Source organism: Phyllostomus hastatus, unplaced genomic scaffold (assembly GCF_019186645.2).
Source record: "Phyllostomus hastatus isolate PE091 unplaced genomic scaffold, TTU_PhHast_1.1 phas_scaffold_21, whole genome shotgun sequence".
Classification (NCBI taxonomy): Eukaryota; Metazoa; Chordata; class Mammalia; order Chiroptera; family Phyllostomidae; genus Phyllostomus; species Phyllostomus hastatus.
In genome coordinates, this window is record NW_025334017.1 from 39,439,366 (window position 1) to 40,012,494 (window position 573,129).

Sequence of the window (573,129 nt, forward strand, 5' to 3'; positions counted from 1 at the left end):
ATGAAAAGCAGAGACCTATAGCCAAGATTGCTCTACCTAGCATAGATATCATTTAGAATCAAAGAGCAGATAAAGAGCTTCCCAGACAAGAAAAAACTAAAGGAGTTCATCATCACCAAACCATTATTATATGAAATGTTAAAGGGACTTATTCAAGAAAAAGAACAAGATACAAACTATGAAAAATAAAATGGCAATTAAATACATATCAACAACTGAATCTACAAAACAAACTAAGCAAACAAGAAGAACAGAGACAGGATCATGGATACAGGGAGCTTTTTGATGGTTGCCAGATGGGAGGGGGGAGTAGAGGAATGGGTAAAGAGGTGAAGGGATTAATAAGTACAAATAGGTAGTTATAGAACAGCCACGGGGATGTAAAGTACAGTGTAGGGAATGAAGTAGCTAAAGAATTTATGCCCAGGACCCATGGACATGAAGAATGGTGCAGAGGTTGCCTGAGGAGGTGGGGCATGCTGGGTAGAGGGGCAAAGGAGAAAAAAATTAGGACAACTGTAACAGCAAAATCAATAAAATACAATTTTAAAAAGGGGAAAAGTACAGGAAGAAGATCAAGAGCTCCAGGAATTGTCAGGAGGTTGAAATGACCAGATTTGGAAAATGGGCAGAATGAAGGGAGCCACAGATAAAGAATAAAAAATCCAGCCGAGATCACACAAAAGAAATAGGCGTGTTTGGCCTTGTTGCTGCTGGTAATATCCTTTGTTAGTTGTCAAGGTCCAGGACAGAATGTATGACAAGCTGAGCAAAGAAAGCCATGTGATCAGTCACTGGCCGAGTGAGGGTGAGGGGTACAAAGATCTAGCACATTTGACTTCTTTGTCAGGAGCTGGTCATTCCTTTCCCTTAAAAAGATACTAGTTATTGTACTAGGAAAAAGTCGATTTATTTAGGAATAGCAAAGAGTTGCAATTCAGGACAAGCAAGTTATGACAAGACCATAGGCGAGTTTGGAGAACAAGGAGAATGTTTTTTATAGAGGGAAGGGGGAAGTTAGGAGGGGTTGATATAAATGAAGAGCCTATTGGAAGAAACTGGAAGTTTGAAGTGCAGTGGCTTTTCACTGGCTGAGTTGTGGCAGTCTCTCATTGGCTGAACTGTTGCCAGGTGAGGAGAAAATCTTCCATTCTCCTGCCGTGGTGGTAACGTAGAAAACATCTTCCTATTAGAGATTCAAGGCACCTCTCTTCCTGTTTGGGGTAATTGATGATAAGTAGTAGAGTGTGAGAGTTCCCCTACAAACCCTCTTGAGTCCAATGTTAGCTGAGAGTTCCTTTATTAATTTGCACACCATCAAGACTGTAGACACGGTGAATTCCCTTAGGAGATCAGCATTCTAATACAAAGGAAATGACGTTGGGTATTGGACAGCAAATGGAACCCAAATACTTATCCTCTGTGATAAGTATTGTAGAATTCCAATAGTAGGCAGCAAGGAAGGAAAGGCATGCTAGGAACAGAACAGATTCTGCAGAGGTAAGGGAGGAAAAAAGTTCAGGGCTGTGGAGGGAATGGAAGACAGGTTAGTGCCATCAGACCGTGGTGCACAACAGAGAGAGTTCTATTGAAAGACAAAATCACGGGTCTTAAACATGCCACGATTAAAAGCCTAGACCTTATGCTGCAGCCTAGAGCAGCCACAGAAGTCTTTGGAGAAACTAAGTAGTCATGCCTGAGGGAGAAGATTAGGTTGAGGTTGTGTTTCTAACCTGTTTTCTCCGAATGCTTGCGTGGGTGCTGGCTGCGCTGTCACAACACCAGTGAAAACCAAGGGAGCACTTCGAAGAAAATGAGGGAGCACAGCCCGTGGAAGGAAGGCAGGACTTCGTCCCTGTGGGATCAGATTCAGGAGCACAGCCTGGGGCTGATGGCCCTACAGGAACCCAATGGCTGAGGCCAGAACTCGGAGCAGGAGTTAAGGAATGCAATCGGCTTCATGGGGAAGAAAAGCTTTTAAGTTTCTTCATTTGCCGCTGGATTTGCTCTCCCATATTAGCCAAATTCAAGGCAACTAGGTGACTGTCCAGGCCTCCCTGGAAATCTGGGGTAGTATTTTACCTGCCCACTATCCATTTCTACTATCTATAGTAACAGTTCCTCGTTTTCTTTTTTAACTTTCTAGGCGCCCCCTCCCCCACCAATAGACGCACCAGACTTGAAGTCCAAGAGTTTTTAGAAGGAGTTGACCCTACATCCTGCCTTCTGGAGAAGGAGGGTGGTGACCTGTAACCCAGATTTAGCCAATAAGAGTCTGCCACCCACCCCCCACCATCCCCACCATGGGGATTGGTTTAGGAGTAAACCCATGACCCAAGTACAGAATATCTGCTCTGGCAATTTTGTTGGGGGCACTGGGAAAGAGGGATCCTCTTTCCGCAGAGTTGCTAAGTGGGTGCAAGCTACGCCAGAACTGTTGCTGGCCCCCTTGGCCATCTCACTGGGAGACCTTGACAGATAACAAAGCCAAGCCAGGGAAACATGGAGCTGGGAGACAGAGAGACGGTGTTCAAGTTCTGGATCCAGCCGTAGTCTGACCCACATTCCCCAAAGATCAGTTTCCAGTTTCTGGAACCAATTCGTTATATCTCTTCCTTGTTTAGGCCACTTTGAGGTCTTTTTGTCATTTGCAACAACAACAACAACAAAAAAAAACTACTAAAATCATCTTTCACACACCAACAGCAGTCGAGTCAGGGGGACCAAAGGAGGAAGCCTAAGGACTAGACGGCCCAGGAGCGGTCTCTGCCCAAGGGACTCGGCAGCCCCACTGCCAGAGGCAGAAGCTTGTTCTGTTGGGCCCTTCAGTCCAGCCCATGCAGGTAGTTTTTCAAAGGAACTATGTCTCCTTCTAGCAAGAGGGTGTGAAGTATCTGATTGCTTTTTTTCTTAGTATCGTGGTTGGTTTTAGCGGGTTAGATTTCTCCACCATATTTTTTTAAGTGAAGGTGGAGAACTCAGTTTTAACTTGGAGGGTAAATGGGTAATAGTGGAAGTTCAGGTCACACTCGGGAAGATAGTGTCTTTAGGGAAATGGGGTCACTTTCCCAATGCTACTCAGATCACAGCACTTGGGAGACCTCCCTCTTGATTTTCACTCAAGTCACAAGTCACAAAATGGTGGCCCATGAACCATAGCTGGCCTCTAGGTGGATTCTGTACAGCTTGCAAAATATTGCCATTTATAAAAATTTCTAATGCATGGAGCCAGTTGCGCCGCCACGCGCTGCCACCACGCGCTGCCACCACGCGCTGCCACCGCGCCGCCTCAGCCCGGCCTGGCCCACAGGTGGGGCGGCGAGCGTGAAAGGCTCGTTGGTGCTGAGCTGCCCACGTTGGGAGCAGGAGCAGGAAGCACAGGTCACACAGGGACCCCGCTGACACCAAACGCTGGCTGCAGAAAAGGGGGAAGCACTAAGATGGCAGAGGCTATCTGAAACTTCACGAATACTTTCATTCCGTCTAAGAAGCTATTATTGTAGCAGTAAATGGCCCAGCCATTGGACTGGGAACGTCCATGGTTGTTGTCTCTTTGTTTGGGCCAATGAAAAGGCTTGGTTTCAAACACCCTATACTACCTTCGGACAGAGTCCAGTTGCTAGTCCACCTTTGCGTTCCCCAAGATTACGGGAGGAGCATCTGCAAATGAGATGATGCTCAGCGGCCTGACAGCGCAGGAGGTGTGTGGCAAAGGCCTGGTCTCGCAGGTGTTTTAATCTGGGACCTTCATCCGAGAAGTCATGGTTCACACTGAGGCGCGTGCCTCGCGCAGTCCAGTTGTGTCTGAGGAGTCCAAAGCTCTTGTGCACTGTCACACGAAGATAGAGTTGGAGTGGGCCAATTAGAGGAGTGTGAAGTGCTCAAGAAAATCTGGTGCTCTGTCCAAGGATGGACCCCATGTTGAAATACTGGAGAAGAAAGACTGATGAGTTTTGATTGTCAGGATGCCTTCTAATGACACTGGACTTGTGAGCTGGACATCTGCGTCTCCAAGTGCCCTAATCTACCCTGACAGCCTGAGACAAGTTCACCCTCAGTTCATGCTTGGAAGCAGCGCTTGAAACATCCACGGTGTTTATTATCAAGGAGATTTTAAGTACTGTAACTTTAAAATAAACAAAAACAGCCCTGGCTGGTGTGGTTAAATGGATTGAGTGCCGGACTGCAAACCAAAGGCTCTCCAGTTCAATTCCCAGTCAGGGCACATGCCTGGGTTGCAGGCCAGGTCCCCAGTAGGGGGCGCGTGAGAGGAAACCACACATTGATGTTTCTCTCCCTCTCTTTCTTCCCCCTTCCCTTCTCTAAAAATAAATAAAATCTTAAAATAAAATAAAATACTACAAAACTCCTTTGTCCAAACATCATTATTCTGTACTTAATATACATGAAAGTATGAAAATATGATGGTGAGCTTTGGACTGCTCTTGGAAGCTTTAATTTTTGTCATCTTTGGCTTGTACTGTATAGAAAAGAGAAGTGTGTTTTGCTGGTTTGGGGTGGGAGAAAAGTCTGGAATGTTTGTTTTCCTTACTTTTTTCTTCTAGAACAGACTCTAAAAAGGTACTAGACAGCCTCAGGCCCCTGCCCCAGACAGAGATATAGAAAGAGCTGAGATGTGCTATTGTCTCAAAGAAGGCACAGATACTTCAGTCGAAAAGTCTGAATCAAAAGGAAGACTCATCTTTTAGATCTTCCTGATGAAAAACCCACTGATGAACACACCCCAAATTAAAGTACACTTAGGGTTTATGCTGAAAAAAAAAAAGCAATTTCTTTTTCCTTAAAAAAAAATGTCCAGTTCTTAAACAGTTAACATGAAGAAGCCACTGTCTCTCCAGAAGAAGCTTTTTTTGCTGTGTTAGTGAATCACTGAAGTGCCTAAGTATGAATATCGAAGTTATAAGTTAGTCTTAGCTGAGTTTAAATAGTTTCTCTGATCCTTTTGAAACAATAACTACAATGCTTCTTGTTGCTGGGTGTGAAATACTACTTTACATATAATTTTGGATTTTCTACTTGCAGATATGATTGATGTATTACACCAAAAATAGTACTTTTATGCTTATAAAGTTACTGTTAGGTTCATTTAATAAGCTAACATTCTTTCGACACACTATTAAATGCAGAAACACCTGCTTTAGATGAAAGAACCACCTTATGTTTGATGTGTAATGTTCTTGGTCTCTGCCCTCAGGTCCACACAGTATTCTGAGCGCAGTGTGGCGCCCTGTATACACGGGCAGTCTCATTCCTTTCAGGAGTGGGGACTGATCGTGACTACAGGTGCCTATGACTAGTTAGGTTCCTGAGCTTGCAATCATATTGAATGTGTGAAGAGTGAAATAAAATCAAAACCTTATTTTTGTGCAGTTTTGAAGTTTATACTTAGAACCGACCACCTCCCAGCTAAATGGAGAGCTGTGCAGTGTAGAAATCGGCCTTTACCTTGGACTGGCTGGCTCAGTATTTTTCCGTCTGTGGGACCTACTTTTTTGTTCAGTAGTTTGACATATATATAAACTGTACAGTCTGTAAAGTGTTTTTATAGGATATTCAGCTGTGAAAACTGATTAAATAAAACTAATATTTCTTAGCAAAAAAATCACTAATGTTTAAAAGTCGAGAGAGTTTATCTACATTTCTGGATTCTCTCGGGGGTGGGGGGTGGGGAATGGGAAGGCTGCCTCCACCGGGTCGTCCTGCTCCTGGAGCTGAGCAGCTGCCCCTTTTGGACAGGTGTGAGCGCCCCATTTGCCACAGTCTCCGCCCAGCTGTTCCGTTCACTTGGGTCACCTGCCTGGCACCTGCAGGCATCTGATTCACTGGAAATATCTGAAATTCCCCCAGACACAGACTTGACTGAACACTTGCTTGTGGACTTGTCTTACTATTGTTGATAGAATAATTCCCTAGGGCTATGAATAGACAAGTTCAAAATCTCTGGGGGGTACACACACACACACACACACACACACACACACACAAACACAAATAATCCCCAATGGGCTGGAAGGAAATGTTAAGGATGAGGATGGCCCTGGCTGGTGTGGCTCAGTAGATTGAGTACCAGCCTGTGAACCAAGGGGTCCGGTTCAATTCCCAGTCAGGGCACATGCCTGGGTTGAGGGCCAGGTGCCCAGTGCGGGGGCACATGAGAGGCAACCACACATTGATATTTCTCTCCTTCTCTCTCTCTTCCTTTCTTTCTCTCTAAAAATAAATTAAAAAAAAAAGGATGAGGACGTAAGGAGAAAACCAAGTAGGAGGATCATGCCCTTCCTCCTCTGGTTGGGTCACGTCACACCGAGCGTAGGGCCTCCTGGAGCCAGAGGGCCCGAGTGTGAAGCCCAGTTGCCCCGCGCATTGCCCATAGGCTCGTGGTTCGCTGACTTTGCTGTGCCTGTTTTCTCAGGTGTGCAAAGCACTCTAGCCCCCTCGTCTATAAAATGTAATTACATTCTCACCTCATGGGGTTGTTGTGAGGATTAAATGAGTTCACACACTTTAGAACAGTGCCTTGCACACTGTAAGCTCTCAGTAAATGTCACAGGACATGCATATTATATAATGTTTATATGTTTATATGTGAGTTACGTAGAAATATAAGGCCATATCTTTAGAAATATGTATCATGTAAAATTTACATGTCCCACATATATGTGTTGAAAGTACATTTCTATAAAACAAAATCAGTGGTAACTTGCACTCTGTGTCCAACAGTCCTTGAAATAATGGAATGCTTTTCCCTGGGGCAGGATTACCTGAGTTAACGACCATGGGTCTCTCCAGGAAAGGACTGGAGAAATCACTGTCATTCACATCGGCCGGAGAGTTACAGAGTTTTCTTCCTGAGGATGCAGCATCTCCCTCAGGCGAGGTGCTCTGAGCTTGCAAATGGGCTCAGGACTGGAAACCAAGCGAGGAGTTTTCATTTTCTTTGGAACAGCTGCCCTCAGCCTCCTGATGGCCCCCTCTTGATGTCTTCTCTTTGTAGGCCAAACAGCACCCTCCGTGGCTGTCCCAACAAAAGGAGGAAAAGAATGAAAGCCTGAACGTGGATTCCTCATTGCCGTTGAGGAAAACCCAATTATTGGCTTAGATTTTCTATTTGAATGTTCATCATTGATTCGGTGTGGATTCTCCCTAGATCCATTTCAGGTTGCTTCCTATCATTTTACTCAAAGCTGAAAAACTCCCCTGGACTAGTGGGCGAAGGGGGCTCAGTCTCTTGTCAAGAGTTTCAGTTTGTTTCATTCTGAGGACTCAGGTGGGGAAGTACAATCCTTACAGGGAGAGGTGTAGAGAAGTCACCTCTGGTGAGGAGAATTGGCCAGAAGCTTCTGTTTCCCCCCTTGCTGTGTGCTCATGCCCAGAGCAGGCCTGTTCCTGGTCATCTTGGCCGTCATCTTGGGCAGGTGAGATCACTGAACAGTGGGGGTGTGGGAGAGTTAGGTTCTGTGGGCAGTAACAGCTTTGGAGAATATTCTGGACTGAGATAGTGGGGTCAGGAAAACACCCAGGGGCAAACGCTCTTTCCTGCATGTGCCAGCAACATCTCCAATCGCCCGCGGGCCGGATGGAGCGTTGGAAGGCCTCGGCCAGAAAAGCAGGAGGCGTTGGGGTGACGTGATGCTGGTCCCACCAACCTCTGCTGAGTTGTGCTTGGGGGTAAATCATCTCAATGGCTGGAACCAGCAACTAAGGCCAAGTTCATCAGCTAAGTGCTCAGGCCTCAGCTGCACTTTGCCAGCATGGACAAGCCTTGCTTCTCGTCCAAGAGATTGGAGCTCCTGCCATAATCAGTCAACAGGTCTGAAACCCCAGTGAGTGTCCCTTTCTTCCAGCTGTTGATTTCTTCCGTCCCACCCTGCCTTTGCCACCTCAGATCCCTTCTCCATGGGTCTCACCAGCATTTAAATAGAACGATAAGACTCTAAGAGCAAACACTTGACTTTCTGCTTATTATTTTTTTATGGTCCCAAGCCTATATATAATATAGATTATGTATAGATTTACTCTCAATTTATATAAGGCATTATATATTTATATTTATTATATAACATTAGATCATAATTATATATAAATTGCATTTTACAAATTACAGTCCAAATGTATTACATATAAGTAGTATATTATAAATATGTATTTATGTGTAGAATACATATTGTAAATTTGGGGGCACCCAGTGCCAGCACTCAGCCAAACTCAGCCAGTAAGTGCTACCTAACACATCACTTGCTCCTCTGAGAATATGTTTCCCCAGACCAAGGTGTCCTCCCTCTGTGCACTCCCTGCACGTGCACGAGCCTTTATTAAACCCTTACCAAAGCGTTTGACTTGTTTCTCTGTTTTTTAAATCTTTTTCATTGGACTGAGCTCTCTCCGATTACAGTCGGATCAGAATTTCATCAGTACCTTCTGAGCGTCCGATCCTCGGCACTCAAACGCTTGTTGAATGACTGAAATTAGTACAATGTCTGGCTCATGGAAAATGTTAAGCAAGTGTGCGTTGAATGAATGAAGAAGGAGCAGATGCACACAGTCCGGGGCCCCCGGCGGATCGGCCCCTCGTGAACGTTGCGGGGCCTGAGCGAGGGAACACGTGGAGACCCGCTTACCAGGTGTCCACATGACTTACGGTGCAAAACCAGCCGACGCCCTGTCAGATGCCATGCTGTCCTCCCCTCGCACCCGCACAAATACGTCTTTACAACGCAAAGGCAAGAGATGCATGAAAATTATATATTTTGTGTGATGGCATTTAAGGATGGCAAAATATCAAAGATGTCCACATCTAATTAATAATAGTGCCAATATTTAGGTGTTCTGTTCTGTTGAGAGGCTGATGGTGTTGGGGTAAATAATAAAACAAAGACATACATAATTTATAAATGATTATGTAGCTAATCTACAGCATTTGTTTGTTTTTCTCGCCTTTACTTTAGCAAAAGCACTGGCGGGTTTTTGTTGTTACAACTGAGGCACATCATTTATGTTCTGTTGCCAGTGATGCCAGCTTGTGTAACCTTTCTTCAATAACAAACGTGCTTGGCTCTCTTTACACAGAAATACGTTTCAGCTTGGGAAAGAACAAATATGTGAGCTCATACGTACGAGAATACTAAAGGCAGCAGTTTATTTTAGTTATGTTTACAGGAACTAAAATAGAAACAACTGTGGCTACCGCGATGGGAATGGTTGAGTGAGTCGTGGCACGGTCCGCCATGCAATGCAGATGCTTTAAGAATTAGGAGCCGTATCAGTGGACTTGGAGGGGTGTCCTTGAGATACTGCTGGGAAAAGCCTTATGTAAAGAAATGTGTATAATTCAGCTCATGTCTGCAAAAGGACAGTAACAGAAACCTCTGTGTGTGTACTTTTTTACATAGTTATGTATGATTTATTTGAAACTGGAGGAAAGTGTGGAAGGAATTGCAATGATGGTAAACCTGGATTTCTGTAGGTATGTGTGTGTTTGGGTGGGGGCGGGGTGATGTAGGTATAACAGGGAGGTGGATATGGGGCAAAGTTTGTGTTCATATTTACTGATGTGCAGGTAGGACGATAGATATGTAATTGTTCAGACAAATATTGTGATGGCATTCTGTTTCATTCCCAGTGAACAAACCAACCAAACACCCTGTCTGCAGGTGTCTGTGCTTTCAGATGGGAGGGGAAAATCCTGCAAAGACCTGTATCAGGCATTAATGTTAGTACCCTCAGGAGACTGGAAAAAACATAAAGTAGAAAAAAGATAGTGTCTTTTCTTTATGCAGCTCTGTTTTGTTTTCCTGGTTATAAAAAGCATGCAAACTTTTACATATTGCTTTTACAATGAGAAATAACTGATGAGGACTTTTCTAAAAAAAAAACAAAACCAAAAGTCCTTGGAGACCAGCTTTCGTAAGGTGTGAGCCCGAAGTGGCAAGGCCACCGACTTGAACACACATCAGAGTTGCCGTAGTGGGCCTTTGCCCAGTGGTCAAGTCTTGAATGCGGAGGACTCTGAACTCACCCACCAATGTCTGTAAGAGGTTTGGGCTGAAATTCAGAAGAGTCTGGGGTTCAAATTCTTGCTCTACAACTTAAAAGCTAGGTGAGTTTGGGCAAGCCATTTAATTTTTCCATGGCTTAGTTCCATCACCTATAAGGGCATAACAATACCTAATTCACAGGGTGGGTGGAGGAAGAAATGAAAGGAAATGCATGCAGACTGCCTAATACAGACCAGCATAGCTACCACCTTGAACACCAGTTTCTGTGAGTGGGTAGGCACTGAGAAATCCATCTGAGCACCGCTGCTGTGGTTTGGAATGTTTCTTGATGCTTAAGTCTACCTGGTATGGATGGGATTGCTGAACTCAGCAGCCTCAGCTTGGGGAGCTGTGGCTCTGTTCGCAGGGGCTCTGTTGAAGGTTTTGCAGATTCTCAGGCACTGTTCCCAAGATGCCCCCCCTTGAGGAAGGGCCTCTTTGTTGACAGTCCCTGACATTCAGCGTGGGGGTTGCTGGCCTGGAATAAGCCCGACGCTAGGCCTGTCTTCCTCAGTCTGTCTAGTTCGCCTCACCAGCTCACTGGACAGGTGTTGGCCCCGGAAAACGCAGACTATGTCTGGCTGCAACATAGGTAGTTCCTATTCTTGGTGGCACTTAATTGGAGAGACCACCATTTCAAAATTAGTTTCCGTGGTGGGGTTTTTCTTGGCTGTGTGATAATGGGGTAAGTAATGGTTGAAATATGAGTGGTCTTATTTATTTCCCACCCTCTGCTCATTAAAGAGGATTCTGACTTGGACAGCTTAGGTTCTCATCCTCCTCCACCCTCCAAGGAGGACCTTGTCTTGCTGGACCAGTTAACAAACTAGGGACATCTGCAAAATCCCTTCACCTTTGCTGCATACTGTAACCCAATCACAGGAGTGAAACCCATCCTATTCTCAAGTCCCGCCCACCCCCCAGGGGAAGGGACTCCGCCTTGTACAGGGAATCTTGGGGACCATCTTAGAATTCTGCCTACCACCGTATCTAAAAATCTAGGGAACAGGGCAGTGTTAGGGGAAAAAATTATTGTGATTCCCAGTTTCTTTTCGTGTCTTCCTGTTCCACTTCAGGGTTGTGCCGAAAGTGACTGTCTAGTAGGAAACTTATTTTTCACTCTTTTTGAAGCCTTTCCCCAGGTCTCTCATGTTACCAGGTGGTCCGGTGTGGCAAATAAACTCCAGCTTGCTCACCAACCTGCTGGGAGAGATGGCCGCTGCCTATTGTTACCCGCTGAGAAGGACTGTCCGATTGCCTTCAGGGGTTCCGTGGAGAACCAAGCCCCAGTGCCCTAAGGCAGTGATGATTTCAGATTAACTTCTCTTTTGTGCCTCCAGGGTGGGACTAGTTAGGTGACATTCTTAGGGGAATTGAGAGAAGGTCATGTCTCTGATCCTGATGAGGAATGCTGGTTGAGATCAGACAGTCTGATCAGCTGCTGCTGTCTGCCCTGGGCGCTGTGAATTTGGCCAGCCCTGATCCCCTGCCTTTGAGATTTGGTGCATCACCATGGCAGGCCAGTCCCTCTCCTTGAATGTCTCCTGCGTAAGCGACCCCAAAGCCTCCACTGTAACATGCACCGAACCCATGGCAGAGAGAGTCCTTCTGACAGCTGGTGAGCTAAGTTTCTTCCCTTGCACTCACTAACTCTACTCTGATTTTTACTCCTCTCCCTTCTTCCTAGTGTTAGTAAAATGAGTCACATCCCCAGAGGTAATGCTGAAGGCACTGTTCATCTTCGGGCAAATCGTGATTGTGCATCAAAAGCCTTGCTTTGCCTGTGGGGAGTCCTTAATACTGTTGATAAGGAACAACAATGGGCCCAAAATGGAGTAACTCTGTGCTAAGTCCCCCCAAGACTTACTCATCAACCTGATTGCAGTATCAGCCCCTCTCAGGAGTGGGATTTTAACCCAATCAGCCTGGCATTTCCTGATCAGCATCATTAGGTAAGTGCCCTGCTGCCCTTGGTAAAAAAAAAAAAGTGACCCTTCCTGAAAAAATCTTTTTTTTCTTTTGCTAATAACTTTTCTTGTCCCACCCAGTTTCTGCCTATAGAAACCTTTTCTTCTGTACAGCTTCTCAGAGCAACTCTCCACTTACTAGATGGGACGCTGCTCAGTTCATGAACTGTTCAATATAGTCAATTAGATCTTGAAGTTTGTTCGGTTGACTTTTTGTTCTTTAACAATACATCACTGGTGGGATGAGAGGCCCTGCCTTCCTCGGCTGGAGGGATTCCCCCGTGAGGCCTGCCCCGATGTTCCGGAGCAACGACGGGGCAGCTACGGGCAGCAGGGATGGAGTGCTTCTCTTCCAGGGGAGACCTGGCCCTCAGAGATGCCAGCCTTTGGTCCCAGGAGGAGCCTACACTTCGTCATCAGCCTTCCGAGTCTGTGCCACCCATGAGAATCCAGGACAGTGCGGAGCTCAACAAGTCCTGCTGTCTGGACGGGGGAGGCTGCACGCTGGCGTCCTTCTGGGCCTGCCCCACTCCTTCTATGGACGGAACTGTGAGCGTGACAGGCACAGAGACCCATGGGTCCGTGCTGCGTGACACCAGGCTGCCCCAGGAGAGTTCCCTGTGTAAATAACGGCACGGCCGGCAGCGCTGCTCCCCTCAGACTTTTCTACCGGGTGACTACAGCCACACGACCGATGAGCGCCTCACGCGGCACTCCAGAATTCAGGCCACCTGCGCGTACCACTCTTACGCTGGCTGGCCTCCGCCTAGCTACACAAAGGTAGCATCACTCGACATCTGCATGCAGCGAGTGTCATGCAAATTTCATGACCTCTAAGGCCGGTCACTCCAGCATCCGGAGGGAGGATCATTTGTTAGTTGCCTGGAAGTAGGGAACACATTTCCACGATGGTCCCTGACGTTCCTTACCCTGCAGGCCCACCTCAGAGATGTTGCGGGTGTGTTTCCAGCCCACTGCATTAAGGCGAGTATCACAATAAAGTGAGTCACACACGTTGTTTTGGTTTCCCTGTGCATACAAAAGTTACATTTACACCAGACTGTCATCTGTTGTTACACATGTGCAATAATAGCATTATGTCTAAAACAATGTATATCCCTTAATCAAAAATGTTTTGCTTCTAAAAATGTTAACCATGATATAAGCCTTTGGTGAGTCATAATCTTTCTGCGGGGGAAGGGGCCTACCCTCAATTTGTAAAATAGCGCAATATCTGTGAAGCACAACAAAGCAAAGTGCAATAAATGAGGTGTGTCTGAGCCAACTACTCACCGCTGCCCTGCCCTCTCCAAAAGCTACTTAAAAAGCAAAACAACTCAGCCATATCTACATTGTGCCTAAGTCCTGTTTCCTGATACATGCAACTCTGCCAAGAGCTCCTTCTTCGTATTTTCCTTTAAACAATTGAATTCTATCTTCAGATGATTAAAAAGCTGATCTAATGTGGAACAGAGGATAAAGCTCTGAGTAGGTAGAGTCGATCGCAATCAATTAAGACAGCCCCTGGAAACGAAATGGAAGCCTCTGAACGGGGGCCGGGGTGGGGGTGGGGGGGGGCGATGAGAGGGCAGAGGGCAAATACTAGAGGTGAAGGACAGGGCGGATACTGTAGGAGCGAAGGGTTCCTGGGGCCAGGGAAACTGGGCAGAGAGAGGAAGCAGATGGGAGAGAGCAGAAATAATAAAGTGGATTGCTTGATTGGTGATCTGATGGCCAGAGAAGCAAGGTAAAAAGCTAAATCAAAGGGCAAGTTTCTATAGGAAACTATAGAAGACAAGGACACCCCTTTTTTTTCCTCAAGGCATTGTAAAGAGAATAAAGTCTCCTTGGAAAGAAACTGTATCTAAATTTCCCCAGAAGCTCTGACTGCTGCGGCTCAGTGGGCTGGGTGTCATTCTGCAAACAGAAAGGTCACCGGTTCAATTCCTGGTCAGGGCACATGCCTCCATTGCGAGCCAGGTCCCCAGTAGGGGGCACTCGAGAGGCAACTGACTGATGTTTCTCTTTGCACCTCGGTGCTTCTCTCCCTTTCTATCTCCCTCCCTTCCCCTCTCTCTAAAAATATATAAAATATTTTTAAATAAATAAATAAACAAATAAATAACCCCAACAAGAGTGCTGAAGCAGGCGTTTTTCTCCATACCAGGCAGTTAACTATTGTGAAAGAGAAAATGTTTCCAGTGTATTTAAGTCGTAAACCAGGTGATAAAACTATGTGTTGTAAAGCCCATCTTAAAATAGGTTGTATGTATGCATATACCCAGTAAATATTAGTGAAAATAAAAACCCATTATTGTTAGTAATGAGAATGCCTTGACAGTTTTAATCAGACCAAATCAACGGAAATCATTCTTTCCTCTTTCTTTAGCCTAAAAATGTACCTTTCAACAATAATAATTAAGCTTATTCACACTCCCCACACGCTCCCCCTACCTGGGGGTCGGGGGTGTTGCCTGCTAGACTTAGTTTCTTGAGGGAAAGAGACCACATCTTGTTCTTCATTTCCCTGCTGCTGCCTGCAGTTGGCCGATACACAGTAGCCTCTCAGGTATTCCGGTTGGGATGCACAAATTAATGAGTGCATTTACTACATGCCTTCCCTGTACTCAGGACCAAATAGCCTTGTTGTCGTTGTTGTTGTTTTTTGTCTGTTTTTAAATAAAGTCCAAAGGTGCAACCTCTCTCCTGCCTTCATCTCTGTAAGACAGCCTGGTTTGGCAGCAAGGAAAAAAAGCCGTGGGAAGAAGGTAAGCAAATTACGCCAGGATCTGAAAGGAAACAGATAATGCTAGTGATTGTTCTTGCCAGCTTGTAACAGGCAGGATATAAATATAAGTTAGAGAAGAGGAAATTCAAAAAAGGCACAAGGAAGCAGGTTGGGGATTGTGAAGAATAGCATGTTGGGAACCTACTTACTCAGAGGCGATTGAACTATGACCCCAGGCAAATTGCGTCTCACTTTGCTGTTATTGTTCAAATGAAATGAAATTTCATAAGCCTGAGAGCCCCACCCCTTCCTGTCTATTTCACTGGAGCGTAAATCACTTTTTAAGGGGAGGCGTTTGGGTGAAGGGTGAGTGCTTCCCCCTTCCCTGCAAGCTCAGGTTAACGGAGGGGAGTGCCGTCTTTCTGCTCCATGGTCTCGCCAGCCCCCCGCCCCAACAATCCCATCCTTTTTGCTAAACCTTAATTTCCAAGGCACTCATGGAACATAAAACCCTCGATTATAGCTCTTCACTAGACATAGCATGGACAACTTAAATTCATCTTGTTTTTTTTTAAAAAAAAATATATAGTTGCTTTCATCTAAAAATAGTGGTTACCAGCTGGCTATTTTGAGTTCAGGAACATGGCTTCCCTCGCCTGTGGCAACTTGCAGCCGAAGGAACTCTTTAAACCACCCAGTGCTGCTGCTCTAAATGACAAAGACGGGTCCACGGGTTGTGCTTCCACGCTCTGCAGGGATTTGGGAGCCAGCGCTTTGCAGTGGAAATTCTGGGTCCGAGGGCGTGTCTGGTGCAACTGCAGACCCGGCAGACAGGGTGCACAACGGGGAACCCAAGGGTGAAAATCAGGTGCTTGGCTGCCACAGAGCTAGCACGCTCGGCAAAGTGCCAGGAGAAGACACAGAGCAGTTCCTAACACCACCAGCTCCCTGGGGCTTTCCTCCTCAGCGTGTCCCGGTAGCCCACCTGCCAGGTCCCAGCTCTGACGTATGCACCTGCCTCCCACGCCAGGAGAACTCCAGGACAGGACTCAGCCCGCTCGGTCTTTCTGCACTTTCTCGGGGTGTGCGCACAAGGGCTCCTTCGCAGAGCAGGGTGCTTGCCTACACCCGTCACCTTCCCGTGGGAGAGAGATTTGTGTCGTACAGACGCCGGAGTCCAGTTATCGGAGATACTAGAGACACACTCAGGCCCCAAGTCTCTGACTGATGCCCAGAGTAACTGGACGAGGGGCTCGAGAAAGCGTCCTCGACTGACCCCCGGTGCCAAGGAAGGGCTTTTTGACGAGGGAGACCACGTGAACGCTTCAGGGCCTTCGGGGCCAGGCAGGGAACACATGAGAGAAGAAGCGGGGGGAGATTATGACAAATGACAAAATCCATTCTGTGTCTGCAGGCATTCAAATTCAGCTGTTTGTTTTTAAACCGCTGACCAGCCAAACCAAACACAGCTGTGGGCCGTCTTCCGTTTCTAAGCCGAGAGTGAGTTTGCAACGCCCGGCCCAGTGGCCCTCTGGACTGGCTGGATGCGCCGGGTCCCCCACCCCCATGGCCCTGGGAGGAGGTCAGACGAGCCCCAGGTACAACCCCTACCCCAGGCCAGCACTACCCACTTGGTGACTTTGGACAATGATCTTCCCCTCTGAGTCTCAGTCTTCTCATCTGTAAAATGGAGATAATGCCCACCTTATCAACTCAGTGAGTGAGGATTTGGTGGGATTCTCCTTGGAGAGCCCTTGCCACTGCCCCGGCACCATTTTGAAGTGATGGCAGCGACCCCCACACCACGCTCACACATCAAGCCCCCAGCACGAGGCAGCTCTGGGCATCCGCCCGGCCTCGTGTCTGAACCTGAGTCTCAGCTCGCGCGGCTCCCTGGCTCCTCACCTCCTGATCCGTGCCCGGGTCTCCCGCACTCTGACCCCCAGCTGCCTTTCCCTCCTGGACCCACACTCACTCCTGGGCCCTAGCTAGAGATTCCATGTCTCTGGCTTGACTCTGGGCCTCCTTCCTGGAAGAAGGGTCGCATCTGTCCCCCAGGCCTCTCGAGGAACCTGGGCCGTCTCTTCGAGAGGTACCTGGACTAAAAGCAGTTGTGCCCCCTGAAGTCTGCGTTCCCAGGTGCCAGGCTAGACCACTTATCAGCCAGGCGGAAGACTGTGAGGCCGAGAACTGACTGAGGGTTTGGTACAGAGGGGCTCCGTTCCCAGCCCTTCCTGGGCTCCCAGGTCTCTCTCTCTCTATGGTCTCAGCATCTTCACACACGCTCCTTCCTTGCTCCTCTTCCTGTCCCCTGGCCAAATCCCACACATGCATCAGTCTCAGCGTACGCATCCCCCTTTTCAGAGAAGCCGTTAGGAGTACATGTTTGTGTCCTCCACCCCTGCTCCCCAACACCCTTACCTCAAAGCCCAAAATCACGAAGGGATCATATTTGGAGGCGGGGCCTTTGGGAGGTAAGTCAGTTCCGATGAGGTCCTGAGGATGGGACTCACAGGATGAGACTGATGCCCTCACAGGAAGGGGGAAAGGCCGGAGCCCTCTCTCCCCCCACCATGTGGACAGCACAGCGGCACGGCAGCCCTCCGCAAGCCAGCGCCTTCATCCTGGACTTCCAGCCTCCAGAACCCCGAGAAATGCTTGTTGTTTAAGCTACGCAGGCTATGGCATTTGGTTAATACAGGAGCCTGAAGCGAACTAAGACAGTGATTTCCTTCATTAACAATCTGTGCCCTCCCAATTCTGTTCTCTCAGGGTAAATTCTACGTTTCTTTCGTTTTATTGATGATAATTTGCACTTACACAAATTATGGACTTGAGAGAGGATTTGTTCCATGTTTTCTCCTCCCGCATAAAATGTGGAGTCGGCAGGCTGGCTCTGTTCCAGAGGCACTTGTTCTGCCCTTCCTAGGATGTTGCTTCACTTACAGGGTCCAAAACAGCAACTCACCATATCCTCACGCCTGCCCATAGAAGTTGGCAGGGAGGGGGGTGGCCACACCCTTTCCCTTTAAGGGCTGGAGCTGGAAGTCGCCTGTGTCACTTTCACTCAAATCACCTTGGCCAGAACCTGGTGACATGACTGCCTGCAGCTACAAAGCAGGCTAGGAAACACTCTTTATCCTGAGCATCTATTCACCCAGCTAAACACCAGAGATTCTCCTGCTGCTTGCAGAAGAGCAAGGGGGTGGGGCGGGGTGGGGGCAGTTAGCAGGCTCTACCTACCATCTTCTCTGACGATAGGAAACATGACAGCAGGAACCAGCTTTCTTACTGTCAAAACCTTGTATTCAGGGTCAAGTCTAGTGCTTGGTCTAGGTGAGAGCTGGGTTAGATGACAGAGTGGGAACTGACCCCAGTGGGCAGGTTGGGCACACAGGACTTGCCCACAGCGATACGCACAGGTGTCTATGGGAAGGACACTTCCACCAAAATGTCAGTTTTCCTCTTGTATTATTTACCTTTTTAAGATTTTTTCCCTCTTAACTATCCAACTAAACTCTAAGCTGTTCAACATAGAAGTTCAGGGAGAATATAATTATGGGTTCAAATCTTCTTTCTGCCATTTAACTAGTTGCAGGAACTTTAGCCTCAGGAAAATTGAGGATTAAAATACCACGTAAAGGTAAATGCTTAGCACTGTGCCTGATGACAAATATAGATAGATAGGTAGGTAGATGGAGAGGTAGATAGATAATAGCCCAATAAATCAACTGTGGCTCTTATGCTGCTGTGTAGCCCCTTACCCATCCTTGAACCCGGAGCAGGGAGCATCTATCAACCAATATTTGTTGGAGGATAGGAATATAAATAATAGGGAAATCTCTATGCTTCGAAGACAACCACACATCTTCTGGGGGAGAGCTGGTGTCTGCTGGACGGCTGCCCGCCTTCCGGTTGCGAGTGGGGCCTTCTCTGGATGCTCCTGTTTCCCAGGCAACGGCCTCTTCTCCCTGGGGAGGGCAGGCTGAGTTCCGTGGCAATGACTGGCGGCTGGTTCAGAGGCTTGGCGCTCACACCCAGTTCAAATGTCACCTCTTCTGTGAAGCCCTCCCATTCCTCTTCCTCCCATTCACTTCCAGCCCAGGAAGGCCTGGTGGGATGAGTCACTTCCTCTGGAGCCTCGCTGCTTCCGGCCCGTTTGTCCGCCCTGGTAATGGGGGGAGATCTCAGGCTGGTTCCATCTGGCATCTATCACCCAAGCACAAGCCTATGAAACTTGTCCTTCTGCCCCTTAACGACTCAGAGCCTGAGGGCATTAAAAAGGTTGCCTGTGCAAGATGAGTCAGAATGGGATTGAGCAAAACCCAGAGTGCACACTCGGTGCCCCGTGTGCTGAATAACGTTGTAAAACCTGCTGGTTGCTGACGACAAGGTCAAATGCCAAAGACGAGCAGTTGGGTTCTCCTGCACAGGCCGTCTGTGCCGCTCAGAGGTATAGAAAGGAGACAGGCTGCAAGTAAACGCCAAGCTTGTAGGAAACCCCCAGGTTCTGATGCTGAGTGATGACGGCTGCAGTGAGACCAGGTGGTTCCGTGAACACTGATTCCGCAGGCTCCTCTCTGCCCACTTTCTCTAGGTTGGGGCCTTTCATCTTGGGCCCCGTTTGCATCTCCCCTTCAGGGTGCCCACAGAGCCTTGTTTCTAGCCTTGGAGGAGGGAGGAGGGAAGCTTCACTCTGCCTCCCTGTGTCATTTCAACACCTTTGGTCAGGCTTTTGACAAAACACTCAAAACCTTTTTCTCTAATTCCTCTGTATCATCCCTCGGCTGAGGCGCAGATGCAACACCCTCTAGTTATCTCGGGGCAGGGCAGGGGGAAAATGGGTCACAGCGCAGCTAGAAGCACGCATGGGTGATTGGAGGGAAGTAGCCGTTAAGATTTCAGAGATCTCCTACCACATCACAGACTAGCAAGGGAAGTGTTGATCCTCATCTCCCTGGTCAGACTGAAGGCTTCTTGCTGGCTATAACTGTGCATTATTGTTTTTGCATTCAGGACCTGCGCTGGGCCACATTTTGGGGACACAGTTATTAAATGAAAGGCCGAAAGTGTGCATGGGAATTTGTTGGAAAATGATCCTTACACTTGGGAGCACTTCACAGGTTTGTCTCCATTACTTTTTGTTTACTCCTCAAAACAATCTCATTACAAAAGGACAGGCGTTATTTTTTTTACTTCATGGAGATCAGAGAATCAGGATACCGGTCTGGGGTCCCTTCGCTGCTGAAAGCAACACTGAGCATGAGGCCAAGGTCTGCTGGCTCCGACAGACATCAGGAGGGAGAGCAGGACAGGGACAGGGACAGGGCCAGGGCGTGTGCCGTCACTGGACGGCGGGGTCGCCTGGCAGCGCGCTCGGCTGGCCTTTGAAGTCAAGTCCCTTATTTCAGGGACTCTCCTAACGCAGCCTGGAATTGGAGAATAATCTAGAAAGGGATGCTAATGCTGGGCCGTGTGTCACTTTGTCACAGTGGTCAACAGGACCCTTCCACCACTTGAGCACAAAGCAATAGTCCTCCAGCTATCGGGTCCCCTTTGCGTCCTCACAAATTATCGAGGACCTCAAAGAGCTTTTGTTTATGTGGGTCACCCCTATTGATTTTTGCCATAACCAGGCTTAGAACTGGGCATTTTAAATGCTTATTAATATAAAAGTATTTAGTGTAAAGATCATTTTACATGTTTACATCTTTACCGTAACAGACACTTGTTGGTGTTGCCAGTTTCATTTTGTTCTTACTTTGTCTCCAGTAAGCAACGGTGTCGGCCCATCCTCCGTGGGAAGCAGGCTCCATGTGAAAGGGCCCAGCACCCACCTGGGGAGATAAAGGGAGGGTACTGGGGGGGGGGGGTTGCTCAGGTTCAGACCCACCCTCACTTGGTGTGAGCTATGTTTGGGGAGCCCACACCCCCTGGGTAGGTTCGATTTCACCCATTCGGGCACAAGCCTCTGGGAGCAGTGGAGTGTGGGGGGAGGGGGGAGGGAAGGGGGGGAGCCCACCCAGTAAGAACCCAATAAGAATGTAAAAACTAGGGGAGGATGATTCTCGCCCCCAGGAGATGTTAGAGATGTCCAGGTCAGAAGGGCTGGCACCCTCCTTTGTGGAGGCAGTGGCTAAGAGAGTGAGGAAACTTTAAATGCCCCTGACGAGAGCTGTGAGTCAGAGCGGCCAGGGCTGGTTGGGGCTCAGGCGTCCACTGAGTGGTCTAGCTTCATGGAGGAAAGCCGGATTCTCCGATCCGTCTCTGCACTCAGTCTCCACCAGCTGTCTGCATTCCATGTAGCATGCCCGGCCTCTCGCGGCAAGGAGGTGTTGGGGAAAGGGAGAAGTACCTTAACAGCCCCTTTAGACAAGTGTGGGTATTCTTTTTGATGCTCCACAAAACCCGACAAGCGGGAAGTTTCAAGATTACTTGCAGTATGAAGTCTGAAAGCATAGCAATGAGGTGTTTATTCTCTGTCATAATGAAAACCATTTGATGAACCTTACACTTTGAATGGACCTTTGACCCGTGCTGACTTGTACCATCATGCACTGGTCACTTGCGAATTCCTCGTTTGCCGAGTCTGAGTTATGCGGCTCTTCTCAGTGTAAGCACTTTCCTTCGAGCAGTCTCGAACCAATCACATTTCTTCACATTGCCACTGGGATCACTGGAAGAGTCTTTTTTAAGTGTTAGAAAGCTGGGTAGCAGTCAAGTTCATCGTGGCGAATGAATTTTCCCCTCCAAATTCTAATTTTCACTTGAAAGCTCAAATTTTATCATTTGCAACAAATGTCAGTCGCTTTCTTTACTGGACAGGCTCACTTTGTTCATTTGTTAAAATATCTGCCAGGCACCCTGCTCTAAATGGTTACAGTTGGTCGGTCATTCTCTTGTACTCCATCGGTGGGGGGGGGGGGGGAGGGATAGTTTAGCTTGCAACACACATCATTGCAGAAGAAGCACTTTCCCTCAAGACAACTGTCCTATTCTGGAATACAGCAGAAAAGCCTTTCGTGTTAGCATTTAATCACGCACTAGTGTCAGATTAGCTCCTTTCCCCCCTGTGAGTAGTCAGGGGTACAGGGTCCAGTCCAGGCTGCTGCCACTGCCTTCATTCATGCTATCAGCGGTTTTACCCACCTTTGCTTTGACACAATTAGTTAGACTGTTAACACAGGAAAAAGGCAACTACTGTCTTAGTATTATTAGAGAAATAGCTTTGACCTTGAAGACCTTCTGAAAAGGCCTTGGGGATCCCTGGAGGTCAACAGACCATTCTTTAAGAACCACTGATCTCCTGCAATGACCAGTGGCAGAAATTCAAGTTCACCGGCAGAGGAGAACAATCATTGGTCTGGAAAGCAGGAGGTTTGTGTTTAGACCCAGTCCTTCTCTGTAAAGGGGGAGAAACAATTCTTTCCAGGTCTATGAGTCTTTATGAAGAAGGGGAGCTTGAGTTTCTGGTTATATTGCTGGGAGACCACTTGCTGGGCCCACGTAACTCAAGCCAGGAGGGGACGGAGCTCCTACCCCACAGTGTCCCTGCCAGAGCAGCATGGGAAGTGCCTGGAAGCCTCCTCCCTCTCCCGCCCCCTCGGCTCTGCCCAGCAGCCCCGCGTTTCTGTAGTCAGTTTACTCTTCCACTTTCTGAGACAACCACAGAGGAAGAGCTCCAGGCTCCAGGGTGTCCGACCAAAACCACAATCCACAAAAGAAAAAACTGATAAACTGTATGTTATCAAAATTAAAAGCCTTCTCTCTACGAAAGACCTGGTTGGAATAGAAAGACAAGCTGCACACCGAGTCTCACATCTGACAAAGGACTTGTGTCTAGAATAGGTGAAGACCCCTCCAAAGTGAACAAAAAAAAGTATCAGAAACAAAAACTATTAAATGAGCAAAAGACACCTGTAAACATTTCCCTGAAAAGGCTATATAGAGGGTAATGAAGAATATGACAGCCTCTCAACATTACTACAGCAAGGAAATGCAAGCTAAAACCACCATGAGATACCTCGCTTGTGATATTGTACTACAGTTTAGCAAGATGTTACAACGGGGGGAAAATGGGGAGAGGGTACACAGGATCTCTGTTATTACAGCTTATGTGAACCCGCAAGTATCTTGCGGGGGGCGGGGGGGTGGAAACATAGTTTAAAAATAGACGGTGTCACAGCCCTTCTCCAAACCTCCAAGGTTTCCCCATCACGCTTAGAATGAATCCAAACTACTGATCCCGCTTGACAAGGACTCAGGGTCTCACCGCTCCCTTCAGTTCCGTCTCCTACCACTCTCGTCCTCGCTGCCTCTCTTCTTGCAGCGCTGGCTACCTTGTGCTTCCTTGACTGTGCAAGCTTGCTCCTCCCTCAGGGCCTTAGCCCTTGCCGTTTCCCGGACCTCTGCATGATTTTCCCTCGTCGCTTGGTCTTGACTGATCCCTCTGTCCCAAACAGCACCCCCACTCTCACTCTTGCCCCCTCCCCCTTTACTCTAACAGGATATTGTATGTGTATCTGCTTATTTGTGTATCATCTGTCTCCCTAACTAGACTGCAGGCTCCATATGGATAAGATTCTCGCCTGTCTTGTTCACAGTTGCATCCCCACATGCATGGCACAGTGCAGGGGGGCTCAGCAAATCTCGTTGAATGAATGAATGAGTGAATGAAAGAAGGAAAGATGACAAGTTGACAGAGATAAATGTTTTCTTTGCCACACATGGCTCCATACTAAGCATGGGCATAGCAGAAGAATTCCATATGGAAAGGCCGAGGTGCGAGTCCCTCCTCTGACACTCCACTGGCCCAGCGAGTGTGAGCAGATCACACCGCCTTCTTGCCTCTATTTCATTGTCTGAAATAAGGACTGCCCTAAGGAGCCTGGGGATGATGAGATACCAATATCTCTCCCTCAGACCTGGTGTTCCCGATTCCCAGCTCAGTGCACGTGGTCACCGCACCCCACTCACCCCACCGGGAACCTGGGTCAGTCCGTCGGCCTGTGCCTTCCTTCTTCGCTGCCCCCACACCCAGGCGGGTGCCAAGTCCTAACCAGTCTACTCACAGCTCTCTCCCACGTATCTCTTCCACCTCTCCCTTCTCTGCTCATCCTCTCTGGCCTAAGCCATTGCAATGGCTTCCTTAATTGGCATTTCCCATTCATCTTCCACACCATGAACAGAAGATTTTTTTCTACTATGCAAATCTGGTTATATCCACACCTTACCAATAACCTTAAATTGCTTCCCATTGCTTTCTAGATAAAGACTACTCAGCACCAATGGCCAGGATCCCCTTGTGTGTCCCTCCCCGGCACATCGGGGAAGCCCAGCCACAGGCTGAAGACAGGAGGTTCTCCATTGCCTCTCCTTGGCTGCGCGTGCTCTTCCACCCGTCTGGGGGGCCTCGGTGCGGCCTGACGCCTGTGCCATCGCCAGGGTTCCGAGCTCAGCATCGCCTTCTGACGCCCCTGCTTCCCAGTGTGCTCTGGGCACCTCTCTGCTTCCGTGGTAACCCACGCCTAACTATCGCAGCACAGGGCTTTGCACAGAGTAGGAACGTAATGTTTACTGAGTGACTCATTTGTGCTGGGCATTAATAGGGGTGTTCAACTTGCAAATCCTTGTCCAAGCTGTAATGAGCTGCTGAAGGGTTTTTTTTTCCCCCTTTTCTCTAGCACTAATTTAAGATCGTATTGTTTGTAACCAAAAACACTGAAATAGAAGACAGACGGACAGTGACCAGAGGGGAGAGAAGAGGGAATTTCAGGGGACAATGGGAAGGGTTTACAGGAACAAGTTTAAAGGACACATGGACAAAAACTAGGGGGGGTTGGGTGGGTGGGCTGGAATGAGAGTAAAAGGGAGAAAAATGCACTTGAACAATGATTAAAATTTTTAAAAATCTAAAAAAAAAAAAGATCGTATTGTTTGTAATCTTCTCGAGGGAATCTGGCTTTGGACCTGCCCGGGGCAGAGGGGTGGCCAAGATGACCGCTGAAATCACCCATCTTTGGAATTCTTCCAGCTCAGTGTGTGATTTTGGCTAAAGAACGAAGTCTGGATTCAAAGAGACTTGGGTTTGAATCCCAGCTCTGCCACCTGGTCGCTGAATGACCTTGAGCCTTCACCTCCAAAAGGAAATGTAACAAACTGGGAAAAGGGTTGTCATGAGGAATCAATGAAATCTCGCAGAAAAGGCACATAGAACGGTGGGTGCTTGGCACGCAGCAGCCAGTAAATATTAATATATCTCCATCTAGTGGTGCGGACCCGAGAAGGCAAAGAGGAAGTGCTGAGGGGCGGGAGGCACCGGGGACTCAGCAGCGGGCAGGGACGAGGAGGAGCAGGCCTGTGAGCCTAGCCCAGGGACAGAGCGATAGTCCCTGCAGTGCAAAGCAAATGAAGCAACACAGAAAGACAGAAAGGGAAGGGAGCAGGAAGTAGTTGGGGGGAAAGGGGAGGACGTCACTGTTTTTTTAAACAATGACTAGGGCCTCCAAAGGTTTGGGGCCTGGGTGGATATTCCCAGCCTGATGGTGGAGCTGGCTGCACCAAGGTCTTCCCTAGAGTCAGAGAAACTGGAGATCTAGGCTCCCCACCACCCGGCCTGTGGCAATCCAGCCAAAAGGTCATTTCCCGGCCTGCTTCCCACTGACACCTGACGAGCACCAGGTTGATGCCAAGTACTGGCAGGGCTGAAGGGTGAGCCCCGGAGGGAGGGCTGAATAGGAAGACCCACACAGCCGGCCACAGGTGCCACTGAGGCTGTGGGGCTTTGGAATCCCAGCAGCCTCAGGTACACACTGGGTGAGCACCACCTGTGTGACAATAGCTGCACCGTTTCACTTTTCGGGATTTCAGTTTTGTCCTCTGTAAAGTGGGGATAAACAACCCACTTCAAAGGATTTGGGAACGTTAACTGAGATAAAGGTGAACGTGTTTAGTGCAGACTAGACCGTCTGAATGGCAATCCCCTCTTTGTTATCCAACTTGCCAGTTTCCTTTATCCTTCGCACTTGCGACCTAATATTTTGTAGAATTCACCTGAGATCAGGGACTTTGTGTAGTGTCTGGTTTGCCACCGTAACCTCAGCCCCCAGCAGTATCTGGTCGTATTGAATACATGAAGAAATAAATTCTATTCAGTCCGTCTCTTCCACCAGAATGTAAACTTTGTAAAAACGGAATTGAGTCAGTTACCTATTGCTTCACAGCAACTCCCCAAATGTAGCGGTTCGGAACGACGGGGCCCCCTCAGTGGTGCGGCTCTGGCTTGCGTGTTGTCCCTCAGACCTAAGGGCTGCCAGTTTGATTCCCAGTCAGGGTCTGGACTGTGGGCCAGGTTCCAGTCTGGGGATGCGGGAGAGGCAACCAATCAATGTTCCTCTCCCTCTCTTTCTAAACTCCCTTCCCCTCTCTCTAAAAATAAGTAAAATGTTTAAAACAGCAAGAATCGTGGCATCTGTGGGCCAGGGATTTGGGAGAAGCTCAGCAGGGCAGCTCTCGTCCAGGGGCTTTACACATGGCACCGCAGGTGCCGGGGGAGGGCTGTAGTCCTCAGAAAGCTTGACAGAGCCTGGCCGGTCCATTTCCGAGGGGGCTCACTCACAGGGCGGACAGGTGCTGCCGGGCTGGTTCCTCTCCTCGGGGACACCTTTGGGGCCCCAGGGACTGTCCCTGACACGGCAGCTTGCTTCTCCTAGAGCAACCTACCTGAAAAACATCGAAGAAAGGTAGAAGTGCTCTTGGGGCTTATGCTACAGGGCATTCGAATCATGTATCGTCACTTCTCCTGTGTACTCTCAGCCCTAATCCTGACTCACGTGGGGGGAAACCACGTAAGGCACGAACACTGGGAGCTGAGGCTCGCTGGGAGCCATCGTGGGGAATGGCCACCACAAGATAACTTGTTCATGTGGACACCAGGGCCTGGTGTGTGATCAGCATTCAGAAAGGGTTTGGTGAATCCATGGGTGAACACACAAGTAAGGCACCCAGACCTGGCCCTCAAGGAGCTATCATTCCAGTGGAAGAGACATAGACCTTTCCAAGTCCGTGTCTTATCGCAGAAAATGGCCTGAAAACTCTTGGGAGGTATGTCTGTGCTCAGCCTGCCAGAAGAGGACTGATTAGGAAAGATTTCCTTAAGTGGCTGACGTGTGGGCTGAGTTCTGAAGGGTGAAAAAGTAGCAACAGGAAGGGGAAAAAAATGAAGTTCCAAGTGTTAGAGAGTTCCAAGTGGTTGAGAGAGTGATCCCAAAATGGCATCACTTACGCTAAAGCCCATGACATGAAATCTAGGCTTAGTTTCTGATCTGATTGCCGTGTTCTAGAAATTGTATAAAATTCCTGGAAGTCCGACATGTCCCGGCATAAAAATGCTGTCTGTTGTCAACATTGGGGCTCACCCTAAACGACAGAACCTGAGGGTCAGGAAAATGCCCGAGCTGACTTGGAGGCAAAGGTAGCAGCAGCAGACTCTAGAAGGACTGTGGCACGTGTGGGTGAAGTTTGCTCCCGCAAAAATGGTCCCCACTTGCCGCATTTTTGCCCTCCTGAGGTCCTTGTAGCACGGCAACAGCCTGCTTCCAAACTAGAAAACTTGAGATGGGTGAACAATGGCTGTACATTAAAGGAGCAGTAGGGGCCTTGGGAAACCCAAGACGACCACTTGGTTCTAACGGGCTCCCCAGCAATCCCTATCCTCCAGCTTTTGCGTTCCTTCGCCCAGCACAATGCACAAAAGCTCTTTTTGTCCCCGGAGACCTCAGAACCCTTGGAGCACATGCCACTGGCCGTCATTCAATTTCCACTTAGTACGGATTACCAAAATGTTCTTCTTGTCCTGTGTGTGTGTCTTCCAGATGGATGGCAGCCTTCCCCTGCCACAAGGCTGGAGACTCCACAGTGGCAAAGAAACTGCTAGAAACTGCGTTTTTACTCCCCACGATCTCATCGCAGGAAGGCAAAGGCCTGTGGGTACATAACCTTCTGCTGCTCCCTTGTCGTCCCACGCTAGTATGACCAGCTACGGTAAGTCTTGAATGTCTTACACCCAAGCCTACCATCAACAGGTTAAGGAGGCCACCCAAGACCCCAAATCTAGGAATCCTGTTGGTTCTAGTATAGAGACTGCTAGCTGGGTGTTCTGGAAGTGTCGTCGAGGACGACAGCCCTCGGATCCTGCTGAAAGGGACTGTGTCAGATACTCCTGACCACTGGCACCACTGCAAACCTAGAAGGCACAGAGCTTTGGGTGCACATCTTACGGCTGAAGCCGGCTCCCCCTGTCCGGTCCCGCAGACATGCTGGAGACCCTCAAATCAAATTGACTAAGAAGAGAAGCCGCCGACTCTCGTGCGGACCGCTCCCGCCCACGCCAGCCCATCAAGGCTTCCTAACTTTATCTAAACTTAAAGAGCCTTCTTTCCTTTCCCATCTTCAAGGCCATGGCTGAGTGGGAGTAAACTCTGGAATGTAGTAAAAAAGGCAAAAGACTTCTCTGAAGAGAAACCAGAGTATTAAACTCTGGAATATAGAACAACTTTGTATCTCAGGCTGGGAGAAAAACCTAAGTGACCCCTGGCTTGCACAGCTATTGGTCTTTGCGGCGCTTCTTACGCTCCTATGACGGCTTAGATTGCTGGTGCCCAGCAGGTCAATGCCACTTGCATTATCTGTGTCCCTCACTCATCTGGAAATGACGTACCTGGAGGCATTTGTAGCTCAGGGATTGCTCCCGTGGGCAATGACATGTTTAAGTGGGAGGGAACGGGTGCCGGTGGGAATAAATACAATCAGGAACTTCTCCTTAACTCTTAAAGACATTGCACACTTTGTTGCTATAAGACATCAGCTGCCCAGAAAAAAAATCCCGACACTCTCCAGCCAAAACTGTCCTTGGTTATCCCTGGCTGAGCAAGGAGGCATCTACGCTGTGGCCAGCACCACCCGCTGTACCTGGCTCAATGCTTCTGTGGAAGTTGAAGGCCAATTATATACAATCAGTGAGCAAGAAGCTCAAATATATAAGATCGTTGAGCAAAGGAAGACCATAGGAGTCCTTCTTCAATTGCTTTGGGTCTTGGGGAATATGGCTCTGAAGTGCACTCCAAACACTGGGAATTATCCTGCTTCTGGTTATTGTAATAGTCTCCCCAGTGTGCTCGTGTCTCACGAGGGTTAAATGCGTGCTCGCAGCTGCTAAATGCCAAGCAGATGATCTCCCCAAGACCGGGATGTCGAAAAGGGGATGCAGAGAACGACCAACTTAGGGGTTAGGAACCTGAAACTGTGACCTGTGCATGTCAGGGAGATTAAATAAAAACGTCATGCCGTGCCAAGGAGCGACAGAGATGAAGTGTGGTTGGCAGCCCCAGAGGAACGTTAATGCCTTCATTTCTCATTACTCTCTTAAGCTGAGAGTCCCATCGAATGAAGGGACTGTTCAAAAAGAACACTGCAGTCCCGAAGTGGCGTTGCAGGTGCTAAAGCCCATGATACCAAACCTGGACTTGATGTCTGATCTATGGCAGTGTCCACCTTCCCCGGAAATGCAATCTGAATCCACCCATCTGGACGAAACCAGTGAGAGACTCTGCCCACCTGTGGAAAGGAGAGGCAATCTGCATGATAAAAACTCGGGCCATTCCCTCTCCCCACAGAAGATAAAAATAATCCTTCTCTTTTCCTAATAATTCCCATCACATCCTTCTCACTATAAAAACCTTCCATTCCGTCAACCCTTTGGAGCGCTGCCTGAATTCATGAATCGCTTAATAAATCCAAATAGATCTTCAGATCTCCTCAGTAGAGTTTTGCTCTTTAACACAAAGAAGGGGAAACTGATTATGCAAAGCAAAGGTCCAGAGAAAGAAAGAGGTCCATCAGCAAAGGGAAGGTGGAGGGAGAGATACGTATGATCCAAGTTTGTCCATTTGCCCTTTGTATGCATAAGACTTCCATTGGTGCCTTTGCCTAGAGTGGTATTATTACTAATCTTACATATTGGTAATAAAATACCATATATAGTACTAATGTAATAGTATAATGATATAAAATAAGGGGAGAATTGAAAACAAATGCCCAAGGATGCATCGAGTTTCCTTATCTCAGGGCTGTTTCTATTCAGCACAGGTGGAGCCCCTGCCGGGGGCCAGGCTGCGTGCGAAGTGCTGGAATATGGAGACTAATAACAGAGATGGCCTTTGTTCATGAGCAGCGGAGGATATGAGGGGGTGGGGCAAAGGCACTGCACCAATTATTATGAGGCTATCAGAGAGATGCGAGTTCCTTGGAGAGGCACATAGCAAGGGCCCGGAGGGCCATGAGAGGGCGCCATTGCAGCCACTTGGAGGAAGAACTAGGTATACAAAGAGGCCTAAAAAAATCTGGGAGACCAATCTGACCCATTGTCAACAAAGATACGGTTTTTTTGGTATAGACCTATAGTTCTTCTTTAGTACCCTTCCTGCCTGCCTTCAGGAACTGCCAAGTTCACCTGGGAGCTCCGGGGAGAGACCACTGGGGTCAGTGGCAAGGGGAGGGATGAGGGGGTCCGGACACTCCTCCAACCCACTGATGTCCTTCAGCTGTGGAAGTGTGGGCAGCCGCACTCTCCAAGCTCCAGCTCCTGACAGCTCAGGCTGAAATTATTACTTAATATTAGTTCTTCTCCACGGGGTTTCCTCCACATTCTTAGTCCTAAGGAAATGAAAGTACTCCTTACATGGTCTCCCTGGGCACCCATTGCCAAGTGCAGTGAGAGGAGAAGCAAGTAATTGCTCCATTTAACAAATAAAGGGCGTTGAAGCCGGGAGGCAGTAACAGACTTGCCCTAGTAGGGCTTCAGATCACCAAAGCTGGGGGTTGTGGGGAGGCAAGGTCTTCAGCGATGGCCTGGAAGAGAGTCCCGAAGGAAGAGCCTGAGAAAGGACTTGAGTGGCTCGTGCCCACAAGGACGGGGCTAGCCAAGGCCGCCGAGCATTAGAGGAGTCACGCCAGAGCTGATTCCCAGTCGGGTAGCCTCCACTGCTTCATGGGGCTGGCTCTAGTCTCACAAGACCCCTCAAGGAATTTGGGAAATTTAGGACCCAAACGACAGCAGCAGCTCTTCCCACCCTTCCCGCGCTGTCTGCTGTCCCAGGGAAGCCGCTCCCCAGGCTCCAAGGGCCTCCCTGCTCCCCGGGCCATGCCGCAGCCCAAGGCCAGCAGTCGGCCACCGATGCATTCTTCTGTACACTAAGGACGTGCACTCCACAGCAGGTCATTACTGCCCACACCGCTGAGACAGTGAGAAGCAGTGTCCCCATAGGCGTGAATTAGTCAGGCCACAGCACCTGTAGTTATAATATCCATACAGCACAACCACATGGAGAGGAAGCAGACTCCTGCCCTCACCCCTGGCGACCAACAAGATCACAACATGTAGGGCCAGCTACAGCAAAGCCCGAGGGAGGAAGAGGTCAGTTCTCCAAGGGCTTGGGGGGACAAAGTCGGGAAAGGCTTCGTGGAGGAGGCATCCTGCCACTTGAATCTTGGGAGATGTGTCTACTAGACAGACTGGAGGGGGAAGGCAACTTGGGAAAAGAAACAATTTGAACAAAGACTGGCATGATGTCGAGCACCTCTGGGCAGCTAGAGACAGTTCCCGAGGCTTGATCCTCAGGGGTCAGGGTAGGGCACGGTGAGGGATAAATCTGGATAGACGGGCAGGCCTGGCTCACGCTGGGAGCCAAGCGGAAAGTGTGCATTTTGCCCTGGAGATCAAGATTTGGGGAGTTATCAAAGGGACTAACCATTTGGAAGAGGCTTTCCCTTTTAATAGCTATGTGACCCCAGACAGGATACTTAACCTCTCTATGCCTCAGTTTCTACATCTGTGAAATGGGAATAATGAGAGTATATCTTTCCATAGGGGTTTTTTAGGGAAATTTGAAAGGAGATTCAAATGTAAAGAGCTCAGCACTGTGACTAACATATATAGTAAGTGCCCCGCAAGTTTACATTATCGTTGGCACATTCTAGAAAGATCATTCTAGTTTCCATGTAGCAAAAAAATCAGAGATGACCAAGAATGGACCAGGGGATGCAGTGATGGGGGCTTGAGCTAACAACACAGAGGCTTTGGGAAGGCCTGCACAGGAGTGAAATGGAAGATGTCAAGAACGGAGAACCTTCTAGAATGGGTTGCTCTTGGGAAGTAGGAGTGGGAAGGGAAAGAAGGAGTATGGATTTGCCTGCTGGTCACTGAGATTGAAAATACAGCTTGGGAGACCAAAAGAGGGATTTACGCAGTGGTGGCTGCCATGATGAGTTTGAGAATTCCAACTACGGTCATCCAGAGGCTAGAGCCGAGAGTGAGCAGGACAGAGCTGGCAGCTGGAGCCATCACAGAAGAGGGGATAGTTCGGGGCCAGGTGTAGCCCCAGGCAGCACCTTGCCAAACTACGCAAGGGGGTGAGCTGAGGCCTCCCCTCACCTACAACCAGTGCAGGGAATGCAGAGAGCCTTGAAGTTCTCGGTTAAATTGGCCAGTGTGAATTCTGGGTCTTCTGTAAATTAAACTTTATTTTCCATGTCCAAGTCATGGTTGAAAATCAAAGTGAATAATTAACTTTTGATCTGGCCTATGGTTTGAATACAGATCTTCATAATGTGGGACCACTGTAGGACCACTTTACCACTTGAACTCTGAAGGAGGGTATGACTGCCTTCCATGGTTTTAACCCCATGCCTTCTGTAGTCAAGGTCACCACAGCAGTGCTTCCCAACTCTGCTGAGCCCGAGCCCACCTGTCTTTCTGAGAAGCCACCCTGAGAAGCTAGACCTGAAACAAATACCGCTTCCTCTGCCTGCTCTTCCCCTCCCACCCAAGGCCGCCAGTGGGGAAATAGTCCCGAATTACCTTCTACAGCAATAGCAGCGAGACGTGATTTTTGGTTAAACACATTTCTCAGCTCTGCCTGAATATTAGAATTAACTGAGGGGTTTGTTTGTTTTTTTTTAAACTGCCTTACAGAAAACAGAGTGTGCCTTTAAAACCCAGCTTTTTAACTCAAGAGAAGAAAGCTCATGATAACTGGCTGAAAGCTCACGCTGCAGAAAGAGCTATGGCTGAGGAGACAAGGGGAACGGCCACCCTGAGAAAACTGCTGGAAGTGGACTGAAAGATAGCAACGCTGTAAAAACCTGCGATCGTAAAGCCAACACCAGGAAGACCCAATGTGCAAACCCTTCCATGAAGACCTCTTCCTGCCAAGTGGCTCCATCAAAGACATGCGCCCAGAAGTGAATCTGCTCCCGGATCCGGTGCGGCTCCAATGATGAGCAGCAGCCCAAGAAGGTCTTTCCCTTCTGAGGTAAGGTGATGGATGAGGGCAAGGTGCAGATGGCTGCAGAAGGGCCCCCTGCTTTTCCAGGACCCCCTATTCCACCACCCACTCAATGTGGACCTCAAGTCTGAGGCCCTTTGGGGCCTTGGCCATTTCCTCCACCATTTGGTCCTGGTTTGCGGCCACCTGTAGGCTTAAGAATATGTACCAGGCATTCCATCTGGAAAGTGGGATGCGCCTTTCTCCCTTCGAGAGTTTATACCAGGACATCACACACATTTTAGACCGTTGGGCTCTGGTGGCCCTCAAAATATCATGCTTTTAAATGTCTAACCCTGTTTTGAATGAACATAAACCTGGAATGCTTGCGTGGCAAACTGTCTTTTACACTAAAAACATGTTTTCTCATAACACGATGGCTTTTAACCTCCCTTTCATTTATTAAATTTGAAATGTTTTTAATCATAAAAAATACTCCCGCTGGGTCAGTAAGGAGCTAGATTAATAAGAAGCTAGGAAAATTCTTTGGCAAGTGGAATGGGAGAAGTGAGACTGCTCAACAAGTCTGAGCAATTTACAGCCAGCTAATAAATCACAAGATCTTATCTTCCCGAACCAAGGACACCGAGGAGTTAGTTTACACATTCCAGACCAGGCTAGGGCAGATCCACCTTGGTCCCTTTCCTGTGAAACTAACCAGAGAATGACCCTGATCCCTCTATACACTCATTTTCATGCATTAGCATGTCAAAGGACACACCTGGACAGCTGATGAATATTCTATTGCGATCCTCACGAGACTTCCCCTAAAATTCCCGTGCCTTCCCCTACCTACCCCTTCCTTCCTCAGAATTGTATCTTTGCTCTCTTTCTCCTAAGCTCCAAGGGTCCCAATGACACTTGCAACCAGGGAAGCAGTGGGCAGTGGCAGCTCATCTCAGGGTAACCCCTAAACCTTTCTCCAAGGGCCCTTCTTTTGCCTAACTTTTCAGTGAATCGAAAAGTAACTCCACTTAGACTCACTCCTGTTGCTGTGATCTTGCCTCTTCTATCCTAAGCCCTTCCTTTGTTTCATTGTCCCCAGCTTTAAATGTGTTAGAATGTACTGGGACACGGAGGGTCTAAGCCTCCACCTATGCTGGAACAAAGAAGGTGTGCGTCACCAGCTGAATACCTGACCACAAGGTTCCCTCTTGCTGGAAGCAACTGAGGCATAGCTGTCTGCAACCTGCTGGAAACTGGTTGAATCCTTATTTCCCCTCCCCTCTCCCTTGAGATTTCCCAGAAACAAAGCCCATAAATCTCCTGGACATTCTGTCCCCAAAGCAGCCACCCCTGACCAGAGGACATTGTCTTGCAAACACCTACACCCAGGACACCTGGGACAGATCAGTAGGGTGACCCACCCTCCACGGGGGTCTGCTACATGCCCTTAAAAACCCTTCCAGCCTTCCCCTTGTTGCTGCAGTCTGCCTGGACTCAGCCCGCCTGATCGCAGTGTCCCACCTCGAATAAAAGCCCTTCGTTGGATATTTTTGGCTCCTGGTCCTTTCTTAGCCACCTCAGCTACCTAACAAAACCTACTCTCAAAATCACCTGGACTTGCACCGTGAAGTCTTTCCCGCAAGAAGTCAAGAACCCACCCTACATTCCAGACCATGCTGGGCCACACTACCTAGGTCCTGGTCCCTTTCTGGTAAACTATCAGAATCCTTGGGGGATTTGCCCCAAGGCCAGGATTGAGAAACAACACACACCAGTAGTGTGGTCAGTGGTCACCGGAGGGATGACAGCAGCACAGACATGGGTGGAAAAGAGGGCAGCTGCCAGCTGCACACCCCCAGCTCCCATGGACAAGGCAGTTACCTGGCCGCGGACTGCAATGACCACAGCCTGTGCAAGTTCACTTTACCAGACCAGAGGGGGCTGGCTGTTGAGCTCTTTGTGTTTTTTTCTAGACAACTGATGTCTAAGACTGTGTGGACAGCACTATGAGTTAAAGTCTCAGTTCCTCCTTATCCCAGGTTATTATTCCTCTGTGATTTTAAAAAAGAAAACCCCCAGGAAAATTTTTATCTGTCTAGAAACTTTCCCCTTGAGTAATCTTTGTTGGATGAGCCTCTGGCACCATAGGCTCATCATTTTCTTCTGCCTTGCATGACAGCTCCTGCCCCATCCATGTCATGGTTGACATCATTGTGGGCGAACCCATTCTTTGCTATAAGGGGCTGTTCTATGAACTGTAGGGCATTTAGCAACACCTCTGGCCTCTACCCACTACATGCAAGTAGCATGACCCCATCCAGCTGTGGCAACTAAAAAATGTCTCCAGACGTTGCCGAATGTCCCTTGGGGGCCCCAATCACTGCTGTTTGAGAACCAGTGCTCTAGAAAAACTCTTTGAGGGTGAGGGTGATTCCTAGTTCGGGTGTTTTTCTTTCAGTGCCTAGCACTTGTAGGTGGCCACCTGGTGACTGTGAGATGCAGTCCCTTCTGTGTGATGGTCATGTCAGTACATGTGGCAGGCAGAGAGCTTTGTCAGAGGGTAAAGCGTGATGCTCCTCCCTTTCCTCTCCCCACTCAAGGCCCTCTGCTTCTCTGTCTCCTGTGGAGATACTTGTGCCAGACCCTTGTTTCCAAAAACCCATTGAGGTGAACAAGATGAGAGAACAAAAGGATTTTCCTGGGGATTAATAAGAAATTTCCATAGACTTGGGCAAGATGTAAGAGAAAGGTCCATAGATCCCAGGGGCCTTCTGAGGCTGTGGCTGGAAAGGACGCACCAGGAGATTATGCGAAGGTCTATAGCCTTGGCCAAGACCTTGAGTCCCAAGTGTGGCACAGGTCTGGCGGAGACCTCTGGGGCTAAGATTAGGGACATCTGAGCAGATAGGGGACCAATGACTAACAAGACTGTCCAGAAACCTGGTCATTATGTTGCATCTCAGATCTCTGGCACAAACTCCAGAAGAGCTGGGGAAAAGAAACTCTAAGAAAGACTGAGGGAGGGAGAAGCTGGAGACAAAACCAAGGTGGTATTTTGAAAATAAAGAGATGCCAGTGTTTCTGACATCCGCCTTTCTGCCTAGGATCTGTACATGGTGGATACAAAGTGCCAAGTTAATAATAGTTAATATTTATTGAGTGCTTATTGTGTAGCAAACACTGTCCTTCCAGCTTTTGGTGAATTGTCTTTTAATCTTTAAGCTCTTTCTGTTAGCAAGTTCCCCAAGTTAGAGACAAGGAATTGGAGACATTTTAGCTGGGGACTTGCGTAAAGTCTTGCATCATCTAAGTGGTAGATGCAGAATAATAATAATAACAAATACATAGAACACTGTGTCAGGCCACATTTCATGGGCCTTCTATGTGGTAATGCATTTAATCCTCTCGCAACAACCTGATGAAATAGGTATCATCATTCCCATTTTATAGACAAGCAAAGAAACAGATTAAATGATTTACTCAGTTTCTTCAGATCATAGTTGGCAGACCTGGAATTTGAACTTGGAAAGCCTAGCTGCAAAATCTATGCATCTGCCCTGGCTGGTGTAGCTCGGTGGCTGAGAGCTGGCCTGTGAATCAAAGGGTCACTGGTTCAGTTCCCCGTCAGGGCACATGCCTGGGTTGCGGGCCAGGTCCCCACTAGGGGGCGTGCAAGAGGTAACCACACATTAATGTTTCTCTCTCTTTCTCTCTCCCTTCCCCTCTCTTTCTCTCTCCCTTCCCCTCTCTCTAAAAATAAAATAAAGTCTTAAAAAAAATCTATGCATCTAATGACTGAGCCGTGCTTCTGTCACTCCAGGACCCACTCGCTAACCGTGCTCTGCTGGATGGGCCCCCGGGCACTTCCAAATGGCTGAGTGGTAAAATGGGCTTTTAGAAGGAACCAAGGTGGGATTTAAATCTAAATGGCTTTTCTGTGAAAGAAGCATCAGGCAAAACTGAATGGTTGGCTTAGATCTGGAATTTACAACTAATACTGAGCTCAAGACCCGGTCACGCACCCTCTAAGTGATGAGTTTCTTTATCATTAAAGTGGGGACATCAGTGCTGATCTGACGATTTATAATTCAGGACAGCAGCTCCTTACGTCTACTCCACCCATTAACCAACGGGGACATGCTACGAGGGAAAGAATGGGAAGGAAGGAAGAAACCATGTTATGGAGAAACCATGGTAGGAACTGAGAATGTTCAGCTTGAAGTCTGAGGGGAACACAGCCCTATAGATCTGGGGTCAGACCAACCAGGAGCTAATATCGTTGGATGCTTGAAACTTTTTCACCCACCCCAGAGTGTTTTGGGCTCAGTTGTTGTCAGTTTATGACCCATTGCAGGCTCCCCAAATAACAGTGAGTGAACTTTCCTTAGAGCCTAGTTTACTCTCACAGTAAAGACAATTGGGGTTTTTGTTTCAGATAATCAGAGAATTGTAAATTTGGACTCAATAGTGGCTGATATTAAGAAATCGGTATTTTCAATAGGTGTGACTCCCACATTGTAGTTATGTAAGGAAATGCTCTGCCCCTGTGCCTCACTACCTATTTTTTTCTCAGAAATGACTTTAAGAGTGAAATGACTTAAGTGGAGTCTGATTTGAAATACTTCAGAAAAAAATAGGTTAGGGGAGATGAAACAAGTGTGGCACCAGGCTGGTGGTTGTCGGAACTGGGTGATGATTAACTAGTCCCTTGCATTCTCTATTTTTGTTTATATCTGGAGATTTTTATAATAAAAATTGAATTTATTCACATGCAACTTTCGCCCATTGACATTTTGACAATTAAGGAATACAGAGGTAACGTGGCTAAATTTGATGCCAATTTCTTGAGGGCTCACTTAACAGAACCCAGTAGCTAAATAACACAAGTGCATGAAGACAGGGGTCCTGGGCTAGGTCACACCCCTCGTTTTTAACTCTTGCTTAGCATTTTTATGAACACATCTCAGGCAAGTCAGGAAACCTTGTCTGAGGGAACTTTGTCCCAAGCAAACCACCTCACTCCAGTCATTTCTTTAACCAAGAATGTCCTCATTCAAGGTCACGTGAAGGCTCCTCAGTCAGTACTCATCAATACTCAGTCAGTACAAAATTTCTTTGACAGTACTGCTCTTCTATATTATGTTTTACATGATTAAAAAACAAAATTAAACTAAAAAAATACCTGGAGGCAAATTTTTATTTCGGAATGATATAAATGTCTTACATACATTTTCAAGAACTAGGCACGTATAAAGCAACCTCTGCACCCTTTAAACCTCAGAAACAAGTGACCCTAAGTGTACATGCAGCTGGTGGCATCATCATATGGAGAGAACAACAGCTTCAAACAAATCTAAGTCCACTCACTATCTTGACTGCATATCCCTAAAGCAGCAGTCTTTAACGGGGGGCAGTCTTGCTCCCCAGTCCACACGTGGCAGTGTCATGGGGTCATTTTTGGTTGCCACAGCTGGAGTGTTGCTACTGGCATCTAAATGGGTGGAGGGCAGAGGTCACAATGCCCCGAGGTGCTCCCACAATGAAGAATCCACCAGCCCCAAATGTGAAGCCCTGCCCTAACAGAAGGTATTGTAAAGGCAAAAAGAACCGAAAGTTATCTTTTCAAGATCCTGATCTCAATCTTTTAACAAGGTTGGCATTGCCCTTACTGTTATTCGGAAGGTTTATGGGTATATTGTAAGATAAAGCGAATAACTGATCATGTGCATGTCCTTAGGAGTCAAGATTTTGAGCATTCAAGTGTAAAATCAGAGAAATTAAGTTAAATTTCTCTAATCTTAGATTTTCTGCATCAGGGGCTCCATGCTCCTTGTCCTTTGTCCCTGCTATGGGGTATTTTTACGCTCCGGGAGCTCGCCAAGTAGGCTTTCGAGCTGCTCGCAGCAGGGTGGTCTCAGTGCAGATGACATCCGCAGGTACCAGCTGGCTTCTCCGAGGCGGAGAGCAAAGCCCCGGGCCAGTCAAGGGCTGTCTGCGCCAGAGTGCAGAGCAGCACCCCCTCTTGTCTCCTGGTCAAAGCAGTCCCAGGGCCTCCTGGCTCCAAGGGGGCGGGGGAAGGAAACTCCGCCTCTTGATGAAGAGTGGCAAGGTCACATGCAGGCCCTGAAGGCCTCTGGAAATGAAAGGTCGCCAGTTCCTTCTGATCAGGGCACGTAGGTTGGGGCACATGGGAGAGGCTTCTCACATCTCTTTGCTCTCCCTCTCTTTTTTCCTTCCCTTCCCCCCTCTCTAAATATTTTAAAATTAAAAAATACAAGTATGCAAGATGAGGGATATTGTCTGGCCAACTTGGGAAAACACAACCACATGTAGCAGGGTCCCGCCTTCCCACCACTGGCTGCAAACGGGGCTTCTGACTGATTCAGCCAGGGTGGGATCAGCCAATCAGGAGCTTCCCTGAGACGTTATCTATGGATGCTGGGAGCAGTCCTTCTCGGAAACCAGGGCTCTGTGCACTTCGGTGGAACCTGCCTGAGTAACAATAAGCCCGAGGAAAGGACAGCACGACAGGAGATGCTGAGAAAGTGGGAGATCTGATGGCACCATTTGAGTCCTTAGAAGGGGCTTTAGGGACCTTTAGCAAAAACCCAGACTGTGTCCCCAGGCCTTTCTCAAGCACTGCCACCCAGAGTCCTCTGCCAGACGGCGCAGCGAAGACAGAACTCAGGAGGTCGCCTTCCCACTCGAGCCTGCTCTTTTCAGGCAGGCTCAGGCTCAGGACACCTGATCTCACACCGAGACCTGGGGGCTCGGCAGAGCACGGGGGTCAGGAAATAAAGTTTTTAGGCTAAGCCTATGTCAAACCAGATCTCGGCTCTCATTATTTGCACAGGAAATGGATTGGGAGCAAATAGATTCGGCTTACTCGGGTTTTCCTGGGGAATGTTACTGTCTGGGAAGCCCTCGACCCATTAGCGGGTTCTAGGCTGCGGCGTCCCATCTGCAGGGAGGGACTGTGTAAGCGCTGCAGCCCCCACTGGGGGCATAACCTTGACATGCTCCGTCAACTGAACAAGGCAGAACCACCCAAAGGGAAAAGTCAAAGGCCAATGAGCATGTCAGCTGAGGGACGTTGCCCTGGGTAAGGGAATGGGTGGGGGTGGGGGGTGGGGTGAGTTCCTGCATAGTGGGATTTGATCATTGCTATGGGCCAGTAACTTAGGTATGCTTGCTTTTGATTGTTATGAATGGAGTGTTTTATTGCAGTTTTCTTGGGAAGAGCTGTAGGTGGGGTGGGTGAGGGAATCACTTTAAGTTGCCACCACCCACATAACTTACAACTTATGCCCAGGCCTGATTGCTTATCACTCGGGTCTTTGAGCTGAATCAAAGCACCTGGCATTTGGAGCTGGTTTCCCTTGGAGAGCGGGTAGGAGTGCCTGTGTGTGAGGAGTGCCCACAGACACTGGGTGGCCAAAAGCACGGAAGTGACAGACACTGGTGGGTATCACCCAGTGCTGGTTCTTCCCTTCTTTTAGACTAATCGGACTGGATTTTTGTCTGGGCACCCCGCCAAGACAGTTCCAGCCTCTGTTTTGCTGGCCAAGTGCCCAAATGAAAACAGGAGAAGTGATATAAACAACCTCTGAGTCAGAGCCCTTACAAGGAAGGGGCATACCTTCCTTCCCTTTGCCCTGCTGGTGGCATTCAGATGTGCTGGGGAACCATCTGGGACCATGCGGCCGTGGGGGATCCTGGCGACGGCGGATTCCAGGTCAAAACTGCTGGACCTGTATACTCAGCTGGCTGGAAGGTGCTATCTTTTCCTTTTTTTCAGGATTTGATCAATTCAGCACCTCTGAGAAAGCATAGAAATCACACCCTATAAAATGACTAATACTGGAAAGCTTTAGAAGTAGTAACCTTGGGAAGCTATAAAATTAAAAGAGTCAAGATCAGAACGAAGACAACAAAGAAGTTCATGGCTGGTTTTTAGTTGTATGAGTGGATGCAGCTGTTCAGGTGGGCTACACTGTTAGTGAAGAGACTCTCCTCCTTACTCTTGCTCTCCCTGTCAAGTTCCTGATAGAATTAGCTGACGATGCAGGATGTTATCAGAAGTGTGGGACCTACAGAGCAGGAGTCACTAAACACATCCGTTGTGCAGAGCCCCTGGGGCCCCGACCTCCCCAAAGAAATATGCCCGTCTGCAAGCGCTGTCCTCGGGGTGGGGGACTGACAGAGAGGTAAGGAGCTCATTCCCAGTGCAATGCAACCCCCGCTGCAGTGAGTGCTACAGGACTAGATCATGATCTTAGGAAAAATTTGTGCCAGCAATGCATGCACTTAACAGAAAATATGCTCCTAGACCACCTCCTGGTTTTGGAGTCCTATGGGCGTCAGCACAAGAGGAGGAGAAAACAGCTCTGGCTGGTGTGGCTCAGTGAACTGAGTGCTGTTGAGCAAAGTAAAAGGTTGCCAGTCGATTCCCGGTCAGGGCACATGCCTGGGTTGCAGGCCAGGTCCCTCCCTGGTTGGGGACGTGTGAGAGGCAACCGATCCATGTTTCTCTCTCACATCAATGTTTCTCTTCCTCTCTTCCGCCCTCCCTTCCCCTCTCTCTCAAAATAAATAAACTTTTTAAAAAAAATAAAAGCAGAAAACAGACTGGCTTCTCCAGGCCTCCATGAGCAATGATATCTTCCCTCTGGCTTTCCAGCGTCTCGGAAACCATTTCCCCGTAGTATAATTATTTTGTAATCAAAGTGAGGTTCTGTTTATTCAGTGTACTTCTTAAAGTGTTTAGAGCATGCAGAAGAATCTGATTTATTAGACTTGCAGTTTTAATTATTTGTTTATGTAAGAGCTTGATTACAATTTCGTAATCAATGTTGAATTGTCCAGGGAAACTTAATGATAAGCTTTTATGCTTTGCTTGATTATGTGTAAATACTGAATAAATATTTAGAAATGTGAAGCTAAATATTGGAAAAGATGTTTCAGAGAATGAGTTAGCACATTCATTAAATCAAAGACAGGTGAGTTTTTCTCTCTGGATTAATAGCAACTCAGACATTAATGCTATCCCTACCCAAAAATGAGCAATATAAAAGCTAGTTCCTAGGACCTCAGTTTCCTTAAGTATACAGAGGAGGGATTAGACTCAATCATTCTAAGGTTTTATCCATCTCTAAGACATCAGATTATTATTAAAATTCAGGAACTCTTTTGCTCATGAATCTACCAGATTTTTACCATCTTCAAACAATCAAACACAGAGATAACTGGAAATCATTTCCCCCATAATAACTTAGACCTCCAGCATGCCTTTCATCCTTTTATAATATCACAGCTCCTTCTGTGTCAATAGATAGTCAGCGTCTCATCAAGGCGCATGTCTCGTTGATAGGTTTGCCTGGCACACAATCAAAGCTCAGCCTGTCTTGGAGATAATTTGCAGCTTCAGCACATCTCAGCTGCTGTCAGTAAACTTTCTTATTCGGTGCACCAGCTTCCTACAGCAATTGGGGGGAAAAAACAGAACTGCCCGCTGCTTATAACATTTTCCATCAAATTTTTACAAAAGCGGAACATTTCAATAGTTCTTCACCATTTACAATTTCCCTTTCTCCCAACCACCCTCGCTTTACAGATGAAGGAATTAAAAATCGAAGAGGCCAAATGCTTCGGAATCATAGCTGGCAAGAAGCAGGGCAGGACCCTAACCCAGATATGTTTCACTTCAGACCCAACGACTCTTCCACAAAAATACCCGCAGTGTGCATCAACACCTACGGACCACCAAGGTTTGCCGTGAAAGCTGCTTCTCAGCTTGCTAAAATGGTTATGTAGATCCCCAGTCTTACAGAGTAACATTAATTCCAATACCTTCTCTGCACTATTTAGCTCTGGCAGAGGTTGTCTCTAAAGTTTGGACAGAAAAAAATCTGTGGGTTCAATTTAAAATCAATCAATCAATCAAGAGAAAACTAAAAAGAGCTCCAAAATATTGATGCCTTTCTGCCCACTGCCTGCGCCTGGCGTTTAACTCTTATATAGCATGGTGGTAACTGCCATTTCCTCTCAACTGTTAACTGCCAACTAATAACTGTTAACTGCCCAAGGTTGCCTTGTGAGGTCATGCATGGTCACGTGACTTGCTTTGGCCAATGAAATGTAAATGGAAGTACCCTGTCCAATGTGCCTGCAGAAGCAGCTTTCAAAGCTGCTCAGCTACTCAGTATTTCCACCCTCTCTCTTTTCCCTCCGTCATGAGATCATCATATTCCGCATAGAGGCTCTTCCCACCAGTTTGGTCCCCTAATGTGAAGATGTATAGCAGAGCTTCAGCCAACCTATAAAAATCAAGTAATGTGAGGGTGGAGATAAATCTTTGTTGTTATAAGCTGCTCAGATTTTGGAGCTCACTTGCTACTGCAGCATAACTTATCCTAAGCCAGCAGATCCAAGCGATCATGCTATTGTATTGAAAATACTTGGCAACTCCATAGGACATGAAGCTCACACAAGCAGGTACCCTTCTTTGACTATCTTTTAATCCCAGAACTTCACAGAGTCCCTGGCATACAATAGGTAACAAATGAATCCTCAGTGGCCATCTGGATGGATGGAAGGAGGAAGAGAAGACCAATAGGATCTTAGAATGATACCAGGAGTTCAAAATGGAGCACAGATTTTTCAATTTAGAACCATGCACTAGTAAAGCTCACATGGATACCACTCTTGTACAAATGTTATCAATGTCACTGCTATCCAAATAATCATGTAGGATATGGCTGATTACCTCACATGCTAATAATCTATTGCCTATTATTGAAATCCACACTTCCTAAAACATCATGTCTGGGTCTTACTCTTTGTATGTCCACCAGTTAGCAACTTCTGTTGACTAACAGAGAAAACTCAACAGGAAAAACACAATAGCTCTCCGCCCTGTCCCCAGTCACATAAACATGGCCAACTCTCCCACCCACTATGCTCCTATGAGCAGAGAAAGGCAGGTTCACACAGCAGCTCCTGGTCCAAGCGTTTACCAAGGAGACGCTGTGATGGCTCCTCCTTCTTTGACCTCCTGCTATTTTCTGTATGGTTTTATTCTAGCACACATGACATAGTAGTTCAGAGCACACTCTCTAGAGTCAGAAAAACCTTGATCAAACCTTGATGACACTGCTCACATGGCATTGATGCCAGGAGGAACTCTAGAACTAGAATGGCCCTTCCCTATCATCCCAAATTGAGATGACCATGCCTTCCTATCCCCCACAACAGTCAGGCATTGGATGCAGGCGGGTGCAGAGAGATCCACTTCTTGAACCCTTTTCTCCTCTCTAAGCCCCTGGTCACATGTCCAGCTTTTCTGAAGCATGGCATGTTGGCTGTGACCCGGAGCTCAGGAAACTGGCCAGGCCATGGCCCCAGAGCTAGAGTTTGCAAATTCAAAGAACCTAGCATGAGCCTTCTCTTCTTGCCCCTCTTTCGGCTCTGACAATAGACTAATGCATTTTTCCAGAATCTGCCATGAAAAACCTGACCTGAAGCTGTCAGGACCTGTCATCGGTCACCTGCTATATCATAAAAGTCTTTCAGAGTCATCGGGAACTTTTCATCCCTGGCGCCCGCCACAACCTGTACAACTGTGTCTGCTGTTCCCAGGGAAGCAGAAGCCATCACTCACTTCATTCTTTTCCTCCTCGCCTCAGAATGGTCGAGTTCCAGCACCTTTTTCTCCTCTTGATCTTTGTTCTAAGTCATAGCCGTCTTTGGACTCAACCATTTCCTTCCTCTGAGGACTGTTATTGACATGACATAGACAAAATGACTCACCCAAACAGCACAATGTCGAGGTGTTCTCCATGGTTTGACGCCATGACCTAAAGTTGGCATTAAGATCCTCAGACTTGACCCCTTTCCTGAGGTGGCTCCACCAAGTTTCCAGCGTATGAGGAAGCTCTTCCTGCAAGGTCCCTCATAGGTTGCCCCCTGCTGGAACCTCATTCTCCAGCTCCGTCTTGACATCCTCTTGACACGGCCATATCCATGTGGGCACTCCCTCTGACTTCCAGCTGGGTAAGGGGCTCGCTGCCTTTTTAGTGAATACCTCCCCCGATTAAGAAGCTGTGAGGAGTCATGCCACAGACTGAGACATGGCAAGGCAGGGATGGGATGGAGAAGCCTAAAAGCACAAGAGGAATGGCTGATGGCCTAACACAAGTCTGTTCTTACAAAGCTTGCTCAACTTAAAATTTCCAGTGACTTCATTGGAAATGTTGATTCATGGCAGTGTTTTTTCTGAGAAAACGAAAACACAAATGCAAAAGGCAGTTCTAAGAAAGGGAACTCCATGACTTGTTTCTACTTGAACGTTTTCAAGTGGTTTAGTTCTTAGAAACATGGAGAAGTCCCAGCATGCATGCTGAGTGTGTCCAGCACTCTGTGCACAGGAAAAGAAGCCAACCTAACACATTTACTGTGTGCTAGGCCCTGTTCCCAGCACTTTCCGCATATTAACTCTTTTCATTCTCCAACAAGTCCATGAGATAAGTTTTATTATCATCATCTTCATTTTGCTGATGAGGAAACTGAAACACATAGGTGTCAAATTGTTTTCTCAAGTGGCAAGTTTGCCAGATGGTTGCCAAGTAGCACAGCTGAGTATCATTTGCTATATGGACAGTACTATTCATTGAGTACCTAGGTACTCACTCCTCTAATGGAACTCTCAGAAACCCTCAATGAGAGTATTATCACCTCCTATTTTACAGCCCAGAAAACTGGGACTCCAAAAAAAATTTTTAAGTGACTTACCAATGTTGCAGAGCTGGTAGGCCAGGATTTGAATGCTGACATGGAATTCCACCTTTGAAAGTGGCTAAACAAGAGGAAGAAGATAAGAAGCGTGGTTGTTTTCAGTACAGTGGAGCCAGCACGGGCTCGTGGCAGGAAGTGAAAGTAAACCTGTCGGGTGAGGCTGGGCACGGAGGCGTCCCTGCAGGTGGCCCCCTTCTGGCTCCAGCCTTGGCCCACAGCCTTTCTACGCTCGTGCCATGACCTATTTTTGCTCACCCAGTTAGCTCAATGGCCTATTTCTTTCCCGAAGAATTATTTCATAGCTGCGCCGAATAACTATCGCATGCTGAGCAAAGCATTCATGAACTTGGAGATGAAAAAAAAATGCCCCTTCCAATTGTGCAGAGCGGTGTTTGTGATCTGGGCAGAAAGACCAGAAAGAAAATTAAGCAGAGTCTCAGACCTGCCCTTTCCCTTGCCTTCCGGTTTCCTTTGTACAACAGCTGCTCTAAATCACCGGCAATTGGGGCCCAGATGGCTGGATCGACTTTCCAGCTGGTCTCTCTACATCCAGAAATTTCTACAACCGAATAGGGTAAAACTCTCCCTCCTGCTTTTCATCATCACATCGTAGGTACTTCGAGATGGTTCCCTGTTACCAAAACAAAACCCACTGCCCATGCAGGGTCTTGCTGCCGAAGTCAAGGACAGAGCGAGTTCCATGCCGGTAAGTGATGTAGGTGTTAATTAGGCAAAGTAATTAGATACTGTCAAAAGAACTGGCTATAACATTCTATGTGATAAAGGGGCTGCCTATGTAACTAAATAATATAATTAGGTGTGAGAGCTCCCTTTCTCACCCTCTTTCTATTCTCAAGTCCAAACCTGCTGGTTCCGGCGTTTCCATTTTTTGCAGCAGGCCCTGGGGACCTGGCTGGACTTCTTCCCCTCAGCCAGCTGCCTCCTCCTCCTCTACACCTGGGGGTTGCTTGTCCTCAGCCCCACCTGATCCGCGAGGCTTAAGGATTTTACAGAACAGAAGGTGACAAAAACAGCAAACAGAAGGAAGTTAAAAAGCCTACACATTTCTTACAGACATAGCTCCTTGTCTTTGACTCCTGCTCCCCCTGAAATGCTGCTCGGAGGCCCCACTGGGCACCAGGACGCAGCTCAGAAGGGGGAGCTAACCCATTCTCCACTCTCATTCCCGGCCTCCTGTCCTGGGTCGCTTTTCAACATACAAATCAGAGCACATCACTTCCCCCGCCAAAACCCCTCTCCTGGCTTCCCATAGTACTTAGAGGAGCCTCCAGGCTCCTTGCCTGGGCCTCTAGGTCCTCCACGATCGGACCTTTGCTTCTGCAGCCTTATCTCCCCCACTCTCCTCTTCATCCTGTGCTGCAGCCCCATCTGGTCCCCTTGCTCTGTTTTTCTCCAAGTGTCTGCCCTGCCTAGAAGGCTAGCTCCTTCTCAACTTGTGGGTCTCGGCTAAAATGTCACCTCCTCACAGAGGCCTTTTTTTATCACTTTATCTGAAGAGACCCTCACCCCAGCCATTCTCTGTCATATTTCCCTTATTTATTTTCTTTAAAGCACTTGGCCACTATCAGAAATTATCTTATTCCCATGTTTTGTCTCTTGTCTACATTTGTTACTAAACTGCAGGGTCCACATGAGGCCAAAGATTGTGTCTGTCTTTATAGCTATTTTTTCCCCCAGAAGCAAGCTTTCACACGGATGCCCTCAAATATTTCTAAAGCAAAGGAACATGTTTTGCTATTTCACCTGCCACTATGTGGTTAACTGGACTCATCCTTCATTTCAGGTCAATTGTATATTGCTCCAAGAAGCCGTTGTTGACCATGACCTTCACTCCTCCACTGTCTTCATTAGGAGGCCATGTATCAGATGCTGTGTTGGGCAGTGGTTTCACAGGTCAAAGGAGGCGTGGTTCCTGTCTTCAGAAAGTTACTGATCTAATGGGAGAACAGGCAGGTAAGTGCGTGAGGGCCACCCTGCCGAGATGCTATGATAGAGGAACACCCCAAGTGCCAGGGACAGATGAGAGGGGCATCTCAATCTGGCTAGGTTTCCAAGAAATGACTCATGAGCTAAGTTTCTGTAGGTAAGAATCAGGCAGAAAGGCAGTGTGAGGGGGGATGAAGAAGGTGGGGCCATTCCGTGCCTTGAACTAGCAAACTACGGTGAGGACACCACATGTGCTGTGCGGCTCTAAGCAGGCAGTGGGCTCTGGGGAAGGAGTGCAGGGCAGGGAGCTGGGGAACTGGTTCCTGCCTCGTCTCTCTCTGTGTGATCTTGATCGGGTCACCTCCACTCTGAGTTTCAGATTTTCTCTGGCTGCCGTTTGGTGAAATCTGAACTTCTCTTAATGTTTCAGACTTTCTACTTATTATGTAACTATTCAGTCTTTACACTCACTGTCCCCTAACACCAATTTACCGAGTGCTCACTTTATGCCTGGCATTGCACTAAGTGTCGTAAAAGACACAATTAGTGGAAAATGTGATCTTTGCTCTGGATACAATTATAATTTGGAAAGGGAGAGTATACGCTGCAATAAAATGAGGAGAACAAAGCAGTTAAACACAGGATCTTATTTTATTTGCTAAATGTTTCATATGTGTTGGTCTTGCCACAATACATGCCAAGCTCGAGGTTGAAGACCCTGTCTTCTATTTCTATTTAATCCAGTCTCCTACTTTCTAGCTGTAAAGCAGTGGTCTAGTTACTTCACTAAGTTTCTATTTTATCAGCTGTAAAATGAGGAAAGTGCCAAATGTATAGGAATTTTGTGAGCAGTAAATGAGCTATGACATCGGAAGCAATTAGCACACGGCCTGTTGCATAGTATGCCCTCCATGATAATTGCACCCCCCTCCTCCATGCTGCCAGACACAGAGAGACTGGACTGTGTAACAACGGATGTGAGACATTAACGCGGTGGAGGAGTGGTAAAGGAAGACAGTGTGCATACCTTCTGGAAGACCCTTGACAGAATTTTTTTTTAAGGAAGTAGACTCACTGAATTGCTGGTGAAGAATCAGCAGGGACAAAGTTGGGAGACTGCCGTAAGGGTCCAAGAAGAAAGTGGGGTCAGGACTGGGGTGGAGGTGAAGGTGGACGTATGTACGCTATGGACAGTCAAGGGGATGTTGACGATGCTCCCAGTCAAGGGCTTTGGTATCTTCTCCAAAGAGGTAGCCCACCAGCATTTTCTATTCCTCCAAGCTACCTGATGCAAAGGCTGAATTCCAGGTGAGTGCAATGGAGAGATCTGGAGCTCCCTGCTTCCACCTGGCTGCAGTCATAACCGAGGCTTTACCTCAGGTACAGCATGCTGAGGATACTGGGGGTACAGTCATCCTCCCCCTGGCTTGCTCACAGAACAGAGACTCTACTCCACCAGGTGAGCCAAGAAGAACAGAGGCGGCCACCTCCACCCAGTACCTGCTTAAAAACACGGGTGCCATTCAGAAAGAATAGCGCCATTGTTCCACCTCCAGTTCTGTGGCCATGGCACAGAGATTTTTCTCAGATGGGAAGGTAAGCCATCAGAGAGATCCAAAGCTAGTCTATAAGGAACTTGATGTAAAACAAGAGTGTGAGGAAGTTGAAGTCCAAGGGCATTCTCAAAAACAATGATGTTTTGGTGGAAAGCAATTAAGAGGAGGCCGGTAGCTTCCCGAGAGACACAAGCTAAACACAGCACAGGCCTGGTAGTTTATCAGAGAGGACCTGCGGAAGAGAAAGCTAAGAAAAGCCTACCTGGGATCAGAACAAATTCAACAATGACCTCAAAATACCACCCCCACAAAGGGAGCCCAAGTTGAACTGGGTAACTGGGTAATTGTGGAGCAATTTACACCCGAGGGCAGTGCCAAAAAAAATAGAGCATCCAACTGGCCGCTAGTGGAGCCTAAAAGCTGGGTGTGATCAGAGAAAGAGACAGTCAAAGAGTGCCCTGAAAAAAACTTAGTCACCCACAATGACAGCGCACACGCCCAAGGCTGAGTGCCTTGGAAAACCTCTCCACTATGGGGGAAACGGAATTCACTAAGACAGAGCAACCAGTCATTAAACAAACAAGCAAACAATAGACAGCTTAGGAGAGGGGCAAATTCAGAATTGCTACAGTACGTATTCTGCAATGTTCATTTATCAACAAAGAATTATGAGACATGTATGGAAATAAAGTGTGACCCATACACAGGGAAAAGGGCAAGCAGCAGAAATTGTCTGTGAGAGGGACCAGATGTTCGATTCAACAAAGACTTCAAAGTTGCCATTAAAAATACGTTCAAAGAACTAACTGAAACTTTGATTAAAGAAGTAAAGAAAGGTATGATGTCAACGTCACATCAGATAGAAGCTATTAATAGATAGACATTATTATAAAGAACCAAGAGGAAAATTTGGAGTTGAAAAATACAGCTGAACTGTAAAATTTATTGGAGGGATTTATTATCAACCACTGATTGAAATGGACAGAAAAACACAGGATATTTTTACCCGAGGTATCTAATCATAGAGAAATATATAAAATCCACAGCGGGGCATGCTATGTATGAACTGGCCTGTACTCTTCAAGGATGTCAAGGTCACACAAGTAAAAAAAAAAAGACTGAAGAATTGTGCCAAGCTAAGAAAGACTAAATTGACAACTAAATGCAATGTGTGATTCTGAACACATTCCAATATCACTGTTGGAATCACTGACAAAACTTGAATGAGTTCTGAGGATTAGATAGCAGTAATTGTCCATGTTAATTTTTTTTTTATTTTAAGGGCTAAATTTTGGTCATGTAGAAAAATTAGTGTAGAAAAAAGTCATATTGACACAGACAAGCAATCGTGGTAACCTGTCTCCACGATGGCGGGGCACCATGGGTTCCTTCTCCCCTACACACACACAAGCCAAAGTTGCAGTCCGTCCCACTGCTCCCTTGAGTGTGACCTGGCTTAGGATGGCTTTGATCAGCAGAATACTACCAGCGTCATGCTGGGTGACTTCTGAGGCTAGGTCCTAAGAAGACGTGCAGCTGACTATGTCTGTTAGAACACTTATCACAGAGGGAAGGCAACTGCCGTGCAAGAAGGCGCAGCAGCACCCTGAGGCCACCATGCTGTGAGGGAGCTCAAGCTGCCACTGGGAGAGGCTGATGCCTTTGGGCTGTCACCATCTACGGCTCCCCAAGTAAGAATTGCTCCACTGAGCCCATCAGACCCAGAATTCTGAAACAGAATAACAAATGGTTGGTTTAATGACTAGGTTTTGGGGTTCTTTGTTACACATTTATATATAGCGAGAACACTAGTTATATATGGATATACATAAGCTTCTTGGTTTTTTTTCATTAAGTATATGTTAAGTTTGTGATTAAAGTAATCATTTATTTTTCCCCAGCACTTTGGGTGAAGAGTACCATTGCCTAGAGTGTAGCTCCCAAGATACAGCTGTATTTTCTAGACAGAATAAATTATTTATTGTGCTATCTGTTGCATCCAACACAATGGCTGGATATTGTAGGTACTTAATATTTGCTGAATTATTAATGTATGGAAGAACATTGAATAAATTTTCCAAGGATGAAAGGCTATTTATTTATTAATTCATTTATTAGAGAGATTTATGTTGGTCTGGCATCATACTCTATTTCCAATGACTTATTATTGCCTTTGCCCCCATACATTTATCCCTCTGTGTGATTTTCTCCTCTGCTTCCTTCTGTGACTTCTCCACTTTAGCTATATAGACATTTTCCCACCTTTATCCTTTTTGTGCCTGCCTAGACAAAGGTAGCACAAAAAATAAATTTATAAACCAAGAGCTTTTGCAAATGAAACTTAGATGAAATATCAACAGCTCAAATTAATCAATGTGTATAAGAATAACACTCATAAAACAAAAGAATAACACTCATGATCAAGTAAGATTAATTTTAAGAATACAAGGATAAGATAATATTAGGAAATTGATTAATATTAATAAACTATGTTTCACAGATCAAAAGAAAAAATATTATCATTCTAGTTTTTTATTTTTTAAAAGACTTTATTTATTTATTTTTAGAGAGAAGAAGAGGGAGGAAGAGAGGGAGAGAAACATCGATGTGTGGTTGTCTCTCACACCCCCTGCTGGGGACCTGGCCCACAACCCAGGCATGTGCCCTGACTGGGAATCAAACTGGCGACCCTTTGGTTTGCAGGTGGGCACTCAGTCCACTGAGACACAACAGCCAGGACCATCCTAGTTTTAAAAAACATTTTAGTAAACTGGATCTGGAGAGATACTATATTAACATTAAGATTTATGTTAAGTGAACTCTTATTGAGATATAGCATATGCAAGGTACTATATCAAGTTTGAGGGCTTGGAACATTAAATAAGGTAAGTGCCTGCACTGAAGAACCTGAAACATATACACTATTACTCACAGAGCATTATCATTCGCCTTTTCTGCAGTGGACCTTTAACTTCACAATTGGGAATTAATCCAAAAGAAGTATTCCAGATTTTAAAATGTGCACCATGTTCACTGCAGTGTTATTTTCAATAGCAAAATCTCTTAACCTTAATGTCCAACAATTGGGGAATAGTGATGAGAATTTCTTTATCTTAACCCAATGGGACATTATGCATTCACTAATACATTTCATCAGGATCTACAAATGTTCCAACAACCTAACACATAGACTAAATTATAATTCAAAGACAATGCAATAATATTGAACACTGTAGATGAAGTAAAATTCATTCTAAAAAGTATGAAACGTTTCTCAGCTGCTGACATGTTGGATCAGATCATTCTGTGTCTGGGAGTAGGAGTTCATTCTGGGCATTGCGGGATGTTTGACAGCAACCTTGGCCTCCACCAGTTGGCCAGTAGCACAACCCCTGCAGATTTAACAACCAAAAATGTCCCCACACATTGCCAAACGTCCCCTGGGGGGTAAATTTGCCCTTTGGTCAAGGATAACACTTGTTTAACACGTAACACAATATTCCATACATAGTTTGACTACAACTATATAAAAAGCTGCATACAGACAGACAAAAATTAGAAAAGCACAATGAGGAAATAGCACTTGCTTTGATTACTGATGACATTTTGGTTGCAATTTCTTTTCTCAGATTTTCTAGTGGTTTTTGCAGTCAGTACAGCCCTTTTTAGAGATGTGCTTTCTAAAGAGTCAGATTTAGGAACAGCTCTCAGCCCAAGAATACCAGCAGTACTCTCTGGCAATGCCATTTCCCCCAGTGGGCTGATGCCAGGGGGCACTTTCCTTCATGTCTCCCCTGATACCTAGCACCCCACAAACAGGCCTCAGCTAGCTGCACATCTCCCTGCAGGTGTGTGTGTCAAAGTCACGGACTTCTTCCTGTAGCAGTTCCCAGATGCCTCTCTTTGCAATTTTGATACAACTTGGATACCAGCCATGGTGGTCAACTTTATGTGTCGACTTGACTGGGCCATGCAGTGCCCCGATATTTGGTCAGCGTTAGTCTGGGTGTTTCTGTGAGGGTGTTTTTGGGATGAGATGAATATTTGGAACTCACTACACTGAGAAGAGGAGATTGCTCTCCATAATGTGTGTGGGCCTCATCCAATCCACTGAAGGCTTGAATAGAACAGAACAGTTGACTGTCACCTGTGTAGAACAGAATTTTCCTGCCCCACAGCTCTGTCCTTGGACATTGGCATTTGCCTTGCCTTTGGACTAGAACTGAAACATGGGCTCTTACTGAGTCTTAGGCCTTCGGACTTTGGACTCAACCATTGGCTTGCCTGGGTGTGTCTGTCCTTCTTGCCAACTCATTCTGCAGATCTTTGAACTCGCCAGCCACCATAACTACAGGAACCAATTCCTTATAATAAATCTATTTATATATAGAAACAGAACCAGGAGGATATATACGTATATACACACATACACACATGTGTATATATACACAGGGTGGGACAAAAGTAGGTTTATAGTTGTATGTACAGAAAATAATAATCAATAAATAATAATACAACAAGCTCTACTTCATGTACTCACAACTGTGAACCTGCTTTAGCCTCACCGTGTAGTTGTAATACACACACACACACACACAAACACACACACACACACATCTCCTGTTGGTTCTGTTTCTCTGGAAAATATACCAGCAAAGGTTCACCTCCAGGCCCAAGGGCTGGACTTTTCCAGAGAAGCCCAGAGTAAGATGTCACGAGCCTTGTAAATTCAACAGAATCAAACACAAGGGCTGACCACTCTGGTTTCCACACCTAATTCTCAAATGGCTTTGACCTTGGGCTGACCCACCATGTTGGTTATCCTTACTCAGATATGACCTTTCTCAACAAGTAAACCCACAGTGACCTTTCCCTTAGCTTTTTCTTTTAATGTAAGGGCACAGTTTGAATATATATATTCATATATTCATATGTGTGTATATATATTCATATATATGTACATATATATGGCCTAGAAATGACTTGAACTTGCTTTTGTGTTGATTTCACTTCTCCACTTTCAGGCTGGGAGCTGACAGAGATCGGCAATGCCCCATTATGTGACTGAGAGAGGACAATTCTCACCTAGCCTATAGACTTATAAGTGTTTTTTTTTTTTTTGAAATGCAGCAGAAACGTTTTGTGACAGATTGCCTTCGGGTCCCTTGGTGCCTTTGCAAGCACAGCCACGCAGAGCGGGCTCCAGGAGGCTGTGCCTGTGCCGGGACCGACTCTCCAGCGCTGGTGATGGAGAGTGAGTCAGACAGGACCCCGCGCACACTGACACAGACAATGCCCCAGCCGCACTGCAGCCTGAGGATGTAAATGAGCTTTCAGGGGCATGCAGACTTGTTTCAAGATTACAAATATTCAAGGGTACCCAGAGTATCCGTTACCTGGAGCGAGTCTGGACAGACCTGCTGAAATTATGGGATGATAGTACTGAGGGTATTGTTCCTAGCAGATCCCCGAGAATTCCGACCAGGGCCATGCTGTTGAAACAGGCTGGGTAACGATGGGAACAAACCTAGCCAACCTGGAGTTCGTTTTCTTCTTTGCCATTTCTGTGTAACTTATTTTGTGGAGTTTTGTGAGAGTCACAGGAAATAATAACAACAATAACAGCAGAAAATACATTGCACTTAACTTTGTGCCAGGCACCGTTTTAAGTACTTTACATGTATGAACTTATAACAGTGCTGCAAACATTAAACATTATAAAAGCATTCTGCAAAGATTGTGTGGTAGTATTAGAAGTATAATTCTAATGATTGTTGTCATGCACTTCTGCCTGAGAGACCATATCTGGAAGCAGGTGTTTGCCAAAGTAGGTGTTGCAATCACCAGTGAGATATGAACAGTGACCAGTAAGTAAACGAGCTGGCTAGCCAGACGGGGCAGTCTGCACCCACTCCATGAATCCCCCGTGACCTTATCCATTCGGTAAGTTTGCCTTCTCCGGCAGAAGCTCACGGACACTGATAACAACACCCGCGCCGATCGCTGCCCAGCTGGCAGACCCGAAGCTGCCCAGGTTGTCCTTCTGACTGTTCTCGTCAGCCTCTTACTCAGCGTCCCGCAGAAACCACATCATCTTTCCTTCATTTATTCTTGAGGGCGTCTTCCCAGCCCTGGCCGTACGTCTGGAGCTTTGTGGTCCAAACTGGTCGGATACGGTGATGCAAAACAGAGAGAACTCGTTCTTCCCTGCTTGACCCAAATGAGTCTGTTTGTCAACCCCTATTCTCAGAACTCAACAGTCACTCACTTCTAAACAGATAAAACTATGTCTCCTGCCCAGGAAAAGAGAAGAGCAGGGCAGTGTGTAGGGGACCTGTCTCCTCTGCTTCTGCCCAGTGATGGAGGAGACCATTCATCCAGATACCCCTGAGCTAGTCCTGGTTTCCAGTTGTTGTCTCAGAATAATTATCCACAGAGCCTCTTTCGCTCTCCAAAGTGGGCGACCTGTCACATGGTCACAGCACTTACGAGCCATGGGGGAGTGCTGCACCCAGGGGTAGTAGACGGCACACTACTGCAGGGCTGGGAGGCCAGGGCTCTAGCCTGGTTCCTCCCCCAGCTCCATGGGCTTAGGCCCACTGCTTCCCTCGGATCCTCAGTTTCCCTATCTGCAAAATGGACATGTCCTCTTCACAGACTTATTCTGAGGAGCACATGGCAGACTGTGAAAGTACTCAACCACCCTTGCACTACTGAACAGATGAAAGTGTTTTTTTTGTGAATACAGCACAGATCAAGAGCCTATTGTTTTGCCCTATGACCAATAGCTTACAAGAAGGTTTCTCCTTTATGTAGTTGAAGAGAGTCCATTTTATAACAGGGACTGTCAAAGGGAACAAATGACTTGTTCTGCAAGTGAACCTGGCATTAAGCAGATGTCACACTGTAAGGTGCCACACCTGTTGTGGATTTCCCCTGCTTCCTTCCCTTTCCCACCCTGGTAATGAGTCACCGTGTAATTCACCCCAAAGGAACATGGTTGATCTTTCTGGATACTAACAAACAAAGAACCTGATGCTCCCCATCCTTTGTGAACATGCACATTCTTGATCCCCGGACCTGGTGTTTCCTAGGATGTTCATTCTTTTGCGGCAAGGAAAAGTCCCAATGCGGATCGCCAAAACTCGGTGATCTGAATGCACGAAATCCCCTGATAGAACTGTTTTCTAATGCTGAATCTTATCTCCACCTTTTCACACAGAGATGATGGGCCAGTCGGTGGGGCTTCCTTCAGTGACGTGACTTGCTTCTCTGGACAGCTCCACTGAGACCTAATACCCACGAGGTCCCGCTGCTGGGAGGGGGGTCACCATTCATGGAAAACATTATGAGGTTTACTTGCCAGAAGCAGGCAAGCACCCAGGTCATCCTATTTTCCCTGTGTACTTCCTGAACAATCAGTGGCTCCATGCCATTACAGAAGCCATTTGTCACACCATAAATTTTGCAAAGGAATACAAAGGAAGCCAACACGAAGTGCGGAACAATGGACACTAAGTCAGAGATGCGCCTATCCTTAGATCTTCCAGGATGCAGTTTTAGGAGGCCAGTTCTTCGGATTTCCTCTGTGAGTAGAGGAAATCCAGTGAATTACTTCAAAAGCTTGAGGATGGTTGGGAGGATGGGGTGAGAGGACAGATGTGACAGTGTCTGGGCCATTGAAGGCACCGACCAACGCTATTCTTCTCCACCTTCCTTCCCCCCGTCCACTCCTGGTCTGTGACTCCACACATACTGCCCACCCCAACCCTTCAGAATACCAGTACCTACAAGGAGGGGTTAAGAGACAAAGCACTGGGGGCGGGGGGAGGCAGGAGAGAGTAAAGTGGGGGATAAACGGTGATGGAAGGCAGCTTGACTTGGGGTGATGAACACACAATGGAATAAACAGATGATGTGTGGTGGGATTGTATATCCGAAACCTATATCATTTTATTAACCAATGTCACCCCCCCCCCGCCCCCGCAAAATTCAATAACACAAGAAGAGACAAAGGATGAAATGCAGGGGTGGGAAGAAGTAACCAGTGGTAGGGGCTCACTGATGACATATCAGTCTCAAATTGGAGGGCGGGGCAGGCGGCAGAGGGCGGGAATCCGAAAGAGGAAGTGGAGAAATGGTGCCGTTTTCAGCTTTGGCTGGCAAGCACCCGTGTTCCCAGCATCTGGCGGATTTACAAGTCAGGTGAGGGCCCTCTGCTCGCTTCGCAGCACGGCATGCTGTCATGCTTCCTGACACGTACTCAGACCTCACGTCTCCAAACGGTGTCCTCCTCTTCTAGGTTTCCACATAACTTCAGACCGGTCTGGTAGGTTTCTGCAGCTTGTGTCTCCAAGAACAGGAACCCTCCTACAGCATAGCTGGGAATGAAGCCTGCCTAACCTTCGCCTCTTGTCTTCTGGAGGAAGATTGGCTTGCAGCTGGGTGGGCACCAAAATGAGAACATCGGGAGACAACTAACCTTAGAGAAAATCTGGGGCAAGGCAGAAAACTGACTCCTAACATTCTGGAGGCTGGTGTGGCACCTGGGACAATAGCCCCCGTTTCTCTCTCTCTCTTTCTCCCAAATGGTTCAAGTTACAGAGAATTCATGCTCATAATCTTCTATTATACCCAGGTTTATTCTTGTCAAATCGAATGGGTACAATATCACTTTATGTTGGCTTCACGATTCGTTTGAATTAGTATACAAGGTTGGATTTCTCTGCAGCGTAATTTACATTTTGCTGCAATCTCACCAAATAGCTGCCTTTGGAGCCACCTGCTGACACAGTTTAGAATATTGAGCATTTAATATGAATCAGGAAAGTGCCATCCCGAGCTAACACCAGAGAAGCACAATCTAGACTGTGCTCTGTTGACCCCCTTGGCTTGCCATTAGCACCAGAAGCAAATCATCCTGGATGTTTCCTTACCTCCCACCCACCTTCAAAGAAAGATGTTGCAACGGCCTTTGGTATCTGTTTCAATTCAGGCATTCCTCTGCCTTGGGTATCTGTGGTTCTTGGGCTTCTAATACCTTTGGTGCTGTGTCAGCCTATACTTTCTCCCTAAGCCGAGCCTCCACTCTGTTTCACCACCCTGGAGATGTTGAGCAAGCGAAATGTACGTGCAGCAGAGATTGTTTCGGCAGCAATTCTCTGTGTAGGCTCCTAGGCCAAACAATGCAGGAAGCAGTGGGAGGGAGGGGGATGGAGAGAAGAAATGGAACCAGAGCTCTCTGAAGGCACCGGAAAGCGCACCACCAAAAAGGGATGGAAACAATCCTCGCAGCTCTGGAGCGTGGGTGTCACTGTGCCCAATTACTGAGGCTTAGGAAAGTTCAATTTCTTGGTAAAGGGGCACAAATCTTGTATGTATGCCAAAGAATTTGCTGGTTATGATATCACACTGCCCCTCCCCAGAGGGCTTTGCACCACCTGCCAGTTATCGAGTCTATCATTTTAACCACCTTCTCTCTTAAAATGCAAATGTCCCTGCAAACAAAAGTAAAAACAAACAAACAAACAAAAAAACCCCAACCTGACCATTGATAATTCCGTATGAGCTGTTCTGATCCTGTAATGAGATCAGTACTACAGTAGCCCGAGCTGCTGTAGTGAAATATCATCTACTGGATGGCTTAAACAACAGAAATGTATTTTTGCACAGTTCCGGAAGCTGGAAGTGTGAGCTCAGGAGGCCGGCATGTTTGGCTTTCTGGCTTGCAGGAGGCTGGCTGCCTTCTGACCGTGTCATCACATGTTGGAGAGCGAGCCAGATTTGGGGAATTTGACACCAAAAGCAAAAATGAACAAGTGAAATCGGATCAAACCGGAGAGTCTCTGAACAGCAAAGTAGAAAGGTGAGCGATGGAAAGGGAGAAAATAGTTGCAAACCACACATCTGATAAAGGGCAAAGAGATCCGAGCAGAGGTTTTCCTGAAGAAGACAAGCAAATGGCCAAGTACAGAAAAAGGAGATGGACATCATTGATCATCGGGGAAGGGCAAATCAAAACCACAATGAGGCTTTCCCTCACGACTTGTTATGATGTCTGCAATCAAAAGGCAAGAGACAGCGAACGCTGGGAAGACAGCACACGGTGCTGGTGGGCATGTAACCTGGCACAGCCACTGTAAAAAGTAGTGTGGAGGTTTCCTAAGTAATTAGAAATAGAACTACCACATGGTCTAGGCAAGTCCACTTCTGGGTGAATGTCCAAAAGAGATGAAATCACTGTCTTGAAGAGAGAGCCATACTTGCAAGTTCTTTGCAGCGTTATGCACAAGAGCCAAGGACTGGAAACAACCTAGGTATCTGTTATGGATGGGGTTGTGGGTGAAAGTATTGAAGTTATATTTGAAGGAGTTATCTTAGACCCATGCCCTTCAAAAAGCTTGTGGACACTGCTATCCAGAAGCTCTTCCTTGTTTCTGTTCATGTTCGTTGTGGCACACACTTTGTTACCAGCTGTCTTCCCCCTTTCGCTGACCTGGTTTGGGCAGCAGTGTGTTCAGTTCCAGAAGATGAATCATGTTGGCCTCAGCCAATCACAACAATCCCTTTCCTCCTTGGTAATAATTTCTCAAGTCAGAGAGCATGTGATCAATTTCTGGCCAATGGGACAGAAGGGAAAATCTGCGGGGCGGGGGGGGGGTTGTTAAAAATATGTATTTCCTTAGTAAAAGAGAGGCACATAAAAAAATAAGCCTTTTCTGTCTCCTTACCTTCTGTCTTGCTTTGGACACTATGGTGTTACAATGTGATGGGAGGAGTTGGTGCAGCCATCTTGTAGCCATGAAGTAAGAAGCCTGAAGGGGAGATGTCATCAAAATGCTGAGGATGTTGGAGAGGACAGAAGGGAATAGCTTGGGTCATTGAAAAAAACCCCTTGGACTGCTTAATCCATCCCAGGACTGCCTGCTTTAGACGTTTCTTAAGTGAGTAATAATATCCGTGTGGCCTAAACCACTGTAAGTCAGGTAGTCTGTAACTTGAAGCTGAAAACACTCCGAGAGGATCCACATGAAGGCAGCCAACTGTCCTGTCATTGACACTGATGCCCGAAAGCAGCCATGGCTGGGGAAAGGATGACATTCACTCTGCTAGTGCCTTGTATCAGTAAGCTAGGGGCAAGCAGAGTCTACACAAACTCCTGTTCAGGTTGACCATGTAGGAGTCAACAGCAGGTGACACTAAATATCTGTTGAAGAAATGAGCGAAAGAACAAGTAAAACAAGGAAAATGGAAGAAAACATAAAGGGACTTGAATTTTCCATGCTTCACAATAGGATATGACATCAATGCCTCTTCTCTTTTTTTTTAAAGATTTTATTTATTTATTTTTAGAGAGGGAAGGGAGGGAGAAAGAGAGAGAGAGAGAAACATCAATGTGCAGTTGCTGGGGGTCATGGCCTGCAACCCAGGCATGCACCCTGACTGGGAATCGAACCTATGACACTTTGGTTCACAGCCCACGCTCAATCCACTGAGCTACGCCAGCCAGGGCTCAATGCCTCTTCTGATCCCCACATTCCTGCAGCCTTATAAAGCAAGTACTGCCATTTTGTAGAAATAGTAGAAGGCACCTTCTGTCCTTCATTCCACTGCCTGAAACTTTACCCATCATTCATTTATGGGGTCAGAAACAGCAACTTATCTAATGGGTGCGATGGGACAAAAAAGACTGAATGTGTATGTGTGTGGTTCATCCTTCTTTGGGCTCTCTAAAATCTTCCTGTACATGGAACATTTATTAGCTGTTCTCTGCTTCTTGTGCATGTGGTCTATAACATTTCTGCGGCAGGACTTCTCTGTCCTACAACTGAGGGATTAAGCCACTCTAACACATGGGGAGGTGTAGAAGACCTTGGACCTAAAGCCAACTCTCCAATCCGGCTTTACCTGGCACAAAGCTCTTGATTTTGATCCTTATCGAATGAATGGATACCCCTGTCTATCTCTCAATTGGTTCAGAACCTATGGGGACATAGAACACAATCTGATAAACAGAATATAATCTGGGGAGAAAAGGGGTCCTAAGTCTTCCTGGGAGAGTGAAGGGAGACTAAATGAGGGAGATGGTACGTGAGCTGAAATGAGGAGCGCACACATGTTCTGCACAGCCGGAGTCAGGCAGAGGGGTAAGGGCAGGTGTGCTGGGAGCAGTGAGCGACATTGTCAGGGAGAGCGAGTCACAAAGGCATGCAAAACAGGCTGTGCTCTGGAAACCACAAGCACTTTGGCATCCACTGGGAGGAACAGGGTTGCTAGAAGGAGGCTCCATGGAAAGCGCCTGAAATTTAGATCTTATCTAGTGGAGAAGAAGAAAAAAAATCGTTTTCCTTCTACCTTCTAAATTCTCAACTTGGGTGTCTGTAACAAAAAACAGATTAACAAAAAAAAACAAACAGAAGTTTATTAACAGGTATATCTCATATTCAGGGTGGGGGAAACAGGTTTGCAGTACGTGAAACACAGAATTTATTCTTGTGTTATTATTGATTAATGATCGTATTATTTTTCCATACGAACAACTGTAAACCTACCTTTTCCCCAGCCTGTATACACGGGAGAGACTCAGGGCAAGAGTAACTCAAAGAGATGATTTAGACCTTTGGCTTATATAACACCTTTAACAATGAATAATACTAATTAATAATAATAATAGAGAAATGACAAGACAGAGTAAAGCAGTTTTAGGCTTCCAAGGGAGGCCCACTGTGGAAGGTAAGCACAGAGGGGCAAGCTAATGGATTATCGTTGTTTGCAGATTCCTCCGGTGCTGATAAGAGTTGAGTCATCTTCAGTGAAGGAGACTTTATGTCGTGCCTTTCGTCAGAAAAAGAAGAGGGGAGAGAGAGCTTTTCCTGCATTTGTTGCCTCTTAATTGCCCTCAGCTCAAAATAATTTTTAGGTCCAAGAGACATCTCTGGGGGATGTAATCTGGTTTCCTTCAACAGTAAATCCCTGTGTGTGGCTGAGTGGTTTCCATGGCCCTCTTCCTTCCAGTAAGCTCTGAGGGGCCCAAAGACCTCTTACCATACTGTGCTGTCTCTGTGCCCTTCAGTGACGGCTGACATAACACTTTCAAAAATCTCCAGGCTTTTGGCATGTCAATACATCATTCACTCTGTCGGACAAAAGCCACAACCACAAACCTTCATGAGATAAGCCCTTTGCTACCGTGGCCTCTTTGTGTTTCCTGTGGGACAAGACCCTTAAGACTCTTGGTTATCCAATTGTTCAGCAGAGAAGTTTTTCAAGACATACCGGTAGGACCTGTAAAAGGCTATGTGTGTTGAGCAATGCCTGATATTGAATCTTTTCCCAGAAGCCATTTCTTCATTTTAACATTGTTTACCATCTGGAGAGGCTTGGATGAGAAAAAACCATTTCTTTTTCAAATGCAGCGTGTTCTAACTCCTATGTATTCAGGGGGGCGGTTCTTCAGTTCATCTCCCGTTTCTTGCATTTTGTCAAAGGCAGTGAGAAGAAACCAGGTGGCCCTCCTAATACTCCACCTTGATCTCCTTAGCTAGAACAGGGGTCAGAAAAATACTGCCGATGGACAGGTTTCTCTTTTTTTTTAATAAACATTTTTATTGGAACATACCCTTACCTATATGCTAATTTTAGGCCATCACGGCAGAGGTGAGGAGTTACAGCTCAGAAGCATACAATATTTACTATTTGGCCCTTTGCAGAACAAGTTTGACAACTTCTGACCAAGATCACTTAGGCCACGTTAGCTCAGATAATAGTGTTGCCAAATTTCTGCCACCGCATAACAAGGACCCCTTACCTCCAACTTCCACTTTTTTTCCCTTTCCTTTAATCCCTCCCTGTCACCATTTTTAGGCTTTCACTAACACTCTACGTAGGGACCTTCCTTTTTCTGCCTGCCACCTGTTCCCACAGGCAAAGCCGCACATTTTCAGCTTTTGTTGGGTAGCACCCCACTTCAGTGTACTAAATATGTTCTGGCTGTCTGTGACTGCATAGCAAACTCATTCCAAAAGCTGGTAGCTTAGAAAAAAAAGAATCATTTTATTATTTCCTCTCAGCGTTATGAGAGTAGGCTGGGCTCTGCTAAGTGGTTCCCTCTTGGGACCTCATGTGTTTGCAGTACGACGTCAGTTGGAGCTAGTGTCATGTGAAGGCTATTTCACCTGAAGCCAGAATAATATCACATGGCTTCTCCCAGTGAGCTTGGCTGCCCTGCAGCATGGTGTTTGGGTTCCCACAGGAGACATCTCAGCAAGAGAATAAGAAAGAAGCGCATGTTATTTTCATGACCGACCCTCAGAAATCACATGTCATCCCTTGTTCCATACTCTCTTGTTTGAGGCAGTTACAAAGGGTCGCTCAGGTTCAGAGGAGACATAAAAGCCATTGCAGGATGGAAGGAGCGTCAACAGCACATTGGAAGCATAACATGTAGCATCACGGCAGAGGTGAGGAGTTACAGCTCAGAAGCATACAATATTTACTATTTGGCCCTTTGCAGAACAAGTTTGACAACTTCTGACCAAGATCACTTAGGCCACGTTAGCTCAGATAATAGTGTTGCCAAATTTCTGCCACCACATAACAAGGAGTTCTGTGGCGACGACTGTCTTGGGAGACACTGTGCCACATAACCTGCCATTCAGCTATGAGAAATGTCACATTTCTCTACTTTTCCAAATCAAAACAAGCGTGTCTTGGTTTGCTTTGATGTACCCCACCGATAAGAGTTGGAGGAAGGTTCAAATCTACTCGTATTCTTGCCCTCCCTTAGAGTTAAACTGGAACTCTGAGTCTTCACACACCAGAAATTTCTGGTAAAGGTCAGGGAAAGGGAGGTGACAAAAATGACTTCTGGGCTTCTGTATCACCAGATGGATGGTTGAGAGAGAGAATATTGGAAGACAAACAGGTTTGTTTTATTTCGTGTTTGTAAGTGTATGTGAGACGAGAAAGCAAAAAGATTTTGACTTTTGACATTTTGGTTTTGAGGCATTACTGAGACGTCTAACACAAGACGTCAGGCAGAACAATGGTGTAAGTGGAAAGCTCAAAAATGCAGCCTGGGCTGGAGATCTGCATCTGTAAGTTGTCTGTGTAGGTGGTATTAAAAATGTAGGAGTGGCCCTGGCTGTGGTGGCTCAGTGGCTAGAGTGCTAGCCTGCAAACAGAAAGGTTGCCAGTTTGATTCCCAGTCAGGGCACATGCCTGGGTTGTGGTCCAGGTCCCCAGTTGGGGGTGCACACTGATCTTTCTCTCCCTCTCTTTCTCCCTCCCTTCCCCTCTACCTGAAAATAAATAAATAATTTAAAGAAAAAATTCTCTTAAATGTGGTAGTGAAGGAAATTGCCAAATAGGAAACATTTGCAGATAAGAGGGGAGAAGGTCTAGGTGGCCTTGAGGATCCTCAACAATTAGTGAAGACCAGGCTTGCAGTAGCCTGCCTAGATGTGGAGAAAAAGGAGGACAGCGTACCATCACCTCAAAACAGTGTTTCTAGAAGGAGTTCTCAGCAGTGTCAAAACGGAAAAGAACAGAGAACTGAAAAATACCAATCAGCCAACAAACATGGAGGCCGTTGGTGATCTTAGTGATTTATTGTTTTTGCTGCAAGGGAAATGAGTTAAAAGGTGAGTGGGAAGTGATAAAGACAAAACATTGTACGAAACAAATTAAAGCTGAGGGGCTAATTTAGGGTGGAGTCGGGAGAACTGAGAGGTTAGTGGCCGGCATAAGGATGCCATGAAGGTGGGAAAGCAGCTGAGTTCCAGCGAAGGGCTTGTTTTCCATGCGAAGGCCCCGTCCTCTCTTGTAACAGGAGGGAAGAATGAGAGTGCCAGGGGCGCGGGCTTGAGTAGATCTGCATGTTTGCTATGGGGGATTAACTTCTATTTTCTCTGAACAAAACCAGAGTTTTGTGTTTTTTTCAAAGATTTATTTTTAGAGAGGTAAGAGAGAGAGAGAGAGAGAGAGAGAGAGAAACATCAATGTGCGGTTGCTGGGGGTCATGGCCTGCAACCCAGGCATGTACCCTGGCTGGGAATCGAACCTGCAGCACTTTGGTTTGCAGCCCGCGCTCAATCCACTGAGCTACGCCAGCCAGGGCTTAAAAGCAGAGTTTAACTGTATGTTAACTGAATGTTAGTAATAACGGTGCCTTGTAAACTACTTGTTTTATATGTGCAAGGTTGCCTTTGCTCTCCAACTGTTTCACAGACAGCTAAATGTACGTATCGTGTGCACATGTCCACATTGGGGAGAACAGAAACAATAGGTGCTTAATAAAGGCTCGACTGCTTTTGAGTCTAATGATGATGATAAATCTGATGGTGCCCTGGTGTCAAGAAAAGTATAAGCTCTAATCAGGCCCCTATGACAAGGCGCCTGAGGAGCGTGAGGAACGAGAATCACAATACTGGAATGACAGCCCAAGGAAACGAAATCCACTAGCTCGCTCCTTTTGGTCCAGAGCCCTAAGGGTTAAGATCAACGAGCGAGCGCTGGCTGTCCCGCTTTCCTAGACAAGCTCTAGCAAGCTGGCTGCGGAAGCTAGGGCAACTTCCGGTTCCTGTCTGGCAGTTTGAGAGTCTAGGACCCTGGGTTGTTTGGGTCTGAAGGAGTGGGGACTCTTTCCACCGGGACATCGTGCCCTCCTAGGGGTGCAGGGCGCCTTGTGTGTAGCCCCCAGAACAGTAAGTTCCTTCTTGGGGGGCGGGGAAGGGAGCCGAGGGCCGCGGGCAGGAAAGGAACCTGCACTGCCCAGGCTGTAACAGACGCCCCGGAGGGGGATCCCGCTGCTGGGAGGGGCGGGGGCCCAGCTTCTCCCACCGCCCCAGCCACTGCGCCTCCCTCGCCCCGCGGAGTCCCTTAATGGATCGCGTCAGCTGGTGACAGTCTGGTCTCGGGGAACTTCACCTCGCAGGGCACCCCAACCTGTGGTCGCCGCCAAGGGTTCTTAATTAGCTGAGCTTCACTCAGTGCATTCAGGCCCCATCCTGATCCCCTGGGTGGGCGCTGACAGTGAAAACTACTCTATAGAGTGACACCTTAAGGACAGCTTTTTTTTTTTTTTTAATTTTCCTGTTTGTTTGAGAGAGAGATTTGTTCACTTATTTATGTATTCATTGGTTGCTTCCCCCATGTGCCCTGGCAGAAGTGGAGCCTGCAACCTGGCCCATGGTGACGGTGGGAGGATGCTTTAACCCACTGAACAACCCAGCCAGGGCCCCAAAGACAGCCTTTCAGTAGGTGCGGACTCATCACCTTGAGTCTGCAGCCCTTTGACAGAAGCAGTGCACCCCAGGATGCCGCTACTGTCAAAATTAATGGTTTCTAAGCAGGGACGGTGCTGGCGCGGGGATCTGTTACCCCGCCTCCCGCTTCCTTTGTAAGGACTTGGATAGAAATATGTAACTCGGGAAGCAGAACACGTTACTCCATTTGAACAACTTTCTTCCCCTCCCTTAGGTGTCTTCCCCCTCTACCCCCACTCAAACACGGGATATTTATCATTGAGACTCGTTTCACCTTTTCTTAGAACAAATCCCTAATTGCTGAGGGTGTTTAGGGAGTGCCAGCTCCATTTGGTGTAAGATCTAGAGATGTAAATCTGTTCTCTAAGTATAATCTAATTAAAGGCCCTCTTTGACGATCATTTGCAGCTCGGGGTTAAGCTCAGCTCTCAGCTTCCTGGGCTAGCGTACTGAAATAGCTGAGGGTGTGAGTCACTGCCCAGAGAGACTTGGGCTGAATCCTGGTCCACCACTCTTGGGGTGTGTGGCCTTGGCAGTTTCAGAATGTCTTTTCATTATTTTATTTTATTTATTATTTTATTTTATTATTTTATTTTATTTTATTATTTATTTAATTTATTTAATTTATTTTATTTTATTTTATTGTTTTATTGTTTTATTTTATTTTTTAGGAAGGAAATTACTAATTTTATTTTTAAGTATATGTTATTGATTATACTATTACAGTTGTCCCAATTTTTTTCCCCTTTGCCCCCATGCACCCAGTACCCTCTTTCCCTCCAGCAATCTCCCCACTTAGTTCATGTCCATGGGCCATTCATATCAGTACTTGGGCTTCTCCATTTCCTATGCTATTCTAATCCTCCCCCTATCTGTTTTGTACCTACCAATTATGCTTCTTAATCCCTGTACTTTTTGCCCCATTCCCCCCTTGTGATCTCCATTTCTATGATTCTATTTCTGTTCTAGTTGTTAGCTTAGTTTTGCTTTTGTTTTTCTTTTTAGATTCAGTTGTTGATAGTTGTGAGTTTGTTGTCATTTTACCGTTCATAGTTTTGATCTTTTTCTTATGTAAGCCCCTTTAACATTTCATATAATAAGGGCTTGGTGATAATGAACTTCTTTAACTTATCTGGGGAGCATTTTATCTGCCCTTCCATTCTCAGTGATAGATTTGCTGAATAGAGTAATCTTGGTTGTATGTCCTTGCTTTTCACCACTTTGAATACTTCTTGCCAGTCCCTTCTTGCCTTCAAAGTTTCTTTTGAGAAATCAGCTGATAATCTTATGGAAATGCCTTTGTAGGTAACTCTTTTCTTTTCTCTTGCTACTTTTAAGATTCTCTCTTTATCTTTAACCTTGGCATTTTAATTATGATGTGTCTTAGAATGGACTTCTTCATATCCATCTTTTTTGGGACTTTCTGTGCTTCCTGGACTTGTATGTCTATTTCCTTCACCTAATCAGGGAAGTTTTATTATTTTTTCTAATAAGTTTTCAATTTCTTGCTTTTGCTCTTCTCCCTCTGGCATCCCTATGATTTGGATGTTGGCACATTTGGAGATGTCCCAGTCTTCTTATTCTCTCATTTTTTTTGAATTTTTTTCTTCATTCTATACTGGATGACTGTTTATTTCTTCCTTATGTTCTGAACCATTGATTTGAACCCCGACTTCCTTTCCTTCACTGTTGGTTCCCTGTGGATTTTTCTTTATTTCACTTAGTGTAGCCTTCATTTCTTCCCTTATGTGTTTGCCGTGCTTAGTGAGTTCTCTGAGCATCCTTATCCCCAGTGTTTTGAACTCTGTTGGCTAGCTCTATTTCACTTAATTCTTTTTCTGGAGTTTTGATCTGTTTTTCCATTTGGGCCATATTTTTTTGTCTCCTCAATTTCGCAGCCTCCCTCTGTTTGTTTCTGTGTATTAGGTAGAGCTACTTTGACTCAGTCTTGGTACTCCTGTTACATTGTAAGGGGCAGAGCATTAGGTATTCACAAGGGTGTGGCAACCCACTTCATCTGCTTTGTGGTGCTCTATGTGGGGGAAGGTTCAGAGAGGGAACAGTGCTGCTTGCTCTGGCCCTGTTTCCAGTCACTTCCCCCACTTCCTGACTCTGTCTGGCACCCTTCTAGCTGCTGCACTGGTGCTGAATCCCAGAGTGGATGGGTTTGTGTATGTTCTGGGGCTGTGCTGATCCTTTAAACAGATGCTCCTGAGAGACTGGCAGTTTCTTCCACCATTTCAACCTTCACTGGCTTTTACAGCCAGAATTTATGATGTTTCATTTCCTGGTGCTGGAACTCTGGGCTCTGCAGTCTGACCTGGGGCGGGGATGGTTCACTCCCCAGGTGTCCCTCCCAGTTTTTATCTACCACACGTGGATGCGGGACCATCCATTCCTCTGGCCACTGCTGCCACTGCCTCCCTGCCATCACCACCTCATTGCCTCCACACTGCATCCTCTCCGCCTGAGCTCCCCGTGTCCACCCCTCCTACCAGTCTGGATGTTTCTTCTTTAAATCCTTGCTTGTCAGACTTCCATACAGTCTGATTTTCTTGCAGTTCTGGTTGTATTTTGGTTTGAGATTTGTTGTGATCCTTCTTATGGTTGTGAGAGGAGGCATAGCATGTCTACCTATGCATGCCTCCATCTTGGCCGGAAGTTCAAAATGTCTTTTTTAACTCATCTATAAAATGCTGGTAATTGTTTAGACACCTAAGAGGGCTGTTGTGAGAATTAAATGAGAAATATTATGTGTAAATTATTCAGTTCACTTCCTGGCACAAAATAAATATTGATAGGGTCAAAATTATAGTATATCATTTTTTATTTGCCTCTGTATATCCTTTTAGACTTTCATTTTTCCCAAATTATATATTCTTTATAACTTGGCTTGGATGCCGAGTTCACATATAACTGCCTTCCAGTGATAGATCACATTTTCTAGTCCCTTCAGATAGGCCAGGGGTTGCATTTTGCTGAAAAAGATGACGTTTACGCTGAAATGGATATTGAGATTATAATAGAGAAAAGGAAGAAGTCCCTTGTCAGATTTCTTTTATATTTAGGGGTTATTGTTTATAATGATTCTAGCCCTGCTTTGTACTAATTTCTTGTTACTGGTTATAGAAATCCTAAGTTATTCTTTCTAAACTATGCAGTTTTTTTTTCCTCTTTTGCTGCTTTGTATACCTGCATATTGATTTCTTGAAGTCATATTATCGGTGTCTCCCCCCCCAACTCCTCAAAACCCCCTTTTCTTTTCAATTGAAGTGTTTTAAGATCTGAGTGGACAATTAGTATTGTATTAATTCTATTTTCTGAAGCTGGATCCTCAGACCTTAATGTGAAAATTTAATTTTTTAAATTATTTTCTTGGAAAAAGTAAATCGAGTTAATCCTTTATTTTAAACACGTGCATCTGAGAAAAGATTTTTCTAAAAGGGCTCCTAAAGACCATTTTATTTCCAGTATTATTAACAAAACATTCTGTACTTAAATTGTTACGTTGCAATGGTTGGGAAGGGAAGAGGAAGACTAAATAGTAGCAAATACCTCCAAACATGACCTGTTTCCTTCTACAGGATTTCTGCTTCCTAACCTGGCTGTGATCATTGCGATGGAGCAAGAGCAGAAACCGCTGGTCTCAGACTTGAATGGCTTCATGGAGAGGGGGAGTTTGAAAAACTCTTTTACAGGTGAGAGATCAAGAAGATGATCTGATTACTTTGGAAATCCATTATAAGATGCGCTATAAAGTATGTAGAAAGAACAAGGCATTAGAATGAGACCAGCTTTTAATTTCTTGTTCTGTAACTCAAATTGTGTTAAGTCTTACAGTCTTAGCTTTCTCTTTAAGAAAACGAAATAAGTGATAACATCTGTCTCACATGTATTTTTAGGACTAGTGAGACACTATATGTTCTTAATAAGTATAGGAATACTTCAGAGATATTGTAGGTTCAGTATCAGATCACAATAAAGCAAGTATCTCAATAAAGTGGGTCATAATCGTTTTTGCTGGTGCAGGTGCTTGCTGTCACTTTGTAAAAAATGCACCATCTGTGAAGCTAAATTCAATAAAGTGGGGTATGCCTGTAGTGGCTATTGTTGTTGTTTCTATATCTGCTCAGGCATGGTCTAGTTTTCACCTCAGGTGGTGTGCTATTCAGTTTGTCCCCTGCTCCAGTCCCCTCCCCCACTTTTTTAAGTCTTCTAGAATGAAGCTAGTGAATTTATTTTAAATAAATATCTCCCTTGGCAATTGCTGACAACTGTTCAAATACTTTATAGTGTTGTTACTAAATACAAAAAATTCACTTGCTTCTGATGTTAAAGAAGTAAAACTAGCTTTAAAAACATTTTAATATAAAATAATTTACAAGGTTTACTTGGTTATTTCCTCCCTTCCACTGCAATTCAGAATTCCCCTGGCAGAGATTAGGGACTATGTTTAGAATATTTGTTTATTTTTGCAGGAGATGAAAGTAAGAATAATTTAGAAACTGTTCAACACAACAACCTTAAGGCAGATAAAGAGAGAGGCTCAGAATGCTCTAAAAAAGACGGCCCACAAAACTTTAAGCAGGAGGATATGAAAGAAATACCATTGACACTGTCCCAAGGAGATAAGACTTGGTGTGATAGTTTCTATGAGAGTGACTGCAAGTCAGAGAATCGGGAAAATTCTACAGGAAAAGAGGAAGAAAAACCCAGTGACCCAGGAGAGCATGCCAATGCGTCTGACCAGCAGAATTCCTCCTTCAAAGACAAACGTCATAAATGCTTTGAATGTTGGAAAAGCTTCAATAATAGTTCTCATTTGCGTGCTCACCAGAGGACCCACTCAGGAGAAAAACCTTATAAATGCTTTGAGTGTGGGAAATGCTTCAGTAACAGCTCTCACCTGATCCAGCATCTGAGAACACACACAGGAGAGAAGCCCTACCAGTGCGGGGAATGTGGGAAAAACTTCAGTAATACCTCCCATCTTGTTATCCACGAGAGGACTCACACGGGAGAGAAGCCCTATAAGTGTCCCGAATGCGAGAAGAGTTTCAGCAGCAGCTCTCACCTTATTCAGCATTACAGGATACACACTGGGGAAAAACCGTATGAGTGTCCTGTTTGTGGGAAATGCTTCAGCCACAGTTACGTCCTAATAGAACATCAGAGGACTCACACTGGGGAAAAACCTTACAAGTGCTCAGATTGTGGGAAGGGTTTTAGTCAGAGTTCCAGTGTGATTCGCCACCAGCGGACACACACAGGTGAGAAACCCTACAGATGTAGCGAATGTGGCAAAAGCTTTGGTTGTAATTCTACTCTAATAAAGCATCAGAGAGTACACACAGAAGTCTGTTCAGAAAGTATCCAGCCATGTAATAGAGACATTTATTGAAGAAGATACAAGAAACTTTGTACATAGGACAGTGATGCCTCAGTTCCCTGCAAAGTAGGTATCTTGGGACCTCACACAGTTCTCCCAACCACCATTAGCTGCCCCATCATATTTTCCTGAATATCGACATTATCAAATTTCTTTCCTTTCTAAGGTGGTTTTAGTTTTGGGAAAAGCCAGAAGTCGCAGGGCACTAAATCTGGGCTATAGGGGGGCTGAGTCACCTGGGTGATTTGATGTGTTGCCAAAAACTCTGCATAAGACGTGATACATGAGCAGGCGTGGTGTTGTGATGAAGATGCCAATCACCAGTTGCCCATAGCTGTGGCCTTCTGAATCATCTGATTAGTTTCTGCAGAGGAATGTTCAAGCTTAATGCAAAATTTGATACAGATTCATTGCTTTACTTGCTCAGTCTATTGAATGTGACAGCCACACAATACACATGCTCACTCAAGTGTCTACCGAACCTGCTGACTAGTACAGTGAAGTTGTCATTGTTCACACATGCGCATTCCAGTCCACTCTCCTTGGCTGTCAGGTTACATGGATGTTGCACAAACTATTGTGATATTAACACTGGCTGGACATCTTCTGGACAGACCTCGTTTAATGTGGGAAGAGTTTCGGCCATTGCATTAGACATCAGAGGACATGTACAGGAGAGAAATCTTGCACTGGTTCTGAGTGCTGGAGAGCCTGTGGTCAGAGTTCCACCCTGGCGATTCACCAGAGGACTCACACAGTAGAGAGACCTTGTAAATGTCCTGATTGTGGTGAGTGCTTCAGTCAGAGCTTGAACCTCATCAGGCGCTGGAAGACCCACATAGCAGAAAAACCTTACCAAACGGACTGACTGTGAGAAACGCTCAGCACAAGTGCCTACCTGTCAGTCTCGGAAAATTCACAGAAGTTGAAGATTTTCCTCATGAGTGGACTTTGAAAAACTGTTTGGGGTAACTTGCCCTCGTCTGTTCATTTGCAGTCCCAAATTCATCTTCCTCTTAAGTTCCAGAACCCGTTTTTTTCATTTTTCTTTTGTTTTTCTTTTGGGACCATTACAATTAGGGTATTCTCTGATCATTATGCTACAGAGTATTTTTGGCTTGTTTGCCAAAGCATCTAGAAAAAGCCAACTTCTCAGTTTAAGGCTGGGAAGACCCGGATCACCAGATCAGGGAATCTGTTGTGAGAGATCCTGTCGAGAATGGACAAAAAGAAATTTGTTTTGATCTAAGGAGAGATAGGAAGAGCTTCCAAGGAAAATCTGAAGCATACCCTTAGAGCAGTGACACCTGAGAGCTGGGAGCTGAGATTGCTGTTGAATTGCCTTATTTTCTCTTCCCTGATTGGGTGGCAATAAATCATTACTGGTCTCAGGGATTTACCCAGAGAAAAATTTTTTTGAACAAATAACCTGATTTCCTGGCTGTTTTGCTGGGTCTTAAGGAAGAAAAGATTCCTTTTTTTTTAAATGCATGTTTGATCACTGAACGTGAACTTTTGTAGCTTTAGAACTGCACTAATACAGTCGCTAGCCACATTTGACTATGAAAATTTATATAATTAACATTAAAGGAAGTTTAAAATCCAGTTCCTTAGTTGTACTAGCCATTTGGATCATCTTTGAAGTTAGCCTCAGAGACCTGGGTGTCTTTTGAGCGGCCAGAGGGGAAATAAAGGCAGGGGCCTCGCCATTACAATCTAACAAAGAACTTAATACAGAAGGCTGGAAGCAAAAGGAAGACATGTCTCACCAGTTCACTCAGCAGTCCTGAGCCTGGTCCAGTAAGCTTGACAGGGTTACCGAACATCACAAGCGAAAACAGCACAGGAGGAGGGGAGTCCTTGAGACTGTGCTGGGAAAGGGGGCCTCGGTAACAATTTCACTAAGACAAAGAGGCTTTACTAACTGAGAAAAAAAGCCTTTGTAGCTGTACGTTATTCCCAAGATTTAGAGGGGGGGAAAGGAGGGAGAACCTAAAAGCTGACTAAGGTCAATAACCCCTGAACCCGAATAGTCGGCCTACTTAGATTAGCTAAGTACCCACTTGTAGCCTCGGCTCAAGTGTATAGAACAAACTCACTAACTCACTAACAAACTTACAACTTTGCTTTCCTGTGTATGTGGGGCATTTAGACTTAGCTGGGTGCCTGCTTGCAGCTTTGTGCTCACGTATGTTTCATAAATAAACTTGATATTTCATTTCCATTATATGTGTTTGTCTCTCGATTGAATTATTCTTTTACAAGCAAGACAAGAACCAAGGTAAGTGGTGGAGGGTGGGCGGGGGACCCCCTGACTTGGGTCTCTCTCTGGAACATACTTCGTTCGGTGCTGTGGTCTCAGATCATGACCTTTGACTCGAGCTGCAGACCACGGTGAGTAACCCTCTCACCAGCGATGTGTTATTGCCAGTTTCACCTTCAGGGTTAAAGGAGATGCAGCGGACACTATAGAGGAGGGGTATTCAGGTAGCGTTCTGTGTTCAGAGGCAGAAGCAAGGATGAGACCTGAGATGAGGTTCGCCTGTGCTCCCAAGACTGAAGAAGTACATCCTCCCTCTGGTCCGAGTTCTCAGGCATCCCTGCATGAGTAGGGGCCTCGTGGAGGTGTCTGGGGTTAATACTAAGATGTGCAGGGACCTCATCACTGTAAGGGGACATGCAAAATAAGGGTTGGTCACCCAGCACTCTGAGCTCCCCCCTCCCCAGCTGGTTTAGACTGCCAGGGGAGATACCAAGACACATGGAAGATCTCGGGATGACCAAAGGTGTAATGGCCTTTGGGAGCCCCTTTCATAAACTTTGACCCACTACTCAGAATCCCCTAGTCTTTTCTGCCTGTAAACCATGGCCTGGGAACAGTAAGTTTGAATCATTACCGTGTCGTAACCCTGCTGCATCTCTCCTATGGGTAGTGCATTTGCCAGGTGAATGTCTTGCTCTCTCTTCCTCTCGAGAAATAGTCATAAACCTTCTCGGGCATAAACCTTTTGTTTCCTCTAAATCCAAGTGTCCCACAGAGACTTGCTGCCAGGGGAGTGGAGGGGCTTACCCCCTGTTTGTGTCTCCAGCAGCCCCCACCCCCAACACCTGGCCCAGCCTTTCCACTGACTTCCAGGTGAATGAAGGCAGCTGGGGCTTGGCTCACTCCTTTCCTATCCATACATTTTCTAAGGAGCCAAAGCAGCCTGCCTGGGCTCTCTCCTGTTGCTAACCCCAAGTCTTTCCTTTGTTTCACTGTCTCCAGAAGCAGTAACTCCCCCTTCCCTCAATGCGCAAAGGAGGAAAAAACTGGTACTTTTAAAACTGAAATGGCTGAAGATCTCTCAGTACCCCCATCCCACTCCTCCAGCCTCCTTGCAGTTGTCAAGGTTACGAGCTAACAAAACAGCTCACTTTTGAGCACTATATCTGCCAGTGGGGAAAAAAACTTTTATTTCTGAACGAATTAAAAAGAAAACTAAAAGGGACTGCATATTATAGAAAGTCTGTACTAATTGAAGAAGGTTTGTAAAAAATCTTGAGAGGAAATTACATGAAGCTAATTATATAAGCTAATACAAAATTTGGTTGGTTCTTGTTACTATGTAAGTGGGGGGAAGTTTTTCCTATATCTGTCTATAAAGCAAAGTATTTAATTATATATCATGGTGTGTTAGTCAAATGCTTGATGAACTTTCAAAAAAATTCATGTCTCTTAATCCTGAGAACTGAAGATTTGTCAGCTTATATTGGTATTTCATGCCTTTTATTATCACCTTAAATAAATAGTCAAACACCATTTCATAATCTATTCCTTAGGTCAAATATGTTTGGCAAGCTTTCCAGGGTTTAAATTCTAAGTCTTTTCTTAACCTAGAGATGGTTTTGGGGTATTTCAAAGCACCCTTGAAATATCTCAAGGATTTATTCTTTCTTCCTACAAAAGAGAAATTTTAGACTAACCAGGCTTGTTTAATATACTTAAAATACACGGAAAGCTTTGTCAAAGGAATGATATAAAAATCTCCAAAGTCTGCAAATTTCTAATATATGTTCATTTATAATTCTAACAGTTATTGTATAATGTTGTGTCCTGCAGAAGGGACTGTGTGAGTTGCAGAAGGACTGCCTGTGTCACAGAGGCTCAGTGCACCTCGCAGAGGGTTCATGTGAGTCACAGACAGCCTGCAAGCTGAAAAAGGATTGTGTGGGGGGAGGAGTAAAAAAGTAATTGAGGTAGTGAAACGGGGACAGAAAGGAAAAAGGAAAGACATACAGGAAGAAAGGGCATCGGAGCAGGGAACTGAAGGAGAGAAATTGGAATGAGGGTAACTAGAAGTAAGAAAGAAAAGGAAAGGTACATGGATAAATAGCAAATGACAAGTGAAAGAGCCAAGAGCTCCCTTCACTTTCCCAAAGCCAATCATTATTTCTCAGTAGAAACCCCAGGTAAAATGGACAGGTGGGGATGAAGAAATTAATTTCTCAGCCTGATAACACTTTCATTTATAATTTTTAGTGGTATTTCAAAACCTTGTTACAAAAAGCAAAATCCTTTGTCAATTGTAATCACTGAATTATGACCTAATTTAGAGTAACTTACAGATTGTTCTCTCCCATTGCTGTAGATAAAGAGCAACACAAAGGGAATCTGCTAGGGCTGATGCTAAGAAAATTAGCTGGTCATTGTACTCAGCAGCACACACCAACCAGGTGTTAACACAATCCCAGATCAGGACCCTAACTAGATCTATTGAACTAGGACCAATGAAGGACAAGAGGGGAAGGGAAGAATACAAAAAAACGTGGTGGTATTCCCATCCGGGTCTTGGCTGACAGTGGAGACCTAGGAATAGTTAATGGCCTTTTGTCAGCCTGCCTTGAGGCCTACTTTCATGCAAATTAGAAGGTACTTTCTTTCCCATTTTGGGGAGAAGTCATAGCAGCCCCATTTAGGGTCTACAGGAGGAACTGCTGACTCTCCAGTGGGATATTTGCCATCAGATAGGTGTGAGTTGTTAGCAAAGTTTTCTGGCTGCCTTCATTACTTTTCCTCTCCAAGATCTGATAAGGTCTGCCCTAAGACAACCATAATGTCCTTCCAGCTTAACTCACAAGCTAAGGTAAGGTGTTGGAGTGCACCTATGTACTTATCCGTGTTGTCCCTTTCAGGGACAATTAACTAAGGCTTTACAAAAGTACACAAACATAAACCCCAAGTCTGCCAAGGGCTGAACACTTCCAGGAATACATCTGCCCAATGAGCAACTCATAGAAATAGCCATCAGTGTTTTTGACAATCAAGACAGGGCAAAGGAAGAGCAAGAGCTACCACCCAACAGAAACAGGGTCTTACTTGTCGGTCTCACCTTTAAGCCCCGTACCCTCTCAGGGTACCCAGCCTCCAGAAATCCAGAGAACGGGAGAGGAGCCTCACCACCGCCCATCCCTGCTGGACGGTCTTGCTCCTGTCTCACAGGGCAGCCTTACCACTGTTCATCCCTTGTGTTTTTTCCCTTCTCTGATTCCCACTGGTACCCCTAGAGAGGCAAAGCCAGATAACAGCTATGTTGAGGAACTCCTCCCATTGGCCGAAGGAAGATAGGGACAAACACTCTGGAAGGACCCATTCATAACAGAGATGTCCGTCCTGGATACTCAGGGTCTCGGATCCTAGGAACGCCGAGCCCCTCAGGCTATGACCAGAACACATTAAGCTCTCTAGCCTCTTGTGTGTCTTCCTTCCAGACATTTCTACAGCTGTCCATAATGGAGACATCCATCTTGGATAAAGCAGAGTCTCGGGTTCTGGAATACCCAGACTCTCAGGTTATGACCCCAGATGTAGGCTGTCTAGTCTCCTAGTGTTTCTTCCTTCCAGATGGGAAATCAGGAGTCTGTCCCAGGTGGAACCCCACTAAGCTATATCCTTTCCAACTGGTCACAGCTTGACCTCCAAACTCTAAAGAAGGAAAGACTAATATTTTTTTACTGCACTGCTTGGCCTTAATATCAGCTGATGGGGAATCCTAGCCAATATACGGAAGCTTAAATCACAATACCATATTCCAACTTAATGACTTTTGCAAACGCTTAGGCAGGTGGGCAGAAATCCCATCGTACAGGCATTCTATTTAAGGGGCAGGGGGGACCTGTGCTCCAAATACAAACAAACTCTTACCATAGTACCATCTGGTGGCCATTCCATAGGCACCTCCCCTTCACCCTCGCCCTAGGAAAAAACCCTCTAAGGGAAGTGCCCTTGGCATCTTCACCGCTGCTTCCATACCCTGGACAACCAACTCAACTAGCAACCCTCATGCCTTCTGGTCCCGGGCCCTCCTACCATTAATCAAGGCTGCAGGAGAACATGGCCTTCAGCTGGTATGTAAGCCCTTCTCTCTTGCAGAGCTTAAACAAATTAAGGCAGGCTTGGGAAGTACTCTGGCAACACAGGTAAGTAAGGTACATAGGGGAACTCCAATACCTTACCTTAGCTTGTGAGTTAAGCTGGAAGGACACTATGGTTGTCTTAGGGCAGACCTTATCAGATCTTGGAGAGGAAAAGTAATGAAGGCAGCCAGAAAACTTTGCTAACAACTCACACCTATCTGATGGCAAATATCCCACTGGAGAGTTAGCAGTTCCTCCTGTAGACCCTAAATGGGGCTGCCATGACTTCTCCCCAAAATGGGAAAGAAAGTACTTTCTAATTTGCATTAAAGTAGGCCTCAAGGCAGGCTGACAAAAGGCCATGAACTACTCCTAGGTCTCCACTGTCAGCCAAGGCCCGGATGGGAATCCCATCACGTTTTTAGAAAGGCTAAGATAGGCACTTATCAAACACACCAACCTAAATCTGGAATCATGAAGATCAGGTCATACTGAAAATTTTCTAGCACAATCTGCCTTTGATAGTAAGAGAAAACCCCAGAAGCTTATTCAGGCACCTGGAGTCTCCTTAAAGGAAATGTTAACCACAGCCAATAGTCTTCTACAGCCAGCATCAGGAGAGCAGCCGGGGCTCCAGAGAAGGGAAAGGGAAGAGGGTTACGCAGGCCCAAATTATAGCTGCCTTTGTGGGATGGCCACATCCCAATAGCCCTTCTGGGTCTACTACCATGGATGCAAAGTGTTTACTGTGTTAAAAGACAGGGCACTGGGCCAAGGAATGTCCAAACTGACAAGCTACCTCCGACTCCAAGCCGCAAGTGCAAGAAGGCGGCACTCTTGTCTCTGGGACAGCAGAGCTCCCAGGGCCTGAGGCCATGGCTGCCTTACAAATGTTAACTCAGGGCTGAAGCTGCCCGTCCCAGGCAGCCCCACCTCAGCAGGTCACCTTTCTGACCTGAAGTCTAGGGTACGCATGGATGTGGCAGGTGGGGCGGTAACTTTCTATTGGATACTGGGGCCACCTATTCTGTCCTTGCTTCCTTCTTTGGACCCTCTCCTCCCAGTCCTGCACCATCCTAGGAGTAGCAGGAAAGCCTACAACCAGGACTTTCTCCTTACTTTTAAACAGACAAATTCACAGGGACATAAGTAACCACGAAGCTGAGCTGCCCTCCCACAGGAATTTAGGGACAGCCCTCATTTATTTAGGCAAGCATTAGCAGAAGACTTAAGGGATCTGTGACCAGCGTGGGGCAGCCCAGTAATCCAAGATGTAAATACCCTATGCATCTATCCCCCCACAGAGGAATGGGCGGTAAACATATACTACAAACCCTGAATTGCCTTCCACCATCAATCTAGGACAGGTGCAAAAAGCATTATAGAAGCATAGAAATGAACTTAAGGCTGTTACCAAAAGGGACCCATTGGGAAGAGAGCCCAGATACCGTTACCGAATCAAGCCCCTCCTCTTGGGTCTTTCTGTCACTGGGGGTTCTTTGCCCGCCACTGTGTTGGGAACTGTGGCTCTCAATGCCCGAGTTTGGTAAAAATGAAAGGAACTATTTATTCAAAAGTTATACAGGTTTAAGAGTAATGACGGAATATCGCTGTTAAAATCCCAAAGTCTGTTTAGAACACACACACACACACACACACACACACACACACACACACACAGTCCTGCCTCCACTTACCCAGCCAGGTCAGTCAGGGGTACCGCATCTCAGGAAAAGAATTAGAAGTCCGTAGCTCGGCTAGACTCCTGGTTCCCCCCAATAATCTGTGTTTGGCTGGGCAGGTCTCCCGCCGTCCCCAGCACCATCAGCTGTGTTGCTGCAACCTCCAATCTTAATCCAAAACCACATGGCACCTCCTCATGGCTCACCAGCAAGAGTCCTTTCACCCTTTTGCTTCCCGCATGGTCTTCACATTGTCCTCCATCACTGTCTCCTGTCCCACATGGCAACCTGCCTTTAGTTTAAATCTCAGCCTGGAATCTTCTCTGTAACCCCATTTCCGACTCCTCCCACAATTGGCTACAGCTGCTAGCACTCCTGTATTTTCTGCCTTTCTGGGCTTCCATAGTTAGTCCAGCAGGTGTGGCCCTGTGGTGTGGAATGAACCATCTCCAAACTCTTGCACAGGTGCTGAAACCAGGGGGCGCTGCCTCCTAGCTGCATCACAGGCCAAAGTCACACCCGTCTCCCTAGCTAGCCTGCTGTTCTTGATATGCAAAACAACTCTGGAAGGCCCTGCTCCAAGTCTTCCATCTCCCAGCTAGACGGTGGGTGGGGGGTGGGGGTGGGGGTGGGGGGAGGTGGCTTACAAGGCTCCCAACACAAGTTAAGCCAAGGGACATAGTCTATTTAAAAGTTTAAGAGGACAGTTCCCAGTGCTCAACTACAACCCTTGTGGGAAGGACCCCTCCCTGTTCATACATCTTCCCCAATAGCCATCAAGGTCCCTGACATCACCAGCTGGGTACATCCCTCTCAAGCCAGACCACAGGAGGAGCCAACTCCTTCAGGACTGCCAAAACAGCAGGACAATACCACTTACTCCTGCGAGCCAGTAGAGGATCTCAGATCACTCTTCCAGAAACAAAAACGTGTTTACTTATCTCCAGATAAGTAAAATATGAACTAAAACCTTAGTATCATCATCTCCATCACATTCCTGTTCTATTGAACTTCAAAGATCCCAGGTCCCCGCTCCATTAACCAATAATGTTTATTTTCCTTATTTCCATAACCCTCCTGTGTTCAGGACCCCTACAGGGAGAGTGGGAGGCGAACATGCTAGTAAAGTTCCCCAATGTTATTACTACCAGTAACGGACTCCCCGATGACCGAATCCGCCATGAATGGTGAGTGCTATAGCACTGCTCCCACCTCAGTTCCAGCCCACCGCCCTTAGCGTTCTAACCGCCTGAGCTACCCGACTCGCTTTTGTACTTTTCAGATCAAGTTTGTGTGGGTGTCACAGAATGCCCAGGGAAGTATTTTAACACATAATTCTTTTACTAGCAGATAAAACATAATATTTGGGTTGAAAAATGGTAACCGTAATTTAACCTTTCAATGAAGCTACATTTTCACAAGGTTGCAGCCAGCCCTCTACTTTCTTGGAGTGTGTAAATAAAACCCCGTGTTTTCACCTCTTAGCTAGCCTTTTACAGCTTTGAGAAGTCTATTCTGGGGGAGAAAGGACTGCTGGGCACCAGCTGTGAACATCCCCAGGTGTCTGCAGTGAAGCTACAAATTCCCGTTTGAAGAGAGATCACAGGAGACAAGGGGAGGAAGTTCCCCCCTTGCTTGTGCTCCCCCTTCGCAGGAGAAGCAGCACTTTGCACTCACCTCCCCCGATCTCTTTGTTCTGCTTTCCCTCCACATCTTTATAAAAATCTCCACATGCACTGAAATTCTGAGATGGGCTTTAGCAAGACAAGAAAAGTCCCCCATCTCCCAAATTGCCAGCAATTGGACTAAATTTCTTTCCTCCACCTTAGCACCTGTCTCTCGGGTTTGGCTTTTGCAGCCACAGGCACCCTGGACCTGAGTACAGGTCATTTTCCCAGTTTCAGTATGCTGCCTGGTGCCATACTTCTTTATACTCAGCAAAGTGCCTGGCACACGATGGCAAGGAACTTTAGATTTTGTGGAGATATATGTCTCTCCCAGCAGAGGGTGACTGACTTTTGACTTGTCCAAAGTCATGGAGCTGGTTAGTGGCAGCCAGAATTTAGATCTCCTGATTTTAGTCACCTGTTTTCCTACTACACCGTCATTCATCATTCATTCATTCAGTCATTCATTCAGTACATTGTCATGGAGGATAAATTAAGTGCAAAGCATTTTGGTAGGTACTACGGGTGATTCTGATTTATCATATGCAGATCCCTCCCATGTGGAATGATAAGACCTAACTACAAGTGTACAGTCAGAGTGGGAACAATAAGGTGTGAATAAACTTAGGTGACTTGGTGAGGGTCCGTGGAGACTTGGTGGAAAAGGTGAAAATTCAGCCGTATTCCAAATGGCAGAAAGGATTTGTACATACTCATACGGTGTACAGTAGGCAGTCCAGGGTTGAATGATGGGTGAGTGAAGGCGCTTACCTGGGCCTCACTGAATTCTAGAAACATTTCATCATTTCATAACAAGGGCCATATCTCACACTGACTCTTGCACACTGTTGTTGTTCTTGTTGGAACACTCATCTTGAACAGAGTTCATGTTTAACTTCCTGTGGAGGCCAGTGAGGGGCTGCCTCCTGCTTCCATGGTTCCTCGTTCACTCTCTCAGGGCACTTATGACACACCTCTCTTTGTTTTACTTCTTTATCTCTGTTGTGTATTGGTTTGTTATAATCTCAAATGAACTCATTTATGACTTAAGTTGCTTTGACCCAAAGGTGAATTTTGTTTAAATTAAGGAATTTGTGCCAGAATGTCATGACACCGGTTGACTGGTACTGCCGGGGCCTTACCTATAAGAACATGTGGTGGGTACCCTGGCTGGTGTGGCCCAGTGGATTGAGTGCTGGCCTGTGAGCCAGGGAGTCACCAGTTCGATTCCCAGTTTAGGACACATGCTTGGGTTGTGGACTGAGTCCCCAGTAGGGGGGGTGCATGTGAGAGGCGACCGACCACATATTGGTGTTTTTCTCCCTCTTCTCCCTCTCTTCCCTTCTCTAAAAGTAAAAAAAAAAAAAAATAGAATCTTAAAAAAAAAGAGCATGTGGAGGAGAAACAATCATGTGATACTGCATATGGGTGTGTGGCTATTTTAAAAACAATATAAATTTATTAACTTACAATTCTAGAGCCTTAGAACTCCAAAGTGGGCCTCATCGGGATAAAATCAAGGTGTCTGGAGACTCTGGAGACTCTGAGGGAGCTTTTCCAACTTGTAGAGGCCTCTTACATTCCTCGCCTCCTGGCCCTCGTCCTGCAACATCAAAGACAGCGTTGTCAGGCTGAATTCATCTCCCTGGCTCTCACTCTTCTGACTCCTTCTTTCACTTGTAAGGACCCTTAAGATTACGCTGGGCCACTCAGATACTCCAAATGTGATAGATAGTTAAACCTCAAATACCAAGAATTTATGAAGACTTACTGAGAGTGTTTGGTCTGGGCAAAGCTACTCTTTGCTGATCTAACTAAGTAGCTCTCCAAAGATCTTGAGACACTTGCTCCAGGATGTGGTCGGGCTACCCTTGGTTGGCAGTGGCAGTGGGGTTACACCGTGCAGCAGTGTCAGGAAGAGAAGGGACATCTGTTCTTGTTTTTGTGAGCCTATTCCTTGAAGGCGATGGGGGAAAACCGTGTACAGGTCCCTAGAATAATAACATTAGGAGCAGCCTAGGTTGCCTTCCAACGCCGGTGCCATACCCTGCTAGCTATTTTCCAAAGCACCGAGAGGGACCTAAGCTGGCAGCTCATACCCAGCTTTTAGTTGGAAGAACTGATTCTGTGGAGAACAAACATGTAGAAAGCTATACTTCACTAAATTTGTACTTTTATCTCCCCGTTGCCTGGAATAACAGTGTAATTAATCTATCACTGGTTTGTAATGTTATTTACAACTAAGAGACATCCTACATGCTATTGGCTTGTGAAATTTTGGCTTGTGGGAAATTTTATAATCCCCATAGCGAACCTGTGTTAAATAAATGTCTGGAAAAGATAATCTGAGTCTCTGAACACAATTTGCCCAAGATGAAATTACCCCATGCCCTCCTCCCCACATTTTTGAGAGAATAGGGACTAAGTGCATCAGTGTATCCTCAGCCTGAACCCAGTGACAAGTCTTAGCTGATAGTTTTGGGCGAGAGGAACGCCTGGCATATCCTCACGTACTTGTTCTTCCACATTCTGGTCAAAATCACATCCTCCAGCCCCTCCTACCGCCTACACACACTAGGCACAGGACAGAAAGGTTGTTATCTGAATTGTCTCTATAATCCCTCAGCTGGCAGGTAGTTAGCACTCAACAAATGCTTGTGGAATGAATGGAAACATTCAGACTTTGAGCGGGAGATCCCCGGGGAACTTCCTCAGAATGGACTCCTCTTTTTCCAAATAAGACCCCTGCGGCTGGGGCTTGTGGAGAACAGGACCAATGAAATGGCATTGGTCCAGTCAAAATAGTATAAAGTATATAAAACAAAATGGAGTCACTCATGTCAACCAAAGTGGCTGTCAATCAGCCATGACACTTCAAGAGGGAAACTGCCTAAGTCAGAGCAGGCACATCTGGCAAGGAGACACACTTAAGATTATCTGCACATGTGGCAGGAACAGCCATGCCTGCAGAGCAGGACCACCCATAGGTTCCTGGGGAAATTCCCCACTTGCCGTCAGGGGTGCCAAGACATTTATCCAAAAAGACCCAGAAGGGTGGAGTACACCATTCTCAAGGTATAACTCAGGCAGGCTCCAGACCACTGCTGAGACAGCTGAGCTTCACACACCAGAGTACTGCTCCACGCCACGCTGATCTCCCTTGGCATCGGCTCCCGGAGGCTCTGCCCTGCCGGACTGAGGGCTTCGCCTGCCCTGCGTGCGGCCCACTTGGCTCTGGAGAGGCTTCCTTGCAAGCCGCCGCTGACAACTCCCTTGACCACGGTGCCTGTCCCCCAGACCCGCAGGCTGAGACCAGGGCTCCGGTTCGTTTTCCCCCCCTTAATTGCTGTGTGTATGTTGTATTTCTCGTACATTGTTAGAGAGTAGGATATGAATGCATGCTGATGTTCTACCTTGAGTAACTAACCCGCAGTCAAGAAAAGACGAGTGAATAGCATAGTTACTGTGTGCTGCTGATCTTAATCTATTCCTTGGTGCTGGGCTGCCCTGCTGGCAGTTAGCAGAGAGCTGCCCCACCGATTTACACGAGACTGTATCACGAACCTACCCTCACGACAGGGCTAACCTGAGTAAACTGACCTGGCACCCAGGGCAAGGCCCCTCTCTCTCCGGAGGCGTCAGTGCCTCCCCAGCCACCCACCAAGCAGCCCGCCGGTCCCCACGCCCCCACCCCACACCACGCAACATCGCCCTAGCGCCTCTCCGGACGTCACGGCGAGGGCCGCGCCCGCCGCGATTGGCCAAACGCGCCATAGCGCCACCTCGGCCTACCGCATGTCTGCACCCTCATTGGTCGCTGGTAAAGGTGGGCGGGGTCTTCTCTGACGGCACTCTGGGCGGGGCGGGCTCGCCCTCTGGAGTCCCGCCCCCTGGCCCTAGGCCTGTGGCCAGATCTCTGGCAGCTGAGGCGCGCGGGCCGAGTCAGAGGCGGAGGGCGTGGGACGGTTGCTCTGGTTACTGCCTGGGCGCCGCGGGAGGGATGCCGGTGAGGACGCCGCGGGGAGCCTCCGCCGCCGTCCTCTGAGGGAAGCTGGGCCGAGACCTGCATTCATCAGCGGGGAAACGAAGTCGCGCCCTGGGAAGTGAGGCGGCGGTTGCATCGGGAGCTGCTGCGGAGGAGAAAGTATCGAGGTATAGGGGCTGCCCTTCTCCGCCCGGAAGCCGCAGGTTCCCCTTGACCCTGGGCTGCGCGGGTGGCCGCCGGGTGGGGAGTGGAACCCGACTCCTCGCGTGCAGGCCGTCGCTGTCCCAAGAGGCGGCCGCGGTTTTTTTTTGCGGCGTTATAAGATACTCCTTTCATCTCCTCCCACCCCGTCTGTTTCTGAAAGGGCACCTGCTGCTGTTGAGAGAGAACAATTTTACAGCGCGATGAACCAACGTCAGAATTGAAAACCCCGGCAACCACCACCAGGGGAAAAAAAAAAAGCCATCTTACGAAGAAAGAAAGAGAGAAAGAAAAATAAACGGATTGCTCGAAAGAGGAGAGAGTCTGTATCGGGAGCTGTTGGAGCTTTTGAAATACTGCTTTCTAAGTCCTGACTCTCCGCCTTCAGACATTTTTATACCAACTGTATGATTTTATACACTAGCCTGCTTCGACTTGTGACCCGGTGACGGTGATAGCTGGAGGCGGGCGGGTTCCCGGCGCTCCTTTTGAAGACACATTTTGGGGACGATCTCCGACCATCACAACCCTCCAAGGGTGGGGGGGAAAAAAAAAGAGAAGGAACTCAGCGTCGACCGGTGCCACCAAAGGGGCCTTGGCACCATGTGGACCTTCCTCGGCCTTGCCACTTTCACGTACTTCTACAAGAAGTGCGGGGACTTCGTCACGCTGGCCAACAAGGAGCTGCTGCTGTGCGTGCTGCTGTTCCTGTCGCTGGGCCTGGTGCTGTCCTACCGCTGCCGCTCCCGGAGCGCGGCGGCGCCCAGCGGGCCCCAGCTCGCCGTGCTCTCCGGGGTCCTGTCGGCCCTGCCTTTCATCGGCTTCTTCTGGGCCAACCCCGCGCCCGGGGCCGACAATAAAGAGCAGCTCGGGTCCAGGAAGGTAGGTGGGATTCATGCTGGTCCGGGGAATGAGTGTCTTGTTTTAAAATGAGGACCGGGGCCACCCACATGCGAATGGCCCCCTTTAAGGGGAAAAGGGCTGCCGCTTAGATTCTCAGGTATGGATTCTCATGTACATTTTTTTCCCCCACTAAAAAAAGCTTTGGACTGTTCCTTGGCACTCTTGCTAGTGATTTGAAAACATTTGTGTCATTTAGCGTAGGTTGAGCCAAGGCTCAGTGAAATCGGTTTGATTCTGAAAGGTGGAATAAAATGTTAGAGGTTTCATTTTGATGGTGGGCAGAACCACTCTCGGTGATGGAAAAAAAATGTTTTATTTAAATCCTTGGGTAAGGCTGCTGTTTGTAGCTGGGAAGAAGGAAACCTGTGGCAGGTAAGCCCTCTACTGTGCGAACGTGACAGCAGTCTGGGGAAAGTGACAGAACAATCTGAAAAAGTGACAGCGTGAAAAGGCTCAGCATCTGCAGCCACAGACAGAACACCTCCTCTTCCCACACCAGTGGGGCCTCCAGTAAATCAGTGCCGGGATGTCCTCTATCTGCAATGTATCCATATTTGTGAATGCACATACCAAAAAGAAAGAAAAGAAAAATTTCTGATTACAACATTGAATTGTTCACTTAAAACCCCCCCAAACGAATCACTGTTATTCTCATAAATCTCTCCAAACAGGACTTTTCCATCTTCTTATGTTCAAAGTTAAAGTTTTTTTTTTACTGTCAACCCAACAAGTTGGCAGTAAATAAGTAAGCAGTTCCTTTCCCAAATCAAAGGCCAGGGCTTCCAATACCCGTGAGGTCATCGAGACCCTGGCCAGCAGAGGAGGTCAGTGTGGGAGATGAGCGGGGAGAGGTGGTTGAGGCCTGTGGGCCGTGGGTGTTTGGACTTTTTCCCAAGAGCACTGGAGGATTTTAAGCATGGGAGTAATCATATTTGATTTTTACTTAAAAAAAAAAACATTCCAATTGCTGTGTGAAGGGTAGATCGTAGGGAGACAAGAAAGGGAGCAAGGCTATCCTATCTATCAGGTGAGAGACTGCCGCTGTCGCCCAGTGAGGGTTGATGGTGACCTGGAGTCTGGGCCAGTGGCCTACACAGCCAGGGTTCTGGATCGGCAATACTTCACTATAGTCACAGCACAGGTGAGCAAGGCTTACCCAAGAGAGGGACTTGGTCTGGAAGTTATGTTCCGCCGATTCTGGCTGTGAGACCTTTGGCAAATTAATCAGTTATCTCCTCTGCTAGATGGGGACCACAGCAGCCTTCCCGATTTAATGCTTGCTCTATAATTGTCCAATATAAATAGCAGCTGTTAATGTTATTCTAAAGGTAGGACACATCTGTTGGAGCCTTTGGAGTGGTGCTAAGTTCAGTGTTACGGCAAGTGAGGGCTGGAGGAATGGGAGGGGAGGGAGGGTGAAAGTTTGATTCGCAGTTTGAAATGTTTGACACTGTTGACTTGAGATAACTTCCCTTGGGGTCAGTGAGCAAGCTCTTGTCCAGGTGGCAGGACGGACATGACATCAAGCTGTGCAGACCAGTCTTGGGGTGGGAGCGTTGGTGAGCAGCAGTCAATATTGGTTGCACTTGGTGAACGCGCCAGGCTTTCTGCTTTGTACTGAGCACTAAGTTCCCATTAGTACTTCTCCCGATCAGTTCTGACTTCCTCCACAGTTCCCACTCCAGGATTGCCTGCTTATGGTTAACAGGGAAACTCTCAGAAGAAAAACTAATAAATAATGGTTAAGAGACAAAAGGAGCTTATCTTTCTCTCACAACAATAATTTAAATACAATCTGTTATTCTGGCCATTAAGAAATGCTATACTGATGGGAAGAGTAGACTATTGTCTTCCCTTGGTAAAGGACAAAAAGGTAATTTCTCTAAGAAAAATGATGAAAAATGGAATAAACATGGCCCCACTCCATTATGGAAATATAAGAAGGCTAGATAGGTGAATGTTAGGATCACAGAGAATTAAAGTTCTAGAGGATTGTAGGGATGGTCTCCTTTCCGCCTGAAGTCTCTTTTATTAAAACCATGTCAAAGTGACATTTGGTTCTATCTTAATGCTTAAGGTCAGAGAGCTCAAGGAAGATGGTTCCTTGCAACCCTCTATCTGAACTGTATTCCTATTTGTGAATCCACATGCCTCCTCCCAAAAAGCAGAAGAAAAATTATTGATTACAACTTTGAATTGTTCATTAAAAAAACAAACAAACAAATCCAAACCATTTACTGTTATTCTCAGTGGGTATAAATCTCTCCAAACAGGACTTTTTCCATCTTATGTTCAAAGTTAAAGTTTTTACTGTCAACCCAATTAATGACAGGTTTAATGTTTTTCCTTGTTTGTAAACTGGAGGACCGACTTGGCCTCATTGACCAGGTTCCCTTAGATAAGCATCCAAATGGGGAATAAAGAAGGATTAAAGTAAATGTGCTCTTACATGTTACAGATTAAAATTGTGAGCAGGTCAAGTTCCAAGGGACAATGAGTTACTCTTTTTGGAATTTTGTAGAGTTAAGTAATTCTCTGTTAGGACATGAGTAGCCAGGATTTGACAGTTTGTGACATAAAAGTGATTTTAGGTGAAGGTAGACTTTTGAGATGACAATCCAGGAGAAAATAAAGATAAATAGTGAAAACATATAAAAGGTGCTGAATATGTGCAGCATGAAGTCAAACTGGAAGTTGTATGTGATTTGCATTTGGTAAATGCTCAGTGTATGTTTGAAGAATTGAATAATAATACAATTTTCCATATAAGAAGTCTGAAGCCACTTACAAACATTTTTTAAATATCTGGCTTGGTGTGAATTTCTAAATATGTCTGTATCACATCATTTTCTAAGTACTGCTTAGAAAGAAATATACACTTAATTTTGGAAAGAAATATACACTTAATTTTGTTGGGTTACTATAAATTTGGAAAGAAATATACACTTAATTTTGTTGGGTTACTATAAATTTTTATTTCTCCAACCTTTTGATATTACTGGTTTTTACATATGATCACGACTTAAAAACATAAGAGTTCATTTGGTTTGGTAATGTTTAGGGTGTAGCTCTTGCCCAAGATGCAGAAGTCCAGTGTGTCTATATAGTAGCACAATTTAAGGTTAATAAATGTGGATGCATCCTTTTCTTTTTTGAACAGTGCAGAAAACGAAGCAGCATTTCAGAAGGCATCTTACTAGGAGCAGCTGCCTCTACATCGATCTCTCCTCAAAATGACCCAGAAGTGATCATCGTGGGATCCGGGATACTTGGCTCTGCTTTGGCCGCAGTGCTCTCCAGAGACGGGAGAAAGGTGACAGTGATTGAGAGGGACTTACAAGAGCCTGACAGGATAGTTGGAGAGTATCTGCAGCCGGGTGGTTATCAAGTGCTCAAAGACCTTGGTCTTGGAGGTAGGTTCATCTTGGTTTTTAGGAGTTATGTGCTGTAAGCAAGCACTGTTCACTCTAGACTATCTTATCTATCACTGGTAAAAAGGTATTCCTTTTTATTTTCATTTATAAAAGCTGCTCTAGTTAGAAAGCATATCATAAAACTAACTTATTTTGATCTCAGCATAGATGTGTGATATGTTTTTCTTTCATTGGAAATGAATGAAATTATTTTTCGCCCTGGCTGGTGTGGCTCAGTGGATTGAATGCCAGCCTGCGAATCGAAAGGCTGCTGGTTGGATTCCTGGGCAGGGCACAAGCCTGGGTTTTGGAGCAGGTCCCCAGTTGGGGGTATGCAAGAGGCAACTTGATAGATATTTCTCTCACACATCGATACTTTTCTCCCTCTCTTTCTCCCTCCCTTATCCTCTCTCTAAACATAAATAAATAAAAATTAAATTAAAAAGATTCAACTATTTTAATGTGCTTATCTTAATATATTGTATTTTAATGTATTTGAACATATAGTATGTGATAATATTAATATACCTGTTAAAGTCAACTTTTTCACTTAACCTATGTGTATTTTTACTACTGTTAACCATTCTTTTTTAATTATAATTGTAAGCCTATGCGTAACATTTTCTCAATTGATACTTCATAATGTACCTTACCTTTCTAATTTTCATTAATATTTAGATTATTTTGTTCTTTATTAGAGATAACACTGTAGTGAACCTATTCTTGTATATAACTTTAAAAATTATTAAAAATTATATCTTTAGAGTTAATTTCTTAGATGAATTTTCAAAACTAAGATTATTACATCAATGGATGCTTCTTCATGGTTCTTGATAATTATTGCCTTAGCTACTTTCTAAAGTGTTATAGTTTATAGCATGACCAATAATATATAAATTTATCCATTTTATCTAATTTCACCAGCAATTTTGATAAATTTGGTATCTTGTTTTAATTTTATTTCATTCATGTTTTTTAAAAATCAAGGCTTGAACATTTTTCATGATTTGTTTAGTGTTCCTATATTGTTTAAAGCCCCATTATTATTGGGGTCTTAATATTTTTAATGTTTAAGTTTTAAATTTAAATATTAATCTTTTGTTGTAAGTGTGCTAAGATTATCATCTTCCAGAAGCATTAAAATTTCTGAAATAGTTAAAGCAATGTCCGGTTCTCCAGATGGTATCATCATACCTTTTTGAAGGCTGACTCATTCCCTGCCTCCATGTTTTCTTCATGCCTAATATAACTCTGGGCATATATATTAACAAAGTTGATTTTTTTGAACTGAATTGTTTTGTAGATACAGTGGAAGGTATTGACGCCCACGTTATAAACGGCTACATAGTTCATGATCGGGAAAGCGAGTCAAATGTTCAGATTCCCTACCCTCTGTTAGAAAACAATCAAGTGCAGAGCGGAAGAGCGTTCCATCACGGGAGATTCATCGTGAGTCTCCGGAAAGCAGCCATGGCAGAGCCCAAGTAAGAATATGGCTTCAAATATACAATGTTAAAGAACTGCTGTTTTTGTACATTTTTCTGTGTTTAGCTATGGGCCAGTCCATATGCCTTATGCTAAAAGAAACCATAACTTAGAAGAGTGTTAAATCTTTCCAGTGCCTTTATTAAGAATATTACATAGAGAATATTTTTGGAATGATGTGGAACTATTGAGAATTTCCCTTTGACTAAATACTGTGATTTTTATGAGGCTGGAATTGAGAGGATATAGTCGTTGTAACTAAGATGTAAGTCCACGTGTGCCTGTTTGAGAGTTTGGGTTTGGGGCTTTGGTACTTCCTCCAAAGTCAGGACAGAGGCCTTCAAGGGAAAATCCCTGTTCCATTCTTGGGAAGGACCTTAACTGACAAGACTGGCTGCTTCTCTTACTTATTAACTTGTATTTGCCTCTAGCCTTTCAACATTGTACTTGAGGAACTTTTAAATATGAGAACCTGCCCTGGCTGGTGTGGCTCAGTGGATTGAGTGCCAGCCTGTGAACCTGGGGGTCGCTGGTTTGATTCCCAGTCAGGGCACATGCCTGGGTTACGGGGCCAGGTCCCCAGTAGGGGGCACATGAGAGGCAACCACACAGTGATGTTTCTCTCCTTCTCTTTCTCCCTCCTTTCCCCTCTCTCTAAAAATAAAAAGATAAATTAAAAAAATAAATAAATATGAGAAATCTTGTGTCATTGGCATAGGCTTACATGTTGACAAAGTGAACTCATCCTTAGGACTAAAAGAATTTGCTATTTATGGAAGTAGAATATGTTTATTGTAGAAAATACCCCAAAATATAAAGATGATTTAAAAATTATTCATGATCCTTCTGATTAGAATTAAGAATTAACTGCTCTGAATAATTTGCTGGGTAAACTTCAGTTCTGTTTCCCCATCTGAGTATGAATTGGTTGGGGGTATGTTAACTTTTTCTGTATGTATTTTTTTAGTGAATTGAGGTAAAAATCTAATGTTATTTTTAAAAATACTTTTAAAATCATTACCTTTTAAATTAACGTATAATTAATTAAAATTAGGTGATAAAACACATACATAATTCTAAAAACCATAAATGATGTTTTTACTGCGTCATTCCAGACAGTTCTCTGTATACATGTGTATGCACCCACGTGCATGCTCGTTTATGTGTAAAAACTGGAGATTGAGGGGTAAGGAATTTATGATTCCTTATTTATATTGCTCAAGTGTGCTACTGTAGAATTTATTTCTGTTTACCTTTTAGTACAAAGTTTATTGAGGGCATTGTGCTGCAGTTGTTGGAAGAAGATGACGCTGTGGTTGGAGTTCAGTACAGGGACAAAGAGACCGGAGACATCAAGGTGAGATGGTATCTTATCTCCAGGGTCAGTTTCTCCAAAGAGCTTGTTCTCTTTTTCTCCTACTCCTTTAAAAAAGGAGGCTCACCAAGTTATTCTTCAGCAAGTGGACTGAGTTCTTTGTAAGCCCTGTGCAACAGGGTGGATTTCAGATTGTAAGACATTGTCTTTTGCTCGCCTCAGAATGCTATAGACATTACTCTGTAAACAAACACCACTGTATTAACCGTATTGAAAACAGATATACACTAGAGGAGAAGCAGAGGGGAACTGGAAGGCAAAAAAAAAAAAAAAAAAAGGATTTTTTCAAGATAAAGAAATGATTAAGATAAACAGTTGTTTAAATAAGAAAGGCAAAAGTAAGAGAACTCAGGAAATAGTCGAAGAAAAGAGCTTCCAGGATCTGCTCAGGTCGGCCTAGTCACAGAAGAGAAAGAGGCAAAGACTAATCTGTAGCTGCTTCTGAGGCTGCTCTACAGGGTCTCCGCCTGCTAGAACTTGTACTCTAATGAGGGTGATTGCAGGTAATATAATATAAATACGTAGGTGCACCCATGTGAACAAAATTTTTTCAAAGTCTTAGCCACTGGCTGAAGTACTATGTAAAGTTAGGAAATTCTAGAATAAAAGAATTTGGCTAATCCTTGGAATTTGTCATGAGATTTCACCTTCTGTGGACTATGCTAGCTTTGCAGGCTTCTCCATTGTTTATCAATGAGTAACTTAATCCGCGATGGGCTGGATCGTAGAGCTTCCGAGGAAGGTGATCCTCAGGGACGCAGAGGAAGTGTCTCTAAAAATTGGGCACGCAGTAACTGAAGCCCACCTAGCGGCTTCTTCAATACCATTATCTTCAAATACCGTCTGTAATGCTACTCGATAATATATTTAAATTTGTTCATGCACATTTTAAAAGAATGGTTCTTTTACTCTGTATTTTCTGTGCATTTGGCTGAGTATTCTTTATCTTTTGTTGTAGGAACTCCACGCTCCATTGACTGTTGTTGCAGATGGAATTTTTTCCAAGTTCAGGAAAAACCTGATCTCCAATAAAGTTTCTGTTTCGTCTCATTTTGTCGGCTTTCTGATGGAGGTACTGTAGGAGTGTAATTGTAGAAAAAATAAGAGCAACTTGAAACTTGAAAAATATTAAAATATTTTATTTTTTTTTCTAGAATGCACCACAATTTAAAGCAAATCATGCCGAACTTCTTTTAGTTAATCCAAGTCCAGTTCTCATCTATCAGATTTCATCAGATAAAACTCGAGTACTTGTTGATATTAGAGGAGATTTGCCAAGGAATTTAAGAGAATACATGGTTGAAAAAATTTACCCACAATTACCTGGTAAGAAAAAAGATTTCACTTCCATTGTAATCTAAGTTTGAAAGCAAATCTCACAAAAGGCTTTTCATCTCCATTTGTCATGAAAGCTTTGTCAAAATAGGCCAGAGATAAGATTGGTGGGTGGAAAATGAACCTAGCCAATCAGATACATTGAAGCTGGACTATTTATTTAACATAAGAAAAATCTCCAAATTAAAAAAAATAGTTTCAGTATGTTACGTAAAACATAGTTTTCAGAATAATTATCAAATACTGACAAATTCTGAATATTTTTAAAAGTAGTCTGGATAATAATCTAAGGGCTGAATACTTGAAATACCTTTTACACTAACTTAAATCTGGTTCTGTGGTAACAGTCGTGACTACTTATTGAATGTGTGCTGTGTAAGAGGTGTTTTACAGACATACTTTTATTGACTCTACACAACTGTCTTTGGCATTGGTATTATCATTTATCATCCCCACTTTATAGATGAGGGAACGACAATTCAGAGGTTGCTTAGGTTCTCCAAGCGTCACTGTTAATAGGTGGCAGAGCTCGGGTGGAAACCAGGCCTGTGGGGGTCATCATCCGTTCCTGCCCTCAGAATGTGGGAGCTATAAGCAACCTCAGAGATGCTTTTAAGTTGAGGACAGAAAGGCTTCATGAGATATTAGGTATCTTTGTATAATCATAAAAATGACTTTCTGGGTTTTTTAAATTTTTTGAAAGGGAAGGTAAGAAGTGTAAAAAAAAACTATTAAGAATATAAGGACAGTGGAAGGTAAACCCTGTTTGCCAATTAATGATTATAGTAATAGGGAACTATCTTTGTATGAATTCGTTTGGTTTAAATGCGTTTTTTTCCAAGTTATTTTTAAGATTATGTGAAAGCACTGTTTAAGAACAGAATAGCAACAGAAATGAAGTAAAGTATACATGGACCAACTTAGATTTTTAATGATGCTTTCAACATTTTACATTTTATTTGGTTAAGCCATTTTTAAAGCTTTCTAATGAAAAAACTGAGTTATGCATATTTAGGAAAAGGAGTGTCAATTACCTGGCATTTTTATCATTTTTTTCCTTTTACTATGGATTTTCTCCAGTTTAGAGGTTAATTGGAGCATTCTACCCTGAAATCATGGAGGGAAATGATTTATGGGTTTATATTAATGGTAGGTTACTGAAATTATTACACTCCTGGCAGAAATACAATGGTTTCAGCACAGGCAGTCTGCTCCTGTATTCCCAGAGTGCACTGGGAACTGTGTGAAAAGAGATTTCATTTCCTATACCAGTAGAAGCACAAAGTACCTAGAGATAAACTAATCCAACTGTTTCATTTTTTGATGGCGAAACTAAAACTCAGAAAGGTAGAGCTCTCTACATCTTATCCTCTATCTAGTGTGTATCTCCTTGTGCTGTTTGTGAAATGGTAGTACATTTCATCTGATACTACCAGAATGTGGTGGTGATAATAAATTGTTCAATATGACAGCTGCCAGTTAACATTTGGAAGAGAGGTGGGTGGTTTCTCCCTGTACCATGTCATCTGAATTTGCTTCACTCTTTATGTAGTTTTTAAATTTGTTTAGCTGCCCTTTTACTTTAATTTTCTCTTAGAATCCTTAGTCATTCCTCAGCACGAAAGACTAGGTGCTTAATAAACAATTTTATTGATAAAATAAGTAGCTCTTGATTTAATCACAAGGGGATATAACAGTCATAACACATGTATAGTAGATACTTGTTTATACTTGGTAAGAAAGTGTGATAATTAGAAATTGAAATGTTATAAACCATTTATATGGTGGGGTGGGATTTATTTGCAGATCACTTGAAAGAACCATTTCTAGAAGCGACTCAGAATTCTCGTTTTAAGTCTATGCCGGCAAGCTTCCTTCCTCCTTCACCAGTAAAGAAACGAGGTATGAATTTGTTGTACTTAACTTTATAAAGGGTACTTCAAATTCAAATTTAATATTGTAAGTGACATATACATGGTTAAATTTATGCTGCTGGGAGTAACATGTGGGACAGAGAATTGGTTGCTATACATTGAAACATAGCTAATACAAAAATTAGTTTTATGTTATCTTTAGTTATTTAATATTGAGAGTACATATAAGTCATTGTGCTAATAATCTCTGGCGATACAAGAGTTAAATACAGTTCTCAATCTAGAGGAGGCAGTTTTCTAGTTAGCGAATATAGACGGGTAATTCCAGACCACTGTCGACAACGGCTGTAAAACCCCACTTACGGTCCTGTGGACGCACCGGGGAGCGGTGTGCAGGCAGGGAGGGGAGCTTGTGAACTGGGAAGGGCCGTTAGGGAAGACACTGCTCAAGAAGTAAAGCTGGAGTTGGGGCTTGGAGAGGTAAGTGGAGTTCAGCAGGCGGACAGTGAGATGAGGGACTTCTCAGGAGATGAAATGACACCTGCAGGGGCCTGGGTGCCTGAGACATGGTTGCACTCTGAATGAACTCAGGTGGTTTCCTATGGCTGGAGCACTGGGTAGGTAGGTGTCAGAGTGGTGAAAAGGTAAGATATTTACTTAAAGTTTAGTTTTAATCCTACAGAGACAATGGAGGTCATTGAAAAGTGTCTTAATAGCTTTGTTGGCATAATTCACAAATCATAGAGTTCACCCATTTAAAGTACGCAGTTCATTAGTTTGTAGGATCATAAAGTACCAGATCCATAGATATATGCAACCATCGCCACCATCAATTTTAGAACGTTTTTATCACTCCCCAAAGGAACCCTGTACCCGTAGCAGTCAACCCTCATTTCTTCCTAACCCGCAGCCCAAGGCAGTGCTTTTTGTATCTGTAGATTTGCCTATTCTGAATATTGTCTATAAATGGAATCACATAATATTGACATGCGATCCTTGGTCACTGGCTTCCTTGAGGTTCTTCCCTGTGGAATCAGGTGTCAGTCCTTCTTTTGCTTCATTTGGTATTATGGCCCGATAGTAGTTCATGTGTGAACGTATTACGTTTTGATTACCCATCAGTTGATAGACATTGGAATGATTTCCACTTTTGGTTATTACGAACGATGCTGCTGTGAACATCGGTGTATGAATTTTTGTGAGACGTTTCCATTTTTCTTGGGTTGACGGGTAGCACTGCTCGGTCGTGTGGTAACTGTGTGCAGCTCTGAGCTGCCAGACCCCGCTTTACATTCCCGTGAGGAGCGTGTGAGTGTCCTAGTTTCTCCGTATCCTTGACTGCACTTGGTACTGTCTCTTTGCTGCTCACGGCCGTCCTCGCAGGTGCGAAGTGATGCCTCATTGTGGTTGTGATTTGTGTTTCTAGGGACAAATGTCTATCAGACTTTGTACGTTTTTTCATTGGGCAAATTAAAAAATTTTCTGAGTTCCTTTTACAGTCTATATATAAATCCCTTATCAGATACATGATTTGCAAAACTTTTCTTATTCTTTGGGTTGTCTTTTCTCTTCCTTGAGGGTATCCATTAAAGTTTTTAATTTTCATGTCGTCAGTTTATCTACTTTTTGTTTTGCTTGTGCTTTTGATGTCGGATCTCAAAGGCTTTGCCCAGCCCAGTGTCACAAAGATTTACTCCTATATTTTTTAAAAGTTTTATAGTTTTAGCTATTACACTTCAGTGTTTGATCTGTTTTGAGTTAAATTGTGGTGTGAGGAAGGGGTCCCGCTTCATTTGAAGGGGGCATTGGATGTCCCAGCAGCCTTTGTTGAAAAGACTGTTATTTCCCCGTTGAAGTGTCTTGGTACTGCTCTTGTCAAAATCCAATTGACTGTAAGAGTTTAGATGTTCAACAGGGTTTTGTAGTTTTCAGAGTTTGTTTTGTGTTCTAATTGTTCAATTTATTCCTAAGTATTTTATTCCTCTCGTGGCTATTGTAAATGGGATTGTTTTTTTTTCACTTCCAGATTCCTTATTGTTAGTTTTAGATATATATTTAAATTTTGCATATTTATCTTATATCCTGAAACCCTACTGAATTCATTTACTAGTTCTAATTGTAAAGTTTTAATCAAGATAGTGTGGTGATTAGATTTTTATTTTAGAGTAGTACTCTGATACGTTGTGGAGGGAGGGTGATTTGGAGGAAAGTGCAGACTGAAGTTGGTAGTAAGGCCATTTAATTAATTATTCCATGTGAGTGATGTTGAAAGGCCTGAACTAGGGTCGTGGCAATAAAAATGGAATTGGCTAATACTTAGGATGCAGAAGGCATGAAACCGAGGGAATTATTGGATATTGTAGCAAGGAAGGGTGAGGCAGCTTGATGGATTCTGGGTTTCAGGCTTAGAGAATTTTGCCAACTATTTGCTGACATTGGAAATACAGGGAAGAGACTCCCTAAATTTAGGGAGGTGTGGGGAGAGGCGGTGAGTTTACTTGTGGACACGTGGGTCTGAAGCGCGGACGGACACCTGAGCAGGGGTGTGTGGAGCAGCCCTGGGAGCAGGAGGGTGGAGCTCCGGCCAGAGGGCTGAACGGAAGCTGCTGATACACTCTGGTTCCAGAACAGGAAGAGGCTGTGGCTCACTGGGGAAAGGCAGGCGTAAAACTGCCAGTCATCTAAATAAACTATAATGTAGAGCAGAATGAAGTCGGTGCCCAACTGCTATGAACGGTGTGCTGCGGGAGCATAACGCCACGGGGACTGGAAATGTGGGGTGGGATTGGGAATCTTCCACGGAGCCGGAAGAATGAAAGCTGGTTGTCGTCTGTGGATTTTTAGTGATGGTATCTGAGTAACACATACAAGATTTCAGTGTTTAGGAGCTAACTATGCTATGTTATAGGTATATATATTCTATAGTTATAAATGTATATCAAGGCATTACAGGAAAACAGTCTTCCATAATTCTGCCACCTTAACACTTACTCTCCCAGACAAAATTACACAAAGTTTTTGTCTAAAAGTCACGGGTGCACCGGGCTGACAGTGGAGCTGGAATCTCGAGTCAGGCAGCACGGTCAGGAGGTGCACCTGGGGTCAAACTGCGGAGCTTCCTGCTTCTGCAGTTGTGAAACAAGGGGCCAATTTTCAGATAAGATTCAACCAAGGTTTATTCTCCTAAATTAACTTCCAATGGTTCTGAGAATGCCTACTCCATGCCTTTTGGTTGGAACTAGTGTGTCTGGGGAGAATCTTCCCAGACCCTACTGTGGTTCCGTAGAGCTGTACAGGCATTTCTCTGTAGAATGCTGGCAGCGAAGACTGCTGGGAAATGTCAAAGGCCTCTTTATTTTTTCCCCTTGTTAGAAGACTTGCTTTTAATGCCTAGATACCTGTGGGCTTTTATTTTTTTTTCTCATGAGAGAGGTGTCACAGATGTTTTGACAGTTTGATTCAACCTTGGATTTGCACATGGATTTCACGAGGGCAGGGACGACATTCTTTCTCTCACTGTATTCCCAGCATCCGGCACACGTTAGGTGCCCAAAAGCTATTGATTGAATCAACTCTTGAATTTTTGCCTCAACAAATTTTAGTCATGATCTGTTCCCTTATAGTTTCACAATATTATTTACTAATTCACAGTAATAGAATTTATAAATTAACTTAGTCTTTTTTTTTTGGTCTCAAGTGGTGCTCCAGAATGATGTCATAATCTAAATGATCTCTTTCTAGGTGTTCTTCTTTTGGGAGACGCATACAATATCAGGCATCCTCTTACTGGAGGAGGAATGACCGTTGCTTTTAAAGATGTAAAACTGTGGAGAAAATTGCTAAAGGGAATCCCTGACCTTTATGATGATGCAGCTATTTTCCAGGTAAAGTAGTACATTATTCTTTGATAAAAAATGTCTCAAAATAGATTTCTGAATGGGGCCTAAGAAGAATGGGGCCATGATGGGGAGATCTGTACTTGGGAGCCTGGTGCTTCATGGCTCTTAGGCAATCCCATGCACGCTTGAAGAACCTGAGTTGCAAGCTGTGACTCTTAAGAGAATTGTTCACTGCCTGTACTTGAGTATTTGGTAACCCTGGATGGCATCGGCCACTTGCTCACAGTGATTGTAAATTCAGCTTCAGAGTCACGTAACTCATTGCTCTGAAGATTTTTTTGTTTTGTTTTGTTTTTTGGTAAACCACAGGCATAATGACTTATAATGGATCTCAGGATAAATATCAGTTTGAGGGGATTATAAACATCAGTTGGTGCTTTCTTTTGTTCCTTCCTTACTGTATAGTAAGTGATCTTTTTCTCTTTTAGGCCAAAAAATCATTCTGTTGGTCAAGAAAAATGTCTCATTCCTTTGTTGTGAATGTCCTTGCTCAGGCTCTGTATGAATTATTTTCTGCAACAGATGGTAAGTGCAGACTTTAAAAAAATAAACCTTATTGAATCACAGATCTTTAGTGCAGGAACAGAACTTGGTTACCCCAAAAATTAGTGATTAGGACAGAACAGAAAAGTTTCCTGTGTTTGCGGACTCGAGCTGCCTGTCATTTTTAACTCCATGTGTGAGCCTCGCCCTAGCCCTGACCCTAGCCCTAACCCTGTCATTGGGTTAACTTGGCTGTCATTTTTAACTCCATGTGTGAGCCTCACCATGCACCTGTTAGACATGGACGCGGCCCTCCCTCAGACACCTTTACTAGCAGTACTGTAGTGACGTGTTATTTTTAATTCCCTTGGTCCAAACCGGATTCTGCATAACCTTAGATGCATAAAACTGTGATGGAGGATCTTTCCAGCCACGAATTGAAAGCAAAGTAGTTGCTCCTGTTTTTCTCCTGAACACTAGTTTCAGGTTTCCTCTCAGAGTGGTATTTTATGAAATGAATGTGAGCTTCAGGTCACGTTTAGATTTTGTCCCCCGCTGCAAGGCACAAGTAGCAGAATGCATCCCCCTTTGCACATTTGAAATCTTCCCATGCTTTTGTTTTGTTTCCATATTCATGGTAGAGAGGTGGAAAACACGACTTAGCAGAATCAGTGTTAGAAATGGAGGAACTGGCACTGTGCCACTTCCCAATGACAGCAGTGGACAAACCAGTTAGTGAAACTAGACCTTCAGGTTTTCAAGAATAAATATAACTCAAATCCCATTACTTCACATACTCACAAAACAACTATTTCTATGACCTACCTGAGGCTTTAGCGATCTGTGGTTTGGTGATCTGATTACAAAGTATGATACACCACAAACGCCTTCTGCAGCTTTTACAACCACCCTCCTTGTTAAAACAAACAAACACTCACTGATGGTGATTTGCCGAACATGTCTCTTGCTAACTGGCGAGGAAGTTAAACGGCCAACTGGGCAAGTAAAAACAAAGTAACTCAGTTACCAGTTTTTCTATACTCTTTAAAACTTTTTTAAGCTTTTGAGTTTCTTAACATTGTGAATTTGAATCTGTTAATAAAATAACAAAAGTTATGAAAGATTGGAGGAGGAAGGAGTGCTTTATTAGAGCACAAGTTTACCTATTGCATCCCATTTTACTGGTTGTAAAGAAAAATGCAGGCAGACCTGAAAAGAACATTGATTTTAAACTAATAAAATAGCCCTGGTTGGTGTGGCTCAGTGGATTGAGTGCTGGCCTGCGAACCAAAGGGTCTCTGGTTTGATTCCCAGTCAGGGCACATGCCTGGGTTGCTGGCCAGGTCCCCAGTAGGGGGCATGTGAGAGGCAACCACACATTGATGTTTCTCTCCCTCCCTTCCTCCTTTCTTTCCCCTCTAACTAATAAATAAAATCTAAAAAAAAAAGCCACTAAAAAACCCCCTAATAAAACAGGTTATGAATTGATTATACTATATTGTAAAGATTTAATGACTTTGAAAAGTGTAAAATACTCATATCTATGAGGCATTTTTTAATTATAACTTATTGGGCATCTCACACAAGGCATCTGGTTTCCAGAATTGTGATTTTATAACAAAAAGTGTTTACAGAATATTTTGCATTGTTTAAAGAATTTACAACATAATCAAGGAAAGAATTTAAACAACCCTGACTTCTGGGACCCACATTTTTGGTATAGTCATTATTTATTAACAGAAAAGTTAATTTGTACATATGCACTGTCCATATTGTTGACTGTGTAATGTAAAAGAAATCTTGGGTTGTTGAAATTCCAAGGCTAGATTTTTTAAAAAATTGTAGGTTTGATATTTGGTACATCTTCATTTTTTTCTGACATATCATTAGAACTCTAACATAAATGTGTAAATAATTCAATTGAGAGTCATTTTAAACTTTTATTTTAGATTCTCTGCATCAGCTGAGAAAAGCCTGTTTTTTATACTTCAAACTCGGCGGAGAGTGTGTGACTGGTCCCGTTGGGCTGCTGTCCGTGTAAGTTGATTTGGTGACACAACGGAAAAGGTCCTCCAGATTTTCTCAGGGCCCTTCAGTTTATGAACTCCTGCAAATTTTCCTTCCTTACGTATTTTATAGTAAAAAGACTGTCATTTTTTTCATTAGTGTGCAACCCAGAAGTTAGCCCAGGCAACATTTGGTCTGTTTTACTTCTAGGAAACAGCATCGATTGGAAGTCAGTGGTAGATGAGGGTAAAACACTTGATTAAAACACCTGATTAACACAGAAGCTTTTTGCATATGGGTTAATCTGAATGATATGAGCTAGGGGAGCCATGGATAAATTGAGAAATTTGTATTTAAAAATTAACTTGATTGAGCCCTGGCTGGGCGACGCAGTTGGTTGGAGCACTGTCCTATGCACCAAAAGCTTGTGGGTTCGATCCCGGGTCAGGGCACATTCCTAGGTTGCAGGTTTGATCCCTGGTCAGGGTGAGTACGGGAGGCAACCGATTGATGTTTCTCATATCAATGCTTCTCTATCTCCCAAATCAATAGAAAAACATACCCTCTGGTGAGGATTAAAAAAAATTCTTTTAAAAATATTTTAAAAAAATTTTGTCCCTGCCATCAAACTTAGCAGAGACACAAGCTTATAAAGTCCTCGAAAATGTAGAATGTGTTTATCTTCATAGATACTATACATAATTGAAACTTTTTTACAGTGAATTTGATTTCTGAGTTTTACCAATACTTGTTTTGTTTTTCTTCTACAGACTGTCCCCTAACCCCCTAGTTTTGATTGGACACTTCTTTGCCGTTGTGGTCTATGCCTCATACTTTTGTTTTAAGTCGGAGCCCTGGATTACAAAACCCCGAGCCATCTTCAGTAGCGGTGCTGTATTTTACAAAGCGTGTTCTGTGATATTTCCTCTGATTTACTCGGAAATGAAGTACTTGGTTCATTAAGCTTAAAGGGGGACCATTCATGAACGAGTATTTGGAACTCGCCAAGTCTAAGAGACTTTTTGAAGAGGATTTATGCAGCCTAGTACTACACCACTTGTGAAGTGGAAACTCTTGGACCAGGATTGGGATTAATTTGTTTTTGGAGTTATTTGTACATAAACATGTAAATATATACTTTAATTTTCAATTTAAAATGAGCTGTCAAGTAAGATAGTTTAAAAGAAATGACTGTTACCGTAAGTTAGTGCTACACCGGAGAACAGTTCTGCACTCAGTGTCTGGAATGAGTGGACGTGGGACACACCAGTAAAACGAAGAATGAGGCCTCCTGTCTTTTTGTTTTCAGCTGCGGACTTCATGTAGTTTCAGGATAACGGAAAAGAGAACCACAGTGGGATGCAGAACGCAGAGGGAAAGCTGTCCTCACTCTGACGTTGGGAAGTTTGCCTTAAACCTCTGGACCTAATTTTCCACGTCTATCCAGTGATGCAAACTGATACGGTTCTTTTCTGAGTTCTTGGAAAATATCACACATTCATACAAGAAGGCAATCAAGGGCTTTTCAGTCTCTTAGGATTTGAGGCTTTCTGAAAAATAACTTGTCATAACATTAAAGAATGGGAAGGAACCTAAGAAACCAGCCAGCCCTGATTTGACAGATGATGGTGACAGGCCAGCTGGGGCCCAGGTTCAGCTAGCGGCAGAACCAGGACTCACACTTCGCCTCCCGGTAACGAATGCTTATGCCCCTGCAACTTGCTAAATGACTTTTAAGCACGTTCTCCCCCCCCACACATCTTGTTCCTCTCCTCTCTGGAGGAGCACAGGGCTAAAACATCCCTATTGCTCTTTTCCTGTTGCCACAATAGGATGGCAGTGACCTTTTCAGGGCAATTTCATATAGAAGTGATTTAGGATTCGTGGGGGTGGAGGGCAGGAAGTTAAAAGCTAATGGTTAACCTGTTACCAAGATGAAAAGGGCTTAAGGCTGGCTAGTGTGGTGTGGGAGCTGAGGGGAGGGGAGGCTCAGGGGTTGCTGAGGAGGAGGGGGCGGAAGGAGCAGCTTTGGTCAGTCCCACTGAAGGGATGCTGTGAGCCCCTGAGGGGTCTGGCACTAGAGGAGGACAGTGAGCCTCAGACACCAAGAAACTCCCATGGTCCGCGGCCACTGCATTTCACTGTATTTGCGGCCAGTCTGACTATCACCATGTGCCTGCCAGCCCTCCCACCAGATTCATCTCTTACCTTCCAGACAAGGTGTTTTGCACAGTGAATATATAACTTCTGAATAAGCAGAAAGGCAACTTTGGGTGCTGACAATACTATTTTACTGAAAATCTGGAGTTGCACAAATAGTTATTTAGAACATAAAACTAAATGGATTTATACTTCATTACATTCAGCATTTGCAAGAGGCAGTACGAAAGTGTGTTCTGCTTCCACATGATAGAAATTGCATATAATACCACGGTTCAAACAATATTCTATGTTCTAGTTCCACGAGAGCCATCTTACTCAGAGAGTCTGATGTTTCCCACAATAAAGGGAAAACATGCCGTTACATGAGCAGTTGAGTTTCAGCCTCTGAATTCATTTTAGTTAGTGGAAAAATTTAGGGACATTCCTTACATCACAGAAGTAGAAGAAGAAAAAGTTACAGGACTGTTCTGAATTCATCAAAAATGAAATTAGGCACATGTGCTTCAGCAACCTAAAAGAATAAAAGGAGTTAAATTATTCATGGGGTTATCATTCAGAACCAATCCAAACTCCTCGTGTGGAACCTGGATGAAGGTGCCCTTCAGAGCAGGGCGAACCACAGCCTGCCCTGATTCAGCACTGGACTCAGGGGGCTGCTCCATGGGACCACTGCCTCTGAACCTGGCGTCCTCTGTCCTGGTGTCTAACTTCTCGGCATGGCTGACATCTCATGATGGCTGCCCAGCTCCCCCCTGCCTCCAAATCTGTGCTCCTAAAGGCACTCTGCTTAGGATGTACTGAGAGGTGACATCTCTAGGAAGAACTGGACCTCTGGCAAGTGACCAAGCCAGAGGAGGAAGGCCCACAAAGGCACCGATCCCCCTGGCTGTTCGGACAGGAAGCCCTGAGGAGTAGAATGGATGGAATACAGAGCTAGGTACCCGCCAAGTGCTAGAAATGGGTACTTTTTAAAAGCAATGATGTTTTTTATCTGATTATCACCTGCTAACTAGAGGAAATTTAGCAAATGCAGAAGGAGTATAAAAACAAATATTCTTGGCTGGTGTGGCTCAGTGGATTGCGTGCCAGCCTGCAGTCAGGGCACAAGCCTGGGTTGTGGCCAGGTCCCCAGTAGGGGCTGTGTGAGGGGCAAGTGATCAATATTTCTCTCCCTCCCTCCCCCTCCTCTTAAAATAAATAAATAAAATACATTCTTTTAAAGACTCTAATCTCAATCCCTTAGAAAAAACCAATTATTTCATATTGAATTCTTCCAGGCTACACACACACACACAATTAGGGACTAATCTTGTGTCCTTTACCTCTGCTAAATCCTACGTTATGAACATCCTTGCACACACACCATGGTGAGCCGAGGTGCATGTGCCTAGTGGTGGTATTGCTGGGATCAGGGAAGTAAATTACGGAACCTTTTTTTTTTAGGTAGATAAAGCCAAATTTCCCTTCCCCAGGGATACATATGCCAGATTACACTCCCACTGACCGGACTGAGCAGCACTACTTCTCCAACCTCCCAAGCACTAGCGACCCAACATTTGACCTTCTACCAATTTGTTTGGTGGAAACAGTAATCTTACTGATATTTTGATTTTGACCTTGAATAGAGGTCAGATTGAGCATCTTTACAAATGTCTATTGGCCATTTATATTTCTTTTCCTAAAAACTGCCTGTTAATATCCTTTGCTCTTTTCCTATTGGGATTGGGTTGGTTTTCCTTATTGGTGTGAAGAGCACACTGTAAGTCAAGGAAACTGGTCTTCTGTTAATACTTTTTCCAATTTTTAAATGAAGAGACATTTGACAGAATTGTTGAATTACATTTAGCATTTATAAGAGGTCAAATCTCTAAATCTTTTTCTTTATGGTTTTCTCCCTTGGTGTTTTACATGGGAAGTTAAAAGAGCTGATACATTAATTTTAGCCAAATATCTGCTAATTTATTTTTTTTTATTTTTCAAATTAACTCTATCTGTTATTTATTTTGAAACGTGTAATTGTGAAGAGACTTGCTATGTTTCAATCACATAATAAACTCACTTTCTCAGTACTACTGACTAAAATACCCCTCCCCTAGTTTGAGGTGCTACTTGTCCTTACCTGTAATTGCATGTGCTAGGATTTGTTTCTAGGCTACACATTCTAGTCTACCGATCCATCTATTTTATACCAGTACCACGCTATTTTGATTTTTATAGTCTTACAATATATTTTAATATTTGGTACAGTATGTTTTAGTTTTTTTTCCAAATCTTATTTTAGCTCAAGTCCTATGAAATTTCTAAAAATTTTTTTCCCTAAGTTAAAAACAGTATCTGGGATTTTAGTTATAATTGCAAGTAAATCTATAAACTAGAAAGAATTGATACCTCTGTAATATTGGAGTCTCCTCATTCAGAATTCTACATGTACTTCAAAACTTTATATTTTAAAATTTTATAGCTTTCTTTTTAAGTTGTTCTTTCATATTCCTTCAAGAAGTTGTTCTTGGCTATATTATTTCTTTGTAAATTCTGTGAATAGTAGCTTTTTTGCATTATATTTTTGAACTGGTTATAGGATTGGATTTACTTCATTATTGATATAATCAGCTTTTCTGAACTCTTAATTGCTTTTCACATGACTGGTGCATATTCAAGGCAGACAGTTAGATCCTCAGTAGAGAAATGTGTCTTCTTCCCACCGTGCACGTGTCTGTTGCATTTATTATATTGTCTTGCACCTGGGCCGCAGTTCCAGCCCTGCCTTCAGTGAGGATGCCACTTGTCTCATGACTCAGTATGGCACGGCCAGTTACTTTTAAAACATTTTTGGCATTTGTTATAAAAAAGGATCTTTGATTCTTAACCTACTAATTTTTAAAAATCAGAATGGCTTTTCAGCATCCATTGAAAGTCTTTCATATTTTAATACCAAGCTCCCCACCTTGAGTTAAAATCCACCCAAATGGAATTACTAGTAAAGAAGACGAAAAAATTTCTCAAAAGGTTAAAGGCAGCGTGTCATTTCTAGAAAGAGCGGTTGTATATCATTTTAGCCACGGCGTGAACTTAATCAGGTTACTCTGGAGAGGGAAGAACACACTGCACTTGGTTATTTCTCTATACCAGCCACTGACGGCGGAATTGTCTCCCAGACCGCGCGCCTCACCCCTGAACTGGCTGAGTTGCTGACTGAAGGAGGGCAGGGTAGACCGAGAAGGGGAGGGAAGCTGTCTTAAACTCTGTCTTCTTGAAAAGCACTTGACGTGGCGGAGAGGGGGGGGATTTAGAGCCGTGGGTAGAGCAGTGGCGAGGGCACGGCATCCCCCGGGAGTGAGCTGCGGGGCCCTGCTCCCAGTGAGTCCAGGGCCCCTCCTAACACCATCTTTTCACGAAAGGACACAAAGCGTTAATCTTTACTTGTCACTTACCCTCCTGGGTAGCTTTGTGTACCGAACATAGTCCTCCAGGAACAGAAGGGCACCCACAACATCTGCAGGCATTTCAGGTACCTTCTGGCTGTAATGGAGAACAGTCAGGATCAATTCACTGCTCTGCACGTGGGAGACCCTGAGCCAACACACTGAAACACTGAATCGACGACAGACTACTGAGTGAAGTCAAAGGAGAAACAAATCCGCAGAACATCCTCTCCACTCTTATCAAGCCGTTATCCTGCTCACCTGCCTTCAGAGCAGAACGCAGATGGTAACTTCTCTGTGGTTGCGTGGACCTTCTCAATGCGGCCCCGGCCGTGTGTCTGGCCTCATCTGTCTGTACCCCCTCAGCACCTCACGGTTCGAAGGCCGGCAGGTCCCTGGACGGGTCGTAGTTTCCCACGCCCTCCAGACTCTGCAGCTACACTTGCTCTGCAGGCTTCTTTGAAAGTAAACTTCTAGACATATCTTTCCAGCCCCCACTTGGGCACTTCCTCCTCTGTGACGTCCTCCCTGGCTCCTGCAGGCAGGTGGCTTTTTCTTTGCTCTCAGTATACCAAGTAGTGTTGTTGTCCACCAGCCCTCTGAACTTTTCAGTTGCTTGCGTGCTGGTTTTTTTAGGGTGTGGGTCATGTCCTTGTCGTTCTGTCTCCAGTATCAGGGATTGTGCCTGGACCATTACTGTGTATTTGAGGGTGTCAAACAGATACACCATCTTACAGTTTTCTGTATGGATCCTACTCATGTACTCGTTCGTACCACTGTATCACCAGCACTCTCTGGAGCTGAGGATGCAGCGAAGTGAGTGCACGGCACTCTTCTCGTGGTGCTTGCATTCTCACATTGAAATGAGTTTTCAGGGGGAAACTAAGTTCTAATTTACGTACAGATTGGCGTTTTCTAAATCACAAAGAATTTTATGGTCCTGGATTACTAATGTACTTCTCTGATGATTTTTTTTTTTTTTTTTGCTTTTGAAAAGAATGCTTAAGGCCTGGCTGAGCAGCTCCGTTAGTCAGAGTGTCGTCCTGATGGGCCGGTGTTCGATCCCCGATCAGGGCACATACCAGAATCAAATAATGAAAGCATAAATAAGTGGAAGAACAAATCGACATCTCTCTCCCTGCTCCTTCCTCGTCTTAAAAAATCAATACATAAAAATTTTAAAAAATATTTAAAAAAGAACGTTTAAGATGATTGCCCCTGGCAAATTCCCATTGCCCTCGATCTTTCAGGGTGTGGCCAGGGCTCTGTTTATACTTGCTCTGCCCGGGACCAGGGAAGGACGGCGTCTCCACACATCTCAGGTTCCTACGTCACTCCATGCAGCCAAGTCAGAAACCCTGAGCTGCAGCCCGACTCCGGTATCCCGATGACCTCGCTCAAGGCTGCCAGGAACACACTGGGCTGGGTTCGCGGTCACTAGCGAACAGGAGTTCGCCAACTCCTCGGATGGCGCACCGTGCCTGGGCATGGCCAGTGTGGAGGTGACCGGAAAAAACCACTCTCCCACCGCCTGCAGCCAGTCTGTGGCCTCTGCTCCCTAAGGCGATTGTTACGATTTCATTATTGAGACTTCCCCTTCCTTCCAACTCCCTTCTCTTTTTCAATTGTTAAAAAATTGGCCCTTTGAAGCAAGACTGACCATATGACCATATGTCCTAGAAACACACCCAGTGCTTGTGTTCTAACCAGTGACTGAGATGGGGAAGATCTGGTCTGACTGAGGCTTGTGGGAAAAAGATGCCAGGATTTAAAAAGGACATAAAGTCACAACGAGCCACAGCACACAATGGATGTAAAGCACCCAGTGTTGCCATTGTAGGTGCACTGCGCTCGACAGTGTAAAGACCCTCCCCTCTAAGGGGGGCAGCATTTGGAATCTGGGTACAAGTCTGGGAGGACACGTCAAGATGGCCAGCAGCAGACCAGAAGCCCAGAGGTGGCCACCGGTGTGGCGAGTGACCCACTGCGCGTCAGGGCAGGTGGAGGGGCTCGCCCAGAGAAAGAGAAGGCCTAAGGCAGCAGGGGACGTGACCGCCTGGAGGAGACGCTGCGGAGGAGGGGGCCGCACTCACTCTGTCTAATCGCAAAGGCAGAAGGAAGCCCAACGAAGGCCATTTCCAGAGCAGCGGGACGACACTCCCCGTTTACTGTGATCAGGGGCTTTCCGATGGGGAGGACGTCTCCACCCGTGTACTGGGTCGCCCTGGGTGGTCACCGGGGCCTCACCGATGGGTGTGACCCAGCAGAGGCTGGGTGACTACCCTGCCAGGCTCACCTGAGAGCTGATCCAGGCCCTTGGTGGCGGGTGAACAAATTGGCCCCTAAGTCGCACCCTACCAGCCAAGGCCTAGAAGAGCAGACTCACAGTTTTTGTTACATTGACAAAGTGACCAGGTGTTTTCTCCTGGATTTGGAATGTGTAACGTGGCAGAGACTTTAGTTAGTCAGGCTGACCTGTCAGGGTAAAAGATGAGGCTCAGGACCCGACATCTCATGCAATTAAGTTTTCTATCTCAGAAAAGCCACATTAGTTGGGTCCAGGGCAAGAACAAAAGGCGTACAAGCCTGGTATTAAGTAGGAACTTCAGTGTGGTTTCTGTTTCATGGCACAGCAGGAGCTGGGCTGTGTCCAGGGTCTGGGGGAGACGCACCCCTGCCTCCCACTGATGGGGTGAGAGCTGCTGCCTGGCTGTGGCTTGAGGCCCCCCCACCCCAGCCCAGCCCAGGCTCCCCCAGGTCTGAGCACAGCACCCCCGCAGGCAGAGGAGGGGCCTGCACTTTCTTCCCCAAACTAATCACGGTCATGACTCATTCGTTCTTGCAGAATGACTAAGTGCACCTGGAGGCTCTCCAGGCAGGGACACCATGGGCGGGGCCCACCTTGAATTCCTCCAACAAGGAGATGTGCCCTGACCTGCTTTACAGAGCAGGGAGGGCAGCCAATCCCCATCGCTACCAGGACAAAGAGGGGAATTCAGCGTGCAGCAGCGCTGGCAGCCCCTCCCGTAACCCCGATTCCACGGGCTCCCGGCCGGCCCCGCCTACCTGGTACACTGCTCCACTGTGGAGCGGATAAACTGGCCGATCAGCGCCAGGAACTGCTCCGTGTACCGGGAGTGAAACTGCTTCAGCAGGGTGAGCAGTCCCAGGACGAGCGGCGGCCAGTCCACGGGGTCGGCAGGTTTTCGGCAGACCATCCCTGCAAGGCAACACGGGCCACCGGTCACGCCGCCAGGCCCGGCGCTTCGCTTTGGCGGCGCCCGTTCAGGGCGAACGCTCCTGCGGGTCAGCGTGTCCGCGGCCCCACCGTGGCCGGCACGTGGTGACCCGGAAGGAAAAACAACTCTGGGCTGCGCCTAGAAGTAGGCCCGGGATGGGGGCGGGCTTCTTCCAGCGGTCTCAGGGATTCGACACAATAAAACGATTACTCTCTTTATAACTACCACCACTCTGTCCTTTGGAATATATAACTAAGGCGTGCGACTGTAGACAAAATGTAAAGATATAAAAAATGTAAATGAGAGTAAAAATACCTGTAAGTGACTTCTATTAATGGCGGCGTGACATTCAAGATACCCAGAACTACTCTACTGTCTTAAACGAAAACAACTAAAGTGCTGGACAAAATGTTTCACAAGCATTTTTAAACTCAATGTTCAGTGTTACACAAGGCAAGAATCTGCAGAAGTAGAGACAGCGGAAGGCAGAAATCTGTGCAGTGCGCTGGGCACCAGGCTGGGTTTCTCCCTGAGGATTTCTGTCCAGGGCCAGAGACCCTGCCGTCAGCTTTTACATGTCTTAAAGCACGAGGTTTCCCTCTACGACTCTCCCAACTGCACTGTGAGTCTTCACACTGCAGCTCCAGACACACAGTGGGCACGTGACCCCTGCTGGAAGAACAAGACATGAACCGAAAGAACTTCCTTCCACACCATAATCAGCTGCCTGAACAGCAAAGAAAGGAGGGAGGCCAAGGTCCCACACATTTTACAAGGTCAATAATTAACCACTGGAAATTATGGCGGACTACCGTTGGCTGATACTAAATCCACCGTCCCCATCTCAGGCAAGGGGCTTTACATTTCAGGGACTCCAAGACATGGATTTTATAAACATGTATTTACTTAAGAAAATTGGACATAGCATGGGACATGCTAGCATGTCATGGGACATAGCATTCTGTACAAAGAGCTGTTTCGTTAGTAATCCATTGATATTGTTACTTATTGCAAAGAATAAACGTCATACCATACCTAGGTTTTTGTTGTACTGAAGTTTTGGCAATTGCGAGATCAAAAACAGGAAGTTGATGATTGGGAAATAGGGTAAGCGCTTGGTTGTTATGTAGATCTGGAAAGAGAAAGGTGAGAGAATGGATGTTTTTTCCACATCGCACAATACCGCAGAACGCATTAACAAATGAAAAGCTTCCATCCAATTTCAACTTGCTTTTCAGACTACCTAAAACTAGGATGGTTCCACTAACTTGCTGCCTTCAGTTTTATTTAACACCACTGGACCCCGTCCCCACAAACATAACTACTATGTAACAATTAGCCCTTCTGGGAAAGGAATGTGTTTTGCTGAGGGATTAGCAGTGACTTCCGCTGCTCCCCACAATCCTCTGAATGTCACTAACAAAGGGAGGGGAAAGGGGGAGGCGCAAGAGTGGGGCAGAAGGCAAATGCAGTTGCCAAGGCGAAGCTGGAGGGAAGGGCGGAGGGAGGGAGGGAGGAGAGAGAGAAGGTGGCAGAATAGAGGGAATTTCCATGTGGCAGCAAGGGGCAGTGCGTAAGGAGAAAGTGAGATGTCTCCTTTGTCACGTGCTCTCCCCTGGGCAAGGTCACAGAGCAGTCCCCCTCCAGTTCGCCTGGCAGAAAGTAACCAGGGCATCATACCTGGCCACCTCCCTCCTCCCCTGCAGCCTGGGCACAGGGTGGCGTCCTGGCCGGGAGCAGGGCTCTGCCCAGACTGCCCAGCTCTGCCCTAGCCGGTGAGGAGTCCGGGAAGGGATGCACCCCAGAGCCCAGGCTCCTCCCCAGCAAGGGCACACTTCACAGAGTCCCTGTGAGACTCAGTGAGAACACCCATGGTCGGTGACACATGTTACAGACTTTATGAAGGTAATGCAGGGTCTAGGTTAACATCCTATAATCAAAGTCACCAAAACACAAACATTCACAGGGACAGGCTTTGCCACCAAATGAGGTCTGATACCAACTTGTGAAAAAACTTCCATTCTCAGAGGATTTTGGAGACCGGAATTGCAGGGAAGAGTCTGTAGCTCTGGGTTACAATTGTGCTTACTGTCATCCCTGAAGGGAAACATCTTCAGGCAGGGAGAATAAAAGCCACCACTCAGGTGCAATTCAAGTGTCAAACCCCAGAAAAACGTAAAACTAATCTCTTACAGACAAAGCATGTCTTGCTTTTTAAGGAGCTGGACAAACACTGTATCATTGGATGTCCCCAGCCAGAGTCAGGTGGGGAAGGCGTGATCACTTCCTCCTTTTACCAGGGGAAGCGGAGCTCAGAAGGGCGGGGACTTGCGTGAACGGAGGCTCTGGGATCGGAACCCAGGTTCTCCCAGTATTTCAGCGCAGGGATCGGCTACCGGGGCCAAATCACCTTTTTGGACCACACGCTTTCCCACCAAACCATCAGATATTTCAATTTTAATCATCAACCTTATTCAGTGGGTTGTGAATGCCGGCTGCCTCCAGGTAGGCTGTGATTTCGTATAAGAGCGTGTTGTCTTCTTTGGGGTAGGGGAGGGAAGGGTCCTGGTAGTGGGCTTCGATGTCTGCGAGGAGGGCCCTAGGTGGAAGAAGAACAGAACGGTGGTAAGTGTTAGAGATGAACTGAATTTATACGACAGTTGATATGGACCATGATGTAATCTTCTGGGGCCTCGGTTTCCTCATCCGGAAAATGAGGGCTTGGCCTTCCAGTTCTCAATTGCCACGCCTGTGATCGGGTATGTGTGAAAAACTTAACCTCAGATGACTTTACCTTCTGGAGTCAACCCGGATCAAATGCTCTGGCCACTCAGGTGTTATGAATCGAGTGAACTGTTTTCAATACCTACTTTGTCAAAAGCTCCGATTCAGTGACCAAGAAGCAGTAGAAGGCTAGGAACGAGAGCGCGTTGCTGGGGAGGCGGAGGATGTGACTGCACCCCGGGATGTGTGCCCAGAGCCACTCCTAGCAGTAATGAACACACTCCCAGGCGCCCACAGGACGATCAGTGACTCAGTCCAGTGGGAAGTCAAGTGTGGACTCTGGTCACACAGTGGACCCTCAAACAACATGGGACTTAGGGTCACCGTCCTGAGCAATGGAAAATCCATGTGTAACTCTTGGTCCCCCAAAACTTAAATACTAATGGCCTACCGTTAACCAGAAGCCTTACCAATAACATACACAGTTGATTAACACATGTTTCATATGTATTATATACGTTATTCTTAAAGCAAGAGAAAAGAAAGTGTTAAGAAAATCCTAAGAGAAAGAAAAGAACATCCCTGGCTGGCGTAGCTCAGTGGATTGAGCGCGGGCTGGGAACCAAAGTGTCCCAGGTTCGATTCCCAGCCAGGGTACATTCCTGGGTTGCAGGCCATAACCCCCAGCAACTGCACATCGATGTTTCTCTCTCTCTCTCTCCTCTCTCTCTCTCTCCCTCCCTCCCTTCCCTCTCTAAAAAATAAATAAATAAAATATTAAAAAAAAAAAAAGAAAAGAACATGTACAGTATTTATTGAAAAAAAAATGGGTGTCTCAGTGGACCCACACAGTGCAAACCCATGTTGTTCAAGGTCAACTGTAACTGCTTTCTCAGTCTGTGCAAGTACCTAGCACAGTGTCTGGTGCGTATTAAGTGATCAATGTGTGTTGGTTGAATGAATGAATCCATCAAAAAAAGAAAAAAGACACCCGCGCACCCACACCCCCTCACACACCAAGGGACAATACTGAGGAAACACAGATTTGGTTATCCATGGGAAGGAAGCCCATGAATCCAGAGAGCCTCGACCCAACGAGCCCCCAAAGGAGCAGGTGCGGAAGGATCTGGGGTGCTAGCTGAGAATGCACAACGCCGGCCCACAGCTGGCTCTTTCAGACGCCGGCACTTACTTATTGAGATTCTCCAGGGCAGCTGCCAGATGCTTGGAGTCAAATCGACAAGAATAATTTAATTCATTGGCAATCTGTTTTCTCAGAATCTGCATCTGCCCGACCTGGGAACAAGCAAGAGAAGGAACAGGTAGAACGGGTCAGCGCTGCGCAGTGAGGGAAGGAGGCGCACGCCAAGATGCCCCTTTCTCGGCGGAGCATCGACGCACCGTCCTGCGGGGACACCGAAGGACCGCCTGCCCGGGCTCCGTGGCTGAGCGCCACCTCACCCGCACGGGGCACCAGGGAAGGGTCGTTCAAGGAACATCGACCTTAAAAACCCCTGATGTCTAATATTCCACAGAGGCTCATTAATGGTCGGTGCTTTATGTATTTATTAAAGGTGTCTGTTTCGGAGCTCTAGTTTTGATCTTTTGGAATAAATACTCCAAGATTAGTAGCTACCAGGCGCAGCCAGCCCTACCTCCTTTACTGGTCCTAAACCGGACTTTTTCAAGACTTAAGGGTGCCACTTCCCTCTGATACTCTAAGATGTGGTGGACAGAAGTCTTCCATATCACTCAGGGATAAAGACCATGGAATAATCTGGGTTAAAAAAATAACCCACATAAAACGTACCAAGGAGGCCCCCCTAACAGTGCGAACCCCTAACCCAGGGTCCTTGTCCTTGTCTGTGCACCTCGAACCCCTTCTGGAATCCAGTGAAGCACATCACAGGGCCTCAGAATGACTTTTTTTGTGTGCACAAAGTAGCACACAAAGGATCGTGGGAGCCAGTTGTAACACAATACAACCACCAGACACTTAGAAGAACAGATCTGTGACAGAGAGTTATGCTAACGTGGCTGACCAGTCACTGGTTCCCACGCAGCGATGAGCATAAGCGGTACCTAAGACGTCTACGACAGGTGGCAGCAAGCTGTTCGGGACTGTGCTTTGAGACAGGTGTCAGCTTGCTCCCATAAACGTGTCCGCATCATAGAGACAGCAGTACGCTCTAACTTTCTGTGCCAGTGAATCTTTTATTTTCTAGGGGTACCTCTAGAAGAGGTACCCCTAGAAGACCAGCGGTGGGAAGAGGAGGGACAGGAAAGCAGGCCGTTTTGCGATGCCGGCCACAGTAAGGTGGGAGTGAACACGTTTCCTCCGCCTTGCTGGGAACAAAGGGAGATTAAGGAACACAGGCTGGCTTGGTTGCCCCGTCCGGTGTGGCTCAGTTGGCTGGAGCATTATCCAGTAAACCAGAAGGGTGCAGGTGTGATCCCCGGTCAGGGCACATACCTGGGTTGCGGATTTGGTCCCTGGCTGGTGCACGTATGAGAGGCAGCTGACTGACATTTCTCTCCCTCCCTTCCCCTCCTTCCCCTCAAAATCAATAAGCATGTTCTCAGGTGAGCATTAAAGAGAGGGGGAGAGAGACCTCTATGAACAAAGGAAAGTTATTATTTATATAAATGGTACTTGTAAACAAAGTGTTATATGACCTCAAATGTATTACTTTTGACCACTATTCTTACTAGAGTATCATTCTACTTATGTGAAAATAAAAGTCAACGTAAAAAAATGCTATTTCTAAATAAGAAACTTTTTGTTAATACAAAAATATCATTATTTAAAAATCAGAATAGAGCAAGGCCAAGAACATTGTGGGTTCTCTCAGGCTACTCAAAAATGTGCCTCCAACCTTGCATCTGGTCCATGTAATTCTTTGCTTAATTCTAGACACTGTGTGTCAGGATTCCCTTAAAAGCAGCAATCTACATCTGGAAACAGAAATCAAGTCAGTGTAACACAACTTGTGCTTACTTAGGGCACACTGAATGTTGGTGACCAACACTTCCTCTTTCTGGTGCTCACTCTATGCGGCCATGGGGCCTGGGAGCCATCTACCCTGTTGTCTGACTACTTAGAGAAACTCAGGTGATCACTTTCTTCATGATTTCTCTCGAGTTGCACTCTAAATACAGCAGCCACTAGCTACATGTGGTTGTTTATTTAAACTGATTAAAATGAAATACCATTAAAGGTTCGGTTCCTGGCTCCCCCTCTCTCCAAGCCACATTGCAAGTGAACACATTGCAGTGTTCAGCATGTGGTTAGGGGCCACGTTCACTACTGAACGACACTGATTTTTTCCCAAATGACAAGTTTGTCCTTGGGGGCCTTATTAAGGATCACTGACTTAGATACAATCCTTGGCTACAATGAAAAAGAACAGTGGTCTGGAACACCCACCGGCTTCAAACCACCTGGCAACCAAGCGGAAGACTTCCAGGCCTCGTCCAAGAACCCCTGTCACCTCCCTCGGCCACCTGCCCAGGGGGACTCAGGCCCTCCAACCTCAGGGCACTCTTCACTCCGCCCTGAAGGCTTCCCAGCAACGAGAAGCCTGGCCTCACAACTCTCAACGCCTGACAATCACTCGGTGAAGGGCCATCAGACCTACGTAATGGGACGCCTGGCAGGGCCCAAGGCTCCTCGTGTTACCTATTCTCAGTTTCCAAACTAAACACACTCGTGAACACACAACCCATAAACAACTCACTGAAATTATGGGAAATAAACTGTGAATTCGGCCGAGACAACGAGTCCTGTCTTCAGTGGTTAACTCCTGTCACTAGGAACAAGAGAAGGTAGCTTTCATGAATTCCTGTGGCATTCTAGACTTTCCCTTTGCTATGTGGTCCTTTGAACCAGGAGGTCTAGTAGGACGTCAGTAGGTTTGCTGAGGAGACAGCTGGCGTTTCCTTTAACTGTGTCACTCAACATGTGACAATGCTTCGGACATAACAAGTGTTCACTGAAGGGCTGCTAGATGTCTCGGGTCATCACGTGACAGGAAGAGGGCACGCAGAGGGTTCAGGGGGTCCCTGGGAGCCACCGTGGCCATGTCAAGGCAGGAGAGTGGGGGAGCAGGTTCTACAACGAAGCTAATCTCCGTCCAGCAAAGTACCGTCCTCAGCTCACTTTGCGGCGCACCCCAAAGGCACAGCGCTCTGGGCGTGGTGCAGGGACGGCCTGTGCCCCAGACAGCCTGGCTTTCCCATCTGTGCAGACACAGACGCCTGTGACCGTGTGTGTGAGGACGGACAGTTCCTGAGCGAGGGGAGTTTCCATTTCCTGTGCACAAGCACCTCCTGCTAAAAGGCATCTTAGAAAGAAGCAGATCCCTTGAGCAAAAGGAAAACAATGGGCCAACGAAAAGCACAGTCAAGAACAGCCCTGAAGGGGAAGACAAAGAATCGAACGAACTGTGGAAATGACGACAAACTGAAATACTGTACTTTTGCTTTAATGACAAAGGAAAGAGAAGGAGCTTTCTTTGGGCAATGAAAACGACAAGTAATGACAAATAAAAACAATAGAGCATTGACCATCACCCTTCCCTCCACAACATACCTTCATTATGGCCTCGAGATAAGCTGGCCAAATCTTCTGTGTTTTGGCAATGGCGGAAAAATAAATTTTATTCGAATTTGCTGAAAGGTTAAAATAGAATTTTCCATTTAGTGGATCTGGAAGGGTCGCAGCGCTCGCTCCAGCGCAGGCTGGTTCCGGAACACTTACCGACAATGCTTTTGATGGGGCTGACAGCATTCGTGAGGGTTTTTAAAGTATCCTGAACGGTTCTGTCCCTCAGGACAATTTTCTGAAACATGCTGAGGAAATTCTACAACAAGAAGGCAAAATAAAAGAACCAAACATGGTGAATAAAGTGAGCAAGCACCCCAGTTAACGAAACTCGAGGCGGGACGCACACCGGCCTAAATCCCACCACGCTGCAAGTGGGGTGATGGGGAGGCGGCAATTTCCGGTTCCTGTTGAAACATCCCGTTTCTAGGGGGAGACTGTTGCCAGTTCCAAAGAGAAAAAATCTTATCCTTCCAAGGAGAAACTCACCAAAACCATCTACCCATAAAAATACTATGCTGGCCAAGGGATGCTAGTTGATTCTTGTTCAAGGGCCTCATGGGAAGCTCCTGTGTGTGTCAGCACGGGAAGGGACGAGAGCAAAGTCGGGGGACCAGGGCTGCAGAACGCACGCGCGGACGCCGGAAGGCTCACCTGCAACTCTTTCACGATCATGAAGCACAGGAGCCTGTCCAACCCGTTCAGCCCGAAAGTCCCCAGTGTGGTCTGGATTTCGGAGAAGAGGCGGCTGCTGGTCACTTCCTGATGCGTTTTCAGGTCGTACCAAGTATTCAGCTGGTCAATGTGACATGTCACTCTGGAACAAAAACAGAGCACACCCCAAAATCCCAAGGCAGCTGAGGACTCATGGTTAGGAGACGCAGGGCTCAACAGGAGCAGGGGCTTCGGGCATGAAAAGCAACAGTGACTCGATTTGTTTAATAACCTCTGTACTGAGGCGGCTAAAATATACCTATGTCTATTTCATCCCTATCCAATCTATATCTCTTCAGTGACGCACGACGGACCAGGAAGGCAACCCTGAGTTACACCACCTTTGTCTGCCCTGTGCTACATCCCTGATTTGATGGATTCATTTCCGCTGAACGGGGCTGTTCTTTGGAGTCAGGTTAAGAGGACAAAGTTAGATTTGGGCACCAGGCTGGAGAACTTTAAAGCCCAGAGGTCTCTCCGTGGGGGTCCTTCTTTAAAGTTCCAGAGACTGTGGGCAAACAGTCACGCGCCACTTCCATTTTGGGAAGAAAGAAACTTTGAACCCTGGCATCCTGTCGTACATTTCAGAGTACAAGGACAAAGCCACTTCCTCTCTCCTCCCAGGTCTGGCCAGCAACCAAGGTCTCTCTTTACACTCAGGAGCATGAGGATGACAGGAACAACCGTATTTACTGAGCACTTCTGTCATGCCGGGGGCTGGGCTGAGCTGTCTTGTTCTTCTTCTTCGTGGCTCTGTGATAGACATGCCATCTGACCCTCAAATTACAGGTGAGATAACTGAGGCTTAGAGGCCTGATTCCCACACCACACCCTTCACCACCCCTTCACTGGGTCTCAAAAGTGGAGGCAGGCCCTCACATCACTGGGAGGTTAAGCTGAAAGACAGATGGCCAGATCCCTCTCTTGGAGAGTCTGATTTGGTAGGTGTGCCATGAAGTCCCAGGCTCTGCAATTCACAGTCTCCACAGGTGACACGCCCCCAATTCCACGACCCAGCATTTTACTGAAATGGGATTTGGAGCCTCAAGAGCTAGAAATCAGAAGAACAAGGTGATTTCCCGAACTACATGTGACAGCTACTTTCAGGCTTCCAAGGGCCCTCCTTCCATTGCCAAGGGCCGGCACTTTGAATGTGTCACTTACGGAGCTCCCAACACAGGTGATGAGCTCAACATAGGACATGAAAGCCCCGGCCATGCTTAGTCCTTTCTGCAAGTGTTAGCAGGGCGCTGGGTGGGGAGTGTTCTAGAAGGGACTCAGTGATCAGCTCGTGGGCACCAAGAAAGGAGGAGCTACAAAACATTTTGGATCAATTATCCTTTTACACAAAACTCATGTCTGCTGGGATTTTTGAAAGAAGTTCACACATTATCGAGGGCAGTTTTGATTACATGAGATATTTCACATGTACTGTGTCCTACTGGGTGCCAAGTTCTGCAGTCTGCCCTTGAACGCCACAGGGCTCCGGAGATGGGCTCCAGAGTCAGGGGCCTGGTGTTTATTCTGGGTCCACCATTGTATTAATTCTGTGAGCTTGTGCAAGCAATTTAGCTTTTTCCTCAGTTACTGCATCTTTAAAATGGAAATAACAATGTCTACCTCAAAAGAGTCTTGTGATGAGTAAACAAAAGAATGCGGATCATGTTCTGGGAAGACAGCACAAGGTAAGTGCTTGATAAAATGCTAGTTCTCACTATCCAACACACTGGGGGGTTGGGCTGAGAGACAAGGAGATGATCTCAAAAGGTCAGGATATGAACTGACAAGTGCAAGACCCAGTGACTGGAATGGGGTGTGTGCCAAGGTTACTAGGTACAGATGAGCAATCTGTAATTTTAAGAACATTTCATATGTTGGGATGCCCCCAGGTCCAAGTGCGTAGAGTGTTAACTGGAGAGCAAGAGAGGCATAGACTGCAGGTGGCCAAACAGACCTTAGGGCTGTTTCAATCTATAGTTCTTTGGCCTGGGGTCACCTCAGTCACACTGAGGAAAATATGCAGTCTCAAAAAAGTGGGTTTGAGTAAACCCCTTAGAAGGGAACCTGCTGTGGCAGGAACAAAGGTGTGACCTGAGTATATGCAGCACCTGCTTAGACTCTGATAGTCCACGGTGTGCAAGGCTCAGTGGAAGTCGGATGCACCTACTTTGGGTCTGTGATCCGCAGGATTTCTCTGCAGAGTCGACCAATAAACGTTACGGACTCGTCCACAGGGGCAAACTTGGGTATGGGAATGTGGGTAGACTGGTACATACTCTGCCAGTCTTGAATCTAGAAGAAAAGAACACATTTTAGTACATCTTTGACAAGATAACCTAGTTATGCTTTTCCCACAAGAACAATGTTGCATAAAGAGTGACAATGAATGCTCCTCGGTTTCAAAGAGGAGAATTTTAAAACTATATTAATAGTCGTTCCAAAAGGCCACATATCACATTGATTAAAAAAGAAAACATTTGTGAGAAAGTAAGGTGAATGAGGGTAGGCGAGAAGAGATGCAGGAACTTCTGGTTTGGGGCTCCTAAGCTGCAGGTATCAGTGTAATAACATTGGAAGACACCTAATCTTTCAAGACCTGAATCATCAATTCCCTAAGGAAAAACTTACAGAGTAGCCCCTTGTTAACTACTGACTAAAATCTCGCTTCTCAGCTGTGATACTTAAGAATTTGGTGCTCAAACAACCCAATTAAAAAACACGCAAAGGATTTGAGTAGACACTTCGCTGAGGAAGCTGAGAACTGGCCAGCAAGTCCAGGAAGAGATGCCCAACGTCACTGGTCATCAGGAAAGCGCAGATCAAAACCACAGAGAAGTGCCACTTCACGCCTGCTACAGCGGGCACACATTTGTTTTAAAAAAGGAAAACAACGAGTGTTGACAAGGACGTGCGATATTAGGAAGGCGAACCCTTGGACGTCTGGTGGAAATAAAAACGGTGCAGGCACCGTGGGAAGCAGCGTGGTGGTTCATCAGTAAGTTACATGGAGAATTACCACCTGGTTCCACAATTCCGCTCTTAGGTGTATGCTCCGATCAAACGCAGCTGACTTCTGACCTCTCGGTCACTTGAATTACAACGACAAGAAACGGTTTCATTCTGTAGCCATTTAATCGTGGCTGCTTTCTCCTTAGGACAGTGAACTCCCAGAGGCCAGGTGTCTTATAAACTTTTCTGGAATCCTCACAGCTCCTGAAGGTACCCCGAAGGTATTCACGACTTTCTAGTGCTTACTGATTTTTAGTAACTGTTTAAATAAACTTTCTTGTTGGCATTTCTGAGGTCTAGGGTATGTATTTTAAAAGTCAGAAATAACAAATAGAGTGAAGAATTTTAAAATGCTTTTAGCTACCTTTGTTCTTAAGAAGTTATTACACTCCTGCTCGACGTTATAATTTATAATGCGAGATACTTCTTCCTGCCAAATCTTCAGGGCGTAAATGTTGACGTAGTCCTGTATGTATTCGAAAGAACGGTGGAACCCATCCATGGTCGCTCCCAGCTCTTTCAGCTTGGGCATCAGTTCGCTCGTCTGTTCAAGAGGGGAAACACGAATTCTCTTACATTGCAGGAGACGGTTGACCACTAATATCTGTATTGGACTTTAAATGATACGCTGACTAAGAGACCATAGTGCTAGTCAGCTTTGGAAATATGAATTTCCTACCCATCTAGGATGAGTGAGAGCTGATGTCTGGCATCCAGCAAAGAATAAATTTCATTTGGAAAGGAAATCCTATACAAAAGGATATAAAAAATGAATATGGATTTCTCTCACGTCATTGGATGAACAGCTGTATCTTAAAACACAAACTACTTTCAATTGAATGTACTGAGGTGAAAAGAACCCTATATATAAATTTCAGGCCCATTTCTTTTTGTCTCCTGAGACAAATTACTGTATTTCTTAACATACTAAACAAAATGAAAACTTATAGCCTTTACAGTTCCTATCAGCTTTGGAGTTAACAAGTTCTTTTAACTAAAAGAAGTACCTGAATCATAAACATCAGTTCAATTCTTAAATCTGGGGCTCAACAGGTGAAGGAAAAAAGAACTGACTTTAAAACAGATTATAATGTAGGACAAAAAGCACGTCTGTTGACTGTATTGAGAAATCACCTATTAAATACACGTTAGGAGGAAAGGTCTTGTTCTTACAGTTAAAACGGGAGTTCTGGCCCTTCTTCAGACTGAACGGACAGAAGAAGGGACAGCCTCCTTGTGGTCACTTGGTACCTTGGCTCGTGGGTTGAAGATCAATCCCCTATGAAGAGCGAAAGCGACGCGTTTCACGAGCTCCTTCCTTATCCCGTCCTCCAGCAGCTGTTTGGGGTCCACCTGCGGGCAGAGCGGAGGGCACTCAACCTCCGGCGATGAGGGGAGGCGCGGTCCGGAAGGAGGCCAGAGGAAAGGTGGTTTACGGAGTCCCGAGTGGAGCGGTCTCTGCCCCTTCCCCAGAGGACTAGGACTGTTTTCCTTTCCTGTCTCTGTGATCTCGGGCAGACAGGACAGATGATTAAACCCATCACCTCGTTGGGACTTTGTTTATCTCAGTAAAACTCATGACGACGATTTTACAACATGGCGTTCCAAAGGTGGTGGGTGTGGAAAGTTTTAAGTTGCCTCCCATTTTAATCACTTGGATAAACATAAAGAGTTCCTTTTCTTATCACCAGGAGGGGCTGGGATGAAGGGTCTGCATTTGAACTCGGTGTGCCTTCCCTCGGATCCCGTCTGAGGGCGCCTACAGCCATGTGGGCAAACTCGAGTTTCGGGTTCCAACCCTCTGTGCGAGATTTAACAATTCTCCTTCACCTCTCAGAATGGTGTTTGTAATTAGGGAGATAAAATATGAAAGCAAATCTGTTATCTAAGTTTATTTTGCTGATTCTTTTTTCTGGAATGAGGAAGCTTTTGTTATTCCCCCAAAGAGAGTCTCCTATAATATCTATAAAACTTCCAATAGCTTTAAGGCACTCCTTTGAATTCTCTGAGACTTATCTCTTTTTTGACTTTTGTAAAGAACCGTTATTTCAAAAAGTCATAAAAGTAACTGATCGCTTCCATCTGGGTTTGATCCCATCTAAACTTCCAGGAAGGTAACTGCAATGAAAGTGGCAGAAATGACAAAAGCCAGAAAACATATTGAACACATCATGGCTATGCGCTCAGCACAGTCCAGACTGTGGACAAACTACAGGTCAGAGGCCTTGAGTTCTGAACAGATAAACTGTAGGGGAAAAAAAAAGAATTAAAAAGAAACCTGGAGACTAAACTAGAACTAAAAGAAATGACATATTTTTTTTTAAATGGGCAAGTGTGGGAGTAAAAGGCAGAAAACTGTACTTGAACAACAATTTAAAAAAATGGGCAAGTATAAACTACGGTGGAGAGAGATCTACTTCTGGATAATGAAACTATGAACCGAGAGCCTGAAGTCTGGTCAGGACACATGAGGAGGAGGGGCTGGGCTGGGAGCTGCGCAGTTGTGTCTCCTGACTTGAGCGTTGGTGAAAATTAATGCTATTTACCTTAAAATAACCCATTAAGCTACATAATTATTTCTTTAGTTTTTAGTATCGATGCTCTATTTTATAATAAAAAGGTAAACTGTAAGTAAATATAGTCAATGAGAATATAATCAAATAAGCAACATGAAATTAAAAAAAAAAAACCCATTCCTTGTAAGGACAGACTTAATGAAAAAGACGGATCTAAAGGTCTGCAGGGAACCTTCGCATTCTCCCCAGACTTCTGCTGGCCCATGGGGTGCTCACAGCAGAAGGAGTCTTCACACACCTCCTTCCCGTCTGCTAAATGGAGGAACAGTTTACCATTTTCACATGGACCCTCCAGAACTTTCTCTGTTCATTTACATGCATGCATATTTGTCCTTTAAATACATATCTAATTTCAAAAATCCAAATGGGATAATTTACACACACAGACACTGTTCTGCGGTTGACTTTTTTCACTTCAGTTACTGGGAATCTTCCAGGGGCAGGTTCGCTCTGAACGGCGGCAGAGCCATCCGCAGCGGGAGTGCGCCACGACACAGGCAGCCGATCCCCTACCGATACACGCTTAGATCGTCACTACTGTTTTGGCCACTTCGAACGACGAACACGTACCCTCGTGTACATCTCACTCGCACGAAGTCGCACTAACTGAAGTGAACTTAAACTTCCTATGAGAGTTGAAAATAGACACTCAACATCAGGAGGTTCAAGATCAGTAAGGGCCCCGAGCTGCTGGAATGGCAGAAACAGCCTCCTGGGCAGAATGGGCTCAGTGTATCCCCTCCGCTCGTATCATCTGAAACTGTGTGGCAAAGGAATTACATTTTTCTTAGTCTTTTTTCAGATGATTATTGCTAATTGTTAGGTTTTATTACATCCTTCTCATGTAGGTCACTTTGCATGTAAGATGCTACTTTGCATGTAAGATGCTAATCACTACTTTATGGATTAATCAGAAGGGGTAACCTGCATGTGTAATTTCTGCACATCAACTGAATTAGACTGGCATCAGGACAAAAGCATGTTGAGTGGATTCTATTAATATTTCAGGGGTAAACGGTATTTCTTTTAATGCACTTCCAGAAAATACACACTAAAGTTCTATATCTATCTAGATTCATCTACATTTTCTTGGACTTTATTAACATAAATGTTAACCTAGTAATTCGATAGCTATATAGTTTTCAAAAAATCAGAAATGTTCAGATTCTACTGATATCAGATAAACGGAAAGGTAAACAAAAGCACCGTGAACCGTGCGAATGGGCACATCACCAATTACAGGATGCTAAATGAAAACAGCAGCGAGCTACTGCATCATACACCCTGGGAGAGCCAAAACTAGCAAGCGGGAATTAACAAGTACTGGGGAGGATGTGGGCAGATACACAGGGAACAGTCCTTTCAGAAGGCACTCTGGCAGTACTGAGCCAAATCGAGTACCAGTATGCCCCGTGACCCAGGGACCCATTCTGGGAATGCAGATTTCAAAGACTCTCGTCCGGGCCTGCCGTGAAGACATGTCCGGAGATGCTCATCTTGATACTGTTTATGATAAAGGGGAGCAGAGGTGAGATGCCAGGCAACACGGGTGTTTGTCCCTAGGACAACGGTTGAGTAAAAGGTGCAATTCTATGCAGCAGTAAGCAGCAACACGAATTTATTTTGAAAGCAACACCTAGTGAGAACAGTTAAGGGGAGAATGGCTGACAGCACACGTGCACACGTGAACAACACCACGTGCTAACAATAAGGGTGACTGCACGTTTAGGGACGAACACGAAGAGTGGGTGCTGTGGGGGATGGGCGTGGGCGTCCAGGACACGAGGAAGAAAAAAAGGAGGAGAGGAGCTCACAGGCATTGGTGCTGGCGACGACCCGATAGTGACAGTAAGGGACGGTCATCTCACTCCCTGCACCTGGGGCGCAACACAAAAACACAGAAAAGAAACAAGGGTGGCCAAAAGGGCGAGAGAACCAGCCAGCTATCGTGTCCAAGGGCGTGAAACTGTTTTTTTCTTTATTAAAAATAGTCAATAAAATGGATTTCCCTTCGATTTACAGAACTCTTAGGGTTGATGAAAAATAAAGATATTAATGCTCTCTCTTCCTCCATCAACATATGAGTAATATTATGCTCACAAGCTGAATATGAGCCCTGGCTGGCATAGCTCAGTGGATTGAGCGCAGGCTGCAAAACAAAGCATCGCAGGTTCGATTCCCAGTCAGGGCACATGCCTGGGTTGCAGGCCATGGGCCCCAGCAACCGCACATTGATGTCTCTCTCTCTCTTTCTCCCTCCCTTTCCTCTCTAAAAATAAATAAAATCTTTAAAAAAAGTTAAAAAAACTGAATATGAAAGCAGGGAGACAAGATGGGGATGCCGTCCCCCCTTCCCACAGTGATAACAACAGCACAGTCGCTCAAACGTAGTCTCACGACGAGGCCGCCTGGGACAGCCTCGAGGCCGTTACCTTGATGATGCCGACCAGAGTTGTCTTCATCATGAGGATGCCTTCCGTGAAGATGGAAATAGCGTGGGTCAGCTTGGCGACCTTCAACAGAGAGAGAGTGGTTGGTGAAGCACCTCAGATGAAAAGACCCACCGTCTGCAGGGGAAGCTCGAGTAACTGGCTAACGGCCCCGGGACGGCAAAGACAACAGGAAGGAGCCGGCGGCTGTGGGAACCCGGCGTGCACGTGCCACTGAGAGACATTTTGGGAAACTGAGTCAGAAGACACTAAATAGTCCTTTAAGCTCTGACCAATCATTTCCCCTCCCGGGGGCCCCATTTGCTCATGCACAAAACGGGGGCAGGACTCAATGGCACAGTCCCTCCAAGCAGGCAAGGCTCACCAGGACTCTAAGAAGATAATCGCCCCTTACTACTGTCCACATTTTTTCCCACGCAACACCAGGAGACACAGGTAAGGTAGATGGGCACTGTATTTCTCAGTGAGAACAAGTGTGGAGACCCCAAGGGTAAAGACCTAAATTCATGATGTCACTTTGGAGCTGTGCCAGAGGGTGAGAAACGGACGTGGGAGAAAGTGTGAGGATGCTGGGCGTCATCCTGCAATCTGCTGCTGATTTCACGTCTCACCCCGTGCGGCGCGGGGAGAGAGAAAAGCAGAGGTGTCTGGGAATACCGGCCCCTGAGGCTGCTGAGCTATGGAGTGGACTTAGAAGTCCGGCTGCAGGAAGTGGTTACTGGGCCGTGGGTTATCCTGAGGCACTCCTTTGGCGTCCAAAGCAGGAATCTGAACGTGAAGAGTCTAGGCAACCTAGCCCAGGGAGAACAAGGCCTGGTTCGCCAGGGCCACTCACGAGGGAAGTGATCAGCGGACTGCCGCGCCCCCTGAGAACACTCAGGCTGGCCCGGCCTTAAGTGACGCCACGGCACTGGGACAGAGGAGGTGTGGCTGCACCGACACAGCAAACGGAGTTACCGCAGGGAGCAGGAGAAAACAGATCAGGGTGGGTCTGGTGCCCTGGGGTCTGGCGGGTGACACAGACCCGTGACAGTTTGGGGTTGAACCATCGAAAGGCGCAAGCCAGAGGGACGAGCCACCTCGTATCGCGGGCCGAGCTGGGCGTAGTCCCTCAGCTTGTCTTTGTCCAGGCGGGTGGGCACCTCGAGGATGTCGTGGGTCTGCAGCTTTATGATCTTCAGGAGGGAAGTAAACATGCTTTCGGGGATGATCTGCAGAACCTTCCGTGAAAGGGGAGAGACAGAAAACAATTAAACAGTTCTTTTATTTGTTTAATCCTCACCCGAGGATGTATTACTTGATTCGAGAGAGAGAGAGAGAGAGAGGAAGGTGGGGAGTGGGGGGAGAGACAGACAGACAGACACACAGACATCGATCTGAGAGCAACATCGATTGGCTGCCTCCACACACACCCCAGTGGGGACCGAACCCACAGCCTAGGCAGGTGCCCGGACTGGGGAGCGAACCCTCAGGCCTTCAGTTTACAGGATGATGCTCCAACCAGCTGAGCCACACTGGCCAGAGCAAACGCCTCTTTTCTTTGTCTTCGCTCACAAACGCTAGGCTGGCAGGAGGAAGGGCCCACAGGAAGGGATGCCAAGAGGGCCCTTCCCAGGACCGCTCCCAGGCACAGGGCTGCGCTCCTGCAAACCTGACTTGCTCACGGGGTACGAAGCCAGCTGTCACAGAAGAGCTGCAGAAAGATGCATCCTTCCCAGATTACAAACTTGAATGTATTTACTTACTTACAGGCACATGGCTACCTTTAATTAATTAGTTAACTTTTACTTTTGAGTTATGGTTGACATTCACAGGAGATTCGTTTCAGGTGTCCGGCACAGTGATGAGGCATTTATGCGCCTCACACAGCGACCCTCCTGATCAGGCTAGGGCCCACCTGGCCCTGCAGAGTTATCACAGCGCTGTCGCCTACATTCCCTGTGCCGCACAGTCCGAGGAGCTAAGTCACACGGCTGGGGGCGCACTCAGCTGGCGGGCGACTCAGGTAAGCTTCGAATCCAGGCCTATGCGGCTGTTCCAGGTAGCACCATTAAATTCTCAAAACAGGGACCAAAACCCCCCCGAAAAGTTTAAGTGCAGACGACGATACGCTGCATCTAGACCTGGCTCCTTGTACCAACCGCCTCTGTGACTCTGGAGAAGCCACTGTAATCTGTTCCTCAGTTTCCACCCCTATAGAACGGGGGTTAAAGCCGCTTGCATTTGAAAACCAGCAGTAAAAGTTCTTTGAACGTGAAGACACGTCTGCACACCCACAGTACCAGCAAGAATGCATTCATCTTCAGGTGCTGCAGATTTCGGGACTAAAAATATAGGACAGAAACACAGCTGTACTTTTCATAGGGCCCATACTACCTGTTGTATGTGAAATAGCCAAGTTATGTTGCCAAGAACATAAATACCGCTCTGCTGCACTTCTTACCTTTCTCACATAGGACACCAGTTCGCCAGAATAGTACTGAGACACGCTGAGGAGGTCGGGGCTGTTTGCTTGATTGATACGCAGAAGGGGCAGGTCAAGGGCAGAGGCAAGCTGGAAGGAAGAAGATATGTCTGTTTCTGTTCCCGAAAGTCCCAAAAATGTCTCTTTCCAGAAATAGTAACATGTAACAAAACTCTTGGGCTTTACCCAAGAGAGAGCAACAACCACTGAACTTTGTCAATGTCATTAACAGTTCCTGATATGGACACAATTTTTAAAAAATGGAACACTTTTGCTATAGCAGCCAGTGGTTCTCAAAGTGTGGTCTCCGGATCAGCAGCAGCGATACCACCTGGAGCTTGCTGGAGCAGCCAGTTCTCCAGCCCCTACCCCAGACTTACTGAGCCAGACACCCCGGGGGCGGGGCCCAGCAGTGGGCGCTGTGATAGGCTCCTGGGGAGTCTCCTGTACCTACGCTCAGGTTTGAAAGCCACTGTGCTACAGAAGACAGCGCGTCCTCTGTGGAAGCCAGACGTTCTGATCGACAGACTATTGTGCGAAGTGCACTCAAAGATGTCACAGCGTGCAAGACGCGCCGTTACTTATGTCGCTCTCAGGAAGAAAAAACACGCTGACAGCAAACTGCGATGTGCCATCGATGACCAAACCCATCCCCAAAGACAGAGATGTTAAAGTGTGAAAGAAGTGCATCTCAGAATTCACATGAATTCATCTGAGTACATTATTTATTTATCATGACCTGAAATTACTTGAGAGCAAGGGCCAGGCAGAATTTTTAAAAATGAATGAGTAAAAGTGTTTAATTCACATCCAGGGAATACAGGACCCACAGGACTGACATTTGTAGATACCGGTAAAATGTTAAAAAAATCTATTTCTTCATTTAAAAATAATTTTGTGGAAGATGATCTAACTTATTAATTCACACTTGGAGTATTTCTGGCACCTTTCAAAACCATGCTCTCAAAGAAAAACTGCTAACAGTTTCCAGTCCATACAAATACTTCAATGACCCAACTTTCCAAGAGGATGAACTTTTGGGCCAAGTTAGCAAACGAGGCAGGAATGAGGGCCAGCTCCTCCCTGGCAGCCGGGAGTGTGGCTCGCCGCTCACTGCTTACCTTGAGGAACGTGGCTCTGAGTTTAGTCACCATGGACGGGCTCACCCTGATGCTCTCCTGCATGATGGACGTGAAGCTGCAGGGAGAGGCGAGTGGTAAGAAGACGTTCGCGGTGGTTTCGCCAGGGGCGAATGTCGGGCTGTCCGCATTACCTGTCAATCAGCTGCCAAGCGAAGGAAAGGTCCCCCACGATCTGCATGGTGATCAGCACCTCTTCTTTGATGTTGATGGTCCGGATCATCTGGTGCAGAAACTTGCGCGTGTCGGCAAGAAACTGACACACTTGCAGATTTGACTCCAGCTGGTGGAATTCTTGAACCTGCGTCACACAGGTAAGTACATTTAATTTTAAAATCCTGAGTGGCCTGTATGGTGTTCATTTTTCCTTGAAAAATACTCCAAACAAAGCTCATTACTTACTAAGAATTTCTTGGCAAAATTTTTATTTCAAATTATAATGTCAGACATGTGTGAGCCAGGTCACAAGACCATGCACAGATCTGCAGGAGTAGAAACTGAGCAGTAACTCTCGTCCTGCAGACACATGATGTAATAAGGGGACACTCCGTTTCAGCAGCAGTAGATGTGCACTGGCAGATCCTCTTAAGTCTGAGGACTTGTGGGACTGATAAAACCAGAACAAGCTCCACCACAACCTAGGTGCTGGCCCGAGTCCCTGACTAAGTTCTTCTGATGTCCTCTTGAAAACAGAACTGTGGTGCCGCTATGTCCTGAAATTTTACTGTATATAATTCAAGGAAGGGGCGGGGCTACATGCCAAAATAACGCAAGAGATAAAAAGCCATCTGAGATTTACAAAGCCGCTTGTAGTTATACCACGGACTAGAAAATCCAAACAGCAGCCAAACTGGACACGGTGCAAGCCAGCCACTGCTCTGTGACGGTGCGGGGGTCTGGGACCCTAACAACGCACTGCTGTACTTCGTGGCCATTAAGAGTGACCGTCCTAAAAAGCCTCGCAAAAATAAGAACAGGCCTATAAGAAAGTCTGCCAAATGAAAAAAGTACTATATCTTTAAAATGTACAATTATACCAATTAGACAGAATTACAGATGAGTATGGGCTGATGTTTTAAAAATAATAGTTTATGGTTATTGCTCTGATGTTTTATTTTCCATTTTAAACCTAGTTAAACATACACTTAAAATTTTACGTGTGAAGATATAATAATGCTTTTTGGCACAATTCATTTTGAGTAGACAAAAAAACAGTGAACGTTTTTATTCAAAAAAGAAATATACAATTTATAAGCCTATGATTATCCTACAACTATTTTCACTTTGCTGTATGACTTCTAGCTTTTCCAAGACATATACTTTTTATAAACCTAAAAATAGTGTGTACAATGCAATTTTCTTTTTGCTTTCACCTCATTACCACAATTTGCTAAATGTTTCTATATGGTTTTCATAATAATTTTTCCAAGAGTTTATGTTTCCAGTTGAAATACAATTTTTGCTACCATTCTCTTCATTCTGGTCATTTAATTATTTTCCCACTTTTAGGACACTGTATAGAATATTACAGTGGGCATATTGACTCATATTACTCTTACATATTCTTAGACAGGTTTCGAGGAGCAGATGGCTGGTCAAAAGGGATGATTTGTGACCCAAGAACTGTCATTTAAAAAGACTTGGCTTACCTCCTCCAGAGCTTGGATTAGCTGCACGGTTTTTCTGCCTGCAGCAGTAGAATCATCGTAATTTAAAGACAGTATTTGTTTGGAGATCTCTCTGAACCAAGCTTGAAGATTTTCTGTTAACAGAGAAACAAGGAAAGACTACTGATATCCCAGAATTCTTGTAGCTGTAGCTTGAATGTAATGGAATTACCGTTTACCAATCTAGTTCTCACTCACAGAGTTGTCACTACGTGTCTCCCACCGCTCCCGGGACTTACCCAAACCACCACCACAGGAATGCCTGGGGCATGTGACCCAGTGGAAAAGATTAAACTTCCTGTGTAGCTCAGTCTGCAGTATCTGGCAGAAAAGGTGTAAAGGTGTGCACAAAGGTGGCAGTGGTGGTGGGGAGGAGTTGTGGAGGATGCAGGGTCAACGGGGAGCTTTCCGGAGAAGTGAGGAGGGGTACAGGTCTGGACAGGCGGACAGAGGAGGAGGAGGGATGGTCTGTCCCTAGACGGAGGGACAAACACGCACAGAGGCTTTGCAGCAGAACCGGCAATGGCATGTCTTGGGGACAGAGAGGAAACCCACACGTCAGCAGTGTGGGGTTGGAGTGGTGAGCTGCGGGCACGTTGGAATGGATCGGAGGCCCCCATGTGCACTCCCAAACCAGCATTCTCTGCATTTCACAGGGCAGAGGAAGGACCGGGTTCAGCATGCTGCCAGTACTTCAGTTGTGTCAGGCAAAGCCCTAAACTTGGTCTTGTTTACTCCGCACGACTACCTGTGGAGGTGGGAGTTAGGGCCCATTTCCCGGATAAGGAAGCTGAGGCCCAGGGACGTTAGGAATGCGAAGCAGGGCTGCAGTGTCACTTAGTGGTGGAGCCAGGACTGTCACACCCGTCTGTCCCCATTCAAAGGCTTTGCTCTTCTCGCCTCACCAAGGTGACTCCCCACAGCTCTCTTTACCAGTGGCATGACTTCACTTTAATCAAAGCACTTAAGGGCTCATGATGTGAGTTACTGTGATTGCCATGAGGAACACTAGTTGTAATTTTAGGGTTTTTTTTTTTTTTTTGTGGGACTGAGGCAGCTATGGAGCAGCAGAAAGAGGACAAGATTTGGAGCCTGAGGCAATGAGTTAGACACAGGCTTTAGACCTTTGTCACCATAGGCGAGTGGTTACATTTTAAGCTTTGGTTTCCTTACATGTAAAATAAGGATGAAGATGTGTATCTCACAGGATAGTAAGGATCACACGAGAAATATTTGAGAAAGTACTTCCTAAACCGAAATATGCTATGCAGCCAGAAAAAGCATAAGATGTTGTTCTGAATGACCTCCGAAACAATGCCGGTGTTTATGAGGACTGAAAAGAGACTAGGACAGAGGCTGACGTGCTGGATTCTACACGCTGAGCTGCTCATCGTCACAGGCGGCCCTTTGGTTTTAGTCACAGCACGGAGACCTGCAAAACACGTTGCCGATTTCCCTCCCACCATTAAAGGCTGGTTGGCCTTCTTCTTTGGGAATAATAATGTACTTTGGAAATATATTTTAGACAACCATTCTGCATCAAATAAATCAACAAAAACCAAATACAGTAATTACAAGCTCCTATTGGTTAAAAATAGTAAAGTTTTTAAAAAAGAAAAACCTATACTATTAAGCAATTTTATTGTATAACTATCGAAATGGATTTGATAGTTAAACATTAAACATTTAAAAAAGTGTAATTTGTCACTTTAAAATTCAGAGTGGTCTTTTGGGGGTAATTTGAAGGGTTCCAATTTATATAAAAATCTGAAGGAATACCATAATTTTCCTATTTATAAATTTTCTTTAAAAAAGCAGGATTAAAATGAAAAGTTAAACTATAATTAGTTACAAAACAGTCTGCAGTTCTCCTTTTACGCCACTAGGTGGCAGATGCAACAGTGAAAAAGAACCAAGCAAGGTTAGAAGACAAGAATATTCCATGTCATCTACTTTAGATGTTATTAATGTTCTTGAACAAAGTAGTCTTCTGAGAAGATCATGACAGTCACAGGTCCTTCCTGCCGCCCCCAAGTGCACATAAGCTGACACACTTGTTTTGCACACTATGGGGGTGTGGGGCTGTGGGTCATGACCCTACAAAGACTATCTATGAACCACAGAATAAGAACTCTGATTTAGCTCAATCTCCCACTTCAAAGGTAAGAAACCTGAAGTCCAGGGAAGATATGGAAATTGCTCAAGAGATCTCCACGGCGATGTCCTAGCACAGAATGAATGTCAACCGAGGACTCTGTCCATTTTTAACAATCTGCGCGCCTATTCGAGCAGCAGTTACCGTTCTTCTCCACCCTGGTCAGGGGCTTCACCCCCGAGAAGACGTCGGCCAGCTCTGTCATGCGCTCCGAGCCCTCCTTCTTGTAATGCTCCCACTTGGCCTGCTTTTCTGAAAGCATCTGCTTGAACATCTGTTGAAGGGACGGACAGCATTTATTCTCCAGATTAGGCAGTTTACTAAGAAAGCCTTGGTGACACCCAGCTTATCAGAAACATCTAAGGCCTAACGTTAACACTGTCCTGATGCATCTGTTAAGCCAGTTTTCTCTATGCAAATGGAGGGGCAAAGCCAGACCCTCTCTAAGCCAGTGGTTCTCAGATCAACTGAGCGGAGGAGCGTGAGCACCCCCTGTAGGGCCCTCACGCTGCCAGATCCCTAAGCCCCCCACCCCGTGAAGATTCTGGTTCAGAAGGTCTTAGGCAGGGCCAGGATTCAACATTTTAATGTGGAATTACATCTGCTGACCACCGCACTAAGGTCCTTCTGAGGTACCAGTTTCCGTGATGTCTAATACAAACACAGCAAAACAATGCGGAATGTGAATTTCTGACACTTCAGCGTGGTTCTTTAACCTATATTTTCATCTCTCCTACCTGCCACCCCAACCCTCTTTCTAGATTCTCCTATAAATATACTAATTGAAATTGTGTTTCTTCTCATTTTCAAAAAATATTTTATTTATTTACTTTTAGAAAGGGGAAGGGAAGGAGAAAGAGAGGGAAAGAAAGAGAAATATCAATGTGTGGTGGCCTCTCATGCACCCCCCACTGGGACCTGGCCCACAACCCAGGCATGTGCCCCGACTGGGAATCAAACCAATGACCCTTTGGTTTGCAGGTCAACGCTCAATCCACTGAGCCACACCAGCCAGAGCATTTCTTCTGATTTTTATACGAAGGTGTGCCTCCTACTTTAAGGACCATCTCCTATCCCAAATCCCATTTTACAACTTGTAAAACCTGTGGGTTCAATCTGTGAACCAGCGTTTGAAGGACTCAAGGCCGTTTGGTGTGCAGTGAAGGCCTTGGGTGACCGCTGCCGGTCACATGGCACTGATGGGCCCCAGGCGTCCACAAAGACAAGGTGGGCTCTGTGAATAAATCTCACTGTCCTCACCCTACCACATGTTTCACTGATGACTCATCCCGCCTGATCACTCAAGATCCCTCTGCCCCGGCCCCACAAAATTCCACCCAGCCTCGACCCCTTCATCTGCAGACAGAGTCTCCCTGCCCCATGGCTCGTTTTTCCAATATTCACTATGAAAAAAGTAAAGAATTTCTTAAGAGGACAATCAGTATTCATGTGCTTTTACCTCTTAAGAGCCCAGGGAAATAAACCCCTGCACCGCTGTGGCATTCCTCTGAGTTTATAAAGTTATGTGGACACAAGACGCAGAAAACACTCAGCACAGACATTAGCATTAGGCTGCTAATCAACACCACTTCTTCTGAGCCACTTAATAGGAGAACACAGCGTCCCTGCCCACCTAGAAGCCGAAGGGACCTCCACGATACCCCCAGCCACAAGGTGCAGTACTGGTTCCGAATGGGCATGGGTGCACTGGGCGAGCGCCTGGGCTCACCTGATCCAACCCCCAAGGCTGCTGTTCATAGAACCCGGGCATTCCCAGGTGCCTGCCATCTCTGTTGTGCCCACAGAAGCTTCCTTAGGGAAAAGACTAACCACAGAGTTCCTGTTAGTCAACGCGGAACTCCTTAAAGCCCTTAGGAGAGGACCTTGTTCGAAGGCAAATCCCCCCCCACCGCCCCCCACTTAGGCCCTTTCCAGTAAGTTATCGCGGCTTTTAAATATAAGACCTACATCCCGCAAGGCCTGGCAGAGGCGGGTCCTGCCCACTTTTCCAGCTTGTTTCATACCTCCTTCCCCTTGCATCCTCCCCCCTGCAGCCAGCCAGCCAGCCTCTCGGGGCCTGGAGCTGGCCATGCCGCTCCTCAGCCAGGAGGACTGGGACAAACTCCATCTTCTCTTTGGAACACCCCCCACCACACTGCCTATCCTGGTGTGCCCTGACTCTGACAGGTCCCTTCCTCGGGGGTGTTCGTGAGCCTCTCTCCCCAGGGAAGTCGTCAGGGTGAGGACAAGGTGCTTTATTTCAGGTGCCCAGAGGACTCCGTTCCTTTCCTTTAGAGCATGCACCCCAGTTCACATCGGCATCTTCACAGTGAGTCCCGGGGTCATGCCCGTGTGCCTCATAGACGCAACCGCCACAGCCCTGCGCAGTCCCCACCACGGCCTCTCCAACCACAGCCGGCACCGAGTGCCCGCTCAGCGTGGAATTCCGCCCTCTCTCCGTAACACTGATCGCAGACACTCAGAATCCATGGCTGGAATCAGAGATGCTGCTACTAAACCCCAAGTCTCTCAAAAAAAATTTTTTTTAAACGTAAAAAAAAATAAGCATTTGGAAAAGGGAGAAAACTGTACTTGAACAATAAAAAAAATAAGATTTTGGCAATTATTCGTTCAACATTTTTACCTCTTTGAGTATGAACTCAAACTGTGCGGTATCCAGCAGCAACTGAAAGAGGATCCTGGGGTTGTACCTGGAGTCTGTTAGGGTCTGGTCCTTGATCTGACGCAGGCGCTTGTTGTTTGGGTCACAGGCTAGAGCGGGAACAAGAGAGTGTCCGCTTATCAAATGTGTAGGAGAGATTTGTGGATGTGAATTCTTAAATACTCTCCCTCATTTTAAGTCTTTCAAAGGTAAACGGCAAATGTCTATACATAACCGGTGGTAAAACTAATCACAGTAAGCGTAGGCTCTGGGAGAAAGCGTAACTGAATTATTAAATATGACACCTGGATTCGGCATGGAATGCCACCTGTGATATAGCGTTGAATGAGGACAGCAAGCTGTGGAACAGTATTTCCAGGTTTCGCAGGCATTTTTGGGCTGGTTCGTTGCCGGCTGTCCGACAGGGGTAGGCAGAGCCTCCCGACGCCCCATCTGCTGGGGGTGGCTTTTGGTTTAGGGCACTGAGCTCGCCGATCGGTTGTGGGCGGGTCTGCGGAAGAGCTGACCTAGCGGGCTGCGACTGCTATCTTCAGAAAGTCCTGTTTGCAAGGCAGGCATCTGGGAGCCTGGATTTCGGAAGAGATCTCACCATTCTGAACGCAGGCGACAACGGCCCTCTGTGCCTTGACTGTTTGTCCGAAGGATATGCGTGATGAACACCCGCTCCCCTTCCGGGAGCCTGGAATTGTGGCACGTGCCAAGCAGAGGCTGCCTGCCATCGGCCCCTGACAGAGGCCCCGAGGTCCTCCGGAGCTGCCTGGCTGGCCACACCTCCCACGGGCTGGCCCACCTCCCTGCTGCTCGGTGAGTCACGCGCGTCCCCAGGGCCCCGCTGGGACAGGGCTTCGGGAGCTTGTGCCCGCTCTCCGCCAGACTTTGCCCCACGCGCCTTTCCCCTGTGCTGATCTGCTTCCTACCCCGTTGCCGTAGAAAACCGTAGCTGTGAGCACCACTCCAGGCTGAGTCTTCCTGGTGTAATCCCTGAACCCGGGCGGTCTAGGGGACCCCTGGCACAACAGGGAGGCAGGGTCACCCACACAGAGACGTGGCACCTGCAAATGGGAAACACCAGGCCTGGGGCTGTTCTGCTCCTTGTGAAGACCCAGGGGCGAAACCGACCCTCAGGGCTTTCTGGACTAGCCACTGTCCAGACCCAGAGATTAGAGCAGCCTGGCCATGGTCCCACATCGGGCAGTGACCGACCCAGGGACACACACCAGAGGTCCTGATTCCCTGCTCGGCCTCTCGGTTGCCAAGCCAAACTGTATTTTTTTTTTTTTTTTTTTTTAGGAATTGAGAACGAGTCTTTCTTTTTTTTTAAGTGTATACTTTAAAAAAAATTTTTTTTTAAAAGATTTTATTTATTTATATTTAGAGAGAGAAGGGAGGGAAATAGAGAGAGAGAGAGAGAGAGAGAGAAACATCACTGTGCGGTTGCTGGGGGTTATGGCCTGCAACCCAGGCATGTACCCTGACTGGGAATCGAACCTGTGACACTTTGGTTCCCAGCCCACGCTCAGTCCACTGAGCTACGCCAGGCAGGGCTCGCCAAACTGTTTTAATAAGACAAACAATATGTTTTAAATAAGTATATAGAATAAAAAATACTGATATTTGCTGAAATTGGTTTATAGGGTCAATTACAGCCTAAGAAAGAATAAGAAAATAGGGTAAGGCAAAAATATTTATAAGCAAAAGTGACCTGGACTGCAAATAAAGCCAAAACAAAAACTTTAAGCAACAAACACAGTCAAGTTCACAGCTGATGAGGCTCAAGGTCCCTGGGAGTGACTCCGGCGTCACATGTGCACATCCCCGCCTCCCTGCCCCCCGATCAGCATCTCGGAATGTCTGACATGTACAGAGTGACCATGTATGAGAGCAAACGCAGGGTGATTCTGATGCTTCGCTTATGGCGAAGCCTGCAGCGGAAGGCCGTTTTCTATGTTGATTTCTCAGTTACTCCGTCAGGAGGAGACTTGGGACAAGCAGGAGAAGGGCTCAGTTCTCACGGCAAACTGCAGAGTCCTGACGTGTCACGCGTTCCCCACGACTGCCTTGGAACTGGTGACACTGATCACGCAGAGACAGTTTTTCAGCTTCATATTTGCTTAACTTAAAGAACCATCCACACCAAAGATGTAAGGATTTTGAATCCTTACTCAAGGATGTGTTCAGCGATTTTTAGAGAGGAGGGGGGAGGAGGAGGAGGAAGAGAAGACGGGGGAGAAGAAGAAGAAGAAAAAAGAGAAGGAGAAGGGGGAGAGGAAGAGACAAATACCAATGTGAGAGAGAAACACTGACTGGTTGACTCTCATAGGTGTCCCAGCAGGGGATTGAACCTGCAACCTTTTGGTGTACAAGACAATGCTACAACCAACTGAGCCACCCAGCCAGGGCTATATTAATTCTAATTCAACAAGAAAAGTTCTGATATTAATCTGCTTTCATTTTTTGGATAGGGGGGCATCACTGTGCATTAACAATTAACTCCCTGGCGTAAACCAGGTTTGGTGCCGGTGCTCCTGGCCCCCCCTCTGTCTAAGATCTGAGCCGTGGTAACGTGGGGGCCAGGCTTCACTGGCCAGCTAGCCTAGCCTCATCCGTGCTGGCTCAGCCAACACTGTGTGTGTTTCCTCAACAGCCTCAAGGCACCGCAGAAGCCCCCGAGCCCGGGTGACGTGCCTGCAGCTGGTTAACAGCACGGGGTATGGAGAGGATGTTTTCCTTTCTGCGACTGAAACACCATAAAAGCTAAATAAGCAGTTACTTTCCCCACGTGTGACTCACGACCAGCGAGGCAAACCATTTGTTCCTGGTAAATTATGACCTTGTGCAATCAGGCCAGACAGCTGCCAGCCGCAGAAATGGAAAACAGATGTGGCCGCAGATCAAAGCAGAGGACTCTGGGCGGCCGAGGTGGCCCCCGGCACGGCGCAGGCCCAGGAGCCCGCCGGCGCCCCGCTGTCAGGAACAGTCGTCTGAAGACAGAGACAGGGCTGAGTCACTGAGAAACCGCTGCTGGATTCACAACAGGACAAAACCAGGGCCTGGGCTGTTCGTAGGCTTGGGAAGGTAAGACTTTTGGCAAAGAAGATCATAGCTGAGTCATTGTAGTAAAATCTTCAAATTAGAGCTGAAGTTTATGTAAGGCCAATTCAACCAATTAAAAACAGATCCATTCCGAGATTAAAATCTTTAGCCATGGTGTTCATGCTGTGAGTAAACTACACACTGGACAGGGGCCTACGGAGAGAAGCGACGTGGTGGGAAAGACGCAAACGGCTGGACAGCCGCTCCTGGGAAAAAGGGTCTAAGGCGGCGGGAAGTCCGCAAGGGGCCTCACTGGGCTGAAGTCACGGCGCCAGCAGGACGGTGCTCCTTCTGGGGGCCCTGGGGAGAACCCACGTCTCGTCTTTTCTAACATCTAGAAGCTGCCCTTTGTCCGTATTCCTTGGCCGGGGGTCCTCTCCATTGCCGAAGCTGGCGACGGCCCGTGGAGTCTTTTTCATGAGGCCATCTCTCTAGTTCTGCTTCTTCTGCTTCCCTGTTCCCAACTTCAGGGCCCTTGTGATTGCACCGGACCCACGGGGACGATCTCCTTCCTTTAAGATCAACTGATCAGAAGCATTGACTCCATCTGCAACCTGGACTCTCCCTTGCCACATAAGGTAACACACCCCCAGTTTCTGAGGGGCAGGCCATGATGAACATCTACGGGAGGCACGAGCAGGGAGACATTATTCTGCCAACCACAGAGCTGAAGTTATACTTTTCATACGCATTCATCCATCACCCAGTTTGACCGGTGACAGGCCCCTTGACCACGGGAGGTAAATTTCTCCATTCCACGCACCTAACGGTATCGGACGAAGGAGCTGTTCAGGTGGGTGCTGCCTTGCCCGAGGAGGCACGGAAATGACTCAGTAACAAAGCAACTGGATTCTCCTCCAAGGCCTAGACCACCCTGCACCACGAAGCAGAGCTGAGCCCCAAAGGCCTTTCTGCGGAGCGGACAGAGATGCCCCCCGCCCTTCGCGCCTCACCGGAGTCGGCCGTGTGCAGCATCAGCCACCGGATGGCGACGTTGCAGTCTCTCAGGCAGTTCAGCAGCCGCGGGATGTTGTCCAGCACCATCTCCTCCCTCAGGCAGCCTTCCTTCAGAAACTGCTGCACTTGGGCGTGCACTCTCTCGCTGACCGCGGCGCACCTGCTCGCCTTTGCAGTAAGAAACTTGAATTACATTTTTAAAGAGACAGAATCGTGTCTTGAAAGCGAATCACATCTGAGTAGACCCCAGGATGGATGCTAACACTTCTATGAGATGATGAACGTATGCCCCACAGCGGCAAAGGCGCAAAGGCAAGTGGTTTATTGGACATTTTTAAAGAAGAGTATTGAACTCAGAATCAAGAGACTAAAATCTAGTGCTGGCTGCCATTAAATGTTGGTGTGACTTTGGTAAACCCAAAGGTTTGTGTACATTGGTTACATGGTTGTGTAACCAATACACAACCTCTGTGTATTGGTTTCCTCAAATGTAAGCGGAGAAGTGGACCGGGTGGTTCCCTTCTATTTTGGGTGGAAAAGAAACATAAAGGCAGAAGATAAACAACCTGTTCTTCCTATTACTATCAACAGAGCAGGCGGAGCAGAGCGGAAACATGCAAGAGGTGAGACTTCTTACAAACATACGAAAGCTTAACAAAAACACACCTCAGTGCATCAAGGCCGGATTTGCAGACCTTTTGGAAACTTGGTCACTCTGCTTTATCGAAAGCAAGAGTTAAGTGTTAAACACCATTCACCTAGTCAGGTTCGTTTACGACCGTCACTAGCTGCTTCATCAGGAGACTCTGAAAAATGCCTTACAATGTCACAAACAAGAAAATGCAATTTGGGAAAGAGATTTCAGTCATGAAAAATTAATGCTCCGAGGCCGGTAAGTACGGAGGAAGCACCACTTTCTCTAATCCATTTCTAGGAGGCATTCCAAAACTGGAATTATTCGGTGCATTATTTATGGAATGCAATGTATTCAGTAAAAACATGCTGAAGGTTTTGAATCAGTATTCTATCCACACTGGAAACTCAAAAATTCAGACAGTCGGGCTGAGGAAGGCAACACCAGGTATACTTCCCAATAAAAATATTTTATTCTTTTTACTCAATTGTTTCTTTCTACCTTGTGCTCTTTATCGAAAAGACATAATGTAGCTATTTAAACTCTAGGCTTTAGTCTTGTTGCATATCTTGCCCATCAGGGATGACAAATGTAAATTACAGTGACAGGCACATGTAAACATTCAGTTACTATCTTCTACACTCACCCTGTTGATGGAAGCATTACAGTTCTGCTTACTGGTAGAAGCAGCTCAATCCATAAGGACACACAGTCTTTAAGCAAGAGTAAATAAAGTCTACGGAAACTCCATGCCACTCTGATTCCTTTTAGGATGTTGAATCTTCCCCAGGACCCAAGTCTCCCATTTACATACACACCACACATGCTAAAAATCTACAATTATCTATCTTATTCTGCAAAATCCAGCTTCCCTTAATCACTGCACTCATGTTTTTGCGGACATCTTCCAAATGCCTTGGGAAACCTACTTGGCTCCTTTCCTCCCCCTTAAGGCAGGCTGGCGGTTCGAGAGTCGGATTGGCCAGAACTTACCTGTTCTCTGACGTTTGCGAGATCCAGGGTATTGTTTAAAGCCGTTTTTGCAGCTTTGTAAGGTTCCCAAGCCTCTGCGAGGTTAACTGTGATCCCCATGTAGATGCTAATTACCTGAAAGAGGAGACAGTTCTCTTAGTATTTGCTAAATACCCACCTACTTCAGTGGGCTGGAAAGGCACAGAATTAGAGATGCTGCCCACTCCAACGTTTAAATGCCATTCCAAAGAAAATCACTGAGAAATCAAGATTTTCCAGATACACAGGGAAGTGTTTCTCCTTATGAGCACCTTGGATCAAGAGTGAGAATGCTGTTATTCATGGAGCAGTAAGTAAAACAAGGTTCTCCTTTCAAATGCCTACGTGTCCGATTCCCAGATGAAAAACAGTGAACTCTAGTCACTTTGACTAGACTTGGACTTGACTAGAGAAGGTACTCAAACATTTCCACCTCAGTCTTTACACTCTTAAAAGCTACTGAGGACCCCAAAGAACTGTTTTGAAAAAGGTGGATTATATCTATTGGCATTTATCACATTACAGATTAAAACTGACAAATTAAAAAAAATTTAATTCATTTAAAATACAATAAACCCATTACATGCTAACATAATTTTTTGCATTAAAAAAATCCAATGAAACTCTCCCCTTCCCGAACCTGTGAGAACAGCATTGTTTTACATTTGTCTAAAAAAAAATCACTATATATTTCGTACTATAACATGCACCCCCCAAATTTGGAAGGAAAAGGGGTGCATCTTATAGTCCGAATGTAGCTTACCTGGCTCACTGTGGGGTAGGGTGGGGGGAGGGTGGTGGTGGTCAAGCAGGGTCATAGGTTATTAAATATTTTACCACATTTTATTTTGCTTCAAAAATTTTTTTTCTTATTTTCCTCCTCTAAAACCTAGGTGCATCTTATAGTCCTAAAAATACGGTATATACAATCCCTCTTTAGCCCTACTAGTGTTTTTATTTTAAAATTCTTTTGGTGTAATCTTAGTATTTTCTAGCTAGCTTTTTATTGGTTAGTATGTGCCCAGCATTATCTGTTTCTATTCCTTCACTTTCAGTGTGCTGGGCTGCTCTGCTAGGAGTATAAGTGTCCTGTAACCGGACTTCGGTCCTCCTCACTTCTAGAAGCGTCTCTGAGCACGGCATCATGGCCCACACTTCTTCACTAAGCGTAGGCGAATGAAGCCGGACGACCAGAGCTCTCTTCTTTGCTCCTTAGTTCTTGCTCGTGAGAATGGCCATCTGCGGACAGGAGGCAGCACCTCTTAACTGCGGTCCGCTCTCCTCGCAGGAAAGGTGCCTGTTCAGGCCCCTCGTCACGGAGTCTGCGTTCAACAGATGGAAATAAAACCTGCTGCCTGAGAGTGCGGCCAGCCTTACTGCTCTCTGTGGAAACCTCTGAGCAGAGACGACACTGAATATGTGTGTACACTAAGTATGTTAACTCAGTTTCATTCCTTTGAAGTTAATATTCTTAAGTGAAACACTAAAAAGTTACAAGCAAATCAATCCCCGCAGTAATCTAAACCTGCACAGCCCCATCAGTGTTATCTGGAAGATAAAACTTACTATGTCAGTGAAATTCCTGTTTCTGGAATGACAAATTAGATGAATTCTGCTCATTTAGATTCATAAAATAGAAGAGAATAAAGAAAGGCTTGTGTAATTTAGCTGCAATCTCTGTAGCTAGAGCAAGATACATTGTAACACATGGTTTTATCTTCAAAGTATCCACTTAAGAACAGATTCAGGAAATTTTACTGGATGATCTATTCTTTCACGTGATGATTTGTAAAATTTTCAACACCCTGAAATACCTAAGTGACTTTATCTCTCACTCTTCACGACGTATGGCCTCTGGGTAACAGGCCAAAAGAAGGGAGAAGCCAGGTCTCCGATGCGCTCGCTAGAGAGAAAACACGACACAACTAACAGCGGTACTTGCCCAGTTATCCGGGAAGTATTTATCCACGATCTCTCTCATCTTCGCCTGCTGGGTGTGGAGGATGGAGGGTTCGAAGTAGAGGATGACGTAGAGCATGGCGGCCTGGGTGGCCAGGGCCGTGCTGCGGTGCTCCGGCAGCGGGTACGCCGAGACCTGCGGCGCGGAGAGGACACCGGGAGGGGCGGCCGCCGGTGACGACTGAGCTTCCGTGCACCACACGTGCGCCCCAGGTCTGGGACACCCGCCCCAGGACTGGGACACCCACGAGAGGAGCCCAGCCCCTTGCAGGGCCGTGGACACCGGGAGGAATCCTCCGGCACTGCTACCCAGGGCCTGCCCTCTCCCCCCAACCACCGCCTTCTCCTCGTCCTCCCAGCCCTCGACGCCGCTGCAATTCTAAGTCTTTTCCTTTCGAAAAGGAAGTGGCAGCCTCAGGTCTCCCACTAGTCGTCCACCTCCAGGTCTTTCCCGTGGGTGTCTCAGAACCGACAGACTCCACGCTCGCCAATGCTGTTCTCTCTCATCCTGTCTGTCCCTCAGCTCACCAAAGTCTGACCCCCACCACCACCTCGACCACCTTATGTGGTCGCTCATAACCTTGCAGACACCCAAGTCCACGGCCTCGTTTCAGCCCTCTCACTTAAATTCTCCCGGGAGTGGAAGTCTCTCCACCCCCGTTTCCCAGACACCACTCCTCTTAGTGCACTCTGCTGGGCGGTCTCCTTCTGCCTGCCTTCCCAAAGCGGCTGCGGCCCGGCCCACCGCCTCCTGCCCTAGGAATCTCGGGCGGCACACAGTACAGATCGCCTCGAGGACCGGAAGCGGAAAGGGAGGAAATCATCACAAGGACAGGCAAGGCAAGGTCACATGGAACCCGGCCAGGTCTCTGGAAGGGCCTAGAGCCGAGAACCAAAAAGGCCTTCAGTGTCTCCCCTTGTGTTTGCCCAACCTTTCTCTCTCCAGGCCGTTTTCTCCAACATGGTGGAAGGATACTGCCCCAAACTCCAGACTGTGCATGATGTGAGCACACCCGTGTCCAGAAACTGTTTCTCAGGCCCAACTCCACATTACCTGGCGACAGGGAATCTGACCCATCTTAGGGCAAGTGACTGGCCCCGCTCCAATCAGCCAGGGACAGAGAGTGGGGTGGACACACAGCACAACCACAGCCTAACCCCTGTGCTAATGGAATGAAGGTCACGGGCAAGGAGAAAACTGAAACACATTGCCTTGAGAAATGGCCAAAGTGGCCTGCACAGGAGGCTGAAGGGGTAAGGACAGGGAGTGAAAAACCAGCAGGAGTTTTGAAGTCACACAGACCTGAATTCAAACTTCGGTGCGGCCACCTAGCCACCTGACTGTGTGAAAGTTACTTAAGGCCCCTGAGCCTCAGTTTTCTCAACAGCAACATGGGATTATGCTGCCCACTCTGCATGACTACTGTAAGGAACAGAGAAAGGGTATATGAAAAAACCTTTCGATTCTGGTTCATACTGAATTCTCAATAAATGGCAACAAATATTATAAAGAGCTGCTACCTGCAGGTGGCTCCTGACTTTGAGTTGCCTTAAAAAATCTCTTTTATGTACACTTAACACATTCATACAACACACTGTCAGGTCACCTAAAGAACTATGCAGAGCAGGTGTGCTCTGTGATAAACAATATCTCGTTATCAGAGGCTCAACTTCCTTCTAGTAAAACTACGTTTTCTTCAGGAAAATGAAGTCAAGTGGCAGCTTCTGTTGGTGTCCTTTTTGGAGAGGAAAGCGAGACCACTTCCAAATGCTGCAGGGCTTTTGCAGCTCTGCTCACGCTGCCTCTTTCCTCTGCACTGCTCTCACGCCCCGTTACAATGTTGCCACCTGTTACTGCTCCTTCCCCCAAGGTAACACTCCTCTTGTTCTACCGCAATTCCTTTAGCCATCTGTCCGATTTCCTCAGCTGCAAGCTCACTATACACAGTGACCACGGCCTCCCTTGGCGGTGATGTATCCGTAGCACATAGACAGACACATAATACTCAGTAACTGCTTCTTTCCAAATATGGCTCCAATCCCACCTCTTCCCCCAAATCTCTAATTCTGCCCAAATTAGTATCCCTCTGTCCTCTACCATCCCACAGCATAGCTCAAAGGTCCTAAGTAATTTTAAGCTGCTGCTACCCTTTGGAGGAAGGAGGAAGGGTAGGAATAACTGAGGAAGCAAGTGAAATCAGTCTTTTAAATTACTAAGATTGTAATGGACTCAGTCCTCACCTGGTTGTAAACATCGTCAGATCTCAGCCGGCCAATGACCATACTGATGAAGGATTCGTTGATAGGCACTCTCCGGAAATAGCTCTCGGGATAGTTGGGTGGTCTCTTGGCTCCTGGTTGGCTGGAATACCCTGTGCTTCGGAGCAGCTTACAGATGTCATCCATGTTTGAATCGGCAGAAGACCGGGCAGCGCTGAGTCAAGTTCGCAATGGGAGAGAGAGGGCCAAACAAACATGAGAAACTCAGAAGTCCAACACAGCAGAAGGATTTCTTGACTTTACCTAGTTTTCCATATGGCTGTGGATCAACTTATTTCCTTCAGGTTCATAATTACATTTTCAAAAAGGCTGTTATAATACAGCCAACTTATAAGATGGGTTCTTGTATGTAAGTTCTACGTTAAGACCCATAACCTCTCTTCCAAACGCTTTGGGTCTGGTTTTGTTTCAGAATATAGTATTTTTCAAATATAAGAAAGACATATGGTATGTAGACAATAGACAATATGATACTCCTGCAGGGTCTCAGTGGGCACTCCACGATCAACGCATATTAGTAGTTCCGTAGTAAAGTTTGGGAATGTTCACACAAGTGAGATCATGCTTGCTCTGCTCAGGATCTGACTTCATCTGAGTTCAGGTGTGATCAGGTTTTGTGGCCGCAGGAGTTATTCTGCGTGCCTCTGTGTGTGTGTGTGTATTTTCTATAGCTCTTTGGATTTCAGAATTGTGCATAAAGAATGTGAACCTGCACCAACATTTCATATATTAAAAATAATTTTGAAAATTACAACAATGTAAAGTGGAATATACACTAATTGGTTTTTCTTGGTGAGGTGCACTTTCCATGCAGATTTCATCGAAACATCTTGATTTTCAGGAGGCTGCGTGTAGCAGTGATCCTTCAAAGAGACTCAGAGAGTCTTAGACGGGAAGGTGGCCTCCTCCTGGACGTGTCTCCTTGGTCACAACCCTGACTTGCAATTTCCCAGCATCCCTTCAACAATGGACCCTCACATTCCCGTGAACCAGCTGTTGTGCCCCAGGGACAAAGCCGGATTGTCAGAGCTGGGCTTGAGGGACAAACTTCTTCCTTACGTTCTTTCTCATTTTTGTCTTCCCAGGTACTTTCAGAAATAGAGGCAAGGCCATTCAAAGTTCATTTAAAAATACACGGATATGAGGCGGCTGCTGGTCACACTGAGGAGACCGGACTCCGCAGCGGGCGGACAGCCCCCTCCCAGCGGGTGGACAGCCCCCAGTGACACAGTTGACAGGAGGCAGGCCAGCGCAGTGGCTGAGGACCAGTTCACTGCTGGGGAGGCGCAGTCCCAGGTGCTGCTGAAAACACAACATCCCCCAACAACCCCCTCTGCTGACCTCCTTGCCCTATTTAGGGTATCCTACATTGTAAATTTGAAAAAGTTAATGCTAGTCTACACATCGCTGGCCCAAGTTCCTAACCCTGATTCCTGCTTATTGGCTGTTTCTTCCCTGAATTTAGACTACTTCTGACATTGACTTTGTGTCCCGATTTTGACTCATTAATCCAACAAACTGACACCTGTGTGCCAGGTACTGCAGTTACAGAGTTGGTTACAGTGGTTCCTGTCTTTAAGACGGTATTTCCTGAAGTCGCAGCTCTGTACGGACATGCCTAACACGTGGTCGTGATGGGTGCTGCTGCTCGTTTCATGTTTGTTTCCTGCACACATGCGAGAAATCTCTCTCAGCCTGGCCCGAGGGGTGACTTTCCAGAGTCATCCACCTAACATCGACAACAGAATGTTCATGCATTCGTTTCCTTACATCTGCCAAGGAGTAACATTTGAAACTTTAAAAACAAAAACAAACCAACCGAAAAACCAAGAAAGAGCATTCGTTAGACTTCCACAGTCCCAAATGTATCTTTAAGGGAAAGAAGATTCAGATTCCTTTAAAAACAAAAAAACTGACATACCATCGTGGACGTGATAATCTTTAGATCTCTAATTATCTACAGCATGTAGAATAATTTATCTACAATCCACAGACCATGTGACATCTAGCCTATGACGATGACATAAAATACAAAGTTAACTGCTGTCTTACGATCAGAAGAGATAAAGAATCTTCTGCTTTCGTATTCTAGGTCCTATCGCTGCTGTCCCCCCCAGAAGTGGTGCGGAAACCTGCACTGCCCGTTACCCAGAGCAGCGCTCTCCGCGCGGGGAGCCCCAGCCCAGGCGTACCTGTATCGGTAGTAAGAAACCAGCATCCTCTCTCTGACCTCCCCTTCAATCTTCTGGTCAACGACCAGCAGCATAACGCCATAGAGGTACAGTGCTTCACACTACGCAGCGAAAAAGACAATGGCCAAACTCACAAGAGTATCCATTCTCCTGAACGGTGGGTGATAACGGTTAAAGAGCTCACTTTGCTCCCATTGCTCCTAAAAGCTTCATACGACAAAAAGAATGCAGGTTTCTCCCAAACGGTTCTCACCTTCTGTACAGAATGCGCTTTGGAAAATATACGTGAGATAAATTTTAACTCCGAGTAACCACCTTTCAGTCGGCCTGGTTTTGATCTTTTGCATCGGATGCCAAAATGGAATCCCAATATTAGGAATGCCTCAAGGTCATTCACTTGTTTAACAAACACTTCTTAAGTGACCACTGTGTACGAGGTACTAGGCTAGATGTCTGGGATGCAAAAGATAAAGAGGGGATTGTTACACTGAAGTTCAGAAACTCTGCACAGTCTTTATTCCCTCGTACTTCGGTTCAAGGTCCACTATGTTCTAAACTCACATACAGATCTGTCAGTTAGAAGACAATTATTAGTTTATCTTGCTTCTCTTTAAAGGAGGGAACTCCGTATATTTGTGACTCACAGGAAAAAAAAGTGATGCTAAGCTTGCCATTCTTGAATTTCTATCTTGAGTGGTCACTAGTACTTACTAAAAGTTGTTTTCCATCTTCATTGAGAAGCACACTTTCTAAGGTTTGCTGAATATAGATGCCTTCATTGAGATCATCCAGGTACCTGAAAGTGAAGCCCCAGAGCGAGTGATTCACCGATAACGAAAACCTTAACAACATCTCTGATGAAGGGGAGTAAAGCTTTCTGAGAGACCAGGCAGGAAACTAGGCATCCTGGCCTTCACATAGTTTGTGAGCTGCAACGCATCGTGATCAGGGTCAGAGGTCGACAGTTAGGCTGCTCCAAGTGAAAGGAGTATTCCCTCGTCCTGATTTATGAATTACAGGTATCTTAGGAAGTACCACTAACAGCACAAGAACATGGAACAGTTAGTCTAAAAGCTAATGAGTAATTAATTCTGAAGGGCGGGAAGGAAGGGAATATTGTGTGGTTGGAGATGCGAAGGCAGGCTACGGTTACCAATGCTACAAACATATGTTCCCATTTTCTCTGCTTGGTAGATATAACACACTAGAACGTGATCATCAACCACAGGACTGAAAGCTACGAGTTAGTAGAACCGAGATAATTATAATACTTCACAAGATCAGGAAACTACAATACAACTTCAAACTACTTAGGATGACTAGTGTCGCAGGGAGGACAAGACACTTATGCACAAGATAATCTAGTAAATTCTGCAGTAACTCAGATTTACACATTCTAGGATGTCCCTTTTCCAATATTCACTATCGGAATAAGCCGTCCCTAAATTAATCAGTACCTGTTTAAGTCTACGATATACTTGTGCACACTTTGAAACGCCAAATAAAATCTCGTCACAATTTCTATGTTGTTTTCACGAAATTCTTCATCTAAATCCTGTAGCTCTGGCTTAGCTTCCAGTTTGCTTTCCCATAATTCTGGACCCTACGAAGAAAAACACATTTATGGAGACATCAACCAGAACATACTTGTTGGTAACAATTTCTCTGTATTCTTTAAGAAATTTGTCCTTATGCCTTCAAAAGGGATGTGAAAAGCTGTAAGGAGAGCAACAGAAAGTAGTGGAGCGAACAGAAGCCCAGATGTAAAATCTCCTTCAAACCAACGAGTCTGAAATGCAAGCACAACGAGCACGCTTTAATGTGAAATGTATTACACCAAAGTGACCTTCTGAAAATTCAATTCTATTGTGCTGGGGCTTCACATTAACACCTTTATATTACTTTCCAGTTAGTTAACTGATATTGAATTTGGTTTAAAAAATCTCTTCTAGTTAACTTTTCGTCCACAGTGACTTAACCGCCCAGAGAGAGCATGCTTTCGTAGGGAAGACAAGGGTCCCAGCGCTATGGGGGCGGGCTACCTTAAAGTAGCTGAAATCGAATATGATATCTCCATACTTCTGCTGATCGGCTCGGTCCTTCAACCTGAAAACGGCGGGGATGAACTCGGAGAGCCGCAGCAGCTCGGCGATGATGGCGTTGCCGCAGGAGACGATCCTCAGGACCGCCTGGCCGCAGAGGTTGTTCTCCGCCAGGAAGTCCAGCATCCTGAGGACGGACCGCTCCGCGCCTGGCCGCTGCGAATGTTGAACCGGCTTTGGCTTCGGGGCTGCAGTCTGTGGATCGTCAGGCGAAACCAGGTCTGCTGGCAGATGTGAGCTCCATTTAAGAAACTGTACCCGCAAAGAAAACAAAACATCTCCATTTTTCAAAGAAGCATGTGAAACACATACACAAGGTTTTTCTCCCTACCTCCCTCAAAAACACGCAAACGAGAAAGATGAATTCTGATGGGGGGGGGCATTTATTCTCCACTCTTTCTGTTTTCTGTGGGGAAGGGCTTTGATAAATGAACACTCTTGGCCTCTTTCCCAACTCTTCACTCACTTCGCCCCACAAGGGAAGACCCCATGTAGCTACTACCTCTGAGCTTGGGGGAAGGGACCACTGAGCGTGTGCGGGTCCAATGTGCCCGCAACTGGGCACTGACCATTGCATCTCCCTCACAGGAACGGTGCCACTTGTTCCAGCTCCCGGGAAAGGTAGATCCAGGAGAACTGGCTGAGGGAACACCTGTAAAATGGTTTTCTCGTGTCTTAGGTATAGAAGTCCTTGTTATCAAGTGTAGTCCACGCCTGAGAAAGGTCACACCGTGACTCTAAAGGACGGACAAATATTTCACACTAAGCAGTAGACAAGTGTGATTAGGAATGTATCTTAAAACATGATAACTGAAATGGATGAAAGTGAGTTTTACATTTAGGAAAATTTGGAGTAAAATTGCAACAACGATGTTCTAATTCAATGGACAAACTGTTAACGGGTCAACACTTCATTTTACCAAGCTGTGATTTTTGGTAACACAGTATCTTATACTTCATAGTTGACTTTCATGGTTGATCTTTAAGGAGGTAATTTTTGCAAAAACAGTTTCAAGGCATCACTCATTTTCCCAAAGTCCTCTGCCGATTCTTTCTCAAATCATTATCTTCTGAAGTGTTACTTTGTGTCATCATCCTTGTTGCATTTCTCTCCTCTCCGTGACTTTGGCTATAGGTCAGTATGTGTCAGCTTCAGGGAGCCTGGCTTGCTTTTCCACGTCATGGACGCCCGTGTCGCTCCCAACACTTGCACTCTTACGTTCCACCTCCCTGGAGCTGGGTGAGATGTGACCCGGTTCTGACCCACGAGATACACAACCAAGTCTATGGTAGGACTCCTAGGAAATATTTATTCCTCCTCCTACAGGGAGAGAGGCACGTGGAGAGAAATTTCCCTCTGTGCCCTGGCTATCCCCCTTCTTCCTGCCTTTGAATCTGGCTCAGTGAATATTGGATGCCTGAAGCCATGGCAGCCACCTTGAGACCACGAGGTGAGATGCCTAGGAGAAAATGCCAACAACCTGCAGACTGTGGTGTGGAAGAAGAGAAAGAGACTGAATTCTTGTTGACGATACTCATTCATTGATTCGACTGTGGCACTGCCTACCTCTGTAATCCTTGTTAAATGACCTGTGTTTATGGTGTATCTACTGTTAACTGAGTTTTGGATTATTTGCGAGTGGAAGCATTCCTGATGACACAGATTCATTCATGCAACAGATATTTGCCCAGGGCCTATTAGGGGCCAAGCACTGTTTTAGGGCCCGAGGACAGCACAGTGAACACAACCAAGGTTTTGCTCTCATGAAGCCTACATACTATTGGAAGTAGGAAAGAGCTAACAGGAGACCATATCTGTATCTATGTATCTATATCTATCTCCATAAAATCAGGCTGTGATAACTGCTGCGAAGAAAAAGCACAATGAAGGGGTGGAGTGCGTGCTATTTCACATCGAGTGATTTGTGAAAGTCTCCCTGACAAAATGATATTTGAGCAGGAATCAGAAGTAAGGGAGCAGGCAGTCTGAGTGTGGTCAGCAGCCTCTATGATGGTCCCTAACGACCTCTACCTCTTTACTCATGACCTGTGCAGGCCCCTTCCCTGGGGTATGGACTTCCTGACTCCCTTCTAAAGAACAGAGGATGGCAGGCTGAAAGACATGACTTCTGAGGTCAGATTACAATTAGACCGTGACTCCTAGCTTGGCCACCCTCTCCAGCTTGTTTGTCTGGGGGAAGGTTGTCATGCTGAGGGAGGACCCTGTGCAGCAGCCCATGTGACAAGGGTCTGAGAGGCCTGCCAACAACCTGTCCAGTAAGCTGAGAAATGGATCCCAACCCCATTCGAGTCTTCAGAAGGGACAACATCTCCTGTTCACAGACTGACTGTCACCTGCCAAAAGAGCCTGAGCTAAAGGCACCCAGCTGAGCCATACCCCAATTCCTGACCACAGAAACTACTACAAGGTAACAGATACTTACTGTCTTAAGCCACTAGATATTGGGATAGTTTCTTTTTTTACAATAGACAATAATCTGGGGAAAAGGCATTCCAGGCAGAAGTTGACAGAGTAAGTGCAAAGGCCCCAGGGCAGGAATGTGCCAGAAGAATTTCAGGATCTGGCTGAGGTGGTTACTGCAGAGTGGGCAAGGGTTAGAAGCTGAGATCAGGGCAGGCAGATGGGTTTGGGTCGGAGAGTGGCTGAGAAGCTGCTGCAGTTGTCTAGAACGCTCTCTCACAAGAGTGTCCTGCAACACGTGTGAAGGCACACATGATTAACAAGTCCTTCCAGTTTTCTCCAGATGCGTGCTTATTAAGCCACTAGTATGGCCTGGCTTGGAGAATAAGAAATAAAAAGGGGAAAAATAGCAAACAATGGGCAAAATGTCACCCACTGAGGTCCTCTGAAGACCACCAAACTAACCCAGGTTTCAGCAGCATGGAACTCCAGACTCGACCTGGAGGGCAAACTGTGATGAGCAAGTTTGCCTGCTACCAGATTTTGGATAGTAGCATAGGATGGTGAATGGTGCCACGGAGAAAACAGCATTACCTGCCTTCTTTTTAACCCCTAAAAGATGGACAGATACACTCAGCACCTGCATGCACATGGCATGGCCAGGTTGCCTTAGCCCTGGGGTAATGACTTAGGTCAAGACTTTTGTGTGTGCATCTTTTATTTTAAACCTTAAATCCTTACTCAAGAGTTACACTGTAGGTAATGTTCAAAATATTATTTGGCTGGAGTATTTGGTAAATACCCAATTATTGGCTGAAAAACTGGCCCTAAAGAACAGAATTTAAGACCATCATTAAAGATGCCCAACCGTGTTGCAATGAACTCAGAGAGAGGTGGCTTTGGAGAAGGTGTTAAGATTTAGTTCATCTTTAAGAAAAAAATCACTGTAGAGTGATATGCAAATAAACACTGTAGCAGAAGTTATATTAAGTCTTCCATTTGGTTCTACTGGTGCTAGGAACGAAGAACATTCCAATATAGTCTGTATTACTATTTGGTGTGAAATGAAACCAGAGACCCCCCTCGATTTCCTAAGTGTCCTTTACAAGGTACCCAGAAAAGTAATTGTTATTTTATCTTTAGGAATTCGGTATGAAACTGTGTTTTCAGTTTGGGAACATGATCCTAGGCAAAAGACAACCTGCTTTCAAGAATGAAGCATGACATCATCTTATCAATTACCCAATGAATACAGAACTCAACTCTGAGGGACATTAAATTGTCTTGGGACACACCACTGTCGACCCTACTCAGAGGACAACAAAAGACACGACTAATTTTATCTTGTCATAAAACCTCAGTTCTACAGAGAAGGCAGTACTGGTCTCCACCAATCCACCATCAGGCAAAAAAGAGGAATGGCTGTTGATCAAGATAAAAGTGACCCGAATCTCTTTCCAGAAAAATTCTGAAATCAGCCTGATCACTCTAGCCTGATTCATAAATCCTGGAAAAGACAGAAGGAAGACGGGAAGGTGTTTGTTTCTTATTGCGGGCAGAGGAAGTAAAACCTCTGCCCCCACCTCCTCACCTGTCATGCAGGGAGCTCTGTGCATTCGGAAACAGGAGGGCTCTGGAAGGGTTTTTGCTTGTTTTTTACTGTAAGACCACCCACAACTCAGAATCCTCGAAACATTTTTTTCCAATTGCAAAAGACTCCGCACCAGCATGTCGGGTGAGGGAATTCAGGTGCAGAGAGCAACAACGACTTGCCCAAATTCACAGACCACAGCAGAACTAGAATTCACACCCGGGGCCGTCAGACTGTAAAAACACTCACTAACCACTCAGTTTTCTGGAGAGTAAATAGAGGAATGGCGACGTCCACACAGCACTGCTCCCGAAAACTTGGAAGGTTCAGATGCGGGCCAAGTCCCTGAACATCACTTCCTAAAGCGCCAGAGCGGCGTGGAAAATTAGGTCCATCTACGTGGAGGTGAGCGCCTGGGCTGTAGCCCCCGCTCCCCCAGGAGCCCCTCAGTCCTCCACGCCAGGCTCTCCCATCCACACCCCATCCCACGCCTCTGATGTCCCCTCGGCCGCGCGGCCCAAGAGGGGAAGGGGGACGTGAAAGGAGGGCGCGCGTGCACCCCACCCAACTGACCTGTCACCCGGCGCGCGCCGGGGCGCGGAGTGGGGCCGCCGATCGCGCGCAGAGTCGGCACCGGGGTCTGCACCCCAGCCTCTCCGCAGGGTTCCTTCCCACGCTCAGTCCTCAACCTGGAGCGAGCCCGACCCCAGCTTCCGCCCCGGGCTCTCCAGGCGGTAACGTGACCACAGGGGGGCGGGGAGCAGGGCGGGGCGCCACGTGACCAATGGCGGGCGACGGCTGATGACGTTCGAGCCCGCGCTCGCAGTTTCTGCAACTGGGGAACAGAGTTGAGGAAGGAGCTGGGGTCCGACGGTAGGAAGTCACGGTGCAGTCGGGCGGAGCTGCGTCGGGCGGCAGGTAAGGCGGCTGCGGGCATCGGCGCTGGGGAGCTCGGCGGGAGGGGCGCCTCCCTCTCCGGCCCTCCGTGGGCCTCCCGAGCTGGGTCTGTTGACCTGGGCGACGGTCCTGATTCTTTTCACGCCGCTGCACGGAGGCTGCTGCGGCGATTTACCTCCTCCTCGGAGACCCCATCGCTCCCTCCTTCAGCCGTGCGCGTGTGGGGAAAAGATCACGCACTCTTGACCCATATATATCTGGTTTTCAACCGGGGCCTCGGGCAGATCGTCTCGATAAACTCTCTGGGCCTCAGGGTCCTTTTCTCTCACGGTACATGTTTGTGAGGATGAGAGATGATGGGAAGGAAGCGCCCGGGCACCAGCTTATGGCACCCTGGAGGGGACCTAGAAGGGGTGCTTGCTGTGTTTACTGTCTCCAAATCTTCATCGATCGCTCGTTTCGCGTGAACTGCCTTATATGCTGTAGAATATTTCAGAGTGCTAGTTTAAGTTGCTCCCCAGGGTGGCGGAGTGGCGGACGTGTGAGCAAATAATTACGATGAGTTTTAGTGAGTGTGTGTGAGTGTGAAATATAGAGACGGTAGTAACATGAGGCAGGGAACAAGCAATTGCTGGTACGGATGAGGGAAGGCTTCAAAGAGGAAGATGTATCTTTGCATCTTGAGACGTAGCTCTGGTTAAACTCACACAGGTCCCCAGGGATTTAAAGGAAGCCAGCACACTCTGTCTATAAATTTTTTTTCCCTGCACACCGCTGAGCTGTACAGAAAGATGAGAGGAAGGAATAGGAGAGAAGTCTTTTTACATTAGCTGATGGTTGGTCCTGTCTGCAGAGACTCTTTTAGACCCGCCAGGGTCTGGATGTTTGTGTCCCATCGCCCATTCGGAAATTGAAACCCTAATGCCAGGGTGGTGTTATTAGGTGGGGCCTTTGGGTGGTGCTTATGTCAGGAAGGTGGAGCTCTTGGATGGGCTTCATGCCTTTATAAAAGAGACTCCGGAGAGCCCGCTTGTCCCTTCTACAGTGACAGCTAGAAGGCGAGGGCCATGAACCAGGAAGGGCCTTCACCTCAACTGGACCATGCTGGCACCTTGATCTTGGACTTCCCAGACTCCAGAACTGTGAGAAATAAATTTCTGTTGCTTATAAGCTACCTAGTCTGGTGTTTTGTAACAGCCTTTGGAATAGCCTAAGACAAGGACTGTTAGGGGAGGCAAAAATACATGCTGGGGAAAAAGTCAGGAAAGGCGTAACCTTATTTTAAACTTTCTTGAAGAGCGTAGGTACAGGGGCCAAAAAGACTGTTGTTACCTGGGGAAGGCTCCAAGAGGTTGTTTAAATGAGGGTTTCTCAACCACTGCACCATCGACACCATGGCCAGATAATCCTTTTGTTTGGGGGCTGTCCCGTGACTTATGTAGTTAGCTGCCCTTCATGGGAGGAATGGGGAAGAGCGTCTGCCCCATTTCTCTGCTGCACCCCTTCTCTTTGCTTCCCACTGGGGATCTTTTCCTTTGAGATACTCTAGAATTACAGGAGAAAGTCTTCCCTAGCTCTCTGCGAGCATAAAGTTTGATGGGAGCAATGTGAATTTTGCATTCACATAAAAAGGCTACCATGTGGCACATACTTTCCATTTATCCTGAATTATATTAATCCTTACATACATTGTGCCATAGCTTGGTCTGCTATTTAAGAAAAACCACCAGAGACTGGTAGCTTAAACAACAGAAAATTATTTCTCACAGTTTTTGGAGACAAGGTGTCGACATGGTTGGATCCTGGTGAGGGCTCTCTGTTTGCATCCTTCCCCTTCTTGCTGTGTCCTTAGATGGGAGGGAAAGGGAGAGGGGGAAGAGAGAGAATATGAGTGGGAATGCACCCTAGTGACCTCATCTAAACCCGATTATCTCCCAAAGGTTTCATCTCCAAACACCATCACATTGAGTAGGACCTCAGTTAGGACCTCAACATAGAAACTGGGTGGGGGACAACATGGGAACTGGGTGGGGGACGACACAGTTATCTCAGTGTTCTCCATACTTTTTGATCCTAAGAATCCTCGGGTGTGGGGGTGGGGGTGGTTCCTGAAAATATAGTTTTCTCAGTGTGTCCACTAGAGACTCTGAATCTCTAGGTCTGGGATAGTATCTATAAATCTGTAGCTTTAGTATTTCCACTGATTGAGATCAGAGAAGTTTGAGAAAACTACAATATTGAATTTATCCTTAATAATACTGTGAGATAGATGTGACTTCCTGCTTTATATGCAAGAGCAAAGTGCAGGTGGAGAAGGTAAGCAACTTAAGCAAGGCTGTGCAGCTTTATCTGGATGCCAGGATGGAATTCCCAGGTGCCTGTGTCTGCTATCTCTTCCCTGAGGCACTACTTCATGTTGTCACTGTCACAGCATTGCAGTGATGAAGTGGATGGTAATGTCTGTTCCCATTTTAAAAGGTTTATGTGCTAGGGTTCTGAGTGTTTTATTATATGGATATTATACTCATCCAGTCCTTGCAGTAATGCTAGAGGTAGGCACTAGATCATCCCTCCTTTACAGAAAGGAAAAGTGAAACATTGAGAACCTAACTAATTTGCCTATGGTCATTTGCCTCCAGTTACTCAACTATGTAGGCAGCAAAATCAGGCTTTGAACTTGGGTAGCCTGGCTCCCAAGGCTATGTGCTTAACTCAGTATTGCCTGCATATTCTGCTCCATGATGCAGCTAATGTTTATTTGAACGCAAACATATTTCATGTTACCTTTAAGTAAAATTGAGATTGCAACAAGATACGCTCTGTTTATACTGCGGCTTTGCCCCTGGGTCACGTATGTAGCTCACTTCGATGACTGTGCCTCTAGAACTGTGCTCTGCAGTGCAGCAGCCACTAGACACATGTGGCTGTCTGAAGTTAAAGTGATTAAAATTAAACAAAATTTAAAACTCAGTTCCTCAGTCATGCTAATCACATTTCAGGTCATGAATAGCCCATGTGCCTAGTGGCCATCATATTGGACAGGGCGATTATAGAACATTTTTATCACGCCTGAAAGTTGTGTGGGACAGCAGTGGTCTAAATGATTTAGAATCAACACTGACTAGAAAACTGAATCGTTGAACCATATCGTTTGATCTGTGCAGGTCTGTGATTTTTGGGTAAACCCCCAAATCTCAGTGGCTTTGCACCATTGAGGTTTTCGTTTCTTTTATGCACTGAGCCTGATGAGAGGGCAGTTTTCCTCCAAACAGTGGTCCTCGGCTTCGCCCAAGTAGTTCTCCATCTTCGGTATATGGCTTCTGAGGTCACTTCTTGCCTCCTTCAAGCTGTCACCATGGGAAGGAGCCTGCAGAAGGCGTGTGGTTTCTGTGGAGTGGACCTGGAAGTGGCTTATGTATCATTTGAGTCGCATGGCCACACCCACCTGCCGGGAGGGCTGCTAACTGTGGTCAAGCTGTGTGCCCAGGTGGAAGAGGACGTGGGTTTGGTGGGCGCCGAGCCAGTGTCGGCCACAGGTGCCCGTCCTCAGTTACCCTGAGGAGGAATCGAAGGAGCAGTCCCAGGAGGCTCACTGTTACGTTTATGGTAAGGATGTTATTGAGGATGCTTTCCAGTGTGACTCTTATTGCGTCACACTTGATGATCCCTGCTGCTTTGGTGGCCACGGACAGCCGCACTCCCCTGAATTCCCAGTGTGCTCTTTCTTTTATGGAGAAGGAGAATCCTGTAACTTTCACTTTTTAAAAAAATTTAATAATTTTTTTTTTGGTGACATGGTTAATAAAATCATGTAGCTTTCAAGTGTGTGCTTCTATAATACGTCATCTGTATATTGCATTGTGTGTTCACGACACACAGTTGTCCTCTGTCACCATACGCAGGGTCCGGCAGAACTAACTTGTGCCTGCGTGTGTGGGGTTGGAAGGGCAATAATAAATATGGGTGTAATAATTTATAGTACATCTCACCTAAAACATCCCATGGTGTGCTTGAGCGTGCTATTGTTATGTTACAGAATTACATGCTTGTGGTTTTGTGATAAAAGATTTTGTGCTTTTAAAAAAAGGGCCGTTACTTGTGCCGGCCCCTGCATGTGGCCCACTTTGTGCTCGTTTACCCCCTCCACCCCACCCCACCCCCAGTTCCCTCTGGTGCCCACTGCACTGTTGTCCGTGTCTGAGCTTTCGTTTGCCTTCTCTGCTCATTTGCTTCTTTCAGTTTTACATGGACACATGAGTGAAATCATGGTTTTCGACTTTTTCTGTCTGACTTCACTTAGCATGATCATCTCAAGCTCCATCCATGTTGTCACAAAGGGCAGTGTTTTATCTTTCCTTGTGGCTGAGTAGTGCTGCACCTTCACCCAGCTGTCCATCAAAGAGCACTTGGGTTGTCTCCATGTCTTGGCCACTGTGAATAATGCTGCAGTGAACAGAGGGGTGCATAGATCTTTATGAGTAAAAATTTTAAAAATTTTGGTGCGCATACCCAGAAGATAGCTTTCTGGGTCATGTGGTAACTCCATTCTTTATTTTTTGAGGACCCTCCATAACTGTTTTTCATAGTGGCTGTATCGATTTACATTCCCATCAGCAGTGAAGGGTTTTTTTTTTTCTCCAAAACTTCTCTGACACGTGTTATTTCTTGCCTTGTTGATAATAGTCATTCTGACAGGTGTGAGGTGGTATCTCATTGTGGTTTTGATGTCAATTTCTCTAATAGCTAGATCTTTTCATGTCTCTATTGGCTGTTTGTACAGGGTCCGGGGGAAGTAACTCCTGCGTGAGTGTGGTTGGTAGGGCAATAATATGGGCGTAATAATTTATAGTTTTAGTTTGAACACTTCACCTAACATGTCATGTGGTGTGCTTGAGTGTGATGCTGTTTGTTACGTTACAGGATCACGTGTTTGTGATTCTGCAGTAAAAGGGGCGTTGTCTGTGCCAGGCCTGTGTGACTGTCGGGGCGCTCGCAGCCAGACCCGGGTCGCAGCATCCTGCTGCGTCGAGTCCCCAAGAGCCCAGAGCCCGGGGCTGCGTCCCCACTTTCTCACGCACTTGCTCTTCTCTTCCGTCTGTGCTTTTATTTGGCTTTCTATGAATTCATCTTTTCCCATCTTATTGTGTGTGTGTTTGTATGTACGTTGTATAAGCCATCTTGATTCGTTTGTTGTAATGAAGTAAGATTGCATGTAACACTCTCATCAAAATGCTGGTATTCAACAGTCATCATTGGTTATTCATAATCATATTTTCTTTCTTTCGGTATAAAATGTTAACCCCTCAGAAAGTTCCAGAAAGGGACATAACCAGGATCTGGTTCCATCATTTGGATTTAACATCTGTAACATTTCGCCCCATTTACTTGAGGTCTTGACCTTTAAGATAAGTTAAAAAAGACAGACAAAGCTACAAGGCTGTCGACCACCCCAGGACCAACTGCATGGATTCTCCATCCAGCACTTCAGCCCCTGTCCCCGGATGGCTGTTCGTGCCCGTTCAGGGCCAACAGGAGCCCCCAGTTTGTGGTACAGTGAAGACGGAAACTGTATTAGTGCGAACAGCTCACCTGTGATACAGCACGGCCGTGAGAGGAGCGTGTGGAACAGCTCAGTGGTGTCACAGGTCAATCATGCAAGAGCACAGCTGTTTGGCGGCTGTGGGGCAAGGCCCCCTCTGGCTGGGTGGCCCCGCTCTGCTCTGGGTCAGCCTGCTCCCCTCTGCCCTGCTCCACTCCTGCTCTGCGCAGGTCTGCTCCAGCAAGGCGTCTTCGGTGTTTCCGTCCCAGCTGGGAAAGCAGTCTTTAGTCTTTGGTAGGGAAAGCGTGCTCTCTCAAGCCACAGGGCAGCTGAGTTATGTGGAGAGAAGGCCCTGGCCCTGACTGGTCGGAACGGAGCTGCTCTGATTGGCTGGTGAAGATGCCAGTGAAGATACAGCTGCATGGCTCCAACTGGATGGGGAAGTCTCAGTCCTGTTGGTTGAAACACAATGCTAGGAACTTAGTTATAAAGGCTGGCTCTCATGGTAGGAGCACAGTGCTGGCAGGCATCTCAGTGCGGGGCAGGCAGCTCAGCGCGGGCCCCTCCTTGAGGCCCAGTTTGCACGAGAGGACCCTGTCAAGAAATGGCTGCTGGGCCATTTTTACGTTTTAAGTCCAGCTAGCCACCGGTGTCTCTTCTTGGTAGCTGTCTTTTTTCTCAGGACTGACAACCCCATACACTGTGCTTGAAAAAATAGTAAATATTTGTTCACTGAGTGATTTGAGTTGACAAGTTCTGGTATGGATGTTTGTCTGTAGTAGACTGACACCTCAAAAATGGAAATCAGTGTCCAGGCATCTTCTCTGTGCCCTTCCCTTTGCACCTCCTGTGTCATTTTTTTTTTAATCCTCACCTGAAGACTTTTTTTTTAAATTGCTTTTAGAGAGAGAAAAGGGGAACAGAGCGGGGAGAGAAGAGAACAGAGAAACGTCAGTGTGAGAGAGAAACCTCTATTGGTTGTCTCCTGTGCGCACCCGGACCAGGAATTGAACCCATGACCTTTCGGTCTGTGGGAGGAAGCCCCAACCAACTGAACAGCACTGCACACCGGCCAGGGCCCTGTGTCTTTTTTAAATGAGTCTTTTTTAATGTGGCTTAAAAAAAATGATTCACAGTATGGCACTCAATACCTTTTGTTGAATGAATAAATTAATCTAATTAAAAGGACCAGTACTTTAAAAACTACTGTGCCCAGATGTGAGATAAAGGCGGTGGCAGTGGAAAACATGGAAATGCCAGAGATTCACTAGGCAGATCCTGAGGGAGGGAAGGAAGGAAGGGCAGAAGGGCATGTCCTGATGCTAATTAGCAGTGCGCTGTGTGCTGGACCACACTGATGATAATCCCTTCCCATTGTGAAGCAGCGAACCTTAGGTTCGGAGGGGTTTGGGCAGTCTGCCCTGGTTACTCGGCAGTCAAGTAGCAGAGCCAGGATTCTTGCTGCGTCTCTATGATTCTAAGTAAATACCTTTTATTCCGCTGCCACACAGCCTTCCCATCCCTCTAGGCCTGTGTGCATCTTTTCTCTACTTTTCCAGTTTGTTTCAGTGGATTGAATGACAGGTGGTTTCGGAATGAAGCAAAGATGCCTTTTTTTGTTGGCAGCTGTCCATAAGTGGTCCAGCGCTGAAAGAATCGGTAGCGGGAGATACAGATTAGGGAGCATTTAATATGAAGGTAATAACTGAAACTGTTAGAGTGGGTGAGCTATCAGAAGATCGGAGTTTGTAGAAAATTCCCCTTTTACGGAAACAGGATCTGGGATCTCAGCAAATCTGTGAATCTCTCAGAACTCAGACAAGCTTTCGGGAATACATATTTTTGAGTTTTCAGAATTCAATATGTATGTGAGTCAGGTAAGTGAAAATTACAGATTTTCGAACTATATTATTTTTATTGTTTAGAAAAGTGAATCAAATGAGCAGTCTACTTTTTCTGACCCATTTGCGTTTTAAGTTTTTAAGAACTGTACTTTTGTTCATTTGTTCAGAGAATCAAGGACTCTTTTGGAAGAGAGTCTTCTTTCTCCTTTAAAAAGTGAAGACAGCCCTGGCTGGTGTGGCTCAGTGGATTGGGTGCTGGCGTGCGAACCTGGAGGTCGCCAGTTCGATTCCCAGTCAGGGCCCACGCCTGGGTTGCAGGCTGGGTCCCCAGTTGGGGGTGTTTGAGGGGCAGTCAATAAACTTATGTATTGCACATTGATGTTTCTCTCCCTTTCTTTCTCCTGCCCTTCCCCTCTCTCTAAAAAGAAAGAAATAAAGTCTATTTTTTTTAAAAAAAAGTGAATATAGTTCGTCACCCGTTCATTTGTTAAGCGCATCTGTGTCGGCGGCCCAGTTGTTGGCACAGTGCTTTGGCATCCTCTCAAGGGACATGGAATGCGCATAACAGAGTGGCCCCTGTGGGGTGTTGGATACATTCATATGGGTGTTTCACAGCGGTTTTATTTTCCTGTGCACTTATTCTGACTCATACATTTTGTTTCATTGTGTTTGAAAACTTAGGTAATAATTTCAAGATGCCTGGACGTTCCAGTTCAAATTCAGGCTCAACTGGTTTTATATCCTTCAGCGGCATAGAATCTGCTCTCTCCTCCTTAAAAAACTTCCAGAACTGCATCAACACTGGGATGGACACAGCCTCTAGTGTTGCTCTGGATCTTGTGGAAACTCAGAGTAAGTAAGAATGAACATGGATTTCTTTCGTGTCTACTTTGCGGTAACCGGTGTGGTGGCGTGACCCCGGAGATGCGAGACACTGCTCACCACGTGTGCATCCTGGGGACAGTCATTCGGTCCCTCTGGGCATCTGGTTTCTCATCTCGTTCCACCCATCCCTGGGTGACGTATGAGGATGGAATGGGACCGGCCCGTTCCCGTGCGTTCAAACAGTTACGTGCCACTAGAAACTGCACTAGAAATCTGTGGGTTAAAACGTGACAGTTCCCGACCTCAAGGAACACACGAGCAAATGTGTGTGGCATCTGTGGAACTTTATAGCATACAAATGCATTTGATAAATCCGGTAACTTAGCTGCATTTTGTCCATGCCGATTACCTTACAGACAGACTCAGCCTGTGCTACTGGCACTACTGGCAAAGGAAGGCCTTTGATGAACTCAACCAGAGTTTTGGATCAGAGCATCTAGAAAGATGTTACTTGCTTTCTTTGGATTAGAGCTGTTTTTATCTGATATTATGTATAGAGGCAGGGAGCAGCATTATTTTTTTTTTTTTTAAAGATTTTATTTATTTTTAGAGAGGGAAGGGAGGGAGATAGAGAGAGAGAGAGAAACATCAATGTGCGGTTGCTGGGGGTTATGGCCTGCAACCCAGGCATGTACCCTGGCTGGGAATCGAACCTGGGACACTTTGGTTCCCAGCCCGTGCTCAATCCACTGAGCTACGCCAGCCAGGGCTTAGCATTATCTTTTCATTTTCTTTTTAATATCATTGGTGTTTGTAAATTGATTGTGATGTATGCACCTCGGTGTGATTTTCTTTGTTTATTGTGTCTGGTGTCCTTTGAGCTTTATGGATGTGTGGGCTTACAGTCCTGATCAAATGTGGGGAAATTTCTGCTACTGTTTCTTCAAATACTTTTTCTGTTTTTTCCTCCCTCCTCTCCTTCTGGGACGCTAATTACATGCTTGTTACACTGCTTGATTATGTCCCATAAATCACAGGCTTGGCTGATTCTTTTCCCTGTCTTTTTTCTCTCTGGCTTTAATTTGAATACTGTCCATTGCTGTGTCTTCCAGTTCACTAGTCTTGTTTTCTGCAACGTTTAATCTGCCGTTACATCTATCCAGTGAATTTCTCATTTCAGGGGGTGGATATTTCAGCTGTAGAAGACGTAAGAGTTAAATGGAATCTTATTTCTATCTTGCATTTCTCTCTTCATTACGTTCATGTTTTCTTCTGCATTCTTGAATATGGAGTCTGTTTACATAGCCATTTGAATATCCTCCTCTGCTGATTCTGCCATCTCTGTCTGTTACTGCTGTGCAGTATGCTGTCGAGTGGTTGGGTTTTGTCGCCTTTCTTGAAGTAGTTTTGACATTTGTTTTGGCAGGCGGTGATTTGTGGATCGGGCTGATCCTCTCCAGGCTGGTTGTAAAACCGCTAGGCGAGTCTAGTGCAGGTTTACTTTAGGGCTAATTTACCGTAACCTTGTTACAGAACTTGGCCTTTCTGGAGTCTCTGTTGATTTTCCAGAGGGTTCTGTGCGAGCTCTGCTCTGCTGGATGGAATTTGAACGTCTTCCAGTGCTGTGTGAATTCTGGGACTTGTTCGCCTCACAGCTCCCCGCAGTCAGCAGCTCCGTCCTCAGCATCAGGCCCAAGGGGACCCCTGTGCAGATTCCCGCAACGCACTTTTCCCTGCACGGCCCCCTCCCGCGGCTCTGGCCTGCAAAACCCTGGTGCTTCAGCCTTCTTGCACTCCAGCCGGTGGCTCCTCAGACCTTCCGGACTTGCGCGCTCTCCTTGGCTTCCTCTTCCCTGGCACAGGGAGTAGGGCGATCTCAGGACTTGACTTACCTGTTTCCTTTCGCAGGAATCATGGTTCTGCTCTGCTCATTGCCCCACCGTCTGAAGGCATTTTTTCCATATGTTTTGTCCAGCTTTCTAGTCGTGCATGGCCTGGCGGGTAGTTCCATACCACTACACCAGCCATCCGTTCGTGGCTGGCAGCGGTGGTCTGTTTTTGGACTTTTGGCTTTGGGAGTAGCCCTGGATAAGTCGTAATCAAATCAAGTCATGAGAGGGAAGAGCTGGAGCATAGACCTCCTGTGGGATTGTATCTGTTTATTTTCAGGATTTGCTTTGAAGGCTTCTGAGTGTTTTCATTACAAAGTTCCTTTTTTTTTAAAGTGTATTTTGGTGCAAAATACAATGTAATTTTAAAAAGAATTGTCAGCATTGTTTTTTGAAAAGTTCATGCTCTGAAGTAGAAGTCGGCCAAGTTTTTCCGTAAGGGATTAGATAGCAAACGTTTTCAGCTTTGTGGGCCATGTGGTCTCTGCCGCAGCTCTTGCAATGGTTATGAAACTGATTTTGACTCTGGGGACCTCACAAAGCTTCTCGGGGACCGCAGCCTGAGAGCCACAGGCTGTGGGAGTGAATTGCACTGCTGTGGTCCCGCAGTAGGTGCCAGGGGAAACTCTCTCCAGAGAGAGTGCCTGCGCCGACCCCTCCGGGGGTCATTCAGCCAGAGCTTGCTAGAGGAGCAGGTCGAACGTGACACCAGACTGCTGTGTTGTCTGAGGACCCGGAGAGCAGGAAGACCCCTGGAACCGTGAAGGCGGTTCAGCCTCTAAGGGGGATGGAAGACTTGCAGGAGACAGAGCCAGTATAACCACCCAGTCTCGAGGACTTAGAATCATCCAGCCTTAGTTCTGTAACTTGCTCAAGGTTAGATGACTTCTCTGAACCTCTCATTTCTTCTCTGTGAGGGAGAGGGAAAATGCCCACTTTCTATGGTTGTTGGGATTCAGTATGGTAATAGATGCTCTTAGCAGAGTGTTTGTTCAATAGCTGGTTACCATAAATGGTAACTAGCAGTTAGTATATTTAAAAGATTTTATTTATTTTTTAGAGGGGAAGAGAGAAAGAGGGAGAGAGACATCAATGTGTGGTTGCCTCTTGTGCGCCCCCTACTGGGGACTTGGCCTGCAACCCAGGCATGATCCCTGACTGGGAATCAAATCAGTGACCCTCTGATTCGCAGGCCAGTGCTCAACCACTGAGCCACACCAGCCAGCGAGGCAGTTAGTATATTTAAGGGTCAGAACCTGGAACAAGGGCCTGGGATGTGAAGAGGTGGATGAGTTCGGAAGTCTGTTTAAAGCTTTAGGATTGAATTTTGCTAAATCAGTAATTTATCAAGCATATTAGCCAAAACTGTAAAGATTAATAAAAGTTTTTTACAGTCTACCTGGGAAGAAAGATACATACATGTCATCCAGTCATTAAGGGAACGTTGAGTGCCTAAAGGTGATGCTTTGCCATTAAAAGTAGACAAGAAACATGGTAAATGCGGCTGTGGAAGGGTAACCCTCGTGGCAGACCTGAGGATGCTGTGGGGGGGCGGGGAGACCTCAGGTGGCCGGTGAGATTCTTTCAGTAGCAGCTCGGGGAGGCAGGGCAGGCGTTCGCAGTGGGAAGTCCGGGTGTCCTGGCTGCAGCACAGGCTGTGTCCATGGCCCTGGGCCAGTTCCGTGACCTGTTTGTCTTCGGTTTCTCCTCTGTAAAGAGCATTGCTGTGGCGATGAAATGAAATCATGCAAGTTATGTAGGACAGCGCTTGACACTTAAGTACGCAGTAAATGTTAGCTTTTATCATTTCAGTCATGTGGTTTGCATTTGAGTTGACTGTTCCGCTGGACAAGAGTGAGTGGGTTGGGAGAAATTAAGGTGCAGACGAGCAGGACGGAGAGTTCAGGAGCTGTCTTTGAAGCAGAACCATTCCCTTTTGCTCTTGGCCTTGTCAGGTTAGGCGCATTTGTTGACTTCTGTCTGGGTCGCCCAACTTCATCTCAAAGGAGAACGGATGGGCCTTGTTAAAGCAGGTGGTAGCGGCCACTTAGGCGTCACATCTCACTTCGTGCTTCAGTTCTCTCGTCACTAGATACTAAACTTTCGGTGAAGGAGATCCTTGCTCCTGAGAACCTGGGGGTGTGGGCGTGTTCTGTTCGGTTTCCTGTTAGCTGCATGTTCCTGTACCAGGCTGTCGTCCCTGTTCATTGTTCCAGCTTCTTCCGAGCGGCCACTTGGGCCTGTGTCGTGTTCCAGCCTGCGGGGTCTGGGCGGCTGGACTCCCTGCCACCATGTCCGTCAGTTTTTCTTCCAACTGTTGATTTTCTTGTCATAGCTTCTTGACTTGACCTAATTGGAAACTTAAATTTGTTCCATTCGGGGATTTTCGACTACTGGAGTTCCTTTTTCAGGGTTATTTATTATGTACTTTTCTGCTTTCATAAACCTAATTCACCGGAATTGTTGTCTCTAACATCATCCTTAAGCAGTTGGATTTGTGTCTGTGTCGGCCCTTTGAGTTTCGTTCCGTGGATTTGAGGAATGGCCCTTCCCCAAACTGTCAGTGCCCCTCCGGGTCGTGTCCTTTCCCTCTGAGTCTCTCTGCCGGCCCGTGCGCGGATGGCCTCCAGGGCTTTGTCTCTGCTCTTCTGCGGGGACGGGGACGGACGGACGTGCGGATTGACCGCTTTGTCAGATTCCTGCTACGCATTTGTGAGGGACACGTGGAAGAAGAGGAGCAGACTTTTTAAATTGCTCAAGGGCCCAACAGATACGAAGCCTCACTGGAGGGCCGCCAGCGTTTCTCTGCGTATTGCTTTTCTCCCTATGGCTTCGTGGGGCCCCAGGGCAGAAAGGCTCTGGATGCTATGGTCGGGCAGGTAAAGGGATGTTTGCTGGACGAGGCCGGAATGTGGTGGCGACAGTGATGGTCGGAATGAGAGAGGTGGCCCCAGGGGAATTTGTCGCGCGCGGCCAGTGTGTGTGGGCGCTGTGCTTTTCTCCACGTGCTGCCTCGTTGGGTCCTGACAGCAGCCCTGTGAGGCAGGGACCGTTGTTATCCCCACTGCGCACCGAGTGCACTGAGGGCAGCGGAACTGGGCACTCTCCTAAGGTCTCGGGGTGAGTGAGTGGAAACCCTGAGGTCTGAACGTGGGTGGTCTGACTCCACAGTTTCTGCCCTTCGCGGTTGCACTCGCCTGAAAACGGAGTGCGTCCGTCGAATGGCATTTGCAGCAGTCGGATAACACCGAAGTAACATTTAGCTCAGAGAAGTTTAGTTATTTGTGGAAGGTGACATTATCCGATTTTTCCGTTCTGTCCTCCTCATCTCTCCTCCCCTTTTCTTTCCTTAACACCAGAATGAGGTTGCATGTTTTTTCTGAAACAGCCTGTCACCTGCTGTCTGTCCTGCTAGTAAAGTTCTCAGCAGCTTCCCTTGGACATTCTCATGCTCCGAAGCCACAGACTGCCGTCTCCTGGCCGTAGCAGCCCCTTCTGTTCGTAAAGGCAGGGTTGAACGTGGTCGTCGTGGACGGAAGAAGTGGGACCTATTGGGGGCACTGTACTCACCCTACTCTGTTCCCTAACTCGTAGAGCAGGGAAAAAATAATGGCTGTCAGGTTTTCTCTTTCCTTCAGCCAGCTGCAGTCCTGCTGGATGGAAACAATACAGTGAAGTGATTACTTGGTGGTGTGTTCTTCCATGTATCCAGAATTTGTATTCTGGCCAAGAATTGTCACTTTTTTTAAGGTTATGTTTATTTACCTTTAGAGAGGGGTGAAGGGAGGGAGAAAAGAAGGGAGAGAAATACTGATGTGTGAGAGATACATCGATGGATCAGTTGCCTCTGGCACACGCCCCAGCCAGGGACCTGACCCACAACCCAGGCATGTACTCTGACTGGGAATCGAACTGGTGACCTTTTGGTTCATGGGACAATGCCCAACCCACTGAGCCTCATTAGTCAGGGCAAGAATCATTACTTTCTATTTTTTTTTTAATTGTTTTATTGTCATTCAAGTACAGTTGTCTGCATTTACTCCCCACCACTCCCCCCCACCCCAGCCATCCCCACCTCCCTCCTTTGATTCCACCCTTCCTTAGCTTTGTCCACGAGTCCTGTATAGTTGTTAAGAATCATCACTTTTTAAAACTGATTCCTTTTTAATCTCATCTTAGTCTCCATGCAGGTAGGAAACAGTTTTCGCTTTGTGATAGTTGCTTCGGAGTTAATGATGAATAAACAATAGCCATCAAGTTAAAAATTGCATGGACATTTGTGGTTCTCATGAATAACTGAACTTTCAAATTTGCAGGTGTTAAGCATTTAGATGAGTGAATCGTTCTGATTCTGGCTGATTTGGGGATAAGAGTCTACTTTTACCTCTGATAGAAGACATTCTAAAAAATTAATGATGATAGACAAAAATAAAATTCTGATTACCCATACCACCGTACCACCCACCACCTTACTATATGAAAAAGGAGTAATCATGTCACTTAAATCTCTTATGTTAACATTGTTTTGAAAATTACTTAATGATTTGATAGCCAGCATATTACTAACCTGACATGCTTAAGGCTTATTTTCTTAGGAAGATTCACATTCTGGGTTTTCATAATGTTGTGATATAGTTCTGCATGTAGAGTACTGTTTCTTATAGCTGGCCAGGGCTCTAGTTAATTGGGAAGGTTTCTTCTTTGGCTTTGCTTCTGTTCTTTATTCCATAATCACGTTACTGACTGGAAGCAGTAATTAGAAGGGGGTGATTGTAGTGGTGGCCACAGCGACAGCAAAGATAACAATAACCACAGGGGCCGATGTTTGCATTTCTTGTATAGCTTTTATAACTGGAGCCAACTCTAAAAGCAAAATATTACTGTAACTCAAATAAGGCAATTGAAAATACATACTTAATTATGGTATCTGTAGCGCTAAAAGTATAAAGGCATTGCCTACACCATATCAAAATTCCAGCTCTCTAGGAAAACTCAGTTATTTTGCAGAAAGAAGAAAAACCTCCACCATTTCTCCTCCACATTCTGACACTGCTAGGCATGTTCTCCTTTCAGACCCAAGTAGAAAACAGTTTTGCAAGGCCTCATCAAACCTACTTTTCCCATGGTTCCTTCATGACATAGTTGCACAGAGCAGATCTACACAGTGGACCTTTTGGCAGTGTCTATTTCCATTAGGGTAGGTGACTGTTAGTTTTAAAAAATTACCACTATTCCACCTCCTTGGCTTTTCATGGGTTTTCAGGTGAGGGCTCCTCCCTCCTGAGATACAGTAACATGCCATTCCTGACATTCTTTAACGGGGCCTTTTGCATTTATTATCATATTTTGTTTTGTAAATGTGTCTGGCCTTCCCCTTGAACTGGATTTTCTCAGGGCAAAGACCTCAGGGAACTCATCTGGTATTTCAGAGGTTGGGACTCTTTTTTTCCTCATCAAGGTGTTAAAGGTATATAAACGTGTTAGTAAGTGGCTTTTAAGACTGTTCTCTGAATGTAGGTACTTGGGTTAGAATGTAGGAAAAAATTTGCTTTCCAAAATTAGAAGTTGGGCACTTTTGTTAACGTATGAACCTAATTTTAAGACCTTGCTCTTAACATTTGTGGAAGGACTGATGAATCCAGTGGTTCTCAAACTTGAGGGTGCATTAGAATCACCGAGAGGGCTTGTTGAAACACAGGCCGCTGGGCCCCACCGCTAGAGTTTCAGTAGGTCTGGGGTGACCTGAAGGATTTTCAAGTCTAGCAAGTTGCCAGGTGACACTGATTCTGTGGACCCCAGGTGGAGAACCCTGGTCTGCTTTCATGATTTCCCCTTTGAAAGGAAGCATACGCCACCAGGGGGCACCAGAGCACTTCTTATGAGGCAGCCGCCAGCCTTACGGACGGGTTGGCTGATTGCAGGGTTCAGGAGTGTGTCAAAGCCACGGTCACTAAACTATCGGAACTTAGTAGCCTGGAGCTTCAATTATCCAGTATAGCTCAAACGCCCCATACAGACCAGAGAGACTGTAGGACTATTAAAACTGTATTTTAAGATGAACAAATTCTCCCAGGAATGAGGAATATGCCCCTCGTTTCTGCTGCTTTATTTTCAGTTATCCAGGTTACTCAACTGCATTTACCAGAGATAGATACAGGCCTGGTCAAAAAAAAAATAGGAATATACATCTTTTTATTATTCTAAGTTAATGGGTCCTAATTTTGTTGTTGATTACGTTTCAAAACCACTTACTTTAAAAAGATTTATACCTACTGTACCTATATAAATATCATGTCATTTTTTTCCTTCTAGCAGGGGCCAGTTGTGTCTGGGACTGTGCTTTCCTGCTGGCTTCCTTGGTTAAAAAGCTGAGTAGTTTTCTTCTTAAGAGCTCCAGAGAGGAGAGTTTTGGCTGCTGTTTGCCTCACCTCACCTCACCTCTCCCTGCAACCTCAGTCCGTCAATTCCCAGCCCTCCCAGCACCTGCAGTTGGATTCCTCCACGTGGTGGGATGTGAGCAAAGAACTGCTTGCTCTGCTCTGCTCTCCTGTCAGCGAAGCTCCCGGGCATTCACACCGGGATGTTACTCTTCGGAAGGGAACTGAGTCATATTTTAGGTTCTAAGAGAGAGGAGGGATAGTGTCTGAATACCACCTGGGTTTTTCTAGACGCTGCATGGATCCTACTTTTTTTTTTTATCTTTGGAGCCGAGGCCTGGGTTCGCTTTCAGTGACCCGATGGGGTGCGAAGTGACTGCTGCAGAAAAGCTGAATCGGAGTCGCTCAGTCAGGCTTTAAAGTTAGACAGGCGCTTTATCCCGCCCGTATCTTTGGTCCTTGGGAAGAATTAAGACTAGGATAATGCTGGGCAGAGATGTCAACTCGTGGCAGATGCAGAACTTAAGATCATCTTTCAAACATCAGGTCCCTTTTTAAAGAACATAAAATTTTGTCTTGGGATAAGCCGAAAGGAGCTTTTATTAGGGTGGTGATCAACCACTGAAACGAATGTGTTGGTTACAGAGAGATCATTTTATTATCCAGACCTGTTTCCTCCTCTGCTGTCCTTGGGACTGAAAGCATGTGTTTGTGCTCTGCAGAAGTGCGAAGCGCTGCTCGTGTAGAGTGGCCCCGCCCGGCAACTGTACGGTGTGAGCCAGGTGTGGAATTCAAAGTTTCCCACTGCGCTCACGCGAAAGGTGAGAAGAAAGAGAAAGAGGCGGGATTAATTGTAGTAGTGTTTTATTAATCCGGTATACCTAAAGCATTTCTCAACATGGTAATCAATACGAAAATTGTTGATGAGCTAATTTTACATTCCTGTTTTGGGGGGAGCACTAAGTTCAAAATCTCGCCCTGCATCTCAGTCTGGACCAGCCACGTGTTCTGCAGTAAACAGCTACATGTGGCAGGTGACTGTTGTGACTGCAGCAGGTACAGGAGATGCTTCCCTTCCCAGGGCCCGCCAGAGGAGGGCAAGAAAGGACGAGGGCAGCTAGAATAGGTTAGTTTTGCCACTTTTTAGCAGTTTTGGTGAGTATTGATATTGAAGCAGTTGGAAAAACAAGATAATACCACTTACTGATTTTTTTTTCACTTGTCATTCCTCTGCCACTGGTATACTTGCTATTTTAGTTGTTCTCCCCCCCCCAAAAAAATTGTTGAACCAGCTTCAAATCACTTACTTCTGGGGATCTTACTAATATTTGCTTCTGTTTGAAATGTCATGAGCTATTTGAATCCACACCTACAGAACTTTCATATTTTGTAGCTGATGTGGTAAATTAGTTTCTTATGGTATTGGGCAAGGCAGAGAGGTTCAGTGTCTTCAGCAGCCAGAATATACTCTAGTTGCTGTAAACAATTAGGCCTGTCGACAGTTGACCTTGGAAATGTTCTAATTTGCTTGTCCCTGGGTGCCTCTTCAGGCACTGGCTTACTCTGTGGGTGGGAGTTACGAACCCATGTTGGAGAAGCATTAGAGGGTACTTGGGGCAAGCTCCAAACAGATGTGCTTCTTGCTTCACTTTTGCATGTGATCAAGTTGCAAGAGGCATGTTCCCTGCATGAATTTCTCTGAATGTCTTGTAGAATCAGACACCTCTCTGCCTAAAGTTGAGAGGAAGCTTCATTCACCTCCAGATCTACCCTTCCCCTTCCTTCCAGCACCATCTGCCATGAGGATCCTCGCTTGAAAATGATTCCATCACTTTGATTATCCAGTATTTCTTAAATGTACTGAAAGAACACATAGAAGACACCTTTTATGGTTTTGTATTTATCACTGCTGTTGTGGTGCCAGATCCAGAAGAAGCTAGCCGAATAGGCGAAGAGAAGGAAAGGTTAATTGGAAAAGTTACACACCGTGAGAAGTTACAGGCAATAAGTACAGTGGAGAGGGGATGCTTGTGAAATGTAGTTGCTCTCTCTAAACTGGTGGTGGCAGCAGTGAGGGCTTTTACTGAGACAAAGAGTTAGGTTTCCTTTTCTTTGGGGCAGTGCTTGGGCAAGGTAATTTTCTCCTTTGACTGTAGAATACTGATCTAAAACATCTGATTGAGTTTGGGTGGTTTTTAACTATTCTTAGATAATTGCTAATACTTTATGTTGATCAATTACTAATGTTTATTGGCCCAGGCCCTCAAAAAGCTAAGGATTTAGTCAGCAGATAAGACAAATATATGCAAATATAAGGAGAGCTACAAAGTAGTAAATGATGTTTCAAATGAGGAGATTATGGGTCTCTCTGTCCCATTCATGACTTTTGACATTGTGACCTAACAGCCTGGTTTTATATCCGGTTGGCACACATCTTCTGTAGACGCCACTTCCCAGGCAACCTAACAATAGCAGACATACAGAGCTTCCTGTGTGTGTACCTGCCATGTTCTAAATACCTTGTGGCTATTCATTCACTTAATCCTACAGCAACGCTGCAAGGGTAGGTCGGTGTCGAAATGAATAGCTGTTTTGCTGAGTACACTGAGCCTTTGTCAACCCGGTGTCCTTTTAGGTGTGACTTCCCCCCACTCAGCTGCGGTGAGCTCTGACAGCAGTCCGCGTACCCACCCCGTGGGGTCTCCGCCTCTGCGGGTGCAGAGGCAGCCCTGTGCGGAGCCGGCCCCCCGGGAGCTCCTCCTGCAGACAGTTCGCCAGTGCTCATCGCTGACTGGCAAGGCTCCCTCGCTGGGCTTCAAACAAAAGGCTTCGACTAGGGAGGACTGTATTTAAAAATCTTGATTGCCATGAATTGTTTCTCCTGTGGAGATCATCCTTGTCTGGTCACGTCTCTGGCCGTGATCAAGGCATCTCTGAAAAATGGCAGCCATTAATTTTGGGACCCATTTTAAACTGTTGAGCATAGTTTCCAAGAATGCGCGCGATGTCACCGGCCACACCCCTCTGTGCGCTCTGTGTCCTCCAGTTACAGGGACTGGTTGCCTTCCACCGTGGGCTCTGTCAGGCATCCGTGCCTGTGCCCACATGACTTCCTCTCCCTAGGACGCTCGTGCCCTGCTGGCTGCTGGGACTGCACTTACTCATCTCTCCAGGCGAAGCTGGAGTGTCATCCTTCTCTAGACATTCTTCTCCCACCCAGACCAAGTGGCTCTCTTGGGTTCCTCTGTGTCGGCTGTGCATTCATTCATCAAAACAACAGAGCACTTCTTTGCATCTACTTGTTTATAAGTCTGCATTCCTACCACTAGATAAGAGCTCGAAAAGGCCAGTTAATACCCTGTTTCCCAACCAAGTTCTTTCTGTGTTGCAACTACCCAACTCTGCCATAAACAATGTATAAACAAACCAATGGGTCTGATTTGACCAGTCGACTCCCAGGCTAGGTAAGTTGTTCTGTGATAGTCTCTCTTCATTCAAGTGTGGCTAAGGATCGGTGAAATTTTATAAAGTCACACCTGAGAAGGGACTATGGAGAAAAATAACAGAAATGTTCTTGTAACTACAGTAATCTTTTTTTTCTTTTCTGGCCAATTCCTTAAATTAACTAGTAGCAAATAATTTTTAACCTCACATAAAAGAGTATAATATAAGCCTGACAGTCTCTATATCATGGATTTGTAGTAACTCCTACTTGAAATTTCTTCTAGAGTGAGGCATGTCCATGTTGAAGTTCACGTGATTTCCTCCTTTCTAAAGCACTGTACATTTTCTGAAGTTCATTCCACAAATATGTATTATAAATATAAGACCATTATCAAATATATGATTTGCAAATACTTTTTCCTTTTCTGTGCATTATCTTTTTACTTTCTTGATACTGTTCTTTGAAGCATAGAAGTTTTTAATTTTGCCCTGGCTGGTGTGGCTTAGTGGATTGATCGCTGGCCTGTGAACCAAAGGGTCAGGGGTTCGATTCCCAGTCAGGGCATATGCCTGGTTTGCGGGCCAGTAGGGGACGCATGAGAGGCAACCACACATCGATGTTTCTCTCCCTCTCTTTCTCCCTCCTTTCCCCTCTCTCTAAAAATAAATAAATAAATAATTTTTTGAAAAGACACTTTTAATTTTGATGAAGTCCAATTATCTATTCTTCTCTTATTGCTTGTGGTTTTTGGTATCCTATATAAGAATCCATTGCCAAACCTAAAATTATGAAAACTTAATCTCATTTTTCCTAAGAGCATCATAGTTAGAGCTATTAGATTTAGGTCCATGTTGAGTTAACTTTTGTATGTGTTTGAATTAAGGGTGAATTTCTTTTGCCTGTGACTCTCCAGTTGTCCCAGCACTGTTCTTTCCCCACTGAACGGGCCAGTACCTGGTGGAGAGTAAGTTGACCCCGTGAGTGCGTTTTCGGGCTCTCAGTTCCCTTCCCCTGATGGGCCTTGGTGCGCATGCCCATCTCTGTGCCTCTGCTGCACCGGCTTGTGCCTGTGGCTCTGTAGCAAATCTTGAAATTGGGAAGTAGAGTTCTCCAGTTTTGTTGTTCTTTTTCACGATTGTCTTGGTTGTTTAGGGGCCCTTGTAACTCTATATGAATTTGAGGGTGGGCTGTCCATTTCTACTAAGGAGCCAGCTCGCGTTCTGAAGGCGTTCTGTGAATCTGTAGATTAATTTGGGGGGCTATTACCATTTTAACAGTACACATATTAAGTCTTCTGTTTCCATGTAGGGTTATTTCTACATTTATTTAGATCTTTTAAGTTTTCTTTCATCAGTGTTTTGAGAGTATTAGTTTTACACTTTTTGTTGTTAATTCCAAAACATTTTACTCTTTTTGATATTATTGTAAATGGAATTGTTTTCTGACTTTATTTTCAGATTATTCATTGCAACTATATAAAAATATAATTGATTTTTATATGTCGATCTTTGGTGACCTTGTTTATTAGTTATATTTATATTTATACATATATATTTAGTGGATATCTTAGAATTTTCTATATATAAGGGCATGTCATCTATGAACAGAGATAGTTTTATTTTCTTCCTTTCCGATCTGCTTGCTTTTTATCTATGTCTCCTTCCCCCTTGCCATGGCTAGAACCTGGAGTGCAACGTGGAGAAGAAGTGGTGGGAACCGCTAGTCCTGCCTCGTTCCTGCTCTCTGGGCGGAAGCACCCAGCCTGTCGTCACGGGGCCCTGTGTACAGCGGGCTGCAGAACGCCCTCCTGCGGTGTCCTTCCAGCGCCGTCTGCTGAGCAAGTGTGGCGTGCTCGCTGTAAGAGGAGGCGCTCAAAGCAGTTCCATTCATTATCCCAGGATGTGTATTAAAAGATAAACTTTGAGCTAAGAGGCAGTTAATTGATTACGTGGCACAGCACACAAATGAGCAAATGGAGTAACGCCTTAGAGGTGTGCGATAGAAAACCCGTGTTCAGGGACCAGCGGGGGTTCCTGGGCTGCCCTAGCGATGGGCCTTAGGGGAAATTTCACACAGGAGGTGGTGACGGAAGATGGGGAGGTGTTCCCTGGAGAGGCTACCTCCGAGGGGAGCGCAGGGGAGAAGGGTTATGAAGGCCTTGGTGTCAGGCTCCGTGAAGGGTCTAAGGTTTTACCCTCCTTGGAAGCTGCCGAGTCAGCCACCACACTTCTGTGGGTGCTGCCGGAAGACAGGAGACCTCTGGACCAGAGACGGAGGTCTGTGTTTCTATTGCATACTGAGCAGTGTGCGTATCGCGTTCCCATAGGTTTGCCCGCCCCGCCCCCAACCCCCCATCCTTTCCGGGGCGATATGGAAGGGTCGGGAGTGATTCTGCGGTGGGTTTGCGTCACAGCCGGGGAACCTTGAGCTTAAGGATCCTAGATTTCCCGGAGGATGACATTATCCTCACTGTCCTGCCCTCTGCTGTGGAGGGAAGCACTATGTCAGCCTTCCAAAGCTTTGTTCATTATCCAGCGTCCTTGGAAAGATAGTCCGGAACAAAAGGGCCCCTGATGCCTCTGCTTGCAAAATGTGCAGAGATGCGCGAGACCTCCTAAGAAGTGTTTCCCAACACCCGGCAGACGCGGGGGACCGTGAGAGGTTCAGACTGAAGATTAACTTTGGTTTGGGCCTTTCTGAGGCTTCTGCCACCACATGTGTATCTTACATCAAGGAGATGTAATGTATTTCTTAAAGTTGGAAGGTCATGGTTGCTGCGAGGTGCCTTCCTTCTTTCCCTTTCTGCCAAAGAGGGCAGCACAGTACTTCAGTTCCCTAAGCAGAGTAACCTAGGGCTTTAAGAATTTTGGAATCAAGTAACCTGGGTTCGAACTCAGCTCTGCCCATTAATAGCATTGTGACTTTAAGCAAGTTTGGTTTTCTCATCTGTAAAATAGGGGTAGTGTTGTAAAATACCTAATGAATATTTAACTGTGCATCCACAAACAACTTCTTTATCCCCACTTTATTTAGGGTTGATATGAGAATTAAGTAATGTATGTGAGGCACTCCCCTCTGTGACTGGCACGTAGCACTGCCATCATTTTGTCTGGTTAATAATTGTTTGGGCCCTTTGCAGGTGAGCGAGATGGGTCCTTTGGAGCTCTTGGCTCCAAATTAGGGCTGTGCAGAATTAGCGTTGTGCAAGTTTACTGTTGTACAGAAAGCCATGAGTTAACATGCAAGCTCTGCTCCCTGCTAGCTGTGCAAATTCAACCACTTAACTTCACTCTTTGCGCTTCCTTTTCCTTGCATGTGAAACACGGACATTGACTTTTCTCCGGGGTGGTTCCTAGTTTGACAGAGTTCATGTGCTCTGGCACGCAGGATTTGCTTCTCCTTGGCCCGTCAGACTGTGAGCACCTGCTTTGGTTGTGAGGGTTGGTGGGAAACAGCGGAAAGTGCACACCTTTCTGTTGGGAGGGAGAGTGGCACTGAGGTGTCTTCCCAGTGGGGAAAAAACAGACATTTATGATAAGGTCTGAGAAGCAGAAATGTGTTCCAGTTTCAGAAAAATTAGTATGGGATTTAATTTCCAGCAAAAAGGATCAGAGCGCCTGTGGGACAGACTAAAATAGGCGTTTAAACCAGTTAAGAGAGAGAGATTATGTAACGTGTCACCCAGCAGCCGCAGTTTTTGTTAGTGCTTGCTGTTCTCTTGAAGTGGAACCTTCCAGAGTTCCTAGGCAGTTGTGGAGTTTGCTGAGCTTGAAGGAATTGCCCTGTATCTGCCTTATCTTGGTTCCCTCACTGCTGAGTTTATGAGTTTGCGTGGATCTTGGCTGAAACTTAACAATATCAAAGCTGGTAGTATTGTTATCTGCAACTTGTTTCTAATTGCATAATTTTCTGAGTGCAACATGCACCTGTGTTTAGGTACTTAATAATTGGGAAGCAAAATGCAAATAGTAGTTGCTGTAACGAACCCTAACAGATTCCTGTACCAAAGCCCTGCAATACCCAGGAACCTTCCCTCGGGCCCGATGGATGGTAGAGAGGACCGACCACACATGGTCTGAGAGGTGTTTCGGATGCTCAGCTGGGAAGCGGCTTCTTCCTCCCTTTCCTCTTTGATTTTTTCATTAACTGATTGTGTGTTCCAGTAATTTGCTGTCATTCTTGCATTTAGCCACTATTTGCATCTTCACCCCAATAATAGTGTTTCTGCTTCTCATTCTTATCAATCTTGGTCACATCACCTATGGGGGAGCCTCTGAAACTCTAAGCAAAATCTTTCACATGATCTGCCCGTCACATTTTCATATAGTTGCAGCCCAGGCAGGGCTAATGACTGCCATGTGACCAGGGATTTTAATGTGCTCTCGTTCTTTATTTATTTAATGGTTTCGCTTGGCCTCGGTTGAGGACCATGGGAATAGATTTCTCAAAAGAGGAAAGTATGTTTGCCAAAATTTGACCTTATTTGTTAGAGTTTAACAGGTGACTGATTTAACTTCTCATTTTGATTAAGAACATATTTTAAATGTTTATCTGGAAAAGAAGTGAGATTTAAAAATAGGACAAGTACCCCTACAATTATTAGAAGTATCGGGTATCTCCCATGTGGTGGGGTGACTACGCTTCAGCCAGGGGCCACGGCAGGTCCTCCCTTCTCCGTGCTTGCATTCTGTTCCTCACGTCAGGGGCTGGAGCTCCCGGGGGAGTCTGTCACCCCAGCTCAGCAGTAATGGTAATAGAGGAAATTGGTCCCAGGAGTGGGGTTCGAACCCCCGTTGGCATATGTCCGTATCGCTGTGAAACAAATGTTAAAACTTTTAAACCTTTACATTTTAAAACCATAGACTTTTTTTTTTTTTTTTTTAAATTCCTAACGTCTCATGATTCAGTGCACTCACTGGCCTGGACTGAGAGGTTCCTTTATGCCACGTGATGTCGGTTGAGATGGCCGCCGTTTGGGTGCCCGACTGGATTAGAGCTCGCCCGATGGCTGCCTGAGCTGGCTGGCAGTCGTGCTGGCTGTCGACTGGGTGTCCACTGGAGTCCCTGACCAGGGCCTCAGGATTCCCCGTCCCGTGGCCCCTCCACGTGCCTTGGGTTTCTCCCAGCATGGCAGCTCTTCCAAGAGGAAGGAAGCAGAAGCTGCCAGACCTGTTAGGACACGGACTCAGAAGAATCCAGTTATTCAAAGCAGGCACAAGGCCAGCCTCCGTGCATGGATAAAGAAAATAAACTCTACTTCTCAACAAGAGGATAACGTTCATACAAGGGCCAACCGAAAGGAACGCCGTCTAATAACTGTGCTAGGGTTGGGGACTCCGGTGGGTGGCTGCTGTGGGTGTGGCGCTGTGGCCTGAGCAGAGGCTGGGGAGAGCAGGAAAGGGCGAGGGTAGGGGTGCTAGGCTCTTGCAAGTCAAAGGAAAGAGTGGACTTTCTCTTTAGGGCAGTGAGAGTCTGTTAGAAGTTCTTGAAAGAGGAATCAGATCATTTGTATTTTCATTGGTTCTCTGGGTGCATTGTGGGAAATGGTTTTTGTAGGAATGAGCCTGGGGGGCGCCCACCCGTTGGGAGGCTGCTGCAGTAGTCCCCAAGTATCAGATAGTAGTGACTCGGGCTCAGAAGGTGGTCTGGGGTTGGTGACAGATAGATTCCTAAGAGACAAAGGAGGAATAACGGGTGAAACGTGCTGATTTATTAAGTATACAAATTAGGGAAGAGCAGACGTCAATGCTGGCAACTCAGATTTCTGACTTCACCACCCACGTGAGGTCCTGTGTACTGACATGGTGTGCCACTGGGCTAGGGCCGCAGAAATCACCACGGAGCTAGCAGTTCGAATCAGCACGGGTTTGTTCTCTGACGGGGCTTGAGAGTGGAAATCTGAAGTAGGCCGTGCTGGGCTGAAGTCAGGATGCCGGTAGGGCTGTGTTCCTTGCTGGAGACCCTAGGGGAGGATCATTTTCTTGCCTTTTCCAAAGCTAGCAACAGCTGGTCGGTTCTTTATTATCGTGCATCACTTCGCCGTAGGCTCTCCTGCCTTGTCTTTCATGAACTCGGACCTTCGTGTTTGTATTAGCTGCACCCAGCTCATCCAGGATAATTTCTCTCTCCATCTCAGGGACAGCTGATTAGCAACCTTATTTCCCCTGTAACCTTAATTTCCCTCTTTGAAAATTCCCTCTTCCCCGGTAAGGCAATGTACAGGCTCTGGGGATCAGGACGTGGACATCTTTGGGGGGGGGGGCATTATTTTGCCCACCACAAAGGGGAGCCTGAGGACTGAAATACATTGTCTTTGGGGTGGGAGGAAGTGAATTCAGTTGTATTCATGGCTCCAAGTGGGATGACCAGTACACGGTTGGTCTTTAGCTCAGGATAAAAGTAGGGGTTTAGAAATAGCCTGCACCGGGGAATGGAAGCCATGGAATGAATATTGTTTTTTAGGCAGAGTGTGCGAGTTGCAAAGAGGGCCTGGGCCAGCCTCCCAAGGGGTTGGCTAAAGTTGCAGACCGCAGAGGTTGAGGAGGAGCAGTTGGATGGCAGGAGGGAAGTTAGAAGAGTTTGGCTTCAGGGAGGTTGGGAATCACCTTTGTAGACTGCTGTATCTTTGCCCTGAAAGGATCCTTAAACTTCTTTTTTAAACCTGCTTCTGTTACAGATCGGGAAACTGAGGCTGAGAGAGACGAAGTGACTTGATAACTAGCTAATAGATGTGCTTCTTGACTCCTGCTCCAGCTTATTTGCCAGCCTGAGCCCGTTTAACCTTTTCATTTTGAAGATGTATTGAGGAAAGGTGTTGAGGAAAGATTTGGCTCTGTGTGTGTGTGTGTGTGTGTGTGTGTTTCTCTCTCTGGCTTTCTGAACTCGGGGAGAGAGAGCTGCTGGGATCGTGTTGTCTGACTAGCGCCTTAGTTACATGAACGTCAAGTTCTTTATGCCAAAGAACACAATGAAGATTTATTTTTTTTATTTTAATTTCTAAGTACAGCCTCACTTCCTTTTGCCGTCTTTTTTTTTCCCACTTCATTTTGTGTGTATGCTCTTTTCTTTTTAAATAAACACAAAAAAGACAAACACATTTGTCTTTGGAATAAATAATTATTCCAAAATTATTTTGGAATAATTTTAGCTCGATAAAGCGTTGCAGATAGTACAGAGAGTTCCCACGTGCCCTCACCCAGTCCCCCAAGTTGTTTAAGGTCTTACATTCCTGTGGCACATTTGTCCGAACTGGGAAACAGCACTACTGTTGCCTAAACTCAACAGTAAACCCCAGACTTTGTTGGATTTCACTGGTGTCCATTTTTAATTGTCCAGGACCCAGTCCAGAACACCACATTGCATTTAGTCATCATGTCCTTGGTTGCTTCATGGTCTGTTTCTGTTTTTTAATGAAAAAACATTTTTATGGCCTTGACAGTTTTGAGGAATCCTGGCTAGGTACTCTGTGGGACGTCCGTCCATTCGGGTTTGTCATGGTCGGACTGTGTGCTCTTTTTGGAGCGAGTACCATGGGAGTCGTACCAGACTCCCCGGTGTGATCCTCTTCACGTCGTGCCAGGGCGTGCGTGACATCAGCACGACGTACTGGTGGTGTTGACCGTCGTCATCTGGCCCCAGCTGTGCTTGCCAAGTTTCTTTACTGAAAAGGTGCTTCTCCTTTCCCCCCTCTGCGTCCTGGTTTTTGGAAGCAGGTGACTAACTCCACCCACATGCAAGGGGGATGGATTAAGCTCCATATTCTAGGGGGATACACATCCACATACATTTTTTAAAAAAAATTCTTCTGTACAGAATTGTATTTTCCTTGCCCCAGCCCCAGAATTAGCTATTTCCCCAAGGAACTTTTGTTCCTTTTACCAGAAAATGAGGTTTAGAAACTGGGATGGGAGCTCTGGGTGTGCTTTGCTACCAGAATCTCCCTGTTTCTAGGCCCTTTCAGCAGACAGAGTTGGGAGGCGTGTGTGTGTGTATACTAACATGTGTATACACTTACCTGTCGTGGTTTTTATCTGTCTGCATCTATATTAAGGTAAACATGTGTTTATACTGATGTCTTCAACTCCAATCTAGTGGTACCACACGGTCAAATTCTAATTCCTTAGATTATCTGTATCTTCCTCTCCAGCATTAAGAACCCTGGCCTCCCCTGGTCATCCATTTATTTATTTATTTGACCTCAAGGTACATGTAAAGCAGTCTTAGAATTATTAACTCATACTTGCATGACAAACAACATCATCAGTGAGCATACAGTGCTTATATGTATGGTTCTTTTTGTCTTTAGTCCTGCAGTTTTGAGTCAAAACAGAGTTCAAGGTTACTTAGGTCAGTTCCTTCTCCCCCCACTGCTTTCAGTGAGGTTGTGTGAAACATCTGTGATACAGTTAAATTCCTTTGCCATTGTTACACGCTATCCCAGATCGTTGCTTTGTGGTTATTCTTGTTCTGTGTACAGTAAAAATTTTGTGAGTTTAACTTATATGAGTTTTGACACATTGCAGTCTGTTTTTGAAAGTATGTACTGTACTGAAGACATACTGGGATGTTTGCTGGCAGCAGAGTTGGAAGTGTAGCTCTGAGACCAGGACTATGAATAAGGTCATGGTCAGGTTTATAGGTCAGCAGTCAGGGTTAATGAACCTTCTGTGTTCAGAGGTCAGGAATATCAGAAACTTTCAGTAGTCATGGGTTTGGAGGTGATGGAGTTTAGAGGATTAGGCAGATAACAAACATAAGGTAAAGAGTTGAGTTGCATCAGGATATAGACATTGGAACTTAAAGCGATGGCAGGTGGCGTCTACGTGAAAGGACCGCGTTAGATACACGTGGTCCACAGCCAGCAGCAACAGCACCACGGCAGCTGCAGTGAGTTCTGGAGTGGAAGAGAGTCTCGGAGACTGTAAGTATTTAAAGGGAGGGGTTCTGTCTCTTCCAATCAAACCTTGCAGAAACATTTCTCAGACTGCCACCCGCAACAGCCTGCCTTAGATACACCCACGATGGTTTTATAAAAATTGCAGAGTTGGAGCTTCTGAAAGCAGAGCCCAGGAATCTGCATTTGAAATAAAAATTCCAAATAATCCGGGCACTGTCTGAAGTTGGAGAACCCCTGCCCCTAGAGTGGATGGGGAGGTGTCTTGCACACGCAGGTTTCGTTACCTTGTGTGATTACTAAATTGAATTGCAGGTCCGTTCTGAAACCTTCTGACTAGACAGCCAACTTCGGAGTAATAATAGTAAAAAAGAATCTGAGGCTTATGGAAGGTTTAAAAAGTTTAAATGACTTGCCCGAGATCACAAAAAGTTCGTAAGGGGTGGACCCAGAATTCAAACCCGGGCAGTTCCCTCCAGGGTCCATGTTGTTTACGGCATTGTGAAAGCTTTGGGGCTTTATGCCCTGCACCCCCACCCCCACCCCCACCCCCACCCCCCTGCCCTTTCAGAGAGAAATTCAGCAACCAAGAGAGAATGAATAAGAGATTGTTAAAACCATGCTGTCATTTGGGTGCTTCAGCCAGCAGGGTGATAGTGATGTTCTTGACCCCCAAGAAGAAGCGTATGTCTTAAAATAATGTGGCCACATCATATGAATGTAAATGTGCAGCATCATAGAGCATAACAGTGCTGCCACAGATCTGTAGGTTCTTAGACCTGAAATGGACCTCACAAGTGAGGGAGCTGAGCCCCAGAAAGGTTAAGCTGATGACTCAAGGTCTCTGAGCAAATTACCGACAGCCCCAGATGTCCTGGTTCAGTACAGTATCATTTCCACTTTCATTCTGCTTCTATCTTAAGTATCTTTAGGAAACAATTAAAAATTTATAACTAGAGTTATTTTTAAAATCCATTCCATTTAGATGAGCCTAATTAAGAGTTGCACAGATGTTCTCTGGAGGGTGGAAATTTGTAGCTGAAATTAGAAGCAAATCTAGTAAATTTGGAAGGAATGTTGGGTGCAGTTGCAAAAATAAATGTGTGTAAATGGCTTAGGGTGTTTAAGTAGAAAAGCTGGTTTTCAAACAAAAGCTTTTGTAGAATGCATTATTTATGAGACCTTACTTTCAGTTTTGGTTTTCTAACTTAATAAAAGGCCTAAAAGAATTCAATAGTATAAAAATAGACAGCTGGTTGAGTTTGAGATTTGTTGAAAATGTGGATTTGAAGTAACCATTCTTTTTTGTCTTAAAATTCTGTAAATGTAGAAGAAAATCTCAGAGAAAAGGCAGTTGGGGCTTTTAACTTAAGGACGTGCCTTAGAACCATGGATCTCAGATCTCCAGGATTCAGAATTGCCTGGAGGACATGTTAAAATACGTATTCCTGGTCCCCGCCCCACGTGACCGAATCAGTTATCCGGTGTCTGGCTGAGAGTTTGCGTTTCTAACAGGTTCCTAGGTAATGCTGATACTGGCGGACTGGTGACCACACAGTTTTTGAACCACAGAATTGGAGAAAACAAATTATAATAAAAAGCAATCATACTCTTGTGAGGTTATTATAGACTCAACACTGGTTTCTTTGATATCTGTTACAGAAGTAATTTCTGTTAACTCACTACTAGTAAAACCGTAACGATGACACCCAGAGAGATAATTTTGGGTTGGCCAAAAAGTCCATTTAGTTTTTTCCATAAAATAAGAGACATATTTTTCATTTTCACCAATAACGGTATTGATTTGGATATTTTGAGTATGTTGGCTGTCACCTGTGTGGTATGATGTTGATTGTTCTCAATTAACATCTCACTTTGATCGCTGTCAATTTCAACACTGAGCATCGTCCAGCGAGAAACCTCCAGCATGAAACTTCACAAACCACTTTTGACACATCTGATCAGTCACAGCACCTTCTCCATATACTGCACAGATCTTTTTTTGCATTTCGGTTGCATTTTTACCTTTCTTGAAAGATAAAGCATATGCCAGAAATATTGTGTATTTTCTTCCATCTTCAGTATTAAAATCGCTACACAAAAATTCACCAATTTGATGTTTTTTTAATGCACTCTGACATGACAGCTGTCACAATACAATCTAACAAAATTGTTTTGAATAAAATTAAAGACAACTGAGCTCTACTAGAGTCATCTTACAGAAAAAACAAACTTTTTAGCCAACCCAATATTTGAAGTCAGTTCTGAATCATGATAAGATTAAATTATATTAACTGTGGTTAAATTATATGGTAAAGTATGTTTTCATAGTTGTCTGAACATTAGGAATCTGTGCGTAGAATACATTAAAGTAACTCTAGTTACTCCACCACATCCTTGTCAACGCTTTGTATAGGAAATCTTAATTTTAGCTATTCTAATAAATATGCAGTGGTATCTTACAGTGTTTTAATTGCATTTCCTAATGACCAATAATCTTGAATACCTTTTCATGTGTTTATTTGCCACTCACCAATTGGGTGAAGTGTCTATCCAAATCTTGTTCCCCTTTGTTATTGGACTATTTTTAAAAAGCTTATACTGCATTTTGAGAGTTCTTTATATATATATATTCTTTATCAAGTGTATGATTTGTGAGTATTTTCACCCAATCTGTACTCTTAACAAATTCTTCTGAAGAGGCCAAAGTTTTAAATTTTGATGGCACCCAGTTTATCAATTTGTTCTCTTCTGGGTGTGCCTTTGGTGTTATATCTAAAAAGTCTTTGCTTAACCTTAAGTTCCGTATAATAATTTTAGGTTTTACGTTTATGTCTGTGGTCCATTCTGACTAGATTTTTGTGGATGACTCAAGGCATGGTAGATCAAAGATTGTTTTGTTTTTGCATATAATAGCCAATTGAAACAGCACTGTTTGTTGAAAAGACTGTGTTTTCTACACTGACTTGGCTTTGCTTTTGGGTCATATCAGTTGTCCATATGTGTATGTTTGTATTTCCAGACTTTGTTTTCCGTTCCATTGATGTATTTGTCTATCTTCACCTTCATACCCAACTCTGGGATTACTGAGATCAGGTAGTGTTAGTCGTCCATCTTCTTCTGTTTCAAGGTTGTTTCGGCTGTTGTAGGTCCTTTGCATTTCCATATGAATTTTAGAATCAGTTTGTCGATTTCTACCAGAAAAAAAAATGCTGAGATTTTGATTGATATTTGTGCCTTGTAGCCTGGAAACTTCCTCCTGAAAGTAGGACGGGGCAGTTACAGGTATTACCTCATACGTTTCCAGTCCTTCTCCTTCCCCTTCTTTATATGATGTCTAGTGTCTTGCAAAATATTTATATTTTTATTTTGAAAATGTGTAATTGCTTAAGGTGGGAGGATAAATTTGCTTCCTGTCATTCTGCCTTGACTGGAAGTAAAAGTACTGTGATAGGCTTTTGGTAAGCAAAAGAGTCATGTCAGACTTGACCTTGAGAAAGAGAATCGGTGATGACTTAGGGGCAGGGGTTGGAGAAAAAAGGGATTGGAAGAGGAAATCAGGAAGCAAATCAATAACCTGAGGATAAAACCGTGAAGACTGGCGATGAGGCACTTCTGAAGTTGGACGGAGGCAGTGGTTGACTTGAGCGGCCGCCCTGGCAGAACCTGGTGACTAGTCAGATGTGCACTAACTGAGAGGGAGGTGTCCACGACAACTTCAGGGTTCAGTCTTGCAAACGACTTCTTTCCGCTTGGCTGCAGAAACTTGCATCCTGTGTGTGGGATGTGATCAATTGGGACCTCCCGTTTTATAAACACGGCAGCGTAATAGAGCCATTTATTCATGGAATGTTAGTAGTTCTTTATTCTTACTTTGCAACTTGTTGTAATTGTCCGCTAGAAACAGATGCAACACTAGTGGGTGCTAATTCCCATCCCAGAAGTCCTTAACTTCATCCAACAACGAGTTGTCTGCGCCATTTCTAGTAGATTTAAGTGTTTATGGATTATTATTTATGGATAAAAAAGCTTTTAAAGAAGGCAAAACAAACAGTATTGGGAGTCACTACTCGTTTTAATCACGCAAAATGAAAATAAAACACCTTTAAAATGATACGATAAATAATAAGGAAAAATAGGAATTATTTTATAAAAATTCTGAGATCTTTTCAGGAACTTGTACTGTGTGGAGGTACAACTATAAGGAAATATGCTATATCAGTTATAATGTTTCTAGTAAATTGTGATAAATTTATTTTCTGGAGCTGTCAGTGATCTGAGTTTTAACAGATTGATTAGCTATCTTTTTCATGAATTCAAATTTATTTTACTTTAAAAGTAGCCCTGGCTGGTGTAGCTCAGTGGATTGAACATGGGCTTTGAACCAAAGGGTCACTAGTTTGATTCCCAGTCTGGGCATATGCCTGGGTTGCGGGCCAGGTCCCCAGTGGGAGGCGCATGAGAGGCAACCACACATTGGTATTTCTCTCCCTCTCTTTCCCCTTCCCTTCCCCTCTCTCTAAAAAATAAATAATTTTTAAAAGTAAAATAAAAGTAATAAGCGTAGAATTTATCCTCCAACAGAAGGGAATATAAGATATAATTGTCTCTCTTTTTTTTTATTGTGGCTTTTCACTCTTTCCTTAAAGAAATGTTTCTCAGAACAAAATATTTCTCATTTAGACCAACATTTGAGAGTTAGGTAAATAACAGGGATCACAGTCCTTGTCACGATAGGTCTTATAAGGTAATAAGCTTCTTAATTATTTTATTTCTTGATTTTTGAGAAAAGGGAGGGAGGGAGAGAAAGAGAAAGAAACACTGATTTGCTCTTCCACTGTTTTACTCATTCTTTGGCTTAATTCTTGTATGTGTCCAGACTGTGGATTGAATTCACAGCCTTCGTGTAATGGGATGGCGCTCTCACCAAACGAGTGCCCGGCCAGGGCTAATGACTTTCTTAGATCTCTTCGAATTTATGTTCACAGTTCTTGAGTACTTAATTTCTGTTTAATTAAAGTTTTCCTTTACCAACTTTAATTTTTTAAATATTTTATTTATTTATTTTTAGAGAGAGGGGCAAGGAGGGAGAAAGAGAGGGAGAGAAGCATCCATGTGTGAGAGACACATTCATCTGCTGCCTCCCGCACACCCCCAGCTGGGGACCTGGCCCGCAACCCAGGCCTGTGCCTTGGGAGGGAATTGAACTGGTGACATTTTGGTTCACAGGCCGGCATGCAGACCACTGAGCCGCACCAGCCAGGGCTGGTGTTGCTTTTGATGACTGGTAGACATTACATTGTATCCAGAAACTGATTTCTGTGATCTTCCGAATTCAGCTCTTCATAGAATTTACCTCAAGCAATACTTTGAGTTACAACTTTACCATGGTAGTTTATGGACCACTAACTTCTCGCCCTAAGGAAGTATCTGTCTGTCTAATGAAAGCTGGTCTCCATTACTCTGAGAGAGAACTGTATAAGTCAATCAGTTATTACAGAAGAGATAACTAGTCTGCAAATGCAATTAATCTTAATGCTAAAAGCATTTTGCCCTTAGAAGCAAAAAGTATCAAATGAAGAACATCACTTCCTTAACTGTTCTTTTCACTAACGAGCCCAAAGTAAGGAGCAGAACTCACAAGACTGCAAGGCTCAATGAGCTTTGTAAACATCCCCCCCCACACAAAACTGACTAGTCTTTTTTACTTTCTTTCTCTCTCCTAGCAGAAGTTAATGTTTAGGAGGATTCCTCTAGCTAGAGAGGCAGGTGGTTCATTATTCCACGACTTGTGTGTGAAGTGTACTTTATTTATTTCGGGCTTGTTGTTCAGACACTGTAGCACATGCCTTCCTTGCTGACTCGAGGGTACACATGAGGTCATTCCAAACTCCACCGCTTATTAACTGCGTGACCTGGGGCAAATGATTTAGCCTCTTTGAGCATCAGTTTTCTTATCTCGAAGTTACATTTAATTATACCTAATTCACATTGTTGTAACAAAGGCTGGGATGAGGAGTGTGTTCAAAGTGCCTGGCAGGGAGTCAGGGCTCAGTGAAGATTTAATCTGGGTCTCCCCCGTTCATGCTGGTGCTTTCGTTTGGCCACTTAAACTCCAAGTCCGCCTCTGCGGAGAGACATGAGGGCATCTGTTTAGCCTCTGCCCCAGTCTGGTGAACACCTGGCACTTACTGATCCCTCAAGACACGGTCCAAATTTGCCTTCTGTTAAATCTTTCCCGCCTTCTGTGGGCAGTGTTGGCCACTCCTTGCTTCAAAGCATTTTTGCCCCCAGCCTGTCACGTATTAAGTGCTCATTATGCATTTGCTAGGTAAATGAGTTTCTGGATTTAGTGTGGGGGGCGGGGGGGGGGTGTTTACAAAGCTCATTGAGCCTTGCAGTCTTGTGAGTTCTGCTCCGTACTTTGGGCTCAAGTTAGTGAAAAGAACAGTTAAGGAAGTGATGTTCTTCATTTGATACTTTTTGCTTCTAAGGGCAAAATGCTTTTAGCATTAAGATTAATTGCATTTGCAGACTAGTTATCTCTTCTGTAATAATTTTAATGACAGACAGTATTTTGTTAGTACGTACTGTGGGCCAGGCCTTGTGCTTATCACTTTACCTGCGTCTTCTCATTCAGCCCTCATAGCAGTTTCTGAGTTCAGTACTGTTATTTTCCCCATTATACAGGAGAGGAAACTGAGGCTCTAGTAAAGTGACTCTCCAAAAACTACATAGTTAGCAAGTAATATAGTCTAGATTTGAATGTAATCTGACTCCAGAGCTGGCTTTTTGAGTTAGTATATTATACAACTCTCTTCTTCGGTATAATTACAAGCAAATCGTATGTAATGAATGTCTAAAGGTGATTATAAAGGTCAATATTTCTTGAAGATTTTCCCCATATTTACTGTCTGTATAAAAGGATCACTTGCTTACTAGTCCATGCCATACACTGTTATGCTCTCCACTGTTATTTCTGGTGGGAAGCAGTTATAAAAAGTGGATTCAGTTTTAATTTTACCACACTAATATCTGAGTGGAGGAATAATTATGACTAAAGTGCAGTGTAGGGAGAAGTAACCAAGTTTCTATTAAATATTGCTCAAGCACTAAGTCATTAAACTTGACTCCCGATGAATATATAATGATTGCTTAATGCTAGGCTGCCAGGGAAAACACACACGGCCACTCATAGAGGCAGGTGTGTGTGCAGATCTGTGTTGCTACAGATGATGGGGGCTGTCTCTTCAGGGGGAGGGGTCTTTTGCAGAGGGAGGGAAAGGTGGAATCATTTATGCTGCCATCGATTTGAATTTATTCAAAAAGAAGAAATCTATTGCTTACAAAATATAGAAGACTCAAGTTTTAACTTCAGGAGATTGGGAAATACATATTCTCTGTTTCAGAAAGTAAAATCTCCCTGATACACACACACAGACACTCTAGGAAATCTATAATACAATCAGGCGATTCCCTGCCTCCTTCCTTTTTTGCTTGCCAGAATGACACGCACTTTATGGCACCAAATATTTATCAGATCCTTCAGAGTGTATGATTCATGTGGAATTGGAGTCAGCAACCCCATGAGAACGCTAAATGGCTGCTTTGTCTTAGTCTGGTATTTTACTAATAAAATGCACAGAGTCGAATTAATCACTATATGTAATCAGTATTATATTCCTGTCCACATATGCTTGTACGTGGCTTTGTAGGACAAAACAACACCTGCTTCTGCAACTTTTATTTGTTTGGGACAGATTTTCAGGAAGCACCTTGGACATGGGTAAAACTGCAGTTGAATGAGGGACAAAAGGTTGGGAAAGATACGTAGGTGAAATTTGTCTTAGGGGTGTGCCTCTCTGACACACACTCTCACGTGTCCCTGTTGTAAAGGTAAGGGAGTTTTATGGATTTATAAAGGACAAAGGATCTGGTTCTATTCTGGAGATTAGGAAGGATTCTGGAAAAGGCTGAGCAGCACAGCAAAGTGAAAAGACATCTGGTAGTAGGGAGAGGTAGCGTGGACATGTACATGGACAGGCTAGGGGACCAGGAGGGAAAGTGTCATTTTCCTGTCGGTTTCACTGAAGACACTTTTGCTGAAGACCTGGGGCTGGATAGGGAGGTTCCTTGGCTCTGGGGCTTGTTTCAGCTGTGCTTTCCCAAACCCCAGGGCTGGGTTTCAAGGAAGAGTTTCTTTCCCTGTGATGCATGCCTGGAGGGGCCCTATTTGCAATAGTTGATGGTAAAGCTACATCTCTTAGCTGCATTACTTATCTTATGTTCTTCCTGACCTAGTTGCTGATCTGGAACTCAAACTTGATTGTTCTGGTGACCATGCCCACCTGTACTTGGGGAAGACAAAATAAAGATTGTTCTCCCCGTTTTTAACCTGTGACCTAGAAAAGGCCATTGTATTGAACAAATAAATGTGACCAGACCCTAGACAACCTTGAAACTCACCCTGGATAAACTCTCCACGTGTCCCTGCTCTGCTACGTTAAGAGTTATTGTATTGCTACAGTCTTACCACCTACATCCTGGAGTCAAACAACCTGGGATTTGTTTTACCTGAGTATACAGCTGTAAAAATAGCTAGCTTGCCTCCTCATTCCCTTTCCTTTGGCAGATCTACCTCTTCTTTTTGCCCCAGTCTTCCACATTGAAGAATCCAACATTGTTACCCTTTAACTTTCATACTTCTTCCTGCCTCAGCCGTCATCTTACTCTCACTGAATTCTCATGAATTTCGTTTTCAGTTGAATTTGATTACAACACTGAATCATCCATTTCTGCTTAATGTTCTACTGATCATGTAATTTGAATGCCTTTTCAACACTTCAAAAAGAGAGAGTCGGTAATTGTTACAATATTGCTGTTAAAAATCTCTAGTGCATTTTAACATTGAGTAACAGATGACGCGTCTAATGAATAGCGTGGCTGCTTAGATTGCATAATTATAGGTTTGTTTGACTTTAGGAAAATTATATGCAGGCCAACTTCATCCATTTAGATACTTTTTATAGTATGTAACTACCAAAGTACTTTAGTCTAAAAGGAAGCCTTCCTTTAGTGATTATTATTATTTTTTCTACGATTTGCCACCAAACAGGAAGAGAAATGAAACATAAACCATCTTTTAAGAATGGGTTTAATGCTGTGGCCCTTCCTGGTCTAAATAACACTTTTAAGCTTCCTTGCATTCTTGTAGCAGTTCATAGTGCTTGGGATCACTGGGTACAGACACACAGATTTGTAGGAGGGCAGCCCAATTACTAGCATATTAACTGAAAGAGTTATAATGTTATAATGTAAATCAAGGTTTATCTGTGCCCTCTGGACTTGATTTGCTGTCAGGGGCAGGGGGATAGATTTCAGCTAGTTAGTGTAGTAACTTCTTAACCATTTCGTCATTAGTGTACCAGATGTGTTACGGAGAGATTTCCCATCCGCCGAGATCTCCCCAGGAGTCTTGTCTGTGTATTTATTGGCTTGTAAATGAATGTTCAAGTATATCATTTAGGTTCATATGATTAACCCAACAAGGGTTGACTGTCATAATGTATGCTCATAGACAGGCACAACCAAGAAATAGAAAAATCTCTAGGCTCTGCTGAGCCTGCTTGGCTGAGGGAGACAGTCCCAGGCTTGAAAGATAGAGATGGCTTTGACATTGAGCCCCCCTTGGTGCATCAGGACTCGCCTCATGCTCTTGAACATGGCCCTCCACGGCCGCTCCCTCCATCTCTGTTGCTGCCGTGCTCTTGGCCTAGTACAGGCTTGGCTTCTCAGCAGCTAGAGTTGGCTTAGTTACTCTCCTAGCGTTCTGTGGGTGACCTGGCTGCTTTGATGGCACCTCTGGTTAGCCTTGCTGATGTGGAAGGTCACTCTCCTCACCAGTGTCACAATGTAGTGCAGTGGAATACATATGCACCTCTATGTTCACTCAGAGTTACTTACAATAGCCAAGATTTGGAAGCAGCCCAAGTGTCCATCAGTAGATGCGTGGGTAGAATAACCATGGGACATTTACACAATGGAACACAGCTTGTAAAAAAGAAGGAAATCTTCTGTTCTGTGACAGCATGGATGGACCTGGAGAGTATTATGTCAAGTGGAATAAGCCGGTCAGAAAAAGACAAATGCCATGTGATCTCACGTATACATGGAAACTAATGAACAAAATTAACAAAATAGAGAACAGACACAGAGAACAGACTGACAGCTGTCAGAGGGGAGAGGCATTACGGGGCTGGGTGGAAACGGTGACGGCACTGAGGGAAAACAAAACAAAACGCACAGACACAGATAACAGTTAGGTGATTCCCAGAGGGAAAGGGTGGGGTGGGTGGAGGAGGGTAAAGGAGGATAAATAACTTGGGGTCCTGAACGCACAACACAGTATACAGATGATGTGTGATAGAATTGTACACCTGAAACGTGTATAATTTTGTTAACCAATGTCATCCTAATAAATCAGTTAAAAAAAACTTAGTGCAGTTGACTCTTGGGCAACGTGGGTGTCAGGGCTGCCAACCTCTGTGCAGCTAAAAATCCACGTATTACCTTTGACTGCCCAGAGCTTGACTACTATTAGCCTCCCATTGGCCAGAAGCCTGACCAATAACATAAACAGTTGATTAACACGTATTTTGTATGTTAAATCTGTTTTATGCTGTATTCTCAAAGTAAGCTGAAGAAAAGAAAATGGTACTAAGAAAATCATAAGGAAGGGGAAATAGATTTGCTGTAATCATTTAAAAAAATCTGCGTGTAAGTGGACGCGTGCAGATCAAACCTGTGTTGTTCGGGGTCAGCTGTAATCTTCTGAAAGGGAAACGTATCATTTTTCATCAGATTCCTCTACTTATATTGAGGGATTTGGAAAAGCTTTTCCAGGACCAGGTCTGATAGCATTTCAGTGGCGTCGCCTGGTGTCCTACCTGGAAGGGATCATGAAGGAGCTGAAGTGAAGCTCAGGGCCACGACTTCCTCCCCCCTGAGGGCTTGCCCCCTGGGTATTCAGGAGGAGTTAGCGGTGCTGGTCCTCGGTCCTCGGGTGCTGGGGCCCTCTCGGCCTGGCCTGGGCTGGTGGGCAGGTGCAGAGACTTGGCGGCGAGGAAGCCTGAGGTGGAGGCCTGCTGTGCCCTGGGCAAGTCGCTCCAGCTGCTCAGGGCCTCGGTGTCTCATCCGTAAAGGGGAGATAACACCTCCTATCTCTCAGTGTTGCTGTGAGGTTTATTGTAACTATGGTGTGCTCCGTACAGTCTCGGCACATAAGACGCATAATAATTGTTAGCTGTCGCTACTATTATCATCGTATGTGCTGCTGTCGTTACTTTCCATGCTTTATCACCTGCACCAGTTTCCTCTAATGCCAGGCTCACACAGGTGGGGTAGAGAAATACTTTCTCTCTGGGACTGCCATTCTGTGAGTTTCAACATCTTTTGTATGATTCTCTTCCTTCCTTCTCTCCCCCCTTCTCTGCTTCCATCTCCCACCACCTTACTGATGCTGGCCTCCTTCTATGGGAAAAAATCACAATGGAAATATAATAGGCAAATGAATTTATAGCAAGTCTTTATATTTTAATTCAATCGACTATCCGAGGCAGGACAGTTTATAGCCGGTGAAACTTTAATTTCAAATTTTATTAAATAATGGCCATATAAAGAATACTGAAGAAAGAGTTGCTTGTAATTCTTTGCTGGATCCCAAGAACACTAAGGCATCAATCTTGCCCGTAATGGATTGAAATCTGTTTGGAGAAGGGAGATGAATGCATATAAAAAGACAAGATTGTTTATGGTTCCAAGTGCCAAGTATCAAGTATAGTTGTGACAAGTTAAGTGAGATCCTTCCAGGCTGACACCGTTGAAAAGCAGGTGGCAGGTGAGCTCAGCGCCTGAAGGGTGGGTGTTCGGGGCAACGATTGGTTGGCGTGGATGCTTTGGAAGGGCTTTCCCTGTGGGGGGGGCGGCGGGGATTTTGACGGTGGGGTTTAGACTGACTGTGGAACAAAGGGGCCCTCCGGCTGGCTGGTCAGGCCCTCCACACCTGCCCTGTTCCCCAGCCCCTTTCTGGTCATCAGCCCATCAGCCGGCTCCCTGTTTATTTGTTCAATCCCTTTTCCCTCCTGAATTCTCGAATTCGGTGGAGATTTATTTGGCCTCTTGGCCATTTTTGTGCAACACTATGCTGTTCTTTTCCTACCTTAATTCTTTAGTAGAAGACACAGATTCTCTTATGTCTTCCCTAGCCTAGTGTTTCTGAAACATGGACCCAAATAGCATTTTATAAAAGAGGTTATTTTTGCCGTCATAAGGGAAGTAAGGGTTCACAAGAAGAACAAAAAGAGTCACAAAAATAATCTTAAGATGGTGGAGGTGGGTTGCAACTCGGTATGGGCATTCTCATCGCCTGTCTTCCTGGCACCGCGAGGGGGTCGCTGCTAGCTCTCGCCTACGGCCTCTGGTCTCTATGCAGCGGACCAGACTCCGACTTCAGCCTGCAGTCATCTGACTGGGTGTCACTTCCAGGTGCGGTGTCATCCTCGGTTATTTTTAGGACTGGCTACCTGATCTCTTCTGGTGTTTTCCCTGTGCTGCCTCAGGCTGCACCGCTCACTCGTCAGGTAGGCTCTTCAGCTCGCCCAGGCATCCCGGGGCCCCGGAGCCTCGGCCTGGAAGCCGCAGTCAGCCTCCGAGGGCTCTCCCTTGGGCTACGGGCCGTTGCACTTGACCCAGCCATTGCTCACTTTCTCCTTTACAGGGCAGCGCTCCGTGGCCATGGTCTTGAAATTTTGCTGTCTGACTCCGATAGTGAGAACCGTCATCCTATTATTTTCCTTTGCAAAACTTTTCGTAGCATTTTTCTTGTTAAAGGCACAGTTCTAAGTGCTTTCAAAAATCAACCTGTGTGATCCCAGTAGGAGGTTGTCAATATTATATCAAAGTCTAGGTGCTGAAAGACAAGAGGTATTCTCCCAGAAGCAGGTTAACTCTGACACTTTATGGAATGTGTTTGTAAGTAACTGTTGTAAAATTAAAGACTGATTTTAAAGCCCAGGAAAGTCATTTTAAGAAGCCAGATGTAAGTGGATTTTACATTATTTCATGACTTTGGGATGACCTGCCATGTTCTTCGGAGTAGACAAGAAATGCTGCCATTGGAATAGAGCCTTTGACTACCTGCATTTCCAAGTGTGTTACATGTCAGCTCTGTTTTCCTTTCATTCAGCTTTTTTAACGTTAACAATTTTATGATCCTGTGTTCTCTCTCTTTTCCATTGTGTTCAGAGTTTAAGGAAACAATGTTAAAACACTTTCAAGAAACTCATCTCACTTTTCCAAACTCCTGTTCCCTGAGGGTATTTTAACTTTTTAAACACGGCAAGCATAGTAGTTTCATATTCTGACTGATAACCCCAACATCTGAAACATTTGTGGATCTGTTTCTGCCGATCCTTACTCTTGGTGGCTTGTTCTCATATGATTTTTTTTTTAGGGTAGCCTCCCCCGCCAAACCTGAGCTCTCCGGCCCCACCCCATAATCTGCCCATCATCCCTAATAATTATTTGTTGGGGTTCTTTGAGGCCAGGATGGAAGTGTCTTCTCCAGAGGGGAGTGTCCCTGGGCACTTGCACTTTGAGACTGCCCCACACCACACCGGTGGGGAGTTCTTAGGTTCCCAGGACCACTCAGGTGGGGGGAACCAGGCCGCAGATCTGGGGGGGCTGGCTCGTGGCCACAGTCTTTCAGATACAGGTTATTTGCTTTCTCTCCTTCTTCCTTCTGTTCCGTTCAGTGGCCAAGGCCAACCTCCCACAGCTGGGAGGCAGGCTGGGAGTACTCCTGGTCCATCTCATCCCGAGGAAGGGAACCTAGCTGACTGTGTGACTTTGTTCCGGGCTCTGCTTTTCTTTCACATCTTCCCCCTCTAGATTTTGCTCTGGTTGTGTTTTACCATCTTGTGACTCTTGTTTTTAAGATTTTTTTCCCCCAATTTTTTTAGCTGTCTTCAATAGGAGGATTGGTTCTTACAACCCAACCTACTGTTAGTAGAAGTGTAAATCTTCCTTATTTGGCCCTTAACAGCCCGGTGAGGTCCATGTGCAGGTAGATGACCCGGGCACTTCAGCGGGTGAGGGAACTGAGGTGGGAGAAGAGTGGTAACTGATTAAAGACCATACAAGCCAGTGGCAGAGACTAGAGCTCTCCTGAGTTTGAGTCCATCTTTCTGCCTTTGAGCCTTTTTTAAAAAAGTTTTTAAAATATATTTTATTGATTATGCTATTACAGTTGTCCCATTCCCCCCTTCATTCCCCTCCACCCTGCACACCCCCTCCCACCCACATTTCCCCCTTTAGTTCATGTCCATGTGTTCTTTAGCTTCTACATTTCTCATACTATTGTTGCCCTCCCCCTGTCTATTTTCTACTTACCGTGTATGCTACTTGTTCTCTGTACCTCTTCCCCCTCTCTCCTCCTTCCACTCCCCTGTTGCTAACCCTCCATGTGATCTCCATTTCTGTGGTTCTGTTCCTGTTCTAGTTGTTTGCTTAGTTTGCTTTTGTTTTAGGTGTGGTTGTTAATAACTGTGAGTTTGCTGTCATTTCACTGTTCATATTTTTAATCTTCTGTTTCTTAGGTAAGTCCCTTTAACATTTCATATAATAAGGGCTTGGTGATGATGAACTCCTTTAACTTGACCTTTTCTGAGAAGCACTTTATCTGCCCTTCCATTCTAAATGAAAGCTTTGCTAGATAGAGCAATCTTGGATGTAGGTCCTTGCCTTTCATGATTTGGAATACTTCTTTCCAGCCCCTTCTTGCCTGTAAGGTCTCTTTTGAGAAATCAGCTGACAGTCTGATGGGAACTCCTTTGTAGGTGACTGTCCCCTTATCTCTTGCTGCTTCTAGAATTCTCTCCTTCATTTTAGTCTTGGGTAATGTAATTATGATGTACCTTGGTGTGTTCCTCCTTTGGTCCAACTTCTTTGGGACTCTCTGAGCTTCCTGGACTTCCCAGAAGTCTATTTCCTTTGCCAGATTGGGGAAATTGTCCTTTATTATTTGTTTAAATAACTTTTGCACTTGTTGCTCTTCCTCTTCCCCTTCTGGTACCTCTATAATTCAGATGTTGGAACATTTAAAGATGTCCTGGAGGTTCCTAAGCCTCTCCTCATTTTTTTGAATTCTTGTTTCTTCATTCTTTTCTGTTTGGTTGTTCCTGTCTTCCTTCTGGTCCACTCCATTGATTTGAGTCCCAGTTTTCTTCCCATCACTATTGGTTCCCTGTGCATTTTTCTTCATTTCACTTACTATAGCCTTCATTTTTTCATCTAATTTGCCACCAGAATCAACCAGTTCTGGGAACATCCTGATCACCAGTGCTTTGAACTGTGCATCTAATAGGTTGGCTGACTCTTGGTCGCTTAGATGTACTGGCTCTAGGGCTTTGATCTGTTCTTCTGTTTGAGTCTTTTTTTTTTTTTTTTGTCTGGTTGCACCTGTTATGTAGTGAGGGACAGAGCCTTAAGTGTTCACCAGGGCGGGGCAACCCAGTTGCTGGGTTGTGATGCTGTATGTGGGGGCGGGGTCAGAGAGGGAACTATGGCGCTTGCTCTGCTCACCGATTTCAGTCCCTTCTGCCGATTCCCACCAGCAAATTGGGCCCTTCTGGTGCTGGTTCCCGGGTGGGTGGGCTTGTGTACATTCCAGGACCCTGTGGGTCTCTCCAACAAATTCAACCGTGAGTCTGGGAGTCTCTACCGGCACCTCAAACCCCACAAATGTTTTCAATCAGTGCTTTTAGGCTTTATTTCCCGGTGCTGGGGCCCTGGGGCCCTGGGTTGCGCGGTCTCTCTTGCTCCCCGATTCGCCTGGTTTATCCGTGTGCAAATGTGTGTCTGTGGTCAGCCAGCGGCCTAGTGCGCCTCACTGGGTCTGCCTGTTGCCACCCGCTCCCGGGGTCTGCCAGCCACTGCCTGCGTGCCTGGGACCACCAACCACCACTGTTTCCTGCCGAGACCCCTCTCCGCCGGCTGCCGACTCCCCCACCCCCCCACCAGTCTGGATGAATGGTTGTCAGACTTCCGTACAGTTCAATTTTCTGTCAGATCTGGTTGTTTTTTTGTTTCTAAATTTTTGTTGTCCTTAATTTTCATTGTGCAAGGAGGCACAGTGTGTCTACCTGTGCCTCCATCTTGGCCGGAAGTCCCCTTTGAGCCTTTTTCAACAGGGTATGTTCTTAGCATTTTGAATGAAGTACACACATGTTGAGGAAGTTTTAAAAAACATGTGATACCTTTAAAAATCACTTAGAGCATGACTGATAGATGTTATGTTGGGTACAGCTTTTTCCAGATAGGGCATTTTAAATGGAAAATAATAATTGCTTTTTTCTTTCTTTCAGCCGAAGTGAGTAGTGAATACAGCATGGATAAGGCGATGGTTGAATTCGTTATGATGGATCGGGAACTAAACCATTATGTAAAGGCTGTTCAGTCCATGATAAATCACGTAAGTTTTTTCCACTCCCCTGGCTGCATTTGATTGTGGCTCTCTGACCTAGAAATAAAAAGACAAAGTCAAAATTCTTTTCTAACCTTTAGTATTTCCTTCTTTTTTACTGTAGCAGCTGTTAATTCCTTCTTAATCAGGAAGTTCATAGAACAGGAATCTTAAATATTTTCCCAGTTAGTCCACCTAGGTAGTTAGGGAGTTGCATCTATCTTAGATTTTCCTGCATCTTTTGGTCTCAAACTTTTTAATCTAAGCCTCCTTAGAATGTGAGGAGATCTTTATAAAAATGCTAAAAATTCAAAGGAACTTGTTTTTGTTTTTCTGTTAGCTCAAGCATACAACGTAGACTGGGTTTAGTCACTCATGCTCCAGCTTTAACTAATAAGCAGCTGTTGCAAAATTCACAGAATCAGATAATAGGGAAGAGTTTCAGAGCGAGTTTAGAAATACAGCAGCTCGGCATTTCAGTTCTTCCAGCAGCCAGACTTATCTCTGTTGACTCCAGCTGTCACGGGACCAGCAGGCAGGCAGTTAAGGTGGGAACACAGCAACCTCCTTTTCAGCGGTACCAGGTTGAGTAAGAAGTGAGCAATACGATTGCAGTAATGTTTCTGAGAAGTCCTTTGTCCTCTGAGCAGTGGAAACTCCCCTTTGAACTTATTTCATGTACCTGTGTAATAGGCTGTCTTGTAGTTCTGGTTTTTTTATTTGTCTTTTCTAACTTGTATCTATGGGAAAATTCTAAAAATCAAATGTTTTAAGAGATTGGCTACTGTTCAGTGGAAGATAAAGTTTTTTTTAGTATGGTTTAACCCTTAAGTCATGCTTAAGTGAGCATTACCTAATTCCATGGAGTTATAAAAAGTTTTTTAAGAATTATTTTATGGGTTAATTTTTTTTGTTTTTGTTGTTGTTGGTATTTGACTAGTATTTATTAAGTGTATTATTTGTGATTTACTTAAGGATACCTGCTTATATCCAAGTAAGAAACTCTTTCAGCTTGTGCCCTGGCTGGTGTGGCTCAGTGGATTGAGTGCCAGCCTGCAAATCAAAGGGTTGCCTGTTTGATTCCCAGTCTAGGGCACATGCCTGGGTTGTGGGCCAGGTCCCCAGTAGGGGTCGTGTGAGAAGCAACCACACATTGATATCGCCTCTCTTCTTTCTCCCTCCCTTCCCTTCTCTAAAAATAAATAAATAAAATCTTTATAAAACTGATGTTTCTGAAGCGTGGTGGCTGAGAGCCCTTGTACTGTGAATATTTCTTCCGTAGGAAAATATGAACATGACATCATGCTGGGGCATTTGAAACTGGATGACTGAGCACTTAGACCAGAGGTTTTCAATTCAGCTGACTCCTAGAACCAGCCAGTCTCTAAAGAGATTCTGTTTTCATTGGTTGGGAGCAGGATTAGAGGAACCTGTATTTTTAAAAACTCATTCTAGTATGTATCCAGGGTTGAAACCATTGGCTTAAAAGAACAAGGCTGATTATAAAAGAAAGTGTGTTTGCTACCAAAGACCAGAGTTAGCCTTGTTATATAGATTGCTCCTGCTTTGACTCTTATATTCTGTGGAGGTTATTTGATAGTCCTGTCTGTTTTTAACTTGGAAGTTGTGCAAATGTAACAGCGTAGTGTGTACACTATAGATAAGACAACCAGATTTGGGAAGTTAAAGGACTTAATGTGGATTTATTTTTTTGCCTGTTAAACTCGAGGATTCACAGATACTTAAGGTATTTTTAAATAAGGAAATGAACCCTTTCCCCTTTCAGAAAACTGAGCCTCTCATAAAAAAAAAAAATGAAAGTCAAAGACAAAGAAGCCCTTCCCCTCCCACATTCAGTAGTTAACAGCATCCCTTTCATCTCGGGGCCTCATCCCATTGCCCCTGCCCTACTGCACTGGGAAGCTTATGCTTTGAGTCTTATCCCACGTTTTGATGCGAACCTCACACCACACTCCAGAGCAGCTGGTCTTAGTGATTCTTGTGCTTGTGAGGAAGGTCCCCAGGTCTTCATAAAAAGAAAACATATTCATTGTTCTTTTCTGATGCAAAGTTGTGCTCTTTATGTAAGCTTGACACAACGCCAAGAATAGGAAACCATCATTTCAGAAGGTTTCTAAGGCCTCAGTCCATCTGGGGACATGGCCAGTGTTTGGGGAAATATTTTATACCTCCTGATACGCTGTGTAGTCTTCCCATACTTGAAGTTATGGCCGTTGCTGTCTCGTTGCTCGTCCGGGTGAGGGATAAGAAGTGAGCAGCAGCTTGAGACGGGCCCGAGTGGCCTAGCTCTTCAGAAACAGCAGTGATCTTGGCATCAGAAACCCTTCCGACCTTGGTTCTTCCATTTGCTAAATTATGATCCAGAGTCAGGAAATGAAACCTTTTGGAACTTCATGTTCTTCATCTATAAAATCCTTGGCCTGCCTATTTCACAAGATTATTATGTGAGTCAGATTAAAATACTGTGTGTGTCTCAAACACTTGGACATTCATAAAATTGGATAGAGATATTAAGATACTATATTACTGCAAACCCAGATTTCCAAGCACATTTCTTAGGGCGATGGAACAAAAATCTTTCTCAAAAACAAGTACTTTGCTCACTTTATTTCAGGGTTTTCCAATAAAACTTTAATTGGCTTTGACCTGGCTAGTCTAAAATTTAGGAATCATAGGATTAGATATAAGCTTGTTAAGCTACAGCGTGAGGAGTTTATGATCTCTGAAACATGATCTCTGAAATTGTTTAAGTCAGATTACTAAGAAAGAACACAGATTATAGCAACACAGCTTGTAGCTTCTGCTGTCACAGACGTGCACACTCCCATTACTGTATTATTTACCGGGGTTCTGATTCATCCTGTAGTCTTTCTGTTTATGAATTCTCATACAGTCACAGTACCTTAAAAATTAATCATCAGAGAGCTTTAGAGTTTAACATTTAAATCTCTCTCTCCTGTTCTTACTGTCACAGAATTCTGGAGGTTATGTACCTCTGAAAAGGTTTGAGAGGTTTACTTTGGAACCTTAGAAGAGTAGGTCAGTTTACCAACATCCCTGGGAAATCCCTTTCAGCAGAAGCTCTCAGATTGCCTTTCTGTGTCCTTTGAGAAAATAAAGCTGCTATGTATTCTCCAAAGCCTGAAGATTTTATTTGGGATCAGTATTTAGCTCACTTCTCTGAAAATTAAAAAATAAAATAAAAAGGACTGCGTCCCAGGTAGTTTGGAAGGCAGTACTATGCAGTATACTTAAACACAGCAACACCAAAAAACCCGCAGGTAGTCTGTAAGTCATTTATACAAACTTTCAGGATAAATAGGTTTTATACCTGCCACAGCTCTTCAAAACATTCGTTCTGAACCGCAGAGAGCTCTGTGTGAATCGCTGGAGACTCTGAGTCAGGAGACCACACACGTGACGGGGTGCTCGCAGGCCGTGCAGTGGCACACGGAGGAGCCGGGGCACAGCTCCTTCCTTTCTCACTGCCCCTGCGCGGAGCAGCTTCGCTCAGTTTCATGCCGAGGGCAGAGTGAGGTCCTGAACATCCCACTGGATGACTTAACACTCCTGGACTTGATGTCTAAGCCTTTATTACTCGGGTATGTTGATGGACACCATTGGCTGGCTGTTTGTTCTCAAACGTTCATCGAATAAGTATTTACTTAACGCCTCTGTGTGCCAGATACTTCTAGGTGCAAGACCCAGGTGGTCAGTCAGCCAGGCCCACGTGACCCCCACCTTTAGGACGTCCGAAGTCTGGAGGGGGGACAAGTGTTTGACACAGAGCCGTACACATGTTACCTAACTTGTGGTGTGCACCCAAAGGAAAGGCACAGTGTTCAAGGGGCGTAACCCCTCAGGGGGCATAATATTCTCAGGGGGGTGGGGACTTCTTCCTGAGGAAGTGACATTTAATAAGGGGAAAGTCAGGTGATCTTCAGTATGGGAACTGTGACAGAGAACCCACCTGTTTATGTGACTTTTGCATGAAATGGAAGGTCTCTTTTCCACTTGTCTCGGTGTCCGAGTTTGAGAGTGCCTTGATCAATCCATAGATTTAGTCTAAGAAAATGATGCCAAAGAAAGCCTACTTTTATATACAGAATAAAGTTTCAGGCACAGAGAGTAGTGGAATAACCTACCTGAGCCAGGTCAGCGGCTCGCCCGCTCGCAGACAGGAGCGCTGCTGTGCACCAGCAACCGTGCCCAGTCGTGCAAGGCCTGGCGGTGGCTGGTTGAAGAGTCACCACAGTGCTGATCTTCTGCTTCCGAAACCACTGCCCCAGTCATGCCACTTCACGAATCCCTCTCGAAATGAGACTTTCCGTTCCATAATGAATAAGCTGTGGTAACACTGCGTAGTTCTGATTCCCCCATTCTGTAAGACTAAACCTGCAGCCCCCTCCTGCGGGTTTCAGATTCCAGGAGGTGGGAACCAGTGTAATTCAAGGAACCCCCGAGTCCATTTTCAGGGGCGCGCTCTTTCAAATCAGAGACGGAAAGGAGCCCAGCCGCTGTCATCATCGGGGTGGTCCTCGCAACTTTCTGTGACCTCCCTCCTCGTAGTGAACACGGACAGGTGCCGCAAGCTGCAGGGCGAACGTCCTGGCGGGCTCAGACTGTGTCACACGTTAGCGGCCAGGGAGGAAGCTCGCGCCCTCTCTGCTTCTGATGAGCGGTTTGGTCCCAGAATGGAGCCAAAGCGCCTAAAGCCTGAGATTCACATTATGCTTCCGCGTTGATTATTTTTTTATCATGAGATTGTTCTTAATTGTATAATTTTACTGAAACTTTAAACCTCAAGAGAATTGTCAGATTTTACCCTTACATTGTTCTTTTAGCGTGTGCTGTTTCAGCCTGTTAAGTAAGGTATTGGAAAATCCAGAGCATCCGTATTTTCTTCGCTTTCCTCTCTTACTGTCTTTGGTGCTACATGCAGCTTATAGATTATATAAGATTTGAAAGCAGTGAAATTGGATAGTTGCCACATACTTGTTTTTGTTTTGTTTTGAAGTCAGCGTTTTATAACAATTCCCATCAAAAGCCTGGGGAGGGGGAGTGTTTTCCTTCTTAACCTAAAGGAGCGATTAAGCACTAAATTGGTCTACTTGTGTTGCTGCTTACAAATCTGTTCATGGGCATGCCCCGCGTGCTGTGGTTTTTACTCGATAAGCTAACCTGAACATTTAATCTGGCTGAAAGGTAGAAGAGTGGAAATATACCGCATGTAAGCTGTTGAAACCGGCACAATCTTAGATACAATAAAAGAACAAGGTGGGTCAAAGGTATGGCTTACCTCAGCCTTGTCATTATGCAACTAGTCGAGAATGTTTTTGATATGTTACTTCCCTGTGCCTCCTCACCCTTCACCCTCCATCAGCTTTAGTTTTTGTAAATTTAACTTGAAAGCTACCTTAATATCCACAGCTTTAACATCAACTCTTATGGAGTATCTTGTAAGTTGGGAGTTACCATTTTAGTTAAACCAGATTGGGGGAGCATTTACTCCCTTAGGAAACAGGTACTGGGCTAGCCAGAAATTTGTCTGACCCCCCCATCCCCCCCGCCGCCACCACCATAAGATGGTTCTATTAGCGAAACAATTTTGTTAAATTGTATTGTGACAGTTGTCATATAAGCATGCATTTAAAAAAACAACAGTGACTTTCTGCCCTGGCTGGTGTGGCTCAGTGGATACAATACTAGCCTGTAAACCAAAGGGTTGCCAGTTCGATTCCCAGTCAGGGTACATGCCTGAGTTGCAGGCCAGGTCCCCAGCAGGGGGTGTGTGAGAGGCAACCACACTTTTATGTTTCTCTCTTTATCCCTCCTTTCCCCTCTGCCTAAAAATAAAGAATTAAAATCTTTATAAAAAACTTCAAAATTGATGCATTTTTATGTAGCCTTTTTAATATTGAAGATGGAAGAAAATATGCAACATTTTTTCAACAGAAAATCAGCATATTATGCTTTATTATTTTAAGAAAGGTAAAAATGCAACTGAAACACCAAAAAAAGATTTGTGCAGTATATGGGGAAGGTGCTGTGACTGATCAAACATGTCAGAAGTGGTTTGCGAAGTTTCCTGCTAGAAATCCTGTGCTGGATGATGCTCCACAGTCAGGTAGACCAGTTGAATTTGACAGTGATCAAATAGAGACATTAATTGAGAATAGTCAATGTTACACCACATGGGAAATAGTTGACATGCTTAAGATCTAAATCAATAAAGTTACTGGTGAAAATGAAAAAATGCATCTTTTATCTTACAGAAAAATCCATATAGACTTTTTAAGGCCAACCAGTAATAATTTATAGCATCTGAAGAAAGTTTCAGGCTGACAGTGTAATTTATTGGATATGACCATCTACTGACTAAATGTGAAATGCGCCCACGTTGTGAATCATTTGACCAAAGAGGAAGGAGAGGCAAGTAGGGGGTTGTAAAATTTGAGGACAGAAGGTACCCGAGCATCACAGAAATGACTGTTGTCAGCAGAACAGCGAGAAGGTGAGAGATGACAGTGGAGTCACTGACAAGCTCTTGGAGCCAGACTGGAAAGTACTGGAGAATACCTTCTCCACTCCCTGTCGCCCACACTTGACACCCCACAGTGGCGTGCTGTCTCTTAACACCTTTCTTGTCAGAAGTTTCCAAGTGGTCTATATATGAGCCTTTTCATCTGTAGGAATGTTGCTGACATGTAGAAATTAACCAGGAGGGAAAAAAGGTAACTTTAGTTGTTCGTTTTTTAGCCACTTGGCCCCAGCCCCAAGATATGTCTGTTTGTGGATTACTGGTCATTCATTTCTCTTCCAGTGCTTTGGAACTGTCTCTGTAGTTATTTCCAAATTAGGGTTGTGTTTGGTAGCATTTTGTCTAACATGCAGAGAGTGTCAGGTCTGGGTGTAGTATTTCACTAATTGAGTTGCCTCTGTAGGAAAGAATTAGGACACGTGTCCTTAGGTTACCAAGTAATGTAGCTGCTCATAGGTGAACATTCTGATCTGTTGAGGCTGATTTTCATGGATAGTTTATAGAAATCTGTCTTCGTGTTTTATGGCTATGGGGTTGGGTTTTATTCAAAATTATAAAATCTTTACACTCTGCTGGTCCTTAATGTGGCTCTAAGGCAGCATTTTCAAAACTTTGCTGCATAATACTAATTAGTCAAGATGTGAATAAGTATATTAGGAAAAAGGAATTTTGTGGTCAAATAAGTTTGGGGAATGCTTGATTAAATGAATGTCCTAAAAGACTCTAAAGCCTTCAACATGCTTTTATGCATTGCGATTCTCCAAAGGAAGGTAGATGATTTAGTGATTTCCTAAATTTCTTTAACTAGAAAACCTCTCTGTTTGGGAGCAGGACTGATGGTATACAGAACCCACTTTGGAAATTGCCTCAACCCCCTCTCTTCCAGAGGAGGCTGAGAGATGGGTCCGGCACTTTGTGCAGAGCTTTTGTGGCATCCGGGGAAGTGGGGAGTGCGACACTCTCCCTACCTGACATGACCTAAGAGGTGTTTCTGTGTGAAGGACCTGAATAGACACTTATCCGAGGAGGACATACAGAGGGCCCATAGACATATGAAAAGATGTTCAGCATCAATAGCCATCAGAGGGATGCAAACTAAAACCACAATGAGATACCACCTCACACTTGTCAGAATGGTTGTCACGAGTAAATCAACAAACAACAAGTGCTGGCGAGGATGTGGAGAAAAGGGAACCTAGTGCACTGTTGGTGGGAATGCAGACTGGTACAGCCACCGTGGGAAACAATGTGGAATTTCTTCAGTAAACTAAAAATGGATCTGCCTTTTGACCCAGTGATTCCACTGCTGGAAATATACCCTAAGAATCCCGAAATACCAATTCACAAGAACCTATGCACTCCTATGTTCATAGCAGGGCTATATATAATAGGCAAGTGCTGGAAACAGCCAAAGTGCCCATCAGGAGGTGAGTGGATAAAAAAACTGGTACATTTACACAGTGTAATACTATGCAGCAGAAAGAAAGAAGGAACTCCTGCCTTTTGCAACAGCATGGATGGAACTAGGGACTAGCATGCTAAGTGAAATAAGCCAGCTGGTGAAAGGCAAATACCGTATGATCTTACTTACATGAGGAATCTAATGAACAAAATAAATTAACAAGCAAAATGGAACCAGAGACATGGAAACATGGAACAGACTGACAGCGGCCAGAGCAAGGGGGGAGAGGTATAATGGGGGACAGCCGGGGAAGGGTCTAGCCAAAGAACTTGTATGAATGACCCACAGACAGGGACAATGGTGTGGGGCAGACAGTGGTCTGGGCAGAGGAGGGCAAAGGGGGATAAATTGGGACAACCGTGATAGAATGGCAATAAAAAAAGAATATATGTAAAGCCTTCATTCAGTATGGCAACTGGTGCATAGTAGGCACTCAATAAATGGTAACCATTATTACTGAAAAAGAAGAAGAAGGGGGAGAAGAAGGGGAAGAAGAACAAGAACTAGAGGAAGAGGAAGAAGTACACAAAGTGGAAGAAGAAGAACAACATCTGGAAAGGGCTAGGCCTCTGGAAAGACCAACATATTTTTGCTGCGTATAATGTGCTCCCATGCACAGTGCGCACCCACGGTTTGGCGCTACCCACAGTATAATGAGCATCCTTAATTTTCCCTCAAAAACTCAGACAAAGGAAGTGTGCATTATACACTGCAAAATACAGTATACTCATTATTCCAGCAGTGAAAAGAGGAAGGAAAAGTTTGTCAAAAACGTGCAATCGTTGCCTGGCTGTCAGAGTCTCTGTTCAGAGCGTGCGAGACCCGTGTGGAGCACTCATTCAGAAGAGCAGAGAGAAGGAAATGTTTTCTATGAAAGGAAGAGGGGGTTACAGAAGAGGCAGGAGGGGGACACAGAGGCAGTGTGGGCAGGAAAAGCCTACAGACCTTTGAGAGGCCTGGTCCACCACAACCACTCCATTTAGGCACTGGGGCGCCGACATCATTAAACACCCCGGTCTCTTTGGCACCAGGCCATCCCGGCAGCTAATGACTTGACTTATTTAAGTGATGCGCATGCTCTCTTTAATGCAGCAAACTCCTGCTTATTTCTGGCGTTGAACGTAGCCTATAAGTAGCAGTAGAAGGGAGATGGGGAAATAGATTGAGTGGGGAAATGGATCACCACGTGTTACTGTTCACTATAAATTGAGCACATTTTCAAAGTGTGGAGGGAAAGCAGTCGCTGGTTTATTAATCTCCTAATTAAGTTGTTGAGTTAGTGCCACTAGTATGCTTAGTCCAGTGAAGAAACAAAAGCCTCTTGGTGTGTGTACACAAAATAGTATTAACAGTGAAAGCAGATTGTCAGAGAGAATAAAAATGTGTTTCAGAAATTCAGAGTCAGGGAGAAGAGCCTCTGATTAAATTCTAGCTTTTCTAACGCTTTAACTCTGAGCCTCTGTTTCTTCTTAAAGTGGGGATCTGCGCGTGGGTTATCGAGTCCTGACAACGAGGAAAGTGATAGCATGAAAGCACCTAAAACCGTTCTGTCACACGGAGCTGTAAAACTGCCCAGAGAGTCGTGTGCAGGAAAAGTCATTTGCTGTGACCAAATGTAAATAGTATCTGAAAGGGAATTTTGAGTTCAAGTTTGGAGAGTAGAGTAGGCAGCAGGAAATACTGGGGCAAGGCCAGAAGCTGTTCTTTGAGAGCTGGAACGAAGGGTCTCTCCCCTTACAAGGAGTTTCTGGTGTCAGCGGGAAGTTAGTACTGTTCACAGTGTTGTTAACCAGAACGGACTGGGCAAAAATATGGGGACCAGGCCAGGGCAGAGGCCACCGAGCAGCATAGCATTTGGCGAATTGGATTAGAAGTCCCCTGATCAGTAAATCTACTTAAGTCTGTAGGTTGAGAAGGAGATTACGCCCTTTAACAAAGGCTAGTTAGTGGTGATTAGGGGATTGGGGTCATACTAGATAAGAATCAGACAACTAAGCAAAAACTTCGGTAATTCAAGAATAATTTTTGATGTTTTCTTAGATAATGTAAGGAAAATTACTTAAAAGATGTGAGCAAATAGTTCAATAAAGAGCATAATTACACACTCACATGCACAGACGGAAATATTTCTTGAGCTACATTTCCATCTTTAAATAGTGTTTGTGTACGTTATTAGTAGCACCCTTTCGAAAAACGTTGGGAGAGAAAAATGCTTTGGATTCATTCCTCCGATGTGTCATAGGTGAGTTGTCAGCTGCATTTTGAACACGTAAGTCTCAGTTGCTGGCAAGGGGAAGGATGGGAGGAGTGTTGGTGGGAAGAACACCTGGGGACCGTCTATTTCCCAGCCCTGAGTGCGGGTGCAGGTGCACTCGTAGGAGAGCTCTTCTGTCCTGAAGTGGAGCCTAGGCCCCGGGAGCTGTTGTTGAGAGAGGGGCAGGTTTCTTTTTATTCTCTTTCCCTCAAAGCACCGGGCTTCTGGTCATAGTGACCCTTCGTCTTTCATTGTTTTGTGTCCTGGCCAACCTGATATTTTAGCCAGTGGAGTTTTTTGAATTCTGTTTCTCTCTGGCTTTTTTCTCAACCCCTCCTCCCCCCCTAGGAAAGTGTATGTCACATAATGTAGCATTCTTTAAAATAGTGGGAATCCTTGTGTTGTTGTATGGAACTGTTGTGTTAGAGGGAAAACTTTAGGGGAGCCAGTGCCATGGGCTAGAGTAAAGCAATTTGTTGTCATGAACAGCTTTTAATTATTTCTTCTGTCCTTTATTTCATCTTCAAGTAATCATTTAATTACCTTCTGATAGAAAGCGATGTTTAGAAAGACCAAGTCAGTGTTGTTTAAAATTGGAAACCATATCCGGGAATAGTTGAAGATGCTTGCATCACATGGCTGATCTCCAGACATCCAGAGGTCTCACAGACTTCACGGCCTGCCTTCCAGTTGCCTCGGCTATTTGTGGCTCTTGGCATGTTGCTGGTAGCAAGAAGAAAACCCTCTCTACCCATCAGGTTACTCTCTATCACCCAGAGGTTTATTTTTGCCCCCAGCATGAAACAGAAGCCCAAAAAGCCACATGAAATGCTAAATGGGAACTCTAAATGAACTCATTCCTGGGTGTGCTTATAGAGCAAATACCATTTGCAAATTCAGACATTAAATTTGATGCCTAAGGTTACACTCACTGTGTTTTTAAAAGTCTCAGCATAAACATTGTGTGCTTAGTTTTAGGGGGGTTTTGTTTTATTTATTTATTTATTTTTTCCCAGAAATTCTTAAGCCATGGCTTAAAGCACCTATAAATAATGTAGATTTAAGTGCAATATGTCCTACCACCTCTTCTTTAATAGTAGTAGAATTGCTCTGCTAGATTCTGTATTTTAAGTGCTTTGCCTTCGTAATGTGAAGTGTGTATGATCCCATTATAGTGGTGAATTGGTGTCAATGTTCAGTGTAATTATTGAGTTTTCTTCTACACCTGCCTACTGAAGGGCTCTGTGACCTTAAGCAAACTTGCAAAATGAACTTAGTTATATCTGCCCCTATCTCTGTCAGAGTGATTTCTTGATTAAAAAGTGAGATAACGTATGTGAAAGCACTTGGGAGGTAAAAGTGCTATGTAAAGGCAAAGTCTTAGTGTTCTGTCCTGTTAACTTTTAACTTCTTGCCCTTCCCACACAAACGTCCACCGTGTGCTGGTCTGAGTCGGTGAACTCTTCCGCACCACCTACGTTCAGAAAAAATGGTGACAGGTGCCTCGCGTCTTGTTTCTTCACGTTGGTTCTCCCACCCCACGGCTTAAACTAGCAGGAAAAATGTGTATGTTTTACATTCACTTTTTGTCTTTAATTTAGTCATCTTTTTGGTAAATGTTTATTTCTGTCTCCCGCCCACCTCCCGAGAGTTTTGCATGAGTGTCATGTAACCGTTCAACAAGTGACTAATGTAGATTGGGCTTGCTTAGTCCCTGAGTCATTTTATTATGAAACACTTGCAAGTTGAACATCTATATATAATAATGAGGAAATAATTTAATACAATTTCTTCCTTGTGATATGATGGTTTTAGTGACTAACTCATCAGGGACAATGAAGAAGAAAATAAATGAAAATCCACAAAGCCAGACAAAATTAGTTTAAAGTCTAAATAAATTGCAATTACCTTTACTTCCTCCTTCCCCTCTTCTAGGCCTTTGTTGTTTGATTGATAAGAGTGTTGGGCTGGGAAATAAAGATCTGGCTTTTGCTCCTTGTCTTGCCAGGCTTTGACCTAGGACAAGTTGCTTAACTTTTGTACTTCGGCTTCCTCGTTTCTGAAATGGGAGCAATAGTAGCATTTGTCCTGGGCACTTTACTGGGTATTTATAGATAAAATGAGATTATGAATAGGAATATGACCAAAAAAGTGGAAGATGTTTATGTAGTTGTTGTATCCTGATGGTCCTCATCAAACATCTCATGTCTGAATGGCCACAGGCCTGCAGAGTGAAAACGAGCTCTTGAGTCTGCCGCAGAGGATCCGAGGGGAGTCCCTGTGTCTCCGTGAGCCCAAGGCCCTGGAGAGAGAAGCCCGCTCCCACGGCTTGGGTTGCTGGATGGAGTCACGGACTAGTTTCCCGGAGAAAAAACACTCAGTGGCCTAAGTTTCCAGGCTAAGTTGAAAAATAAATTTTAACAATGATTTAATCATAAATAGTTCATTGTAATCCAATTTCTATAAAACTGTAACAAAGCCCATTTATAGTGTAGGTATCAGTATGGTGTTTAAAACATTCTAGAGGAGTTAGCCTAGATTTGCATGGCAGTGAATTTGGTTCTCTGCTGGCCTCCCTGGTGATTTGTTATTTGCCTGGGGTCATTGATCGTTTGATTGAACCAGATTTGGGAATGTCATCGGTTTCTACTCCAGTCCCCTGGTGCCCTAACTGAGAGTCTGAACCCAACTGTCTTTGTGCTGGGTGAGGGGGAAGGAGCCCTCTGGGCTCCCTGATCTCCTTAAGGATCCCAGTAACCTTGCAAGCCAGGCGAGGCAGGTTTGCTGGAGGCTGAGCCTCCAGAGGCTTTGTGACCTGTGATTCAAGGCCCTTCTCATGACGTCTCCATGCCTCAAGACAGACATGGTTTGTCGGCTCTGTTTTCAGTTGGGATTAAGAATACTTCCGTCCACTTTCAGTTGTAAGGTATGCTTCTGATCTTGTACGTGGCTTACTGTAATTTTCCAAAAGGTAAAGGTTTGGGACATTCAGTCTAAATGAAAAGTGACTCCTCACACCGACTGGACATGGTAAGGGGTGCGCTGTGTTAGCAGTAACGGAGAACCACTTGAGGAGGAGAATGTGGTTCTGTAGAACTGTTACGTTAGAAAGAGGCAGAACTTGAGGAGAGCCAGTGTCCTTGCCCCTTTGGGAACTTTTGGTTTGTGGTGTATTTTAAAAGGGGCAGTGGTGTGAGCACGAAGGAATTTTCTAGTTTTAGTGTGATGTTTCGTGTTTATGTTTGTTAAAATGTTTTAGCCCTTTCATGATGACGGTAAGCCTAGCTAAGGTTTCTCTAGTCCCTGCTCTGCACCGGTCAGTGCTCTGCATTGTCTTCAGCTAACTCAGGTCGAGTGACTCTTTTCATCTCGCCAGGTTAGCCTGCAGGTTTGCTCACGATCAGCGTTTAGAAGCAGCGAGGGACCCGTCTCCCGTGGAGGGAGGGAGTGGTAGGGTCAGTGTGTGGCACGTGAGGGAATGGCGAGGAGGATTTCACGGGAGTAGTAAGTAGAGCCCCGCACCCCACAGTGGGGAGCGGAAGGCCCAGCCTCGCTGTGTGGCGTTGGGCCGGTGACTCGGCCTCTGGACACCTTCGGTCTCCGGACCTGTGAAAAGAGGACAGCGCCGCACGGTGCCGTCGAGAGGGGTAAAAGGCGATGCAGGCGAGTGCTTCGTGACCTCACAGCGAGTGAGGCTTCTCTCCGTAGGCTTGAGAAACGTGAACTGCCTCCTTTGATCTCCATGCACAAGGTGGTCTTGACACTGAATTGGAGACCAGAATGTGAAAGCTGGTTGATAAAAATTTTTAAATATATCATTCCAACTTAAGGTGATACTTTCCATTGAGTGTTGCCTTCTTGAGCATTTCAGAGTAAAAGGTATGGGGGAGTCCAGGGAGGTGGGTTATGGCCAGCGCTGGGATTTACAGGGCGGCCCCCAAGTCTGGAAATGTAGGTGAGTGCCCAAGAGCTGGCTTAATGCTCTAATGTTACAGTGCCTTATGAAATAGTATTAGCTCTGCTTTCAGGCCTGGTGGCCACCTTGGGGCTCGGGCACCTCTTTGGTGTTTGGTTCAAGGAAGTTATTTAATCTCCCTGGGCAGCAAGAATCAAATTACCGTGTTTTCGGACTATAAGATGTAACCCCCCCCACCCCCCCCAATTTGGGAGGAGAGGGGGTGTGTCTTATAGTCCGAATGCAGCTTTACATGTACATTGGTGAAATATCATGTTATTTATGTTATTAAATATTTTACCACTTTTTTTGCTTCAAAATTTTTTTTTCTATTTTCCTCCTCTAAAACCTAGGTGTGTCTTATGGTCCGAAAAATACGGGTATAGAAATTATTTTAGAACATGTCTAAGAATCAAGTTCTAGCAATTATATTTTAAAGAGTGCTTTATACATTATGAAGCAGCTAAGCAGTTTTTGTTCTGTTCATCGTTCTTGTTTTCCTGTGGTCCACTGGAACTTTGACTAGGTCAGTGGTGGGTAGAGTTCATTGTCCTAAGTCAGGAACTCTCTCTTAGGAAGTGAATTGGAAGGCGAAAGGCAATTCGATAGCTCTGGTTGTGGGAAGTAATTTCAAATATGAGGAAGCCGTGTTAATTACAGAGAAGGTAACATCAGAGAATTGGATAGGCTCCCGGGCAGGAGCGGATAGAGCAGGTAAAGGATAAGGGGCATTAATAAGCTGCTGGAGTGTTAGTAATTCCATAGTCTTTATTGTGTGGGTGAGACGTGATCACTGAGGGAAAGAGCTAGCCTCTTGTCCTTGGCGTGCCCTCATTCCCTGTTGTAGGTGGGCGGCACAGTATGAACCTGAGGGTTGGACTTACGTTTACCAGAATCCTCAGGACATCTGTGAGTGCTAGAAGTTAACTTATGGATTGAGAGAAGAACACAGAATCTGCAGGGTAGAGATCTTGCTTATACTTTTTTCAGTTCCTATAGTCATATTAAATAGGTTTTCTGTCGGTTGACAACAGAAATGGTGAACTTCCTCTTTTGGTTATTAGGATCCTGGAGGACCCAGGGAGGACATGGGACATGGGACACGGAGTGGCTGTGGGGGCGCTTCCCAGTGGTCCCAGGTGCAGATGTCTTGTCTTCCTGGACCCGAATGCTCTGGAAGAAGGGGCTTCCCTGAAACGTAGCGGTGCCCCCTCCTCGCCCCGGGTGTTTGCGTTCTCCAGGCTAGATGGCACCGGGCGTGTGCACCCTCCTCTTCTGCACACACTCGCACAAAGACAGGGCTGGACCCTTACTTCTTCATGGGAAAGGACGTGCCGCCTGGGAAACTTCTTTGGGACTGTCATTTTGCCAATGTTGAAACTAACTTGAAAGTCAGTTTGGTTGTCCAAAGGTCTCCTTAATCAGGTAGTTAGAATATTTCATTCGATAAGCATTACTTGGCCTATCATTTCAAAAACTGTTGGAAGAACTTTTGAAATCAGTAATCGATAGATTAATTTCTACAGAACATTGCTTCATTTATTTGTGGGCTGCTCATGAGGTGAAGCTGCCTCGTTAAGAGCGTGGCATCTCTGTCCCAGACTCATGGTGACACCTGGCTCAAATACTAAGGTCTGGTCAGCAGGTCCCTTTGACAGACTCTGGGGAATTTGTACATTGATAACCGCATTTTAGAGGGAGGAAGGAAACTTTGGGAGAGAGGTGGAAGAAAGGAAAGATTTGAGTTCTTTTTCTCCCAGTTGCCTCTTCAAACTGCAGTTTCCCTCCTTGGTACCATGCAGTTCGTGCCGACATCCCCAGTTCTCCTGGCCTCTCGGGCCTACCTGGCACACACAAGATGCGCAGTCGTGAAAGCAGAGCATTATTCTTGTGCCTAATTAGTGTGCCCAGCATGTGCTCAGCACTTTATCTGCATCTCCAGGTGGCCTCACGACAGCTCAGGCCGTGGACAACAGAGCATGCGTGGGTGGATAAGGAAGCTGAGGCTGATGGCCTGAGGTTACACACCAAGTAAAAACCCCAGAGGGTGATGTTCAGTCCTTCTCTCATGTGACTTCACTGCTGTGTAAAATGCCCTTCTTTCTGAGTTACGTGCCCTGACTTTTGTGACACCACCACGCACCTAGCTCTGGCCACTTCCCCATTGCCTCCTTGGTGGACTCCACTTCGTCTTGCCATCCACTAAATCTTGGTATCCCTGCCTGTTCTTTGATTCTTGCAGTCTTGCACTGCACTCTTTTTCTGCAAGCTGGCATCTGTGCTTATAACTTGACTGACTGCATCTACATTGCTGAGTCCCGAGTCCTTCCTTCTGTTCCAGGTCGCTCACCGAGAGTCACACATGTGAATTCGGTCGTCTGTTTGGCATCTCTGCCTAAGTGTGCTCTTTACATTCAGCGTGTCCCAGGGAGAAGTTTTCCTCTTGTTTTCTTCTGGGATCCTGTGACTTCATAAGCGGCGGTACCATTTACCCAGTTTCCCACATCAGAAACTTGGTTTATCATCCTCACTGCCTAAAGTGCCTCATGTCTCGCATTCCATCACCAGATGTTACTGATTCTCTAGTCAGTTTGCCCCTCACCCCTGTTTTTACAGTGTCTGGTCTTTTATGGCGAGTTTGCTGCGTGAAGTTTTGTACGTGTGTGAGCTCTCTCTTTCTCCCCCTCCCTCCCCCAACCCACTCTTTTTTTTACTGAATGTCCCAGTCAAGTGTATGTAAGTTTTGCACTCTTCTAATGTGTTTTCTCTCTAGTAGCCCAAGAGATCTTTCTGAACTTGATCATGTTGCCTGCCTTTTTTATAACTTGACCGTCCAGTAGGGAGTAACTGCTCTCAGGAATAATGTAAAACTTCCCCTGCTCCATTCTGTCTTCTCATCTTTACCACTGTTCTGTGCTAGTTCTCGGAGTGTTCCCTTGCCCCGGCCTGGCACACAGTATCCCTTCTACTGCGTGTCCTTCTTTGACTTTCACATAGCCAACTCTTTCTGACCCCTCGCGGGCTTAGAACAGCCTCTGCTTTAATAGCCCTCCCTGACATCACGCAGTCTGTCTGCCAAGTGTGTCACCCATGTGCCCGTATAATACCGTGCACGGGGTCATTTCTCATAGCGTTTGCAGCTACGACCGTACCTTCTCTCCAAGTCTCAGATATAATACAACTCTCTTTTTTTCATTTCCACTCTATTTCATTCCCATAGGCCTTTCGCATTCAACCTTCCAAAACTCAACTCTTTTTTTTTTTTCTCCAGAACCAGCCATTCCTCCAGACTTTCCCGCCTCAGAAAATGGCAGCTGTACTATTTTCATGTCGTCAGGACAAACCAGAGTTGTCTTACGTTCCTTAATTGTTTCACAGCCCAGATCCGGCCCATCGAAAAGCCCTGCTGTTTCTGCCTTTCAAGCAAGTACTGTGTGTTTAAAGTCCGGCCACCTCTTCCTACTTCTGCTGCCACCGTAACTCATGCCGTCATCGCCTTTGCCCAGGTGACCGCTGCGGCCTGTTAACCGGCTTCCTGCTTCTCACTGGTTTCTTGCTCTTGCTTGTTCTCCCCAAATCTCTTCCTAGCGTGCCAGCCAGTGCTCCTTTCAGAAAGAAGGATATTCTCCTTCCTCTGCTCAAACCCTCCCCGCCTCTCTTAGAGGAGAGGCGGAAGGCCACACAGGGCCTCCATGGTCTGTCCCACCCTCACCCCCTCCTTCCTTCTGACCGCACCTCCCTCCACTCCCCTGCTCTTTTTAATTTCCTTCAGGTCTTTGTTCAGATGTCGCCTTCTCAGTGAATGGAGCCTTCCCTGGCCGTCCATCACAGAAGAGCTCACCTGCCCCCACCCTGCTCTGTTGTTGCCCGCAGCACTCACGGCCATCTGGCTAATGGCACACTTTCTTCTTGTTCTTCCCAACCACAATGTGAGCTCCACCAGGGCAGGGACTTGGCCTCTTGTTGACTGCTGTATCCCCAGCAGCTAGAGCAGCGCCTGGCTGCAAGGAGGTACTCAGCACATACTGGGTGACTTCGAAGTCGCAGTGGAGACAAGGACTTCGTTACAGACCTGCCAGTGCAAGTCCCGGCCCAGCACTGATGAGCATTTGGACTGCTTGCATTAGACCTCTTCCTAAACCTTGATTTCCTGCAATACAGGGATGTGTTAGTTCTAGAACTTCCTGGGTGGTTTGGGGAAGATTAAATAAAACAATCCATGTGAAGTGCTTAGCTGGGTAACTTGTCCACAGTAAACTAAACTGTACATTGAAAGCTGCTGTTGCTATTGATACTGCTGCTTATTCTTATCAGACTCCATTTAATTGCTTTTTACTTGTCTAGCCCCTTCACCAGATTTTTTAAATTCAGCTATATCTTAAACTCGCTGTTGCAATAATAATGACGACAATGTGGTTGCTGGAGCTGGGGGGTGGGGAGGAATTAGGGGAAGGTGGTCAAAGGTACAAGATTCTAGGTACAGAATGAATCACTTCTGAGGATGTGATGTAAAATAATGCTAGTGATAACAATACTAGTGATAATAACAGCAGCTACTTTCATCTGAGTGCTTCCTGAGGGCCAGGAAGTAGTCTGCAGTCAGTACTTTCCAGCAGCACTTGCTCCGGGAAAGGAAGTCCCGTGGCTACACAGTGGAAAGGTAGCCACTAGGTACGTGGGGCTACTGAGCACTTGAAACGTGGCAGTGTGGCTGAGGAACTGAATTATTAACTTGGCTTAATTTTAGCTAATTTAGATTTAAATAACTACATGTGGCTAGTAGCTACTGTATTTGGATTTCAAAGTTTTACGTTCTTTAAATGCACTAATTTCTTCAACATTGATGACGACCCTACGATTTGGGCAGAGGAAATCAAGATTCCGAGAGGTTAAGTAACTTGCCCAACATTACACAGCTAGTATGAGGTAGAATTGGGATTTAAAGGTTAAATCCCTTGGTAATCTGGTTTCAGGAGCTGTACTGGCACCTTCTGTGCTGTAGTCCCACAGGCAAAGGGCCAAGGTGACATGTCTGTGTTCTTGCTGCAAGGGAGGCTGAGAAAGCGAATTTGTGGTTCCCGTCAGTGAGGTATCATTCACAGGGTGGGTGTTCCCCAGATGTTGGGAAGGTGTGCAAAGATCTCGACTGGTGAGCTTGGCTGCTCAACCTCTGTAGCATCCGCTTTTCGTCCAGACTTAAATTTGCAAAATGACAACAACAAATGCTCCTACTAACCTTGCAGGTATCTCATAAAAGTGAAGAACATGCTCTCTCTTTCCACAAAAGGGAGGAAATGCAACATCATCTCAGTTGCTATTTCCAAGTCTAGGATATGTGGGCCATGCTTGTTACTTTCATTACTGTTCCGTAATGTCACTCTGTAACTGAATGAACCACCAATTCCCTTGTTATAAAATGGTGCCCGGGCTGGTGTAGCTCAGTGGATCTAGCGTGGGCCCGTGAACCAAAGGGTCGCTGGTTTGATTCCTGGTCAGGGCACATGCCTGAGTTGTGGGCCAGGCCCCCAGCATGGGGTGCGCAAGAGGCAACCACACATTGATGTTTCTCTCCCTCTCTTTCTCCTTCCCTTTCCCCATTCTCTAAAAATAAATAAATAAATAAAATCTTTCTTAAAAATGGTAGGAGAAAGGGAAAGGGAAAAATGGTTAAAGACACAAGTATGTGCATGTCAAACCAAGGACAAAATAAGAATGGATACTTCAGTCTCCGCTTTTGCTGTTGGTACGGAACACAGAGTTGGTACTTTTAATTCCCTCTCTCCACTATTCATGTTCTCTGAGCTCTCAGCCAACTCTGAGCCGATGCAGGTTTTTATCTGACTATATACCGCTTAGGCTTTCATTTTTGAGGTATCTGTTCTCCATGGCCCTGTCTGTATGGAGTTGTTTCTGACTTCCTTTGTCTTTTACCGGTAGACACGGAGGTATTCCTGGTTTCGGACACAAACCTCCCTTTTCTCACCCTGTTTACCCTTGATAAGGAAGATTCATTGCCCCAGCCAGTTCTGTAACCTCCCTTTTTGTCTGCCTGTTGAGTGTCGTGAGGAGCTCAAAATTGCTAGGTGGCAGCTTAAGCTTTCAAGTCAGTGGAGGCATTGTTGAGTCCCTTCGTGAAATCATTCTTCTCTTGGGCACTGAGACTGGTAAACCAGCAGAACTGGAGTTGCAGCCATGTGGAAAAATGCAAGTTGGTCATTAGGTATGAGGGGGAGGAGGAGACGTGTAGCTAATTCTACTTTTGTCCCTTGTTTCCAAAAAAGGCCCACGTGTTCTAGCTATGGGAGCAGCAATGTCATATATTACTCACTGGTTACCAGCACCCCGTGGGACATCACTCTAATCTCATGAGGTGGTGTCTCCCAGGTAGCACTGGAAGTGACTCTTCAGTAGATGACTCAGCAGTCTGAAAGGTCATCTTTCTGGATAATGGGGAGGGAGGGTACTTGGTAAGACCAGTCAGTCTCACCAACATCCACCTATTGCTGTACAGTTTTCATTGCAAAGTCTTGAGTGAGATCCCATAATGATAAATAAGACATTTACTAATTCTGTGGATGACAGGGGTGACAGGAGCATGGTGGACAGGAAAGTCAATTTCAAGTTCAAAATAAGTGTTTTTTCATTGAAGAACTAGCAGGTGACCCCTGAAGTTGGAGAATGTACGCTTGGAATCAAGTATGCTTTCCTAAGATTAAGATGGGGTCTAAAAGTTCATCCTGAGTTGTTATTTGGAAGCACATGCAAAGCAAAATTAAGTTGAAAGGGCGTTTGAATGAGTTGAAACCATCTGTCAGTGACTCAGTATGACCTTGGGCAAGATGCTTAACTGCTGTGAGCGGCCCACTCCTCACACCTGTAAAATTGGGATAGTGACTCGTGTGTGTGTGTGTGTGTACGGCTGTGGCCCACGCAGATGAAAGGTGCTGTGCAAGCGCAAAGTGTTTGTAAACAACAGCAGCCAGCCCCGTCCCACCGCCCCTCCCCACAGCCTGGCCTGTGTTTCAGTCGAACAGTGCTTGACAAGATTGCCTGTGACATGATGTCCTCAGTATTCACGCTGTGACATGTTCTCCTAGCATCCAATCCGTTTCCTTCCCTGCACTTGTCACAGTTGGCACAGGTTTGGTTCTTTGACTGTTTGGATCATTTTAGTTTCCTCCTCCAGACTCCAAAGCCCATGAGAAAGGCAGGGGCCAGGTTTGTCCGTGTGCATCGCATCTCCCGTGCCCACCACAGTGCCTGGGTGTGGCAGGCATTTGGGGAACATGTATCGAATGGATGAATAAACAAACAGTGCATGTGACTACGAATTCTGCCAAAACAAAGAGAAACTAGAGGCAGAATCAGCAGTGTGTCATTTCTGCCAGCCTCCCGAGCCCCCAATAAGGGAATCTGAATGCTGTGCTCTGTGTAAGGAGGTGACTCCTGTTTGCTGTGACCTTGCAGCGGGGACGTGCCGCGAGGAGTTTACTGGAGTGGTTTCCAACACATACGGGTTCCGTAACAGATGCGTGTAGATGGCAGGTGGCTTCTTTGAACTGCCATCTGTCCGTGGCCTGTTCTGCAGGAGTGGCCCGTTCGAACTCGACCTAGAGCACCCTCACACATGTTTAAGTTCACTCGTTCTCAGCGTGTTTCTTCTGAAAGGCTTGACGGGGAAAGATCTGCCCATGTCCGGTGGCCACGGCTCCCCAGTGGTGTGTCACAACACCTTGGCAAGCCGTGAAGCCCACTGGATGCGTCATAATGCTCAACAAGGAAGTGTTCTCCTCTCTGAAGTGTTTTGTCAGAGGTCAAACCAAATAATGGCACTGGGAAACTCAGTCAACTGTAGAGAATTGGGTCCACCAGGGTTCAGGGCCGATTGTGCAACGGGCAACAGAAACTGGCATGCGATGAAGGCTGTGAACCGTGCTGGCCATCGTTAGCACGTGTGACTTAAAAAAGTAAAATGAAATAAAACAGGGCAAAGGCAGGATAGTAAACTCTGTAGAAAATGCAATGTGTCTCCATATGTAAGTGCATGCAATTAGGTTAGAGCCACTGGAAGCATAATGATTCTTAGCCTGGACTTGCCTTTCAATAAAAACTTTACCAAGCTTTTTGCCGTGTGAAGGTGGAGCCAGCGTTGGCCTATATAAGTTTACCCTGTGCATGACCAGTTAGGTTGGTGGTGTGTCATAGGTCTGGGCCAGCTTCCCAAGTGTCTCAGTGCCTGGTGCTCAACTGGGACTCAGTACCTATTTGCTGAATAAATGCTCTAGGACCCGCTGAGGCAATTTCTTCTGGATTCCCATCATGAAAGCTGTTCCTGGAGTCATAGTCAAGGTGCCTATGACTTAGAACTTGGAATACTCAGTGCACTGAGCAGGACACAAAGCCAAAAAGGCTCATCACGGTTATGTACCCGTAATAAACTTCTGAAGGCTGTGTGATTTCTGAAGTGTAAATCATCAGGTATGTGTTATTTTGGGAACCAAACATCTAACAGCGGCTCTTTTGGAGAGAGTAAATTCATCTGAGTCTTGGTTCAGTTACAGGAATGACTGATTTTCTACTAGATTCTCACATGATTCAGAAGTGTGTGAATGACTCAGCCCACTAATATCCTTCGCACCTGCGATCTCCCTGCCCGGTGAGATGGTGGCTATAAGGCAATAATGATAATTGAAGGAGGAGACCTTGACTTTGCCCTGTGGCAATAAAATGACACACTTTGTGTAATTGCTTATGTATACAGCCTTGTTTGAAAGAAACAAGCCGTATTATCACCATCATCATATAAATATTTAAAATCTTAGGTTCAAGTGCATTGGAAATAATATGTAGTTTCACTGTGGGTAAAGACCGAGTTCTGCCTTTTGTTTCTGCCATTATCTTTCACTCCTAAAAGCAACCAAGCTCTGCTCATAGGACGGGGCCACTGGAGGCCGGCCTTGGTGGCTGGCAGTCAGCTCGTGGACTGGGCTCCCCTTGCTGACACGAGAGAAATGTCGGCCTCAGGAGTGTTCGGTCCAGTTGAGTGTAGCTAACCATTTTCAAGTGATTTTGAGCTGGAGCTGAGCGGTTGGAGAATTCTTGGAACTCTGGGGGTTTTGTGTGTTTTTTCCCGTCACTGCCCCGTCTTCCTGAAACGATTCACTAAGCAAAGACCTGGGCATTTCGGAGTCAGCACCCGGTGCACGCCTCTGCTCCCGCTCAAGCCCCCTGGGACCCAGGCACCACGTCCAGGGACCCTTCTCAGTCCTCACTTAGCTTGACTCCTTTGCAGCATTTGGCAGATCTTGACATTTTTCTCCTAGACTTGTGGACACTTTATTCTGGTTGTCTTTTTCACTTATGTACTTTTTCTTTTTAGGTCCTTCCAGCTGCTTCATCAATGTGGTAGTCTCCCGAGTTCTATTCTTGGTTCTTTTTTTGGTTTCTGTGTATTTGGTCCCCTTGGTAATCCCATTTATTTCCGAGGTTTCCATCGAAATCCAGACTGCTTTCTTCCACGTGGGTGTTTCCGTGTGGGTCTGCTGAGCTGCAGACCCGGATACCCAGGCTCCCTGGAGACGCACCAGATGCTGACAGCGGCGCCCGCTGCTCCTTGCCGGCCCCTCTGTGCCCGGCAGCTCGGGGCCTCTCGGCTTCTCGGGGGGGTGGGGGGGGAGACGAACGCTCCTTTCCGTTTGCAAGTGAGAAAGCGAAGGTTAGATGCGTTTAGTGACTTTTCTTAGGTCATCCAGTTAGCAGCAGAGTCTTGTTCTTCATCTCGAGTCTGAAGTCCGAGTTTTTTAATCATAAACACTTTGGAGGAGCATGTCAAAATGGAATCCTTTGCTTTCCTCTCTCCCCCAACCCCGCACAACCTTGTCCCGTTACCCTCTGTCTTGCTTTCAAGAGCCACATTTCATCCCTCAAGTAGAAAGAAGTCTGGACATTGCACTAGACCCTCCTACCTGCCCCTGCCCCACCCCTGCCAAATACTGTGGATCATGAGAGTACTTTTATTTTTATGTCCAAAACATGTTCTTTGCATTAAACAGAGTTTGAAATTCGTGGCCTGTAGGCTGATGTAGTGTCCGGACTATACATCACTTTGAAAACCAGAAAATGTCTCCCAGCAGCCTGGATTTCTAACGTTTCTTTAAAAGCGAGGCTTGCCGTCTCACCAGGCTGCCTCGCCAGAGCTGTGCGGCAGCTTCCTCTCACCCAGGGCCCGCACGTCTGCTCAGCACAGGCCTCACCGCTTCCTGTTGCCCCTGGGGGCTTTCTCAGGTCCTCGCTCGCCCAGCCTTGGAGGCACTCAGGACCCTGGCACGGGCGAGCGTGCTTTGCCAGCGGGTCGCCCGCTTCCTTCTCCAGGCTCTGCCCCAGTGCTTGAGTGACTTTCTCAGTTGACGTCTGGTAGTTGCTTTCCCTTAGTGCTTAGATTTGTTTCCCCAGTGGCCTCCTCTTCTCGGTCCACAAACATGTTACAGGTTCTGTGCTCAGGTTGGAAGGAAAAGAGTAAAATTTTCTTAACATTACTGTGTGCCAGCGTTAAACACAAACGTGACTTAATTGAGTCTTCACAATGTTGAAGTTGGCATTGCTGCTGCCCAATTCAGAGGAGAGAGAAATCCAAGACCTAGGAGCACTGTCCTGACCTAAGAGCCATGCGTAGGGTGGACCAAAGTCTGTCTGACCCTGAGGTCCATGTTCTCTCCCCTCCATCCTGTGAACTTCACTTCAAGCCCCTCTCTGCAAATAAGCTAGTATCTTTAGCTCTCTCTTGCCCACGATCTACTTCCTGTTTCTCTCCTCTTCCTTTGCCACCAGAATGCATTCGTCTGTTCACACAGAGCTCCCTTCCTCTCTCTGCTCCTCTCCGGCAGCCGACCTTCGCCTCCCCGCCACTCCCTCGTGCGCCAGCCTCCTTGGAGCACCTCCTGCGCGGCAGGCAGCGGACCGGACACCAGTGGGACGGTGCCCGCCCGAGAGCAGCCTCGCAGGCTGCTGGGCCGAGACGGATGGATAGTTTCAGTGCACGGCACCGAGTGCACGGCACCGAGTGCCCGGCCTTTACATCCAGCGCTCTCTCTTGAGACCTTCTGTGACTTGGGCTGTCTTGTGTCATTCCTCCCAAAGGACAAGCATCGCCTGTACGGAAACGTTCTCTTTTCCTCTCTTCCGTGGCATTCCTCGCTCTCGGCTTTCTGCTTGGCTTCTTTTAGAGTTCCCTTCACATGTGTCTTCTCTTTCTTCCCACGTTCTCAGGTTAAATGTCTTTCCAGCCACTTACTCCATCTCTCTCTCCACTTAGACGTTCAACAGAAATTCAGGATTGCCCCCTTCTTTCCCAAACGAATGCTATTTAACTAGTAGTCTGTATTAAATATCGAATATCTTAGAGTCATTATATTTTAACCACAGTAATCATTTTTTAAAATATCCTTATAGTGTCATTACTTTACTCCTTGAAACCTTTGAGTGTCTTTTCTGCCGCCTCTCAGATCAGGGCCCGCTCCCTAGCCTGGCCCCCAGAGCTATTCATACCCGCTCCCAGTCGGCGTCTCTGGCCTTCTCTCCTGCCCGGCTGTGCGCTTAGTGCACCGAGGGCACTCACCGAGCACTGGATGGGGGAGTGCGTGGTCCTAAAGCCTCAACCTTTTCTCTCCGAAGGGCGGTATGAAATTCTCCTCATGTAGGCGTGATATCTGAAAGTTTACTCCTCAGCCGTTTCTATCATTTTTAAATGACAATAATATAAAAATGAACCATCTATAAGCCGATTTAAGGACTTTTTAAAAAAAATGCATTAACCCAGTGTACTGGGGTGGGGGACCCAAAAAACCCAGAATTTATTTATAAAAAATTGAGTGTTTATTCTTACATGTTTAAACTTCATTGCCTTCAAAGCATTCTCCATTTCATGCCATACACCTACCCAGACTTTTTTTCATGCTCAATAAAGCTCTGCTCAAAACAGTTTTTGAACTTGCTGATTTTGATGCCTTTTAGTGCTTCTGTGATTTTTTGTTATTCCTCTTCCACATGGGCAAAATGTTTCCCTTTGAGGACTTTTTTCGTCCAGGAATACAACAAAATATGTGGCTCAGGGCCTGATCAGGTGACTAGGGAGGGTGGGGCACAGGTGTCATGCTGTTTTGGTCAAAAACTGCTGAACACTCAGTGAGCAGTGGGCAGGTGCACTGGTAAATCACCCATCACGAAATGGGCAAGTGGGTGGGAAGAGTCTTCAAACAAATTCATTGAACTAGAACACAGCCTCTCACAACAACGCCTGTTGTTGCACTGATACAGATGGGGTCCTGGAACACTAGTCTAGCGCGGGAATCCTGTCCTGGAAGGGGTCTGCCCTCCAGAAGAGAATCTAATTTTTTAGGGGGTTCCCCCCTCACATGTGCTGAATTGTGTCGTGTCCCCCCCCCCCCCCGCCCCCGCCAAATTCTTGTGTTGAAGACCTAATCCCTGGCACCTCAGACAGGGTTTTTTAAAAGGTCATTAAGTTGAGATAAAGTTATCGGGATGAGCCCTAACCCACTGTGACTAGTGCCCTTACGAGAAGAGGGGGCTTGAACAGACACACAGCAGGAAGACCACGTGAAGACACAGGAAGAAGATGGCCATCTTGAAGCCCAAGGGAGAGGCCTCGGAACAAACCAGCCCTGCTGGCCTCAGCTTCGTCTCAGACTTGTAGCCTCCAGCGAGCAAATGATTTCTGTTATTACAGCCACACTGTCTGTGGCTCCCTGACAGCCTTAGCAAACTAATACTCCTAGTGCCTTTTCACTCAACGAGGGTTTAGGCCCGTACCTAGGGGCTTTATCCTTAGGAAAGGGCTGGACCTAGGACCCACTAGATCCTCTCCTCCCATCTCAGAAGTTTTTGAGGTATTTTAAATTTGTCCTAGGAAAAGAGGGCCATCCTTCCCTTTTTTCAGACTAGGTAACACTCGCGATCAGCTCCCAACGAATGGCTTTTTCATTTCCCTTTTGGGGTTATGTATCTGTTTCTCTTGAAGATACAAACGAAACAAGAAACCATTAAAGTTACGGTTAATCCCCATTTACTGCATTGATTTAAAGACATAATGACTTAGAAATTTTCCAGGCTCTCGTTTTATTAGCCGGAGTACAGTGAGTTCTCTCTGCAATGGTAGCTGCGCCAACTGTAGCATCAGATTTCCAGAGGCGGTATGTGGTGCCATGAATTTATATGTTTTACAGCATACCTCTCTTGGGGTTCTGGCCCTGGGGGGAAGTACTTTGAGCGCTAAAATTTGGTTTATTCAGGTTTTCTCAGTCGTATTTCAGGTTCCATGTTGTCAACCTCAAATGCCTTACCCTCCACCCCTCCTCTCCCTCCTCCATCCAGACCCTCAGCAGTGGTTGTAGGGGAACTTGGAGGACTGTGTCGAGTGGGCTGGAGACTATGTTGGAAAAGAACATTTCCATCACTGACCACCTACCCAGATCAGCTATTCTCTGATCACCCTGGATTAAGTAATTTCAGACTCATTAGAGACCTTGAGAGGGTTCATTTGCACGCCTTCCTATAATATTACCATTAATATCTCAGGTGAGTGTGAGTTGATTTTATCTTATCAGTCCAGAAAAACACTGTACTTTCTTTCTAAGAACTAAGATTTATTTCCTGTATCTACCCTGAGCCCTTTGTGCTATGATCTTGAACTTGTTTCACCTTGTTCTATCTGGTGTAGGGTTAGAGGGTAGCTAGTCACCATGTATCATAGCTCTTATTCTTGAGACGTAAGGCATTATTAATTTGCCATTCTGCCTTCTCTTCTAAACTGAGCTCTGTTGGTTTTTTAGCCTCACAGGACTGATTTAAAAGTTTTAATAGTGTGTAAGACTTGTTAAAGCCTCTCCGCGGTTTTCATAACTCTCTCTGGCGGTGGACCCCGCGTTGGTTGAGTTTCATCAGTGTAGTGAGAGCACAACCAGGTCCTTCTCTCTGTGCTGTAAGTGTAAAGTTAGGCATCTGGTTTTATGCTTAATTTTCATTTTTGATTTAGCCAATTAAAATGCATAGCAATTAAGCAAAAGATTATATGATTTTTTTTTCTTTATGACAAAAGGTAATCGAGCAGATTTATTGCAGATAATCTTTGGACTTCACATGCGTCGGTACTCAGAATCGGAGAGATCAGAGATATATCTCTCCCGCTGACTAGAGTCAATACCAAGATTTTTTCTTTATAAGATTTTCTTTATTTTTAGGGAGAGGGGAAGGGAAGGAGAAAGAGAGGGAGAGATATTAATGTGTGGTTGCCTGTTGCACGCCCCCTACTGGTGACCTGGCCCGCAACCCAAGCATGTGCCCTGACTGGAATGGAACCCGCAACCTTTTGGTTCGCAGCCCTGCTCGATCCACTGAGCTACACTAGCCAGGGAAATACCAAGAATTTTTTATATCTATCTTAGAGTCTTAGCATTGCCTCTAACTGATTGGATAATAGTAGGTAAGTAATTTAACTTCTTTTTATGTCATTTTATTGATTTATGAAATTGGAGAAGGTAGATATCAATATTAGATGATCCCTGAGTTGTCTTCCAGTTCAGAAATTGTATTTTATACCCACCTAATAATTATTAACAGTTGATAAATTGTGGGTTTCAATGGATAAGTATATTTGGAGCAAATCAGATTAACTACTTTGAAATATATTGAGTACATATATATATTGAACACCACCTACTATGTGCTGGGTGCTGGCAACACAGCGATACATCAGACAGTTTTCAAAGAGTTTACATTTTATTAGGGAAAAGAAACGTAAGAGTAAGTGCAGTGGGATTTTACTGGGACTGTGGAAGAAATCCGGGGCATGTCAGGGCACAGGGAGAGTTTGGCGAATTTTGCTTGATGGCGGGAGCATCAGGAAAAGGCCAGTGATTCACGGGACCCATCACGAAGGCCTGGAGGAGAGCCAATGACCAGCGGTGGCGGGGCCAGCAGCTGATCGTAGTGGATACAGTTGGAGCATGGGGGAGTAGGAGCAGTGGGTGGCAGGTGGTTTTTTCTGTGTGGGGAGCTAGACATAAAGAGGGAGTGGCTGAGGGGAGTGGGCAGGGATTTAAAAGGTTCTTTGTTTTTAAATATGTGTGTGAAGAGCCAGTTTAAAGGTTTTGAGGGGGAAAGGCTTATAGAGAGGGAAAGTTGGTTCTGAAGGAGATGGAGAAGGGGGAATTCAGAATGAACTTAAAAGCAAGGTTGGGGGTAGACAGGGGGAGATGTAGCTGAGCAGACCTGTGGTAAAGCCGCCATAGCCAGTCAGCAATTGTGGCATCTAGCACGTAGGTGAATGGTGAACTGCGGTTCTTTCAGCTTTTCCGCGTGTTCAAAAAATGTATGATAAAATGTTGGGAGGAAAACAAGAACATAGATTGAGATTAGCTTTCAACAGGATAGGGGACACTTATTCCTTGTGGCAGCAGATGGTGAAGTTCAAGGTTAGAGTCTCAACATCCTTTGTGAAGTCAGAGCCACTCACTGGCCTGCTGACACAGCGGGCCAGAGAGGGAGCAGTGAGAACGGAGGGAGGAGTAACCACAGGGGGCATGGGGGAGGGGCTGAGCAGACCCGGGTTAAAGGGAGCCGTGGTGATGCTCGGGTTCTGGGGAGGAGGGGCCACAGGAACCGGGCAGTGGGCCTTTTCTGTCCACAGTTGTCAGGAGATGGCAGGTGAGCAGGGCACAAGGGAACACAACTCAGCCACCAGAAAAGATGAAAGACTGCCATCTGTGACAACGTGGATGGATCTCGAGAGTACCATGCTAATACGCAAATTAAGTCAGACAGAAAAAGACAAGAACCGTATGATTTCACTCATTGGGATATAAAACAGAAGGCAACAAATGAGCAAACCAAACAAACACACACTCATTGACACAGACAACAGTAAGGTGGTTACCCAAGGGGAAGCAGTGTGGGAGGAGCTTGAACAGGGGGAAGGGGGTCAAGTATATGGTAATGGAAGGAAACTGAACTTGGGTGATGGGGGCAATATACAGGTGACGTATTATAAAATTGTACACTCGAAACATAATCTCATTAACCAGTGTCACCCCAATAAATTTAACAAAAAAAAAAGAAAGAAAGAAAGAAAGAAAGAAAGAAAGAAAGAAAGAAAGAAAGAAAAGAAGAAAGCAATGAGTAGATGGGGTGATTGGTTTCTTCCATTGTTTCCCAACAATCCGTTCTGGAAACAAGTCCCAAACCCCCTTTGGTTCTATATTGAGGGGATTCTGTTTATATTTTTATTTGAATGAAATGAGTTAAAAATAATATTACAAAACTGAGTTATTGTTAACACTTAACTAAGATAATTTTATTGTCTTTGTCAGGTAAAAGAAGAACGTCCAGAAAATATACCAGATCTGAAATTATTAGTGGAGATGAAGTTCTTGGCTTTACAGAATAAGAATTCTGATGCAGACTTTCAAAATAATGAAAAATTTGTACAATTCAAACAACAGCTGAAAGAACTGAAGAAGCAATGTAAGTCAGCATGCTTTGCTTTGCTCTGGCTTTTTGAAATTAGGACCTGACTTGATGAGTAGTCCCAGAAACCTGATTTTATAAAGTTTGCTTATTTGCTTGGCTTGAGCCTCTTTCTAAATGGCTTTTTATTGTTGCTGCAGTTCTGTGTTTTGTCTCACTTTTGGTTCAGATCCGCCTGTCCATTTCTGAAAGCCAACAGCTTCCACAAAGTGCTAAGAAAATTTACACTGTGTTTTCCCCAGCTGAGGAGGGGAATTGGGGGAAGAAAAACCCTGAAAACTATTTTATTAAAATAGCAAGGGTGTTTTTGAAATTTTAAACTGCTGTGCCAAGCTTTAAAATAACTCTTCTTTGATTCTAGTGTGGTTGCTTTGGAATAGTAGAAACAGTGTTTACTTAGACTGTTTTTTTCTTCTCAAATATGGACTGAAATTCTCTTGATCCCTTCTATCTTTGTGGTAGTATAAATTCCATGTGATTGTGAAATTTGTTGCCTTCCTAGTCAACTTTAGTATACTCAAGTTTTTTTCATTAACATAATTTTGATTTAAAAATGAAAATGGGAAAAATGATTTATTATATTAAAAAATACTCTAGACATTATTTGTCAGAAATAGTACATCTTTTCTACATACTGAAGTATACATATCCTTATTTTCTTTTTTCTATGTAATTCCCACAACAGTTTTGTGCAATTTGATTGTTTTTACCTTAGCATCAGTGGTAATATTTACTTTTCTGTTTAAGGATCTTTTATTGCTTAAAAGAATTAAATAGTGAAACAAGTAACTATTTTTTAAAACTTAAGTATCACATCAGCGTCATTTGCATACACAGAGAACAAGAGGAATGTTGTAAATCTGACATACAGATTTATTTATAACTTTGTTCTAAGTATAGGAATTCATATTTTGAATGAAATAGGCTTTCTTTTAAATATGAGCATTTTCTTTAAATTGGTGCTGAGATCTCAAAAAATAACTGAGGAAGCTGCCTTTTGTCTATTTTACAAATTAAGTTTCACAATTTGGAATGTTTTGCAATCATGGTGAGACTTTTGCTATTACTGTAGATTTAAACAGTAAGCATTTCCCCCACATTTTAGGTCTGTTCTCTGTTTTTCACTGAACATCACAGCTACCAAAATCTTTCTGATGTAATTTGCACTGTTGCCCCAAATGGGCAGTAATCACCCACAGAGTCAATAACTTGCCAGGGGCTTTCTGGTCTTAAGGATGCTAGTGAATCTGTTTTGGTGGTGTTCAAAATACCTACAAACGTGTCTCACGTTACTAGTTGGAGCCAGAATCACGAATTATGGCAGATTTAGTATCTGATCATAATTCATGGTATTTTTTAGATATTTTATAATGCAGATTGGAGGATAAATATCCAAAAATGGAAATTTACTTTTTTGTTTTTACTAAGTTACTATTCCATAAGAGGAAACTATAAAAGTTTTTAGAGTCATGCACCCTTGGGGAAACACATTCCAGTTAATAATATATAATCAACAGAATCATAAATGTTGAAAAGCATAGCTGTTGCATAATTCTCTCTAAAATTGGAGATTTGGGGTAGAAGTCCCCAGGCAAGCAGTACACATCCTCTGGATAGATAGTTAAACCTTATGATGAAGTAAATTTATATTGAAAGAAATACTTCCTTATGTAAGATTCCCCTATATAGTAACACTGGAAATAAGACAACTTTTCCTTTTATTTCTTCTAAAACATTCTTTTAAAAAGTTTTTCGATCACAATAACAGAACAAGCAAGATATTAATCATCTCTTAAAGATGTGTACCCCTCAGTTGCAAAGTATAATTGACGGTGCCTTCCTGCTGGCGCTGCCGTCGATGAAACCCGCACCAGGTCTCGTGGGCATTAGTTCTTCAGAGTCGATGCCGCTGTGGGGAGGCCAACTGGCGTCTGGTCCCCACGGTTTCTGGGGAACTAAGTCGGGGGGACTCCATTTCATAAAGGAGCCAGTGCAATCTGTTTGTTTTGAGCTGTGTTCCCATGGAGGCAAGGAATTACAATAATTTCTTTTCTAAGATTTGAAAACACAAGCCAAGGAGAGATAGATGCATTAAGCTGCCCATTCTGGCAAAGTAAAGGCTGAGGCGTTCTTGTGGTCTGCCCATTTCTGAAGGTCCTTTCACGAAGACTACCGCCGCGTCTTCACCAGCTTGATTACGCAAGAACGTAAATTGCATGGGATTAAATTTTACCGAGTCAGGATCTAATCGGAGAAATGCCGGGGAGCTCTTAGGTGGGCAGGGTGAAGTTGCAGACGGAAATCAGGAAATCAGGTGGTCGGACGGGTGGGCCTGGGGAAGTGCCCCTCGGGCCGCCACGGGCCCCCACACCGGCAGGGGTGAGTCAGCCAGCTGCAGTCAGCAGTTAGTTCTCACACCGGCTGGGCTCAAGATCCCTCTACAGTCTTAGCATTTCTGAGGACTCCCAGGGAGCTGTGGTCGACATGGGTTATATAGCTATTGGCATTTATCTTATCAGAAATCAAAACTGAGGAATTAAAAAATAGGAGTCCATTTAAAAAAAAAATCAATGATAAACCCATTACATGTTAACATAAACGGCATTATGAATATCTGAAATATAATGATATATTTTCTAAACATAAGGAATTAGTGAGAAGAGTGACATTGTTTTAGATTTTTGCAAATCTCCTCAATTTCTGGCTTAACAGAAGGCAGCTGGATCCTTGTATTCGCTTCTTTATTCAGTCTCTTGTCACACATGATGCGGAGAGTCTGGCCACACCTGCAGTTAGTGAGACCTGCTGAAAGGACCTTGCAGACCACCAGAAATTCTCACTTTGAAAACCTCAGAGCCGGGCCAGGGGTCAGTAAACTGTGGCCTGTGGGCCAGATCCAGCCTGTGGACTCAGAATGGTCTTCATAATTTTCAATTTTGGGGGAAAATCAAGAGAAGCATCATTTTTTTGTGATGTGTGCAGACCGTATAAAGTTAAGATTTTAGTGTCCATCAGTGGAATCGCACTGGGTGTAGATGTGTGTTTACCACCCTACTGTCTGTGGTGCTTTGCCCTGTAACGGCCGAGTCGAGTGCTGCGTCAGAGACCACCTGACCGACCCACAGGGCTTATGGTGCTTGTTTCCTGGCCCCCTCCATAAAAAGTTTACTCACCCCCCGGTCTAAACTGTAATCAGAAACAAGAGCAGTTGTCGTTTTTTTTTTAAACCTGAGGTTTTCCCATAAATGCCATACATTTGTCTCAGGTACGTTCAGAACACTTGGAGTGCCTACTAGATAGGAATCGTTGCAGTTGATGTTCTGAGAGAGATGACAGGCAGCGTCCTGGTACTTGCAGAAAACAATAACATATGCAAACACGAATTAATGTGAGAACTGTCAATCAGAAATATCAAGTCAAAAGCAAAGAAAGTGTATCAGAAATAAATGCAATACAGTGTGGTGGAGAGAGTCAGGGCAGGAAAGCAGATTTCATCTGGGCGGCCCCCTGCCGGTCACTTGGTAGGGGCTGCCTGGAGCTGCACGTCTTGGTAGGGGCTGCCTGGAGCTGTACGTCTGAGAAGGTGCTGGGGCTGGGTTCAGGCCCAGCAGGAGCAGGCACGCGTGGGAAGGAGGCAGTGCAGGTAGCGAGTGGTTACCAGGCCTAGAATGCAAACGATACAGATACACTGTGCTCCTTTGTAGGTGTGATTACTCTAAAGGTGACATCCTCCAGTAGCACACAGTATTTTTTAGTAGTTACTTATGTCTCTTGGATATTACCAGGCATTGGACCCAGCCTCTTTGAACAGATCATTTGATTCCTGGGCACCAAGTGTCCTGCATATTTCAGCCATGATGTCTTCCCAGTTTACTTCTTAGGATTGTTACCAAGGCAGGCGTAAGTTCTTAACTCATCTCTACATTCCTTTGTTCCTCACATAACCAGAGCTCAGCTTGTATTTACAGAACAGAATTATTAGCTAGATAAAGAAGGTCAGAACCTACTTTAAGGCAGTCTGATGCTGAAACTCCTTTTCCCTTCAATGGCGTGTCATCCGTGAAGAAGAGAGGAAGAAGAGGAAGAAAATTAGCACTTACAGGGTTGGGATCTAAAATCAGCAGCAAAGGCCAACAACTTATGTTGTCTTTGAAAATCCTTTAAATTACTCAAAAAAGTGAACATACATGATTTTGTGTTATAACCCTTTTTACAGTGATACGTTGGTGCAAATGTACAGTGCCTGTGGTAATATGCAGTATAATAACGTAGTAGCATCTTGCTCAGGAATTGAGTATGGCTCCCTTAAATGTGACTGCTTAGAACACGTAACCAAGTTTATGAAAAATTAGGTTTGCTGCCTCTTCCGTAGACAGTTTTATCATCTCTGTGGCTCTCAGTTGGTCCTCATTTTATTCCTGACGTTGATGAAGCCCTCGCCATTTCCTTGCTGGAAGATCATTAATTATTGGGAAATGCTAAAAATCATAAATTTCACAACAGAGATGGACTTTTTCAGGCTGGATCGCATCCCTGGCCTGAGGACTGATGCTCTAACTGAGTGAAATCTCTGTCTCATGCAGATTTTGTATTCTTTGTGTAATTGTTTGCCTCCCTCTTCCTCCTCCCGGAGTCAGCATCTGTCTGACCCTTTTTCTGTGTCTCTTGTCTCCCTCCTGCTTTCTTCAGGTGTTCTACCCCATATAGTTTTTCTTTCCCGCGTGTCTTTATTTATATCAGGGAAGCTAAACGGCGCCGTTCGGAGAAGTGAAGCGATACTGCCAAGGTTACGAGGCCGGTAACCAGGAGACGGGAGGTTCCAGGGGTGGAGAGGGGCATCAGGGGAGTCGTCACTGTCCTCCCTCCTCTGTTCTGCTGAGCTGTTAGTTTCCAGAAATGTCTACATTTTAAAGTAAATGAATAATTGAATTAATTTATTTCAAAAAATAATTGAATTAGTGATGAGAAAAGACTAATGCAAATTAGATGGACTCTCTCGTGTTGGAATTTCAGTCAAGGCCTTTCCGTGGCGAGAAGTGAGCTTTTCTACGTGCCCTTTATAATGAGCTGTAAAGACGCCTGTCTCCTCGGCCTTCACCTCAGGTTTGCCCCAGTCCTTTTGGAAAGCACTAGTAATCAAACGATCGCCAGGCTTCGTACGGTGCCTCGTGCCTGTGGTGCCTCATGAATGCCCGGTGGCTTAGTGAGTCACTACAGGCAGCGCTTGTCTGCGTGCCCACCGGGGCACAGGGTGCGGTCCTTACATCCTGTGCATGCGTTGCTGTTGATTTCTCACAACCCTGCGACTCTTGAGTAGTGAACCGTGTGTTCCGGTCTCCCCCAGATCCGCACTGATGTGCTCTGAGGACACGGAGAGAATCTCTCACGTGGTCGCTTCTGTTCGGAGAGTGGGTAGTGGGAATCCTACCAGACATCCTGTAGTAGTTTCTTTGTGCTTCGTCTCGCCTTTGAAAAACACGTAGTCTCCTTTGATAGATAAAGAAGTGAGACTCATTAAAGATAAGTGATTTGCTCAAGGTCACGCAGTAAATAGAAGGAGACTTACAACGGGTCCTCCTTTCTCAGATCCTGTGGTTTTGGCAAACCGAAAAATTCAGATCCTGTGGTTTTAGCAAACCAAAAAATTCAATAAATAGTACCTAGGAAAGTCACTTCCTGTGTGATTAGTTGCTATGTTGTGTCAGACAGGGATGGGATATTTATTGCACTGCACGTCTAGAACAGATCCCATGAAATCTGTCTGAAACATAGCAGCAGTAATCCCCCCCACACAGAGCATCTCTCTTCTCTTCCAGACATCCACGTGCAGGAGAGGAATGCGTGAAGAGTGCAGGCTCTGTTCTTAGCAAACTGCATCGCGGAGGGGACATATTTACCCTCTGTCTCATCGTCAGGAGGTCACAGGGATAACAGATACATTCCTGGGGAAAGGGGAAGCTTCAGAATGAGAGGTGGCTATAATTAAAGTTATTAGGAAAGAAAGGTTCAGTTATCAAGGGAGAAGTGAGTCAGCTGCAGGTTCGGACGCACCCTGGGAGCCGTGGACGCGCCATGGGGACTGACTTTGAGAGGGTGTGATGCCGTCCGTGCTCAGAAGGCAGCCTGAACCCAGAATAGGAGGCCCGACCCCAGTGTCCTGCAGACGGTCTGCATCGTACTTAAGAAAATAATTGTCTTGCCAAGTCACTAATTTCCAGCCTTGGGAGGGTTTAAGTTTCATCGTTGTTGTATGTATATTGTGGGTGCCTCTTCGTAGTTGATACCTGCCCCCCCCCCTCCCCCCCGTTTCCAGCCCCTGGCAACCAGTGTTTCGTATTTTTCTCCATAGTTGTTACTTTTCCATAATGTTGCATGCGTGGAATCATAGAGCATGTAGACTCTCAGGTGGCTTCTTTCACTGGACAGAACGCTTTTGAGATTCGTCCGTAGTGCTGCTGATGTCCTCGTCTTGTTGCACTGTGTTGCTGCGCGATGTCTCACCCTGCAGCTGAGTGTGTGCCAGAGCCTGTGCATCCGGTCAGCAGCCGAAGGAGAGTTCAGTTGCCTCCAGCTTGGGGGCCCTTATGAATAAAACTGTTACAAACAGTCATGGGCAGGTTTTTATGTGACGCTAAGTTTTCATTTCTCTTGGATAAGTATCCAGGCTCACATGGTAAGTATAACATGTTTAACTTACAAGAAGTCGACAGACTGTTTCCTAGTATCGTGCACTGTTCTGCATTCCCATCAGCGGTGCAGAGAGGGGTAGATGCCGTTCACCCTCACCAGCGTGTGGTTATTTCGGTTTTGTTTTTAATTTCAGCCATTCTGGTAAGTGTGCAGTGGTATCTCATTGCGAACTTCATTTACACTTTCCTGATGACCAGTGATGTTGAGCATGAAGTTCCCTCTTAAGATGTAAAATTTTCGTATAATGTTCATGTTTTCCTATTTGTGTACCTCCTACATTTATTATTTAATTCATTCGGGAAACATTCAGGTGCCCTCCGCAGTGCCTAGAACAGCACCTGGAATGGAGCCAGGGCTTTCCATGTGTTTGGGGAATGAATGAAGGGTGAGCAGTGGGGGGTTCAAACCTAGTGCGTGGCACTTTTTCCCCCAGCGACAGATATCCCATGGCAGGCACTTGGGCCACACTCACCCTGGGGGTGAGAGGACGGGGCAGGCGTCGTGTCCCTTCCCAGCAAGGCCGCCTGGGCAGACTCAGGTGCTCGCAGCTCAAGTGGGCTTGCCGGCTGGCTGGAGGTGTCCCCAGGCTTTGCGGCAGCCTTCCTTGCCCAGTGTGACCATTGGGAGCTTACTGGTGGGAAGTACTTACTTTGTTTCCCTGGGAGGACACTATTCTTTGACTTCATTTCAGTGGTATAAAGCAAGAAACTTACAAGTCAGACTCCAGAACTTTTACTTCCTGCCTTAACAGCATTAACCGCTGTCTCTCCTGTTACGTCACCAAAGTAATTACATTGACAATGCTTCGTACATTTGATAGGGTTTTAGAGTCAAGAAAATACAGTAGTGGCTTATTTAGGTATATTTTCCTTCTGTATCAGATCTTTATTTTACATTTATCAAAAGTGAAAAAAAAACATTATTCCTCCAAAGAAATGAGTAAGAATTTTCAGCCGGTTACCGAGATGTGCTGTCCAGTCCCATTCCTAACACCCCTCCTATATTCCCTTCCCCGTTTCTTTCTGCGACTACTGCGCTGTTTGCGGTTTTACCTTCAGCCCCTCCCTGCTTCCTGCTCCACACTCGCCTCCGCGATTCCTGCCAGCGACCCATCATTCAGATCATCCGAAAGCACAGGTCCGGTCACGGTCGCCCCTCGGGTGGCCTGTCGGAGGCTGCCCCCAGCCCCGCCGGAGTGCAGACCACTGTGGCGCCAGGCTTCTTGTCCACTTCCTCCCCACCCTCCCCTGCAGCCCCTGGATCCGGACTCTCGCAGTCCCTGGGAAGGGTTGCCGTCTTCCCCTTCCAGGCTTTCCCACTTGCTGGCTCCTCCTGGAAAGCTCTCCTACCCCCCCCCGGGTTAGGCAGGTTCGTCCTTCTGCCTCAGCACAGATGTCGCTGACCTCGGGGAATCTTCCCGAAGGTAGAGGGAGCACACACCTACAGTGCGGGGCCTCTGAGAAGTCTACTCTTGGAGAGGCGTAGCGAAGAGCGTGTGAGATGGCGTAGCAGGAAAAGGGGAATGCGAGGCAATGTTTAGGGGAGCACTGAAATGCGCTAGTTATTTTGTTTGAAGCGTGTGCAAAATGGAAACCATTGCTGACATCCGGTTTATAATCTGATACGTGAACGTGTACTAATACTGCCCTTTAAAATAAAATACTCTGTGTCCACTGCGGGTGGCGGTGGTACATGCCAGCACAGACATGCTGTCTGAATTATATTAACTTTCTCATCTTCACTGACTCATTTGCCTTGAATACAAGTTCCCTCATAACCCCACTTTTAAAAATAGAAAGTATGTTATTATGGTTTTACAATTCCAAGCTTTGAGAAGCAGTGAGCTATTCTTTGTTTTTGCTGTGATGGCCATGGGCCTGCAGTTGAGTTCTGGTAATTGTGCGGGCTGGAAGCTGGAGGTCATGCCTGGGGGAGGAGAGGAAGAGGCCCTGAAGGAGCAGGGAGTTGGGAGAAGCATGGTAGAGTTACAGGTTATACACACCAACATTGTACATAATATATTATACCCGCCGTACCCGAGGGTCAAGCTTGAGCTTTGATATCACGTGATCATTCAAGATATCTGTAATCATTTGAATATTACAGGTACAAAATGTGTGCCAGGACTCTTTAAAATGTCCTCTTGGTAATTGTACTTTTGGGAATCAATTCTAATAAAATAATCAGAAATGCAAATATAAAGATACTTCTCAGTAAGATCCAATAGGAGAATTTGGAAATAATCAAGAAATTTATGAAAATTATTTATTTAAAAAAATGAAATGTTTAGGAATTGCCTTCTCACATAACATTAAAGATTAAAGCAGTGCAAATATTGCATATGTACTCTGGGCACCATTATTGAGTAGGGAGATACTGTAAGCCATAGACAGAAGTACAGCAAGACACAGGGCATGAGGACCAGCGAGTAATCCAGTTAGATCAGAAGGACATGGCAGGTAAGATGACAAGGGTAAGTTGGGACTGATTTATGGAGCTATTTGTTGCCTTGAATAGGACATTTAACTAGGAAGTTATGGGAGCATGAAGTTTTTCACTGGCTGAGCCATCTGATTAGATTCTAACTTTCAGAAGATAAGTCTGGTTGTGGTACATGGAATACATTGGGATGGAAAGAGGACTTGTTAAATGGTTCAGTCACGTACTGGACCAGCAGTGCAAACATTGCATATGGGGAATTAGGAAAGAGAGAATGAATGCCAGGGGTGTTGGAGAGGTTACATCTTCAGGATTTGCCAATTCATTTAAAACAATAGGAAAATAGGCAGTTGAAGGTGGCTCTGAGGTTTCTAGTTTGAATAACTGGGGGAAAGGTGATACCATTAAAAGTAGTAGGAAGTCTCATGGAAGAGGTGGTCTTTAGGTGGGGAGGGGGACTTGAATGTCCAGTACACGGAATCGAGGGTGCCAGGTTTTGGCTTAGATCTTCGGGGAACGGTGGGAAGCGAGGGAAGCTTCGGTGGAAGACCATGGCTGATGAGCGGGAGAGAGGCTCCTCGTGTCCCCCCACGTGACCGTTGGAGCTGTGGGGGAGAGGTGGCCCTGCGAGGGGACGAGTCCAAGAGACTGGTAAGGAGAGGAGGAAGAGGAGGAGCCGAGAGGAAGGCTCAGGTGGCTGGAAGGAGGACCGAGGGGCTTTCAGGCCACCAGCAGTAAAGGGGGAGTTTGTTTTCGTATCATTTTCTTTTCCTAGAGTTGAATTTCCTATTACTAATGATGCACACAGTTTTCACTTCTAAACCAAAAATTGCTCATATGCTTCATATTTCAAAAGTCATGAACGAAATTCCGTAATCTAATGAGACTTGGAGGTGGTGGAATTAGCCATTGTTTTGGGGGGAGGGCAGTTCTCCTCCTTGTTAGTAGAATTGATTTAAGAGTTTGCTTCGCTGCTCGTTTTGACTCTTCCAGGCACAGGCATGTAAAGCCCTGAAGACTAGAAGTCAGAGCCGACTTCAAGCAAGGAACACATTGTGTAGTTAAAAAAAATGCTTGTGGTGCATAAGGGGATAAGATGAAGTGTACTCATTTATTAAAAATCAACCACAAAGCTATTTTTATTTAGAAGTTGTGCTTTTATCACAATTAGAATTTTATGATTACTTAAAATAAACACTAAACATTCACAGCAATGACTTTCATTGGCTATAAAGTTCAAAACTGCTGTGGAATAGAGACTGGTATCATGACACCTTGTAAATGTTCTGTTTTACATTTAAGTGGTGATGAGTCTCCAGCTCTCCCAGTTAGCTTTTGTGGTAGAACGAACCACCCCAAAACTTCAGTGACTTAAAGCAACCACTGTTCATTGGGCTCACGCTTCTGGGGACTGGCCATCTGGACGGGGTTTGGCTGGGTGATTCTTCAGCTGATGCAGCCGGGCTCGCTCACACATTTGCAGTCCGCTGCCTGATTGGCGTGGGCCCTCTTAGTCTAGGGCACCCTCAGTTGGGACAGTTTTTTCCCCCAGTCTATGTGGTCTAGGTCAGGTTGTTCATAGAATGGCAGAAGGGAGAAAGAGCCTCAACAGCAGGAGCAGAGAAGACCTCTTGAGATCTCAGCTTGGAAATTACACAGTCTCACTTTTGCCAGACTTCAGTGGTCAAAGCCATTACAAGGCAAGGTCTGGGGGTGGCCAGGTTTTTCGTCTGCCCCATTATCAGTCTTTAACTGCTGAGACAGCACGGGCTGTGCGTGGGTGGTGTTAGCTCTCTCTTGTTATGCATCCCATAAAAGCAAGGGGTATTTGGAGTATTCTCACTTTTTTGAGTCATCCACTTGATCAGAGACATGTTTATTCAGATACCGAAGCAACTCAAGAGATCATTTAACATAAGTAAAACTGACATACAACCGGGTATCTATCTCTGAGTGGCTCTTCTGTGTGTGGCACTGGGCCAGGTATTCGGGCACAGAGAAGAAAGTGACGTGCCATATTCTTTTCTCTCAGGAAGTTTGTGTTTTTAAAAAATAGGCAAAATCTGTATCCTTTCAGTCGGACAAGTATTATTACTGTGTCAAGGACTGGGCTTTAGTCGGAGGTAGTACACAGACGGCCGTGGCTTAGCCCTTTGAGTGGAGCAGAGAAACCAGTGTTTAAAGTAACTGTAATTCAAAGCAAAATGGTCCGTGCCACTGGAGAATATAAACTGCGTGCTATTGGGTGAGACGGGTAGGAGGAGTCAGGTGACCAGCTGCCAGGGTGTGCGATTTGTGTAAGGGAAGCGCACGTTTTACTTACGTCGAGGACTGCCCCCTTCAGTCATGTATTGGTTAAAAACTAAAAAACAAATACTGTGTGTCCCTGCTGACAAGGGAATCCAAATTTAACAAAAGTAAGGAAACCCCCGTTGAGTAATGTCAGCTGGTACTTTCTATAAGTTTATCTGGATCTGTTTAAGAGCTAAGCGAATAGGAAGAAATTGGGGAATTTCCTTTCCTAAATCTGACAGTGGATTTGCTTTTCACACTTTCAGTTCTAGTTTGTCCTGTTTTAACAATTTAAACTAGTTTCAGAAGAAGGATTGATTAAAATGAATTTTATTTATTGTTAATTGAATAGCACAATATTTTCATGTAAACTGTCAAAGTATTCAATCTAACTATATAGTTAAAAATAGAATATAAGAATCATAATTTTTATTTAAGTAAATCAGAGGTAGTACTCCACTGTTTAAGTGCCATTTACAATAATACCCAGTGAATCCCATTCTCTAATTTATCTTGTTGCCTTTCCTATGGAAAGTGATGCTTAAAGTGTATTGTCTAATTTGAATGTGATGGATTTTTATCGAACTCTTTAAGAGAAGCTTTCCTACTACTTCAGTTATTTTCAGTGACGGGACTTTTGAGGATTTATAACTGTTTTTACTTCATTTATTTTAATAGAATGTATATTCATTACAAAGACAATGGATCACAAGGCTATTGTAAATTGAAAGTGACCTACCATGAAAATATTTTGCAAAGTCCTATGCCAATAAATATAAGGGGGTATTAATTGTCCTGAGATTGGCCCTTATTCTTTCAGGGTCACTAGTAGGTCCTAGGTCAGTTCTAGAGCCACACTTTTTGGACTCAAGTCTGGGTCCAGTCCCTCGCTAGCTGTGCCAGTATGGATTTTAGGTTTTAAAATAAAAAAAAAAATCTCTGTGCCTCAGTTTCTCCATCTGCTAAAATGGTATGATAATAATATACCTTCTTTACAGGGCTGTTGTGAAAATTAAGTGATTTAATATGTGAGAGTGACTTAGAACAGTGTCTTGGCACTCACTAGATGCTGTGTGAGAGGTCGCTGTCACTGCCTTCCGCACCAGCGTTGGCACCACATCCTGTAGAGTGGATAGATCATCACCCCCAGATGGACCCAAGTCAGGTTCCTCTGTATGGAATTCCTCTTCTGTCTCCTTGTGGCATTTTCCACAGAGAGCTCTGCGAGGATGAGGCCTGGGTTTCATTGGTTTTCATGCCCTCAGCATTTATCATAGTTCCTGGCTCATAACAGACGTTTGATAAATGAATGGGTTGCATTATGTATTCATGCACATGACTTAACCGAGGCAGAAATGTGGAAAGGGAGCAGCATTCAGTGTCTGCATAATGTTAGTCTCTCCCTCCGACCCACCTTGTCTTTGCGGACAAAGATGGCTTCCTCTCGTGCCTCCCCTCCTCACCAGCCCGACCCCCGGCTGATTTCGCTCAGAGGGCCCCCGGTGGGAAGCCTCTGTGAGCCACGCCTGCACAAGGTGGTCTCTTCCTTTCTGGAGCGTAGAGGTAGAAAGAGCAAACAGATCTTTCTGAGTACATGATATATCCGTGTAGTGTAAAATTCACCAAGTACGAAAGACTAGGTGATGGAAGTAAGGTCTTTGCCTCCGGGGAGGCAGTCGACTGCAGCTGGTGGCCTATGTATGTTGGTAGAAGTGTGTGTGTGTGTGTGTGTGTGTGTGTGCGCGTGTTTGGACGGTGGCATATTGGGCCCACTGTTCTACTTTCCTTTTTCACTTAATAGATTTTGGATGCTCTTTTTTATTAGCACATGTAGTGCTTCCTCGTTCTTTTTATCGTTCTTTGTTCTTTGTTATCGACACTGCTGCAATAAATATTCTTACACATGCAAAATTCCACACAGGTGGACCTATATCTGTAAGATAAGTGATGGTGAAATTGCTGTGTCAAAGCATATGTGAATTTTTAAATTGTATCACGGAGGACAAATCGCTCTCCATAAAGATTATATTCATTTAAACTCCTATCAGATAGAAGGTACAGGAGAGCCTGTTTCTACACACTGGTCAATGCAGGTGCTATTAAACCTTTTGGCCTTTGCCACTTGCACACCCCAGGCAAGCCGCTCTTACTCTGTTTTACGTAGTTTGTTACCTTTGGAGTATTTCTGTCTCTCTCCCTTACCCGATCAGCTCTTTGAATAATCTGATATTTTCATTGACTTTACATTCCTTCACTTTAAAGAAAAGTTCTAGTTTGTGATGTTCTAGCCCATTGACAGACACTTAAACCTTGTTAGAGATGCTAACACAAACTCACTTGAAGATACCAGTGAGATTCTGTGACTTGTTCCCTAACAGCCCTAGATGGGGCCTTTCCGGGTGCGCTCTGCAGAGCTGGCCGAGCCAGGCAGGCATAATCTCATGAAAGAGGTCAGTCTTGGGTAATGAAGCAGCTCAGGGACTCGGCTGAGCTGGCAGGGCGCCCCTGCAGAGCGAGGCAGCGAGGCCAGGGAGCTGTGCAGGGAGGCCTCGCTCAGAGCCAGGTGATTATGTGTACCACCCCAGACAGCAAGGTGAGAGTAGTCCAGCGGGCGGTGAGGTGGTCAATCACACTGAAGTTGGAGGGAGTAGGATTCAGGTAAGTGGTTCGATATCAAACCACTGGAAGGCATCGCCAACAGAAGAATTATTTCGACATCTTAGTTTGCAAATCTGGGATGGTTGGTTGGTTAGGTGAAGTGACATAGTGGGGTAGACAGTACTGCCTCCCGGAATCTGAACAGTGCCTTTATTAAAATGACTTATTTCCAGCTGCGGGCTACAAGAGGTCTGCTGTGCACTGTCATACAGTGTCTCACACACCACACCCAGTGTTTCTTACACACTGCACCGTCATACAGTGTCTGTCTCACACACTACCCCCAGCACCAGGCTGCGGAGGCGCGCGGGGACTAAGTGCTGGCCTGTGTTCTAATCACCCGGGTGTGTGTTGTGCCCGGTGTCCCTGGGGGAAAGGGTGCCTTCTTCTAGTGCATCTGCTAATTCAGGTGCTCGGGGCCGGCAGGCAGGCAGAGGCCGTGTCCCGTTGACCTCATGTCATAGACTTCATGTGAAGAACATTCTCCAATCTGTTGAGAAAATCAGATAAGTCACTGTGCAGTAATATTTTCTGATCTAAAAATTGCATTTAGCAGTAAATGATACCAAAGGATCATAGTTCAATTCCCTTTTCTAAAAGGAGACGAGGAAAGAAAAAAAACTTCCTTTGGGAAAAAAAAAAAAAGATGCCCTTTATAAAGAAGAAATCTTGAACATTTGTGTTCTTGTTTCTTTCCAAGCTTCCATCCCCTGCCCTGTGGCTTTCCCTTGGAGGACGCTAAGGCAGGATGAGTCAGGCCGTAGAAAAACGCCTTGTTAGTCTTCACAGGGTTATCTCCCTTTTAACAGAGCACAGGAAACTGGTCGTGCTCTTAATTGCACTCTCACTTGGCCGCAGGGTTAGCCATTCTGAACTGTGACTGGAACGCCCATGTCATGCACAGGCCTCAGCCTCTCCCTGGTATTTCAGTAAATGAGCATGTTCAGGGGGTGATTTTGTGTCATAAATAGTAAAGTCTATATAAGGCACTAGTGCTTCCCCTCCTCTCCTCCCCCTTCCAAATCAATTCTTGTGTTTTATACTTAGGACACCCCGTGAATGTAGAAGTGAGGTAGGAAGTTAGAAGGTAGAATAAAATTCTGCTCCTGAGAGCCTTCTAGACAATCATTACACATTGAATAATAAACTTTTATTTCTAGTTTTAAGAAATGTTTTTGGATATTACAATTTTGTGCCAATGTCATTTCCCCACATTCTCTTTGTGTGTAATTACTATTAGTCTGGGCTGGGCCTTACGGCAAGACAAATACAAGGTTGGTAGACAGAATTAGGGAACTGTATCAAGGTTTACAGTACCAAGGGTCAGCAGTTAGGCCAGTCCCTTCCAGCCCGAGCATACACAAACAGTGAGGTCAAGACAAGTCATAGGTCAGAGCGAGGTGGACAGGCTGGGAAGTAGTTAGAGCACCCAGTGCCGTGGGAACGAGGGAATCCAGAATCCGGCCTCCAGGATTAGGGCTCCTGTGAACGATAAAGAGATGAGGTCAGAGTCGGCAGGCAGGAAGGGAAGCTGAGCGGAGGGAGCTCGGGCCCAGACGTAACGGCATGTGTCCACCGTGATAATGTACAGGGCGGTTTCGGGGCCTTAAAAAAATCTCACGCTGTAACAATTCATCCCTTCCCATCTTTGCTTCTGCTTAGATTTTAATATGTTCCTTCTGTGAAGGTTCACTGTTTATGCTCCTCTAATCGGAAACTTTCAGGTCAAGATAACCAAGATCCCTGAACTATGGTATTAGTAGCATTAGTGAAATCAGTAGTCAAAGGAGTCAGAAAACAAGAAAATTCTTATAAATTATTTATAGTCCCTTAGGCTTTCAGATCCTGAAAATTACCTATATAGTTAACATTCAGATAACAAATGCAGAGCTTTAGACTGCGTGGGTTTCAGATAAGATGTTTGGTGGGTATACAAGTAATGTATTCTTCCGTTCATTCCACAGAGATTTATTAAACACCTACTGCATGTGCTAGATTCTTTCCACGGAGTTAGAGATTCCATTGAAGCAAGTGAAAGACTATTTTAGGAGTCCTCACCTTTTGCACCCCAGGGGCACCCCTTTCACACTTGTTCTGAGGGGTCCATGTGTTGTGGAAGATGGCCCCGTTCTGTCACTGCACCTGTGGTGGGCCTGCCCAGCTCCCCGAAAATACTGTCTCTTTTGGACCTCCATTAACATGTCCAGGGAGTCCGGGTGGTCGGGGGGTCTCGACACCCGGCCGGTGGTTGTCAGAGCACGGCTCGTTCCGTCGGGCTGGTCTGCGCGGCCGCCCGTGGGCCCAGCTCTGCCCTCACAGCTGCGCCGAGGGACTCCGAGCTCTCTCCCCGTCTCGCTGCTGCGCTCAGGTTACCGTTTCTCTGTCTTCTCCAGTTGCTTTCTGACTTAGCCTTTTCCACTCGACTGCCTTTGCGCCAGTGGCCACTGAGACGCGAAAACACGCCGTGCTGGGATGGAACGTGCAGAGAAGGCCGCGGCCCTCCGGGAGGCTGCTCCTTGGAGCTCCCCTCCACTGGTCTAACCCCCGGGGGCACACGCCTCCCAGCATTGTGTTGGTGCGTCTTTATGCGCCCTCCCTAGTGTCAGTACGTACAGTACCTTAGTGGCAAAACCCAACTGTTTTCCGTAAGAGTCAATTATCAGTAGGACTGCTAAGATTTGGCGTATTCTCTGAGGTGCATGTATCCTGCGTGGAAAGCCAGTACTGGGATAGCTGGCTTTAGTGGTTTTTTTTTGTTTTTTTTTACTGAGCCGCATACCTGACCACTGCATGTAACAACAGTAGTGCAGATTGTATAGATAATGCTGAGGGTGGTAGCGGCTGTAAACTGACAGGCGGGTATTTTTCGGGGAGCAGTCCTAGCATCTATTTTGAATTTAACGTGCTACTCAAAGGTAAGAACTCCATGTGCATTTGCAATCTGAATAGCACATTCTGAAAAATTGAGATTTTTTTCAAATCAGTATGATTCTGTCCATTAATCTTCCATAACCAGTATTTTTGAACACATCCTGAATGTTCACATTACCACATTCCCAGGCCGGTCATTCATTGCAGGTGGTACTGTAGAAGGATTCCATTTGGTATCAGCAGTGCACATTTGCTGCTGTTTTTGCAAATTCTTAAGCATTTTAGTCCCCTGTGGCTGCCCAATCAGAGAAGTGTGAGTGGCTGTGACTTTTGACACAGAGCCACATAAAATCCGTGAACAACAGTCCACTGGAGGCACTTTAATGGTACACACTTTTAAGTGAATCATTAATAGTATATGCTGTAATACTCGCTTTTTGGATCTAGAGGGGCAGATAGACGGAAGGAGGTGGAAGAACAGCCAAAAACTGCATATCGTGTTTCCAGTGTTCCAAGGCCTGGATATAAATGAAGGATGAGCATTTCTACTTAATTTATCTGGCTGGCTTCCTGTGCCTAATGGCTACGTATATACCATAAACACCAGGAAGAAGCAACCATGGAAACACTTGTTTTCGTGTTGGGCTAAATTTACTCTGGGTTGAATATTAACACAGTGCCTGGCAGTACTTTAAAAGCAAAAATAGCTTAAGTGTGACTCACTCTGAGTCATTTACTGCTGGTGTTGCTACCCTGCCTAGAGCTTGACATTGAACAAGTTGGCAGCCTGTATTGCTACATTTTTTCTAGGAACTCTGAACACATTTCATTCTTGTGAATTCGCTTGTGCAATGATATTAAATAGAGTAATATGTTTATTTTGTTTCAAAGTCAAATGAATTTGAGAATGGTGAAACTGAAGTATTTTTCTTGGGCTTTCTGGAAAAGCCAGATTCTCAGAATTCTCCTGTGGTTCCCAGACTTACTTTATTTTATAAAGAATTAATAAAATGTCATGGAGATTTTATTTTAGAGGCTTGGGCTTTTCTGATTGAAAACATCATATGGCCTGAAAATCATTGTCAGCATGAGCCTAGTAATACTACCAAGTGGAATTCATTAATTTTCTGACACAACCTGACAAGAGGAACCGTGCCATTCAGAAAGCTTTTTCTTTTTCTTTCTTCTCTTTTTTTTAACGTGAGACATGCAACATAGCCTGCCTTATAGTTAAGTTGGCTGTATGACTTACAGACTTCTCTCTTGTTAGTAAAGGTTATAGAATGAGAAGTTCCTTGGTTTTGAAAGGCGACCAGACCCACCCACGGGATTTCTTACTGGCCCCTTCGGCTAACTGCATGCTTTCCCCTGAGCAGCCCGTGGGGCTGCGGAGGGAGTGAGCAGGGGCCGGCCGGCTGTAGGAAGAACCTCTGCAGAGTCCGCTGGTCTCCTCTGGGCTGGGGGCAGAGATGGCTGCGGGTCTCAAGCTGCATATATGAGGATGGTTTTCCCTTGATGTTGCAATCCTTATTTTAACATGTTTTTGTGTTTAGTTTTTGGAGTTGCCTAACAATATAATTTCAGTGGAGGCTTGGTTTCAGCTCTTTTATTATAAGCTGTCGGGAACATGAGTTTTTAAAAAACTTATTTAAAGGCACTATCATTTTTCCTTAGGACTTCAGTGATTTGTAAAAAAGGAGTTTTCTGTGACAGCCTAAAACCAAAATGAACCTAAACCCAATGCTTGTTATTATTTTGAAATTGTTTTACCATAAAATTCTTACATTAGAAGATGTAACTCTGGCAGAGAATTTCAACATAGTTGCATAAATTGTGTTTCATATTACAACTTGTTCTCTACTTGACTTCATTGAAATTAATAAAAGGACTCTTTCAGAAGGATCTGGTGAGTTAGCATCATTATTTAAAAAAAAAAAGAAAGAACTTACTCATAATATATCCTGTGTTGCTAAGTTTTCAAAGTTAGCTATCTCAGCCACACCCAAAGTTCTTTCAGAAGACTGAAATCTACTTATTCATTTACTCTGGCTCAGAATTTTCCTCCCAATAAAGTGAAAAGTAAAAGAGCTGAGATAGGTTTGAATTTTCCCTGAGATATATGATGATTTCATGAAGAACTAACATTTGGAAATTGACTTGTGGCCAAATCTTGAATGTAATACATAGTTCCTTATTCTGTGGTTAAAAAAGATCCTTTAAAGTTGGGCTTTCTGACTTGGGCCGTGTAGGTGCTAAAAACATCCCCGAGGTGCTTTTTATATCCCAGAGGGCACTGCCGCCCTGCCCTGGACCAAGGGGAGAGAAGGCCAGTCCGGCCACAGCATCCCCTCTGCTGCGGTCAGGAGGACCCTCACTGCTAGTGGTGGCGGCATGTGAATGAGCTATTATTTGTCTGGCCTAAAAATTTACTCAGCAAAATTGTTAACCAACCCTGTTCAGGCTGTAAACCCGGGGCTGGCCTAAAAGAGCTTCAGCCTGGCCCAGCAGCTGCTGGGTTGCTGTAGGTACGTGGCTGTGTTCAGTCCACAGAAATGTGTTAAGACACCAAAGTCTTCATGCAGGGCCTAGCCTAAAGTGGGCATTCAGTAAAAGCTCGTGAAATCTGACTTTATTTATAGGATAAATATTACAACTGCTCACCTAATTTGTCTGCAAGCTTTGTTCTTTTCCTTTCAGACATTTATTGAGCTCTCATATGCCTGAAACTGAGATACTTGAGGCAAAAATGCTAATAAGCCTTCAAGAAGTACGTCCTTAACTCAGGCAGATGTGCAGATTATTAAAGACACTAATCATATGCTTTTTTAAAAAAAGTCTAGGCACAAGGATGTCATGATCTTGCGGCGGTAGCATTTTTTTTAAACCGGTAGCAGCTGCCGGCCTTCTCTGAGTGCTCCCTGTGCCCCAGCTCCGTGGAGGTGCTGTGAGGCGCTGGCAGAGTCTTCCCCACCTCACAAAGGAGCACATTGAGGCTCACCAGGGTTGAGCAACCGGCCTAACTTTATAATCATGATTCAAACCCAGGAAACCTGGCTGCGGAACCCGTGCCCTTAACCATTACGTAAACTGCCTCCTGTTGACTGGCTTCGTTGAGGCTAAAGAAAGAACTCTTAGAAGGAGGAGAAGATGGAAAGTCAGCACCCCAGTAACTGTGATCTCTTTTGTGGGGCACTTGATTTCTTTTTTTTTTTATGAGTGATTTTTTGGATGTACCCTTGCTAAACTCCGTGTTGCCAAAACAAAGTGTCTTCTGCAGTGGGCTGCTGCCGAGAGTGCTTTACGCCGTCTTCAGCACATCCTTCTCAGGCTGCCCCTGCGCATCCCCAGACTGCGCCGGGTCTGAGGGCTTCCTGTTGTCACAGTTACCCCACAGGCCACCGTGGGCTCGCTCCGCCCTGCGGAGGACCCGGTGAGAGGACGGGGCCTGGAACCGGCCCAGTGCACCGGAGAGCTCTCCTTCCGCTGAAGGTGGCCGCCCTCTTGCACCCCGGGGCTGCCTTGCGCTCCACCACCTCTTTCCGCCCTTTGCACTCCACCCACCTCAGACCCAGCCGTTCCTTTCTGACAGCCAGCCCTGCTGCCCAGAGTCTGCCAGCCCTGCAGGTCTCGCTTCTCTCGGGGCTCGGTCCAGGTGTGTGGGAGCTCCAGGCGCGAGACGTGCAGTGGTCAGCTTGGCCGTTCCCCTTAGAAGCAGGGGCCAAAGGTCCAGGGAGCAGGACGCTTTGGGGGGGGGGCGTGTCCTCACGACTTCATTCAGTTCATATCGTGCCTTGGGGCGCATTTATTGAGCAAGGTGCTTCCTGTTTATTTCTTGATATATTTTTACAGGAAAGTGTTTTCTCTGAACACGAGAACAAATGCTACTTGTTTCCCAAACAGATTGGTCTTCGAGGACGTTTTAGTTTTCACTTTAGGCAGCACAGCTTGGGGCAGTTGTGGACGAATTCTCATCCTGCCTGGCGGGGTGTCACGTAACACACTCCGGGGATGGGTGCATTTTCTGGTCCCCTGTTACTATTCTTCAAGTGGTGGTGTGCAAAAGACGAATTAATTAATAGACTTTTTTCTGTTGAGTCAAAGTGGATCGTTGGGTCTCTGAAGTTGCCCTCACTTAGCACCCACAGATGTAACACTGAGTAGTTATTTACACTTTTGATTCGGTACGGCCATTGCATTTATTTGTAAAAGAGAATGCACAGAGTTTCCTTCAAGGAAACCGAGAGCAAGCATTGAGTCTTGGGCTTTCTGTGGCGCGTTAAACTGGCGCGCTGGGATGCACTGTGGAGACAGACGCCTTCCTACCCTGGGGACCTCACGGCTGTTGTTGACTCAGTATTCTCGTGGCTCCGTCTTTGTGTGGACTTTCTTTTAAACATGTCCAATCTTGACATTTTAAAATAACGTTTCATAGACTCGCCAGAAAGGGAAGGTGACCATACGGTTATCAGCTGGTAAATTCCCATCATGGGACCTTCGCGTGGGTCGTTTGTAACTGAAGACAGTGCATCCTTTGTAACTGAAGACAGTGCAAGTGAGGACACGGGATGGCTGGGAACAGAAAGCAGAGAGGTGAACAGCTGCTCCCTCCGCTCTGTGCCCCCTCGTGTCTGCAGCCAGGATCAGTTCTCCATCTCATACCTGATGCCTGGGGGCCCGGGGAGGGGGGGTTGGCAAGCCAGTCCGAGCCTTGCAGCCACTCCAGATGAAGGCTTTCCCAGGTTTTCACTTCCCACCTCCCAAGGAAGGATTGTCGGAGAGCTAGTGGGAGTGACATTGGTGAATAAAAATGGTTTTGGGAGGGGTGGACAAGAGAGAAAATCGGGGAATAAGCACAAATGGGAGAGAAAATTTGGGGAGGAAGAGAAAAGGGAGGAAGAGACAACTTTCCCTGTCCCCCTTACTCCTCCCTGTGTGGTAATCTGGTCATTTCTGCTTTCTCCCTCAGCTTCCTTTTTTCGCTGCCCCTTCCATGGCACTGCCCCTCAGAGCGTGTTCTCTCCTCCCTCTCTCATCTTCACCCTGCATCATTTTCCTTTGGCGGCCCTGTCCTCCTCCGCAGAGGGCCCCCTGGTGCGTGCCGCACTCTCAGCCATGGCTGGCACAGTCTGAAGCACCTGCGGTCACCCCCTGGCAGTCGTAGAATCAGCCTTTACTGCCCAGCAAGCTTACCCGGACTCCCCAGGTTCCCTTCAAGTCAGAAGGACCTCCGCACTCATCCCCGTCTGTGTCCCCATCGGGTGGACAGTCCCCAGATCCACGAGACAGGAGGCAGGAGAAGGCCTAGACGTGGTCCTAGACGTGGTCATAGCCGTTTCATGAATGGCAGCTCCATCGGCTCTGCAGGTGGACGGACCAGGAGAAAGGGGAGGGATTTTCCCTGATTGGCGGGGAGAGTGGCTCGGAGGGAACAAGTCACGAAACTGACCTGCGGTTGAGCTGCATGCCCGCCGCGTCCTTCCCGAACCTCCAGGGCAGGCGCTCTGGCCCTGCCAGATCTCGAGTCTGATGTTTGCCCACTCTGCCTTCTTCGCAATTAAGGGAAAACACTCCTTAATATTTTTTCTAAACTAAAGCATTAATTCTCAGTTTTGAATGGTGTCTATTCTCTACTAGTATATACTCACTGGTATTCTATTAGTGGATAGAATTGATATTATAAATTTTTAAAATCAGTTTAAGAGGTTAAAGATAATATTTTCTTGTATGTACTCAGTCTGAAGTATCAAAATGCACCATTTTTCATTCATTTCTTTGTTAGTTTTAATTTATGTATTATAAATATTAATGGTATATTTTTCAGGTAGGAGTTTTTGTGTTTTTTTTCCTAAAAGTTACTTCAAATGTGGAAACAAGTGGTGTTTTTTTCTGGTAAAAATTGACTTCATTTGAAAATGTTTTGATACATTTATTTATTCGATCAGCAGACGTTAAATCCCTTCCAGTACAAGTTGCTAGTTGCTGAGAATAACAAGAAGAAAAGCATGCTTTCTGCCTTCAAGAAACTTATAATTCATGCAGGTAACATATATGTAAACCTAATTATGTATTTAATATAAATACAGTAATATTATAACACAGGAAATAAACCCTAAAATGGAGCTGCAAGCTGTGTGCAGGGAGAGCACAAAGCAAAAGCGGTTCATTCTGGTCAGTGGGTAGAGGGAGGACTTCCGGGAAGAGCTGACACTTGAGCCGGGCCTGGGGCATGGTTGCAGTTTCGCCTGGAGGAGGCAGCGAAGTGCGCGTGAGGCCAAGGGTGTAGTATGGTCAGAGCCACAGAGGGGTGAGAATGCATGTCATATCTGAGGGGAGCGAGCGTTCCAGAGTGGGTGGTGTATCCCGGGCCAGGATCACGGTGGGGCCGGTGTAAGGCGAGTGAGGCCGGGGCATCTGGAGCAGAGCAAGAAGGGGTCCAACACTTACTGATCAAGTCTCGTGTTCCTGGCTCTGTGCCAGGTTCCTTCTCCTATACAGTCTCATTTGATTCCTATAACAGTTTTGTGAGCGATTAACTTCGTCACTCAAAGGTAGAAATAAAAGCTCAGAAAGCCTAAGTAATTGCCCCCAGAGTCACAAAGCTTGTAAAACTCAAGCCTAGGCCTAAAAGTTCATGCCTCGCCACCCCCAAACTTTCCTAGGTTGAGCTCAAAGTATAGAAAGCCCTGAAAACTACTTTAAGGTGCCTGGGTAATTTTGTAGGTAGTGCTGCTTTTTGGTAAGAGATGTCTGACTAGTGAAGACACTTGTGCTGGCAGAGTGAAGGGTGCGCTGGAAAAAGATACCGCAAGGAGTGAGACAGGTAGAAGACTGCCGCCGCAGCCCGGGCAAGGTGCGGGGCAGCGGGCAAGGTGCGGGGCAGCGGAGCTACTGCACTGCCGGCGGACCCGAGGAGGAACGGCGGCGGAAGAGACTGGGGGAATTTGAGCTCTTAGCAGGAGACTGAGGGTCTGAAGACAGTGAGGAAGCCCAAAGTGGGTTTGTAGTCCTGACTTTAAAAAAAAAAAAAACACAACAAAAACCCCTAATAACTAAAATTGAGCGTGTACCCAGCACAAAAATGTTAATGTTTTAACCCCCTTCCCAGTGGATTTTCTTGTGCAGACCCGTTTTGGAGGTCACTGGAATTCAGAAGAATGAGCGTTGGGGAGGTTGGCAGGAGGAAAGGGTAGATGCGAATTAGAGTTTGGCTTTGGACGTAACTGATTTCGAGATGCTTAAAGGACTGCAGTTGTTTGAAGATGCCTCATGCAAAGTCTCAAGTGAGTGTTCAGGGTTATGGAAGGAAAATGATACCAGGCTGACGTTCTGGTGGAATTCCGCTCTGTCCTCAAAATAGAGTTCAGTGTCTTTTTCCCATCTCTTCTTTCTGTAGAACTGTGAATTAAAAAGGAGTCTGTTTTGTATTATATTATTTTTAGCTCATATCTATACTTGATTGTTTTACTGTTTTATCATTTGCTTTTCAACTAAATATTTACAAATTTTTGGAAATGTTATCCATGGTGGTCTAAATTAAAGAGTGAGTGTTCTTAAAACAGATCTTCTGTGTAGTCTAAAACAGGAAGATCTTTTTGAAGACCTGGTGGATTGTAGTTTATTGACTTACTCAGATTCGTTTAGAATATTCAAAGATAGCACTCCTAAATGTGTCTTCCAAACAAAGAGATTCATCCAAAGAGCAGAATGTCTTCATAAATGGCTTATGCTTTTTAGTAACTTTCTCCAAAGTGTAATTCTCACTTCCTTCTGGCCAATCCTTTGTTACTAGATTAATACTTAAAAAACTTAGCCCAGAAAATTTTCAGTGTAACTAAGACCCTACAATTATATGATTAAAGGCACAGACACTAGTTGGTGTTTGGGGTTGGTTCAGCTTGGTTTGATTTTAAATAAGATTACTATTTTTTTCAACCTGCAGCCAACAAAATCTTTTATCATTGATATTCAGAGCATATTTCCCTTTGGGAAAGAAGGGATGGGAAACAGCTGTAGTTCCTCCAAATCTGGTAAAGTCCAATTAACTTTCTTCCTTTTGTATATTTTCCATTCAGTGTCGGTATCAGTACCCTCAATGAATATTTATTGAATACCCAATGAATAGCAATACTATGGTAAGCTGATCACATGCTGATGTGGAAAAACACATATTATTTCTTATTGCTTAATGGATAAAAGGCACGCGTAACTTACCAGACTAGGACAACTTCACAAAATGAGTCTTTGGTAAAATTGGGCAAAGTGGATTCTCAAAACAAGTACCTGAAAATGGAAGCCTTCCTGATGAAGGAAATGGCAAAGCAAAATCTAGCCCACTGCTCTCTGACCGGTCCCCTGTCTTTCTAGACAGCAGGGGGCAGCAGCATGAGCCCGTAGTGCTCCTGGAGTCCCCTGCCTGTGCTTGTTCTTCCCTTCACTGAGTCTGCACAGAGCAGGTACAACTGCCCTGCATGGACAGCAAATTGTCGAGATAGAGGGTTGAACAAAAATCACAGTGTGGATTGATGGTTAATAAAAATTACAAATCTACTTTCACATCTAACACATTATCCTGTTTTCTTGCTTTCTAAGTCTTTATTCTAGAGGACAAATATTTAGGACTGTGAGTCATAGAACAGTAAACTTTATAGTCTCAGGATGTTTATAGTTGTTCTACAGGTAGTAGCAGGATGAGCCGATAGGAAGTGCTCTGTCACATAATGAGGATTAGTACATGTGAATGAATGATTGCTGACATCCCTTCCAGAAAACAACTTGTTTTCATAGCTTATCAGTGAGTTCACAGTCTATTGCTGTTTTGTATTTGGCCAGCGTGCAACAGATCAGCTATTGCAAGAGCAAAGTGATTAGAGAATCATTGTAAGACCTTTGCCCTAGTTCCGCCACTTTAACATTGAAATGTACTCGGAGGCCAGCCTCTTTAAAGCCTGTCTTGTTCCCTGGAACAGGGTTTGTGTTTTCTTCTGTGAACTCTGCATGATAGAACTCTGACCATACTCACCATAGTACTTTTGCACAATGTAGGTTGCAACCTACTAGTGAATAATGCAATCATTGTTAGAGGTTGTCACCAGCATTTTATTAAAAATGAAATGAATAGGGTACGTTAGGAAATACCACAGTGTACCGTGGCCAGGTAGCTCAGTTGGTTAGAGTGTCATCCTGATAGGCCAAGGTTGAGGGTTTGATTCCCTGGTCAGGGCACCTACAAACCAATGAATGCATGAATAAGTAAAACAACAAATCAGGGTGTGTGTGTGTGTGTGTGTGTGCATGTGTGTCTCCCCTCTCTCCCTTCCTGTCTCTAAAAATCAATATTTATTTAAAAAGAAAGAAAATACCACGGTGTGCATGATGCATAGGAAGAGAATTGTTTCATGAAACGTTTGTTTCACTTAAACATATTTTTGTATATATTGGGTGGTAATGTAAAATATATTTCTTACTGCAGCTCATGGTTAGAGTTTTCTGAAAAACACTTCATTGTAACATGAGATCACACCATGTAATTAATTCATAAACTTCTACTAGACTACACACCTCTTGAAAGAAGGAATTAATTTTGTCTCTTAATTCCTAATACCAAGGTCAGAACTGAAGGACACATACTATATATTCCGTTCGTTTGTGGAATGAAAATGAAATGAAAGTCGCTTCATTTCTCTGGGTTTCGTACTTCCTTTTCATAAATTAGAATGCGAGCCAGTATCCCACAGTGTTTCTGTGAAGATCAGTTGAGGTAATGGATGTGGAAGCGCTCTGTGCACGGATTCCTGTCAGTCAGGTTTTTGTTATTGCTGTTGGGCACATGCACCTCAGGAACTCGGGACACCGTAACTCAGTGTTCTGAAGATGGCATATTTATCGCCCACTATTAATAGTACTGAGATGTCCCTTTTTTAGGTACTGAGTTAGGAGACAATCCTGAAAAACTAGGTATGTGCCTTTTTAAAAAGATTTTATTATGGACATTTCAACATACAAAGTAGGGCCAGTGGAAGATGGACTCCTGTGTACTCACGCCCACCTTCAACAAACAGCAAGTCACAGCCAGTCTCCTTCGCTGTGTCCTCAACTACCTGCCCCTTCCCATATTACTTGAAGCCGTATCTCCTTTTTCCTTCTCCTCCTCCTCCCCTCCCCACTGTCCCCCCTCTCTGTTTTTACCTTTTAAAGTATGTATAAGTATTCTTAACATTCTTTTCAAATACAATCATAAGTGCAAAGAAATGTAGATTGGTAGTTTAAAGTACCATGGTAGTGTTGTGTGAATGAGTTACACTCCCACAGGAACTAGCAGGTAACCAAGATGCGGTATTTCCCAAGATTTTCGAAACAGTCGTCGCATTCCAGAGCTGTAACTAGTTCTGGAGGCTTAGTTACACAATTGCCATTCTCTGTCATCTTCTGCAGAAATGTGACCTTACAGAAAAGAAATCTGAAGCATGACAGATCATTTTTAAGCTTTGTAAATTTTTATTTCTATCATGTAATAGCCCTCAAGCTTTTCGCCTCTAGCTAGGCAACACAGAGTGTGCAGCTGAGACTTTTGGAATGCTGTGAAGTTGTAATAAGCAGCTTTACGGTGATAGTTTAGGGTTGTGACGTGTAACTCAGGAGCCAGAATCCACTGAGGAGGAAAGAATTTCTGAAACACAGTAAACGTGATTAATTTTTCTTGCTTCTCTTGGTTTTCATAAGTTCATGATTTGGGCCTTTATATAATACAAATACAATAATTTTAAACCCTAAGGATGTGTAATTCTGTCAGATATTTTACTTATGTAGAAGTTTTCTTCGATAGAGTCAGATGTGGAATTTTTATTTTTAACAAGGTATTGCTGAGTTTTGCCCGCTGCAACCATTACATGGTCGGGAACTTTGCATGTTTTAATTGTTTAAAGGTTTTTATGCATTCCTGACAACAGTTTTTCCCAAATAAAATGAGTATAAATGCACTTTTATTTTTAAATATTTCAAGCCATATTTGTACTAGCACAAGCAGATTGCCCCAACCCCAGGTGGGGAGGCAGTGGACCGGGAGTGACAGAGAGATGGAGGGGGCGGAACTCGCGTGGTCGGGGGTCATGACTCCGGAACGTGGAATGCACACCTTGGACCATTCCACAGGTCTGCCCTGCTGCAAGCCTAGAAATTGCCCTCCTTTCCTCACTCAATCCCTACATTTAACAAATACATCTTTATTGTGTATTTATTCAGAAAAATTTCTGGGTTTCAGCTTTTCCATTCACATGGTCAGGACATCAGTGCCAGTCCTTATCACTGTACCCCAGACCCTGATCGCAGCAGAGAAGGAACGGACCTGCTGCATTCCAGCCGTGGCACTGGGACCGCGGCATCCCAACCACGGCAGTCTCTGTGCATTTAACCCCCACGAGAACCCTGCGAGGCAGGCGGTCGTCTGCACTTTCCAGGTTGTGGAAACTGGTTAAGCTCTTTCAAGTGTGTGACGTTGCTAAGGAAATCTTGCTCTGAGGCTGTCTTCCCCTGTAATGCATTTTATACAAGAATACCAAAATAATCTCCCTAAAATGTAACTTTAATATAATAACTTGCTTAATAAAACCTGTAATTATTGATCTAGCACTTTATAAATCACCAGGGATTTTTCATGTTTGACCTCTCATTCTGCACAAATTACTCCTTGAGGTTAATGCGATTTTATATCATGACCTCATACAGTAACCTAGGATGACCTCTATTTCCCGTCAAACTGATCATAAGCTCTTAATATTGGTGATGCTCGTATTTTACACTATGTCTCTGCTTTGTCTGTTCAGTCATATCTCCCAGTGTCAGCTGGCATTAGCCTTAGTCAGGTGAACTTCCTTATGGTCCTCCTCGGCCACATGCTCATTTCCTTTCTAGTGTCTACTCAGAACAAAACTCTCAGCCGCCCATCCCCACCCTGCCCTCTCATTTAAACTCCCCCAGTCCTACAGTGCGGGTTTCAGGTCCTCCCTTTTCCAAGAAGCCTTCCCCGGTAATTCGTCTTCCTGTCTATTCTGCCTTCTTGATTTCCTTCATCAGATACGTTTACCTTGAATAAAATTTGAAGTTTCCTCCTAACTGTACAAGTAACATTGCTTCATGTAAAAATATTATAGAGGATATTTGAAAGTGAAAAGAAAACGTCCAGCGTGCCAGTCCCGGTCCGTGGAAGGACCCACTGTTGCGTGTCTTTCGAGTTCTGTTTCTGTGCATAAACGAGAATGTTCACGGGCACGTGTATGTAGACACACCTGTTTACAGACACGGGAGGTAAATGTAGGTGTACATTTTATACACAGACACCATCAACTTCGTTAACTCGACAGTGTATCTTGGAAATTTTTTCAGTGACTATAAGGAATTTCATTTAAACATCCCTATTCCTCAAATTGTTTCATGTCAAATTATTTTATGCATATACATCTTATCTTCCTTCACAAACAGAAGATGGAAATTCTCCAAGGGCAGTACTTACATATTCAGGCTCTTTTTCGCCCATTTATCCTTTACACGTTCCGCATTTGCTGCATATTTCACATATTTCATATTTGTGCTGCAGGAAAGCGAGATGCTTGACTCTCACAACCCCGAAGGAGTTAGGATCTAGTGGATAAGAACCTGCATTTATACACATAACCGCAGCACAAGGGAGGGATTGAGAAGTGGCACAGATTTCTGTTTCTGTCCATGTGGCTGATTAGGTCCTTTGAACAATCCTTTTGCTGAAAATAAATGACACGGTTGAATACGTATAAGAAGACGGCCTCATTACAACAAAGGGCTGGAAGGGTAAGGAATTAAAGGCCAAAGTCTGAGGAAAAGCGAGAGTACAGGGAGGCTCAGAGAGAGGAAGCTCGTCTTGTCCTGAGGGTGTTTCAGGCCAGTTTGAACTTTGTCTGTCTCATAGGTGGTAAAACTCGACGGAAAGTCAAGGGATGATTAACTTAAAATTCAGAATAAAGGTTTTGGAGAGGATGAGTGCATTCAAAGAGTTTCTGGGGTACTCAGAATCTCCTGTTTGTTGACCTAGTGGTAGCTCTCCAGGTTAATTTATTTTCTGAACTGAGTGTATTTAGTTTGCGCACTCTTCTGCACACATGTTGTAATTTACAACAAGGAGTTGAAACTGAAAGGACAAGTTACCAGACTATATGTGCATATGTGTGTGTACACACACTGTCATCCCACACATGTGTCTGTTATACGTGGGCCTCTGTATGTGTGTAATATACAATGGGGTGTGTAATATGTAAGTTTTACATGTTGATGTAATATATAAATTTATGTATAAGTGTGTGTATGTTAGGGAATGCAGAACTGTGTGTGTGTTTGTGTGTGTGTGTCTCATATATATAGGGAAACAGGTCTGGAAGAGTATTCACAAATCACTGAGGGCAACCTTGAGAGGTAGAAAAGGAATGGGGAAGTAGCAAGGAGGGAGCTTATTTTTTGTGCTTCATACCACCGTTGTTAAATTTTTTGTTAATGTTTTTATTTAGAATGCTTTTAAAAATCAGATTTTAAGAAAGATACAGCTTCTGTCTCTGCCCCTAGATGTAAAAGCACCCCGTCTACGATGCTCCCCACCACATGACACAGTACCTTTAAAAAAACAACAACAACACATCTTGTTCCTTTGCTAGATTATAAGCTCTAAAAGAGAACAAGGCGGTGTCATGTGTATCTTTCTATTTCTTGTACCTAGTAAATCCTGGTACACAGTAGAGGGTCTGTAGATACTGGAGAGGAATGGGTGAATAAATGTACCTTAAGAAGAACCTAGACATCCAGTAGACGTAACATTTTCTTAAAGGCTCTTGTTATATTTTTTGAGAATTATTTTGTCCTGGCACAGCAGTGGGCATAAAGTTGGCACAGTGAATACAGGTTGGTTTGAATCTGACACTTTGTGGAAGCTGTAGGCAAGCGTGGAGTCCACCATGCAGTGCCCCCTCTGGATCCCAGAAAACAGGAAAATGAAAATAGCCTCTGAAAATTTAACTAAGAAATCAACACCTAACAGATAAAATCCAAGAGAGCAATGTGATCTTAAGAGACACAGACTCTTCGGACAGTGAGATTTGACTATAACCCAGTTGAGGGTTATAATTGACATCTTAAAAACACATACACACAGACAATCCATCAGAAGAGCATTTTCTCTGTCTCCAAAACAGAGGAAAAAAAGCCATTAATGCAATTGTCATGATGCCATGCGAGGCTCTGTCTGACCAATGCACCTGCCAGGTTGAGCTGAGCATCCCAAGCTGCCTGGAAGGTGGGTGGCCCGGTTGCAGAGAGCGGCAGAGCCCCCTGCCTCTCGCCCTGGAATCCTGCATCATTGACTCCACTTGCTCTGCCTCTGTGCGCGCCCCAAGCTTCCCTCTGGTGACGCGCCTTCCCAAGGAGGTGACTGGTGCATTTGGGCTGGTGCAGATGTTCAGTGTGCCTGATCCCTCTGTTATTCACGGTGAATAATGAAGTCCTCTCTTCTTTTCTCCCTTAATACATCATTGTCTTGTGAGTTTTGTTAGCATGAGTCTGCATTCCTAGGTCCAGTCAATGAGGTCGGGTATCAGAGCCTGCAGGGCTCATCAGGGTAAACATTACCTTGCGGGCATCTGTTGGAGCGGACTGCTGGACTTGCCAGGTGATGCCCATCTGTGTTGTCAGGCTCCATGTCTCCATTCCATTGCACACTTCACGAGAATAACTCTTCTCAGAAGTAATATGTTAACAGCATCTTAATCACGTGCACATTTTGGTTTGAGAGCACCAAATATTATCTCATTGACAGTAGATCCCTTTCCTCTGGTGAGTATTGTTTGTTTGGATTTGCAAATTTCACACCAGTGTGGGCGGATGGAAAACACACTGTAGACACCCCATTGCAAGGACCTCCACAGCCTCATCTCCAGCTCTGCCTTCTCTTCGCACCTGCCTCTCATCTCATTGTGAGCGCCGCCCCTGGCGTCCTGCCCACTCACTTCCTAACCTGGTCTCTCTTGCAGCAGGGAGACCCACGGAAGATGGAGGACGCAGTGAGTGCGGCAAGATTAAGGATAAGGAAGCAAGTAGAGCAGGCAATGAACGAGGTTTCAGAATTTTTTCTTCCATTCTCACCTTTCTCTCTCCCCTCAAAACAGTCCCAGATGCTCTTGCAAGGGTCTCAGGTCTCACACACTGCTATGAAAATAAAGGACAAGTTCTCGGTGACACGTTTGACTTCTCTGTGAATATAACGGCACTAACGCCAGAGTTCAAGAAATCATTCACAACAGTTTCTTGCCAAAGAGGATATCAGAGTAGAGAACAGGGGAAGACCCACTGCAACTCTTAAGTGAATCCTGGAATTTTTAGAAAATTAACTGTTGCATCGAATACGTAGACTCTTCTTTGGGACTTTGTCAATCAGCAGTTTCCCCCCTTGTCTTCTGTCCCTCCCCTTTCACTCCAGATTCCAGCCAGGGCAACCGACTGCTAAGTTGCACCATACATTTATCAGGAACTGACACTGAGCAGCCCCCACTTGTCACCGTGATTTAAAATAATGTATCTTATTGGCAGATTAGAACCTCCCCCAAAATTTCAGGTAGGATAGATAAATAGAAAATCTTGAACAGACTTCCCCTCCCCCAAACTTGGTTCCTAAAAAACTGTTGTTCTTAGAGAAATCACAGTTTTGTTCATTTACACAACTGGAGTTTTACAGCGAAATAAGACACCGTTGGATCATTAGTGTGCGTAGTAAGTCCGCGAGGCTTCCGTTCCTCCACGTCACTGCGGGGTGTTGGTGTTCAGTGACGTGGGCTGAACTGCTGTGCAGGCAGTTAGGGACCGTTCTTGATCATTTAGCTGCTGGCTCACCAGTCAGTGAATTCTGTGGGCCTCTTGCCCAGATCCACCACCCTTTGGCTTCCGTTTCCTTTGGAGGAGGGATGGTGCTGAAAGGAGGACGGGGCCCGGTTCTCACCCCCGTGTCTCACGGCCGCAGGCGCTCTGGGGGTGAGGTCACCCACGCCGCACCATGGCCTCTGCAGTGACGGCGGTCGGGCCGGGCGGCATGGACACGCTCCGAGTCAGGTGTTGTACCACGTCCGGAGTCGTCGTCCTGGCTCTGTGGGCTGGTGACAGCTTCCCATGATACAGAAGTTAGCATTTCCTAAGGCAAACCAGGTAGGATGCAGTATGTTTTATGCTGATAGGAGGCATTACCAGAAAGGGGAAAAAACGTATTCACTTCCCTCATTAAACGTTTGGTTCACGGGGAGAGGTTTACCCTGAGGGCTGACGGCACGAAGGCCGCCCCTGTGTGTGTCTGTGGGTCCGTCCGTGTCTGTGTGTTACGTGTACATCATGTCTGCACGTTGCTTTTGTCTGTAGCACACTTTAAAGGGTCCTTTCTAACCAGACCAACTCCCAATGACTGTATTCCTTAAACTTTTAGGATGACAGACTCTTTAGACAGTCTGAAAATTACCCTGAAAATGTGTACACACGTAAAATGCTGGGTGCAGTTTCATGACATTCTCGCACTCTCCGTCCTATGTATGCGGGTCCCCGCGGGGCTCCCCATTTCCGTCCCCGGATGGAATTCTAAAGGGACCTGCTCTGACGGTCACTGGTGAGCGTCGGACATGCACTCGTGCACCGACACGCACCGAAGGCCCACTGCGTGCCAGGTCCTGTGCCCCCAGATGAGGAGACGGATGGGACAGGCGCAGGCGATGGCGCAACAGGCCACGCGGACGCAGTGCTGCCAGGGCGGGGTGCCGCGGAGCGCACGCGGGATGAGTGCGCGGTTCAGCTTCGCAGCCTTGAGAAGTTCTCCCCAGCGGGAGGAATGCTGGGTATGGAGTCAGAGAGCGGTAGACGTGTGTGTCGTGTTGAGAAATTTGAGTTTTGCTTGAACGGGTCTTAAGTGGAGGGATGATGGAAACTGTGTGTGACTGGAGAAGTTAGCTCCGACGGGAGCACGGAGCGCGGCTGGGGTGGGGGCGGCGGCCCGGGAGGCTGGCGGTGCTTTGGTGGCAAGCCTCGTAACAGTACAGTGAGTGTAACCCAAGTACTGGCCGTCCAGATGAAGGGGAGACGGCGGGTTGAGGGGTGTGCATTGGATGGACCGAGTTACTTCTTCAGCGAGTATTCGTTGTGCTGCCGTCCGTTCGACAGGCTGTTAAGTACGGTGACAGGCTAGACGGACTGCTTTGTCCTCAAGTCTAGGGACGACAACTCGCAGGCGTCTGGAGCGGACAGCTCAGGGGTGACAGTGCCTCCCACTGGAGGGGAAGTAGATGTGTCTCAGACCCCAGGTTCCCAGGCAGGAGAAGTGCTTCTTCAGGCTACAGATACCCCTTCTGAGGTCTCGGGGTGGCCTTGTAGTTGTGAATCGCGGTGTCTATTGAGAGACGTTGCTGATGGGAGAGAGTTGCTCTATGAACAGCAGTTGGCGGGGGTGGGGTTTGAACCTCTGATACAGATGAGAGGTGGAACTGCGAAGCGGATGAGGTTGCCCAGGAGGAGCATGTAGAAGGAGAGCAGAGGAGGGCCCAGCACGAGAGGAACTGGAGGAGAGAGGCGGGGGTGTGTAAAGAGTGGAAAGCACGTTCCAAGGCGGAGCAGCGGGGAGGGTGCCAGCGCCGCGGCAGCGCTGGGCCTCAGTGTGTCCTGGAGAGGCTTGTACAGGCTCCAGGCGATGACCTGAGTTCACACATTCAGCTCCCCATGTTCCCCAGCACCTCGGCTGACAGGAGTCGTGAATCTTCACGTCACAGGGCTCGGGCGGTCAGCAAAAAACAATGAAAAGGTTCTATGCTATGTGAATTATATCTCAATAAAGCTGTTAAAGAAAATGATGATGAACATCACTCTAAAACATACCGTATGTTTACAACCAAGTTGTCATTTCAAAAATGAATAAACTACAAGCATCCACAGGTGGGGATGAGGGGGGGCCGGGTGAGGGAGAAGACGTTATGCACAAAGGGAGAATAAACTTGTATCCAGTCACTTGGTAGCACTATCTGGGAAAAGCAATGACTCGTCACCATAGATATTAGAGAGGAAAGGGTTGGTGCTCAAATTTTACAGTCGGGGGAGGCACCTTTTTTTGGCAACAAAAAGATTATCTTTGACATTGAACGACTTTCAAAATATGCCACTCTTGTGCTTGCCCTAAGGAATATACACGAAGACATCCTAGAACCGAGCAAGTAATTAGTAAGAATAAAGAACCCAAAGAACCCAGCAAGGGGAAGACATTGTACGGAGTATTTTTAAGTGGTATGGACTTAATTGTAGATAACAGATGTTAATAGAGTAGTAAGCCATATGCTAATGATAAGTGGTTCCTCAAAAAGAGTCGTGTCACAGCCCGATAATAATGGGGGTCTGGGATCATTCAGTGTTCCCTCAGTCCCACAGGAGGAAGGTGGAGGAGTGCAGGGAGGCTCCCAGGTGCTGCATTATGGTTGGCACCAAGATAAACTTCAGAGTTAAGCTTTGCTCATGTGGAAGTTGGGTGACTGACTTTCCAGTCAGTTGGCCAAGAGCTGGCGGGGGCACTTGAGTGCATGAAGAGCAGAGTATTGTACAGTAAAATTAAACCTGAGGATGTTCATTGCCATACAGTGACTACCCTATTCTATTAAAAGACAAGTATTCAAATCGATTTTTTTTTAAATCAGCCATAATATGACACAGAGGCACACCTAAAAAAAAAAAAAGGAGGTATAAAGCTATAGTTATAGAGGGAATTCTTAAAATTATATATTTCAAAAAAACTAGTATTTTAACTCTATGACAATAAGGACAATCTGTAAAATGAATAACCAGAAGTAAATTTTTAAAAATAACCAGAATTGACTCAAAGTGACTAACACAATGAATGACATTGACAAAAAGAGAATTAAAAGGAAGATTTCTTCCTCCCCAAAAGTGCCAATTCTAGACATACTCATTGTTAAATGTTGTGAAATCTTAAAGAAACAGATACTTCCTGTGTTTTCTAATCTATTTCAAATCATGAAAAAATATGGAAAATCTCCCAATTTATTTTATGAAGTTAGTATGACTATGACCAAATTCTGTTTTTTCTTTTTCTTAAAAGTTAACACTTTTACTTAAAACTACATATATGAAATCCTAAGCCAAATACTAACAGGGAACCGTAAATATGGTCAGTTCTGATTTGTGTCAATAAAGTGGCATTTATTTGCTGTTAGAAAACCAATAATACAATAATCACGCTGAGAGCTTGGAAGAGGAAAGCTTTTTCAGCAATTTATTCCTGTGACCCAACCCTCACTCTGTTGATCCAGCAGTGAACCAAAGCAACCAGAGTCCCTTTCTTGGTGAAACTTAAGTTGCACTGTGAAAACAATAAGAAATAGACAGCTAGTGTAAACGCACAGGTAAGATTTTGTTGTATGATAGATTTTCAGATCAGTGGGGGGAAGTTGGCTATTTGAGAAATTTTTGGAGCCATTGGCTAATGTTTTAATGATACTTAAACCCAAAATTTGTACTTTAAAATGCATCCCAGATGTATTAAAGATTTTATTTTTAAAAATTAAAACTGAGTGTGAGAAGCTATAATCAGGGAATATTTATATTAACTCATGTTCTGTTAGACGTTTTCACGCATTTCAGAAGGAGAAGTTCTTGGAAAGATTTATGAGCTGAAGGATAATGTTGCTCTGTTTCCGAGATAAGGACAAAAGCAAGTGCTTCAAACTTGCAGACAGTCAGCAAAGCATAACATGTTTGGAAGATGTGTTAGAAGGTTACAAAGAACTGAAACTTCAAAGGGTAAAACCCAGCATCGTTACCTGATACAGTTTTAGCAGCCGAAGTCCAGCTGTACTAATAAGACTCATGAACCTTTTCCAAGTGGTTCCTGAAACGTAGATAATTGTTCCAGTGCTTTTTACACGCCTTGCCTCATGTAAACAGTGCCTAAAGCAGCCATCTGCAGTGGGTGCAGATAGTATTTTACATATTTCCCTGGTAGAGACAGGAAGAACAGAAAGGTCTCAGTAGCTTGCCTGAGGGCACCTATCAGCAGAGCCAAGGTTCACACCCAGTCTGGTGCCCAGGTCCGCTCTCCTAACCATCCTGCTGTACCTACCTAACACGGCTCCTGATTTCCCGACTTGTCCTGAAGTTCTCAAAAACAAGCTCCTGAAGACGAATTCAGGGAGGGGAACTTTTTAACTTCATTTGCCTGAAGAATGAATTTGGATGATAGCATCTCAGCTCACAGCTGCAGAATCCATTTGGAGTTTGGGAGGGATCCTTTTCTCACCTACGGCCAGCCTTTGCCAGGGGATCTTCCTGGGGAGCGTTTGGAACTCTGGCTTCCTTCAGTTGCCAAAATAACCTCCAGAAAGTCACTTTGAAGTATTTTTGAGCAAAAATATTTTTCTGTTTACTCCAAAACAAATGAGAGGCCTTGACTGCCACTCCTGTCATGAGCCCACATGTGCGAGGCCGGTTCTTCCCCGTTGTGACTGTGGAGGCGGAGCCGGGTGGCCAGCGTGGCCCCCGCCGAGTCCTCCGTCCCCCATCCCCCACCATGCAGGCGAGAGGGCAGGGCATCCACCGAGCAAGAACACTGTGTGGTGTTGATCAGGGTTTTGTTTGTTTTTTTTAAGATTTTTAAAAATTTATTTTTAGAGAGAGGGGAAGGGAAGGAGAAAGAGGGAGAGAAACATCAGTGTGTGGTTGCCTCTCGCACGCCCGGACAGGGGGCCTGGGCTGCAACCCAGACATGTGCCCTGACTGGGAATCAAACCCGAGACCCTTTGATTCGCAGGCCTGCACTCAATCCACTGAGCTACACCAGCCAGGGCCAGGGTTTTTAAGCAAAAAAAAAAAAAAGTTCCCAAATCTGCCATTATTTTGATATTTTAACTTCACAATATTTTTTTAAAATTTAAAACATTGAAGGCAGGCTTGACTTTTCTTAAGTTTATTTAAGGTGATAGGGACTTTTAAAAACATTCTGAATGTCACAGGTTCGATTCCCAGTCAGGGTACATGCCTGGGTTGCAGGCCACAGCCCCCAGCAACCGCACATTGATGTTTCTCTCTCTCCCCCTCCCTTCCCTCTCTAAAAGTAAATAAATATAATCTTTAAAAAACACATTTAGTTTAAAAGAAAAATTCTGAAACGCTATATTCAATGTTTGCTTATTGGTGTGGAAAGGTAAAGATGCCCACATTGTGAGCACCATTTTGATCTTCACCCGAGGAGGTGTTCGTTGATTTTTAGAGAGAAGGGAAGGGAATAGGAGGGAGTGGGGGGGGGGGAGAGAAACATCGATCAGTTGCCTGCTGTGCACGCCCTAACCCGGTACTAAACCCACGAGCTCTTGGTGTACAGAACGGTGCTCCATCTGACTGAACCACCCAGCCAGGGCAAAGTGGAGGCTTTTTAAGCAACGTTAAATGAATTGCCCAATTTCTGACAGGGGCTAAGTGTCAGAGCTGAGATTTGAACTTGGACCTGTGGTCCAAAGACTCATTTCCCCATAGTACTCTATACTATATTACCACCGTAAGACACAGATCCCAGAAGGGGAAGCAGGCTTGGAGTTAGGACCGTGAGTCTGGCTTTTTAACATAATGAGTGTAAGAGATTTATACAGTATCAATTTAGAGGTAAACCATTGGAAGTACGGTCTCAAGTCTGGGGAAAGAGCTAAAAACATCCTTGGGACTGCCATCAGGAGGTGCTCGTAGCTTTAGAAATAGATGAGATTGTTGGGGAGCAGGGGTCCTCAAGTTCTGGAGCAAAGCTGGGCCATTCACAGCATGTCACCTGCCAGCTAGGCTCCTTGGGTGAATCTCTTTACACCCCTTAAGCCTAGCTTTTCTTACCTGTAAAATGAGGATTAATTGAAATCATGGTACCACAGAAAGTACTTAACATTGTGCCTGGCCAACGGTAAACTCTCAGCTATTACGGTTTTCTATATTGCTTTCTCAGACTAGAGAGGAAGAATTGTCCTTCTCCCACGCTGTGTCTAAGAACAGCTAGGTGAGACACCAGAAATAGGGAGATACGGAGGGAGCTTATCTGTGCTCCCTGAGTTCCTCGTTGCGTTGTCTCGAAGAATGGCGAGTCATGTTATCTGATAGAGAATTGGAACTAGCAGGTGTACACAGATTCTGCTGGGGTTTTTTTGTGTGTGTGCCCGGCCCAAAGGCTTGCTTGTAGTAGATACATAACGAAGTACTGATTGATAACGACGAACCCCAAGGGGCAGGCTTTTTGGGGCACCACATGAAAAAGATACAGCAGATGGGTGTCTGGGGAATTCCTGCAATGTCTCAGTTGGATCACATGAGGGTTTTTGTTTTTTAACTTTTCATTTTATCTCTGATATCAGTTCCAGGGGATTTTTTCACCTCTCAGGTGTTGTGCTGGGTGAGAAGTAGTAACTGCATGAGCACTGGGCAGGGAGTGCCGATGATGTTGCACACATACCTCTTAGTTTTTCTCGTGAAGCCAGCATCTCATGACGGTTATTATGAAACTGCCAAATTAGTGTTGAGCCTTCCCTCCAGAGAGCTTCTGAGGAAGTCATGTAGGCCATCTGATTTACAAGGGAATTACATTTAGGAAACTACATTTTCTAAATGTTATGCCACACAGAAGGAATTCTGAGAAAAAGGTTCATTCTCTTGGGGAAACTGATTTTATTTTTTTGGTAAAAGGCTACCGTGTGTTCAGTTAATTGTCAGTTTTCACAGATTTTTTTATTTTTATTTTTTGTAGTCAGGGTCATAATTTCTCCTATAAGATTATCTAGTGTTTCGGAAGCTCCTCAGAAAACCTAAGGAGAGATGGAATATTTTCAGGTTCAAAGTATGTGTTTCTGAAGCTATAATTAGGTATCTCTCTGCGAATTAGCAAACTAATTCTTTTTTTTTTTAATTTAGTAAAAATTCACCTTTTAGAATTAGGCTTTTACTCGACCCTAACTGATGTCCAGTTACTTCATTTTCTTCGGCTTTAATCATCACCTCGAACGAGTCAAACTCGGCTGCCTCTGCTGTTCCCAGCTGGGCCTCAGCCGTGTTTAAAGATGCCTGCTAACGAAGGCCTTGTGCATGCTTCCCCGTCCCTCTGAATGGCCGGTGCGTGTCACTGCGCAGCGTGTGAGTCATCAGCCTGCCACAGGATGTTTTCCCGGGGCGTGCAGTGCAGCCTCAGATCACCCCATCGCCGCGATGGCCGCACGTGGGGCCCCGTCTGCAGAAGTGAATAGCGTCCCCCTTTACAAGCGGGAAAATGAACAGTGCCCATCATTCAGGTCCCAGGGTTTAGTTAGCTCCGACTCGCTAAAAGAGGCTGAGCAAGTAAATAGTATAACTTGCCACATAGAGCAGGTTCTGACTCATCGCTGTTTCTGTGTAACCGACCCACATAGGTTCCTTGCTGTATTCTGTTATCTATACACCTCAGCACTTTTGTCTGCTTGCTTTACGGGTTAACTTTTTGTGAAATTAGGCTTAGAAGTTGATTATCTCATAAATCCCTCCCCTGTCTAAAATGCTGTAAGACATTAAGCTTCATTTTCTCAGGGCCTCCATCCCCTCGCCAGTTGATGTGGCTGAGGTGCCTGGAACCTTCCAGGCGTCAGTGACTGACTGCCGCTGCGGCATCTGCGTGGGCAGCTGGCGCGGCAGCCGATCCGTTCGTTCAGCAGACAGACGCCATGTTCACGGGTCCAGCAGGAGCTCTGCAGTCGGTAGAGAAGTGTGGTGGCTTCACAGCAATGGCCCCCCAAGTTCTTCGACACTCCTCCCATGCCACGGTGGGGCTCCACCCCCTCCCCTTGAGTCTGGGCTCTGTGCCTACCTGGCAGGAGACTGTGGCCGACTTCTATTCCGTTTCTGCGTCCAGACCTTAAGACGCAGTCTTAATGAGCAGTGTCCACTCCCTGTGTCTTGGGGACCCTGGCTCCTAGAACCTGGCCCCCGTGCTGTGAAGGAGCCTGCACCGCCCCTTGGAAAGAGCCAGGAGGCGGGCGTCCACTCGGTAGCTCGGTGACCGGGCCGCGCGGGAGAAGACTCCCCAGCTCCAGGAGACCTGCCCCAGCCGACACGCCGTTCTCACCGAGCCCTGCCCAGATTGCAGGTTCATGAGCACATGAATGACTGTTGCGCTTAGCCGCCCAGTTTTGTTGCCAAAACAAGAAGGCAGACACATAAACAAGCAATTCTGAAGCAGTGTAGAATTATGATGACAGTGATCTGTAGTGGGTATCACAGCAACACTGAGGAGAGACACCTAATCCTCAGTGTCAAGGAAGACTTCCTCAAGGAGATGACAAGTGGGCTGAGTCTCGAGTGAGTAAGGGTTAGCCAGGTGCGGGCAGGGGCGGGCGGCAGGGTGTCCTGGGCAGAAGGGACAGTAGTGTGGTCAGAACTGAGGCAGCGTGGAAAATATTGTTCCAGTGTACAGACGAGGAAGTGTGAGTCCCCGAGTCTTTTCAGTTTTGCCACACTATGGTTTCGGAGCTGAAACTGGATCGGGCTCATCTAACCCAGCCTCCCCTTTTATAAATGAAGCAGCTGAGTCAGCAGCAAGGTGAAGCAGAAGAACGCAGGTGTCCCGGGTTGGGGGTCTGGGAACCCACTCTGAGCAACACCTGCGGGAGGAGAGGGGAGACGCAGGAGCCAGGCCTCTGCACCCATCGACCAGCCGCTGGGTGCTGTTACCCTGGATGCTGTTATCCTTGGGCCAGGAGACTCTTTACCTAACACAGTACCCAGAGAGGGCTGAGAGCAGAGAATGTTCTGCCATGGGCACTCCCGGCCACCTCATTCCTGAGGACAGCCTGAGAGGCACCTGTGCACGTGACTTCAAATTCTAGCTCTGCCACTGCCCAGTCATTCAGCGAGCTGGTTACATCAGGGAGACCCTGCATACGGCTTCTTTAACCTTCAGGGTCCTCCACTAGGAAAGGAGAGAAAATGGGAAACCAAGTCCTGGTGTCCTTACTTGTGAAATAGGAAGAACAATTGTACTACCCTTTTGAGGAGGTCATTAAGAGGATCTGGTGAGATCATCAAGTTCCCAAAGTACCTACTTTTAAAAGGCTGTTGTTATTATACTATATGTCAAGAGCCTCATTCAGTGCCAGATACATAATATTTGCCACGAAAATTCCTCGATAAATACTTCATTAAAAAATGTTTCAGAAATGTTCAGTGACTTTCTAGAGGCCAGAGTCAGTGTGGAAGCCAGAGCTGGAACGCATCTGCTTACACTGCTCCTGGGTTTGAGTTTCAGATCAAGGAATACGGGAGGAGATGTCTCTCCGGTGAGTCAGAGTGTGGTGTGAGGGAGTGGGTCCCTGGCTGTGACTTGACCCCGGCGAGTCCGCTTCCTTAGGCTGAGTCGCTGGTGTTAGCCAACGTGAAAATGTGTTTTTCAGCATAGAACCGAGAAGATAAAACTGAGGGTGAAGTCATCTGAGTAGCAGCACTGCACGAAAACAGCCCCGTTGCGAAAGGATGGTTACAGTTTGGGACAGGTTACTTTGATTCATTAGGGATGTATATATACATACATGTACGCACACACAGGGGTACAAGGGTGGGCAAAAGTAGGTTTACAGTGGGAGTACCCAAAACAGAGTTTATTCTTGTATTATTATTTATTAATTATTGTATTATATTCCAAACAAACAACTGTAAACCTACTGTGCCCACCCTATATATACATATACATAAACATATACAAGTATAAACAATGACTGAACTTCTTCCGGACAGACCTTCGTACGTACATACATATATGACTGTACTGTAGTGCATCTTGACCTCTGATAGTTTCCCCCAGAAGATCGATGTTCTAGTCATCGGCCCCCTCATTTAGGGGATGCTGAACCAGGGATAACTTACTCTCTCTGGGCTTGAGTGTCCCCTCTAACGTGAGGAATTGATCCAGGTGAGTGTCTTCAAGTTCTGTCGTGGCTTAATTCTTTAACTCCCCGTGTACCCTACAGCACAGACTTAAGACAAAACAGGCCTGTTGTATCCTACAGATAAATGGTCTCATTCTGCATGTGCAGAGGAGCACGGTGTGTGGAACCAGGCCCGCAGAGGAAGGTGTTCAAGTAGCTCTTGCTAAAAAACCGTGCTAACTCCCAGTGAAGATGGAGAGAAAGATCCCTGTTTTGTGGGTCGACCAGAGTGCTCCATAGGCATCGCAGAATCATGCCCTTCCCTGCAGCTTTTTTGTGGAATCATCCAAATTGGTGGTTTAACGTTGATTGCCAGTCACTAGCGCGTTGGAGACTGTGCAAGGCAAGAGTGTGCGAGCTGCACCCCACTTTGTTCATCAAGGCAGAGGGTGGGGAGGCGGTCAGGGTCACAGGGCTGGGTGCGAAGCTTCTTGCCTTCTATCCGGCAGCACCGAGGCTGTCAGATGTGGTCTTAATCCAGTGTCGGGAAGGCTTCACTGTTTATAGAAGCATCTTTTTTCTTTCCTTTTTTTTTTTTTTCCATTTTTTCAGTTTGGCTTCACTGCTGTTACCTTACGCATGTAATTGGGTTTGTGACTTGAGTAGCTTTTAAAATTTTGGCAATTAATCTCATTGGAGATTCATCACGCTTAAGGCATTTTAATATAACTTTTATTAATATCTTGAAATCTGGGAATTTAATCAGTGTACTTACACTTTTAAATTTGTTCTTGCCTGAACCATTTTACATTTTCACAGAACAAGTATTTAATCCAGGGGTGTCCAGCCTGCAGCCCTCTGCGACCCAGGTGGCTGTGACTGCGTCCCAGGTGGCTATGACTGCGGCCCAGCACAAAATCATAAAGTTACTTAAAGCATTATGAGATTTTTTTGTGTGTGATTACGTGTCACAGTGTACTAAGCGTGTGGGGCAGAGACGCCAGAAGGTTGGATACCCCTGATCCTTATGATTCTGTAACCAAGGGATTTAAAGATTAACTTTGAAAATAGGTCAGGGAAAAACATCTACTTTGTTTTACAGCTAATCAGGCAAGGAAGTAAAAGAAAGAAAAGAAAAGAAAAGAAAAGAAAAGAAAAGAAAAGAAAAGAAAAGAAAAAGCAGTTGAGAAGCTTTTGAAATGCATTTGTGAAGTCAGTTTTATGTAATTTTCTGAAAGCTGCTCTCTGAAGCTGAAGTATGAGTCAAAGTTTCCTTTCGTTTTGCCCTCTTTCATTCATCTATTCATTATTATTCATCCATTCATTGTTCATCCCTCCATTCACCAAATGTTGCTCCAGACACTGGGGTAACAGAGATAAATAAGACAGCGAGAGCTTACTGCGCCCATCGTCTGCCAGGAAAAACTGGGGAGGCCTCAGCTCCTAGCCGCAGCCTGGTGTCACGGCTGAGCTTTGACACGGGGCGGGGGCAGGGGCGTGGGTTGCTTCCCTGCACTCACTAGTAAGCAGCATGACTGGAGGTGAGACCCATTCTGTGTCCATTTCCTCATCTCTGAAATGGTATTGCTCACCCCATTTACTTCACGGTGTTGGTGGAAAAATCAAACGAAATCGTGATTTTGAAATCACTATCATACAAAAACAAGTAGTAATCTTGTGACTGGTATTCTACAGAGACGAGTAGTCATCTTGTGACTGGCAAGTGGCTCCGGCTGTTCCATCGCCTCTGTGCGAAGGGTTGAGGATGAGCACGTGTCTGTTGCTCTTTTGAACCAGATCCGTGTGTTTGGAACGGTCGCCTGACCCCTTCGTCCACATACACAACTGCCCTTCTTCCTGCCCCCGGGGCAGGAGCTTCGTAGTGAGGTAGCAGGGAGAGTGATATCTGCAGCTGGTAGCACTTGTTTGCAAACTATTATTCAGTCCGCATCGGCATTAAACCCACAAGCGTTAGTGCCCAGAGGAAGTGGGAGGACAGAGGGGTAAGGGCTGAGAGGGTGTCCGTCTGCAAGAAGCCCAGGCTTCAGCTGGAATATTCCAGGTGGCCAAATAGAAGTCATTATCGTAATTGCAGTTTCCAGAGGGTCTGTCCGGAGGTGTCCATTTGACTCTAGAACGTTTCTAGACATTGGAACGTCAGCCGTTGTCTTAGACATTGGAGTGTCCATTTATCCCTCCTGGATAGACCAGATCGTTCTGTGAAGAAACTAATAGAAAATTGCTTCTTGCTTCTGCTAGGTTTCAGCCTGCCATGTTGGTGCTCTAGAATGAGGCAAGAGGTCTGATTTCTCCTAGAGCAAACCCAGTCCTGGACCCACTAAACAATCCCTCTGGAGTAGCAGCTCTAGGGTGCAGGGATTTTTGTGTTTTAGTCACTGCTATCTATCTCCCCAGCGCCTAGAACAGTGCCTAAGAACCAATGCTCACCGAAAGTGTTTTGAATGAATGAAAGTCTCAGTCTACCAGAGAGAGTCTTCTGATACTTTCATACCCCCAGATAGATGGCTTCTTGAAAACAGTGACTATGCTTTACTGGTGTCCAGATTGCCAGTATCTGGCACGTGATTGGTGTTCTGGGTGTTGGTCAGATGCACCCGTGGACAAGCACAGCCAGGCCTGGGATGGATGCCCCGAGGCCAGGACCTCCCGACCTGTCCCCAGAGTAAGTTCTAAGAGCAAGAGAAGGACTTCTTCCCGTGAAAGCTGAGCTGTGGCCTAGGGTGGCCTGCTGCAAACGTGCAGGTCCACTGAGGTTTCCTTTTTAATCTTACCTTTTCTGTGTATCTTAGATTTTCTACTCCATGCATGTTTCTTTCAAAGAAATAACATTCAGCACAATGGATAAAATTGATATTCCAAGAAGAAACCTTGTATATATCCTCTGCTGAGTCCCACCCAAGGCTGTCGTACCCCGTGGCCCTTGTCCTTGCAGCACGGCCCAGGGCAGGGCAGCCAGTCTCGAAGCTGCCTCAGAATCTTGTAAGAGACCAAAAGGCCCGGGAGACCTGGCACCGGACAGGAGAGAGAAGGTGGGCAGCTGGCTTGACTTCCTTTCTGGGGGTTTTGTTGGACCGCCTTCCAGCCTCACTGACGCTTCCTACCCTTCCTAAAATAACGATACTACTAAAACATTCCTTACCCCTTTTCAGTACCTTCACGCGTGCATGTATCTCATTTAATCCTCACAATTCTGGGAAAGCGATGTTTCTTTGTTTTCGATGTTACTATTTACACAAACGAGGAAGCCCAGACAAGGAGCAGGGCTGGGACCAGGGTGAAACAAGTCAGGCACTCGCCTCGGGCGCAGAATTTGACAGCGTGCCAGAAAAACTTGGTGATCAAGATAAATACTAATTTATGCAGCACTTTAAAAAATAAAAATGTATGCAAAGTCCGACAGAGCCGAGATTAAGTAAGGGGAGGCAGGTGAGGTGAGTGTTCAGGTTAAGTGCAGGGTCAGTTAAATCCTTTCTTCATTTAAAATTTTATTTTGTTCCGCCCTGGCTGGTGTGGCTAAGTGGATTGAGCAATGGCCGGCAAACCAAAGGGTCACTGGTTCAATTCCCAGTCAGGGCACATGCCTGGGTTGCGGGCCAGGTTCCCCAGTGGGTGGCGTGCAAGAGGCAACCACAAATCGATGGTTCTCTCCCTCTATTTCTCTCTCTCCTTTCCCCTCTCTAAAAATAAATAAATAAAATCTTAAAAAAAATTTTTAAAGACTTTAAAGGATGAAAAAGCGAAAATAAAATTTTATTTTGTTCATCATGGATGTTTTGGCATTAATTTTGATTTTTAGAATATTGAATTAAAATAGTCATTATGTCGATCAGTGAGTTTCTTTGTACCCGCTTAAAGTTTGCCCCTGAGGCCAGTGCCTTCCTCACCTCATCCTGATTCCAGCCCTGTCTTTTCATGTGGCTTGTAAGTGCTAGAGCCTGCACTTGAACCCAGGCTTTCAGAGCCCCCATCGTATTCTCATTCTGACATACCACACGGCACATAAAATGCCTGGGTTCCTTTGTCTCCAAGCATCTGTTGGTCTTTGTTGTTGTTCTTTAAATTTTCTTAAGCCCTATTATTTGAGACTAATACTCCCTAATAACCTCCCCATGCATTTTTTTGTGTAAATGCATATTAAACGCCCTCTTTTGATTTTTGTTTTAATTTTTTTCTTGTATTGATCCTAGAGAGAAGGGAAGGGAGGGCGAAAGAGCGGGAGAGAAACTTCAGTGTGAGAAACATCAGTTGCCTCTCACGTGAGCCCCAAGTAGGGACTGAACCTGCAACCCAGGCATGTGCCCTGACGTGGAATCAAACCGGTGACCTTTTGGTTTGCAGGACTATGAGCCACACTGGCCAGGGCATTCGCCCTCTATTGTCATAAATTATTTTACTTCTAAGCATTTCTGGGTAAATCTTACCTCTAGGGCACACCACAAAAGTATTGCCTTGCTTTAAACTAAATTCTGTGACTCAAATTAAAAACATGAAAACAGCTAACTCCGCAAGAGCTAGGGCAGGACAGGCCAATTTTTTAAGCACCATCACGCTGTAGAATGAAATAGTGGTTAGAATAGCAACTAGGAATTCAGCATCATGTCCTCTTTTTAAAATCTAACAATGTGTAGCTTTCTTTTAAATTAAAGTAAAAATTCCTACAGATTTTGCTCTTTAATGAAATTTCTTGAATAATGAAAATAGTTCGTGGCAAGCAGGACAGATGCCATCGTTGTGTTCACCTTCTGCGGGAGGAGGGTGCACACGCCTGTGTGGAGGTATAAACGATCTTTTTCTGTGAGGATTTTGTTTTTCTAAAGTGCGTGTCAATTGGTTCTGCTACGTAAGAGGAAGAGCAGAAAACTATCCAACTGATCACTTTTCTTACAGTTGGCCTTACTTTTGAATCATTTATAAGCATCCTCAAGAATTTCAGCTGCACTCTACCTGTTGGGAGAAACAAAAAGAGAGAGAGAGAGAGAGAGGGAGGGAGGGAGAGAGGGAGGGAGGGAAGGAGGGAGGGAGAGAAAGGAAGAAAGAAAAGAAAAGGAATGAAAGAAAAGAACTGGGAGCTTGAGATTAGAAATAGAAGGTAAAATAAAGTAGTACACTTTTGTTTTTCTTTGCAATTAAGTCTTAGTCGAGGTAGAGGAAGTTGAGGAGTGTTTATTAAGAAGGACAAGGAGAGAGATTAAGAGTTACTGTGTTTCTAGGAATATCACAAGGCAAAAACTCTGATTTACAATAAATGAGGACATTGAATATTTGGTTCAAGGGCCAGACAGAAAAGCAGTAAAGGGTCCCTTCCCTAAGTATGCATTCTTTTATTGCTTTACTTTAGTGAGGACTGTTATATATAGGGATTTTCACTCATATGGTATTTTTTAAAATATATTTTACTGATTATGCTATTAATAGTTGTCCCATTTATTTTTATGGGAGTTTATGGGGAGTGAGATTAGAAGGTCAGGACTAAACTGCTGAGGGAGTTGAATGCTGGATCAAGAAATGAATACTTTATCTTACAGGTGATAGTGAACTATAGAAGGCTTTTGAATGAGGGGAAGTCTAATCAAACTAATATTTTTAAAAATTTTTTATACAGAAAAAGAACAAAAGTTTATGCTCAGAAATATTTTATACTCAAAGTTTCTGTCTTCAGAAAATTTAGTCTAATTGGTTCCATTAGAAATGCAAGGAAGGGGTGCTGTGAGATACGTGGGAGAGGAAATGGACATTTGTTCCTGGGACTTGCGTTGGTTGTTAGAAGGAGAAAGAGGTTTAAAAATTAGGACCCCAGAGTTTTATCCTGAGTTTTATCCTGGAGAATGATCAATCCATTACCAAAAAATAAATAAATAAAGGCCAGAGAAACCGTTTGGGGGATGATGAAGAAGAAGATGGTCTATTCAAGTTCACACATTTTCTTTGAAGCCAGAGTGTGCTAAACAATTGAAAACATCCCTTGGGCTGTTGGGGACGCACACCTGGACTTAGAAGTTGTACATCCGGACAGAACGTTGAGGTTTCAGCGGGAGCAACACAGGGCCAGGGTGGACACGTGGCCGTCAGCTGGAAAGAGGAAGACGCGTCATGGGAGGAACGGTCTGGGAGGGAGGAGGTGCAAGGTCCCGTAGAAGTGTGGGGGCCGCGGGAGGAAGTGGTTTCAGGAAGAGCGGTGCGGCCGGCAGGGCCAGAGCTGCAGAGCAAAACCAATTAGTAATCACAGGAGTCATCTCGAGCTTAGAAAATAAAAATTGAGATCCAGGAGGAGGAAGAGTGTCAAAAAGTAGGAAGCTAAAAGAAGAGGTGATTCTGTTCTGTTGGATGACCATTACATGAACTTCAAGTGAAATTAACTTGGCAAATGATGTTTTTCCTGGATGACTAGTAGACATTTAAGTTTCTTGTGTTTTGTCTGTTCAAAGACTTTTTAAATTGGATGATATTGGGGGATTAACATAGATTTGTCTCTTTTCCTTTGAGTAAAAGAAGTTGGTTTGTATATGGCCGTTTGGGTTTTACGTGTCCAGTGGCATTTACAGCAAAGAAGTAAAATGCTGTTTTTCTTTCACTTTTCTGTCTACAGCAAACAAAACCATACCACTTTCCAGTGACAGGCCTCTGTATTCCAGTCACTTTTTGATTAATCTATCTTCTGTCCCTGTCATGGCTTTGAGAAGGAGAAGTTTCTTACAGCAGGGGTTGTGGTAGATGTGTCCATGATCACCGCTTACTACAAACTTATTAAGAACCTTGTTTTATGCTTCGAGTGTTTGCTTCTGGCAAGTAGTTCGTGGAATCGGACTAAGTCTAAAAGCTTAGAAGGCAAACTTGAATCGTTGCAAAGAATAACTTCATTCACTTGAGTCTTAATAACAAGACATCCTGAATTAGTCCTCATCATCTGTAGTTAAAAACATTAAATTAACTTCCCAGGAGCCTTTCACCAAGCTGAGACTGCAACAAAATAAGTTAACATAACTGGTTAACATATCCTCTGGAAACCTTTGCTCACTTATTTATTTATTTATTCATTCATTCAACATTCATTGAGTACATACCTGCCTTCTGCCAGGCTGCAGTAAACACCAGTCTCTGCCTCTAGGGTTCTGCCAGACCAGTATCTTTACAAATAATGAGAGTTTCAACACAGTGTAGTAGGCGTTGTAGCAGTAAGCTGAGGGAGCTATAAGAATGGGGCCCTGGCTCGTGTGGCTCAGTGGATTGAGCGCCGGCCTGCAAAACAAAGAGTCACCAGTTCGATTCCCAGTCAGGGCACATGCCTGGGTTGCAGGCCAGGTCCCCACTGGGGGGTGTGCAAGAGGCAATCATACATTGATGTTTCTCTTCCTCTCTTTCTCCTTCCCTTTCCCTCTCCCTAAAAATAAATTAATAAAATCTTTTTTTTTAAAAAAAAAGGAAGAGAGGTAAAAAATGAAGTTGGGACAGTATACAGGAGTCAGTTTGTACAAATCCTGTGTCACTCGCTAAAGAATCTGAATTTTACCCTGAAAGCAGTGGCAGGCATGGAATTGTTTTACACAATCATCCTGGGCAGGATGACAAACGGATTTAAGCGGGTGGGAAAACTGGAGGCAGGAAGGCAGTTACAAGATTATTGCAGTACCTGTGGTGAGGGGGGTCTTGTTTAAGGCCCTGTCAGGGTGCGTGTGGAGAGGAGGGACTGGATCTGAGAGAGATTTGGGGCATAGCAGCAGTGGGTTGAGCAGAAGAGAGGGGAGGGAGTGAGCGACAGGTAGAGCCGAGGACAAGTGTGCGGTTTCAGTGCCCAGGCCATGGGGGACAAAAACAAGAGGCGTCAGCTTTTGGCATCCCTGCCACGAGAGAGATTACAGCAGCTGAGTCATCTGAGGCTGATTCAGCCCCTGACATGAATCCTACCTGTTCATCTTTGAAACCGAGGATGAAATGGCTTTTGGCCTCTTAAAACCTTTGGAACAGTGCTGAATGGGTATGAATCAGGTTTCGTAGGCAGGAGCCCCGGGGTTCCTACCGCAGGGTTCTGGAGGGTGTGCACTCGCTTTTACTGCACTAGGCTGCCCTTTTGATAGTGGCTCTCGGTCTTGCTTCTTAATGACTGTAATCATGTGTGTGTTTCACCTTGATAATGATTATTATACTTAGCACTCTGTATCTTCAAAGAACTCAACAGCATGAAGTAATTAATCTGCATAACATCCCTGTGAGTTAGTAGGTGGGGGTTGTCGCCCCATTTTCTAGATGAGAAGCCCCAGAGATACTCTGACTTGCCCAAGGCCACACAGAGTCACCATGTCAGGCCTGACTTCTGAGTCTACAGCTGCCTTTATCTTATCACCTCCATCCAAGTTGAAGGTCGGTCTTCACTTACCAGACCACGTTTGCCGTTTCACTTGCTCAAAGATCTCAGCGTGTAGTTGTAGAAAAGGGTGAGCAGAGTACAGGGGGGAGTGACAGCCACCATACAGATGGTGGGGGCGCAGGGGTGGCAGGGCCTGGGGACAGTAATATAACCGCAGCTCACCTCCAGCGCATCCAGGGAAAGAGGGACCGTCTTCCAGTGGCGCTACGGCAACTCTTCCGCTCGCAGCCCCGCTAGTCCTGTATCAGGGCATCTCGTGCGGCACGTTAGTGTAACTTGAACCCTGAACACAGCAGCGAGAAACTGTTATTATAGAAGTAGTCTTTTTATAAGGCTGTGTGATGAGGAAAGAGAACTGACTTGGGAGCCAATCAGACCTGAGCGGGAACTTCTCCCAGGAGGCAGCCAGGGCACGGTGGGCCGCATCTGTACCCTCCAGCGGCGCAGGAAGGATTGCAGGGTGACGTCTGTCGAGTGCACGGCGTGGCTCCGGGCAGTCACTGCTCTACAGATGGCTGCTGTTCTTTCTATTCCCATTCAAAGACTGCATGTCCTGCTACAGGGGCCCTTCGGGGTTTTGGGGTGTTGTTTTTTTTTTCTCAGTTGAATGACGGGACCAGGTGAATTCAACTTGTGAGGAATTGCAGCCATTTAAAGAAGCCAGGGACACATTTTGGTATTGAGTCAGCTAGAAATGGTATCACCCCTATTCACTGACAAATATGGGAAGGTAACTTCAGCGGGGCAGTCATCGGTGCGGGCCTTCCAAACATCATAGTCATGTTACAGTAAACTTTTTATGTTTGTTGCGTCACAGAGATTTATTGAAGTGATAAAAGTTATTATGGAAAACAGTGTGCAGTAACTATGGTAACAGTTATTTGATCTCACAGTAATTAGCTAAGCATTTAGTTGCACAATACTTTCACAATGCCTTCCTGGTTAGTTCATTAAACAAAATTAGTTTTTGTTTGAACTGCCTTCCTACACCATCCTGAATGTGATTTTAGCTCAAAAGAATTGGAAAGTATATTTTAAAACTACCTTTCCGACATACACTTTGTGGGCATCTTTGAGGTTGCAACTGGTTTTTATTTAATTCTTTTTTTTACACCACAATATGATTGTGATTCATCAGATTATCCTCTGAAGTGTTTTCTTTCTGTTTAGGAGAGTGGGCTAAGACATGAAGGTCACATTGGAGGTCAGTTTCTCAATTCCGGGGTTCCTGGCTCAGCACGCAGCCCGGGGTTGGTCGGCTGGTATCCTTCCCAGGACTTAGGTTCTGTCCCTGGGGAGCTGGGTTGCTGTGTTATGTGTTAGAACCCTGAGGGCTCATGAATGTTACCATTTCTTGACAACCTGCATGTCTCCCGATGGGGCCGGAGATAGTTAGGTCCCCAGGTTTTCTAAAGCAGCCCCCTCCAGGTGCCTCCTGCTCCCTGTTCGGCATAACTCATGCCGTGTTCAGGTCCGTCTCCTTTCTCCAGGTAGAGTGTGTGGCTGATGATTCACCTCAGTGATGAGGTCATTCTCAGAGGACTCCCAGAGCTCCTGAGACAAGGGCCTCTCAAACTGTGCCTGAGAGAGGCACGGCTGCTCTGTGCCGCGCTCCCTGCTTACCTGGAACACAGGTGAGGCTCAGCCACACTGTTTGGCAGTACTGGAGGTCCGAAGTGCGAGGAAGGCTTCACATGTTCCATATTTCAAAACAGAAAAATGATGAAAATGAAACAAAAAATATTTGACTTATTCACTAACCATGTAGGGGTTGCAGAGTAGATTTAAAAAACAGGATTCATAAAAATTCAGGAAATTTCCTTATATTAATTTTGAATTATTATCATCTCTGTATATTTATGTAGAATGTGCATAATTAGATGAATTTTTATGTAGGATAAATGCATCTTTAGTTTCATTGACTAGGGTTGGAATTCTGATGATAATCTATTTGTTCTTGATTGGTCTTAAAATTTTTTGACCAATCTGAAGACAATTAAAAAAAATAGAATAAGAAGTTATCCTGTGTGACTTCAGCACCTGACTCATTCTTGTTTCCCGTCTTCCCCACTTCTGCTTTTATCCTGTATGACTCGGACATCTGAGCTGAAAAAGGCCCCTAAAACTCTTCCTATCTGCCTTCTCTTCCACACAGTCTTCATCCTCATGAAATAATGTCTTTCTCTCACTCCCTGTGGAAAAAATTGGATGTCCTTTGATGCAGTTCTCATTGCAACTTCTGTGAAACTTCCCCCAATTTCTCTTCTACCCTGTTCCCTGTTCCCTAACTCTCCCATGTCGTCTGTACCTAAGTTGGGGACACACTTTCCGTCATACGTCATAACCTTTGGTTGAAAATTATCCCCCCCCATGAGCTACGATGCCCAGCAGCAGATGGCTTGTGTCTCTGCGTCGTGGTACCCAGCCTGTGAGATCCTGTCTGTGGACCGCCAGCTGCCCAGTGAGTCATGCTCAGGTCACGTCTCCCTGGCTTCCTACACTCTCATCCTTTGTATTTGCTCCTTTGGCGCCAGCCCCTGCCACACTGGACATTTACCCTTGAACTCCTCCGATTTTGTGTTTCTTTTCTCTAGACCTAGAGCATTTTCTGTGTGTGAATCCCCAGTTATTTCAGGAACGCAGGAGGGGAAGTACTATTTATTGACTACCCGTTGTGTTTCAGGTGCAGCGCAGTGTCTTTAACCATTCCCACGACTCTGTGAGGTGGTGCATGCTAACACCCACAGTTTGTTTTATCGAGAGAAACTCAGGTTCAGAAAGATGAAGCGGCATGAGAAGCTAATAACTGAAAGAGCTGGAATTTGAACGCAGGATTCTCTGCCCCCAGTATCCAACCCCTTTCACTTTTTCCAATTCGCTGGCTTCATGTTGGTGACTCAGCGCAGCACGACGTCTGAGCTGAGCCACGTAGCTGGGGCCGTCTCCGCCGCCCTGTGTGCCTCCGACCCCCTGGCCTTCTGTGTGCGCCGGTCAGCCAGAGGTCTGCCTCCCCCCTGGGTCTTCCGTTCTGCTCCAGTGCTCGAGGTCTCTGCTGAAGAAGTAGCACAGATTCTTCCAGACACGCCTGTTACAAAGGCAGAGTGCTCAGTTTCGTTTAGACCGAACTGCCCAATCCATTCCTCACGCCTCACCCCGAGCCCCTTCGATGCCCACAGCCAGCACTGACACACGGCCGTGAGTCCATTCTCCGTGCACTCTGTCCTAGCCCCCAGTGGGCTGTCGCTGCCCATCTGCCCACCTTCTCTGTGAGAACCACCACGCGAACAGGGTAAATAAGGTAATGCTCTTCCCATAGTAAATACAGTAAGACCCTCTTCCCAAAACACTGGATGACTGCTTTCTGGACGGATACACCTTGTCTTTGCTTTTGCTCACACCAATTCTTCTACCCGGCCCCCTTTCCTCCTGCCACTGTCCGTGGAATAATTAGTCCTCTGTCTAATCGTTTCATCTCATTGTAAGGTTCATCAAGGCAAACCTGTGCATATCGTTCCTTCTTGTATGTACAGTGCCTGGGAGTGTCCGACACGAGGTGGAAGCTCAGTGGACATTTCAGTAAAGAAAGAAGGAAGGGCCCTGACTGGGTAGCCCGTTGGTTAGACCATTGTCCCAATATGCCCAGGTGGCGGGTCCTGTCCCCAGTCAGGGCACCTATGGGAACCAGCTAATGTGAATGCATGGGTAGGTAGAACAGGGAATCGTTGTCTCTCATCTCTCTCTCTCAAATCCATAAATTTTTTTTTAAAGAAAGAGGGAAAAAAATGGAAAGATGGAGTTGGCACAGGTAGTGTACTGAACATACAGCTTTCTGCTTCCTCCTAATAGCCCAGTGAAGTCAGTCTCATTATTCATATTACAGATGAGGAAAGGGCAGCTCATAGAGGTTTCTCTGCTAGTGAATGGCAGAACAGACCTGCCTTTCACAGAAGCCTTTTATTATCCCTTCGTGACTGTGGCACTGCCCACCTGGGAGCCCCACCCACGTAACAGTGTGAATAACCCCCCGACCCCAGAATGCACAGTTGGGTGGTTCTGGCGACAGCGCTCTATTATCTGGTGCGCAAGGTCTTTCTCACAACAGTTGTCACACCCTGCCTCTCACGTGCTATGTGAAGTCCTAGCTCCCCTTCCAGGCTGTGAGTTCCTTGAGGGGAAGGCAAGTGCCTTCTTCATCTGTGTCCCCTGTTGGACATGCACAGAGTGACTCTCGAACAGTCAGGTGTCCCATCTGCTGTTCCGCTGAGCTTCAGTCTCTGTGGCGTGGTTCTGTCCCCCATCTGCTGCCTCCCCTGGGCCTCCCTCCCTCCCCCCCTCCGTGCGCGCCCTGCATCTCTCCTGCCAGGCCTCAGGGAGGCGCCGTCTTCTCCAGTTGCCCCTCTCCGGCCACCATGGTCAAGGCCGTCATGATACATGCAGCGGGCACTTGGGGCCCGGGGACTAAATCATATTGCACTTCTTGTGAACCTCGAGAGTCTTGATCTCGAAAGAGAAGTTTTTTGGCTCTGCAACACAAAGAAGTACAGGAGCAACAATAAGTGTTCAGCAAGCAGATGTAAAGCCAAAGATTTTGACATCTTCATTAAGTCTGAAATTTAGCAACGATGACTGAGACCACATAGCAAACTACAAATTAAATGGGTAACTGGTAGCCAAGTAAGTTCAGATACAAAAATTCTTTCAGAAATGTTGTAGCCATAAAATTATTTTTAATGTGGGTTATGAACACAGCTTTTGATATGTCTGATATGACGGCAGGGAGGGCCGCCCCAAAAAGAAACACACTGAGCTCTTAAACATAAATTGCCTGGGTTCACAAAGCTGTGCTCGTTGCCCCGGAAACGTTTGCTGGATTTTAATTGATTGTAATTCAGTGATGGTGGTCTAGTTGTTATGGAGGGAAGTAAGTATGGATATGTAGGTATCTTTTTAAACATTTAATTAAATTTACTTGATAAAAAAGAGTTCAGGGAATTTTCTCCACTTACGCAGAATGAGCGCCACATTCCTGCTGACACTAAGCAATCTCTGGGGCCCTCAGGTGGTACTGGTAAGGGCCACCTCAGGTCTCTGTCCTGGCCCTCCTCCTGGGTTTACCTGCCACCCCGTCTGGTTCCTGCCCAGGGCAGAAAGCCAGGGGGTGACAGGGAAGCCCCGAGATCAGTACTGGAGCGTACAAAGCAAAAGGACGCCCCGGCCAGGACCCAGGAGCTCTCACACCGCTGGCTTCTGCCGGGCGTGCTGGAGCGACCTTTCCACTCACCCTTCTCGTCCGGGGCGGCTCCAAGCGCCGAGCCATCGTTTTAGGTACTGATGGTGCTGTGACCGCGGGAACGGAGTGGCGGAGGTGTTTCCTCAGCCGTGACTATTGCATAAGTACAGGGGAGATCCTCAGTGTGCTTTTGCTTCGGTCAGAAGGGGATTTTTTCCTTTCTTTTTTGACTGTTCTTTTGTTTTTCATTTTCTGATACAAATTACAGTCCTAGAAACTGATATGCACTGCAACCTGTCCGAAAACTGCAATAGGCCTTCAGGCTTTCACTAGCTGTGTGTAACGCGGGCATGCAACCACTCCTGAGGATTCACACCTCGTCTGGCCCCCCGACTAACCATCTAGCAAGTTCGGCTCACAGTGAGAACCGGGGTGGGCTGGGAACTGAGGCACACTCGGCTGGAGGTCAGAACCATAGTCAAAGGTGGAAATGGAAAGCATATTCAATACATTGTGTGTTTGTAGAGTCATTAGAATATATCAACTGGAACCACTATGAAGGGATTTCGGCATGTTTTAATTTTTTTTAATAAGTGGATTCGTGTGATCTACTGTCTCTAAACATGTAGAGTTGCCAGTGAAATACATAGGTATTTTTCAAAAGAGATCATCAAAAAGGACATTCTACTCTCCTTACAAAGCTATGTGCAGGATAAATATTGTGATAGATGTGGTTCAGTGCACCTGGGAGCTGAGAGAGACATGGAGCCCGAGGCAGTGAGCACAGATGCAGCGTGAGATCCATCAAGGGTTGTTCCCCACCCCCCAACACACACACACACACACACCATGTATTGCAGATGGCTGATGGCGGCAGCAGGGGGCTCGAACAGTTTCTCTGCCGCTGCCAGGAGAGTGGCTTCCTTGGGAAAATGGTCTTGTTGTTTAAGGACGGGAATGGCCATGCTAAGACTTCTCTCACAAAAACGTTTGTCATGGAATACGCCATGATACGATCATCCTGTTAAGAGCTCTCATTAGCACCAGGTCAGTAGACTGGAGTAAGTCAGGTCTGCTTAAACTCGGGTGCAGTGTGTGCGGGGTTAGGGCATTGACTGGTCATGAGGCACCTTTCTGATGCTTTCAGCTGATAAGGTGCTACTTTAATTTTTAATCTTTTTTTTTTTAACTAACAGTGGAAATGCTAAGCAGACCTAATTATAACATGTTATTTATTAAAATAATCAAGTACATCATTCACCTTTATTGTTAAGAAATGAGTGGGCGCATTTAGAATGTCAGCTTCTTTGCATGCTTGCCCGTCTTCTTGGTAGATGGGTGATAATACCCCTTTTCAGCCTGAAGAAGTTGGTCCTTCTGAAGGTGGCGTCCGTCAGCAGAGAAATGGCCTAGTAAACCCAGTGTGGTGTTTTATACTGTCTATGAATTAGTAAGAAACGGCTTGGACTTCGTACGCCGATGAGCGTGTCTTTTGCCTTGTGTTGTTTTCCTGCTGGAGTGGAAGCTCCTTGAGAGCAGGGGCCGTCCTGCGTCCTCCTCTGGTGGCTGTCGGAGAGCTGAGAAAGCAGCGCTGTTCCTTGACACCCCAAAAGCTGTCGCCAAGCAAACGGTAAAGATGATTTTTTTTTTTTGAGGAACCCATCGGGGTGTCTTGATTAGCAATCCCAGCAGGAACATGGGTAATGTGGCCTGAATTCTTACTCTCCCTGCGGCCACCTTTTCCGGAAGTGGGTTCATTGCAAGCTTAGGCTTGTATTTCTGCTAGAGAAAAATGGGCCCACTATTCCCTCTGAGAGAGCCTGCAGAAACAGCAGCTGAATTGGGCTTTCCCAGACTGTTTCTAAACTGATGAAATGCCCCTTTAAAACCATTTACCTAAAATGTTCTGTGATTGCAACATCTGCTAAGCCTATTAAGTTCTTTCATTAAACAGGTTTATTGTTCTTTGTGCAAACTGCTTATTTGAAGCAATAAAGCGGCGTTCACTGCAGACTTTCTAACAAGCAGGAATTTTTTAACAGTGAGAGAAACTGCATATTCCCTTCATCATACAGAGTATTAAAATAAATCCTCTTTAGAAATGATCCTATTAACCTCATTTAAAAAGAAAGTCTTTATTTGAAGTCTAGCTGAAATAATATAAAATGATACCAAATGTGTAATTCTGGTAATGCATTTGATCCCTTATGTGTTTTCTAGTTTTTTTTGTCTAGGACCCAGACAGAAGAAGGCAGTTAAATGTGTAAAGATTATTTAAGGAAGAGAAAATCCAATAGCAATTCTCTGACTAATTGAAGAAACATTTTTATTACATTATAAAATCCAGAACTTAGTGAGGGAAATCTCGTTTTATACTGGTGTGGCTGATCTGGAACTATGTTTGGATTGAATAAACCTATTTAATTTAGCAGCTTAAGACTTTCTCAAATGCACGCTCGCCTCCCAGGCTGCTGCCCCGCAGACCCCGGTCTTCCTGAACGGGAGGGAGCGCCGCTGCAGGGACCACAGAACTCTGGGAAGAAAGCCCCGCCCACCCACCCAGAAGGGGTCAGTGCACACAAAGTAAACTCTTGGCCTAAGGCTCTCCTGACAATTATAAGCAGATTAAGATGGCTTTACAAAAGATTCAAAGTTTTGCCGAAGACAGCCTTTCTTCCTTAAAACTCGTGGGTGAGATAGAGTTCGCCGTCTGCCCTAAGTGTGCAGAGCGCTGCAAGATAGGGTGGGTCATTGGGCCTGGAGCCACCGAAAGGTCCCTGGCCCAATTGGTCACTTTCGTGGTGGCACTTTAGTGCTGGAGACATTCTCATCTCAGAGACGACAAAACTGAGAGCCAGCTGTTGGTTCCTTTTGTCATCCGAGGCGGAAATGAAGGCTCCGTGACTGACGGACCAAAATGTCAGCGTGCTCTACAGCAGGGCTGGCGGAGCACACTGGCGGGTGTGTTGAAATGGTCCTTCAGGAATCTCGGAAGGCTCCGATGCCCGCCCAGGTCTCCCTCCACGCCCTCCCCAGCTTACAGTTCTCGAACTCACAATCCTGTCGGGGCGAGGAGGAAAGGGAATGGGTAGAACTGGTTCTGTTGCCATTGGTGAGCAGGTGTCCAGTCTGGTATCACGTCTTCCATTTTTTCTTAGAGAAATTGGAAGTTTGGGTTTTTAAATTAAATGTCTTAGGTTTTAAGTAGTGGCTGTTGATGGTCTGTTTAAAGGCAGGGTGGAGCCGAGCGAAACCTGTCTGCAGGCTGCAGGTGGCTGGTGGGGCATTTACATTCACCTCTGTCCCATGGTGCCCTTGACTTAAGAGTCAGCTTATTCTTCTGATGTCAAGCTTTTGTCTCTTAATTTTTTTCAATTGTTGTCGTTCAAGTACAGTTGTCTCCATTTTCATTGTCTCTTCATTTTAAAACACAGACATGATGACCCTGGGAAGTCAGTACTTTGTCTGCATCGCTGCAGACGCGGCCACCTCGGTTGAGTGCCGTTCAGCACGCAGCCCCCACGCGCTGTCTGTGTCTGACTCCTTGTGCGCGGGCGCTGTCAATGACGCGGCGCAGCCCTGAGTGCACCCGTGGGCTGTGCGAGAGCTGGGCGCCCTGCGCTGCACTGGAGTTGGCGCTCCGGTGTCGAGCCCTCTTAGGCGGCCGCGGACTCCTTTCACCTAAATTGTGGGTGGAAACTGTGATGAGGGCAGCTCTGCTACTATAAGAAGGCCACGCAGCATGCTTACTGTCTACCGAGTCTTAAAGCAAACTGCCCGAATCGGAGTCTTGATTGTGCTTCTCAATGGCTGGCTGACCTCGGGCATGCGAGGTAACCTCTCTGGGCTCACTTTCCACATCTGTGAATGGGAACGGTAATACTATCTGCATCGTTGAGTTATTATGATGACGGAGTAAGATAGCCTCCTGTGTGGAGCGGCTGGCACAACGCCTGACTCAGCAAACACACAGTAATTATCAACCACCACTGCTGCTGCTGCTGTATGTAAGAAGGCACAGAGCTTCGCAGCAAGGGAGCTGTGTTTAGGTGCCCATTCTGCCTGCCTCTCTTACTAGCTCTGACCACCTGGAATTGCCTCACTAGCCTCTGGGAGTGTCAGTGAAACAGGGTAATGGGAAAAGTGCTGCTTCGTGGTGGGGGAGGGTGGGCCCCTCCAGACACAGCACAGCCCAGGCAGAGACCATAGAAAGGCCCCGTGTGGCTCTTCTGTGACTTTACGATTAGGCCGGTTCTGCCTGTCTCTCAGTTTCCACCCAGGCACCCTGATCCAAAGCACAGCACAGCACTGGAATAGTATTGGCTTCAGAATAACTGAAGTAAAATTTCAGAGGGTAAAAATTTTACTTTCTGGTACTCCCACTCTATTTAAAAAATAGCCCTTGCGCATGGGATATTCCTTCAGCTCTCACAGCTCCTTTGGTGGACTTGTGCCCACTCAGAGAATTCCAAGCCGGCCCAGACTTCAGGGTGACAGGCAGCCTCAGAGCTGCGACCCCCTCTAGAGCAGGAGAGAGGCCAGCAGAGTGGTCTGGGGCCCTGAGACCAGCCCCTCCCGTAGTCCTCATTTCAGAACCGAGGCAGCCGGACTGGAGGGGTTTCGCCCCCACACAGGACTGCTGAACGGGGGTGCTCTTTGCACCACCCCCAGCTACTTAGATTCCCTTGTTCTTGGGATTCTCAGCAAGCTCTCTGACCTCTCACCTTTTCAAAGACAGGATTCAAGGTTGCTTTGGTTACTTTTAAATCTCTTGGGGAAAATGACAGAGTGGATATGGAAGCTTTTTGCAGTTTCTGTGCCACATCAGTCATTGTTACTTGAACCTGAATCTAAAGGAAGGACTTTATGGCCTCACTTTATTCTGCAACAATATTAGAGTATCTACTAACAACAACAACAAAAATCCAGGGAGAACTTTATGTTTTGTTTTGTCGCGGGGGCAGAGGGGGGAATACAACCAAATGAAAATACATTGATCAAAACAGAGAAACTCTTCCCATCTCCGAGCTTGTGGAAAAGGAGCCTAATTTGTCTGTATTCTTTTTATAGCTAATGCGCTAATTGACTCAGAGACAACACCTGTGTAATTTATTTTTAAAAACCTTACTGAAATCTTCCTCTCAGTGAGATTCTAGGAAAGAATAGCAACAGCTGTCCCCACATCTGCTTGAATGAGGCAGTGTGAAAAGGATTCTAAATATAGTTGAACTTGAGTCAAACGCACTTCCATGCTGTGCTGCAAAGTGCCAGTGGAACCGGATCTGGAGGCGCTTATCATTAAAATAACCTAAAACTAAAATGCTATGGTTTGCTCTGGAAAGCAACAGATATTTACCTTGGGCAGGCCTTGTTAGCGAACTTGAAATAGAACTGGTCCGTTCCCTCTTGCCAGATGGAGAGAACGATTCTATCAGTGTGGAGGAGTAAAAATAAGTCACATCAGCACAAGAAAGCAGCTTTATATGGGAAGTCTTCGCCACATTCAGTAGCCCCGGGATGCCTTGTTTCCATTCTTCTGTCCTTGAATTTCACATCAGCTGGGGTAGCAGCTCTCAACATCCATCCCCCTCTCCCTCTTTTTTCTCTCCCTCCCTTTCTTCCTCCCAAAAATAGTTACAAAATACCCACTCTGTGCCAGGTACTTTATAGCCTGAGGATCCAGAGAAAAATAGACACAGTTTTTACTCTTACAGAATTTTCAAGTGTAAGTTGACATCATAGATTTGATGCGTTGTACATGTATGTCTAGATAGCACTGCACCCGGGAAGCTCTTCGTGCGTGTCAGTAACTAGCAGCTACACGGGAGAATGATAGGAGGTTCTGTGGAGCCTGAAGCGGAAGACCCAGCACAGCAGCTCCCTGTAATGATCCCTTACGGTACACACATATGTCCTCACAGAAACACACACGCATCGTGGTGTTCAGGCATGACCACCTTCCAAGGGGAGATGTCGTATTCCCAATGTACAGGGGGGGAAACGGAGGCTCAGTGCCTCTGGGTTGTCCAAGTGGTCGTGGCCAGTAAGCAACTGGGTGGGGATTCGAACTCAGGTTTGTCTTGACAAAGACTCGAGTTCTTAACCGTGATGAGGATGTGCGTGGGAGTCTTAACTTGTAAAGTCTCCACTGCCCGTGCTGCCCGCTGCCCCCAGGGCGGAGCTGCTGGCAGCACATTGGTGCCCCACGCCCAGTGCCTTAGGTGACTGATCAGCACTCATCTCTTAACTCCCAACCTTCCTGCTCCTTCACAGGCTCACAGACCCACCAGAAAGTCGAAAGAAAATCATCATCGGTGAAAGCTGAAGGTCTTTGCTATTCTTGGTATCTTACTTTCCTCAGTATCTATATGTCTTTACGACGGTAACAACAACTATTCAAGGAGCAGCCTCTCCCAGAGTTGCCCCCTTCTCAGAGGCTTCGAACATACCTTCACGCGGGCATCCCACAGCAGGTGTCTGCGGAGAGCATTATAGTTTACAAAGCCCATGCGTGCCTGTGAACTTAAGCCTCACCCTCTGGCCGGTAGCCTTGCCTCCCTCCTTTTTGTAGAGGAAGAAACTGAGGCCGAGAGCAAAGGATAATAATTCCCCGAAGCCAGTAATTAATGTCGAAGCAAAGCTCAGACTCAGGCTCAGACCTAGCCCCTGTGCAGCCTGGGAAAATCGTGTTTGAGTAGTGACTGTAACCCCCTGGGTTGGGGGCATCTTCACTGCTGGCCCCGGAACTGCGGGGGATGCTACCGAGGAGGCGAGCTTTTTCTGACCGCACTGCCTATGTGCCGTCTCCGTGGGGCTTCACCGACCGGGTGAGAGGCCTCCGGATGGCGAGATCAGGATCTGCCTCGTGCCCTCTGGGGTTGCTTTAAGCTCCGTGTCACTGTTCTGTGCCTGCTCCTATGGCTTTCCACAGAAGCCTGACCTCGGGACACGTGTCGCTCGTCCCAGGGAAAAGCTAAAATTTGTCAAAATAGAGTACGTAACAAGGACAGCCTTCTCTTCCAAGACCGTTCTCTTCAGTTACGTCTTCTTCCCAGCGTCATTGATCTCCACCCCCGTGCCTTTCCCCTCAGCCCGGAAACCCACTCGCACCCTTCTCTTTCCCCGCCAAAGGGGTGGTGGCTGAGGGCAAAGGAGGCTGCCCTGCCTCGAGCAGGTGCCCCTTCGCTCACTTCCCCATCTCGGGCAGCCTTCTTTGAAGGGTGATCGGAACACGCAGGGCCCGCTTCCTCTCCCTGCTGTCTCTTCCTCCAGGGCCGCCTGGTCTGCGCCTTCGCCCCGGGACACCTCTCTGGGAGGTGGCGTCAGCAGCCTGCAGACCGCGGAGTGTTTCAGCCCCTGTCTAACTGGGTCTCCTTGCTCCACATGAAGTGTTTGACTACTTCACTCTCCTGGAAACTCATTGCTCCCTGCATCTCCTCTGTGAGCTTCTTTTTTTTTTTTTTTAATGATTGTATTTATTTCTAGAGAGAGGGGAAGGGAGGGAGAAAGAAAGGGAGAGAAACATCAGTGTGTGGTTGCCTCTCATGTGCCCGCTACTGGGGACCTGGCCTGCAACCCAGGCATGCGCCCTGACTGGGAATTGAACCAAGGGCACTGGTTCGCAGGCCGGCACTCAGTTCACTGAGCCACACCAGCCAGGGTTGTGAGCTTCTTCCTGATCCTCTGCCCACACCTAAAATACTGTTCTTCAGGGTTCCGTGTCTGGCCAATGGCCCTCCTTCATAGTGACTTTCTTTGTGTCGTTTCAATGATTACGGCTTCACTTGCACTCCCACTTAGGCTGGCGAGCGAGGTCTCGAGCCGTAATCTTGCTCTCATTATGCCCCTGTCCACCTGGATGCGGCGGCACTGCAGCTTCAGCTCGTTCCCTCAGCATGCGCTGTCCATCCTGCAGTCCCGCTCAGTCTGTGGACCATCCACTCAAGCACGCCCCGGCAGTCATGACATGCACAACCAGCCACTCCCTCCTTCCCTCCCAGGAACCACTTCTGTCACTTTGCCTCCTAGATATTTCTCAGGTTGGTCCTGTCCCCATGCCCTGGTCCTTCTTCCTGGCAACTGCCCTTTTAAAACATTTGTTTTTATTTTTCGGTTATAGTTCACATTCAATATTATACTAGTTTCAGGTGTACAGCACAGTGGCTAGACATGTGTATACTTTACAAAGGGATCCCCCCAGTAAGTCTAGTACCACCTGGCACTGTACACAGCTACCACAATGTTATATATACCTGGCGATTGTCTTTATGTTCTTCCCTGTGTCTGAAATGCTCCTCTCACTTGTTGCGACTGTTAAGCTAGCTTGTGTGTTCTTATTTCTGGCGCTTTTGCCCTTTTCCTTCTATGCACATATTTTTCTAACACTCCAGGTTCCAGGTGTCTCTCTCCCTCACTCGCCTGGGCTGCCTCAGGACGAGTGCTGTCCCCAGGCCTACTCACCTCTGTGATCCCAGGGCCTGCAGCTTCCTAATGCCTCGTAATGCTTCCTAATGTGTTGAACTGAATCAAACTCTCTCTCTCTAGAGGTATCAGAACACGTGGAAACCACTGGAAACCGTCGTAGCTTTGGAGGGAAATACAGGCACTTATCCCAAGTGTCTGGTCCGCACAGCATTATGGGACTCCTGGGGTGGACCGGCAGGCCCTCTTCCCTCCCCCGTCTTTGCCTCGTGTGTGAACATCACGCGCTCCCTCCCCGGAGCAAACCCGCCCCTGCCTCCGCTCCGAGTCTGCCTGACCCCTGCCCTTCTCTTGGCCCAGCTCCGAGGCTGAGCTCGGGGTGGACCAGACGCCTCTCACCCGTGCTGCTGTCTGCAGCGTGGCACCTGTCGGGGGGCCTTACGGTTTCCTGTTTCCTTGTCAGTCTTTCCCAGTAAACTGGGGACCCATTTAGGACAGAGCTCACTCCTCTTACATTCACAGTGCCCGGCAGATCTCAGGTGAATAACGAAAAGAATACGCTTTGAAAGAAGCAAATGTTTGTGGGTGTGCTGATATAAAAATCTCTAGAGTATACTCTCCTCCTCCGAGTGTAAAGCTTAAGTTTCTTCTCTTGATAGGACCTTAAAGCCATGTCTTTTAGGTGTGTTCAGATTCTGGTGTCTCCAGTGAGCAGTTGTTAATCAGGCCAGCTGATCGACGGCCGCGCTGAAATCAAAGCATTCATTATCAAAGCCTTTTTGTTTATGAGTACAAATACACCATTGATGTTTATAAGAAGAATTATTTTCTCCCCTGAATGTTAACTAGCCGCAAAAGCTGGTGTACACATGTGATAGGGTTTTTCACAGGAGCTTAGAGAACGTTGGGCTTTGAGGTCCTGCTCTTGAGTGGAAACGGGTCTGCATTATAAAATCACCAGTGAGGAAAATGGGAAACTTCTAGGCGAGCACCTGAGAAGCATGGTTAGAATTCCTAAGTATTGAAACCCATCAGAGGCATTGTTTATAATAGAAGAAAAACAGCTACATGTTTTGGTAGTAACCCATATGTCTTATGCTGTGAGAATGATGAAATTAAGTAGAATCTATTAATATTTCAGATTTTGTATTACATAGAAATCTCTCTATCTCTTACATAGAGCTAAGACATAGTGAAAGCAGGAGACACCAGCACAAGATAGCAACAACAGCAAACAGCTATAAAGAAGTTGGGGTGTCTCATGGGAAAAGGGACTAGAACCAGAATGTGAAGTGGGCTCTTTATGTCTTTCTCAGTCCACAAAGTCTCTCATCTCTCCTTTCCATGACTCACTTCTTTTTTCTCTCTCTAGACTAGCTTTCTCAGGACCCCTGGCCACCTGGCAGAAGATGGCCACCACCTAGCACTCTGGGGTATAGATCCCCTTTCAACTCAATCAAGGAGCTCAGCCTGAATTAGAATCTGTCAGTTCCGATTCCCGCCTCTCAGAAGAGAGAAGGTGGTTGGTATAGCATAGGTCAGAAGTCTACTGCAATCCAAGCAGCCATGGTCAAGGAGAGAGAGCCATGTGATACAACGGCGGTTACTTTGGCACCCATACAAATGCAAAAGGGGCAGTTCTTGGGCAGGATGGGCTATCATGAGAAAGAGAGGCAGGCAGACAGACAGACAGCCCCTACTGTCACCAGGAACCAGGGAAGGATGGAGTGTAAGTACAGCATAGCAGCACCCATCCCAGTGTATATCACCTCTAGGCTTTTTACCTGTTTCCTCCACCAAACCGTGAGCAGCTGGAGGCCAGGTACCATATCTTAATTACATTTCATTCTCTTGTTCCCAGAACAGTGCCTGACAAGAGGCATTCAGTGAATACTTATTGGATAAACTAAAACAGATATGAGCTCTGCCTTCATAGGAATTACAGTCTGGCAATGATATCAGGCAATAAACAAGCAACTAAAAAGCTATAATTATAGTGAGCACTAAGCCCATTAAAGAAAAGGGGATAGAGAAAAGAGGAGTTACCAAGCAAGAATAGAAACTTGCAGAAGATCCTCCATGGTGTTAACACCCAAGCTAGTTGTACTAACTTTGCTTATTCATCCCAAGAGGCTGGAGACTGTAATCATAAAAGATTGCATTTACATTTCATTGCATTTGTAACTGTAATGCCAAAAAAAAACGTGGTTACCTTTAAATACATGGGCTACTAAAAGATTGCCTTAAAGAGCTATATGAAAAATTATAAATAAATGTAATCAGTGTTTGCTGATAGCTTTTCATTTTTACCCTACAGTTTTAAATTGGTCCACTCCTCAGAGCTTGATGTAATTATAAAAGAGTTCTTTGAGATGGTGAATGATTAATTAAGTGCACAATAAGAGATATACTTCGGCCAGCTCTGCAAAGAGATCTGTATTAAGATTACAAGTACCACAGTGCAAAAGGCATGCCTTCTCAAGAGGAATCCGGCAGGATCAGATGAGGCACCTGGATGTGTTTTGTGGGTATGATTGAAAGATTGTGTCCGGTGATCATTGATGGTAAAAGAGACTAAGGCAGGAGGAATCTGTGAAATGCTTTTTATTAGTGTACTTGTTGCCAGTATCTAACAGAGAAAGAACTATTCTGGAAGCAAACCGCATCCGCTAAACAATAATTAACAAGGCTTTACCTAGCTGTATTAATTAGAGTAACTAACAGGTGCTTCTGTATAAACAACTCCAAAACCCCAGTGGCTTGTTACTGTGCACTTTTCCTTCTGAGACGTTCAGTGCAGATTGAGGGCCTGGAGGCAGTCTGCTCCAGAAAATTGCCCAAGGTCCCAGGCTCCTTCTGTCTTGTGGCTCCCTCTTCCCGAGTCCCCTCCATTCAAGCTGGCCCACAGGGAAAGTGGGAGGTTGGGCCAGGTCCAGACCAGGAAGCACACATCACTTCCATTCATATTTTCTTGGCCAGGACTGAGTCACATGTGCCACACCTACCTACAGGGAAGGCTAGAAGAGTGGGTAGTTGGAGATCCAGGAGGAAGAGGAGAACATCGGTATTGGTGAATATTCTCAGTGTGTCCACACTAGCAAGTGTAGATTGGAGAAGCTAGGGAAAGGTAAATAGGGCAAAAAAAGCCCTTTGTATCATCAAAAGAATTCTGTTAAGAAAACCCGAAATGTTTCAAACAAGTTATCTTTTACAAAAAAACAAACAGGCAAAAATACCTCCTTCAGTCCGGAGTGGCATTTCCCAAGCAGGAACTAGGGGTGAGTGTGAGTCCATAGTTTTACCTTGACCTGCCCCGGCGGGCCTGGTTCATTATACACGATGCCGTATGCCCCTCTCGGTGGTAGCAGTAGCTGTGCCTGGGTTCTGTCTCCGGGATCCTGCGCATTTCAGTCCTGCCTGCAGATTTAAATTCTGCTGCAGCGAGAGCTTCCACGGCTGAGCACTTGCCATACTGAGACACCCTCCGAGGTCCTCTGTGGTCACAGGCACCCCATGGCGTGTGTCGTGTTGTTCTCATTTCACAAATGGTGGGCCTGAGGTATGGGGATGTCTGATAACTCGCACCAGGGTCGCGTAGCTGGTGAGGAGATGGAGAGCTCGAATAGAAGCCCAGGCTGACTAACCCAAGGCTCATCCTCGTGAACATGAGACTACAACATAGGAAAAAGCAAAACAAACAGCCACCAGCACGGTAGACCCCCCTGGGGAATCTCTGACATTCAGTATCAGAGAAGCGGAGTGCTGCCCCACCTGGCACTCTCAGGGACCTTGTCTGTTAATTCACTTTGTAAGTGACTTCTGTCCAGGAAGTTTCAGATTTTCTCAAGGGCGCTACAAACCAGGCGGTTGGAGAGCATGAATCTTATTGTTGTAACCAGGACGGATCAATATTTGAGGGACTGACTTGCATCTCAGGGGCCCCAGATTTGGTCCGGTGAACAGCTGTAGTGGTGCTGGCCAGCTTTCCTCGAACAAAGCACAGTAGTCTGGGTTTGACTTTTATTTATGGACTCCAGTTGGGTTTGTTTTTTTTTTTAACATATTTGAGTTCAAGAAATGATGGCTGAGCATGTACTGTGTGGAAAGTTCCTTGCTTATTAATGTGGGAGGAGGAACAGAAGAAAAGCTGCGTTCTCAGGGATACTAAGCAGGACGTGGGGCAGGAGTACTTTAAACGTCAGCGAGGCTGCTAACACTTCTGAAAACTGTTCTTTAGGTCCTGCCCTCTCAGCGGACAGGGGGCTCACGGAGGTGGTGAAAGAGGAGGGCATAGAATCCTTAAAGAAGCAATTCTGGCTCAGTTGGTCGATCATATTTCCCTTCATCTGATATCCCTTTTTATAACAGCTTTATTGAGATAAAATCCACAAATGACCCAATTTAAACTGCACAATGCAGTGACTTTCAGTATATTTCCAGAGTTGTGTGATCCCGTCACCACAATTTTAGAACATTCACAAAAAAAAAAAAAAAATCCTACTCAAGTACTATTCACTTTCCATTTTCCTCCAAGTCCCCCAGCTCTAGGCAACCACCAACCTACTTTCTGTCTCTCTATATTTATTTGCCTGTCCTGGACATTTCTTACAAATATGCATGTGTGGCCTTTTGTGACTGGCTTCTTCCATTTAGTTAGCATCATGCATTAGAGCTTCGTCCATGTGGTAGCATGTGCCAGAACGCCATTCTTTTTGGTGCTCAGTGACATTCCACAGTGTGGCTGCGCCACAGTTTCTTCATCCGCCCATCAGCTGGTGGTCATTGGAGTTGTGTCTTCCTTTTGGCTGGTAAGAGTACTGCCGCTGTGAACATTCGTGTACGAGTGGACGTATGTTTCCATTTCTCGTGGTATTTGTCTGGGAGTGCAATTGCTGGGTCATGTGGTAACTCTGTGTTTATCCTTTTTAGGAACTGCCAGGCCGTTTTCCAAAGCGACTGCGCCACTTTACATTCCCAGCAGCAGTGTGTGAGGGTTCCGCTTCCTCCGCATCCTCGCCGGCACTTGTCGTTATCTGTTTCTGTGACTGTAGCATCCTAGTGGGTGTGAAGTGGTATCTCATTGTTGTGATATGCATTTCCCTGATGAAGTGATACTGTGATATTTATCTTACCAGCCTAAGTCAAAAGCTTTAATCTGATAACTTTCTTAAGTGCATCATTGAAACTGTCTTACATTGTGGGATCATTTTCTAAAACAAAACCATAGGTCTCTTCAAGACAAATTTCACTTATGGGGTTGGAGTTAAGCCTGAAAGAATGCAGAGGAAGAGGGCATGGAGTTAAGATTACGCACTCATCTGGGAAATTTGTCTTGCAGTATGAATTGATTCATTGACCGTGGTCCGAGGCCTTTCTCGAAGGTACTCAAGTACTATTGTGTGACACGCACTGGGTGCTCCAGACAGCACTCTGATTAAATCTGCAGCGTGATGTCATCCAGCAAACACTTGAAAGTGGAGATGCGTGTCTCTTCTAGTGTTATCAGTCTAGATTAGCTGTGGTTCGCAGCACAGTGAGCTTTTTCTCCTCCGTTATCCATCAGTCTGTGTCTCATCGTGGGCCAATAATCTGTCACCTGAAACTACTCAAAATAGGTTGGACTTTCTTAGATGCCGTGTGGCTGTGACGGCATCGAGTGCGGCCACAGGAGAAGGGAAAGCACCTTTTCATGACTCCCGTTCGCCCCCGGAGCCCTTGTCTCCAGTAGAAGCGCTGCGTTTTAGCCCCGTGCTTGTGCACCTAGGCGGGTGCCCGTGGCCTTGTAGCCTCCGCCTGTGCACCTGGCGGGCGCTCCTGGTGTGCTTATCTCTGTGTGTCCGTTAGGAAAAAGGCACGGGCCTTCGAAGGTGTCGGTGCCACCATCTCGATTTCACCGGCTAGCAGACATGTGAGAAGAGCCCCCGCCAAAGCCATTCGGTGTGGAAAAACAAGGTAGAAGTTGGTCCGAGAGGATGCGTGCTTCAGAGGAGGACTCCACATCTTTCAGAGAGCTCCCCCAAAGTAGGGGCCCTAGGGTGGACTGATCATTCTCCCTGATCCTGAGAGAGAAGACCTTGTGGGTCTCAATGGTCCTCATTCGCTCTGCACACCTGTCTGTGGGTTGCACAGCTCTGACAAGGCCTGGGAGGGCCTGGAGGGAGGGAGAGGACTGACAGTGGGTGATCAATGCCTTCACGGTATATCACATGTGCTCTGCCTTATTCGCTCCTTAACTTTTAGTGTGCGTTGATGTAGCTTAGTTTTGGCCGTGGTGGGAAGTGGCAGCTTAGGTGAACAGGCAGAGCTTGAATTTTGTCTCCCCAAAGTAAAGGGAGGCAATAACTCTATGTTTAAGGAGCTGGATTTGTTTGGTGTTTATTTGTTTGCTTATGTTTTAGCCTTAGTAAATCTGTCTTGAACCTTCTGTTAACTGAAATAGTATTTTGCCCAGCACTTAAGCATATTGTAGCTCAGTGGTAATTGTTGCCTCTAACGAAGATCTTGAACTGTTGTATAACCCTGACCCATGTGCCTTTAGAACTGTGAAAGAAACTAAATGCTATTTATTAAAGTATCAGTGAGAATTACAGTTTAGATTCTTATTTTTGCAAATGAGTGTCCCTTGAGTCATAATAAACATAACAATAATGAGAGCTCATCAAGACTCGACTGTGTGGTAAGAGCTTTGCACTGGTGAACTCAGCTCAGTCTTTGCAGGCCCTCTGAGGTGTGCACTGTCAGGTGGTGTCCCCCTTTTACAGAGTGAGGTGCAGTGGCATTTAACGCTTGCCGTATTGGGAGCCCGCACCCTTAGCTTTCCAACCAGCAGCATCCCCTTTGTGCCCAGCGTATTGAGTGAACACTGTAGCCCTCCCTTTCCTGTACCAGAGGACACGCTCGACGTGGGGGGGGTGAAAGAGAAAATGAATGAATCCAAGAATGAGAGGGAGCGTGCCTGTAATATGGAAGCAGATGGACAAGTTTTGCTGGAGTCGTTTTCTTGTTGTTTTGAGGCCCGGGGTAGGGGGGACGGAGGGCGTTGTGGTGGTCGGGTCTGCCCAAGCTTTTCAGATCCCGCCCCCCCACCCCCGCCATGTTCTTGCACACACATGGGAGGTGATAACTGCTAAAGAGAAGCCGACTCAAGGCTAGTTATTTCTGTAGGACAATGGCCAAGACATTTTCTTTCCTGAAACAAAAATGGACCAGCAATTTCACTTCTTTTCTTGGAAGAAATCAGAATAAAAAAGAACATTACTAATGCCATTTTTCCCTAAGAAAACCAAGGACCTCTGACTACTTTTTTTGCATAGGAAATAGGGTATATTTAGAAGTTCAGGGAAGATTTGCAAAATGAGTAAATGCTTTACTTGTTGTAAATGCTGTACTTGTTACTATGCTTTCTTGTTGTAAGCATAAAGTTATTCATAGTCGATTAACTTACTGTTTAATTCAATTAAATTACTGTAATCACTTGGCTGGGCCATGTTACAGCAGGAGACCCTAAAATCAATGAATCAGTTAACATCTCACGCTCGCCCATGAACACACCCATTTTTCATAGCCTTTGTTTCATACCTTTCATGCTCTGCAGCGGAGGTAAGTGTTTGCGTATGATGTCACTCAAGTTACATTCCTTTCCGAAGGCCTGGCAGAAAGCAGCCCTTTAAGCCAATAATCTTCTCCAGTGTCAAAGTGGAATCACAGATAAAGCTGGAGCTTATCTCGCCCCTCCTCCCGTCTCCCACCCTGGGAGCAGTGCTGATCTGCCGGATTACCGGCCCGGCTCCACTGAGCGGTCACCTCGGGGAGGCTCCTCCTGGGACCCGACCCGAGGCGCATTCTGCTTTCAGGTAGTTCTGAAAGGTAGAAATGGCTCCCTTTGCCGAGACGGATTCCGTGTTCTTTGATGCCTCCTCCTCAACACAAACTCTTCCTTCTGGAATGAAACTCTGAAAACTGGAGTAGGACATCTTAGTTAACTTTTACTTGTCACTTACACAATGCAGAGCAAGTATGAAATGTTTCAGAGGCTTAATCCGCATGCTTCATGACATGAACCCTTGATGTGGAAGCTGACACGTGGGGGCTTCGAAGTCAGCGAAGAGAGCTGCACACTGTAGCAAGCGCTGTGGGGACGCTGACTCCTTCGTCCTGGCCGCCGCCCTCTGAAGTGCCCGCTCCGTTTTACAGACGCGGAGGCTGAGACTCACAGCTAAGAAACGTACTCGGCATCTCCCGGCCAGGGAGTGTCGGGGCCAGCATTTGAAATCAGGCAGGCTGGCCTCGGAGACCCTCCTGTCCACCCTCGGCCGTGCTGGCTGACCGTCCACCGGCACCCCAACCCCCACAGCGGTGCCCTCTTAGTTTAGGGGTGCAGGGGATTTCCCGCGCCGCCTTCACTTCAGAGTCCTCGGCTGCAGAAACGGGCCAGCTTGTTGTAGGAATTCACTGGAACACCGTTGCACATGGTCCGTGGTTCTTAATGTCTATGGGTTTACTTTGGGTGTTTTTTTTTTCTTTTTCTTTTCTTCATTTAGGCCCCACCTGGAACTTCTGATTCATTTAAGTACTTTGTGGCATGTGGTTTGTTGTCACCGATTTGAGACTGAGCTCAACATTGCTCCGGAATAAGCAGGATGTTTTCTTAAAGTTCATCTGAATAACTTCAGGGTTCACATCTTGAGTCAGCACTGATAGGATGGCTCTGGGTGGCATCACCGAGTCTCACTTCATGACCCCACAGGGATTGCTCCTCCGATGGTTAAAACGCACTTCCTTGCCCCGTTGACGGCAGAAATATTTATCTGGGTGCCCACTCAAGGCTCTGCGTCTTGTGAACAGCCTGATTCTGGTAAAAAAGGAATGTGTTTGTTATCTTTCCCTGCGTTTGCCAGCTCCTTTGCAGTGACCCAGTACACTAGCCTGAAAGTGAGCCCTCGAGAATATTATTGGCATCACCTACAAACATTTTCTATTTTAAAATCTGAGCATAGTAGAACTCAAGAGCTTATCAATATTCTGGTCGACACAGACTTTTCTCATCAGCAAATGTGTTGGCTGAATCGAGAGGAAATAATTTATTATTGTGCTGCCTTTTGAAAGAGAGGGGAAGACCCTTAAGGAGAATGTAAATGACTCCTTTCGTACATTTTCTGTGATGAGAACCGGGGGTAATCAGTTTCGGTGAGGCCAGCTGCAGGACTTCTGCGTGGCTGGCGAGAGCCTGCCGTGTGTTCGCAGCCGGTTCCCCTGGCCACGGAGCTTTGGCTTTCCTGAACGGGAACGAGGGCCGTGCCCTTTGGATCTCATCGGAGCCGGGTCAGAGATGCCGAGGCAGACTCAGAGATCTAAGAGGCTGTGGTGTGTCAGAAGGGGAGCACTGTTCCATTCACCAGTCATTTATGGATGGAACAGTTCTTATTCAGGTGGCAGTGAGGCGCACACACGTGACTGGTGCCGTCCCCGCCCTCCCATGCACAGTCCATGGGGGAGGGGACGGGGAGTTTCGGTACAGTGCAGCCGAGGCTGTGGTGGAGGGCAGGGTGCTCAGCCTGGGGGCGGGGGAGGGAGGCGGGAAGACGAGGACGGGGCTGATCTGAGAAGGCTTCGGCAGGGCGGCGCGCCAGTGTGAGTCCTAGAGGACGGACTGGCCCTGGAAGGTGAAGGAGCGATGGGAGGACATTCCAGCGGACCTCTGCGTCCTCTGGACCAGCTCTTAACCACCCTGCCCGCCCAGCAGCATGAGCTCCAGAGAGCGCCCTGGCCGGCCCACCGACTCAAATCCTATCGTTGTTTGACTGTTGGAGAAAACATTCATTTCTGTGTCTTGTTGATTGGCCGGTTTGGTGAAGTGTAAGCTGTAAGAAAAACCAAACAAAACATATGGGCCGTTCTGTCCCTGAAGCGAACAGCCTGCCCCACCCGTTCGGTCTGACCTGCCCTTGGCAGCCTGCGCGGGAACAGCCGAGGAGGGTGCCAGAGCCCCGGGAGCAGGGGCCGGGGGAAAGGGGAGGCCCTGAGGAGAACTGCCTGCCTGTGTGTCTGGCATCAGAGGGGACTGTAAAATCAGCGAGAGTTGGACAGTAAAGAGCATTCAAAATAGTCATCAGCCCTGCAGGTAACAGGGGCAGTGGCACATGACAGCCAGCCCACGGCACTTACCGGCTTTGCAACCTTGAGCAAACTACTGGACCTCTCAGAGCTCCGTTTTCCATACACTAAGCACTAATAAGCACACCTCACTACACAGCCGAAGGGTGGGGTGAGGATTAAATGACTAATTTGTGGAAGCACTTGGAATAGGGTCTTGTTAGCTGGTAGGGGGCCGAGTCCCAGTTCCCTCAGAAGGAGACCCAAACCTATCAAGACCTTTGCAGCTAGTAAGATACTTAGTCCGGAGCTCCGGTTCTCCACAAGGCGTCATCAGTTTACCGTACAAGCCGTGCAATGTGTATTCATCCAACACAGATCTCTTGTGTGCCTCCTCTGTGCTGGGCACCATTCTGCTGGGCACGGGGAAAGGAACGAGAGGCATCGGACCAGGTGAGGGACCCGGCGTGCGAGGAGGCCTGGCTCGTTGCAGGAGTGACAGAGAGTCCGCGTGAAGTGAGTGAGGAAAGGAAAAGCATGAAGTGAGATCAGAGAGGTAATGAGGGTCAGATCTGGAAGAACCTCAACTCCATCGCAAAGACGTTGGCTTTTACTTGGAGACCAATGCAGGGCAAGGATTGAGAGGAGTTCCGACAAGTCCTGCTGACTATTGAGCTTGCAGAATGTAGCAGGCGCTGTGCTGAATGCTGCATTAGAGCAAGGATGCAAGGCAGATGACGTCGTCCCCAGAGAGGAAGCCGAGGTAGGAGTCAGGCAGCTTGCCTGGGACAGTGGTCCAGTCCAGGTCTGGGAGACTTCGCAACATTAGACCAGAATTTGGTGAGTACAGGAGCGTGTTTGCCACCAGATGGGTTGTAGCCAGGCTCTCGCAGGTTCCACTCGACTACCGCTCAAGCTCAGGAGCTGGGTAGGCCTCTGGGGGGACCAACAACCTGTGAGCCCGGCGCTCACCACACGCTGGGATACGAAGCTGGTAGACGCAGTGTCGAAGCTTTAGCCTCACGCTCTGTTTTTCCAGCGGACACTCTCAGTGAGCTCACTCTTTCCATGAGTACAGACCCCACTGTCACTGAGTGCTGTTTAAGGGCAGGGCGGAATCAAAACCCAAAATACCAGAGGTTCAATTTCCTGTTCCTGACCACACTAGGCCAGAGCATGAGGCAGGTTTCAGAGCAGCTGTCTCCACCCGTGAACGTGCACTTCAGCTTTGACTCAGAGGAGCCTGTGGGAACCGTCAGACTCCTTACTCTGCAAGACGTTTCTCTCAGCTGAGTGGACACCTGCAGAGTCAGGCTGAGGGCGCAGCCCCGACCCGACCCGCAGTGCAGACCACAAGGGCAGACAGGGCCTGTTGGCCAGAAGGTCATGGGTGGTGCAGGACCGACTGAGGGCCTGCCCGCAATCCTCTTAACTCGCACTCGGCTCACTAGAAATTTGTGATGACTGTTGAAGGGGCTGAATTATAAGATAAAGAAGAGAAGGTGTTAACTTTCTCACACAAGGGTATAAATTAGCTGCCTGTGATGTGTGAGTATGATGCCGGGTGCTAAGGAGGCAAAGATAAAGGGTCTCTGCCCCTCTGGCTGTTTGGGAGGGACACACAGTTTACAGCATTCTTGGTACACAGCAAGGGCCGTCTTACCCATGTCTCCCAGCTGCTGGACACGGATTCAACTCCGCACACTCAGCACGAGTGGAGAGGAAACAGCACAGGCGAATCGTGCAGGGGATGTGTGTTGGCGCCTTCCTCTTGTGTCAGCCCGAGAACAGCATTCTTTCCAACTCTAAAGGAAACACTGGCTGTGGGTTGTGTTCAGCCTTTCTGAGAGATTCGTAGGAGATTTTTGTCTTGCACCTTGACCTTTAGAGATTATCTCCATGGATAAGATGGGAATTCGTCACTCTGATGGAGGCACAGGCTGACGTCAAACCTGACTGTGAACGGACAAGTTACTTGACTTCCATGAGTGGATGATGAGTAGCCTTATGCTTTTAATCTCTAAGACAAGGATAATTATGTTTATTCCATTGGCATTGGTGTGATGACTAAGTGAAAAACGTATAGAAAGGTTCTGACAGGTTAACAACATGGTAGGTGATAGTCCCCACCCTGTGTCTCAAAAACGTGGATGGGGACTTTACCTGTGGGCGCCAGCGACAGTGTCCGGGCACAGGAGCGACATGATGGGCGTAGGTTCGAACGGGGATGGCTGCGGTGTCGCTGTGACGTGTGGGCCTCAGCGCAGAGAGACGGGACGCCAGGAAACAGACTCGCGCATGGTGACGGCGGTTTAGCCGAAGCGAGGGCCTAAGTGAAGGCAGGGGCAGTGGGGATGGCGAGGACGGAGCCAGGCCAGGGGCTGGAAGGGCAGAGCTGACAGCCTGGGGACTGTTCGAGTTCAGAGGGCACGGAGGGACCACCGGCAGTGAAGACGGCTTTCAGTTCTCCAGGGTAGGGGGTCGGACACACGGAGACTGAGTTTGCTGGCATGGAGAATAATAAAGGTACTGTTTCCCTGCAGACGAAACAGTGTGCCTGGCACTGAGCTAAGGAGTCCACCGTATGGTTTGATTGGGTCTTCACGACAGCTCTACGGCGTAAGGGGCGTCGTGGCCGTCTTAGAGTGGTAGAAGTCTAAACTCAGAGAGGCCCAGCGTTGTACAGCTAGTCGGTGTCTCCTGAAAACGTGGACATGGATTTGTCTGGCACCGGAGTCTCACCTTAACTGCAGCGGTGAACGAGCCCTCACCCCGGAGAAGGGGAGATGCCGTTGGGTTGGGGAGGTGAAGGTGAAACTTAGCTCTGCAAACGCTGACCTTGAGCTGCTGTGTGAGGCAGAGATATCCTGGGGGCAGCTGGAGAATCAGGTCTGCAGCTCAGGGGAAGGGTTGCGGGGAGAGATACAGATTTGGGCGTTGTTGGCCTCTGGTTGGTGTGGGGCCGGGAAGGAGATCGCCCAGCAAGGGGCGAGGAGCTGAATTGAAACAGACTCTGAGGAAATGGAAGGCGGAAGGGAGTGCTCGCCTAGCCGAGTTGTTCAGAAATGCGCACCTGCCTATACACCTGCATATACATGTGACTCTCCTGGCTGAAGCACATGCAGCATTGGCCTTTGGTGTGTGAATTTGCATGGCATTTATTTTCCATCGGACGGGTACTGTCAGTCATTGTTGGAGTTGGCTCCTGCCCTCACAGAGCGTGTAGTCCAGGAGAGCCAGAAATGGAAAAAGCACTTAAACAGCAATAACAAGGCATCATTAATTACACTACAGGCTTCCGTGTTCCCTGGGAGCCCTTTCAGGGCCTGTGTAAGGTCGTCTCCCAAGCTGGTCCCAGGAATTGAAATTGTAGGTCATATAAGAGGGAATAAGGTTATATTTTAAAAACCAACTGCTGGGCCTAAAAATAACCATAGGTGATGTTTTTAGAGAAATGCTTGAGAGTGATTATGAGAAACTTTGAGATAACACATCCTGAAGTTAGTCTGGTTACAGTTTACGCAGGAAGCCGAGTGTCTGAAGTGTGGAAGGCAAGAGTGACACTGAAGACCACACCTGCGCGTTCTCAAGGGAGGCGGGGGCAGGGTCTCTCGGTGGGTCCCATGCAGGCACCTGTGTCTCAGGTGCTGTCGTTTTCCCTTGCCAGTTGAGCACCAGAGGAGCTGTTCATTGGCTCGCCTAGAGGAGCCGTGTCACCCCAAAAACCCCCACTCACCGTTAAATCACAAACTTGCACTTCACACAAGAGCTGCGCAGTGAGGGAGATGTGCAGGGAGCTGGGACCACTGAGAGACAGCTGTTTCTGGCCGCCCGCTCCAGCCCCTCCCCCCCTCCTCCCCGCGATGATGATGCTTGAATGTGTGTGTGCGTGTGTCAGTGTGTAAAACGATACAGTGCAGCTGCGCTGTGCAAGTATTGGAGTCCAGTGTGCGTACTGAAATTTCTCAGGTCGTTTTTCCTGTGTGCATAATTGCTCTTTGGAGACCTGCATGCAAGGTGAAAGGAGCAAGTTTCTTTTCCATGAGAACAGAAGAAGATTCCCAAGTCTTTGTATTACTCAGCAACTGGCCCCGTCTCAAGTTATGGTGGCTACCCTGTTATCCTGTCTTCATTTTGAAAGGTTATCTCGCTAAATAGTACAGAGCACAGCGCTGGAGCCAGACTGTCTAGGTGTGAATTCCTCTTCCACCCATCACTAGCTGTGTGACCTTCAGCAAAATACTTAGCCTCTGTGCTTAAGTTTCCACATCTGTGAAATGGGGCTAATGATAGTACCTACATCCTCGGGGTTGCATGAGGGCTAAATAAGTTGATACATGTAAAGCACTCAGACCTGTGCCCAGCAAATTGTGTAGTAAACAGTCTGCAAAAAGGTCAGGACTTGGTGCCATTACTGTGTTAGACCAGCGGATGAAACAGCATGTTAAGACGGCAGCCAGGCCACTGTAACCCAGCCACAGGTCAGCTCTCCTTTCACTGAGTGTGGAGGCAAGAGTCCCAGTTTTGCCCCCTCTTCCTCTCTTTTAACACTGAGGATCATTGGTCCCTGGTAGACCTTAGTGGGTTGTCCATTTCAAGCCACACAGCCAGAGACAAGGAACTTTCTCTTCTTTAAAATAGAAACCCCCTTCCTTCTGAACACATGTGCGCTGGCTATGTTTAGAAGCCTTCCACAAGCAGAATAGGAAGAGAGCTAGAAGCCTGGCGTATGGCGTGGTGCCTTGTGCACGATAAGGAAGACAGGCAGCCGGCCAGCCATCGTGTGGTCTCTGTTTTGCAACGTGTTGTCAGATCAGAAGGGGACTAAGGCTCTTTTCTCTCCGGCTGAGCTTTCCCATCGGCCCTGTGGAGCCGCCAGCTGGGAGACCCTGGCTGATGCGTGTCTTGGGCCCCTCTGTCTGTAGCAGCAGCAAACAGCAAAGCCTGGGTTTCTAAATAGGTGGCGTGGGCCCCAGCTTGGAGTCAGTCTGAGACCTCAGACTGTGATGCCACCGAACACTGACCGCCTTCCCTGACCTCCTGATACCGACAGATCTCCTGATACCGACCTCCTTCCAGCTGCAAAGCTGGGAACTGGACAATGTTAGTGGAATAAACTCATCAACTTCTTGGACTTAACTTGTAAAACCCCACACAGTCGAGTTTTAAAGAGGCTTTTGCCTGAGCAACAGTGTAATTTATTCCCCAGAGGATGTGTCAGATCTTGTTTCCTTTTAACTGCTTAAGGGTTAAAACCCACTGCTGTGGTCGCCGAGGTCAGACACCCGAGTCTGTGAGCTGGATCCAGCCCACAGATGTGTTTGGCTTGGCCCACATAGCTGTGCATGCATATATCAGTTAGTTGCAACACCGAAACGGAGAGATTTCACATGACAGCCTGCATTTCCAACTTCTTATTTTAAAAACTCCAAATCCGACGACCCGGGGTCTACCCTCCCGCCCACGTGGAATGGCTGACTGAGGAGCAGCAGCACCCCGCTGCCCCCCACACTGTTGTGGGCCTCCCACCCCCCTGCCCGGGGCTCCTTCCCTCACTTCAGAGGCGCTGGGGTTTATAATCCAATTAGAGCCTGGTACCTTTTTTTTTTTTGTAACGGTATAATCCCAAATGAAAAGTGAAAATTCTCATTACTGTCCACGACCCAAATGTAACAGGATGCTAAATACTGAGTGAGTCTCAGGTCTTTGCTCTCTGCTTTAGGATGAAAAATCCCAAGCAAAACATTCGTTTTGTTATTGACTTTAAAATCATGCAGTTGAAAATTCTCCTCTCCTGATGTGTTCCCTGAGTCAGAGAACAGTCTTTTTTTTTTTTTTTTTTTTTACCTCTTTCATGGTGGCATTTTATGCTGTTCTGGTTGCTACCAGTAATACAGGCTAAACAACCACCCAAAGTTGCACCCTCTGGCCTTGTCCTTAGTCATCCGCTTTTGGCTGCGGAGACCGTTGAGGTTATAGGCTATATCTGGGGAAGGGAGCGCGGAGACCTAGAGGGGAAACAGTGTTTCACTTGCCCAGAGCCGAGCCCTGAGTCATGGGGCCACATAATACAAAGGTGATGTGTGCAGAAGTGTTTCTGAGTTACTTGCATCAGGAAGCCATTTATTTGCTCCTCTCTCCCTTCTGAGCTGCATGGCCAGCCCCTCCCCCAACTTCCTACAGCCCCCTCCCCCACCCCCAGTTCAGGCAAACATGCGACAGTTGCTAAAATCTGCCCCAGCTCAAATTCTTCTTCCTCTGTACAAATTCTTTATTCTGTAGACAGAGGGAGTGCACTGCTGGAACTACCTGCCAGCCCCTGGGGGTGTTTTGAGCACGGTCGCAGGAGGCCCGGCCAGCAGTCCGCGGAAGAACCGTGTCATGAGAGTACAGGGAGGACTCACCACTGCGTAGGAGTTGACTCAGTTATCAAACACGCGTTGAACATTCGGGGGCTTTGCATAAAAAACCTTAAGTGAGTAGTAGCGGTTCATTCCACTGTGACCCTTGTTTCAGCTTCCCATCAGGGTGTTTATTAGTTTGTTCAAATTCCCACACCTCCGGTTTCACGTCGGGTCTGGGACTCCTTCACCCTAACGTTTTCCACGGCTTCAGCCGGCCTGAAATCGCAGGGAATCGAGCAGGGCCTACATGGAGCCGGGCCACGATCTGGTGAGACTGGCCTGTCCCAACAAGAAGCACCGGTCTGTGGTTACAAGGTTTTCAAGAAGGAAATGTTAAAGCTCTGCTGTGAGAACCTCAGAAAAACACTAAAACACGTGAAGTTGGAAGCCGGTTTCTTTTTCATTTCTGCTGTGATGGGCGGGGCCCTGAAGCAGGGACACGAACGTGGAGTGGGGTGTGATTAAACAGGCTCCGTCGACGCTGTCTGTCTCTTGGGGAATGCTAATCGTTTGTGTGATTACCAGGATGAGACATAGCAAATGCTGGAAATGCAGAAAATGCTGGAAAGACAGATACATCCTTCCTGGGTCAGTAACTCAGAACAGTTGGACAGGTGTGAGTCCCATTCCCAGCTGTGGGATGAGGGGCAAGCTATTTCACCTTTTCACTCCCAGCCTCCTTCTCCCTAAGGTGGGAGCCGGAAACCGTGGAATTGCCACGGGCACTAAAAGGGAGCATGAGTGGAGGGTGGGGCGGCACCCCGCCTGTGATGAGTGCCCACCACCTGATAGCAGTTGCTCTCAGGTTAAATGGAAGTTCATGATCACTTTCCGTTTTGGCTACTTAATAATAGCTTTTAAAATGAAGACCAACTTCATAGGTTTTTAGTAGTAACTTCCCTGTAATCACATTCGAATCTGGTTGCTTTAAGTCCCCTTCCTTAGTGTTCTGTGTACCTACCAGGGTCTCGTTCATTCTCCAGTGATCTTTTACTCTCTCAGCCAATCTAATGAACAATCTGGACTAGCCAATCGAATGAGTAAAAGCTCAAGACCCCATCTGAACCGGGGCCTAGGCCAACTCTGGGACTGAGTCACTGAGGGCTGTGTCAGGCTTCTCGCACTCTTCTGGTTTCTTTGTTTCCTGTTCATTTACGGAAGGTGATGCATTCTACTTCATCTCTACTGCCGAATTACAGTGTCATGATTAACCAGATGTGTCTATGAAATGCCTTGTGTGTTTGTAACCACCTCTAATAAAGCATTAATAAAGCACGTAGTGGATCGATGCATTGGTGTAGACTGCAAGGGGAAAACCCAGCGCTCCTGGTGACGTCATCTTTAATGTGTTACATAATTACTGCCACTGAAACCTGCCTGATTTTACCAGATTGATGGGGGGTCACAGTCACACCATGGTAGCTACTACCTTCAAACGGTCTTTGTTTTGTGACTTGGGCGGAGGGTCTTGTCCCGGGGACCCAGCTGTGGCATTTGCCCTCGCTGCCCACCCGCAGGGAACTTTGGTATCTGCACCCGCAGCCAGAGGCAGAAGCAGACCCCTCCTCTCCTCTGCCGAAGGACAGAAACCACGGAGAAAAGCACTCTCTTCACTTCTGGGTGGAATTAGATGCCAAATAGGAACTGCCCTCTGCTCAGTTCTTTGTTTCCTTTAAAACCCCAGAATCTTCATAGAAGGCGGGGCGGGGGGGGGGGGGGCTTGCACAGATTGATGTTTCATTTTTTCCCATAAAACCTTCAAAGGAGTAAATTTTATTTTTACCTTGGACTCTGAGAAACATGGACAACAGACGCAGCTCATTCATTCCAACATAGTCTATGATATCACTAGACATTCTTGATAAAACTGTCAGCATGAGTGTGCCATTCGATTAATAAGCCCTGCTTTATTCGTGGGATGTTGTGCAATATGTCAGCGTTTCCCCTTCCTTTCCTGTAAACTGTAACTTTTCTGGTGATTAGCATTTAAAATCTTTTCCTGATTAAGGAATTGTCAGCTGAAGTCATCAGGGATTTCCCCTGAGCTGTTTTGAAAGAACTCTGAAGAATTTAATCTGTTGCTTGGAAGTAAAGAAATTTGGAGTAATTCCTGTGACCCAATGGTGAAATAGAATCAAGAGATGGTAGTTTTCTGTGAAATGAAGGCAACGATCGATCGAGCCAGAGGAGGAATAATAAAAGCTTTAGAAAGTACAAAGCCTTGAAAACATTTGCTAAGCTTTAATGTGTCTCTGCTGTGTTTTTCCAAAGATGTACTTGTTATATTTAGGAGCTAAAATGAAATAGAAACATTAAAATAAAACTTCAGTTGCTTGGAAAGTGGTTTCTTAATTTCATTTCCTGATGTCATTGTAGTTAATAGAAACTTTTTTTGTTTTAAAACATTGTTGCATCCATAGTGCCACCAGAGCACACCGGGACGGTAGGAAACATACTGGACGAGGCCAAAGGCAAGACCCCTATTTTAGGTGCAAGGGTTATGAAACGAGCTTTCTACCCCGGGATGGGGGGGGCGGGTGACGGGGGGCAGGAGGCAGCTGACCGGGGTGACACAGGGTCATGAGGGGCCTGTTCGAGAACGGTGGTCTGAGAAAGCCTCTGAGAGGAGGCGACATTGGAGCTGAACCAGAAGGGACCTCCAAGGATGGAGCAGAGGGAAGAGCACAAGGGGAAGGCAGCGGCAGTGTGTGCAGAGGCTCTGGGGCCGGGGTGAACCGGGGACTGGGAGTGGTGAGGAGGCAGGTAGCTGGCGTGCAAGGCAAGGGTGGTAGCACAAGACCCGAAAGGTAGGCAGTCCATCACTGGGAGACAAAGGGGAGCAATTAAGTTCATTTTACGAGAGCTTCTTTCTACTGTCTTTCAGAATCACCCCCATTCTAAAAATGCTAAGTAAAAAAACACTTTAAAGCAGGGGTCACCAACCTCTGGGCCGTGGGCCAGCAGTGGGCTGGGCCTGTTAGGAGCCGGGCCCACAGCACGAGTTGAGCTTGAATGTAATGCGCTTGAGTCATCATCCCACAACCATCCCCCGCACCTGGGGCCTACGGAAAAATTGTCTCCCACAACACCCGGCCCCTGGTGCCCAAAAGGTTGGGGACCACTGAGTTAGAGCATCATCCCCGTGTGCCAGGGTTGCAGGTTGAATCCCCGGTCAGGGCACATACAAGAAGAAACGGATGAATGCACAGCTAAGTGGAACGACAGATTGATGTTTCTCTCTCTCTCTCTCTCATTTCTCTCTCTCTCTCTCTCATTTCTCTCTCTCTCTCTCTCTCTCTCTCTCATTTCTCTCTCTCTCTCTCTCTCATTTCTCTCTCTCTCTCTCTGTCTCCCTCCTCCCCTTCCCTCCCTCCCTCCTTCCCCCCTCCCACTACCCCTTCTTCTTTCTCTCTGAAATCAATAAATGAAATAAATTTTATTTTTTTTTATTTTAAAGATTTTATTTACTTATCTTTAGAGAGGGAAGGGAGGGAGATAGAGAGAGAGGGAGAAAGAAACATCAATGTGTGGTTGCTGGGGGTTAAGGCCTGCAACCCAGGCATGTACCCTGACTAGGAATCGAACCTGCAACACTTTGGTTCCCAGCCCGCCCTCAATCCACTGAGCTACGCCAGCCAGGGCTGAAATAAATTATTTTTTAAAAAAGCTGATACAGATCCTGTAAAACAGTATTGTACTTTTCCAGGTTTGTAGTTTCCATTCAAGGAGCTTTTCATTCTACACACTCACGCTCTCCCTGAAAATCACCATCTCAGGGGGCGGTCGTCTGCCAGGCATCTCTTTCATGCCCCTGGCAGTGGCACTTGACCCCGACAGCTCTTTCTCTCCTCGGTGCGTGCTGCACAGCACGTCAGCAGCTTCTCGGAATCGCAGTGAAATGACATATAACAAAACCAACTTTAGCACAGGCTAATCGATAGAAACAAGAGCTAAGTTCCTATGGCACCCATCAGCTTTTGAACGAGACGATGCCATTCAGGGACCACCTACCTACACAGCCACCTATAGGCGTTCTTTCACTCAAGCTGCCGAGTTCCTTCGTGGCGTGCCGGCCTGGGCAGTGTGCCAGATGCTGGTGATGCCACAGACTCTCGGCGGGGTCTGGGTGGGGAGATGGGCAGGGTGGGAGGGGTGCTGCAGCAGCAGAGGTGAGAACCCAGTGGCGTGCCGGGGGCAGAGCGAGAGCAGCTGACTCAGGAGAGAGGGTGGGGTCAGGGAGGGCTCCCAGGAGCAAGGGGGCCCACCCTGAAGGGCTCAAGTCGGGGGGAGTCAGGCACAGCATCTCACGAGCCAGGACACGCTGAAGAACGACGTTGCATGTAGCATGTTTCTTCACCGCCGACTTCCCTCACGTGACCGCACCCTTTTTCCCTTTCGTGTGTGTGTGTGTGCTGGGAACAGACGGAAGGACAGTCCCGGGGTAGAGAGATGGGGACAAGTGCAGTGCGGGACTAGGGACTGTGAGGCTCCATGTAGCAGAACGGCCTTGAACGAGCTCCCGAGCCAGAAAGAGCTGGACTGGCCTTGGGCAGCTCCTTTAACCTGGACTCCCGGTTCCATATCAGCAGCCTGGGAGCGTGCGGGTCTGGGTGGCTCCGAGGACGGGGGGAGGTGCGCTGTCGCACAGGCAAGGACCGGGCTGGGGCTCAGGCCTGCGTTCCAGTAGCGCCACCTTCCCAGGCTGCCGCAGGAACGGTGTGTGCTCCTGCATCTGTAGTCTCACCTATAAAATGGGAATCGCGCTGCTTCCCTCACACGCCGGTGAAGATCGAGTTAGCTCATTCTCCAAAAGTGCTCGAGAGGACAGCGCTGGGCCTGTGATAGGCAGCGAAGCTCAGCGCGCCTCCATCCCTTACCGTAGACCCTTGCCAAAGGTCACTTCCTTTCTCCTAAGGGAATGTGATTGTTTGCCATTGAAACGGACTCCCAGATACAGAGAACAGACTGGGGGTCGCCAGTGAGGAGGGAGGTCGGAGAGCTGCGTGAAAAAGGCGAAGGGACTGAGCAGTACAAGTTGGTGGCTGCAGAGTGGCCGCAGGGATGCAGAGTGCAGCGTAGGAAACACAGTCAGTGACGCTGCGGCGTGTGTGTGTGGCACCGGGCGGGCCCTGGCAATACCGACGGGATCACTTTGTCAAGTATATGAAACTCAGGCAAAACCATATCGAGTGTCAACTTGTTACTGAAAACTAAAGTTGAACGTTCTTTTTAAAAAAAAAACAAAAACCGTGAAGGTTTGCAATCTTAAGCCGCTTGCTAGTGTGTTCACGGAAGCTGTGCCGCGGGAGTGTTTCCCACGGAGACGTCCCGCGGTCAGGCCCCACCCGCGCGCCTTTCCTTTGGCTGGGCCGCAGCCTCGTTCCTGTCAGACACCTGGTGATGACAGGTGTCCTTCCAGGACAGGCAGGTGGACGCATAGCTCGCCCTCCTCTCGAGATCCGCCCGCCTCCTTCGAGGTGGTTTCTGCAGTCTTCCTGCCGTCAGCAGCACATGCGCATGCTCAGTGCGGCTCGACCCAGCTGCACCGGGCTCCGGCGGAGGTCACGCCTGCATCCGCGTGGTGGGCGGGGTGGGGGCATGGGTGCGATAATCTACCGTTTTAACTTGAACATCTCACCTGAAATGTCGTACGCTGTGCTTGCGTGTGATGTTGTTATGTTACAGAATCACATGCCGATGATTGTGCAATAAAACATTTTGTAACATTGGAGGGGCGTTATTTGTGCCGGGCCCTGTATCTCTGAGCTCGATACTGTGGCGCGCATGTGGCCCGAGGCCCTGCTCTCAGATGGCTTCACCGTCTTGTGGGGAGAGTGGTACTCACAGAGAACAATTAGGCAATATTATAAAGCATAGGACAAGGTACAGAGTCTGTTCTGAGTATGTTTATGACACCGGCTGTGGGTCCATTGGTCACCCAGGCGAGGGAGAAGTTGCGGAAATTGTCAGGGAGGGTCCCGGCTGTAGGAACTGACTCATAGCCAACCAGCACACCTTAGAATCACAGCTTTGGGTTTCTACCATCCCTCCACCTGGTACCTCTGCTCTCCTCCGTGCTTTGAAATTCTTCACTACCGAGCTGTGTGTACAAACAATGTATATCTTCCACGTTGTATGAATCAAAGATAGTTGCCCATCAGAGATCTTGATGAGCATAAGGTATACGAACTTAGTGTAACAACACTGTTCTCTAATTTCAGTTTATAGAAAAAAAAAAGAATGAACTGCTTTACTTATTTACAAATGTAGGACATAAACTCCTGTTACTGCCATGCCCATATGTGCATCCAGAAAATATGCAAAGTGTGGAGGCCGCTGGAAAAGGATTGGTAACTTGGACTACATGACATTTTTTTTTTGCAAAGCACCCTGAGGAGAGTCAAAAGAAAAACCATTAACTGAGGGGAGAAATTTTAATTCCCATGACAGAGGCTCAGTTTCCTGCACAGATTCATGCACATCCATAGGGAAATGACAGGTGGATTTTCTGAGAGTGCAAAGAGCAGAAATGGTTCCAGACAAATACCAGTTACCAGTAAACATATATGATGTTTAACCTTACAGAAGAAATGAAAATATCCTTTTTACCTATGAAAGTGGTAGAGATGTGCACATTTGGTAATGCTCAGTGTTGTAGAACATAGGGGAAATAGGCATTCTCAAAAATGTTAGTAGGAGGATTGCATGGGAAAGCCTGTTTAGAGGGCAGTTTGACACAGTCATTTAACAGTGACACTGTAAGTAATTTAAGCAGATAGACCCACATGTTTAACCGAAAGTGTGTGTGTGTGCAGTGATGTTTATCACAGCATCTATTATATCAGCCGGAAACTAAAAGCAAGGCTTTAGCTTCTGATCAAGAAGAAGTGACATGGAGCACATTTAACCTCCACCTGCAACTTTTAAGAAAATGGCAAAATTATATGGGACAGTAGCACTTAGGATATAGGACACCACCTATTGGAAGGCAATGACCTTTGAAGACAGAAAACAAAATAAGCCCCACGATCGCTTCAGCTTCGTGCCTAGAGCGAGTCCCGGGCGGCAGATCCCTGGGGATGCCCTGATTGGAGGGGGTGTTAGGTGGGAGTCCAGGGAAGCCACAATATCTGGATGAGAATAGGGAGCTGCAGGGCGACACCTGGAGAGCTAGGGAGGCCTCCTTTGTGTGGAGTTGAATACAGCTGAGCACAGGCATGTGGGGAAACAGCCCAAGGCGAGAGAGAGAACAGGCGGCAAGATTAGAGAAAGCAGTGCCTGGAACTCACAGAGGGTTGGGAATAGTGTCTCTTCTCAATTGCCAGAGAGACAAAAATTTCATAATGCTGAGGCATTAAAGTCTTGCCTCAATAATGGGAGAAAATTAACCATAGATTAAGCACAGCACTGCTGACTCTGAACAAATCTTAAAAGCAAGACCCAAAAGGATCAAACTCTTTCCAGTTTAATTTATCAGCATCCCAGATCAAAGCTCCAGAATGTTTAAAGAAAACAGAAAGGAACATTACCCCATAATGCTTGGCATCCAGTAAAAAATTACCAGTCAAGCACAGCAGCAGGAAAGTACAACCCATGATAAGGGGGGAGAATCGATTTATTGAACTGACCCTGAAATGATGAAATGACAGATATAAAAATAAGTAAGCAAGGGCATTCAAATAACTGTTACGATTGCATACCATGTTTGAAAGCTAGGGGTAAGATTGCCCATGTAAAGTAGAGACAAGGAAGATGTATCTGCATTAAAGTTCTAGGGATGAAATCAACAATGGCTGAGATTATTTAAAAAAAAAAAAACTGGATGGGATCAGTAACAGCCTAAACATTGCATAAAAAAAGAGTAATGAACTGGATGACACAGCATTAAAAGCTATCCAAAATGAAGCACAAAGGAAAAGGAGACTTTTTGTCTTTTTTATTGAGTTTATTGGGGTGATACTGGTTAATAAAATTACATAGATCTCAGGTGTACAATTCTATAACACGTCATCTGTATGTTGTATTATGTGTTCACCACCCCAAGTCAAGTCTGCCTCCGTCACCGTTTATCCCCACCAAACCTCCCTCTACCTCCCTCCACCCTCCTTTCCCTCTGGTAGTCTCCATACCCAAAACAAACAAACAAACAAACAAACTTTTAAAATGAATAGGGTGCCAGTGAACTATGGGACAATTTCAAGAGGTTAAATACATATGTCATTGAAGTTCTCAGTGGAGAAGGAAGAAAGGGAGAGCCCGAAAAAATACTGAGAAAGAATGGCCGAAATTTTTCCAGATTTGATGAAAACGGTGAACGCACAGATTCAACTTCAACAAACCTGAGCACAAGAAACATGAAGAAAACTGTAACAAGGAATATCATGACCAAATTGTTTAAAACAACAGATAAAGAAGAAATTTTTAAAGCACCCAGTGGGGAAAGACAGGTGATGTACCGTATAACAAACACAAAGACGACGGCACATTTCTCATAAATAAACAGTGGGAAAAAATACCAGTCTAGAATTCTATACTCAGAAGAAATATCTTTTTACAAATAGACGCAGTAAAGACTTTTGAGACACAAAATGTGAAAAGTCATCAGCAGCAAACCTGCATTATAAGAAATGTTAAAATCCTTCAAGGGGAATAAAAGGATACCAGATGTAAAGCTGGATCTGCACAAAGAAGAGTACTATAAGTAACTGCGTATGTGTATATGAAGATTTTTATTTGTTATTTTAACCTTTCTATATGGTCATGGACTCTTTTAAAGCAGAAATAATAACATGTTTATATTATCTGTAGAAGTAAAATAAATGACAATACCACAGAGGCTAGGAGAGGAGAAATGGAAGTGTATTTTGTCTCTCGTGCATGAAGTAGTAGTATATGCCACTTGAAGGTAAACTGTGCTGAATTAAAAATACATACTATAACTGAAAGTAATCACTAACATGCCACAACAAAGGATTATACCTAATAAACCTAAAAAGAAGATAAAGGACAATCATAAGAAAATACTCAATCTAAAAATTACCAGGCCAAAAAAAATGAAAACTAAAAGAGGAAAAAAGATATAAAGAACAGACAGAACACAGAGAAAACAAGTAACAAGGTGGTAGGTTTGAACCCAGCCATGTCAGTTCCAATTAAATGTAAGTGGTCTAAGCACAGCAGGTAAAAGACAGAGATTCTCGGACTGGATTTGAAAGCAAGGCCCAATTATATGCTACCTGTAAAAAACTCACTTCAAATATAAGGCACAAAGACTAAAAGTAAAGAATGGAAACTCACGTTGACACTAATCAAAAGAAAACTAAAGTGACTATTAATCAGGCAAAGTAGATTTCAGAGCAGAAAATATTACTAGGGACACAGAGGGTCATTACCTAATGATGAAGAGGTAGATTCATCCATTGGATATACATTGATAAAACCTAATAATAAAGCTTCAAAACTTATGAAACAAAAACTGATAGGACTGCAAGGAAAAATAGACAAATTCACAGGTATTGCAGAGATTTCAATAAGCACGCTGAACATCGGTGAGGATATAGGAACCTCGAACGCCATCATCGTCCACCTTCACCTAATTGACATTTATAGAACTTTCACCGTAACAAGGCAGAATAGTTTTTCTTTTCAAGTGCATATGCTACATTTACTAAAGAGATCGTATTCTGTGCCACAAAATATTCCACTAATTAAAAATGATTTAAGTCATATGAAGAATGTTCTGAACACAATGGAATTAAATGAGAAATCAATAAAAGAAAGAGACATCTGGAAGTTTTCCAAATATTTGTAAACTACATCCTTCTAAATAATGCGTGGTCAAAAAGAAATAAAAATGGAAAATAAAGAGTATTTTGAACTACATGAGAATGAAAACACAACACATCAGAATGTGCAGAGGGCAGCTGACGCCATAGAGAGAGCTGTATCCAGACACCTGGCCGTACTGGAAGAGAAGGCAGGTCTCAAGTCATTCATCTCAGGCTCCAGGCCAAAGATTGGGGAAAGGAGAGCACACAAAATTGAGAGTAAGCATAGGAGTTGAAAAATAAAGATCATAGTGGAAGTTAACAAAAGAGTGATCAGAAAATCGGAAAAAAAAATGGAAGTAAAAGCAAATTGTTTGAGAAAATTGGTACAGTCGATAGAACTCGAGCCAAAGCAAGGAGGAAAAAAACAACAAAAGGTTACACTAGTTAGTATTATTTGTACTGAGAGAGGTCACAGCAGCACAGTTACCACACACATTAGAGGTATAATGAGTTAAAGTTATGAACAACATTATACCAACAAATTTAACAACATAGATGAAATGGACAAACTTCCTTAAAACCTCAAACTGCCACAACTCACTTAGGAAGAAATAGATAACCTAAATAATGCTGTATCCATTAAAGAAATTGAATTGTAGTTTAAAAAAAAAAACAAAAAACATTTCCACAAAGAAAACTCCAGGCCCAAGTGGCTTCATGATAAATTCCACCAAATATTTAAGGAAGAAATAATAGAAATTCTATCCAAAGTCTAACGGAAAATCGAAGAGGAGAAAATACTGCCGAACAAATTTTATGCAGCCAGTATTTTTATGCCAGTACCATGCTGTTTTGATTACTATGGCCTTGTTGTATAGTTTGATATCAGGTTGTGTGATACTTTCAGCTTTGTTCTTTTTAAGATTGCTGAGGTTATTCAGGGTCTTTTGTGGTTCCTTATATAAGTTTTTGGAATATGTGTCCTAGTTCTGTGACATATGCCATTGGTATTTTAATAGTAGTATCTTTTCTGATAAATCTCCTCAGGCAAGAGAAACAAAGAAAAAATAAACAAATGGGAACACATCAAACTAAAAAGCTTTTGCACAGCAAAGGAAACCACCAACAAAATGAAAAGACAGCCTGCTGAATGGGAGGACATATTCACCAATGATACATCTGATAAGAGGTTAATTTCCAAACTTTGTAAAGAATCTACACAGCTCAACACCAAGAAAACACACAATCCAATTCAAAAATGGACAAAGACCAGACTAGACACTCCTCCAAAGAGGCCGTACGGAGATGGCCAATAGACACATGTAAAGATGCTCAACGTCACCACTCATTAGAGAAACGCAAGTTAAAACCACAGTGATATCACCATGCCTGTCAGAATGGCTGCCACCAATACATCCACAAACAACAAGCACTGGCAAGGATGTGGATAAAGGGGGACCCTCCTGCACTGTTCGTGGGAATGCAGACTGGTGTAGCTGCTGTAGAAAGCAGTGTGGAGTTGCCTCAAAAATTAAAAATGGAACTGCCTTCTGACCCAGCAGTTCCACTTACGGAAATTTATTAGAAGAAACACAAAACACTAATTTGAAATATATGCACACTTACGTTCATTGTAGCATTATTTACAATAGCCAAGATTTGGAAACAGCCCAAGTGTCCTTCAGTAGATGAATGGATAAAAAAGCTGTGGTACATTTACACAAAGGAATACTATTTGGCTGTACAAAGGAAGGAAATTGTACCTTTTGAGACAGCACAGATGGTCCTGGAGAGTATTATGCTAGTAAGTATGCTGAGCCAGTCAGAGAAAGACAAATACCATATGACTTCACTCATATGTGGAATCTAATGAACAAAAGCAGCTAACAAACAGACTCATAGATACAGAGAACAAACTGACAGCTGTCAGCAGGGAGGAGGGTTGGAGGGGCTGGGTAAAAAAGATGAAGGGATTAAGCACACAAAAACCCCTTATAGAACCGAGAACCAGAGGGTGACCGCCAGAGGGGGCGGGGTGGGTGGAGCGTGAAGAGGGCACAGGGGAACACACGGTGGAGGAAGGAGACCTACTCGGACGGCGAGCACTCGACGCAGTGTGCCGATGATGTGTTACTGAGTCGTACACTTGACACCTGCATGGTTTTATTAACTGATGTCACCCCCCGATCGATTCAGTTTTTTAAAATCATCCATATTGGGAAGAAAGTAGTAAAACTATTTATTAGAACATGCCAGGACCACCTGTGCAGAAAATCCAACGGAATCTACAAACAAACCCCACTGTAATTAAAAGGTGAGTTTAGCAAATTTGTGGGATACAAGATCAATTTAAACAGCAACTCTATTTCCATATACTAACAACAAACCATCATAAATTGAAAGTGATTAAATGCCATATATGATATCAAAACATTAAATACCTTTGGATACCTCTGACAAAAGATGTGCAAGAACTGGAGAATGTTGCCGAGAGAATTCGAAGACCTAAATAAATGGAGAGGTGCATCGTGTTAATGAGCTGGAAGACAGTGTTCTTAAGATGCCATTTCCCACCAAATTGATCTGCTGAGTCAAGCAACCCCAATCAAAACCCCAAAGGGTGTTTTTTTGTTGTTGAAATTGACAAGCTTATTCTGAAATTCACGTGGAAAAATGCAAAGGACCTAGGGCAGCCAGAATAACTTTTCAAAAGAAGGACAAAATTAGAGAACTTACTCCACCTGACTTCGAGACTGACACAGCTGTGGTGACCCAGGCAGTGTAGTCAACAGACACAGTTAAACAGATGGATGGGGCCGAGTAGGGTCCAGAAATAGACCCTCACGCAGGCAGCCAATTAATTTTTCACAAATGTGAATAGACAGTTCTGTGGACTTCCACAAACATGCAAAAACAAATTAGCTACATTAACTCAGAACGGTAATAGATCTAAATATAAAGCCGAAAGCCATAGAAGTCCTAGAAGAAAACACAGGAGAAACTGTGCTTGGTTTAAGCAAAGGTTTCTTAGGTACAGCACAAAGGAACAATCTGGTTTTTAAAATTACGAGTTAGCTTCATCACAATTAAGAGCTGCTCTTCAAAGGAGACCCTTGCAGAACGAGTGGATGAGTGACAGACTGGGCCCTGTTCCTTGTGAACCACAGTTCCAGGAGGGACTGGTATCCAGGATGCAAAAAGGAACTCTCAAACTCAATTAAATTTTTAAAAATTCAATAAAAATAGAAAAAAAGATTTTGGGAAGTTATTGAAATAGACAAAAATACTCAAGTGAACACACATGGAAAGAAAATAGGCAGGCAGTGAATAAGCACATGGAAAGATTCTCAACCTCTGTGGTCACTAGGGAAATGGAGGTTAAAATCACAATGAGGTAGATGCCACTGCCCATCTACAAGACTGGCTCCGATTTTAGAAAAAGTGTAAGAGTGACCGTGCTGAGTAGTAGCGAGGATGTGGAGTATCTCATTCTCTTAGGTAGCTGGGGGGAATGTAAAATGATACAACCACGTGAGAACGCAATTCAACAGCTTCTTTAAAGGTTAAATGTTGTATAATGGGGGAAAGAAGGTGAAGGGTCAAGTCAAGGAAATGTATAAAGGACCCATGGACAAAGACAGTGGGGGGGGGGACTGATTATGGGAGGGGGGTGGGTAGGACGAGGGAGAGTAATGGGCCGGAGGAGGGGGACAACGGTAACTGAACAACAATTAAAGAAAACAGTTAAGTATTGTATATACCTACCACACAAGACAGCTACCCCATTCCTAGGTATTATCATAAAAAAAAAAAAAAACAAAACCTTGGAAGCATATGTCTATACAAAAACTTCTACTGCACAGATGTTCATAACAACTTTATAATTGTTCAAAACTGGAGACAATCCAGATGGCCATAGGTTTCTGAATGCACATTCTGTGGTCTGTGCACAGACTGTACTGCTGCTCAGCCAAAAAGCAGGAACAAACTATTTGTGCATGCAGCAAGGAGCAGCTCAGCCCACAAAAGAACACTTACTGTATGATTCTCTACATAAAACTCAACCGTGCAAATTGACCTGAAGTGGCAGACAATGGGTCGGTCTGTGGGCGGGAAGAATAAGCCGGAAGGTGCAGAAGGGGAGGATTGCTCAGGGCAAAGAGAAGCTCGATGAGAACGTGGGTGTGTTCCCTGTCTTGACGGCGACGGTCTCACGGGTGCACCCGTCAAATACACACTGGATCAGAGTACACGCTTCACATTTTAGTTCGTTGTATGTCAGTTCTCCTTCAGTAAAAGGGGGGCAGGAAGCTACGAAAATGTTCATTATTAGAGGATTAACTAAATTAATTCTGAGTGCCTATAAAGCAGAATGTTAAGCAGCTATTTTTTAGTGAAGTCAACCTCTATGTCTCAGTATGAAATGATACCCCAAAATATCATACAGGTGAAAGACAACACATATTAACATATGATCCCTTTTTGAGTGAAAATAGACATTATATATGTGTATATGTGTGTGTGTGTCCATATACAGTATGCACATACAAATATGTCTTGTGGGGTGTGTGTATAAGTGTGTGTGTGTGTGTCAGTGATTTCTTGAACTACACCCAAAAATTTAGCACTTATTTCTGAGGATTGGGATTGTGGGTTTGTGGGCAAGGGAGGGGGATTTGTACTTCTCATTTTATTCGCTTGTGTTGAAATTTCGTAACCATATGCGTGCACAGTTAAAAGTTTGAAAGGAAAACTTGGTTTAGAAAGATAGACAAAAACAAAAATTAGGAATTGTCAATTGAACTATAATTGCCAGTTGAATGTAGTTACCAGTTGAAAGATATAATATAATTAATATATAATACAGTTTTTTTTTTATTCTTTTGTTGTAGAATGTCACCTTTATAGGAGACTTTAAAGATTATTCTGGCTTAAGAAATAGATTTCATGAGTTTGTCCAAAATAAATAAAATATTTTATGCCTCATTTCTTGATCAGATTGAATTAAGAGAGTATTATTTCTCAGAAGGCCTTTTAAATTGAGCTAAAAAAAAACAAACTTTTAGTAGAATATGAGAGCTACAGCCTTATTACAAGAGAAAAATACGTCTCTGAAACAACGTCAGAGATAGGTCACTCTGTAGAGGATGACTCAGTAAAATTACAGTAGATACAAAGTGTCTTCACACAAAATATATCTGAGTGACATGAAAATATGTGAATGGGACACTGTTCAGTCTGTATTCCCTTGCAGGCTGCAATTTTTGGAACCATGATAAACTAACTCGGAAATTATTTTAGCAAAAGTCTAATCAATGGTTTCTTTTTATGTTACTAGATTTGTTGTGAAAATTATAAATAGTTTTATGTGACAGTGAAAAAATACAGTCTCTGAATGCATTTTATTTCACCCATATCATTAAAAAATAAACCTTGGCAAAAATTCAAAACAAAAAGGGAGAACAAGCACAGATCTAAGGAGGTTAGAAGTATTTTCCATGCAAGTACTGGACACAGAATGTTAAGGAAATGAAGGTAAAGTAAAGTAAAGTTGGTTTAGGAATATTATAGGTGCAGACTTTGACCTGAAGGACCCCATTTCTCCAGTTGGTGTGATGGTTGAAGGATTTAGAGGCAAAATCGTTATGTCATTAGTTACCATGAGGACAGTGGTAAATGGGTTTACAAAGAGTCTCGTATCTCTGAGTGGGTCCGGCTGATTACTGAATAGGTAATCTGGGAACTGCCTTTGAATCTTTTGAGATTAATATGGATTAAGGCGGTCCTCCTCAGTGTAAGATTGCCCTATTCCAGAGCTGTCGTGATTATGAGTGAGGTTTCTCCTGCACAAGGAAATACATTTTAAAACAGTTTGCTCTAGTGAGACTTACCTTTTGAGGAAATAGCACAGTTCAATTTCCAAATTGGACAGTCACTTTTAAGAGGCAAACATCACTCAAAGACTCCCCACTGGCTTTTTTCCTACAGATTCTTTTGATCATTTTATTTTTTAGGTATCACATTGAACTTGAGTGTCAGAATCATGTCCACACGTAACATTTTCTAAACCTGCTCATAGGAACCTCTATGATGCATCTGTCTGTAGAAGAGGTTCCTAGGTTATGTATAAGTCATGCATCAATGCAAGGTGAGGTGGAGCTAGATACAAGAACTGTATTACCCCTCGAAGGGTCAATTTCCATGCCTGTCGTAAGCTTCCAGAGAAAATAAATATGAATGAAAGCACGTGGACATCTATGAACAGGTAAATGACTGAGGATCTTGGGGGCCAGGACCGGGTTTTGTGACAGGCACGGGAGTGTTTCGATACCGGAGAGACAATCTGGACGCTGAGCCCCGCTGGTCTAAGAACTTGGTTTGCTGCCCAGCCAGAGGTGGGGGGAGGTGCGTGGTTCTCTCGTGAGAGCCCAGCTCCGGGATTTTCACACTGTGGTCGCGAGGATCCTCAGATTGCGTGATTCAGAGGCTGGTGCACAAAACCTGAACCTTACCGTTCGGTTTCTGGCCTGATGCAGTGAGAGCACAGCCTTCCTCTGTGTTTCATCAGAAACGGTGTCAGCCTTTCCGTGAACGCCAGCAGGGCCGGGTTTCTGCCTTCAGGTGTTCTTCTTTTTAGTGGCAGGGGAGTGTTACAGTTTTAAAAGGCTGTAGTTAAAAATAACACCCCAGGTCATCTAGGCCCAGCCCTCTCGTAGAGGAGGAAATGTCTGGTTACCACTTCAGTGGGGCCCAAAGGCGGATCTCCCGACCCCAGCTCCACGCCTCCTCTGCGTGCTCCCTGCGTGGGACCTGTTCCTGCAGTCCACAGAACCGGGGTGTGCGGGGCATTGTCCAGACACACCCAGGACTGAGCTGTGAGTTTAGACGCCGCGGAACCCCCCCCCTTGAATCACGTCACAGCAGCATCGAGGAAGGCTTCGTGTCTCAGTGCCACCCCCACCTGGGAAGCCAGGTCGGAAGCTTTGGCAAGGCCGGCCTGACCTTGGTCCACAGCAGGGCAGCCTTCCTGTGTAGTGATCTCGGGAGGGCAGTTGTGGAGATGTGCTTGGGAGTGGTGAAAACCCGGCCTCAGCCTGGCCGTGGCGCCCCAGCCCGCTCAGCCTGCGGGACAGCAGCCGCGCCCCACTGCGGGCTGCGGGCAGCGGGCAGCGGTCCGCCTGGCCCTTCCTCCAGAGCTGCCACAGAGCTTCTGAATCGCCATTGTGTTTCGATATCCTGTTTCCTCTCTCTTCCGTTAACAAGAACACTTCCTTTGGAGCAAGCAGCGGGCTCTGTTTACACTCAGAGTTTGGTGTTGAGGTCGATGCCCGCTTGGGACCCACATCTGCCTCTGCTCACTCATAGCCTCGCGGCCAGGTGGCCTTCTTACCCTCCAGTGGCACACCTGGCCAGCCTGCTCCCATACCCCTGGGCAAACGCTGAGTTGCTGACGGCCCTTCTCTACCCCGTGGCCCTAGCACGATATGCAGGGTGGTGACGAGTGTGACCTCCGGGACCAGGCTCGTTAGCGGTGGGACGCTGGGCAGATTCACCTCGCTGTGGCTCGGTGTCCAGGTCTGTACGATGGGACTGTTTGTGACCTGCAGAGTGGTGGCGAGACGCGTCGGGAGCTGGGTCAGTTCACACAGAGTGCTCACTTGGCACAGGACCTGGGACAGGGTGAGTGCCGGACAGAACGGCGGCGCTGGTGGAGGTGCCGGCGGCGATACAAACAGTAGGGGTGGTCATGACCCCCTCACTCTTCAGGTCTGAGCCGTGGCCATCCTGACGGTGGTGCTTAGCAACAGGCGGCCCCGGTGCTCCCCTCTGTCTGGGACCCCTCCGCAGGGTGCAGGGCTGGGGCTAGGTGACCACAAACCTCTTTCAGTTTTAATGTCACCCTGAGTCCCCTGAAAGAGAAACCCAAACCACGCTGCCTTTACGCAGTCGGTGTTTGTGTCTGCGCCCGGGCGCCCTGAGAGGAGTGGTCAGATGTCACAGATTAAGGCAGAATGGTGCCTCCTCGCTCTGAACGAGTCATTAGCTTTCTGTGACAGTTTCCTCACCATTTAAAAAGGTTATCAGGACCCGGGGCCGCCCCACCTCCACCCCCCACCTCACGGGGCGCCTGTGAGCATTAGATAATAAAAAGATTGTCAGACACTGTGCAAATGTCAAGCACCATCTGATGGGAACAAGCGGCCTCGAAGATGGTAGGAAAACACAGCGTTTTCTTCTTTACTTTCTTCACAGGAAGCAGCCAAGTTCTTCTTGTACACTTTTCCATTAATGCTCTATAATAGCAAGTTTAGGGGCTCGCTTCTAAATCTGACCATGTTGTAGGAAGGCACTTAACTGTTTTAGAACCCAAATCCCCTCATAAGGAATTTAAGATGCACTTACAGTATTTCAGTTTCTCATCAACAGTAAATGTGCAGCATAGAGCGTGGCCTGCGTCTCACAACCACACATGTATTTGCAGGAGTAAAACTGGGAAAGTTTGGAGAACGTGGTGGGGGGGGGTGTCCGGTTTGTGGGGTGCTTCTTACAAGCCTCAGTCAGCAGCAACAGCCTTTGCGAGCGCAAACAATATTTCCATATTTCATTTGCTTGGCACCTCTCCCTGAAGGAGATCAAAGCTGCTTTGTGGACTTAATCTATTTAATTCCCACAACATTCTTGCCGTGTAAGTAGCTCTCGCATCCCCATTCTGCTGATAATGGCAGCTACCGCCAGATGGGAAAACTGGCTCTTCCAGAGCACAGGCTCAAGCAAACCAATATGCGGAAAGAGCTGGACTCCAGTTTTCTTCACTGTATTTATTACCCTCTTCCCATTTGTCCAAACTCCACTAAGTGAAGCAAACTTGAGAATCCTATAAAGGGCCTGCTTTCACCCCTGACTCACACAGAGTCTTCGGACATTGACAGATTTGCCGATCCTTCCCCTCCAGAGTTAGATAGTCTAGAAAATTTGACCTTGGGTGCATTAGCTCTTAAGGTCGTGTTCGCAGCGTTGCATAATTTATGGAGTGGAGTGTATCTGTGTTCTGCCTGCTGTGTGAACTTCAGTTTTCAATCCAGTGTGATAATGGCACTTGCATCAGAGCTGTGTCAGTGGGAGGGGGCAGTGTGTGGACACGCCTGCGCCGGGCCTGGCTCGCTGAATCAGCCTGCACTAGAGAAGAAGAGCATGCGTGTGACAGAGCACATGGCTCAGAGGTCAATTGTCCCCTTGTTCCTAAGACTTTCACGGGATCCTTACGCTTTTGTCAAGCAAATCCAGACACATTGTAGGTTCTCCTTTAACGAAGCTTCGCGCGTTGCTATGGCAAGCCTGCTGCTTCCTGCCTTTCTGCTTCCTGCCTTTCCTTCCCGCCATTTGGTGGTTCCCGGGAGCGTTGCTCGGGCAGGAGTCCTGCACTTTAGCTTGGATTTCTGTCAAAACAAGGTCACCTCTTCACTTTGCCTTGTAAGTCTTATGAACCAATTTTCGATTTCAACATTTTTTGGGTTCTCATAAAAGTGGTAAGCGACCATGCAATGTGCTTGGAAATGGTCCACCGGTTTGGGTTCTCAGAGGTGGAGGGAGATGACCTAATGGGCTTTGGAACTTGAAAGAGTTGTCTGAATGGAACGCCAAACTGGGACTTCAGTTTCATCAGCGTTTGTTGCGGCCACTGCCCTTTGTTCCCGTTTGCGGGGTGCAGACGGAAATCGAGTGTCCTAGGCCTCGCTCCAGACTTGTGCAATGAGAGTCTGTGAGAGTGGACCTGGGCTGGAGGTTTATTTCTCACGTTGTATTGTTCCTTGTGGTTCTGAGCCCTGGCCAAGCTCGGGAACCACCGCTCAAGCCCGTTCTCCAGATGCGGAGACTGAGGCCTGAGAAGTGCCTCCTGTGAGAGCACATGCTCCGCCATGGCCGAGGCCGGTCTGAAACTCAGGTCTCCCTCCCAGGCAGGGTAGGGTCCTTCCCAGGGGTCCTCCAGGCCCCTGGGTCTGCTGTGGACTCTGCAGAGGCCGACGAAGCTGTGTCTGTACTTTCTCACCTGTGCTCTAGAGAGAAACGCTCCTGACCCTGAAGAGCCATTGTGAGGTTAAATTCGTTAAAGGGCATTTGGCCCACCTCATTCTTCTGTTCCTCAGACGACTGACAGGTGCTAAATAAAGCCATTTTGCAGAGAGGTCTGAGTCACCTGGTGGCAGCTGTTGGGGCGTCACCGGGGTGCTTTGATCACTGTCACCTACACGCATGCTTAGCTAAGTCCAGCGCCCAGGCGACGGGCTCTGCCCTGGAGAACAGCCGCTGGAGCTGAGGGACTTCGGGGCTGTTCCCACAGCAGCAGAACAACACTGATTGGCAGAGAAGACAGGGGAGTGTATGGATCCGGTATGTTAAATTCAGAGACTCTGGTCGTCCAGCCCAGAGGAGCTCAGAGACATCCATTCTGCATCCCTGGGCCAGGAGGAGTGAAGGGCCTTAGTCCAGCCAGAACCCTCCCCCACCTCCCCATGCCTGAGCAGAATCGTTTTCCTCAAGGGTCCGAGTGGGACCGTGTCCATTCCGTGTGATCAGAAGGGGCTTTAGCTGGGGGCTGGCGTTGCTGGGACATCTCGGGGTGAGGCCTGCGGAGCTCGGGATGCCACACAGAGATGCTGGGCACAGTGTGTTGGAGAAGGATTTTGATCTTTTTCAAAAAAGATTCCAAAATATCTTAAAGCAGCCTAGAAAGAAGTCCCGAAGCAGGGAATGAGGTCCTTGGGGATGACTTGTCCCGCAGAGGGAAGTCTAGGTAGGACCCTGAGTTTTGAGCCAAACCCTCAGCATCGTTGCCGGTGGAAGGGGGGTGTGGGACAGGTGGCTGGGCAGTGGGAAGCCGCTCTGGACGGCCGAGAGACGTCCTTCTCCCCGTTTCCTAGCAGCTGCCGTGTGCGAAGCCCAGAGCTCAGCATCTTGCCCCCCGTGGCTTCATGCTCAGAGCAGTCCTGCCGCAGGTGTGACTCCGTTGACACACGAGAAGCCGGAGGGGTGGGGTGGCTTGCTCGGGGGTTCTGGGTGAGGCCGGGTTTAAGCCCGTGCTGTCTCCTTTCCTGAGGCCTCTCTGAGCACGTCGGGAGGGAACGTGGAGATAGCAGGAGGTAACTAAAACATTCCATTTTTGTCCATAAACAAAGAAGGGAGCAAAATGGGGGCTGTTTCAGAGGATGGGAGGTGGGGGAACAATATAAGCTCTTGCCGTGTTCTGAATTATGCTCAAGGTCAAGTGGAAAATGACTAGCAGCCGCTTACTTGGCAAATCATTGACATGGTGACGTGACCCATTGGGTGAAGAGAAAGGATCACATCAGAAAGATAAGCAGATGTCATATATGATAGAGTCGCCGATGAGTGAGGATGTTTAACATTGAGAACTAGGCATTGCTCAACCAGAGGGGAAAGTTCAGAGTGGATAGGTAGTTGGATATGCCATCTGAACAGGTGATATAGTGGTTCTGATTGAGATAAGAGCCCCAGAAAACGACCTGAATGGCCCTGTGTGCATATGGCGTTAGCTTAGGCACTGTGGCAAGGAAGGGAATAGACAAGACTAGGAAAGAGACAGACTGGGAGGGGCCATCTGTTGTCACAGCGCACCTGGTGATGGGGAGAGGGGCGGGAGAGTGGAGCCTGACGGGACCCACTGCCAGTGGGCGCGGGTGTGGAGACAGTTTTGAAGGAGATGTGAAGGGCAGAGTGGAAGCAGGAGGCACAAGCAAGCACGTGCGGTATCCCGGAGCCCAAGGGGAAAGGAAAGAGAGAGGCCTGCGTCGCACTTTGTTGTGTGCTGAGTACTTTAAATAATCAATCACCCAAGTTAAAGGAGGTACTCAGAGAAATGCTCAGTCCTCACAGCAGTCCTGCAGTTAAGTGCTGCCCACTTCATGGATGGGGAAACCGAGGCTGTGACAGGTGGTGACTTGCCTGAGGTCAGACAGCAAGGGGGAGGTGGGACACCCCTAGATCCGACTCGGAGCCCCCTGCCCCTCCCTCACTGGCTCGCTGTCTCCCTGCCTCCGCCAGAAGTCGGGCAGGGGCAGGGGGGAGGCTGGTCCTGTTTAGAGCGGGGAGCTTTGGAAGGACGATGAGAACCAGGCGTGTGGGAGAGCTGCGGAGGATCCGGGGGTCTTGCCGCGTGACGCCGATGCAGAGTGGAGGTGGGGGACGCTGACCACAGGGAGAGGGAGTCCCACGGCCGGGCTCGCAGGTGTGTTGTCCCTGTGTGACATTTGCTGTCTGGAGCACGGACGGCGGAAGGTGAGCGGCAGCCGGCTCACTCGCTTTGGGAGAGCGTGAGTTCCTTGTCTGAAACCTCTCTGCGAGCCACATTGGAGTCTGCTCAGGAATGGGTTGGGCCTCCAGTTGGTGCGTCTTCGGATAAAGAGCTCTAAGAAATCTGCGGACCCCAGCGTGTGCTTTTCCGTATTTTTAAGTGGATGGTCTTACTGGCAACATAGACCTTCGCCCCAGCAAGGCCCCTGGAGGCTGCGGGGATCCCTTCCCCCAGCCGACACCGCGACTCGTCCGTCTCTGTCCACGTGTCTCCGGGTCTGATCTCCTCGCCCTTCTCCGCGACCAGTGGGCCACTTGAAGCTGGTGAAAGTACGGGTTTGTGTGAACTACTTGGTAGAAGTCTTTGAAAAAAATAATTATAACTTGGAAAAATGGGATGTTTGAGATGTTTGTCTTCTTGAAGTCTGAAAAGAAGCACGGGCCGGGGTTTCGCTTTAAACGTAGGTTGGGTGTCCTCGCCACGGCAGGAGGTCTGCTGCTTCTGGGAACACGTATCGAGCGACTGGCCGAACCTCTGTTACTGCCGCTGCCTTGCAGCCTTACTCCCCTCCTGAGCATGCGGGGGGTCTCAGCATCCTGTTCTCTGGGGCCCACTGACTCCTGCAGAGCAACGCTGTGATTCTGGGCTTCCCGACACGGTTTCCAGAATGTGGGTAACAGCCACATTGCACCTACCTGTTCTCCTTGGGTAACCATCCCTGTTGCTCAATTTATACTCAATATTGGTCATAGCGAAACATGTTTTCATCACTTGAAACTCAAATTTTATTTGCTAAGTTACTAATGGCCATTTATTTCTGTAACATAAACTAGGATGTGATGCAAGTTTGGTTTGCAAATAGGTTGCCTCTTGAAGGCAACCGTTGGCGTTGAGATCAGTGTGAACCGTCACTCGAGTGGACTCCTTAAATAGTCATAAAAACCTCATTTGTTTGTGTTTAACGTGGGCTGGTTCCTCTGGGGGTACGATTTGGAAAGTGACTGGCAGGAGAGAGGATTTAAAACTGGAATGGGTTTCTGAGACTCTAGAATCTACTCCCTCCCTATCCTCATCCCTGTACTTGTCAAGGTGGAGAAAGAACAAGGTCAAGGACACTAGCAGCAGTGTGGCCTACATTGGTGACAGAGCTGGGAACTTTCAGTCACTCTGGTGCAGCCTCCACCCACACGCTATGTTCTTGTGATCGGCAAACGGTTGGCTTGAAGGCACTGTGTTTCGTGCCCTCCCTACTGGCTGGGAGAAACAATGCCTTTCGTATGAAAGCTCTTGAAACTGTTTTTCCTACCATCAGATCAACAGAACACACAAGTGTCTTGCAGCCAGATTTCCCCAAGTCCCCTTTGCTCGAATTTCCTTCTCACTGTTCCTTTGAAAAGCCACGTCCCCTCTGTACTTAGGACTAACCAATCTTACTTGTTCTGACAGCGCTGTGCAAACATCTATTGCATCGAAAGTCCCAAGCGGAGCTGAAAACCAATGGTCCTTCCCTGAATTTCATTAGCAGTGGCAGCAAGCATTTCATCAGAACCTCCCAGGCAATACAGAGAAGAAAAGAAAAAACCAAGTTAGCAATTATGCAGTTAATGCTGTACAAGATGAAAGCCTGCATTATAAAGTCCTGAGTGTTGTAAGCTCTGCCTTTGAATCTGCCTGCAGGCCGGCTGTCCTTTCAAAATGCACTGCCTGTCGTCTGCAGCAGGACTCTAAGTGAAACTTATTACCGGAGTAATAAATATAGCATGCATGATGAAATCGAGCGTTTATGGAAAAGGTTTTTTTGATAAGGACTGACTCAGGCCATAGCAGTGCTTAAGATATCTCAGCATCTGAAATCAGACCAAAGGTTTTTAAAGGATTCTCTGAGCATTTATTTATAGCTCTAGCCCTGGATTTGCCGTTGACGTGAAGGGCAAGGATGAGCAAACCAGCGGGGGAGAGCACAGAGCGCCCCTTCGCCAGGTAGGACTTACCCTGAGACACCTGGCCACTACGCTTGTAATTCGCATGTGGAATCCGTGTTTTAGAGTGCCCCGACACGACACGCTGTTGCTGTGAAAGGACCCCTGGTCAGCAGTATGTGGTGTCGTCCTGGTCTGCCTCGCGTCCCTTCCCCTCGCAGCTTCCTGTGTCCCGGGGTTCCTGCTGCAGACGCTTGAGCTCTCCAGATGCACCTGGACCCCTCTTGCCTGCCGGCCTAGCTGGAGCTCCCTGCTCCCCGGCCCTGAATGGCTCGCTCCTCTGGAGCCCACTGCTGGAGCCCATAGGACGAATCCCACTGTGTTTTAATGGCACCTCTGTCCCAGCACGAGACAGTGAGTCCCCCAGGACAGGGGCTTTGCCTCACCGATCCTGGTGTACACAGCGCCCCCTCCTCCGCCCGCTCCCCATGCATGGCAGGCCCTCTGTTAATGCTGCTGGCCGGGTGGGCTGAAGAGGAAGCAAGCAGACAAGCCCCTGTGTCGCTTGCATTGTAGGAGGCGTGTAAATAATAATAATACTGGGAAAAATAATCAGGTCACGTCAAAAAAAAAACCCTGACTTTAAAATGCTTGTATTAATGTATAGGGATAGACATCATACAGGCTGTTTGTGCGTGTTATTGGCGTGTCTGCCTTTAAACCCCTCTCCTGAGAAGGAAAGCGTGTCCAGCATGCTTCCTCCCACGTTTTCGCCTTTGCTCATCCTGCCTCCTTTTCCTTCAAGATCCCTCCCAGTGTGACCACCCCTCGGGCAGGCGGGAGGGTCAGAGGCCTCCCTGTGAGCTCCCAAGCTCACGGCTCTCGTGCTGCCCCGGCTCTGGTCTTGGGTGTACTTGTGTGTTTCCACCCCGGGGCTTCCCACCCTCTGCGCCTGGGGGACGGCGGTGCCCAGCAGCCATTTAGCAAATGAAGGTTGCGTGAACCACACCTTGGGTTCCTGAATGAGAAAGAAAATTTAAATTCCCTTTAAGTTTTCCTCCTGATCCTAGGAAGCCATTGGCCTCCAGCACGGCAGCCTTCCAACACGACGTGAAGTTCGACTGCATGTAGGCCGTGAGAGCGCTCCCCCCGCGCCGCCGTCACTGGGAAACTGGGTCAGCGTCGGAAAGCGGGTGCTCTGTGCCGTGTGCCGACGGTGGCTGACTCCGTTCCGTCGCCGTCTTCACACGAACTCTGAAAAATAATGGAACCGAGTTCTGAAAATAAGACACAGGCCCTATTTTTGTGTTCCTTTTCTGTCCGCTCTCGTCTCTAAAACCGTCGTAAATGGAGCATGCCTCTCTGTGCTCTATTTTTTTTTTTTTTTTTACTTGTCCTCACTCTGCCACTTGAGATCTCCTTAGATGTTGAACCGTATTTCTGGAATGGACCAGTTGGAGGTTGTTTTATCGTTAGCTGCTTTACAGTGTAATTTGGGATAGAGAGCAGAATGGTACCGCTGGCTGCACAAGGCCTCATCAGGTAACCTCATCCACGTTGGGTCACAAAGTAACATCCCCCTTAAATAGGCTCTAGCTCAGTGTGGATGTGTGGACCAGCTCCGTCAGGAGGAACGGCCTTCCGTCCGTGTCGGTGTGGGGAACAGAGAAACCCAGCGCTCCCCTCACGAGGGGCCCAGCCTTTCCCAACAATTAAGTTTTTCCTTTCCTTAATTTCATTCCACTGCTCCTCATTACGACCCCTGTAATTAGTGTGCTAATTACCTCCCCTGCATAATCGCCCTACCTCCTTGATGTTCACCCTTCATGTGTTTTTAACCCGCCTCCCCTGCGGGCTCCCGGGCAGGGCTCTCGGTGGAGGGGCTCAGAGCGAGAGACCCGCTGGCTGCCTCACCACACTGTCCTGTCTTCGTCTTCGGAGAGTGTTTAGCAGAGGACGAGGACCGGCGTCGGGAAACTGCAGAGCCGCACTAGAGCCTTGCCCTGCGGTGCTGGGGGTGCTGGGGTGTGTGCCGGTTATGTGGTGCCCTCTCGCCTGTGCCCCATCCAGTAGGGCGGGTCCGCACTGGAGACTGGAGACTGTGGCTCCCACCCAGCAGCACGGCCCCCACTCGGCTCAGAAAGGAGGTCGTCTGAGATCTGCTGCTTCTCCCAGGGAGTTTGTAAAGCAAGTTCCGAGGGCCCTTCATCTCTCCTCGTCTCCTTCCCTCCTCTGTTTTGTTCCTGCGGAATGGTCTGCTCCTTCACGTGCATTGCCACGGTCTCTGAGACTGTGCGTGTCTGTCAACTGCCCGCTGGGGCGCTGGGGCCTGGCCCCCCGCAGGCCGGGAGAGTGGAAACAGGATCAGCCAGTCTCCCGCTTGGCCCTCCCAGAAACTGTCCCCCACGTTCTCCTTGCCCCTGCTGTTTTGGTTACTGCCCTGGTGTGTTTACATTAGGTTTCTTCCTGTGAGGAGGACGAAACGTGGATCTCGTGGTCACAGAGTCCTGGTGAGCAGGCGGGAGCAAAGACTGGCGCCTGCAGGAAGGGCAGCGCCCTGGCTACGGGGGAGCCCGGGGCGCCTCCCGCGGTCCGTGCCCTACAGGCCACGCGCAGACCCCTTTCTCGCAGAAGAGCCGGGAGGGAACAGGGCGATTTCTTGAGTCACCAGGGACTGCTTCGGATTGGACCGTGTTCTGACTGAGCCTCTGGCATCAGCCTTGCCCTAGGGCGCAGGCGGCAGACACAAGGCCCTCGGGGCCGAATCCGGCCCTCCACCTTGCTTTATCCGCCCCGCACCTTGTTTCTACCCGGCGGCAGCGCTGAGCTCTCACTTAACTGTTAAGGAGGAGTTACATGTATGCAGTCCTGAAGTTACATGCCGCCCTTGGAAGGCAACCGCAAGGCTGTTGCGGCCCCCGGTGAAAATGAGTTCGACACCCCTGCCCTCGGGATACAGAGATGAGCAACAGTGGTCCAGGGCCTTCAGTTGGTCACAGATTAGCCAGGGGGACAGTGGCACAGACGGGCCAAACCTGGTGAGGTGTGGAGTGCCCCAGGCTGGCGGGGAGCCCGGAGTGGGCAGGCTCCCCAGAGGAGGGCCGCGGCCCTGGCACCCGGCTCCCTGGGCTGCCGCTCCTCCTGCGTGGTGGCCCACCCGAGGCGGGAGACGCCGCAGCCGGGCACTCCCCTGTCGCCTGCCCCGGCGTACATGACCCTCTGATGAGAACGCCGGCCTGCCCCTCCTGGCACCTTTGGGCGTGGATGCGGAAAAGAGTAAATGTTTCATGCTAAGCACATTGTCAGGTGCTGTAATGTCATGAAGGAGGAAGTTTTAAAAGTGCGATTTCTTCACGTTTACAAAACGAACAAGTGACTCAGATCCATTGTACACATTCACAAGAGCCGTGTCCTAAGCTGATCCCGATTGTGAAGTCATGTGTCTTCCTCTGCAGTGGGGAGGCCGGGAGGGTGGGAAGTGGAGGCGGAGGGGTGAGGGGAGGAAGGAGGGCTCAGAGGCCGGGGCTGGGTTCAAGGGCCTCCGGCGGCGGCCGCGGCGCCTCTCCTGTGGTGTGGAAGGGAGACTCCCCACATCCTCTGGCTCCTTCCTCCCTTTCTTCTTTCCCTCCTGCTCTTCCTCCCTCCGCCTCCATCCCTCTCCTCTCCCCCCCCCCCACTCTCTCTTCCTCTCTCATTTTACTTCTTCCATCCCATTGGCAGGAGGGGTTTGGGGTTATGTTTTCTGTTATGCGGACTTCAGACAAGACCCTGGAAAACTGAAAACAGATGTCAGGGCCGAGCGGAGGGCCCGGGGGCTGCTGACCGCGGCGGCCCTGCTGGCCGGCCGGGGCCCTGCGCGGGCTGGGGCGAGCACTGCGCCCTGGGTGGCTTTGCTGACACGGGTGCTGACAGGCTTGCTAAGCCTCACTACGTTGGGACCCTCAGGCTGTGACCTTCCTTAATTTCTTCCATATTGAAGGCACTTTGGGGGTGGTTCCCCTTTCTCTCTTTCTTTCTTTTTTTAACATGATGACATTGTGCCACCATAAAGAACAGCCTTTAAGTGTAAGACCAAAAATAAGTCTTGATCCTCTGTCACATGCTTGGAAAAATGAGCCCATTTAATGAATACCTATTGCAGAATCTGTGGTGTTTTGTAATTACCGTGCTGAGTAAATCCCGTGGAGTAACGTATCTGGTTAAACTCGGGGCCCCTGGGAGGGAATGTGTGCTGGTCATCACACAGTCTCGGGGCCGCAGGGGGAGCCGCCCCAGTGACCAGCTCTGCCCCCGCCCACCCGCCCTCACCTAACACAGAGACCTCCCCCTCTGCCGCACTTGATCCCAGCATGGATGTCTTCAGGCACTCCTGATCCTTGGACGAACGAACTTGATTGTTTTAGGGTTAAATATATCGTCTATTTTGAGAAGCTTTTACAAAACCAAGAATGATGTTAGGGCCAGCTTTATCCTGTTACTGAAGTCTCGCCTTCTCTACCAGAATTTCATCATGGCTCTGGATGGAGCTCAGAAGTCAGAGGAGATGGAAGAGACGATATTACATAAAATGGGATGTGTTTCCTTGTAGGGGCACAGGTACATCTGAAATATTTTCACTGTCATGAGGAATACACGGCCAGAAAATGTCAGGGATGGGCCTGGTGTCATAGCCCCTGCCTTCACCCAACTTTGAAACGTTTGCAGTTTTCAAGTTGAGCAATGATCATTTTTAAAGTTCCTTTTTTAATATAATAGTCTCTGGACCCGATTTCATAATTTGTTTCAGTTTGACACATTGGATAAACAAATCCTCCATCCTCAGCGCCGCCAGCCCGGCGTGCCTCACAAGTAGCCCTCGGTCTTGTGACGAGTGCCAGCTGGAAAGCAGGCCAGCGAAATCGTTATTTTTCCCAAAGCTCAGACATTTTCCCTGATGCCTCCACCACCGGTGTGCAGGCACGCTAGTGATGTCATCCAGACCCCATGGGCTGCAGTATTGCATCAGACTTCCTTTCACCCTTTTTTCTGTGTACCCTTTTTAAGATGAACTGATCCTGCCACGTATACAGTTTTAATTTTCATGTTTCACCCCAGGGGGTAACACCCGCATCTCCGGTGCTGCAGGCTATCTGCAACAACCGTGGGGCGTGGGGAGCCGCGCCGCCACGGCCCCCTGAAGTCCTCAGCCCGTCGGCTGCCCAGCTGTCCCGTGTTCCTCTGCTTTAAAAGCTGCTTTTCCTGAGTGTCGCTGCACCTACCTTCTGCCCTGCCTGGGTGCGCTCAGCAAACTCAAAATCATTTCCACGTGTTTGATGACGGATAACGTTTTTGATAACATACTGTACTTGCCTGGGAACACAGGTGGTTGGGGGCAAATAAACAGAATTAGGAATGATCCAAGGACAGGGTGAGGTACCGCTTGTTTCCCGGAGCACGGCCTCCGTCACCTCGCTCTCTGGTCGTTTGCTCTTGCACTGAAGCGGAACAGAGAACAGAGCGGAATGGCCTAGGCAGTGTCACGGGGCTTCCCTTCTAGAACATGAGTAAATAGATGGAGGACCAAGCCGTCTTATTCTAAAATACTCGCCTTCAAAACAGTCGTCTTCACTGTCTTCATCTCACCATCATGGTGCGTGTCCTTATAGCGACAGTCCCAGCATTCTCTTATTTCAGCAACCGTCCGCTCAGGGAACACTCACTAAGCTCCTGCATCTTTCCCGGCTTACTGAGAGGCGGGAGTTGAGTGAAACGGAGGTCCTTCCCTGGAGGAACTCACAGTCTGGAGGGGAAGCCAGAGAAGCAAACACTTGGTTGCAGCCCGTGCAGAAGAGACGCTGGAGGCAGGGAGGGCTCCCCTGTGCCTGGGGACGCCCTGCAGGGTGGTCAGAGACTGCCAGGGGCAGGGCCGGCGGAGGCACAGAGTGGCACGGCCAGTGCCCGGTGCGGGGAAGCTGATCGGCCGAGGGTGGAGATGGGAGACAGGATCGAGGTGAGTGGGAGACGCAGGTGCTCGGGGCCAGCTAGGGAACAGCCTTGCTGTTGCGCGTAGCAGGCCGTGGTTTGAGCAAGGTGACTAGTGGGAGTAGAAAGGGTAGACTGGGGGGAGACACTCGGGCAGAGGTGAATGAAGACCTTGGCAGTGTTCTAAACGGGAAATCCCAAGGCCTCGAGTTAGGACGGCAGCAGGGAGAAGGAAGAGGAGACAGTCGAGATTTCACATACTGTCTCAGCTCCCTGGATGGGTGGCGTTTACAACCCTCTGAGATAAAATCCTATGTCAACTCCAGTGGCATTTCTCACCTTCTGGTCTTTGCTCGCTTCGTGCTCTGCTTCGGATCTGAATAATGGTGAGTTGTAGACCTTCTCGGTGCTGGCCCGTTCGAGTTCTCCTCTTGCGTGTGTGCTTTTCTGGATCATTGCCCAGAACGGAGGAATAGAACGTGTGTGTTAGAGTTCCTGCTTTTGCTTGGTGACCTAGAGATGCTCATTGAACCTTCTCTTGTCAGAGGTATTCAATACATGTGCTGAGTTTGGGGATGTTTTCAGGATTTGCTGGCTTGAAATGAATATTGTATGACTATCAAAGACTCAGCAGGAGAATGCACTGGGCTTTGATTACCGCAAAGCCCTCATGTTTCGTGTATTGACAGCATTTAAACAAGCGGAAGCGAAGTGTCACATGATGGCAGCTGAGGACGGAGCCCGTTTCTAAAACAACAGCAGGCAGACTGATGAGTCCGTGACAGTGTGGAAGGGTGCATCTCATTACGAGTGTCAGCTCATTGGGAGGAAATATTTTGAAACTCTCCATCCAGTTTGCTCTCAGGATCTTGAGTGGAGTGTGTCGAAAGAGCCGTGGAAGTGAAAACGGGCAGGCATCGAAGACGCTCAACGCGCTGCGTCAGCTGAACGCGGCTGGGCTGATCAGGCCTCTCGCTGCTGCCCCGGGGCCGACTGTCTTGTCGTTTCTTTTTGGGTGGCTCCGTGTCATTTTTATGTAATCGAGCATACCTATTACGGGTATCCTCTGCACGCGAGGTCTACGGGTATGTATTCCGCCTAATAATGTCAATAATCGTGCCAATATGTATCCATTGCTTGCTATTTGTCAGGCACTACTCTAAGAACTTTTTGTACCTTAACACATTTAATCCTTTGACAACTCTGTGGAGTAGACACGATTAGTAGCTCCATTGCGCGGCCTCACATTAGCCAAGACAGAGAGAGTAAAGCGGAACTTGCCCGGGGGACCCACCTGCAAGAGTGAAGGAACCGGCGCTGCGGCCCAGGCAGGCTGCCCGTCTCCGGAGCCCACGGCGCAGGCGCCGTCCTCTGCCTGCCCTCTTATCCCACTGCCCGAGGAGCCCGGCTTACTCATCACTTTCCCCGCCGTCCACCCGGCCTCCTCGCCCCGCCCTTGGGGCTCCTCCGTGTTACTGCTGTACTTTGCACAGCACACACACCATCTCCCTCACCGAGCAGAACCTGAGTGTGTGAGTCTGAGCCCCCACCAGGCCCAGCCCAAGTCCTCTCCGTGCCCACGCCTGGCACGTGCGCAGTGATGAGCACAGAGCAGATGTTCGACGAAGACACCTTGAGTTCAATTGGCTTGACTTCAACCCACATGGTGCTTGTCCTCCAAGAGCTTTCCTGCTACCTGGAAGCGAAGCTCCATCTCCATGAAACCACTGAACGATGACAAAGTTAAAGCTGAGAGTACGGCACAGGCAGCAGGTATTGTGGGTTGTCAGACAAGGGAGGCTGGCTGCAGGGATTGACTGGGTGGGGCAGGGCTGGAATGGACTGAGCTGATTGGCTAGAGGTACCTTCTCCACGTACCCAGGATCTGAGGTGTGTGTAGATTGTAGCTAAGGGAAGGAGGAGGACCATGAATGAGAACGTTGGCCTCAGGGGGCTACGTCTGAAATGCCCACAGTGAAGGGGGCAGCAGGGTTGCGTCAGAAAAGGGAGGTGGCAAGGCAGGCCCTTCTGTCTGACGCGGGTCAGACACCAGCTCTCCGAGGAGGCCAGCCCTGCCCTTGTCTGGGAGCTTCTTTCCATAGTGTCTGAATATGCAAAGCCTTCACAGGGCTGCTTTGCATTTCGTGACTAAGCCAGGCAGACATTCAGGCCCGGAGGATTACAGCACTCCGTCCGCCCGCCCGCCACACGGGCTCTGGCAGCCGCCTGTCTGCCTCTCTCGTGTGACTGAGCTCCCCGGGGGCAAGGACTGCTTCCCACACCACCAGTCACAGTGCCTGGGGCACACAGTAGTGGTAAGAATGATGATAATGGCAGTAACAGTGCTTTAGGAATGTGACACTGATTCTAATAAAACGTGTATGATAAATAACATTTACTGGATCCTCGTCTCCTAGCCATTGTTCTGGTTGAATTGTTTTAATGCAGTCCATGTTTGTTGACCATCTTCGTTGAAAATCGATGTCTCGAATTTTGCCGGCCTGTGAAGGCCGTATCACCCAGGAAAGAAGGCCCTATCTGGGCACGATCTGCATCTTAATTCTGCAAAAGCCATTCACACACAGCGGTCTTAGGTGCCCGGGAGCATTGCAAAGTAGGGCGCGGTTCCCTCGATGGCAATTTGGCACAGCCACACAGCCAGCATTCAGGATAGGCCCCCCATCCCAGGAAGAAACTGTGATGCAAAGCCGGACACCCAGCAGTACTGTAGAGTGACCTCAGCCACACACACAGACACACACACACACTGCTCTGAAATCTTTTCCCACTGAGAGTCTGCGATGTGTCCGAGTTGACAGGTGGGACCACTCTGAACCCTCGCTGCGGGTTCCTGGGGGGGAGGAGGAACAAGGGAGGAGTCGGCCCAAACACTACGCAGACACTGTAACTACAGAGTTTCAGACTTGGAATCCGTGTTCGTCTGCATGTCAGGGAGGCCCCCAAACCGTCCGGGCACAGCCCAGCCTCTTCAGATGAGCTATCTTAGAATCCCGCAGGCAAAATAACCTGGATGGCTCAGTAAGCATCTCAGGCAAGCAGCACGTACTTGTAAAGGGTTTTCTTTATATGCCAGTAACTCACGAGAGAAAGGTGCTTTTAGAGAACTGTCCAGGCTTAATTGAAAAAGCACATGGCAGTCAGCTTGTGTCCCCAGCCAGCCTGAAACGGCCTAGCTGGTGGCCAAGTTTGGGAGCCTGAAGACAGACAAATGACTAATCCCAGAGCTGTGTGTGGCCGCGACCAAATGTGTTTTCTGACCACAAGACCATGTCTAGAGTCTCCTTTGTAATTACCACACGGCCTACTGTAATTGTAAAACTTATATTTACTTCCTGCCTTTGACATGTGATTCAGGGCCCAAGGCTGCACCCCAAGCTAGAGTGAGGTCCTCTGTTGTTTGCCTGAAACCTGTGAAGTCGTTGTGTGTGAGTTTGTGTCGCCACCTCTGCCAAACATGCCCAGTGTATCCTTATGAAAAATATGCCCACTCCTGCCTCGTTGGATAAAGCCCTTTACTGAATCAGAGGTTTGCTGAGTACCTGTCACTGTATGCCAAGGACACTTTGGACTCTAAGAAACTTCAGTGAACCAGACAACACAGACCCCAGAAGAGAGCAAGGGAGAGGGGGTGGGGGGAGGGGAGGAGACAGACAAGAAAATGCCCCCATGCTCGGGTGAGTGCTGTGCAGGGCGGCACAACGGAGTAATGTGACAGAGAGTGCCTAGGGGTCTGCTTTAGCTTGGGGCTTCCGAGAAGGCCCCTCCAAAGAGATGACATTTAAACTGACATTTTAAAATGACAAAGAGTAGGACACACAAAGATCAGGAGGAAGAGCATTCCAGACAGGTTAGTGTAAAGGCCCACATTCAGGACAGAGCTTGGTGTGCTCCGGAAGCATGAAAGTGCCGTGCAGTGCGTGGGGAGGGGGAGGCAGGCTGGTCAGAGGGGCAACCCCCGGGCAGGCCCCTGGGACAGTGGGAGGCCGGCTGGGCGTGGTCTGGGCTGGAGGCCATGGTCCTCGCTCGGACTGGGATGGGGTGGCATCGAGACGAGGGTCTAGACTTAGATTAGGGACCGTAGCTGAGAACCAGTCCCCGGGACTGGCCAGTGGTTGGGATGAGAGGAACGAAGGAAGAGGAATAACCAGGATGATTCCAAAGGATGGGGCCTGAGCAATGAGCAGGCAGCTGAGGGGAGAAGGACTGAGGCCAAGCTGCCGAGCTCCGCATCAGCGGTCATAACGGACTAACCGCGAACCACGTCCTGGAGTCCGGTGGATGCCCTCACTGCCCACCCCACCCCCCCAGCTTTACGTCCCCGGGCGGGGGGGGGGGGAGTATTCGTAGACTTTGGGAACCCTTAACTGTTCCCTGAAGGCTCCTTCAAGCACTTCCCTGGTCTCCCCATCTTTTCAGTGTCCGTTTTATGACTTCACATAAACCCCATGTGAGGCACTAACACCCCCCGAGGGTCCTCTGTAATTCTAGTCTCTGGACGGGCCTCCCTCCTCCGCAGCTCTAGTCTCTGCTGGCAGCACTGCCCCCGGCCCACGCGAGCACGGGTGTGCGGGGCGGCTCCGCGGCCTGCCCAGCTGCCGGGAGCTCCCCGCGGCGTGGGCGTCTGACGGCGTGGCTCAGAAGTGTCTGTGGCCGGTGGCGTGAGCAGGGGTCTTGTTCTTCTCTTCGTGACCAGGAACATTTTGGGACCCCCTTAGTAACATGAAACTCATGCAGTGCAGTTATTTCTTTATTATAATACCGGTGTTATCTGCCATTGCCTTAAAAGTACTGTGGGGGCTTCCGTTTTCTTGTCTACACAATGGGAAACGCAGTGGGGTGGTTTTTTCGTGAGTGTTTTGTGAGGATGAAATGAAACGATGTAGATAATCAGCACAGTGGCTGCACTGCAGCGTTCAGTGAACCTGAGCTGTGATTATTAATAAAGTATAACTCGGGGCGGGGAGGAGCGGCTCTCGGAACCAGACACTGGCTGTAGCGTTCAGATGAGCGGGCCACGAGCACAGAGCCACGTGCATCGGTGGACTAAATCCCCTCGTGGTTCGATCTATTTTCCCCTCCAATTTCCTGTGGCCCGGCCCAGCAGACACTGGTCTTTGTCTTTCTTATCGGAAACTCAGCTCAATTCACCTAAGGGGTCTTTCTTGCCAGCTGGGACCTTGTAGAATCCCAGCCTTAGCGTCCCTTTCTACAAACGCAGCCTCGGGATGGGGAACTGTTCCGTCTCAGGAGAAGTTCAGCCACGGAGACTCTTTCTCCTTTTAGACCCCGGGTCCGTGGGCTCCTACTCGCTGCCGTGGGCATTCTCCCTCCGCCTTTCTTTCGCTGAACCCCGTCTCCTGAGATCGCCGGTGTTGACAGCCGCCCCCAGTGTGAGTTCCCCACTCCGCCTTCCCTTGTGGTTGGCGTGGCCCTTGCCTTGTGCTTTCTTGCTTCCTCTACCTTTTGTAATTTAAAAATAGAAAATTAAAAAAAATAATAAACCCACGCCTTTCACATTGGCTGAACTCTGTCGTTTGGCTGACAGATTTTCCGGCGAATTCCACGGTACAGCTCACACAGCCAGACGTCTGCCGCTGCAGAATCGGCCCTGTGAGCGGTGGGCGAAGGGACGCTGCTGTCCAGACTGCCCAAGCCCAGTCAGAGACGGGCGGCCGCAGCCCGTGGGAGGGGCCTGGGGAAGCCCGCCAGCGAGCGCCCTGCCGGCTCTGCTCCAGGCTCTCCCCCTGGCCGGTCCAGTTTTCCCGAGCCCTCGTGGGCAATCACGGGGTGGACAGGAGACTCTGAGGGGCCTGGACTCCCCCTGCGAAGACCAGAGGCAGGTCCCGGGAAGCACAAGGACCCTCCATCCACACTTCAGGGCCCCCGCCTCGCACCGTAACAGGCTTATTTACTAAACCGTGGCAGCCTCCATGTTCACTATACGTTTGTTGCTGCCAGAGTACTTCTAAAAATATTTTTACAGTTTTTCTTTGGAAATAGGTTGGCTGTAAGTAGCTGCTCTAACTTATAATTGACTTAATTTATCAGCAATTATCTTAGCACACTTGAGACTCACTACGTTAAAACCTAAGTCCAGCCTACGTGTTGTTTCCAGACGAAATACTTTTGATCACCAAATCAACAATCAACAAAGTTTTAACCTCTAACATTAGGTTTTGTTCGCCTTTAACACTCAGTAATTCAATTCTGTAGTTCTCCTCTTTGAAGCCAATACATGGTTTTCAAGACCTCAGGCATAGTGGAGTTGTTTTTAAATAACGTAGTAAATACATTTTTAAGAATTCCCCCGTCTTAATGTCTGCTCTGGAGATGTTGGTAGATAGAACCCACATTTTAAAAGTGCTTTGGGGTCCTCAGTGATGGCTAGAAGAACGAAAGGGTCCAAAGACCAAGAAGTTAGAGGATGCCAGCGCCGCCCCACCCAGTCGTTGGCGTTGACTGAGCAAGTTCCCTCCGGCCTGGAGCTGTGCAGAGCTCTAGAACAGGACCTCGCTAGCCCAAGGCCCTCCAGCTGGAGGCGAAAGGGACAGGCAGGTCCCCCAGACACCACAGCCACGCTCTTGGTCACCGGACGGCCCTACTCACAGCGTAACTCTCCGTGACTCTGAAAGGGCGATTCTACCGCTCGCTGGGAGTCTCGGAGTCCGCACCCACGGCGGGCAGCATCCTCCCTGCCCTGCAGCACCCTCCCTGTTCTTTCTGGAGCAGGAGGGTGGATGCGCAGCCAGGTGCCCAGCCCAGGGGCTGACACCAGCGCACTCAGCAGCTGTCAACCTCCTCCCTTCTGTTCCTCCCAGACCCCGTCGTATGAGTCCAAGGAGGCTCAGCCACTTCTTTCTTCCCCCCCAGATGGTCTGCAGGCAGAACGAGAGGCCGAGGGCACAGAAGGAGTGGATGAGGACATGATCGTGACCCAGAGTCAGACCAACTTCATCTGCCCCATTACGCAGGTACCGTTCCCTCCTTCCTCCCCTGGAGACAAAGCGCATCACTTTGGGGGGGTCCTATGTGCCTTCTGACCAGATTCCTCTGCCACAGTTCAGGAGGGAGGAGAGGGCTGTGAGAGGAGGGTCGAAGAGTCTCCACACGGGAGGTCCTTGGGCTGGAAAGAGTTTTTAGTCAACCCCGCCCCGTAGGCATGAAGTCCTGGCCCACAGGCCAAGTGGCATTGCTGCCACGGGCCTCCCTGCTGTTTCTTGGGTGGTCACCTGTGCTAATCATTTAGAGCCACAACACTGGGAGCTAAAAGATACAGAGCTTTGGGGCTAGCACCCAGTAATGGGTGACTTAAGTTTCTGGAAGTGGACCCTTAGCATCACTAAAAGACTGATGTCTCCTTAATTGCAGTTGGAAATGAAGAAGCCAGTGAAAAACAAAGTGTGTGGCCACATCTACGAAGAGGAGGCCATTGTTCGAATGATCGAGTCCAAGCACAGACGGAAGAAAAAGGCCTGGTGAGTGGGTCCAGGGAGGGGAACGGTGCGGGGGAGTCCTGGGAGTTGTGTCCGTGCTGGAAGGTGAGTGGGTGCAGGGAGGGGAACGGAGCCGTCCCGGTGCGGGGCTGTCCCAGGAGCTGTGTCCGTGCTGGAGGGTGAGTGGGTCCAGGGAGGGAACGGAGCCGTCCCCGTGCAGGCGGTCCCAGGAGCTGTGTCCGTGCTGGAGGGTGAGTGGGTCCAGGGAGGGAACGGAGCCATCCTGGTGTGGGGCGGTCTCAGGAGCTGTGTCCATGCTGGAGGGTGAGTGGGTCCAGGGAGGGGAATGGAGCCGTCCCCGTGCGGGGCGGTCCTGGGAGCTGTGTCCGTGCTGGAGGATCAGCTGCCTCGTGGTCTCCCCAGAAGCACACCCACCTCCCAAACAGTGCAGGCAGGGACGCTGGCTGTCCAGAAAAACAGTGCATGGGGAGAAAATGAGTGGTCTCCTCGGGAGAAGCTGAAGGAACTTGCACCACACCTTTTTAAAACAGGAGAAAAGGGAACGGCATTGCATTTTCATCATCGGATAACAGGGATTTTTATGAATTTGTGCTATAGCCTGAAAAAAATCCAAGAGCTGTGGTACTAAGAGAAAGACAGGAAATCTTTCATATCTTTAATTACTTCAATAACTTCCCCCAGAGATTTCAGTAAATTCATGGGTAATTGATCAACGGGAAATTATTATTATTTTTTAAAGTGGGAATGTTCGGAGAATCTTTAATACGGATATTTCTCCCCACCTCCTCGCCGCCCCTGACCACGGAGGACAGGGCTCTGCTCCCGAGCTAACACAGAACCCGGAGCTGGCCAGACCAACTGTTTTACGTACTGCTGTGCTCTTATCAGAGATTTGGAGTTATCGCAAGGAATGGAATTGCAGGTGTGACCGGTTCTCGGTGGACTTCTGATAACAGTCGCTTTGATGTGTGCTTTGCCGGTCCAGACCCAGAGCTGGAATTCCCCACCACTCCTCTTCTGGGTGTGGGCTTGCAGACGGGGTGTTGGAGGCCGCAGATACCCTGGCGGTCATTCCGTCAAGAAGTGTACCCGCTCCTTCTAGAAGAGCAGCCTGCTCACGGCAAAGTGGGGGAGCGCTGGAGGGCGCTTTGACCTGTCTTGAGTTTCCAGCCGACAGCTGAGATGCCCTAGTGAGTTTCCCATCTCACCCCATAAACATGATTTTCTTTGTTTCTGAGTTACTCCTCCTTTCTTTTCTGCTGACGTTTTTTCTGTTCATTCTCTGAAAAGCAAAATGTTCATTTTTTTTTTTCATGCAATTGCTAGGAATAGGTATTTCCAGATAGTTCTCGTTCGCAGCTCCTGATCATTCAAGCGTATGGTGTTCTCCTAGAATCAGCTTTGGCCAGGGCGGCTGCGGATACACAGCACCGACCTCACAGGACCCAGGACGGGCGGGGGTGGCTCCCTGAATCGGCTCCGCCTTTTAAACGGATCTTCCTGTTGTGTACTTTGACTTTCTAATGCCCTTGGCCCTTTTTGGTAGCACTTGAGTAACACTTGCCACTTAAGAAAAAAAATCGTTTTTCTCAAAGCTTGGGTGCAGATTCTGCCAGCTCTTCCAGTTCTCGTGGCTTAATAATAATAACCATGAAGTCCAAGTAGAGGAAGTCTGGGAGATTTATAAAGCAGGCAGTATTTTTCCTGGCCTTAAAAAATGAGAAGGATCTCAGGGAAGAGTAAATAAGAATCTTTCTGGTCATGAGGCTTGCCCCGCCCAGAGCCTGCCCAGCTGGGGGCAGTGGGGGCCGTTTCAGGCACTGTGTGTTGGAGGGACAGTGGGAGGAGGACGGGTGGTGACGACAGGAGAGTGGTGTGAAGGTTCGCCGCCGAGGGTGTTGAATGTCATGATTTTGCTGGTTTTCTCACCTGTACGTGGGTGCTGATGGTTGTGATTGCTGCATTGGCGTGTTTGAAATCTGAGTGAGATATATGTGAGGTGTGTACAGCAACCGGCACGTGGTGAGACTCCGTGCACGTGATCCCGTCACCACCATCGTCAACCGTCGTCGTCATCTCTGCAACCGCCACTGTATCCACAGGCACGAGAGAACAGTCCGAGGGGGAGCAAGGGGGCCCACCCGGAGTTCCGAAACTTCCTCCAGCGGCAGCTCAGGGGTGGGTCAGAACGGCGTGCGGGGGAGTGCCCACGGGGGCGCTTCCGTGGCAGATCAGGCCCTGAGCACTGGGAGCCCGGAGCGAGGCCGGGTCACGGGGACCGAGGCCGGGGTGAAATGGGAGCAGCGCGGAGGGGAAACGATCGGATCCGGTGGCTGAGCGCCGAAGGGAGGTGAGGGAGGGCACACAAACGGGCATCTGGAGGGGGTGGTGAGGGGGGCGCAGCTGCCATCAGACGGCGGAGAGGAACCGCGCGGCTCCTGCGGAGTGTGCTGTCCCCACAGTCCAGCCGTTTGGAGGTGTCCTGGAGGCGCGTCCATGTGGACTTTTGAGCTTGAGAGAGAGCTGTGAACTCTCGATGTTGATGGTGAGGCTGTTGGCACCACAGAGTCAAACGTGGTGGTGACTGCCCCCCACCCCCACCCCCAGAGCAGTCAGGACCTGGGCCTGGCTCTGCTCTGCTCATTGCTGCTTTCAGCACTTGACCCCGGGCCTGAGCTGGACCCCCCTCAGTGGAAGGGCAGTCAGGGGAGCAAGGCCCCAGCGAAGCTGTCTACGGCGTGGTCTGGAAAGAGAGGGGAGAGAGGAGGGCGGAGTGAAATGGGGGGGCGAGGGGGGCTGGACAGTGGTGGGGGATGGGAGGGGGCAGTTGGCAGCAAATGGGAATCCGGGGCCTCTTTGCAGCGTGCCTCAGAGGCTCCTGACGAAGCATGAGGGCATGTCATTTCCCATGATGCACATGCATGTGATGAGCAGGCCTTTTGTTTAAAAATGTCTGTCTGTGACACGTAGTTTGAGCAACCTCAGCTCTTCCTGCTGGATTGTTCTCGCTGTGTTCACTGGCCGGTGGTGCCGCGTCCATTGTGTCCCTGGGCACTGACCGGAGTCTGCTGACCGGAGTCTGCTGACCAGAGTCCGCTGCCCCTGCTCCGGTCTCTGGGAAGCCCTCCCCCACTGGTTCGAGTCAGGACAGAGTCGGTGAGACTTCAGCCCTAACTAAATGCTTTTTTTTTAAAAAAAGTGATTTCCTGAAATACCTCTCTTAATAATCAGGCTATTTACTATCTTACTAACAAAGCTGTCCTATGATGTCTACATTAATAAGACATTTCCAGGTTTCCACAGTCACATCTTTCATTTTCTGTTTGAGAACCCCCATCCGTGTGACGGAGTCACGCTCACGGCCTGCAGCGTGAGCGTGAACAGCAGAACTCCAGCACCGCACCTGTTGTGATTTAGCAACAAGTCGTCGAACCTCTCGGAGCCTCAGTTTCTCCATCTGTAGGGCGGAAATAACAACACGTCACAGACCTCGGGGTTCAGGAAGTGGTGGGGAGTTCTGGCCTAGCTCTGGACCCCCAAACGGCTCGGCCATGGAGTAGCAGAGCACTCAGGGGAAGGGGCGTCGGGGGCAGCGGAGCGCTAATCAAGCAGCCCCCTGGCTACGGAGGCCGGAGACCCGCAGTGTTGCTAGCGCCGACCCCACTACTTAGTGGCAGGCGCTGTTAGACTCAGAGGGTGTGCCAGTGGGTTCCAGTTACTCCCCGCATTTCGGCATGAAAGGAACCCATCCCACTCAGTGTTCCAGAAGGGTCTGTAGACCTTCTTTCTAGAACTTTCTGGGGCTGGATTGGACCTTGGGATCGTGGGTCCTTATAAGACTCACAGTCTTCTGCTTTGGGGCTGATGCTGAGGCCAAGGCTCCCCCCGGCCTTCCCGCCGAGACTCGGGCTCCCTTTGCTCAGCAGACACCCTCGTGCTTGCTGACTGCAGCGGCGGGGCGCTCCGCCCCGTCCGTGACCCGAGTTCAGGCCCTGGCCTCTCCCTCGAGGTCTGCAGGTCTGACTCCTGCACGGCAATGACGCAAGAGCTTGAGAGCTGAAGACTGGGCCTGGCCACGCCCGACCTGCTCACCAGGATGTCCTGGGGGTGGACGCGCTGTCGCTGTGTAGAGGCCGTTTCCCCGGAGGAGCGGTGCCCTGGTTCGGTGTCACCTCGTGAGGGCCTGGCCTCAGCCTCTGCGGCTGGAAAACCTGTGTTTGTTCACTGGAGATGGGGCGAGGGCCAGGGTTCTCCCCCAGCTGCCGCGCCCACTCCCCCCTCCTCCGGGGAGCCTTGAACTCCTGTTTGTGCTGCGGCTGGCTCTTCCCCACGAGCTTCTCGGGTGCCGAGCAGCCTCTAGAGCAGGAGTTGCTCGAGGTGGCCGTGAGTTCCTTGACCCTTGTCACGCGTCGTCCGTGATTTCTCGCGACACCCCCTGCTCTGCCTTCGTCCTCGTGGAAGAAGAAGCTGAGGCACCGGCATTGCCTGGAGGGGAGGCCCAGGTCTTCTTCACTCCTGACCCTGTGCCTGTGTCACCGGGCCGCCTGGCTCCTCGTGGGCAGGCTTTTGGCCGATGCCTCTGGCCCCAGAGGTTACCCCCTAAGCGAGCTAAGACCTCTGAGTTCGACACGGCTCGCCCCGGACCCTGTCCCTCCCCAGTGAGCATGCCCGCCCGCTCTGAAGCTGAGCGGTGCGGTTCGTCCCACCAGACCTTCTCAGAATGCTCTCATCTACCAGCTAAAGCCCCTGATGTCATCAGGAAGTGCTCCCCACTTCCCTGTCCGCCGCTTATTCACCGTCTGCCCGCCTGCCTGCCTGCCTGCCGGTGGCGGGGCCTTTGCCCTGCGGCGGGGGAGAGGGCAGGGCCGGGCCAGCACTCGGCGTGGGAGTCCAGGGGGCTGGAGAACGTCCAGTGACGTCCGTCCCAGCCACCTACTTCACGTCCCGGAGGTTGAGATGATGAAAAAGGCCCTCTCCTGAGCCACAAAAGTGCCTGTGTCCTTTCCACGTTCGCTGCAGTTTCCTCTCGTTCTTAAAGAACCCGTCCACCTGGAGGCACGAGGCGTTTGGGGTGAGTGGAAGACATCTCCCAGGCACCTTCGGCCCTCAGCCCGGGTCTGTCCCGCCTCTCCGCGTCTCTGGGCCACACTGGAAGGAGAGGAGCTGTCTTGGGCCTCACGTTAAATACGCAACCACTAGTGAAAATCAAAAAGTCTCATCATGTTGTAAGCAGATTGACGATTCTGTGCCGGGCAAAGCCCAGGCATCAGGATGAGACACACCTGGGCCGCCTCGTCCACTCCCCTTCCCCGAGGCGGCCCCGTCAGGGTCGCACCTCAGCACCCGTGCCTGACCATCCGGGGCACGATTAGTGCTTTCGCAGTAAACACTGCCAACACCCATGCCGTCCCTCTGGTGTGAAGTCGCCCTGACTCGGGGGTCAGGGCCCAGCGGCTTCCCCTGCGTGCCGGCCCACCGGACTGCCTGCTGCTGGGCAAGCGAGAGTCCCATGACCCGCTGTCTCCCCCTCCCCACCCCCATTCTATCTTCCGTCCTGTATTTATTACTTTTGACCTTGTTTTGTATGTTGTTTTTGATCTCACTGTACCCGGGCTATTCGGGGAGCCGTCTCAGATCACTAGGCCGGAGCTGCCTGCGGGCGGGAACCTGCATTTGCATTCCGCAGCTGGGGGTCTGGGGCCCCGCACGGGGCACGTCATCGCAGAGCAGGGCCAAGGGTGTGCATGGAAGTGGGTGTGCGTGTGCTGCACGTGTGAGGACGGGGAGATCCTCAGCTGTAAAACGCATTAGAGCGGCGATGGGGGAGCAAACGGGGACCGGGCAGGGAGCGGACGACACCGAGCAGGGGCTGCCTGCAGCCGCTCGAGACAGCACCTCTTCCCCGTCTTAAATCGGAGGCGGCGGAGGCACACAAAGGTAAAGTGAGTCGCCTGTGGTCTCATAACTAGCGAGTGGGCGGTGGAGGCAGAATTCAGACCTGGGTCAGCTTGACTCCAAGCGCCGGGCGCCTTCCTCCACCCAAGGCTTGCTCATGCTGAGGAGAAGTCAGGTGACTTCATCCCACCCTCTGCCTGCAGAGGGGAGACCACATCTAAACCGAGCCCTGGGTGTAAGTTCCTCCCCGCCCGCATGTGGCTGAGTCACCGCCGATCCCTCCGGCCACAGCCGAGGAGGTCCCCACCGGCTCACTCAGTCTCCCCCCCCACCCACCCCCCGGAGGCCCTGCGGGCGTTTCAGAGGGAACGCGCACCTGTGAGCACTCTCGGTTCCTCCCCAGCCTGGTGTTCCCGTTGTTCCCCTTAGAGGTGAGGGCACCTGCCGCCCATCGCGCGCCGGCTCAGGGCTCAGGCCGAGCCCGAATGGAGCTCTTCTCCCCCTTCTCACTCCGATCCGGCAGCAGGTCCACGAGGGTCTGCTCTCCGTTCTGTCCCGAAGGTCACCACTGCTGCCACCTGCATGCACACCACCCACCCCCCTCCCGGACTGGTGCAGGGGCCCCCCGTTGTCCCCGCGGCCACCCTGCCTGTGTTCCCCGCGGAGCAGCCGGAGCCTTGTTTTCTGAATGACAACAGAATCATTTCGGTGACCCTGGTGCAAGCCCTCCGCTGTGTTGTCCTCCCATTGACAAGCAGACCCGAAGCCCTGCTCCACCCCTCGCCTCACCTCCAGGGGCCTTCCCTCCTGCCCGGGGTGTCACAGTCGCCCTGACCGAGTCTGTTCTCCAGGCTGCAGGCTGCTGCCCCCTGGGCTGCTACACGCACTGCTGCCCGGCCCGGCCCGGCCACACGGGGCACTTGTTCCAGAGGGGACCTCCGCAAGGCTTGCCCTGACCCCCGCAAAGCCTGGCGTCCTGGCGTCCCTCCCCCCTCAGCCGTCCTTGCCCTCGTAGCACACTTAACACAAACCAGACTTCCAGTCTGCACCTGTCTGGTGACTCAGTGAGTGCCTGTGTCCCCCACTGGGCAGTGAGTGCCAGGAAGCGGGCATGGGGGACAGGGCCCGGCCAGGGGGCGGGGGGGGCGGGGCCTCAGTGAGCTCGCGGATGGGCGCACGTCACTCCCAAGGTCTGAAACACGCTGCTTTCTGGTAGAATGCCCTCCCGTCGGTGCGTATGTGGGGAAGAAGTTCGTGCTGAAGGCATTCAAGTCCAGTGACCTGACTTACTTTTTTAATCCCTCCCAGTTGCCCTAAAATCGGCTGCAGCCACACGGACGTGAGAATGAGCGACCTCGTCCAGGAGGAGGTGCTCAGAAGGGCGATCGAGAGCCACCACAAGAAGAGACACCGCGAGTCCGAGTAGCAAGGACCCGCCTCCCCGCAGGGGAGCCCGCAGCAGCCTACCTCCTGCCCCAGCCGCCCGGAGAGAGCGCGCCGTCCGGGCGCTCGGACTGGCTGCACTGCATGCCTCGTTTGGGGTAACACTCGAAGGTTTTAAGTGTCATCGAAAGCATTTTTCTATGTTCCAATAAAAACTCAAGGAAAGCCTATTGTTTATTTTCAAGCATTCTGTACCTTAAAATAAAACTCGGACTCTGCGCAGCTGTCCTGCCGGCGCGGCGCCCGCACCGCGCCCTGCTCCCTGGTGCAGGCTGGGCCGCCCGGCCTGCCCGTGTCTCCTGCTCCGGACTGTTTGTATCCGTGTTGTCGTTCCAACCGAGCCGTGTCTTTCGAGGAATGTTTGAAATGGAAACACGTAGAAACACCCCAGTTGCAAGCGTTTTCTGCCAGTACAGTGAGTGACAGCATGAGGCGAGAAAGTGAAGCCAGTTTATCACCCCTAAAGGGTCACGTTGTCTAGTGACTAGTGACTGTTACAGACAGGGAGGAGCTGCTCTCTGTCGCTCCGGCTGCACAGGATGCTGTGCAGCGGGCCGGTCTGGGCCGTGGCCGCTGCTGCCCGCCCCCCGCCCCCCGCCCCTGGCTCTGCACTGTTGTCCGTGGGCAGCCACCACGCCTCGACTGTTCTCTGCCTTGCCCGGTGGCTCTCCGGGAGTCGCTTCCTCCCCACCCAGGACCTTGGGGTCTCCACCACAAAGCAAAGGTGCTGAGCTAGCCGTCCTCTGATGCCCCCTCGGCCCCCAAAGGTGGCGGCCTGACAACCAGCAGTCTGGTAAACTGAATCTCGTTGGTTATATTCTAATTGTGTGAAGGGTGCTAACCTGTTACTAGTCTTCATAGCAACCTTTCACCAACTAGAATATTCAGCGAAACCAACCTCATATCCTGAATACACTCGGAAACCAAGAATAGAGAATAATGGCTAACGTTTATTGAGCACTGACTGTATACCAGGTGCTCTTCCAGCTTACACGTGTATTAACTCCTGTAATTGCTTGATGAGTGTGCTACAGTTACTGTTCCCACTTTCCAGATGAGTAAACTGAGGCCCAGCGAAGGGCGTGACCCATGGACATTCATAGAGCCAGTGGGTGGCTGAGCTGGGACAGGAAGTTAGCCTGTCTGGTCTCCAAGTCTGCGTCCTTAATTCCATGTTCCCCTCCTCCCTGCTGATTTCTGGAGAATCTCAAAATACATTCAGAGTCCACCTTTAAAAACCGAACCCTTTGTGAACAAGCGTGGACGTGTGTGCAAAGCATGTCCATTCGAATGCAGAAAACCACTGGGTTTGACATCTCAGAGGTGGCGACCGCCACAGACCAACAACATTTCCGTTGAAAAACCTGGTCTGAAAAGGGCAGCGTGAATTTTGAAAACATTTTCATGGCATTCAGAGAGTAGTATGACATTCCGTTGCTACACGCTAAGTGATTTTGAATTTCTTAAGATGCTTTATCTGAATCAGGCGTCCTGAGGAAATGATTAAGTTTAAGCCAGAACAAACATACTTTTCATGGAATGTGGTTCTTTTGTGAAATAGTTTGTTTCCTAAACAGAGAGAGCCCAGCATGAAATGTCCGCGCAAGGTTCGAGTTGCCCTTTTCCCCAAGTCTTTCTAGAGAGAATGCAAGATATTAGTGGAGATACCAGTGTCCGATTGAAAAATGCCAGATGACCGTATTCAGCTATGGAAAAAGTATAGCATGTATATCTTGTGAAACTTTTGCCTTTTTTAGTCTCCAGAAACTATGTTTTGTATATTTGTCTCGCCAATTAAAGAATGTGAAGTTTTACGTAAAACGTGTCTGCATCTTTGAGGATGTAGACATCTGGTCGTTGTCGTCACTCCGGCACACGCATCCGACTTCCATGACAGGAGTCCTCCCCCGACGTGCCCCCCGTCCTGCAGAGGACACTGTGTTTCTCTCGCTGAGAACCCCAACAACCCAAGGCGACTGAAAGGGCAGGCTTGCTCGTGGAGGCGAGGCAGGAGTGCCGGCCCCCTCCTCCCAGGGCAGCCCCCGAGTCCCGCCCGAGATCACCCGCGGCCCCGTGGGTGACATTTGAAAACCACAGCAGACGCTGGAGCTCAATCATGTTTTCAGATGTGACTGATTTAAGACTTGGACAAGCCTGTGAACATGGCATTTTTTATGTGCTAGTTCCTTTCAGAAACTTTCAATTGGGTAAGTTGAAAACATTACCGCAAACTCCCAAAGATGAGATAATTCCCTTCTCGCCTGATCTAGAACTTCGAACACGGAGGTCCAGCTTGGAGCAGCCTTGGCCTTGAGTGCCGCGTGCAGCTGAACATGCCCTGCGCCCCAACTGAGGGTGCGCGGGGCGGAGAGGAATCACAAGACTGAGGGGAACCGAGCCCACCATCAGCTGGTTGCTGGCTCCACTCACACCAGGCTCAGGTCCAAGTGCCTTAAACGTGTCACCGAAGTGAATCCTCCCTACACCCCGAGAAGGTGGGGTTGGTGGCCCGTTTTACAGATGAGGAAACCGAGGCTTAGAGTCATTGAATCATTTGCCCGAGGTCCCTTGCTAGTGAGTGTGCAGAGACAGCGATCTGACCCACCAGGCTCTTTGCCCCAGGACCCCAGAAGACACCAACAACCAGCCCACCTGATCTTCTGTCCCATCTCCTTTATTTCCATTACTGAGACCACCGTGTCCCAGGCTCGGGGCCCCAGTCGACCACACAGTGAGCACAGCCCAGTGCTTCCCTCTTCCCTCGCTCCCTCTGCAAAGGCCCCGCCAAGTCCGGGCCTTGCTTCCCGGCTTCGTACTTAGACTGTGGCCCAGGCTTCCAGCTGGCCCCTGACCTCTGACCGTCCCCTCCCATCCTTACCTCCTGGAATGCTGGTGGGCAGTTCCACACCCTGCTCTGCAGAATTATACACCCAGGATTGTGCCACACTGCAGCCCCACCCCCCGTCCCCCCAACACTCCCCGTGTCCCCAATACTCCGGTGCACCCCGTATGTGACAGGGCCCCCTCCGGGACGGGAGTGAGCCCTCCGCAGTCCTGACGAGCACAGGTGGATGACCTTGGGCAGCTCACTTCACTGCTGCAGGCCCCAGGTTTTCCCTGTCAACGCAAGGGCTGGGGCTTCCCTTCAGGGTTTCTTGAACCCCGAGATTCCGTGTCGTATTGTCCATGAACATGGGGAGGTACACGGCCCTTTGGACAGAAAGCTGGCCGACGTGGGAATCAGTACACATTTCAGCCAGATGTGCGCACTGCGGCTTCACCTGTTTATTCAACAAACCCTTCTTAAGGCCCCCTCGGTGGCAGGGTTCCTGCTCGTCCCTGGATACAAACATCCCCCTCTGAAGGGATTCTTGTCTAGTCGGGGCAGACAGACACTCACAAAACTGAATCCCACAGACGGCCACGTGACTGCCACATAGAGAGGACAGTGACACAGAAGAAACAGAAAACCCGTTGCACAAACAAACTGTGCTTGAGTAAATCGGGTGACAATTCAAAACAAACCCTTCTGATTGGGAGATGGGGCAAATCACGAGGGCAGATTATCCAGCTGTACTGGAAATCTGGTACATTTTGGAACCCTGCCTTCTAGCTTGTATCGAACTGTGGAAGGGGGAACTAATCTAAAAAAAAAAAAAAATGGAAGGGGAGCAGACCTCTCGTTGCCTATGTGCTAGTCAGTGTGTACAAACCGGTGCGGCCACTTGGAAAAGTTTGGCTTTAAAAAAAAACAAAACTTGAACAAATGTATCACACAACCCGGCAAGTCTACTCCCACACAGAATTTCTGAGAGACGCGACCACCTACATTCACACAAGGGCTTAGGAAAGTTCTTAAGGAGCATGATTTATAATCACGAACAAGTGGAGACAACCCATATGTCCAGATGGCGAATGGCTGCACAAACGTGGTGGGTCACACAGTGGACGTGCCATAGCGTGGCTGAACGTGATGTACACACGTGACATGCTGCATGTACATACATGATGCACACACATGACATGTCCAGAACAGACAGCTCTGCGGGGACGGAGAGCAGGTCCGCGGTGCCCGGGGCTGGAGGCGAGGATGGGGAGTGACTGGCTCGAGGGGTCGCCCTGGGGCGAAGGAAATGGGCTGGAACGGGGTTGCGGCGAAGACCGCACGGCCCCGGGCTTGCTGGGAGGCACTGCGTGCAGCACCTGAGGCGGGCACTGGGCGGTCTGGGAGTGACGGGAACCAGGGAGCCGAGAGGCTGCCGCCGCCGCTGCAGAGGGCGAGGAGGGGAGAGCCCTCGTGCAGTCCGCGTACAACACGCAGCTCGGGGGCCCTCGGTGCCCCCAGTGCCACTGGCAGCCAAGCCCCTGCCAGTCTTCTAAGAAGAGCTTTCAAATCTCAGTCGTAAAGGTTATACCGAAATAAGAATTCTACTCAAGCCTCAAGAAATCCAGGATTAAAAGAAGCAATTACTATAAAGAAAAAAAAAAGTAAAGGTTAGTGAGAAGTATGAGTCGTGGCTGATAACAATAAGGAACCTAATTGTATCTATTTCTATTTATCTCCCAACTGTATATTCCTTTTCTATGCAGTGATTACTAGCAGTGATCAATACTGCTAATTAGCTATTTTTGTTTATTTTTAAGTATAATAGAGTGGAAACCTTTCCAGTTCTCTCGGTCCACCCTGCCACTGGGCAGGGTGCAATTCAGCCCTTGCAGATGCCCTGGTCATCATTCAGTGGACAGCAGAAGGACCCAAACTTAAAACAAGATCATAAACATGCATGGCCACAGAGAGAAACATGTAGTGGGAATTTTTGCATGAACAAAGGCAACATCAGTTTGCAAACAAAAACAAAAAGAAAAGGCAAGCTATAATTATGCAAGGGAGCCACCCCAGGATGGTCCTCTGTCGTGAACAGAATACCACCCAGAAGTGCAGCGTGTCGAGGAAGAAGTCGGACATGGCTGGGTGCTGTGCGGGATGGTGGCTGTTCGGAGTCAGGGCAGGCCGGCCCATGGGCGGGCCCTGTGGGGGCCCCAGGCTGAGCTTTCAGGCTGGTTAGGGTCACCGTAGTTCAGATTCGTCTGGAGAACAGTAAAAACAAGGCTGGGGATGATGAAACCTAGATGCAGTGTTGAAAGGAATGGGGATGTTTTTGCCCGCAGAGGAAAATCTGAGGCTTCTGTTTTATACAAAACATGGGACCGTGTGACGAAAATGCTACAAGGCAATTAACAAGTGCCGCGAGAGGGCCAACCAAAGGTTCTTTGATACTCAGAAGAAAAAAATTACTGTTAGCTTCTTAGCCCAAGACTCCTTGTCCAGGACAGCATGGATTCCCCAGGGAACTGTGGGTCAAAATTCAGACGGTTTATGAATTAGCATTAGGGGGGAACATTACATCTTTCCTTTCACCAACCTCTAATTGGACCTGAGCGTTCCCTGCGAATGCAGGCGACGAATTTCCAGTAGGGTGAACCTATTGACTCCATCACCCAGAAAAAATGATAACTATTTTCATATGCATTCCCGTTGCTATAGATAAATTCACACCGGCCTCTTCTTTCAAAATACAGCCCTTCGTTCACTCCCGGCGATGAGGCACTAGCAGAGATTGGATGTACCCTCTCACCTTCAACACGTGCAAATCCAGACAACATACAAGGAACAGTGCACGGGACACCAGCCCTGGCGGGCTGCCGGGAGAGTTCCCAGGCTGCCGTGGGGGGTGGGGGGGGTCAGTCTATGTGAGCTGCGGGGCTGAAGAGGCGGGGAGGCCAAGCAGCTGGGACGTGGGAAGCAGAGGACAGGACAGGGGAGCGCTGCCCAGGCGGTGAGCTCTGGGGACTGTCGGAGGGTCTCCCTCTGAGTCATCCTCAGCTCCCGTCTGAGGAAACTACCTGAGGCTGGGAAAGAACCTCTCAGAGGATCAGAGGGAACGAAAACCCAGGCCCCGCAGGCCCCCGCATGCTCCTTCTCCCATCAGCCAGGGCGGAGCCGAGGGACCAGAGGGTGCGCTCGTCCTGCTCAACAAGGCTAGAGAGACGGCCTCGAAAGCAAGGGTAGGCGGATGTTTGTGCCAAGGGCCAGGCGGTCATGGCCTCGGCTTCACGGGACGTTTGGTCTCTGTCGCCACGGCTCCCCTCTGTCTGCCACAGGAGCAGGAGAGCCCCCACGGGCGATGCGGAAATGATGGATCGACAGTGGCTGTGTGCCAATAAAACTTTATTTACAGACGCTGAAATTTTAATTGCATGTAACTATCACATGCCACAAAATAAGATGCTGCTGATTTTCTTTTTTAGCCGTTTGAAAACACGAAAACCCTTCTTAGCTTGTGAGCCACTCAAAGATAGGGAGCCAGGTGTGACCCCTGGGCTGTAATCCGCTGACCTCTGATTAAAAAGACGAAACTCTTTCTAATTAGCTGATTCCCAGAACAAGGCTCAACAACATTTAAAAGAATACCCCAAAAGAGAAATTCAGCTACCAACAATATCTGAAGGTTCAACATCAAGTTCAGAAAGTTCCAAGCATGAGAAGAAGTGGCAAAATATCACCTATGATAAAGAGAGAGATTAGTCAATAGAAATAGACTCAGAAATGACCGTGGCTGTAGGATTAACAGGAAAGGACATAAAAGAGCGATGAAAATAAACTCTGTGTTCAAAAAGGTAGAGGAAAGCACAGTGTGCCCTGGAGGGACAGAGAGGATCTAAGAATGACTTGAATCAAATTATCTTTGTTTCTTTATTAAAACCATTTTATTCCTAGAAAATAAAAAATGTATCTCTGCAATGAAAAATGCACTGTATGGGGTTAACAGCAGATTAGATGGCTGTGGAAGAGATTGTGAGTTGAAGATACAGCGATGGAAACTGGGAAAACTGAATCACCAGAAGACAGGCACAAAAAACAACAACAAAAAAATGAAACACTCACAGAGAATGCGGCAGACGGGGCGTCAGCGAGCTGTGGGGCACCAGCAGCCCGACACAGGTGCATCCGGAATCCCTGAAGGCAGCAGCACAGGAGGAGGACAAAAAGAAGTCTTCTTCTAAAGAGCTAAAAGACAGTACTTATTAAACCTTAATAAAGAGGCAAATCTGCTAGATCACAAATTCCTGTTTCAAAATGTTTCAGTGGCGGCACTTTCAATATGATTGGCTCCCTTTGTAACCTTAACCTTTAAAAGCTTTGCTCTGAAAAGGTGTGCAACACTTTGCCGGACCACCCAAGGGTGCAGGGCGCAACGGAGGTCGAGAACCCTGTTGGCACTTGTGCCCCGGCAGCTGTGGGCCCCTCCCCTCGTTCCGGGCCGTTCTCCGCAGGGTGTGCTGTGACCCAGGAATCCCTAGCGCCTGGCGCGGACCCTGGCGCCACTCAGTGACCCTTTGGTGAAGAATGAATGGGAACAGGAATGTTCTCTGTGTCCTTAGAAGACTGAACAAGAAGAAACGGGCGTGGATTAGCACAGGTGAAGTTCCCTGCACACCAGCGGTAGTTGCCTTCTGCAGAGTTCGCCCTGCACTCCTCACACACGCTATCCGGGAACCTTCCCAACGGCCCTGGGTGCAGGTGACGAAACTGGGCCCTGCCCTGCCCTGCCCTGCAGTCCTCCTGTGCAGGGTCTCTGAGCTTGTGAGGAATGGGGCTCCCCACCCCCAAAGCATGCCCCCGGTGACTGAGCTGTGGCTTGACGGGAAAGGACTTCGTGGTGAAGGTTCATGGTGTCCGGAGCCAGACCACGGCGCGGGTGTGCGGGTTCCCCCAGGAAACCCCAGCGTCAGCAGTGCTGGTCCCCCCAGCGGGAGGCCCCGGGCCCACCTAACCCCTGGGCCCGATGCCCTTTCATCAAGGTGAGCTCACACCCCGGGCCCTGGGGAGAGGCGGTGGGGTGTGGAATCCAAGGTGCAGCCCTTGGCCTTGGCCCTGCCTTAGCCACACACCACCTGTCACCACGAACTTCCTCCAGAGGCTCCCTCAGGGCCTCCCTCTATTCAGAGGAGAAGCAGAAGTGGGCGGGGTCTCGGGAGGCCACACCTTGTTGCTGCTTGTTTCTGCCCCGACGTTCCTGACGTTCCTGACATGATTCTTCTACTAGACTAGTAATTCCAGGTTGGCTGGAATACAGTACAGCAAGAGCGTGGGACACGCAGGGTCAGGGGGTCATGTCTCAGATCCCTGGGCTGGATGGCAGTGGTGACAGCTCCCTCCCACCTATTTCCTCCTGTCCTTGAGACTCAGAGTGGGTGTCCTCTCCCTCCACTGGCTGTGTCTGGGGAGTGAGGTCACCTCCGAATCACACACTCCCTACGCTTCCAGGTTTCCCGGAGTGAGGTCCAGGAACACCGAGCTCTGAAGAGCTTGTTGGAATGCAGGTGCCCAGGTCCCACCCCGGACTGACTGCATCCGAGTCCTGGGAGGCAGGCCTGGGAGTCTTTTTTATAAGTTTCCCGGCGGACGGTCATTCACACTCCATGGGATGGCAGTGCATCTGGCATACAGGACAAGCCCAAAACAACAAACGTTGGCCTAAGAAAGCCGAAAGGAGCGACATAAACACTAGAGGTGCAGTTCTCGGAACACCGCATCCTTGCGTCAACAGCTCAAAAAGGGCCGTAGGTAAATTCCAAGGGTTGTGCATCTTTTCCCTTAAAAGACAAACCTTCCGATGCGTCGAAAGCCGGTGACCCATGGCATCCAGTTCCACTCATCACCCCCTCCCTTGCGGCCCCTTCAGGCTTTACCCCCCCCCTCCCGATGGTCACCAGTCGCCCCTCGAGGTGGCATCCGTTCCTCTCCAGCCCTCGGGCCCCCCAACAGGGTGACGTCTCGATGAAAACAAACCAAAATGTCCTCACTCTGCTTGCCCCGATCAACCTAAAGTTCATGTACCCTGAAGGCTTGGAAGCAGGCTGACATGCTTCCAGAGAGAGGGGGAATCGCTAGCCAGCCACCCCCCAGCTGGCTCTGGGCTCACTCGGCACTTTGGGCAAGAACCCCGGACCCCCCAGGAAAGCAGAGCTTCCCGGACCGTGGCTGTCCCAGCTCCGCCACCGGAGTCTTCCCGTACCTGCTGTGGTCGGCGTTGTCATTTGCTTAGTTTTCTACTTTAACCGAGTCACTTCGAAAACCCTTCGGCCTTCTTCTAAATCAAAGTACACATGAAATTACCGGTTTGATGTGCTAAGTAGATTCTAAAACATATTACAGTGCTTATGGGTTTCTTCAAGTAAGAGAAATGGGTGTCTGGAAGCACCTACGGTCGCCCTGGGCAGCTCCGTGGGAAACCCTGGCAGGGAGCAGGGCGGGGGCCAGGCCAGCGCCCGAAGCCTGCCCACGCCTACCAGGGTTCTCCTAGCAGCCGCCCGCCCTCCACACACTCCGGCGGCGGCGCTGAAATAAAGAAGTCCCTCGCGAGTAGCCTGACACCAGCATGAGGCTTTGGCTATTAATCATCCAGGCATGCCCGCCCGCCCACCCACTGCGGTTGGGGTTTCAGCAGGACGGGCAGAACGGACGGGCCCCGGAGGGGGTTGTGCTGACCCGCGAATCTGAGTTTCACAGGAGAAGTGCAAACCGGGGAGCCTGCTGGCTCACACCCACACAGCTCGGCCGAGCATTCCCACCTCCCCCCAGGCCCGTGACGGCAAGCTCGCCACCCGGTCCCATCCGTTTCCCTTGAGGCAGGTGACATCCGGCCAGCCGCCCGCGGGAGCCGCACGGGGAGAAAGCCGGCTCCCAGCACCCCTGGGGCACTGGTTTTCTGCAAATCGATGTTTTCCCGTGGGCCTGTGTTTGCCTTTCGGGCAACACCCTGCATCCAACCACTTGTCAGAGGTGACTGGTTAGTGCCGGCCAGAAAACACCAGCCTCACACCGCACGGAGCGAAAGGCGAGGCGACAGCTGGCCGGCTGTTGATGACTCACCCGAGTGGAGTGGACGTTGACCCCCGGGGACGGAAAGGGCTGCCACCGAGGACACGTATCAAGTCGCAGCCGAGAACCAGGGTTTGGCTGCCCGGAGGGATTGCAACACGCGTTTAGCTAACCTCAGCTCTGCGGAGCCGGGCGCTCCGGGAGTCAGCGTGAGGGAACTCAGGCGTCCTTGAGCGCTTTTCCCAGAACAGCTGGGTGGGTCCGAAGACCCAAGTTCCAATTTCACTCTCTTTCTCACTGGCTCTGTGGCCTGAGGTGACTCTGTTCACTCATCTGTGTCTCTGCGACTTCACCTGTGACGGGGAACTGTTACCGACACTCCGCACACCTCCTGGGGCCGTCCAGACCCAGGGGGACGCAGCCTGTAGGAGGTGCGAGCACTGGTGGGCAGCAGCCTGGCTGGAGGCTTGGTGAGCCCCAGAGGCCTGGGGCCCTGCCCCCGTTTCCAAGGCAGCTGCGACATCTCATAGGATGCACGTGGTCCAGGAGCACACACTACTGCAAAGTACCAGCGGAACTCATGACGGGTTGGCCTGGGCATGAGCAGGGGCGGGAAGAACCAGATTGCAGGGGGGTGGTAGTGAATTTTTCTAAAATACATAATTCATGCCTTTACCATACATCCCATCCTTTTCGGAGGTAATTACCGAGTGGGGCTGGCTGATGAGAGCAATGAGGCAGACACAGTGCGCCTTCAGCCACTGAGCGGGTGAGAACGACCTGTGGCCAGAAGAGACTCTGGGTACTGGGGAGACTTGACTCAGACCCTGAAGAAGGGGCCCATTTGCATCAGTGGGAAGGAGCAAAGGCATTCTCCCCGCCCCAGGGGGACCAGCATGAGCAAATGCCCGGAGCTGGACCGCAGTGGGCAGGAGTGGAGGAGAGGGGGAGCCGGACAGATGAGTGCCCAGGCTCACAGCGGGGACTCCAGCACACAGGGGGACCCCTGGCGTGCCAGGTCAGTGTGCACTTACCGTCCAGGCATAAACCGTCTAGCAAGTACTGGACATGCTGGCGCTTGGTCCGTTTGGGAGACAGCAAAGAAAGAGGGGGGAAAGCCGAGACCGTAAGCAAAAAGACCCAGGGAGAGGTAAACCACAGAAAATCTAGAAAGAAGTCGTGCTGAGGGATTTAATAAAATTTCCACATCTTCAAAGTGCACTGGGTGGGGTCTGGGAAGTGAAAGAGTCATTTGTATCATCCTTTTCTCCCCCAAAGAAACCAACCAGCAGCCACCCCGAACTCGGGGTTTGGCTGAAGGAGGGAGCGGGGCGGTGGGGGGGGCGGGACTGCGCCTGCAGCCCTGGTACATTTGGAGGAGTCCCCGACCTCTCTCAGCCCAGGGCCCTCCATCCCTGAGAGGAGAGGACAGGACCCCCTGCCCCACCCCCCAGCAGTGGCAGGGAGGGTGAAGGGACACCGGGCCCCCGCCAGGGTCTTGCTCCTGGTCCGTGTCGTTTCCTCGCAACATGAATGGGAGACGGGGATGTGGCCATGACCGTGAGCCTGGCTTCCTAGGGAGAAAGAACACTTCTGTGTCACTTCCCCACCGGCAGCCTCCTGGACTCTCCGCACCAGGGTGACCTGGAACTCAGGGGTGGGGGGGATGCAGGAGTTAGCAGACTTCCCGGGCCCGCCTGGAGCACCCCACACAGTCTGCGGGAAAGGGCGTGCCCACGGCCAGGAGTTCCACTCCACGGCTTTACCAACAAGCTCGGGACCCAGATCAGCGCGTTGGAGGTCTACGCCAATAACTCAGCCAACGCCAGCGCGACGCCTTTGCAAAGCTGTCCTCTGACTCTGCGCAGGCTGTTGTGGGCATTTGTTACTTGAAGTGTGTGCACGTGGGGGTGGGGACTTAGAAATAAATACCCGCCCTTCGGAGTGACCGATCATTCTTGCAGATGCTAGAGCGGTTTTCGGGAGGGGACTCAGCAGAGCAACTGCAGAAAACGGATGTATGGGCTTGAATCCCGACCCCAGCTCTGCCATTGACTCGGTGCGTGCTGGGGGCAAGTGTCTTTGCGTCCCGTGGCCCCCGTCTGCTCATCTGTAGAATGGGGGTTGTGAGTGGGCGAACACAGGTGAAGTGGGAAGGCACAGCCCGGCCCAGTGGATGGGCTCGGTAGAAGGAGCTGTGGTTAGCGGCTTCTTCGTGCCGTGAACCGTTGTGGAGTTTCTACGAGCTGCCCAGCATCTAGGCTCTAGGGACAGGGCAGTGTCCGGCGCTGTTCTGGCTGGACTCGCCCCAGCGGGGCTCCGTGTGAGCCCATACTTCACTCCTCTCACTCCCAAGACCCCTGATTCTTCCTGGTGACACCCCTGGCCTTGGGCCAGCGCCTGCTGTTCCCTCTCTGGGGCCCTGCTTGCTGTGTCTGCCCTGTCCCAGGCACTCCCTCCGTCGCTCTGCCTTTGGGCTGGACAGAACGGTCCCCCCCCCTCCCCAAACCTCCGAGGCCCTCACCTGCCTGTGGCCTTGGCAGGTGCCCATCTCTGGGTCTGGACTCCTCCTCGTGCCCTCAACTCCTGTCCTCCCCTGGCCAGCTCCTCCTCCTACTTCAGGTCTCCGCCCAGCTGTCCTGCGCTCTGCCTCCACCTGCGTGAGGGCCTCTGTCTCCGGGTTCCCTCTGCCTCCCCCGTCACAGCACGGGGTTCCTTCGGCTCCCCGGAGCAGACACGGGGTTCCTTTGGCTCAGGGACTAGGGCTGCACTGGCCTGCAGCAGAGGTGCCTTGGGTGTCTCTTGGAGGAGCACGCAAGAGCAGGAGAATGTCCCCTGCCCTGGCGTTCCTCCCTCCATCTCTCTCGAGACCTGTATCGTCGAGATCCGTGTCGTGACCACCCCCCCTCCACCCAGGTCGCAGGGGAAGCTGAGCCCCTCGGGGTTGCACGTGGGAGGATCGTTTCCCCTTTCTTCCAGAAGGTCCTCTAGTGGGTGGACAAGAGACAACCTCCTCGTGGGGGAGTCTTGGGAGGGAGGTCCTTCCTGGGGGTTCCCTGAGTCACCCAAGGGCTTCTCTCAATTTCAAAATCATATGTCATGCGGGTGACATGAAAGTAATCACCAAGTTCTGGAATGATCTTGTTTTTCAGTAATATCAAGAGGAGCTCTGGCATGAGTGAAAATAGAAGCAAAAGCTCAGAAAAAAAATCTGGTGAGAAAAAGAGAGAAAAGAAACTAAGCCATGGCGGGGGGGAGTGCTGGGAGCGGGGGGGGGCTGACGTGAGTCAGGCGTGTGCTGGGGACCCGCCTCCTGCCTGCCCGGCTGCGGTGCTGGGCACGGGGAGGAGGAAGGGTCCCTGTCCCAGCAGGGAGGTGGAAGCGTGGGTTCACGCGGATGGGTGGCGGGTGCAGATGCGTCTCCCAAAGGCCCGGAAGGAGAGCTTCTAGATGGACACATTTCTCGGTGATGGGCTTTTTCTCCTGCCCTGCCTGGGGAGCCGGTAATGGACTCATGGTCTCAGCAGGGGCCTCTGGAAGTGCGTTCCCGGTGTTCTCAGCCGGAAGGGCAGAGGTCTTACTCCAGAGACCAGTGAAGAACCAAGAGACAACAAAAATAGACCTGGTGGTGGCTGCACAGTGCACGGCCCACATGCCCCCAGGCACTCGCTCGGTTCCCAGCGGCTGGGACCTCACAGCGGGGTCCCTCTGCCTTCCCCAGTGGTGCTCACAAGGACCGGTTGCTAGGGGAGTAGACAGGGGCCGAGTTTGGGGCCCACCGCAGCTCCAGGGCTGGGAGGGGCTGAGGCCTCTGGTGCCCGACCTGCTTCCTTCGGCCCGCCACAGCTGTCGCTCCCAAGGGCACCCTGACACACACACCTACATGCAAATCTCCAGCTCAGAGACGGATTCCAGGAAACCTGACACAAAACAAAGCCCGAGTCTCAGAACCGCTCTGTGTACAGTACGTCAGCTCCATGATGGGCCCCCCGGGCCATGTGGGCTAGCCTGGGGACCCCCGGGACGGGCAGCTGGGAGAGCACATTCCGAGGGCTGCCCAGGTGACCTCCAGCGGCCTTTGAGGGCAGAGAGGGTGGAGACCAGCCCTGTTGGGGGCACGTGGCCCCAGGACCTGCAGGCGGAGAGGGTTCTCATTCTTTCTGGCAACTCCGCCCCGTGTCTGGCAGCCTGTACCATCTGGAAGCTCCTCCTCACTTCAGACCGGAATCCCTCCTTCTGGGATGCATCCCGTCTCCTCTCTTTTCCTTCCTCCACGGAGTTGTGTTCTTGCCAAGAAAGAAAGTTAAAAGGGAGCCGGGACAGATGGTTTTCTTATTAAGATGGAAATCCATGCCGCAGGGGAGTCAGAGGACGGCGTTCGGACGAGGGTGGCGGACATACGCCGGCACGTCAACCAGCGTTTGAAACAGACTTTTTAAAAACGTCACCCACACAGTTAGCGCTCCTTTTGTCCAGTTTACTGAACTTTGGGGGAGTGAAAATACACTGGACACCCCGACCCCCATAGCAGAGAGCGCTGGGTTGGGCATCTGCCATCATTCATTCAAAACCTGTTCACAACGGACAAAAACACAATAAAGCTTAAACGTAAAAACAAACAGCCCTGCCTGGTGCGGCTCAGTGGATCAAGTGCCGGCCTATGAACCAAAGGGTTGCTGGTTCGATTCCCAGTCAGGGCACATGCCTGGGTTGTGGGCCAGGTCCCCAGTAGGGGGTGTGCGAGAAGCAACCACAGACCGCTGCTTCTCTCCCTCTTTCTCCCTCCTTTCCCCTCTCTCTAAAAATAAATAAAATGTTAAAACCTTTAAAAATACACCTTAAAAAAGGGAATGATAAATTAAGCCACCGACGTGGAGAAAGTATTTTTGCAAGTCATATATCTAATAAAGGTTTTCTACCCAGGATATATGAAGAACTCTCAAAACCCAATAACAAGAACCCAATAACAAAAACCACAAGCATGAAAAAAAGAATGGGCAGAAGACTCACACAGACACTTTGCCGAAGAGAATGAATGGATGTCGGTCGAGGGTGCCCACGGAGCAACGAGCACGGCCCCTGGTGACTGGAGAGCTGCGAGCTAACACCCCAGTGAGGCACCAAGACACGTACGTGAGAAGGGTTGTCGTGGACCGAATGTCTGTGTGCTCCGCAGACGCCCGTGGTGAAGCCCCAGACCCCGGTGGGATGGGGTTCGGCGGTGGGGCCTTCGGGAGGTGCTTAAGGGTAGATAAGGCCATGAGGGTGGAGCCCCCATCCTGGGACTGGTGCTTTTATAAGGAGAAGAAGAGACCAGAGCGCTCCAAGGTGGAGGCCTGGTGGCCTCTGGACAGTGACGGTCCAGCAGCTGACACTCTGACCTCGACCCAGCCCAACCCCGAACACCGGGACCCTCAGAGACCACCCAGGCCCTGGAGCAGGGGCGGCAGCAAGTGTGTCTGTCTCGGAAGCCTGGATCTGAGCAATGCCCTGGCCGCCACTCGCCCCCTGACCTCGATCAGCCTAACCCCGGAGTCTTTCCGGCACAATGGAAACACTGCTGTGCAGTGAGTGGGGTGTGTAGGGCTGGTGGCTGGCCGGTGGCCTCAGGTTCACCCGGCTGGTTCCCCTGTGGGGCGTGCCACCTGCACGCCGGGTTGGGTTTCTTGCAGGTTCCCACGGAGACCGCCCTTCTCTGGGAGGTGGCTGCAGCTGCCTGTCCTCGCTGACCAGGGACGAGTCCACTCATCCCTCCGGAGGCCTGGGCCTTCAGCCCGAGGAATTACTCAGGGGAAGTCAGAGCTCGTAATTGTTTGACTAATCCTCATGAGGCAACACACCGGGGGTTGTTTGCTTAGCAGGAGGCAGAGCCCCCGTGAGCTCCTCTCCCTGCAGCCTGCCCCCGGCTCCATCTGCCGGCTGGAAGCCAGGCGCCGCCACCCTGGGAGCCCAGAGCCGTGGAGGTGGGCACAGGAAGGCGCGGGGCTAGGCTTCCGAAGCCCAGAGAACCTGCGTGACGCCGTGTGCCGCTGGCCTAGGGCTGCCGACTGTGGAGATGCCTGCAGTCTCCGTGGCTTAAACCCACACGGTGGAGGGGCGGGACCAGAGTCCCACATCGGGGTGCCTGCAGGGCTTTAGGGGAGGACCTCGTCTTGGCTCCCCAGCTTCTGGCAGCTCTGGGTTTGTGGCTGCGTAACTCCCACCCCTTCTGCCCTCCTCACGCGGCCTCCACTCTGCGTCTCTCCTAAGGGCCTGCTGATCGTCGGACGCAGGGCCTTTTGGGATAATCCCGGATGTTCCCACCTCGAGATCTGTGACTTCGTGACCTCTGCAAAGACCCTTTTCCAATAAGGTCACGTTCACAGGTTCCCAGTGGAAAAAAAGAGTGGGGAGGGCAGTCTTCGACCCACCATATCCTAGAAGCTGCCTCTGACAGACACTTCCCTCCTTGCCAGATGCCTCTCCTTGGTCCTGGCCTCCCTATCCCAACAGCCGCCGCCCCACGTACGCAGGCTCTCTCTCCCCTTGCCGGGACGGGACTGGCGCAGTCAGACGCCTTCCCAGCTGCCGCAGCCGCCTGCCCCCACTTCATCGCCTCCTCCCGTCCTCTCTGCTGCTCCAGAGGGATTTTCCTCCCTCTCAGATGACCCTCTGTCCTTCCCTCTGGAGACACTTCCAAAGGACAGATCGAATCTGCTCGGACGCGGTGTTTGCAGCGTCTGGTCCTGGTCTCTGCCCCCGCCTTCCGCTCGGACCCAGCAGCGCGGCCAGGCCTCTGCACGGGCTGTGCTCCGGCCCGGAAGCCCCTTCTGCTCGCCAGCCAGAGGCTTCCCTGGCTGCGCCCTGCGTCCCAGGAGCCTTCCTCGGCCGCTGCACTTCTCTCCGGCAGCATTACCCACGGGCACGCCCAGGCCTTTCTTCAATACGGTTAGCACGCCCTTACCCTCTGGGCCACCACCGTGCTCAGCACAAAGCTTAGCTTGTCGTAGGTGCTGAATAAAGTGTGTTGAGTGAACGGTCTGGTAATGGTAAGCCACTCAGGGGCAGACCCTGCTTGATCATTGGTTTAATTCCAACAGCATCTTTTTTTTTTTGCATGTCTTCCCGTTGTGAGAATTCTGCTCCCACAATGCATGGTGGAGTAGGCGGAAAGAGCTTGGCTTTCGAAATTCATCGTAACCATGGGCAGGTCCTCCTCAGCCACTTATTCCCTGTACAGCCCGGGCAGGTCACTGGGGCTTCTGGGGAGGCTGTAGTTCCTCATCTGAAAGCTGGGACAGACAGATCTCACCTCCCTCAGAACAGTGGCGATGAAAACACAGAGCTACCATTTGACCCTGCGCTTCTCCTCCTGAGTATGTGCTCAGGGGAAGTATGTCCACACAGAAACCTGTACGTGAGCGTTCACGGCAGCAGTATTCATACTAGGCCAAAGGCAGAAACAACCCAAATGTTCATCAGTGCATGGACAACATGTGGTAGACCCATGCAATAGAATGATACTTGGCAATGAAGAAGAAGGCAACACTGATACACGTTACAACATGCATGAACCTTGAAACATTATGCAAAGTAAAAGAAACCGGCCATTAAGACCACACGCTTAACGATTCCATTCGTATGAAGTGTCCAGAATAGGCACGTGTACAGAGACTGAACCTGGAGTAGGCATTGCCGGGGCTGGGAGGCGATGGAGGGGGGTGTGTGGCTAAGGGCTAACAGCTAAAGGTATGGAGTGGTTTCTCCGTGGGAGGGACACAAATGCTCTAAAAGTGCCTGCAGGGACAGTTGGGCCACTCGGCGAACCCTCGGGTTATTCACGTGGGAGGCTGAGCTGTGTGGAAACGGTGACAACACGGCAGAATGCACGGGCCCCTAGGTTCTGGCCTCTGATAGATCTGAGTTGAAATCCCGCCCCCCCGCCAGCCAGCCATCTGAGCTCAGGGGAAAGCCGTGAACTTCCCAGAGCTTCAGTGCTGCATCTGTGAGATGGAGGCAATCCAAGGACTCACCTCCCAGGGCTGTTTTCAGACAAACTGGAACTGGTAAAGCCCAGGAAGGGGACGCCCAGCACGGGCTATTGTCACCTTCCCCCATGGGGGGTCTGGGATTTGACGGTGTGGGGACAGAGGGAGTCGTGCTCTCTGTGGGATGCAGGGTGCTCGCCGCGAGGGGAGCCCCCTCACGGTCCCGGGTGTGGGTCTGCGCCTTCTCGGGAAGCAGGGGGGTGGGCTCTAACCCAGGCTTCCAGCCCCTGCCCCTTCCCACGGTCCCACGGTGACATGAACTACGGAGGGAGAGGGAAGGAAGCTATGGCCGCTGTCTTCTTCCTCTCCCGTCTCTTTGATTTGGGATGGCATCACCCAGGGGTGGCTGCCAGGGAGTGTGAGGACGCTGAGGCCATGGTGAGACCACCTTTCACTCTAACCGTGGCCGTCCACAGCCTCAGTCTAGGCCACCGTTGCCGAGTGGCCGAGCCGGCTCCCCTCTCCCTGGCTGACCCATCCGCGGCGTTGCCAAGCAGGGCCCAGAGCTCCAGGAGAAGAAGGGGGTATTTATTTTATTTTATTTTAAAAAATATTTTATTTATTTTTAGAGCTAGGGGAAGGGAGGGAGAAAGAGAGGGAGAGAAACATCAGTGTGTGGTTGCCTCTTGCACAACCCCTACCGGGGGTGGGCCTGGCCCAAAACCTAGGCATGTGCCCTGACTAGGAATTGAACCAGTGACCTTCAAGTTCACAGGCCAGCACTGAGTCCACTGAGCCACACCAGCCAGGGTGAGGCGGGGGAGGGTTAAAAGGCCCTACACTAGGGTCTGCCCCCCTGAAGCTCCCTTGTGCGCCTTTCCCCCCCAAGATTTTAATCAGCCCGGCTAGGGGGCCATAACGGAGAGACTGTGGAGCTTTGGCAAGTGACCTCCCTCTCCCGCCGTCCACTTCCTTGTCTGTAAAAGGGGGGCGATGGTGGCTGCCCCGCCCCTCGGGAGCTGGTGACAAGGGAATGGTGTCACAGAGTGGAAGGCCCAGGGCCTGTCATTACCGTCTTGGACACGACCCCACTTCCCAGGGAAGCCCCCAGGAAGACGCCCACGCAGGAAGGTGGCCATCCCGTGCACCCGTTTCCTCGCTTCTCCAGCTCCGTGTCCAGACTCCATCTGGGTGTGGCCCAGGCCTTTCTCCTTCACCGATGGACACTCAGCGCTCAGCACAGCGCCCGGCCCACGGGGTACTCCAGAAATACTCGTGAATCGAAGAGAGAATGAGTGGATACAGAAGAGGGGATCAGGGGAAGGAGCACAAACGGTGTGATGCGTCCGACAGGTGTCTAAACCTGCGCCACTGAGTCCCCGGCTGCGTGAGGCCCGTGGCCCAGTGTCTCGTCCCCTCCCCCCCACCCCTGTGACCGCTCCTCCTCGGCCTGCCCCACGAATGCCGGTGCTCTCCCCTTCTCCCTTCGGTCCGCAGCTCCCCACAGAGCACTCTCCAGGTGATGAGAGCTGGGCTTGACGGCGGTGGGTGATGCCAGTGGTTCCCAAAGTAGCCGTCTCCGTGTCTCCTCCCACCAGCAACAGATGCGAGTCCCCATGGCCCCACATCCTCCTCAGCACCTGATGGCTCCGCTGGACACACTTGCCCCCTTGGACACCCGTTTCTATCCAGGCTGTCCCTTCCCCTCTTAATTCCTCAGAGTCCCTCAGGGTCTCGAAGGGTCTCTGAGCCCTTTGCCTGAAACTCTTTTCCCCTTTTCTGTCTTGAACCTAGAACACAGCTCCACTCTCGCCTCCTCCAGGCAGCCTTCCCTGATTTCACCCCGCCTATGACTGTCTCATCTGGATTTGTTACATGGCCCTGCTCTGTTGCTCCATGGTCTCCTGCGTCTCTACACACGCTGAACTCCTTCTTTCCTGGGGATCTGACTTTAAGTAAGTTCCCAAGGCTGCTGTGGCAGGAAACAGGTCTTCACCCCAGCAGAGGAACACTGGGGCTGGCCAGGAAGAGAACAGTTTCCAGGGCAGGGGTGGGCGGGGGGAGGGGAGACTCTTCTCACATCCTTAGCATTGAGTGGAAATGGCTTTGGGCGCATGTGGGAAATATGATTGGTATGCAGGCTTGAGGCCGCGCCCCAACTCCCACCTCCTGTCTGGGCTTACACAGGCCCAGCTCTGGGGGGCAGGGCTGGACCCCACATTCCTCACCAGACCTCTAAGGGGCAAGAATCCCGATCGTTCATGTTGTCACAGAAAAATGTCCACGTTGCTTAGAACATTGTTTCTACCTTGTTTACGTTGTACCCTGTTCGTGTTGCACCCACAGAGGCCACATGGGGAGGGCCGGGAACAAGGTGGAGGAAAGGGGCTTCAAGACCACCCTCCGCCCACTGTGGGGTCAGCTTGGCCCCCCGACACCCGCTCGATGAGGGGCTTTGGGCGAATCAAACATGAGCGAGAGGGGTCCCTACCAGGAGCAGCTCCAGGCCCCGGGTACGCCTTTGAGTAACGGGCTGGGCACGCACCCCATTCCCCTTGTTGATTAATCCCCCCAGAGGAGGCCTGGGGCGGCGGTGATCCCAGGCTCCGTGCAGATTCAGGAAACTGAGTCCCAGAGAAGTTGCATCGGCTGCCTGGTGAGCAGGCTGCAGAAGAAACGGGGCCACTGGACTGGGAAGCTGAGTTCCTTCTCGGGCGCTCTCCAAATAAGTGGTGACGACCATGCGCTGTGAAAGGCTGTGAAAGGCTGCAGCAAGCACGCACCTGGGTAGGGGCGACGCAGAGCTCGGATGGAGAGAGAGGAGCTGCACGTGTTTCCCTCCGGAACCTGAAAGAACCCGCCAGCCCGCCCCCAACACGAACGCACCACGTGGCGCAGGCTCGCGGCCCCTCCGGGAACCTTCTCTGGTCTCAGATCACTCCGCGCAGGCCTGTCCTCTTCCAGGTGCCTCAGGCAGCTCCGGGAGTCAGGGGGGCTGGTCACACCAGTTACCACCAGGGCCCTGCCCCTGGGGATCGACGCTGCCAGGGGCCCCGCCCAACGTGCTGCATCAGAGAACCTGGGCCCTCGGTGCGCCTTCCACTGAAGGGGAATCATTTTACCCCCCAGGCCCTGGCCCCCAGCCCCAGTGTTTGCATCCACAAAGACGTGGGCAGGACCGTCTGCCTCACTGACCTCTGGGATTGGAAGTGGGCTTGGGGGGGGAGGGGCAGGGGTGTGAGGAAAGCCTCCTGCAGCCTGTAGAGTGACCTGAGAAAGGGGGCAGTCCAGGTGTTATTCTCATGCTGGGATTTGCTCCCTGGTTTCACCGGGTGCCAGGAGTTTCCCTGGGAGTCCGACAATGGCTCGTCCTTGAACTTGTGGAAGGACAAAGTGTGGCTGTCCTAAAAGAGTAGTCAAAACACAGCTCACTGGGGAAGTATGTAACTAGTTCAGAGGATGCCTGGCCCACCTTTTGCCATCCTGAACCCTTCCCAGGCGGCCGAGCGGTGGCTGGGACTCGGAGCCACTGGGGTGCGGGGTGCCCTGTGTCCGCGCAGCCGCAAACCGCAGGACCGACTTCCCGGATCAGCACCCTCGGCACAAAGCCTGGTGCCCAAGGTTCTCACAGGGACCCGTGAAAATGGTTCAGCTTTCATTTGTTTCTTTTTTTAAAAAAAATCCTCACCCGAGGATATGCTTACTGATTTGAGAGAGAGAGGAAGGAAGAGAGAGAAAGCGAAACATCATTCGATTGCTTCCCATGCGTGCCCAGACCAGGTCTCAAACCTACAACCTAGGTAATTCCCTGACCGGGAATTGAACCCTCAACCTTTTGGTGTGTGAGACGACTCTCCAATCAACTGAGCCACCTGGCCAGGGCCAGCTTGCATTTCTTTTAAAGTCAGAAGAAAAGAGTGAATACAATAATAATGAATACATAATAATAGTGAATCCAGCCTCGATTTCGTTCGTCATTATCCCAATGTAGCCGTGCGACATATTTTCCATTTTGTTTCTCTATTTGCTGTATGGAGGAAGGGCGCCTGAGCGCCACAGGGAGGCCCTGGCAGCGGGCAGGACCCGGGGAGAGCAAGGCACATGTTTTCCCTTGGTCCCGGGCCACTCAGCGAGCACACGTAGATTGCAGAAATGCCACCAGTCTTCGCCGCCCTTGTCACCAGAGAGGCAGAGTCTCGTTTATCCGGCCCTTGAACCTCACTTCACTCTGGACAGGCGACGTGGCGGAAGTGACATCGAGGGACTTCTGAGCCCAGGCCTCCAGAGGCCTGGCAGGTTCCGCTCTCCCGCTCTCAGGACCTTGGGGCTGCCGTGTGAAGGGTCCTGAGCCATCCTGACGGAGGACGAGGGTCGCCCTGGCAGCAGCCGGCCAATCCCGCGAATCAGAGCTGCCCGGCTGACCACGCACACGGAGCATGACCAGCTGAGCGGGGCAGAAGGGCAGTCCGGCGGAGCCTGGCTCGAACTGCTGACTCACAGAATCCTCAGCCACGTACATACTTGTCGTTGCGAGTCACCCTGTGCCGGGGTGGCTTGTCATGCAGCAAAAGCCTGGCTGAGGGGGCCTGTGCCCTGAGGAGGGCCGTGAGAGTGAGGAGGCCCGGCTGCCACCCCATCTTCCGGGCCGGGCCTGAGTGATCGGGCGACGGAAGGGTGCTGCGAGGGCCGCAGACACCAGCACGCGCGCGACTTCGGGTTGTCTACAGGCCACGCGTGGCGCCAGAAAGTTCAAAGCAGCCGGGGAGGCGCGTCTTATCATCTCCTTTCTTTTATTTTTAAACGATGTTGGTCTATACGTATTCAAATGAAAAACCGCCCCGCAGATAGTGGGAGAGGCAGGTTATACAACAGAAGGGAAGTGAGTTTTAATAATATAGTTCATCCAACCCAACATATTCAGAATAGCCACATTTCCGTGCCTAACCAGTATAAAAATGACAGGTGGGATATTTTACCTGCTTTCGTGAATACTAAGTCTTCGAAGTCCGGTGCGTGTTCTACGACTTCGTCCAACTCCATTTGCACCGGCCACGTTTCCAGCACTTGAAAGTGTTTCGGGAAGAGCTCCGGGGGGTGGCGTCCGGCCACCCCGCTGAGCCATGCCCTCCCTCTCTCGGGCTCTACCCTGAGCCGCGTGGCCCTGGATGTCTGTTTTCTCTGCCCGCAGAGGGGGGACCCCAGACTCGCTCCAGTTCCCCGACTCCCAGCGAGTGGCAGCACCTGCGTGGGAACCCGGTCGCCTCCCTCCTTCGATCCCCACAGCCTCTCCCAGTGGGCAGCCCACCCGGTGGGCACGGGCTGCCAGAGCGGGGGCAGCATCTGTGAATTGGGAACCATTCCTTAATGTCGTCCCAGGGTCCTTGCCTCGGGCACTTCTCTGCCCCGCAGACTCACGGGCTCTGTCACACCTGTTTCTCAACCCTGCCGGGCAGCCGCCTCCCTCCCCCAAGTCCCCTCTGCTGCCCACAGAGGTGATTTCAGACTTCTCCTGGGGCCCCTGGGCTTGGGGACCGCCCCTGCCCGTCCCGCTCCTGCACTGTCTCCCTGGGGTCTGGCACGGGGCCGCGCATTCCCGAGTGCTGAGCTGGGGCCGTCCTGCTCCGGAAAGGGACACCTCCTGTTCCCGAGCGCTGCCCCTGCCCAGGAACTGCCCCCTCTCCCGGCCTTTCTGTCCCGCAGTTACTCACGCTTATTCATGTGCAGGGAGCACAACAAAGGCCCACAATCAACCCAGTGTTTCCAGTGGGAGCCGGCGAAGGGCCTCTCTGAGTCACGCTCAGGGCAGTTCCAGGAGGAGGCCCGGCCTCCCGGCCGCCCGCCCCTCCAGGGGCCGTGGAGAAGAGCGCCCAGACCCCACTTCCTGGCTCCGAGCACCAGGGAGGGGTCGCTGTCAGGCTGGAAAGCCAGCCAGAGGGACCCTGATGCCACAGGGCAAGTTCTAACTCGTGCCACCTTGGCTGTTCAGCTGTTTAGCTTGACCGCTCTGAGACTGCCCAGGGGTGAGAGAGCAGTGAGCCCGCCTGGCCGGGCCTGGGGAGGTCGGAGTGCCTGCACGCCCACAGAGGGCCCGCTGCTCATGGGGGGTTCAGGACGGGGGGGCGGGGGTGCTGCTGCTGCTGCTGCTGCTGAAGATGGTGATGAAGGTGATGACAATGACCAGGAGAGGCGGTCTGCAGATGTGGGGCGTTGCCAGATGGTCCAGGGACCCTGGGAATGCCTCCCCCCAAACCTGGCTACTGCCCAAGTTCAGGACACACATGGGGGACAGTGGCTGCTCCAGGGGGGTGACAGGCCTCGCTGGCACTGCCCTGGTCCGGGATGAGCCCGCTTGGGGGATGTGAACCAGCCAGGCAGAAGGACTCCACGTGCTGGCCAGAGGCACTGGGAAAGGGGCCCTTCCTGGGAGGAAGAGCCGCTCCAGCCCCCAGGGGCCAGGTGTGGGACAGCCCCCTCCCCCATCCGCCCAGACTGAGCACGGTCTTCCCCAGAGCCCGCTGACCCTCCCACACTGGTCCTGCTGGTGTCGCTTATTGTTCGGGGGACACCATCCCTGGTGCGATGACAGCTGAACCTCCCTGCAGAGTGCTTGCTGTGGGTGAGGATGGGAGATGCCTTGGTCTGCTTCTGGGTTCTCTGCTCCTGCGGGCGGGCTCAGGGTGCTGGGAAGGGGAGAGAGGTTGGCGAAAAGGTGGGCCAGCTGCCTTTGTGAGCACTTCGGTTAAACATGTTTACTTAAAAAATGTTTATTGAAAACTGATGCCCCTTTCTCGTGCATCCCTTGGACAAGTCTGCCCCAAGCCCACTGCACAGAAGAGAAAACCGAGGCTAAGAATTTAGGATTCGCATCAGCGGCGGAACTGGGCCTGACCTCTGGTGCTTCCTACTCTAATGCTGGTGGCAAAATTGAGCTCTAGCTTAAACCTCAGGAAAATAACAGGGGGAAAAAACCCAAACAAAAAATCACTGATATTCACTGCAAATGTCCCACCGCAGTCCTGGTAAATGTCAAGCTGTCCTGACTCTGGGCTTTAGCTGTGCTGTCCTGCCCCTGGAATTCCCTCCCAAGCCTCGCGGGTCCTCCTTAGCCTTCAGGCTTGCCCTGCGCGGTCCCTGCCTCCTGCAAGCAGCCTCCGGAAGGAGCGGCAGGCTGAATCGTCCGCACTGGGAAACTCTCGCTTTCCCAGCGGAAAGTTGGGAAGGTGCTGGGAGGTCTCAGCCCTTGGGCTCCACAGCGGTGCCCTGGCCCCCTGACCAAGTGCCACTGAAAGGCCGAGACTGTCCTCTCGTCGTCGTCCCAGCCCACGTCGTCCGCAGGCACGGCCAAAATAGCAACGGTGCTTGTTCCATTTTGGATTTCTTTTTTATGTGAGAAAGTAAGCCCCTGTTGATGATAATGCTATAATTTCAGTTGCTTACGAGGAACTCACTAACATAGGGCCAGGTGTCAGGCCCCTGAGGCAGCTGGGACAGGACCACAGATAGCCAAGAATTACGAAGACGGGAAAGACGTGCGATGGAGGAGACCTGAGGCCTGAGTCCCCGTCCTGCTCTCTTGCCTCTTCTGAACCTTGACCTGCCTCAGTGGCAACACGCAGAGAACATGCTTCCGGGGGAGGGAGCGTGGCAAGGACCGGACGAGGGCGGCCAGCACTGGCACTGGGTCCAGCCCCCCTGGGAGGACCGGAGGAGCTCCTGTCCCTGTGCCGTGCTTTCCACGCAGAGGGGTGACTCGTGGCAGTTATGAAACTCCGAGGCCCGTGTGCACTTACATGTTTGCCCTTTCATTGCCCTGGCCAGGAAGACTTGCGGCTCGAAGCGGCTCTCCCGAGGGAACTGGTGCTGGGAAGGAGGGGCGGCTGGAAGGAAGCCGCACTTGACTCACAGGGAAGAGGCCGTGGACCACAGGTGAAGGCCAGGTAGCTGTCTCAGGCCGGCCTGTGCCCCCTCCTTTTCCTCCTTTCTAGAAGGTTCCGGCTCAATCTGTGGAGAATGCCCCTGCCCTTCCTCCCAAATGAGCACACACACACACCAAGAATGTGCTGTCTTCTTTAATCTCCAAAAACTCTTTCATGCCTTCCTTGTGCAGATAAGAACAGCTAATATCTATTGTCTGCTTGCCATACCCTGGCTCTGTGCTAAGAGCCTTACTGTCCTGAGCTAAGCAAAGCCTCACAGCCAGCCACAAAGAGGTTAAGTGACTTGTCCAAAGTCACACAGGCTGTAAGTAGTGCAGCCGGGATTCACAGCCCCGGCGCTCCGACTGCAGAGCTCGGTCTGGACGCCGCACCCGCAGCTCGGTGCCCAGGAGGAAGGCGAGGCACACGGGTGGTTGAGTGACTCGCCTGAAGGGCAGGGCCGGGCCATCAATCTGGCTACAGACTGGATCAATCTGGCTACAGTTCCTTCTTTTTTTTTATTTTTTTTTTCTGATCTCTCCCTAACACCCCTGCTTGCCCCTGCCCCGCTGTGCAGACCTCCCCACGGTGGAGACAGGAGCACCAGACCTGGAGCGAGAAAAATCCAATGTCAGCCTCATTTCTGCGGTTTACTCATTCCGTGACCTTGGGCGAATCAACCGTTCTCATCTGTAAACGGAGACTCGGGCTGGCCCCTCCCCCCCGAGAGGACTGTGTTGATCGGGTGTGATTAGGGGCGTGGGAGAGTTAGGTGCACCGCGCGGGGCCGGTGGTGGTGTGTCTGTTGTGTTTCCAGCACCTCAGCCTCGGGGTCACTGTGCCTTTGACCTGCAGGGCCCTGTTCTGGCAGCTGGGTAAGTTTGGGGTTTCCTGCTGCTGTTCAAAATTACCACCCTCCACAAAATGCTCAAGGATGCGAGGGTTTTGCAATCAGTTATTGCATCAGGAAAGCTCTCTGAATAGCCCCATTCTGCCCTCTTCCCCGCCCAGGTGCTGGCTCAGCCAGCGGGAGGATGGGCGCTGGGGGGAAGGATGCAGAGACTTCCTCTCCCACGGCCCAGACAGTGCCTGCGGCCGGAGCAGCTGCCGTGGATCCATCCCAAACACCCCCAGGGAAGTGCTGGTCCCCGGGGAGACAGGAGGAAGAACCTGAAAGCCAAAGCCAGAGCGGGCAGTGGGGTGGGGGGCGTGCATGGATGGCTTGGCCAGCAACCTCCAAGCCCACCCCCAAGGAGCTCACGGCCCTGCGACGGCTCAGCAGTCCCCTCGGGCAGGTGGCAGACCCTCTCTGTGCCTCGTGTTCCCCGCCTGCAGAACCGCAGCCACAGCCTGTCCCTGTCTCACTGGGGTCGCTGTGTGCACATGCTCTCACTTTCAAAACCAAGCCCGCAGTACACACTCCGCGGGATCGTGGTCATTGTCACCCCATGACTCTCTGTCTGGCCTGCTTGACTCCACAAGCACCTCGAAAAATCCACTGTTTCAGTCACCAGGGAGGGCGCTGGCGCAGTGACCTCGAGATCGTCCCTCTGACCTCTGCGAACCCCATCTTTGAGAGGGGACGGCACCCACCGCGTCCGTGGGCAGTGGTGTGAATTTGGTGAGAACACGGGCCTGGAGGACCCAGCCCAGGGCCCGGCTCAGAGGAAGTGCTCGTCAATGGGGGCCTTTATCGGGACTCTTGCTTGGACGGGACCCTGAGGGAAGCGGAGCTCGGGGAACAGAGGAAGCGATTGTGCAGAGGCGAAAGGGGGAGGGAGCCTCCCTGGGGACGGGCGGTGAGAGTCCTCACCCCCCTGGGCCTGGCTGAGTCCTGCATCCACTCTGTTCTCGGGGTGGCATTCATCCTTGCAGCCTGGGGACAGTGAGGGAGGGGTTTCTTCCAGGATGGGGCACGCTTGCTCACAGGTTCCCACCCAGGAGCCCCTGGCGCATTTTTAACCCTCTCCTGCCCCATAAACCATTTATTTTCCCGCAAACATCTGGGATGCAGACTCTCAGATGATATGAGGACTGCCCATCGCCGTTGTCCCCACAGGCGACCGGAGGGCCTGCTAAGCGGCCGGGTCCTGGGCTGCCAGTGTGTGCGGTTCCTCCCAGAGCCGTGCTCAGGGAGCTCGGGCGGGTGTTTCAGAACGGGCCACGGCGGGAGAGTTTACATCACGGGAATCGGCAAATGTTACAACCCTGAACCGAGTTTAAAACGTTTCCTGGCACCCCACTGTCCCCCAGGAACTTGGAAACGAGATTGTCAGAGTTGAAGTAGGATGGATTGGCCTTCAGGGGAGGAAACCAGGCTGTGAGAGAAAGGCTGGAGAAGCCCCCCAGACCCCCAGCAGGGGGAACTGGAGTAACTTCTGGAGAGTGCTGGTCATTTGGGGAGCCGATACCCAACGACCGTGCTCAGGCTGTTTGGAGAGAGAGAGAGCAAGGGGGCTCAGGTAAAACGGAAGGGGAGCCGGCCGGAGGAGAAGCGTCAAGCAGCACCATGGGGTGAACGGTGCCCACGCCCCTGTCATTGTCACCGCCACCTGGCTGCCCAGCAGCCATCCTGTTGACCTCCTTCCCTGCACCCCGCCCCTCGCTCCCGTGAAGCTGTGTGCCCCCGCACTGGGTGCACCCCCGCAGCGGGGCCCATGGGTCCAGCCCAGCTGCCAGCTGCATCGGTCAGCTCAGCCCCCGTGACAGACGCCGCACACTGGGCCGCCTCAACAACGGGACCTGGTTCTGCCACAGTCTGGAGGATGGCGTGTGCATGACTCCCCAGTCCGGCGACTCCTGCGGGCACCTCGGATCAAATCCAAGATCAAGGTGCGGGCAAGTCTGGTTTCTTCGGAGACCTCTCTCCTTGCCCTGGGGGTAGCCACCACATCCTCACCCAGTCCTCCCTTGGAATGTCTGTTACCTGTGTCCTAACCCCCTCTGAGAAAGACACCAGCCAGATGGGATTAGGGCCCCCCCACACAACCTCATTTTCAACTTCATCACCTCTTTAAAGGCGCCGCCTCCTCCAGACGCGGCCTAGGCAGCGTGACTGTTTTCATCCACCTGCTGACAAAGTCCTCCTCGTCTACCTGCTGACTGTTGTGATTCCCACTGTGTATTACGTCTCAGGGACAAGTTCAAGTGAAATCTGCCTCTGACTTGTCTCCACGTTCCACAAGGACAATGTCACGTTCCAGAGCCTGGTCCGCGAGGGGTCTTCTGACGAGCTGACCCCTCCCGCTGGTCTGTGTCATTCTGCTCCTGCTACAGGGCCGGGTGCCCAGGCCTGCCCCCTCTCCGCGGAGCTCGCTGAGGACAGGGCTGCCCTCTGCTTCCTGTGTCCCGCACGGTGCTTGGCACACAGCAGGAGCTCGATAAATAGGCCCTGACTGACGAAGGACTGGTCAAGGACAAAGATTCCTTCCAGGGTCCTAGTTCAGGCTCATGCCTCTGTGCAAAACAGGAGCATTCCCCAAAGGTCTTAACGCAGCTTTCAGTAAGCTGAACCGTGTTTTACGTGAGCTAGGTAAGCCCTCCCTCAAACCCTCTGGTGGGGCCGGAGGTGGTCTCACCCCACAGGTTAAGCACAGACACTTAGTCTTCAGTTTCCTAAGGAGGAGGAGTGAAGAGAGAGAGAGAGAGAGAGAGAGAGAGAGAGAGAGAGAGAGAGAGAGGGAGGGAGGGAGGGAGGGAGGGAGGGAGAGAGTGAGCGGGAGCAAGCCAGGGAAGGAGGCAGAGGGAGTGATGGAGGCGACTCAAGGTGGGCCAAGCGTGGGTTCAAACCCTGGCTCCCGGTCTTTCTCGCTGTGTGACTGTGGGCAAATTCCCTAGCTTCTTTGGGCCTCCCTTTCCTCAGCCTGCAAACAGAGGAGATAGCATCGATTTGTGGGGCTGCCGCGAGGGTGAATGAGGTCAAGTACGCAAAGCCCAGGGAGCGACAGAAAGCGGGTGGTCGGCAGAGGCAGATCGTCTGTGACCGGACACCTCCCTGAGGAGGAGGCTGCCTGCACCCACAGGCTATGTGGGCAACGACCCTCAGGGTGTTGTCAGCCAGGCTGCTGTAAAGTGAGCCATAAAGTCCTCAACCCCCCCGGACAGCAGCCCCTGCTGAACTTGAACTTGAACTTGCAGCTGCCAGTTATGGGGACCAGAAGGGCCAGAGAAGCAAAGCCCTCCACACCCAGGGAGACCAGAGCCACGCGGGGAGCTGCGGCCTCCCTGACCTCTCTGCCGTGCAGCTGAGATGACCCCCCTCTCCCTCCGCGGTTCCCGCGGTCCGCGGGAAGGGACGCGTGGAGGTGTGGAGGCCACGGGGAATGGGTGGCCCAACGTGACTCGCCCCCAGCCCGTCTAACCTCAGTCCGCAGTCTTCCCAGAAATACGGCGGAAGAGCCACAAGTCCAGAGCTTTTTTTGTTTTGTTTTGTTTTTAATGCAAATCCCAGAAACCAAAGAGCCCCTTGCATGGGGGCCAGGCTTCCTTTGAGAACGAGGAGGGGCATTGCGCTGGCCGGCTGCCAGCGCGGCCTGGTGCGCAGGGAGCACGGGGAAAGGCACGTTGGAAGAGGCGGGATGGACTCGTTCCAAACAGCCTGCGGGCTTCAGATGAGCTCCTGGTCGGGCGGGGCCTCCTTTTTAATGAGAAAAGGGAAAAGGCAGCCTGTGGGGTGTGTGTGTGTGTGTGTGTGTGTGTGTAAGTGTATCTGTCTATCTGTCTGTCTATCTATCTATCTATCTATCTATCTATCTCATCTATCTATCCATCTCTCTATCTATATTTAAATGAATGCTTCTGTGTCAACCTGACTCCTGGATGAGGCAGAGCTGGTGAGGGCTGAGCAGAAGGGATACTCAAACCCTAAAAAAAGCTAAGGGAGATCACAGGGCGATGATATGAGTGGTTAGAAAATGCTTTCCACAAGTCCATCCAGGCTGTTGCAAAAGGTGAGATTTTGTTCTTTTTGACGGCTGAGTCGTGTTCCATTGTGCAAATGCACCACAGCTTTTTAGCCGCTCACTTACGGATGGACATTGGGCTGCTTCCAGATCTTGGCGATTGTAAATAGCAGGGCGATGAACATAGGGGTGCTTGTGTTCCTTTGAATTAGTGTTTTGGTCTTTTTGTAGGGCCATATTCCCAGAAGTGGAATCGCCGGGTTATAAAGCAGTTACATGTTCAACTTTTGAGGTATCTCCATAGTGATTCCTACAGTGACCATACCAATGTCACTCCAATAAAGTCAATAAAACTTTTTAAAAAAGAAATTAATTAGAAAGAAAAGAAAGGAAAAGCCTCCTATCCTGTCACACTGACCCCGGCAGAACAGAAGAAGGGTCTCCGGTCGTCGTCAGGGCCCCTTGGCACGTGCCCCGACGCACTCCAGCTTGTACTCTGCTGGCGAGCCCTCAGCCCCGGTGTGGGGTAGGACTGTTCAGAGGACAGGATATGCTTTTTAAATTAGCACCCAAAGCTGTCCCACGGGCTGGTGAGGCCCTGCCTGTATCAGAGCTCCTCTCTTATCCAGAACAGTCCCAGAGTGTCCCAGTCATCTGTTGCTGTGTAACAAATCACCACAGAACATAGGGGAAACAATCCCGTGGGTCAGGAGCTCAGGAGGGGACCCATGGGGACAGCTGTCATCTGCACCGTGATGTCTGGGGGCACTCGGATGGCTTCCTCGCCCTCCCTGCTGGGACCCGGGCTGGGACAGGTGCAGACAGGCTCTGCTGGCTCTGTCCCCCGGAGGGCCTACCTGTGGCCTCTCCGGCACCATGTCCTCAGGGTAAATGAAGTTCTTGCCTGGCTGCACAGGAGCTGCATGGCCTTTTGTGACCCAGACTTGACGTCTCAGAGCAGTGTTTTCATTGCAGAGCGGTTGCGAACCCATGCAGATCCAAGAGACTCTGCCTCTCCACAGAAAACGTGGCAAAGAAGTTGCAGCTACACAACGTCTGTCTGGAAAAAGCGCAGCCATCGTTAGTATGATGAGAGTGGTCTGTGCGACATCAGTGCAACTTGGCAGGCAAGGAGAGTGGACTGGAATGAGCATGCGTGAACAATGATGACTTCACTGAACTCGTCAGTGGGGGCAGTACAGGCTGTTGAGTGAGCGTGTGTACTGTGTGGTCATCGCATTCAAAATGACTGAGTGAGCAGAGCAACGAATCTGCATCAGATTTTGTGTCAAGCTTGAACATTCCTCCGCAGAAACTATTTGGATGATTCAGAAGGCCGCAGTTATGGGCAACTGGTGATTGGCAGCTTCATCATGACAATGCTCCCACTCATGCATCATGTCTTATGCAGAGCTTTTTGGTGAAACATCACCTAGGTGACTCAGCCCCTCTACAGCCCAGATTTGGTGCCCTGGGACTTCTGGCTTTTCTAAAAATTAAATCACCTTTGAAAGAGAAGAGATTTCAGACTGTCACTGAGATTCAGGAAAATACAATGGGGCAGCTGATGGTGATTGGGAGAACTGTGTGAGGTCCCAAGGTGTCTACTTTGAAGGGGACTGAGATGTCATTGTCCTATGTACCATGTTTTTTGTATCTTGTATCTTCTTCAATAAATGTCTCTATTTTTTGTATTACATGACTGGATACCTTCTGAACAGACCTTGTCATTTTAAAACCGCCCCAGTGATTAATCTTCTGGACCTGGCTGACAGGAAGAAGCAGCCCTTATACCTAGGCCACCTGCTGCCTTTGGGTTGGGGGCACCTGTTCCAGGCTGAGGACCCCTCTCTTTTGTGCTACCCAGAGGGTCTCATGGGAAGAGAGGGTCTCAGGGGCACTTCTGAAGGCCAACTCAAAGGCCTCCAGGAGCCAGGCTGCTGATGCAGACGTGAGGTGGCAGGCGTGTGACAACTGGGAGCGGTGGGGACTGTGGTGAGCCAGAAAGAGCCTCCCTCCCTCCCTCCCTCCCCAAGGAGCCAGCGTGACTGCAGTGACCTAACAAAACCTGGCTGCAGACTGGATGTGGCCTGTGTTGTGACTCCTGTGTTGTGACTCCTGATGTTAAATAACTGAATCATGTCAGCCGGGGCTGGCGCTGGTACAGCTCCACTGGCTGGAGCGTCACCTTGTAAACTGAGTAAACCTGCACAGGCCTGGGTTGCAGGTTCGGTCCCTGCTCAGGGAGCCTGCAAGGAGTAACCCATTGATGTCTCTCTCCCTCCCTCCCTTCCCCTCTTTTAAAATCAGTAAGCATGTCCTCAGGTGAGAATTACAAAAAAGAATCATGTTGGAGGTGGCTCACCAAAGCCAGCAGTTTTCATGCTTTTCTTCCTCTAAAGCCGTGGAAGCCTGTTCTGAAACAAGTTCTTACAGAGACGCTTCCTGCGGGGCATCGGATGGAAACTGCAGTGGGTGGGTGACCTGGGATGCCACATCGACTTCCTGTTCTCCCCTCAAGGTGCTGCCGGGAAGCCCCAGGGATCCAAGGAACCCAATTTGAAAAACCGCAGTTGAACATCTTCATGCAAAAAAAGGGAAAGAAATGGAAACCCAAAGAGCGAACGTGACCTACCCAAATGCACCCTGGGAACAAGTGGAGGGAGCAGGCATCGAGCCCAGGCCTTTTCTGAAATGAAAACCTGCGTCCCTTCCATCGGTGATAGATGGAGTACCTTAGATGTGTACAACGCTGTACACACACAACAAAGTGTTTGCACACATACCGCTTTTTTTTTTAAGGTAAGAGGCAGCAGTGGGTGTGTGAAGAGGTGGGAGAGAGTTGCATTGAAGCTTCTGGGCATCCTTCATGGGGATCAGTACACCCTTCCACCCTGGGCAGTCCAGCCCTGCCCCGGCCCTCTTCCAGCCACATCCTTCCCAGCGTGGCCAGAGGCGTGCCTCTGTGGACCCTGCACCTGCCCATCTGGTCCAGATTCCAGGTACGCAAGACCTGGAATTCCCTGTCCCAATGCCGAGAACCTGCTTCTACAACCCAGAGGTCCATCTCCCCAAGGTGACCTGCTGGCCCTGCTGTGTGCACCTATAGGCCTGGGGGTGATCGAGGGAGGGCCAAGGGCAGCACTGTGAATGTGGGTGGTGTTGGGAGGTACTGGCTGGGATGTCTGGGCCGTGCCCCGGAGGCCCTACAAGGTGAGGGCTAAGACTGGGGTGGGAGAGAGAATAGGAATCGGGTCCCAGACTCTAGCTCGCACTCTTGTCCAGGGCTTGGAGTGGGGATGGGGGGGGGGGGAGCTTGCAAGGATCCAAGGTTTCCTGTGCGTGAGCTTAAAATAAAGTAATAGCCACATCCGAACAGAATTTCTCCTCATTGGCAGATTGGATGTAGACAGAGCAAAGTTTGGGGTCACCCTGACCAGGGTTCCAGTCCTGACGTTGCCACCTGCCAGCTGTGTGGTCTTAGACAAGCTAATCCACCTCTTTGCCTTTTGGTGAGTCTGTCAAAGGATGGTAATCACTATTTTGTGAGTCACTTTGAACATTAAACAAGAGAATAGGCAAGGGTCTAGCAGGTGGAAGAGACTTGGGAAATGTTCATTTCTTCCCCCAGTTCGTGGTTCCTTGTCTTAAACAAAGATATCGTCCTTCTTAGATACATCCCAGCTCTTTTATGGTGGTGGCTCATTTCTTTAGCATTTAGGGTCAGGGAGCGTAAGACACACTGTGTGTGGCTGTGAAGACTCGTAGACCGTGAAGGAGGGAGACGAAAACCGGGAGCCCAGGTTGCTCCCTGGTTGCGAATTCCCCAGCGTTTTAGAAGGGAAAGCACTCAGAACTTTCCAAATGCTGCCGCCAGACACCTACCTGGGCGTGAATGAAAACGAATCAAGCCCGAGCTCATCCGTAGCCCAACCTTATCCAGAGAAATCAATACAGGTTTCCCCACGTTACGCAATGTGTGATTTCCTGAAAAGTTGGAGATAAATCAATGTTTTCCCCGGTTCAACGTGGATCGAGCATCACGTATGAGCTCGGCATTATGCTGAGGCTACAAAGGTCACACACGCACGCACACACACACACACACACACAATCAGCCATGATTCTTGCTTCCTAGCAAGCCACATCACCATTGCACGAAAGGAGCTTGCTAATGGCATCGTGCGGTAAACTCTTTGATAAAGCCAAGAACCCGTTTAGTTCTTTTAACACGGAAAGAATTACTTTCTGATTGAGGTCCTATTTACTTACATATTTGTATTTGTCAGCTCAGATTTTCAGAGGAAAGGTCTTTTTCAGTTCGGCGTATGGTGAGCCGGTCACGAATATCTGCTGACTAAATGAACAGACCCCAAACCAAGGCCTACCCATATCTGACGGTCGAGTTTGTATAAGGGGAAATAACTCGAAAACACCTTCCGTGCCTCTGTACCTACTGGCTTCCATGAGAACCTCAGAGGGGAGGAAAGCAGGACGTTATCACGTCCATTTCACAGGTAAAACGACTGAGGCCCGCATGGAGCCGTTGGTTGCTTCAAATCAGCATCTGAAAAGTGGGATGGAAGTTGGGTCCGGACTTGGCCGGCGGGGAAAAGTCCCAGCAATGAAATCAAGACAATTTTAGCTGACTTGCCCCCTTGGCTGACCTGATCTCAGGCCCTGCCCAACAGCACCAGTCCATCCTCCCCGCTGGAGGCCCCCGAAGCTAAGCCCCATCTTCCCCTAAGAACTCACATCCTATTGCCTTCCAGGGCTGGACACTCAACCCTGAAATCGGTGCTGGCCAGTGTCCGCTTCTCTTCCGCCCGATGCTTGTTCTTCCTCTCATCTCCACGGAGGCCCTCCCTGTGGGGATCCTGGCCCTGAGCTCATGTATTTGGTTGACACTTAGCAGACCCTCCCTTTACAATGAATGCCGGGCCGGGGACTGGAGAGACACAACAGAATGAGACACGACCCCCGCCCCCTGTGAACACAGTCGAGGGGACAGGGCCCTGAGAGAAAGAGGACTCGGCAGCACCCGGAAGGACACGTAAACCTGACTTCTGTGCTGGTGAAATCTGGGTGGCGTTTGGAAGGATGAACAGCAGTCCATTGGGTTGGCAGGGGGAGGCGAGGGAATTCCAGTGGGAGCGCACGGCACAGGCGGCTGTGCAGAGGCGAGAACTGGCATGAAGGGTGTAGGGCCCTCCCAGGAGCTGGCCTGGGGAGGGTGGGAGAGAGGAGAAAGGCGAGGCTGGGAAGGGGAGTGGGGCCGGGAAACAGGACCTGCTTTTCCACACTGTAGTGGCTGGATTTTTATCTCAAGGTCTCTTGTAAGGTTTGGGACCAGGGCCTGACGGGGTCAAGGTCAAATTTTAGACAAAGCGCTCTGATGGCTGTGTGGGGAATGGATGGAGGAGGTAAAAGACGCATCTTGTTTTGTGCACCATTATACCTCCAGCATCCAGTAGTGGCACTGGCGGATGATGCGCCCAGGTACGCTGAAGGGATGCAAGACTGACCCAGTGGGAGCTTACTGCAGACACCCGGAGGGCCCTAAACCGAGATCACGGGAGTGGAGAGGGGTGGATGGGCATGGGAAAGGTGCAGGTTCTTATCGGCCAGGAAAACGGAGCCCAGGCCGGGACGTTCGATGGGAAGCATTGAATGTGGGTAACTCGGTACAAAGGTATTGCAAGAGCAGAAACAAAGTAGAACAAGACAACACGGTCCTGGAGGCAATCCAGAAATTAACAACATCAGGAAGCCACTGTCACCCTAGAGCTGGAGGTGAAAAAAGGGGTGTCTCTTGATTCCGGGAGCCAGAGTGAGCCAGGACCACGAGGAGGGAAGAGGTGCCACGGCTGCATCCCCCAGGAAGCTGACTCAGAGATGGAGGTGAGCAAACAGCGAGTTTATTAGGAAATGTTCTGGGAAGGGAAGGAGCAGGACCGGGCGGAGAGAAAAGCTGGGCTGGAGGCGATCTCGGGCCACCCCGTACGAGGGGTCTGAAGCTGGGATACCCTTCAGAGTCGGCCCTGGTTGGGGCCAGACCTTTACCATCCCATGACCGTCAGTCACGGGATGCACACCTCCTGGGAAGGCACTGTGATCGTGGGCAGGGGAGCTCTTCTCCTTCGAGGTGATTTTCCAAAACAGCTCCCCAAAGGCACTCAAATCCAGCAGCTGGGGGCACTAAATCCTTCAGTGCTGGGGTCGGGGGAGAATCTCACAGCACATAGCAACAGCCATACAAAGGGGCTGTCTAGGGGGGCTGGGGCCACAGAGGAGGCGCAGCCAGTGCCCGAAGCGGAGAGAAAGGAAGAAGCAGCCACTACCCTCTCTTCCTCCCACTCTTCCATCTCCGTCCAGGGTCTCCCACTGGGCAAGCTGGGCTGGAAGCCGAGGGGTAAAAAAACAGGAGAGAAAGTTCTTATGAGAGGCAGCTCCAGGGAGCTGAGCAGGTGAAGGCAGGGGATGGTTCTGACAGCCAACAGGTCTAAGATGAACCCAGTGACCCACTGGCGGTGGGGGACAGGACACAGGCGGGTTCCAGGGGAAATGACTGTCAGGGGCTCTGGTGCCAGGGGTCTGTGGTGGTGACACGTGTCTCAGAAGAGGCAGTGAAGGAGGAACAGCACACCTTGGAGGAAGATGCTGATGAGCCAGGCTGAGCCTGGCGTCCGAGTGCTGCTGTGAAGCTGCACTTGGGGATCCTAAAGGCTGGCACAAAATGAAAGACCGTAAACCTCTCTCCCAGCCACAGGACTAAGGGCAACCTCCTCACCATGGCTTTGGAGCCTTCCACATTTCCCCAAAGGATCCTTTCAGGCTCAGCTCCCTGTTTCCCTCGCAGCCACCCCGGCCTCTTTGCATCAGCCCTGCCCTTGCCCACATCCCTGGCCACTCACCATTCCTACCCGCCCTGGGCAACTATCTCACCACCCACACATCCCCCAGGTCAAATGTTTTTTTTTTTTTTTTAAAGATTTTATTTATTTATTTTTAGAGAGGGAAGGGAGGGAGAAAGAGAGAGAGCGAGAGAACCATCAATGTGCGGTTGCTGGGGGCCGTGGCCTGCAACCCAGGCATGTGCCCTGACTGGGAATCGAACCTGCGATGCTTTGGTTCACAGCCCACACTCAATCCACTGAGCTACACCAGCCAGGGCTTCAAATGTTTTCTAGACGGAGTCCTCCCCAACTCCTGTTCTCCTTACAGGTCATAATCCCTCCTTTGAGTCCCCACCAGTGAGCACCAACACTTCCTAGCGATCTGACCACAGCGAGTAACTTAAATAAATCTTTGCAGGCTTTTTCTGTGAAATGGGGCCAAAGATAACCCCACAGCGTGGGGTTATTTGCAACGCTGAAGTTAAGTAGTATGTGTAAAGTGCCTAACACATTATGGACCTCAACTAATCTATTAGCATTATTTTAATTTTCATCCCTTAATTCCCAGCGTCTACCCCTTCTTCGTAGGTGCATGATTAGTGTTGTTGAATGGAGACACAAAGATTTATCCTTGGGTTTTGACCTGGTTTTAGCCGACGCGCAGACACCCTCTGATAATAGTTCTCTATGTTGGGTGTCCAAGGACTCCAAAATGACCTGTTTCTCTCATGAAGGAAATGAGATTCTTAGGGGTTTTTTTTTTTTCCTTTTTTTTTTTCATGGAGCTTTGGGCAGGGTCTGGCACGCATTTTGTGCTCACCCAAACCACATTGCAGGAATGCACGCACACGAGACTGCAGGGTTGCCCCTGGGTAGCCAGTACCATTGTCTGTGGCCAGAATGACTTCCACACCCCTACGTGTCCACCAGGGAACCAGGACTGGCACCCGGGCCCCAAACCCTGTTGTGCTGGCTGGGGAGGGGGTAGGAATCCGGCGGCGGCCACGTGGGCCCCTTCCGCCCGCTCCCCACATCCTTTGTTTCCCACCGGCCGCGGCTCAGGAAGCTCTTTCTGCGAGTCACCGCGAAGGGGCGGCCAGGGAGCCTGGGGAAGCTATTTCCGTGCAATCCTGGCAGGCGGCGGCAGGCGCGGGAGGGGCGTGGAGGTGGAGGCAGCGCAGAAGGCCCAGTGTTTGCTTTTATTTCATCCAACAGAAGGTTCTATTTGTGGAAGCGAACAGACGCTGGGGATTAGAACTGGGAGGGGGCAGGAAAAGAAAAAAAAAAAGCCACATCCACTACCACGCACAGGTCTTCCCCGGAACTGCCGCGTGGGGGTGAATGACTGGTTCTGGAATTCATCACCTTTTCTATCCTCCCTTCCTCTCGCTGCACCCGGGCCTCGCCGGCGCCTACGGTTCCAACCGTTGGCTCCAAGGCGCGGGGCGGTGTGGGGGGGGGGGGGATCCCCGGGGCGAAAGGCTTAACGGAGCAGCACCAGCTAGCTGCGGGTGCGCGGAACCGCGGCGCGCGCGCCCGCAGACCTTTGTGCTAGGTGTGAATGGGGAGCGCGCACCAATCCGCGGTCGCTTCCTTCCCCAGGCCCCGCCCCCCTGCCCGCCCACTTCCCGGGGACCCTGACGTCACGGGAACTTTTCCGCCGCCCCCTCCTTCAGCCTGTGTAGCTGAGCTCTCTGCCAGCCGGAGTGCGCGCGCCGCCTCCTGCCCAGCCCAGCCCAGCCCCGGAGGCGCGTGCGCGCGCCCTAGCCGGCTCGGACGCACCACCTGCGCCAGAGCGCGCGCTACCCAGAGCATCCCCAGCGCTCGGGCCACCCCTAGCGCCCCCGCGGACCCAGCTCCACCTCTGCTCCCCCCGCAGCCTCCCCCTCCGCTCCGGTGATTGCTCGCTGGCGGCAAGGCCCGAGTCGTCGTAGCCACCTCATTGCACAACCCGGCTTCCCAACTGTTTACACAGCCCGGCCTGTGAGTGTGTGTGTATACAGCGTGAGTCACCGGGAGGCGGAGGAGGTGGAGGAAAAGGAGAAGGAGGAGTGCACTGGCTGGGATCTGTGCGGCGCACACACTCACTCACACTCAGTCACTCTCTCCGAGTGCGTCTCGTTCGCTCATACACACGCCGGGAGCTCCGGAGCGCGTAGGATCCCGAGCGCCACCGAAAAGTTGCTCCGGCTTTCGCTCTGGACTTCTTGCTTTGGGAAGCGCATTTGATTTGCGTTCTGCGGAGCCTGCGGGATCCTGTCCTCGCGTCTCGGGACCGCGGGAACTCCGGCCGCAGCCGCTGCTGCCTCTGAAACTGTCGGCAGCCTTGACAACAATAGCGGCGGCCGCTCCCAGCGAGGTGCACCCAGCCGGTGCTTGCCAGAATCCGAAGACCCGAGCCGGCCTCCGCCCCCGGACGCGCGGCCAGCGTGGTCCCCGTGTGCCACCAGAGCGCTCAGGAGGGGACTCTTGCTTTGCCCCCTCCGGGGGCCGAGCCCAGCTCTGTCTGCAAACTCCTCGAGGGCTGGAGTAAGTCGCGGCGCCCGCGCCAAGCCCGCAGCGTCTCCCGCGCGGATCCCAGGACCTACAAAGCCGGGACCATCCCGTCCCGGGGCGGGATGCGGGTCGGTCCCGTGCGCTCTGCCATGAGCGGCGCCTCGCAGCCCCGCGGCCCGACCTTGCTGCTCCCGGCCGCCCGGGGCGCCCCGGCCAAACGCCTACTGGACGCGGACGACCCCGCCGCCGTGGCGGCCAAGTGCCCGCGCCTCTCGGAGTGCTCCAACCAACCGGACTACCTCAGCCCCCCTGGTTCTCCCTGCAGTCCTCAGCCTCCTCCCGCCGCGTCGGGGTCTGGCGACGGCTCCGGGAGCTCGCCGGGGCCCAGCCGTGTCGCCGACTACCTACTGCTGCCCCTGGCCGAGCGCGAGAATGTGTCCCGGGCGCTGTGCATCCACACGGGCCGCGAGCTGCGCTGCAAGGTAGGCGCCCGGGGGTTGGAGCGTGGGGCTTGGGGGGGGACGCGGTGGCAGGCAGTGGTGCTTGGGGTCTCACCCACTGGCGCTCGGGAGGGCGAAGGTGCCACCAACGCTTGAGCTTGGGGCACGGTGGGTAAGTGACTTGAGCCGGGGGAGGCAGTGTTTGACCGGGTTCACCCTTTGGGGCGACTGAGGGCTCCCCCGTGGACTGATACAATGGAGAGGGGTCGGCAGTCCGGAGGAAGTGCGGTGTTCAGTTGCTTTCTCGCTACAGTATTTTCTTAGCGCCCAGTGCGGCGCGTGGCGTTCCATATAAGTTATGGAATTGAAATGGATTCCTGGGCCATGCCATTCCCCTTCTCTCATTCTCCTCGCTCCCCCCGCCTGTGTCCTGGAAGGACGCCCTGCAGCGGCTGCCTCCTTGGAGCTTCGAGCAGCCGGCAGCTCCCTTGCCCGGGTGTCAAGGCGCCCGGGCTCAGCTGCCGGTGTCCGGCTCGGGTCTTGGGGATTCCGGCTGGAACCCGCGCTGGGACAAGAACCCCATTCTCCCTAGAGAGGAGAGAGAGAATTCTGAGGGGGCCCTTCCAGCGCGGGGGTGGAGGGGGATTTGCCCCGAGTAGAAATGTTGCAAAGCCCACACCGGCTAGGATTCCTCGCTTCCAGTCCTGTCTTTGTTTTCCGGCCAGCGATTTTTTTTTTTCTTCTTCTTAACATAAGGGATTCCATCCAGGAGATACAACTCCTGGAAACCGGATCCTCCGCGTGCTCCCACAGCGCCCGTAGACGCAGACCGTCCCCACAGCCCACCCTTCGCGAACCTCACACCCCCGGCTCAGGCATCCCTGAGAACTCTCTGGGCGTCTCCTTTTCACCCGAAGGATGGGGTCACCCCTGTTAAAGTCGCTCTTGGGTTTCCGCAACTCACCTGACCCTCATCCAGCAGCCCCCCCCCCACCCCCCGCGAACTCTCTTGGGCTTGTTGCTGCCACCTAGTGTCCGACCTGAATGAAATTTCATGCTCAAGCCCAGCTGAAAAGGGGGAAACCTCTTTTCCTCTCGCCGGCCGCGGGGGCCACGAGCTGTTTTGGGAAGAGTATGTGTGTGCAGTGGGGTGCGTGGCGTGGGAGGGGGGCAGCAGAGAGGTCTCTCTAGCTGGTGGCAGAGCAGCCAGGCCTCAGAGGTGGGGTGGGTATGGCCATTGTGCAACCCCTTCCAGTTCCTCTGAGCAGATAATAGCTGAATCCAGATGGTGACAGCCCGTGTGTCACCGTTTCCAGTTGAGTCCTAGGATATGAGTAACCAAGCCAAACAAAAGGCTCTTAAAGAGACCAGCCAGCTTTTGGGAGGAGACACTATCCATTTCCTGGGTGAAGGTGGAGGTGGGAGTCGAGGGGTGTGGAGAGATAAAAACAAATAGGGAAAAAAACCCCAAAATCTATGGAGAGGATTCCATATTTGCCTGGGAGAATTTTCACTCAAGGCTGCTTATGCCCCAGCCAGACGGTGGGCAGGTTGCTTAAGGCCGCCTAGTCACAGTCTTCTCCCTCCGAGTCATCAGTTCCTTCTGACTAATGACAGATCCCCCGGTTCTCCAGTCCTTGCTTCTACTTGGAGGCTGCAGACTCCACAGTCAGCACCTTCTCTGGGCTGAGCACTCTGGCTTTGCAGGAGGCCATGCATTTCCGGGGCCTGCTCTTCAGCCCCTGAAGACCCCCCAGGGGGCAGGGAGGGGCTGCTATCAGCAGCACCAGGTGTGGCACCACCTGCCAGGTGGGGAGGTCAGCAGCTCTCTGGAGCTGATGACCTCATGGAAGGTGACAGCGTATAGAGAAGGCAGTTCTTTTGAACCTTCCATATGGTGACTTGTTGGGTATTGGCTAGCCCAAGGTCCTGGATGTTGCTGGTTTGGGGTGGTAGGGGCCACCCCAGTTGCAAAAGGCAGGGGGGTGGTTGCAGAGATAAGGGGGGGAGTAAATGAATGGACCCTACCATCAATCATAGGCCCAAAGATTGAGAACTGCAGCCCAGCCTGAGACTTTGGAAGTGGCCTCTGCTTTCCTTGCCTCCTAAGCGGGTCGCCTTCTCTCTGCAGGTGTTTCCCATTAAACACTACCAGGACAAAATCAGGCCTTACATCCAGCTGCCGTCACACAGGAACATCACTGGCATCGTGGAAGTGATCCTTGGGGAAACCAAGGCCTATGTCTTCTTTGAGAAGGACTTTGGGGACATGCACTCCTACGTGCGAAGCCGGAAGAGGCTGCGGGAAGAGGAGGCTTCCCGGCTCTTCAAGCAGATTGTCTCTGCCGTGGCCCACTGTCACCAGTCGGCCATTGTGCTGGGGGACCTGAAGCTTAGGAAGTTCGTCTTCTCCACGGAGGAGAGGTGAGCAGCCTTCACAGCCCCTCCTGGGGCCTTTTGGAACCAAAACGGAGGTGCAGGCGGAGCAGCTGGGTGCAGCGTTGCGGTTCAAAACCACACCGAGGGCTCAGCTGTCCCCAGTTCGTTTTTAGAGGCCCTCTCCTGAGGAGCCCTGGCCAAGGTCGGCTTACTCTGCATGCGTGTGGATGTGGCTGGGGGACACCTCGGTGCTTTTGTGGGGTGTCAGGTGATGACAGGAAGCCCTCCCCATGTCCATCCCAGGATCAGGTTTATTCTCCATTGTTTTCAGAAAGGTCATTTCTTCTGGGGTGCAAATGTCAACCTGCCCTTCACACCCTTGACTCCTAGAGGAAGTTTTCAAATCCTTGTTTTCACCGAGTGGGTGTGGCTTTTTTTTTTTCTTGTGCCTAGAAGGTATAACTGAGCTCCCTTTGCAGAATTCTGCCCTCCTCTGCACCACATTTCTGTTCTGTCTCAGGCTTGGCCCCTCATATTTTTTTCACATTCTCCGGTGACTTTTTTGGACATCTTATTTGGCTACGTATTCAGAAAATAGCCACACTGCATAATAAATGGAAGTTGGCAGGAATCAGTTGCTAAATATAGATCACAGCTTACCTCATAAAGGACAAGATGCGCTTGATAAGAGAATAATGAGACCTTAAGATTCAGAACTGAGGTTTCAGACAAGAGAATTCAGGAAGCCACAGGAGATAAACCTTACCTGATTTCAGGAGGTGGGCCACATCCCTTGTGAATTAAAAGCAGTATTATTTTAGAGAATTGTAGAGGTGGCCGTGAGTTATTTGGTTGTAGCTGTTTATGCAAGGCTGACCCTCCCATCCCCTCTGTACTTTCTTACCCTTAACTCCAAGTCCTTGAAAAAGTCCCAGGTTGAGTTACCAGAAAGCATGGTTTTGTACCTGACCTTGCAATAATTATTGGAACATACTGATTAGCAAAGACAAGCAGAGTGTTTGCAATGGAGAAGTTTCTAATTCCTGGCACATGCTCCTTTCAATATGGTGATGTATTTTCTGAAACATGCCTTTCACACCTCCTTACGAGCTTTTGAAATCCGCATTGCACAGACGAATGTCATGTGCGTGAAGTTTGGCAACCCGAGGGTTAAGCAATGGCAAGCTGACGCTAGCGTGTAACCAGCACAGGTGCAGGGTTTTAGTGCTACAGCAGCCAATCAGGGGCGGACAGTGAGGGTTGAGTCATATTTTCCGTTTACAGAACCAATGGGTATTTTACATAACGACGGGGAGGTCAGGCTGAGGACATACCGAAGTTAGCACATGCATACTACACTCCAGGGAACAGGAAGGCAGGAAGATTAAAAAAAACACACACCAAAAAAAAAAAAAAAAAGCCAACCAGACCTTTGAGAGGAAAAGGAATTGACCCATTAGCCAGCAGCAAATGTTTGCGTTTAACTTCACGAGTGACTTACTGAAACAGGGCTATTTCTGAGAAGCAGGGAGGGGCTCGGGCTGCCACCGGAGAGCAGAGGTTTCCCACGTGGGGTCCAAGAGACCTGGGTGGCTGGGTCTGGATAGGGAGGCCCCTGCAGCTTCATAACGGAGACTTTGACGAAAGGTTTCCAGACTTCAGTTGTCACCCGAACAGATAAGCCCCCGTGGAGAGTACATATGCTCAGGTGTTGGTGTTCCATGCATGCAGATGTTTTAGGACCCCTGCATCTTTCAAATTCAGCAGCTGCCTTTGGTTGCTCATATAACCTCTCTGTCCAGGCTAAGCGTTCTTTGCAATTAAACGCCTTAATAAATGCAATGGGCCTCCCTTGCAATTTCCCCATCACAGTGACACGGTTTGGACCCAGGTAGATAGACTTCCCTCCGTGTGTGTGTATCAGTGTAAGTAGGAGGGTTGACAACCTGTGCGGTAATAATAGTGACTTCAAGTTCCCTCCTCTGTAATGCAAAGTGTGGGTCCAATAGCCCTGGCTGCCGTAGTGGGATAAGTTCTGCAGCTTGTAGGATGTTCGGGCCCTCCCTAAAGAATAGAATGTCGTGCTCTTCTCTGATAGCTTCTGTAGAAAATGTCAGCATTCCCCGGAGACCAGCTCCCACCTCGGCAATGTGTACTCGTGAGTTGTGTAAACCCTGGCAGGAGATTTCTTCTTAGCTCTAGCGTGATGACTAGTATTGAGGACTTTGCATCATACACCCCATCCCAGGCGCTCTCTCCACACTCCGCAAATGTTTACTGCAGTTTGTATGGGTTTGTGGAATCCTGAATCTGGTGCTTGCAGGGCGCTGTTTGCTGGGTGGAGGGGTAAGCGGCATTTCTTGGGCCTCGGCAGTGAGCGCCTGTGGGCACTGTTATCAGGAAGGCTTTGTTTTTCATAGCAGCTGATCTGGAAGTAATGGCTTGTTCCCTCTCCTGCAGGACCCAGCTCAGACTGGAAAGTCTGGAAGATACCCACATAATCAAGGGGGAAGACGACGCCCTGTCAGACAAACACGGCTGCCCAGCCTACGTGAGCCCTGAGATTCTGAACACCACCGGGACCTACTCCGGAAAGGCGGCGGATGTTTGGAGCCTCGGCGTGATGCTCTACACTCTTTTGGTGGGACGCTACCCCTTCCATGACTCAGACCCCAGTGCCCTGTTCTCCAAAATCCGCCGGGGACAGTTCTGCATTCCTGACCACATTTCCCCCAAAGCCAGGTGCCTCATTCGCAGCCTCCTGAGGCGGGAGCCTTCCGAGAGACTCACTGCTCCCGAGATCTTACTCCATCCCTGGTTTGAGTCCGTCTCGGAACCTGGGTACATCGACTCAGAAATGGGAACTTCAGACCAGATTGTCCCAGAGTACCAGGAGGACAGTGACGTTAGTTCCTTCTTCTGCTAATCCCAGAAACCTCAGAAACCTCATAATTCTCACACATGGCATTTCCTTTCCAAAGATGGACAGGCCTTTCAATGTGGTGCCAACCAGATATGTGATGGCGTAAAGACTGCGGCTGCTGAACTCGGCGGCAGGGCGCCCCTCTGACTGGCGGTGAGGAGCGACTGCGTTGGTGTGAGCAGTGTGCAACTCTGATTGGCTGCCCTGCAAAGCCGTTCCCCTTCTTCGGGAGCCCTCGCCAACGACCCTTGGTCAGATTCCGGAGGGCCTGCATCTTTTATAGGTGGCAAAGAGTATGGATACCCTACGGCGTGTGGTCAGGTGGCACGAACATTCTCAAGGGAGAGGAAGTGAATCGCACAATGGCATTTGGAGCAATAACCTATTTTAACAGGGTGAATAATAATTCGGGCCAATAAACCTGCCATCTTTGAACTTGTCCTTGGTAGCTAGACTTTGGCTCCCCTAGCTTCTCTCATTGGAGAGTTCTTCGTTTTTATTTTTATTTTTTGGTTTGGTTTAGCGCTCACCCTTTCTTCACACATTTTTAGCGCCAACGCTGCGCCTTCTGGGGGCAGACGGTGGTAGCAACGGAGAAGCCTGCCTGCACCGCGAACCCAGACTCTCTCCTCTGGCTCCCGCCAAGACCTCGTTTGCACTTAATGCCTTCCTCCTGACCTTGAAACGTCTCCCGCCTTCACCCTAAAAGCACTTACCAGCTAACAGTAGAACAGTGTCACGAATGATTGGAACTCCTGGCTATTTCAGAACTCTGAGCTCAGACAGAGACTGCAGATTTATAAAAATAATTGGAGCACTTGGAGACTGTTAGCTTTTTTTGGTTCTTCTCAACTACGTTAACATTTATCCTTTGCTTTTTTTTCCCCCCCTAAGACCATCTCAGGGTGGAGTGTTTTTGTCTAAGAGGAGAAAGACACGGAGTCTCCCCACTCCCCTCTCCCAAGAGCAAATGTTAAACTCCAGAGAAAGTGAATTTTGGATGGTTCTCAGACCAGGTTCCAGAATTGTCCTTTAACCCTGCCGTGGACATGGTCTGCCCTTGGTATTGTGTATGTGTCTGCAGTTCTGCATGATGGGTTGTTAATATTTCAAACGTGGCGTGAGGACATCTGTGTAATCCACATCTGGAGGAAATAGCAAACCCCACAGCTCTGCAGTCAGTAGGGACTTTAAAAGTCCTCTGGTCCAACTTCTCTTCCTGCCACCTCCCAATGCAGAAATCCCCTCTTCACCTTCTTTCACAACTGGGAATCCCGTCTCTGCTTGAATGCTTCCAGAGACGGGAACTCACTCCCTGCAGAAGAGAGAGCTTAGCAGAGAAGCTGCAACCTGCATTCAGAAACGAGTCCGGGTGACGTACCAGTCAGGGTCCCGGACAGGACTGAAATCAGGTGGTTAAACGGGTAAATCAAACATACTGTATTTTCGAGAAATGGCGCAGAAACGGGCAGTCATCCCTAAGGGCTACGCCTAGGCAAACTACTAACATGGATTGTTAAGAATGCCGTGTATACCTCATGTACTGTGTACTTTGTACATATATTTTACCTTTTATACATATGTCCGATACGTTTTGTCGTTTTGGCGCTGAGGCTTGTTTTGTTGTCTGTGTCTGTCTGAATAACCTGCGTGTCTGAAACCACGTGAAATGTGAATGACTGTGGGCAATAGTACCTTGACGGAATCATGGGACTCGGAGAGGAGGGAGGACGGAGGCCTCTGTCGCACTCACGCTCTCGTGGTCGCCCGACTGTTGTATCTGTGATACGTTACCCGGCCGAGGAGTCCGGCCGGGACAGCTAGAAACACTAGATCCTTCCTGTACATGTGTATATATGTGGAGAGTGAGATGGCTGTTTTTGACTTGTAGAGAAATTTTAATAAATCTGATTTCGTAAATCGGTGCAGAGAATTTCTTCCGAGTCCAGCCCGCCTTTGCCTCGTGTGAGATGCTGGGGGTGGGGGTGGGGGGGCAAAGGTTTGGCCTCAGGGCATGGAATCTCACGGGGGAAACATGTCCGCAGTTGATGATGAGTATGTATGATTATTATGTTTGAGTTTTGACAGAACCCATTCCCTCTTCCCATGGGAGTGGGCAAATTGATCTCGATGGGTGAAGCTGCTTTGGCGAAATCAGGTTGGCAAGGGCTATAGGTCGAGTTTAGAGTCAAGAAGCATTTGGAGAGGAGCATACATGGATACGCCTTGAGCTGTAAGAATCCATCTGGCCTATTTTAGGGCAGGGATCCTTGAGAACTTGATGAACACTATGGCCACTTCTCAGGAAAATGTGTATGTGTGTATCCAACAGAATTTTGCTGTAATTTCAGGTGTCCACATATAGCCCTGAAGGCATCCCAGGCTTCTTGTTGAGAACAACCTTCTCCCCAACCATTACACTTAGTTAAAGCAGCTAATTGAGGCATTTCTTTTTTTTTCTGTAAGTAAAAATGGAAATTAAAAGAACTTAAAGACATTTTTGAATCACAAAGGTAGAGAAAGGATTTCAATTTCATGAAGTTTATAGTTTCACTATTATATCAAACTCTATTCTAAATGAAGTCAATTAGCATCTAGAGCAATTTGTTTTTCAGCCTTTATATTGGAAAATGTGACACATGTACAGAAAAAAATGCACATGTGAGAGTACAGCTCTGAATTTTCACAGACTGGACACACTGGCTTAAGCAGCAGCCGGATCACGGGAACAAAACCATGCCAGGACCCCAGGAGCCCCCCCTGCCCCTTTCCGCCCCCCGCCAGGCAGCCCTCCCAAGGGTTGTCACCATGGGACAGAATTTTTGCTCTTCATTCCCATCGTAAAGACTACAGTGAGGGCTAAGTCATCAACGTTAGGCGTAAACGAGGAAGGAGGCAGGCAGAAGTGACAGATGACACGACCACCCTTTTCTAGGCCTCAGGCTGAGATCGCCCAGGAGTGCAGACCTACCTGTGGCACCAGAGCAGGTGCCACGCAGGCCTGGTGCCTCGGGGCCTCAGGGAAAGGAAAGGGGCATCTGGGAGAAGGTGGGAAATGGCCGAACGCCGGGGTGGTTTAGAAGCGGAGAAGCTGGGGGTTGCTCTAGGCCCATCCCGTGAATAAGACCCCAAAGCCCCTCAATACCTGGGGCAGCCTCTGTCTCAGAGCATGCACTGGAGCGTCTCCCTGCTCCAAGGAGCCCGGACGGGACTCGGCATAACTCCCGGGGCGCACAGCCCACCAGTGCTCTGGACTTCACCGAGCTTCTTACTCTAAGGGTTTCAAAACACTTTGCAAGCAATTAAGGTTACAACACCTCTTTGGACTGTTGTTGCAGGCACTAATGGGGAGAAATATGGGTCAGGATTGGCTGGAATGACACGTGACGCCACAAATCCGTACATTTAATCTCTTCGAAGATTGGAACAAATCTGGGGCGAGCACAACCACTTCCATTTAGAAGGCTGGAATGCGAATGGTGAGCTGAATGTGCTGGCTAGATCGCTGATCTCTTTCATGTTCCCCTGTGTCCTCCGCGTGCTTGTCATTAGCCTAATGCAAGTAATATACCAACCTTCTATTCACACTGAACTTTCTAGAAGTTTCCCTCCCCCACTTCCTCTCACCCTCCCGATAGTCAAGTGAATCAACCAGATCAAATATTATTGGCTCTCTTTTATAGATTGAGAGAATGGAGGCTCAAGTGTTTTCCAGTCGCCTCTCAGGCATCAACAGCTCTGAACGGGGACATGAACTTGGGTCTTTGGACTCTTCCCCCGAGATTTCTGCCTCCGCACACCACCACAACAGATCTGGGGAGACTGGCGAGTGGAGGGTGGAGCAGGAGCACGGGCGGGCCGTCGGAATGCCAGAATGGATAACCGTTTTGCTACAGCGTTTGTAATTGCTGTGTGCTTACTTCCGCCATCACATGGCAGCCTCAGCTGGTACGGGGTGGGTGTATCAAAGTCCAGTTCCAGGCAATTCCAGTGATTTGAACAAAAGCATCTGGAATGACTTGGCTGTGCTGAGGCAGATGAAAAGGCTTATAATGATGCACTTTTCCGATACAATGGCCCAGTGGGGCTGTGGAGGCGGTGTATCACTACAGCCCCAAACACGCATTGGAACACCCAAGAAAGGACAGAGTCTTTCGATGTGGTCACAAGACGTATGAGTTTCACACTAAGTAAGTGAGCAGCTCATGGAGAAATTTGTTGATCCTGGAAAGCCCAGTAGTGGGGTCGCTCTGCTTCGGGCCTGTCCGTGGCATTGCTAGTTCCTTTCACCTTTCGTTAGTCTAGGATCGATGTGCTTCGGGGGTTTTGATTGCACTTCGGGCTTGAGAATGAGAAGCTCGTACCCCAGCTTTGCTCCGGCCGCGCTAGGTCTCCCTGCGGCTCGTGCACACTGGGCTCAGGGAGTTGCTATGGCGCTGGAATTGAACTCCTCCGCCAGAAACGAGCGCTGCCAGAGAATGTGTCCCGTGAATTTCGATGGCCCTTCCGCCTGGCTTGCGACGCGGCTTCTGCTGCCTTCCTTCGGGCAGCTCACACCCACCGGAAAGAGCGCACCTTAGCGGACGGAGGTGCATTGCCTGGCATGGTTGGGCAGCTGGCTGCTGTACAATCACCATTTTTCAAAATTTTAATTAATTAATTAATTTCTCACCTGAAGACTTTTTTCCCATTGTTTTTGCAGAGAGAGGAAGGGAGAGAGAGAAACATCAGTGTGAGAGAAAACATCAGTTGGTTGCGTCCCGCATGCACCCAGACTGGGGATGGTAAGTGCCTGGACTGGGGATCGAGCCCACAGCGAGGCATGCACCCTGCCTGAGAAATGAACCCATGACCTTTTGCCTATGAGACAATGCTCCAACCAACTGAACCACACCAGCTAGGGCAATAAAAACAATTTTTTAAAGAGTAATATTTTCTCTTATCTCTCCTTGTCTTCAGTTGTTTTTAAACTTTTTTTTTGTTTGAGGATATATCATTTTATCTCACAAATCCACTTTATGTATTCGCAGAGTTGTTTTTATTACTACTGAAACTTACATGCAAACAAACTAATCGGAGGTCGGAGTCCAGACATAAAGAAATGGGTGTGTACTTGGCACACATTTTGTGTTAGACGACCGATAGTGGACTCGGACCCAGTGCGGGTCTCTTCTTTATCCCCCAGCGAAGTGCCCTGTGTGGTGGGCACTTTGTTCCCATTTAACAGATGTGGGTGCTGAGACCCAGAGCCTGAACAGCGTGGCCAAGGCCACGCAGCTGGTGGGCAGCTGGGTTGGACTCCAGCTCAGGCCGGTGTGACTCTAGACCTTTGCCCCTTCCGGTCCTGTGCTTTCCACATGGGTCCGATGTGTTGGTCCAGCAACGTGCTGTCTCGTGTTTGGAGCAGCCGTTTTGCCGGTAGATTTTGAGCCAAGAAGCGCACAGCATGCTGGGCCGGCCGATTCGGTCTATGATTCCTCCCCTCTGAGATGGATCAGAATATGCTCATGGTACACTAAGGGCCACAGTAATTGCTTCACGTGAGTTAGCAAATGCACCCCCCACAGCACCCTATACAGCAGTGTCAGTATCCTCTTTTTACAGATGAAGAGTCTAAGGTTCAGAGAGGGTAAGGGTTTTGCCTCAAATCACACAGAACAGAATTCACATGCTAATTAACACACCCAGGGCCTTTAACTGGGCAGGCTAGTAAGCCTTTGTTTTCAGAACTGGGCAGAGACTTCATCAGGGATTTAGTGATGCAATGTGGGATCCTGGACCAGGAAAAATGCCGATAGTGGGAAATAAGAGGGAGATCCAAGTGAAGTCTGGAGTTTAATTAACACTGGCGTGCTGTTGTGGGTTTCTCAGTTGTGATCAGTGTCCCGCGGGATGTCAAAGGGTAACATCGGAGGAAATGGAATGAAGGATGCGTGGGAACTCTCTGTGCTATCTTTGCAACTTTTCTGTAAATCTAAAATGATTCCAAAACAAAAAGCCTGTTGAAATAAAAGATTTAGTCTCCATTTGCCCCATTTTCAGCCAAGGGAAGCCAAGGCTGAGACTGAGGAAGTCACAGCCAAACGGTGGCCAGGCCACTCCCGACCCGGCACCGCTGGGCCGGCCCTGGCTGCTCCCGCGTCCTGGGTGTTGGCTGGTGTGCGGTGGGAGACCTTCCGGAATGTGTCTGGAGGCGAATGAGGTGAATGTGTCAGGACCGTTTCTTGTCACAGGACATGGCATTTGGAAAAATGAGTTTCTAGTCTGACCTTTAGCTCGGTGACTCTGTGAGCGTCTCGTCAGTCCCCTCCTCCGGTCAGGGCTGGTGGTCAGCCACCGCCCCGTGAGCCAGCCTGAGGGCTGTGCATCCAGCCATGAATTTGAATTCTGTGCATCAGTAGCTAGAAGGAGGCTTGAGAGTGAGCTCAGGAAAACGTCCATGCGAGGAGTCTTGGCCTCAGGTTGAAGAGAGAGGAATGGGGCGGGGGCCGGGGCGGGGAGGGGCAGGGCAGGGCAGGGCTCAAGTCGGCTCCACACGGATCTTCCCAATTCCAAGAAGAGGTTGTCCGGCCTCTGGGAAGTGAAGAGCCGCCAACTCTGCTCCCTTGGGGTTTGCAGCAGGGCTCCCCACCTTCGTCGGTGGTGGGGCTGCTGCCTCCAAGGAGAGCAGGGATGTAAAGGATGAACAACTGGATCTCTTCTGCTGAGGTGGCGACATGCTTAGTTTCCACCAGCAGGGCGGTGGAGTGAGGAGCCCGGAGTGCAGAGGCCAGGGCTTGAAGAGGGGCTCCAGGGCTGACCGCTGGGGCCGCTGACCTGCCTCGGCCTCAGCTGCCTTCTCTGTGCAATGGGCTTAGTTAAGATGCTCACTTCCTGAGACTGTGCAGTTTAAACAAGATCACACTTGTAAAACAATCCCACGTGCCTGCCACATGCAAGACACTGGACACGTCTTGTGGGCTACCAGGACCCAGAGCCAGCGGTGGTCCAAAGCAATGTCAGGCCATGAAATAAACGCTGGCCAGAGTGTCTCACGTGTGTGTGCGCACTTGCGGAGGGGTCTTCGTGAGATGCAGACTCTATCCGGCCGGGCAGGGGGATGGGGCCTGGACATCCGCACCTCCAGTGATCCTGTGGGTGATTCAACGCGGCTGGCCCTTCAGACACAGTTAGAGCGGCGTGGGGTTGAAACCCGTTTCCAGAGACCTGTGAAGTCTCAGTTAATTCCTGAAAGCAGGCATATGCTGTTTAAATCGAGGAGAGGGGAGCAGAGAGGAACTGATCTTAGTGAGTAGCTGTTTGGCTTGGGGTATGTTGAGTGAATTATCTCTTGGGATCCTCACAGCATCCCTGAGGGGTGTTATCAACCCCACTGTACAGAAGGGGAACCAAAGCCTCAGGCATCAAGGGCTCAGGTTACAAAGCTCAGTAAAGGGAGGGACTGGGATAGGAACTTGGGTTTTCTTGCCTCCAACCCCTGCACCTTCCTCGGTACCTCCCAGGCAGCAGCTGGGGCCTGAGAACACGGCTCAGGCCATCTCAACCAGCCACGTCCTCCCTCTGGACCTCAGTGTCCCCGTGGGCATGGCGAGTGGCCCGGGTGTCACGGGCCTGTAGGGCCCCTCCCTCCCCGTCATTCCGTGTGCTCTCTGCTCTTACTCAGCCTTCCCTTGGCTGCTTCCCCGCTCTGCTGCCTAATTTGGTGCTGCCGGTCTGCTCGCAGCCCTCTCAGTGTCACGTTGTCAAGTTGGGAACACCAGCAGAGCTGCTGGGCACACTCCTCTGCCCCAAAGTGGACCCAGCGGTGCGGTGGCGACCAGAATAAACTGGCACCTGGGCCAGAGAGAACATTCTTCCACTCCCCAGAGAGGAGCCGCTCAGTGTCCCCGCAGGTAGAAAAGGCCACTTGCGTCAACTGGAAGTCATGAGGGATCCAGTGTCGCCTGAAGCCCCGTCTTGGAGTCTTAACCCCGCGGCGCCTGAGGGCTGAGAGGCTGGTTTGAGTGCACGTGTGAGGAGGCAGGGGCCTACGTGTGTCAGGCGGGCTCTGCTGGGCCTCCTGGGCTTGTAGACCAGAGGCTGTGAGGAGCGGGCGGGATGTCCGAAGAGCCTGTTGGCCAGAGCTGACATTCCTGCGTTCAAATTCCTGCTCTGCCACTTCCTAGAGCATGACCTTGGGGGAAGTTGTGCAATCTCCCTGGGCCTCAGTCGTTCCTCCTGTGGGACGGGGCTGATAGCAGTAGGTGTCCGGCTGGGGTGGTGGCGAGAACTGAACGGCATAATGCACAGAAAGCTCTCGGGACGGCGCCTGGCCCACGGGAAGCACTGAATGAACACGTAAGCCACGCCCACAGATGTGAAATCTCTCGGGGCATGGACTTCTCTGTTTTGTTTGTTGTTAGGTACTCAGTACCCAGAACAGCATCCAGCACATGGTAGATCGGCACAGATACTCGTGCAATGATTCAATCGGGGGGAGCCGCTAGAGTGGCGATTTCCAAACTGTGTTCCAGGGAACCCCAGGGTGCCCGTGTCACCACATGGTGGGAATGTGGGGAGAAACACTTGAGCGGGCGTCAGCAGCACTCTGCCACTTCCCCTGCCCAGAGCCTCTCTGATTTACATGCCACAGAGGTAGTGTGCTGGGTGAAGTTTTATTTGGAGGGAGATTTTTTTTTTTTTGCAGCTTGAAAAATAGTTAGAAAATCATCAATATCCCAAGCTTGGTCCCTGGGCCCTGGGTTGCCCTGGGTGAGGGCTGGGTAGCTGCTTCCCTGATCCCATCGAGGATCTACTGCTTCAGGTTTTTCTGGGGCAGAGGCACCCATTTTTAACCTGTTTCCTAGGGGATTTCTATTCATGCTAGCCCTCGAACACACGTGGCTAATCATCGTATCAGTGGGGGAACGGAGGCCTTGTTAGGCGAGGTGCCTGGTCAGAGTCTCGGGGGGCTGCTGGAAGGGCTGGTGGAAAGCTGTCTTAGCGTCTAAACCGGTGATTCTTCTACGTTGTGGCTTCTACTTCTGTGACTTTGAACACAGGCGAGTCCGGAGACAGTCCCCGACCAGGTTTTAAGAGGGAGCGCCGGGAGGGACACAGGTCTGATCAACCCTACCTGGACCTTCTGGCAAATTTCTGCTTCTTAGAGCGTTGGCTTTGCCCACTGCTGCCCTGGGGGAGGCGCTCAGCGGGTGCTGGCTGCACGGAAGGAGTGGACGAAGGCGTGGCTTTCTTGTGGACAGGTGTGAGCGGACAAGAAGCAGTGTAATGGCAGGCAGTGCTGAGCTCCGTGAAGAAAACCAAACCAGGTAAGGGGTGGCCCCCCTGCATGTACCTTCTTCTAGAAGTTGTCTAGTTTTCGGTTTTCACGGAGATCCATGATGCGTGTTGAGATGTTGAGTTAACTTCTATATGTGATGTCAAGTTAGTTTTTTTTTTGAAGTGTTAATGAATGGTTCTAACCCCATTTGTTCAAAGATCTGCTTTCCAGACAGCAAGACGGAGAGATCCGGGCTTGCCCACTGTGCGTGCAGAACAGAATTCCTGGGCCGGGTGAACGATGGCAGAGACAGGGCGAAGGTGCCCTCGTGGGGAAGCCTCGTGGGGGAAATCGGGCTCCGAGGGACCCACCCCGTGGCCCTCGCGGTAAAGAACGCCAAGGACCTCCACCGCGACGCCAGCAGCCGGAGAGCAGGGTGCGGGCCGGCCCGGGTGGTGCCTGGGGGCGTGTTTCTCCTGGTGTTCTCAGAGACTCGCACTGCTCTTGCATAAAGCGCAGATTAGGAAAGCATTAGGTAACGAGAGGGTGGCCAGAGCGTATTACACAGCAGCCTGGCGCGGGGCCCCGGAATGCGGCCTGCGGGGATGGCCTTGCGGAGCAAGTCAAATATCTCTGGAACCAGGACAGGCATGGCTTCCTCTGTCCCTCCTGCAGCCAGAAGGGAGATCCTGCCGGCCCGGCTGCTCTCCGGGGCCTCCTCCGTGTCTCTTGGCCTGTGGAGGTGGGACAGAAAGCTGGGAGCCCCTGGGAGCCGCACGCTTTGATGCGTTTTAAGGAGGAGGCTTGTTGCTGAGGCTTTGCCCAGAGGAAGGTGAGCAACAAGTGAAAATGGATTCTGGTCCTTCTGCCTCCTGCAGTCCCCACCTCGCCAGCCCTCCCCCACTGTCCTGGCAGATGGACCTCACAGGGAGCTGCTTCTTTCAGGACTAATGCTATCTGTCGTGGCTCAGATATTCGGTGAGCGTTTGCTGTGAGCTCACAAATACGCCCATTCGTAGGCCCCAAACCTGCTCCGTGCCCTCTTTGTGTTCCCACTCCAACTGTGCAAGACGTGAATTCATGTGCATTAAAGGTGAAAAGGAAACTCACCTTCACCAAGGGCCTCCTCTGTGCCAGACGCCGTGTCAGGATTCTCCAGATGTGTCCCCACAGCAACTCTGTGAGAGAGAGGTGGTCACCTTCACCCCTAACGTGGAACTCGGGGCTCAGAGAGGTTAAGTAACTCACCCAAGGTTGCACAGCTAAGAAGTGTCAGAGCCAGGGCATGAACTCCAGGCTATCTGACTGCAGAGCTTGTGAGCTATCACCAAATGATGTTGTCGGGCTGTATACCACGACCTCAGCTGGGGGCTGGGGGACACAGGAACACGAGCCACGGCGTCTAACGGCAGGGCCTCGGTGTCCAGTGAGGGGCAAACAGAAATGCCTGTGAAGCCGAGATAACACAGGTGTTTCTTGTTCCTGAGGACCTTAACAGTTTTGAGCAGTGCACACTGGTCTGGTATTTTACAGCATAGTCTGTAATTGGGGTTTTCATCTGCTGTTTTCCTCATGATTAGTCTGGACTTTGGGTTTTGGGGAGGAAGACCATGGAGGTCAGAGTTGCACTCGTTTTTAAGGTCTCAGTTCGGTTAGCTGAGATGAAAATGTTGACATCATATGCTTGCGAAACTGCCGTAGTCATAAAGGGTAAGAGGACCCGAACTCAGAAGCGAAAACAAAAATAAATCACACGACCCTTTCTTCAGCATCTAACTCCCTTCTCCCCTCCCCCTCCCCCAAACCAACAGGACTGCCACCGCTGGGTCCTGGGGACTCTTTGTAGCGGAAGGAAACCGACTCGAAGGGGCCAGGAGCGGAGGCACCTTCCCCTGCCTCTTCCTCACTCCTCGTTCTGTTTCAGTTTGCTTTCTGAGCACATCTTCCAAGGACCTTCTAAGAAGGCAGGAATGTGGTTCTGTTCTCAGGGGTCTGCCCAGCCAGAGAGCTCCCCACCCCCCACCCTCTCGTGCATTTGTCAGATTCCAGAAGCTATGTTTGGGATGGAAAGACGACTGAGACAGGGCTGCTGCTCCCAGGAGCTGGGGTTTGGGATGAACACGATGAACAAAACCACTGGACAGATGAGGACACCGAGGCACAGAGGGACTGACCAGCCCGCTCACGGCCATGCACCTGGTCAGTGGTCCAGCTGTGAGCCTGGCAGTGGGCCCCAGAACACTGTCCCTGGGGCGGGCGCCATCAGTCTGCCCGGGAGGGAATGAGCGGCAGCGAGTGAGGGAGCGAGCTGAAGCTAGCCAGCCGGGATTTCCGCGAGACCCCTCCAAACTGCAGAGCCCACGCTGCTGACCACTGGGCCGTCTTCCCCTAGACTAGACGTGTGACTTGGGGCCTTTATTTTGAGCTTCAGTTGCCCAGCTTCAGTAAAGCCTTCCCAACCTTCCCCGGTGGGCTGCGGGGGTGCTTGGTGGAGGGCCCGTGTGAATAAACCTTGGGGTGTCATACAGACACAGTCAGTAGGCTTTAGTTGACTCAGTGATGTCCTGGGTCTTTGGGACCGTGGCAGGGGCCACGGAGGAGGAGGAGGGTTGTCACTGCGTGGGAGCGGGGAGCCCAGCCTCTCCAGTTCTCTCTGAGGCTTCATAGAGCCCCAGCCACAGGCCCCCGTGTCAGACGCCTGCCACCCAGGGTCTCTGCATTCGAGGGAGTTCACCTTCTGAAGTAGCCCCTCCCAGCCTGGGGGCCTTGGCTGTGCATCTTCTGTGCGGGCCCTGGTGCCGTCCCATAGGATGACTCCGTTGTCATTCACGAAATTAGTTACCTGTTGGTCCAGAAGTCACATCAGGAGAAACAGAGAAAGTCACGTGACAAGACACGGGACAGGCGTGCTCTCTCAGGGGATGGTGCTGTGTTGGCACGGGTCCCCACTATTTACCCAGTGCCAGAAAGCTAGCACATTACCTCCTTCTGTAAGGTCAGCTTCAGGGCTCCCAATGAATGGGTGTAAAATAATGTCACATCATGACATGTCATCCTCCTGAATGACAACCGTCATCTCTGTCAGGTGCCAAGGTTCCTTGAACATCTCGGTCCTGTGCCTGATCTGTGTGTCCACTGGGAAAATGAGCGTGGGAGGGGGGGGAATGGGTGGCCCCTCACAGTCCTGCTCCATTGTCCTCTCAGGCACGAAGCCTTTCACTCCGATCTTGTTTAAATCCCAGCGCTTCCCTTCCAAATGGTTGCTAAGGGGAAACACAAAAAGAACGTTCCAGAATGCTCTGCTGACCCAGGGAGGATCTGCCGGAGCCGTTTCCTGGATGACAGCCTCCCCCCCATCAGCAGATTGTGTGAAGCAGGCTCCTGTCAGCTGCGAGCCCTGGGGTGGGAAAAAGGGCTGACACACAGGGCTCTGTTTCATAGAGCTGACATTTCTCATGAATAGCAAATCCCCGAGTGTGGGCAGTCGACCAAGACCAGGAATCCTCATTAGCTGGTGGTCATCAGGCATGACTCGGCCTGCGGAAGGCAGCGGGGAGGAGAGGTCATCCATCCGTGTGGGCAGGGACGGCCCGCAGTCGATGATCGAGCACCATCTTGCTAGAGAGGTGGCGGCGAAAAATGCTGGAATGATCTGTACGGGTCAGTAACTCCCTGCACCTCCCCAGCAGCTCCACGGCTCCGCCCCTCCTTGGGGACCTCCACCTTCTGTCAATTCAGCAGCCAGAGGGTGAGGGCTGACCTGGCAAAGTCTCCCAGACAGGGTCCAGCTGACCAGGTGAGACCCTCCGTGGACGGATCTGTGGCCAAGCGGTGGGGACATACATGACCTGCCCGTCCTGGCTCCAGAGACACCGTTCCTTTCATAGCCCCGCTGAGACCTGGGCCCAGGCCCCCACCTTCTTCCTGTTTCCCAACAATTCGACCTCTGATCCCATCTCTGTAGATGTGAGGGACATCGAGGAAGTGAGTTAACCCGATCGTTTCCCATCCAGAAGCCCGGTCCCACCCTTCTCACGTCCACGCTCCCAGCAGTCGGCATTGGCTGGTCCCCCTCCCCTCTCGCTGAGGCGCTTCCTGGCCTTCCCAAACAGACTGAGTCACTTCCTCCTCTGGGTTCCCATAAGTTCAGAAGCCATCCTTTCTCTGTGATCCAGTTTTGTTTTATGGACACAGTGATTTTATCTTACGGACACATGAAGTTTGCGATTGTTCCTTTTCCTCTTTTTGCGTTGGCTTCTGAAGCCCAGAGCCAGGTCCTAGCTCCCCCTGGTCAAGCGATTACGTGCGCTTTGAGAGCTGACTTTCTCCCTGGCTTTATCTTTCCGTAACCTTTCTCCCCTCCATTGCTTTATTAATATGTATATCTGTGTTATACTCATCTATGGGCCCCACTGCAAATCAAAAAAAAATCTTTTTGTGCTATCAACTTTCACGAGGTCTAATTTCCCTAAATAAAATGCATCCACTGTAAGTAATATACTGTTGATGCGTCTGACAAATGTAAACACCTGGGTAACAGCCACCTTAGTGATGACGTGGGCCACATCCCTCTGGCCCCCAAATTCCCTTGTCCCCTTTTCCACGCCATCTGCCACCCCACCCTGGTCCCTGGTGCCACTGATCAGCTTCCAGCCACGACATGTTAGATTTGCCTTTTCCTGGAGTTGCATGTACATGGAACCACGTAGTATGTGTGGTGATCTTTGCATGGCGGTCCTTGTGTCTGGCTCTGTTCACTTGGCGTGACGATGCTTCTGAGGCGCGTCCGTGTTTCTGTGAATACCAGCGACGGTTCCTTTTTATGGCCTGGTCGAGTTCCATCGTGTGGCTCTGTCATGGCGTGCTCTTTATGCCCCTGCTGATGGACACGTGAGCTATTTTCATTTCTGAGTGACTGTGAACAAAGCTGCTCTCAGTATGTATGTATAAATTTGGGCGTGGGAAAAGAAAAGACAGCTGGTGCATTCGTTGGGGTGCTTCGGGGAAACAGAACCTCATAGGATTCATTCACTCATTGGAATTGGCTCACGTGATGACGGGGGCCGACGGGTGCTGAGATCTGTAGCTGCTGAGCCGGAGACCCAGGAGAATCGAGGGTGTCGCTCCTCCCCGCAGCAGGAGGCAGGCTCCAGACCCAGGAGGAGCTGATGTTTCCCTGTGAGTCTGAGAACGCCCCAGGCTGTCAGGTGGGAGGAAGTCCCTCTTACCACTGGGGAAGTTCAGACCTTTTGTTCCGTTCAGCTTTTCAATTCCCTGGATGAGACCCACCCATCCTCCCTGTTGTTAAAGAGGACGACCTGCTTTACTCAGTCAACTGATTGAAATGCTAATCTCATCCCAAAACACCCTCCCAGAAACAACCAGAATAAAGTCAGAATAAATGTGGCCCAGTGGAGCTGACCTGTAAAATGAACCGCCACACCTGGCGTCAGTCAATGCACAAATACGTATGTGTAATCTAATTCGATGATGGATTTTGGCTTCAGGGCTTGCCTTCCGCACGGAGAATGCCTGTTTATCGATGAGGAAGGCACTCTCATTTGCAGGGACTAGGAAGTCCGGTACCAGTAACTGAAGCAAATACATGTTTTTGCTACTCAGACCGCAAGAAGTCTGGCGGCGGATGGACGTGGCATTGGTTCCGTGTCCCAGGGATGCCACCAGACACCTGAGCGCCTTCTCTTTTTCATCGTCCACGTCCTGGTGCAGTGGCCTCATGGTTGCAGGATGCAGGGTCGCCGTCCCCAGGTCTCAGGCCATGAACGAGGCAGGGTGGGGTGGGGGGGAAGAGGCCCAGGGAAGCAGACAGCCTGAGGGACACGGCGAAGTCTGACCCTTTTTACTGGGAGAGCAGAATCTTCCTGGAAACCACAGCTGGTAGATTTCTCCTTCTAGCTCATTGGCCGGAACTGGGTCCTGTTACCACCCCTAAGTGTCAAGGAAACTGGGGAGCAGGATTGTCGCATCTGGTGTAGCCCCGTCAAAAAGGCACGTTGTTGCCCCAAGGGACTTCCGAGTTCTGTAGCAACGAAGGAGTGTGCAGCAGGTGTTGGGCAGCAGTCACTAACTCCATCTGTCACTCGTGAAACTCATCAGGAAGGCCTTAGCCTGGTGCCCAGCACACGAGGGCACTTAAGAAATGTGTGTTTGGTGGGGCTGATTTCAGGAACTCCCTGGGCGGGGAGACAGAGTTGGAGCGTGAATCAGAGAAATTGGGGGTGTCGGTCCCAGCCCTGCCATTCCTGGCTGTATGATCTTGCACAAGCCACTGAACTTCTCAGAAACTCAGTTGTTTCCCAGTTCTGTAAAATGGGACCAATTCTTTCTAAATTAGGATAATGTCAGTGCAAGCACTTTGCAAAGCACGAGATGGATATTAGTGACAACTGTTATCACCAAGGACCCTGGAAAGATGGCGCTTCTCCCTCAAATCCCCAGTTCTCTGCTCCTCCTGCGGCCCTGCTGCCTGTAAGGGCTGCGGGGCTCCACAGATTCTGGGGAGAATGGAGATAGTGTCCACCCTCCTGAGCAGGCTTCGTCCTCACTTCCGCCCGAGCATCAGGTGGCCGAGTGCTGTGATTCCCCAATGTGCTCCCCACTGCTCTGAGCGCGGTTGTAGAGGCTGGAGCTTCGGGTGGAATCCCGAGTCTGCACTGCTCCTTCCTGGGCCAGCACTGTGTCACGGGGTCACCAGGGCTGTTTACTTCCCTGGCCTTGCTCTCTGTCGCTCGGGAGTCAAAGTTGTGCAAGTTCATCCAACGGCCCCCTGGGAAGGGTTTCACCCAATACCACCGTGGCCCGGACATTGGCCTCCATGCGCTGTCCCAATGCAGCTCCTGGCTCCCAGCTTCTCGCTGTCACTGTCTGCCCTCGTCTCCCCTGTCTTGACATTGTCACTTGACCCCACTGACATTAGCTTTCCAACCGCAGCTCCCTTTCTCTCCCCTCCTTCTCCACACATTTGTCCACTCACCGCAGTGGTTGCAGCACCTCCATTCCCCATCGCTTCCCTGAAATAAATGGCCACCCAAGTGCCAAACACCCCGGGCATGTGATAGGTCATCTCTGGTGTCCTCTGTGGCATCTGCCCTCTCCCCGACACTTCCGTTAGCCGTGCCTTCTTGTCTTTTTCAACTGCTCCCCTCCAGCTGATCCTTGAAGGCTGGTGTGGCCCCTGTTCTGACCTCACCCTCGTTCTTCTCTAGAAACACACCCCTCCGAGACAGTTGCTTCTACTGCCGCGGGTTGGTGCCGAGAGCAGTATTCCTGGCTCAGGTCTCTCCCTCCAGAACACCCTTTACCAATAGGGGAGCCCAGAGGTTAAGCACAGCGACGTGCCTGTTTCACCGACTTGCTCTCCCACAGTCTGCAGGGAGCAGAGAGGAAGGGCGCAGCGGGGGACTGCCGTTTGGCGGGGAGCTCACCCCGTCGGGACTGCCAGTGCTGGGCCCTCCGGTGTCATCTCCTGGGCTCCTTTGTGTTTTCAGTCGCCCCTGTTTTACGGATGAGGAGACTGAGCACCAGGGAGGCGGAATAAACTGCCCTCGGCCCCACAGCTGCTAAGTGGTTCAGTGGGGCTTTAAGCTCGAGTCTCCTGACACCAGACTCAGGACACTCATTCCGCTGCGTATCCCTTTCTCTAAAAAGCCATATTTAGACAGATGGCCTTTGAAAACCAATTAGTCTAGACCATGTGAGCTTTTATGCCACTTTTTTGGGCCAGGGCCCTGATGGGAAGAGTTGCAGCCTGGGCCCACAACGGAGCTGCAGGCACGGACGCGGTCTCGAATTAGACTGGGTCAGCAGTAGCAGGCTTGGGTGTCATGCGGCGTCAACCCTGAAATACCTTGGGCCGGCTCCAGTGGGACCCGGGGCCAGCTGGACGCCGAGAGAGCCGTGAAGAATCTGCGACTCCCCGTCGTCCCTTCCTGGTAGGCTGGCAACGCGGATTCCTCGGCAGGCACCTGGCTGGCTGGTTGTAACTGCGGGGGAAGGAAGGAGTTAATCCTCCCTGCTGGACCTTTTGCAAGAAGCCGCGTGTTTTGGTTATTAAAAGCCTGCCCAACGTGGGAGGGAATAAACGGGCCCTCTGGGCACCTTGTTAAGCAGCAGAAGTATTTTCCTCTTGGTCAAGCACAGGTCGGGGGTTGGAGGCTTGCCCATGGGTTCAAGACGGCCGGTGCCAGGCCTGTGACCAAGACTCCCTTCCCCATGATCTCCCGAATCAGGTTTCTGCCTGGAGTCTTGTGCTCACAAAACCTCTGAACTGCTTTTTCAGATGGCCCTGTTTTTCCCTTTCTCCCTTGGTGGCCAGTGCCATAAACAAAGCGATTCCAAAAGGTCACAACGCACCAAGTGAAAACCCGAGTCCCCTCCCACTCCAGAAAAGTAACTTGGATTTGTAAACCTAATCTAAAATCTCCCAGTTTCTTCTCACAAAGGGAGCTGTCTGGATGAGGCAAAAGCACAATTTTAAATCATGGAAAACAAATGACAGCATAAGAAACACAAACCACACAAAAGAATGATAAATTCTGTTTCATCAAAATGAAAACTTATGCTCTTTGAAAGCCACTAGTAAGGAAATGAGATGACAAGCCACAGACGAGGAGAAAATATTTACAAAACAAACAGTCCAATTAAGAAATGGTCAAAAGATTTTTTTTTAATAAACACTTTACCAAAGAATACATACAAAAGGCCAATAAGTCCATGAAAAGATGCCGAGGATTACTAGTCCCCAGGGAAATGTAAATGAAAGCACAGCGGAATACCAGCGCATGTCCACCGGAGTGACTAAATTAAAAAGACTGACAACGCCAAGTACTGGCGAGGATCTGGAGCAACTGGAACTCGCACGCTTTGCTGATGGGGAGACAACATAGGATAAATATGATTTTAACAAGTTTATTATATTTAGATTAGCCAACTGGACTCAGTTTAGATGACCTTAACTTTTGGCCTACACTCCAAAGTGCTACAGTCAGGGGTCAAACGCACACTTTCCTCTGCTCAGGAGACCCGGTCAGAGTGTTGGCTCTGGCCAGTGAAGTCATAGAGCTTCTTCCCATCCTGTCTGAGCTGGTGCCTCTTGGCCTTGTTGTCCATGATGAACACCAGAGTGACCTTGATCTTCATGGCCAACTTCATGGTCAGGGGAACTTGATAACAGCTCACGGTCAAATTCGTTTCTCCTGGGGATGCTTTTCTGAGGTTCCTTGTGCTGTTGTCTTTGGAGCCACAGCACCTTGGGCTGCTGGAAGGAGGTGGCAGGTGGACCTTCGCTGTGTTGGTGGCTTTGGACACCTTTCAGCACTGTCTTCCTGGTCTTTGAAGCCTTTGCTTTCAATCAGATTTCTTATTAGTGGTAGGGCTTCCTTTTTCACTTTGGGTGCCATTTTCTTCTTCTTCTTCTTTTTTTTTAAGCTTTGGTGAGGAAATTGAGAGATTCCATTCATTTTTTTTTTAAAGATTGTATTTATTTTTATAGAGGGAAGGGAGGGAGAAAGAGAGAGAGAGAAACATCAATGTGCGGTTGCTGGGGGCTGTGGCCTGCAACCCAGGCATGTGCCCTGACTGGGAATCGAACCTGTGATGCCTTGGTTCACAGCCCGTGCTCAATCCACTGAGCTACGCCAGCCAGGGCTGGTGCCATCTTCTTATAAACCTGGAAAACACTTTGGAAAACAGTTTGGCAGTATCTTGTGAAGTTAATCATCAATGCCTAGGGAAATGAAAATTTATGTCCACACATACGTATGTACGTGACCGTCTATAGATGCTTTACTTGTAATGACCCCAACCTGGGAACATCAGCTGCTGGTAATTGGATAAACAGACAGTGGTGCCTCCATGCACTGGCAGACTGCTCAGGGGAGAATAGCTATTGATGTGTGCGACAGCATGGGTGAATCTTCACACCCCTGCGCTCAGTGAAAGAAACCAGGCTTGAAAGCTGCCTGCTGCGCGGTTCCAAAAGTGTAGAGACAGAAATCAGGTCAGTGGTTGCCAGAGGCCGGGGAAAGGAAAAGAGAAGGAAGGAGAAAAGACTGCCCAAAACACAGGAAACCTTCTGGGGATGACGAAAGCGTTCTATACCTTCTGCGGATGGGTACATGACTGGATATGTCAAAAGTCTTATGTAACTGTACTCTTACAAAGGATCAATTCTATTGCCTGTAAATAAGACCTCAATAAGCCTGAATAGAAAATAAGTCATAAGAGCCGTTTTGAGCTCAGGCTTTGGAATCAGTGGGTCCGGGTTGAAATCCCTGAGTTCCCAGGTATTATCTTTGTGACAATAAGCAGATCTCTTGACCTCTCTCTCTCTGTGTGTCCATTCTTACATTTGTGAAATGGAGTGTATTGGTGCGAGCAGGCTAACTGCTCTAACAAATAGATCCCAATGTGTCATGGTTCAAGAAGGATGCTTTTTGTTTACGTAACAGTCTAAGGTGGTTCCTGGTTGGTGGCAGCTGTGCATCATGCGGTCATCTGGGGACACTGGCTCCCAGTGGCTTTGTCATCTTAATTATATAGCTTTCAAGGTCACCTTAGGGGTCATTGCAGCCACCCAGTCAACAAGCAGATAAAGATTTCATGGAGGTCTGTATGGGTCAGGCCTGAGTATTACTTCCATTTATATTACACTGGAGAGAACTCAGTCACATGGCTATACCAGCTGCAGAGGAGGCTGGGAAATGTAGTCTAGTTGTGTGTCCAGGACGAAGAGAAGAACATGGGTTTCAGTGGTCAGTAAGTAAATGGGAATAAAAGGATGTGGCACATAGAAGTGCAATAAGTGGCGAGATGATTGGCATGAATTACAGTCATAATATCTCAATAATATTATCCCAGCCTCAGTAATAATTAGTATTATAATTATTACTAATATTGTAGAATAGGGGTCCCAAACTCAAATGCTTGCAGGGGCCAAGGCTATGACATAGCTGTGTGAACTTGGTCTGGGTTATAGAAATAGAGAGCAGTGAGGTCTCACTGGAGAGGACATGCCCTGCCCAGTGGCCCGTCAACTCCCCCAGTTGTAGATCCTAGTGTTGCACAAACAAAATGCACCTGTGAATCACCTATGCTGTCTTAAAACAATGTCTCATATTCTGCAGGCACCTGATGGCCCGCCGGTGAGGTCGAGCCTATTTGTGAGCTGGCCATCAAAATCCATTCTTCCATTTTCCTATTAGGATTGTAGCTGGACACACGAATGGGCAGTTAGACCACCCACCCCGGCAATCTCAGTGGATAGGAGTGGCCACGTGCTTGAGTTCTTGCCAGGGAAGTCAGAGATGCCACTGGCGGGTCGGACACTGGAGACATGGGCAAACCTCTTCCTTGCTCCCTGCCTCCCTTCTCTCCCCTCTCTCCCTGCCTCCCCCCTCTCCCCGTCTCCCCAGCTCTGACAACTGGAGCCCAGGTGGGATGGTGACTCAGCTTTGGCCATGCAGGCAGCAATGACATTCTAGTCTAAGGGGCGATGGAGAAAGAAGAAGTGGGAACCTGGCCCCTGAATGGCCATGGGGAACAGAGCCTCATTGCCAAGCGGCATAGCTCATCCTGAGACTGCTTCTTTCAAGAAAAACCTAAATATTTGTTCTCCGCTGTTATAGCAGCCCAGTGTGCACCTAACTCCTACGGTCAGACTCTAACTCGCCAAACAACTTGCCTCTCACCAGCTTTATTGCTCCTGCAATTCTAATCCGGGCCTCCGCTAAATTCAAAATCACTGTGAATCAGAGATCTGCAGGGTTTGCTCGTGAATAGTCAAAACTCCTGATTGTGGAGAATAACAAAGGTCCCATCAATCGTTTGGTCAGTCAGGGAACAGGTTTACAAATTGTTTATTTTTGTCTTTGAGAGAAGGAGAACCATCTCAGGACAGGGGGGCAGGCCAGGCACTCTTGACCGAGTCGCTCTGGTGTGCTGGACCCCGGGCGAGGCAGGGACAGATGCAATGTCAGGCTCATTCTCACAACAGCCCGACCACAGAACTGCTGTTACATTACATTGTAGATGAAGAAACTGTGGTTCGGAGAGATAAAGTCACTTGGCCAGCGCGGAGTGTGGAGCCTTGAGCTCCGACCATGGTGGTGTAAAGGCAGTGGGCCTTGTGCGGGCTGAGAGGCGTCCAGAACCTTCTGCAGACTCCCTTTTGGACATGGAAGCCTGAGGAGGCCTGAACTTTATGAGGGCCAGGGCACCGAACTCCCAAACTTGTAAATCTAATCATGCCTTTCTCTTGTTTCCAACCCTTACCTGGGCTCTCACTGCCTTCCAGGTAAAACCCCGAATTCTTAATAGCTTAGCAGTCAAATCTTTAGTCACCTGAGCTCTATCTTTTAGTGTCACCTGTCATCACACCCCTTTTGGATGGCTCCCTTGGTTCTTGCCCTTGCTGTCTCCTCTTCTTGCACCCCTCCCTTTTGCTGACTCCTCCTCTATCTGGCAAGAGGCAGACACCACCTCCTCCAGGAAGCCTTCCCTCCTGACAAACCCTCTGCTCTCGTGGGGTCACATAGTCCTCTGTGCTCCCTTCTCTCAGAGCAGTTGGTGAGTTATGTGACCCTGTGAACATTACGTAACCTATCTGAACCTTGGTTTGTGCAGCTGTAAAATGTCTATGATAAGAATCACACTTAATAATATGCAGAAGTAGCCAGGTGGAAATGCATCATCTCTGTAGAGCTCTTCGCGTCGGGCCTTGCTGGGAGTAAGAACTCACTGCGCTTGCTCAGTAGCCCTGGTGTAGCTCTCTGTCCACGTCCCCACCTGCTGCTGGAGTTGGGGAACCACTAGACAGCCCCAGGGAGCACTGAGGCTCCAGCACCCAGCCCAGGGCTGGGCCCAGTTGTGATCCATGAGTACTTGTGTAGGGACCAGCGCTTAGGAGTGTCTCTGGTTTTGTTCTTCAGGGAAGGCCCAGGGAGACTAATTATGTGAATGACTCACTGATGTAGTGTTTGATTGGCAAGTGTGGCTTGCAGATAGGTAGTGACCTGCCCAAGGCCACACAGACGGCACTTGTCAGAACGAGGACTTCTGTCTTCTGCGCACGAGGGTTACCACATCCACCTGACGGGCTGAGGGAAAGAGAGGTTTTGTTTTGGAGTGGGAGGGAGAGAGGACAAAGAAGGCACGGAGACCCACCCCTTTCTTTATTTTGTTCTCTGCGGCTCCTGTCTGTGAACCCTCAGAGGGCAAGTTCAGGTGCTAATGAGAGCAATACTCGCCCGCACTCTACCCAGCCCCTGCATCCTGATAAACTCTTCAGGCCATTATCTTACTTATCTGCACAGAAACCCTTCTGCGTGGGAAGTCCTGTAAATGCCATTTTATAGGTGAGGAAACTCCGAATGAGTTTCCTAACTCCCCATAATCGCCCTTTGTAAGGAGCAGCTGGAATTCAAATCACAGCAACTGCTTAGCACACCTTTGCTGGGAACTTCCTGGACAAAGGCATCTGCTAAGGCAGAGACTCAGTGATTCCCAGAGCAGGGAATAAAGGAGACCTACACGCAGTAATTAGCCATCGCTAACGCAGGGGCAGTACTTACTAGGTGTTGGCTGCTGGTCTGGAGACTGGACAGGTATCAGATTTATTTAATTCTCACAGTGATCCTTTGTGATACGTACGAGGATTACTCCCCATTTTGCAGATTGGGAAACTGAGATCAATAGCTTGCCGAAGGGCACACGGCTTCCAAAGGGCAGAGCCTGATTTGAATGGAGCCAGGACACCATGTTGCTTTGCAGGGCAGAGGGATGCCAGAGGTGGCTTTTAGAATGGGCTTTGGGAGGGAGAAGACCCAGGGCAGAGGGGTGCAGCTGGGAGAGACACCTAGGGAGAGGGTACCCAGCAAACCCCTCCTGAACCAAGCCCTGATCCCGTCTCTCTCCGGGAACGGGCCTGGAACACCCAGGGGAAACTGAGCACAGCATTGGATCAGTACAGCTTCACCTCCTAGGGACCAGAAGATTCTGAAAGGGAAGGTTCTGGGGGTTTGGAGAGGCGGAGCCACAGGTCTGGGAGTCCCTCCCATGTCCTCACTCTACCCTAAATGTACCTTGCCTGTTTCTCCACCTGCTCCTCCAGTCCCTGTCTGCGCGTCCAAGTGATTCCTGGCCCGAGAGTCTCATGTCCTGTCCCCCTCCCCAGTGCCGAGCAACTGTGGCACCGCTGCCGGCACTGGTTCCTGAAGGGCCGGCGGAGCCCGCACGGATTCTGGGCTCTGGCGGCAGACCGCCCCGCACTGGAGCTGGTGGACAGACTCATGGAGGTGCTGACCTAGCTAGTCCTGGACTTCCCCAGGATGAAGGCGCACAGAGGTAGAGCCAATCCCCTCCGGCCACACGGAGTATGAGGGGAGCGTTCTTTCCCTGGTTCTGCGGAGCTAATCCGAGCCTCTCCAGCGGGGACCGTGACACCTTCCAGGGCAGGGCTTCCCTCTCCGCTCAGTCAGCGTGGACATCAGCCCTGCTCCCCACCCGGCCCATTTGCCTTTTCGGACACTGTGCGTGTCTTCCTTGACGAAACAGTAGGAAACCGGAGGTCAGAGGATCTTCCTTACAGTATTGCATTAACCACCAGAGGACCTTGCCCGTGGCCGGGGGCCAGGGGGGGACTCAAAAGACGTTGGTTAACAAAACAGCCCTCCCAAGTCAGGCCCAGAATCTCTGGGGCTGTTTTTTGGGCATTTCAGTTTCATGTCGCAACGGCGTCCTGCGGCTCCGAGGGGTCAGCTTTTTCGATAAACCTGGAGACAGAGCCTAGCCCAGGGGAGTAGAGTAGGGCGCTCGCTCGCCAGCTGGTCCAGAGAGAGACTCCATTTTTCTCCACTTGCCTGGCTGGAAGGGAGTTGAACAGTCATTTAAGTGCTCATTGCGACAGGCGCCTGGGCCCCAGATTGAGACAGGAGGCCCCAGGTGTCCTGGGTATTAATGCAGCTAATTACGTGATTGCCTCACTGGGAGACAGGAGATAGGATCGGGCTGGGAGTCCTGGCAGGACCTGGCCCTCCGTGCTGTCTGGGAAAACCGGGGTGGCCCAGCCAGTTCCCGAGGTGGCTGGTCCCTTGCAGCTGCCACAGCGTGCCTGTCCCAGACGGACTTGGCACGGCCGCAGAGGGAGAGGTGGGATCTCAGGGAAGGAGAGATGGGGCTCCTGGGGCTCCTGGGGCCCCGAGGAGAGGCGCTGACAAATGGCTTACCTCCTCCCAGGTAAGGAGGGGACCGCTGCTCCCTGGAACAGAGCAAGGAAAAGAAAGGAGAGCCGCCAAGGACACCCTTGCAGGGTATCTGATCCCAGAGCAGGGCGAGTCCGGTTTCGCTATCGGTCCCTCCGGGGCTTTACAGCCCGTCTCTGAGGGAATAAAGGGTTAAGCTCTATTTCCTGTTCCCCATGGCTAAAGTCGGCCACGCTTATCTTATGTTAGAGCTTTTTAAAAAAGAAAAAAGATAGAACCAAAGATCAGTGTCATTCACCGAGCTGCTGACTTCGCAGTGACTAAGCAAGGGACACTTAGCAGAAGCAGCTCAGTCCCTTTCCCCCGTCCCTCTGGCCCGGGGCAGGTGCTCCGAGCCCCGGGGGGGCTTCCATTCAGAGACAGCAGAGGAGAGAGAGGAGCAGGCCCAGCTCCAGGGCAAGTCGCTGTGGCTGGGTCAGTGCAGCAGCAACGGGCCGGAGAGTCTGCAAGCGCAGCTCTCAGGAGCCAGGAGAGAGTTCTCCTATTTTTTTTTTTTTTTAGATCAAAACGGAAAGATTTTATTTTATTTTTTATTTATTTATATTTTATTGTTGTTCAAGTACAGTCGTCTCCATTTTCTCCCCACCCCTCCCCCACACCCCAGCCGTCCCCCACCTCCCACCCTTGACCTTACCCCCTTTGGTTTTGTTCATGGGTCCTTTATAGAGGTTCCCGAAAACCCTGCCCCCTCCCCCTACCACATTATCCTTGCCTGCCTTCTACCTGTGTTTTAGACTCGTCTCCTGGTGTTTGGGAACATCTATGACGTGGGGAAACATTTACGGTGGTCCTATATGTTAAAGGCTGTCCACAGAACACCGAATTTGGTCACTTCTGTGGTGGTGCGTGGGGGGGATGGGAGGGAGGGTGAGTTGCAAACCAATTCGAACCTGGCTTTTCCTGTATTGTTTTTCAGGAATAAGGATCTGATCCTCTACCAGACTAAACTGGAAAACTTTCACCTTCCCTTGTTAATTCTCTCCCTCTCCTGCTGCCGGAGGAGGCAAAATGTAACACTTGGAGCCCGATGGCTGGTCCACAGAAGATGCCTAACAAATGCTAGATCCTTCCTGCCTCTCTGTTGGGGCCCTTCTCTCCTCGTCATGACAACACGTCCCCCCTCCCCTGATTGTTTGTTTATTTTCTGGCAGGCTTGGTATGTGTGACGGGGGCACATTTGAGCGAGGGGTACCCTGATGCCTGCAATGCTAGGATTTGAAAACAAAAAGCACATTTTAGGATTGAGGGGGTTCGGTAAGCTTGTAGGAATGGATTCAGGAGCCACACCGCTCAGAAGAGGCACGGGTCGAGGCACTTGGCCGCGCTTGAGAAAGCTGATCACGTCCGTTACTTGGAGACGTTTTGGTCCCTTGACTTCAAGGTAACAGCTCTCGCTCCCTCTCTCCTTAAAACGGTCTTTCCCCCAGCTTTATGGAGTCTAACTGGCACCTAACATTGTGTAAGTTTGAGAGGTACAATGTGGCGATTTGATCCTTTCACAATGGGTTTGTGAAAGGATCAAATAAGGTCACCCCAATAAGGTCAGTTCACCCATCCTTCACCTCACATAGTTATGATTACCTTTTTTTTTTTCAGGTAAGAACTTTTAAGATCTCCTCTCAGCAACTTTCAAGTGTATAATAAAGTGTTTTTCATCGTTGCTGTGGCAACACAACACAATACAATACAGCCGCCACGCCGTGCTCTGGATCCTCAGAACCCACACCTGGACGTTGACACCCTGGGACCATCTCCTCCTTTCCCGGCAGCCCTTGGGCCCTGGCCACCAAGCGCTCTGCTCCTGTCTGTCTCTACGGGTTTGTAGTTTTTAGATTCCACAGAACATGAGACCATACAATACCCGTCCTCTGTTTCTGACTTATATCACTTACCATAATGCCCTTGAGCTTTAGCCATGTGGCAAATGGCAGGATTTCCTTTTTTATGGCTGAATAATATTCAGCCATAATATATATACTTATAAAAAATATATATATATCTCTCATATCTTCTTTATCCATGCATCCGTCGGTGGGTACTTAGGTTATTTCTGTCTTTCCTATGACAAAAAACACTGTGATGGACATGGGAGTAGAGAGGTCCCTTCAAGGCAGCGATTTCCTGTCCTTTGAAGATGTACCCAGACGTGGAAGTTCTGGGTCACACGGTACCTCTATTTGTCAGTGTTTGGGGCACTGCACCCTGTTTTCTCTGGTGGAAATCTAACTCACACCCGCACTGACGGCTCCCTTTCCCCAGTCCCCATCCACACTTGTCATCGCTCATCTTTCTGATGACAGCTCTTCCAGCATGTGCCTCGGGGCCTTGATTTGCATCTCCCTGATGATTCACGAGGGCCTTTCCCTGTACCCGTTGGCTATCTGTCTTCTTTCAGAAGAAGTCTCTTCGGTCTGGTGGTTTCCTCATCAAACTCTTTGTTCCTTTTTCCTCATTGTTATGCACTTGGACTCCCTGAGGCGGCCCAGACAGGACGCCTCCAAAAGCGAATTTTGGATTTTTGGACCTCGCTCCCGGCTCCTCCTCTCCCAGTGTCCCCAACTCGATGAGTGGCACTGCCGTGCACCAGGTGGCTCAAGCCCCAGTCCTGAGAGCCATCCGGGACCTGACTCCTCTCACACCCTACAACAGGCATTTGTCAGGCATCTGTGAAAGGCCCGGGTACAAGTGTCCTAAAATGGTCCAAAGGCTTGGATAGACGTGGGACCTGTGGGAGGGACCGGCTGGTTCTGGCCCAGCTCAGGCCTCCTTCTCTTCTGCCCGGAAGTCCATCATCGTCGGAAGGCAGCAGCAGCAGCTTTCCAAGCTGGGTCTCTGCACAGTGGTGCTCACCTGGAAGCTCAGGCAAATCCTTCATCTTTTTCTGGGATCACCGCAAGTCTCCCTGTGCACACACCTGCCAGGTACTTATCAAGCCTTGTGTGGGGGGACTACACGTTTCTGTGCCTCAGACTCCTCAACTGCACTGTGGGAAGATGAAATGCGCCCCGTATATCTCACAGGTCTCTCATGGGAATAAAATGGGAGAGGAGGGACCTCTTGGTGAGGTGAAAGTCTCATGGGACTACTTGTGCAGTGTCATTAATCCTGTGAAGCAGAGACGGGGCCGGGGCTGTCTACTATCTCACTGCAGGGAAAGTGACTCAGAGACGTTTAGTGACTTGCCTAAGGCTGCACAGCAAGCGGTTTTGAAATACGTCTCTAAACTTGGACCTACACCCCAACCCTGCACCGCTCCCCACCCCTGCCCCCAACTAAAATCATGGACAATGAGATTGCTTTCCACTTTCCTGTCCAGAGATTTCCTCTTCTTCACTGAGCGTGGGACCAGCCGGGAAGCCTTGGCAATGCTGCCGACGCCCAGGCGGCCAGGCCTTCTCCGGACCTTGCACCTGAAGCCGGAAGCCCTCCTCCCACACACCCCTGGGCTCTTTTTTCAAACCGATGGAAAAGGGTCAGGAAAGGTGCTTCTTCTGGTCCACCAATGTTTACGGGGCCAGGCTAACTGATTGCAAAACGAAGATTGGGAAAGGGTGCATGCGGGACAGGGCCTAGGCTTTGAGGGCTGGGGTGGGACCCCAACAGACCCTGAGGCCACAGCCACTTGCCGGCCAGTGTCGGTGCCAGGTGGTCCTCAGACCCCACCCCTTCCAGGGGCTGCAAACATCCAAGTGCCCTGTAGAGCCCGCAGCCCAGCGGACGCCAGGCTTGGGGCGCTTGGAGCCACCACTGGCGCGCAGCGAGCGCTCAGCCCACCGGACCTACATTTACTGCTGAGTTTCCCGGCACTGGTGCTGCAGGGGCGGCTGTGTGAGGACACGGCTCCAGCCGCACTGGTCTCCTTCCTCAGTCACTGCTCCCCGCCATCCACCCAGGAGGTGGAACTGGATCTCTGGACGCCCCAAGAAGGGCAGGAGGGGCTTGTGGGCCCTAAAATAACTGCCGTCCAGGACTTGATGGCTTCGCTTTGGGACGGAACATCCACTGGGCCATTTGGAGGTTCTGGACTCGAAACCGAGGTTTCAGCAGATTCCAGAAACACAGATGCTGAGCCGGTGGACTGCCGACCAGGACCCACGGCGGCGGCAGGAAGCGGGAGTTAAGAGGTCTGGCTACACGTACTGGTCAGCTGACTTTGTGCCTCAGTTCCCCCAAAGGTGGCCACAGTTCCTGTTGACTGTCCACGAGGAGCCCCTAGAAAGAATCTGATGAAGTGAGGGGCAGAAGCTGAGGGGCTAATTTCAAGCTCAGCCATTGATTAGCCGTATGGCTTTGGGCACATCACTTACGGCCTCTCTGAGCTTACTGTTCCCTCTGACCAGTGGGAGTTTACGGGCCAGCTGCCGGGGTTGGTGTGGGCAGCGTGCTCACTCTGACTGGGGTGGCGCCCTGGGGAAGAAGGAGGCATGGGGGGATTAGATCCCGAAGTGGGCGTCCGTGTGGATGCACCCATGCTACAACCACCCCAGAAAGTGGTTGGTTTTTGTACTGTTTGCAACCAGATGTAAGAGCCAGCGGGGCGTGAGGTCTCACCTTGCGCTGCGTTTACAGCCTTCCCAGGAGATGGCCGGCACCAGGAACCCAGGCAGAAGCTTCAGGAAAAACCAGACTGACTGCCCACAGATGGATTCTGGAGCCAGGCTGCCTGGGTTCAAGTCCCGGCTCTGGCCTCTTCCTAGCTGTGTGCCGTTGAGTGAGCCAGTTACCCTCTCTGTTCCTTGTTTCCTAGTCTCTGCATGAGGTAAGAGTGGTGCCCTCCTCCCAGAGCTATTGTGGGGCTGAGATGAGTGAATGTGTGGGGGCACTCAGTAGCATTATGTCCGTGCTTACAGGTAAAACAAATCACCACCCATCCTGGGCCCTTCCCGGAGGCCCTGCTCCCTGTTTTTGGCCGCTGTAGGAGGCCTGGGCAGGACTTGAATGTCTCTCATCCTCAAGTGATCAGGTGAGAAGGGAAGATGGTAGAACTAGACTGCCTGCTTTGGGCTTTACCTAAGTACTCACGGATATTTGGGGGATACCTGTCTTTTGGTAACAGGTAACCAGAAACCAGAATTGGTCCAATTGGGGCACCTGGCCTACCTCCCTTGTCCCCCCAACCTGCCCTCTGATTATAGGCAATGATTGGTCGACCACATCAATGGTTGGTTTAATGGTTTAAATCCACCATTAAAGATGCAGAACTTTGGGGGGAGAGTGGGGGGGGGGATGGAGCAAAAAAGAAAACAGACTCATGGCCGTGGACGACAGTGTGGGGGTTACAGGGCGGTGGGGGTTTAGGGAACACAAGGACGATAAGTGGTAATGAAAAAAACATACAATGAAAAAAAAAGATTTGGAACTTTTAGCTGACCCCCCAGGGGGGTGAGACTGGAGGCTGAGTTTAGTTGCCCACGACCAAGGACTCAGTCCACCACGGCGGTGTGACGAAGCCTCCACACGCGTGGGGCAGCTCCTCGGCCCTTTGGCCAGAGACCTTTCACGTGGGGGGGCAGACACTTCCTTCTGCCCCCCGTGCCAGGCCCCGAGCTCCGTGAGGACAGAAGCTGCTTCCCTTGGGACCTTGTCCCACGAGTGTCTTTATCTGGCTGTTGACTCATAACCTTTAATACCCTTGGTAATAAGTGATAATCCAGTGAGTAAAGGGCCTTCCTGAGTTCCGTGAGCCATTCTAGCAAATGAATTGAACCCCGAGAAAGGGGTCACGGGAACCTGTGGTTTCTAGGCAGTCGGTTAGAAGCACAGGTGATAAAATAACCCGGACTCGTGATTGACCCTCTGAGTAGGAGGGGGTTGTTAGAGCCTCCAGGTGGTAGCCTGTTGGTTAGACTTTCGGCACAAGCCGGGGTTGTGGCTGACGCCTGGAGTCTGCCTGTGTGTGTGTGTGTGAGTTGTGAGAGGGAGTGTGCAATCTCGCAGGACCGAACTCTCAACCTGTGGAGGCTGTGCTGCCTTGGGCAGATGGTGTCAGAGCTGGGTTGAATTCTTGGACCTCTCCGCTGGTGTCTAAGCACTGAGCTTGGGGTGGGGGTATTGGGGTGAGGAGGTATCTGTAAAATGGGGTTCATGATGGCAACCAGCTCATGGAGCCACGCAGACTGAACGAGTTGCAGGGGGAGCCGCAGAGCGAGGCACCCCAACAAGAGCTGTGAGGTTGGGCTGAGCGTTGCCTACCTATAAAGAGCGGCGTGTGCACGTATTTCTAGATATCCTGTCTGGGCCTGATTTCCCATAAAGCTGGTTTGCTAATCCAGCAGTTCGTAACCCTGGTCTGGAGGAGCTTTTGAAAATGCTCAATTCCCTAACTCCCCCGCAAAACACACAGAGAGCCACTCCTATCACAGGTCTTCTTCAGCAGGTGCTGGGTGGGGCCCATGAACTTGGGATTTGGAATGTCTCCCAGGGGACTTCAACGTTCAGCCAGGGCCGAGAATCACCGCACTCAGCGTTCAGCTTGGTGAGAACCCACTGGCTCCGCTTCCTGCTTCCATTCGCACAACGCGGAACAGTTCTCTGTCAGGCTAGGCGTCTGAGATTCCATGCAGAAAACACAGCTTTGCCACATCACCTTCTAAGGGTTGGGAAAGTTTTCTATGGAATCAGTTACACTTCGTCACCTTGTGGTAGATGGAAAAATGTTATCTTGCAGCAGGTCCTATCAAGAAACAGAGTCTATGTTGCTTCTGCCCCTTGAACCCGAGCTGGTCCTGTGAGTCCGGCAGACTGTGGTGGGAGGGGGGTTGCGCGGGGTCTGGAGCCCAGGTCTCCAGGTACTGTGTGGCGTTCATCCTCACCTCTCGGAAATCTCCTGAGACCCACAGCCCCGCCGTCTGCCAGAGTCACGAGGCCGAGGTGGACCTTCTGCCCCAACGAACTGCTCCAATGAATGCAGCCATGTGATTAGTGGAGAATTTGTGTAGCCAACCAGTAGAGCTGTGGGAAATCATGTCATTATTGTTTTAAGCCTCTATGTTGTGGGCTGGCTTGTTAAGTAGCAATAGATGTCTGACATGTATCAACACATACTATTCACTTCTTTCAATTCAGGGTCTTAATCAGTAAGAAAGGTTTCCGGGGTAACAAGGTGGAAATCAATAGAATGGGACAATACTTATTTGCCTAGCACCCCAGGGCTTGAACCTGGGCCCCAGGTTTAGTCCGATAAGCTGGACAGCCCCAGAGGCCCACGTGCTGGGGCCAAGGCAGACCCCAGCTGTTCACCTTTGGAAGCCTCCTCCTGCAGGTGGCCTGAGGCTCCAACTTGTCCGACGCCCTCTGTTTGCACTGTGGCAACATCCATCCTGGGGCCGCGGGGCCCTGGGGAAACCTGGTGCGATCAGGAATGGGTTCAGTGCTATCTGCGCATAAGCCAGATGGCCTGTTTTCATTTTCAAAACTCCATGTGTCAGTGACTCTAATGCAATGTCCAGCAATATCTTGAGCAAGTGACCGGCAGGGGACATAGGATGCTGTTTACTCAAGATAGCCCCATCACGCAAAAGCAGCTTGCCTAACCGGGTTTGTAAGCGATAGTTACGAGACCACCGTTGCAACAGGGATTGCCTGGTGCCCCTGGCAAGGAAGAGGCTGGTGCCCCCAGGCCCAGTTTGGGGCCATCTCCCTCTCTTTGAGACCCTTGGGACCCCGGGTCCCTGGCAACTCACAGAGAAAAAGCCTCATTGTGGATCGAGTGGTGTTTTTAAGGATGGGTGTCCCAGGGAAGAAGGGCTGCCCTTGGAGGACGCAGCACCCTCTCGGCAGAGGCCGGAGGCACTGCTGGGGCCCCAGGGCGGCGAGGGCCGTGCGGTCCGTTCAAAGGCCAGTTGCTGAGCAAGAACGTGGTGACTTGGGCTTTTGAAAGAGTAGGTCTGAGCCACAGGTCTGGGGGGTCGGGTGGGTGTCGCTCTTTCTCTAGCACCAAAACCATGGCGAGTGGGCGGCCGCATGCCCTGCCTACCCTCAGGGCTGGCCCCTGTGGGTGGTTGCCAGAAGGTCAAACTATTAAATCCTCCATTCTTCCTGCCCCTGGCCTCTTAGCCAAAATCTGAGTTACAACCACCACTACCATGGCCCACCCTCATCCGAACAGCTCCTTAGAATGTGAAATCCTCACAATAACCCCGAGAGAGGTAGCATCACACCCATTTTACAGCTGGGGAAATTGAGGCTCAGAGAGTTAAGTGTCTGGTGCGAGGTTCTAAGTCAGTGTGTCCCATAGAAATACACAGTGGGTCAGAGATGGGAACTGCACCACAAGTTGATTCCTTACTCTTATTTTCTTAAAAAAGTAAAAGTAAACAGATACCATTAACTTTATAAACCTAGTATATCCAAAAATATAATCACTTCCACAGGCAATCAATATAAAAATTACTGTGCAATTTTACCTCTTTTTTCCATAGTAAGTCTTTGAAATCTGGGTGTGTTTTACACTCGCAGCACCTCTCACCTCGGACTGGTCGTACTTCGAGTGCTTACTGGGCACATACGACCAGCGGCTACTGGACAGACGGTGTCATTCTGGAACTTCTCACTCTCTGTGCAGTTTCTCCTCCCCACAGCTTCTCTGCGCCCCCCCAACCCCCCCCCCCCCCCGGCCCCATAGTACAGGCCTCGTTTCCCTCATCTCCGAAAGGAGGTATCTGAGCCAAGGCATTTCCAAGGCCTTTTCCAGCTCTGAGGTTTTCTGATTCCAGATGGAAGCCGGGATTTTGCCCAGCCCTCTCTCGGACCCGTGACACCGAGGGCCCCTGGAGAAAGAAGTCTGAAGACCTCACAGGCAGCTAGCTGTGCTTCAGCCTCCGTGGCCTGCAGGGGCACACAGTGACAAACCCGCAGACGTAGGGACAAACAGATACAGAGACACACAGACATGAGGACCCCAGACTTCCAGCCACGGATGCGTGACGCACAGGTACAAAGACAAACACGGGGACACGGCCCCTGTGAGGGCGGTTGAGGGAGCCCCCGGGGGGGCAGGCACTTCTGACTGTGTTCTTGCACATGAAACCCAGATGTCCCGGGCCATCCTGTGCTTTAAGATCTGGATGAAATTGCCATGGCCACCCACAAACCTAAACCCCAAACTGTCTTCATGTTTTCCTGTGTGTGTGTGTGTGTGTGTGTGTGTGTGTGTGTGTGTGTGTACACAGGACACTTTCTGCATGTGGCTAGTGGGTCACAGGCTGCGTTAAACAAAGTTTGACAGCCACTGCCACTGTGAAGAGCTTCTCATGGCCCCGACCCCTCACCCTTTGGTACTGCCCCCCCCCCCCCGCCACTCACTCTGGATTCTGCCTCTGTTTCCCCAACTTCCAAATGCAGCTCTCTTTCCTCAGAGCCAGCCGTGTGCTCTCCACTTCACGGTTTTTCAGTTCACAAATCCCCGGTTTCCTCGGCCCCCGGGAGCACAGAGCTCTTCCGAGACTTCGGTTCCTTCCAGGCGGAGCCTTGATCCCGCACGACATCACCCCCGGCATGAGTTTCAGACCTCACCCCAAGTCCCCAGGCCCCTGGGGCTCGGAGACGCTCCTGAAGATCTTCGGGGACTCAAGGGGAAGCCTCGTCTTCTCCCCTGTGGCTGCCCCTCCCCGGTCTCCTGCTTTCTCCGAGCAGAGCACCTGCCTCCTGCGGAGACTCCCCCCCACGCGCCCCCTCTGCCTCACTGCCTCCCAGGTACCCGTCAAGTTATTTGTGATGCCCCCGTCCCCACACCCGGAACAAAAGCACTCTGTCCTTCAGAGGAATCCTGGTGGCTGCTCTTAATACAGCTTTTCTCTCTGTAATCCCTGGATTCAGCTGGTAAAAGGGCAAGAGCTTTTAACCTGCGGCACTGAGTCCCCAGTGACTGGCTTACCTCAGCTTTGGGAGGGCGAAGGCAGAGGTCTCCTGGGCAGGTGACACCCTTCTGCTGCTGAATGCCTGTCCCCTGTCCCTACCTGTATATGCCCGTATGCATGCACCAGTTGTCTTCCTAGTGTTTTATAGAATCGCACTGAATTTTCAGAAGTCTTACTAGGTAGGCCCTGTTGTTATTCTCTGGATTTTACAAAAGGTGTCACATACAGGAAGGTTAGTAAGGTGCCCAAGGTCATGCAGCGTGGAGCGCGATGGGTCTGGGACTGTGTCCCGGTTCTGTCCCCGTGTCCCGGTGTCTGTCCCCCTGGTCTGGGTCTGTGCCTGAGGGCCAGTTCTCCATCAGCAGGCAGAGCTGTGGGGGGGGTTTGGGGGGTGGGGTGGGGGTGGGGGTGGGTAACAGCACTGCTTCGTAGTTGGGTGGGGGTTCAGGATCTGTGCCCGAAGGGAAGGGGTGTTCGGTGGTGACACACTGTGGTCAGTTGGGGATGGCACCAGCCTCCTGTCCTCGCCCCCCAAGGGCTGCAGCAACTTCTGCTCTCTGCAGGACTGCGGCCTCCGAAAGAAGGGTGCTGCGTCCGAGCGGCCGGGCCCTCCTCCTCCTCCTTCGTCCACTCCCTCCGCTCCCCGTCTGAGTGTGCGCGCCCGCCCCGGCTCAGCCTCCTCAAAGCCCTTGGTAACTGCCCCCCGCGCAGGGGGACGTTCCCTGAGTGTCTCTCTTGGCCCCTGGGGGCATTGCCCAACATCGTGTTTGTCAAAAGATCAACATGGAACAGAGTTTTGAAATGAAGTTCGTAAACAGAAGGTGACAGGTTTTGTTTTGCTTTGTTTTGTTTTTCACCGGACAGGATCTCTCCGCCCCACGGGAGGGCCGCGTGATCTCAGGTAGCTGGAAAAATCTGTTCTGACTCTGACGGAGCGAGCGAGCTCTCATTGGCCTTTGGGAGAAGTCAGTTTTCTCACTGAAGTCACTGCATTGTGGGGGAGGCCGTTTCTGGAGTTGGGGGAGGGGGCAGGGGAGGGGAAGAGGTGACCACTGCAGGCTGAATGGTGGGGTAGGCAGGGCGTCCGGCCCCTTTCGGGGCAGCCAGAGGCCCACCTGAGCATGGGTGGGGCAGCTGGGGGTGCGGTATGGGAGTGGGGAGCTGAATGCACCCTTCCTTCAGAAGGAGTGGGTGGCAGACAGGGGTCTGGCACTTTCCTCGAGGTCCCTTCCAACAGCCCTAGGAGGTGACTGCCATTCGCCCTATGCTGAGCACTAGGAAGCTGGATCTTAGAGAGGGGAAGGTAGTTGCCCAGGATGCCCGGGTTTGGGGGCTGCGTGAGGGACCTGGAGGGCAGAGGAGAGCCCAGGGCAGGCTGGGGTTGGGGATGGAGAACCAGCCAGCGCTGGGGCCTTCCTGCAGCAGGTGAGCGTTGGGAGATGTGAGTGTGAGAAGGGCTCCTGCTTCTTAGTAATGGGGCCGTGACGGTCCGAAGGGCACTGAGGTGATGAAATCTTCCTGACTCGCTTCTACCTGGCCCACTGGCTTTTCCACCTGAAGCTCAGGCAGCCCCAGGGCGGGGGATGTGTTCAAAGTGTCTTTGCAAAGCCTCCCCAAGGCTGATTGGTCTCTTTGGGGCTGTTGTCCCTGAGCCTTTGCACTGTCTTTCTGTCTCTTAGGTGGCCTTCTCTCCTCCTCCCTGAGGCCTGCTTTCACAAATGCGGCACAGACCTTGCCTCCTCCAGGCAGCCTTCCCTGATTGACTCCACTCACCACACACACCTGCTACCCAACACTTACAGGGCTTAAGCAGGTGGGTCCATTTTTACTCAGTGTGAAAGTGTAGGTGCTCAGGGCAGATGAATAAAGGGGACTGTGCTTCACTCAACAAAAGATCCTGTATCTGCCTCTGTTCAATGTCAGCCATGCCAGAGAAAAGGGTTTGACGGGTGGAAATTAGGTTTATGCCCAGACTATCATTAAGACCTAAGATGAAGGGCCCTGTGTTCACGGTCAATCATTGACATGTTTTTTTTTTTTAAACAAGTTCAATTCACTCTCCTCCTCCCCTTTCTCCCTTTGATGAGAAAAACAACATAAAAATAACATTAAAGCCTTCTTTTTTTGGAAAAAAAGAGAAAAAAAAACTTCCTACCCATAAACCCTCTTATTTTTGAACATTCCAGTCTCTGTTCACATGCATGTCGACCTAAATAGCTTCAGTCGTGGAAGTTTTACTTGGCTGCCGGGCTGTGAGCTTCCTGAAAAGAAGCAGAAATGTCCTTCAGTGAGCAGCCCACGGATGCCAGCCAGTGACAGGAACGGGGCACAAGGGTCATCGTTAAGGTCACCATGGCCACTAGCTCGGTTGAGGCGAGGGACCGCTGCCATCATTTGGCAAGTGTGGGTGCTCCCCCTGTTCGAACCTCTCAGCAACCTTGCAGGGTAGGTGCCATGCCCTGAGCAGCCGGTTAAGTGATTGGCCAAAGTCACAGAACTAGAAAGTGGCCGAGCTGGGATTTGAACCTGCTACCTCGGAGCTTCGAGCCCATGTTCTTTGCACTGCAGCAGGGCTTCTCACCCTCAGCGCTGTCTATGTGTTGGGCTGGGTAGTATCTGCTGGGCGTGGCGTGGCTGTGCTGTGCACTGCAGGTAGTTGAGCAGCACCCCCTCCCCCCGAGCTGTGAGCACAGAACCAGTCTCCAGACAATGGCAGGTAAATGCCCCGAGTGGAGAACCACTCCGAAACACCACTGAGAGGAGCACCCTGTGCTGCCCGGCCCTGGGCGTCCTTTTCCGGTGTCCGGGGCTGCAAAGGCAGGCGGTGCCAGTCCTCGAGGTTGCCTTCCGGGGCCCCTCGCCGTGTGGGTTACTGGCTGGTTCAGAGTCAGCCCAGGCTGTGGCAGAGGCCCCGACGTGAGGATTCTTGTCCGGTCTTCACAGTCCTGCCTGCGTGGGTCAGGCCAGGGGTAGCCGGCACCTTCCCCAAGAATCTCACACTTACCTGTCCCTCACTACCACCAGGTGTGTTTGGGGGGCTCACACCTATGGAGTGTGGCCTTGGCTGATGTTGGTACACTCAGTGGCATTGTGCAAAGTTTAAAAATACACCCCTTGCTCAGCTGTGCTCCGGGGCACAAGGCTTGGTGGGCAGAACAAGCCCCGGATTGCTGCCTGCACCGACCAGCTCTGATGCTCTTGCAGGGCCACGACCCGCACGGCCCCTCACAGCAGCCCCGACTCAGAGAGTGCTGCCGACCCTCCTTTTCCTCGTGCGCCCCGCAGAAAGGCAGGGCCTGGGTGGGGGACTCCCACAGGAAAAGCCTAGACATGCTTTTCCCCCACCAAATTCGACTTTTTCCTCACCTAGCTTCACTCTGGACTCGCTTATTATTCACTCAACAAACGTAGTAAGGATTTACATTGCGCAAGCTCCGTTTTAAGAACTTGGGTTTGGAGCATCAAAAAATGTGGTAGGATAACATAGTGTAGAGATTCTCAAAGTCTGGTTCGGGACCATTTTCAGAGGCTCTGTGAGATTCTAGAATGTTCTTCCTATACTCTGACCCTGATAGCACAGTGCTCCATGATGCAGTCAGCAGCAGATGGGGAAATCCAGCTCTTGTCTCTTACACCCCACATCAGGGAGGGTCTGTAATATGTAAAACGATGCCTCCTTTCTCATGAATTTTTTCTCGTTTTGGAAAATAAGGTTTTTTTTCACGAAAAGATATTATTTATGCTAACAAGAAATGAGTTTGTATGGTTATTTTAAGTGCACTCATAAAGATAAAATTTTCTGATTTTTATTGTTTAATACAGTGAAGGTTAATAGATATAACCCCCAAGAATGAAAGCTCCCTGGGGGCCTTGATAATTTTTAAGAGCATAAAGATCTCTTGAGGCCGAAGTGTGAGAACTGCTCACGTGGTGGGCAGAGCCCTGGGCTTGGGGCCAGATAGCCTGGAGTAGCTGCTTGTGAGAGCTCCTTAACTTTTCTGAGCCTCAGTGTTCTCGCCTGTGAAATGGGAATCTAAAGGCCCCTTCAGAGGGGGACGGTGAGAAGTTCAGCTCACGCACTGGAATGCGGGTCCTGCTGGAGGTGTTGCTGGCTCTGCAGGGAAGCTGGGGTGCCTTCGGGGGTGGGGGGGAAGGTGTTGGGTGGAACACTGCCAAAAGAAGGGGGGTCACCAGACTCCTCCGCAAGGTAAATATGTGAACATTGGGAAAGTCGGTCAAAGGAAAGGAATCCAGTTTGTGAAATCGCTTCAAAGGGGAATCAGAGGCGACCTGTTCTGCCTTTGATTATTTTGATGGTAACCTTTTACGTTTTGTAAAACTCTGCTCACTTTCCCTCCCTCTTTTTAATGGACGAGGAGGCCTTCTGGGGCACAGGTGAGCTGTGCCTTGCTGAGGTCCCTCGGGGGAGATGGAGGTCATGCCTGCTGGCCGCACAGGCCTGGCGGTGGCTCTGGAGACGTCCAGAGGCCCACCTGAGGCTCCCACTGCCAACGGAGGGGTCCAGGCCTGCATCCTGACCCAGGCAGCGGAGATGGGGCCTCACTACCACGTGAGCCCCTCGGGGCAGGATGCCCATTCCTCCGCCTGTCTGGGTACTGAACCCGCACCCCAGGAGATCTCTTCTCTGGAATAGGGCCTTTGTTTACCAGAAAACTCTCACCAAGGTAGAAGCACCAGAACAACCTGTCAGCAGCTGCTGAGGCCTCAGGGTGGCCTTATTTGTTTGACAATGGAAAGCAGGGCCTTGGGGCCATGGGGTGGAGGGCAGAGAAGTTTTGAATGTCCTGGGCCCCAGTGAGTTTCCAGCCTCTGTGTCTTTCCTCTCCCTTCTCCTGCGGCTCCTGGGCCCCGCTCCTGGTGTCGGGACCTCTGCCGTCCCTCAGCCCCTTTTTGCCTTGTTCGTCTCAATTCTGGGCTCAAGTCTCCACGTGTAAGTAAGTGGAAGCTGCTATTGGTAGTCAGCTCTCTTTCTGTGCGTGCATCTTCTCTCCGCTCCCCGGTCTTCCTCAGTCGCGCGCTGGGGGCCAGGCTGCCACCATCCTGGGCTCTCCTTCCTCCGGAGTCAGGGCCCACACGAACGGCCGCGTGGCGCTGGCCGCTGGGGCCACAGGCACCTCACCCCAGGTGGGGAGAGGCAGCCGGTTGGGAGTGGTTTGCGCTTTTCACAACGACGGTTTCCTGAAAGTCACCCTGACTCCGGGCTGGGGATGGCGGAGTCCAGGCCAAGGGGGGAAACATAGAAAGAGGAAGGCACTTCCTGTTAGAAAGCAGAGAGGGCTGGCAGGGGGGGCTGAGGGGAGCCGTGCCCCTGCGCCCCAGAACCCAAGGCACTGCGGGGGGGGCCTAGCCCTCCCGGTCTCCCAGGCAGAGGGGCCAGCAGGACCTCCCACGGCTGAGTTGGCTCCGGCTGGCCTGCCTGCCTCTCCCCTGTCCTTCCAGTTTGGTCCCATCCAGTTTGAGGCACTGCCCTCCATCCACCTTGGTTGACGGCATGGCTTCTCTCCATGCCTCCCTGGCCCTTAGACCCCAGACTGGTTGCTTTTGAATCTGCTTTAAAAAAAAAAAAAAAGGAAGGAAGCTGAGGGTTTCCCCCCAGAGAGGCCACCGCCCAGGGAGGCCAAGCCGCATGTGGTGGCTCCTTCTAGGTCCCCTGTCACTCCAGGAATGAGGAACACTCCCGGTTAAGCTGCACCCCTCCTCTGCCCCGCCCCCATCCCCACCCCGGGCCCCCCACGGCTCCTTTCCCCGGGGGGTGGGGGAGAGAGTGAACGCATTTAAGAGCCAGCTTGCCATGACCCAGCCCATTCACAGTGGACAGACACCAGCCGCAACCCCTCCCCAAGGTGACTGGGTCAGTTAAAAATACCCTGCTTTTTTCTTTCTTGCTTGCTTCGGCCCCACATTCTACCCACTGGCTCTCCTTCCGTGGTTGTCTGTTAGTGCTGGGGTCTTGAATGCAGGCGAACAAGCTTGGCCTCAGTGTCCGAACCTGTCTGATGGAGGCATGATGCTAGCACCCACTTTCCAGTGTGGCTGTGACAACTCGGTGATGTGGAAAGCGGCTGTCACTGTGGCTCACGGTTCATGTGCCCACGTGTCCCGCTCTGCCTGGGAGAGCCTTGTTGGCGCCTGCTGTCCCAGGTGCCATTATCAATACATCCCCATTCACTCTCAGAAGTGTCCCGGTTGGATAATCAGTGACATGGGGACTCTCTTTCCCTGGCCAGCGACAGCCTGTGTAGAGGAAAGGACACTGGGTTTGCTCCGGGTTCTTGTCCCAGCTCTGCCACCAAGCTCAGCGTGGCTTCAGAGGTGTTGCTTCTCTGAGCGTCTCTTTCCCCAGCTGGGCGGCTCATGTCACCCGCCTGCCGGAAGGGCACAGCTGTGTGTTCCCTGGTCTGCGTCCCTAAGGCCTGGCACACAGTAGGTGCGTTGGCTGGGTGGTGACCGACTCGAGCAGCATGTGCTGTGGCCGGGGTAGCCGCTCTGACCCCCGCTCCGCTCTCCCGGGATTCCAGGTCCCTGGGTCAGGGCCAGCGTGCGCCTGTGGCCGGTGCTTCCCGAGGCCTCACCCTCGCTCTCCCTGAGCCACCCAAACCCGGGCCAGGCATGGGCCTCGGCTTGAGCCCTGCCGCTCCCGGCTGTTTCCCTGATTCCTCCAGGCACCTGCCTCTTCCGTCCCAAGCGGGGAGATTGGGCAAGACGGCACGTCGCCAAGTCCAGCTGGGTTTCTGGCCCCAGGGGCCACACACTGTACTGGGCCGGTGTGGGACACCGAGATCGCGTGTGGACTCTGGCTGTGCTTCTAGGCCATGGTGTAACCTAAGGCACGTTGCTTCACCTCTCCGGGCCACCATTTTCTCAAGTGCACAGTGGAGAAATCCTAACGCGGCCGTTGGGAGGGGTCCGGGAGGGGCCGCGCGGGGTGTTCGCACAGCGCTGCTTGTGACAGCGACGCGGCCCTTCCTCCGTGAATTCTCCTCTCGACTGCCCCCAGGAAGGCAGTGTGGGCGCTTGGTCACCCACCAGCAGCCCGATCTGGGCCAGGGAGCCGTGGCGCGTGGCCTGACCGAGATGTAAGATGCAATTTTATGAAGAGGAGGAGGTTCAGCAGACCACCAGCCCCGAAAGCGTCAAATGCAGACATGAAACCGGCCCGGTGCCCCACATCCTACTCCCTGTTCCCTAGGGGGGGAAGCAGGGCCTCCAGGGGCACGTTTCCTGGGCACCTACTGCATCTGGTGTTGCACACGCACGAATCACTTCATCTTCGCCTTGACTCCGAGGGGCGAGCATTATCATTACCTCTTCAGGATCAAGTGTGGCGAGGTGGTCTTGCCCTGACCTGTGTAACTTATTCTATGCAGCAGGGAGACTGGAACCCAGGAGTGCCTGTCACCTATGTGGGACTATCTTTCACTGCCCTGCCGCATCGGGGGGGGGGCCCAGCGTGCCTTGCACCCCTCTCTCCGCCACAGAGGTGCCCGGGTCTTGGCACTGCTTCAGCTTTCTCTGTCCCCGTAACCTGAGGCTCGCCTCCCACCCACTTCTCAGGGTTGCTTTGAAGATGGGGAGAGTGTGTTTTCCCGAAGCTCCCAGGGCCCGCTGGGGCCTCATCGGGGCAGCGTGTTATTAGCTGGCACGCAATGACAGCAGCCACACAGCCGTAATGGGTGCTCTCCAAACATCCTGTCGCTGAGGCTGGGGCTAGGCATCATTAGCCCCATTTGAGAGATGGGAAAGCTGAGGCCATGGTTGTCATGGGTGACCGGCCCACGGTCCCGTGATGACTCAGCGGAGGCCCAGGGCAGCCTTGCTCTCCCTCTGCCCCGCCCCCCCCTGAGAAAAGGAGGGTGAGCACCCTTGGGGGCTCTGGCCTGGCAGAACCTGGCATAGGGTGGGGGTGGAGTCAAAGGAGGATGGGGGAGTCCGGAGCCCCTTCCTTAGAGACACTGTCCTCCCACTTTCTTCAGCTGTTTCTTTGAGGCTAAGACCATGGCCGTGGTGCTGGTCGTGCCAGTGCTGGTGGTGCGTGTCCTCATTCTTCTAGCCTAGAAGAGAAGACACTCACGTACAGGAGGGAGACAGAAGGGAGGGCAAAGAAGTCACATGTACTCAGTGCCTTTCACGTGCCCCCTGCTCTCCATGCAGACTGTCATCTCCTCTTTACTCCACGAGGGAAGCCAACGAGGCCAGAGGGGTGAAGTGACTCGCAGCGGAGTTGCACAGCAGTTGAGAAGCTAGGTTGGGATGCCGGCCCAGGGTCATCCGGCTACAAAGCTGTTGTTTTGGAAGTCTCCCGCCCTGACTCCTCGGGATTTCTTTTAAAAAGGTGGGATCAGCCCTGGCTGGCGTAGCTCAGTGGACTGAGCGTGGGCTGCAAACCAAAGTGTCGCAGGTTCGATTCCCAGCCAGGGCACATGCCTGAGTTGCAGGCCATGGCCCCCAGCAACTGCACATTGATGTTTCTCTCTTTCTCTCTCTTTCTCCCTCCCTTCCCTCTCTAAAAATAAATAAAAGAAATCTTAAAAAAAAGGTGGGATCTACACAGGTCAGCTTCTTGGGTGTGTGACCCCACCCCTGGTTTAACTGGCTCTGGGGTCACTGTTTTTGAATTCTGAACAATCTTTGAACAGGAGGCCCTGCACTTTCGCTTTGCAATGAGCCCCGAAAATCACGTGGCTAGTCCTGGGCCTACGCACAAAGGCGATGGATGGGACCGGGGGCCTCAAACGTGCAGAGGGGCTTGGACCAGTGACTGCTGCTCGGTGTCCCCGTCCACACACAAGCCTGGGTGGAACGGCCAGCTGTCACTGGCATCGTACTCACGGCACCTGGGCCACAAGCCTGGTGAGGACCTCCTGTGGGAAGAAGGACCAGGATGGAGACAGAACCTGGGGTTGAGTCCAGGGAGACCTGGTAACTGGTCGAGAGTTAGAATGACGGACAGGTGCCAGAGACCCAAGAAAGGGCACGCAGGAGCCCTCTGGGCTGCTGTGGGTGGACGGAGGGCGTTACTCCAGCCATTCGTCTAGGACAGTGATTTCCAACCTTTGTCATCTCAGGGCACACATAAATCAGTAAAAATCTGGGGCACTCCAAATACATGTTTTTTACCAACCTAACCAAAATAGGTATATTGATTTAAGCAACAACAATAAGAGTCATGACTTACCCTTTTTGCTCCAAAGTGACCTTTTAAAAAATCAGGTGCCTATACTTGTATATAAAGATTTTTGGTACTAAGAATGAACCAATTAGATGTAACCTTATTATGCAAAGTGACCAATAAGATGCAACTCTATTATATGACCTATGTATTTAAGGCTCAAGACAGGGCATTCAGATGGACGGCCATTGTTGTGTTGCTGCTGTCATTTTTGACAATCTAAGGAAAGAGAGGTCAGTGCCCCTGTCTAAGTAGTCAGGTATTGCCTGTTTTAAAAATTCTTGTGGCGCCCTGGTTGAAAATAGCTGGTCTAGGAAGTTGCTGAGAAATTGTTGACATATGTAATCATTGCTTTTTGCTGGTTGGTACTCGACGGGAGGCCTGACCAGCTTTTTCTTTCAAACAGACACTCAAGCAACTTTCAATGTCATTACCAGGGGAGAGTCTGAACTCATTCCCATGACATGGCTGCAGAAGATGCTTTGGTGACCGGAGCCCATGCTCACGGGCGGCCTCTGGTGTTAGCTGCCCCTGTGGGGGTGGGTGGTTCCTCGTGAGTTATGGTTCCTACACCCAGCCTCCCCCCGACTTGGGCACCGGACACCTGCCTCTCTGATTTTCTGCCTCCGGCGCGGCTGTGGGAGCCCACTCAGCCTTGTTCAGGGACAGCCCCAAAGTTGGAGGTCCCGGAAGACTTGAGTTTCTGTGCCAATTTAAAAAATACAGAGTCACATTGCCTTGGCCTCCTTCGGTGACTCATTCCTCCCACCTGCCCTCACTGCTTCTTGGGGTCATCTCCCAATACACTGGGTGAACTGCAGCCCTTGTCCTGAGCCCTGCTTTTTGGGGGTTACAGGCTGGAATGAGTGGTGTCCCTTATAGCATCATCAACCCCTTTTCTGGGCTAACTTTCAGAAGCTGAGGCCTGACCTTTTGTATCTTTTCAAACAGAGCAAACCTTTTGCCTTCCAGAAGAGAGAGATTTCTGGCAACAGCCAAACAATGATCCAGAGCAAAACCCGGTCTGAGGTGGGTGAGAAGCCACGCTCGGTGTGGAATGGCAGCTGGGGTAGGGGCTGGCCTTTGCCAAGACTCAGCTTTGGTCTGATCTTGGTTGTGTCTTTTGCTGTGTGACCTTGGGCCAGTGAGTTGGCCTCTCTGGGCCCCAGGGGCTTCGTTTGCATGGTGAAGGACGGTAGCACCCAGCTCCCAGGTTCGCCATGAGGATGGAGCATATTTGTGAAACCGCTTGTGATTTATACTTAAAGCTATGCACACAGACACGAGGTATGATTGGCTGAAAACAAGGCGGTGGCTGCCCGGTGAAGAGGTGGGAGTCAGCAAATGGTGCAGGCCTGTTCCCCACGGGAGTCTGAGCACATTTGGTCCACGGGAGTGTCTTTAGGAGGGCCTCGCCGAGAGGCTGTTGGGCTGGGACAACTCTTTTCTGCCTGTGGTCACCTTGGGCTGCTGGATACGAAGCACCTTTGGTCCTCCGTGGGTGCTCCTGAGATACTGTTTGTACAAAGGGTCTGGGTTCCAGACTCGTTTTGTGGGCATTTATGAGCAAGCCCTTGAAGAGAAACACGTGACCCCATGGTAGACAGCTGATGTACCAGCCTGGTGTCAGTGTGAAGACTGTGTGGAGTCTTCTGTCTAGTTGACGGAATATTTGTTGAGCAACTGCTGTGTGTTAGTCACTGTGTTAGAGCTGGCAATACAGCAGGAAGCCCGGGCCCTTATGAGACCACATTCTATGGCGGGGGGGAAGGTGGGAGCAATACAAAGGCAAGGACAAGATGTGCGGTGAAACAAAGAAAAGCCAGGTGAGAACATGGAGAGTCACAGAGCACTTCTGCCTTAAAAAAGTGGCCAAGGAAGGTAGCTGGAGGAGTTGACATTAGAGTAGGGGCTAGCATGACACAAGAGGGTGAATTGTGGGGGTTTGGGGTAAAAGCAAAGGCAACAGTTAGTGCAAAGCTCCTGAGGTAGGAGAGAGGAGAGAAGGGATGGAGGGAGAGAGAGAGAGGGAGAGCAAAGAAAAGAGGCACGGTGAGGTCAGAGAATTCAGGAGCTAATGTGGTAATGGGGAGGCCAGATCATGCACAGCTTTGTAGGACAAGGTCAAGTTTAAGTCTAGTCTTTGCTGCTAGCTGCTGTGTGACCTTGAATATGTCCCTTCTGCCCTCTGGGTCTAGTCTCCTCATATGCAAAGTGAAGGGTTGGACTAAGGCAAGTAGATATCAACTCCAAAATGTCTGCTTTTTAAAATATAATTCAATTAAAAAATTTAATTGTTTTCTATTCTAAAACGTCTGCTTTTAAAAAGCACCAGTGCCCAGGCCCCACTGCAAATAAGCGAATCAGATGCTCTAGAGATCAGGCCTGAGCACCCGTGTTCGTTACCAGCCCCTCCCCCCCCAGGTGATTCTGGGAACGGCCCGAGTCCTGCAGTGCTGGACCAGAAGGTCTGCAGGGCCAGCGGAGGAGCTTCCAACGGGAACATCTCAGCCTCGTCCCTTGGCTCCGTCCAGCTTCAGCCACGGCCAGCAGCCTGCCTCGCCACCAAACATCCAGGTCTGCAGCAGGACAAGCGGGCCCTGTCCAGGCCCGTTTCCCTCTCCACAGGCCCCAGGACCGGAGGGCGCAGGGCCGTGGCCCGCTGGCACTGGGAGATTTTGTTTACTGTGCACAATTCAGGGCTGCAGGGCCGAACAGCTGCGATCTTGCCTCATCGCAATTGCCAACGATGGGGCGGGGGGTGGCCTTCACTCCCCCTGCTAATTTCTCAAGTTCCTCTTTCGGGCATATGGCTGTCCCTCCGTGTACCCGTGGCTGCGTGGACGTGGACCGAGGCCCGGCGGGTGACTAAGAGGGGAAGCCCCTGCGCCGTGAGGCTCCCAGCGGCTCCTGGATTGCGTAAGGGCTATTTTTGAGGCGATTGCAGACAATCTGATGAATCATAGCAAACACATGTGGCTCCGGTGGAGGGACTGTCCTTCCTCATGCTGCCATGGAAAGTGGAGTTTCTCAAAATGAATCAGCAGCAGCAGAGCCCCAGGCCCGTGGGAGGAGGGCGAGGGTGCGCATTACACATTTCCAAAGCGCGGGGTGCGGCCTCCGGGGTCTGGGTGCGGGGGCTGCAGGGGCCCAGCTCTCTGGTTTCCTCAAGTGACTCAAAAGGCCTCCTGCACCCACCTCAGCCCACCACCTGGGACCTGGCGACACTTGACACTGGATCACAGAACCACGTCCCTTGCACTGACCAGGGTCTTGAGAACGGAAGGACGTCTGAGGCGGTGCGGCCCAGTGTAGCTGAGCTGCTTGGTGGCTGCACAAGACTCTCCTTGAGAAGCCCCAGATGCTCCCCCTTGACGTGGTGGCACGTGTAGAAATTCCCGACCATGAGGAAAAGGCTCAAACCACCTCTGTTAGTGAGTACCTCCAGGGTCTTCTTTGTCAGGTGTGGATTATCGGGCAGGCAAGCTGAGATGAACAGCCTTGCTCCAGAACTCCAGTCCTCTCCGGGGCCAACGGTCCACCTTGACTACCCACTGTCCTGCTTGTCACGCAGTCTCCTTGTGCTTTGGATCAGACAGCAGAATTACAAAGGAGGCCCAAGGTCAGACTTCCACAGTCTTTCTGCTCTTCCAACCTCAAGAGGTATGCCCGCTAAGAGCTGTTTGGGGCCCCCCCAACTAGGGAATTAGACAATCCTGGGCTTGAGACCCACATTCAATATGGCAGATGGGGCAAGCTCCTGGATGTAGCTGGCCCTCAGCGCTGTCACTTGTAAAGGCAGGAAGCACCGCCCGCCTGGTGAGGCTGTGGTTGAGAACACACAAGGGTCGCAGGAGGCAGCCGGGGACAGATGCTGACAGCCCAGGCTCCGTAGCCACGGGCTTAGGTCCTTGTTCTGCTGCTTACTAGCTCTGTGTCTGCAAGCAGGCCACTGAGCTGGTCTGTGTCCCAGTTTCCTCATCTTTAAGTGGAGACGATATAATGGCACCTTTCTCCTGGGGCTGATAAATAAGCTAATGTATGTCCAATTAAAAGGAGGATGTCTGGTACGGAGTGAGTTCTCAATCAGTGCTAGCTGTTGTTATATACAGTGAGGATCATAGCAAGTTACCGCAGATTTGTTAACAACCAAAGCTGGAGAAAGAGTGGTTGCCATTGTTATTTTTATTATTGTTACTTGGATTTAGATAAAAGCTGGGACCCGAAGGGCCACTGGAGAGCGGAAAACCTGATGTCAGGAAGACGGTGGAAGTCAGACTTTGGGCCCCTTTTATAATCCTTCTGTGTGGTCCGGAGCAGAAGGAGACTGCGATTAGTCAGACGGCGGGAAGACGAGGCGGACAGTCTGCCGTGGGCAGGACTGGAGTTCCAGGGCCACCCTATCTATCTCTCTGTGGCGATGGGTGACCGCGGCTTGCCCAGTAACCCACGCCTTACAGAGATGACCCTGGAGAAACCCCGGCAGACCACCCGGCCTCAGGCAGAATCAGGCCACTGAGGCTGAGGGGAGGCTGTCCTTTCGTGTCTGTGGGAACCCCGGCCTCCATGGGGCAATCGCTGAAAGTGGGGGAGATCTTCTCTGGCTGCTGGTTCTGGGGAGCAGGTTTCCTTGCAGATACGCTGTTAGGGGCGTTCGAGACTCTGGCTGGTAGCTCTTGGGCATAATAAGCCTTACAGCTGGGCTTGAGGTTAACCTAATTTCAGGAACCAGATGTCCTAATGGGGCGGTTCTCACTCCTGGCTGCAAATCTGAATCACATGGAAAGCCTTAAAAAATAATGCCGCTTGGGCTGCACCCCAAAGTAATTGAATGTGAATGTGTACGGGCAGACCCAGGCCCTGTAGGGTTCAAAATCGCCCCGGATGGTTTTGTCGTGCGCGGAGGGGTCAAAGCCATTGCCCCCGCCCATCCCGGGCTCTGCAGTGGGTTCCTTTCTGCTTCCTGTCATCCTGAGCCACCTGCCCCACCCCGGCCCTTTCCCACCCCACGCCGTTTCGTTTTAGTGTGATCCGTTCTACTCAGATATGTCCCGAGGAGCTCGACTGGTCGGCTGAGCCAGTCGTTCAAAAGTGTTTATTGAACCCTGGCTGGCGTAGCTCAGTGGATTGAGCGCGGGCTGCGAACCAAAGTGTCGCAGGTTCGATTCCCAGTCAGGGCACATGCCTGGGTTGCAGGCCACGGCCCCCAGCAACCGCACATTGATGTTTCTCTCTCTCTTTCTCCCTCCCTTCCCTCTCTAAAAATAAATAAATAAAAACCTTTAAAAAAGTGTTTATTGAGGGCCAATCGATATACCTCATACCGGTCTAAAAAAGGCGGGTGACAGCAGGGAGCGTGAGAAGACAAATTCCCGCTCTCGTGGAGCTGGACGTGGGAGACGGCAGGTGGCCGATGAACAGGGAAGACTCGCGGATGAGGGAGAGAGCGACAAATCAGGGAAGGGGTGTGGGGTGGTGGGTGCTCAGAGCAGGCGAAACAAGCCGAGACCTGAATGAAGTGGGGCAGCCGTTGAAAGGCAACGTGGGGGTAGAGCGTTTCAGGAAGCAGCAGGACAGCGTGAAAGCCCGAGGGTGAGCGGGCCCAGCACGTGCCCCTCCAGTTCGTTCCACGGCACACACCCGGCCTCGTCGTTTCATGGACTGCTCCCCCTGCCCCCTCCCAGCCCTTCAGAGGCTCCGCTGCTCCATGATGTTCGGTCCCAACTAGTTTCTTTCCACTTGGCCTGACCAGCTGGGTACGTAGGCTAACATCAGGTGACAGGTGATCGATGACACGTATCAGTTACAATAAATGCTGATTCCCAGGCTCGCCGACGGAGATGGCCCTGTCCCCCTGGGCTCAGCTCACACTCGGAGAGAGGATCTGCCTGACAACCACGTGCTGAAACCACGTGCAGGTTTAGAGAGAAACTAGACAGGGGCCACCTCAGATATACTTCCCCTTGCATGGCCTTCTTGCTCTCATGGATTTTTGGTTTGATGGTATAATCCAAAAATAGGGCCGCAGTGGGCACCAGAAACCCGCCAGGATTCCCAATCGGTGCCCTTCTCTCCTACCCTCACCTGCCACAGGTCCACGGTCCAAACATCGGGAAAAATGTGAATAGCAGCGCTTGATGGGCTGCGTCCAGGGCAGTTGGAAGGGAGAGGGTGGGGAAGTGAGATAGGGGCCCAGAGGAGAGAAGAGCCGCGAGACTTGCCGGCGATTTCAGAGATTATTCTGCCCGACGCCCTCATCTGAGAGACGGAAGGGAAGGAAATGGCTCGGTCGGGTTACCAGGATCCGGTGGGAGACATCCCGGAGTGGGAGCCTGTTTCTCGCATCTTGACTCCTACCCTCCTGCTTCCGTTTTTCGGGGCCGACTGGGGCCGTGGGGACAGGGGTGGGAGGCTTGGCTCTAGTTTCCTGGGGACCAGTCTGGGTCTCCCTCGATCTCCCTGGAAGTGACCCGCATGCCATTCTTGGCCCTCAGGACCCTCCTCCCAGCCACCCCTGCGTGTCTGGGTCCTCTCCAGCCCATCTTTTGGATGCACTCAATGACTTAATGATTTAATATGAGTGCACTCAATATTCATAAGGTACTTGTTACCTGCCAAGGGCTCTGCTGGGGTCTGGGACTTGCCTGGTGAGGGGCAGAAACATGGACCCTGCCCGTGAGGGCCGCCCCACTCTGTCTCCCTGTTTGGAAGAAGCAGCTCTCCCCTGGAACTCTGGGCCTGTTGTCCTTGCTCTGTGTAAGACACCACCCCTCTGTGTAATAACAGGATTCGTGACTCATCTCTGGAATCTAAGCTCCTTCAGGGTAGGATTAGTGCCCGGATATGTGAATGTCTCCTCTAAACATGTGGCCCAGCATCTGACCCAGGCCGCCTTTGTGAGGTAGTGAGTTCCCCGTCACCGTCAGATTGGGGGTGGGAGGACTCAGGTGTCAGAGGATTAGGCAGAGGATCCTCATTCCTCAGGCCGGGAGTCTCAGTTCCTCCTGTGACGTTGCAATGGCACCTGCCATTTACTGGCTATTTACTGCGCCCCGATGTGGTGCTTTGGGCTTCACATGTAGTTAATCCTCACACCCACCTTCTTCAGGAGGTGGAGTTAAAACTTCCAGGTCACAGACCGGGAGGCCGAAGCTGAGATGGGTTAGTGCTTCACTCCGGGGTGCTCAGCTTGGAAGTAGCAGAGAATGAGTTTAAACACAGGTTTATTTCTTTGCCCATATTTTTCAAACTGAGGATTATTAGCTATTAGTAGGATATGAAATCAATTTAGTGGATCGTGATTAGTATTTGGGAAAAGGGAATGGTAACAGGGAATAGTATTAGTAAAAGGGAATAGAATAAAACAGAAAACATGAGTACATTGCTTGCAGCAAGACAAGAATCGGTTTCTAGAAATTTTGTTTCAGGTACACACACCCACCTAATCAGTGTTCTGTGTAATAACATAAAATGCATTTCTTGATTAAAAGCATTTAAGGGCTGCTGCTCTAGGTGTACTGTCCCAAATACACTAATAAAAAAATCATTTTATTGAGCACCTACTATGTGCTGGGAACTACTCTGCAAACTGCAACCAGAAAAGAAGCCAAGTCACTTTGACGGACAAGCCCCCGCCCTTCCAGACTGTCCTCCCCACCCCAGGGAGTCGACATCCCGGCTGCCCTTGACCCAGCCTGTGGGGAGGGATCTGCCTCCTCCGCTTCCCAGCGGGGCTGCAGCGGAGTGTATCAGGCTGAGTTCAAAGTGCTGACTGCAGAACGTGTCCTGTCCAGACAGCCCTCCGTGCATCACAGCAGGATGATGTATGATGGGGACGCGTCACTGAGCTGCTTGGGGTCGGGGCCGCCTTCCCCACACCTGCTGAGCAGGGAGATTGCTTAATCCTGGAGGCCCAGGTGCCTGCCATTATTTTAAGATGTGTTTGTTCATTTATTTCCATTCCTGAAGTACAAACACAGTGCTATGTTTCCAAAATTGGACACAGGGCAGGTGGTTGTAACAGAAGACACATGCTGGGGGTGGAGAGGAGATGGGACGAAGAGGGGAGAGGAGAAGGGGGAGGGCAGGGGAGGGGAGGAGAGGCCAGCTCTTTCCTTGTATTTTCAAACTGTGGGGCACAGAACATCAAGGCAGGCGGAGTCTTCTGAGAGATCACCTGACCCAGCCCCCTGACTTTCTGGATAAGGAAACTGAGACCCAGAGAGGCGAAGGGATTTCCTAGACAACACAGCCATGATGGAATGAGACGAGTTATTCCTGTTCAGCTGGGTTCTGTTGGCAAGTGACGGGGCACCCTGGCTGTTGAGTTGTCAACGACAAGTGCCTGCACCCAGGGTTTTGCTCCAAGCCCCGGGACTGACCCAGGCGGAACCTCCCGCTCAGCCTCACGCCCAGCCCTGCACCCCCCGAGGCCGGTGAGGTTCAGGGCCAGGCGGCTCAGCTGCGGTCCGGGCTGCACACACACACTGCATCCCCATGCAAGAAAACAGCCCTGGCTTTTCCAGACCAAGGCCAGGGAGGCGTCTGCAGCCAGAGCACAGGGCAGAGTCGCCGAAAAGAGCTCCCGTTCCAGTGCCCCCGGCTGGCACTCTCACACGGCCCCTTCGGAGCCAGAGCTTCATGGGCGAGAACAGAAGGAAGGAAGTTTTTCCTGGGCCGCTGGTGGCAAGGGACATGGACAAGTCACAGGCAGTACTGGCCCCCAGATGAATAGGACCACATAGATCTAGGCTTGAGCAAACTCAGGGGTAGAAGGATCCATGGAGCATCTGAGTGGGGGGTGGCTTTGAGAACGTCTTACTCAGTGGTTCCCAAACTGTGTTCCCTGGCACCCTAGCGCATTCCCAACTCTCTTTACACCAGGACAGATCAGCTGCAGGAATGTATACACCGTGATTCTCCTACAAGGCTTGCCGCAAACTCCATGCTGAATCTTTCCCCCCTCAGAGGTGCCTTGAATACCCCAGAGTCTGCAGGGCTTAAGCCTCCAATGCTGGGGCTGTTTGTGCCAAGACCAGCACCTGTGCATGGGCTCAAAGCTGGCAGACTTCTGTGGCACTTGGGAATTGGCTTGGGGCATTATTCTCAGGTGTAGACCCTGCTAAACTCAGAACCTGAGGAGTCTTTCTGGGTGTGTACTTCTGTCTTCGTAGGGTGAGACCCAAGTTTGTCCTTCACTTTGGGCGGGATGTCTCGGCCTTTCCCAGAACCCATTACGATGGATGCGGCAGGGGCCTGGATCTCCGTGGGGTTCTCCTCCCATCTCTGGAGAGCTTGTGTCCTGTGAAGCCTTCCAAGGCTCTTGTCACTTCTTACTCACACTGCCCAATGAACAGGGAGTCCTGGATGGAGTTGACCAAGGTGGTGCTCCGTGGAATGAATGTCCAGACGGCCCGCATCCCTTCCGGCTCTATTGTGACCAAGAACAGAAGAGTCACTGCACCCCGGGGGAAGACTGGCAATGTATAACGCTGTTCCTGCCACACGAACAGGAGCTGCTTCTGGCTCTCTGTCCGGAGAGAGGGGTAAAGGAACATATTCGGCAGCTCAGTGGCTGTGTCCCACCCCTGCCTGTGTCAACCTGCCCAGCAGAGAAACTACATCCAGCATGGCAGTCACAACAGGAGCCACTACTGACCTGGCTGGTGTGGTTCAGTGGACCAAGCGCCGGGCCTAGGAACCAAAGGGTCATAAATCACATCTTAAAAAAAAAAAACCCTGGCTGGCGTAGCTCAGTGGATTGAGCGCGGGCTGGGAACCAAAGTGTCCCAGGTTCGATTCCCAGCCAGGGTACATTCCTGGGTTGCGGGCCATAACCCCCAGCAACTGCACATTGATGTTTCTCTCTCTCTCTCTCTCTCTCTCTCTCTCTCTCTCTCTCCCCACCTTCCCTCTCTAAAAATAAATAAATAAAATCTTAAAAAAAAACAAAACAAAACGATTGGAGCCACTACTTGGTTGTGTTGACATCATGACATCAGTGTCAGCTTCTAGATCCTTCCAGATTTTTTTCCCCAGTGGCCAGACTGGCAAATTAAATGGAGACAGGGTGGGAACTCCCATTCCTCTATCCTTTCTTTAGATCTTTCAGGGTGGCAGTAATGTCTCCTGTGATGCAATATTGATTTTGATTCACTATCTTAGCTGGTGGGGGGTGGGTGGAGGCAGTTTGCGAAGTTTCTACTTGCCTTTCTCCGTGACGGCTGTTCTTACCTCACCAGCCGTGCAAAGAACATGGAAATTCTGCCAACAAAGCAGCTCCGTTCCGGTTCTGTATCCAGGGATGAAGGGAAGGACCACGGGGTGAATCCGTGCACTTGCTGTGAGCGAAGCCCAAGCCGGGACAGTATGCATTACCCGGCCCCCACACGCCCTCATTCTAACAGGAGACAGGATGATTTTTGGGGTCTCATGTATCAACTCAGACCCCCTGTCCAACCAACAGTCCTTAATATTTCTGGGTATTTTTTTTTTCCTGAGTAAAACTCTCCCGGTCTCTTTGACACAGTGGAGCAGGGTCTTTCTTCGGGTGAGGTGGGGGAGGGGGTGGTCTTTTCTCCAGTCAGTGGGTTTTATGTCTGAAAAAGGGCTCAGGTCTAGAAACTTGGCAAGCGGTCCTGATCCTTGGTTTATTCTGATTGCATCGATTGAGCAATTTCCTTGCTGGCTGCTCATCGAACTCGCCTTTAGGAATGTCGCATTCTAGTCATCGTTTCTGTAGCTGCCTGTGGGTCAGGCCCCAAGCTGCCTCAGTGACAATGTCCACACTCCTCTTGCTTCTGGTGGTTCGAGTGCCAACTGGGATCCCATTACTCCCATTCCTATCGGGGGTGCCTCTGCAGACCCAGCATTTTCTGGCTGAGAAATGTCACGACTTGGCCTTAGTCATGGGTTTGGCAGTCAGGCGATGAGGTGGGGTCTAAACTGAGCGTGGGGTGGGAGCATATGTTTTCTTGCAACACAGAGAAGGGGAGAAAACTTCCTACATCATTTTAAAGCTAGGCAGGGGTGCTCATATTTCCCAGGGGCCCTGGGCCACTTCTATAGGCTCTGAGAGTTCTGGAAGATGTGGGGGCTTCGGCGTTCTTGAGTGCATCTGCACTAATGTCCCTATCCCAAGGTCGAGAGCCCTGTTTTTCTAATTAAAGTTCTGACCTTGGCATAACAGGACTGCCAGGGTTGAGGATTTTCTGGTGCTCTGTTGCCCTATGAGGAAGACCTGGGCCTCATTCTCTGCCCCTCTGTGCTCTGCCTGTGGGAGATGCTCGCTCTTGAGATGCTGCTACAGAGGCCCCCTGACTTGGACACTGTCCCTGAAACTGGTGATTTTCATGATTTTCCTCCATGCACGAATGGCTTTCAGCGAGAGCCAGCTGATTTTAGTGACATTATAATTGGCGCCTCATCTAAACTGCTTGGCAGCTTGAGTAGCCTGAGCAGGCGTCACGCTGGTCACCTGGGGCCCCCAGGCACTCAGGACCCAAGTCCTCAGGAAGGGAAGAGTCTTCCAGGGTGTCCCAATTCTCCCTTCAAATTCAGTCTGAACTCCTGTCATGGCCTAGGAGGCCCGTCTCTATGACCCAGTGTCTACGGACCCCCAGCCCTCGCCCTCCTCTGCAGAACACACACTCCAGCCACCCCGCCCCTTCCTGGCCTTCAGGAAAGCCAGTCTTCCCTTGATGCAGCCTTTGCACGTCCAGTTCCCTTCCCTGCAACATTCCGCCCTAGCTCCTTGCGTGACGAACTCGTCTTGGGAGTCTCAGCTCCTGGCCGCTTCCTGGGAGAAGCCTTCCCGAATCACCCCACTAAATTAGTACCCGCTGCCTTGACTTAGCTGCTCTCACCTCAGCCCCTCTGCTTCCTTCAAAACTCTCTTGGTTTGTTTCCTTACGTGGGCCCTCGGTCATCGTCCGGGCCGTCCATTGGAAAGTCCAGCTCCGTGAGGCCAGAACCTCTGATCTGGCCTCACTCCTGGCGGTGTCTGCAGCGAGGGGCCCTGGCTAATGTTCAACACATACTGTGGGTGGGCCGGCGAGGGGAGACGTGCTCCCCAGCACTCAGGGTGGCTCTGCCTCTCTCCCTCACTCTGCTCGTGCGGCCTCCTTTGGCTCTCCCCACTGAGACACGGGTTTCACCTCACGCCACCACGTTACTGCTGCGCCCGTGGCTCGTGCCGTGCAGCCTCGGGACCCGACGGGGTGTGCCGGCCGGGCTGGGCCCAGTTCTGCTACTGGGAGTGCCCACTCCGAGCTCCTGGCTCCCGGCGGCCTCTCTGGGCCTTGGGGCCAGGAGACAGCCGGAGCAAAGAGAGAAAGGGGTTGAACTTGGCTCTGCCCTCCGATAGACCAGCAAACAAACGCACAACCTCTGGTTCCGAATTTCACCGAGGATGTCAGCAGGGCCCGGGCCGCGGCGGCGGCCGGGGTGGGTGGAGATGGAGATGCAGATAGAGGGGGTTACGTCACGGGCGAGGTGTTGGTGGCGTAATGCAGGGTGACAACACTGCCAGGGCCCGGATGTGGTGTCAACAAACACGGGCAGGAGCGGGGTGCGGGGTGGGGGAAGTGCTGGGGTGACCCCTCAGGGGCGGGAAGAGGAACGGCTATTTCCTGACCACGTCTGCTGGGCGCCAGGAGCTCTCGGGGGAGGATTCCGTGGGGGTCCGCCCACCCGCCGGGCGGGGCCCACGGGACTGGTGTCCCCTCCACACATGCGACGATCTAGTCTCAGAGTTAAAGTAACGTGCCCAGGGTCATTGGGTCCAGAGCCAGTTCTGTCTTCATCCCCCTCTTCCTAGGGACTTTGGGGGGACACTGTGGCTCGCCGGCCTCCTGGCGCTGTGAGCTCCATCGGCTTTCCCAGACTCTCCGTCTGCTCAGGTGTGTGGAGGTGTATCATTACGTCACTGACCCAGCCGGGGTGGGGAGTGAGTGCCCGGCGCTCGGGAAGCGCGCGGAGGACAGCCTGGCGCTCCGTGCGCAGGCCCGGCTTCCTTTCTCCTGAGCATGGCGGTCCCAGCCCACCGGTGCCGGGACCACCGTGCAGGGAGGAGTCGGGGACGGGGGAGGACATGTACAGGGGAGAAAAGGGATTTCCTCTGATGGGCTCCGAGGGAATGGAAGCTGCCTCTGGGCCCGCAGCTGGGGGCCTGTCACGTGATGGGCATTCTTCCTCCCGAGGGCCAGCTCAGTCGGGGACTCCCTTCCCACCACGGCCGATGCCCAGGCCGGCCTGCCTCTTCCCGGTCACTCTGTGGGCAGTGAGAGCAGGGTGAGGTTGCAGGGGACCACTTAAAATCCCCAGTCTCGCCGATCCTCCGCAAGACCTCAGAGAGGGAGACAGCGCTCTCCTTCCTCTCCTTTCACTGATGAGCAAGCTGCCGATGGATCGGAGAGGCGGGGTCGGTTCGGCAGTCACACAGCACTGCCGGGGTGGCTCTGGACGGGGACTCGTGTCTGCTCACCAGAAACTTGCACGGCTCTGGCTCTGCTGTGACTGACAAGCGGGCGCTTCTCCTCTTCGGGACTCAGTTCCTCCATGTGTAAAACGAGGCAGCTGAACCAGATCACCTTACAGAGTCCTCCCAGCTCTGACTTTCCCGGATCTCCCCTAAGACAAAGCCTCTGCTCCTTTCTTCCTGTTCCTGCAGAGTTCTAGCTTCTGTAGTTGAAACATGCACTTGTTGGCTTTTTAGGTCCTAAGTAGCTGAATCGTTACAATTTCACCCGCCACTTGCATCATTCCACTATCTAGCAGAGTTCTGGCCACTGTGGCCACACCCTCGAAGACTGTGATCTCCCAGAGGGCGGAGCCTCAAAGGGCACTGGAGCTGGTGGGCTTTGGGTGGATAAAGGGAAGAAGATGCACTTGGGAGAGAAAGAAAAGAGCTTTGCACGCCGTATCTTCTATGTGCTAGTGCTCTCATGGATGCTTCTGCACATACTCTCCTAATCCCTACCACAGCTCTACCAAGCAGGTACGACTGCCTCCACTTTATGGAAGAGGACACTGAAATTCCAACAGTTTAAGTGCTTCTGATGAGCCACACGACTTAGGAAACGGCAGAGTTGGGATTTAAGTCCAGGCCCACCTAGCTTAAGCATCCAAGTTCTTTTCATATAAAGGAACTTGGTATTTGAAGATCTCCAGCACATGCAATTTTAGTACCATGTTTCATGCCAGAGGATATCTAATTACCCACCTGCCTATTCATTCAATGAATATTTATTATAATTCTTACTGTGTGTAGGAAAGTGGAAGGGGTTGGGAATAGTGCAAGAACTAAAATAGTCTCCATAATTTAGCTTCCTACTATTTCTCTAAGATGTTGTGAATTTGTCTCCTCACTGATTCATCAGTCCATACCTCTATCAGTCCCTCTGTCCATCCATCCATCCATCCATCATCCGTATCTTCATTCAACTGACTCACACACTTAGGCATTAAATTTTTCACATGCTCAATCGTGTACTCATTTAATTGTTTTGTTACTCTCTCCTCTCGTTCAATCACCCAGTTTATCCCTTTATTTCCTCATTCGTTGACTCATTCTGATTCATCCCTCTATTCCCTTACTCCCTGCATGGATTTCTTTCATGATACACTAATTTTTTATTTACTCACTCTCACATCCATTCTTTTTTTTTCCAATCACTTAGTCACCATGCAGTTACTAGGTCTGTTCTGCGTTCTGGGGGACCCCGATAGAGTTATCTACGAGTTCCAGAGGAAGGCTGTCTCTGGCCTCATCTTCTCTGAGGAGCCAGGAAAGAAGAATCCCTGTGGGCTCTGTCTAGCGGGAGCCCCTGCGGAGCTGTGGAGGGCCAGGCGAGTCCTGCAGCCTGCCAGCTTTGTTTCCTAACCTGGGGAATCTCTCAGGTGAGGCAACAAGCTTCCCACGAAGGGCCACCTGTTGCCACCTCCCAAGAAGCGATCAGCTTGGGGAAGCTGCCAGCTTCCAGCTCTCTGTGTTTCCTCCCTTCGCCCCAGAGAAGACTCCCCCGAACCTTTGGGTCTTCCCTGACTCGGGGCCTGGCCGAGGAGCGACTAGCCGAGTGGAGGAGACGCCCAGCGAGATAGGAAGCCTGCTCCGAGAGGCTTATCTCGGGCCCGTGTGGCAACTGCAGACAGAGGCTAGGAGAGGAGGAGAAGCTTGGTGATCGTATCAGTGACTGTCATTTTCCCAGTTGTCTGGGGATGGGGGCAAGCTAGGGGGTGGGAACGGGCATTAGTTGCAGCAACAGGAATTTATTAGATTGGACACCTGGAAGAACTTCCCAGCATTAATGCCACAAGGTTAAAGGGAATTAGTGCAGCTGCCTTTTTATCCTGGATCCATGGTACAATATCATGCACAGGTGTCCAGTGAATGCTTTTACTGAACACATAGGACTAGGGGCCTGGAGCCTCGGGCCAAGGTCATTCCTTCCCGTTGGGTCCATTTCTTCTCTCTATTTGATCCCTTTGAGCCTCTGTGTCCTTATCAGGCTTGCAGGGTTGTGGTGAGGATTGAATGCCACAGCATGTGAAAGTGACTTGTCCAGTCAATGCCTGGCACACAGTACGTGCTTGAGAAATATCTGTGGCATCTGAATTCTGGAACTCCGGTGCCCTGTGGCAGTCCAATAAAAATAGATTCCTGTAAGTCATCCCATGATTTACTTTATGGGAACACAGATCGTCTGTTCTTGCTGGTTAACAGGCAGAAGTTGGGGACTGGGACAGACCTGGCAGTATTTAGAGCTAGGTGTACGATGGAGGGGGGGCTGTTGACTGAGGGGGAGGAAGGGAGAATGGATGGGAAGAGTCAATGAATGAATCAGGGCACTTAACCCACCTCCTGGCCCAGTGACAGGGAGGTTTGGGAGGGAAAAAATAGTCATTGAAAAATTTTAAGCAGGAGAAACACATGTTCAGATTATGCTCTTTGCAAAGAGCATCTGGCTGCGAAGAGAGGATGCATTTGAGGGGCTCAGAAGTGGATGCGGGGAGTTCAGCCCGGAGGCTCTTGCAGAGGTCCAGGTGAGGTGGCTAAAGCAAGGCGTTGTGATCACAGATAGGTGAGCTCAAGGTGAGCTGAGTGTTCGCTGTCTATCTCTTTGCGAAGGGCAAGTGGAGGAGGTTTTGGCAAAAGTATTTGAGATTGTTCCAGGCACTTCCTACAAGAACGACCAGGGTGAACTCCGCACTCGTCTCGAAGAGGAGTTTGGTGCTGTGTGTCCAAGGCCTTTCCCGTCTCCACTCCCTTGGAGCCAGTAACTTCGTTGGAAGGCAGTGCAAGCGGACTAACCAAGCTATGGAGGAAAGGGTGTGTCGGTCAGGAGTTCTTTACTGAGCCCTTCCTGTATGCTGGGCCCTGAGGGTGCAGTAGGGGGAAACAGTCGGGGAGAGATATTGAAGGGATGCTGAGGTCTTCTGTTTTGTCATGCGATCAAAAAAATATTTACTGAGCAGCTATTATGTGGTCTGTGTTCTTCGCAGCTCTAGGTTTACAACTGGACAGACAAGGCGCCTGCCTTCTCGGAGCTCAGGGCTCTGGCAAGCAGGGGTGAGAGCAGGCAGCAGAGTTTGAGTGTTTGTGCTGATGTAGCAGGTTTCCTAGTCCTCCCCACCCCCGGTTTACATTTTGTTTTTCTCTTACAGGCTCTTCCCCGTCTCCCACACTCACACAGAGCGGGAACGCAACGTCCTTTCCCAGTTCCCACTGAAAGTATCATCCAAGGCCTCTGTACGTGTAGAAAACTTGACTGAAGATTTAGGGAGACGGAGGGAGTTACACCATGAGAGGAAGGCAAATATTTAATTTCCAGTTAATTAGCCATAAATAGTCTTTCAGCTTCTTAGCCCGACAAGTGGTTGGGCCGCCATCGGTCCCCCGCATTCTGTATTTCTGCTCCTTCGGGGGCAGACGAGGTTCCTCCCAGTCAGCTCCAGTTGTCGCTAGTTTCCCCTGTCTTGGCCGCGCTTGCAATCACTTGTACGGAGTTTATGATGCTAGCTACCTTGTCAGCTCCTTGGAGCGCTTGCTCAGTGCCGTGCCCAAAACGGACAGTTTGAAAATAGTTCTTTAGTGAGGAAACCAATAGACGAGTGAAACCTGCTTCAGAGCATTGCAAATAAACTGTTTGACCCACATGTTTGAGAGAAAGGAGGGTAAGTTTGATTTTCTCACAGCAGTGCCACGTGGAATTCTGAATTACACACTGCGAGCTAACTATGTGAACTTGACCTTTGCCCCTTTTTGTCTTCCTTGCACAAAATGATGAACAGCATGAACTTGAGAGCTGGATGCTGTGGATGTCAACCTTGGCCTGCGCCCCATGCATCCCGGGGTGAGGTGCTCCTCTCTTCCCCACCTCGGTTCCCTCGTCTGCACAACGGGCGCAGTGGGAGAACCACACTTAGTGGAGTGGGTACGCGTAGACTCTAGAATTGGGTTTTGGAATTCAAATTCCAATTTTACCACTTATAAGCCGTGCCATCTCACACAAGTAACTTATTCTCATCAATCTCATCTTCAAAGCAGAGATAATGATGACGTTCACCTCACAGGGCTGCTGGGAGGACTAAGCCCGTGGATATGTTCAGGGGACTTGAATGGGGTCTGGCCCACAGTAAGCACTGTGTAGGGTTAGCTCGTACTATCACCTTCCTGGGAGAGCAGACGGAGTAAGGTAACGCAGGTCAGTGCTCGCTGAGCACAGTTCCTTGGGTGGTCTAGCTGTTCAGCACCTGTTGGCGGTCATTATCACTGCCCATTTTATCAACGTAAATGCACACCCTTTTCTTTCTCTCATCTCTGGAAAGGGGATGCGTCTGTCAGTCACTTTTGCGATGGAGGCATTGCTGGTGTAGTTTCTGTTGCCCGGACTTTAATTTTTGCTGAGTGGCGTCAGCAGCTTGGAATTGCTCCCAGGGGACACTAGCGGGGCACTCCCTGCAGGAGCGCAGGGTCGTCCCTGTGATTATCCGTCTGCGGCAGATGGCACGGAGGGGGACCTCGTGGGGGGAAACCGCGGCTGTACACCGCTCTGAGTTGGAAAGGGACTCAGAGGACGTGGATTCTGAGCACGGCCAGGTTTTAGGATCACCTTGAGCAATTTGCTTCATTGATAGTTCCCTCTTCGTGCCTGCGTGCGATTGCTATATAGTAAACGCTCATCTAAATCAATCTCAAAAAGCTTTTCGTCACGATAAAACATACCTTTGAAAGAATAAAGATCCATTATGTTGTAATTCAGCAGGCGGCATTCCTTTCAACCTCAGGGGCACATCAAGTAATGCTGCATTTGACAATCCCCGGCGTCTCAGGTGGGTGCACTGTGGCCCCTGCCAACTAGTGTGGCCTGAGGAGCCAGCCCGCTGCCGCACCTGCTGTGGGATGAGAGCTCGAGCTGGGAGGGTGCAAAGCAGATGCCGAGGTCCCTTCCTGTGGACCGGGGCATTGCTGGGGCTGCCCAGCGCCCCCATTCTCCCCTGAACATCCTGCTGCCAAACTGACCTACTCTGGGTTTTCTTGGGTCACCTGGTCTTGGCTTGCTGTCAGCTTGCAGGCAAGTCAGTTCGCTTCACCTGAGCAAGTTGTGACTGCCCAGGCTGAGCCCGTCTCGTGACTGTACGAGGGACAGGCCTGGGTCGGGCAGGCAAGTAGGTCTGATAAGGAGGATGGGGCAATTTCTGGCCTACTTCACCGTGCAGGGAATCTGCGCTTTCCCTCCGGGGCTCAGGGCAGGTGCAAGGGGAAGAAGGGTGGGGACTTGCATCCAGTGAAAGTGATAGGCCTCTCTGAATAGGAGAGAGAGAGAGAGAGAGAGAGGGAGAGAGAGAGGGAGAGAGAGAGAGAGGGGGAGAGAGAGAGAGGGAGAGAGAGAGAGGGAGAAAGAGAGAGAGAGGGGGAGAGAGAGAGAGAGTCAGTCTCAGAAATAGGCATGTCTTCTTGTTTCCATGTGCCCAGGGCTTACAAGAAACCATTCGGTGACCCCTGCCTCCCACCCCCTAACAGGAAATTCTCTAGACTTTCCTGTTTGTTTTCCAGAGGGCTCTGTGGGGAGAACACATCTTATTTGTCAAGAAGAGTAGGCGATGATCACTTAGGTTGGTGATACCGGGTACAGGTGGTGGCATGTGGCGTCGGGGAGGGAAGGGCTCAGGATGGGGTAAGAGGGTGAACGAGGCGGCTGACTGTAGCCAATGCCCACGTTACCTCTGGGGGAGGAGTGTGAGCACCCACTTCTTTCTGAAAAACCATTCCTAGTGCGTGAGTACATGTGTTTGTGTTTTTACTCCCGAGTCCCAGCTCCCTGGCTAATGAGTGACAGTTTGAATACAGCACACACTGGGAGTTCACCTCCCAGGAAAGGAATAGTTGATCTGGTCTGGCCATTTCTAATTTGAAGACAATTTTAAAAAAGAAAGAGAGAAAAGGAAGACAGAAAGAAAGAAAAAAGAGAGGAAAGGCAATCTTGTAGAAATAATTCCTTTCTGGGTTACCTCTGTAGGCTCTTGCTACATTGCTATGATTCAAGTGTTTCTTGGTTGGGTTTTTGATTGATTGATCCTGTGAGCAAACGATTGCCTAAGATGAGTCAGGTGCTGTGCTAAGACTAAGGGGCACATAGGAACAAGACAGAGGGTCCCTGGCTTTAAGAAACTTCCGTGGTAGTAAATAAGCAAATTCCTACAAAATGAAACACTTGCTTGAGTCACTTGATCTTTACAGCCTTTCTTTGAAGTAGGTATTGTTATCTGTTTTACAGATAATGGCACTGAGACTCCCAGAGGTGAAGAAACAAGTGCAGATAGAGGACTATGGGAGTTCAGAGGGATAGACATGGTTTCCATTTGGGAGTGGCCGGGAAAGGCTCTGGAGGGGATGGAGGCAAGGCTGGCCCACAGCACGTGGAGAGCAGGAACAGCCAGCTCCAGGCCTTGGGGCACAGCCAGGGCAATGGCGAAGGGAGGCTGAGCTGCTTGGAGAGCAGCCACTGAGGCTGTTGGCTAAGTCTGAGCCCCTGGGACCTTCCAGTGGGGGAAGTTCAGTTCCATGAAAACAGGTCAACATCCCAGGCAGATAAGGAGCAGTCATGGCAAAGCTGCATCACAGGGAGTTGCTCAACTCCAAAGGGATAAGCAGCTGTGTTTGGAGGGGTAGCTCAAGCTGCGCAAGTCTCTTCTGCCGGCGCCCACTGTCTCCTCTGAGCAAATCAGCTCAGTCACGTGGGCTCCAGCCTGTGGAAACCAAGGCAGACCCTAGAGGAGGCCAACTGTAGGCAGAGGCTTTGGCAGAGGCTGTGGCCTCTGTTGTTCATTTATTCACTCTACAAGTATTTACTGAGTACCTACTGCGTCCCAGAGGCTCTGCCAAGAGATAGTTAGACTATCATCTCCACAGTAAAAAACTTAGTCTAGTGGAGGGATGGACCAGAAAACAGGTGATGGCCATAATAATAAAGAACGCTTGCCATGTTTCAGGCATTGTTTTGAGTGTCTTGCATGTATTACCTCTTAGAATCTTCACAACAGGTGGGTCATATTATTATTCTTATTTTCTGGAGGGAGAGACAGGGGCAGACAGAGCCTGGCTCGCTCAAGGTCACAGAGCTAGTAGGACGCGGAGCCGAGATTTAAACCCAGGCCAACTGGCCCCCAGAGCCCAGACCTTTAACCACTATGCCATGCCATTTCTTGTTTGTGCCATGAAATCACTTGTTTATGTGCAGGATGACCAGACGGGGTGCTACCAGAGCGCAAAGAAGAGCTCCCCAGTCCATCCAGTCAGTGGGAGAAGTCAGGAGGGCTTCCTGGAGTCAACGTATGTGGAGGTCTGAAGGGGGAGTGGTGGTGCCCCAGGCTGAGGACAGGGTGGGAGAAAGTTCTAGGCGATGGAACAGAAGCAGAAAGAGTTGCTGGTAACAGGAAGCACGGACTGTTGAAAGGGCTATGAGGAACCCATCATGGCTGGAGGGGAGGTGGGGGAAGAGCCCAGGATGGACTAGGAGATAGGACAGGGGGCACGGTTTGAGATGTGCTGGAAGTAGCTCCCTCTGGCCTGGCCTTACCCTGGGGTTCCCACGACTCCAGCACCTGTACACATACCAGCCATACATGGGCCCACTCAGAGGGCCAATTGCCTTCATGTAAATAAACAAATCCTTGCATAAATCCTGCACATGGAGTGACCGAGCTTCCTGCTGAGGCCATTCCTTTCGGGTGACTTGGGACACGAGGGACACAGTGACTTCGCCTTTCCAAACTTTGGTTTCATCATCTCTAAAACAGGGTTTTGTAATAATCCCGGCTAAGGTGGAGCCTGATAGGATGTTTGTGGGGGGACCCAGACTCCTTATTTTCCACAGGTTCCCCGATGAGGGGACCTTCATAAACAAGCATGGGATTTTACAGCAACAACTTTCAAACGGGGTTTCCAAAGGCCTTTGTCTATGCGAATAAAGACAACCTGACGTTTTCTGTTAGTCACTGTCTCCTCCCAGGAGCAGTGCCCGGTTGTTATCATCAGGGTCGTGTGCCTTAGAACACAGAGTTCAAAACTCTAGTTTTCGATGGGTGACATCAAATCAATGAAACACCACGTATCTCTCATCTGGCTTGGTCAGCTTCTCCAAACACCATGGGTTCCTTCCTTCGAGGTCCATCTGTAGGGTTACCACCGAGTCGTTCTGAATAACCGTCAAAAGCTGGGGCACCTCATAGTGTGTTTTCTCACATTGATGAGAATAAGCGTTCCTGCTTGCTTGAGCAATTGCACGAACTGAAGCAAAATGCAATGACTCGAGCCCTCAGAGGCCCTCCTGGGAAGACCAGGGGGACGGACCTGTATGGGTTCTACGGAGCAGACGTAGGGGAAGTTAAACTTTGTGTCATGCTTAGGAAAATGAAGTTATGGGACCACACGGACCACGTACGTACATCTATGTTCCTGAAAAATTTTGCCTGTTATTTCAGGTAGTGGTTTATTATAAATATGTACATATCCAAGAGGATACATACACAAAATCTCAAAAAAATTTTTTCATGTTCTCATAATATAGATTTAAGTGTAGTTGTTAAGAATCCCACCCTCAATAATAAATATCACACACAACGCAAGGTTTTCTGAAAGAAACAGGAGAGGCCTATCTGAACTCCCCTGGTTTCTTCCAGGATTTTTTCTGTGTGCATTTGAAAGGATGATTTATTAACTATGAAATCTTCTCTGATTATTTTTTGGCAGGATTCCTCTCCTTCATCTTAAATAGTTTGGAAATGTTTATTGCTTGACTCAGAAGATAAATAATGAAGAAAGGGGGGGAAAGAAGTGATCATAGATAATTGTATTTTGCAACGCTTTGAAAGAATTCCTGACACATTCAACGTGTGCTCCATTTCAAACCAGAAAAACATTCAACGTTGGGAATTCACCTCAGTACCTGGCTCCATGCATCAGACACTTGGTCTTCTGAACATTGTTTTAGACCATTTCCTAAATTTCATATCCTCTTTGAAGGATGTTAAAGCCAGATGGACACAACGTACTGTAGTGGGCAGTCCGGAGACATTTTCAAGGGATAACACGGTGTCCCGCCTGCTGCGCCTCCACTCCGCACAGCAGAGCTTCAGAACATCGTCAGCCTTTCCTGAGACGCACGGATTCATAGTATTGAGAGCTTTTGGGAGTTCTTTCATCTCTTCGCTCACAAATCAAAACTTATTACCACTGAATCTCAGACCTCGGGGTAACCATGTGTGCATGAAATGTTGAGCTTTCTTTTCAGCAGCATTGCTGCAAATCTGCTCAATTTTCTGCTCCCGTAAGCAACGCGATGATAGGCCCGGCCAAGAGTTTTATTCGGATCAGCTCCAGGCCGCACATCTGTGCTTGCAGCCGTGTGCAAATTGGTTCCAGTGTTCCCTTCAACCTGGATGAGCCCTAACAGCCTCTCTTTGTTCCTGCTGGGCCGTGAGGCCTTCTTGGATCTCTCTTGCACGGTTGACAAGTGTTCCTTCATTGCCCTGTGAGCTGGTTCATCACGTATCATTGACTAAGCCGAGGAAACAGTGATCTCATTCTTAAGGCCCTGAAACATTTCCTTCTTCATTGTTCTTTTAGGGATGTTCATAGTTCTTTCATTAAAAAAAAGGTGAACTTTTTGTAGCTATCAAGTAAACTCAGTCCAGGTGAGTTCTATAAGGGCAAGGACTCCCCCCTCCTCCCCCTCCCCCTCCTCCTCCTCCTTCTTCTTCTCCTCCTTATTCTTATTCTTATTCTTATTTTTATTCTTATTCTTATTTCTCTCTCTCTCTCTCTTTTTTCCTTCTCTTTCTCTTTCTCTGGCTAGACAATGTCTAGTACACAGTAGGTACTTACTAAACATCTGTGGAATGATCAAGTGAAGTTTTCCTTTTCTTTCATGGTTTACTCTGATTGCAGACATACTCCTAAATAAAGTTTTTCTTTCCAGATACATAGATTGGTATTTCAAACCAGGAGTTGGCAAAGGTTTTCTGTAAAGAGCCAGGAAGTAAATATATTAAAAAAGTTTTTCTGGCTTTATGGGACAGAAAGGCTCAGTCACAAGTACTCACTTCTGTCATTACAGCACAAAGGCAACCAGGAACAATATATGAATGAATGAGTGTGGTTGTGTGACAATAAAACTTTATTTACAAAAACAGTTTGGAGGGCCAGATTTAACCCATGGATCATGATTTGTTTTCAACGACTAATTTTTAAAAACCTATTCTCTTCAACTTATTTTGGTTGAGCAAGTGATACTTCCCCCACAATGGTTTCACTGCAAATCAATACCAAGCCTGTAGTGGCAATGTTATTTCTTTTGTGTTTTCTGAAACATTTCATTTTTTCCCCTTAATAGAAATAGAAAGCCCTTTTCCCACTGCTAAATTTTCCTGGCAGCACAATCAATCAGAGGAACAGAATGCTATTGAACTCCAGTCTTCAAAAAACTGTTTTCCAGAATCTTTGCACTTTGTAATTCATCCCAAACTTTCTGTACTTTGAAGGCACATTTTGGTTGATACAGTGCAGCTGCTTCTTCTGTTATACATTTTAAAGCACGAGCACGATCTTGACGTGAGAGAGCTCTGCATCCTGCCTCCATGCTGGTCCCAGATGCCCCCGATGCATCATCGGTGGTGATGACATGTGCTCTCATTCACCATGACCATTATCTGCCCTGCCATTTGACGGGCAAGTGTTGTGAAGAATGGTTACGCGGGCTTTCGAATAATTACAGGCACTGGGGAACACACGACGATTCATCACACTTAAAATATCAGGGGTCTGCAGAGAATAAGTCGGTTAAATTAAAAAAATTGCTTAGAAATGCAGAGTGCTGGCGGGAATTAAGAAGGAGCAAGACAACAGGCAGGACAGCAGCTGGCCTGTGGACGTGTCATCATCAGCTGCCTTGTGTCAATGTGCTCTTGCATTTTATTTGCTATGGTGATGAAAAATTAGGTTAATACTGTCATGGATCATATGAAAATGTAATGTACATCTCACAATTCAGGCCTAATTCCATATAACAACAACAGCACCAACATAGTTACATTTATTGAGTACTTACTCTATGCCAGTACCTATGCCAGTGTCTTTGCATGGGTTATGCCATTTAATTCCCTCTGTAGACTGACCAGTAGGCACGTTTGCTGTCTCCAATGAGCTGTGGCTTAGAGATGTTAGGTTGTACCTTGTCCGAGGTCACACCAAGTTAGCATGCGTGGAATTGGGATGTGTGTTTCTGATGGGTGCAGTTTTCTCTTCCTTTGAAAAATGTGGTTAGGGGAGAGAGGAAGAGGAAGAATAGACAACCTTCAACTCTAGTTGACTCTCCTCCACACCCTCTGACCCCCACTATACTCTGAATCTGCCCCTTCTCCTGTAGAGAATAAAAATCCAGGAGAGAAAGTTCCAGCATGGTTGTGGGGGCAAAGGATCGGTGGGGGCAGGAGTGGAGTGAAAAGACCATCATTCACAGCAAGGGAAGACTGGTCAGCCCAATGGGAAGGGGAGGCACATGGAGAGAAAGATATTGAAAGAGCTGTTGGGGGTGTTTCAGGTTCATCAAGATTTGGGCAAGCTGAAGGATGTAGAAAGTTGGCTTATTTAGGCCTCAGTGATCGAGTACCTACCTGTGCTCTGGGAATGTGCTAATGTCTTCCGTGGGAAGAGAATGCCAAGAGAGAAGATGCTTGAACAGCATATTAGTTGGGATTCTCTAGAAAAACAGAACTGATAGGATACCTATAGATACACAAAAAGAGATTTATTGTGAGGGACTGGCTCAGGTGCTAATCCAGACTGAGAAGTCCCATGATCTCCTGTGTGTAAGCCAGAGACCCAGGAAAGCTGGTGTCCCTCTGGTCCGCACTCAACATTCCGAGAACCAGAGAAGGCCATGGCGTCCGTCCTGGTCTGAGTTGGAAGGCTTGAGACCCAGGAGCGTGGGTGTCCAAGGGCAGGTGAAGACCGATGTCCCACCTCAAGCAAAGGAAACAAATTCACCTTTTTGTTCTATCTGGGTCCTTGACAGATTGGATGATGCTCGTCTGTATTTGTGAGAGTGGTCTTCATTCATTCTACAGCGCCAAATGCTAATCTGAGAGACACGCACACATCCGGAATCATGTTCCCCCAGCTCTGTGGCCATCCCTGAGCCCAGGCAAGTTGACACATAAAGTTAACCATCCCGAAGAGCAAGATGTGGCTCAGGCTTACTGCTTTTGAGGGACTCTTGCGTGTCCATTAGGCTTTTTCCAAGAGGAATACCAATCTCCACCTTATGACTACTGTGCTAGGCACCCTACGACCACACACTGCATCACAACTGTGGACCCCACTTTGCAGCTGAGAAGCCCCAGCACTCAGAGAGGTACCGTGATTTGCCCAAAGTCGCACAGCTACAAAGTGGCAGAATCAGGACGTGAAGACGACGCAGGAGAAATCCTAGTGGTTCACAGAGTCGTCTTGCTCAATTCCTCACTGACCGGTGACTGGCCAGGGTGTGGCCGGCCTTGGCTTAGAGACCGAAGTGAAGGGAGTGGGAGCTAATGACCTTTGTTTTATTGGCACCGGGTTTAACAAGCCTTAGTTTCACTACCGATAATTAACAGAAATAACTGCTTAGACCTGTGGATTGTTAAGAAGCACTTTGACATCTGTCATTACGTTTAATCCAGGCAAGTCTGTGATGTGGGTTTGTTTATTGCTCCCACCTCACAGATGAAGAGGCTGAGGCTGGAGTTCCTTCCAGGTCCACGCTTCTGTGAGTTCAGGTACTCAAACCAGGCCCAGACAAGGAGAACAAATGGAACAGGTTATGGGAGGAGCAGTAACCTGCAGCCGACTGCTTGGGCTGAATCCCGATTCCGTTCCCACCATCTCCCCGCTGCCTGACTGGGGCCGAGGTCAGGGGAGAAGACGGGATTTGGGGAGAGGGGAGAGGGCTTTCTGGGCAGAGGAAAACAGGGCCTGCCTGAAACAGTGAGGGGGCAGTGGGAGCCATTAGTGAAGAGCAATGGCCTTGGGATCATTCATTTGCACTCGATTTCGCCTCTTCTCAACCCGGAGCCTCAGATGGCTAAAGTGGGGCCAGTGAAACCCATCACACGGAGTGGTGGTTGAGAGTGTCAACCGAGAGAAGTTGCTCAGCCTGGCGCTCAGCCTGCGGGCCAGGTTCCACCACGGGAAGGCGTCAGCGCCGTAGTGTTTGAAGGAGGGGAAGCCTGAAGAAGCTGGCCTGGGTGACGTTTGCAGCTGCTGGAGCCTGGGGACTAGGGGTGTCTCGGGGGACTAGGGGTGGTGAGATCCAAATGACCCTTCGGGAGTCCCGCTCGGGCTGGAATTGCTGAGCCTGGGACCCGCTGTCCAGACGTTCACCGTGACCAAGGCTTTGCTGCTGGAGGCCACGGACCCAGGACCCCTGGAGTCCCTCCCTTTCCCTCCCTCTCCTTCCTGCAGGCACCTTCATGGGCTTTTCGTTGCTCTTGGTGACATGGGCTACATCACTTGTGGGGCCCAGCGTAAGATGAAAACAAACAGAAGCCTTCCTGTTCAAAAATTACCAAGAATTTGTAGTTGGTGACAGGAGAACATTGAACCAAGGTCAGGGGAGATGGCTTTCTGTGCAAGGGACCGTGGGTAGCTGCACAGGTCACACAGCCATGAAGCTGGCCCTGATTCTCGGCCATGCCTGACACTGGACAGCTGAAGAAACTCGGAAAACTCCAGTCAGCGGCCCGGGCACTCTGGACCACACACCCAGCACGTGGGCACTGAGGAACATCCACTGCTAACGCATTCTCTCGTGACCACTTATTTAAGGCAGTGGGAGGCACTGGCAGGACCAATACTTTGAGAAAGTCAGTGTCTGGAGCAACAAACATATAAGCACACACACACACTATAATTAATGCATTAATTACTCGATTCGTTGAGTCCACACACAGTTCTCACTACCTACCATGTGCCAGGCACTGTGGGGGAACCAGAGGCAGGGAAATGAATCAAACACTCTTAACAGCAATGACTCTGAGTCCACACTGGTGGTGGGGCTAGAATCCCGACTCTGTCCCTCACCTGCTGTATGACATCAGGCAGGTTACTCAACTTCTCTGGGCCTCGGGCTCCTGTCTACAAAATGAAGATAATAACAGTACTTTCCTCCTAGGGTTGTTGTGAGAATTAAATGAGTTAATCCTCATCTTAAATAAGCTAACAGGAGAGAAGATTTTTAGAATAGCGCCCGACACATGCGGCATGATACCTATGTAAGTTATTATTTCCCCCAGGAATTAAAAGTCTGGTGGCAGAGAATCCCACACACAAAATGTGCACAGTACTTCATCTACTTGATGAGTAGTTAATCATACCTGCGCTGCCCCAGGCTCGGTGAGTGGCATGGGGGCACAGGAGGAAGATACAGGCCGTGGCCTCTTCCCCACGGTCCTGTGGGCGGGTGTGTGACCGTGGAGCAGGACCCTGTCATGACAAAACCACCGTTTCAGAACATGTTATCACTTCTCCATTCTGTGCCGCACACAGTGATGTGGGGAGCGCAGGTGGGCGGTGCGGGAGTCTACCAGTGGCTCGTGCAGTGCAACGCCAAGGGCCTCCCCCCGGCCGGGGGGGCAGACCGGGGTCAGGAGAGTGTGGCATAGTTTCCCCTCTGCATCAGGGACCTCGCTGACATGTGGAGCAGACGCAGCCTTCGGGCTCTGGCAGCGTGAATGGCAAGACGGAGCCGAGCCGAGCCCATATTTGGCCAGGGAGAGAAGTTCGCTTCACTACACACCCTCTGAGTCACCCTCCCAGCCCCGCAGCCCGGGGCTGAGCTCACAGGCCCTCTGACTCAGGCAGTGTGTGGGGTGTCCTCACTGGGGCAAAGGAGGAGGCAGCCCATGCCCCTGGCCTCGATCCCTCCGTGCGTCCCCACCTGCCTTCACCGGCCTCCGCTCTCTCTGCTACATGCGCGGTGGCTTGCCCCTTCCCCAGAGGACTGCCGCCCACCCCTGCCCAGGAGCAGATTCTGTAAGACCTGACTCCTCCGTGAAGTATTGCTCCCCAGCCTCTCCCCGCAGAGAGAGCTGGGAGGTACTGTGATTCGGACGGGTGGGTGAAGCCGTCTGTCGGGGACGGGGGGCGGTGCTGTGCGGCGGGATGCAGCCGAGATGTGGGCACGCTCATGCTTCCTTGTGTGGCTCTGGGCAGCCCGCTGTCCCTCTCTGGGCCTCTGCTGCTGGACGTGCCCGTGAGACAGGAGCCTCGGGAGGCCGGCCAGCTCGGCAGGGAAGGACAGGCTAACGAGGCACTGTCTTTCGGCCCCTTGCCTCCCAATGGGTGGTCCCTAGAAATGTGGCCTGGTCATCACCTTGCAGCCTGTTAGCAATGCAGACTCCCAGGCCCCACCCGGCCCGCAGAATCAGACCCCGCATTTTCACAAGATCGAGTGATGATTCATGGGCATGCTGAAGTTTTGAGAAATGTGCAACCTTGGCTGCACATTGGTATGTGAGGAATTTTGGCACATTCTGCCATCGGAGACTTGCTCCCAGAGGCTTGGGTTCTCCTGGGCCCCGAGGGGTGTGGGGGGCCACCTTCAGAGCTCCCCAGGTGATTCAAAGGTGCAGGAGCACTACTCTGGTGCATCAGGAAGAGGCTGCAAAGCCCAGTCCCACACTCGAGTAAATACATACGACATCCAGTCAAGTGTGGAAAGGAGTCCCAAAGGTCGGGGTCGGTGTCTGTGACACCTGCTGTGTGTGGTGGGGCCTGTAGAGGACCAAGCACAGCTGTTGCCAGGACAACAGGGCCCGTGGCTGCTGAGCTGCAGCTTGCTCTTGTGGCCAGAAAGCTAAAGCCCTTATCACATTATAATAGCACACACTATATAAAAATATGACATACAAATATACTAGAATATGTATTAATATAGAATATGATGTAATATATAAAATATAATGTTCTTGTGAGTGTCTGTTGTTCTTAAAAGGGAACCCTCGACTAGATGTACTTTCATTAGAAGAAAAGGTCCTTTGCAAATAGTTGGTGGTGACTTGGCTGCAGAATCTTTAACTTTTCAAAAAACAAAATAACCTTCCTCTGAAAAATCACATACAGTCCAGCACTTTGTTTAGGAGCCATGTGAACAAAAATAATGTGTGTCAGTTATGTGCTGTGGTGTGACAAACCGCCAACCACCCTGAAACGTGGTGGCCTGAAATAACAGCTGTCTGCTTAGCGCGGGACTCTGCCGGGTGGTTCTCTGGTCTCGGCTGCGCTTGGCTGGTCTTGGCTGCGCTGGCGCCCGGGGTCTGCGGTCAGGTCAGCTGGGCTGGTTCCTCTCAGAGGCCTCGCTCACCTGTCTGGGGGCTGGCTGGCTGCTGGCCGTTGGTGGGAGCGGACCGCCGGGCTCGTATCATTCAGCAGGCTGGCCTGGACTTCTCCGGTGTGGAGGTGCTCCCCGAACCCTTGATTCGGTCACGCTCGCTGCTTTTGCACGGACCAAAGCAAGTCACCGGGCCGAGTCCAGAGACCGTTAGGAGAGGACCACTGAAGGCGCAGATTCAAGGAGCGGTGATCAAATTGGGGCAATGACTGAGGTCCAGCTACTGCATCATTTTTAATTCAGAAAAGATCAGCTTACATAGTCAGCGACTCTCTTTTCTCTCCCAGAAGAATGGAGACAAATTCTGAAAAATATCCCTGAATTGACTGATGGGGCCAAGAAACAGTTAAAATGTTTACTTTTTAATTGGTTGTGCTTTTGAACTTTATTGCTTTTTCCTGATTATTTTTTTAGTTGTTTTATTGTTGTTCAAGTGCAGTTGTCTGCATTTACCTCACACCACTTCCCCCGCTCAGCCATCCCCACCTCCCTCCCCTGATTCCACCCCCCTTGGTTTTGTCCACGAGTCCTTTATACTCGTTCCTGAAAACCCTCCCCCCTTCGCCCCCTTATCCCCTCCCACCTCCCCTCTGGCTACTGTCAGATTGTTCTTAATTTCAATGTCTCTGGTTCTATTTTGCTTGCTTGTTTGTTTTGTTGATTAGGTTCCACTTACAGGTGAGATTATATAGTATTTGTCTTTCACCACCTGGCTTATTTCACTTAGCCTAGGTAGCGAGCTCCTTGTAAACTTTCTGTTAGGGAAAAGCCTGCTTTAAGAAGGGTGAGCCCTGGCAGGTGTGGCTCAGTGGTTGAGTTCTGGCCTGTGAACCAGACGGTTGCCAGTTCGATTCCTGGTCTAGAGCTCTTGCCTGGGTTGCGGGCCAGGTCCTCAGTGTGGGGCGCGTGAGAGGCAACCACACATTGATGTTTCTCTCCCTCGCTCCCCATCACTAAAAAAAATAAATAAATAAAATCTTAAAAAAAATAAGAAGGACGAATCCTTCATAATCCTGCCATTCCAGGAGCAATGCCTATTAACAGTTCAGTATGCATCTATTTGGTTTCTTTTTCTTTGTGTATACCAGCAAGTACCATACACAATTTTCTTTTACAAGAACCAGTTCACTCACTAGTTCTTTACTGGATGCCACCTACGTGCTGAGGGATGAATACTGGTGAACAAAACAGCATGGGCCCTGCTCTGGGATAATATCATAAAGATAAAAAGCAATTTGCTCCCCTGCCTCTATGCTTAATACTTCTTAAATATCAGCCCATTGGGAGTATAAATACCTTTTACTGAATGATTATTTTGTGATAGACACTTGGATAGAAGCATAGTATACATTATTTCATTCTGATGGTCACTAGTATCCTAGCAACAATGTCCTTTCAGTATTTGCACTTTATGGGGAGGACATAAGGCAGAGAGAAGTTACGGACCAGGACATAGCTAGTAAACGGGGCAGCCAGATGCTGACCCAGGTCCAGGTCAACTAGCTCCCAAGCCCACACCCCTGACCGCTTTGCCAGGATGACTCTTGATTCCTATAGAGCGGCCTCTTCCTCTATGGCGGTTGTGCAGTGTCCCATTGTGAGAGCACTTCTAAAGCTCAAGTATTCTGAGTGTGTGTCTGCTGTGGCTAAAACGACCCGCCTCTCCATACCCTCCCCTGGGCCGGGCTTGTTTTGTTCTTTGTGCTTGAAATGTGCTTCCCCTTCCTTCTCCGTAGTTCACTTCTATTCACCCAGAAAGACTTCTTCACCCAACCACCTGTGCAGGTGTCATCCTTCATGGGCCCACAGTTTTCAGGGCTTTTCTCAGTCATGACTCTGATTTCTCCCCGATGTTTATTTGGCTGATTTCTCCCCCTTGACGACGAGCTACCAGAAGCCAGGGTCTCCATCTCCCTTTCTTTTGTGGACGTACACAATCCCAGCTCTCAGCACTGGCTTGGGGTACAATGAACTCTCACGTAATGCAAATGGAATGGACTCATAAATGAACTTTGTATCTGTGGCATGTTTTCTATGAAAGTCAATTAATAGAGCTAATGTACAGGTGAGCAGACCTGTAAATTAATTTTTTATTATGGACATACCATATGAACATAGTAAAAATTCAAAAGCAAAGGGTATGCCAAGGAAAAAATAATTTTTCCCACTTTACACCCCTAAGTCTGCTTCCCAGAGGTAGTCACCGTCAGCAGTTTTTATGTGTCATCACTGTAATTTTCCACGTGTATAACCCATACGTGTGGAGTCTCTTAAAACCCCACAAACGGCAGCATCCTGTACCATCACTCAGTGCCCTGACTTTCACCCTGAACTTGTCGTGGCTGTGTTTCCAGACCAGCAAAACTGGTCTGCTTTTTAAACGGAGCCCCAGAGGATTCAGCTGGAGAAAAATGGTACCATATTTAGTTTAGCTGATCTTTGTAAATGAGCTTTTCATTTGTTTTGTAACTTTTTTTTTGGTTGATTTTTTACTATTACCATATTTGCTACAGTGAACATGCTTGTATGTTCATTTTTGCTTTTGCCTTGATCTAGGATAAATTCCTAGAATTGAAATAGTGAAGACAAGTTTTAATTTATTTTTAATTTTTAAAAGGAACCCCGTACCTAGGTGGTAGAGGAGAGGAACCGCATCGAGGGCCGACTGTGAGCTCCATCCCTCAGTTATCTGCGTCACCTGTGCAGAGGACCTGTGGCCTTTCAGCGGCCCGGTGTCTGAACCACCTCACGTGTTAAGGGTCGTGAGGTGCTTGGCGGGAGCAAGGCCCTGCTACCAAAGATCAAGGGGCTGAGATTCCCTCCCTGCCCCTCGGCGACGCCGCTGTCGGACACTGGGGTGTAGACTCTGAGGGCTGTGGAGTAAGGACGTGGGGGTGAGTGGAAGTTACTGTCAGGGAGATGGGGCCCTGAGACGACTCTTCTGCAGCCAAGCAGAACCCCTGCGACTTCCCTGAACCTCCCTGTGTCTGGCCTTTGTTCTGGCCTCTGCCCGGAATGGTGTGCCCACCTTTCCATCTAGGGGAGCTCCTACCATCTTTCTTGACTCATCTGAAATATCACCTCCTCCATAGAGGTTTCTGGTGTTTCCACCCAGAATCATTCATTCCTAGTTTCATGCATTCCACACACAGATTTGTTGTTCTGACAGCTGCCTTATTCCCAGTATTATCTGGGATGCCTTTGGAAGTTTGCCTTTGTCCTGTGCTATGTGTGATGCCTCTACATAGCACTGTGTGACTGAGAGTCAGGGTGCCAAAGATGGACTACCTGGATTCATATCTCAGCGTTAGTACTGGCCCCAGAGCAAAGTAGAGCTGCTAGGCAGAGAGAGACGGCGGGGGCCTGGGTCCCACCCACTTGGCCTTCCCTTCCCTGGGCAGTGGCTTTCGGGAGGTCGCCGTGGAACCCTGGGAGTTCCAGGAAGTACAGTCTGTAAACTGCTGATCTACTTCGCTGCTTTACTTGTACACATGAGGACTGTGTGGCCTGTTGTGGTTTGGTGACCTGCCCACAGTCACACAACAAAGGCCCAGCTGCATCATAAAATCTGGGTCTCTTCATATCTGGTGAAATATTTACTCCGGGGCATGATGACTTTCCCTAGAGCAAAATGGGGAAGGGGTCTACATTATCCTTCCGTGAACTGAGCAGAGTTCAGGCTATCATTCATGCGTGCCTTCACTGGTCACTCACTTCGCACAGTCCCTTCCCTCGGAGCTCTGTGGCTGGGGACCTGACTCACTACTACCAAGAGCTTGGGCATCCGGCCTGAAGACGGGCAGGGGAGAGGCCCACACCATTCCCCATTCAGAGTCTTGGCAGAACGAAGCGGAGCATAAAAAACATACAGGATAAATCCGTCACACTGATTCAAGGGCATGTTGCCACAAAGCTATTTTTAAGCTCCAGTTTAGGAATTTATGAGCTCTAAAGTGACTAGGATTTCAGGCATGCCCTTAATTAGTTGCCCCGTTTGCAGGGCAGTTCTGAGAATTGGTGCCAGACCTGGACATAAGCACAGGGTTGGGGCTGTTAGCACTGGCAGGAGGGGAAGAGGCGTACAGAAACCGAGGCGGGGGTGGTGAGGAAGCTGATACCAGACAGAGGGGCCCTCTTATCAAGGGTCTACTGTGTAGCAGACGGTGGGAGAGGCTCTGTCTACATGGAGGAGTGAAGGGGAGTTGCGGTCCCTGTTAGTGGTGTGCACAGTCAGGACTTTCTGCTCGGGGCGGGGGGGGGGTGGAAGACCTCACCCAGATATTCGACCCTGCACGTTGCCTGACTGATGATGGCACATGCCAAGTTCAAAGGGGCCTGTTTTCTTCTGATCTGCCAGCTTTACCCTAAAGCAAAAAATGGAGTTCATCATGTTTACTCCTAGATGTTATTTTTCACACACAACTATTGAGCAATTGCCTGGCACCCAGATACACACCAGGGTTACAGGAACAGGGTCCCTGTCCTTGAGAAGATGACTGCCCTGTGGGGAAATAAAACGCACCCCATCTCTGTCTGTTGGAGAGGACAGAGGGGACAGAGCGAAGCAACAAGTGAGCTGTCTAGAGTTATGAATGATACTATGGGTCTGAGAACGCTTTTCAATAACCTCTTTAAGAATTGTTCATTTATCCCGGGATAGGGGCAACTGAAGCCTTGGTTTCTTTGCTTTGGCTGGAATTGAATCATCAGTTCAGAGTTGAACGCTGGCGAGAACCTTCGACTGGCTGTTGCCGACATTCTGGGCACTTTTGAAATGCCATTAGCAGATCCAAACCATGATAGGGAGGGTGCCCAAAGTGCACATGCCCGGTTGTGAACAACACACACACACACACACACACACACACACACACAACCTGGATTAGGAAGGAGTGAGGAAATGTATTTGTTCTTACTCAATAAGTGCCATTTGTTTGTTAGACAAAATCTTTCAAAACACGAGGCCCAAAGGGAACAATTATGAAAGGGGCCCTTGAGGATGGAAAGCGTGGGAATCGCTCGTGTAGTCTCGTCGTCTGGTGGAAAACTTGATTCTGTATATCCCCACCAAGTGGCCAGCCCCTCCTTGCCTTCTTCCTGTGACAGGGAACGTGCTACTCTTTGAGGCAACAGAGGTGCCTCCGCTGGGTTTAAGGTCCTCAGTTTTACGCCCCATGCCCACCCCCGCCACTGTTTAGTATCTGTGGTGCTCAACCTTCCCTGTCAACTCTGCTGATAAACAGCTGTGTGTTTGGGGACAACTTATTTCCATGCTTTGATTCCCAAAATAGTCATTTCATGACAAAGAGTGTAGAGCTTGTTGGGATCTGGTAGAAAATGCTGAAGTTTCCCATTAGTCTTTTCTCCTCTCCGGGCACACGAATAAGCCACATTTCCCAGCATCCTTTGCATCTTAGAGGTGCCATGTGACTTACTTTGCTCAGTGGAGGGTAGGTGGAAGTGATCCATGACATTTCCTGGCTGTTTTACACTATAAAATATCCTGCAGCCCGATGGATCTTCTAGGCTTGGCCCTGGAAAAGCTCATGGCTGCGTGACTCCAGGTGGACTTGGAAGCCACCTCGTGGTGGAGACACAGTGTGAAAGCCAGCTGGGTCCTGGAGTCACCCTTTCACAGCAGGGCCTCTTGGCCAGAAAGATCATCCCTGGACTTCCTGGGACTAAATGCACCTCAGCGCAGCCCAGGGGCTGTCAACGCTTACCAGTTGAAAAGGAGGGTCAGTGATGGCAGAAATAAAGATTTCATCATATTAAATAACAGATTTTTAGGTTTTTTCTTTTGTAACAGCTGTTAGTTATCCTGATGGGTCAAAAACAACACTCATTCCTTCCTGAGGTGAGAACCAAAAGAGAGATGGAGAGAAAAATATCAACTTAACTGATAAAGTCGGGGTGAAGGCGGCATGACACAGGTGTGCCATTGAATGAGCTTCATGATGCTCCCTCCTGGAGTTAGACAGACTTGTCCACCCGCCGGTGGAAACTGGACATGCCAGGCTCCCCCCACGTGGACATAATCTTACTAGAAAATCCCAAGGAGGGAGAACCCAGAAGGGCTTATCTCTTGCTTCTCTCAAACTCATTGATCAGACAAACGGCTTCACCACTGATGATGAGTGAGCCTAGTGGGAAAATGAGGCAGGAAGTGTTACCGTGGGTAAGGTCCCTCCACACGGAAACGTGAGGCCAGGAAACAAAAGTTCCCAGCGAGCTTCTTTCCAGACATAAGTGTTCGTGTGTAGCCATGACTGTAGGATCCCTGAGAACAGAAGCCACACCCTCCTTCCCTCGGCCGCTCCCCACAGCACCCAGCACAACGCTAGGCACAGACACGGTGCTGACTCAATGCTGGCCGATTGACCGGTGACACTTCGGAAGCTGATGTGACATTTCCCCCACTGCATCACTCTAGAAGGAGCAGAAATTGCTGTGGTTTGACCCCTCACACTGCCAGTCCTTGCCTAACCCAACAATTTGGGAGTGTGAAAGGCCAGGCTGATGACCCAATCCTTCCTTGGGGAGACACCCGCACTCTCCTCCTGCCCACCAAACCTCATGCTGGCCCAAACACTTGACTCAGCTGAGCTCCTGGCCCGCCCATTCCCCGGGGGGTCACTGAGTGTGTCTGAATCCCATCCACAGTTGTAAGTTCCTCAAGTCAGGGACCATATCTTACTTCGGGTATCAGCTGAGAAGTAGTTCCAGCCGGTAGTGATTGAAAAAAGAGGAGTTTGTGTTTCTCTCCCCAGCAAGGCGTCTGGGGCAAGGAGACAGGTCAGCCCTGTGACGTCACGGACAGCCCGGGCTCCTCTGATTTGTGTGCTTGGACCGTCCTCGGCTCCGCGGCTGCCATCCTCCGGGCTGAGTCACGGTTGTGAAGTGGCCCCCGGCCCTTGGGTCCACACTTCAGGTAGCAAGAAAGAGGAGGGAGAAAGGAATAGAAGGTCCCCCAGTGGGGTTTACGCATCCCGGTTAGGAGCCTTCCTGGAAGCGTCAGACAACAAATAATGCCTGTACCACATCCGCCAGAACACGGCCGACTGTCTCCTTTCCCTACGAGGCTGCCCGGGAAAGGGGGGCTTTCAGCTGGGCCCGTTGCTCCCCCTTCAAAACTAGAATTGTGTTGTAAGGGAGAAGGTGAGGGTGGGTGACGGCAGGCAACCCAGAGTCTCTGCCTCACCTGCCTGTCTATCCCCCGAGGGACTGATCCCACAGGAGGTGGATGTGTATGTTTTACTCATCCGTTCATTCTTTTTTAAATTGTTCTGTATCTTTTTTTTTTAAAGATTTAATTAATCTATTTATTTGTAGAGAGGGAAGGAAGGGAGATAGAGAGAGAGAGAAACATCAATGTGCGGTTGCTGGGGGCCGTGGCCTGCAACCCAGGCATGTGCCCTGACTGGGAATTGAACTTGCGACACTTTGGTTTGCAGCCTGCACTCAATCCACTGAGCTACGCCAGCCAGGGCCATCCATTAATTCTTTCCAAAAAATTCACTGAGTCCCTACTCAGGTCTGCACACGGAGAAGAGAAACCGCACAGAATAAGCAGATGAAAGAATAATATAATGTTAGATACTTGCACGTGCTAAGAGGCCAAATGAAGCGGAGCAAGGGAGGCCGCGAGAGACGATGCCCGATGGGGTGGTCGGGGCGGCCTGTCGGAGGAGACATCGCTGACGCAGAAGTCTGAGTGAAGCGAGGTCGTAAGACACGCAGGCTTCGCGGGGAAGAATTCCGCTGGACGGAGCCCTGGTGTGGGAGTGTGTCTGTCTGACACATTCTGGAACAGGCAGGCGGGAGGGAGCAGTCGTCAGGAGTCGGGCCTTGTTTGACTTTGTGGGCCATGGCAGGGACGCTGAAATGTCCCCTAAGAGCCAGGGCAGCTCCTGGAGGCTGAGCAAGAAACTGACACATTAAATTCAAATGTTCTCCCGTATCTTCTTCCAGCCACCCAGTTAGAATACGTCCGACCCCCTCATTCTACCCACCATGCATTTTTTTTCTCTCTGCAGTGCAGTGCGGATAATTTTTTTAGATGGGTTTTCATTAATTTTTTCTTCAGGGGTGTTAATACGTTGTTTCAGAAATCCATTGGATTTCTAATTTTAACTATTACTTTTTTTTTATTTCTAGAAATTCTATTTGTTTGTTTTTCAAACGAAAAGAAGTCCTGGGTAGGGTGGGGAGCAAGTGCCCTGCCACTCAAGTATGTGCATGGACTGGCCAACTGGTTCCCAGGCCTTCGGATTAGGCTGACCTGCAAACTTAAACCCATCACCCTGGATGGATGAATCATAAACACAATGGGACCTATGCATTCAATGAAATATTACTCAGCCCTAAAAAGGGAAGAAACTACACCCTGTGACAAGATGAATGAATCTGGAGAGACTGACGCCAAGTGAAATAAGCTGGATTCAAAAGGATGAGTACTGGTTGATTCCACTTAGACGAGGTGCCTGGAACGGGCCAACCCACTGAGACGGAACGTGGAGCAGAGGATGCCAGGGGCCGGGGTAGGGGTGGGCGTGCATCAGTGTCGGATGGGTTCGGAGCCTCAGTGCAGTGGGGAGAAGCGGCTCTGGGGACTGATGGGGGTGATGGCTGCAGGGCAGTGGGATTGTACTTATCACCACTGAACTGTAGGTGTGAAAATGGTTAAAAAAATGGTCAAAACAAGCAAACTAGCCCTGGCTGGTGTAGCTCAGTGGATCGAGCTCAGGCTGCGAAGCAAATATCGCAGGTTCAATTCCCAGTCAGGGTACATGCCTAGGTTGCAGGCCACGGCCCCCAGCAACTGCACATTGATGTTTCTCTCTCTCTTTATCACCCTCCCTTCCCTCTCTAAACAAACAAACGAACGAACGAACGAACGAACAAAATAAAATAAAATAAAAAACCCCAAAACAAGCAAACTGATACAAGGTTGTCATCGATGAATTTTATCCATTGAAGGCATTATAATTTGTTATAACCATCATGTCATCCAAAGAAAGGATATTTTTAAACCTCAAGAAAGCAAGAAAGAATGTGTTCTCAAGGGACATGATACAACTTTGAATGTTGCAGTATTGGTTTCATTAAAAAAAGTGAAATAATCAAACACATTGCTTTAATTTCTTGTATATTCCTCAGTGCCCTGTGTGGTCAGTGTTCCCAAAGCCATGGAATGGCTAGATGTCCCCTTGTTGGAGAGACTGAAGGAACATGCAGGAGAACTGGACTCACACCTCTTCAAACATATTCGCTCAGAGGGATGGGTGGGCGGGTGCTTGGCAGATGGGCTACAGCTCGGGTGACCACAACTAGGGTGGCCACATGACACTGTGCCATTGTCCTCAGAACGGCTTTGGTGTGGATGCCAAATGGTACAGTCACCTGGCTACTGCCTCCTGGGCAGGGGAAGCGCCTGGGCAGGGGCTGCTGTGCCAGGAGAATCTGCTGGGTGGGATCCTGGGTGTGTGAAGGGCCTTCCTAGGACGTGGCAAGTAGCAAGTTCTTGGTAAATGGCAATTCTTTTTATCCAGGCCATCTAGAAGAAGCACCGGCTCTCGAGTCTTCAGATACTGGATCGAATCCCTGTTTACTAGGGCTCTGACCTTTGGCAAGTTACTTAAATCCTCTGAGCCCCAGGTTCTTATCTGTAAAGTCAAGTCAATGAAACCTTTCTTACAGGCTGTTTGGAAGCAGAAGCATAATATAATAAATAGTATTGACTAATATATGTAGTTAGCTTGAAGCCAGGCACATAGTAAGTGCTTAAAAAACAACCACCCTCCCTCCCTCCCCTCTCTCTCCTTGCCTGCTGTCCTGCTCTTCTACCTTCTGCAGATATGTATTTAGCCTCCTGATTCCAATCCCTTAGGTGCCTCCCTAGGCCCAGCTTCGGGAGCCTTCTAGATTGTCCAGGGGGAGATGCAGCTCGTTTGAGTACTGTCTTGGCCCCTTTGGGCTGCTAGAAGAAAATACCACACAGATTGGGTAGCTTATAAACCATAGAAATTCATTTCTTACAGTTCTGGGGGCCGGGAAGTCCAAGATCACGGTGCTGGCAGATTTGGTGAGGTGGCTGGCTGTGGAGGGCTCTCTTTCTGGTTCAAGTTCAGCACCTTCTCACTGTGTCCTCACTTGGTGGAAGGGTCTGGGGATCTCCTGGGAGCCTCTTCTATAAGGGCACTGATCCCTTTCCCGGGAGCTCCACCCCCATGCCTAAGCACTACCCAGATTCCCACCTCCGGATGACATTATCTCTGGGAATCAGGACCCCAACATATGAACTTGGGGGGAACACACACCTTCAGACCATAGCACGGACATTCTGCACCAAAACTGTAGCTGTCTTGCTAAGACGTGAAGTACGAGGGTAGGGAAGGAGAGGGAGGGCTACCAGGGCACAGGAAACACAAACTTCTACTCTCAAGGGGCTTAGGGCTTCCCTGGGTTCAAACACCTGCTGACACTTGAACGAGTCCAAGAATGTTTTCCACTGGCATTCTCACGGAGAATAAATGATCTCTTTGTCCCTAATTTATCCTTAATTTTCCACAAACTTCTAAATATGACCCTCCAGTTCGGCACCCTGTTAAGGACAGGAATGTTGGCTCTTTCCTGGAGGCTTGCACAGGCTGGGATGTCTCTCAGGGGTCTCAGCTACTCCAAGCTGCTCTGTGGCCTCTGTAAAGGTCCCGTGGTTGGTTCATGAAGAGGCTGAAGGTTCATGAGTTGAGAAGAGATGTTGTGTTAGGGGTTGGTTGAAACCAGGAGATGATTCTTTGAGCTGGCATTTGACAGGAAGGCGGCAGGGTTGGGGGGGCGGGTTGGGGAAGGGGGTGGGAATGGAGTCCTGTTGGAATCCGCCTACATCCGGTTCGCTCCTCCTGCCCAGCCTTGGCTGAACAGAGCTTACCTGCAAAACCTGGCTCACACACAGTTCACCTCTGCCGAATCCTCCTGGGGTTGCCCAGACAGGACGCATCACTCCTTTCCCTGGGCTCCCGGAACCGGTACATATTGCAGCAGCCTCTGTCACGTTGTGCCATAATTATTTGTGGGCTCCAGACGGAGAAGTCCCTGAGGGCAGAGGCCTTGTCATTGTACCTCTTGCCCCAGCCCCTGACTCCAGGGACTCAGGACCCACTGAGTGGCTGAGCACCACGAGTCAGCTTGCCTGGCACTGGCCATGGGCAGGAGGGTCCTGAGGAATTAGGGGCTGGCTCAGCACCAGGGGCCACTGACGATCATGCTCCAGGGCTCCGGTCTGCTTGGCAATAACTCTCTTCCACATTTCCCAGAGATTGTTCTCGTAACACACGGGCAGCATGCCCAAGCCAGGCCGTGACTAGTTCCTAAAGCAAGTTAAAGCTTTCCTTTTGGGACACTTCCATCCGCGGGACAGATGAGTGTGCTCCTCTGACCGCTGGGTGGCTTTCCACGATCCCGATTGTTGGGCCATTTCTCCCTTGGCTCCCCACGCCCCTAGCAGCAGCCCTACTGTGCTCGGTGGGGCTTCTGGCAGCTGAGGAGATGTGCCGTGTCTTCCCAGATCTTGGGGCAGAAGAGAGCTGCATCCACACCCCCACCCACAGCTGCCTGTGCACAGCGGGGATGGAAACTGGCTCCGAATCCAACAGATCTCAGTGCAGATTGGAAAGTGCCTGTCGGAGGAGGGGGAGTTGTGTCACCACCGCTGGTGCGTGGAAGGCAGCCAGGCTGTAAACGAGACTACAGGCTTCCTGTCACCCTTGCTTTCCACTCCGACGGAAGGCGGTGCCGCTTTCCGATGCCGGCTGCGGAGAGCGTGGGCACTCTCTGCCCCGGGTGGGCCGAGTTTCATCAGGCGAGGGTCATGAAAGCAGACTGTAGGATGGCCAGGCAGTGGGAGGCATGGCGGCTGGTGAAGAATTCGCAGTCTGAGGCAGTCCCTATCTTCAGGAGGGTGCATTTGGACCCTCGAAGTCCTACGCAACACACCCAGGGTGTAAGCGTGATTTCTGTAAATTAGTGTGTTTGTAAATTAGTCTCGACCTGAGTCACCCCAGCCACCCCACCTGCCCATGACCCACAGGGATTTGAACCTCGGGAGTCCTTTCTGCTCCATCCTTCGACCAGGGCACCGGTACGGGTCTCCCTGTGACGTGTGTATCTACAGCGAGGGCGCACCGGAAATGGAAGCACTCCTTTAGCTGAGAAGCAGAATAGAAGGGGGTGCGATGAGCACAGAGTTGGGGGGCAGTTCCACCGACACCCACCTAGTTCAGTGAGCTTGGGCTAATCATGTCATTTTATTATTTTTTTCTTTTCTTTTTTTTTAAAGATTTTATCCATTTATTTTTAGAGAGGGAAGGGAGGGAGAGAGAGAGAGAAACATCAATGTGCGGTTGCTGGGGGTCATGGCCTGCAACCCAGGCATGTACCCTGACTGGGAATCGAACCTGTGACACTTTGGTTCGTAGCCCGCGCTCAATCCACTGAGCTATGTTAGCCAGGGCCTATTTTTTTCTTTTAGAATTCATGCAACAAAGACTGAGAGGAGCATCGCAGATACCTCAGTCTAAACAGAAGAAACATCTAAACCGAAGAAAACATACGGGGAATTCTGGGAAGCCATCAGTGGAGGGGCAGGTTGTAAGAGCCTATGACTGAGAAAGAAGATAAAAAAGATCTGAGTGGTTCAGAGGAGGACGATATTGATGCAAAGACTCAGGTAACGGATAAGCTTGGGAAGAAGGGACTTCTGCAGGAAGACCTGGAGATATGGGGAGTGAAGTACAGAATATGCTGGAAAAATTCGGAGCTGACGTTAACAACACTCTTCTAGCAAAGGGGAAAAGATGAGCCAGGTACACCGAGGCTTCTTTCAACACCAGTAACCAGAACATTGAACCTATTTGGAAAACCCAACAAGATCAAAGGCAGAAGCTTAACCAAGAACATTCTCGGCAGTTTCTGACTTTGTGCCAGGAGTGGGAGGGAGATGTGCAGGAAGCAGAGGGACAAGAAGAAAAACCAGCTATTTTGTTTTGACAGTCACAAAGGGTTTTTCAACAATCAAGAGTTCTTCAGAGTCAGCGACCAAAGACAATCAAATAGTAACACGGGCAGTTCGCAAAGAGTATAGAGGATTTGGTGAAGAATCAGGATACTGTGCTTACCGGTGCTCAAAGTGAACTTAAAATAAGAGACGGCCATGTTGCAAAAAGAAATTACGATGGGCACTCAGCAGCAAGAGATGGCAAGTGCCCCACAGTCTCTTCAATGCATGTTACTCTGATGACTCTTTGAAGGAGGAACTTGAACCTAAGTAATATGATACAATGATAACATTAGCTTAAGAAGCATGTCTTTAGGGGGGGCTTAAATATTCTAGCTTAAAATATTGCATCATGCTAATCATTAGCTTAAGTGCAAGCCTCCTCTTTCTGTTAACCTGCAAATAAAATCTAAACAGTTGTGAGAGTAGCAGCAATTCCTAAATTGTAGGTGCCAAACTTTCTGCTTTTTTAACAGTAAGAGTGAATTTTTCTAACACTTGGCAATGACCTGAACAATAAACATAACCTAATAGAAAAAAACGAAGATTAACATTTAAATAAATGTAATGAACTATTTTATGTGCTTGACAACTATTAAGTCATTTAACCTCTGCAATATTCTGTGGTGTAGGTATAATTCTGAAACTCATTTTGTGGACGAGGGAAGTCAAGGACAGAAGAGTTAGGTCACGTCCCAAGGTCACACAGCTAGTCCGCGGTGGAGTAACTCTGAGCAATCCGGGATCTCAGGACCACCAGCTGTGAAATGACGATAAGGCATGTCACCCTGCCCACCCCAGGGCTGAGTCCCCCAGAGGTTCACGTGTGCCCCTGCCGTTACTGGAATGCAATCCCCTGAAAATGCAGCTGGTGAGGGCTTGGCTCTTTTCTCTGCTGGTTGATGATGAGCACCAGGGAGTAGCCGAGTCCCCAGCAGGCAGGAGGCACCGAAGAGAGGTGGAGTGAATGGGTGAATTCACCCCATCACTCTGCGTTGTGACAAGAGGGACCCGGCTTGTCCCCAAACACGGCTTCCTGGAGGCACAGACAGTGTGTTACTTATCTCCGGATCTCTCTTCCTGGAGCAGCCGGGCGCCCACTCTCAGTGAATGAGCCACGTTACTGCCCTTTGCCTGAGGTCGGAAGTCGCCTGTTAGTCACGAAGGCCCGCACACACCTAAATGCCACAATCCCGTGGACATTGACACCTTAGAGCTGTGCAGTAATCTTTTGTGGTAAGAAAAGATAAAGTGGGAGAGAGATGGGGTTGTTCCAATGACTGGGTAGCAAATCACTCCAAAGTGTTTGGCTTAAAAAAAGCGGGTTATTATTTCTCCCAGTAGGTGGGCAATTTTCTGCTCCACGTGGTGTAGCCGAGGTTAGCCGCATAGCTGCACTCACCTGGCACCTCGCCGGCGCTGGACCACACGAGGCAGCTTCGTCTCCCTGGGCCCTCTGTTTTCATGTGGTCTGTTTTCATCATTCATGGGATGCTCATCGCTACAGCCCAGCCGTTGGCTTCCAAGAGACGGAGCTCTCCAAACTCATAAGGCCAGGTTCAGGGGTCCTAGGACATCGTTTCTATTGCATTTGGTTGTGCAAAGCAAGTCACAAGGTCCAACCTGATTCCAGCAGAAGGAAAATAGACTCCGCCTCTTGCTGTGAGGAGCAGGCTGCGTGCACAGAGAGGGGAGAGACTGTGGGGGGCCGTGTGGGAGCCTCTGCCGCAGGGGTGGACCAGGAGAGGCGGCAGGAGCTCGGAGTTATCCTCATGCAGATAAAAAGCTGATACGGGGCAGGCTGTGGTTGGCCTGCCGGAAAGGAACCAACTGGTCTCCTTCTCAAGTGATAGCCTGGGACACGAGAACTTTCCACCCTGACCTGGGACGTCTGAGATGATCAGGCTCTTGGAAAATACCAAGGTTTTTCTTCTCCTCTTCCAGGCGATGAAACAGGCATGAAGAGAAGAGACCTGAGCACGGCATGCAAGTCCATGTCAGGACAAGGGCTGCTTTGTCCAGTGGTCAGGAATGTGGCTGCTGGGTTCAAATGCTGGTTTTGCCACCAAAAAAACTAGATGAGTCATATAATCTTGCTTGACCTCTGCCTCTTCGTTTATTTAATGCTACTAGTAACGCCTACCTTATAGGATAGAACTGGTAGTGGTGAATAGCAGGAGTTCTGGAGCCAGACTGCCTGAGTTCAGATCCTGGTTCTTCTTTTTACCACCTATTATTACCTAGGGATAAACACTTAACTGCCCTATGCCTCTGGTTCCTCTTCTGTAAATAGGGGATAATAATAATTGTACTGTTGAGAGTTGTTGTGAGGGTCCAATGAGTTTAAACATGTAGAAGTATCCAGAACAGTGTCTGGGACATGATTTACCATCAATGGACATTACCTATAATTACTACAGTGTGTCCTCAAAAATGAAAATGAGATAATGTTCGCAAACGCCTAGCACAGGCCTTGCCCCTAGTAAGTGAAAGCTGTGGTTAGTGGGAAGGTAAGCCCTTTAGTTCATTTGCTTGCCTTGCCATGCTCCTCCTTGGGGAAGTTTGGAGCAAGCCACCCCAGTTTCTCTCTTTAACTGTTCTTCTGCAAGCAAGGAGTGTCTCATCCGTTTGTTAGAGTTTGCCAGTCACTGTGCTGCTGGTTACTGGTGGGCAGCGAGACTGCACCTCTCAGACAGAAACAGGCTCCGCCCTCCTCCTCTCCCGACACACATGCTCCTGCCTCCGCGTGGGAAGTCCGCTGCAGAGCAGTTCTGCCACGGGGGGTGGGGGGAGGCATGCCTCTTTCTCCTTCTCTGTCTCAGCCTCGCCTCTCGCTAGGGATAAATTCCAGATACACCCGGGATTCAGTCCCTCCTTCAGCCATTACTGGTCTGTCGTTATTGTATCTCAGTGTCTGCATCTGCGTCCCGGGAGCAACAGCACCTACCCTGGAGCTTTATTGGAAGAATTAAATGAAGTGATACATGTCAGATAGTGCCGGGTGCATAGCAAGTGGTCAACAGAAGTTAGTGGGTTATAGTTGTTGTTATTGTTATGTGCCTTCCAAAGCCCAGCTAAAATGCTCCCTCCTCCAGGAAGCCTTCCCGAGCTTCTCCAGATGAAAGTTAGCATTTTCTTCCCCTGGGCTTCCTTCTCACTCTTTCTCCAGTTTTTCTGATAGCACGTGTTTTCCTACTTGAATTAGGGCACTTGAGAAACGAGTCTTCTCCTTCATGGTAAGCTCAGAAATGAGCTTTTGTGCTGGAATCAGCCCTTGTGCTCTGCTGGCTTGCCCCGGTCTGGGCACAGAGTAGGTACTTACGGCAGTGTTCAGGGGAAGTATCCACACAATCATTTGCAACTATTTTATATATATATATATGATATATATATTTCTCATGTACTATGTGCTACATTGACTTCTAGGAGCTAAAATGAACCCATTTCTTCCTTATCTTCCCAGGTAACAGCCCCTCCTTTGCCCCACCCAGCCCCTTAGGCTACCCCTTCAGGATTCTGTTACCTCTTTCAGTGGGACTTCACTGTAGCAAACTCTGGGGGCGGGGTGGGGCAGGCTGTGCCTCTCTCTGGGGCAAGGAGAGGACCGTGAGTGTCTTCGGGCCCTGCGGCCCTGGGCCCCTCGGCCCCTCCGCTCTCTGACCGCACTTCCCTACTCTGTCCGAGGCGTCTCTTGCCACGTCGCTCTCAGTGAGTGTCTTTGGGACAAAACGGGATCGTACGCGTCAACGTGCCTGGCAGACGAGAGGCCCTTCCCAGATGTAATTACCGTGCTCTGCCTATGCCTGGGAACAGCTCTGTGGCTCTGAAATGTACCGCAAATGCCACAGGCATCCTAACAGGAGGTGCCCTGCCGGAAATTGAACTTGGACTTTCGTTCCCGTCGTTGGTGAGGAAGTCACCACTGACATCAGGGGACAGGCACCAAGGCCAGCCCCCCTGGGGAGGGCAGGTGCGGAGCAAGAAGCCCTCACGTGCGTGAAAGAAGGGTATGAAAATGTTACTCTTGGTGGTTGCTTCAAAGAGAGGAGGTGCCCCACGCAGCGCTCAGGGGGCAGGGAGGGGAGGCTTTGGGAGGTAGGAGGGGAGAATCGGTTCTCAGGGGGCGTCCCTGCTGCGTGCTTACACCCTGGGAGGCGGCTGAGCACGCGGAAGTGAATTAGGAAAATGATCCCTTAAGAACGCTGCAGTGGGGCCTGGCTGCGGGTCAGGGACTTGGCTTCGGCATTTGTACGTATCCAAGCAGTTGTATAGGCACAGTGGAAAGAAACGTTCTTGGCTTGATTGGGGTGACACTGGTCAACAAACTTACCTAGGCTTCAGGTGTTGTAGCTCTAGAACGCATCTTCTATATGGTACTGTGTGTTCCGCACCCCGAGTGAAGCCTGATTTCGTCACTCTGGATCACCCCTTTCCCCTCTTCTCCCTCCTCCCGCCCGCTTTCCTTCTGTGAATCACCATAGTGCTGTGTCGGTGAGGCTTTCCTTCTTTGCGAATCCCTTCCCCCTTTCACCCCCCGCCCCGCCCCTCCGACAGCTGCCAGTCTGTTCCCTGTGTGCGCGGGCTGCACAGTGGCCCTTCGTGTAAGCATTCACGGCAGAGAGCGGCCTTGCCAGCTGCGCACTCGGCAGACCCCGGTTCCCCATGCCTGGGGCGTCCGAGGACTCACGTTTTCACTTGGCCTGTCCCCAGGGCTTTGGGACAATTTGCCGGGAAGCAATGAAACCTCCAGGGAGATGCTGGGCTTTCTGCTTTTCCTGTAGATGCGTGCTCAAGAGATTCATTGGGAAAAATACGTGGAATGCGACCAAAGCTCGACTCCGAGCTCTGTGCTCTGAGTTGAGGGGGCAGCTCAAACCCATTGTATTAATTACCCCAGAGGGCATTGGTCTTAATTAACTTTTGTTTTTAGGGTTATAGGAGCAACAGTCCTTGCGAGAGCTGGGGACAGCCAACCTCCTGGGCGTAGAGGTGGTGAGGAAGAAGGTACGTGTAGGGTCCAAGCGGAAGCTAGGGATCCAGGTTAGCCCGGGCCATAGTGTCTGTCAAAGGCAGTGGTGGGAGAAGATGTGAAAACAGGCTCCTCCTGGACGGTGAAAGGCCCTGGAGTAGTAGCTCCTGGCACGTTTGGAGGAACGTGTCTACCTGGCTGTGACAGTGAGGGGCTTGGGGGGAGGACGGTCTGCAAGATGGCCGTCCACCTCGGCCCTTGCACTGCTCACCCACCGTCCGTTCTCAGAAAACAGCCAACGCGGCAGCTCCCAGTGGCTGGGATTGCGACACCGAATGTGTTTGTTCCCCGTGTTTGTGAAATACCTTGGAGGCACCGTTCCAGTCCCACCTGACTCGTTTTCTGATTGCCACACAGCCTTGGCTCCATCTGCCAATGCTCCGCCGGGCTGACTGGTCAGAGATTCTGAGATGTTTGTGCATTTGAGTGTAAGAGACCTCCTCTCCATCTGCCTGAGTGAGGAGCTTCTTCCCTTCCCGAAGCTTCTGAAGATCACCTTGCTGGACTTGGAGGCAACTCTGGTGTCCTGGAGCGAGTAGAGTGACCCCGGGGACCCCGGGCCACTGGCTTGACCTCTCCAAGCTCTCATTCCTTCAACCGCATAATGAGGGTAATCATTCCCATCTTGCAACTTTGCAACCCACAAGTGGACTGCTGGATGGAAGGGCGGGCGACCAGCTCACTCGCTAGGCTTTCTGCCCCAGAGGTTACTGAAAGAAAAGTTGACCTCAAATGTCTGAGTCATTAAAATTCAATCTTGCATTTAATTCTTGCAAATGAATGACTATCAATCTTTGAACTGAGAGCAGGAAGAAGAGGCCTGGCTAATAAATAACAGGATGGGAACCCACAAGGCCCTGGAAATTGGCTCAAGAATATGGTCCATAGCACCCACTCAGCCCTAGGAAGGAGGCTGCAAGAGGCATCATTTCCTTCACTGACCTCCTTCTACCAAAGGGGGAAAAAACCACAAAAACAAATCCTGAAATTGGGAAGAGGAAGCGCTAACAATTATTGGGCTTCTGTTATGTGTCCATCACCGAGAGACTAGGAGAGTTTGCATATCGTTTCCCATTCTGTCATCTCTCCAAACCTAAGAAGTGGGCAGAGTTTTCTCCAAATAACAATCACTCATTTCATAAATATTTATTGAGTGGTTATTTCATACTAGGCATTGGTGCAGGACAGCGATTCTCAATCTTTTTCACCTCATGGCACACATGAGCTAATGACTACACTTCTGTGGTATACCAAAAAATATATTTTTCCCAATCTGACAAAAAAATAGGTGTAATTTTGATTCGTTCACACAAGATGGCTATTGTTGTGTTGGCTGTTGTCATTCTTTAATTTGAGAACCTAAGGGAAAAGTGGTCCATGTCCCTGACTCTTTGTCAGGTATTGCATGCATTAAAAAATTCTCGTGGCACGCCGGTTGAAAATCGCTGCTCTAGGAACTAGGACATCGGGGGAAACTGAGACCCAGCGTGGTGCTGTAACTTGCTCAAGGTCACACAGCTGGTACGTGGCCAGTCTAGGTAAGATCCCACGTTTTCTGAGGCTGGTTTTAGGGTTATTTTCTTTCTGGGGTGCTGTACAGACACAGATACACAAATAGGCAGATGTGTGTACACACACACAAGTGCATCCACACTCACAAGCCATAAGCACATACCTGCATACACACTCACCCAGCATGAAACACACCCATTCTCTCTCTCTCTCTCTCTTTCACACACACACACACACACTTCAAGCACACAAACACAGTTACATACATACTTGCACATGCCTTAGCACACAACACTCCATTCCTTGGGAAGAATTCTTTCAAATTGCTAGAACCCCTGAATATTTCAGATCAGTGATATTACAGATACAATCTCAAAGATTTCATTCTTTTTGTTTCCTTTTCTCCCTCTCCCCTTCGTTTCTCCCTTCCTTTTTCTTCTCTCTGTCGCCATTCTGGGACCAGACCTCTCTCTCTGCATTTTTCAGCCGTGAAGTCACAGGGAATGATTAGGACTCCTGGGCTCAGGTGGGAAGACTCAACCAGAAAACAAAGACTCTCTCTAAGGCACCAAAGGCTGACTCTCTTTGCCCAATCCTGCCTTAAACGAGCTCTCTCCCGTGTGGCTGCACTAATCTCCTGCAATTCCCTTCCCACCCAAACCTCGGCCTTTCTGCCATCAGGGGTGGCACGCTCAAGTTCAAGTCAAGACCTTGCAACTGGGTGTCCCCAGCCTCAGTTCCCAACCTCTCCTGCTCTCTCATGCGTGCGCCAGGCGCCAGCGAGGGCCTCTTCCAAGTGTTTCATCACGCCCTGGGGTGGGGGTGCCTCTACTTTTATTTCAACACTTCGCTTCCACCTGGCATCTGTTTGCCAGCTAATAGGTGGAGTAACTTCTGATGGCTGGCGGCATTCAAGCAGGGATGCTGCGCTCTAGTCTGTGAAGTGCTGGTAGGGGCCTTGCACGTCTGCCTTGTCCTTAGGCTGGGGTACGGGGTTTTTAGCTCAGCTCATCAGTGTAGGAAATTCTGACTCCTCAGAATGTTTCGTCACCCGGGCGGCTCAAGGTGGGGCAGCAGAATTTGAGAATCTTTGGCAACTCTCATGTCTCAATCCCTGAAAAGTGCCAAGAGAGTCACCTTGCCCAACTCACCTATTTTCCTGTGGTGCCAGAGATCTCTTTATGTCTACCTAAACCACCTGAGCACCGAAAGGATCTGGAGAGTGTGCTTAGGGATCCACTGGGACCTCGGGAATCCAGGCCCTAGCGTCACTGATGCTTCCCGTGACCATTCGGCCATGTTGCCCAGTTGGGTGAGCTTGCTGTTGAGTTCTGGCACTCGCAAATGACTCATCAACTGCAGCTGTCCTGGGGGACAGCGTATTGTGCAGACAACCCAGGGATGGGTTTAGTAACATGTGCTTTTTCTGGGGCAAACTCATGGTAACACACACACACACACACACACACACGCACACACGCACACCCCCCACTGGAGAAGATTAAATGGGAAGACGGAAACAGGAGGTCCAATGGGGGTGGTGCTGTGAAAGAGAACACCGCCCAATGAGAAAGCGACCTGAGCACCCAGATGCCTCACGGGCATGGGACCAGACTCTGGGATGGTTCAAAGATAAAGAAATGGAACTCTGAAGGTGGGCTTCTCTTGGGCACTTAGCTGATAGTCTTACATGGTGATTACTTATGATCAGGTCTTCCGCTGTAACCAGACCGAAAACTGGTAGCATGCAAGGATCAGGGCTGAAGAACAATTTCCTTCCCTGTACCACCTAACTCAGACCCTTAGGGGTAGAGAAGGTTCAACCCATGCAGGAAAGGAAAGGAGGCCAGGCTACATTTGTGTGAGGCTAGGTCATGTTCAAAATCCTTTACAGTGACTCAGTCCCTTCTGGGGGTTGAGCTCGCTTTCAGGCATGTGACCCCCCTCACCTCCCTTATCCTGAGCTCATTTTTGCGTCTAACAGGGTCAGGCTTGCTGAGCTGTCTTCTCGCAGGGGAGGCAAGATTTACACAGCCGGAGTATGGTGTCAGCATGAGCCACAGAGGGTTTGCTGAAGCATCATGCTGTTCGGATGACAGCCTGAGGCATCCATGCGAAGGAGTGTCCCTTTCTGCCATAGATCCTGTCCCTTCTGTTGCAGGGAGGACTTCTTGGGCAAGTCGGAAAATGAGGGGGGAGGCTTGGGAGTAAGAAGCGAGGAGGCTGGTTGGGGCAGAAAGAACGGCACAACCTAAAGACCAGCTCAGGGCTCACACACGCATTCATTTGTTCATCATTTTCTCTTGTTTATTCATTCATTGGCCCCCAAAAGACTTCATGCACCTGGCTTTGCACCAGGCGCCATCCCAGCACTGGGGCTCAGAGCCGTGACAAAGTCTGGTTTATAAAGTTGTGCAGAAGCCAGATAATGACGAAATATTACAAGAGTACTGGCCAGAAAAGGAATGGAGTGTCACGGGCGTGTGGGTCAGGCAGGGGGCAGGATGAGGGTCAGTGAGCCTGGACCCTGGAGGACAAGGTGTCAGCCTGGAAGTGGGACGGGGTGGGAGGAACGACAAGAAGTGTCTGAAGCATGAAGATCCGGGGACATAAAGAGCCTGGCTGTTGTAGGACACTTGAAGAAGTCCTGTGTGGTGGAGTGTGGAAAGTCCAGGGTGGGGGATGGGGGGTGGAGGGAGGGGCGAGTGAACAAGTGAGTGGGGGAAGCCAGGAAGAGGCCACACAGGGCCTTCTGGGCCTTGGCAAGGATTTTGGACTTCACCTGAGCAGTCTAACCAGAGATGCTATTGACCTGAATTAAGGTGTGGGTAGTGTGGGGTAAAAACGTGGCAGTTTGGTGAGTTATTTATAAAAGAATGTCCTGCTCACCAGAGGTATCCATAATGTTCTTTCCAACTCTGCCCCTTTGTGCTGGCAACCTGTGCTTATGGAGGAGGCCAGGGCTCTCCACGGGACCCCTCCTGGCTCCCTGAGGCCCTCTGTGCCTCAGTTGGACCTTCTTCCTCCCATAGCCCCTTTCAAGTGGCTCGTGCCCCACCCTGCCCCACCCCTGAGTTACCCCAAGGAACCTGAGGCTCCTCTCCCCCCGCCTAAATGCCCCACTCCTGTCCTCAGTCAAATCCCCTATTTTTGTCTCAAGAGCCAGGGCCCTCCGAGCCTACTTGTCCTCTTACTAGCTGGGCAGGCTCGTGTCTCCAGCCTGGCCAGGCTCATGGCTGCGTCTGTAAACGCTGCGCCTGTTATTGTTATCATGGCGTATACCCTTCACCATCCACCCCGCACTCCTCACCAGCCTCCTTCTGTCCCTTCTCCACCTCGCCAGCACCCTGGCCACACTGGAGCCCTCTCCGTGCCCCGAGCACACCCGTGTCTTTCTCCTCAACACTTTGCTCATGCTGTTCCCTCTGCCTGTGACACCCTTCCCTCCCTCAGCACGCCGAGGCCCAGCTCAGGTCTTGTTTCCCAAGGGAACCTCACCTAGAGGTAGACAGAACGCTCCCGCCCAGCCCGACTGTCAGGCAGACTGAGTTCTTCCTCCTGTCTCCCCAGCACGTGGGGGCGTTCCTTGATAATAAAACACACTAGTGTGTATTCCTGCAGGTGTGGGGGGTGGCCAGTCTCCCCTCACAGGGGTGTTTCCTGTGGGCGGGGGTATGTGTCATTCACCTCCCCGCTCTGACTACTCGGCCCGAGCCCAGGACGCCGTGCGTGTGGCGCTCAGAGCGAGTTGGGCGAATGAATGAGATGGTTTGGTGCACTTGTCTGCTGGAAGGCAAAGACGGTGTCTGACTGATCTTCGTTTCCCCAACGCCTGGCACCCAGAAGGGCTTCGCTCAATTCTCCTTGCCCTTGACTGGTGGATAGATAAGGCAGGCATAGGTAGAGACATGAAGCGAAGAAAGGTATGGAGGGCCAAGGGGCTGGGGAATTTGGACAGTGGGGTCAGGAGCGAAGAGATGATGGCAGCCCCCTGTCGGGAGGCCCCAGGGCTGGAGAGCTGGGTTGCCATGGAGCTGGCATCCTTTCCTAGCCGCGTGGGAGGGCAGAGACCCCGCCCAGCCTGAAGGGGAGTATGTATTAACACATCAGAATGACCTGAGGAGTATTTCATGGGCTTAGCGTTTAATAATAAAAATGAAATTATATTAAAAATACAACCGTGTGTGGGTTGCAGGACTCGTTAACAATCCCTCACACGGTCAGATGCGTGCCCCTTTAATTGAGGCAGGTAATGACCGTGATAATAATACCCTGGCTCTGTTTATGGTCTCCTTCTTCTGAGGAGCTCAAAGCTCTTTTTCTTCCTATCTCATCTCTCTCCCCGACTTCCCAGGGAAGTGGGTCTTATTATGCCCGTTTCTCAGGTGTGTGCGTGGTGTGACTCACTCTGTGGCTCTGGCGCTCGCCTCCTGGTCCCCCACCCTTCCCACCCCCCCGGCCTGGGTGGGGCCCTTGTGCTTCTCTGCTCCCTGAGCTCTGAACCTGGAGCACCCCATTTCCTGGGTGACTAAGAAGCCTGGCTCACCGTGGAGCTGCTCTGCGGGACCAAAAAAGCAGGAAAAGGGGGGCACGCGAAGAAGGGGGAGGAGGAGGAAGAAGGCCAACAGAGAACACGGGAGGTGCAGAGAAGGTTGACGGCTGGACTCCCAGGCCCCTGAGGGCAGGGACCACGTCTCCTTCATCTTTCTATCCCCTGGACCAAGCTCAGTGCTTGGCATGTTGCATGACATACGTAAACAGCCATGGAATCATTCGAGACCCAGCTCAACCGTTCCCTCTTCCCAGAAGCTTTTTTCTGGCTCCTCCCAGCTCCCCCACCGTATTGCCGCTGGACCCTCACAGCCCTTGGGGCCTCTGTTTATCCTTCTCAGGCAACTTTGCATCAGAGTTAACTGTCCCTGTGTCAGCCACCCTCATGCAGGTGTCTGCTCCTTCCTGAGGGTCTGTCAGCACAGGCCTCTCACGCAGAAGGTGCCCATGGGGGGGTGTGGGCGAGGCTGGGCGCTGAGATAAGAAAGACCCCAGTTCCGTCCCTGGCTCTGCCTCTTATCAGCTGGGCGGCTCGGGAAGCCCCTTGACCTCTTCGAGCGTCTCCTTCCTCCTCACAGGGTGGAGCAGAGAAAGCCCACACTCTGGGGCTGCGGTAAGGTTAACCACAGTGACACGGCGCAGCACCTAGTAGGTCTAGCTCAGTATTCATTTCCTGTGGTTAATTTTAGATTTGGTGATTCCCAGCTCTGGCTCCACAACAGAACCACCTTCTGAGGAACAGACCTGCCTGGAAGACCCCTGGGAAATTCTGAGTCCGTGGGTCCAGGGAGGGGCCAAGGCATCTACCTTTTAAAATAGCTCCCCTGGCTCTTCTAATGCGGAGGGAGGGTCTTAGGAAACCTATGATTGGATACAAAATGGTACAAAAGTCCCTGACTTCTCTGGTTTCTAGGGTTCAATTCCAAGAGGGCAGTAAAACTTCATGGGTAAAATGATTAATATCCTGTTCCTGATGGAACCACAGGTAACAGATTGCCTCTGACCTTGACCAGTCCTGGAGATGGTGGGAAAGAGGGATGCCCGTGATCCTCAGGGGCTCCTACATCTTTTCACGGTCAAGGAAGAAGATGAGGGCAGTAGGGGGGCAGGCTGTGGTTCTTTACTGGGTGCTGACCACTGAGGAGGACTGCAGCTGGCTGGCGGCTGGAGGGGCACCCTTCCATGGTGTGGGGCCATGCGCAGGGAGCAGCCACCCCAGGGCCTGTTCTGGCCAAGTCAGAGAAGACGAACTTCCTTTGCAGGACCTTGGGTGGGTGGGCTGAATGCTTTGTCAGGGTTAGAGCCCACGTTTAGGGTTAGAGCCCATGTTTCTACACTTCAAGTCCAGTGCTCTTTCTATAACATCGAGTAGATCCGGAGTCACGGGTCCCTACTCTGGGAGCTCAGCCGTTCATTGGTGGCAGACGGCTCACGGGGTGCTCGGGGAGCAGAGAGGAAGACAGGAGCGGCAGCGAAAGTTTGTGGAGGAGGTGACATGTGAGCCAGGCATTCTCGGTGGAGAAGAGGGAGAAAGCTGTTGTTCCCACTTCTTGGTCTCCCACTCACTTCTGCAGCTCCGACCGCCGCAGTCGGCTTCTCCCGCAACATGGAACTGTGCTCGTTGAGGTCATCGGTGACCTTCTTGTGGCAAATCCAATAAATGAGTCACAGTCTTCGTTTTAACTAATGGGGGGGTCACATTTGACACTGAGCTCACTTCTCCCTTGACTCTTGGTTCTGCCCCTGCGTCTCCTACTATCACTTCTCAATTTCCCTATGAGCTCATCTTTCTCTGCCAGCTACACATCTTCCATCTGTCTGTCCATCCTCCCATCCTTCCTTCTATCTATCTTTCTGTTTATCTATCTATCTATCTATCTTTCTACCTACCTACTACCTATCATTAAAATTAAGGAGAGTTTAATGAAAGCACTATTTATGAAAGTATAGAAGGATTAAGGGAGTCCAACAAGAGACAGTGCATCACTCTAAGATGAATAGTCTATGGGGGCCATTACCAGCCTTAGGCTTGAAAGCCATGAGGTCCTTGAAACCCAGACTATAGCCATAAAAGGGGACTTCCTGTTAACAGCTTCAGTCGAGGGATACAGGCAACCAGAGGCATAAGGGTCCCTGACGTTCCCCTGCCCTCGGAGCCCCCTGCTCCCTTCCTCTATGTCCCTGCTCTGAGGACTCTTCGCTGCTGCGATTCCTGACACCCCTGATGTCTTGCTATCTGGGGTCAAGATTTCTCCCCTGGCCACCTGAACACCCAACTGTCTACTCACTAGACAACTCTGGCTGCCTTTTTCCAACACAGCATGTCCGCAGTGGGACTCATGGCTTCCCTCCCAAACTGTTGATCCTATTTATACGTTACCTGGCTGTGCGAATGGCATCCCTGGATCCTGGCCCTCATGTCCTCTCCATATCCCTCCCCAAGTCCTGCCAAACCCACACCCAGACGTTCGACAGATGCAGCCCTTTCTTCACCCCCACCCCCACTCCCACTCCCTCTGTTTGGGGCCTCCTTATCTCTCCCTGGACAGCAGAGAGTGCTTCCCAGTTAACCTCCTTGTTCTCATCTTACATCTTTGTTGCTGGAGATGCTAATTGTGTCTTAAGGTCCATTCTCTTTCTCTTCTTAGTGAAAGAATCCCAATTTTTCGTTAGATACATAGCAGGTGATGTGAATGACAACACCTGTCAGCCTCTCTTGCAGCTCATGATCATGTGCCTAAGTTCTGTACAAGAAGATATCAGCCGAAGGGTCGTGTGGATGTGTTGGGAAGTTTCCTTAAACCGGAGAGGGTGCATTCTTCTTCATGCTGCTCTGTGCTGCCACCTGGAACATGAATATGATGGCTGAAGTTCCAACAGTCACCTTGGCCCATGAGAGAATGACCTCCACAGCTTGAAGAATGGCCTTCACCATTCTTCAGGTCGAAGACACATTCTTAAGGCTTCAGTGAAGCCATAAATCAGTATTCCTGCACTTCTTCAATGCAGAGGTGAAATAAGTCTAACTTGACTAAGCCACTGTTATCTTTGTTTTTCCTTCACTTGCAAAGGAATGTAATTCTCACTAATGCCCCTTGGACCCAGGGGCCGCAGATGTTGTTGTGCCCCAAATACCTCCCTGGACCACCTGATCTCAGCACGGCTTTGAGGACCTTTCCACGCATGCTGTGAGGACAGAGTGTCCTATCTGAAACATGCAGGGCTTGTTGAAAACCACAACAGGCCAGTCAGCCCCTGCCCAGGCACAGTCTGGAGGAGTGATGGGGAAGGGGAAAACTAATGCCTCCTGAAGGGAACCCTCAGCCTACGGGGACTCAAAGTTAGTGTCAATATGAAGTTCATTAACAGTGACTCAGAGGGTCCCCAGCAAGACTGAGTTCTAGCTGCCCACAAAGCTCAAAAGCACGCCCCTTGCTGTCTCTTCCCCCAATCCCCAACTCGCTCTTCTTGCTCTGTCCCTGCTGCGTCTTGGGGTCACCTTGCAAGTAGACCACCTCCACCCATGTTCTTGTCTCAGGCTTTGCTGCTGGGAGAACCCACCGGGTTCTCTCCAAAATGTAGCTCTACTTATGCCCTTCCCTTCCCCTCCCCAAAGTCCATCTCTAGAGCCTGTTAACTCCTGGATGGCGACATCATTTCTTGGCCTTGTCCACAGGGCCCTGCAAGCTCTGGCCACCTCCTCCCTGGCAGCTCTGTCGCCCTCCTCTTGGCCCCCTGCGTGCCCTTTGCTCTCCAGCCACGACATGCCGTCAGCAGTTTCATGCTCTGGTGCCTTCTCACTGACTGGAACATCCCTCACCTTCCCCCACAGAAAAGGCTCAGGTGCATTTCACCATTCTGCTCACATGTCCCATCTTCTGGGCAGCACCCTCCGACTCCCCCTGCCCCACCCCACCCCACAGCCACGTTCAGCCGGAGCTGCCCCTTGTCCAGGGAGGGTTTCATTCTTACTTCACACTGAACTCGAACCATCTCGTTAGCTGTCTTTCTCTCCTCTTGACTGTATGTTTCTTTCCAGAGCAGAGACCCTAGAGCAGACCTCCTGCTGAGAGTGTCGGAGTAGAAACACCAGGTTTTTAAGTGGCAGCGTGAGTGGGGACAGGGCCCGGGGTGGAAGGCGCAGAGAGGGGCGTGCGCATGGCGCAGTCTTAGACTGATAAGTGTGGTCTACACGCTGAGACCCCTCACCGCAGCATCTCGTGTCCCCAAGGTTTGGTCTTCTGCTCTTTCGTCTTGAGCTCACACACCACCTCTCACCTGTTCTGCCACTCAGAGCTTTAATCACACCCAGGCCTTAGTTTACCATTCCTGTGCTCAGGAGCCGCCCTGACTCTGCTCCTCCGCTCCCTGAATTGCCCTCTCCCCCACGTCCTGCCCCTCTGGGGTATTTCCCCTTGGCCTTGCCTAGTATCCCTGCATCCCTAAGCCCTTTCCTGCCTTGTGGGTTTTTAAAGAAAGCTTGTTGTGTTTGGGTGGGGTAGGGCAGTGTGTATGTATGTTTTTTTTAAAAAGATTTTATTTATTTATTTTTAGAGAGGGAAGGGAAGGAGATAGAGAGAGAGAGAGAAACATCAATGTGCAGTTGCTGGGGTTCATGGCCTGCAACCCAGGCATGTACCGTGACTGGGAATCGAACCTGTGACACTTTGGTTTGCAGCCCGAGCTCAATCCACTCAGCTATGCCAGCCAGGGTGTATGTATGTTTTTAACAAATATTTACATAAGGCTTAATATATTCTAGGCACTATTCTACATGCCGTGCACATACCAACTAATTTAATATACATAACAATTCTATAAGGAGGGCTTTGTTATTGTCCCCATTTTATAGATTAGAAGACAGAGGCACTTTAGAAAAGTCACACAACTAGAAAGTGTTAGAGAAAGAATTGGAGTTTAATCAATTTGTTCCCTAGGTCCATGCTCCTAGTCGGGACACAGGCAGGGGACTTGGGCTGTTGTGCCGAGGAGGATGAACTTGCTTTCACAAACAGGGGGACCACAGAGGAGCTCTGAGCTCGGACACTGTGGATGGAAGGAGAGTGGCTCTGGGGAGGACGGGACTATCAGGGAATACCGGACGCGGGGTGTGGGGCTGCTCCTCGGGCCCCAGGGCTCTGAGCTCCTGGGAAGCCTTTGACCAATCACAGCAGAGCATGTGCAGCTGGCAGGGAATGCGGGGGAGGGTCCTTTTTTTTGCTGATACTCTGAACTGAAAAGAAAAAAAAAAAAGACAGTCACATGCTTGGTATTTCAATCAACTTTCCCTCCTGGGAGCTCCGAGGCCGAGGCCTGGTGACCAAGGCAGCTTGCAGGGACCCTGCAGGTAGCTGAGAACACCTCTGGAGGCCGGGGCTGTGGGTGAGGCACAGGGGTTGGTCCTGCCATCACGGAGCAGGGAGAGGGGGCAGACTTGCCCGCAGGAGGTCTGCTCTTGGCTCCTACCAGCTTCCCCTCTGCCCTGCTTTGGGGGGTGGATAGAGGCTCAGAATAGTGCTTACTAATGGATATGGGGGTCACAGGAAGAGTCCTGGACTAACAGTCATGAATTTTGACTTAATCTTGCTGGGTGACTTTGGTGGCAAGCCACTTCTCATCTACGGACCTCAGTTTCCCCACTCGTGGAATGCAAAGGCTGGGCTGGATGCCCATGATGGATGCGTCCAGCCTGGCCTTGAATCATTCTCGCTATGTGTGGAAGGAGGGACGCTGGGATGTGTTATGGCCTGAATTGTACCCCTTGAGCTCATATGTCAACGTCTTAACCCTCAATACCTCAGCATGTGGCTGTATTTGGAGATAGAATCTTCGAAGATGTGGTTAAAGTTAAATGAGGTCCCGGGGGTAGGCACTCTCCAATCTGCCTGGCGTTCTCGTGAGGAGAGGAGGTTAGGACACAGCCACACACAGAGAAGGATGACCGTAGGAAGACACCAAAAGACACAGTAAGCCGAGGAGAGAGGCCTCAGAAAAAACCTACGTGCTGACAATTTGATCTTAGACTTGAAGCCTTCAGAATTGTAAGAACCGTTTGAGCCATGCCATGGGTAACTCTGGGCTGTGCTGGCCCCAGCAGACTGATACGGGGTGGCACCTCTGACTGACCCAGCGGCACTGTCCCCGGCTGTGGTACCTCGATCCCTGTGGGGCCAGGCTAAATTAAGGATGAAGGGAGTGCAAGCAGGACAGGGTCAGTCTGCATCATCTTGGACAACACACGTCGTGCCTTGTGTGTGTTCAGGGCTGGAGGAGAAAGCCCTGTACCCAAAGACCTTCTAGTCTCATGAGGAGACAAACACGCAGTGAGGCAGTGCTCGCCCAGTGGGAGTCCTGGGGCGATGAAGCAGGCACCTCACACAAACACAGGAAGTCCAGGACGGCTTCACAGAGAGGATGCCTTGAAGGGTCAGCTGTGATAACCACCGCTCATGGAATGGAGGGAACAGCATCTCAGGCAAAGGGATCAGCATGTGCAAAGTCACAGAGGCACACATGGTTCCACGAGGGGAGTGAGATGCGGTGCTGGAAAGCAGGGCTGGGCTGGGGCAGTCAGGCCCATCTGTGTTGCTTGGACTTCATCCTGACGGGGCTGGGGAGCCTGCGGATGGTTAGGCGGAGGTTGACTATGGATTTCAGCACCACCGGGAATACAACTGATAAGCATGGGGCTCGGAAGCTGGACCCCATGGGTCTCAGCAGTGCTGCTTACTCTCTGGGTGACCCTGAGCAGCTTACTCAGCCTCTTAAAATCTCGCTGTTCTCCTGGGGAAAATGACAATGATAATAGTGCTTACCTGATAGGGTCTCCATGAAAATTAAGTAGATGAAACACGGACAGCGTGACTCCAACAGAGTCGGCGGAAGGCTCCCTACTCAGTGGCTGTCCGCGCATCCTCGCCCACGCCTGCTTTCTCACGCTGCTGCAGCTGCAGCGATTAGTTCATGAACCTTTACTCCTGGGCGCAGCGAGCGTGAGGTCAGCGTAGGAAATCCGTCGTCACACGCTGGAACTGGGAACTGAGAGGGGCCGGAGCCTCCTGGAAATGCAAGGAGAACTTGCCCTGATGCGTGTCTGTGGGGCTCCAGGGGACCCGGCCCTCCACGGGGAGCCCTCGGAGGCCTCGTAGGTTTGTGACACACACGGGGGAAGGAACCGAAAAGGGGACCTGAAAGACGTGTTTTCTCAGAAACGGGCAGGGGTGGAGGGGCACCCTGTGCCGGACGCTCCCGGGAGCAGAATGACGGTGGCGGCGAGGGCCGAGTGGTCCCAGGCAGCTGTCTGGCCCGTGGGCGCCGAATCGTCAGCCGCTGGACCAGCCTTGGCTGAACCTGCTCTGTTGCACTTGACGGTGTTGGAGGAGATTAAGCGATGCAAAGAGGGACCGTCTTTTTAAAAAATAACTTCTAAAATTTGTTTTTAAATTGTAGTGGACACACAACGTTGTATATTAATTTCAGTGGCACAGCAGTGATTAGATATTTAAGTGCCTTAGGCAGTGATCGCTGCTGGAAGTCTGGTAACTGCCCGCTCCTCAAGGCCAGAGACCCTGTTCCACCTAAGTCTGTGCCCCATCCGAGGCAGCCCCTTGCTTGACTCCCGGTGGGCACGGTGCCTGTGTGTCTCTGGACTGAATGAGTGAACGGACGATGAAGGAAACATTTCTTCCCTCTGGGCGTAGTCTGCTAGGGTTTGCATCTTGACTCTACACTTACCCGCTGAGTGCCTTGGAGAAGTTATTTTACCTCTCTGGGCCTCAGTTTCTACATCTGTCGAGTGAAGATGATAATCACGCTTATCTCACTGTTTATTGTTAGAGTAGATATATTACCCATAAGGTGGTTAGCACAATAGCTCATACTGTGCTGTCTAATACACTGTCCACCAGTCACATGAGCCCGTGGACATGAGCTAAAATTAAAAATTCAGCTCACCACTTGCACTAGCCACGGTCCCAGGGCACAGTAGTCCCATGTGGCTGGTGGCTACTGTATGGGACACCGAACACTTCCACCCTCACAGACGGTTCTGTTGGACAGACCTGGTCTAGAACCTAGTAACTAACTGCCATGCTTACTATCACTGGGGCTGTCTCTCTGTCCAAGAGGCAGTTTGATGCCAGAGCTCTCTTCAGCGTCAGAAAGGGAGACCCGCCCTCACGCAGGTGAGGCTGAGACCACACCCTGCATGTATCCGTGTCCTGGAGTGCCTTCCCCGCCCCCCACCCCCATCCCTGACATTCCACGTGTGCTGACGCTCAGACTTCAGTCTTTAAGATGGTTCCAAAGGGGCTAGCCCTGAGTAAAAGCTCTCCCCTCCTCCGTGAAGCTAGTCTCTCCTCAAGGGCTAGGCCTGGCTTTTATTCATCTTTGTGTCCCCAGTGCCTGGCATTTGGCAAACACTCCAAGTAAATTTGTTGGGGAATGAAGGAACTGTGCCTAAAGGTGTCCAAGGATCTAAGATGTGCATTTGCCCTGCTTGGCAGCTGCGTCAGAGGGGTCCCCAGACGCCTTACGGTGTGGTCAGGAGGCATGAGCACGAGAAATCGCGGCAGGACGAGGTGGCCTTGGTGAATGATGGTGCCACCAGGGAAGTGGCAGGCAACACAAGATGAGTGGCAAAGCCAAGGTGCATGGATGTCCCCGATTAAAGGAAGAACTGCCGTGCGCATGGGAGACGCCCCCACCCCAGGCCTCCTCGAATCTGGAAGCAGAGGCTAAGGTTTCCGCGTAGCCCTGGGGAGAGTGGGACAAGCCACAGGCCTGACGTAGTTTCTGTTACGTGTCCCGCTTGTCTTCACTTTTGTCCTGCACTGGGGAAATGAAACTTAACCAGCATCAGATATCTTTGGTCTGTCACTTTAAAGGCTCTCTTGGTTTGGATGCTCTCACCACTCGAGGTTCTTGCTTTTACAGCCGTGCGCTCTCTGCCAAGGCTGTACTGTGTCCAGGAGAAGTGGGCCTGGACATCTGAGGTGAACTGTTGTATTTAACTTGAGGTAATCAGGCTCCGTCTCCTTTAATCAACCCACAGATCTAGAGGCCCATTGGGTGGGGTGGGGGTGGGGGTGTGTGTCTTTTGCTCCCTGCAGTCGACAGAATCCACCCTTGCCTCCACATCCATTCCCGTTCACATCTCTATCTGGCCCTCCCCAGCTTAAAACCCCCCTCGGTCCCTCTCCCCTTTGACCTCAGGGTAAACCTGACTCTGAATCAGGGTCCACGTGGCCCTGGTGTCTGTGCACCTTCAGCTCCCACGCTTACCCTCTCGCACCCCTCCCCCACCAGCCTCCCTCAATGTTCTGTTTTCCTGACTGCCCAGCCCTCCGCCGCCGCTGGGCCTTTGCACGTGCTCTCCCTACTTCTTGGTTCACTGTGCCCCATCTAGTCATCTGGGTGACCTCTACTTCTTTGTGAGAGTCACTTCTCTAAACCTAACCCCTTCCGCATCCTGGGACTCCCACAGTGAGCTGGCCTGCAGATGCCACCTGCCACCTGCCATATATACTGCAGTGACCGGCTAAGGCCCCGACTGCTGTCGGTCTGAAAGGTCTGAGCGGTGACTGTCTCGTCATTGATCGTCTGCTTGCTGAATGAGTCAAAGTGTGAGCTGACGAATGGCATCATCAGATTCATAAGTCAGTCTCCAGTGACTGGTTCTGACCGTCTGGAGGCCTTTGAAGTTGAAGGTTGAAAGGACTTACTCATCACCAGAGTTTATTCATTTGCTGTCCAAAAAGGGTAAAATCGGTGGCTTTGTGTTCTTTAGCTTTTACGGCACAGAAGTTGACAGCATGGACTTCAGAGCCAGACTGCCTGGGTTTGGATTCGAGCCTGCCGCTCAGAAGCTCTGTGATATCTGGCAAATCACTTAGTTGTTTTTTTGTTTGCTCACTCAGGATACTAATAATACTTATCTAGGAAGGTGGTTGTGAAAATGAAATCAGTTTATATTTTTAAAGAGCTTAGAACAACCCCTAACACTTAGATGCACTATATAAAATTTCTTAAAGTAAATAAAGGATGTGCCCCATAAACGATATGGAGGTCTCTTAGGTGAGAACCTGCTTTTGGAGGAAAGAGTTGGCATGGTCCCAGCACAAGGCAAATTCACGCCAGAGGTGAAGTTCATTTTCAATGTGTGACAGTCCTCTGTTCCTACCCCTTTCTCACCCTCTATAGTATCTCATTCTTTTGGCAACTCCCAGAAATCTCATCTTCTCCATCTAGCAACTGCTTTCAGGTCTGCTAAGAGGCCAATTCATACTCTGGTGTAAATGACTATTGGTGTTTAATGGGCCTCCTCACCAAAATTGCTGTCTTAACATGAAGTGTCTTGATTCCAGGAATGTAGGAAGGCAGCAAGCCCATGTTATACACGCTGTACACATCTGAGTGCGGCAGACTCTGGCCAGCTTTATTACCAAGTCTTCCAGAGAAAAGGATTGAGAGCGGTATGTTAGACCCACGGAGCTTGACGTTGAGAACCTTGGGGACCCTTGGGAGGAGAGAGAAAAACATCCCTGGGCATTCGATAACAACGGATAAGTTTAAAATTAAAAACAAAAAGTCAGAACCCCGTTGAGCCCACACTGCAACTCCAAGGCTCTGGAGTTCTCAGATGCCACGTGACCTGAGCTCAAAGGAGAGCTGTGGTTTCAGGTCAGAGTGACAGCAGCCAACGATTTAGAAAACAGAGCTCAGTGTGAGACCCGTGGCAGGAGTCGGCCTGGAGCCCATAAATGACGCCATTGTTTGAACTACATGCAATCAGAGAAAAAAAAAAAGACTCAAGAAAAGAAAGAAAACCAAACCACTTGAAAAATTCAGGACAATATCGCTTGCCAAAAAAATTTTTTTTAAAGAAAAAAATGCAACCTGAAGCCAATGATGCAAACAGAAAAACAGTGTCTGAGCCTGCTCTGGGGGCAGATGGCGGCCTCTTGGATTTCAGCATCAGCTGGTCATTGCATAAACAAGGTGACCCCGGGTGGGGGTGCCCAGCTCTGCAAGAGCTGCCCCTCCGTTGGGACGTGGGCCTTTCAGTGTCCACATTTTTCCAGTCTGGACGTGCCCTGTTCCGAAGTGCCCTTCAGCCTGGGCATTGCTGGGGGACATACAATGTGCTGTCACACCGGCCTTCGTGGTTCCTCATGACGACGGTCCCAGGGTGACACAGATTATTAGGTCCATTTTATGGAAAATGCAACACTGGATTTCAGAAAGGTGACCTTGCTTGCTCAAGGTCGGGGAATGAGGGACTGGCAGAAGCAAGTGCAGGACACAGAGCTCTTTTTGCTTTGTAGCCAATGAAGTGCAGACAGGAAGGAAAGAGGAAGTCATGCTTGACCTTCAGGAGGACTGAGATGAGAGCCTTGACACTGATGTCACCTGGGGCTTGTTGAGTGGAACAGAAGAGTGTGAACTCCAATCCCGGACCCGTATCTTGTTAGCAGGGTGACCTTGGGCAGATCACTAACCATTTCTGAGCCTCTGCTTCCTCATCTGTAAAAAGGGGATAATACAGGACCTGCCTTAGGTGGTAGTGGTGGGGGTTAAATGGGCTCTGACATATGAACTATACACTGCCACTCTCGGCACACCACAAGTGTTACCTTGTATCACTACATCCTTTAATGTAAACTCTTTCTTTCTGGATTTTAGGATGAGAGGGGGTTATTTATTTTTATTCCCATTTTACAGATGATGAAAAGGGGCACAGAGAGGTGAAGTTATTTGTAAAGAAATACAGCTGGGGGTTGATCCAGGGCTTTCAATGCTAAACCTGCATTGCTCCTGGCTTGCCACATGGGCCCCTTATGCCAGAGTTCTTACACTTTCCTGCCACTGTTGACCCCCGCTGCCTTGGTAGGACCTGCAGCACGATGGGCACAGAGCAGAATCGTGACCAGGGTGTCAGCATCTCCAGACTTCCCTTTCTGCCCAAGTCTCCGTATGAGCAGACGCCTCCGACCACCCGTCCCAGGAGTGCAGTGTTCTTCTGTGCTTGCCTTGTACTCCTGCTCTAATGGATGCGAACTTATTTCCAATGCTTAGTCAGTATTAACTACTCCCCACTCCACCCCCTTCCTGGGCACTCAGGAAGCTATGGCAGTGGGCCAGTGAGCGCTGACAATACCTTGGACCAGGATGGAGGTGACAATGATGGAGATGGAAGGAACTGAGGGCCCTTAGGAGGTCAAGTAGACTGTTCCATCATTGTTTGGCACTGGAGGTACAGGATGAATAAGACATAGAAATTCATTTTTAAGGGGCTTATGGTCTGAAAAGAGGGAGGTATGCATCTAACAAATATGTGCAAACAAGAGCAACTGGTTATGGTGGAGTGACTGGAACTGGCCACAGTTCTTTGGCCTGTGGTATATCCACACCCTTTTCCATATGATTTTCCAGCTCCTCTATCAAGAGACCAGGCTGTTTTCCTACCCTTTGGATCGGCACTCATCTTGTGATGTGCTTTGTCAATGAGATGTGATGGAAGTGATGGTGTGCCAATTCTAAGTCTAGGTCTCAATGGGCCTTGTGTGTTGCCACCATCTCTAGGAAACTTGTCGAACTAGTAGAACAAAGGCTGACCTCCTTGATGACAAGAGACACATGGCCCAGTCATCTCTGTCACAGGCTAATGACAAAGTTTGCAAACACACATCTTAGACCAGCTAACCCCCAGGCATCTGGCCAGCTGACCACAGATGCATGAGCAAGTCAGCCAAGATCAGCAGAGCCTGGCCCAGATGAGCAGATCAGTTCAGCCAACTCATAGGCTCATGGACAATGATAAATGCTTACTGCTTAAAGGAGGGATTGGCAAGCTATGGCCTGTGGGCCAGCAAGCTGCCTGCTTTTGTAAGTGAAGTTTCACTAGAATACAGTTATACCCATTTATTTATGTGTTGTTTATACTTTCCTTTGAGCTACAAAGACAGAGGTGAACAGTTGCAACAGAGACTGTATGATCTGCAAAGCTTAAAATAGTTACAATTTGGCCTTGTAAGAAAATGTTTTCTGACTGCTGGTTTGAAGCCATTGAATTTGGGAGAGGTTTGTTACACAGAGATAACTAACTGATACATAGGTGTTGGGAAAGGGGGCCAGTGGGAACCAGAGGAAGATTTGATTAGTTCTCCACTGGCTATGACACGGACTGGTTGGGAGAGCATCTGTAGGGGAAGTGATGCTTAATGTGTCTTGAGCCAAGTGTAGTTTTGGGCTTAGAGGGAAATGATGAGGAAATCAAGGGTCAGAATGATTGTGACCAGGCTAGTCACATGGCAGTTGTCCTGGTTCCCGTTCAGAGACTTTCCCCTTGTTCAAGTGGGCAAGTTAACCTTTTGGATAAGAAACCCCTGGGGCCAGAAAGAGCTGAGTTTGGATTCCAGCTCTGCCATTTCTGAGATGTGTGGTCGTGGGCAACGGAATTTCTCTGTCCCTTGGTTTCCTCTCTGTAGAATGGGGAAAATAATGCTGATATCATAGAGCGGTTATGAAATTAACTAAGACGGTGGGCACAGGTTCTGGTATGTCACTTGATGATGATAAAAAAAAAAAGCTGTAGAGATAAAGACAGCTTAAAAATCCTTGCCAGGGGACTTCACATTTTAGCCAGGATGAGAGATTTCAGCTAAAGAAATGTTGCTCTGCTGCTGGAATGTCTGGTGGGATGGATGCTTTTGGACCCCTGAGACCTATACCTCATGGGGCCATCTGCTCCACTGATGGACTCATCTCCTCACAGAGACCCCCACCACCAACAGCTCCCTCGGCCCCCACTCTGGGCTGCCCACTCTCTGTTTCACAACCCACCACAAATGGCTGGGGAGCCTGTGGGCTGAGGGGGTTCGGACACTTTGTGCTGATCTCTAACATCCTGTTTCTTTGGGCAGAGGCTGAGCCAATATACATGCCCATTTAGTGGATGAAAGCAAACGAAGGGTGTTGAACTAGATTCCAGAAAGTGTCCCTCCGAGCACTCACTGTCTATCAGGCCCTGCGCTGGGCCCTGGGAATCAGGGAGGAGCCAGGCACGGTCCTCCCAGGACTCAGGGCCCACTGTTGGAGGTAGACCAGAAAGCCGGTGTTGTCGACACGAGGTGGTGGATGTCAAGGTAGAGGGAAGCAGGGTAGCTTGGGGCTCAGGAAATGGGACTCAGGTGAGTCGGAGCTGAGTCTTTCAGCCTAAGTGTGAGCTTGCCCAAGAAAGACTGAGGAAGAAAGGCATCCCAGGCAGAAGAAACAGCTTGAGAAAGGTAGAGTGACAGAATAGCACAGCCCGTGCAAGACATGACAGGAGCCTGGTGTGGCCAGCATGGCATTGGAGTAAGAAATAATAAGGTGAAGCTAGGGGAATAGGCAGGGGCTTATAACCATAGTTATCAAAAGAAGTGGAGCACGGAGGGGCCTGGCAGATTGGTGATAATGTAGTGTAAGGGATCTGGGGGACCCTGTCCACAGACCTCCACAACAGGTGATGACTTCTGTTTTCTCAGGCCCCTAGGAAGGGCAGAGAGTAAGGAAATTTCTAGAATCATCATGGGCCCACTTGCTCTGGAGCCCACGATGGAGCCCATGGTGGTTTCACCATCAGGTTACATTCTATTGCTTACCAAACCTAACGGATTTTATCATGTTGCTTCATAACGTCTGGTGGGACATGGAGGGGCTGATAAACTGTGCTGAGTGCATGAGCCGGGGATGGGGAGAGGAAGAGAGAGAGGATGGAGACATCCCGTCTTGTGCTGCACGGTTTTGAGAGGTGACGGGGTGTGGGACAAGGCCGGTCTTCTGTGCTCAGAGGAGATGTTTGGTAAGCATTTGGAAATCCTTTCTGCTCTTCCAGATGAATGAAGAAGTGAACCCAAACCTGGAAGTGGAAATTTCAAAAAAAAAAAGTCCCATCATCACTTTGGGAGCTGAGATGTCCAAGTGTCACAAAAGAAAATTTCTCAATGAGGAACTGCCCAGCAAGGGAGAAAAATACCCTTTAAAAATACTTCCTGCGAGAAGTCAAATGGTAGGCAAACAAGAGTTGCACCATCGACACAGTCTTTTCTGGGTTCATTTTTCTGGGGTTTCAGTAGGCTGGTTTCGACAAAGGCAGCATTCTGTACCCTCCACCCTTTCATCGCCAGCTCCCCCACCCTCTGTCCACAGAAGCTGGAACTTCCAGCTAATTGGCTTGTGTAAGCCCTCATCTGGCATCGAAGGGCTCTCTATGACTGATTTGTAGGAGGTGAGAAAGGAGGCAAGTGTTTCTCCAGTTATCCCGGGTCAGAATGACCCAAGACACTGGAAGGCCTGCGCTCCACTCCTCTGCCCCCTAGCAAGCTGGCGGGGACCAGGTCAGATCAGCCAAAAGCAATTCCATTTTGCACCTAGAGGCAGCCGAGGTGCAGACCTGGGTTCATGGTCTTCCACCCACATGGAGACTGTAGGGACAATTCCCTTAGACCATGGTTTGCTGCTAACTTCCCATCACGTGGCAGGTCCTGGGTCTGTTCCAGGTTCTGGGATGGGAACAAGGTGGTTGAGGGCACGACCCTCTGAGTTGGGCTCACTGGGTGGAGCCCTGGCTCGGCCCTTCACAGTGGAGTCACCCTGGGAAAGCTATTAATCTTTTCGAGTCTCAGCTTCCACAGCTGGCTTAATAGAGACACCAAAGCTCACCTCACAGGAAATAGATGATGCCATGAATCTCAGGAGCTCAAAATGTGCTCAGCACCTGACTAGAGCTCGGTAGGAGTGTCTGTGGGTTTGAGAGAGGATGCATGTGAGTGTGTGTGTGTGTGAGAACTTTTACACACCTTTAGAATTCATGCTGAGTACTGCGCAGAACGCAGTTTGTAGGGGACCCTGGGAGTGGGGGCTTAGGCAAGCTTCTATTCCCTCAGTCCTTCAGCAAGTGTGTACCGAGGGTCTAGTCTGTGCCGGGCCCTGTACCAGGCAGTGGGGAAAGCTCTGAATGGTTATTAAACAGTCCCCTCTGCCAGTTCTCTTCTGTGGTCCATCCTGATCTCTTCCCTGCCCCTTTCTGTGCCCTCCAGGCTCACACTGCCAAGTCCATACCACGGCTCCCCTGTCACCTGTCTTCTGGTTGTGTCTGGCCATGGAGGGCCCTGGCAGGAGACCAGAGGGCAGAAAGAGAGAGAAGTTTGCATCACTGATGGCAGCTGTGTTTCTCCGCCCTGGTGGTTCCCATCACCCTTTTGAGAGTCCAGGTAATACTCTGAAGATTCCAGGTTTGGCTTTCAGTTCTCTGGTTGCTCTGGGGCCGGCCTCAGCTCTGGGTGGTTCCAGGGCACTCCCCACTTTGGGGAGCAGGAGGGGGAAGATCAGTATCTGCACGCAGCTGGGCCCTGCCAGGGGCACCCACGGGCAGCTGCGACAGCCCTGAAGTTCCTCCTTCGGAACTGCTCTGCCTCCCCCACCCCCTTTACTCAGCCCGCTGCTTTCTGCGGTCTCCCTCCCTCTGCCCAGGATGCCAAAGGAACCTAATAGTTCATTCTCTTGTGCAACAGATATGCACAGAACACCTACTCTGTGTCCGGGTCTGGTCTGAGCAATGAGGGTATAGCGGTGATCATCAGACAGGCATTCTCGGGGCTGTAAGAGACAAATAAGACTGTGGCGAAAGTGATCCGATGTGGAGCCTGGCACATTGTAGGTGCAGGGGGACTGTGAGCTGCAGCTGGATTTGAATGATGAGATGGGAGCCTTTCTCTTCTGAAACCGGGCTGTGATTGGCAGGTGTCCATCACGGTGCAGACAACAGGCCCTGGAGGTGTTCAGAAGAGTGGGGAGGGCTTGTTGGCTTGGGCTGGTCAGAGAAAATTCCTCCAAGAAGCTGAGACTGAGGTAGGAGGATAATTCTCACCATGGGAGAATTATTTTTTGACTGCAAGAAATTAAAGTCTATGCTAAATCCTAGTGTTGGAGTCTCTGTCCCATGCACATCGGGTGGATAACTCCAGGTCGGGTGTGGCTCACAGCCACGGGGGGTGGCGGGGTGGGGGGTGGGTTGGATTCTTCCCTGAGCTGCTTACCAGCTTGTCACTAACTTCTCTGAATATCTTAGAAAATAAGGAGGATATGCCTACCCTGTGAGTATGATAGGAGAATGAAAATAAGTGAGACGTGGATGGCAAACATACTTCCAGGGCTGCACAGAGGTGTCTGCAGTGCATCCCAGTTACCCTTCCCGCTGCCCGTGGCCAGGCACTCCTGCACTTTGCGATGCCACACCCCAGAGAGCACCGTTTGATTCTGGACCATTTTTCCACCAGCCGTCCTCTGCCCCCATGGACTGCACCCCACTTTCTGCCATCCTCCTGTCTCTCTGAAGACCCACTCCCTCCCCAGGAAAGGTGACCCACCTGTTCTGTGTGTCACCAAAAGAAGGTTGTCCCTTCTCTTCACCTCTCAACTTGCCATGTGACCTGGGGAGATGGCTTTCTCTTCCTGGGCCTGGTTTCCTTGTCGGCAAAATAAAGACGTTGCATTGGATGAGCTCTCAGGTGCTAGAGTCTCGAAGTCTATGTGTTTCTGAGAACAAAACAAAGCAGAAGAAGAGCCAAAACATGGGTATCACCACTTTAAGACTCGAATCACCAGGGCTACCTTTACTTGCCAGAGGCCGGACACTGTTCATTTCATCCTCACAACCATTCTGAAAGGCCAGTGCAATTCCCATTCCTAAAAACAGAGAGGTTGGGTGTCTCGCCTCAGATCACACAGCATGCATGTGGCGTGACTGGGCTTTACCCACAGCAGCTGTCCTGCACACACCACGCTCGTAACCAGGAGCCTTGGACCACTCCTCTGTTGTTTGGGAGTCATCATGAATCACCACCGAGAGTTGGTCACGTCTTTCTTTTACCCATTGTTTCTTGGATTTGACTCTATTTTCCTAGTATTGTCACATGACACTCTACTGTTTCCCCGAAATTTGGGGTTGAGCTGCAATTACATGGAGAAGTTTAATCCTCCTCTCCCCCTGTGGCTGGATGACATGCGAGGCCTCCCTTCTAACTAGATGTAGGTTGATATTTACGGAGCACTTGCTGTATTCAAGATCTGCTCTAAGAACTTTCCCTGTGTTAATACTTTTAATTCGCACACCCACCCCGTTGGGCGAGGGAGGTCCTCTCGCCCTCCACACTTTGCAGAGGGGGAAATGAAAGCATAGGGCATGGGGAGGATGGCGTGCCTGTGTCACACTGAGAGTGAGTGGTGCCGCTGGGATTCCAAACCAGACTGTCTGGCCACAGGCACCAGGCCCTGACCCACTTCACTTGACTGTCTTTCTCAACACGGCCTCCTCTGGACAGAAATCCAATGGAACGGCAGCTATTCCGTAGTAAAAAGGTTCTGTGGTCAATTACATGGCTAAAAGTAGGGTTATGTAAAGTCAAACAAGTCGCTTTGCTTTTGGCTTTCTCAGCGTTGTGAACAACCAGAAGATGATGGAGGTCTCTGAGAGGAAGGCAGAGAGCAAGCACGCTCATTAAACTCATTTGATCATGAGGACTCTTTACTTATGATGGATCAGCTCAAGGCACACACTTTGTGAAAATCAACTCTAGAGGCAGTGCAGGCAAGAAAGTTTTCAGGGGCAGGAGGAAAATCTGCCCCTCACTACCTCCCCCCAACTATAGCTCTCCCCAGACATCCCTCCATTGCTCTACCTCTGACTCTGTTGACCTTGCCACACTCCCTGTATTTGGGGAGAAACAAACCTATGTACTGAGTCTCTGAAAAAAGCGTACTTGCAGTGTACCAGGCTGGTTATTTGCTATTTAAAGAAGCTTTCTTTTTTTTTTTTTTTTTTTTTTTGCCCTGGCTGGTGTAGCTCAGTGGATTGAGCGCGGGCTGCGAACCAAAGTGTCGCAGGTTTGATTCCCAGTCAGGGTACATGCCTGGGTTGCAGGCCATGACCCCCAGCAACCGCACATTGATGTTTCTCTCTCTGTCTATCTCCCTCTCTCCCTCTCTCCCTCTCTCTCTCTCTCTCTCTCCTTCCCTTCCCTCTCTAAAAATAAATAAATAAAATCTTTTTTAAAAAAGAAGCTTTTTTTGTTGTTGTTAAAGTAAATGATTTCTGGTAAAGAAAATCATTACTACTACCTGATCTATACTTCTTATATTAATAAATCTTGATTTTCATGAACTCGGCTTTTACAGGGAGGCACACTTCGATTTCCTCCTGTGGATGGGAGGAAAACACTAGATGGGGAAGGAATGGCAGAAGAGGGTGTGGAAGCCGTAAGAGCATGTGCTGTGGTTTTCCCCCAAAGTTACACAAATTAATAAGGCAGCTTTTGCTTTTCATCTACTCTGGGTGGTAACGGGGGAACCCAGCAGCTTGCTTCAGAGGACAGAGCTGGTTAAGTGGGAGGGGAGTCTCGTCGCTAAATCTGAGAAAGTCTTGGCTGTCTAACCTGCTGGCTTTTCTTGCTCACAGCACCAGCTGACATCGCAGCATGCTTTAACCCTGGGATGCGGGGATTTCTCCTCGTGTGGTCCCATCTCGTCAGTTTCCACATGCAACCCCATTCTGTACACAGTTACCAAGGCCTGCCATGGGCTTGCTATGTGCCAGGCATTATGGGTTTAGTGCCCATAGAATCACACATAAATGCCAGGCCCTGAGCTAGAGAGGTGACTAACGCTCGGTCTCTGTTTTGGAGGAGAACTCCTCATGGAACAGAGAGCTAAGACAAAGGCACAGCAGGTCATAATTTTTGGCAGAACGCAAGGGTCAACAGAGATGGACAAACACAGAGGTCTGAGAGGCTATGCCTAGGTGGTGGAGGGGCAGTTGGGCCTTGAAAGATGAGCCGTGTGTAGCTACTCTGAGAAGCTGGTAGGAAAGATCTTTCGGGTGCAGGGAACAGCCTGAGCAAGGAAAAGGTCTCGAGAAAGCCCGGAGTGTGCCATTAGCCTGCCAGCAGCAAAGTGGCACTAGATTTAAGCTCCTATGTGGTTTCTATGACAGCCAGCGACCCTTCCTGTGTTAGGAGCCCCCAACATCAATGAAATGATGGAAAGCTTTCTAGATAGGGAGTTCCTATAGAGTCCAGATAAGTTATTTAACTTCTACGTACCCTGGGGTTCCCATCAGTAGAATGGGGATAAGGCAATTATTTGGTGAAGTTATGGTAAACATTAAGAGTGCATGATGTAGCTGAAGCTTTGGAATTGTTGGTGACAACTAATAAGTGCTCAGTGTGATGGTGATGGTGATGATGATGATGATGATGATGATGATGGCGATGATAACGGAATGCTTGAAGATTTCAGTTAATAGCTTGACCAGGAGATCTATAGTTACATTTGCATTTATGTAACTTTCAGTAACTGTTTTTCAGATGACTTGAATGATTGATTTAATAAACATGAGAAAGATGTCCCTTCTCCCTAGGAAGAATCTACCGAGATGATCTAGGAAGACCCCACCTGGAATCCACCATGTGCCTCTTTTCTTTGAGGCCCCAGACACCAGACACCCCCCAGCCTGGCTGGGGAGAGCTCTCCCTCCCAGGCCACCCGCCTGTCTTCGTGCGCATCTTCTGTGAGTTACTCTGGGGTAAGAAGAACATTTGACCCCTGTTTGGAAAGATCGCCTTTCACAATCTCCCAGTTCCCTAGATGGGATTTGCTGAGCGGACAGAATGTACAGAGAAGAGCTAACTATTTTTAGGATGAACCAGAAAGATTAGGACTTTGCTCTCTCCTTGGATGTCCGACTGGCCATCTGTAGGGACCCAAACTGGAATCACTGGAGGACTGGATGTAGGGAGGGATTCATTGCATTCTCACTGCTTAAAATTCCCACATAAATGAACAACAGGCCATCGATGATGAAGTGCCTACTATGAGTCAGGCATTGCACTAAGTGCGTTATAAGCAGTGTATTGTTTAATTCCTATAGCAACCTCGCAAGACTGGTTTAATGATTCCCATTTTGCAGGTAGAAAAAGGGAGGCATAGAGATGTAAGGTATCTTGACCAAAGCCTCAGAGAGAGGGCCCGTGAAGCTGAAATTCCACCTTTGATCTGTCTGGCTTCAAGGCCCAAGATCTCTCTATAAGGGTGAAAGTTACAATGGACGCAAATGCAAACAAAGGAGAAACGTGAAGAATTAAATCATTCAGGTCACGATGGACTTGTTGAGTGCGTCATCTTGCTGGGTAGGGCAGCAGATGCATTGATGAAAAAGTCAGGGATCTGTCTCTAGGGAGCTCCCTTCCCAATAAGGGAGATGCAAGGGCTTTCTTATTTGGCAACGGCCCATACCCTTCGCTTTCTTTTGGGGACCTCCCCTTCCCTCATTGCAGGCTACCCTGCAGTCTTTCCAGTCCAGCTGCCTGCACCCTTCTGTCCAAGGGGCTGACATTTGTCCCAGCCTGGAAAACTAAACGACGGGAAAGTAAATTACGACCCACAAACTGAGAATGGATAGAGCTGATTAGTTATGTCAGCAGCCCCTGGATGGTAACTGCCCATTCTTTTCTGCCATCTGGCTACTCAGCTTTTTTTTTTCTTCCTCTTCTTCTTCTTCTTCTTCTTCTTCTTCTTCTTTCTGGGAGCTTTCTTGTGGCAGACACCGTGGGTTGATGCACTCAGCATATATTCCGACTCCCTTCAAGCTATGTTTTCTCCACTCTGGAAAGTGCAAGGCTCAATGCTCACTTTCCCAGACTTCCCTACAGTGAGGGATGGCCATGTGACTTAGCCAATGAGATGCAAGCGTATAGCTACTCAGTTGTCTCTCCCTTTTCTCCTGCTTCCTCCTGGGGTGTGGACATGATGGCTGGAGCTGTGGCAGATTTCTTCTGAGCATGAGGAAAAGGTTAAGAAAATTACACAGCCCTACTTGGTGACATCAGGAAGCAACTTCCCTTTGGGGTTCTGACTTAGAACTCTTGACTCTTTTAAACCACCGTGTTTAGGCATTTCGTTACTTGGAGCAAAATACACCTCTAAACTGATATGCAATCTGTATATTTCATTGCACTTTAAAAAAAAATAGGGAGTGTGCTTGAGGTGGGCAGAGTTTCTTTTTGCAACCAAAAATACCCTGACTGATACAAGGCAAGGAGGAAAGTACACAGCAAACCACATCAACCAGAATGAAATACACTCACCTAGAAGGGAAAACTGTCACAGTACAAACGCATGTTGACATAGTCTGTACAGTTTTGAAAGAGTTTTCTCACAAATTGGTTCCCCTCTCTCTCTCTCTCTCAGTTACCCTTTAAAGTAAGCACTGTCACACCTATCTTTGAAACGAAAGCAAATATCAGAGTTTGAGCACTATGGAAGTGAAGAAAAGGAAGTGGTTAATTTTAGCTGGAGAAACTGGCAGCTTCATGAAAGGTATGGCTTTGCAGGAGGGTTTGGATGACGAACACACTTTTAATAAAAGAAGGAGACTGTGGGAAGGGCATTCCTAGCTGAAGAACTACAAATCTGAGGGGCATGGGAGGGCAGGGTGAGTTTGGCAAAGGTGTCTGATGCTTGGGGCTGGGACCTGAGGAACTTGAGAAGCATATAAAGAAGATAGGCTTTGAAAAGTCAGCAGGGGCCAGATCAGAGAGGCACAGTGTGTTGGCAGCCTCTTTGGGCTGCAGAGGCATTCAGGTAACTGCAACTACTGGTGTCATTATGAGGTTACCCATGGGAATAAAGGAGCTTCCAGAATGAGAGCCAAGCTTCTTAGGGAACCAGAAATTCACTACAACCATCACCATGGAGCAGATAAGATCCTCAGGACAGTCGGGGACTTTGGAAACATACAATTGTTTAGGATTGAACCCACTTCTCATAACTGAGTTGTCTCCTCTTCGGCTCAGTAACAAAAACTCATTGGTTCCCAATTCTACAGCTTTGACATGAACATGAAAACCCTTTTGTGTCCAATTCTCTGTGTGTATCTTCTGTTCAAATTCCTGAGTGTGTTTTAGTTAAGTTAGGACAGGGTCCGCTACAATAACTGGTAGGCACGGAAACTCTGGTGACTTCACACAGTTACACAAAGTGTCATCTGGAATAGGTGGCCTCCAAGGTCTCCCCTAGCAAGAGAAGTGAGGGATGAAGGAAGCATCCTGGTTCTTAGCCATCTTGAGTCTTGTCTTCACAATCCACTCGTCAGAAATAGTTACAAGGTCCCACCAAACTGCAAAGGGGGCGGGAGAGGCCGAGGAGCACACACAGCATTAGACAAGCAGGAACTCTCCCTTCCAACAGAGTCTGAGACATCGGGTTTCCAGGTGTCTTTGTTAATTCGGGGTGCTATACTAAACATACCATAGACTGGGTGGCTTCACCAACAAAAATTTATTTCTCACAGTCCTAGAGGCCAGGAAGTCCCAGATCAAAGTGCTGGCAGGGTGAAAGGCCTTCTGGTTCATAGACGACCTTTTCTCACTGCATCCTCACATGTCAGGGAGGAAAAGGGAGCTTTCTGGGGTCTTTCTTACAACATCAGGGCACGAATCCCATTCACGAGGGCTCCACCCTCATGACTTAATCACCCCCAGAGGCCCTGCCTCCTAATCACATTCCACTGGGGGTTCGGATTTCAGCGTAAGAATTTTATGGAGACACAAACGTTCAGTCCGCAACACCAGGCAGGGGGAAGGGCATGGAGCCCCGGTGGGGGGGCGTGCGGCAGGCCTGGGGAGTCTGCTGGTGGTTCAGCAGGGCTGCCGTGGGGCTTTCCTGGAGGGGAGGCTGGGACGGGGTGGGGGCGGGGGCTGGAGAGGTGGGCAGGGCCAGGCCAGGCAGGGAACAGGTGCCACGCCGCGGAGGGAGTCATTTTGTACTTTGGGGGAAGAGTCACCGAAGGTGTCAGAAGGACATGTTTGCATTTCAGAAAGGTCACTCTGCTGGCTTGTGGGCAAGTTAGCTTGAGGGGCTTAAATGGGCACAGTCACCGTGACCACAGGGGTGGCTGCAGGAGGAGGTCTGACAAACGTTTATTCTCTGTTCTGGCAGACTGGCCTGCGGGTCACGTGGTCTCATCTTTCCCGAGCACCAGAGGTGAGTAAGGGAATACCTGCTGACGTTCTTATTTTCAAAAGGACGGAGGTCTTCGAAGAAGGATCCAAACTCCCGCTTTGTAACGTGCCATCTGTGGGAACCTGGGGCTCGTCTCTCGTTCCCTGAGCCTCAGTTTTTCCACCTATAAAATGGGGGTTTCAACAACAACTATGTTGCAGGTGTAACAGGGAGTAAACAGATGATGTGAAAAGCATACCCATGTGTTGGAACTGTTGATTTGATAGCTAATTATTTGATCCAGTGATCTATTGCCACACAAAAACAACCTTACATTTGGTGTCGTAAAATAACATTGATTTTGCCTCTGAGCCTGCAATTTGTGAAGGATTTGGCAGGGAATCACTCATCTGAGTTCCACTTGGTTTCAGCTGCGGCAGCTGGAAGGCAGGGGGCTGGAGCCACCTTACGGCTGTTTGCCCACAGGCCTGGAGGGGCTGCTGCCTGCTGGCTGGGGCTGTAGCTGGGACTGTCAGCAGACCACCTTTCACAGCCTCTTCCTGTGGCCTGGGCTTCTTTACAGCATGGTGGCCGGGCCCTTGGGAGGAGCATCCGGAGTGAGCCTAAGTGAAACCGTATTGCTTGTTATGATGTAGCCTTAGAAATCACACAGGGTCACTTCTACTTTATTTTATTAATGAGACACAGCTGGACCATATTCACGAGGAAGAATATTAGTCTCCATCTCTTAATGTGAGGAGGTCAAAGGATCTGTGGACATGTTTTAAAACCCATGCATTCTTATAGCGAATTGTGTTGAGTTGCAACAGCCCAGCTAGTGGGGATGAGTGGTGGGGGGGGGTGAGGTGAAGTCTCATTTCTATTCTGCATTGACCTTAATGAGGTAAACGACACTCACCTGATGTCAGCCACAGCTGAAACGCTGCCTATGATGCCATTAAAATATTATACCATGTTTATTACAAAAACCTAAGCTATTATATCATATTTCAGAGCTAAAGGGGCAGCATCAGGAATCATTTGGTTGAAAGCAGCAAAACCCAGTTCAAACTGACCTATACAGGTATGAGAATTTATTGTCTTATTTAAACGAAAAGTCTAGAGTGTGTGCTTCAGACAATGCTTGATCCAGCAGCTCAAAGATGCCTGAGAAGACCAGATTTTTCTCTACTTCTTCACTCTGCCTTCTATGATGTCAATTTCATTTAAAATTCTTCTTTTTTGGGGGGTTGCAAGATGGCTTCCAGAACTTCCATGGTTATGTGATTTTTTTTTGTTTGTAGCTAGAGAGAGACACTGTCTACACCCTGGCCTCCCACCACTTCGAAAACATCATGCCATGTACCTCCCACTGTGGCCCCAAGACCTCTGAACTTGACCTCAGTCTACAGGCCCTAGGACGGTGAGAAAGGGTGAGGTGATGGGGGATCTGCCTTCCCTGACTCAACCACAGAAGGAAAACCAGAGACCTGGGTATGCTGGCGAGAGCTCTGAGCGCCTGACCAAGAATTTGCAAGGGTGCCGCTGGCCAGGCCTCATTGTTCTGATGCCCTGGACAATGCAGTCATGCAATGAGGTCTCACGCCTGCCAGAGACCTTGGCTGACCAGGGCAGTTTGCACGGTGTCTCTGTTCTCCACCACTGCCCCCACATGGCTCAGGTTCCTGGACGTCTCTGGAGAGAAAGGGTTCTAGAAGGAGGACGTGAGTGGGAGTGAAAACCTCCTGGTTCCAGTCCAGGAACCTCTGCTACCTCTGTGCTCTGTGTCCCCTGCTGTCATGAGCTTCAGTTCCCTCATCTGCAAAGGATGGCTGATGGCCCTGCCCAGCCCTCTTCCCCAAGACACGAGGATTCAAAAGGCGGTGGAACTGTGTCGTGAAAGGACTGAGCCCACTGGATGATTATCATTATTAACAATGATGGACGGCTTTGCAGGTGGGACCCAGAGTCCCCTGCAGGGCCCTGCCACTGCCAGCAAGCTGCCACTTTTCAGACTGAGATGAAGATACGAGAAGCAGAGAGAAAAAGTGGCTGGTTCATCTCCTTCGTCCCTTCGAGGCCCGTAGGGAACAGTCGGACTTACACGTGGCTACCTGCTAGAATAATCTGCGCTGCGTGGCACCTGTCATCACCTCCAGAGAGGCAGCAGGTTGGAGGTGGGGAGACAAGAGTCTCCTGCAGAGGGATGCTCTCCACTCCTACCTCCCCCTACCTGTGGTCCTCCCCCTGCCTGTGTTCCTCCCCCGTCTTCACTCTCTCTGGCTGTGCCTGGGTCTGCTAAGCCCCTGCCACTCAGGGGCTGTGTCATTCTGATGTCACACCTGCTTTCCATCTGAAACATCACCTCTTGGTACGTGAGATGCAGTCAACCCATCTTTTCATTCTCAAATCAGTATCTTTAACAGAAACATCGCTGTCACAAATGCAAACCCAACTCACTAAGGAGGCAAATCACCGTGAATATAAATGCCTCATTTATATTAAAGCAGGAGAGTGTGTGCGTCCAGGATTGATTTCAGGTCCTTCCAGTGGTTTCCGCGTGGCATTTTGGAGAGCCATGAAACAGCAGATGCTGTCAACACTTGGATGTTTACTTACCTGCATGAAGCAATCGACTCTGATTCAATCCAAGCCTTGGGGCCGTTTTGCAAACAAAACAGCCAAGGCTCAGGGAGAGATCAAGTGACCTTCCCGAGCTTCCCAACCAGGAAACGGCTGGCTTGGGGGCCCAAGTGGGTCCGCGGACCCCGAGCCCCACATACCTGGTGTCCCCAGAAGAATTCAGCACGATACTGACCACAGAATGAGAAAGACACCCTCGGGGAACTGGGGTGTTACAGGTGAAGGAGAACATGGATACAGAAATAAATTGTGGGGATGTAAAGTACGGCACAGGGAGCAGAGGCGGTGACACTCTTGTCACGATGCACGGTGACAGATGGCTCCTAAGTTCACTGTAGCGATGACTTTGTGAGGTACACAAGTGTGAAATTCTATGCTGCCTGTATGTATGAAACTAATATAATAATGTATGTTCACAATAGTTGAATATAAATGTTTAAAAGGTTACCATAAAAAAAGAACATACCCATAAGAGTTCTAGCATGTTTATTTGGGTCAGTGGTTTTCCAACGGGCTCATGCACCCTCCTCCCTCCTGCCGAGGGTCAGGGGCTCCGCTGAGGGGTGTTGAGTTTTTCTGCTTCTTCTTCATAAAGAACAGGCCCTCCTCCAGCCTTTTTATATTAGGATTTTGAGTGTGATTTCATTAGAGAAAGAAAAAAAAAACAAATCGAAGATTTCCTCACTAAAAACGGGTATGAGGAACTCTGATTTAGGGGGCCTTCAGGACTCCCCCAAGTCTCCTTGACTGTGACCTTGCAATTTGAATGTGGGTCCTACCCCTTCTTGGCTGTGTAGTGTTGGATGAGTCCATCAGCATCTTCAAAACGGGCAGCGGGAGACAATGACTGCTTAGTTCTCAGGTCTACAGTGTGGAGGATGCACGGACAGGCCCCAGAAGAGCAAAGGGTCCTGCAGGAGCGAGGGATTGGTGAAGCTGTGCCATCGTCCAACGTTTCTCGAGTGGTAGCTCCGGACTGTGCTCTGACTGAGTGCTGGAGCTACAAAGGGCCACCAGGCACAGGCTACAGTAGGAAATAGATAAGCAAACCTGGGTGCAGAGTCTCCTGGGAGGTAGGTAAGTAAACAGGCAGTTTCAATGGAAAGCGACGTGTGCCCCGAGGTAAGCATGGCTGAGGGTCACCTGAGCCAGCCTGGGGATGAGGCAGCCGGAAGGGAGTGCAGAGGCAGGAAAGTGACATGTACCAGGATTCTTAAAGCGGAAGCAAAAAAATAATAGTGATACTGGGTGTATCTGTAGGTATTTCATTCACACAGGATTTGAGTCACATAGGCTTAAGACTTCTGAGGTTCCACTTCCTTTTTTGTGCAAGGATCTTACAAAGGCAAAGTAAATGTCACTCCTGGGTCTCTCTCCAAAGAAAGCAAAAACACTAATGCAAAAGGACATGTGCACCCTTAAGTTCATTGCAACATTATTTACAATAGGCAAGACGTAGGAACAACCTAGGTGTCTAGTGATAGATTAATGGATAAGGAAGTAAAGAGGATGTGCTACACACACACACACACACACACACACACACACACACACACCCCGGAATATTATTCAGCCATAAAAAAGATAAAATGCTGCCGTTTGTGACAACATAAATAGACCTGGAGGGTACTATGCTAAATAAAATGTCCGACAGAAAAAGACAAATCATTTCACTTACATGGAGTTTTAAAAAATCAGAACAAGTGAGCAAACCAAACCAAACCAAACCAAAGCAGACTCAGAGAAGAACAGAACGAAGCGGTAGCCGCCGGAGAAGGGGCAGTGGGGCGATGGGAGAAACACGGGAGGGGGAAACCAGTCAGTAACGGTGTGATAACGTTGCGTGGTGACAGGTGATTACTAGATTTATGGCGTGACCATAGCATGTGGTATATAAACATCAAATCACTGTGCTGTACACATACAGCTAATATAACATTGTATGCCAACTATACTTCAATAAAAAAAAACAATTAAAAAGCAAATGCGGAGAATACACTTGGGCCAATGTTACAAACCTTTAATGAGTTTTTCTTCAACCTTTGGGCAGACAAATATTATTTAACCAACACATATGCTAGGCCTGACCTCTTGAGAAAACTCAGCACGCTTTCAGACCCATCGTGAGTGAGGGTCCTGTGGGTGTCACCTGTCCCACTCCGTGTGTGCCCAGATGAAAGTTCTGGAACCCAGAGAGGTGAGCTGTCTCACGGAGGCTGGGAAGCAAAGGAGTCAGGTTTGGGTCTGGAGTGCTGCAGGCTCTGAGGACTCCAGGGTGGGGTGGCCGTGTGTAGAGGGGGCGTGTCCAGGTCTGCAGTCTGAGGGCCGGCAGTCAAGTTCATCGCTGACTTCATCCAGCAGCGGCTGCTCGTGGGTCTGCGTCAACTGGGGAGCTGTGTGCTGAGTGGACAGAGATAACCCCCCTCCTTGTTTTAAGGCACTCGCAGGACAAAGACACATAAAACGCCAATTAAAATTCATGATGCTACGCGACAGTCGAGTCATATGCAGAGTGCTTTAAGAGAAATATTTGTGCTTTGGAAAAGACACCCCTGGGTGTCACTTCCAGCTCTGCCACTCACCGTGTGACCTTGGGCAAGTTACTTGACCTCTCTGAGACTCAGTTTCTCCTTCTAGAAAACGAGGAGAACAATAACCTACCCGTCGCCATCAATGGGTGAAGAGGCATCCCTAGTGAAGTGGCTGAATGAGCAGAGACTCTCATCATCGTCAACTGTAAGAACTCGGGCAAGACATCCAACCTCTCTGTCTCCAGGAGCTTCGAATGCTCAGCTCGTGGTGACGGAAGCAGGGTGTGCTTTGTAAAACTGTGACGAGCAAACATTAGTTATTGTTCGTAGGAATCTTAGCCAGTCCCAATCAGGGCAGAGAAGGCAGTGCTACAGCGAGGAGCCGCGGGCCAGCAGCCAGGGCAGCCTCTCTGACCTTGTACGCCTCTCACCCGCTGCCCTCCGGAGCCCCTGGATGTTTCCCTCCCCTCGTCTGAAACCTCAGTGTTTTCTGGACCAGGCCCTGCAGATCCTGGGCTTGGCTTCTTTGTCTCTCAGCAAAGCGCTGCTGGGAGAGGGACATGCCATCGGGCCTGAGAAAGAAGGAATGCAATTGCAAAAGAGGTTTCAAGAGTCTGGCGAGAATGCTGAAATCAAGTGATGTCGAGAGGTTTTGTTATTTTTGAAAGAAATGACTCATTCTGAGAAACCCTAACGACCTCACAGAACGTTCACCTAGTTGCCTGTATGGATATAACCCTGAGCCCGATGCAGAGAAAAACAATCCTGTCCTCACAGCTGAAAGGGGGCGGGGAGGTTGGGGCAGTGAGGGCTGGCGGCGGGAAGAGGGATGACAGTGTGATGGAAGAAGAAATGAAAACTCCTGCACTCTGAATGGACTCTTTTAAATGTTCCAAGTCCCTTTCCCTAAGTTTTCCCGGTCGAACCATCACAAAAACACCCCCTTGGATGCCAGAAAGTGCAGGAGTCAAATTTAGATCTGGGAGTGCCTCGGGTACCGCCTTGGAGGTCACCGATACTTTGGATTGGCCTGAGATGACCAGCAGGGCAAGATAGTTCCCATTCGCCCTGCGAAGGAATAACCTTAACCGGAGAGCTTAAGATATACCCCCCAGAAAGGGGTGGAGGGAGTAGGGAGGGAGGGAGAGAGGGCAAAAAAGAAGAGGGAGGAGAAAGGAGAAGGAAGAGGGAAGAGGAGAAGCTCTGTGAGTGAGACCAGTGCTGCTGGTTTCACGGAGCAGCTTGTCCTGCGGGATGCTCAGGAGAGTGCAGCACCAAGGGTTAGGAGACGGGTTTTCGCTTTACCTCTGCCCTTAGCGGGATGTGTGACTTTGGGGAGACGGGGCCCCTTCACCTAGTTAGTCTCCACCTGCCATCTGCTCAGGCATGGGAGGAAGAGAGTGGAGTAGACCCAGAGCTTCTAAAATTTAGTCGGCACACAAATATGCTGGAAAACCTGTTACAATACTGATGGCTGGGCCCCACTCCAGAGAGTCTTATTCGGAAGGTCTGGGGGTGGGGCCAGGGATCTGGCATTGGTAACAAGCTCGCAGATGAGGCTGCTGCCGCCCATTGGTCACTGACCCCGCTTTTAGTGTCTTGGCGCTGGGTGACCTTGAATGCCCCTGCCATTTCTGCAGTTCAGTGATTCCAAAGCCTCAACAGCTCCTGGTCATCGAGAGGTGTGCCAAGGGCTGGGAATGCAAAAGCAAACAAGACGTGGTTTCTGCCTTTTGGGTCCAGCAGTCTAGGTGAGGGAGCAGACAGGAGGAGGACTCCCATTTCAGCACACACAGTCCAGGAGGGACATGCTGAGTTGGGGGCGGTCAGCTGCCTGTGCGGGAGTCAGCTAGGGCTTCGAGGAGGGGGGTGCTGGATGAGGCTGAGGGCTCCCTGGTCGCTCACTGGAGGAAGTGCTAGGGACACTTCTGGGCAGAGGGCAGCGTGGGCTGTTCTGCATGGTCCACAGAGAAAGCCTCAGCTATGTGCTCACTGCACAAGGTGTGGCATGAACGCCACCCAGTTATCTCCAGCTGTACCCACCCCCTGCAGGGCCCTGAGAACCGGGTTGGGGGGGGAGGGAGGGAGCTCCCGATGAGCCAGTTTTCCTGGGGACCACAGTCAAGTATATATGCACCCCCCCAACAGAGTTGACCTTCATTATTTGTGGATTCCCTGTTCGTGAATTTGCCTGCTTGCTAATAGCTCCTTGGACCACCCCCACGCATACTCACCCCTTGATGGTCATTCACGGACGTGAGGGGAGCAGCAAAACACTTACTCCCCCAGTCCTCAGGGTCCCAGCTGAACGACCCCCTGTCTTCTTGTTTCAGCTCCTGTACTCTAAACAAGAATTCTTCCTGTGGTCTATTCGTGCCATGTTTTGAGCAGTTTTGTGTGTGTGTGGTTTTTTTAGGGGGAGGGGGTGGTGATTTTACTGTTCAAAATTTCCTTCAAGCATAATGCCGTGGTCCTGTCCGATGTTCCTAAGCGCAGCAGGCGGAGACGTGCCTTTCTGGAGAAAACAGGTGTGTTCGCCCAGCCTCGTGAGCTACACTGCTCTTAGCTGCCGTGAGTTCAATGGTAATCAGTCAAATGTGTGTGTGTGTGTGTGTGTGTGTGAACAGAAAAACACAAAACTAGGTTGTGTATTGATTCCTTGATGAAAATGTAAAAAAAAAATGAATACATGGAACCACTGCAAAATGGAGCTGGAGACACCTTGCACCTTTTTATATTTCGACCCTTGCAAAGTTAAAACCAGGAAAAATATCCCTTGCACTGGGCCTAAGGCAACGCGGTGCCCCAAAGAACTGATTGCAGGGATGACAGGAAAGCAGATGTTGTGACTACTGGACAAAAATGTAAAACCCTCTTTAGAATGAGTGTCACGATGTTGTGTTACCTGCACCAAGAGAGACGCTGTCCTTCCCTTGGTGTCATTGTTCCCCTTCCTTTTCCCCTTTGCCTCTGTGTCCTCATCAGAACACCGTTTGGGCTTCTTCCTGAATGAGTGATTTCTGAATAGTTATTCTTATTGAACTCAAATAAATGCTCCTTGCCTCTCGCTTTGAGAGGCCTTTTTATTTTGGGGTTGGCAACCGGAGGCTCACAGGAACCCAGCCTTCTAGGTCCCCTAGGCACAGTGGTGCTGCACCCACTAATTCGGCGTTAGCGGCAACGGTGTAAAACACAACTAGCACGAGTGATGAGACCTGGTGTGTGTGCACGTGTGTGTTTCTCCCTGAGCCACTACTAAGGATTTCTGTTGCTCAGTATTATAAGCTAGCATATTTGACAAGGTAATTCACAGTTGCAGCATGAGTTTGATGAAACCCAAACATCTAGGTCAACTTTGGAAGCTTTCTTACTCATCCAAACTGGTAGCACGTTTGCAATCCCGTTTTCTGCTTAGACTTGAGCAAAAAACTCTTCTTTCTACTCATCTTGAACATTTCTTGAGCTTCCATTCCCTGCTTTGAACTCACAATATCTCACCAACTTGGTTTGGAGGCAAATTTGCATCTAGCAGGCCTGGGCATCACAAGAGAATTGGATGCGAATTCACAGGATGATTGCGAATTAGACATTATTTTGGTTTTGCCAGTAGGATTCTCACTCCAGTTCTGATGTGTGTGTGTGTTTCCCTAACACCATGCAGTCATATTCCAGACACCAGCTGAGTGTCCTACAATTTGACTGAATTCTGACATTATCTACCTGGGGATAGCAGCAGCTCCCACAGGTTAACGACTCTGTCCCTCAAGACTGCCTGCATTTTGGATGCCAATCACAAGTTCAAGTTGTTAAAAGCATAGGGTGAGGCCCTAAACCAAGGAGCTTCTGACCCTATAGAGTTTGGGGCCTGGTTCACCAACCCAGATGTTCTCTGAGATCCCTTTTTTTCCAGGCGGAGAAGGTACGGAAGCTTCGCCACATAGATGTGATTGATTAATTCATTGACCATTGTGATTGATTCAACTTCCAGCCCCATTCCCCTCCCTGAGGTCTGAGGGTGGGGCTGGAAGTTTGTATTTGCTTGTCACTCTGTTGCTTCCCCTGGCAACCAGTCCCCTTCTTCCCAGGGACTTAGGGGTTTTCCAAAAGTTACTTCATTAGCAGAACAAAAGACACCTCAATTGCTCTCATCATTTAGGAAATTCCAAGGGTTCTAGGAGCACTGTGCCAGGACTGGAGATGAAGACCAGAAACCTATTTCTTACTGTAAATCACGACGCCACGACTACAGTGGTACTAATTAATATTGGCATTTGGTAGACTGATTTACTTTTTGCTGTAGAGGGAGAGATGGCGCACAGATTTGGGGATATTTCCTTGGGGGGCGCTGGCCTGTGGGCAGGAAAACTGAGGCAGCCAGGTCTGAACTGAGCCCTTGCAGGCCAAGGCCGGGGGTGGGGGGGGGGGTGGGGGGGGAGGTGGGGTGGGGTCTGCCTCCCAGGCCTCTACCACCCTGCCCGCACGTCGGAGCCAGCCCTCAGCGGTGCCCTGGGCCGTGTAGCACCTTCCTGGCTTGCTTCTGGAAAAAGTGCTGAGAAGAAGAAAGGCCCCTTCAGGCCTTCCCAGGGCTGGAAGTGGACGTGACTTCCCTGGGAACCAGGCCGGAGGGACCCTGCGGCCTTCTGGACTGTGAAATCGCTGCCTCCCTGGGGACGGTGGTGCTGGAGGGGGTCTGCGTACTCCCGGGCCTCTGACTCCTTCCTGTGGGTCCTCGGGGGCCTTGCTGGCCGGCCGAGCGAGAGGAAGCACTGAGGCTGAGAAGCCGGGCGGCTGGCCGCCGTCCCACATAAACACGCTCCGTCACTGTAAATTATTTATGCGCCATATGGAAGCTGGACGGGCTCCCTGACGGGGCTCATTAATTAGAAGCCTGATGGTCCTGCCTTGGCCCGGATTCCTGAAGGCAGGGAGGGCAATGGGGAGGCGAGGAGGGGGCTCTTTCCTTTTGCTCAGCGTCCCCCTGGTGAGAGACCTGCGGCGAAGCCCTGCCTGCTCTGGGAGAGGCCCAAACTCCACAGCTCGGCACTGGGCACTCGAGGCCTCTCCCACGCACAGCTCTCGCCCCGGCTCTCGGCCTCAGGCACCTCGGCTTCTGCACTGGTCCCCTCTCCGGATGTCTGCATCTCACGGGCTCTGTGCCCCGCCTGGGACCCTTCTCTTCCTCAGCATCCCGTAAGGCACAGCTCAAATGCCACCTCCTCTGCGGGGCCTCCCCTCTCACCCACTGGGGGGTGAGCTCGCTCCTTCCTGGTGTCCCCATGGCTCTGCGCGTTCTACCTGATAAGCCGTCCTCCGGACTGAACTGAACGGCAACGGCACCCCTGGCTGGGCTCCTGTGCTTCCTCACGTAGGATTAGAGACAAGGACGGTGTCCCCTAAAGCTCTGTGAGGTGGACAGAGTGTGTCCCAGCTTAGAGAGTGCCTGGCATCTGTGACTCACCCACAGGTGCTACATTATTATTATTATTATTATTATTATTATTATTATTGCAGCATTTATTTCCCTCTGTTGAAATCATTTCTTTTATAAGCCTCATTTTTACTAGAATGCAGGGGCCATGGTCCTACTCATCTCTAAACCTTCTGCTTCTAGCCCACTGATGGCACTTAGTAGGACCAATAAGGACTACACACTCAAGTAGCACATGTGTATAGTATCCGACATTCAGTGACTGTTTACAATTGGCCAAACTGTGTTAAGCCCTACTGTGGGCTTAACTCACTTAATGCAATGGACATACATAACAGATTTTGTCAGTGTTTTCGTCTAACAGATGAGGAAACTGAGGCACGGAGGGGAAAAATCATTTATTGAGGCTTACCTGTCCGGTGAGTACCGGAGCTGATTTCAAACCCAGGGAGGTTCGGACCTCGACTGCCCCACGGCCTCTCCTAGCAGAGCAAGAGCAGCACAGAGTGCGCGTCCAGGGGTAAGTGCCCAGCACACAGTAGGCGTCTGGTGAATGCTGAGTGAGTGTTTGGGCCCTGTGTGTGTATTGACCATCTGGACTAAAAGCGGGCATGTCACAGAGGCACTAGGCCATGTTATTTGTCAAGCTTATCTCTAAAAAAAGTTTTGTAGAGTTTCCCACCCAGTTTATCTTTCCCTGAGCTGGCCTGCTCGGGACCCTGCACTTGACCTTCCAGTGGGGAGCAGCAGCTGCGTCTCCCAGGCGGCTCTATGCTGTCCCTTCACTGCCATTGTCCCTGCAGGTTGCTGGACCTCCTCCCTTTCCTCTGCCCAGAATGTTCCTTCTCCCTCTCCTGCACCTTCCCCACTGCCAGCGCGGGCCTATCAGGAAAGCTCCTCCTGTCCTTCACAGCCCAGTCCACACGGACACTCCTCTGGGACATCTCTCCCAGCTGCCACCCCCGCCCCCAACTTGCCCACACGGAATCATTTATAGACACGCACGTGTCACGTGTGTGTTCGTGACAAAGTGGTGAGTGGCCAGGGCTTTAGTGCCAGGCTCCTGACTTTCAGGCTGGCTCTGTCTCCTCTTCCTCCTATAAGTTTCCCCACCTGAGCCTCGGTTTCCCCGTCAGTGACACGGTGCTATCACCTGTGTGGCAGAGGTTTGCGAGGATTAAGCAAAAGACTGTACGCAGAGCACTTGGTCGCGAGAGAGGCACTTAGAGAGTTCTGCAGAAGTGCTCCCATACTTTCCCTCTCCCAGGGTGAGCCCTGCAGAGCCGGAGTGGCCCCTACACATCGTTGCATCTCCAGGGCTCACTCTAGTGCCAGGCACAGAGCAGGGGCTCAGTCAATGAAAATGCAATTAAATTTCAACACAATAAGCATTCATGGAGCACCTGCCAGGCACCCAGCTGTAGAGATGCAAGGAGGGTGGCCGCTAACAGTCAGGATGCCTACATATAAAGGTAGCCAATAGGGACGGAACGAGCACCCATGTGGCACTGTCATTGGCTCATTTATCCTTAAGGCATTGGTCCACCAGGCTCTGGGGAGATACGGGTGGATTAGAATGCTCTCCAGGTCCTCTGAGAGACATGACCGGGTACATGTAATGTACCACACGGGCACATGACACCTGTCAAACAGGCGTGTACAAGGTAGATGCGGGGCTCAGAGGTCAGGGCTGCTGGACTATGGATCCTTTGTAAGGGACAAGGTTGAGCGTCAGAGGGGCTGGATAAGATGTGTTGTGTCTTTGAACTTGCTGTCCCTTTGGCCTGGCACACCTCTCCTTTCCCTCCTCCTGCCTCAGATGACACATCCTCTGGTCGGTGGGTCCCTCTCGGAAAGCCCACTCCTCCCCACTCTGTCACCACCCCGTGCATTTCTTCTCAAGCACGAGCAGGGTGTGCAGTGAATGAGAAAGGCAGGGAAGGGGCTGACACTTCTTGGACACCTGCTATGCCACGCTCTGTGCGGGTCCACAGCGAGCGTTATTTCGTGAATTTTCTCTGCTCCACGGAGTCCACGTACTCCCCTGCCGGTGTCATCACCCTCGTTTTGCGGGCTACAGAAAAGGCCCCAAGAGGGCAAACGCCTTTGCCCAAGGTCGCAGCTGGAAGTGATGGAACTGAACTTGGAATCCGGAGCCAGCTGCCTCTCCACACCCTTGGCGCTTTCAGGGCACGGGGAGAGGCCAAGCAGGCAAGAAAGGAAATGGAATGAGTCGTTTACTGCCCCGGGCATTTTCAGCAACAAGTAAGTGATTTCCCTAATCCCTGTCTGCTGTGCGTACAGACTTGGCAGCTGGGAGCCCGGCTGCGGAAAAACAGGTTTTCTTCTCGACTCAGCAGCACCACCTGCAGGATCTGACGGAACATGGGTCTGGAGCAGGTGGGCTCCTCTCTGCTGGAGGGGATGGATCCTGAAGGAGGGACCTGAGACATCATCTGATGACCTTTCACCTTAAAGAGGCGTGAGCTGAGACCGAGGAAAGAACTTAACTCAAAGTCACAACGTCCGTGGTGGCAGAGTTGAAGCCGTTTCTCTTTTGACTTCCAGTTCAGTACCCCCTCCTTCCCACTACCCCTTTCTCTCTCTCACTCAATAAACATTAATGGAGCACTTAATATGTGTTGGGCATATTCCTTCTTGTAGCATGTAAATATTGACAGCGAAAATATGTCTTTTAGGATTATTGCTTAATTGCTGTAACAACCCACTTCATGATTACAAGTAGGATGTATTCACCATCACTATGCTCCAGCCACCTTATCTCAGCTGATCCTCACAGATGAGGAAACCGAGGCTTAGTTTTGGAACGAGCCCAGCCTGGTTCAGTAGATGTGGAGGAGGAGTTCAACTCCACACCTTTCTGACCTGGAGAGCCAGGGACCTTGACCTCTATGTTGTGCATACTCTTTCAAGCGTCTGAGGTTAGTTCAAGACGTACCCATACTGCAATTAGGATTTTACTGCTATTTCAAGTCATTACTTATTTTCTCTCTAAGAGCAGTGCTGGCTCGCTTCTCAAATCCATCGCGTCTTAAATCCCTAGGAGTTTATACGGAGGGTCTGCCGTGCGCCAGGCGCCAGGCCGGGGCCTCTGCTGTTCGCTGGGAAGCCGGTGCTGTGGAAAGAGCTGTGCACTGGCGGTTCGGGTGCCTGGGTTCCCCGCTGCCCCTGGCCGGCTGGCTCCTGATATTGGGCAAGTCACATCGCTTTCCTCCCCGGAAGAACCAGGGGCGGGACCAGATGGGTTCCCAGGCGCTGCTGGAGTCTGTTCTGGAAGCCTGAGTCTCTTTGTTATGCTGCTTTCGTTTCTAGCATATTACTGCGTTTCTGCTAAATAGAGTGTTTCTGGGACCCAGGGCTTGTTGGCTCCAGATCCCTTTGTCACTCGCCGGTCAGCTGATTTCCTGCGTGGGCCCAGGCCAGGGAGGCAGGAGACCACTCCTGAAGGGTGTCGGGAAAGGAGGAACCATGCTCTTTCTCCTCCCCTCGGCCTTCGGAGGTGTGTCCGGCAGAGGTCGCAGTTCTTCCTTGGCTCTGGGTCCTACTTCTCGTGGGGTGACCCCAGCCAGGCCTTGGGTCCCTAGGGTCCTGCCTCCTGCTTTTGTCCCTCCAGCTACGAGGTGCCAGTGGCCCCCTGCTATTATTAATCTCTGGGTTGCCCTCTTGTTTTCTGTTTGTCTTTTTAGGCTTTCTATCACCTGGGTAACCCATTCCCCATGTTCAACCCCCCCCCCCCCGCCCCCACCACCACACCCATGTCAAATACTCAGAGTGGTTTCTCTTTACTCGGTCGGACTTTGACAGATACATTCACGCTCTTGCTGGTCTTACCTCGTAACAGCCAGCCATAAAGATGATGATGATGATACTGCTGATGACTATAATCCTTCACCGGGTCTATAACCTCACATACTACAAAGCTTTCACTCGGGTTCTGTAATTTGACTCTCATAATAACAGTGTGACGTAAGAATGGCATTTATCATTAATTCCACTTTGCAGAAGAGGAAATGATTTCACCGAGCTCGCACAGCTGGCGGGTCTCGATAGAGCTGGAACCAGAACCTAAGGCTTTTGACGTCTCCTCCAGTTTCTCTCCCCAGGGCGCCCTCGTCCTTTTCATCACTACTCCCTCTCCCCTCTGGAAAGGAGCCTTAACGTGACCCTTTCAGGATGGTCTTTTCTGCAGTGGGGGCGCACCGTCAGCAGAGGGTGCGTTAGCTACCTACTGCCGTACCCCCAACCACTCCGACGCCGACGCCGAGTGGTTCCCAGCAGTGTGGGTGGAAGTGGTCCACACACACTTGGGTGCCTTCTCCTGCCTCCCTCTTGTCTGGGTGGCTTGTTCATCCGGAGCTGGAGGAGGGGGTTCAGCCGGGGAGGGCTCTGCGGCGGTGCTTCCCAGCAGTTGGAGCTGGGCTCTGGGTGTGGCAGGGTGAGGAGGAAGGTGGCCGGCTGAGGTTTGTCCTGTGGAACACTGAGCACGCGGGCACCCTCCTCGGCAGAAGCTGCTGAAAGCACCTGCTGGCCCGGGGACAGGGCCAAGGGGGCGAAGCATAAACTTCTGTGTATTTAAATCACTAAGTAGGAAAGACCTCCGTGTCTTGCTCCTCATCCATCTTCTTCACCGAGCTGCTGGTGTCTAATGTCACGCCAGAAGACAAGGTGGGTCCCTGCACTGGAGGGACTTGCCATACCATTAGAAAGAAAGATGTGTTGTATTCGTAAGACCTCAAAGTCCCCAGCCTTTAGGGGAGGATCAGGGTCACCCTACCCATCACACCCTCCACTTTGTCAATTGTCCACAAATATTTATGGTTATCTTATGCTCACCTTGGGCCTGTCTCTTACCCTACTGCCTGGGATTCCCTGCCGAGGATCTCACCTCAGTTATTTCTGGGAGTGCCAGGGAATGGCTCGTGGGGATGGGTAAAGGCTGACCCTCTGGCTCCACGCGGTGTTTACGCTTCTCTGTCTGGGCTCCGATGTTTACAGCCAGGCTTCGGAGACCCTTGCCAAAGCTGGCGTGGCTGCTGTCTGTGCCCCATGCTGACCTGTGCAAGGAATCTGCCTGCCTCTGTTTTCACCTTGCCGGCATACACATGCCCCAAGCAAGGCCACCTTGCGCATGGGAATTTCAATGGAATAGTTCTTCTGTTTGTTTGTTTGCTTGCTTGCTTCTGTTTCAGCCTCTACCCTCACGGGGTCTGGTAGAAACTCCCCAGCGGGTGTGAAGAGGAAGGTCAGGAAGATTCCATTTCACCAGGACCCCACCCACCCCATTGGAATGGTGCCTTCGCATTGTCCCTTTTGGATGACATTTCCTCAAGGGCGGGGCACAGGCCACGCACTGGTCAGGGGTGTATGCGTTATTTATTGTCATGGAACCAATCACCCCCACCCTTAATGGTTTAAAAGAGCATCATTCAGTATCTTGTGGTTTTCCTGGGTCACAAGGCTGGCTTAACTGGGTCCTTTGGCTCTGGGCCTCCCATATGGCTGAAGTCATCATGAGGCTTGACTGGGAAGGGTCTGCTGTCTGATTCACTTGTGTGGCTGTTGGCGGGATCCAGTTTCCTGCTGGCTGTTGTGCTGAGGGATTCTGTGCCCGCGGAGCTGCTGGCGGGAGGCCCTCTTGGTTTCTTGCCCCGTGGGCCCCGCTGCAGACGGTCCTAGGACGTGCACTGCTGCATCACAATGGGCAGGGGAGAGGGAGACAGAGAATGCAAACCAGACAGAAGTCAAGTCTTCTGTAACTTTGTCTTGCAAATGAGATACATCCTTTTTGCCAAGTTCTATTAATTAGTAAGCAGTAACTAGGTTCAGCCCCCAAATGAGGAAGGGATTCCCCCAGTTTTGAATAACAGGTGATGGGAATCGTGGGGGACCCTGTCAGAGGCTGCCTACTGTGGGTGGCAGGGTTGGGGTGGAATAAATTTCAATGGTAAGGAAATTATGATCAAAAACATTTAGTCATTAGCCATTTATTTTAAGATGTGGTAGGGGAAAAGTAACTGGATATTACTGGTGAGAAAAAGGCTAAGTAAAAAAATGGGGGAGTCAATTAAAAGAAAATTATAAAATACAGGAGGTTTTCAAACACGATCACCAGCAAGAACTGACCTACCGAGAGAACGTGGTAAAGGTGATGGGATGTCATTCTCGAGACTAGGCTATGTCATGCAAGACTCTGTCGTATCAGAGAGTCTTCTTGTGGGCTGATGAAGAAACAGCCTCCTTAGATAAGCCCCCCGTCAAGGAACCGTGTGGGGTGGCCTCTAGGCTTGGAGCACAGCCTCGGGTTGACAGCCAGCAAGAAGCCAGGACCCTCAGTGGCAGAGGCACCAGGACATACATTGTGTTCATAACCCGAATAAACCGGAAGTCAGTTTTTCCCCAGTACAATTTTCAGATAAGAATGCAGCCCAACTGGCAGCTGCATTATAGCCTGGTGAGCCTCTAGGGAGAGAACCCCGTCATGCTGTGCCCGAACTCCTGACCCCCAGAAACCGGGAGAAGAGGCCTCTGGCCTCCCTTTGTGGTTGGGCGTTGGGCCCACTGATGACGAGGTGGCATGGCAAGACTAGGGAGGTACGAGGCAGGTGGACGAGATTGCTAAGAGTAGAAATGAACTTTCTTGTCTCAGAAGGGAGGGAGTCGGTCAAATACTAAGATTTGGACTTGATTCCTTAACGGCCAGACCATGAACAGATAAAGAATGGAGAATTAGCCCTGGCTGGCGTAGCTCAGTGGATTGAGCTCGGGCTGTGAACCAAAGCGTCGCAGGTTCGATTCCCAGTCAGGGCACATGCCTGGGTTGCAGGCCATGGCCCCCAGCAACTGCACATTGATGTTTCTCTCTCTCTCTCTTCTCTCTCCCTTCCCTCTCTAAAAATAAATAAATAAAAATCTTTTTTTTTAAAAGAATGGAGAATTATTTTTTCAAACTCAGTGCACTCATGCAATCAATGCTATTCATCATTGCTGACATTTATGGAGTCACCTCTGCATGCTGGGCTCTCTGCTGTATTCTTTACATGCTCGCCCTCACTGACTCCTCACAACAACCCGATCAGAGAAGTATCCTCAATGTCTCCAGTTCACAGATGCAGGAAATGAGCCTTTGAAGGGCTAAGCAACTGGCCTTGGTTCTGGGAACAGCAAGGACAAAACTGGGATTTGAAGCCAGATATGACTTTAGGAACTCGGGGGGAAGCCCTACAAGATGACGGCTAAGGTGGTGTGTGCCCCGTGAAATGGTTTGCATGTAGGCAGTGACTGGGCTGTTCTTGTTAGGTCGGGGTCCCGGGTTCTGCAAAACGCTGACGTGAGAAGACTATCCAAACACCCGATGTCGCATAGGGCGAATGCCAACGCACTGTGTGTGCATGGGGGCACCTGTGTGTGCTGCGCGGTTGGAATGACTCCGTGGCCTAGCATGGCCATCGTGGGTCCAGACCTCCCAGCAACCATCCATCTTCTGTGAAATGGGACGCTCTGGAGAGACCGTGTCCTGGGAGCTGGGCGACCAAGATGCTTATTCTGGGTTCCACCCTTTGTTGGCTGTTTGACTTCAGGCAAAGGGACTTAGTCACCAGGGAGCCTACACTTCTCATCTGTAAAATGAGGATAATGAGACCTGACTCTGCCTTCCTCACCGGGAGGGCAGGAAGCTTCCTGAGATCACCTCCCCAGAGCCTTTTGATCTTCTTGAAAGAATCCTCTTTAATTGCCCAGCCGGGCACTTGAGCAGCTGGGCGAACGTTTTATGATCCCAGATTCCCACAGCCCGTAACGCACGTGCTCCCAGAAGCACTCTGAGGTTTGCAACGATAGATGCGGCTGGCCAAGGTTCTGCCAGGCCATCGGCAGAGATTTCTCAGTGCCTTAGTCATATAATAGGTGGTTTCCCAGGGGTGCTCTTGCCAATACTCCGACTTATTTATGTAGTATTTCTTAAGCGTTCCTATGTGCACAGGGCCCCTCCCCAGACTTGTCCGTTGAGGAAGACGGCTGCCTTCTCATTTCTTGTCTGGACCATCTCGAAGGCTGCCTAACGACTCTCCCTGTGTCCAGCCCTGCTGTCTCTCCAAGTCTGACCCACAGGCTGTGTGGCTCCTCTCCTCAAAAGCCTCCAGTGCTGGCCCACCATCCACCCAGTAAAAATGGAACACACTAACCCGGCATCGAAAACCCTGCCCACGGCCCTAACTCCAAATCTGGACCCAAATTGCCTCTCTTCCCTCATTTCTCATTTTCTATTGTTGCTTTATTCACTTAGTCAACTACTCTACTTTATCTGCATGTGACCTTGCGGGGGGCCGTGGCCTGCAACCCAGGCATGTGCCCTGACTGGGAATCGAACCTGTGACACTTTGGTTCTCAGTCCACGCTCAATCCACTGAGCTAGGCCAGCCAGGCCACACGTGGCCTTCTATACCAGCTGCCGAGTTACGCTTTGGGAAACAAATTAAGGTCCCTGCTCTCGTGGAGCTCACGGCCTCAGGGGAGATACAGACACACACACACGGGTGAGTGCCACACAGTCTGGTAAGCGCCACGGAACATGGAGGGTCTTCAGGAGACTGCTGGAGGGGAGCCCGACTCTGCCCGGGGTGAGGGTATGGCGACGAAGGCTCTGGGAGGAGGAGGATGGAGCTGAACAAGGAGCCAGGGGTGTGGGGTGGAACTTGTATTCCAGCAAGAATGACTTCGATGTTTGGGAAACTGACATGACTGTGGCCATTCATGGCTTGGCGAGGAGCCCAGGTCCTGAAGGTCCTGGTAAGGCTTGTGAACAGGCCTGGCCCTGGGCCTGGAAGAAGAAGAGGAGCTACAAGCAGGAGGTGACGTGGTCACCACCCTCCCGCCCAGTCAACCTGTCGGGGGCTCTTAGACCCCCAGGCCTTCATCGGGGCTTGTCTTTCTTCCCGGACGCCCATCCCTTCTCCCCTCCTCTCCCACTCCCACATTTTGGTTCCAGCCAGCTTTCATGGTCCCTTTCCAATGCCATCTGTCTTTCGAGGCTTGCTGGAACCCTGGGGTCAGAATTTATTGTTCCTTTCTTCCAGCCCCTAGGGGCCATTACTTGTGTATTACCCTTTATCAAGTTCCACGTTGTATTGTGTTTTAGTTGCGTCTGTTCGTCTCCCTTATGAGACTGAAAGCTCCTACAAGTGCACATCAACCCTGAAATACCTACCTCTCCCTCTCCCGTCACACTTAGCCCACGGGGCTTTGAGCCAGCCCTCCCTGAATCCTCAGTACCACTGCTTATTAGCAGTGTGATCTTGGACAAGTCACTTTGTCTCTGAGACCTCGAGTTGTCTCATCTGTGAAATGGGGATAATCATTTTTATGGCATGGGGTAATTGTGAGGATTAAGTAAAGTATCTAGTTAACACTCAATAAACATTCATTGTCCTCCTCCCTCCTCTGGTGTGTGGCTCAGAAAGATTGCAGCAACATCTCGGGAGAGCATCCCCGAGGGAGGAGTGCCTCCTGTTCCCATGGGTCCAGGGGAAGGGTCGGGTGCACCTACGAGATCCCATCTGCTGGCTCGCTGAGCCCCTGGGCAGACAGGCAGCCTGTCGACATGACTGTGTGGAGGTTTGGCAGTCATCCCCACCCAGTCTAATCTGATCATGACTTTGACACCTTCCCTGGAACACTCTCCTCAGTGTAAACAAAGAGAAAAGGCTGAACGTGATTGGCAAAATCAAATTCACGATGTGAGTCCCCTGGTCTAAGATTATGCCTCAAGCCAAGCTGTGCCCATAGGGAGAGGAGAAAGTGACCTGCTTGTGGGTCTTTTCCTTTTCTGCTTGGTTGCTGCTCAGTCTGCGTACAGAATCTGTACTCGGACATTCCAAGGGGCATTGTCATGGCTGTGGCCATCCTTGTCACTACTACCATCGGAAGCAGCAGCCTCCTCCTCTCCCTCATCACTGCCATGTGGGTGGGGTGCGGGGCAGATGTTGCCTGCCCAGGGCATTCTGTATGGACCCCATCTGCAAGCACAGCCCCACGGGTCTCTGCACTGAGTTCACACAGACTTGATTCTTACAGCAACCCGGTCGTCTTAACCGGCAAGAAATCCTGGGCCAGGGAAATCAGGTGACTCGCTCGAGTCACAGTACAAGGTGGTGGTGGGGAGGGGGGTGGCTGGGGTTGAGACTGAAGCTGCTGGGAGCCTGGAAAGGGTTGTTTGAAAGAAAGAGCAGCCTTGTTTCCTGGCAGCCAGCTTCCGTTCCGGCTGACGGATTGTCACCATGATGTCTGAGGCACTGTTTAAAGCATGGGTGGAAACCAGTTTCTTTTTCTGTCTCCTTTGAGTGCTTGGAACAGCCACTGTGTGTCTGGGACATGCAGATGTTGGTTGCATGAATGGAGATTGAGGGAACCCATGATGAATAGTAACAAGCAAAGGGTTGCCCTTGGCCTTATGGGGCTGGTGTGATTCCTGGAATATCCCACAGATGCCCTCACCTTTTGCCTTGGCACACAGGTACGTGAAACCGCATGTTCGTCCTCTGTGGAGGTGCTAGGGACAGGCGTCCTCTCCATCCACCGTTCCCCCCGTGCGTCCTCACGGGGACAGCAGGACTGTGGGTGTGCTGGGGAGGCTGGGGGAGCCGGTGGTCATCGGGTCACGTTTGTCCACTGAGCAGGGTTAATATTCTAAGTCCTCATGTCTCTTTCTCCCTTCCTGGATTCTGATTATCATTCCTTGAACTTTACTTTTCATGATTTAAACTTCCCTCCCTTTCCCCGCAGGGGTCTCAGCAAAATTTCTGGCCAAAGAACAGAGATGTTTCTGACTTCCCTCCCTCCCTCCCTTCCCATTCTCTCTCTCTCTCTCTTTGCCTCTTAATTAATTTAAAAAGCCTTTAATAAAAAAAAGCCATCATAGACACAAACAACAGTGTGGTGACTACCAGAAGGAAAGGTGGGGATAAATGGCAATAGAAGGAGACTTTACTTCAGGCAGTGAACACACAACACAATGTACAGGTGATGTATTAGAGAAGTGTACACCCGAAACCTATATACTTTTATTAACCAATGTCACCCCAACAAATTCAACAAAAATCTAAACAAATAAACAAACAAGTAAATAAAGTTCCAGGGGGTGGGGGAAACTTCAAGGGTGGGACAGGCCTGGAATTCTCAAGGACATATACCAGCAGATGAATTTTTCAACAAGACCCTTTCCAATGTCCGCTCAAACTGACAGTGAGATTCTGCATCCTCAAATTCGTTTTCTGATGTGATGGAAGCAGGGCGCTGGGTTTCCTTAGTCCTCTGCCTTCCCCTCAGTGAAATGGGGGCTCGAATGCCCCTCTCCAGAGCCGGGGTGAGTACGGGGTGTCGAGTCAGACATGGGCTGATCCTGTTAGAATGTGAGTCATGTGGACGTGACGAAAACGCGTTCCTTGAAATTTCACCCAAACAGAGCAATCACCTTGAGCAACAGGGCCCCAGCGGGTAGGATCCGTGCCTCTCTCCTGATAGGGATATGGAATGTGGTGTTGACGTTCCAGCTGGATCACACTGTCTTCCAGGGTTGAGGCAACTGAGGACCCAAAGATGAAATGCTCTGAGCCACTAGCAAGCGACATCCCTGCCTCTTCTGTGAGGCAGAGAGCACAGGTTCCGGAGTGCCACTGGCTGCGTGCACAGTGATTCTACCCCTACCAGCTGTGTGACCTCAGGCAAGTGGTTTAACCTCTCTGTTACTCATTTTCCTTAACTGCAAATTGAGGCCAGACCATGTGTCCCACAGAGAGAATGCGCGGGTTGAATGAGTTAATCAGCGGAAGTGCTCGGAGCCATGCTGAACACGTAGCAAAGGCTTCGTAATTGTTCTATACTCACCGCCCCCCCCCCCCACCATTAGCTGAATTGTCTCCTTTGTGTTCCCACCTCACAGGATGTGCAATGTTCTATTTGTCAATCTTGTTTCCCATGACCTCATCTCTGTGATCCTGGTGACTAGCAACAGGGAGCCTGACATGTACCGGGTGCTTATTATTACCATTTTTTGTCAGAAGAGAGGAGAGAACTCAGAGATCAGCTGACATGCACTACAGGCCTGAAGGCTAGTGTTATGGGAATTCGAGGCATTAGCAAGACCTTTGGGGAATGCCGGGTTCCACCACCTCAGAGGGGGGGCACTTGGAAACGGAGCTAGAGTTACTCAACACTGTTCCGCTCCAGGGGCCGGGCATCTGCACACCCCTCAATTAGGCCCATGATGTTGCAAAGACGGGCAGGTCATAATCCATCACCTGAAAGGAGGGGCTGTAATGTCAGTTGATCGTGAAACTCTCGGGGTTTTACTTTTCTCACCAAATTCTCGTGCTGTGCACACTGAGTCAGGCAGGGAGGAGACTTTCAGGCTTTCAGAATCTTCCGAGTGGAGTATGTGTCAGAAAAACAAACTTTGCTCTTGCTAACACCGACTCATGCATTTTATGCAATCAAATTCTGTTTTTTTGTTTGTTTGTTTTTTACCATTTTCTAAATCATGCAGGAGTCTCTTACAGTACTATCTTGCCAGGCCCTATTTAAGTACTTTATAGCTAATAGCTCCTTCTAACCTCTGCAATGGCTCTTTGAGGCAGGTAGCATTATCCCATTTTATAGATAAGGAAACTGAGGCACAGAGAGGTACAGTCAACTGCCCAAGGTCCAGAGCTAGTATAGAGGGAAGAGTCTACCAGCTCAGCTCTAGAATCTGGGTCAGAATCCCTTTGTCACCTCAGTGAAGCCTCACAGCCCTCATTGCAGTTCTCACCACCATCCTGCAAGGTAAATATTGTTCCCCTTTACTCAGAGGACACAGAGACTCCGACAAGTCCAGTTGGCCCGAGGCCACACAGGTCTAAGCAACAGGGCTGCAGATGGGATGCACTTCTGCCTGACTCCACAGGGACAGCAGGCTGAGCGAACCGCCTGCTGGCGTCCACGGAGGAAGAATGTCCTACCTTTACAGATGTCGAGTCCATGGGCACCTTCCTACAGTCTCCTGCAGAGGACCAGGAGACCGCCCCCTGCAACCGAATTCTCCTTCCTCCCCTTTTCCCATTTTCTTTCTTTATCTTCTCTTATCAATGTGTTGGAGCCTCAAGTTGAATGTTTTATTTTTTGTCTTTTTTTTAAAGATTTATTTATTTATTTTTAGAGCGGGAAGGGAGGGAGAAAGAGAGAGAGAGAGGGAGAGAAACATCAATGTGCGGTTGCTGGGGGTCATGGCCTGCAACCCAGGCATGTGCCCTGGCTGGGAATTGAACCTGCGATGCTTTGGTTCCCAGCCCGTACTCAATCCACTGAGCTACTCCAGCCAGGGCTCAAGTTGAATGTTAAATGGTGGCGCTGATAATCAAGGCACCTTTGTCTCGTCTTTCACTATGACGGAGTGGATGCTAATGTTTCCCTCCTCCTTTCCCAAGGGCATGGGAAAACAGCTCTGTGCAGGGAAGAAGAAGATGGGGCTGCTGACTGGCTCTGACTCCTGCTGGCAAGAGAATTTGGACAAGGTGCGTAACTTCTCTTCAGCATTAACATTTAGAGCTGGATAAGATTTAGGGTTGGTTGATTAGATTTTTTAAAATTTAGTTTGTTAAATATGCTTCAGAATATTTTAATTACAAAAAAAATACGAGAAGTGTTTCCAAATGCAAAATAGGTGCTGCACTTGTCATTGCATCATGGGGGCCATCGAGGGCTCTGCAGAGCTTAAGTCTGGAAATCACGGAGTTAGGTAGTGACCAACCTTGTCTGATTGTGCAAAGCCAACAGCATTAGTGTATTAGTTTCTTAGGGCTGTGGCAACGACCCTAAGAAACTGTCACACATCTGGTGTCTGAAAGAGAACAGGAATGTATTCTTTTATAGTTCCCGAGGCCAGAGGTTCAAAATCAAAGTGTCGGCAGAGTCATACTTGCTCAAAGACTCCAGGGGAGAACCTTTCCTTGCCCTTTCTTAGACGTCTGCTGGCTCCGGCAATCCTTGACCCTCCTTAGCTGTGGCTATATTACTCTAATATCGGCCTCCACCTTCACATGGTCTTCCCCTCTGTGTTCTGTGTCTTCTCTTTTTCTCTTATAAGGAGACTTGTCATTGAATTTAGGGTCCACCTGGATAATCCAGGATGGTCTCAACTCAAGATCCTTAACTTACATTTGTAAAAACCCTTTTCCCAAATAAGGTTATATTCATGGGCCCCAGGGATTTGGATGTGGGCATATCTTTCTGTGGCCGTCACAATCACTAATAACTTTTAAGCATCTGCTATCTGTGTGGCACTGTGCTAGGCCTGCCCTGGATACAGAGATAATCAAGGCAGAGATGCTGCCCCCAGGAGCCTCCGGGTTCATGTGAGAATCTCTGTGTAATTTCAGGCCTCCAGCATTGAGTCCTTCCTTCCTTCCTTCCTTCCTTCCTTCCTTCCTTCCTTCCTTCCTTCCTTCCTTCCTTCCTTCCTTCCTTCCTTCCTTCCTTCCTCCCTTCCCTCCTTCCTTCTTCCTTCTCCCCTGTCCTCCTCACCTTCCTCCCCCTTTCTACCTTCTAAAGGCGGATCTGTGGAGATACAATTTCCACCGAGTGATACTTACCCTGATTAGGTATACCACTGAAGAAAGAGAGATGAAATAACTTGCTCAAGTGCAGAGGACCTGGCAAATCTGAACCTGTGTTCTCCTTCACCAGAGCCGGCTTACGAAGCCATTAGTCCACGGGGGATCCGCTCTTTCTCTGGGCGCCTCTAATGCCCCGTCTGTCCGAAGAGGAGGCCAACAAGTCACACTCTGGACACTGTCAGAGCACTGACGTTCGAGGCTCCCACTGTGAAGTGCGGGAAGCACCCCTATTCCCAGGAAAATCTCCCCAACGTGGACATCTGTGTGCTTCCTACAATCATCTAGCTTCTTTGTGCACGTGGCTCATCAAGTGGATTTATAGCTCAGGATTCTCAATGCAGTTCCACGAATCCTCACAAAAGGGACAAGGGAGGTAAAGGGTTTCTGTGAAGAACCCGCAAGCGGAAGACCATAGTGAGGACGTGAGCCCGGGGAAGAGCAGGAGAGTGACTGGTTGGATGCGTCTGCAACTCCTGGGGTTTGCTGCTCTTCGGCTAATTACAGGCTAAAAATAATGGCGGTCTAATTACATCAATCGTGAAATTTGTCAAAGGACCTATAAAAATTATTAAAAAGACCACTTGAAATATGGTGTTTTACCCACTATCATTAATGGTGACTTCCCTCTTGAGTAAACATGGTATTTGAAGTGGCTAGTGATAGTGTGAAGGAAGCCATGGCGACTAGCAAGGCATTTACAAACTTCGTTTTGTATTTAAAACCATGGTGTGCTCAATCCATTCCTTTTCAGAACTGGATTAAGTTTCATAAGTTTGAATTTCTATTGCTGAACAGTGAAAGTGAAAGGCCATGGCCTACTGGTCAAACACGTGTTCCTTTTGCCATGGCAAAAATGTCTAAAGAAATACTTGAAAACTACGTAGTGACACACTAAAATGAACTCTTGGCCATCAAGTATTGTTGGAAGGTGCCAGAACTTGTCATCGAGGACTTGGAGGAACATGAAGACAAATAGTGTCAGAGGTTTGTGACACAGTTGCTTGTAAGTACAGCTGTTCCCATCATGTTTCAGTTTATATCATTTCTAGCTTCTTCATCTCACTACTGAAATATATTGGAGGACTCCTTGTGAGCTCTTAAAGGAAAGAGTTACCAGAAAAAAATACATTCCTGACAGTAAGTGAGTTTCATAACAAAAGCAATGCTTTTGGTATTTATGTGGACTGAAATTTTTTAAAAAGTTAGATTTCCCAAGCTAGCACCTCATGTGAGATTTCTTCATTGCATTCCCATTGCAAGATACGAAGCCAAGAAGTCAAAGCCACCAGAGCACATGGCACAACAGGATGTCACTGCTGTGGCTTATCATGTCAAAGCAAGAAGTTTAAAGTATAGCAGATATTTTATAATCCTTTGTAAATAGATAGTGAATGCACCTGAAAATATTTTGTGCAAGTGCAGATTCCCTGAGCCTCTTTTGGCAAAGTATTTGAAATAGGAAATGAATGTAAAATCAAGGGTTCCAAGTTATTTGGCCTTTTAAAGAATGTCAAGTGACTGTTGGGAGTAAACTGTAGCAGATATACTTGAAGGAATACAAACATGCATTGAAGTTGTCCCTTCAGGGTAAATGTTACAATTTAATGATAAATAAGACAGTAACTGCTTTCCAAAAGAAACTTGTTACCCACAATGAGATACCATCATTTTTGTACCAAAGTGGCTAAAACAAAAAGACAGACAATACTAAGAGTTGGCAAGAATGGAGCACTCAGAACTTATACAGTGGTGGGAGGGTAAATTCGTGGAACCAGTTCAGGTAGCTGTTTGGCAGTATCTGCAAAAGCAGAACTTAAGCAAACCCAATGACCCAGAAATTCGACTCAAGGTTTATACTAACAGAAATGTAAACATGTGTTCCCCAAAAGAGAGGCACTGAAGTGCACATAGCATCACTATTCCCAACATGTGAACACCAGAAATTATCCAAATGCTCTCCAAAAGTGAAACTAGTAAACTTATTGCTGTGTATTCACACAAAACAATACTGTGTGCAATGAGAATGAATGATTTGTGACAACCTCAGTGATGTGGACACATCTCACAAATGAAATTCTGAGCCAAAGGAGCCAGACATACAAAAGGGTACCTCCTATGTGACTCCACTTATATGAAGTTAAACAACAATAACAACAACAACAACACAGAACAGGGAAGATTAATCTGAAAGATGCAACAGTGGTTACTCTTGGTGAGGCGGGGATAACTGGAAAAGGTCCAGAGGGATTTTTGATAACAGGGTGCAGATAACATTCCATGCCTTGATCTGTGCCTTGAACTGGATGTGCTCACTCTATGAAAATACATTCATCTGTACATGTATGGGAAGTTTTCTGTGTGCATATTATTCTTTAATAAAAAGAAGATACTTTTTCTATGAATGCACTATTTGAGCACTGATGATTTGAAGTATTTCCACTGTTACCATTGTTAAAAATGATGTATAATGCATTGTAAGATATATGTCTAGTCACTATGTTGTATACCTGAAACTAACATTATCTGTCAACTATAACTAAAAAATAAATAAAAATAAAAGGATATATTTGAAGATCATGTAAAAATGGAAAAGAGGCAATAAAATGTAAAAGCAAAATAAAATGATACATAAAACCTACATCTCTTCCTGGAAAGATAGAAATGGAATATTCTAGCCTGTTTTAAGTTTCCAAATGACATGTTATTGGATGTGGAACTAGTTTTTATTTTTCCTAATTCAGTAAATTGTGGGGAAAATGGATTATCATCAGGGAAGCTAGAAATTTACTAGCTAAATTTCACTAACAATCTTTGTATAATTGGAAGATGGAATTGGAAAGCATGTATTATGACTGAATAAGGCAACAATGCTGCATTTCTTTCATTTGAATTTACATATCTTTTTGAGCTGTCTTTTCCAGTTATGATAACCATTAAAAGCAAGAATCAAGACAAACTGACTTTAGAACCAAACCATCAATCACTATATCATAAAGATTAAACCAAGATTGAAAAAAAATAGCAAAGCATATTCAAAATCACTTCACTCTCAATCATTTTTCAGAAAAGCAAAAAAAGATGGTTAGGTATTGCTAAATGAAATATGGATTATTAAAAATTGTTTAATTCATATGAATGTCAACCTTTTTGATTGTGATTTTATGTATGTTTTCTTATATCAATAATAGATTAGAATAACAGTTGTGTATATAAATGAAATACACACATACATTTTAGGTGTATGCTCAACATTTTGTTATCAACATAATTGCTAGATGGACAGAAAGCTCAGGGACCACTCACTGGTCTACACTAGGACTTAACTTTAGGTAACAGGTCATTTTAGTGCATGTGGGTCAGAAGTCAGAGAATTCTGAATCCTGCCTGTGCCACTTACTAAATGCATGACTTTGAGCAATTAGTCGATGTATCTGGACCTTGATTTTCTCATTAGTTGAATGGAAATTTAGCACCTGCCTGGAAAAGTTTGCTGAGAGAATGAGTGAATATTGGCAAAATTCTTGGTCCCTTGACTGGCTTGTAGAGGGTTAATCATAGTCCCAAATATTGTCATATAGTTGTTTACTAGTGTTTTCCAAACTTGCCACATAATAGGGATCTCCCAAGTGCTTGTTACCAGTTTTTCTGAGTCAGAATCTGCATGGGCGAGGCCTGGAGAGCTGTCTTTAGGAGGCGACTGTTACCATCAGCCACGTCTGGGAAAGACTGAGTTACAAGGTGCTGAAGCTCTCTTTCCTCTAGTGACCCTTCTCCATGTAGGAGTCTCATCTCCAAAGAGCCATGGACTCCCATAGGGCTACCTATGTCCTGCCCTGGGCCAGGCAGTGAGCTCTGTAAACCACGGGGCAGTAAAGGCGAAAGTGAAAGCTTCCTGTCCGGGATTAGGAGAAAAAGATAGGTCCCACTGGGCAGAACATAGCGATGGGGCCACTGGGAGAGGCAGTAGGTGGAGATCTTGGCAGGAGAGGGCAGAGAGAAGAAGCTGGAGGAACTTCCCCCGTGGGCCTGGGGCTCAGAAAGAAGACTAGGTCATCGAGGGCTAGAGTGGGAGTTGTCTTAGGTGAAGCAGGATGCCCCAGGCACCCAGGGCAGGCTCTGTGTCATTCAGTCCTAGGTCCACCGTGGGAGCTGACCACAACTGAAACAGACACTCAGACAGGTCCAAGAGCAGGAGAGACCTGGTGCTTTATCATTGGATCTTCTTTTTTCCCCATTTTATTTTATTTTTTTTACACTCAATATTATTTTGTATTGGCTTCAGGTGTATAGCATAGTGGTTAGATAATATGCTTTACAAAATAAGCAGACAAAATTAGAACAGGCTCATAGACACAGAGAACATAGTTGTCCTGACTTACCTGTTACTGCAGCTGAGCCTGCTCCACCCTGACCAATATGCTGACCATTGAAGGCCAAGGACATCATTTTGAATATGGGGACTAGACTAGTTGTCTCCTGATATCCTCATGAGCAGTGTCTGGATTTCAGCATGACCTTCAATGAGGTTGTTTATGGACAAGTTCAGGTCTTTTTCGGAGCAGACTGATGGTTGTCAGAGGGGAGGAAGGCTGGGGGACTGGGTGAAGAAGGCGAAGGGATGAAGAAGTACAAATTAGGCAGTAGTTACAAAGTAGTCCCAGGGATGTCAAGTACAGCACAGGGAAGGTAGTCCGTGATATTGTACTGCCTGTGCATGGTGCCAGGTGGGTACTGGGAATATTGGGGGCAACATTTTGTAAAGTGTCATCTGGATCTTCTTGGCCAGGATTCATGCATGCAATGCCCATTAACCTAGGAGAGACTGGTCCCGAGTTGGGGGCTTGAAGAGTGTGTGAGGATCAAGCAGGCTAGAGACACAGGCGGTGTCTGCTTACCCGGGTTTACCCACACTGGGTGCTTAATAAACACCTGCACATCCAGCACGCAAGCAGGTGATCACACTGCATCTTGCTGTTTTGCCACTTTACCTTCCGTGTTGCTGCTTTTGTCTCCCCATTCTCCGTTGGCTCTCTGGTGAAGACCATCAGGCTGGGCAGCCCTGCACCTGCGCAGACGCTGAGCCGCCACCCGACAGCCCTGAGTAACCCTGGATCCGAAGGTGTGGATAATTAAGCTAATGAATGCTTTTCCACTAGCTGCTAAAAGCCTCATTAATCTATACACATGTTGCCACAGGCAAATGATGGCATTAAGGGTGGGAGGATCAACAAAAATAACTTCAGAAATTTATTAATCAGACAAGCATGCTGTTCAGAACTGAGGGTTCTTATCCTGCAGTGGCCAGAGGATTAGATATGCTTTTCAAGGACATGAAAAGGACTTAAGCAATATCTTGGAACATCTAGGTTAGCGAACTCACATCTATGACTACAGCAGTGGATGCTGATGGAGTCTGTCCAAAGACATCAGTGTAGAATATTCTAGAAATATTAAATACGATCAAGTGATGATCAAGTTTCTAAACACAGAAGAGGGAAGCATGATCATGGGATCACACGCAGAAACATACTCACAGCCGTGGCAGACGCGGTTCATGCCACCCAATGGCCGTTTTCTCCTTGACATTGCACAGGTGTCCTTGGAGTCTGGTTGGGGCCTCATGACTATTTCCTGCTAATGGATGGTGAGCAGGAGCAAGGGCTGGTGTGGCTCCAATGGCCCTGGCAGCCTCAGCGGCCACTGTTCCCAATGGCAAAATAACAAGATGAAGGCCCGTCTGGCCCATATTGGAATGCATGTGCATGAAGAGTCCAGCATCGTGAAGAGCCACAGAGATTTCCTGACTTACCTGTTACTGCAGCTGAGCCTGCTCCACCCTGACCAATATGCTGACCATTGAAGGCCAAGGACATCATTTTGAATATGGGGACTAGACTAGTTGTCTCCTGATATCCTCATGAGCAGTGTCTGGATTTCAGCATGATCTTCAATGAGGTTGTTTATGGACAAGTTCAGGTCTTTTTCGGAAAAGTTGGGATCATGGGTGCTGGAAGATAAAACAGTCCCATGGATTCTAAGTTACTTGAATAAGCATTTACCCTAAAAGCACTCGTTAGCAAATCAGCGTGAGCCTTAGGAGAGGATGTTACAAGCATGGTTCCGGCTCCGTGTCATTCAACATTTTAATCCAGGGCCTGGGTGAAGGTAGGGTCTCCTGCTTTTTAGGAGTGTGTGTGCCGCAGAGAAGGGAGGCACAGTGAGTGTCTTGATAAACTGGTTTCAGAGCACCAATGAACTCCGGCAGGCCAGAGCCGTGGGCCTGATGGGACCGCATGAGAGAAAAGTATCACATGTGACTAGGTGAATTGTGGATCTGGACCGCCGAATCACAGGCGAGGAGGGGTGAGGTGCGAGAGCATTTTGAAACTAGCTCTAAGAAGCTCAGTAACCAGGGCCAGAGAACAAGGGTCCTCTGGGACTCTAATAACCTTTAATTTCTCAAGAACCCCTCCACCTGAAGATCTATCTAAGAGGCTGGGGAGATAAAGGAAGGATAGATACCCTGGGGTTCAGCTGAAAAGTCTCCAAATCCTTTCGTGAAGTTGAACCCAGATCTGTCAGAAGAATCTTCTTGACAATGAAGGTGCTGGCTCTTCCAAGTCCTAACTTCAGCTCTCAGGGCCTGACTTCCTTCCATGACTCGTGTGCTTCCATGACTGACCTGGAAGCACACGAGTTTGATTTATTAAGAGGGCAGGGGATCTCCTTCCACTGGTGCGGTCACTGGAGACCGCAAGTCCTAAATTGCTACTTGGAAGCTGGAAGCTACACCACTCAGAGGTGCTGCAACTGTGTCGTGGAGCTGAATTTGCCGGAGCTCCCAATACTGCCTGAAGTTTTGGTGGCCTTCCTTAGACATACTTTGTGAATCTCTGTCTCACAAGACAACGATAATAATAGTAATAATACTAATAAAATAGGGACTCGGGCTTTTTTTTTTTCCTTAGAATTTGAAAGTTCTCATTTCTCTTCTCCACCCTCTCTCAGTGTTTGATGCTGTGGTGATGGACATGCCCTGATCAGAGGAAAACCTGGTCTTAGAAATGCAGTTAAGCATCAGGTGCCGGCCCTGGCCGGTGTGGCTCAGTTGGTTGGAGCGTCATCTTGTAACTGAAAGGTTGTGGGTTCGGTTCCCAGTCAGGGCATGTACCTAGGTTGCAGGTTCAATTCCTGGTTTGGCCATGTTTGATCTCCAGTCCTGTAGTGTACAGGAGGCAACTAATTGATGTTTCCTCCCACATCAATGTTTCTCTCTTTCTCTCCGTTCCTCTCTCTTTAAGAGCCATGAAAAAAATGTCCTCGGGTGAGGATAATAAAACAAAGAATTAGGAGCTTCAAAGCATAGCCTCCTAGCTGTAGCTTGCGCATATCCCTGTCTCCCTGGGAAGCATAGCCAGAGACTGACTAATGTGCAAGCATGAGGTTAAAAAATGAGCTCAGAGATGGAGTGAGAAATTCTAGAGCACACATAGACCAACTTCTAACACAACCAGACAACCCTCCAAAAAATTTATCAGTTTACAAACCAGCAGTAAATAAACTTCTAAGTCAGTGACAGGGTGACAGGAAATGATCTTAACTGATTCTTCAGTGGAATTTGAGACCACTGGTTTACTCAGAGTAAAAAAAAAAAACACATTGGTTTGCAGCCCTTTGGAAAGCGGGGGGGGGGGGGCCTTGGTTTCTTTTCTTGGCCAAATGAGGGACAAGGATAGAGAAAAGATGGCCCCTTTTTAGTGGGGATTCTTAGGAAAATCCTCAAATAGGTGGAGCCTGAGGTCCTTGACAATGTGTTGGAATGCTTGGAATAGATCTTCTCCTTCTTGTGGGACCCCAGGTAAGATGAGAGATCACGGCCAATGCTCCTAAGCCAGGAATGCCAAGGCTATAGCACTGGCATACACAACCAGAGCGGGGCCGTGGCTTAGGCCCTTCTGTTGAGGAATGCCGCTTCCTTGCTCATTTGGATACGCATGTTTCCATTGGTAGATGGAGGGAAAAGTGAGATAAAAGGAAATTGTGATTGGATTTTTCATGGGCCCACAATGTATGCTCCAGGAAAGTGGTTCTGAATCCTGGAGTCTGCCCAGTTATTTCCACAGGTATCTCCTCTGTGGGCTGCCTACCCCACCCCCACCCTGACCCCGGGGGTGAGCCACGGTCCAGAGAACCCCGGGACTCCCATCCAGGCACGAAGACCCCTGCCGTAGGCGAGAGGGCTGGAAGCAGTGTGAGAAATGCTAAGTCCTGTATCTGAGAGGGGACACAGGGCCTCAGACCCGTGTGACTGGTATCTTTCTCTTGGTGTCCTAATTTTCATCTCCCAGTTTGCTGATCTTACAAAACTCCTCACACAGGTGGGTAAAGAGAGCCACAGGAATGGTGAACCGCAGGCAGAGAGAGGGAGCGTGGTTGCGCCCTTCACTGTGGGTCTTCAGTGAGGTCAGTGCAATGCAGCTGTCAGACCCAAGGGTTGTATTTCAGTTCTGCCACTTCCCAGCGTTATAACGTTGGACAAAGAATTGTTTTCACTCAGTTTCTCTACCTGTAAAATGGGAATCATAGCACCACCGGCATCGATAACATTACCTGTCATGTACATGAAGCACCTGGCATGGCCCCTGACACTTGGCCGACACCCCCTTTCCTGTACTCACAGCTCGGAGGATCTGTTGCCTCCTGCTCAGTGAGAACGCACCACCGAGTGTGAGCGTGGAGGAAGTTGAGGACAGCTGAGGAAATCCTCTTTCTGCAAGCGGGGGAACTGAGGAGTGAAGCCGAGCTCCCAGTCTCATGGCAGTGAGGACTTCGTGTTTTATCCAGAGACCCTCCACGGCACGGTTTGATGCTTGTGTTGAGATTGTGTGAGCCCCGATGCACAGGCGTTTGTGAACAAGATAATCGTGCAACCCAAAGCCCTTGTCCTCGGACAAGCATAGCAGTGTGCACCTGGCATGGGGGTAACAGTGGCTCATCAGTGCATTGGTTACTGGAGACACTTCAGAAGCGTGGCATTCTGGGGACAAAGGTAGACAGGAAACCCCCTCAGTATTCTTTAGGGTTTCTGGACCACATCTAAGCGCAATGCAGAGCATTTTGTGAAGACATCTCCTCAAAGAATTCTTACCGGGCAGCTGGTTGTTAAACAGGAGCTTTCCGACGACAAAGGCATGTGGGTCCATTAGATCTCACAGAGCCTCAACGCGGTAATGACAAAAAGCGCTCCCTGGACCACTGTCCTGTGTCAGTGACCCTGAAAACAGGGTCATCCCAGTGACCTGGGAGATTTACAATTGTCCACTGCTTGTTAAAGTTACAGTTTCCAAAGTGATTTGAGGACAATATTTATTATAATCATCATTCCTTGTAGCTAGCGTACGCTGGCATCTTTTTATAGGAACTATTAACCTAGAGACACCGAGGGGTGTAGACTTTCAGGCGACACTAATACAGGTGCATGTTTTCACAAAGGCAGACACGCACCGGCCACGCCACGGAGGAAACCGTGCGACGGGAAAGGCTAACGCAGGTGGTGCCCTTCGGAGGAAGGGCTGTCTACGGGAAGGCGAAGTGCTGGGTTCTGCACCACTGTGTGCTAAAAGTGGAATACAAGTAGTGTTTTCAAAGTAGACAATATGCTCCTCTACCTGCTACCAGGGCTTTCTACGTTAATGCAGTTGAGTCTGGGGTGGGATATTTCAGCTCATCACAACGTCCTGACCCATCGAGAGTCGTCATGAAGAACACGGGTGCTCATAAATTCCCGAGGATTCCACTCCTGATTTAGTCTTTCCGGGGTGATTCAGAAGGTCCTCCAGGAGCTGATGAACGTGTCTCAGAGGCCCCGGCTATGAACACTGGTTCTCAGTGGGTGGTCTACAGCGGGGAAAGGTGTACAGCAAAGGGCAGACCTCACCAAGGGCGGGCTTTTAAGTCTTTGGGTCAAGGCCAAGGATGCTATGGATCACATCTGCTTGGGGATGACAAGCCCCACTGGAGTGTGATTTTTTACGAACTGTGCCACTGTGAGGCTGTCGGAGTACGCACGGTTATCTCTACTTTAGATGAAGAAGACGAGGCAAAGGGCTTTGCTCCAGGTCATGGACTGGGGGCGTGGCTCCTGTGGGGCCACGGGCAGGAAGTCCTGATGGCTAATCCAGGGGCTCAGCCTCACACTCTGGGATGCCTTTCAGAAACTCCAGTGGCTGGGAATACCTTGGCCATTTGTGTCAGGCAACAGAGACAAGCTGTTTCTTTAAGTCTGTGGGTCTGTGTCAGAATCCCACAGACACTTCTGAGTGGGGCGGGTTCCCAACCAACGCCCTGACACCTCTACAGGAAAAGTGAGAAAACATTAAGATTTTAAAATTACAGTGACACATACATCTTGTTGAAGTTTTAGTAAATACAAAATATATACACAAAAATCAAATCACACTTAATTCCACACCACTCAGATCATCCCCACACTTCTATGGTATTTCCTTCTAATTTTTCCTTAAGCACAGAGTTCTGTTTCCTTTGATCGCTTTTCAATTCTACTTTTTTTGTTTTGTATGCTGAAGTTCCATTTATTTATGATGAGTAAACAGACTTAAATGTATTATTAATGGCTGTGTAGTAGATAGGTGTACCATAACCTCTTTAAAGTATTCCCAATTTTGAATATTTATATTTTTTATAATTTTTGTTAATATAAATTACCCTGTTGAAAGCCATATCATTTATACATATCTTTGTACGACTGTATAGACATCTTTAAGTAACTGTCCCATTACTTGCTATGGATAAATTTCTGAAATGACCATTTTGAAGATTCTCTATACATCTTCCCAGCGTAAGTGAACTTCATGTCCTGAGCTACCTTATTTTTCATCTTACTGCCCTGGACATGGCACCTGCCATCCTCTAGGTCTCCCTTCTGGTCACTATCTTTGTCTTCTGGGTCATAAACCTCACAGCCAGGTCGACTCAGCCTCCAGACCCCGCCGCATGGGTCGGCACTCCCCTGGTGGGAACCTGGGTGTCAAGGAGCCATCGAACTCCTTTGGGAAGATCCCCTCCACCCTCCTTTAATGCAGTCAGGCTTTCTGAAATGCCCACTGCACGGCCGACTCTTATAGCACTTAGCAGACTCTGTCCTGTCCCACCCTGCCGTGGGAACGGCAGAGGGAGCAGTGGGACCTCCTGCCAGAAGTGTGTCCCCATCCCAGGGCAAACCCCCCGCCTGGAGAGACGCTGGATCTCCAGAGTCATCACTTTCCTTCTGGCCACAGCCCTGCTTGCTCAACCGGCACCTGGGAGCGCAGGCGCTGCGGAGCGCAGGCGCTTAATAGCCCTTTCTATCAATTTCCCCATCTGCAGAATGGGGACTGTGATTCTGGGCCGACGGGGTGCCGTGAGCAATCCTGAATGTTTGGAGGCACGTTGAGATCTGCCGATAAACGAGCCAGAGGAGAAGCCCAGAGTGCTAATGAGCCTGGGTTGAGCAACACCCACTGAGAGGCTGCTTTGTTTCCCACAGAACAGGGATCAGCTCCTAATCCCCGAACAGACGGCTGTCTTCCGGCCGCTTCCGGCCTCGCGGAACAGTGCATTCCAAAGGAAATTTTTCCTGGCTGTGTGCAGCTCTCAGGCTAACTGGAAACTCAAAGGGAGGTCTGAAGCAACAACAAAATAACGCCCAGGCCAGTCTGCCCACTGCTGGCACCGTGTCATGGGGTTACCTGGCACTTCTGGAGCAATGTTTGCGTGAGCTGGGCACGCACACTACCTGCGATGCGCCCATGACTTCAGGTGGTTTACGGGTGAACTTCTAACAACTTTTCTCAGTTATGTGTGGACGTTGGTGCTTGCTCCCTATTTGTAGAATGTGATACTGTTTCCTTTTTTAATTAAGCATATTAAAAATAACACCATTTTCCAGGTGCTTACGACACGCTGGGCACTGTCATAAGTGTCCTACAGTAAGACATTCAGTCATTACAACAACCCGATGAGGCGGCCACTCATATGACCCTCGTTGGCCACACGGCTCGTTGAGACACAGACCTCACGCGGCCTCCCCACACTGACCCAGCTGAGATGGGATTCCAGGCAGGCAATTTCGATTCCCGCACCCATGCTCCTGTCAACTACTCATCATATTTCCTTTCAATATACTTGCATTTAAGGTACTGAGATAAAATACGCTTTTAAAAATAGATTTATTGAAAGGTACAGAAGCGTGTGGATGGGAATACAATGGTGAATAAGAAAGTGGGTTATGTCTGTGGAGGTGGCGTGAGGACATGGTGGCCGTTGTGACGTTGGAACCAAGGGACCCAAGGTTTCCTCCGGGGGTGGGCCGGGGACCACCTGTGTCAGCTTGCCCTGTAAACTGGTTACACCTCCAGACTCTCTGAATCAGAATCTCTGTGGGTGGGGCCCAAGAGTCTTGATTTATAACAAATTCCTCAGGGCATTCCTATTACCGTGAAGCGGTGACACACCTCTCGCCCACACCCCCATCCCTCCCCAGGTCTAGAAAACACAACAACAACAACCACCACCACCACAACAACAACAGCAACACCTGATTGGCTGTGTGTCCCACGGGGCTGGCACTCCTCTGGCCTCACACCGGGGAAATGCTTAAGTGAAAGGAGGACGCCACTGTTTAGGGAGCACCTGCCGTGGTTAGAGCGGTGTGAGATAATCCCTAATCCTCACAGCTTCCTGTGCTGTGTGCACATACTCGTTTCACAGACACGAATAGGCCCGTTTTACAGAAAACTGATGCAGACAGAGGCAGAGTGACGTGATAAGTGGTGAGGCCAGGAGGTCCGACCTGGGCGTGTGGGTTTTTCAGCTGTGTGCTCTCCATTGCACCAGCCCATGGAGGCCTGAGAGTTAGGGTCAGTGCGTCCCACAGGGCAGACAGAAGGTGCCCGCATCGGGGAACGGAGCTTGCGTTTGGACACCTGCACTTACAGGCATACCTAGCACTTAGGGCTGGAATTTAAGGTAAAAAGAGCAAACACTCATGTCAAAGAACTGCGTCAGCTGCTAAGTGTTGGGCGAGAGGCTGGTGGATGCAGGGTGCACAGAGAGAAGGGGTCACTGCCTTCAACAAACTTTCTTTGCCTGGAAAGGGTGGGGTGGTGTTGGGAGAGAGAGTGGGGTTTGCCTGTGTGTGCGAGAGAAGAAACAAGTACAAACCCCTGTCTGGGGATTGGCTAGGAACACAGTCATAACCCAGAAGGAGAGTGCGCAGATTGGCCACGGGTCCAGGCTTTGTGGGAGGACCAGAGAGGTGTTCAGGGGGCTTTGCTTTCTGAATTCCACCCCCCTTATTAGCTCTGTGTTCTTGGGCAAGGCTGTTATTTAATTTCACGAAGCCTCAGTCCCTTCTGTCATAAAATGGGCATAACAGTTACAGCTACTCATTGGGAAGTTCGGGAAATTAAAGAAGCTAATCCATATCAAGGTCTCAGCACAGCGCCTGGCACTCGGTAATAGTGCCACGAATCCCCTTCCTGCTGAACTGAGCCTTGAACAGTGACTCACTGTGGTCCAGCAGGGAGCCCGCATCTTACCCTGGAGGGTAAGGGCAAGGCCTCACCTTCCTTTGTATCTCCCGTGGCCTGTGGCCCGCAGCACAGTGTCTGGCCTGAGGTTGGTTTGAATAGGAAGAATGAATGGAACGGACATGAATATGAATGGGAGGGTGACAAAAGGTTCAGTTGGTTAAAGGTGGGGGCATTCTCAGCCGGAAAAATAGGCTGAGTGAAAACAAAGCAGTGGGAAAGAGCTCGAGTCCTCCAGGAATTGAAGACCATCTCTCTTAAGTTTCTTCTTTTTCCTGTGTCATTTGGGGCAATCGTCCTATGACAGCGGCAATGGTGTTTTGGCTGCTTCCTCTGTGACAGGCGGTGGTTTAAACTCCCCACCCATTTCTCTCCTTCAACCCCCCGAAACAGCCCTAAAGGTGTGCACTGTTGTGACTCCAGTTTTTCAGATCGGGAAACGGAGGCACCGTGAGGAATGTGACTTGCCCCAGGTGACACAGCTAATATTCAGCCAAACCAGGGCTCAAACCCAAGCAATCTGGCCCCAGAGACCATGCGGGGGCCAGCCTCTCTGCCATCCGCCTCTCATGCCACAGGTGCTTCTGGTGACAAATCCTGGCCCACGGACAGGACCTTTGAGGCATGAAGGCCTCGACTCCCCAACGTGAGGCCTGTGGATGAGGACAGTGCTCCCACACTTCACCGTCCACAAGAACAGGGACAGAAGTGGTGTTAGAAGCACAGCCCTGGGCCCCACCCTCAGAGAGTCTGACTCAGCTGGTCTGGGGTGGGGCCTAGGGATCTGCATTGTTCATGGCAGTGATGTCTGGTATAGCACGAGTTTGGGAACTGAATCTTCTAGTTACGGGTTCTCGGATCTTTGGCGAATCACTTGCCTCTCCCCCGAGTCTCCGTTTCCTCACCAGGAGACCAGGCACGGTAATCCTGACCTCATTGTAGTTGTTGTAAGGATTAGAGAGATGAGTCACGTTGGGCACCGTGCACCACGCCCGGTACAGACGTTCCCTTAAATGCCCTTGCCCTTGAGCGACAGGGCAATGCCTCCATTTTCTTTGCGTCTCCACGGTCCCCAGCACAGGGTGCTGTCAGCCAAGAGGCTGGCAAGGTCTTTAGTCACGTGCGCCATGCCAAAATGGGATGCCTGGGTCAGGAGCAGGCACCACCTTCTCAGGGGCACAGTGGCACAGTGACCAGAGTGACCTGAGTTGGCAAGAGCCTTGGCACAATTAGTTCCGACCTCAATTCCTCACCTGAGCAGGCCTTCCGCAAGGGCTGCTGGGAGAATCCTCAAACAAGGTTAAGGCCAAGGCAGAGATGTTTCGTTCTTCTGAGCATCGTTGTTCTTATTACCTAGAGCTTTTGTACACGGGGCCTCCGCTGAGTTCCAGCCAGGCCAGCGCTGGGCGTGGGAGCAGGTCCAAGAAGACAGGAGTTGGGTCCTGGGTTTCTAGAAGGCCCGTCCCGGTGGCACAGGGCAGGGGATGGCCCTTGGAGACCCCAAAGCTGTGTCCAGATTCTCTGCGGAGGGGGATGCTTTCGTTCTGCTGTAGGACAGATGGCAAGGATGTCTGGAGAGGCTCTGTGAACATTCCACTCGGCTACGGGGTTGGCGGAGCTATAGGACAGAGATGCTCCGTTCGCTGAGGAGGGAGGCAAGGAGGCCGCTGGCCTGGTGCTGGTGTGGTCTGCAAAAATAGAACCAGGAACACTCGCTTCTCTCTTGCCTCACCCGCAGCTCCCTCTTCCTGCTCTGAGCACGTCGTTGTCTCACTTTCCACTGCTCAGACCTGTCTGTCTCGTGACTCACCAGCCACGACCCCAGTGGAGCAGCTGCCCTTGTGGAAACCCACTGGGACCCCATAGCCATTCCTCATCCCTCTCCGAGTCACCCGAGGGGTGCTGCTGTGCTCCGGAGGCCGGTGGGGCTCCCCTGGGGTGGCTGCTCTTTCTGGGTGTCGCTCTGTGGTCTGTGGCAGGGGTTGGGGGGGGGGTCCTGCTGGGTCCCTGTGGTGGGTTCTCCCCAACATCTTCTGGCCTCTGCAGGTGGTCCTCTGCCCAGGGTGCAAGCTCCCCCCCGTTCTCTTTCTGGAAGACGCCCGCATAGCCATTAACACCAAGCTCAATGTCTCCTCCGAGAAACTTTTCCTGACCCCCTTCACTTGGTTACCACTATGCCCATGTCCCTCCTGTCTCATATTCCCTGGGTCCCTCTTGTGTCTCTGTGACAGCACAGACTTCACAGCATCGTCATCATCTGTCCCCGCCAGACCGTGAGCCACGGGTGGGCAGGGACCACGTCTTAGCTCCCTGGCAGCCCGAGCGTCTGGCCCATGGCAGGCGCTTTGGGAATATGTATTTTAGATGAATTACTCACAGTGTGGTTGATTTCTGCGATGGATCCCTCTAAGCGCATGGGCCTTACCAAGTGTCAGCACTAGTATTCATGACAAATATTTTAGAATAGTTAATAATGCTATGAGGATTGATATATTTTATTTAGCAGAGGAATGCATTAGTGACTAAATGGCATTAAAATGTGATTTTGAAATACATCATTATGTTTATTACTATTCATTTGATCAATAGGAGACTATTCCAAGTGGAAACAGTACGAGGCTCATTTCAACCAGCAGATGGCGCCCAAGTTGTGTTTTAATTCTGAAAAAGCTTAAAAATACATACATATTCATATTTTCTATTTTTAACTAGAAAGAGTAAGAAAAAAAAATCTTTACAAAGGCCATTGTCAGTGCCGCAGGGAGATAATTAGGGTATGTAAAACAGTTGATACAGTAATTAATAAGAGCAGTGACTTGAGAGTCTTGAAAAGCTTTCCTGCAAAGCCACGGGAGAGTAATTGACCCCACTGACTCGGGAAGCAGAGTCTCGGGCTCACACACAGCAGGCAACGGCTGTGCTCTCACTCCTGTGCATTTGGAGTGGAAGCAGGACGCCCACCCCCGAGCTGCGCTTCTGAACCGCACCTGGGAAGGCTTCGGAGCCGTAAGTTCCGAGGACGCAGGGTCCCCACTGCCTGTTTTCATCCACATCACAGCAATGATTCACACATAGTAGGTGCTCAGCGAACACGAACACCACAGCACAAGTGGGGTCTGGGATTCCAGGCCTCAGTTTCCTCGTGGCATTCCTGGATAGACAGGAAAATTCTGGGCTCTTGTGTCCGTTGGCTGGTGTGGTCCTTGGTGTGGCCCTCGGCATGGCCCTCCCCTTGCCTGGCGTCGGTTGCCTTCCACGTGAAAGGAGGAGGTGCAGTAGCTGCTGTGACCCCATGCAGAGTCTGCATGGACACACCCTGCAAGTCAGGAGGAGATGGTGGTCACGGAGCCTTCCCGTTCATGTTGTTTTGGCTGGAGAATCTGCCTGAGTCTCCTGGGAAGGAAGAGGGGGCTGTGCAGGCAGGAGGAGAGCGTCACATGAGTTCTGGCTCTGCCAGGGCTCTGGGTCCACTGCACCTGCCGCCTCCCTGCCTCACAGCGCCTCCTCTGTGACGGAGCAGCTGTCCCTTAGTGTCGGGAGTGCGGGCACTGGAATGAGACGGGCTCCTGTGCTTTGAGAAATAGAGATACATGCCGGGCGCTGAGTCCATCGCAGGGGTTGGAGGGGGCCGGGTGAGGGCTGTGGGGTCTGGATTTCATATTTAGCACGTCCCTGCTCTGACCCGTGCCCCATATCTCCTTGGGCCCCCAGGGCACAGGTCTTCTCCGATGGCCTTGCTGCATGTGGTGGCCGTGCGGACGCCCTGCTCAGCTCTCTGTCAGGAGAGCGGCATGGGGGCTGCACTTGACTGTGAACACCGAGGCCATGCTTCCCGAAGGCTGCTCCCAGGTCCCAGCAGCACCTGAGCAGCACCTGCCCACCCTGAGGGTCCCCTGATGAGCAGCTCTGGCTTGGGACTCACTGTCATCCTAGCTGACGCTTTTCCAGAAAGGTGGTGGGAGGTGGCCCTCTCCTTTCATAGGCATGAGACCGTCATCCCTCCCTGCCTCTGCCCCTCTTTCCCCTGCATCCCTCCCCGGTGGTGACTCTCTTGTGCATCTGAGCCCAGCCTGCCACCTGCTTCCTGCAAGGCCTGAGCTGGCAGACCGGGCTGCCACAGGGTGAAGTCCTGGTCCCCGCTTCTGAGCCATTCTCTGTCCTCCAGAGCATGGGGCCGACTTTTCCTCTCCATGGGTCTGCAGGGAGCCAAAAGTAAAGTTCCCACCCACCACTGTTTAGGTCAGAGAGTATTTATTACCTTCAACCCACAGGATGCAGGCTAGAGCGAGGCTGTCTGTTCATCACACCGGGGTCTACATTCGTCAGCCTTTGCTGGTTACGCTGCCATTTCAAACAGAAAAACCTCAGTGGCTTCCGAGCCCACAGGTGCAGCTCTCACTCACAATGCGTGCTGGCTGTGGTCCAGGTGTCCTGCTCCTTCCGGGACCCAGGCCGAGGGGGCAGCCTCGGCGGGCACATGCTGTTCTCTGGAAAGAGGAAAAAGAAGCAGAAAATGGGTGAAACCGGGAGAGAGCTTTGAGAGGTGCCCCTGGGATTGGAGTATATGGCTGCCACTTGGATTTCACTGGTGCCCCCTCGGGAGGCACCACAGTTCACATGACAGGGCTGGGGACGTGTAAGCTCTTACCATGAGGACAGGGAATGACTAGGAGCAATACTGCAATATACAATTGATCCTCATTATTTACAGGGCTCATATTTGCAATTCATCTGCATGTTCCAATTTACTTGTAACCCCTAAGTCGAGACCCTTGGCCCCTTTGCCGCCATTTATGGACATGGGCAGAGCAGCCGAGTCTTTGAGTTGGCTCATGCGTTCGTCCCCAGCTGAGGTAGAGCAAGGCAACTGCTGGCTCCATGCTTCAGCTCTCGTGTGGAGAAAAGCAGGGGATGGAGAGGAGCAGGCGGGGTGGGGCAGGGGCTCTGACACAGGCCAGCAAACCGGGTTCGAATCCCCAAGGCAGTTACTTAACACTTGTGAGCCTCTGGTTCTCTTTTGTCAAATAAGAAAAATGAGATCTACCAGGATGAGCTGCTTTTAGGGTTTACAGTTCGGGGCTCTGTGAACTGTGTGTGTATTTTCCTTGGGAGCCGTGGTTCAGTGTACTCACTCATTCCATGTCCCAGCAACTTTGTCGACTGTAACTATCAGAAATGACAAGAATTGACCGTGTCTCCAGGTCATGGGGGTCCCTACACAGCAGCTCTCCTCATCACTGATGTTCTAAACCAGTTGAGAAATCACACATACAACTAAGGGATGGAGACCAAACTGCTACCTTCATAGCTGAGGCTGCAAGGCCAGCCCAATGGGCTTGCTCACTCGCTACCCACCGTCCCGTATGGCCAAGGTGAAGTCGGCATCTGCAGTGCAGACACAACTTTTCAGGCTGCTGCTGCCGGCCGGTCTGGGTGGAGAGGGAGGCAGAGACCGGTGACCCTCACTCAGCATCTCTGATGGGTCAGCTGCTCCCCAATGATAAATAAGGACCAATGGCTATTGTACATGCACCAGGAAACTCACTCCCCCTCTGTGCTCAGAAGCAAGAGGTGAGGGGCGGAGGGTGTTTGGGGGAAGAATTAATTGCTTCTCACGGTTGGCAGGCGGAAGGAAGGGACACTATAGGCCGAGCTGTGGGCTCAGTGGATAAGCGGGGACTTCCCTCTGTCACTGCTGAGTGCTGGCTGCTCTTCTAGTCTCCGATCTAACATCCCGTCAAGCAGAGGGGCATCGCTTTCTGGTGTCCTGCTGGGGAGGGGACCTCCTGTGGACACCCTGATCCAAGACATTCTGGCCAGTTTCTCCTTAGGGGTCACTTATATGGAATCTGCTCACCTAAGGCTGTGAATAAATATCCTCCCTGCCCACTTATCCCCCGGTCCGTCTGACCCTGTGAGGGAACTGTTCTCTCAGTGGTTCGCAGTTAGGAGGCGGGGAAGCCAGAGTGGGGGTGGACGCCCAGCAACAGGTTCTGCTGTGGCTGCCGCTACAGCCATGGTCAGCAGGGGCCTGGGGCGAGAAGACGGACAAGGCTCATCCAAGGAGCAGGCAGTTCAAGGGGAACAGTTCGTCTTTGTTCTTTATCTTTCGCTCAGAGATCTTCCTGGGAGCTCTTCAAGGCTAAGCATCAGGGGCTGTTTCCTTGGTTACAAAGGCTCACTTATTAGGGCAAAGGGCGGGGGGTGCACATGCCACCTGGAGGTATTCAGGATGGCAAATTGCCAGTGTGTGTGTGTGTGTGTGTGTGTGTGTGTGTAGTGTCTGAGGGCTGTCGTGACAACCTACCACCAACCGGCTGGCTTCAAACAGCAGGAGTTTACTGTCTCGCAGTTCCAGGGGCCAGGAGCCGGAAGGCGGGTGTGGGCGGGGCCGAGCTGGCTGCGCAGGCTCTGGAGGAGGGGCCTTCCCCGCCTCTTCCAGCTCCCAGCGGTTTCCCTGCCGTCGGTGGCCTTCCTGGGCTTGTAGGTGCGTCGCTCTGTCTTCGTATGGTCTTCTCCTCCGTGTCTCTGTGCTCGCCTTTCTCTCCGTTTATAACTCCACCGGTCATCGGATTTAGGCCTCACTCCAGCCCGGCATGGCCTTGTCAGAACCTGATTGTATCCACAAACACCCTATTTCCAGATGAGACCCCATTCCCAGGTTCTGGGGGGACGTGACTTTCTGGGGAGCACTATTCAGTACAGCACTCTGCCTGTGTGTGTGTGTGTGTGAGTGTGAAAGGCGCCCGGAACAGGCTTTGCACACTTCCATCGCCCTCTGCCTCCTCTGCCGCTGGGCTCTTTTCACTCAGGCCCGTGAGTTCTCCTGTGCTTAAGGGCTTATGAGGTACTTCCCTGTCCTTATTTTATCGGACCCTGTCAACAACTCAACAGTGAATGATTGTTCCCCCATGGCTAGAAAGAAACGGAGGCTCAGAGAGGTGAAGTCATTTTCCTAAGGTTGCACAGCTGGCGGGTGGCAGGAACAGGTCCGTCTGGTTCTGTGCTCGTTCCACACAGCTGTCCACAACTTCTAGCTGCGAGTCCTCCTTTGCTTCCCAAATCTCTTTCATGAATGAAGGAAAGAGCCTTTTTATTGGCCGCTTGGGGTTGTTTGGCCATGCTCACCTTCCAGAGAATCAATGATCTAATCGGTCAAACGCTGCTGAGCCCCTACCATGCTGGAGGCAGTGAGCGTGCTAGGTCCCTGGGACAGAGTGGTGGATGAGACACGCAATTTCGGACCTCCTGGAGCCCACAGTCTCTCCATGAAGGGGACAGACGTGCGCACAGGTTCACAGGTGGGTAGACACCTGCACACTGGGGTGGGTGTTTGTGGAGCAAGGGACCTGGTTCAGACGGGGATGGGGGTCCGTGAGAACTCTGGGAAGGTGACTTGGGAGCAGAGATACGAAGCAGGGCGAGGTTCGGCCACATGAAGAGAGGATGTGGTGGGTTCCAGGCAGGAGACACTGCCAAGCTCGGAAGGAGCGCTCTGGGTTCGAGGGGATGAGGGGAAGTTGGTGGAGGTGGCAGGCCGTGAGGAGAGTCAGGGGTCTGGGTGAGGCGGTGATTTTAGAAGTATGGCTGAGCGGTGACAGGGG

The 573,129-nt window shown here is 48.8% G+C and overlaps 5 protein-coding genes, 4 long non-coding RNA genes and 2 pseudogenes across 14 annotated transcripts; 7 read left to right on the plus strand and 4 right to left on the minus strand.

Moving 5' to 3' along the window:
* Window positions 1-3,218: 3,218 nt before the first annotated feature.
* LOC123833002 lies at window positions 3,219-3,957 on the plus strand (annotated as a pseudogene).
* Window positions 3,958-65,943: 61,986 nt separating this feature from the next.
* Window positions 65,944-72,116, plus strand: ZNF572 (zinc finger protein 572). The gene is made up of 3 exons (XM_045861291.1): window positions 65,944-66,074; window positions 70,220-70,333; window positions 71,114-72,116. The coding sequence occupies exons 2-3, from the start codon at window positions 70,255-70,257 to the stop codon at window positions 72,034-72,036; spliced, it is 1,002 nt and encodes a 333-aa protein (XP_045717247.1). The 5' UTR covers window positions 65,944-66,074; window positions 70,220-70,254; the 3' UTR covers window positions 72,037-72,116.
* Window positions 72,117-72,336: 220 nt separating this feature from the next.
* Window positions 72,337-85,483, minus strand: LOC123833170. The gene is made up of 3 exons (XR_006788177.1): window positions 85,367-85,483; window positions 83,237-83,369; window positions 72,337-72,388 (listed from the first exon to the last, which is right to left on the minus strand). It is a non-coding gene; the product is annotated as an uncharacterized LOC123833170 (long non-coding RNA).
* A 180-nt stretch (window positions 85,484-85,663) lies between these two features.
* Window positions 85,664-104,232, plus strand: SQLE (squalene epoxidase). The gene is made up of 12 exons (XM_045861290.1): window positions 85,664-85,918; window positions 86,116-86,834; window positions 90,016-90,268; window positions 91,572-91,752; window positions 93,014-93,110; window positions 94,087-94,200; window positions 94,283-94,454; window positions 96,270-96,365; window positions 100,079-100,221; window positions 100,665-100,761; window positions 102,669-102,756; window positions 103,497-104,232. Exons 2-12 carry the CDS (start codon window positions 86,556-86,558, stop codon window positions 103,687-103,689), a joined length of 1,713 nt encoding a protein of 570 aa, XP_045717246.1. The 5' UTR covers window positions 85,664-85,918; window positions 86,116-86,555; the 3' UTR covers window positions 103,690-104,232.
* A 762-nt stretch (window positions 104,233-104,994) lies between these two features.
* On the minus strand, window positions 104,995-156,702 carry WASHC5 (WASH complex subunit 5). Of its 3 annotated transcripts, XM_045861287.1 has the most exons (29): window positions 156,549-156,702; window positions 151,903-152,214; window positions 151,318-151,463; window positions 150,572-150,656; window positions 149,861-149,961; window positions 147,630-147,822; window positions 145,372-145,524; window positions 143,412-143,525; window positions 141,781-141,952; window positions 137,696-137,823; window positions 135,196-135,325; window positions 132,879-132,991; window positions 131,364-131,530; window positions 131,212-131,287; window positions 130,070-130,180; window positions 128,706-128,846; window positions 127,609-127,689; window positions 123,852-123,953; window positions 122,965-123,144; window positions 121,759-121,883; window positions 119,532-119,694; window positions 119,034-119,136; window positions 118,866-118,945; window positions 115,467-115,570; window positions 114,020-114,149; window positions 112,586-112,682; window positions 111,378-111,531; window positions 108,321-108,408; window positions 104,995-105,400 (listed from the first exon to the last, which is right to left on the minus strand). In XM_045861287.1, the coding sequence occupies exons 2-29, from the start codon at window positions 152,086-152,088 to the stop codon at window positions 105,344-105,346; spliced, it is 3,480 nt and encodes a 1,159-aa protein (XP_045717243.1). In that variant the 5' UTR covers window positions 152,089-152,214; window positions 156,549-156,702; the 3' UTR covers window positions 104,995-105,343. The 3 variants fall into 3 exon arrangements, with proteins under 3 accessions (XP_045717243.1, XP_045717244.1, XP_045717245.1); XM_045861288.1 differs by lacking the exon at window positions 151,903-152,214; XM_045861289.1 differs by lacking the exon at window positions 156,549-156,702 and having other exon boundaries at window positions 151,940-152,055.
* Window positions 156,703-156,772: 70 nt separating this feature from the next.
* On the plus strand, window positions 156,773-359,347 carry NSMCE2 (NSE2 (MMS21) homolog, SMC5-SMC6 complex SUMO ligase). 3 transcript variants are annotated; one of them, XM_045861062.1, is made up of 8 exons: window positions 156,773-156,893; window positions 164,937-165,107; window positions 202,106-202,212; window positions 232,816-232,969; window positions 264,964-265,047; window positions 351,256-351,356; window positions 351,754-351,860; window positions 359,043-359,347. In XM_045861062.1, exons 2-8 carry the CDS (start codon window positions 164,951-164,953, stop codon window positions 359,158-359,160), a joined length of 828 nt encoding a protein of 275 aa, XP_045717018.1. In that variant the 5' UTR covers window positions 156,773-156,893; window positions 164,937-164,950; the 3' UTR covers window positions 359,161-359,347. The 3 variants fall into 3 exon arrangements, with proteins under 3 accessions (XP_045717018.1, XP_045717019.1, XP_045717020.1); XM_045861063.1 differs by having other exon boundaries at window positions 264,967-265,047; XM_045861064.1 differs by lacking the exon at window positions 264,964-265,047.
* On the minus strand, window positions 272,633-274,060 carry LOC123833050. The gene is made up of 2 exons (XR_006788163.1): window positions 273,822-274,060; window positions 272,633-273,702 (listed from the first exon to the last, which is right to left on the minus strand). It is a non-coding gene; the product is annotated as an uncharacterized LOC123833050 (long non-coding RNA).
* A 39,253-nt stretch (window positions 359,348-398,600) lies between the features above and the next one.
* Window positions 398,601-406,901, plus strand: TRIB1 (tribbles pseudokinase 1). The gene is made up of 3 exons (XM_045861362.1): window positions 398,601-399,721; window positions 401,811-402,103; window positions 404,519-406,901. The coding sequence occupies exons 1-3, from the start codon at window positions 399,362-399,364 to the stop codon at window positions 404,982-404,984; spliced, it is 1,119 nt and encodes a 372-aa protein (XP_045717318.1). The 5' UTR covers window positions 398,601-399,361; the 3' UTR covers window positions 404,985-406,901.
* A 5,924-nt stretch (window positions 406,902-412,825) lies between these two features.
* On the plus strand, window positions 412,826-415,399 carry LOC123833196. Its single transcript, XR_006788185.1, has 3 exons — window positions 412,826-413,318; window positions 414,224-414,289; window positions 414,459-415,399. It is a non-coding gene; the product is annotated as an uncharacterized LOC123833196 (long non-coding RNA).
* Window positions 415,400-491,023: 75,624 nt separating this feature from the next.
* Window positions 491,024-491,783, plus strand: LOC123833003 (annotated as a pseudogene).
* A 15,750-nt stretch (window positions 491,784-507,533) lies between these two features.
* LOC123833329 lies at window positions 507,534-509,747 on the minus strand. Of its 2 annotated transcripts, XR_006788214.1 has the most exons (3): window positions 509,451-509,747; window positions 508,432-508,520; window positions 507,534-507,868 (listed from the first exon to the last, which is right to left on the minus strand). It is a non-coding gene; the product is annotated as an uncharacterized LOC123833329 (long non-coding RNA). The 2 variants fall into 2 exon arrangements; XR_006788213.1 differs by lacking the exon at window positions 508,432-508,520.
* Window positions 509,748-573,129: the final 63,382 nt, after the last annotated feature.

Bases quoted from the DNA above. Each gene is read 5' to 3' on its own strand.
- ZNF572 (XM_045861291.1), top strand. From the start codon at position 70,255: ATGGAGCAAGAGCAGAAACCGCTGGTCTCAGACTTGAATGGCTTCATG. The intron at 70,334-71,113 runs GTGAGAGATCAA...TTATTTTTGCAG, and splicing joins TTTGAAAAACTCTTTTACAG to GAGATGAAAGTAAGAATAAT.
- SQLE (XM_045861290.1), top strand. From the start codon at position 86,556: ATGTGGACCTTCCTCGGCCTTGCCACTTTCACGTACTTCTACAAGAAG. The intron at 94,201-94,282 runs GTACTGTAGGAG...TTTTTTTTCTAG, and splicing joins TTGTCGGCTTTCTGATGGAG to AATGCACCACAATTTAAAGC. The intron at 100,222-100,664 runs GTAAAGTAGTAC...TTTCTCTTTTAG, and splicing joins ATGATGCAGCTATTTTCCAG to GCCAAAAAATCATTCTGTTG.
- WASHC5 (XM_045861287.1), bottom strand. From the start codon at position 152,088: ATGCTGGACTTCCTGGCGGAGAACAACCTCTGCGGCCAGGCGGTCCTG. The intron at 118,946-119,033 runs GTAAGTGTTCCG...TTAACCTTTCAG, and splicing joins CCCCATCAAAAGCATTGTCG to CAAATTCGAATAAAATTTAT. The intron at 105,401-108,320 runs GTAAGTGACAAG...TTATTCTTTTAG, and splicing joins ACACAAAGCTACCCAGGAGG to GTTGCTGAAGCACATGTGCC.
- NSMCE2 (XM_045861062.1), top strand. From the start codon at position 164,951: ATGCCTGGACGTTCCAGTTCAAATTCAGGCTCAACTGGTTTTATATCC. The intron at 232,970-264,963 runs GTAAGTCAGCAT...TCTCTCTTGCAG, and splicing joins GAAAGAACTGAAGAAGCAAT to CAGGGAGACCCACGGAAGAT. The intron at 265,048-351,255 runs GTTTCAGAATTT...CTTCCCCCCCAG, and splicing joins TAGAGCAGGCAATGAACGAG to ATGGTCTGCAGGCAGAACGA.
- TRIB1 (XM_045861362.1), top strand. From the start codon at position 399,362: ATGCGGGTCGGTCCCGTGCGCTCTGCCATGAGCGGCGCCTCGCAGCCC. The intron at 399,722-401,810 runs GTAGGCGCCCGG...TTCTCTCTGCAG, and splicing joins GCCGCGAGCTGCGCTGCAAG to GTGTTTCCCATTAAACACTA. The intron at 402,104-404,518 runs GTGAGCAGCCTT...CCTCTCCTGCAG, and splicing joins GTCTTCTCCACGGAGGAGAG to GACCCAGCTCAGACTGGAAA.